Raw genomic sequence first — 538,015 nt, 5'->3', positions numbered from 1 at the left:
TTACAGAGGAAGCTCAAGGAGGTATAACTGCCCAGCATAGTATTGGAACTCTACTGAAACCCCTGTCTGCTGACTCCTAGCACCACTGGCACTTCACTGATGATGTGAGATTCCTGTTTCTCTGAGTCTCTAACAGACTTGGTGGCATAGAAATCACCTACCAGCGTATGCTTGTCAGATGCCATTCCTCAAAGTTCACGTACTTAAAGGCTGAGCCTTTAAGCAGGAGTTGGCGACTGGTGGAATTTGAGAGGGCAGTCATGCCAGGAAAGCTGTGCTATGGCTGCCCTCTTGTGGCAACAGCTAGTGCTGGGGATAAGTGCTGATGGATGGGTGTGCCGTCACCAGGTCGGTCCTAACTGGCTGATGGGTGTGCTGTCACCAGATGGGCCCGAAATTGTGGCTTCATGTAGTTTTGGTCCTGACAGCACTTGGCAGATGCACAAATGGTGGCTTAAACAAGGTTAACAGCTTTGTCTCACTCAGCTGACAGATTCAGAATCTGCACTTTCATTCTAAAGCCCTTTTCTTAGTAATGACATTGCATTCCTAGTAACACTGCTGTGTGTTAAGACAAGTCAGTAGAAGAATTTTGTTAGGAGTGCCTTATGTCTGCTTACTCAGGTGATTTATTCTTCAGGGAGTGAATATTTTTGAGAGACTGACAGCATCACCAAAGTGTACTTAATTGTGTCTAAGAGTGGATGGGAGGGGCCCAGCACAGTAGCCTAGTGGCTAAGGTCCTCGCCCTGCACACACTGGGATCCCATATGGGTTCTGGTTCTAATTCCAGCAGCTCCACTTCCTATCCAGCTCCCTGCTTGAGGCCTGGGAGAGCAGTTGAGGATGGCCCAAAGCCTTGGGACCCTGCACCCACTTGGGGAGTGAATCAGCGGACAGAAGGTCTTTCTGTCTCTCCTTCTCTCTGTAAATCTGACTTTCCAATAAAAATACACAAATCTTAACAACAACAAAAAGAATGGGATGAGAGATGTTAAGAGATTTAAAAAGAACACACTGATGCTAGAAACGCTGCCTAGGGAGGAATTTCAGGGTGAATGGGCTAGCCCAGCTCCGGCCGCTCAGTCTGAGGTTGCGCACTGGACTGATGGCATGCAGGCACCCTGCTTAGTTCTCTGCTGGAAGGCTGGATTGCAGTTCACACTACTCAGGCCAGGGAATGGATACAAATAACAACTTAGTAGTCTTAAACTCCTCTTCAGTCTCAAGCCAAAACAGAAATAAGGTTCATGGAAAATAAACATGTTCCCCAAAACACAACAATGTGTTGGAAGAAACATTTTGTTCCACCTGGGAATTCTAGGAAAGGTTTTCTAGCAATGACAGTTGCATGGATTCCTAATGGACAGCTAGGATTTGCCCATGGTGATCCTGGGCCGGACAGCCCTCGAGCATTCCAGGCCTCTGGACTGCTTTTCCCTGTCTCTAGTGCACACACATCCACCCCTGGATCTTTCCTACTCCTGTTTGAAACCGCAGCCTGCCTCACCTCATTCCCCATTTCCCTTCTCGCATAACATGTGTTGTAATCAGTTAAGACTTCAGAAGGTAGAGATTGGGCCCAGCATGATGGCTCAGTGGTTAAATCCTTGCCTTGCATGTGCTGGGATCCCATATGAGTGCCAGTTCCTGTCCCAGCTGCTCCACTTCCCATCCAGCTCCCTGCTGTGGCCTGGGAAAGCAGTAGAGGATGACCTAAAGCCTTGGGCCACCGAGCCCACATGGGAGATCTGGAAGAAGCTCCTGATCGGCTCAGTTTCAGCCATTGCAGCCAGTTGGGGCGTGACCCAGCAAACAGAAGATCTTTTGTTCCTTCTCTCTGTGAATTTGCCTTTCCAATAACAATAAATTCAAAAAAAATTTTTTTTAGTCTATTTTGTTTACTGCACTATCCTGGATACCGGAAAAAGTGCTTGGTACATTGTAAGTTGACAGGTTGTTGAATGAGTAACTTTAAACACAGAGTAGGCAATTAATAGCTAGAGTTTGTGTGCAAGGCAAGGCAGATAACCTGGCTTCGTGGGCATTTTAGAAAGATTATATGAGCTGGAGTATTTGGAGCATACAGTTAGGTCAGAGGTTGGCAAATTCATAACTTACAGGCACCAGGCAGGGACAGTGGATGCAGGAGAATGTAGTCAGTAAGTCCAGGTGGTGCCCTTGTGCCATATACCTGCTGAAAGCCATCAAAACATAAAAGCAAAAACCACAAAGCAACCACAATAAGAGAAATGTCCTGCAAACCATATTGGCCCAGGGTTACCGATGTTGCTAGGAACTACACTAAACCAGACTAGCCCTAGAATAGGATCGCTGACTCTGTGGATTGCCATCAGGTGGGGATCAGAATACTGGAGCAAAGTGTAGCAGAAACACAAGGCTGCCATTCCGAAAGCCCAGCCATGCCACTGTGGTACATGGGCTGCTTAACTAGCATCTGAACCACTCAGCCAACGTTACCCATTAAGAGCATTTTAAAGATGATTTAAAACAATTTTTTTAAGAGTTTCCCCCCAAATTAATGTTTGTAGTGGAGCAAAAAGGTAATGGTTGTAGAATGTCTGCCATACCAAAGTCAAACTTATTCAACCTTTGCTATGTGTTAGGTGGGTTTTTTTTTCTTTCATATTGACACATTTTATTCCTTTAGACAAACTTTTACTGTCAGTCTTTAGGGGTGGGTAAACAAGCCTGGAGTTTTCATTATTGGACAGTGGAATTGCGAGCCAGTCCTTGCTGACACAAAACAGACATTGGCTCTTTTGCTCTGAGGTAGAGAGGATTTTTAGAAAAATAGTCAAATACCATGTTTCAGTGTTAAGAAATGTAAAATCAGAAAGCTTTGTGGTATAGCAGGTTAAGACATGTAAGATTTTAAAAAAAGCAGATCTGAGGTCCCATCTTGCCACCTTGAAGAAATGCACCCGCGGTCCTTCCCTAAGACGAGGTAAGATGAAGAGGGCTACCTCAGTGACTAAGGAGTTCTTGGAAAGCAGATGGCACCAGATCGCACACTTTGGCTTGCTGTGTTTCTATCCAGTGCCTGTGATTCCAGCCTCTTATTTATTGCCCCACTCCACTGTCTTGCTAGAGTTAAGGCCTGCATTTCTGCTATTTTGAGAGCATATTACCTCCATTCTTTTTGTTGTTTTCTCCCCAATTTGAGGGAATTCCCTATCTCCAGAATCGAGGCCTGTGGGAGAAAAGCTGAGACAATAGGATGTTTACAAGCAATATAGGTTTCCTACCCTGCAACACACATCTTCCCTGCAGACTTAAGATTTGACTTGGGGAAGCAGGTGCAACAGCATCCAGATTGTTGCACTGAGCAACACATTCAACTTTTCAAGGTGACTGCTTTCTCATTTGAGTTCGGTGCATGTGAAGATTTTAAGATTTATTTATTTTTATTGGAAAGTCATATGTACAGAGAGGAGAAAGATCTTCTACTCACTAGCTCACTCCTCAAGTGGCAACGGCCGGAGCTCAGCCAATCTAAAGCCAGAGTCAGGAGTCTCCTCTGGGTCTTCTGTGGGTGCAGGGTCCCAAGGCTGTGGGCATTCCACTGTTGCTTTCCTAGGCCAAAGCAGGGAGCTGGATAGGAAATGGAGCATCCAGGGCATGAACTTGCCCCCAAATGGGATCCCAGAACTGTGGGAAATGGGGGGGAGGGGCTAAAGCCGCTCCTGGGATTGGGAGGGGCCGTTGCAAGATGGGGGCTGTCCCAGGGCCAGGAGGTGGAGCCATTCTTGCTTGCACGTAAACAGGAAGTCACAGAGAGGCTAATGCCCTCGCTGCAATTATGTCATTGCTACTGGCCTATCACATAGTGCCAAGTGGACCCATGGGGAGAAGTGATTGGTGGAGAATGATATAAAAGCAGCCGGTAAAAGCTAGGGGACAATGACGACCACAACGAGAAAGATGGAGACTACAACGGAGAAAGACTGGGACGATGGGGAAAGACGGGGAGGAGAACGAGGGCTGGAGTGAGAAGAACAGGGCAGGGGAAGACGGACAGGGAAAGGAACGAGCGCCGGAGCAAGAGGAGAGGGTCGGCGGGAAGAAGGGTGGCGGAGAGAGGGCTGGAAAAGTGGTACAGAAGCAGTAAGACCTACGTACGGGGACAAGAACGCAGAAATGCATCATAAAGTACGGGAAGAAGGGTGGCGGAGGAGGGCTGGAGAAGCGGGGAGGAAAGCTAAGGCCAATGGGGATAGGAGCAGCAGAGAGAAAGATTTAAACACAGCCGCTTTTGGCAGTGAAGGGTGCGGTTGCAGTTTTGGCTTTTCCCAGACCCTCAGAGTATGCCTCGTCATTTTAGTGTCGCTGCAGGGCGGCTGGCGGCCCACACGGGAAATTTTTCAGGCCAAAGACGGACAACAGGGAGCACAACACAGCACATGCAAGACAAGGATTTAGTCATTAAGCCATTGTGCCAGGCCTGAAGATTGGTTTTTAATGTGACTTTAGCCCAAGGCTGCTAACAGTAGCAGGTAGTATTTGCAGCAGGCCTTTTTCTTGCCTGGGAATCCTTTCCTATAACTAATACATGTTCCTTTTGAGGGATGCTTCAACCTTGTAGCCAAGTGAAATAAAAAAGGAGCTGCCATCTTGTGCTGAAGACAGATGGGCCTAGCTATAACGATAGGTTGGCTGAAGGGTAGCTAATACTTTCCTGGTTAGACTTACTGGCAAAGAGCTGGGCTAGCTTTGAAAACATGTGAACTATCAATAGCTGTGAAGGAAAAGGACAATGGGGTCTGGCCCTTCAGAGCTCAAGAAGACAAGTAATTTTTCCATTTTGGGGCTTAGGGCTTTTCCCCTTTTATGAAATAGCTGGGCTGGGTTTTGGCAGGCTCCCTTCATGCAGTGACATGGATACAGGCTTACTGGCTTTGCAAAAGATTCAAAGTGTGCATGAGTCTGCTGTAGCTGCTCTACATGTCAACCCACATCTGCTGACTGGCTTATCTGCTGAAAGCCATCAGGACAGATGCCAAGAAAGTGGTAATATTTTAGAAGCTGCTACAAGTTTGCAATTCTGAAATCCATATTCTCTGAATACTTTTTCCTATGTTTGATGCTAATTTGGTGAAAATTTCACCCAAGACTTGTGCCACCATGAATATTTTTCAACCAGAGCATTTACATATTATTTTCCATGATAGTTTTGTAGGTATAGAGTTTCCTCCCTTTCCATTTCCCCCATATTATCACAGTATAGTCCTTCAATAATAGTTGTAAGTTTAACAATCTGCTACTGAGGTAGTGTCATAGCATTGCACGTATAAGCAACGGAGCATTTTTTTACCAAGTAGTTCTGTTTTGGTCCTTGCTATGGATGTTTTTTGGAAAAATTATTCCTCTCCAGGTTTGGTGTGGTGCCCAGTGTTAAGCTGCCACCTCCAACAGCACGCTCCAGGAGCACTGGTTTGAGTCCTGCTGCTCCAGTTCTGATAGAACTCCCTGCTCATGCACCTGGGAAGGCAGCAGATGGCTCAAGTGATTAGGCACCTGCCATCCATCTGGAAAGCCAGGGTGGCGTTCTGGGCTGCTGGCTTTGGTCTGGTCCATCTGGAAACCACAGCCATTTGGAGAATGAAAATTTGCCTTTCAAATAATCTTCAGAAAACTATTCCTCCCTCAGATCTGGCCACCATGGTTTTGGCTTAAGAGGACTGCACTATTACCAGTTTATCTGAGTACTCTCTAGTGTGCTCTCCGGGTGACCTTATTTTATCTGAACACCTCACTTTTTAAAAAGATTTATTTATTTTTTTATTGGAAAGGCGGATGTACAGGGAGGAAAAGAGACAGAGAGGACGATCTTCTGTGTCCGATGGTTCACTCCCCAAGCGGCCACAACGGCTGGAGCTGCGCCAATCCGAAGCTAGGAGCCTGGAGCTTCTTCCGGGTCTCCCAAGGAGGTGTAGGGCCCCAAAGCTTTGGACCATCCTCGACTACTTTCCCAGGCCACAAGCAGGGCGGATGGGAAGCAGGGCCGCCGGGATTAGAACTGGCGCCCATATGGGATCCCAGCGCGTTCAAGGCAAGGACTTTAACTGCTACGCTATTGCACTGGGCCCTGAACACCTCATTTTTACAGAGGAGCAGTTTTTAGTTTTTTGTTTATGACAAGTTTATCAACAGAGGCCAAAGAGGTGAAATCTTGAAACACAGCAGACTTTGGATGAGTGGGACTAGGAAAAGTGCACTTTTATGTTACTAGATGTAATTAATGGGGGCAGACACAGAGTGAGGCCATCACCAGACAGCAAAGTCAGAGCAACCCTATCCCTCCTAGTGATAGATGACACAGATGGCCATGTTAACTAGAAAGTAGGTGGGGGTGTTCAGTGGGATGTCTGTGGGCTAAGAGGCACTGTGCTTGCGTCTGGAGTAGCCTGGTGAAGCCCCTTCCCCTTGTGGGCCTTACTGTCAGGATGGACTGGTTATGCAGAAACCCCAGACAGCAAACAGCACCTGTGCTTTATAGATTTTAACAATACTGTCAGACCAAAGTAATTCTATCACTCAGAAATCACAATTATTTTGGGGATACATCCTTCATTATTTTCAAAAATATTCTCCCTCCCACAAAACAGGCATCATCTTGCTCTTTGCTTAACAGTATTACCACAACTTTAATCTGCCACAATCCTAAGTGGGCTATTTTTTTTTTTTTGACTCAGTATTAGCATTAGCCATTTAAGTTTTACAGACATAGCATAAGTGTAGCCTCAGTGTCTTTTAAATAAGAACTTCTATTAAACACTGGAAGAGCGAGGAGTAGACCAAAAGGTCACATGGTAAGTCATGTTATGAAACTAATTCAAACTGCTTGAAAGCTCAGAACCACCAGTCAACCAAAACTCCAACAGCTACATTCTCACATGGAATTAATTGAGCATTTCTGCCTGTGTAAGAGCACTCAGAATTCTGAACAAAATTATACCTGTAAGTTCCTACTAACTCCTACCAAGAAATGGCCTTTATGAAACTTACTCAACCAAGGCATAGCTGGTGAAAGGGGCAGACTAAGAACACCGAAAAGTCGCTGTTTTTAAAACAATTCACTTCCTTAGATTTTCTTGTGAGCAATTTTAAATGGCTCATGTTAAGGCTACCCTGATGCCATTCACTTCTTGATCTCCATCAGTTTCTGAAGAAACCATTTCTAACTCTGGAATCGTATCTTTTTTCTCATGGAAAGGCCTGGTGCTCACTACACTGCCAATGAGAAGATACAGGGGGAGTTCTAACAGCTGCTCTGATATCATACGTTTCACAGTAAATGCTAGAAATGTGATGTTTAAGGAAAATCACGTTGGCTAATTTTTCAACAAATGAGAAAAATCTTATTTAGAATTTAGAATTGCATGCCTGCATTTAAAAAAATCCTCTTACTTGATGCCTCTCAAAGATAACATGTAACATTTCTAAAACCACAGTCAAGCACAGTTATTGTGAAAATAGAGGTCCAAGTATTTAACGGCCAACAGGCATATAAAAACTAAGGAAAATATCTAAACTTCAAGAAAATCTCAGTGTCAATATGATGAGTTAAGTATTTAGAATTTGATTCAAGTTTCTATAGCACGTTTTCCACAGAACAGACAGACCTTAAGTGTCAAGGGTAGACATGTGGCACAGTTAAATCAACGCCTGAGATCCCCGTATCCCATCACAGTGCCTGGCTTCGTCTTGCGTTCACTTCTGATCCAGCTCCCTGCTGATGCGCACCCAGGAGAAAACAGGTGATGGCTCTAATTTTGCACCTCTGCAACCAAGCCAGAAAACCTGGATTCCGTTTTGGGGTTCGGCATGACCCAGCTCTGCCTGGTGTGGTCATCTGAAAAGGCACAAGACATCTCTATCTACCTTTCATGTAAAATCAATATAAACAAACTAAAAAAGGTCAAGACAATAATGAAGAAATGAGCTTATGGAAAATGGGATTAACTTACCAGATACTCAAATACATGAGATCAGCCCCCTTACAGGAACTTGATTATTAAAGAGAGCTGATTTCTGTGATTTAAACACACACACACACAAATTAGAATTACATCATGCAAAAAAGTCGTTTTAGAGAGCAATGCTAAAATTTGGAAATCCCTGCCCCTACACTATGTAGTTTTTCACATTTTATGAAAATGAATTACAACTGGGAAAACATTACCTGATTGATACTCAGTGCCATCAGCACACATCTAAGTACCACCTGTGCAAATTAATCAACCTTCAGTTACTTAACATGTCCACTTTTATTTTCCCATTAATAGCAAGGCAAATGTTGTGACCAAGTTTTATTTTACAAAATATGATGTGATATGAATGCCACTGCAAAAGAGAACACGTTGTTTTTCATTATAAAGTTCAAGAGGAAGGGAAACTGTGTGAACAGAAGGCTACAAACTGAGGGATCTTTTGAGTGGAAAAAAATGAAAAAATACATCATCCAACATGAGGTGAAGCGCACCAAGAACCACCAGAAACCATTCACAGCAATGTGCAAATGGAGGGAACAGAAACGGTACATATCTGCATTATAACTAATGTGCATCACACAAATTTGAAAGGCTATAATTAAAACCTAGCGATTTAATCTAATGAAAAACATTCACACAGTATAATATAGGCAAATTTATTTAGAAAAATATTTTAATAAGCATATTCAGAATGGCAGACAGGGAATGGGAGAAGGGAATTATTTTACAGTGCAAAATTAGTATGCATAAATTTAAAAACATCTAATTCATAATTTTAAATGCCTATTTAAATATTACTTCAAATACATTTTAAAGGTCAAGAGACTTGTATTGAACTGAATTGCAGATTCTGAACTGTTGGAAAATGACAGTGCCTAGCCTAGGGTTGCAAATGCGGTGGCAGTCTCTGTAACTATTAACAAAAGCTCATTTTCCCAATACAATTAGACGAGTTACGAAGTGTATTAAATGTTAACCAAGTTAAATTCATGATATTACTAAACATTTCAAAATAGTGCAATGACTTATGACGTTCTAGTGGCTGCATTATGAACAAAGTACTATGTGAAATATCGGTATAAACAAAATACAATTAAATATTTCTGAAAAGCTGAAAAGCATAATAATGTATAACTGTGGAATGTCTTTAGGCATACTTTAAAAAGATAACAAAGTAAAATTTCCTAACATTTATACATGTGCCATATTTGCAAACATGCCTGAGAATTTACTTAAACCATTCCTATAACAGTTTGCAACAATTTCAAAACCTGCCAACAAAATGCATCTTTTAATAAAAGTTGAAAATGGCATTTGCAATAATGCAACAGTCTGAAAAGTACAGCATCACCATTCTTTTGAAACATTTCTGTAGCTATCTTTGACAAGAGCTAGGATGCTTTGGATTCATTTAATAAAATTCAATTTAAAAAACGGACTGTCACCATCTGCTAAAACTACTGCCATTCTGGATAAATTACTGTTTTAAGTAAAACAAAACAACAAAAACTCAAGCTTCTCAACACTTCAAACACTTCCACCCGAAACTTGGATTCACTTGGATATGCATGTAATAACAGGGAGTGTACACCTTACAGAGTCAAGTGTTACACAAGTGGATTTTAACACTGCTTTGGAAAAATAGTTGTTCACATTCGTGAAGGGAAACAGTCTGAATGTATGTTAATAGTAATACTTCACGGGGGCAGGTCTTAACAATAATTTTTCAGTGCAAATAAATCCTCTACTAAGTTGAATTATATAGTTGAGCCATTAAAAATAAGACCAGCGAAGATTTGTTTTAAAAAGGTAGTGGCTCTTGAGTGTGTAGCTGAAAGTAAATCAAATAAGCATTAGGGTAGGCCTGTGTGAGAAAAATAAGAGCTAATAATCTTTTACACATGTTTGGATATAGATCGGTCTTTCAGCTGTGTCCAACTAGATTTTTTTTTAACAAGAATTCTATGTTAGAAATAAAATGGTATTATTATCGGGCTATAAAGATGGACAATCCTATTCATAATCACACAGAGCAATGGTTACTATAAATCTTATTTTTGGAAAAACAAATCTGAAAAACTGGACTGTAACAAACAGCAAAGTCTGCATACTCTTCAAACGTCATCCCATTTTCTTCATAAAAATCAGTGTTATCTGCCAACAGTTACTCTTTGTGCCAATGTCTAAATATCACTTGACCTGGTACCTCTGTCTAATGCAAAAAGTCGGGAGATTTTATAATGAATATAAAAATAATTGAACAGGATTATGGTGTGACACATTTAAGTTCTTAAAGCTGACAAGAAACTTTTGTTTCAAACATGACTGAAAATTATAGCAAATGCAAAAGAAAGCTGCAAAGCATCATGCTCAAGTTCCAAATTCTCAAATTATTTGTCTTTACATACAAATTAAAAAAAAATTCACAATCCTTTATGAATGCTTTAACCACCTGGATAAGAAACATGACTTAGTTACTACACAAACACTTAAAAATTCATTAGAAAAACCTTAGCAAAATAAAATGAAAGCTGACAGACTCAGAGTATCAATTCCTCTCATAAAAGTTTACCAACTGTACAAGTTAAGAAAATTATACAAGCTTCTGTATTAAGAAAGGACAGCTCAGTCAAGACATATGTACTGTAAAAATCTTTCAAAGGCTACAAAGAATCTGGAAAAATACAGAATGTATTTCTTAAGCCCAGATAAGAATATGGAAAGACATCATTGATGTCAACAATTTTACATATACAAACCTGACTTGGTTTATTTTTAAACTTCTATATATAAAAAAATCATGCTAGCATAACTTTCAGGATTCATAAGGGTTTCCTTAAAATAATGATCATCATTTTGTATGGTGAGAAAAATGTCTATGAAGACATTTTAAGAAACTCAAGAGAAATTGGTGTTATGAAGAAATCTGAACTTGGTTTTTGTCCACTTTGTATCAAAATAAATTATCATACAGCAAAATTTTAAAATACATCAAATTAAAATATACAGATAAATTTTTCGTTCACTCAAATATCCTAAACTATTTTTGATATTCTTAAAAGCTTTTTGAACTGTTTTTAGATAAAAAAATTAAAAAAAGGCAAAATTATGAAATCTTCTTTTCTAAAGTTAGTACTTAATTCAAATTTTTCTATTTTAAAATAACTGCTTCAAGGAAATGAACTTTTTAAGGTAACCCATAAACCCTGAAAATTTTAGTCACACCAGAATTTACTCCAAAGAAAGTAGAACAGATTTAAAATTTAGTCATCTGTGTTTTCAAGTTCTTCAAATTTCCCATGTGAGATCGCTTCTTGGAAAAATTCAGAAGAACCTGGACTTTCTTTTCCATTGCTGTTTATCCTTCGCCTTTTGGCAGGTCTCTCACTTTTCTCATCAAAATCATTTTCATTTTTTGCAGTTACATGAGCAAGTTTGGGGTCAGTGGTAAGATTATCTGTTTCATAACCATTAGAATCCATATCTGTGTGAAGTGGCTTTTTATTTCCACCTGTTGGTCCATTAATGTGTAACCCTTCCACTTTTACTTCTTCTTTGTTTAGTATTTCACCTGGTCCATTAGATGACAAGCCTAAGTTGGAAAGAACGTAAATAAAATTGCTAACATAAAACTGTTTAATTGCAAACTGTTACAAAATAGCTACTGCAAAAGAGCTTCCAAAAGAAACTTCAAAAGCTAAGAAAGCAGTCACAAATTTGCACATACATTATACATTCAATGTGAATTTTGGCCCCGTTAGTTCTGACCCTCAATTTCATTACACACATAATGAGGACAATAAGATTTTTATCCGGCGGGGACAACTGTGAAGCTTTAATAAGCTGCTAAAAGGAAAGAACAGAATTTGGCAAATTTAAAAGCACTATTAGGTATTATGTGACAACAAGCAGAATTTAAAAACAGACAGGCATAAATTATTCAGATTTAGCCAAAGATCTGTGCCTTTTAAAACCATACAGAAACAAAATATCTCAAGTTTTTTACTGCCAAATAAAATCAATGCCATGACTTTACTCTTAACGTAAATATATAGGTACAGTGCTTTTAAAAGATCACTCTATATTTACCTATCTAAGTGGACTTCAGTCATCTGTCATGGCATTAAAAAGTTAATGCTGCAGTCTCCAAAAATACATTTCAAAGTGATGAAAGTTAATACAAATTCATCCAGGTGAGCAAAATAAAAGCGATTTACAATAACTAATTGGGGTGTGGGGGGCAGTGTGATGGCTCAGATGGCTAATCTTCCACCTGCAATCACCAGCATCCCATATGCATGCCAGTTCTAGTCCCGGCTGTAAAACGTCTCATCCAGCTCCCTGCTTGTGCCTTGGGAAAGCACTGGAGGACGGCCCAAAGCCTTGGGACCCTGGAACCCATGTGGGAGACCTGGAAGAAACTCTGGGCTTTTAGCTTTGTTTCAGCTTAGCTCTGGTTGTTGCGGATATCTGGGAAGTGAATCAGCAAATGGAAGACCCTTCTTTCTCCTTCTCTGTAAAATCAACCTTTCCAATAAAAACAGAAAAGAAATCTTAAAATTACAATAAACAAATTAACTACAAAAAATAAATTACGATAAAACAAATAAAGAATTACAATATAATTACCTAGAAAATATTCAGTAGTTGGACGAACCTCAAATGTTACATTGTGGTCAAAGAAAACACTAATTCCATCAAATCAAAACTACTCAAATCATGAATGTAGGGATTATGTAGCATCTGATACCAGACACAATTCTGCAGCAGCAGGCCCAACAAAAGCTAGATGAGACCATGATTAGGTCAAAATAATCTATGTCAAGGCATGAATCTTTTAAAAGCACTGGGTTAGAAGTCCAATCTTTCTTGGAAACTTTGAAATTCTTGACTGTAATACATGATATAAGGTAGGTTCTCATCAAATAGGAAACAATAACATCATGTCAATGAATCTTCTTGGACCAGGACATGGTTAAGAAACGCTAAACTCTGTTTGACTTGGAGGAGAAATAGCGAGAAAACAGAGGGCTCATGGAATGAACTAAGTATAGACGTTACACCATTAATACTTAGACTAAAGTTCAGAACAAGGGGCAAACCTTTCACTGCAGGGCTGGTGCTGTCAGTTAAGCCGATACCTGCAATACCAGTATCCCAAACGAATGCCAATTTGAGTAAAAGCTATTCCAGTTATGATCCAGCACTCAGCTAATGTTCCTGTGAAAGCAGAATAGGGCTCAACTACTTAGGTCCCTACCAACCCACATGGGAACTCAGGGGAAGCTTCTATTTCTGACCTGGCCTAACCTTTCTGGTTACCGTCATTTAGACGTGGAGGACCAGTGGATAAATAATACTTACCTCTTCTTCAAATAAACAAAAATTAATCTTAAAAAAAAAAAAGGAAACTTTCATTACCTCTTCCAATTTTTGCGAGGGTTAGGCTAGCTCAACACTGTCTTTCCCCTCGTCTCTGGCAGTTTTCTCCTACAATGTAGAGACTAAGACATGGGGCTTATTTTCTGTTTTGCTCCCTTCTGAGGTAGGATGACATTTTAAAGCAGAAATCAAAATGATTTTTTGGCTAATTCTTGCTTATCAGCATAATGATTTCTAGTCCATTGTATATTTTAAACAAGAAAACTATCTGAACCTCAAATACACTGGTATGCTTGTTGCTGCTTTTTCATGGAGATAAAAAAAAAATCAAGTGTTCCTGCAGAATATTAATGCACAGTGTTTTATCTTCCCTCATTCTTCAATGCTACAATATTAACAAAGAAAAACACTCAAGACAGTGTCTTTGTTATCTACTTCTTTTCAGCTACGTATGTAAAGTATTTTTCTGATGAAGTGTTAAAAACTCAAGGTATTTCATAAATACCTGTGTTTCTGACATAAAATGGCTGGGATTTTCAAACAAGAACATAGATATTTGTATCCAGATACATCCAACCACATGAAAAAGAGATGCTACTGGGAAAAAAAAAAAAAAAAAAAAAAAACCTTCCTGAAAAAGAATGACGACTGCTAAAAGTAGAATTAATCAAAGTGACTTCTTGGTGATGAGAGTCCAAGAGCAATCTTTCTCATCACTTTGTATTCTGTTGGAGTATAAATGCATGCTATAACGCGCTTCATCTGTTACCTGAGAATTTTTATTTTCCGTCTGAAAGCACTGAAATGCGGAGAGAAAAGCATCTCTCCTCGGGAAGAAGCAGGGCACTGCCGTGACTACTCACCATTCTGACTGCTGCTGTTGACAGTGCTGTCCTCCTTCTCAGACTGGCTGTTGCTGCTGTTGGAGGCAGTTGGGGGAGGGGACGGTGCTCGGCTAGAAGCAGCACTTTCACTTTCATCCAGAAGACGATCCATGTAATCCCTTAAAATTAAATTAAAGCCAATTATCTTCTCACATTAAACAAGTTGAAAATTGCAATTAGCTGAGATAAAATGCAGAACATTATTAATAAATATGAGTGTTATGGCTCTAAATATTCCTGCAACCAAATCTCATCTTTTAATTCCATTTTCCATGAACTTTTTGACATATACTCTGATGCTTCATCTATCGCACCAGCATCTAAACTATAAACGGAGTATACTTTTGGTTACACACTTACAGAATAAAACACATAAAGGCTTTTTTAAACCAGCAAATTTTAGAGACCTACCAAAAGTTTAAACCATTTTAAAATTATAGCCATTGGGCCTGGCATGGTAGCCTAGTGGCTAAAGTCCTTGCCTTGAACGCGCCTGGGATCCCATGTGGGCGCCGGTTCTAATCCCAGCAGCTCCACTTCCCATCCAGCTCCCTGCTTGTGGCCTGGGAAAGCAGTCGAGGACGGCCCAATGCATTGGGAACCTGCACCCATGTGGGAGACCAAGAAGAAGCTCTTGGCTCCTGGCTTCGGATCAGCTCAGCTCCGACCACTGTGGCCACTTGGGGAGTGCATCAGAGGACAGAAGATCTTTCTGTGTCTCCTGTTCTTTGTATATCTGCCTTTCCAGTAAAAATAAATAAATCTAAAAATAAATAGATAGATAGATACATTTTGGGCGTGTGATCAGAGTGATCCAACTAAAACCAGAAGGCCTATGTAAGTGAAAAGATAGGGATGATGTCAACAATGTTACAAAACAATTTCTAAAAGATGCAGATGGGCATTACGTTGAAAACAAAGGAGGGCCAAAAATCCTTAATACATTGTATACTACCTTTGTCAAATTTGAGCTACAATAAGACAGCTAAATTCCTGCGCTTGTTTACTGGCCTCATCCTATCAGTCCCTCATTAGAGATGAGCTCCTTCCATCCCTAAGTTACTCCTATGGAACTACATAGTTGTACTGGCTTTTCGCTTGACAGCAGATCTGTGTCAGATACAGCTTTTGTTTAGCATTTTTACCCATACAATGTAGACAAATTACCTGTCTTGTATACTACAGGGTTGTAGTATTAGATATGTGTATGAAAAAAAAAAGGTGCTCCTAAGTCACTAAAACAGAGATAAGCAAACTATGACCTGTGGGGTGCCCACCTGTTTTTATAAATAAAGTTTTATTCTAACTTAGCAACTGGTTTCAAGATACATGACTGATCTCATGCGAGAAATGTTCATCTGAGTAGTTTGTAACAAATCTTAAGACCTGCAGAGCCTACTATTTACTTTCTACCTTTTTTACAGAAAAAGTTTGCTGATACCAAGAACAGTGAATTTGATTCTGTGTACACTGTGCTATTTGTACTTAAAATGTACATGACAAGACGAACTCAATAAAAACTGCACTACAGTTTAAAATTCCTTCAGAATACGCATGATAGGATTTTAAGACAAATCTTTTAGAATTTTCTAAGCATGATGGGGGTAAGAAACAAACAGTGGCAGCTCTTGAGACTTTTCCGCAAGTGTGTTAATAGCCAACAACACGTTAATTTGTAAGCAGTATCTCAAACTATATGATCATTGGTCCCTGGATTATGGCTATTAAAAAAAGAGAAAAGGCAGCACAGTCCCTGACCTCAAGAAACTTCCAATCATCTGAAGTCTCAAAAACATGAAATGTATGACAGTGACCTATCAATCTGACATTTTAGGCTTACTTTCCTCAACAGTAAGTGGAGAGAATTAAATTGGATGGTTATTAAGACCCCTTGAGCTCTATCTATTACAAATGTAGGATGATTACAGACAAATTTGAAGGATACTTTAAACAAATGAATTTGTTGAATGTCAAAGGGACTTTAGAAGCTAAAGTTAATCAGAATATGCATGATGAAGAACTGTTGAATAAAAAGCATGGCATGATGGGAATGGATAATGGACAATGCTAAAAGGCCAAAAAAAAGTTGGAGTTAACATAGTAAAATTATTTGAAATTCTTTTTTTTAAAGATTTATTTATTTTTATTACAAAGTTAGATATACAAAGAGGAGAGACTGAGAGGAAGATCTTCCATCTGATGATTCACTCCCCAAGTGATAGCAATGGCTGGTGCTGCGCCAATCCGAAGCCAGGAACCAGGAACCTCTTCTGGGTCTCCCACGCGGGTGCAGGGTCCCAAGGCTTTGGGCCGTCCTTGACTGCTTTTCCCAGACCACAAGCAGGGAGCTGGATGGGAAGTGGAGCTACCGGGATTAGAACCAGCACCCAAATGGGATCCTGGTGTGTCCAAGGCGAGGACTTTAGTCGCTAGGCCATGGCGCCAGGCCTTGAAATTCTTTAAGCAGTAATATTGTGAAAGTACCACAAGAACTATTTCTTAAAAACTCATACATCCAGATAAACTTAGGACAGAAATAGTCATCAAGACTATCCAGAAAGTTGGGGCAACATTCAGTTAACTGGAATCCTGTAGTTAATTTTACCTCCATTCCCATTAAGAAACAGAAACAGAAACAAAAACAAAACAAAACAAAAACATTTGAAGTCTGAATATTTCACAGTGAAATCCCCAATTTGCATGTGGTTCTCAATTCTCCAGGCGGTGGTAGAATCTAGACTCAAATTGTTCATTAAAGGCATCAGCTTAGGGCCCGGCGGCGTGGCCTAGCAGCTAAAGTCCTCGCCTTGCACGCCCTGGGATCCCATATGGGCGCCGGTTCTAATCCTGGCAGCTCCACTTCCCATCCAGCTCCCTGCTTGTGGCCTGGGGAAGCAGTTAAGGACGGCCCAAAGCTTTGGGACACTGCACTCGCGTGGGAGACCTGGAAGAGGTTCCAGGTTCCCGGCATCGGATCGGCGCGCATCGGCCCGTTGCAGCTCGCTTGGGGAGTGAAACATCGGATGGAAGATCTTCCTCTCTGTCTCTCCTTCTCTCTGTATATCTGGCTTTCCAATAATAACAAATCTTTAAAAAAAAAAAAAAGCATCAGCTTAATTTTTGGTGCAATTACTTACAGTGCAAATATTAATAGAAAATAGTAGAAATAAGCCAGAAAAATTACTTCATTTATGGAAGTTCATGATTTCTTGCTATGTTGGGAAAAAAAAATGCCACAATAACACAGGTAAAACATAAGCTTCAGTTAAAAAAAAAAGTCCCATTAGTTAAGAAAAAATAAAAAGTATTTATGAAAGACATAACTGGTATTTTTGATTAAGGGGAACAACCCATTTGTTCACCTCATACCATTATACCAAGGGGCCACTAACTAATTCTTTATCTAACAGACAAGATATGGATTATGTCTAATTCGGGCTACTCCATCTATAGAATACTTAAGATAAATCAGAATTACAGAGTGAAGTATTTTCAAAAAAGTGCCAGCAACTATGGAGAAACTTATTAGAGAAACTGGAAGGTTTGGTGGTACATCCCTACCTAACCTGTTGAGCTTCACACATCTCAGAGGACCAACTAAGCCAGCCCACAATACTTCCCTTGGTGACGCTTTCTGAAAAAGAAAACTGGATGAACCATGGGTCTGACAATTCTTACGCTGTTACTGCTGATGAAGACAGAATGACTACAGTTTATGTATAAACAGTTCTGAAACGTTAAAAAAAAATGAAGGATGTTACTACTGCTTTTCCCTATTGAACAGACGGAAAATCGTGACTATTTTAAGATTTATTGTGGAACTGGATTGCTGTTATCAAGTTCTACATCATTAACTTTTAACACCAATGAATAATCCAGAAATATCTACTATAACATTAAGTAACATTAAGCAATTACATAAAATTTGGAATACTGCTATCCATGAAGGTCCACTCTAGCAATCAGTAACTCTGAATGATGGGGGACACTGAGCACAGGGCACTGTCACATGATTCTCAGGGGCCAATCGTATTGCTTTATTCTCTCTCAGATTATTTTGCTTTAGGTTTTGGAGCATGTGATCCTGCTAGGACCGATCCTAGAAATCCAAAGATCTAAGAAATAGTCCTGCCTAGGAGTTTGAAAAGTACATTCATGGGGGTCTGGCCGGGTTTGGTTGCGATAAAAAAAAACAAAAAAACAAAAAAAACCAAAAAAACCAAAAACAGTACAAAACACAAAATGCCAAGGTGAAATGGCCTGTGCCAGTAGGGAATGCAACACCCGACCAGCACACCTCCCACTGGTTTAGGTGAGGGACGAGAGTGTGATGGGCAGAGCCAGGGAGAGATGCGATACTCATTGGTTCCAACGGAGGTCGAGGCTCAGAACAGAACCAACCCAGGGGGTAAAACCACCAGCTGATCGGAGTGATGGACGGTGGCGGGCACTGTGCTTACTAGTAGTACATGTAGGAGCCTGGACTGGGAACGCCTCAAAGTTTCTTAGGGGATTCCCCTGAACAAAATGGAGGAACCAAAGCATTAACCAAGAAAAGATGGAAGATGGAGTAGATCAATCAACCACCTCAGCTTTATGCTTGCAGCGGAAAACTGGACAAGGGGAAACCCTAAGACGGACTATGTCAATCAGTGGACTCTGCACCAGCCTCATCATACCTGGACTGTTGCTGATGATATGTTGGAGCTTCTAATTGATCGAGGTGACGCTCTGCTGGCTCTGCCTTCAAACCTGAGAGGGCCTCCCTAAGAGGCCGTTGAACTTGAACTGGACAAGTGGGATGCTGGACTCTGTATGGTGTGAGCTTTTAATTAGGGAATCTCAACGGAACTTGAGCTGTGGTTATGCATCAGGGTGAAGGAATTCACCATGGGGGAAGGGTTTGGGGTGAAGGGGGGAGAATCCCAGTACCTATGAAATTGTGTCATGTAATACAATGTAATTAATGAATAAATGAATATTAAAAAAAAAAAAAAAAAGAAAAGAAAAGTACATTCAAGAAAATAAATAAGGATCTGGCATGGTACCCTAGTGGCTAATTATATTTATGTACCAGGATCCCATATGGGCACCGTATCCCAGCTGCTCCACCTTCCAAACAGCTCCCTGCTACACTGCAGCCTGGGAAAGCAGTCAGGGTCAGCTCAAAACCTTGGGACCTTGCACCTGCTTGGGAGACCCAGAAGAAGTTCCTGGCTCCTGGCTTCAGATTGGCTCATCGGGCTGTTACAATTACCTGGGGAGTGAATCATCAAACCGAAAATGTTTCTGTCTCTCCTCTCTGTAAATCTTCATTTATAATAAGAATAAATAAATCTTTTAAAAATTATTTAAAAGAAAATATATAAAAGCATATCTTTTAAAGAAATAATTTGGACAGCATTAAGAATGTATTTATTGGTATATATTGACCAAACTGAATCACAGCTTTGTATTAGTCTGTAATCATTGGAGATTAAGGATATGGACTGCATAGTTAATTCCTTTCTCACATATAAGCATCTGAAAGTACTTCAGTGACATGAAGGATTCAACATTCTTCATACTGAAATAATCAGTGGTAGAATGATTCATTCCAAACCAAGGCTGAATGAGGTAAAGACAATTTTGATGCAAGGGAACAAGATGCAAGATTTTCAGGCCAAACATTTCACATAGATTGAATTTTATTTTGCATTTGGGAAATAATCTTATTTTGCATTTGTTACTAGTAATTACATGTTACTTATGTAAAGAAAAAGATTCTGGAAAGTAGGAAAAGGGAAATCACAATATTCTTGTTCTTCCCTCTATAAAAGGTTTATAACAAGAAAGAAGACACAATCTGAAAGGTGTATTCCTTTTTATCCTTTTGCTATCTTCTACATTCAGTGCTCAAATGTGACAGGTTTCTGAGAGCAAAATGGTAATTAGATAAACAGTATTAGCTTTCCTGCCATTGAGTATATATGGCCCTGTAGTTTTACCAAAGATACTCTTTCAATGCTCATCGCTCCCAAAGTGTTTTTGCTTACACAGAATGGAATAGAATGGAACAAAACATGATTTCACAGCTGCTCTATTCCATTTCTTCTCAGGAGCACCTAATTAAAACATAGATAAGTCATACTTTGACAGTATGTTTGTTGTCTCAAATAATATGAAATATGGTTTAAAATGTTGAGACCTTAAAAAGTCTGCCCTATACTGCTTCTGACATATAGTTGGTTTAAAAAATCTATAGTCATTTGCCTCAAATTCATTTAGGAACAAGGCATTGCATAATCAAATAAATCACAAAATAACGGGTAGTTTGTCCAGCAGATCTGTTAAATGTGGCACAGAGCCTACCAGATCCCAATTCTCTGTCCCAATATGTGGTCTTATAATAAATGTGTTCTGTCCCTCCCCCATCCACCCAGGGGAAATAATAGGAAAATGGTAAGTTCCTTAGGACAAAATGGTAAGTTTCTTTTCATGCTTGGGATATGGTTCTGTGCATAGTAGGTACTCAGCAAATGTTCCTAAAGCATTGGTTCCTCAATAGTTAAATTGCTGAGTACCTGCTCCAAGATAAACACTCCATCAGATCCTTTGGATGGAAAGGTAACTCAAAACATGTAAATGAATTACTGCAGTACTGTGAGATAAGTACAATTAAGAAGCTAGCTATGAAGTATAGGGGTAAATAGAGAAGTGATTATGTCTTGAAAAAAGTTGGGAAGTCTTGTCTTCTAGAGATCATTTTTAAGCTGATTGTTGGAAGAATTAGGGACTTGCCAGATGGAAAAGTCCAGGCAGAATGTAACACAAAGTGAAAAGGCCAAAATCTAGGAATGACAGAGTGTGTTCCTAGTTTGTTTGTTTGTTTGTTTGATTGTATTGCCTTTGTTTCAGGAAGAATTTAAGGTAATTTATGTTCCAGTCTTTTCATACTGGAGTGGTTGGAGATGAGATTCAAAGATGGCAGGAAGTATATTATCAAGAGTTTTGTAATTGATGCTTGAATATGAATTTTATATAATGGAAAACGAACCCAAGAGGACTGATAATCAGATTTGTTGTGAATTTTCTGTATATTGAATGAATGAAGATAGAAATTGAAGATTAATATGTACATTTACATGATTTCATTTTTGTAAAAGGCTAAAGTGCATTTATCTGTGTTTATATATACTTGCATATACAAAGGAAAATGTTTCAAAGGATATACTTTAACTTGTTCACAGTGATAACCTCTGGGGAATGGGATTAGAGGGAAGGGGATTTATGTGGCTGTCTGTATACTGGGTGGGATATTGTGCTTTTATTTCTGTATTTGAATTTTTAATAAATGTGTATTATTTATAATAAAAAAAATAGTTGCCAAAAAAAAAAAAAGTCTGCCCTATGAAGACATGTAAAAGGTTTGGTGCAATAGCCTGGAGGCTAAATCCTCATTTTGCATGCACCAGGATCCCATACGGGTTTCTGTCCTGACTGCTCCAGCTCTCATCCAGCTCCCTGCTTGTGCTCTCGGAAAACAGTATAGGATGGCCAAAAGCTTTGGGACTCTATTCCCAAATGGGAAACCAGGAAGAAGCTCTTGACTCCTGGGTTTGGATTAGCTCAGCTCCAGACATTGCAGCCACTTGGGGAGTGAACCAGAGGGTGGAAGATCTTTCACTGCATCTATCTCTTTGTGAATTTGCCTTTCCAATAAAAATAATTTTTTTAAAAGACATGGAAACATACATTCAATTTAAATTAAGGTAAAGTCTACCATAAAGGTAATATGTATTATTTCTTAAAAATTTATTTAATTTTTATTGGAAAGTCAGATTTCTAGAGAAAAGAAGAAACAGAGAAGAATGTTCCATCTGCTGGTTCACCCGCAAGTGGCCGCAACACCAGAACAGAGCCAGGAGCAAGGAGCTTCTTTTTCTGTGTCTCCCACGTAGGTACAGGGTCTCAAAGCTTTGGACCATCTTCTACTGCTTTCCCAGGCTACAAGCAAGGAGCTGGAAGGGAATGGAGCAACCAGGATACAAACCAGCACCCATATGAGATCCTGGACATGCAAGGCAGGACTCATAAAGGTAATATTTTGAAAATCTAACTCTCCCAAGAAAATCTAGAAAAGCCTAACAAAAATATATGAAATCTAAAGAAATGAACTCACGTTACACCAGGATGAAGATTGTATTTCTTTTTTCCAAATCGTGTTTGCTGAGCAAAGAAATCATAGCGTTCAGATTTTTTCCACATGTAATAGAATGCCACACACTCACCAACTGATCTTGTTCGAACCTACAGGAAACAAAATGATTGTTTTTAAGAATTACCTATTCTTTAACAAAGCCATTTCATGAAAATCTCCTCAAATTTGAAAATAACTCCTGAACTCACACACTGTATTGTGTGCAAACTACAATGCTCCAGCAGCTATATTTATGTTATTCTTCCTAAACTTTCACTGAGAAACAATACACTACCTACTAACATCTTAACTTACTATAAAGATAAATACTCCCTATTTAAAATGCTTGGAAGTGTCATTCAGGTAAACATGAATGTCATATCAAGTCTGCAAATACTTTTTGACTCAGAGAACGTAGGGAATCTAATTTCCTACCATTAAGATCCAATAACAATACAGACTGAATTAATTTACTTCTAGAAAGTCAGAATATGTCACAGTGAGCAAGCAGCTCTTATGATAAGGTGATGCTCCGCCGTACTAAGTTATCCCTGTGGTACACCATGCCGTATCTACTTGTGCAACCGAATGGCTCCTTTCAGGTATTTTCAACATTAATGATATCAATGTGATATATAAAAAAAAATTTTTTTGTTAGATGGCTTACAGAACTGGTAGGGTTGATGAATAGCACCACTAGGAGTTTAGAGTGGAAAAAGGTTTTGAATAAAAACTGGTAATGCTTAAACCCCCAAAACTTCTGCAGTTGAAACAGGCTGTATCCTGTGGCACTGATTTCACCTGAAAATAATTGTTGATGACATCTTTCTTTACCCGACACTTACTTTTCTTTCTTCCTCTCTGCTGTACTTTATAATTCTGGCCCGTGTTGCTCACAGACTGATAGAAATCAAAGTTTTAAAAAGTTCTTTCAAGCACTTTGTCTATTAGAATTTTATTTCTAAATAGATTCAAGTCAAGTCTACTGTGTCTTACTGAAAGTAAAATATGATGACATTTTTGGGGCATCAAAAATTAACATTATGGAAAATAAGCCCTCATACTAGAAATTAGAATGAAGATCTAAAGTTTACGCATTAAACAAAACCTTGATGTTTTTACTGGGCAATTCTTGTTAAACACTGCTCCTTCCATTTTTCAACATGACAATGTTATATACATGTCAACGGATTTCTACTCTATAATACTAGGTATCATCATACAGAAAATTTGGAAAGAAATTCAGATCATGTTTTATTAGCATGTTAAGTATGTTGTTTCTGTTTGTTTGTTTTCTGTTTTATAATTTCAGGTCACCCAGTTAAGTTCTTACTCCTTTAAAAATAAACAAATAAAAATAACATTGGTGGGGTAAATTACTGCTACTATAATCCAGCCCCACCCTCTATCTATTTAACTCCAGATATATACCATGGCTTGATTCAATGCTGTTTGAATTCAAACACACATTTTGGAAAAATCTTATTTTCCCCTTTAATCATGAAATAGTAGTGATAAAGTTGAAAGTGGGAAGAATCATGAATCTATGGCTAGGCATCATGACATATAATACATTTTTGCTTTCCTGGAATTTTAACTACATTTAAGAGTATCAGATTGATATCACATTAGGGGTATACCTTACTGACAGCAATGAAACTGTTCTAAGTTGTCCTAAATACTAAAAATTCAAAACTTCTCTTTTGGTTATGTTTCATCTCAGCTACCAAAATCCACCAAGAGAATAAAGAACTAATACATATATTAATGTCTGAAAAAACTAAGAAAAGCAAACTTAGAACTACTTTATGCAAACATAAACTAACGTTACATATTAAGTTAGGAAAAAAAATCAAGGGGATACTAACAGATCACATGTACAAGTACAATTTAGAGTTTTACCTAACAACCTTGAACACAGTTCTAGATAAGCTGCCACAAAAAACTGAGAGGATATACTTTAGGAGCTACATAAAGCCAAGATCCTTTAGTAGTCATTAAAAATGTGATATTAATAGCCTAGGAATTAACTGTATTGAAGCTTTGATTACATCTGTTTTATCTCACAAAGGTATAACGAGCTTCTCTATTCTAAGTAATTGTGTAAATTCAAAATTTTACTTAATTTTGTGTAAGGTTAAACCTCAAATCAAATATACAAATAATTAACAAAAATTCCACTACAGAACTGATATTACCAATATAGAATGGTTAAGTGAACATGTCAAATAAAATTTAAATTTATGACAATACCTACCGACACAGATGCTTCCAACATTAAATTCAATCTTGATTCAAACCAGGTTAGACCTTAAGTATGTGATTATGGGTCAATAAAGACTCAAGTGCTTTTAAATTTCAAAATTAATTAAAGTCTACCCTTACAACACTGCCTAAGACTGTCGAAATGCCCACTCTTGGCACACATACGCAACCTTCTAAATATCTCATCAACATAGCTACAAGTGAAGTTCATTCTTGAATACCTCTAGTCACCTGGAAACTCTGTAAGGAAATCTAGGCATGGTTATTATAATTTGCTATGAACTATTTCAGTATCAAATGTGAAATCTTTAGCACCAGAAAATACACCAAATATATAAAATATTAAGAGCCATTAAACTAAATTTCCTTTTATAAGAAACAATAAATATTTTTACTTACTTTATTAGCCTGAATCAAATGAAAATCCTTTCCATAGGCTTTCAACCCTTGTTCGAAATTTCTGCACTCTTCCTCTGTCCACACAGACAATTCCTCTGATAAAATATGGGTGAGAAACTTAAGAAATATTTCCCTCATGGTCATATGTGACAAAATAAAAAAAATTCACTGTAAATATTTAACTGTGCAGTAAAAATGAAGAAAGTATTTTATTCATTAGTTCTATTACTAATCATTACAAAATATAAGATGAAAAACTCTTGATTTCATAAAATTTCTAATGGCTTGATCCCTGTCTATCTCCCCTTGGATGTCTTCAATTCTCCATGATTCAACTATAGTACACATCTTCTAATTCCTTAAGTCCAATAAATTTGTCTTTACTTCAAACTCTGCATGGTCTCCTCTTTGCCTGAATTATTTCCTGCTTTCTATAATATCACACCTGCTTTCAGAGGTAAGTGCTTTACACCTGAGCAAAAATCCTCCTAACGCTTTCTTTCTCTTCCCCAAATAAAGTGAAAGCCCAATGAAACAGATGTCAACAGTACTCTCATTCTCAGAAGAATTCATCACAACTTCTCTTCAGTTTCCTAAGCCACGTTCATCAGCACCACAAAGGCAGGGATTTTCTTTATATTTACATCCTGAAACTCAGGAGACTCATTTTTTTTTTGTTGGATAAATACATAAACATCATCTGTTAATATTTAAGAAGAATACTCCTTATGAAGCAGGATGGTAGTCAGAATTATAGTAAAAAAGGAAAATCAAGATTGTAGTTTTGGCTTCACAGCGTACGAATTATGTCTGCTTCAACCAAGTCACTTACAAGATTGTTACTAAGATCAATTAAGAAAATATTTATACATGTGTCTTGAAATTTGAAGACATCAATGTATTTCTAAATATTTGCTTAAATGGCTTTATTTCCTCCCTAAGGTTTATTTATTTGAGGCACAGAGTTAAGGAGAGCAGTAAAGACAGATCCTGCATCTGCTTCTTCACCCCTGACACAGCTGCCAGCAGTGAGGGCTGGGCTAGGCCAACCCAGGAGACATGAGCTTCCTCCAGATTTCCACACGGGCGGCAGCCATCAGCCAACTGCTTTTCCTAGGCACATCAGCAGGCAACTGAATCAGAAGTGCAGCAGAAGACAAGAAGCATCACCCAGATGGGAAGTCGATGACACAGGTGCTACAACACAACACCAGCCCTGGCTACAACACAACGCCAGGATTCCATATGGGCACCATTTCTAATTCGGTCAGTCCCGCTTCCCATCCAGCTCCCTGCTTGTGGCCTGGGAAAGCAGTCGAGGACGGCCCAAAGCCTTGAGACCCTGCACCCGCGTAGGAGACCTGGAAGAAAGCTCCTGGCTCCTGGCTTCAGATCGGCATAGCATTGGCCGTTGCAGTCATTTGGGGAATGAATCATCGGAGGGAAGATTTTCTCTGTCTCTCCTCCTCTCTTTAAATCTGACTTTGCAATAAAAGTAAATAAATCTTAAATAAAAAATCTTGCAGACAAAATTTAATATATATGTGTTTACCTCTTGCTGCTTTTACATTGAATCTTAATCTTCTCAATGCTTCTTCAGTATCAAAATTGCATTTGACCAATTCATATAAAGCCTAGAAAATTAAAAGGCTTCATATATATGACTCATACTATGAACAGTTCAATACTACAATCTCATAAGGGAGTAAAGGTTTAAGAGAGCCGAGGTTTTTTTGGTACCCAGTAACAGTTTAATCCTTTCTTGAAGACAATTTTCCTGAATGTAACATATGGAATACAAAGGAAAAAGAACCAGACATTCAATCTCGATAATTAGTTACCTTTAAATATATGTCACGTAGGGAAAGTAAATATCCATAACTTTGGAGCCACAGTATTTCAGAATTTTAGAAATAAAAAGAAATTATCGTACATAAATAAGAATCTATTTGTGGCTATTTGAGTTATTACAGTTTTACACAAATTATAAAAGAAAAAAATTATAGATTTGTGATAGACACTAGTTTTTCCAAGAATATAATAAATATTACCCCAGATGAGTAAGTTAATAATACCCAGAGTCACAGTGATAGCCAAAATAAACTACTTATAGGAAAATGAAACATCAGTGGGGGTGCTAACAATGAGCATCTTTCACTGATTTTAACCTCAGATTCTTTGTCAATTACATTACAGGAATTCTGATAGACAAAACAGTAACAATGAAATGACAGCACTAAAATTTATAAATGTATATTACTTGGAGAAATTCTAACAGTCATTTGTTTATGTACCTGTTCATTGTCTTTTATGTGAGATCCTTCAGGAATGGCTTCTACTCCTTTTTCATCACCTGTTCTTCTAGATGCATCCATAAGAAATACAATTACTTTATCTTCTGATAAATACTCAGGGTCCCACAGGAGCTGATCATCATTTTCATAAACTAAAATAGTAACACATAAAGTTAATAAAACTTGTCAGTTTTTGCAGGACTTTGTTTAATGTATCACTGAACAAGTAACAACTTAATAACTTACTGATGAAGAACAAGTGGTGAAATGGGGTACCACCACCTGCCTGGCTTATTCCCAGTGCAACACTTATTGCCTTTGTCAGTTAAGCATTCTGAACTGTGAGTGATACTACTTCTATTTAGAATTTGTCTCTAGTTTGAAGTTAATCACATTCCAAGCTTTTTGGTTTGAATAGCACCACTTACTACTGGTATGACCTTGAGCAAATTACTTTCTTTTTTTCTGCCTCACCTGTGAAATGGGGGATAACAACTCCACTTAGTTTCAGGACGCTCATTAAAATAATTACAACACAAAAACTGAGGTCAAATGGATGTTAGTAAAAATAACTATTTTGAAAAATGTCTCAAGAAATGTACATCATAGTTAATGTTGCTCATTTCCTGGTGGTTTGACGGCATTTTTCAATTTCTTCATACTTTTCTGTGATGCTTGAAAATGTACTTTCATCTATATGATTTTCATTTAAAAAAAAGCTATATTTCACAAGTTTTATCATAATTTCTATAATGTTAAAGTTTAAAATTCACCAAAATTAAAAAAGGCAAAAGAAAGGAAAATGACCTAGGACAGAGTTTTGTAGAATTCTAGACTACAGGAAGATAACAGATACAGTTAAGAAGGAACTGACATAGAAGGACCACCAAGGGTGGCATCACAGAAGCAAAGGGAACACAATTCTTCGAACAGTGATTCAAGACTGTTTAAAAGTTGTTAATCAAGAAGCTGGCATTGTGGTACAGTGGGTAAAGCTCTTATGATGACAGCATTCCATCTTGGCACTAGTTTGAGACTTGGCTACTCCACTTCTGATCCAGCTCCTGCTAATGTTTCTGGGAAAGCAGTGGAAGATGGCACAGTGCTTGGGCCTCTGTGGGGGATCCAAAGGAAGCTCCACAGTCCTTGCTCCAACCCCAGTCACTGTGGCCATTTGGAGTGCACACCAGAAGATGGAAGATCTTCTCTGTCTCCCCTTCTCTCTCTGTAACTCTTCCTTTTAAATAAATAATAATAATAATAATAAAACTTTAAGGCAATTAAGAGGAAAGCTGTGCTAAAGTTACTGATTCAGAATTGAACCTCAGAAAAATTATTTTTTGTTTCCCAAAACAGATATTCCCAAACTGCCGTGTCAAAGATGGTATCTAGAAAACTTTCCGTAAGGATTGCTACTCTTTTCCAAACCTCCTGGTGCAATTCTCAATCATAAATACAATAAAACCTCACTGACAGGTGAATCTGGGTATACAGCTTTTGACTTCTGTCCTGTGCTTGCCTGGCTCAGCTGACTGTAAAAGGTGGCTGACTGTAGTTTTCATCTTATAATGAGTATGGGATGAATAAGACCATATAAAAAACCCTACCTACATCTGGCCTTATGAAACAAGCACAAACTACTTGGCAGATAAAAGAATTTCTGAAGACCCCAAAGTAATTACAGGTTACAAATATCATTACTTAAGCCTAGTAGACACCCTAGTCAGATGTCCCCAATTAACAAATCAAATCCCTGGAATCATGGTTAGCTGGACATACAAGACTAGCCCTGATTATTTCATTAACCTCAGACTATTTCACTTAATTTTACACAAATAACAGTAATAATCACAATGTGAGAACAACTAGAGTAACACAGAGTAACCCTAATCCTAATTCTGCCCTTCCTGGTTCCAGTAGATTAAATTATTTTTCAGTTAAACCCTCACTCTACATAAAATATGCATATTGTGCCTTAAATCTAAATAGGCAATAGCTGTTTTTAAATTTGTTATGGAACCACTAGAATATTAAGATCGTAAAAGCAACTATACTATTATGATTAGACCAAAAAAAGACATATATATAGAAAAACAAGATTAAAACTGAATAGTGCAGTCTGGCACCATGGCATAATACATTAAACTACTGCATGCAGCACCAGATAGAGTCCTGCTTATTCCACTTTCAACACAACTCCCCATAATGTGCCTCGGAAACTAGTGGAGGATGGCCCAAGTCCTTAGAACCCTGCACCCATGTGATGACCCAGAAAAATCCCCCAGCTCCTGGCTTTGGAATGGCCCATTTCTGGACACAGGGAATGAACCAGCAGATCTGTTGGTCTCTCCTTTCTAAACCTGCTTTCCAACAAAAATAAACAAACCTTTTTTTTTTTTAAATCAGAGATTAAAAAAAAACTACATAGTAATAGAAACATAGATAACACAATGATATAAAATGGCATGAGCATGCTGAATTTTCAAAATCTCAATTACTAAAATGTAATGAAATGAAATGTTCTGAAACTTTTTTTTTTTTTGAAAGATTTTATTATTATTGGAAAGCCGGATATACAGAGAGGAGGAGAGACAGAGAGGATGATCTTCCATCCGATGTTTCACTCCCCAAGTGAGCCGCAACGGGCCGGTGCTGTGCCGATCCAAAGCCAGGAACCAGGAACCTCTTCCGGGTCTCCCATGTGGGTGCAAGGTCCCAAAGCTTTGGGCCATCCTCGACTGCTTTCCCAGGCCACAAGCAGGGAGCTGGATGGGAAGTGGAGCTGCCGGGATTAGAACCGGCGCCCATATGGGTTCCCAGTGCGTGCAAGGCGAGGACTTTAGCTGCTAGGCCACGCCGCCGGTCCCTGAAACTGCCTTTTTAAATACATTTCCAAACCAAAATTTTAGAACTTTTGAGAAGCAATCACAAATATACCCTCCTCATATTATTGGATGACAATTTATATGTGCTCCATGAAGAATTTAGAATGTAGGAATTGAAGAACAAGGAAGTGTTTAGGTATCTTGTTAAAGACTGCTTCAGCACATATGAGCTAGGGTCCTGATGATGCTCATCTGGGGAGCACACGTAAGCATCAAAGCATTGATACATCTTTCAGCTTTCTACTTTAGGATCCAGAACAGAATTAAAAACATTAAATGGAGCTTGTCACCTTAATAAAATGATTTGTCAAAACAATTTCACTGCCTCCATTCTATGTATCTAGCTGGAGGAAAACTTTAAGAAGCGGCAGGTACAAAACAGGAGAAGTGTATTACACATGGACCAGAGGAAAGAAAAAATGACATAGGAAGAAGCTGAGACCATACCATAAAACCATAAAAAACAAAATAAAACAACCTTTCCACATACAGGAAATCAATTTCCAATGAATAAATGTTCATTTATTAGCTACCAGCTTTACAAATGCTTAAGGAAAATTCTCTGACCACTGCATCAGCTTGTTGGGTCTCAAGACACCAGGTGGGAAACCAGGATTGTGTTCCTGGCTCTGGGATTGGGCCTGGCCTACATAGGTCCAACCAGTCAATGACAGATCTCTGTTAGTACTTTAACTTTTCAAATAAATAAATGAAGATTTAATGTAACGATCGAAATGCTAATGTGTAATTAACAAGGTACAATGATGGGGATGATAAAAGGTATCTCCGTATTCTTAAACAGTCATTCTGATCAATCACACAGCCTTTAACTTGCCTATCATAGTTTTTCCCATACAAGTTAAATGACTTCTGCTTGTTTAATTAGTACTTTCACAGACTGAAATCTGAAACCTTAAATGCTCCGAAACTGAAAACACCTCTGGTCTCAGCTTTTTATAAGGAATGCTGAACCTGCACTAACTAATGGCACTGGTTTCTTTTCTTCAATTAAGATCTGTAAGAATTAAAATAACTTGCCAAAGGTTCATTAAAAGCATTCAAATTGCCTTTTCTACTCACCACTTACTTTCCAGCAATTACAAATTTATGTCACACAAGCATAAAAATTTGGAAATATGGGCCAATCATGTGTTTTCCCTTGGCTTTTTCTTTTTTACTCAAAATAATTCATCCAGTTCTCACTTTATGCACTATGGGGTTTTCAATCTTGACTTTACTGAGCTTTCTGGTCAGATAATTCTTTCTGGTGGTGAGTGTCAGAGAGCCATTCTGTGCACTGTAGCCTCTTGACCAGCATTCCTTCTATAGTCTAGTTACAAATTGTATTAAGTACATAAGAATAAATAAAGCACAAATAGAACTGAAAAAATCAGTTGCTTTAAGAATCAGACTGCTTTTCACTTGTCTAGTATCACTATGGAAATTAAACCCCTTCTCAAATGGTCTGGTTGGGGTGAACACAGCCTGAAGAGTTCCAGCAATAATTATCAAAACAACCCTTGGATCATGACCCACATGGGGACCTGGGATGGGTGAGGCTGAGTGGGGCTTCTCCCTTTATCTCCCCCTTTACCCCAGATACAGGAAAAAAACAAAAACAAACAAAAAAACCCACAAAAAACGTGGAAACACTAGTCTTACCTATTTCCTGAAGCCCTTGACCCTTTGTGCCCTAATCAACTATGTAAAGGTTGTCAAAATAAAGCAATTTTCAAAAAAAGTTCCAGTAGTAAATAAATGAGCCACAGCAAGTCAGAGAACTCACATTTCTGGTCAGTGACTGGATGGATAAATTGTAGCCATTTGGAGAGTGAGTGAACAAATGGATGGAAAATATCTGTCTCCCTCTCTCTCTGGTTATTTAAAAAAAAATGTTTTTTTTCAAAAAAGCATATGGGGGAAATTCTGATTATCAAGTAATTCTTTGTAAGATTTGTTTGTTTTTATTAGGACAGTCAGATTTGTAGAGAGAAAGACCTTCCTTCCACTGGTTCACTGCCCAAGTGGCTGCAAATGGCAAGAGATGAGCCGATCCAAAGCCAGAAGCCAGGAGTTTCTTTCAGGTCTCCCATGTGGTTGCAGGGTCCCAAAGCTTTGGGCTGACCTTGACTGCTTTCCTAGGCCACAAGCAGGGAGCTGGAAGGTTAAGTGGAGTAGCCAGGATACAAACCAGCACCCATATGGGATCCTGGGGCATGTAAAGAGAGGACTTTAACCACTAGGATACCCCACTGGGGCCCTTATGTCATTCTTCCAACAAAAACATGAACACTTACTCCCGTGGATTTTTTATTAAAAAGTCTGTTTATAAAACTTATACAAAATATCCTCTGAAAATTTTCCCTAAGAATGTTTACTAATGAGCAATCTTCCTTTGACAACTTTTATTGCAAACAGTAGTTTACATACGAACCTCAAAAGTTTGTTATATGTGTAGAGTATCTCAACTGCAGGTTAATTCTGGGTATCACGAAAGCAACTAGTGAAAAACAATCTCTTTGCTAAGACAAATCTACTGCTCTTTACATGATCAAGCTTAAATTCTCAAAATGAGAACGATTAATCAATCACACTACTTCCTTTAAAAAAGAAAACACAGACAATGCTTTCCCAAATGATGTTAGCACTGAAAACTTGAACCAGAATTAATGGGTGCTGTGATGTAGTGGGTTAAGCTGGAAATGCAGCACCAGCTTCCCAAATAGGTTAATTTGAGTCCCAGTTACTCCACCACCAATCCAGTCCCCTGGTAATGGCCTGTAAGAGCAGTACAGGATGCCCAAGTGCTGTGATCCCTGTACCCAATGAAAGACGTACAAGATCAGCTCCTGGGAGAATCAAGATGGCAGAATGGGGTAAGGATGTTTAAATTCTCTTGCCATTGTCCATGCCCACAATAATGCACATATCACTGTGTATGAAGAACTATACTTCAGTAATGATATAGGGGAACACGGTGGCGGGGGGGGGGGGAGTTGGGGAGGGGATAAGGGAAATCCCAGGGACCTACGGAACTGTATCATAAAATGATAACAGTAATAGTAAAATAAATAAAAGTTAAAAAAAAAAGATTAGCTCCTGATTCCTGACTTCAGTTTGGCCCAGACCCCACACTGTGGCAATTTGGGGAGGGAACCAGAGGATATTAGATCCTACTGTCTTCCAGCTCCTTGGTGACTGTCTTTTAATTAAACAAATCTTTTAAAAGATTAAAGAAATCAAGACTGTGGTAATTTACATTCAGTATGATATTTGAACGCACAAAAAGACAAAAATTTCAGTGGTATAGTTATTAAAATTAAACATACAATTTATTCAGATAAACGATAGCCATAATATTTGCTAAGTAATGACCATGTTTCCTACCCATTTACTAAATAAAAAACTGTCAGGATAGGCACTACCGTCTTTCTCGGTCAAAAACTTTAAAAGCAATAAGTCTCTTAGTTCTTCGTTTATTTTCAAAAAAGAAATAACTCAACAGTTAACTTCTGCAAAGCAGAATGTTTCCTTAGAACTGCATGAACTTACACTGAATGTGCATTCCTTGCATTAATATTACATTCGCATTAAAAAGTTGAAAATGCGGTTTATTTCTCACATTTTACCTAAGTTGGAGACAAAAAAAGTAAAACACAATAAATCTTAACTACAAAATAGACAAAAGCCAGATTATTTTTGCATTCAGTTATAAAATGTCCACAGAGGGTCCAAACATGGTAGCCTGGTGGCTACAGTCCTTGTCTTGGTTCTAATCCCGGTAGTCCTGCTTCCCTTCCAGCTCCCTGTTTGTTGCCTGGGAAAGTAGTAGAGGAAGGCTCAAAGCCTTGACCCCCGCACCTGCATGGGAGACCCGGAAGAAGCTCCTGGCCCCTGGCTTCGGCTCAACTTAACTCCACCTGTCGCAGCCACTTTGGGAGTGAATCAGCAGATGGAAGATCTTCCTCTCTTTGTAAACTCAAGCTGTCAAGTATCTTCTGTTGTCACAAAAATTTATTGCCTGTGTTTTCTTGCTGCTTCTGACCTGTTGTTTGTCCTAAAAACAGGTGTATCCTTATAAAGTAAGATGTAGGAAGGGGATGCTAAAAGCAACAGAAGACTTATACAACTCCAAAAGTTTTTGAACATATAAAACTGAAATGTGGAGCAAAAAATAAACATCTCTATCACTGCATGCATGACAATGCACACACTCTTTGGAGAATGTGCGCATTTTTGTTTTTGTGCACAAAAGATAAAAGGATGCTTTTGTAGTTGACACCATTCCTCATCTGCTAGTTGGTTTATCTGCAACCTACCCCAGTACCCTGTACCAGCTTCTCAAACCCTACAGCCAAGGGTCATACTGCTAACAGAAGAAACGTGTCACATTAGATTCTCCTGTGGAATTTATCAAGGATAAAGGCAGTGGAAGATGGATCTGAATTCATTTGTCCTTTGAGTTCCAAATTGCCCTTATTTTATTCTTTATCCAGCTTCTCCTTTTACTTTTAAAATTTTGTTAAATATTATTTTTTGGGGGGTGGGGAGAAGGCAGATCAGATTTACAGAGAGGAGAGACAGAAAGATCTTCCATTCAATGGTTCACTCCCCAAATGGCGGCAATGGCCCGACTTGAGCTGATTTGAGCTTCTTTCACGTCCCCCAAGTGGCTGCAGGGTCCGAAGGCTTTGGGCCAGAGAAGCAGGGAGCTGAATAGGAAGTGGAACAGCTGGAATACGAACCAGCACCTATGTGGTATCCTGGCGCTTGCAAAGTGTGGACTTAGCCACTGAACAATCACATCAGCCCCTAGCTCCTCCTTTTAACTACCCAACTTTCAAGATCAAACATCAGATACTGAAGACAAAGCTACAGAACAGGCAAAGCAAGACAGTGGTTGGCCAAGATGCTCCAATGATCATCTCCCCATTAAGAAATCAACTTCAATTATGCATCAAATCATTTTCTTTTTTTTTATAAAGATTTATTTTTATTAAAAAGTCAGATATACAGAGAGGAGGAGAGACAGAGAGGAAGATCTTCCGTCCGATGATTCACTCCCCAAGTGAGCTTCAACGGGCCAATGCGCGCCGATCCGATGCCGGGAACCTGGAACCTCTTCCAGGTCTCTCACGCGGGTGCAGTGTCCCAATGCATTGGGCCGTCCTCAACTCCTTTCCCAGGCCACAAGCAGGGAGCTGGATGGGAAGTGGAGCTGCGGGGATTAGAACCGGCGCCCATATGGGATCCCGGGGCTTTCAAAGTGAGGACCTTAGCCGCTAGGCCACGCCACCAGGCCCGCATCAAATCACTTTCACAAGAACTATGGAAGCTTGGTGACAGATCACAGTGCCTGGCTTTAGGACAACTAAGAGAAGATTCATTGAAGAAAGCAATAAGGAAACAGCTGCCTCATTCTTCAAGCTACAATTAGTGTAATGCAGAGATGCCTTGCCTGCTGCAGGGAAAATAAAGAATTAAGTCCAGGTCCTAAACTCCAATTCTAGTACCAGACCTGTCGAGACTGAAATCTGATCAGTGTCAGGCAGCACCCATAGGTCCCTATCCCTAAGTCAGCACAGACTGAGCCTTCTGACCCACATTAGCCAAGCAGCTCCGAAGAGTAGCTTCATCATTCCCTCCCTCACCTCTGGCATATAATGGACCAAGATTCCAGCAGTTGGGAAATAGGTCAGGAAAGGAATTTGGGGAATTTTCCTTGCAGATCAGAGCTAGGCCCACCATGGTGAGATGCAGCACAAGAGAAAGCCTAAATGGGACTTCCAGACAGCCCCTGCATGAAGTGCAGACCTGGACTGCACTGGGATAGACTTTTTTGGTGTGTATCCTTTCTATTCTTACATGGACCCTAGGGCCCCACTAGAGATGTAGGGCCTAATGACTATGAGACCCAACTTCCTGACAGCCTTTAAGAAGTGGCTACATTCGGGGCCCGGCGGCATGGCCTAGCGGCTAAGGTCCTCGCCTTGAAAGTCCCGGGATCCCATATGGGCGCCGGTTCTAATCCCCGCAGCTCCACTTCCCATCCAGCTCCCTGCTTGTGGCCTGGGAAAGGAGTTGAGGACGGCCCAATGCATTGGGACACTGCACCCGCGTGAGAGACCCGGAAGAGGTTCCAGGTTCCCGGCATCGGATCGGCGCGCATTGGCCCATTGAAGCTCACTTGGGGAGTGAATCATCGGACGGAAGATCTTCCTCTCTGTCTTTCCTCCTCTGTGTATATCTGGCTGTAATAAAATGAATAAAAAAATGAATAAATCTTTAAAAAAAAAAAAAAAAGAAGTGGCTACATTTAAAACCCTTTCCAGAGATGATCTCCCCAAGACACCATTGAATATATCTGGACAATTAGATGCTGGACTCTTTGCTTGGTATATGCTTGCAATGAAAGAATCTCAACTGAATTTGATCTGTAATACTGCAACAAGGTGGAGGAATCCACCATCGGGGGAGGGTATGGGGAGAGGTTGGGGGAATCCCAGAGCCTATGAAACCATATCACATAACGCAATGTAATTAATAAAAAAAAATTGAAAAACAAAACAAAAGAATATTTTCATATAAAAAAAAAACCCTTCCCCAAGCATGGGCAAGTACTATGTTAGGACTTACTGTCAAGCTAGCAAAACTCAACAATGGGCAGAACTGAATGATTTCCTTCCCGTGCCAGTGCCTGAAAAGAAAGCCTCAGGAACTGCTCTATTAACCAAGTGGAGTCCCATGGCCTCACATGATTGGAACTGTGCAGAGCCAACCATCATTTGTGCCTGTCGGGCAACCTTGGACTGTGAGTTCACCTCAGAGGCCAACAAAATATTGGACTATCGAGTTATCCCTGGTGATGCACTGATCTTGGTGGGTTGGGCGGTATTAACCAGAATTATAGCACTGAAGGCCCCATGACTAGGTATGTCCAACTATTCTGCTCCTGGAAGTGGTTTGAAGGACAGATTACACCTTTTCAGACATTTCCAGTTTATTCTAAACAACCCACGAATGGCGTATCTGAAACAAATATGAGCTTAAGACACCCCTTTAAGGCCCGAGACAGCAACACTCTAACTTCAAACAATGGCACAGTGTAGTGCTCAATAGCAGATGTGCTCAGACTGGAACAAATAAATCACTTAGAATTTCAATATTAGGCACAAACAAAATCAGATTATGAGTGGGAAAAATTAATCCTTCTCTGCAGAAAGGGCACTGTACTCCAAGAATTACTCCAAAAATTTGCAAGAAAAAATGATTGGGGGCAGCTCAACAGGCTAATCCTCTTCCTGCTAGCATCAGTATCCCAAAGGGGTAGCAGTTCATGTTCCAGCTACTCTACTTCCAATCCAGCTTCAGAAAAGAGTGGACGACATCTCAGGTCTCAGGGCCCCTATACACGCATTGGAGCTCCCGGCCTTGGACCTGCTCAGCCCTGGTCATTGTATTTATCCAGAGAGCGAACCAGTGTAAAATTGGCCTTTCAAATAAAAATTTAAGAATCTAAAAAAAAAAAAAAAAGCAAACAAACAAACAAAAAAAGGTACCATAACCTCACCTTACTAGCAAAATGACGGCTAAAACCAGATAATAACTGACATTTGCAAATTGTTGCATTAAAAAATTCAAAACAGGGCTCACTGTGGCATCCCAGTGGCTAAAGTCCTATGCCAGGATCCCATACAGGTGTCAGTTCATACCCTGGTGGCACACTTCCCTTCCAACTCCCTCCTTATGGCCTAGGAAAATGGGAGAGGACGGTCCAAAGCCTCGGGACCCTGCACCTATGTGGGAGACCCCGAAGACACTCCTGGCTCCTAATTAGCTCAGCTCTGGCCATGTGGCCACTTGCAGAATGAACCAGCAGATGAAGATCTTTGTCTCTCCTCTGTAAAATCTGACTTTCCAATAAAAACAAATAGTTTTAAAAATCCAAAATAGCTACTTTAATGAATAAAATGAATCTCAAAACAAAGAGAAACAATTTAACACTCTCACAGATTTAAGAGGGAAGTAATTATAAGAAACTCAAACAGAAAGAATGGAATAAAACATTCCATGATCATTGAATCAAGAAGAAAACTGAAATAACCATACTTGTATTAGATAAAAATATTTTAAGTTACAAGCAGTAAAGACAGACAACAAATGTCATTATATAAAAACTAAGGGTTCAACGAAGTAGGATAAAAATAACAACTCTCAGTATATATATATCCCCAATATCAAAGTACACAGAAATATAAAAGAATACTAATAGCCCTACAGGGGACTATTAACACTGTATTTTCACAAATGGACAGATCATTCAGCAGAAAACAAAGGAACAGCAAATTGCTCCTTAGATGAACTAGACTTAGCAGACACCTACAAAGTGTCTCATCCAAGAGCTGCAGAATGCACATTCTTCAACTGCACTGAAAACATTCTCCAAGGTAGATCATACGTAAAGCCAAAAATAAGCCCCAACAAGTTTAGTACAACAAAAATCATAATGAACTTCTTTTCTAAAGACAATGCAAACAATGGAAAGCAATCACAAGAGAAGCTATGGGAGCTATTTCCTATGAAAACTTAACAACTTACTCCAGAAGAACCAATTAATGAAGCAAGAAATTAAGAATATTAAATGTTTCCTTGAAATAAATAGAAATCCAAATTCAATACCTGGTGGAATACAGTAAAAACAGTACTCAGAGGGGATTTAGTAGCAATCATGCTTACATCAAAAAGGCTGAAAGATCCCAAACTTGAATTACTGCTGTGACACAGCAAGTAAGAATATTATCACCTGCACAGGAACTTCATACACCAGTCCTGGCTGCTCCACTTCCAGTCCAGCTACCTGCTAAAACGCTTGGGAGAGCAGTGGAGAGGGCTGAAGTACTTGGGGCCAGAGTATCCATACTGGAGATCTGGAGGAGGCTCCTGGTTCCAGACCAGTCCAGCTCTGGCAACTGCAGCATTTGGGGAGTGAATCAACAGGACCTCTCTCTTAATCAACAGTGACCCCACCCCCGCACCATCTTCCTCCAACACTTGAAAATAAAAACAAAACCTAAACTTACAACTGCACCCTAAGAAATGAAAAAAAAATCAAACATAAATTAGAACAAGGAAGGCAGAAGAAATGAAACTGGAGAAAAAAAAAAAATCAATGAAATATAAATCATGCTCTTTGAAAATATGAGCAAGACTGACAAAATGTTAGCCAGGTCCAAACAAAAAACGTAATGAAATAGAAAAAGAGAATGTTACAATTGACACTACAGAAATATAAAGGATTTTTAGATATTCTTTTGAATAACGCTATGCGAAAAAGTATGATAGCCTAGAAGAAATGAACAAATTCCTGGAAAAACAGACCTTATCAAGGCTGAACTGACCAACAGGCAAACAGTAAGTAACAATATGGCAACAATAAGACACGGTCTCCCAGCAAACAAAAACAAAAACAAAAACAACTTAGGATCAAGTGACTTCATTTTTTCCACTGTACCAGACATTTAAGAATTTATAAAATTTTAAAAGGAAGCAATGTTAATTCTTACATTGACCCACAAAATAAAAGCCAGTATGTTGATACCAGATACAATTAAAACAACAAAAAGAAAAGTACAGGCCAAAATCCTTAATCAATATTGAAAATAAAAGCTTAACCAAATTTCAACAAGTTGAATCCAACAGCACACTAAAAAGGTCATTTAACATGATCTAGTGAGACTCATCTCAAAGATCTAAGGATGGGACGATGTGCATAAATCAATGTGATATATCAAATAGTGCAATCTTTCCGATAAACATGTAAAGGGCATCTGATATAATACATCATCCTTCATGACAAAAAAACTGAATGAATCAGATTATTGGATGTAACAGGTCCAAAGTTAACATTACACTCAATGGGGGAAAAGTTAAAGGTTCTTTCTCCCTAAAAACTTAGTAACTACAGTAACAATGTCTATTTTCATTTCTACTATTATCCAAGATGATTCAGAACAATTAGGCAAGAGAAAGAAATGAAGACCAACTGAATTAGAAAGGCTAAGGAAGAAAACAAATTATCTTAGTTTTCAGGTGACATGATTTTAATGTAAACAGCGCAAAGAGAGGGTCAGCATTAGCCAGCATTAGCCAGCTAAGCTGATGCCTGCAGTAAAGGCAACCTATTTGGGCTCAGGTTTATCTTAGCTGCTTCACTTTCTATGAAGTTCTTCGCTCATGTGCCTGGGAAAACAGTGGAATTTGAACTCCCTGCACCCATGTGGGAGACAAGGATGTAGCTAATGGCTCCCAGCTTTGTTCCGACCCAGCCCTTGCTGCCTGTTGCAGGCATTTGTAGAGTAAACCAGGTGATGGAATCTAAGGAGCCAACGTAATCTTGAACAAAAAGAGTAAAGCAAGAGACATTTACACTACCTAACCTAAAAATGTATTACAAAGCTATGTCATTAAAGCAGCATGATGGTATCAACATACACATTAACAGAATAGAGACCTTAGAAGTAAACCCATGCACTGACAGCCACCTTTTTCTGTTTGTTTTTAGGATTTATTTATTTTACTTGAAAGTCAGAGTTCAGAGAGAAAGAGGGAAAAAACAGAGAGGTCCTCCACCCACTGGTTCACTCCCCAAATGGCAGCAATAACCAAAGCTGGGCTGATGCTAAGCTGGGAACCTGAAGCCTCTTCTGAGTTTCCCACATGGGTACAGAACCCAAGGCCTTGGGCCTTTTTTTCTCACTGAGGATATAAACAAGGAGCTGGATTGAAAGTGGAGGAGCCAGAACTGGAACTAGCACCTCTACGGGATGTTTGTGATGTAGGCAGACAATGAGCTGCTCCACCACCATGTCAGGTTAAGAACATACATTGAAGAAAGGACATTTTTTTCAATAAATCGTGCTGGGACAACTGGATACTACATGTAGAAAAATGAAATCAGACCCCTATGTATCACCATGCACAAAAATCAACTCAAATGAATTCAAGACCAATGCATAAGACCTAAAACTTGAATATTATAAAAGGAAGAAACTTCAAAACACTGGAATAGCCAAGAATTTTTCTGATTAAATGTGAAAACAAGACAGACAAAAGCAAATAGACAAAGCGGGTTTCAGCAAACTAAATAGCTTTTTCACGAAATAACGGAATAGAATGAAAAGACAATCTGCAGAAAAGGAGAAATTAACCTATCTGACAAGAGATTAGGAAACACCATTCACAGCAAATACACACAGACAACCATACTCAAACAATACCATTTAAAAACTGTCAGCTTTAGAAACATACTTTCCCACTGGATCCATACAAATAGCCAACAAAATAGAAAAAAAAAAACTCTCATTAATCATTTGAAAAATGCAAATCTAAATAATGATGGGGTGGGCATTTAGTTAGGCTACCAGCTGGGATGCAAGCATCGCAGAAATGTGCACTCTGAAAGGCAGTAGGTGATGATCAAATGGCTGGGTCTCTGCCACCCACATGGGAGACCTGGATAAAGTCCCAGGTTCTTGGTTTCAGTCCAGCTATTGCTACTGCAAACATCTGAGGAGTGAACCAGCTGATGGGCAATGTTTCCACCTTTAAATCAATAATATCCAAACAAAATAAAACACCTCATACAAGTTACGCTGGTTACTATAGAAAGACATAAAGATAAAAGTGGTACTGGCAAGGATGAGGAGAAAATGGAACCTTTACATATGATGAATAGAAGTGTATGTGAGAACAGGCATTGTGGAAAACAAAATGAAAGTTCCTCCAAAATGAGAATTAACAGATGACTCAGCAGTTCCACTGCTGGATATACACACAAAGCAAATAAAGTCGTTCTGTCAATGAAACATCTGAGCATCTGTGGTTACTGTAGCAACTGTTTGCAACAGTCAAGAAAATTAAACAATCAGAATATCCATCTGACTAATGAATGGATAAAGAAAATGTGGTATATAACAGTTGCTTACGAGGCCCAGAGATCATGTCTGAATGCCAGCTCGGAGTCCCATTCCCTCAGCTTCTGAGTCAACCTCCTGTGACTGCATACAGGGGGGGCAGTAGTTGCTGACCCAAGTGTGGGGACTGCCACCAGCCACATGGGAGACTGGAATGACACTCTGCAATTCTGACTTTTGCCCAAAGTAGTTTTGACTGCTGCAAGCATTTGCAGAATAACAGAAAGCAGCTGAAAGATTCTCCCTCTCTATGCCTTTCAAGTAGATAAGCATAAACATAAAAAATAATAATAAAAAAAATTTTAAGTTACTCTCATAGAAGTTAAGAAGGGAGGGTTACCAAAAGGGAGGGGTGCCAAGAGCAAAGTGGAGAGGGAGAAATGGGGAAAGGTTAATTAAAGGGTACTTAGGTTAGAGCTGGACAAGAGTAAGCAGCTCTGATAGTCTACTATAGGGTAGAATCACTATAAATGACAAAAATGCAGTGTTCCTATTTCAAAAAAGGAAAAACAAAAGCTAGCAGAAGGGACTCTGAATATTTTTTTATCAAGAAAAAATAATAAATGTTTGAAAAAATAGATATGCTTAATAGGACTGGACATTATATAGTGTATGGAAACATATGATAATCAATAGCACACACAATCTTCATCAGTTAACAATTTAAAAACACCCAAATTATTAAACAAACCCCAAGCATTCTTTCTAAGCCTCCAAGTGGGGAATATGAAACACTCTTTTTTAAAAATCTTCAAGAAGTTTCTTACTTAAAGAATGATTTACCTTGGAACTTGCAGATTAAAATGATTTAAAAAATTATGTCAAACTTAAGTTGTGTTTACAAATTACTTTAAAAATACGAAAATCAAAGCATTTTTTAAAAAGTTAACTAAGTTCAAAAGCAAATAACTTTTATTATCAGTTATTTACTCTGCAATTTGTTTTTAAACCTATTAGTGGCAATTTGCTTTTAAAAACTAAATTATAAAGATTAGAAAACAGTAAAAATCAGAGCATTTTCAAAAATCAGGAAAAACCAACAAAAAAAAGCAAGTTTTTTTTTTGACAGATACAATGTATGGTTCACTTTCATAAACCAAGAGTTACCAAATAGGCTGTCACATTCTTATTTTGTTGTACAAATAAAATACAGTTCTCATTACTTCAAAAGTATAGGTTCAGCTATGTTAACTACTAAAAACCCACCTTTTTCATTTTCTTTGTATCTACAAATGCCAACTGGAATCTCTGCTTGAAACATGGAGCCCACCATAATCTCCTATTTTAAAAATAACATAAAACATTATTAAGATCTAATAACACATTTTACATCAATTTTCTAGATTTACCATCCTCACGGGCTAACTGTCTCTGGTTCCTGTCACAAATGCAAGTACAACCAAGTAACTACCTCACAGAAGTATTGTGAGGATGAATGAGTCAATAATAGATAAGAGCATGGATATGATTGGATGAGAGTATTACTGATGGGAATGGGATGAGATGTAATGTGGACAATCAATACAAACCTTATTTCAAATTATGAAGAAAAACAAAGAGTAAAATCCAAAACTTTACTAAGATAATTGTAAAACAATGTGAAAAACAGAAAGTCAAATTTAGATATTTTCAGGGTATCTAATCTTAAGACACAGTGGTCTTAAAATATGCTCCCTGAATTAGCAGTATCAGTGTCTTTTGGGAAACTTTAAATGTAAATGCTCAGGTGGTTACCCCAAACCCACTGAAGACATGACTCTATAGCCAGCATTTTAACACTCCAGGAAAATATGACACTGAAGTCGGAGAAGCAGAGCAATAAGGTAAGGGAAGTAAAAAAGTTTAACAGGGACAAATGGATAACTTGAAACCAAACGGCTAAACAGATTAGTTCTTCACATCAGTCAAAGCAACATAAAATAAAAAAGGAACCCTTCTGTCTCCTCACAAGAACTGCAATCTGGCAATCCAGCTGAGGTCAAAGTGGCTATTCAGAAGGCAACTGGAAATCAGTACTGATAATATTTCCGGTGACCAGAGTTGAAGCACAGGGTTATGCTACCACCGGAAATGGAAATGCCTGCACTGTGTTTTGGCATCAGCTGTTGCATTTCCAATCCAACTACATGCTAATGTGCCTGTCAAAAAGAGGTCCCAAGATTCCCACCCATCACCCATGTAGGAAATTTCGGAGTTCCAGCTCCTGGCTTCAGCCTGGCCCAACGGGGCCATTGTAGCCATCTAAGGAGTGAACCAGTGAACCACAAGATACAAACTCGGTCTCTCTCTTTCAGTCCCTTGTACCCCCTTTAAAAAAAAAATTTTTCATTCCACGTCAGAATCAGGATTACATGGATACTCTTATCTGGTGGCTATTAAGAACAAATTTACTAGGGACTGGCACGGTGACACAGCAAGCAAATCCTCTCCTTGCAAGCATTGGCTGGTGTCCTGGTTCCTGTCCTAGCTGCTCCATTTCTCACCCAGCTCCCTGATGGTGGCTTGGGAAAGCACTGGAGGGTGGCCCAAAGCCATGAACCACTACACCCACCCAGGAGGCTGAGAGGAAGCTCCTGGCTGCCAGCTTCGGATCAAGTTCCCTCAGCTCTGGCCACTGTGATTACCTAGAGAGTGAACCAGTGGATAGAAGATCTTTCTTTGTAAAAATCTGCCTTTCAAATAAAAATAAATAAATCTTCTTAAATTTCTTTTACTAGCACTTTCAAAATAAAGACCTGGACATAAGCAGCACAAAATCATGACCTAGGAAGGTTAGATGGCTCTTAGGATTTGAAAAGTTCCTTTCTCCTGCTGTTTTCTTACTGCACCTAGACAACTTCAAAAACAAGCTGGAATAATAAAGTTATGACTGTCTGTATAGGAAAGCCAGTCTTGATTGTCAGGTTTGATTTTCTACGATTAGCACTACAACCAACCAATTTTGTCCTTTCTTTAATAGTAATTCCTTTTATAACTTCCACCATAAAAAATCCTCTATTTTGTTATTCCCTGTACAAAACCTCTTTTAATCTTACTCAACCAGTGACTACCAAAATGTGACTTTAAAAGTATCAATGCCCAAGATCTGACTCGGTGGCCTAGTGGCTAAAGTGTTTGCCTTGAATGCGCAGCAATCTCATATGGGTGCCGGTTCTAATCGGTGGCCCTGCTTCCATCCAGCTCCCTGCTTGCCGCCTGGGAAAGCAGCTGAGGACGGCCCAAAGCCTTGGAATCCTGCACCTGCGTGAGAGACGAGGAAGAGCCTCTGGGCTCCTGGCTTCAGATCAGCACAGCTCTAACTGTTGCAGTCACTTGGGGAGTGAAATCAATGGATGGAAGATCTTCCTTTCTACCTCTCCTCCTCCTCCTCTCTGTATATCTGACTTTCCAATAAAAATAAAAAATAAATCTTTTTAAATAGGTATTAATCTCCAGATCTATTCCAGACCATTTAAATAGCGGAGATGAGTATTTCTCAACTAATGCTAATAAATAGGCATTTTTTATTCCCACTGAACTCAGAACCGTCTTATCTGCCAATGTGTTCTGCAGTGTAGAGCAGGAAATGGAAATATCATTTTTGATTTTAGATGTTAGTCATCTCACAAAGAATTTTCATTTAATCTTCATCAAGTCCCTTCAAAAAGGCTGACACTCTAATTTCCCTTATGTGAGCTAAATCTCAGAGAATTGATTTTCTGGGACTGACAATGTGGCACAGCCAGTTAAGCCACCTCCTATAATATGGGCCTCTTACATAGGAGTTTTGGCTGCCCCAGTTCCAATCCAGCACCCTGTTAATGCATTCCAAAAAGCAGTGCAGCTGGCTGAGCCCTGGCTTTTGAGGCCATCTATGGAGTGAACCAGTGAATGGAAGGTGTCTCTTTCCACCAGCCTCCCTCTCTATAACTCTGCCTTTCAAATAAACAAACAGCTAAATAAATCCTTTAAAAAAAAATCTTCACAGAAGAGTTTACAGAAAAATTTTCTCAGAAAAACAGACTAAGAACATTCTAGGACTATGACTTACATGCTACAAAAAATCTCACTAGAACTTTTTAAGAGGTTGTTTCAGTGGATCTGTCAATAATACTGTACCTTCCATATGGATTTCTTGATTAATTTTACATATTTTGGTAGTTTTCTTAAAAATCAAGTCATCTCTGGGCCCGGCGGCGTGGCCTAGTGGCTAAAGTCCTCGCCTTGAACGCCCCGGGATTCCATATGGGCACCGGTTCTAATCCCGGCAGCTCCGCTTCCTGTCCAGCTCCCTGCTTGTGGCCTGGGAAAGCAGTCGAGGACGGCCCAGAGCCTTGGGACTCTGCACCCATGTGGGAGACCTGGAAGAGGTTCCTGGCTGCCGGCTTTGGATCGGCATAGCATCGGCCGTTGCGTTCACTTGGGGAGTGAATCATCGGACGGAAGATCTTTCTCACTGTCTCTCCTCCTCTCTGTATATCTGACTTTCCAATAAAAATAAAAACAAAAAATAAATCTTTAAAAAAAAATCGAGTCAACTCTGCAACAAACTTAAAATCCTTTTAACTTGGGGCCGGCATGATAGCTTAATTGATTAATCCTCTGCCTGTAAGTGCTGGCATCACATATGGGTGCAGGTTTGTATTCTAGTGGCTCCATTACCTACCCAGCTCCCTGCTTTTAGTCTGGGAGGGCAGCAGAGGATGGTCCAAGCCTTGGGACCCTTAACCCACATGGAAGACCCGGAGGAAGCTCCTAGCTTCTGATCAGCTCAGCACTTGTCACTGAGGCCACTTGAAGAGTCAATCAGGGAAGGGGAAATCTGTCTCTTCTCTCTAAATCTGCTTTCCAATGAATAAAAATTAAAAGACTTTTTTTTTTCAATTTAACCACTGACTTGACATAATTTACTTATTTTTTAAAACTTATTTATTTGTATAAGAAAGGTAGATTTACAAAGAGGAGAGAAAGATCTATTGTTGCTTCATTCCTCAAGTGGCTACAAGGGACAGAGCTGAGCCAATCTAAAACCAAGAGCTTCTTTCAGGTCTCCCATGCGGGTGCAGGGTCCCAGGGCTTTGGGCGGTCCTCTACTGCTTCCCCAGGCCACAAGCAGGGTGCTGGAACAGAAGTGGAGCAGCTGGAACATATTAGTGCCTGCATGGGATCCTGGCACTTGCAAGAGGAAGATTAGCCAAACAAGCCATCACGCTGAGCCAGATACAATTTAAGAATACTGCCAGTGTTACGTAGACAATCATTTAGAATTTTACTTATTTAACAATATCCTATTATAGAGAGCTCAAATTTCTTTCTTAACATATATTCTTTTCATCTGTCAACATTAAATTAAATCACTTTGAGTTTTCTCATCTATACTGTAACATGGAATGAAAATCCTGCAATCTGAAGTACTAAGCAAAACTCACTTTCATATTAAAATCAACCATAACTGCACCCCTCCAAAACTAAACAAAATCACATGTGATGTTTTTTACAGAGCAATGAAAGTCTAACTCAGCACCAGTATAGGGTTAGACCAAAACTGTAAATTTCTAATCTTGGTTTGAGTACTGTCAATTTACCAAAAATCAGCTCTTTTAATACCATTTTACAGAAAGATAAATATTTATCATCTGAATGCACTCGGGGGGAGTCTGAACATTCACCAGGGACCTTACATCAACTTAGTAATATATACAGTAACAATAATAATTACACCTGTTATTTTATACTAATTTACCCATTAATAATATGTTTCTAACTACCTTTTTCCAGTCTTCAGACGGAATATAGTCTTCATCTTCTTCAGATTCTTCTTCTATTTCACTATCTAAAATAAACAGGACAGGAACATCATAAAACCAGGGCTTGTCCTGCCTATATACACACACACACACTTTTATGTTTTGTTATGTCTACCATTAAATATTGTTATATGCCAAAAGGTATCTGGAGTTAGATCAAGATATGCTTAACTAAGTATCAACACTTTATGTTATACAAATAAAAAGAAAAAAACCTTTAAACTAGAAAAGTACATGTAGTTGGTACAGTGGTTCATGCACTGCTTGGGACATCACATCTCAGGTTGGATTCAAGTTGCAGTTCCTCGGTTTCCCACTCAGTTCTCTGCTAATGCACATTCTTAAGATTCGGCACACGACAGCTCAAGTACAGGGTACCCTGCCATACATGCAAGACATCCAAATTGGGTTGTGTCCAGGTTCTTGCTGGCTTGGCAAAGCCCTGCCTGTCACAAGCATCTGGGGGGAATGAACCACAGGATAGAACACATCTGCCTATCAGCCTTTAACATAAATGAAAATCTAAGAAACACAAGAAAAATTAGGAAAGAAAATGTATAAACCTTTTAGGATGATAGAATTACTACCAAATAACTTCCTTTAAAAACTTAAGAGGAGAAGTTGATCTAAAGTCAATATCATGTTGTTAACCTTCACTTCTCAAAGCTTGTTAATATGATAAATTATACTTCAATTTCTTTATAGGAAATTAGGGCTTGGAGAAAACCTCATTTCCAAACAGTATTCCTTGAAACACTGGAAATTTTGCGGTACTGGTTTAAGAGGAAAAAAAAATGAGGAAATAAATCCAAGGACCTTCATTCTTCCTAACCTTCCTTTTATCAGGGCTAGCAGCGTTGTTGTTTACTTATATTCTGGAATAGGAACAAATTTACTTGTAAAAAGATGGAAACCTGAAAGCTATTAAGATTGTCAGTTTCTCAAAGCTAAAATTGGTGGCCCAAGTTAAAAATGATATTACACAGAGACAATTTTATGGAAAAGCTAATATAAATGGCATATGTGTAAATATGTACATGACACATTGTATAATACAAATGTTATATGTATGTCTAGCTTCCACACATATATATAAATATATCACAAGTGCAATACTAAATTAGGAGTATAAAACAGTGTTTCAAGAGGCACGGTAGTCACTAGGCATTCTACTTCAAAAAAATTATTTATCTGACAGGCAAAAGTAGAGGCTTTTATCTGCTGGATCACTTGTCAAATGCCTCTGACAGCTATAGGGCTGAGGCCAAGAATCAGGAATTTAAACCAGGTCTCCCAAACAGGAACACAAGTACTTGAGACATTACTACTGCCTACCAGGTTCCACACCTAGCAAAGAGCTGCCTAACCTGGGGACTGAACCCAAGCACTCCAATGTGGAAATGGGCATCCTACGGAGTAGCTTAACCAGCAGCCCAAACCTCCACCTCCAAATCACATTTTAGAGCAAACTTGGCGAGGGACTTGCTTCTTCTTGAACTAAAGAGAAAAATATTAGCACAACTGCTCCAAATTTAAAATTAACACAATTATTTCAATAACTAATCTCTTTGTACTAACACTGTTCAAATGGATAAAATATTTGATCAAAACTATTTATTATACAAAAATTCTTAATAGTGGTACTATATTCCCTTCAATATTTTGTTACAAATCATTCATACAAACAATAGCCATATTTACAATTAGCTATTACTTTACATTTCATAAAAGGTTATTGTTTTCAAGAGTTTTTCTCTCTTTTCAAGTATAGGAAATTAGATAATAAATGTAATTATTAATACAGCTGGCTGCCTAGTTCTTATTAAAAAGTTTCTAGGTTAACAATTCACGCTTATGATAGTTACAGTGATAGCAGGTGAAATGTGCAAATATTTAATATATGCATTAAATGACTACTGGGTATTTCTGAACAGGTGCTAACCTATAAGAAATCAGGACAGTTCTTGTATACTGAGTTTCTTCCTCAAGAATCAATCCCTTCTTTATACAAAAAAAGACACTGACTAGAGTAATGCTTATGAATGTATTACTGTACACTGCTCAAAATGTTTGGGGCAATAATGGATCACAGTTATGATGGTGGTCCAACAACTATTTCATCTCATGAGGTCGTAGAAACACTAGTTCATACATTACAATGTTCCCATATTGTATTTTAAGTAATTGTAATTTAAGTAATACACAAAATAGTAAAATCATATCAAAACTAAGCAACCAACAATACTTACTTGTATCAAAATATTTACAACGACGTGGGCGAATGATTTCCTGAGCATCCTGAGACGCAGCAGGCTGTGATGGGTCATCATTGGAAGACTGGGTCTCATCTTCCTGACCGGACGAATCCTTCACAGTCTCTTCCTACGGAATAACACATTTATTCAGGATATAGAGAAAACTGTTACAGACAAAGTGCTACAGTAATCAGATTTCCTTTAAATATCTAAAACACCAGAAATCAATTCATTCAGTGTAGCATCGTGCTATGGGCTGGTTCCTAAAACATGAAAAAGGTTATTGGCGGTGAATCTAAATAGTGTGTAGATTAGATAACAGTACAGTAGAGTGCCGATTTCTTAGCCTTGATAAATATACCAAGATTACGTAAGATGCCAGCACTAGGAAAAGATGAGCGGGGTGAAGTATTAACAAAAACTTCCTAAACCTGAAATTATTTCAAAATAAAGAAAAATGAACTTGGAAGTGTCAATTATAAAAGCATTTAATCTTTTAAAAAGTTGATATAAACCATCTAGAAGAGACCCCCAAATCTGAGAAGACAGAGACCAAACCATCACCGCTATAGGGAGATTTCCAATCGTTAGGATGTATTTCTAAGATATCCTAATTTTTGACAATTAAATGTAACACTTTCAAAGAAGAACAAGTAATGACTGTGGAAGTAATCAAAATGAACATATTAAGAAATCATAACTTGAGCAAGAACAGTAGCATGTTCTTAAGCATACATTAGCTCCACTTTCTGTAGTTTAGTACCTCAAGTCAACCACAGTCTAAAAATGTTAATATTTGTCATGACTTTCAACAGACTATTCCACATAACTTTCTATTGAATTATACTGTAGTAACTGTTTTATTTCATTATGGTTGTAACCTCTTCCCATGTTCAATTTATACAATAGGCTTTACCACAGTATGCATGAGGATATTTCAAAAAGTTAATCAAAAATGTAACTAAAACTAAATTTATCTTAAACCATTTTCTTAAATCCTTGTAGTTTATTTCAATAAGCACTTTCTACTAACTTTTTTTTTTAAAAATTTATTTATTTTTATTGGAAAGGCAGATATAGAGAGAGGAGGAGAGACAGAGAGGAAGATCCTCCCTCCGATGATCCACTCCCCAAGTGGCCGCAATGGCTGCAGCTGAGCCATTCTGAAGCCAGGAGACAGGCTCTCTTCCAGGTCTCCTGCATGGGTAAAGGGTCCAAAGGCTTTGGGCCGTCCTCAACTGCTTTCCCATGTCACAAAAGGGAGCTGAACGGGAAGCGAGGCTGCCGGGATTAGGACCGGAGCCCATATGGGATCCTGGCACTTTAAAGGCGAGGACTTTAACCACTATGTATCGCACCAGGCCCTCCACTAACTTTCTGAAATAGCTTTATATCTGCAAGAATAAATACAGCCTATTTAGTGTTAAATACTACTATTTGTGGTTCCAGATATGTGTTGAGGGTCTTGGAGCCAAAATCTAGACCTAAAAGTATCTGCCATATATATATGCATATAACTTTACTTTATTTTCCCCGCTACAGCCACTGTTGTCATCATTATCAGCATCTTCATCATCTTCCCCTTCTTCCTCTTCTTCTTCTTCTTCATCTTCTTCAGGTAAACGAACAGTACTGTCATAACCATAAAGGCTGAGAAGCTCGTGAATTGGCATGTCGCCTTCCTAAACATAAAAATAAAAGTGCATTTTTAAGTCAATGATTTCATATTACCAAGTCGTAATTCACAAAAATATATTCATTCTACACATTTAGAAATATGCAAAGAATTTTCAAATCAGAAAATAAAAATTTTTGAAACTTAGGAACTTCCCAATACTGTATTGCAGTGCCTAGGTTAAAGCACCAGTTCTGCCTCTGACATGAGTTTCCTGGAAGGCAGCAAACAATGGCAAATAATGGGGTTCTTGCTACCCATGTGGGACACTCAGGATAATTTCCTAGCACCCAGAATTGGTCTAGGCCAGTTCCAACGGTTGGGGCCTTCTTTGAGTGAACCTGTGGATAGATAACAGCTTTTTTGCCCTCTCCATCCCTCTGCCTTTTAAGTAAATATAATCTAAAATTTATTTTGTTTTACAACCAATTCAATATATGTACATGGACAGTTACATGTTAATAATTAAGAATGCTATTCTTACTTAGGCAGAAAGTATAATTATAAAACAGACTATAAACTAAGTTAACAAGCCCATGGAGATGATGCTTGCAGCCCAGTTCATACAAATTAAAAAAATTCAGATGATATCCAGAAATGATACTGAGTTACAACAACAAAACTTATCCCACCATGGCTATTTCCCATTTAAAATCATTTCATGTGATCTTTATCATTTGTCTTACAGAACAGTTATATCCTCCATGTCACACATGAGGAAACAGGCTGACAGATAAAGCAATTGTTTTAAGTTACACAAGTTATTAGTAGTTGAGTCAGTTTAAGCAGTCAAACTCCTTGACTGTCATCAATATACCACAGTGCTTCTCAGCTGGGAATCTCTTTCAACCTCTCCAAAATACATGCTGCCTACATATGAAATAAAGAAGTATCTATTATGTAGTAAAAAGAAATCAGGTTTCTGCAGAACGTACTCATCCTATCATCAATTCATGTAAAGTTCCAGGGAAGTCACCTTAGAAATGCAACCAACATCACCTGAACATATTATATATATGCACACATTACACACCACAAATAAACACATGCTCTGAGGAAAAATGTCGGTAAATTTAGGACTTCAAAGTACCATAATCATGAACTAAGACATAATTTCTCCAGCATTCTGTGCCTTATCAAGGACAGAAATCAGTCTAGTCCATGTGTTAAATAAATCATTAAAATGGAGACAAACACAATAGTTGCAAAATATAATTTGATGACACTATCATTTAGATTGTACCAGAAATACTCCCATGATTATAACTTGGAAAATGTCCTTATGAGAAGAAAATGCCACTCAAAACATTACAAACAGATATTCTGGTATTATATCAGTAAATCTTAGCCAGGCACGAAAATTCAGTGCTTACATTATCACCTGCAAGTGCCAGGTTTTCATATGAGTACCAGTTCATGTCCTAGCTGCTTCACATCCAGTTCAGCTCCCTGTCTATGGCCTGCAAAAGCAGAAGATGGCCCAAAATCTTGCTACCCTACACCCACTTGAGAGACCTGGTAGAAGCTCCAAGCTTCAGATTGGCTCAGCTCCGGCCACTGTGGCCTTTGGGGAGTGAAGCATCAATCGAGGATAGTTTTGTTTCTTTCTCTCAATAAATCTGATCTGCTTTTCCAATAAAAACAAATAATCTTTAAAAAAAAAAAAACCTACAAATCTGTTTCTGAAAAATAAATACATCTGAAAACCCTAATGATCTGTACAGCTACAACCTGAAGAGCAGCATCAGGGCATACTTAATTGACAGCTCTTATATTGGGATCTCAAAATAAACCAATCAGGTCGTCAAGAATCTATGCCTCGTACTAAATTAGAAACTGTCCATATTTAAGTACACAAATTCAGACAGAGTATTAACAAGATACAGAAAACAGCAATTTATACACACAACAGCAAATGGTTGCCTAGTATCTATCTTCTATGTGCTGGACTTTCATACACGCTTTGATTTCACTGACTTATTCTTTCATAACAGCAAAAGCAGTCAGAACATTATAATCTTATTAGATCTCTGGAAGTACCAAAGCACTGCTACTTTTGTGTTCAATTAAGGAAACCGAACAGAAAATATATATTTTAGAGATGTTCTACAATATCTAGCACTAATTCCAGCCCAGATTAAGTTTCCTTAAGCTCATCCTGTACCTCAAATTAGGAGCAAGTTTAACAAGTCAAGACACATTCATGAATATAGGCCATTCCAGAAAAAACACTCAAGCATTAACAGCTTGCTGATCATGTTTACAAGCCTTAAAAATTTAGGAAGAGTTTGTTCTGCATTTATTCAATCCTCAAAACTATCTTATTATGTGTTATTATAACCTTTAATTTTTTTTTTCAATTGAGCTGACATCTTCAGATCATACCACTCAATAAATGGGACTCCCCTACATTGACAGATCATCTCCTGGCTACACCACAGCAGGTACATACCAATTACATAAATGCCCTCAGTTTCTCCACTGTTAACGTCTAGCTTATTCAAGGGCATTAAAATCATCTTGGGCCTTTTTAATACATATACAAATATATGTATAAATCACTTATTATTTGAAGGGAGATCTTCTATCTACCCATTCATTTCCGCACCAAAAGGATACAACGGCCTGCCTTGTGTCAAGTCAAGACAGGAGTCTGAAATGCCATCCAGGTTTTGCACATGGACGACAGAGGCTTACACACTAAGGTCATCTTTCCACTGCTTCCCAAGTGCATCAGCAGGGAGCAGGTCTGTAAGCAGAGCAGCTGGGACTTGAACTGAAACTCCAGCACAGGCTGCCAGGATCTGGTGTCGGCTTAATGCATAACTACAAAATAATGCCCTTCCCCCCCCCCCAGGCGGGCTTACTGAAACTAGGTACTAAAACTTACCTCTCAGTTTCTGATCTAACAAGACTCAGATGTGGCCTAAACATTGCATTTTTTTAACAGTACAAAGTGATGCTAATGCTTATACAGAGCCACTCAGAGAACCACCAGTCTCAAAGACATAGGTTAAGATTTTTATTAATCAGTATTTCCCAGTGGAAAGTAATAAAGCTTTAAAATTACTTTAATAAGGCTTATCACTAATGACACCACCAGCTCAGGCATTTGTCAAGAATGGCAGAAGCCAGACTGACCACAGGCAAAGGCTTTTCTTTTTTAACCACTATCACGACATCTGATATCCATGGTTAAATCAAAAATTTTTTCCTCTTTGTTGAAGCACAGATCAGAAAAGTATGACTCACTTTATAAAAATTCCCAATTGGCAAAGAAAATCCATTCAGGTGAGAAAAAAATGACTTATTACAGTAACAATACTACTACTTATTACAGTAGTAATAACCAAATCACACTGATTATAGCTGTTGATGCTACCTGTATCAGCCAAAATGAAATATAATTACAGAAGTCCATCACTGAAAGATTACAAATTACTGAAAGTTTGATAATTTTTTTTACCTGATTTCTCTATTACCTAGTTTCCATGGAGATATGCTATGTTCTAATTTATACTCAATTTGAAAGCAGCTACTGAGCAGCTTCTGGGACAATGCAAGAGCTCAGGCAAAATTATACACACAAGAAAAATAAATGTTTAATGTGAACTCATGCAGAAATTTGCTTTTTTGCCATAAGCAGGGAACTAGATCAGAAGTGGAGCATGGGTCACAAACCATCATCCCTATGTGATGCTAGTGCTACAGGTGGTAGCTTAGCCCACTATTCCACACCGCCAGACTCAAGAATGATGTGAGTCTTAATTAGGTGAAAGCCCTGGTTCCACACATTTGTTAGAAACAGGAGTACTACACTTTTAGCTAGCTTATAATAAATTCTTATCAGTCTAAGTCATCTTCAAGGTGAATTACATTATGTGCAAATAAAATATACTCTCCTATCCCATCAAAGAACCACTTGATTAATACTAAAAACAAGTAGTATGTAGCAGTATTCTGCTTTTGTTTAGGTATGAACCTCTTTAATTGCCATCACCTATTATGAAGGTATTAAGTAGTGGCACAGCAAGCTAATCCTCTACCCGCAGTGCCGGCATCCAATATTATTGCCAGAACAAGTCCCAGCCGCTCTGCTCCTCCCCAGCTCTCTGCTGGTGTTGCTGTACCCAGTGGGAGATCCAAAGGAAGCTCCTGCTCCCAATTTTGGACCAGTCCAACTATGACTGTGACAGCCACCCAGGGAGTGAACTAGCTGATGAAGACGTTTCTCCCTCACCCTTGCCATAATTTTGACTTTCCAAAAAAATCACCCCAAGTATACAGGTCAGAGCTTCACAGTAGTAAGAAAAATTATCTTATTAGATGCATAAAGTTAACATCTTGGAGGAAAAGCTGGATTACAACAAAAAATCAATTTTGTTGAGAAGTTTTGTTTCAAATTCAGGCAACATTTTCTGCATGCCTACTTACAATGACTGAAGTTTTCAAATTTTGCAAGCATAAAGAACTACTAAGTAAAGACCATTCATTACAATCTGTCCCTACCTCGTCCTAATGTTTTCTACTTTTGTACTCATCTTTCCTTAGTTATCCTTTCAAAGACTTTTTCTTAAGCAGTAAATATCAGGATCTGAGAGCACCTTATGTACAACATTATCTGAAAAAGGAAGCCAATCCAGATGGAAATATGGAAAAATGTATTTTAGTGGCACCCGAGTCCCTGATGCTTGGATATACCCTTACGTTTAACCATATTCCATGAGAATTTATTTTGACTAGGTAGTTCAAGATGGATTTCTGTTGTTACACATCCAAATTCCGATGACTTAACAATAAAGATGTCCTGTAAAACAAATGTTATTTCCTTCAAAACAATGGTCTGACTAAAACTCGGCCAACAGTATGTATCATACAACGGCCTGTTAGTCACCTCTCAGAGAATCTCTCATTAGCTCCTATTAATCAAAGTCTGCACTCTACCAGATATCAAGAGGGATCCCTTCAACTTAAACTGCAACATCACAACCAAGTAATAGCATTTTATTGAATTGATACAAGCATTAAAGAATATACAAACAGAAGAACAAAGTGAAATTAAGAGTCAAGTATAGATTTTCAGTTTTGAGTTTCACATTATCATTGGGGTTTTATGAATGATGCAACTATTAAGATTGATTTAGGGCTTATCATGTGCCAGGCATTGTAAAAGTGCTTCATATATATTATTTTTGTAATTAGTTACCTAACCTTTTATTAAACTTTAGTTATCCAAAGCTAAATCTGGTTAAGGAGTAAAGCCAGGCCACAGACGTGGGCTGTTTGAAATCACTTCACGCTGCATCTTCACTGAAGAACTTCGAAAGATACTAGAAAAATGGAATTAAAAGCTTATTTGGAAATGGGCATTTAGCTAGAGGTTAGACGCCCACACCCTTCAGGATACTATCAGAGTTGAGCACCAGCTTTTTCTCCTGATTCTAGCTTCCTACTGAGGCACACATGCAGGCTTCAGTGAGTTCCTAACTCAGTTCCTTGGGAGATCCAAATTGCAACCTGGGCTCTGATCTTTGGCTCCCACCACTGTGGGCATTTGGGCAGAGACAGTGGACAGAAACTCCCACTCTCTATCTCTCTCTCCCCCTTTCTCGGTAACAAATGTATGTATTTTTTTAAATAAAGTTTATTTTGGTGTAAAAACCCAGTTTCTTCATACTGTGCATTTTTCATTATGTTTCTGATAACCCCTAATTTACTTGGATTTCAAAAACTTTTTTTTTCAAAGGTTATTTTTTAATTCCATTTATTTAAAGGCAGTTTTTATTTAAAAGGGAGTGGAACGATAAAGAGAGATAAAAGAGATGAGAGAGATCTCACTTTTCCATCTGCTGGTTCATTCCCCAAAAGGCAAACATGACCTTGACTGGCTTAGGGTGAAGAAAGGATCCTGGAACTCTATCCTGTTCTCCCACATGGGTGGCAACGGTGACGCACTTAGGCCATTTTAACACTATTTTTCCAGAGCACTAAAATGGAGCTGGATTAGAAGCCAAGCACACAGAAATTGAATGGGTGTTCATATGGGAGAGCAGCAGCAACTTCACCCTTAACCTGGGCCACGCCATGGTGGCCCCTTCTATAAACTTTTTGAAGTTCCTTCTTATATGTATAATAAACTGCCATCTTTGGACACTGACCTAAGGTTAAGTGTGTAACATCTGATGTAATATGACATAAAACGTGTTGAAGATAGGTTATAAGGAATAAGGACAATGGACAAATTCCCTTATTGTACTAAAAGCAATAAGTTGTGTAAGTATTATCACTAAAAGGTTAATTACGTTGCCATAAGCTAAACAGAAACTAGCAACAGGTAGAAAAAATGAAAAACTCAAATATTATATCTGAAATTCAATCTGTACTAAAAGGCAAGTGACAAAGCTATCAGTGATAGATAACTACTGAAAGATGGTATGAAATCCATTTCCTGGATACTAGAGGTAGTACTTCTCACAACGGAGGTAATCATTAAGAAATTACTATGAATAGCTGTAGATGTTGATCTTTTAAGTCACAGTCATTTGGCAGATGGTACCTACTGCAGCAAAACTCACATAATAGTAAATGCTTAAGAAGGAGTGAAGAAGGAAAGAGGTGGTTTCCATTTGAGAAGACCTCAGGGACTACAATTTGCAAAGGATATTTAACATGTAAAAGACTGGAGAAACAGAACATGGAATATTCTAGAATTCAAATAAATAAGAATGGTAAGCTCTATTGCATTCCACTGAGAAAAAAGTGTAATTAACAATGAAAGTCACTGGTCACCTTGACAGGAAACACTGGAGAGGATCCACTGTACTTTGTGCAGTGATTGAAAAACTGAAGTTCTAAAAGGGAGTTAAGTGGAATGTACTATAATCAGGAAAGGACAGAAGTGCAGGAAGGTGAAATTTTGGACACCTTCATAACGTCTACTTTTGATCAAGATCTGTGATGTTTCACCCAATATAGTTTTTTAATATACTTTATTACAAACTTTAAATATTCTACCCATGAGATCAACTATTTCAATTCAGATTATTTATTACACAACTCTCCCATAAAGACATCAAGTTAGAATTTCAAATATTTCCTCTTTTCACCAAATTGTAACCACTTCATCTTCTACCTCTATTTAACATTATTTACCCTTGCAAGATCCTCTATTTCAGAACTGAAGTTTGTTTCTCCTTCCATCATTTCTTCCTCTTCTAATGTTCGTTCATCATCAAAATCATGTACCAGCATGTCAGCTGATGGATCAAATTCATGGTCATCTGATGTTGCTGAACCTCCTGGTAAAGAATATTTTAAAAAAAATTTTGGTAAACTAAATTAAATGTCTTATTAATATTACTGTATATGCTTTACTTATTTGAAGTTGGATATTAATCACAAGCAGGAAACAAATAATATTTATTGATTTTTTAAAATCCTTGCCCTTATTCATCACCGCCAATAGACGAAGCAAAACACTACTTAGGATTTATTTTTGCCTCTCTCATTCTTATACGCTCAGAAATGCAAAAATGGGATAGCAAAAAAACGGGACAGTTTATAGCTTTAAGGTGTGTTGCAGTCCTCTATACAAGACGGATAAGGAATAAATAATGATATCAAGTAGGAATGGACTTTTGAGGAAAAAAAAAATCCTGAGTTTCCAAACATTTGTTGACTCCTAAATTATGAACTGCTGTGGTCCATAAGGAAAATAAGAGTCATGTGAAATTTATAGTCACTTGCACACTGCCGTGAGTCACAGCACCACATTCTTCTCCAGTGATGGACTACACATACAACAGTGGCTGTGTCATCCAGGCACTCTGGTTTTAAGTATTTTCTCTGATGTTTATACAACAAAATAACCTAACAATTCATTCATTTCTCAAACCATGTTCCTGTCAACAAGTGCTGCATTACTACAGTGAGGGCCTTCAAAAAGTTCATGGAAAATAGTTTTAAAATATGAATCACGTATTTCCAACTTTTACGCATTAAAAATAAATCGATCTTTTGATTCCACCTTTCCATGAACTTTCTGAAGAACCTTTGTACAAACTCTAGTGAAAATGGAGACGCACTCAAATTGCATCCCTCTACCATGGGTAGCTGCTTTTAGTTGTCACGTTAATTCACTCAAAACAGTATAAAAGCAAGCTTCTTAAAACTGCATACTGAATTTTCATTGAAAGCATTAAAAATAAACTAGTAGGTAACTGATGTGCAAGCTACTCTAATCTACTTTCAGCCTGGTGGTCGCGGAACACTGCTTTGATACTTAAGCAGACTACCAAGGCTGCGCATACCAACGCATCAAATGTTCTCTGATTTGACAAACACTAAATCTAGCTGCAATTCTGCAAAGGCATTATTTACTAATAAGCAAATGAGTTACTTAACATTGAAACATTAGCTAGAAATTTTAAAATTTAACTTTTGTTTAAGTTACATTAAGAGATGAACTTGTCTCTTAATATTACTGAAGAGAATCAGTCAATAAAACAAAGAGGTTAATAGGCTGACTTCCTAAAAACTAGATTAATAGAGATGACGGTGTTCAAGACACAGGTTTCTTTAGTCACTTTCAACAATTTCCTGGGTAAAACCACATTATGAGTACTTATTCTGTGCCGGACAGTATGCTTAAGCACGTTACAAACATCTCAACTAATCTTCAAATAAACCCATGAATACAGCTTCACCTTATTTAAAGAAAAAAGGCTAAGGGCTGAAAGAGCTAAAGTAACATGTCTTAAACTCACACACAAAAAAGTATGTAGCAAAGATAGAATCTGAATGTAAGTCTGTTAGTTCCAAATTCCAGTTCCTATGCTTTCACTGCACTGTAAGCTTCCTGTAGGTCTTTGCGAGCATCCAACCTCAGAGTATTTCAGCAGTTTATGTGAACATGTGATGTCTTTCAAGTCATACAGATGGCAAAACACTTAACAGTCATTGTGCTCTTTGAGAATATACATCCACAAATAAATGAATTTTACATTAAATTTTAAATACAAAATAATATATAACTACCTACCAAATCACTATAATCTTCCATTATAGTGAATATAAGTTATTAATAATTATCAAAATTAAAGAATGGCTTACAAAATACTTACAAATGTACAAGCATATTACTTTTATTTTTCCTGTAAATAAAAAAGCAACCTGGTACAACTTTAGTGGAGCACTGCAGTACTACCTGGGGATCTGAACACAAGGCACTGTGTAGGGTCACATTTTGAGAACCAGTAAGTTGGCTATCACTTTTTCCAATTACTGTTTCTTTTTGAATTTTCAATGGAAATTTCTGAAAACTTCCAGTTTGCTCAGGAATCTCCTGGGACTTTCAGTAGTCTGTAACTGTGTATTCCTACAGAAGACACTATATATATTTTCTTCCCCCTTTCAGCAGAAAACCATTAAAAAAAAAAAACACCTTTTATCTACTACTAATCATCCTTTATCAGCTACCTTAACAATTCCCAGGGTGTATTAGTACGCAGCATCAAATCATGAGTGTTATGTATGCCTTTTTTAAGATCTCCACAATGTTATTATGTACAAAGCCAATTATATTTAATGCTTGCCACTCTACAATCCCACTACATGAAACAATAAACAGAAATAACATTTTTCTTTGTTCTCATTATAATTCCTTTCCCTGACAAAAATGGTACATCTCTCTGTAAACATTCAAAAATTTTGCCATGCCTTAATTTGGTCTCTGCTTAATCTGACTGTAATTTTTTCTTTAGGCCCAACTAACCATTCTATTCCTTTACAATAACTGTTAGGCCCATCATTATACTTCTCCTAAGTGAAAAAAACAAAATCCCAACAACAAATTATTACAAATGGAGTATAGCATTTCATGTAAATAAGTACCTTGCTTCAAATACTTGCCTCACATGACTAACAGGTCTATATATCATTTCAAAGATTCAAAGAAATTCATTTTATAATATCAGCTGTACTCATTTAATCTTCTCTGATTATCTTTCTCTCCTTAATCTACACTGTAAAGGTTACTAGTCACACATATAAGGTCTTGTATTATGTCTCCACCACACTTTACGTTGACCAAAGACAAATTAGTTGGCATGTTCATATGACTACTATTTCTACCACTGGTTCCAAAGTACAGATGCTACAAAGGGCACAGCCTTTTACCAGTTATATAAGCCATTTTACGCAAAGCCTCAACTGTTTTATTTTTTTCACCAACTTTTATAACTGCCTACACTCAGCATCACTTGTAAGAACAAGTCCTTGAGCAAAAGCCTGATAGTATAAATTCTAACTCAAGAGATTTTCCTCAGTCTGAAAACGAAGCATAAACATACGATCTATATGTACAAATATTCAACATGTAGCAAGCAATAGTAAAGATATCTGTATATTTCAAACTGCACTACTTTTGTAGTTCCTAGGCTGATTCAAATGCAATCAAAACTGAGAATGTTCTTTAATAAAAGTATTACTTTTGAGGTACTTATTTGTATATATTTATGAATCAGCTGATGACTGCCTCAGAAACTCATCGGAAAACACTGCAACTCAGTCCATCTGCACTATCACAACACAACAAAAACAACTAGTACAATTTTTTTTCCCCAAAGAAAATGATTTCACTGTTTGAAAGGAAAATACTATGAACAATTCCATCCTAATTGGCATGGTCCTGAAAAAGCTGTAATGATTAGATTACTTCCAACCTCAACCACTCGGGGCATACTTATAAACCAGGAAGGTGAAAAAAATACCGAGTTTCAAAAATGTCACAAAGTATAACGTACTTTAATCTTAAGCATATTAAAAAGATTTTAGTTAGCTCTGAAATACACACAAAATTAACCATCAGGTCAGGCGCAAGAGCCCATTGGCTAAAATCCTTGCCTTGTACACACCGGGATCCCATATGGGTGCCTGTTCTAATCCCAGCAGCTCCACTCCCATCCAGCTCCCTGCTTGTGGCCTGGGAAAGCAGTCGAGGACGGCCCAAAGCCTTGGGACCCTGCACCCGCGTGGGAGACCTGGAAGAGGTTCCAGGCTCTAGGCTCTTGTCTTTGAATCAGCACAGCTCTGACCACTGCACTCGCTTGGGGAGTGAATCAACGGAGGGAAGAATTTCCTCTCTCTATAGGTGACTTCCCAATAAAAATAAGTAAAATCTTTCTTTAAAAATTTTTTTTAAAAATGAACTATCAATTCAGCACTAGTCATTTAAAAAAGAGTGGCGATTTTGTTCAACCCCCAGAGTACAAAATTATTTGCGTTATGAATAGGATTCTGAACCTTATAAAAAGGTTTATACTCTATCAAGCTTTTTTCCTCTAAAACTTAACAGAGAGGCAATGATTCAATAATTTGGTTAAGTTCAGTGATGCAAAAACACAATACCTAAATATCCAACATACATAGCATATTTTTGAACAGAACTTTAGTATGCCTCAGAGGACTTGCTTTTTCAACCTGTCACAATGGGCTGTTTTTACACCTGTATACTTCAGGCAGACAGCTCTACTTCTGTTGGTAAGATCTGGAAACGTAGGCAAAAAGACCTAGCACCTGACTCCTTCCACTGCCACACAGCTCCAACTAATTACTGCAGCGTAAAAAATGCCGTTCTCAGCGCTGCCAACGACGGACTTGATCACAGATATCCTAAACCTTGATGTATATATAAGATTGGTTAACTTTTTAAATATCATTGGAGTGGTCAAACAAAAATGCTGTGGCCCAGATTAGTTCAGAAATCACAAGTCTGCAGTATAAATCACAGAAATGTAATCATTGGTTGAACTTGTTCATATCTGAGAATAACTTCAATCATTTATCAAGATCATTATTTATTAGTTGAGTTTTTTATTCTTTTCACTTACTAAAAGGAAACTTTTTCTCTCAAAAATGAAAACTTCATTTCCTAGACAAGCATACATTATTGAGCTGACTGCGTAAAAAAATCATATATATTTCAAACCAAGCAACAATTTTAAATTGTAAAAAAAAATACATATGACAATTCACAGAAGAAGAAAATAAAAATAACTCAGAAACAGTCACGACGATGAGCAGCCTCACCTGTACTTTCATGGGCAGTCAAACATTTCATCCATTTCTTTATCCCCAGAGAAAAGAAGCATTCAGAAGAAAAGCAAGTCAGATGACAGTCTAATGCCTCTAGCCTTTATGCAACTAATGACAAATGTTAGCCAAATATATATACATATGTATGTACATACACACACACATACATACAAACACACACACACACATACATACATCTGTATTTAAATAAATAGGGAGAAATGCTTACCTGGACTTGAAGACTCAACAGATGGCTAATGAGGGGAGAAAAGAAGAAAAGTTAGCATTTTCCTATGTGTATCTTCTTCACAAACAGTACAGGAATTAGCTAATGCTAACATAGGACCAAAAATTATACTGGAAGTTTTAGTGTCTGAACTGGGAAAGACAAATTCAAACTTCTACATAGCTTTCCCTTTCATTGCTTATAAACAGAAAAACTCAGGCACTTCTAAGTTTAGAAATTATAATATAAAATTGAGTCAAAAGCAAATTGAAATATTAAAGGCAAACACGATGTCCTTAAAGAGGTGTGATTTTAGATCTTAAGAAAGAACTTTTCGAAATACTTTCTCCTAACAACTTACACAAAACTGCACATAACTGCAATTAAACCCTTCCGTGTATCAGAATGGAGGTGGAAACAATTTGAAGAAATCATGTCAACTAAAAACTAGGTTGTAAGAAAGCAGATGAAAAAATTAAAATGTTATTTAAGCACAACAGTAAATTAAGGTTAATCTTCAGGATAAGCAGCATATTTTTAACTACCATTAACAACCACCCAAGCCAAAGCCTACAGAGATGTTAGACAATATGATAGCAGCTTGTACAGATACCTGATTTTAATGTTTCCCCCGCTACCGAGCCATTCTATTTGTCATAAATGCAGTCCAAAGCAACTGGAAAATTTAAAAACTAAATTGATAGCAACCTATTTTATTGGCTACCACTCTGACAATGTCTCGTTCTGTTTTAACTTAATTCAGGATTATAAACAAATCAGTCACAAGCACAAACACCTTAAGGACAAATTCAGTAACTGGAAAGATGTTTCAGATGACATTAGCTTTAGAAGTAATATATTGCCAGTTCATTCAAAGCTATCTATTTCACGTTTATTAGAAGACAGAAATGATGGGAGGCCAAAGCACGAGCAAAGGGATTAAAGGATATTACAGTATTTTCTTTCTGCTAAGCAACAGGTCACTGCAGCAAGAACAAAACAGAAATGAGAAAAATGCCCAATTCTTTAAAAGCTAAGCATCCAGGTCAAATTCCAATGTACTAAATTTCCATTTTCAAAATTGTCTGCTATGATATCACACAGTAAAACATGTAATGTAATACAGTAAGAATGGCATTCTAGGTTTCACGTGTAATTAACATCAGGTTCTATCAAGACACTTTTTCAAAGGTCCTATCTTTTGTTCTAATTCTTAACCGAAAATGGTTCTTATAACATTGTGATTTTAATGAAACAGACAGCATCTAATGCTGTGAATTTCCAATGTTATATCTCCATCATTACTTAAGTTACTCTGTCAGAGCACAATCAATATATTACTTCTTTTTAATTACAAGAAAGTAATGTAACCATTAGATATTCCAGGTTGCTTAACATCTTTTGGGCACAGCTACGTATTTCAGGCTCAAAATGGATTTAAGCAGCATACAAATTATTACATAGCAAATCAAGATTTTAAAATAATTAACTTACGTTCCATGAAGTTACATTTTATTTTTCAAGTGTAAGCAAAACCTGTGCCTATGGCTACAGCAATGCTAATGACCAAATCTTTTTGTTTTGTTTTTTTTTTTTTAAGACTTGCTTACTTTTACTGGAAAGGCAGATTTACTGAGAGATAGGGAAACAGAAAGAACGATCCTTTGGCCTTGGGTCCATTCCCCAAGTAGCCCCAATGGCCAGAGCTGAACCAATCAAGAACCAGGAGCTTCTTCTGGGTCTCCCATGCAGGTACAGGGTCGCAAGGCTTTGCTCATCCTCTGCTCCTTTCCCAGGATACAAGGAGGGGAAGTGGAGCACCCAGAACACAAACAGGTGTCCATATGGCATCCCAGTATATGCAAGGCGAGAATTTAGCCACTAAGCCATGGCACGGGCCCCTACCAATGACCTGCTTCATCTGCTCCCAAATTCACCATCCACAGAAAGTAGCTTTACAATATTGTTTTTTATTTCATTAGAAAATAAAAAGAAAAAAAACCTGCATTTTGCTTTTTTGGAAAGATGAACAGAGAGGAGAGAAATCCTCCATCCACTAGTTCACTTCCCAAATGGCCAATGGCCAGAGCTAGGTCAGGCTGGAGCCCAAGCCCAGGTGTTTTATCAGTCTCCCAACTTGGGTGCAGCAGCCCAAGCAGCTGGCTCATTTTCTGCTGCTTTCCTAGCCCATCAGTAGTACGCTAGACTTGAAATGGAGCAGCCAGGACATAAACTAGCACTGATAGGAAATGCCGGAATTCCCAGCAGTGGCTAAACTCATTAAACACAGGCACATTTTTCCTTTTTAACAAACTTTTAGAACAGATGCATGCCACCAGAAAAACCCACCAGCTTTTTTTTTTTTTAACAAATTAAAAGCTTAAGAGGCAGTTTTTCGCGCATTTTTTTCAAAACTCCAAAATTATCCTATTTAACTAACATTCTTCTAATTATATTTTTTAAAAACTTAGGGTAAAAATAAATGACTACTGGGTAAAAGGTATGCTTGTAAAGATGTCAGGAACTAGAAATCAGTGATACTGAATTGCATATGGCACCTATATGCACCACTCTGCATGCCTCACAGGACTAAATGCCAATAAATACCATAACGATTTTCATTTTATTGGGAAACAATTACCACTGAAATGTTCTGGAAAAAAGCCCCAACTGCTTTCCATTCATTACGGTATCAAATGTTTATAAAACTGGTAGCACTTCTGGGCCAGTGAAATGGCTTAACTGGCTAATGCTGCAAACCCTGGCATGCAGCAATGACAGTTCAAGTAATTGGGTCCTTATAATCCACGTTACTCTGTGCTTAGGTCCGGGCCTGGTCACCATTTCAGATGTCTGGAGGCTAAAAGAGTACACAGAAATTCTCACTCTCTATCTCTGTCTCTCAAAAAAATAAAGAAAGAAATAAAAGAAATAAAATGAAAGAACCTACTGTCCTATTGTCTGACGTACAGGGATGTTTCAAAGACTGACAACTGAGAGCAGGGGGAAAGAAATGAAAATGTATGTCTGTAGATATACTCAGAATCTATTTATGTTTTCATGTTCCAAAATAAAATTAGGGGTATAGCAACAAACTAAATTTTCTTGAAACTTAACTATACCCAATTAAAGCAAAGGTGAACTTCTGCAAAACTGACATTTGAAAGTGGTCCAAATTTTAAATATTAGTTTGTCAAATTAGAATACAGAATTTAAGTTTAGCTATTACAACAGGAAAAGTTTCAAGGCACACTGAAGGCAATATTTAGGTATAAAATAAAAACAGCAACAGCACTGGCTTATATGAAGGCAGTGCTGCACATTTTCAAATGCATATAGTTACTGGATCACAGAACTGGCAGCAGTGTCTGCCCAACTCCTCCACCTTGTAGACAGTAAACCCAGGGAGATAAAGTAATAAAGTGAAAGCACATCTCAGCTCAGAGCCTCTAACTCCTCAGGGTCCCTCCTACTACTTTCTAGAAAAACAATGTAATTTTTTTCCTCTGTACTTCTCACCTCTTTTCCCTTTTCTTTTCAAATGGTTTTCATCTCTCCAAAGCAGGTTTAAAGATTAAGTCCAAGTTACTTGTCATATTACAGGTCACCTATCTCTTGAAACTGATACCATTCCAAGAACATCAGCACATCTACTATTAATTACTACAGTACACCAGAAAGGGAGAGAAAGAACTAAGAACAAAATAAAAAGTACTCCTTTAAAACAGTGGTTTCTCCTCCAAAAAGAAACTACCTCAAAGAGTTTAAGCAGGAAACAAGGTTAACATTTGGGATTAAAATGAAAAAGAAAAAAGAAAATGTATCCAAGAGGTCAGCATCGTGCCCCATGGCATCCTCTATCAGGGTGCTGGAGGACTGGCCACTCAGCTGCAGGTCCAGGCTCCTGTTAATGCGCCTTGGAAGACAGAGGATGGCTGAGGTACTCAGGTTCCCGCCACCCATGTGAAGACTAAGACAGATAAACTTCCTTGCTCCTGACTGCAGCTTGCTACAGCTCAGGTTGCAGCAGCCATCTGGGAGTCAATCAGTGGATGGAAGGAAAGATCTTTGATTCTCCCACTCTGCCTTCCATATAAAAAGAATAAATAAATTCGCAGTCATATAGCATTAGAAAAAAATCTGAGTTGTTACAACAACTCTGGAAATAAAAAATTTTGACATGAATACACCTAACAAAGTATACCAACACACATGTACAGTTCACCACCACAATGCTGTCAGGGCAAAAAGGTGAAAGAAAAGAAAAATCACTCAATGATTTAGAAATGGTATTTATTTCAAATAATGGAAGACTATGAATCAATTAAGAATGAGAAAGATATTAACATTTTAAGAAAAAAATGTAATACAAGTATATAATCAGGGAAAAAATTAGGATAGAGTACATATAAACATTTCCTTCAAACAGATACACAATATGTTAAGAGTTACCTCTAGGGAACATGTCAGGGTGAGGTCACTTTTTTTCTCCAATTGTTACACCTTTCTGCACTGTTTGGATTTTTCTAAACATGCTCATACACATTTTCTTAAAAAGGGCCCAATGTGGTAACCTAGTGGCTAAAGTCCTTGCCTTGCTTGCTCCTGGATCTCATATGGCTACTGGTTCATGTCCCGCCTGCCCCACTTCCCATCCAGCTCCCTGTTGTGGTCTGGAAAAGCAGCAAAGGATGGCCCAAAGCCTTGGAACCCTGCACCTTCGTGGAATAAGCTCCTGGCTCCTGGCTTCGGACTGGCTCAGCTCCAGCCATTGTAGCCACCTGGGGAGTGAAAACAGCAGACAGAAATTCTTTCTCACTGCTCTCCTTCTCTGTAAATCTGACTTTCCAATAAAAATAAATACATCTTAAAAAAAAAAGAAAGAAAAAGTAATTCTGATGGAAATACGGAGAATTCTGAACCATTTCTATTTTTCTCAATTTTTAACTTTCAAAAATTAATTTCTTGGGCACACTTTTATCTCAGATGGCAAATAACACTGCACAGAATTTATCAACAGATAAATTCTAGTCACTTTACAGCAAGTTATCTTCACCCATGTATCTGTATCATCTAGTTGATAAAAGCTGTCAACAGTTCTAACATTCAATATTTCTTATGTGCTCAAATGTTTTACATTTTTATAGAATATGATGTGAACTTTCTTATAGAAAAGAAATCTGTAATTTAGGACAGAGTGAAAGATTAACTAGAGAGTATCAACATTATTTTTACTTCCCCTTACCCCACATTAAGGTAGTAAAACCACAAAGTAATCAGGAGCGCTTTTTATTCTATGCAATCCAAAAGCTAACTGTCAGAGCAATTTCTTCCCCTAAACTGCTGTAAACACTGCTAGCACTTACTGTAAGGCACCTACAGCTATGGCACTGCGGAGGGAAGCCAGGAAGGAGGGACCTAAGCTCTGGTGAAAGGTGAAGGCACTGTCCAAGGGGCTTCCCATCACTCCCTCACTGTCCCCATTCAAGAGTGTCACTTGGCCATAACGCTAGGGAAAGCTAAGTATAAAAAAGTTAAGAATGCAATAGAGCTAAGATTAGCAAATTTATCAGAGTCACTGCTGTAATTTAGAGGCTACAAGGCATTACGGAAAACAGGAACTAGAAATTCAGAATTCTTAATCATGCCACACACTAACTGTGCAACTCAGGAAGAACTACATAAACAGCTCATTTTCATTGCCCCTATGATTAAAAAAAATTTATTTTTTTCAGGTTTAGTTCAATTTTCTTTGAGACCTATGTATTAAACTTCTATTGTAAATTGTTCAAAAATCAAAACACTACTAACGAGTACTTAACTAAATGGGAAGGATATTTTTTCTAGGACTGTAAGGAAAAAAACGACCTGAATTTGCAGCAAGCCTTGTGGGGTTCTACTTTACAGATTCCACATCCTCAACTGCAACAGTCTGACACACTTTAAGTCAGAAAATAAGTCAAAAAAAGGACCTTCAAAGGAGTACTGGTACTTGAGCCAATTACTTCTCATAAAGATGTGTTTAAACATTAAAGGTAATGTTTACTTTTCAATTATTTGTGGGAACCTGACTAGACTCACCAGAATTATTTTATCATATTTTGTTACTATACTTCTCCAACTACCTTTTCCACCTTTTTTTATACTTTGAGTGTTACTCAAGTTAAGCTTTTCAGGGTTCTCACAGAAGGGTATTCTTGAGTTTTTTGTATTAAAATCTTATTAACCCTGAAATATAAATACTAAAAGAAGAAAACCCATTACCAGTGTAGAGAATTATTAAGAGCTTAAATTCACTGCAGTGAAACAAGATATGCTTTGAGTCAAAACATTCAATAATAACATTCAACATTTCCTATTTCCTTAAGGAACAAACTCCAGATACATTCAAAAAATGCTAGGGAAGGAGTTTGTTTTAAGGCAATAAGCAGACTATTATTTTTAGAAATATTAAAGAAAAATCTTTAAATCATTATTTTAAACTAATCATCTTAATTAAAAACCATTCTGTTGTTTTTCCTTGTACCAGAGACTGTGACCTGGAAAGGCAGGTCCTGCACACTGTGACTGTTAAGATTAATTTTTCCTAGAGAATAATGTCCTTCACATGTTTACAAACTCTGAAATCGACACAAATTGTTCATTCCCCGATGTCCCTACCCCACATTCCTTACAAGACCCAAAGGACCAACTATTTCTTCCTTATTTTTCCTCTCTCCCATAGCTTTCTGCAAATTCTGACTACTCTGTAACTTTTTTTCTTAAGTGGGATTAGATAACCCTCTTTTAGAAAATCGATAGGTTTAAAAAATACTAAATAAGGAGAAATACTACCTGCAAGTATTAACAATGTGCATTTCTTCTAAGCATATCAAATAGTTAATATTACACAATTTAAGAATCATTAAATAATCATGAACTAACATGACCAAATAATCTACTTAAACCTAAAGCAGTTTGTATTCAAAACCTAAATTTTTTTTTTTCCGGAAAAACACAAGGTCAGGGCCACTCTCTCACAGAGCAAAAAGCAGGAAAAACAAAAAACAAGCCAGAAGCCTAATAACTATAAGTAACTTTTTTCTCTGGAGACGTTTCTTCAATAAGTGGTTTTTTCCCCCCTCAGATTTAGCATGAGAAGTGTATGACCGCTTTGGTTTTGCTGTCGCTTCACCACTGGCTCAGATCAGGTCCAGCTGATGCAAAGTGCAACCGCTGAGCAAAAGAATGCTTTTGCTCCATGCTTTCCAGTGGCATGGCGCATGCACTAGTGTGCACACACACACACACACGCATCTACTGAGCGCGCTCAAGGATTAAATTGAAGCACTGTTACAAACCAAGCACTATTTCTGCAGCTGGTTTTCTTAAATAAACTGGCTTTGAAAATTATTCTAATGACAAAAGCATAAAGAACAGGGAAATTATAAATTAATTTTACTTTTTACCTCTTCACCAGTTTTAGTTTTTGGTAGAATGCAGATCAAGAATTTACGCTTCTCTTCCTCCAAATTCAATACAAATAAAACCATCTGCAAGTAACTTAAGGACTCAGAAAATGAATTAAGCTTTGACACCAAACAAATAAAAGTCCTAAAAGCAAAGCTCAGGTTTTTACTCTTTCAAATTGAGCTAACAAAGAACACATTTCTATAAAACCCAAGACCTCATTCTCTACGTGCTGAAATATTAAAAAAGTAAGATACAAAAAAATGAGGAATTATTAGTGACCTCTAGTACTTTCTTCCTTCTGTCTTACCCTAATGTAAATGCCCTTGGTTTCTAAAACAAGAAAAAAATATTAATAATCTAGTACTCCGGGCAGTTATATTTGTGGTAAAGTTTTCTGAAACGGAAATCTGGCTGCATTTTCATACACTAAGCTGATTTCCCTTCAAACATACCTTGCCTTTACACCTAGTGGGACGACACACAGCTAAATCCTTGTCTTGCAGCCACCAGGATCCCCTGTGGGCACCAGTCTGTAACACTCCGGCTGCTCCACTTCCCACCTAGCTCCCTGCCTGTGGCCCGGGAAAGCAGCAGAGGACTGCGCAAGGCCAAGGCCGTGGGACCTGCATTTGGATTCCGCCATTGCAGACACTTCGGGAGTGAACCAATGGACAGAAGATTTTTCTGTCTCTCCTCCTCTCGTTTGTAAATCTGCCTTCCCAATAAAAACAAATCTTACAAAAACTGAAAAGTATCTTGCCTTAGAATGACGACATAACAGAGCTCACAAGCCTGTGAGTAAGCACCCTGAGGGGACACACGCCACCTCTGTGGCCTTGGCAGCTGCTCCAGTGCACGTTCACTGGACACATGGCCTATCCCACCCAGACTAACAACATGGACGCAAATCCAGCTCCGTCCTATTTCTCCCCCTCAGATCAAAGAGACCAAGAAAAAGAGAGAGACCAAGAGTAAGAGCCTCACGAGGACTCCGATCCAGGTGCCGACTCTCAAAACTCCTGAAGCACAATCACATTGAAACGCAACAGCAGTGCAAGCCCCCAACGCACACACCTCCTCCTTTCGCAACCACAAAAATCCACTTCTAAAACCCAATTTTAAAGAATATTAGCAACAATCTGCAAAGGTAGAACTTATTTCTCCTTAAACAGCAGATACTCCAGGACAGAAACATAAAGCAAGTAAAAACAGTAACTCCAGCAAATGGCGAACCATTAGGTCCCTCCATTGAAGAACAGTAAAAAGGCTTCCGTAACTAATCATGCTTCTATTTCCCAAAGTTTTGAAAAGCCTATCTCTGTGTTGATAAAAGCACTCATCACTGACTTCACTAAACTGGAGGCCCACTGTAAATAAAATTACCAACTTCCTGTAACTGTTTTGGGTGCCTCTGAAACCATGAAAAAAGGCAATTCAAACAAGAAATATATTTAGAGTGCCTTATCTCACAGGAGACAGAAAAGTCCAAAGATGCAATTTTCAACTTCACAGGATAAAGAAAAACGAAATCCTTCCACGAGAGAAGGGAGACAAAACCAACTAACCCCACAAAACTTCCTATATTTACTTAAAAGCTTAAATCAGAGGTCAGAATTTTGAAGCTTTAGTAGCACGTACAAATTCCAATGAACACATATACCAACAGTGCTTTTTTACCCACCAATTTGAGGGCCAAATGTCAACTGCCTACCCCTGAAGAAAGGGGCTTTGAGCACTTGTCTAAGACTAAAAGCAGAAAAAAAAAACCTTACGGAAAGAAAACTTCCGAAGAGTGAAAAAAGAAGAGTTTTGACCTGGAAGAGCGGAGAAAGCGAACAGGGAAGGCTGGGAGGGCGACTGCGCTCACACCTTCGCGGGGGAGCAAAGGAGCGCCCCCCATCCAGAAGGAGCCGGCTCGGGCCGCGGGGCTGACCCCCATCCTCACCTCCCCTCCAGGAGGTAAGTCGGCAAAGGCCGCTCTGGGGCAGCTTCTGCACCGGAGCCAACGGGTGGGGGACGCGGAAGGGCGCAACAGCATCTCGGCCAGGCAGGGAAGAAAACTTCGCAAGAGGAAGCGGCTCCTCGGCCGGCCAAGTTGCTGGAGCAGCTGCCCTGCCCCGACGGCCAGCCCTCCCGTCGGCCCGCGGAGCTGCGCAGCGCCCCGTCCCCCAGTCCCCCAGCCTGCCCCCAGCGCCCCGTCCCCCAGCCTGCCCCCAGCGCCCCGTCCCCCAGCCTGCCCCCAGCGCCCCGTCCCCCAGCGCCCGGTTCCCAGCCTGCCCCCATCCTGCCCCCAGCTCCCGGTTCCCAGCCTGCCCCCAGCGCCCCGTCCCCCAGCCTGCCCCCAGCGCCCCGTCCCCCAGCCTGCCCCCAGCGCCCGGTTCCCAGCCTGCCCCCAGCGCCCGGTTCCCAGCCTGCCCCCAGCGCCCCGTCCCCCATCCTGCCCCCAGCGCCCCGTTCCCCAGCCTGCCCCCAAGTCCAGCTACGCTTCCTTTCCTCATCGCCCCCGACGCATCCCAACTAAGTTCCGAGCAAAGCTCGCGCCCACGGCGTGGCCCGTCCCAGACAACAGGTGGGCAGCGGCGCCAGCAGGGCTGGGCCTCTCCCGGCCAGGCCCACTCCACCGCTCCCGGCCTGAGCCCGGGGGTGCCCGGCTCTGGGACGGGGAGGGGAGCTCGCTCCCTTACCTCCGCCATATTTGCCGTACTGCCGGGTCACATCTCCGCGGCGGCCGCAGCTGGGTCACGGCCAGAACCCGGATGTGAGAGTCGGCGACGGGACTCCAGGCGCTGCTGCCGTCTCGGCTGCTCCCGCCGCGGCGGCCTCGGCGAGAACGCGCAGGAGCCGCCCGAGCGCGCCCACCGCGCTACACTCCGCCCCCTCGCGGCGCCCGGCTCGGCGAGGCTGGAGGGAAAGGTGGGCGAGCGCGCGCGTGCGCGGCCCCGCGGCCAGCCCCCGCGCGGGGTGTGGGGAGGAGGGCCCGGGCCCAGTACCCACCGCGCCCGCGGGAGGGCGCCGCAGCTCGGGGCGCCCAGAACTGGGTGCTCTGCCATGTGGGAAACGCCAACAGCAGCGTCCACTACACTCTGAGAACCACTGTTCCTAACAGGTTCTTTCTCTCCTGGCTGGTTCCTGACAAGAAATGTCAAATAGCCAGTCCCGAAATCTGCAGAGGGTTCAGAGTCAAGATTAGAAAGGGGATTTTTTTTCTTTTTAAGCCATCTGTCTCGTTTGCTTTTCCTCACGTACTTTCCTTGAAGCCAGTAGCAAAATCGTTGCGCAACACACTAAACAAGATTTAAACCTGAGCTTAAAATTTAAGACTGAAAAGCTTGCTCTTTAGTGAGTATAAGATAATGTCCTGGCTGACTGTAACCAGGGAGAAACTATTTGCAAAGCCTGCAGTTTGGAAGTTTAATGTGCTGGCACACAGTCTTCAATTGTCTTGATGCTAATGCAGCGGACTGGCCCCGACCAATGATTTCAAAGTAACAGGATGTTTCACTTTCAGTACTGGGGCAGATACCGGCTAACAAAAAACGGATACCAAAACCAACACTACAGCATATTTTACTAACCCAGAAATCTAATCAAAAGATATTTTTCCTTTACAAAAAAATCTTCATGGCCTCTTCTTAATTTCGAAAATGACTACAACAATCACTTAAATATGAGACCAACTAATTCCCTCCAAATGATGTGATGCCAGGGCTACAATATTGTAGGAATGTTTCCATATATAATTTTTCTTAGAATTCATACTTATACTGCAATAAAGGGTAGGTTATCTTCAATTACTTGTGTTCTCTTAAAACTCCAGATGCCATCACACATTATCCTATTTCCAAAGATTTAACATTAACTTCAAACTCTGGCCAGTAATAATTTGCGCATGAATAAACTGCATTTACAGGTATATGAAGTAGCTGCTAAGTGAAAGGACATTACCTGGTAATTTGACAGGAAAAGAGTCCACAGACAGTCTGTAAACCAATTAAACATAAACATCTGATGCACATTTTCTACTGAAAGAAAAGGAAAGGAAAGAAGAGAAAGGAAAACTTTAAGGTTCCCAAGTCTACAAACAATTTTTACTATCAACCGTACTGTTTTATTAACTGTATTTTCATTTTATTAATTAGAAAATATTTTTTTCAGGATTCCTTTAGGAGATAAATATCCTAATATAATTAAACAGTTTCTAACAGTTACTCTGTTAAATTATCTTAGTCCTTTGAATTTGAAATTAAAATGCCTTTTTAAAACTTTCAGTTCATATCTGGTTTTCACTTGATACACTTGTTCAAACAGCTGAAGGCAAAGAACAAGGGACGCCCATGGACCTGAGATGGCTACAAATAAAAATGGTCAAGGGGCCCAGAGGTTACAGAAAATCAGCTTTATGCTAAGAGGATGGAGGAGGAGTTTCCATTAAAATACAAAAACCTAATACATAAAGTACACCTTGCCACCAAACAGAAAAAGAACATTTAATGTTACTATACGATACATGATCAACTTGCTTAAGTCCAATAAGTCTCTATTCTTCACTTAATATCAACAAAAATTCCAACTGTAATAAAGAGCAGAGAGTGATGGGCCCTTTGGCTGCTGAATGAATCCCAAAGCTGTCAGGACAACTGAGATCTTAGACTTTTTGTATGACTATCTATCTTACTATTAAATGACTTACATACGTACTGTCCGCCAATATTACTAACTTCAAATGGCATCTTCACAAGCTTCCCTCTACATTTTTCTCTTCCTCTTTTTAGGGAATGTGGGTTCAGTGATTTTCTTAGATTCAGATACTGTGACCAGGAACAGCTCTTAACATGTAAGTCAAAGGCAGACACTATTACTCATTTTGTATACATCCACTCTCATTTTACTGCCTGCCTCTCAAATAAATACATTTTTTAAATAAATAACTATTAATTAGTCATAGAGGCTTAGTGTTACATGGGCCCCTAGGGGTCTTCACTCAATTCTCTACCCTTAGGAATCCTCACAATGATTTCCATCAGGCCTGTCTACACTTAACACTTCCTATTGAGTTACTACAATATATGAAGAGGCTGTTCTTTAAAAAAAAAAAAAAAAGTTTGGAGTTTTCCTTTTATTAGTCAGAATCTACCTCCTTGTTATTTCCATCCATTACCCTTCATTCTTCAACACTTTGTATTAATTGATATTTTATTTGTATTCAAATGCAAACAGTCAATATTTATGTTAAGGCTAACAAAAAACGTATCTTAAAGTGATACAGCTAAAGCTATAAGAAAATTCACCATTAAATATGTTTCAAATGATTACGCTTCGTATTACTCAATGATATTCAAAATGGTAGTTGCTAGACTGTGTAATAAAATGTTTAAAGTTGAACTGCAAAATGTGGTTAATTCCAATTTTACATGAGGTTTGTGGTTAATGTCCCGGAACAAAAAAAACCCTCACTATGTAAAGCCTAAATAAATGCTTCTCTAGCTTACACTTCCCATCTAACAGCCTCCTGGTTTTTCCTTTCAAGAAAACTAACACAAATTATTCTCATGTTAAACTACTCAAACTGCTACTATATCAGAAAAGTATTCTTAGGTAGTTACTGAATTCTCCAAAAATCATTAAACAGTTTTTAACAGTTTTAAGGTATACACACACATTTGCACACACACTTGCTTTTACCTTAAACACTTAAACTGATCAATAAACTTCTTTACACTGGACGTACAACCAAGAAATATAGCCTTCTATTCAGTCCCAGTAGCTGGCTCAAATACTAGTAACATACACATCTACACTAGATAAACCTATTATGCAACTCAGAAAGCTACCTCTCAAAGCATACTTGTATTTTTCACAATTTAAACTCTGGGGCTGGTTGAAATACCTGAAGCCAATACACTAAAATCCTAAAATCTACTTCTATATCTCATGATTTTCAGGGTCCATAAATCCCTTTTTAAGGTTGTTTTGCAAATTATTTCCTAATTTTTTTTTGCAAAAGTTGACAGTCTATACCATATCTTTATAATGTGGAGGTTAAAATGTACAGATAATTATTATTTTGGCTTGAAAAAACTTAGGCATCAAAACACTGTTTTTAGAAACGACATTTTAGGTAAACCGAATTGACCTTTATTTTAGTAGGCAGAATGCAGGTTGCAAAGCAGCAATGCGCCACGTGTGGAAGACGCCCACCTATGCGACAATCAGTATCACCTTGCGGTTAGTAGTGTTTTTATTATTAACAGCACCCCAGAACACCTTTTCACTCTTCCAAGAACAGCTTTAGCTTTTGTTTCCACAGTTTTTACCAAGTTTTATTCACTGGGAGTTTGTGTTTTACCAAGTTTTGTCCATAGGATTACAAACTGATGTATTTACAGTTCTTACAGTAACTGACAGGTAACTGTCATCTTGCCCCAAATCTGAAAGTTACCGGCCCATCCACAGATCGTAAACCCTGGAACACCTACGACTTGAGGGAGTCCGGGATTTCCCTCCCTTCATCTCCAGGTGTGCCCCTGCCTACCAGCATCACATCCGTCTTGTCTGCATTGAACCTCAACCAGTTGGTTCTTAACCACGTCCGAAACTCAGCCAGGCACTGGGAGAATCGCGCCACCACACCATCTGCAGCAAAGGAAAGACAGCCTCAGTAGCAGTGGGACCAGAACCGCTGAGACCACAAGCTCAGCATGCACTCCACCTCACAGCTTGGGGAAAACACGGCCGAGGACCAGAACAAGGATCCCACCACATGAGATCCCACCAAAAGAGACATGAACGAGCCCCGAGTCATGCACATCTTAACCGACGACGGTCAAGGAATAAAAGCGACCCCGTATACAGGGTGCCTCATTCCAACCGTGAATAAAGGTTCACGCAACTTGGAGTCATTTCGGTAACGTGGCCACTATAGCCAACCTAGTCTGGTGACTCGCATACACATTTCCACATTACAGTTTTAGCGTCGGAAGCTTTAAATCGGGGGAACTGACGCCCAGAGACGTGTAGTGACTCGCCCAAGGTCACACTGCACGCCGAGGACCAGGGCTGGGTTCCAAGCCAGAAACCTGTCCACCACAAGCTGACAACACAAGGCTACTCAAAGGGGGTCGGGGCATCTCTTCCGAGGTCCCGCAGCCTCACAGGGAAGTCATCCCCGAGTCTCTTCCCGCCCTCACTCCCACCTCATTAAACGGCACCGTGGCCCAGGCAGCGTGCTCACCACAGGGGCTGCGGCGCGAGCCACGACTAAGGGAAAAAACAGAGGTACAGAGGTGGCGCCACGCGGCGGTGGTCGGCTTGGCCCCACCCCGCCCGGGACCGAACCGGGCCGGGCGCCCTCGCTCCGCAGCCGGCACGCCGCCGGAGCCAGGCAGAGCTGGCAGGGCCAAAAAGACCGGGCGGCGAGGGCGGGCAGGGGGCGGGCAGCGGGGGCGGCGGCCGGCAGCTGCGCATGCGCCGCCCCGCGCGGCCCGCGGGCCCGGCGCCTTCTGCAGGAGCCCCTCCCCGGAAGCGCAGGGTCTTCCGGGCGGTGCTGCGCCGTGGGGGAGGGGAAGGCGAGAAAGGGGACTGAGGACACCTCAGGAGTCCCTCACCCCAAGCAGGACTAGGAGGGGGAGAGATGGTGTGTGGAGGCTGCACTTACAGCCGCTCCCGCTGCTGCCGCCGCCACCTCCGCTGCTGCCGCCAGCGCCTGAAGCAGCCCCATCCATCCGCCTGCAGCCGGGGAGACTCAGAGCCTGGGAGGGGCCTGGGGCCCGGGCCGCCCGCCTCCTCCTTCTAGTCGTCGTCCGGAGCTTCCTCCGGCTCCACCAACCCTCTGCCCTCCCCTCCGCCTCCGCCCTCCTCCTCGGCCTCTTGCCGTCAGCCAACCGCGCGGCCGCTTGTTGAGCCCGAGCTCCGCCGTCTCCATGACGCCCGCCAAACATCCCGGTGCGTGGCCCGAGCCGCCGACGCCGGGAGTGTGGGGACAGCCAGGGCCGGGGTGAAGGCCCGCTCCGCTGCCGGTCGCCACCATGTACCCCTCTCCCAACACCAGCGGCCGCAAGCAGCCGAACGTGAGGCTGTAAGTCTCGGCGCTGACACCGTCCCCGAGGGGCCCGCAGCGACCCGCCCCGCGACTTGGGAAGAGGGTCCCCTTTCCGCACCCCCCCCCACGGCCTACCAGGGAATTTGGGGGGACTGTTTCGGCCGTGCTTCCTCCGAGGAAAGCTTGGTTCTTTTGGGGGTGCTGGCCTCGCATGTTTGATGCCTTCCGACTGTGTTGAGATGCACTGGTCCGGCGTGTGCGGCACGGTTTTTGCCATCTTACTTTAAAACTCATTTCTGCGCCCAGCGTTCTGCTGTTCCGCAGCAGTTGGAACAAGGTCAGAGAGAGCGCGCGGCGCTTGGGGTTTGCCTCACTCACCAGTAAGTTTAGAGGGTTCCTTCACTGCCCGGGAAATCGCGCCCAAGTTCCCCTCTTGAGCTATTTCCCCGCGCTTCGGGCTCACTTCGGTTCTCTCAGACCCTCAGCGCCCCTCTAGGCTCTCCCGGCTCCGTCTTTTCTTTGCGCAATTTGTTGAAAACTCTTGAGAGAACTTTGTATTCTCTAAGATACTCACTCAAGCTTTTGTCCATCCTGTACTCCACGGAAACAGCTTTTGTGGAGGTCCCCAATGGCCATCAGCCAAGTGCAGTGGCCAGTTTACAGTTTCATTGTCCACGACTTTTTATCTCATTATCACTAAGTTTTGAAGCACTTCATTCGATTTCAGCAACACTACTCTTCCCTGGTTTTCTTCGCTGATAGTCCTTCATCTCCCATAATTGAATACTGCAAGTATTCACAGGGGGAAGTCCTTAAACCTATTCCTTTCACTATGAGGCCTTTGAAAATCATCTTCACCGAAGACTTTACAAGTCTTGAGCTCAAGACAGAATCTCTCTCAAGAAAACACTTTTAAAAATAATCAAACATCTGTTTACACAAGTTAGTAAGCATCTTAAAATTCATACCTAAGAGTCCACTGTGAGTTACGCAGGTGAAAAGCCTTAGAATTACCCATGACTTCTTCGATCCCACTCCATCAAGAAATACTTTCTACCTGCAACATCAATTAGGCTATCATTCCTCAGGAGAGTCATTAGCAAGGTGCAGTAGCTGCCTAAATATAGTCTCTTGCCAAGGCCCTTCATACAGTAATCGTGATGGCTTCTCTGCTCAAAACCCTGGAACCGTTTCTATTTGAGTGAAAGTTCACATTCTTAAAAGGCCCAGCAGAAGCTGACTTTGAACTCTTTACCCTTGGCTAATTATACTGGTTGTTTCACAGCATATTGAGCCCACTGTGTTCCTATTTCAGGGTTTAGTGCATTTGCTGTTTATAGATCCTCCTTGAGACTTGTTTTCTGAAATCCGGAACTTGACTAGATTGCTTCTCACCTGCATGAATACCCCTTGTTTGGCTTGTCTTACTTTTGGCCTGTGGTTTCTCTCCTTGGCTCTATTACCTTCTCTTTATTTGTTTAGGTTTTTATTTTGATGCCGGTTCATTTATTCTCATCTTCACACAAACATTATCAAATCCAGATCTTCAATTTTAGTGTTTGCTCCCTAAAATTCACTTTACTCATGCATTTTCAGTAGATGCAAGACCACTTTTCCAGGGTAATCCTGTGGTGTTTAAAATCAAAGAAGTCTACGATTTAACCCATTATCACAGTGTAGAAATTTTTTCAAGCCAGTTTAATCATTGAACTATCTCAGTTTACAGATTGGGATAGAAACAGAGTAAGAAACTTGCCCAAGTATGTATAAAACCAATAAATTTGGGAATTCAAATTGAACTGTTTGAGTTAAAGTTCTCACACTTATGAAATATGACCATGACACTGGGGAACTTCAGGCAGTTGGTGGAAGGGCCAGCACTGTGGTGTAGAAGGCTAGAAGGTTTCATCCTGCTGCAACAACACCCCATGTAGGCACCAGTTCAAGTCCTGGCAGTTCCAGATCTCATCAGCTCCTGGCAGGGAAAGTGGCGGAGGAGGGCCCAAATTCTTGGGCCCTTGCACCCATGCGGGAGCCCCAGAAGAAACTCCTTCAGAATTGGCCCAGGTCAGCTATTGCAGCCATTTGGGGAGTGAACCAGTAGGTAGAAGATTCATTCTCTCTCTTTCCCCTCTGTAACTCCCACCTTTCAAATAAGAACAAAAAGAGTTCATTGAAAATGAACAGTGGCATACATGAGGGGCTCCGCTTTTGTTCCCAGCAATAGGTACTTGGTGATTTCTCAAGATGGCATACTGCATTCTTGCCATCAAGTTAGTAAGCCCATATGCACAAAAATAAATTTATCTTTTAACTCCATTTCCCACAAAGATATCTGTGTTCTCTCATATATGTCACATGTCAGAATAAAAATTGAACTGGACACTGGTACAAATTCTTTGTAATTTAAATTGTTAAAGGTGTTAGCTAAAGTTACCACATCCTATCATTTCTATTGGTTTAAGTGTGTCTAGTGTTTGTTTTAATCAAGCATGGTAAGGAAAATGAAGGAAATTGAAGGAAAAATGATTTTTGGTTTTAATACGTAGAAACTGCTAGAAATAGAAGGCAAGACGTGGGGGTGAGAGGCAAGAGGAAGCACCAGAATCAGGAGGCGAAGGAGAGGGCAAGAGCCTTACCTTTGTTTTCTGTGCAATGCCATGGGCAAAACAGTGAGCAGTTTCAGAATTGGCTGGTTTGAATAGATTTGAATGGGTTCTGAGAGTAGGCTTCTGAATTTAAGTGTGTGCGTCCTGGAGTGATTGAGGCAGGTGGAGAGTGGCCTGGAATGTGAGAACTGTGTGGGTTGCTTGGATTGTTTAGGAAAGGTATGGATGAAAGCTGCGCTATACTTACCTGTAGAAATACATTGCCTTGGCAAGGAGATGGAAGGGGCAGTACCTCAGGGCCTCTAAGAACCAAGATATCAAAGCATCAAAATCAAAACACAGCCAGACAGGTTTAACATGTGCTGTATCTATTTGTGTTATTTGCGCATTTACCACAGCAAGTTAGTCCTTGATTACTAATCCGTACTAGTATCATGGCATCTTAGTGGCACCATGCTTCTGGTGTGTTCTGTATGCAAGTATATTTTTCTGCCTCACAGTTTTGATTATTCGTTCTGCTTAGAAAAAACAAAGTCAACCTTGCATGTTAATCGCAAAGGCTTACCTTATTTTTTCCAATCTTGACTTTTTCTTCATGTATTCATTTAAGTCATTTAGAATTCTATGTATATATTACATTTCTCTACTTTCATTTTTTACAACAATCTTTGAATGCTTTGTCCTGCTCAGTACTCCGATTTATCCTGACTTCTACTTCCACCTGCACCAGATACTTACATACCATAAACTATGCTAATTTTGAAATTGTCATTCTAGGGCCTGGCACAGTGGCCTAGCGGCTAAAGTCCTCACCTTGAACGTGCCAGGATCCCATATGGGTGCCGGTTCTAATCCCGGCAGCTCCGCTTCCCATCCAGCTCCTCCCTGCTTGTGGCCTGGGAAAGTAGGAGAGGACAGCCCAAAGCCTTGGGATCCTGCACCCATGTGGGAGACACAGAAGAAGCTCCTGGCTCTGGATCAGCTCAGCTCTGGCCATTACAGCCACTTGGGGAGTGAGTCATCAGACGGAGGATCTTCTTCTCTCTCTCCTCTCTGTATATCTGACATTGCAATAAAAATAAAATAAAATCTTAAAAAAAAAATTGTCATTCTAGACCCAACCAAGATATTACCATTGCTTCTCTGCTCACTCCACTTGCCATAAGTAACCCTTTCTATAACATATCATTTTACATGTACCTAATTGGTAAATCTAGCATCCTTTTTCATAATTTGTTCATTTCTATTTGGATGCTTCTAAGAAAATGAAAACAAACTGACTTATGAATAACTGTGCCAAGGTTCCATTGTGCACCTTTTTGGTTTGATATGCCTGTGAGGCATTCCACTGGATCCACCCAGTAGACTTCAACATACTATTTGACACAGTATATGTTTCACTTATGTAAAATTAGCTGGTCCTCTCAAAATCTAATGATAGACTAAAGGAACTTGGGACTGTTTTATTTTTCTGTTGTATCTCAATTGCCAGCAATTGTACCTAACACATAATAACTTACATGCATTTTAAAGAAATCTTTTTTTTTAAGATTTTATTATTATTGGAAAGCCAGATATACAGAGAGGAGGAGAGACAGAGAGGAAGATCTTCCATCCGATGTTTCACTCCCCAAGTGAGCCGCAACGGGCTGGTACGCGCCAATCCGATGCCAGGACCAGGAACCTTTTCCGGGTCTGCCACGCGGGTGCAGGGTCCCAAAGCTTTGGGCCATCCTCGACTGCTTTTCCAGGCCACAAGCAGGGAGCTGGATGGGAAGTGGAGCTGCCGGGATTAGAACCGGCGCCCATATGGGATCCTGGCACGTTCAAGGTGAGGACTTCAGCTGCTAGGCCACGCCACTGGGCCCTAAAGAAATAATCTTAAGTCATTATATCTCATAAAAAAATTCTGTCTTATTCATCAGATTAAACATATGTCATATTTTAGCAATGCAAAGGAAGAAAAGAAAGCCAAAGAATATTATGTATTTGACATTTTAGATAGGGAGCTAGGGATGGCTTTGATGAGAAATGAAGAAAGTATCCTAAGCATATGATTATATGAGAAATGATTGCAGGCAAGGGGACCGACCAGCAAATGCAAGGGATGGGATAGAAAAGTATGCTTGGCATAAATATTGAGGATGCTAAAATGATTGGCATGGAATAAATGAAGGATATTTGAAGATGAAATTGAAGACCTAACTGGAATCAAATAGGGCTTCTTTGGACATGGTAAGGTGTTAGGGTTTTACTCTGAATAACATGAGAAGAAAATGAAGGGTTTCCTGTAGAGGAGGGGAATGTATTTTAGAAGGTAGTTCTGTACGTGATAGACTTCAGGGGATCAAAGTTAAGTGTGAAGATGAGTTAACATGAATGGCAATCCATTAGTGTTATGATAGTTATTGGGCTAGAGTAATGGCTACTGGGATCAGTGGTTCTGGCTGTGTTTTGAAAATTTCTTCTCTTAAGCAAGCAGAAAAGCTTAATTTCCATTAATGTGTAAGACTGCAAAAGGAGTGTATTTTCTGGACAGAGTGAAAATGACGAGTTAGTGATGGAAGTTAGTATCAGCAGCCCAATTTTAGACATGCTGTTTTAGCTAAAAATGTCCTATGTATGGGTTTTGAGTTCAGAGAGGTCAAATTAGAAATACAAATGTAGGAGGAATACAAATGTACAAATGTTAGAAATACAAATGTATGTATTTTCACATAGATGATACTTAAATCAGTGCTGAACTTACTTAATTATGAGTGTAGATAGAAAAGTCCAGGGATGAATGCTGCAGAGAACGTAGGAGGAAAACCAGGTAAAGGGATTGCCCAACAGTACAAATTTAAAAAATGAATAGCTGTGTCAAATTCTGAATAGTAAGAATATTAGATGATCATTAGATTTAATGCTAAGGAATGATGAGATAACAATCCTTGATAATATTCCTGTGGGAATGATAAGGGCAAAAATCTGACCACAGTAGGTTCCTGATAAATTGGGGATAATAAATGCAGGTGATTTCTCCAAAGAGTTATGTGTTCTCTCTCTCTTTTTACTATGTTCTTAAAAACAAGTTAGATTTGATTTTTCATCATCAAGTTCCTCAAGTTCAAGACAGTTTTTTTTTTTTTAGTGATGATACCAGTAACTTAGTCCATTCTTTTTTTTTTTTTTTAAGATTTTTATTTTTATTACAAAGTCAGATATACAGAGAGTAGGAGAGACAGAGAGGAAGATCTTCTGTCCAATGATTCACTCCCCAAGTGAGCCGCAACGGGCCGATGCGTGCCGATCCGATGCTGGGAACCAGGAACCTCTTCCAGGTCTCCCACGTGGGTGCAGGATCCCAAGGCTTTGGACCATCCTTGACTGCTTTCCCAGGCCACAAGCAGGGAGCTGGATGGGAAGTGGAGCTGCCGGGATTAGAACCGGCGTCCATACAGGATCCTGGAGTGTTCAAGGCAAGGACTTAAGCCATTAGGCCGCCGCACAGGGCCCATCTTAGTCCATTCTTAAAGAATTATATCCAGGGAATTATGTCATTGCAACCTGTTTGTTACTGACTGGGAAAAACAATGATTACCTTTAAGATTAGGGAAGAAACAAAAAGTCTACTCAGAACCGTAAGATGCATATGCAGTGATTTCTTCTTGAAATTCTCACAGAATTTTCTTTTTTGATGAGAGCAGTGATCAGTAGCAATGACACAGAAGGAGTATCAGGAAATCAGTCATTTTCTGATTAAAACATTGGCTGGTATCACCATAATACTCTTACAATAAGCATATATCATCATTCTTTGTCCCCACAGAAAATGCTAACCAAAATACTTGGAACCTGGCAAGCAACTGTTGTCATGAACTCTGCTCTGACTAACCTGATTTTGTTTTGACTTGATCACTTCTATCTCTTTGTAGCCAAATATATTGTGCTTTGTCTTCAAGATCCTAATAGCACCACCATGGTTATTTTTTTTTTAATTTGTTTTTTTCTTTATCTGAAAGGCAGATTCACGCATTGACAATGATCTTCCATTCTGCCAATTCACTCCCCAAATGGCCTCAGTGGCTGGAGCTGAGCCCACGAGGAGCCTTTCCCGGGTATCCCATGCAGGTGCAGGGTACCAAGTTCTTGGGTAATCCTCTATCACTTTTTCTACCATAAGCAGGAAGCTGTATCAATAATTGAAGCAGCCAGGACATGAACCTATATAGGATGCCAGCATCTGCAAGTGGAGGTCTGGATTGTTGAGAAATTGTGCTGACACTGAATTTTTTATAATTCTTTGAAAACTCCTTCAGATCTTGAGCCCCCTTGTTTGAAATTTCCATAGAAAGCTCTGATCTTGCTGCAGCTGATCTGCGTATAATATATTGACATCCATTCAACAGAAAGTTTGTTCCATTTAAAGTTTTCAGTCATAATTGTGAACCATCTAAGATATGCATAGCACTGGCTGTTAAACACTGGTCTTCTTCAATCAATAAGGGCAGGAGTAAGTTTAACATCTTCCAGTATCATCACATGCCTTGAAAAAAATGAGCTGGTTTCTTTTGGGAGATTGTCCCATCAACTTTCTGTAAAACATCAAAAATTTCACCATTCTACCCGTTTTTGTGTAGAACTCATGTTATTTTAATGTAGCTCTTCATCTAATGTCTTAGGCTGCTGAGTGCCTAAAACTGGATCCTGTGCAGACATAGCACAACAAATTGATACTTTTTCAAAAAATGTTTGAAAGGCATACAGTTACTTCATGAAACAACATTCTCCTTCAGCATGTTCACCGCCTCTTGATTTGCGGGTCAAAGAGCCGCTGCAATTACAGGAAACCTAAGTGATTGGTAGCAGATGAAATGGCATTATGTTTGCTGAAAGGAACAAAATCTTATGTGAGAGAGTTTCCTTGAGTAATCAAAAAAATGCAATTGGATTTAGAGAGTAATAGAGAATTTATCCATAGTAACCAGACAGAAATAGAGATTATAGACACAGTCACATGCACACCTATATGTAACAGTGAGTATATGTGGAAGTTACCTGGCAATCTCAGTGCTCTCTTTTAATTAGCTAAAGTAAAACTGGGAGAAGAGTTCTCAATAGTAGAGGAAAAAGGAGGTATAAAATAGTGATGTTGGAGTATGTAGTAAGAAATGAATTTGGAAAATACAAATTGATGGCATATTAAGAATGCAGTAAGTAAAATGGACCTACTTGTAATGGCTGGGTGATATTTTTTCTACTCTCGCTTACTAAATTAAAATTTAAGATATGGTTGGAGGTTAGGTCCAGAGAGGATTGCCATAGAAAGCAATAGTTTATTACAGTTCCCAGAAGGAAGGGGCGTAGTCCAACACAAAACCACTCAGGGCAGCCCTGGCTTCTTTCAAGAGGCAGAGGGACAGGGTAAAAAAGGTGGGGTAGGGGCTTTGATTTCTGCCAGATGGAATGTGTGTAGCAGTTTGAAAGCATTTGAACTTGTCTGCTTTGAATAATTTTAACAGGTCTGGGTAGGCAGATGTCGGCACCTAGAGAATCCCGTGAAGGAGGTGGATGAAGGTGCTGACTCTGGAGTTTGTTTGGTTTGTGTTTGAGAAGTGGGCCACTGAAAGGAAGACGCCTGTATTTCAGAAGGAAGCCAAGAGGGAGGCGGGAAGCCAGAGGAACTTAGGCATATTGTCAGAATGAGGCATAAGTGACTTACCATGCAGGGCATGTGTTAAATCATCAAATGTATAGAAACTGGAAACATGATTAATACACAAATAAAGGGTCAAAGTAAGAAAATAATTGATACTAATCACAGTTTTGGTTTTACCAAGCATAGTGAAAAAAAGAACAGAAAGGAAAGGTGGTATGACTTATGTCTGATTCTTAATTACTCTCTCACTTGGTAGGCCCACCTTCCACACTGGAAGTCCTAGTTACTATGCTTCTAATCCAGTGCCCTGATAGTGCTGCTGTGAAGTGGCAGGTGATAGTTCAAGTACATAAGTTCCTGCCACCCATGTGGGGAGATTCAGAAGGAGTTGAAGGTACCTGGCTCACCCCCAACAGTGAGGCCATTGGAGAGTGAACCAACATGTAAAAATCTGTTTCTCAGTATCATTGTACCTTTCAAATAAATATATGTCTTGGTAAAGGTCAACATCAAGAGCCTAAAACTTCACCTAGTTTGCCCGCGAGGAGGCAGAGACTCAGGTATTTGAAACGTGTTTTGCTAGCTTCCAAGGCACATTCACAAGAAGCTAGATCTGAAGCAGAACAGCCAGGACTCCCAACACCACTGCCAGCTTCACGTATAGCAGCTTTGTTCACTGTACCATAATGCTAGCTTCAGGAGTTGATGGTTTTAATAACAGTATCGCTACGTAATAGGAGAAGAGAGAATGGATTGTAGTCAATTATGGAGCAAACAAGGAGTGAGAAAGTAAACATTGGCTAATTTTTTTCTTTTTTTTTTGTTAATTACGTTGCATTATGTGACACAGTTTCATAGATACTGAGATTTCCCCCATCCCCTCCCCTAATCCTCTCCCCATGGTGGATTCCTCCACCTAGTTGCAGTATTACAGTTCAAATTAAGTCGAGATTCTTTCGTTGCAAACATACACCAAGCATAGAGTCCAGCATCTTATTGTCCAGATAAATTCAACAACTTCTTGGGGAGACCTTCTCTGGTCTGAAGGTGGAACTGGCAGAATATCATCCTATTCAATTGGATGCCCCAGCACAACATCAACAATTTACAACATTATGGAATTAATTGGCATGGTATTGAGTAATCAATACGTTATAACAGTGCAAGTTCTTAACCACATCTTGTGACTACTTCATTGACCCTTCAATTTTTGTTTGTACACAGAACCGGCTACTATACACCTTAAAGTGACTATAAGGTACTATTCAGCTGTCTCGTGTCTGTTTTCATTGTAGCATTTAGCAGTTTATTGTGTTGCATAATTTTGCTGTACTTGGTGGATTTTAGGATAATCTAAACTGGCTTATAAATCTAATTTTTTAAGACTGAAAGGAAGGAAAGATACAGTATTAGGCAAATGTATATTGGATTTTTGTCATAATGAATACCTGAGAGAAGCCACTTATGAAGGAAGGAGATTTCTGTTGGCTTCTAGTTTTGGAGGCTCACTCTCCAAGATCAGGTGGTTTCCATTAGTTCAGCCATCTGGTAGTCTAGGGGATGCAAGAGCAGAGTTCATGTGATAGCGTAATGGTGAACTCAAACAGAGAATGGCTCAGCCCAACTCTTGAGAACTACCTTCAGATGCAGATCCTCAGTGTTATAAGGACCTCTTACTAGAATCCCTTCCAAAACACTTAACTGGATCAAGTCTGCACTAACACCACTAATCCACGATGGTTTCAGATACCTGCATGAGTTGGGTAACCAAATCCTGTTCAAATCATAGCTGGAGGACCTAGATACAGAAAGAATTTGAGGACCCAGTGTGGCAGTGTATCAGTGTGGTGGTGTAATGCTCTGTCTACAGCACTGGCATCCCATGTGTGCACCATATGGATCCTGGCTGCTCTATTTCTAATCTGGCTCCCTGCTGATGGCCTGAGAAAGCAGTGGAAGATGCCCAAAGCCTTGGGCCCCTACATCCGTGTTGGAGACCTGGAAGAAGATCCTAGCTCCTGCCTTCACACTAAGCCAGCTCTAGCCATTGTGGCCATTTGTGGAGTGAACCAGCAGATGGAAGCTCTCTTTCTCTTTCTTCCTTCTCTAGCTCTTTAAAAACTTGGCATTCTCACAAAAATGGAGTGAATTTGAAGTTTAAGGTTTGACTACAGTATAATTATATATTTATGGTGAAAAGACAAGGATGAAAGTTATAGGAGCCCTGTAATGATAGAGACCAGGTTCTAGAATGCAAGTAAAATATTGGAATTGTGTAGGAATGGTAATTCTTTACTGAAATAAGAAAAAGGAGGTGGATTAAGATGAATTTGAAGGAAGTGAAGGAAAAATTTTAAAAGGCAAAAAATAATTTGAAGGATTTTTTACATAATCAAAAATTTTCTTGTTAAATGCTGGGAATAAAGTCCTTCAGAGACAGAATGAAGGATAGGGTAGGATAGTTAAAAAATAGAAAAAATTTAACAAGTGCACAGATGAAATTTTACAGATTTATTTTTTAAAATAATAATTTAATGTCCACAATAGTAGCTATGCTGGATGCTATTGATAGAGCAATGAATAAAACAAACTTCTTGCCCAAAACATGTTTATATCTTATAGTGCTGTTAACAACAAAAAAATGCCAAGTAATTACAGGAGACAAAAATAGGAGAACATGTTTATTTCAATTTTAAAATATTTTAAAAAAATTTTTATCTCATCTTTAGTGATTTCAAACTGACAATATTGTTAAAAAAAAGGCCTTATTTTGGAACATATTTCCTTTTTGTAATCTAAGGGAGTATCATCGTCAGCTTATAGAAATCCACAGTATAAAACATTACAATTCTTTGTGGCCAAATGGTCTCAACTGGAAAACATAACGCTAAGGGAAATGAGCCAATCCCAAAAGGTTAGATACCACATGTTTGCCTTAATTTAAGATGAAATGATGTCCATATGTAAAATAGCACCTGTAAAAAGTAATATTATCTCAACCTCAAACAGCCTATTGCACATGCAATAAGATGCTGGGAAGTCAGGCTGCTTATGGTCTACATCAAAGAATTGTAAAACCTAATATACTTTTAATACCCTATGTTATTCCGTAATGGCGCGGGAGAGTGGAGAAATCTTCCATCACCCTAGAAGGTGTGAGGAAGACATGAAATATTAGTTACTCCTCACTAGGGTATTGAGGATTTCTCTGCACACCCTTCCTATAATTGTTCTACACCTAAACTGTTGACAAATGTCTTGTTGGGGTTATTAGCCAGTCTGGAATATCTGGGGAAAAAAAAAGCCAGGTTCAGCAAAATTATGCCACAATGCTATAAAAGGGTAAATATTACAATGAAAATAGACACAAGACAGCTGTACAGTAATCTATAGCTATTTTAAGATGTATAGAACCCGATTGTATTTAAACTAAAATTGAAATGTCAATGAAGTAGTCACAGGATGTGATTAAGAACTTGCATTTATTTTTAACGTATTGATTACTCAATACTATGTCAATTAATTCCATAACATAAATTGTTGCTGATGTTATGTTGGAGCTTTTAATTGACCGGGATTTTACTCTGTTGGCTCTACCTTCAGACCAGAGAAGGTCTCTCCAAGAAGCTGTTGAACTTATCTGGACAATAAGATGCTGGACTCTATGCTTGGTATATGCTTGCAATGAAGGAATCTCAACTGAACTTGAACTGTGGTTATGCAACAAGGTGGAGGAATCCATCATGGGGGGAGGGGTGGGGGGAATCTCAGTACCTATGAAACTGTGTCACATAATCAATGTAATTAATTAAAAAAAAACATTACAATGAATAGGTGCTAGATCGTTCTTGTCTGAAGGAACTTACAGAGAAAACCTGATAGGAATTTTCCCTCACTCTTGCATGGCGTTGTGGTAAAGCTGCTGGCTATTATGGCTGGCATCCTACTCAGGTGCAAATTCATGTCCTGGCTGATCCATTTCCCATATAGCTGCTAGTGCCCTGGGAAAACCGTCCAATGCCAGTTACTAGGACACATGCCATTCATGTCTGAGACCTGGAAGAAGCTCCTGGCTCCTGGCTTTAGCCTTTCCCTTGTAGCCATCTGGGAACTGAACCAGTGATGGAAAATCTCTGACTCTTCTCTGTGTAATTTATTTTTTTAAGATTTATTTATTTTCATTGGAAAGGCAGATTTACAGAGCGGAGGAGATACAGAAAGAGAAAGAAAAATCTTTACTGGTTCACTCCGCAAGTGGCCGCAACAGCTGGAACTGTGCTGATCCAAAACCAGGAACAAGGAGGTTCTTCCAGGTCTCCCATATGGGTGCAGGATCGCATCTCTACTGCTTTCACAGGCCACAGCAGGGAACTGGGTGGGAAGTGGAGCAGCCGGACATGACCTCACATCCATTTGGGAATCCAGCACATGCAAGGTAAGGATTTAGCCACTGAACCATCATGCTGGATCATGTGTAATTCTTTCAAATAAGTATTTTAAAAATATTTTTCTCTTACATAAAAATATTTCGATTTTGTATTCCTAACCTTATGAATAAATTAATTTATATAACCTATGAGTTGTATACTATATTTCTTCATTTTACAGAAGGACTAGGATCTAGTTAAGTTAGGGTGTTCTTTGAATCTGACTACCTGAATCAAATATTAACTGTTAAAATGTTTCCCTTTTGTTCTCTTATTTAACAACCTATTAAAGTTTACAAAGGCAGAAGTGACACAATGCATATAAACTCTTTAGAACTTTGCTTAAACACACTTGCTGATGGGTGGAACTGCCTTTCCCAACCTGACCAACACCCAGGCCTGAATCGCATGATAGCCAGTGGAAGCTGCGGCCCACAGAGTTACACACAGAGAGGAGGAACACACAGAGAGATGCATCCACTGGTTCACTACCCAGATGGCTAGAATCGCTAGAGCTGGGCCAGACTGAAGCCAGGAGTCCGAAGTTTATCCGAATCTTCCGTGGGGTTGAAAAGGGCCAAACATTTGGACAATCCTCTGCTGCCTTGTCCAGACTGTTGGCAGGGAGCTGGGAACAGCTGCCCACATGGGAATGTTTGGCATTACAGGCTGTGGCCTTATACATTACACCACATCATCCCTCAAATAGCTATATTTCAGGTTCTGTGTTTAGATATTGTTCTGGTTTTTAAATGAAATTATTCTTTTTTATTTGTACTAGAGTTTTCAATCTTGCTTTCTCTGTATTTCATTTTCCTTTTCTAGGAGCAATGATTCACAAGCAAAAAAGTCTATTAGTTTTATTGGTGCAGGAAAAGGAGTTCCAGCAAAGGGATATGCTGGTGCAAATCAAAGTAAAATGGGCCTGTCAAAAACCACACTTACTCAATCTGATACAAAGGCTATAGAAAAAATGAATATTCCCACCACAAAGACAATACAGGTAATATTCTTTGGAGTTCTGAGTGTATTTGAAAATGATTCCATGAACAACCTAATTGGAACCTTAAAATTAAAAAGTGCTGCTTTCAATTAAGCACTGACTTCTAATAATGAAAAGCTGATTTTTTTTACCACATACATCTTATTACTGACAAAAATATTGAAATGTGATGAGGAAAAATCTCATGAACTTAACTCTAGTAATATATGGCATTAATTAAGGCTAGCAATATTACTACCCACTCTTTTCAGCACTATATGGATATACCATAAGATCAATTCTCAAAGAGTTTGTTATCTTATTCAAAAATCTATCATTGGGGCCAGCATGATGCCAGAGCATGATAATCCTCTGCCTGTGGTGCTGGCATCCCATATGGGTGCCAATTTGTGTCCTAGACGTTCCACTTCTTTTTTTTTTTTTTTAGGATTTATTTATTTATTATTGGAAGGTCAGATATACAGAGAGGAGGAGAGACAGAGAGGAAGATCTTCCATTCACTGGTTCACTCCCCAAGTGGCTGCAATGGCTGGAGCTGTGCCAATCCAATGCCAGGAGCCCAGAGCCTCTTCCAGGTCTCCCACACAGGTGCAGGGTCCCAAGACTTTTTTGGGGACATCCTCTGCTGTCTTCCCAGGCCACAAGCAGGGAGCTGGATGGGAAGCAGGGCTGCTGGGATTAGAACCAGCGCCCATATGGGATTCCTGTGTGTGCAAGGCAAGGGCTTTAACGGCTAGACTACCATGCCAGACCCAGCAGCTTACTTTTTAAAGTTTTCTAGTATTAGATCAAAAGATACACACAGAAAAGTACATATGTACACTAACATCATAGTGAATTTCACACTGAACCCATGAATGTGCCCAGCATCTAGATTCAGAAACAGAAGAGGATCGGCACTTCAGCAGCTGCAGCTGGCATTAAGCATCACAATTCTGCTGTTAAGTTTACTAATCTACAGGATTAAGAATGAACAGAATTAACTGAATTAAAAATAAGTGACAACTTGGAAAGTATTTGTTAATAAAATATTAAATGTAAAGTGGTGAGTTTTTAAGAAAGCTTACACATGAAACAGTGAGTATATCAAAACATAACTCATCTGTGGGAGTTGTCCCTTGATCCTTCTACTTCCCTGAACTCACTGCAGTTGTATGCTACATAATGATTTTAAATCAGATAGGCAGTGTTTATGGCACATTCCTAAGATTATAATGGCTCTGGGTTATTCCAATTACCTAATGCTTTGTGGCCATTGTAATATCTTAGTGAAAAGCTTTACCTGTTTGTGGCGACTCTAGTGCAAACGAATCTGTGCCACTATACAATAATTATACACATTACATAAAAATAAATGACTATTTTGCAAACTTACGTATTTGTTAATCTGCATTTTCTCATCATTATTTTAGAATGTGCTAATTTTATGTTATGCCAACAGCAGCTTAACACTGTTTTTATGTCCCTTCATTGCATTAAAAGGCTATATCAAGTTATTGACATATATAGGTTTAAGTATTCACTATGATATTTACAAAATGGCAAAGTCACCTAATAGTGCATTTCTCAGAATGTATATATAGTGTTATACAAGGCATCATTGTATTTCTGGTATGAAAGTACTTTGAAAATTATTAAAATAATGGAGTTAAAAGACATTTCATATTTCCCACAGACCTTCTAAATACCCTCATTTTTTTCTGGGGGAAAAATCAGGAATGATAAATATATGTCTAGTGAAGAAATGAGGGACTGCCGTTTTAGTACGGTGAGCTAAGTTTGTTGCCCATAAAACTGGCATCGCATATCGGAGCACAGTTTTCAGAACTGGCTGCTTCATATCTGATCCAACTCCCCATTAATACGTGTAGGAAAGCAGGAAGGAAGGCCAGTGGTACTTGGTCCCCTGCCACCCATGTGGGAAACCTGAATGGAACTTCAAGCTTCTAATTTTGTCCTTGACTAGCCCAGGCCATTGCAGCCTTTTCGACAATCAGTCAGTAAATAGGAGATTTCTGTCTCTCCTCCAGCTAGTTACCGCCTCCACTTGTCTCTGCTACAAAATGCTTGTGTTACTGTTTTTCATATTTGTCCTAGTATTTGAGGATTATACTTATTTTTCTCTAGTAATTTCTATTTTTCAGGATGTATTGTTTAGAAATCTCATCATTTGTGGCTATTTCATTTTCAATAATTGTTTCTTACAGGTTTTTGATGTAAATGGAGTTGATGTTACTCCCCGGCCTCTTTATCATCCAGATCCACATTCTGGTGCAACAAAGCCAAGTAAACTATTAACATCACAAGAAGGATCAGTTGGATCAGACTTTATAGCTTCATACAGCCTGTATCAGAATACATTAAATCCTAGTATGTTAGGACAGTTTACAAGGTAAAGTTCTATAGTTTTAATATGCAAATGTAATATGCACATCATCTTTTGTTTAAGTTGTATATGTGTGACTTAGATACCAGTTGTCTCCAGCCTTGATAATTTTTGTTTTCCTAGGGTGTCATTTCTAGGTTCATCTCATGTTTCAATTAGATGCAGAGCTCTACATGTTTAAGAGCTCCTCTACTCTCAGGAGTAATCTTAGTTTATACACTAATGTTTAATATAGTTTAAGTTAGTATATACACTAGCATTTTCCAAGAAACCAAAAGATGAGACTAACATTTCATGTGCAGAATTCATTGCAAATTCCCATTAGATGTTTTCTTCAGCTTCATTTATGCTCTGTATTTTTGTTGTTGTTGTTGTTGTTTTAAGGAAATATGTTTTACTCTTTAAGTCCATGCAAATCTCTGTACTTCTAGAGTTTCAAGTTTTTTTTTTAAGACTGGACAATTGTATTTTGCTGTAATGCCTGCGTTCAGATTTGTATGCAACACACTGAAGTGTTCTGTCACACAAAGAATATTTCAGTGTACTTGACCTCTACTCAGCCACCGTTTTAGTGGGCAGTGGGGAGTACGAATAGAGAAAATGTATACAGTTTTGTAGGATAATATTGAGTTCGTACATTTAAAGACATTCTTTTTGAATTCTTCTATTGATTTTTTTAAATTAAATATTCAGAGAACCTTTACAAAACTGAATAAAGTACATTTTTAATATGGGTTTGAGAAATGAGCAACATCAGTTGGGGAAAAAAAAGAAAGAGGATTCTGAATGGAGGTCCAAAAGTAATAGCTCTAAAACACTGAGGAACTAAACAGAAATAAATCAGAGTTACATTGCAGATGAAGTGTCTGCATAGGTAGGCTAACTTGTGTTTCGTATTTTCAGTTTGTTATGGTTTTTCGTATTTTTTGTTATTATTTTCCATAATATAATTTTGTGGAGTTTCCCCTCCAGCTCCAACTCCTCCCCATTTTCTCCTACCTTCCCCCACTATCATTTTCCCTCTTATTAGAAACAACAGCCACAGATCCAACATTCTGCTATTTAAGTGTATCATGGCATTGTAAGTATAGACGATGGTGGAAAATCTAATATCATATTGTCAAGATATATTTAACATTTTTATTCAGAGTCCTCCTTTTTATTTGGGAGTAGAGATGCATACTGCAATGTATTTTCACTTTCCAGTATGCTAGTTTCCATTATGCAGTTCATCTATGAGAATATATGTTATATGCTTGTTCACCTTTGAATCCATTTGTTTTATATTTTGCGTGAAGTTTTCCTTATATCAGAGACAACATGTTATTTGTTTTTTTGTTTGTTTGTTTTGGTGTCAGCTTATTTCACTGAGCATAATGGTCTCCAGTTTGGATCATTTGTTGTAAATGGTAGAACTTCATTTTTAAATTTCATTTCTAATGGCTGAATAATATTAGATACAGTAGATGTACCACCATTTCTTTATCCATTCCTCTTTCAATGGAGTGTGGATTGTTTCCATATCTTTGTATTGTGGATTGTGCTGCTATAAAGATAGGGTTGCAGGTCACTTTCTTAAATGCAGATTTCACTTCCATTGGATATATTCCCAGGAGTTGGATAGCTGGATCACATGATAAATCAACTTAGGTTGTTTTAGCACCGAAATTGATTTCTGATGTTGCTACGTTAGCCTACACTGTCACAAACAGTGTAGTAGGGTACTTTTCTCCCACATCTGTGAGAGCAGATTTTGATAGTAGACTTCCAGGTGTAGGCCAGTCTCACTGGAGTCGGGTGGAACATCAGTGTGGGTTTTATTTGTATTTCCCTGATAGCTAAGGAACCTGAGCATTTTTCATATGTCTACTACCCATTTGAATTTATTGGTTTTTTTTTTAAAAATGCCTGCTCATTTCCTCTGGCCATTTTTTTTTCAAAAAAAAAAAAAACACAACAGGTTTGTTTGTTTTTCTGTTGTTGAGTTTCTGAAGCTGTTTGTAAGTCCTGGATATTATCCCTTATCTGCTGTGAGCATGTAAAGATTTTGTACCATTCTGTTGGCTGCTTCTTCATTTCATTGATCATTTTGTTTGCAGTGCAGAAGCTTCTTAGATTATTGTACTCCCATTTGTTTATTTTGGCTTTAACTACCTGTGCTTTTGGTGACTTTTCTAAGAAGCCTTTAATAATGCCTATGCTTTGCAGAGTGTTTCCTATGTTTTCCTCTAATAGTTTGATGGTTTTGGGATACAGATTTAGGTCCTTGATCCATTTAGAGTGATTTTTGTATAAGGTGACAAGTGGCGGTATATTGTTTCTTACATCTGCAGGCTGCTATCTGGTTGTCCCAACAGCATTTTTTGAAGACACCAGGCTTTTTCTCTGCATTATTTTCAGTTCTCTAGTGGAACATTAATTGGCTGTGCACGTGTGGGCTCACTTCTGGGGTTTCTGTTCTGTTTCATTGATCTTCTTCTGTTTCTGTAGCAGTACCAGACTGTTTTGATGGCTCTTGCTCTGTAGTATGTCTTGAGGCTTGAAATTGTGATTCCTCCAGCTTGATTTTTGTTCTTCAGGATAGCTTTGGCTATTTATGATCACTTGTATATCCAGATGAACTTTTATATCACCTTTTTTTCTGAGAAGGATGTTGTTGGGATTTTTATTGTGATCACATTGAATCTGTATGTGATTCTTGGTAATATGGACATTTTGATTATGTTGATTCTAATGAACTAGGAACATGGTAAATTTCCCCATCTTTTAATGTCTTCTTCTATTCCTTTTTAAAAATGTTTTGTAACTTTCATCATAGAGGTCTTCCACATCTTTGGTAAGGTGTGTTCCAAGGTATTTAAAATTCTTTCCTGCTATTTTAAAGGGGACTGTACATGCAAGTTTTTCTCAGCCATATAGTTAGTGTACACCATTGATTTATGTACGTTAATTTTGTATCTGCTACCGTGCCACAGTCTTTATGAGTTCCACTAGTCTCCTAATTGAGACTTTTGGTTCTCCTTTGTATTGAATCATCTCATTTCTGAACAGGGGCAATTTTCCTTCTTCTTTTCCAGGTTGATTTCCTTTAATTTCTTTTTCTTGACTAATAGTTTGAGCAAGGAATTCCAGTACTATGTTGAATAGCAGTGGTGAAAGTGCACATCCTTGTCTAGTTCCAGATCTTAGTGGAAAAACTTCCAGTCTTTCACCATTCAGCATGTAACACTGGCATTGAGTTTTTTGTATATTACTTTGATTTGTTTGTAGAATGTTCCTGCTATATCCATCTTGCTGAGGGGTTTTAGTATGAAATGATGTTGGATTTTATCAAATCCCTTCTATGCATACGTTGAGATAAACCTAGGGTTTACATTCTTCAGCTTGTTGATGTGATATAACACGCTTATTGATTTGTGTATGTTAAAATAGCCCTGCGTGTCAGATAAATCCCACCTGTTTCGGGTGAATGATGTGTTTGATGCATTGTTAGGTTCTGCTGGCTAGTATTTTTTTCTCGGGAGGTGGGGGGAGATTTTTGCATCTGTGTTCATCAGGAATTTTGGTTTGTAGTTCTCTTTCTATGTCTCTATCTTGCTTTGATATTAAGGTGATGTTGGCTTCATAGAAAGACTTTGGAAGAATTGCTTCCCTTTCTATTTTTCAATTTTTTTAAAGATTTATTTAGTTTCATTGGAAGTCAGATATACAGAGAGGAAGAGAGTCAGAGAGGAAGATCTTCTGTCTGATGATTCACTCCACAAGCGGCCCCAATGGCCGGAGCTAAGCTGATCCATAGCCACGAGGCTGGAACCTCTTCCAGGTCTCTAATGCGGGTGTAGGGTCCCAAGGCCCTGGGCCATGCTCAACTGCTTTCCCAGGCCATAAGCAGGGAGCTGGATGGCAAGCGGGGCTGCCGGAATTAGAACCGGCACCCATATGGGATCCCTGCACGTGCAAGGCGATGACTTTATCCACTAGGCTACCATGCCCTCCTTTCTATTATTTTGAATAGCTTGTGGAGGGTTGATGTGAGTTATTCTGAAACATTTGACAGAATTCAGCAGTGAAGCCATCCAATCCTGGTATTTCCTTGGTTGGGAGGAATTTAATTATTGATTAATTCTCCTTCCTGGTGGTAATTCTATTTATATTTTGATTACCTCCTGATTCTGTTTTGGTAAATTATATGTGTTCAGAAGTGTACCCACTGCTTCTAGGTCTTCTGATCTATTAGTGAATAGCTGCTTATATTATATCCTGATTATTTTGTGTTTGTTCAAATCATCTTTTATTATTTCCTTTTTCATCTCTGATTCTATTGATTCATATCTCCCTCCTTTTTTTTTTCTCTTAGTTGGGCTAGTGGGTAATCTATTTTGTTGTTTTTTTTTCAACTTGCTCTTTTATTTCTCTTATATAGTGTTCTTTTGATATTTTTGATTTATTTTAAAATATTTATTTATTGTTGTTGGAAAAGCAGATCAGATTTTTGCAGAGAAGGAGAGACAAAAAAGTTCTTCCATCTGATGATTCACTCCCTTAATGGCTGCAACAGCTGGAACTGAGCTGATCTGAAGCTAGAATCCAGGAGCTTCTTTCAGGTCTCCTACATGGGTACAGGGTCCCAAGGCTTTAGACCATCCTCCACTGCCTTCCCAGGCCATAGGCAGGGAGCTGGCTGGGAAGTGGAACAGCCCGGACATGAACTGGCACCCATATATGGGATCCTGGTGCTTGCAATGTGAGGATTTAGCCATTAAGCTGTTGTGCTGGGAGCTCTTTTGATCTTTATTCAGTTTATTACCTATGTTTGATAATTTTTTTTCTATTATTCTTGGGATCTTTTCCTGTTGTTTTTCTCGCTCCTTCAGATGTTTGGTTAGGTGCCTTTCTAGTTTCTTGATGTAGGCACTGACAGCAACGGACTTTCCTCTTTGCCCTCTCAACCCTGTCCCACAGCTTTGATATGTTGTGTTGATGCCTTCATTTGTTTCAAGCAATTTTTTAAATTTACTCTGATTTCTTTTATAGACATTGTTCATTAAGCAGCACGTTGCTCAGCTGCTAAGTATTTGTATATCTTCTGTGTTATTTTGACTTATTGGCATTAGTTTAACTCCATGATGGTCTGAGAAGATTCATGGTATGGTTTTGATTTTTTTTAAATTGTTGAGGCTTGTTTTGTGGCCTTTAATATGATCAGCCCTGGAGAAGGCTCCTAGTGATGGAAAAAAAAATTATCTTCTGAATCTGTAGGATAAAAGATTCTGTGGATATCAACTAAGTACATTTCTTCTATTGTCTGGGTGATTGCTGTTATTTCTTTGCTGAGTTTCTATCTCATTGATCTGACCGTTGAAGTTAGTGGAGTGTTAAGGTCCTCCACTATTTTTGTATTAGAGTCCATTTCTCCCTTAAAATCTGTTAATATTTTCTCTATGTTGCTAAGTTTCCTGGCATTTGGTGTGCATACATTTATTGTTGAGACTTCTTGCTGATTTCATCCCCAGTCTTTATGGGGTGTCCTTCTTCATCTTTTTAAATTTTTCATGTGAAAGTCTATGTTACCTGACATTTGAATGGCTACACTGGCTCATTTTCCCATCCATTAGCCTGGAATATCCCTTTTCCATCCTTTCACTTTCAGTTTCTGTGCATCTTTGTTGGTGAGATGTGTCTGCTGTAAACAGTTAAGTCCTGTTTTTGATTCACTAATCTATATCTTTTGATTGATTTTTTAAAGCTTTCTAAAACCAGTGTTATTATTGAAGAATAGTGATTTGTTCCTGTCATTTTAGCATTGGGTTGCTCACTGTTTGAGTTAGGCTGCTTTTGTAGTTTTATTAAGATGTTCTCCATGTTTGTCTTTGGAATTGGTAGGTGCTAATCCTTTTTCTCTGTTTGTAGCACATATTTAAGCATCATTTGTAGAGCAGGTTTGGTAGAGGTGAAGTCTTTTAGGTTTATTTACTTTGGAAATATTTGATTTCATTTTCAAATACAGAGACAAGTTTTCAGGTTGTGTTGTTCTGGATTGACCCAAGTCTTTTAGGACTTGTAATATGTCACTCCAGTCTCTTCTGGCCTGTAAAGTTTCCTTGAGAGGTCAGCTGAGAATCTGATTAGGTTACCTTTATAAGTTAATTGACTTTTCTCCCATGCATATTTAAGTATAGTTTCCTGAAAGCTTGACTATGATGTGTCATGATGAGGATTGCTTCCTGTTGAATTTATTCAGGGTTCTCTGCCCTTCCTGTGTTTGGTTTTTCTCTTTCTTTCTCCATGTTGGGGAAGCTTTCATTTATTATTTCATTAAATACATCTTTCAACCAAGCTTTTCCTGAGACTTCAGGAATACTCATACTCCTTATGTTTGATTTTTTGATGGTATCATTTAATTATTGTATCATTTTCTTAGCTTTACACAGTTCCTCTTCCAGATTCCTGTTTCAGCAATTTCACATGTGGAGTCTTCTAGATCTGAAATTCTTCTCCCTCACTCATTCTATTATTGAGGGTTTCCATTGAAATTTTTTTTTAGAGATTTGTTTATTTTTATTGGAAAGTCAGATATGCAGAGCAGAGAAGAGGCAGAGAGGAAGATCTTCTGTCTGATGATTCACTCCCCAAGCGGCAGCGGTATCCCATGCAGGTGCACGGTCCCAAAGCTTTGGACTGTCCTTGATTGCTTTCCCAGGCCATAAGCAGGGATCTGGATGGGAAATGGGGCTGCTGGGATTAGAACCAGAACCTATATGGGATCTGGGCGCATGCAAGGCGAGGACATTTTGCCACTAGGCTATTACCCCATGCCCTCCGTTGAATTTTTAATTTGCTGTATTGTATTCTTTGTTTTTAATAATTCAGTTTGATTTTGTTTCAATGCTGCTATTTTCTGCATAAAGTATTCCTTAAATTCCTTGAAATCCTGTGTGTGCTTCTCATCTTTAAGAAGCTTTTTAAGCATCATTTTTTTTGATTTTTAAATTAAAAAAAGATTTGTAGCCGTTTTAAAAATTGTATCTGACACTTCCTCCATATTGTCTTCAGTTAATTCTGAGATTGAAATAGTTCTTTGTTCCTTTGCAGGGGACGTATTGGTATCCTCATTTATTTTGGTTGCACCTCTTCTTTTGCCATTGGCCATTGCAACTCCGGTTAACAGTATCTTCTCCTTTGGCTGGTTTTTAAGCTGTGTCATCCATAGATCTACAGGGTGACTTTAACTAATCCCATTCAGTGCCTGGTTTTCTTTTTGCCTCCCTTGTGTCATTCATGCCAGCAAATTTCAGTGCTGGGCTTCCATGCTGCACTTCTGCCCCAACCTCTGCAGCCTGGACTCCCTGATTACTATTTTTACCTCCTAGGCTCTCATGTTGTGGCTGCACCATTGTCTGCTCAGCCTTTCTCCCAGTCTCGGTCCAACAATAGCTGGGATAGGAAGACACCACATGTGACTTTAAACTAGAGCGCAGGGCCCATCACAATTTTTTTTCTGACTTCTTCCTGCCAGAATCTGCTGACAATTAGGTGGTGTGGCAACCTGGACCTGTTTTGGATGGGACTCATGGGACAACAAGTTGGTATTATTTTTTTTTTTTTGGTAGGATCAGTGCAATGTATTTAGCTGGAAGTGAGTTCTCCCCTGGCTTAGGGCATGAACAGATTGCTGTTCCCTCAAAGGCTTTGCCCTAGAATTCAAAATAGCACCCTATGTAGCACTTGTCCTGGTCTGGGCCTTGAGATTTATCCTGTTCTCACACCCATCCAGTAGGGGTCCACCACTCTGCTTCTGCAGACTCACAATTCTATGGCTTGATTCACCTCCTGTGTTCCTGGTGATGTCCCCTGCCTGCCCACCAGCAGAGCTGTGCTCACTGCAGCATGACTCCACTGTCTCTGCTGCTTCCCCATGTCCACAGATTCCCCCAGTGTCTCCATTGGTGACCCGTTACCTGGGATTGTGCCTTCTCTGCTTCTCCTTGGCTAATCCTTCTCTCCGTTCATATGTCCTCACCCTCTTTGGCCATCTTGCTCTTATCCTAAAATTTGGATTGCTATCTTAAATATATATGGAATGTTTTATGGACTTCAGACAAAATTATTTTAGGCTCGAGATATCTTACTCTAAAGTATATTTTAACTTTTTATTTAAAGAATATTAAAAAATCAACCCACTGTTTAAAACACATATTTTCATCTGTGTTGCCTTATTTATGATTATAGTAATTTGATTAGTCAATATGATAGCATGTTCTAATTTATTTTAGTTGCTCATAAAGAAATTTAAATAAGGAAATAATGGTATTATTTATTGTTAAAGATCAATATTAGGAAGCAGTACAATTTCTAAGTCAAGTGTGTCAACAACGGAGTCAATAGCTGAAGACATAGAAGAACCGTCTTTCAAACGAGAAAGACTGGCTAGTTTTACAGGTAAGGAAAATGCACTTGCTGGTTTCACTAACAATCAATTAGTTACTTAATTATTGTAATTATTTTGGTAAAAGAAATATGACAGTGATTTCCAAACATGAGCATTTCTAGTTTTTAACAAGAGATTTTCCATGATGGCTCTTTTGAACTATCATCCTGATAAATTACTGGTACTGTGTTAGGACTCAATTTCAAACTCAGCAAATAATTCTGAAAATTTTATTATTAATGCCATAATAATATTGATACAGAATATGATAGGCATGCTTAGCAAAAAGTGATCAAATTCTTTGATACAAAAAGACTTAACAATCAACATTACTGATTTTTGAGAGAAAAAACAGGTTAAGTCCAATCCAGACAGAGGGTAAAACATGGGGTAAAACAAAAGTCTGTGAAAATTAACACACCAAAGATGAAGAAAGAATAATGGTTAGTCAAAAAGCACTAGTAGAAATAGATATGTATTTGCAGTAAATTTTTTTGCTGTGTAATGTGGGATTGGTGAAGACACACATAAGATGAGAAGAGGGCTGGTTGGTTTGAACTCTTTTGGTGTTAAGACAATATCTTATGTAGAAATACTAGATAACAAAAGACAACACGAATGAATCTTTAATAGGTAGATTAATCTTTAATAGGTAGATTAATCTGTAGATCTAGTGAGAAAAGAAGCAATTGAAGATCAATCAAAAAAAAACTTTCCAAACTAAAAAAGAATGAAAAAAGTAATACTAAAAAAGCCCAGTCATTTATCTTTTTAAAGATTTATTTTATTTTTATTGGAAATTCAGACACACATAGAGGAAGAGAGACAGAGAGGAAGATCTTCCATCTGATGATTCACTGCTCAAGCGGCCCCAATCGCCGGAACTGAGCTGATCCATATCCAAGAGCCTCTTCCGGGTCTCCCACGCGGGTGCAGTGTCCAATGCATTGGGCCGTCCTCAACTGCTTTCCCAGGCCACAAGCAGGGAGCTGGATGGGAAGCAGGGCTGCCAGGATTAGAACCAGCATCCAATGGGATCCCGATGCATTCAAGGAAAGGACTTTATCTACTAAGCTACTGTGCCAGGCCAAGAGCAGTCAGTTACTACCTATGGGATAACATCAAAAGATATAACATGCATAACTGGAAAATTGAGAGTGCATAAAAGAAACATTTGTGGTAACATTTTTGAAAACATTCCAAAATTAATTACAAACATCAAACCATAGATTGATGAAGCTCAGATAATACCAAACAAGATAACATTAAAATAAAATAAAAATATGAAAATTGGTATGTTGTACTTAAACTACAGATGAAGCAGAATATCAAAGGAATCCAGATGAAAAATATACCTTAGCTATAGAAGAACAATGATATAATTACAATTAACTTCTCACTAGAAATCATGTAAGCAAGAAAAAAGTACAACTAAATTATTAAAATGTTGGGCTAGTGTTATAGCACAGTGAACTCATTTGTCAGGTTCAAGTAAAATGAAAATGTGCTAAAAAAACTCATAAAATTACATCAAGCTATGTGTTTAGGTATATATATATATATAAAACCAAATAATAGTATAATATGTATAATATGCATAATATGTATGAAGATGAATCATTATATAATTATTATAATTGAATCATAGAGAAGAAATCAATGAAATTAGTTACATAGTTTGTAAAACTAAAAGCTGATTCTTTTTTTTTTTAAAGCTGATTCATTTAAAAGCTCAAATGATGGTAAATTTCACATAGGCTAACCAAGAAAGAAAAATGAGAGAGGAAAAAAGAACCTGGAATGGAAAAAATGAAAGAGATCTCATAACTACTAAGGACAAAAAGGGTTTATTAGAGAAAAATGTGAATCATTCTATATCAACTAATTTTTTAACACACATGAGATAGAACAATTCCTTGAGAGGCACAAACTGTCAATATTCGTTTCAGAAGAAATAGGTAATCTGATTGCTCTGTTTTAAGAAGTTGAATAGTAGTTTAAAACTTTGCAAAACAGAGCCAAAAAAAGATAAAACAGGGCCAGATATTTTCACAGATTCACTCTACCAGATAAAAAGAAATTTTTTTTGCAGTGAAATAGTTGAATGGGAATAGTTTTCAGCTAATTTTTGTTCAACAGCAAAATGATGAATGCTTTCCCTAAGATTCAAAACAAGGAGAGAGTATTCTTTCTCATCATTTGTATTCAGTATTGTATTGGAAGTCCTTATGAAGTGGGAAGTCAAAAGGTAAAAGAATAGAATGCCTCATGTTGCACTCCTCCTCACAAAAATATTCACTAGCAACTATCCACAAATGAGAAGATCTCTTTGAAAACTGTAACTCTTGGGAATAAGTCTGAGATTTCCATATTATCTGCAATGTGAATGAAATCTGAATGAGAAGGTTAAGAGGAAGCTAACTTTTGTTATCATAATAAATTATCTGAGTCATGCTACTTTAAAAAGAAAGGGATTTGTTTAGTTGGTTTTTCTGGAGGTACAAAGTTTAGGAGCCTCATCTGATAGTGGCCTTTATACTGTCATGGTCCTGAGGTGGCAAAGCACATCCCATGTCTAGAGAAGAACTTGTAAATTTCCTAGGCTCAGGTGTTTTGTTATAACAGTGCAAAACAGACTATGAGTGTCATAGTATCATCCTAAATTGTAGAGCAGCTTAAGTGTCCATCAGCAGATGGGTGGATAAAGAACTTGTGATATTTACATAATAAAATACTATTCATTCCCTGAAAAGGATGTTAGGTTGTTTGTGATGAAATGTATAGAACTGGAAAATTCTATAAATAGAAGACAGGCACAGAAAGACAAGTCCTGCATATTCTTACTTCAGGTGTCAGAGAAAAGAATGGTAGTACAGAGGGTTGAGGTTTGGAAGAAAGGGCTGCAGATAATATCTTAGGGAGAATATTTTTGAGACCTTTGCATAGTGTAAATATGGTTAATCACAAAGTGATAGCTAAGAGAGTAGATTTCAAATATTTTCATCATAGAAATATTAAGTATTTGAGGTTATGAAAATGCTAAGTAGCTTGATTGTTCTACATTATATTCATAAATTATAACATCACATTTTATCCCATAAAAACATATAATATAGTCAGATTATAGTAAGACTTTGCATTCATATAAAATACTTGCTCTTTTAAAACATTTTTTCAAAATACTTAAATGTAAATATTTTTAAAAGATATAAAATTCCACACAGGCATAATGAAAGTGGTTTTATAAGAAAATTTATACATAGGCCCAGCGCAATGTCTCAATGGCTAAATTCTCACTTTGCTAAGTGCTAGGATCCCATATGGGTACCGGTTCATGTTCCGGCTACTTCACTTCCAATCCAACTTCCTGCTGTGGCTTGGGAAAGCAGTAGAAGTTGTCCCAAAGCTTTGGGACCTCGCATCCATGTGGGAGACCTGGAAGAAGTTCCTGGCTCCTGGCTTTGGGTTAGCTCAGCTCTGATTATTGTAGCCATTTGGGAAGTGAACCATCAGATGGAAAATCTTCTGTCTGTCTCTCCTTCTCTCCAAAAAGCTGATCTGACTTTACCAGTAAAAATAAAATCTTTTTAAGCAAATTAAATTTTAAAAATTATACAGATTATAAACTAAGAAATAAAGCTGTTCATATTTACAAATGAAATAATTGCCATTGTACAAAAATCCAAAAATCATCTAAGGATTACAAAAAATCCTCCCGAAATGTGTAAGCTTATGTCTTGCAACATAGCAGCATAGGAGATCAATATTTAAAATAATTTGCCTACATGATTACTTGCTAACAAAATGTGGATAGAATGTTCACATGGAAAATTGTTAAGAAGAGAGATTTTTGTATTTATTTATTGGAAAGGCAGAACATCAGAGAGAAATAGAGAAGGGTCTTCCACCTACTGGTTCACTCCCTGAATGGCCACAAAGTCCAGGTATAGGCCATATTGGATTTAAGAGCCAAGGTCTCTATTATGCTTGACTACTTGAGTGACAGAAGTCCAAGGCCTTTGACCATTTTCCACTGCCTTCCCAGTGTATTCCTGCACTTCAGCAGGAAGCTAGATGTGAAGTCATAACTTACACTGGCACTCTGATATAGGATTCTAGCATAATCTTCAGTTTAACTACTGCTCCACAACACGAACCCATTTAACAATCAAAATAAATAGATTCCTTGTCTCTGCACTGTACTTAGTATTATCGGGATAACAATTCTTGGAATCCGAGTTGGTGTTAGCTGAATTGTCTGCATACCCATATCATAGTGTCTGGGTTCCAGACATGGCCTTGTTTCCGATATATTTCCTGCCTGGTGATGGCTCAAGGAGTTTGATCTCTGCCACCACTTGAAAGACTCAGATTGAGTTCCTGGCTGCTGACTTCAGTCTAGGCCAGTCTGGCTGTTGTACATGTTTGGAGAATGATCAGCAGATGAGAATTCTGTCTCTGTTTTTTTTTCTCTTTCAAATGAATAAATAAATTTATATATTTCAGAAAAAAGCTGTTACTTCTTTGCAGTTAGATGTATAGATTCAATCCAACCTTAATCCAAATCCCAGCAAGATTTGTTGTAAGTATGAACAAATTGATTTTTTAAAATTATTTTTATTAGAAAGTCAGATATACAGAGAGGAGACAGAGAAAGATGTTCCATTGATTCACTCCCCAAGCAACCACAATGGTGAGAGCTGAACCAATCCATAGCATGAGCCCAGAGCCTTTTCCAGGTCTCCCAAGTGGATGCAGGGTCCCAAGGCTTTGGGCCATCCTCTGCTGCTTTCCCAGGCTACAAGCAGGGAGCTGGATGGGAAGCGGAGCTTCTGGGATTAGAACCAGTGCCCATATAGGATCCTGGCATGTTCAAGGCAAGGACTTTATCCACTAGGCTACTGTGCCAGGCCTGAACAAACTGATTTTATGATTTTTGCTGAAACGCAAAGGATCTGGAAAAACCAATACAATTCTGAAAAAAGAAAAAGATGATTTGCATTACCTGGTTTCAGAAATAAGTATAACATTACTACGATTTAGCATTGGTAAAAGAGTAGACATTGAGCAGTAAAACAGAAAAGAGAGACTAAAAGTAGATGCAGTAATATAGCCAGTTCATGAAATGCACAAAGGCACTTCAGTGGAGAAAAAAATTTCAGTTCAACAAAGTGTGATGGGAAATGGTGGAAAAAATTTTGCCTAGATATGGACTTTACATCTTACCTAAAATGGATAACAGAACTGAATGTAATATGTGAAATGACAGCACTTCTAAAAACAATACAAAAGTATATGCATTTTTTGACTTTGTTGATGAGGTTTTTAAGTAATATCCTGAAAGAAAAAAACTGATAGACTAGGCCTTATTAAAATTAAGAATTTTTCCCTAAAAACAGCAGGGTTAAGTGAATGAAAATACAGGATACAGTGGAAGAAAATATTTACAAATCACTTATAAGAGAATGGTAGAATTTGTAAAAATATCTGTTTTGTTTGTTTATTAGTCAGAGTGCGAGCTCTCACTGACTTACTCTCCAAATTGTGAATACTGGACTTAACTATTAAATTCAACAGACAAATAGCAAGGAAAAGGGATTGAAAGATTAAAATTGGCATGTCAACAGAAATGATATGTAGATAGCAAATAATAATATGAAAAGTTTCTCACCATTGGTTGTCCTTTGGAAGTACAAAATACAACAGCAAAGAGGTACTGCTACGTATCTATTTTAATGACTAAAATCCAGGAAACTGATAACAAAAATTACTAGTAAGAATATGAAGCAATTGGGGCTATCATTCATTTCTTATGACAATATACAATGGTACAATTCACTGTGGAAAATAATTTGGCAATATTTTATAAAATTGAATGTACTCTTACATATGATCTCAATAGTTGTGCTCGTTAGTATTTGAGTTGAAAACATGTTCACACAAAAATGTGCCCTTAAAGTTTTCTAGCAGCTTAGTCATAAATGCAGAAACTAGAAGCAATGAAAACAACTTTTATAAGTAAAGATATAAATGATAAATTATTTGCACAGCTATATAATAGAATATTATTTAATGATAAATGAATGAGCTATGTATCTTTGTAACAACACGGATGAAACTTGAATACTCATTGCTAAATCAAATAAGCCAACTTGAAAAGAATATATACTTTATGATTCCATTTATATGACATCCTAGAAAAGGTAAAATGCCAACATCATTAGAAGGTGAACCTTAACACCTCTTACTGTAAGTGAAGGCTTTTCATTTTGACTTTCTTCTAGAGAGTGTAGTGGTTAAAGTGGAGAGAGGAGGAGTTTAAAAGCAGAGGAACCCTGCAGACGCTACCTCAGCTGAGTGGTGAAGGTCATACATTTGATATGAGGTGATGATAAATGCTTGTTAGCTCGGTAGTCTTTCTCCTAGAAAGCTAACATCAGTCAGACTCAAGCTAAAAGGCTCTCAAAATACCCAGACAGATAGTCCAGAAAATTAGCAAAGTTTGAGAAATTGTCACTGTCTAACATATGACTAGATGTAATGTGGTAGCTTAGAATGGGTTCTGGGACAGAAAAATGCTAAAAACTAAGGACAAAGTTGAAATAAAATATGGAGTTTAAATGCTAACAATGAATGCAGGCATATAACAATTCTGATATTCTTAAGCCTTCATTACACCAAAAACGATCCCACAATTATAACTTTATTAAATGTTAATAATAAGTCTAGGTATAAGTCCAAAAAACTTTATGTTAATAAACTACATGAACAATGTTGATGTATACTAAAGTTTGAGAGACTTTGCTTGACTGTATAACCCCAAGGAGGATTATGCTTAAAGAAGCTTTTGATTTTAATTGCAAGGTAAGAACCAAGCAGCTGTTCAGTTAGAACATAGAGTGTTTTTGAGTGCTCTCAGCAAATAAATGACTATGTAATATGTAGACGCCTTTAAAAATACTCATCAAGAATGAAGTCAGTTCAAAAAGCTCATCAACAATAGGATGAAGCAGTAAATTTATCTTGGTGCAAAAGATACCAAATCCATGCATCAATACATTTTCATGAACACTTTGAAGATCCTGTATATGTAATCATTCACATATTTGTGTATATGTTTATATATATATAAATATGCAAATTGTATAAAATCCATTGGAGGATGGATGAAAATAAACTGCTCTGTAACTCGATTGTACTGCAATATAACTCACTGTAACGTAAGTGGAAGTCTTCCGTGGTGGCTGCCTATTTAGGTCTCTGATAGTAACCAGACAACAGCGTCCCATTCCTAAATCCAGTTCTGAATTAATTGAAAACTATGATGACTAGATATGATAGATTGGAGTCAAAACATCATATTAGCAATGAAAATCTTCTGTTTAAATTCTCTAAATGACAGATTCATCCACCCAGTCACTAAAGATTCTAGACCATCTCTAATGTTTCCCTTTTTCTACCCTTTCAAGGGACTTGATGAGTTAGATGTGGAGCGCAGTTAGAAATGTCAGGCTGGGTTGGAGCTCCCTCTTCCTAGAAGGACCACTGGGACTGAAGAAAATTGTATTTCCTCTCTCACTGTCAGTAAAGCGTGGCAGACAAGGCAGTTTGATGTATTTCTGATTCTGTTTTAGGTGGAGTCTGAGGTATAGATAAGATCTGTAGTAAAACTTTCATACTGCTAGGAAATCTAATCAGGGAAATAGATTGTACTGCTACAAACTAGTTTGAAATGGTTTTGCAATATGTCTCAAATTTAAATTGCATTCAGGAAATAGAGATACAGGCAAAGACCTATTTGAAATGTAGTGCTTTGTCTCTTCCATTGAGAAGGTTGACTAGGGTCTGGTGTTACGGCACATTGGATTAAGCTGCTGCTTGAAACTCCAACATCTATCATGGTGCTAGTTCAGGTTCCAGTTCATCTGTATCTGATCTGGCTCGCTGCCAATACTGGCGAGGCAGCAGATAATGGCTCAAGTACTTGGGCCTCTTTCAACCCAAATGGGAGGTCAGGGTAGAGTTTCTGGCTCCTGGCTTCGGCCTGACCCAGAAAGCAAGTATTGCAGCCATTTGGAGAGTGAATCAGCAGATAGAGTATCTCTCCCTCTGTCTCTGTCATTCTGCCTTTCAAGTAGATAAAACAAATTTTAAGAAAAAGCAGAAGATTGACTTTGCTATGACTCTCCCCAACCTTGATAGATAACTGAAATGTTACTGTATTAGGTTTTACATATTTGCTATGCCCAAAGTAAAATTATTTTTATAATTAGCATGTCTGTGTCACTGTGTTACTTTGAGGTACATAAAATTAAATCATAAATGAAGAAAGTTCAGATATCAGAATCATAATTTTTTGTCTCAAAATTGCCAATATTCTTCTTTGATGTTAGACTTCCCACATAATCTCATTCTCATTTTCATTATAATCAAAATATCCGGACTAGATGTGCCTCCCATTGTGTTCATGTGGATAATTTTAAGTGTCCTGTTTATCATAGCCACATTTCCTTATAGAAATTAAAACTTTCTCTTGGGCCCAGTGTGATGGCCTAGTGACTGAAGTCCTCACCTTGAATGTGCCAGGATCCCATATGGGTGTCGGTTTTAATCCTGGCAGCCCCGCTTCCCATCAAGCTCCCTGCTTGTAGCCTGGGAAAGCAGTCGAGGATGGCCTAAGCCTTGGGACCCTGCACCTGCATGGAAGACCAGGAAGAGGTCATGGCTTCTGGCTTCGGATCGGCATAGCACTGGCTGTTGCGGTCACTTGGGGAGTGAAACATCAGATGGAAGATCTTCCTCTCTGTATATCTGACTTTCCAATAAAAATAAAATGAATGTTTTTTTAAAAAAGGAAGAAGCAAGCCCTCATTGCTTTAAAAAAAAAACAACTTTCTTTTATTTGACCAAATAATGAAAATTGAAGATTATTCTTAAAGAATAGCCCATGACTACAAGTTAACAATTGAAAATTTTCCATTTCCTGATCTTGTCTATCTGTATGTTATTTTATAGTGTTACAAACATAGTATGGATTTTTTTCTGTACCATTCTGTCATTTAACATTTTATCTAAACATTTCTTATTTTATCTTGTTTAATTACTACACTCACATTCATAGCTAAGTATTTTATTTAGTCTTCGCAAATAGTGATTGGTTAGGAACTTAGTAGGTTTTGTTTTCGGTTGTAAGGAAAAGTTTTTCTCAGGCTATGGACCTTCTTAAGAGAGGACAGAGCCCTAAGGTCTAGAAATGTTATATTCTTTAAGCATTACTTTCTTTCTTCTTTTAAGACAATTATTTATTTTTGTTTGAAAGGCAGACTTTACTGAGGGAGAGGGAGAGACAGAGATCTTCCATTCACTGGTACATTCTCCAAATGACTGCAATGTCCAGAACTGATCCAATCTGAAGCCAGGAGCCAGGAGCTTCCTCTAGAAGCAGGGACCCAAACATTTCAGGCATCCTTTGCTGCTTTCCTGGGCCATAAGTAGAGAGCTGGGTTGGAAGTGGAGGAGCTGGGACACAAACCAGCCCTCATGTGGGATGCTGGTGCTACACACATGGGATTAGTTTGTGATACCATTGTGCTGGTCCCAACAGCCTTATTTTCTTAAAACTTCTCAAGTTTGCCTCCACATTCTCCCTGAGTAATGCTGTCACTTGCCTCAGTCTCCCTGTAAATGTGTGGAAGAGTTATAAGGGGATATTCTTGAAATTTTGGCAGTAGTTATGAAACTGGTAGACTAGACATGCCAGGAAAAACTTCAATTATGGGCTTTCATATCCGTAATGTAATCTGTTCCTTAACCATATAAAGCCACCTGCCATGTGTGACACATCGTAGCAATTTGGTTTCTTGGGAAAATGCAAAATTTAAAATAACAATTAGTAAATGATTTTAATTAAATCATCATGTTTTTAGATTTACGAGTTATGAGGGCAGTGTATGAAACAGTTATAACAAAAGAAGACCTTGAGAAAAACGTAGATATAATACTCACTGAGACAGAAACACTGAAATTGTTTGACCTTCCAACAGTCGTGATCTCGGTAGACTCAGACGAAGCGGAGGAAGTGAGGTATGTACGGTTCAGCTGTTCACACTGTGTGTATGATTCAGATTCTTAATCTGGGGCCCTGTGCCTTCCTTCAGTGAAGGATCCTGGCAGAGTCCTGGACATGCACAGAGCACGTGTATACCCTGTGAGATTATATGTCAATTTGTAATTGTACCCTGTAAAATTATATGGAGAATGTTTATGTTACATGTAAAATTTTGGGGGGTGGAGAACCCATAGCTCTATTGCATTCTTTGGTAAGTCGGTGAATGTTAAGGACAAAGGGGAGACATTGATCAACAAGTACAATGTGTTATACTTGGATAGAAGGAGTATGTTGTTGGCACAATGGGGTGACTCTAGTTACTAATTAAATACATTCCAGAATAACTAGTAAAAGGATTTTTTGAATGTTGTGAGCACAAAGAAATGATACATGGTTGAAGTAGTGTATATGCCACTTAGCCAGCTTTAATCATTACAAAATGTATGTGTGTATCAAAGAACCACATTGTACTCCTAGGTCTAAATGTTTATTATTTTTCAATTAAAAATAAATTTAAAATTGCTGTGATGAACTTCTAAATCAAAAGCACACTTTCCTCTTCCTCTGCTTTCATAGGCCATAAGCAGGGAGCTGAGTGGGAAGTGGAGCAGCTAGGACATAAACCAGTGCCCATATGGCATACTGGCACTGTAAAGTGGAGGATTAGCCAGTTGAGTTATTGTGCTGGATTCTCAAAAGTAGGCTTTCAGACTTCATTGTCAACCTTGATTATTTTATGCTTATTATTTTTTTTCAATTTTAAAAGAAAGCACTGACATTTTTATATTTAACATTTTAAAAGGTAAAAATATATGGAAATAAATAAATTTGTAATATTAGAGCAGACTTTAGCTTTCTCTATTAATGAACATAAATATATTATGAGCTCTTGCTTCATGTATTTTGACACTGTTGTTACAGGACTACATATTAAGAATTACTATGTCTTCTTTAGTGACTGACACCTTTATCATTTGTAATACCCCTCTTATCCCTGGTGATTTCTCTAAGGCCTTTTCTGTGTGAAATTTCTAAAAGGAATTCTGTTATTTATTTATTTAAGAGACAGAGTAAGGATTGGGGAGGGACAAAGAGATGTCAAGATCTTCCGTCCACTGAGTCATTCCCCAAACAACAGTTTGAGTTGAACCAGTCTGAAACCAGGAGCAGGAACTTCATCTGGGCCTCCCATGCAGGTGCAAGGAACACAAGTACTTGAGTGACCATCATCCCTGACATCATCAAGGACCTGGAGTCAGAAGTGGAGCTGGGCACTACATCCAGGCATTTGCATCTTAACCACTAAGCTAACATCAATCTCTGATAGCTTTTTTCCTTAATGTCTCTCATTTGTTTAAACACTTTACATGTATATTATATTTCATATGTGATAAAAGAATTATCTATATTCAGGGCCAGCCACAGCAAGCTAATACTCCACCCTGTGAAGTCAGTATCCCCTACTGGGTGTTGGTTTATATCCAGATGAATCCACTTTTGATTCAGTTCTCTGCTTGTGGGCTGAGAAAGCAGTATAGGCTAGCCCAAGTCCTTGAGATCCTGCAACCATGTAGGAGACCTGGAAGAAGTTCCTGGTTCTTGGCTTCAGATCAGCTCAATTCAGGCCATTGTGGCCATTTGGGGAAGTGAAACAGGGATGGAAGACCTTCTCTCTCTCTTTCTCTCTCTCTCTCCTCTCTCTTTATAAAATCGGCCTTTCAAATAAAAATAAATAAATGTTTAAAAAATTATCCATGATCCTCAGGGTCTAGATCCCGTGCTTGGTGTTTCTGTTTTTGAAGTAGCTTCATATATTGAGTTGGAGTTCCAGGAGTACAGAATAATAAGCATGAGGTAAGAACTTAAGCAAAGAATAAGAAAAGACTACAAAACTATAGAAAGGCAGAAATTCCTCATTCCATAGAAATAGGAAAAAATTAAAAAGAAATACATGTGAATAAATTCACCTCACTAGTGAATTGTGCTGACATCCAGAATACAATATTTAAAAACATTTTTAAAAAGATTTATTTTCCTTGAAAGTTAGTATTGCAGAGAAAGAGAGAGAGAGAGAGAGAGAGAGATCTTTCCTCAAATCTTTCACTCCCCAAATGGCTACAGTGGCCAGGGTTGAGCCCACTGAAGCTGGTAGCCAGGAGTTTCTTTGGGATCTCCCATGTGGGTTCAGGATCCTAAGGCTTTGGGTCATCCTCCACTGCTTTCCCAGGCCATAAGAGAACTGGATCATGCAGTAACCAGGACATGAACCCGTATGAGATGCCAGGGCTACGGGTGAAGTTTTTGCTTGCTGTGTCATCACACCCTAAAAGGACAATTTTAAAACCAGGAAAAAAAATATAGAAACAAAGTCATCTACAGATAAACTGACAAATTATTAGGGATAAAGTAATTTCACAATTATTAAAAAGGTATAATAATGATAAAAGTGAATATTACCAATAAAATTTAAAAAATGACACAAAAATGTAAATATTCCAAGTAACTTATTAAAATAGAAGATTTAATGATACTTTTATTATTAATAGGTAAGTCAGGCAACAAATTAATATCCATATTGGGAGTTTAAACAAAAATTAATGGTTGTGTATGAGTCTTTGCACTCAATCACTAGAACATATTCTACCCAAACACATATGGAGTATTATAAAAATCTTCTATGTACAAAGCCATTAAGCAGGGTCACAAAAATCTCAAATGAAATCATTCTAAATTCTCTAGTAACGTACAGTGAACTTAAACATTAGTAACGGGAATCTCTGCAAAGTGCACTATACTTTCACATACCCATTTGGAAGATAAGAAAATAAACCCTTCAAGTATCAGAGAAGAAATAATAATGGAAATTTTAGAACTTTTTAGCTAAACAATTAAAAATAATTATGACACAAAAGTGGTACTGTAAAATAATTTATAGCTTTGAATGCCTGTATCAATGTTCATAAAACCTGTGGAACCAGTGCTAGCATTCTGTTGATAAGGACTGAACAACAATTTAAGTAAATTATTTGAAAATCATTCAATATTGTTTTTTTCTCAAGATTTATTTTTTTAGATCTCTGTTTCCTTTTTGGTGTAATCCCCATTAACAAAGTAATTTAAAGGAAAAGAATATCGTAAAATCTGGCAGTGTGGTAATTTATTAATTACTGGGGTGTATTTTATTTTTACAGGAATAAAAACAAGAATTATGAAATGCTTTGTAGAAATAGATTAGGCAATGATTTATATGTTGAAAGGATGATGCAGACTTTCAATGGAGCGCCAAAGAATAAAGACGTTCAATGTGACAGAATTGTAATGGAAGACAAAGGTAATTTATTGTATTCTGCTTGATAAGCTACCATATTTTATATTTGTTCTTAGAGTCTGTCAGTTACACATTAAAATAGATAATGAAAAATGGAAAATCTGTTATTAAATCTTTCCAGATTATACCTGAAACACTGACGTTGAACACTTGTTTTGTTACTGTTTTGTTTTGGACAAATTCAGAATTCTTTGTTTTTAAGATTTATTTATTTATTTATTTATTTATTTATTTATTTATTTATGGAAAGGCAGATTTACAGAAAAAGGAGATACAGAGAGAAAGATCTTCCATCCACTGGTTTTCTCGCCAGGTGGCTGCAATGGCCAGAGCTGAGACGATCTGAAGCCAGGAGCCAGGGGTTTATTATAGGTCTCTTGCGTCAGTGCAGGGTCCCAAGGCTTTGGGCCATGCTCTACTGCTTTCTCATGCCACAAGCAGGGAGTTGGATGGGAAGCAGAGCAGCCAGGGCAGGAACCAACACCTATATGGGATCCTGGTGAATGCAACTGGAGGATTGCCCAAGTGTCTGGAGCCTTGACTACCCACGTATGAAAACAAGATGAAACTCCTGGCTCCTGGCTTCAGCCTTACTCAGCCCTTTCAGCCTTTTAAGAAGAAACACCGGATGGAAGATACCTCTTCTTTCTATGTCTGTCTGCCTGTATTTTTCTCTCTGTAACTCTACCTTTTGAATAAACTAATGCATTTTTTATGTTATAACATATTTATTTATCTTTAGAATAGAATCTATCATTTTCCCAAAAAGTATATTCTTTTCATATAACAGGTAAATTGGCAGTTTTACTTGATAAAAATGGAGTCATATTCTTGCAAATTAACAGCTCTTTAGAATAGAGCGTGTTATCTGTTAGCTGTAAGTAAAGGAATATAAGCATCCTGTTACAGCGTGATTGTCCAAGTCGTGACAGACTTACGAGATCATGCTGCACCAGCTTGGAGCTGAGGGCGAGTAAGTGTGGCTTCAGAAAACGTGGACAGGATAATCTAGAATTCTTCTTCAAACACTAAAGCAGTTGTATGTGCTGGAGTACAATGACTAGGGATCTCTTGTGCTGGCCCTTAATTTATTTCTTTGATTTCATTTAACTTCATAAGCAATAAAAGACTCTTAGATTTTGTTATCATTGGTTATCTATGAAGCTGAAGTATTGGCATCTGATTTAAAATAATTCTCACCTTTGTTTCTCTTTCTTTAGGCATAATGTCCACTGCCTGGGATTTGTATGATTCTTACAATGCTCTGGAACGTTCAGCTTCATCAGTAAAACACCCTGCCATGGAATCAACTAGCAAAGCAAGTGTCCATTCTAAAGAACGAGACCAAAAATTGTCAGGGAATACAATGGAAAAAAGTAAGATTGTACTTATTTCAGGTTCTTGAAAACTAGGTTTTCATGGGGCCCAGCAGTGTAGCCTAGCAGCTAAAGTCCTCGCCTTGAACACGCTCGGATCCCAGATGGGCGCCGGTTCTAATCCCGGCAGCTCCACTTCCCATCCAGCTCCCTGCTTGTGGCCTGGGAAAGCAGTCAAGGACGGCCCAAAGCTTTGGGACCCTGCACCCATGTGGGAGACCTGGAAGAAATTCCAGGTTCCCGGATCAGCGCGCACCGGCCCATTGCAGCTCACTTGGGGAGTGAATCATTGAACGGAAGATCTTTCCTCTCTGTCTCTCCTCTCTGTATATCTGACTTTGTAATAAAAATAAATAAATCTTAAAAAAAAAAACCAACTAGGTTTTCATATGAGATTTCAAAATTTTTTTGGAGATTACAATATTTCATTTCTGATGGGACAGGAAAATGACAGCTTTTACTCAAAAAAAAAAAAAAAAGGCTGTTACTCTTTCACACTGTCATGAACTCTGAACTGAAAAATTCTTTTTCTTTGATGCCTGTCAAGAGTGTCCAAAGATTTTCCTTTGTCTAGTGCTTCTTTCCATGCTCTTAAAGCTCTCTCTCTCATTTTCCATGATACAGTTGAATCTAGAGGATCTATTTAATGGAGCCAAGTATGCCATGAAATGGACATACGCTGCAGTAAACTGTTAAGTATATCTTGACAATAGAACAATAGAATGCTAGACTTCATGCCATTCTCTATATCTACGTCAGGATACACTTAAATAGTAGCATGAGGAACTTGTGACTTGTTGAGGGACTGAATTATTGTTACAGTACAGGGGAACACAGCATGGGAGAGTGGGAGGAAGGGCAAAGGAGAACTTAAACCTAAGGAACTGCATCATGAAATATAAAGAATTTTTAAAATCTGTAGGTATTAGGATTAACCTTTTTTCCTTTCTGCTTCTCTCTTCCCACTTTCCTCCGCCTTTCCCCCATATTATTACAGCAGTATGATCTTTTACTCTTAATATTTCTCCCTGCAAATTATATAACTTTAAAGAAAAGGGCTGTGTGTTACTAGGTACAATTTTCACAGAAAATGAAGATACATTAGCAACACTAATTCTTAATTGGGGGGATTTTATCTCCAAAAAGGACATTTAACAATGTCTAGTGATGCTTTTGGTTGTTATGACTATGAGGAACTTACATGCTCGCCTTGAATGCGCTCGGATACCATATGGGTGCCAGTTCTAGTCCCGGCAGCTCCACTTCCAATCCAGCTCCCTGCTTATGGCCTGGAAAAGCAGTTGAGGATGGCCTAAAGTCTTGGAACCCTGCACCTGTGTGGGAGATCTGGAAAAAGTTCCTGGCTCCTGGCTTCAGATAGCCGCAGCAACTGTCGTTGCGGTCATTTGGGGATAAATCATTGGACGGAAGACATTTCTCTCTGTCTCTCCATCTCTCTGTATATCTGACTTTCCAATAAAAATAGATTAATCTTAAAAAAAAGCCTACTTTCTCTTTAGGTGAGTTTTAGTAGTCATTTTTAGTGAGTTTAAGTAGATGCTTATGTGAGTATATTTCAACAAATTCATTTCTTATAACATTTGCCAACACAAAGTTGTCCACAATGTTTCCTTACTCCTTGAGAAGACTGGAATCAGTAGTAGCAATAGTTCTATTCCTCATATGCCTTCTTATGTCCTTTCCTTCTTGCTTGATTTCCATTATAGAGGCAGAGAGAAGGAGGGGAAGGCTGTAGGGAAAGAGTGCGTGAGAGGAAGTCGTCTGATTTATTCTTCATATGCCTGCAATAACTGGGCTGGAGTTAGGACCTAACCCATGTTTGGCTGCAGATGGCAGGATCTCAAATATTTTGGTTATCATCTAGTGCTTCCCAGGGCAGTAAGCAAGGTGCCAGAATGAGGTACCAAACTCATATAGTACGATCCAGGACACAAGTGTCTTAGCCAGTATCTTAAATACTAGGACAAATGCCTGCCCCTCCTGCCCTTCCTCCCTCCCTCTTTTCCTTCCCTCCTCTCCTTCCTTCCTTCCTTCCTTCCTTCCTTCCTTCCTTCCTCTTTCTTCCTTTGTTTCTCTCACTCCCTGTCTCACTAGATGAGACCTCTTGACTTTGTTCTTTTCAGCCTTCAGAACTGTAAGAAACAAATTTCTTTTTAAAATAAATATTCTGTTATAAAATGGAGTAAGATGTATACAAATTACATTGTGAGGCTATCATTGCTTATCTTCTGAAAAAAATTTATGACAGTTTTTAGAAATGACCGTTGTGACGAAGTGTGCTTAATTGCTGCCTGTGATGCCAGCATCCCTGTGAGCACCAATTCCAGACTCATTCATTCCACTTACAACCCAGTTCCCTGCAAATGTGTCTGAGAAAGCAGCAGAAGATGGTGTAAGTGTTTGCACCTCTGCTATCTGCTTTGGAGATATGGCTGAAGCTCCTGTTCCTGCCTTCTGCCTGGCTCTGTCCTGGCCAACATGCCATTTGATGAGTGGGCCAGCACATGGAAGACAGTATAGTTTCTTTCTCTATCTCCATCTCTGGATGTATCTCTTTCTCTCTTTCTCTCTCTCTATGCTTCTCTCTAACATTGTCTTTCAAATAAATAAATGAAGGAATAAATAAGTAAATAGATATTTTTGTTCATTTTTAAATTGCTATTATTTTCCATGATATAGCTTGTAAATATAGGATTTCTCTTTCACCCTCACTTTATTACTGCCCCATTTTCACTTCCTATAATTTTCCTTCGTATTATTGAAGTAGTATAGTCCTTTAGTAAAAATTACAACTTTAACATTCTGCTATTCAAGTGTATCGTGGCTTTGTAGGTATAGGCAATTGTAGAAAATCAAGTATCATACTGCCAAGGTATAGTTAACAGTTTCATTGGGAGTCTTTCTTTCTTTCTTTTTTTTTAAAGATTTATTTATTTTCGTTGGAAAGGCAGATGTACAGAGAGGAAGAGAGACAGAGAGGAAAGATCTTCTGTCCGATGGTTCTTTCCCCAAGTGAGCGCAACGGCCGGTGCTGCGCTGATCCGAAGCCAGGCTGGAACCTCTTCTGGGTCTCCCACATGGGTGCAGTGTCCCAAATCTTTGGGCTGTCCTTGACTGCCTTCCCAGCCACAAGCAGGGAGCTGGATGGGAAGTGGAGCTGCCGGGATTAGAACCAGCACCCATCTGGGATCCGAGCATGCTCAAGGCTATTGCACCGGGCCCAGGAGTCTTTCTTTTTTATTTGGGAGTAGAAATGAACACTGCAAAATTATCTTCTCGGGATGCTAGTCTCCATTAAGCAATTCATCTATGAGAATATATATATATATACTTGCTTACCCATATATTTATTTGTTTTGAATTTTCATGAATGTTTGCCTTAAATCAGAGAAAGTATGTGGCAGTCCTTTTGGGCTGAACTTATTTAACTGAGTGTAATGGTCTTCAATTGGAACCATTTTGTTGCAAAGGGTAGGGTTTCTTTCTTATTAATGGCTAAGTAATATTCCACAGAATAGATATGCCACAGTTTCTTTACCTTTTGCTCTTTCAGTGGGCATCTGGATTGTTTCCATGTCTTCACTATTGTGGACTGTGCTGCTTTAAATTTAGGGAACCAGGTTGCTTTCTTGTACATAGATGTCAAATCAGTGGAGCCCACAAATCTATGACTTGATTCACCTCCTGTATACCCAGTGGTCTTTCCTCTTCCCACCTGCGTGTAGATGGAACTCTGGTTGCCTTCAGGGTGTGTGTGTGCTGCACTGCCTCTCCACTGTCTCTGTGTTTTCCCCATGTCCTCAAGTCCCTGTGTCCCCGTGCCATTGGCCTGCCACTCTTATTACCTAGGATCACTTCCTCTTGACTTTTCCTCCACTAATCCTTCTCCCTCCATTTTATTTTGTTCCATTCCACCATCTTGCCTCTGCCAATAAATACATCTTTTTAAAAGTAGGAATAAAAGAATGTTATCTTTAAATTTTGGAATTTGTGTGTGAAACATCTATTATTATTTAGATATGTTAGCATTCCACCATGTTTGTATTTTATAGATAGTGAAGCTAGTTCTCTAATGGATATAGAAAATGTAATTCTGTCTAAAGTCCGTGAAGATGAAGAAGACCACTCAGAAGCAATATTAAAATCGGACAAGTTTCACCAGGACTTATTTTTTATGGAACGAGTGGTAATGGCAAATATATTTCAGCCAAAACTTGCAGCTTACCGTCAGCTTCCTATTTTGAAAGGTACTCTTAAAAAATAATTATGCTCAAATTCAAATATTTATTATGTATCTCTAAATGTAATCTAAATAATTGGATATCTCTTTTCAGGGGATATATTTCTATAAGCTTGGCACTAAACAACCGAATGGCAATGAGTCCAGACTAGGAAACTCAGAAAAGGTTGACCATTTGATTCAAATCTTCATTAATGTCCCAGTTCTTTTTTCTCCATTGTTCCTTCATTTATATAGTTAATCATTTTGACTGTCTCATATTCAATGCCCCTTTTTTCTTTCAATTGATATTGTCCAGATTCTGGTTTTTATTCCTGCTCTATAACATGACTACTATGTTCAGGAAATATTTTTTTTGTCTCAGTTTTTTTTAATATATATTCATTTATTCATTAAGTACATTGTATTACATGACACAATTTCATAGGTACTGGGATTCCCTCCACCCCCTTCACCCCAAACCCTTCCCCCATGGTGAATTCCTTCACCTTGATGCATAACCACAGCTCAAGTTCCGTTGAGATTCCCTAATTAAAAGTTCACACCATACAGAGTCCAGCATCCCACTTGTCCAGTTCAAGTTCAACGGCCTCTTAGGGAGGCCCTCTCAGGTTTGAAGGCAGAGCCAGCAGAGCGTCACCTCGATCAATTAGAAGCTCCAACATATCATCAGCAACAGTCCAAGTATGATGAGGCTGGTGCAGAGTCCACTGATTGACATAGTCCATCTTAGAGTTTCCCCTTGTCCAGTTTTCCGCTGGAAGCATATAGCTGAGGTGGTTGATTGATCTACTCCATTTTCCATCTTTTCTTGGTTAATGTGTTGATTCCTCCATTTTGTTCAGGGGAATCCCCTAAAAAACTTTGAGGCATTCCCAGTCCAGGCTCCTACATGTACTACTAGTAAGCACAGTGCCCGCCACCGTCCATCACTCCGATCAGCTGGTGGTTTTACCCCCTGGGTTGGTTCTATTCTGAGCCTCGACCTCCATTGGAACCAATGAGTATCGCAGCTCTCCCCGGCTCTACCCATCACACTCTCGTCCCTCACCTAAACCAGTGGGAGGTGTTTCACGTCATCCACTGGTAAGCCCAAGCGCTGAAACTGTGTGGGGGCCTGGCCGGGTTTGGTCGTGATTAAAAAAAAAAAAAAAAAAAAAAAAGTACAAAACACAAAATGCCAAGGTGAAATGGCCTGTGCCAGTAGGGAATGCAACACCCGACCAGCACACCTCCCACTGTTCAGGAAATATTTTAAAGAATTTTGAAAATTCTTTAAGACAAGGTGGTTTAAAGGAGATAACTGGAAGGCATATCTGGGGCAGGGCCAACGCACATGCCCACATGGGAGAACTGAACTAGGCTAAGTAGCATCACATGCTGCCCACTGGTATACATGAAAACTGGGGCTGGGGAGGCCTGCCTGGCCAGACTTGGCTGTAGAACCCACTCGTGAGTGATATGGCAGGTATTGGGCCACAGCATCAACAGGAATTCAGGAGAGCCAGATCTGGGGGCAGATTCTGTAAGGGACTTGTGGGCTTGCCTCTGTGGGACTACAGAACCCTCAGATATGCCTGGTAAGTTGGGGGGTGGTGATGGGTTGAGCCAGGCTGGATCACAGAAGTCACCTGACTGCAGAACCCATGGGTTTGTATAAGAACTGGGGGTGGTGACAGGCAGGAGCCAGGTCTGGGAGAAGGCCAGAATGAGCCAGACTGCAGTACTTGCTGGCATATGCAAAGGCCAGAACTGAAGGCAAACCATGCCAAGCAGAGGCATAGCACTGCTGACACATGTGATTCAGGGCTTAAAGCAGGCCTGGTAGGAGGGAATCCACCCTACTAGACCATAGCTTCTTCTGGGGAGCACAGGAGCTGGGGAAGAGAGTGGGCCAGGCTGGCTGCAGCCGTCAGCATTCTTGGTGACTTGGGTTTGGGACCAGGTTGGGGGGCCAGGCCTCAGAACCTGTTGGCATGCAAAAAAGGATAAGGCGTGGGATGTACCTGGCTAGACAAGACTGCAGCACCTACCAGTGAGAGCTGAGACTGCAGGCTGACCATGCCAGGCTGGGTCAAAGCACCTGCCAGGACACACAGGCTTCATGGCTGGGATGAGCATGGTAGAGGTACTTTAGGGACTCGCCTGCTAGGCTACTGTTCCCACTGGTGAGTACAAGAGCCGAGACTGTGGGCAGATCAGGATGAGCAAAGCTACAGTACCTATAGACATACATGTGAGCTGGGTCTAGGGACAGACCAGAATGGGCTAGGCTCTAGCAACTGATGGTGCTTTCAATAGCTAGAATGGGTGTGGGACAGGCTGGCCTAAGCTGCAGCATCTGCTGGTTCACATGTGAGCCTGGGGTTGAGCCGGGCTAGTCTATGCTGTAGCACCCACTTGTGAGGACCGGAATGGGTACAGCCAGTCAGGCTAGGCCACAATAGTGCTATTGAGTGCCAGTATTGGTGGCTAACCATGTCAGGTTGGGGAACAGCACTGGTGGCACTTGTGAGATTTAGGACTGGGTGCAAGCCTGATAGGGGGGCTTGGGGAATTTCCCTGCTAGACTGCAGCTTCTGTTGGTGAGAACAAGGGCCTGGGCAACACGGAGTATAGCACCAGCTGGCATATATGTAGGCTGGATCTGGGGGCGGGCTGGGCTGGGCCAGTCTAGATATAGAACATGCTGGAATGAGCCAGGATGTGGTACAGGCCAGGCTGGGTTGCCTGCCAGTCCACATGAGGGTTGGGGCTGGGAGTGAACCAAATTAGTCTGCTGCACTTGTCAGCATACCTGTGGACCAGGTCTGGGGAAGGTCAGGCTGAGCTAACCTACAGCACGTGGGTGTGCTAGAGAGTCAAAAACCAGGATTGGGGACAGGCCTGGTGGTAGATTTGGGGGATATGTCCCAAGGCCTCATGTTGGGGACCTGAAAGAAAATCCTGGCTCTTGTTTTTAAAATGGCTCAGACCTGGTTGTTGCAACCATCTGGGGAGTGTAGTAGCAGATGGAAGATCTCTTTCTGTGTTTCTTTGTGCAATTGTGACTTTCAAACAAATAAATTGTCAGAAAAAAATTGTAATTTAGAGTTCTGTAAACATTGTAACTTTTGTAAACTGGTGATAGATAAATCCCTTAATGTTATTTAAGAATAAAAGTACCATAAGAGATATTTTTATCAGCTAAGAATTACATACAGTGAAATACATATGCTTTTTAAAAAAGATTGCTTTTTGTTTATTGGAATGGCAGGTTTATAGAGAGAAGGAGAGAGACAGAGAAAGATCTTCCGTCCACTGGTTCAATCCCTAACTGACCACAAAGGCCAGAGCTGAGCCAATCTGAAGCCAGGAACTTCTTCCGGGTCTCCCACACAGGTGCAGGGTCCCAAGGCTTTTGCCTATCCACTTCTTTCCCAGGCTACAAGCAGGATGCTGGATAGGATATGGAGCAGCTGGTACAGGAACCAGCACCTGTATGGGATCCAGGCAGTTGCAAGACGAGGACTTAGCCACTAGCATCATGCTGGGCCCTATATATGCTTTTATTGAATTTTATTTGGAAACGCAGATTTTTATAGAAAGAAGGAGAGACAGAGAGGTCTTCCATGTGCTGGTTCACTGCCTGAATTGCTGCAATAGCTGGAACTGAGCTGATCCAAAGCTGGGAGCTTTTCAGCCTCCCATACGGGTGTAGGGGCCCATGGCCTTGGGCCAGACTTTTCTGTTTTTCCTGGCATTAGCAGAAATGACCAGGAAAACTGACTGGAAGTGGTGCAGCTGAGACACAAATCAGCACCCATTTGGGATGCCAGCACATGTAGGCAGAGGATTAGCTTGCTATACCACTGTGTTGACCTTTTCACTATATTTTTTTAAATGTTTTGAAAATATAAAAATAAACAATATTCTAGTTGATAGAACATACCCAATCTACCCTAAAATTTACCCTTTGCTATTTTCCAAATAAATTTTATTCCACAAACAGGCATTTACCTGATTTCTGTCACCGTATATTAACCCTCCCTATTCTACTACAACATGTAAGTGGTTCATACAAGAAGATTTTTGGTGAATGGGGCTTTTTACTGCCAGTATTACTGTTTCTGAGATTCATCAAAGTTGAAATGTATATAAATTATTTTCTCCTCTGAATAGTATTCCAGTATATGTATATACCATAGTGATTTATTTATCCATTCACCTGTTGCTAGACATCTCAATTGTTTCAGGCCTACTGCGAATGAAGTTTCTACGAGCATTTTTGTTTCACTGTTTTGACAGACATATGTTTTAATTTCTCTTGTGTAAAAAGGAAGAGACTTGGTTGGTCATTGGGTAGATGCATGTGTGGCTTATTTGGAAAGCATTAAATCCTTTCCCTAAGATATATACCATCTTGCATTTCTATAAGCAGTGTACAAGCCGCACAGTTGTTCCACATTCTTAATTAACGCCTGATGTTGGCAACGTTTTTAATGATTATGTAAGCTTAACTGGTGACTTCAACCGAAGTTGCTGACTAGATGCTGTTTCATTACCTAAGCAAGTCAACATGCATCAATAATTACACACCAGCATTTGATATTTATCTATTAATCTAGAAAATGCCTTTTTCAGCAGGCCTGTTGCTTAGTTTCGATATTAGTTTAAGTTTTACCCAAATGTTGAAGGTTTGGTCCCCAAAGCCTTGTGTTAACAGTTAACAGATCAATCCCAGCAGTTAACACATTAAGGGTGGAAATTTCGTTTAGTGATGGTGCCTGCAGTTGACCCTTTTGAAAGATACTAGATTAGAACGTTGCAGTAGAATCTCATCTGATAAAATCACAGTTGTTTTATAAGAAAATACACAGAGACCAGTGCTCGAACTAAACTTTCTTATTTCATATGTAGGTCTCTCAACTATTGAGGTTTGTTTTGAAAACTTAATTCATACCTCTAGCTTATAGGCCCATTAATGAGAAACAAGTTGCATTCAATTGTCAAGGCCAGCTATATTACTATTATTGCCTTATCTCAGAATTATATCAAGAATACAGCCCTATGTCATAATTTATTTCACTGGAATTTTGGTTGCCCTTCTTTTCCATGAAAAAACACACTGGTTCATCATGCTGGTGATATATCCTGATTGTATCTAACAAGTGAAAAGGAGCAACTGCTCTACACTTATAGGGATGACATTTGCATATCAGAGGGTAGAAAAATAAATATTACTAAAATTCTGTGTTCTTCTACTTCATTGAACTATTTGGAACGATACGGTTTGGAGCCTTTAGCAACCCAGACAGGTATAACGGACAATGATCATTTTGTCTGGTTTCCTTTTAGAACCAGAACCTGAACAACTTAGAGACATTTTAGCAGGGGAAAAACATGAAGAGGTAGAAGAAGAAGCTAAACAGGAGGAGGAAGAAGAAATTGAAATAAATGCAGAACAGTCGACAATACCAGCCAACTTGGAACGACTTTGGGCTTTTTCCTGTGACTTAACCAAAGGTCTGAATGTGAGCAGCCTTGCTTGGAATAAAACAAATCCAGTAAGTTAACAAACATTTTAAGCATTTAAGGGCAAGTACAAAGTTCTAATAGTCAAGGTTGTTTTCCCTCTCAGATATGGGAGAAGAAATTTAAATTGGCCTTTAGTTTAAATGTCCTTAAAACAAATTCTTGTTTCAAAAACTGAAAAATATGAATAGTTACAAAATGATGTTTTCCTTCCTTAATGCAAAAATGATACCATTTTTTATTTCAGGATATACTTGGAATATGACACTCCATGTCAGATATTGCAAAGTAAAGTAGATGACACATGGTTGAGTTTTAAAACATTCACCAAAACGTATTTAGCCAAATTTTGTGTTCTCCTGAGATTTAATAATGTTTGAAAATATGTATTTTCAGTGACCAGTAAATATGCTAATTTGTAGATTCCCTAAAATACTAATATTGCCAATATTAGCAGATACTTAAACAGCATTTACTGTATACCAGACACTGTTGTGTTTACCTGCATTAACACAACCACCCTAGGAAATGTGTATCATTATCTTCTTCATTGTATTGATGAGGAAGCTGAACACAGAAAGGTTGAATCACTTGCCCAAAGTTCCACAACCGCTAAGCGAAAGAGCTAGAAATCAAGCTCAGTACCTTTCTCCAGAGTTCTTGTTTTGCTGTACTACCCAAAGTCCTCCTGAGGCAAATAAGATGAATAGTCAGCTGGGGGACTGTGTATTTGCTTGTATAAAAGAGATAATTTATACAATAATGAAACTTGTCTTCCCCAGGGAATTATAAACGGATTCTGAAAGTATTTTCTAATCAGCAATCAAACGATCGTTTGAATAATGGCAATATGTTTGGAATAAATATTTAGCATATTTTAAAATGGTTGAAGTTAATTTCTTTAATAATTAGCTTCATAACCTTATTGCCACATCCCATTAGGTGATATGTGTAAACCTAATGGTTGTTCCAGTTATTAAAAAATACAGAGTTGGGAGTCAACATTGTGGCGCAGCAAGTTAAGCCCCCACCTGCAACACCAGCATCCATATCAGAGCACTGGCTCTAGCACAGCTACAAAGATGTTGATCCAGCTCCCTGCTAATTCACCCTGAAAGGCAGCCAAAGATGGTCTAAGTATTGAACCCCTTCTGCCTTTGTAAGAGACCAACAAGTTCCTGGCTGTTGGTTCAGCATAGCCCAGATCTGACTGTTGGACCCATCAGGGAGCAAACCAATCGAGAGACAATGGCTCTTTCTCTCTCCATCTCCCTTTCTGTGCCTTTCAAATAAATAAATCTTCTTAAAAAATACAGAACTGACAATATTTTTTGTTGAAAGTTAATAATACATTATTTTAACTATGTATATTTGTTTTATTAAAATTCTTTTACTATGGATTTATCTTTAGACAACTGTAATTGGAAGCATCTTATAAAAAAGTAGAGCTCAATAAATCAGTGACAGGCTATATAATAAAGATACACAAAATATTTGTAGAATTGATATACTAGCATTTTATAAATTCATGATTACAATTGAAATTTGAAAAATCATGTTGAATGAGATCAAATAAAAGCATGTTATAAAATTAACCTTATAATATTTATTAATTCATTCTACAAATATTTATTGAACATTCACTTTGTGCCAGGCATTCTGCAGAGGAATTAGAGATAACATTTTAATCAAATCATATGCAAATTCTGCTCATATAATAGCTTTCTATGTATTTTGTTAAGGAAAATGAATGGTGCTATAGGAGCAAGTAAGAGATGCTTTTGCATGCTTCTTAAAGAAGGTATGCCTATAGAAAGTATATAAGAATAGAGATGGAAAAGGTATTGTGAGAACTTTCTTAAGAGCTAGTTATGCAAAGATGATGTTGTGAAGGTAGGTGGTAGTGACAAGAATATATAATGTATTTTTAAATAAATTTATTATTTACCATGATACAGTTTTGTAGGTATAAGAGTTTGTTCCTCTCATTCCTCTTCCTCCCTCTCTGATCTTTTCCTATTTTTTTTAAGATTTATTTATTTTTATTGGAAAGGCAGGTATGCAGAGAGGAGGAGAGATAGTTTCCATCAGCTGGTTCACTCCCCAAGTGGCCACCATAGCCAGAGCCAAGCTGATCCAAAGCCAAGAGCCAGGAGCTTCTCCTAGGTCTCCCATGTGGGTGCAGGGTCCCAAGGCTTTGGGCCATCCTCAACTGCTTTCCCAGGCCACAAGCAGGGAACTGGCAGGGAAATGGGACAGCTGGGACACAAGCCGGTGCCATGTGGGATCCCAGGCATACATGGCAAGGACTTCAGCCACTAGGCCAATGCACCAGGCCCCCTCTTCCTGACTGTTATTCCCTGAATTATCATGGTATATATGCATATACCATATATATAATATATATACACACATACAAACACACATATATATAATATTTTTAAAGCAAGCAATTCTGATTACCAAAAGGAGGCTGTATTTAATAACCCTTTTTTCTATATGCATGTCAATATTCATTTCTTGAAGGACCTAGTGTGTCATTCAGCTTGGGCTACTGAACAAAATTGCCCAGGCTATGTAAATTAAACAGATATATGTTTTTACAGTTCTCGAGGCTAAGAATTTCTAGATCAAGATATTGGTTGATTTGGCTCCTGTTAAGAGCTCTGTTCTGACGACTTCCAGCTATGTGCTCACATGGGAGGGAAGGAGGAAAGGATGGGGTTGGGGGAGAGACAGACAGGGAGAGAGAGTCAGCTCTTGTGCCTTTTCCTCTTCCTATAAGGCCTTGAATCATATTGAATTAAGACTCTGCCTTGAAAGCCTCATTTAACCTCAGTTACTTCCTTAAATTTCAGTCTCAAAATTCGATCATAATGGAAATTACGGCTTCTACATGAATTTGGGGAGTATAAAATTCAGTCCATAGCATCTCTACCTTTATCTTAAGTGGCTTCTTTTTGTCACTTGAAATCATTAGACTATCCTCCAAAACCCGTAAGATGTAATATAGTGTGATCTGGGAAGATTGCATTAATAGGTGAAAGAACTTGTTAGCAATTTGTTCTTTATAGGTATTTATTTTTCAGTCTGAAAATGAGAAACACGATACTGATTCATTTAATTTACATATAAAAATGGAGGGATAGAGTAAAGACAGTGTACTGATAATTTTTGCTCACAGCTGAAACGTCCTATTGTTATTCTCAACACAGTCTACTAGGTGTCCTGTTACATATGCCAGTTTGTTTGTATTGTCTTCTCTCATTTTAAATATGTCCTTCTGGTTCTTAGGATCTTTTGGCTATCGGCTATGGGCACTTCGGATTTAAAGAGCAAAAAAGAGGATTGGCTTGCTGCTGGTCAATAAAGAATCCCATGGTAATCCACCCAGGAAGAAGAATGATTTTTAAATGGCTAAATGTTGACAATTTTCATGAAATATGTAATTCTATATAATAATTTTACAAAGTTAAAGAAAATTTATGGGTTTTTTTGGTCAGTTTAAATCCATTGCAAATATAATTTGTTCTTTTTAGAAGAGAATATATAACGTAGAAGAGAATAAAGGGAATTTATTCAATAAATATTTATTGAGCAAATACTCTGTTAGATCTATTCTTGATATCACAGATGATTATAAAGAAGAATGAATCTTCAAGTGAAAATCATTAGAAAATTGTAGATTTATTTTCGTACATAGCTTTTTTAAACATATGAATATCTATTATTATCTGAACTCTGCTCTCCTCAAGATATATAAAATAGATAATATGATCTTAATGACATACATTTTTTCAGAGAACAAATAAGAATCATAAGAATATTTTTTCTTGATAGACTGAATTAGTTACTTTACAATTTTACGTTTAGTTTTAATTCAAAACTGCAATATGTAGTGGGAAACTTAGAGAATGGCTAAAAGTGCATATAAAACTAAAGTTTTTTTAAATAGCCCCAGTCATTCAGAAATCTGTACTTGTATGGCATAAAGGAATTTTAAATGTAGAAGAATTGACATAAGATTCATCACTTAGTTAACTATCTTCTTACTTCATAGGTGCTTAGAAAAAGAAGATTGATTAGACCTCATGAGGTTGTAGAACAGAATAACAGAGAATTTGGAGCTTTTGACATTCAGTGTTTAAAGGTGATTAGATAGCCTAGGCATCTGAAACAGAGAGAAAGATAGAAATACATTCTAGACTATTTGTAGCTTATTAATTAATTCCATAATAAGGTAGATATGTAGTGATCATACTCATATCAATACTGTTTAAATATTATTAGAGTATTATAATTACTATAGCAGACCATAATGTATTTCTTTTTATTTTTTTATTTTTTTTAAAGATTTATTTATTTTTATTACAAAGTCAGATATACAGAGAGGAGAGACAGAGAGGAAATATCTTCCGTCCAATGATTCACCCCCCAAGTGAGCGCAAGGGCTGGTGCTGCGCTGATCGCTGATCCAAAGCCGGGAACCAGGAACCTCTTCCGGGTCTCCCACGCGGGTGCAGGGTCCCAAAGCTTTGGGCCGTCCTCGACTGCTTTCCCAGGCCACAAGCAGGGAGCTGGACGGGAAGTGGAGCTGCCGGAATTAGAACCGGCGCCCACATGGGATCCCAGGCACGTTCAAGGCGAGGACTTTAGCCACTAGGCCACGCCACCAGTCCCCCATGATGTATTTCTTAAAGATATTGAATGCTGCATTCTCATGGTTTTGTCAAAGTAAAGGACATAAATAATTGAGATTTCATTGTCATCTATGTTTCAAGGCAGAAAGGCAAGAGTAACTGCATGCAGGCTAATTCTTCTCACAGACTTGTTGACACCAGAAGAGTATCAGTTACCAAAATATCTTTTCTTACAAAAGCAAATTAAAAATGATTTATGTGTTTCTTTGAATTCAGTGGCCAGAACGTGTTTATCAGAGTTCATCAGGAGTTATGGCTGTGGATTTTTCAATTGGAGCACCCAACCTTTTAGCAGTTGGCTATCACAATGGTACAATTGCGATTTATAATGTACAGAGCAATAGTAACACTGCTGTTCTGGATAGTAGGTAAGAATCCAACAAACGGATAAACATTATAACACATGTTTTTTTAGGGACATTTGTTCCATTATTTGATTCTGAGTAAGTATTTATTTTATGGAGAACAATGCTATTATTTGTGACACTTTTAATAATTCTTCATATTTTTTCTACAGCTGAAATTCTTATTATTTTTTCTACCACTCCATCAAAATTCTTTCCTCAGCCTGGTACTTTATGCTTAATCTTACACTGTTACTTTGGTCTCATCTCTTCCAGGAGAGCTCTTTCATTTTTTCTCTGCATTTTGTATGTGCTCATAGCACAAATCACACTGTATATATATTATTTCTAAATATATAAAGCATTTGTATACACTCACTTTTCTATCTTCTTGAGGAGTATATAAGTTTTGTAAGAGTAAGGGTTGAATCTTTCTTTTATATCCTAAGTATGTTACATATTACTGGGCATTTAACAGAAATACTGAAAATTTGCCATTAAAAATGAGTAAGTTACATGAAGAAAACAAAGAGTTAAAGGTTAGAGACATTCAAGTTGGGTAAATTTTGAAATAGATCAAATTTCAAGGAGGTTAATATCAGGTAATATATTTATATAAATGTTTAAACTTAGCTACAACTGAAAATAATTGTTAAATCAGGTCCTTTGAAATTATCTACATAGTTTTAGAAATATAGGTCATTTTGCTTGTCTCTAAAAGAAGGTCCATATCTTATTAAATAATCAAAATATCCATGTTTTTTTAAGTATTCATAAATATTTCATTGGACTGTTTGCATGAAAAAAATAATCAAGAAAATCAGTGCTGTGACTGGACAATCCATTAATCTAATAGGAAAAGCATAATCTAGAAAGGTTTTTTAAATTTATGGAAGGAGAACAGATTCAATCTATTTATATGTACAATTTTAAGCACATAATAATGCTTCCCCCACTCCTTCCTTTTTAAATTTCAATATTTTCAGCAATATAATTTCAAGTTATTTTATAATCTCAGGCTTAATCCTTCCCTAAATAAATAATTCAGCAAATAGAAAGACCCTGCTCCACAGGAGTATAGATAAAAGGCTATAATAACTTATCAAATTTTAAAATGTCAATTTCATGCATAGACATTACATTTTTTGTATGCTACGCTAGTTACTATGAATTCAAGAAAATATATATCACTTTTTAGGTCTGGCTTATTTCACTAAGCATATTGGTTTTTAGATTCATTCATTTTGTTGGAAAATATAAGATTTTATTTTTTATGGTTGAGTAGTAGCCCATCACATATATATATATACTGTATTTTTTTATCCACTCATCTCTTGATGGCATCTGAGTTTATCTCATGTCCTAACTATTGTAAACTGTTTCCATAAACATAGAGGTACAAAATTCAGGTGCTGCCTTTGTCTCCTTGTGTAAATTTCTAGGAGCGGGATGGCTGGGTTATGTGATTGATCAATTTTCTGATTTTTGAGGAATCTCCATACTGTTTTTCTTAATGGTTGTACAAGTTTGCCTTCCCACCAAGAGTTTATTATGGTATCTTTTTTTATCCTTACCAGGATGTATTTGATGTTTTAATTGGGATTTATTGAATCTGTAAATTACTTTGGGTTGTATTGACATCTTGATAATATTAATTCTTCCAATCCATGAATATAGGAGAGCTTTCCATTTTTAATCTCTTCTTCTGTTTCTTTCCTTAATGTTTTTTTTGTATTTAATACAGAAATATTGAACACCCTTGTCTAAATTTATCTCAAGGCATTTAAATTTTTTGTGAAAATTGTGATGGAACTAAACTTACAAGTTCTTTCTCGCAAGGTTTTGTGTAAACAAATGCTAACCTTACAAATGATACTTAAAGATTTGATTCACAAAGCAACACAGAAAGATAATCACATCAAAAAAGAACTTGAAGACAGAACACTTACTAATAGAAGTACAAACAAGTTCCAAAACAAGCAAGGAATATTTATGGAAAATTGGCTGAACTAAGTCATTACTTACAAAAAATAACCTTGAGTGTAAATGGATAAAAGTCTCCAATTAAAAGTAACAGCCTGTGGGCCCGGAGGCGTGGCCTAGCGGCTAAAGTCCTCGCCTTGAACACGCTCGGATCCCATATGGGCGCCGGTTCTAATCCCGGAAGCTCCACTTCCCATCCAGCTCCCTGCTTGTGGCCTGGGAAAGCAGTCGAGGATGGCCCAAAGCTTTGGGACCCTGCACCCGCGTGGGAGACCCGGAAGAGGTTCCTGGTCCCGGCATCGGATCGGCGCGTACCGGCCCGTTGCGGCTCACTTGGGGAGTGAAACATCGGATGGAAGATCTTCCTCTCTGTCTCTCCTCCTCTCTGTATATCCGGCTTTCCAATAATAATAAAATCTTTAAAAAAAAAAAAAAAAAAAAAAAGTAACAGCCTGGCTAAATGGATCAAAAAGAAAGTGGATTTACAAGAAAAGCAATTCCAACAAAGATTACACACAGACTGAAAGTGAAAGAATGAAAAAAGATCTGTGCAAATAGAGAACAAAAATGAGCAGGAGTTAATCTCCTGATATCAGCAAAATAGACGTTAAGACAAAAACTATTAAGACAAAGAAGGGTATTAATGAAAATAAAGAAGACAAAGAAAGGATCAATTCAACAGAAAGATGTAACTTTAGTAAATGTGTGTGCACTCAATTGTAGGGTGTCTATTTAGCAAAAATATGAACAGATCTAAGGGAAGCATAGGTTCCAGCATAGTACTATTGATGGACTTCAACATCCCACTCTCCTCTGTGGACAAATAAAGTAGTCAAAAATCAACAAACAACTAAAGAGCTAATTTACACTGTTGACCAATAGTTCTAATTCATGTCTACAGAACATTGCATGTGATAGCTGCCAGGTGCATATCTTTTACATCAGTGCATGGAGCTATCTCCAGGCGGGACCATATTCAGCCTATGAAGCCACAAAACAAGTCTCAGCACAAAGAAACAGATCATACCACATATATTTTCTGACCACAATTAAATAACGTTGAATATTAATAGCATAAGAAACTCTAGAAAATATATAAACACTTGGGAATGAAATAATGTGCTCCTGAATGCACAGTGGATCATAGAAAAAAACAAAAGTGAACTAAAAAAATTTTTGGAAATGAATGAAAATGACAACACAACATACCAAAGCTTATGAGATATTACACAAGAAATATGAGGAGTAGCAATAAATGCCTATACCAACAATTTGAAAAGATATAAGTTCTCTAACAATGCATATCAAAGGTCTAAAACTCAGACCTAAAATTTGTATTAGGAAAATAACAAAAATTATAGAAAAAATAAAATGATACAAAAGCTCAGTGAAATAGACTTTTTCGAAAAGTTAAAAAAATAAACAATTTGTCCACCTAAGCCAAAAAATGGTAGAAGACCCAAATTAATAAAGTCAAATAATTGAGAGATGGAAAGGAGATATTAGAATGACTGTTACTGAAATAAAAAGAATTATCAGGAATTACTACATATAGTTATATGCCAACAAATTGAAAGATCTAGAAGAAATGGTTAGTTTTCTGGACACATACAACTATCAAAATTGAGGCACAAAGATATACAAAACTTAAATAGACCAAAAACTAAAACGGAGACTGAGTCAGTAATAAAGACCCTACCAACAAAGAAAAGCCTGGAACTGGGTGGTTTCATTTCTGAAGTCTATTAAATTAAAAAAAATAAATAAATAAAACCAAGTCCAATCTTTAAAAGCTTCAGAATCATCGGGAAAGGAGAGAATTACCCCCAAATCCTATGAAGCCAAATCATCTAAATTATAAAACCAGAAATAAGAACTACAGACCAGTATTCCTGATGCACACAGATGCAGTATCCTCACCAAAATTGAATACAATAACGCAGCACAATGATCAGCCCACTCAGACCAAGTGGGATTCATCCCAGGGATGTAGGGATGTTTTGACATATATGCATCAATAAACATGTCACATTAACAAAGTGAAGAGTGAAAACTATATGATTCGTTCAATTGGTTCAGGGAAAGTGCTTGATAAAATATAGCATCATTTCATGATAAAAAGAGATTTGGCATAGAAAACCAACCAAATCACAGTCAGTCCAATAAATGACAAACCACAGCCAGAATCATACTAAAAGGGGAAAAGCTAGAATCATTTCCACTAAGATCTGTACACGAAGATCATTTCCACTAAGATGAGTAACCTTGTCTGGTTCTTATCATTACAGTTCAGTATAGTTCTGGAAGTCTCTAGCAGAGCCGTTAGTCAGGAAAAAGAAATCATAGAGATACAAATTAGAAAGGAAGAAATCAAATTATGCCTGCTTGCAGATAACATGATCCTCTATGCAGTACAACCAAAAGACTCCATTAAGAGACTATTGGAACTCTTCAGAGAGTTTCACAAATTTGCAGGATATAAGATTCAACACACAAACATCAATAAGATTGATATCCTGGAGACCATCAAGATAGTGGTCAGTCTGGAAACACAGGAGAAAGGTGAGGCACAGCAGAAGGAATTATTTACCTGATCAAGATTAAACGAACAGTTCATTTGGGGAAAAAAACTTGGCAAGGAAGATAACTTATATTCACTGTATCTAAAATGAAGTTAGCAATTCCAGTTTCTTTAACTTTGAATGAATGAATAATAGAAAACAAGTGATTTCAGAAAAAAAAAATCTGCTCTTCTTTTACTGTTTTGATTCCCTAAAGATAATTATAGACTAGTAAATTTCCCTTTTGTAAAAAAAAAAAGGAAAAGCAGCAATGACCAGTGAATGTTACACTGATTGTTCTTCCTATTTTTCAGAGTATTTAAGGTAGGCATACAATTTTGAATAAAATCATCACTGTACTCATAAATATGTCATTATGCTTTAGGGGGCTGTTCTTATGTGTATTCCAATGTCTTTAGGCATTCTCTTTAATATTCGATGATTTTATATATAGTTTTTGCTTGTTTCAGTGAATCACCTCAGAAACATTTGGGACCTGTATGGCAACTACAGTGGATAGAACAAGATCGAGGAACGACAGGTGATGACAAAAGAGAAATACTGGTATCAATATCAGCTGATGGGAGAATCTCCAAATGGGTGATACGGAAAGGACTGGACTGCCACGGTAAAAGCACTAAACTGGTGATCTTTCTCTTGTATGTACTGAATTTAAGATCTTAAGGGAAGCAGGTGTGAAAGACGGCAAAATGTTGGTAAAAAGAAACCTAGGTTTGGTCACTGTTTTGTTTTGTTGGGTATTGTTTTTGCAAATGTGGGTTTTATGGTATTTGTCATTTGCAAAAGATAACAGAAATTAATACTATTTGCAAATAAAATGAATATGTTTCCAATTTTTTTTTACGTGGTAAGTAGCAAGTTGCACATTTTCTTTTTCTTTAAAGATTTGATGAAATTGAGGCGAACAACTTCTGGCAGCAGCAAGAGAGGAATAGAAAAGGAAAAGAAAGGTGAAGCCTTGATCTCGCGACAGGCTCCAGGAATGTGTTTTGCTTTTCATCCCAAGGTAAATCATCAATTCAATATTTACTATTGCATATAAAAATTTCCAAAAATTAGGTTGTATTGGGACAAAATACTAGCATTCAAATTCCTGACTTCTGGCTTCTGTCTGGCTCAATCCCAAATGTTGGAGCCACTAGGGAATGAAACAGTAGATGAAAGATAGCTCATAAGTTCTATATATAGTCTATGGAATACTGCTCTGCCTCAAAAAAGAACAAAATGGAACAAAATGGATGCAACTGGAAACCATTACATTTAGTGAAATAAACCAATCTCAAAAAGACAAATACCACATATTTTCTGATGTGCAGTAGTTAATAAAGAACACACAAAATGTGGGATATCATTGTTATTTTAGCTCACGTTTACACTCCAGTGAAAATGTTGTCTTCTGGGCCCACATGGTAGCCTAGTGGCTAAAGTCCTCGCCTTATACACTCCAGGATCCCATATGGGTGCTGGTTCTAATCCCAACAGTTCTGTTTCCTATCTAGCTCCCTGCTTGGGGCCTGGGAAAGCAGTCAAGGATGACCCAAAGCTTTGGGACCCTGCACCTGTGTGGGAGACCTGAGAAAAACTCCGGGCTCCTGGTTTTGGATCAGCTCAGCTCTGGCCGTTACGGTCACTTGGGGAGTGAATCGATGGACAGATGTTACTCCATGTCTCTCTTCCTCTGCATATATCTGACTTTCCAATAAAAAGAAGTAAATCCTTAAAAAAAAAAAAGTCTTCTTACATTTTACATCAACATTATGATTAGTGGAAAATTACGCCTTAGACTAGAAAGGATTAAAATTACATCTTTGCGGGCCCAGCACGGTGGCCTAGCAACTAAAGTCCTTGCCTTGGATGTGCCAGGATCCCATATGGGTGCCAGTTCTAGTCCCGGCAGTTCCACTTCCCATCCAGCTCCTTGCTTATGGCCTGGGAAAGCAGGAGAAGACGGTCCAGAGCCTTGGGACCCTGCACCCGCGTGGGAGACCTGGAGGAAGTCCCTCGCTCCTTACTTCGAATTGGCTCAGCACCAGCCATTGCAGTCACTTGGGGAGTGAATCATCGGATGGAAGATCTTTCTCTCTGTTGCACCATCTCTCTGTATATCTGACTTTCCAATAGAAATAAAATAAATCTTTAAAAAAAATTGCATCTGTGCAAATACTGGTGGAGAGAATGAAGAAAGGCAGGGTATTGTGAGGTGGAATGGGGGACATTGGAAGTGTGATTGTCTTCTTAGAACTGCACCCATGGAATGCATAAAATCTTTTATATTAGCAAACATTTTTAGATTTCTTTTTTATTTTAAGCCTATGCTTTTCAATTTCAAAAATGCATATTAAAATTTTTTTATTAATACAAAGAGAACAGATTTCACATATTTCATTGGCTTCATGTAATTTTTAGGTAGGATATTAAATATTCTCTATTCAAGCAAAGGACAAATTTATTTTTGCTTAAGATTTATTTATTTTTATTGCAAAGTCAGATATACAGAGAGATGGAGAGACTCAGAGGAAGATCTTCCATCTGATGATTCACTCCCCAGATGACCGCAATGGGCTGGTGCTGAGTTGATCCAAAGCCAGGAGTCAGGAGCTCTTTTAGGTCTCCCAAGCGGGTGCAGGGTCCCAAGGCATTGGGCCGTCCTCCACTGCTTTACCAGGCCAGAGGAAGGGAACAGGATGGGAAACGGGGCTTCCAGGACTAGAACTGGCACCCATATGGGATCCTGGCACATTTAAGGTGAGGAATTTAGCCACTAGGCCACGCCGTCTGGACCTATAGTTTTTTTTTTTTTATCACAGTAGTTTTTTTATGTAGCTTCACTATTTTAAGATTGTAACAGAAACAACAAAAACAACATCTTAAACCAAATTTAAGGTTTATTGGTTTGGTTGTTGAACTGATTTGAATGCTTCCTGAATTGCAAATATTCTTTTTAATGTATCAAAAGTAGTGCAGTTTGATTTTTTGCTTTTACAGGACACAAATATCTATTTGGCTGGCACTGAAGAAGGTCATATTCACAAATGTTCTTGTTCATATAATGAGCAATACCTAGATACCTACAGAGGACATAAGGTTAGTTTCATTTTAGTTGGTATGAAGAATTTTTCCCGCAGTGTGTCTGAAAAAATGCTGTTTTTACATAGTGTATTTAATAGCATGGCATACAGCTACAATTTCAAAGTTAAAAATACTGGGCATTTGGCTCAGTGGTTAAAAATCTGTTTTGTATGCCTGCATCCTTTTTGGAGTTCCTCAGTTTAAGTTCCATTTCCACTTCTGGTTCAGCATTCTAACAATGCTCATCTTAGGAAGTAGTAGACCATGACTAAATGGATCCCTACCACAAACCTGGAAAACCCAGGCTGATTTATCAACTTTTGTACAGTTTGGTCCAGTTCTTTCTTGTGGGAATTTGGGGAGTGAATAAATGGATGGAAAACAGGTTTCTCTTCCCCTTTGTTTTGAATAAATTTAAAAATTAAAAAAAAACCCAATGAAATAATTAAATGTACCTCAATAATATGATGTTAGGGCCGGCGCCATGGCCCAGCGGCTAAAGTCCTCGCCTTGAACGCCCCGGGATCCCATATGGGCGCCGGTTCTAATCCCAGCAGCTCCACTTCCCGTCCAGCTCCCTGCTTGTGGCCTGGGAAAGCAGTCGAGGATGGCCCAATGCCTTGGGGCCCTGTACCCACGTGGGAGACCTAGCAGAGGTTCCTGGTTCCCGGCTTGGGATCGGCACGCACTTGTCGTTGCGGCTCACTTGGGGAGTGAATCATCGAAAGGAAGATCTTCTTCTCTGTCTCTCCTCTTCTCTGTACATCTGACTTTGTAATAAAATAAATAAATCTTTAAAAAAAATAATATGATGTTAGGCTTTCTGCATTTTTCTAAAGCTACAATGCCAAGGTGCACATGGTAACCAAATGTTGAACAAACAACTGTTGCTGGAGTACTATATGCTGAAATGATATGCAGGGGGATGATGGGAGGGCGTGAGGGGGAGAGTGAGAGCAGGGAGAGGGAGGAATCCCTATACCTACAAAACTGTATCATAGAAAATAATAAAAATGAAATAAATAAGTTTAAATTAAATTAATTTACCAATTGTTAAATTTAAAAAAATATCAGTTTGAAATACGTGCTGTCTTGTAAATTAGGACATTTTATTTAGCTTCTTGATACCCTTGATTTTCTTTCAAGTTGTGGAAGACACAATTTTTATTTGTTTTAAAAAGTGCTTTTCTTGGAACATCTAATCCCAAAGTAAATAGTCCATTTGTTGTACATATTCTCTGGTTTTATACTTTTTCCATCCATGCTTCCTTTATTTTCTCTTGTTTCTTTTTTCTTAGCATTCTTTGTAATCCTTTATAACAACTCTGTTTTTGTTATATCTAAGATAATTTGGGGATGATTCAATTTATCAGTCTACTCCCAGATAAAATTATATCCACATGAAAATGGATGGTGTGTAAATCTTCTATAAAGTTTAGCATGTTTAATAGGAAGGTCAATTATAAAATATAAGACATGAAATATTCTCCTGTATTTTACTTTGTGTATTCCTAGGGACCAGTGTATAAAGTAACATGGAATCCATTTTGTCATGATGTGTTCTTAAGCTGTTCTGCCGATTGGGGAGTTATGATATGGCAACAGGAGAACCTTGAACCATTTTTGAGTTTTTATCCAACTACTTATGTTGTTTATGATGTTGCCTGGTCCCCAAAATCATCTTACATATTTGCAGCTGCAAATGAGAGCAGAGTGGAGATTTGGGACCTTCACATAAGCACGTAAGTGATAAAAGTTAATGATTTCTTGGTGATAATTCTAGTAGACGCAATTGAAATGAAAATGATAAAACCTAACATTGGGTGGAGTATTGTAGTGAGTTTAAAATTGATTATGACAGTCTTTTATGAATAAAAATGTACTTCATATACATTAGCATATGTATTCATGCTAGTTAATTATACCTCATGTAGTTTTTTTTATTGATTAAATTGCATTATGTGACACAGTTTTATAGGCACTGAGATTCCTCCCGTCCCCCAAACCCTCCCCCCCCATGGTGGATTCCTCCACCTTGTTGCATTACTACAGTTCAAAATCAGTTGAGATTCTTTCATGGCAAGCATCTACCAGGCATAAAGTCCAGCATCTTACTGTTCAGATAAGTTCATCAGTTTCTTGGGGAGACCATCTCTGGTCTGAAGGTAGAGCCGGCAGAGTGGTTTTGATACTTCAAAGATCTGAATTGCTGCCACTCTCACCACTCCAAGCATGATGAGGTCGTTGGAGAATCCACTGATTGACATAGTCCATCATATAGTCTCCATTTGCCCAGTATTTTCATTGCCAATATATAGCTGAGGTGGTTGATTGACTCATGTAGTTTTTAACACATATGATTGAAAATAATTTTTCTTCTATCCTTAAAGTTTTACAGGATAGTCTTTTTTATTGCCTGGTTTACAGAGGAATATGCAAAGGCATGATTGCATTTTAGCTGCAGAATCCCTATTATAAGATAAGGGAGAGCCCAGCGCCATGGCCTAGTGGCTAAAGTCCTTGCCTTGAACGCGCTGGGATCCCATATGAGTGCCAGTTCTAATCCCGGCAGCCCCACTTCCCATCCAGCTCCCTGATTGTGGCCTGGGAAAGCAATTGAGGATGGCCCAAAGCCTTGGGACCCTGCACCCGCGTGGGAGACCCTGAAGAGCTCCTGGCTCCTGGCTTCAGATCTGCTCAGCACCGGCCATTGCTGTTACTTGGGGAGTGAATCATCGGACGGAAGATCTTTCTCTCTGTCTCTTCATCTCTGTATATCTGACTTTGCAATAAAAAAGTAAATCTTAAGAAAAAAGATAAGGGAAACAGTAATTATTTTTGCAATATTTATTCTCTTTATTGCAAAACATATTTTAAGGAGTTTGTACTTAATTAGGAATTCTGACTTAGAATGTTTTCCAGGGTATTAGAAGGTCATCTAGCTAATGTAGATTTAATTGAAAATTGGTATGACTATAAAATAAAATGGTTAGTGATTCTACTTTCTCATTTGGAAAAATGCCGTGTATCTGCTGGTTGTTAGCAGAAGAAATAGGAAAGTGAATTCTTTAAAATATATAATTAGGGAGTCAACATAGTGACTCAGTTGGCTAATCCATCTTCTGCAAATGCTGGCATGCCATAGGTGTACAAGTTCATGTCTCAACTGCTCCACTTGCTATTCAGCTCCCTTCTTATGGTTTGAAAAAGCAATGGAGGATGACCCAAAGCTTTGGGATCCTGTACCCATTTGGGAGACCTGAAGGAGGCTTTAGGGTCATTACTTTGAATCAGCTCAGCTCCAACTGTTGTGGCTTTTTGGGGAATAAACCAGTGGATGGAAGATTTGTCTGTCTCTTTCTCTCTGCAAATCTACTTTCCAATAAAAATAAATATATTTTTTGAAACTACTGATGTTAAATTTGTATCTATTCCTAGCGGTAAAATTCTTTCCTGTAAGTTAATAATTCAGTAAAATTTTATTCTAGTTTATTCTATAAAATAACAGCAATCAGAAGTCAAATATTATCTTTAAAGAATACAAATAATGTATTCTTTAGTGTGAGATGGCAAATTTATAAAGCCATTACTGAAATAATCCCACTTTTTCTCCGCTTTTTAAAAATTTACATATTTGTAAGTAATGAGAGAGAGGGAGACTCTTCCATCTGTTGGTTCACTATTCACAACAACCAGGACTGTTCAAGGCGAAAACTGAGAGCTTGGAATTCATTCTCTGTCTCCATGTGGTGGCAGAGACCAGGTGCTTACTCCATCCTAGGCTGCCTCCAAGGGAGTGCATTTGCAGGAAGCTAGAGTCAGAAGCAGAGCTGGGACATGAACTTGGGCAAACCAATTTGCTATTTCTGATCTGGTTTTTGAGGAAATATGTGGATTTTTCTCACTGGTCAAGAAAATGTCTTGTTCAAAATATCCTTTCATATCTCATAGGTTCATTTTATTAGTGGACTCTAGGGGTTCTTCTGGTGTCTGTCATAGAGCAATAAGCCTCGAGCAACAATTGCTCAAGGGAAATTTACTTCTGTCAAATAAAGGAGACAGTGAGAACTTACGGTTCTTTCAATAATTTGCCTCCCTGAAAAGATGTTTGCCAAGGCTTTTATAGCAAGGGATAGGGACTGTACTGGGCACAGAGATTGGAAGTGGAAGGACCCTTCATTGCTCCAGTAGTATGTATCTTCAAACGTTGTATGTTCAGAAATTTGACCCAAGTTAGTCTCTTGCTTCTGATCTCCTAGTACAACAATGCAAGTTATGCTTTCCTAGAACATCCTTTGAAAAGTAAGTACAAAATCTTCACATTCTCTACCCATGTTTCTATGCCTGTCCATTGCTGGGATACAATCAAGATTTACATTGTGTATGAGAGCATTCATCTGCTAAATAAAAATGAAGTATTATTAAGACATTGTGTTAGCCTGCTTCTGTGATATAGAACCAACAGAATGTAGGCATGTGTGTTTAGGCCTATGACTATGTATGCATATTTAAGAAATTAGTTCATACTGTTATGGATCCTACCAAATCTAAAGCTTACAGGAATCTGGCAAGAGCCCTGTTGTGACTTGGAGCCCCCAGCATTCTACAAGTAGAATTTTATTTCACTTTGGGTGAATTAAGTTTTGCTACTCTTTAGACCTTCAGCAAATTGGATAAAATCTAACTATTTCTTGGGGAATAATCAGCTTTATTCGTGTTGTGCTGATTTAAATGTTAATAGCATCTTAAAAATATCTATAGCATTTTTTCATATGTTTATTTGCCATTTGGGTTTGTTCCTTTGTGAAGTGTCTGCCCATTTCCTGTGCCCATTTCTTGAGTGGCTTGTTTGTTTTGACATTTTGGTTGTTTTGTAGCTCTTTGTATATTCTGGAGATTAGCCCTCTATCACCTACGTAGTGCGCGAAGATCTTCTCCCATTCTGTGGGTTGCTTTTTTACTTTGTTGATTATTTCCCTTGCTGTACAGAAGCTTCTTACTTTGATGAGGTCCCATTTGTTTATTCTGGTCTTGATTGCTATTGCCTTTGGTGTCCTTTTTAGGAAGTTGGGACCTACCCCTAGATCTTGCAGAGTATTTCCAACATTTTCTTCCAAAAGTTTGAAGGTTTCTGGATGTAGGTTTAGATCTGTTATCCATTTAGATTTGTCTTAGTGTATGGTGAGAGATGTGGGTCTATCTTTTGGTTTCTGCAGGCTATCAACCAGTTGTCCCAACAGCATTTATTGAACAGACCTTCCCATTTGCCTTGATTGTCATTTGTCTTTTTGTCAAAGATTATTTGGCTGTATCTGTGTTGGTTCCCTTCTGGTGTTTCTATTCTGCTGCATTGATCTTCCTCTCTGTCTTTGTGGCAGTACCAGGCTGTTTTGATAACCACTGCCCTATAGTATGTCCAGAGGTCCAGAACTGTGATTCCCCCTGCTAACTTCCTGTTCTTCAGGATGGTTCTAGCTATTTGTGTTTTTTTTTGTGTGTGTTTCCAGATGAACTTTTGAATCATTGTTTCCAGTTCCATGAAGAATGTTTTGGGCAATTTGATTGGGATTGTGTTGAATGTATATATTGCTTTTGGGAGTATAGACATTTTAATGATATTGATTTTACCTATCCAGGAGCATGGGATGTTACTCCATATTTCGAGGTCTTGTTCAATTTCTTTTTTAAGTAGTTTGTAGTTTTCTTCAAATAGGTCTCCTACATTTTTGGTTAGATTTATTCCCAGATATTTCATACTTTTCTCTGTTATTTTGAATGATATCTTGCTGGTTAAATCTTTTTCCATCTTGGGGCTGTTTGCACACACTATGCTCAAGTTCCCTGGAGTTCCCTGGCAATAAGGGAAATCCAAATTAAAACATCAATGAGGTACCACCTAACGCCAGTAGGACTGGCCCACATGAATAAAAGCACCAACAACACTTGCTGGCGAGGTTGCAGGGATAAGGGACCCTTACTCCACTGCTGGTGGGGCTGCAGGCTGGTACAGCCTCTATGGAAATCAGTATGTAGAACATTCAAACAACTCAAAATCAACATACCGTATCATCCAGCAATAGCACTCCTAGGAATATATCCACAACACTGGTTTTATGAGAAACCAACATGCACTCCTATATTCATAGCAGCACAATCAGTAATTGCAAAAACATGGAAGCAGCCAAAATGCCCATCAGCAGAGGATTGGATAAGAAAGCTATGGTTCATCTACTCCATGGAATACTACTCAGCTATTAAAAAAAACAAAATGCAGTTCTTTGTGGCCAAATGGGCCAAACTGGAAACCATAATGCCAAGGGAAATGAGCCAATCCCAAAAGGTTAAATACCACATGTTTGCCTTAATTTAAGATGATATGATGTTATGTATAACACGTTATGTTATGTATGTTATATGTTGTGTATACACTAAAATTGAAATGTCAATGAGGTAGTCACAGAAGGTGGCTAGGAACTCACATTTATTTTTAACATATTGGCTACTCATTACTATGTCAATTAATTCCATAATGATGTAAATTTTTTCTCATGGTATGTTGGAGCTTTTAATTGATTGGGATGATACTCTGCTGGCTCTGTCTTCAAACCAGAGAGGGTCTACCTAAGAAGCCGTTGAACTTGACTGGACAATAAGGTGCTGGACTCTATGTTTGGTATATGCTTGCAATGAGGGAATCTCAACTGAACTTGAACTGTGGTTATGCAACAAGGTGGAGGAATCCACCATGGTGGGAGGGTTTGGGGAGGGGTGGGGAGAATCCCAGTACCTATGAAACTGTGACACATAATACAATGTAATTAATGAATAAAAATAAATAAACATATTGATGCTATTCAATGTAAAAAAAAGTATCTATAGCAATATGCAGAATGTTGGACTTAATAACTAGGTATTATTGTCCAGCTAAGTGGGTACACAAAAGTAGTCATCACAAAAAATTAAATGTACAAGTTGACATCTTAATTGTGCAGTGCTTTAATTTAATTTACCTTATGTAGGTTGGTTCATTGAAAAAAAAAGAAGGTTCTGAGTGAATAATGAGTGAATGAGAACTAGTTAATTTGAGTTTAGAAACCCTTAAAGAAGTTCTTGGTTTTAGTCACAGGAAATAAAAAAAATACATCAAGCTTTTATTAGTCTGTGTTTTAAAAAGATGGTTTTCAATCTTATAACTGGATTTACAAATAAATAAATATTTCATTGCAGTTTGGACCCTCTGATTGTGAATTTTGCTAATCCTGGAATAAAATTCACAACTGTTCTCTTTGCCAAACAAACTGATTGCCTTCTGGTGGGAGATAGTGATGGACAGGTCACTGTGTATGAGCTAAAAAATATGCCTACCACTGTGGAGTCTGGCCGGGTAAGGCTGAAAGATGAAAATTCATACTTTTATGAGTCTTTTGAGTTGCAATTTTGTAACATGCTAGGGCTTAAAATGGTCAGGAATAGATCAGTCACAAGAAGTGACCACTAATTATAGCTTACAGTTCACCCCCAATAATTATGAAATAAAAATTATTGTGTAAAACATGATAGCATTCTCATTTACCAAATTAGCAGATTTAGATTTAAAATTTGTGAGACTATTTAATATTGGTAAACATTTGATCAGGTCTGATCTTGAAGATTTGAGTACGAGTTGTTAAAACTTTCTCACAAAAATAAGGAAATGTGGAATCAAAATTATAAAGTGGATTTATAAAGATTTAAGTTTTAGCCATATCAAGTACTAGTTAAAGTTGTAGGAAATTAGAAAGTCTCATACTATGGCCATGAGAATACAAATTATAATGGTCTGTTGGGGAGCTTTTAAAAAATATTTTCTAGGAGACAGGTATAGATTAGTGCTGAGAGAAACTGAAAGCACAAAAACTTGGTCATTTATTTATTCATCCAACAAATAAATAATTATTGAATATGCACTATGTAACAGGGTCCATTTTAGACACTAAGGATTCAGCATTAAACAAATTATAGTAGTCACCTATTTCAATAGTCAGATTGAGAAGCACATTAAGGTTAAAATTGATAAGACTCAAGCCGTATTAGTATTATTAAATGAAAATACAGAACTCACGTGAAAATTGAGAAATTCTACTATCTTGAATCACACATTTTCAGATTTGGAAAGGCGTTAAGGTACCATTTAGTTTAACAGATGTTTTACAGTTGAGGCTGTTTAAGCTTTAAGTCTAAACAAAATTGCCCTGAGCCATTGTAAAAGTATTTATCAAACTACTTCAAAAACACTCTGATAGGAAAGAGCGTGGATACTAGGAAATTTCCATGACCTGTTAAACTTCCCTTTGTTCCCTTTTTATAGTCTTATTGGGGCCTTTTATATGTATATCACTAACTTATAAATTTTACAGGACATCTTAAAGACTTATTTATCTTTCGGTTACATATTATTGCATTGTAATTGTGATTTTTTTTTTCTTTCAGGGAAATATAATAAGCACTTTGCTTGGACCAAAATCAAACCAATCAGCATAATTCACTTTTAATATCTTTTTTGGTTGTTCCTTAAAACTAAAAAGAATAGTACCTAATGTTTTCCAGTTTGTTTTATATGGGGCAAGGTGTGATTTTGATTATTTTTGAGATTTTGATATTTGAAAATAGTACTTGGTACATAACCTCAGTTTCACCTTAATGAAATTTCATTTCACAGATATGTAATTGCTTTGTACTAGAAATTAATGATTACTCTCAGAGTTTTGTTAGAATTAAAAAAAAAATTTTCTAAAGATGTTTCCACTCTATTTCTTGGTCACATTGCAAGTACACATATAAACTGTTCACAAAGGTTAGAAGTTATTTCTTTATAAGCAAAACTAAGAAATCACTAGTATACCTACACCAAAAAACTTTATGGTGAATATTACACTGGCTTTTTAGTTTTCTGCTTTTCAAATTGTTTCCAAGAATTTATAATAATGCTGTTGGTTATTAGTGTTATGAGAACAGCAGATTCCCATACCTAGCTCTGAGTCAAAATTTTATCTTCCTAGATCTGAGAACCGGAGCTTTTGTTAGATTGAGAAACATAGGTTATAACTGCAAATATCAGAATTATACTATTTAGCCAGCAACCTCACATTCCCAATTCAATGACAAAAGTTAATCTAGGTCACACGGGAGCACGCTTGCCTTCAGGCACCAAATCTGCTTTGGAATTTAAAATTGGCTGAGAAAATATAAAGTCTGATGTACAGACCACTCAGGATGTTATTTTAGGAAGGGGTCTAAAGAGAGGCTGTGAAAACGGGGCTGGGAGCAGGGAGCTGACTCCTCCAGATACAGATGGCTAGCAAAGCTATTCCATGTAGCATGTTTTAGGGGTCCTGAGTTTGTTAAAGGAATCTTCAGGACCTTATAGTCTAATCTACAAAGTGTTCAGACTAGAGAGGAAGAGATAAGGCAAATGAAACTCACTCACTACTGGGGGAGGGGGGAAGATCTGTATTAGCAACTGAAATGGGATAATGTACTGGTAGAAACTTATCCCTTCTCCATTTCTTTGAATCATTCTTTAAACAAAAGCAAGGCAACTTTTACATGACTCAGCTTTAAAGATTTTCAAATTTTCTGCTTGTATAAGTCATTATAATTGTCTTTTGAAAGGTTTGTACTTTTTGTAACACTTTGTATAAGAAAACTTAAAAGCCTGATTTAATCTAAAAAGTGTTTCTTGTTACATATTTTTGATATTTAAAATAATTTATGTATTCTCAATGGACTTATGACTGCTCATGAAGGAGTATACTACTGTACTAATATAGGAGAAATCAGTACAGGGGAGGGAATTTAGGAAAGGGATAAGGGAAATCCCAGAGCTTATGGAATTGCATGATAAAATTAAAAATAAAATTAAAAAAATATGTATTCTCTCATTGTTCTACAAACCTGAAGAACATCAGTATTTTCTGCTTTTGTGATTTTTACCTTGCTAGCTTGGCTGGGGAGCTGTGTGAACTCCAGGCCTGACAGCCTGCGTGACAACTGGCAAGTCAGGTAGGCAGAACGCTGCTCAGGAAGGAGACCCTTGGTGTGCTTTTTAGATAAGACTTGCTCACTACTTTGGAGCCCACCAGTTTGTACTATTTTGAAAGTTGCTTACTTCAAACCCACCAATAGAAGCCTGCCAACTTGCTCTTTTTAAACGTTAACAGTTAAACTGACCAATCATAACTGTATAATTGTGTGGAATTGGCCTTAAGTGTCTAAAAACCCAGTGCTGTCCTTCTGCCCTTCTGCTGCTTCTGCCACGCCCCCCCTTTTTTTTTTTGCTGCTACTGCTGCTACTGCTGCTACTGCTGCTAAGCATCCTGCTGGGCTGAGGTGATGGCTGGGAGCCTAGGCTAGCCTGAATAAACCACTCTTATGCGTTTGCATCGACTTCAGACTCCTAATGATTTTCTGGGGATCTCAAAATCTGGACACAACAAACTGAAATAAAGTATAAAGCTATTCTTTCCCAATCCTGGACAGCGGGTTATAAAGCCCTGATCCTATTCCATCCATTCCACTCTTTTTGACCCATGCTGCTGCTATCTTGAATGATACACCCAAACTTATAAATTGGCGTCAAACTTTTACTTTAAGACCATTTACTTGGGAATTGCAGAAGGAATAATTTGCCTGCTTTCTTAGCCTGATTTTGATGCCTATGATTAAACTCTGTTTAACATACATCTTGAAGAATTGAAAGAGAATTATGATTAAGCTATTTTGTGTTATCCTTGCACACAGACACTCATGTGCTGGCTAGTGGCTTTAAAGACGAAGTGCTGACTCTGCTAACTCTAGGCTCCTGTTTGGTGCTAGATATTTGTGACTTCATGTGACCCTTTTCTACCAGGCAGTCTACAATATATATAACTTACATAACTGTTGTCAGAGTGTAAATTGTTAACTATTCATTCTGCTGGAATAAAAAAGGATGACTGTTTTCACTACTAATATGTCATAATGTATTTATTCATTTTGGCTCACCTCTCTGTAGTTATTCACAACTATTGCAGAATTAGAATCGAGTAGTTTCCATTTTGCCTCTTAGAAAATCACTCTAAAAGAAAATGCTGGGGACCTGCCACAATGGCTCAATAAGCTAATCCTTTCCCCTTCAAGCGCCAGGATCCCATATGGGTGCTGGTTCATGTCCTGGCTGCTCCACTTCCCATCCAGCCTGAGAAAGCAGTAGAGGATGGCTGAAAGCCTTGGTACCCGCACCCACGTAGGAGACCCAAGGGAAGCTCCTGTCTCCTGGCTTTGGATCATCTCAGCTCTGGCCATTGTGGCCACTTTGGGACTGAACCAGCGGATAAAAGATCCTTGTCTGTTTCTCCTCTTTGTCAATATGCCTTTACAATAAAAACAAATAAATCTTTAAACAACATAAGCAAATGATGGATTGTGTTGTGACGAGATTTAATTAATGCACATTTAAGTTTTTTAGACTTTACAAACCATATTGTATCTATTTTTTCAATGTATCCAAATGGGAATCTTATCTGAAAGGTGGAGCAAGTTATCATCATGACCTCTGTTTTGCAGATTATATAATTAAGACTTGAACGAAGTATTAGAACATGCCAAAGACTATACAGCTGTTAAAGTGATCAATTTTACATTCTAGTCCTTGTGCACTTCTTGTATATTTCCCACTATTGTGGAGTAAATGGATAGTGCCCTATATGGTTGCTGAGATCTTGTAACACCAAAATGTGAGAATGCCCATTTTTCTATAATTAAAGTTTTATCCATGAGTGATCATGTTTGGTTTTTCTTGGTGGTCACCTGCCATTAGGCCTTGCCATGTGTACCCCTTTCTGTTGGGAACATCTTTCTCCATACTCCTTACTCTCCTTTATTGTATTAACACTTTACACCTCTCTCAGACCTCAGTTCAAATCATAGCTTCTCAGGAGCACCTTTTCTGAGCTTTCCGTGGTGTTTCTGGTCCTCCAGCCAGGCTAAATTTAGGCCTTTGATTAAATGTTCTCAAGCTATTGTGAATTATCTTCATAGTATAATTTCAGAAATTATTTAATTAAAATGTATTTATAAATTGTTTCTTTATTGGTATATTTGAAATGCAGTTAGAGAGAGGGCAAGAGAGAATCTCTCCTCTGGCTAACTTCAAATAGCTGCAACAGCCAGGACTGGCTCAGGCCAGGCCAAATACAGGCTCTAGGACCTTCACCAAAGTCTTCCATGAGGGTGGTAGGGACCCAAATAGTTGGACCATCTTCCATTGCCTTTCCAGGTACATTAGCAGGGAGATGGATCCAAAGTGGAGCAGCCAGGTCTCAAAACTGTGCCATATGGGATGCCAGCATCATAGGTGGTGGCCTAGCTTGCTACACTACAGCACTAATGCCTAAAAAAATTTTCAGTCCTTTCTTTTCTACCTTATGTTTCTCCCTTCAGATTGGTAGTTCTATGCTCACAGGTTTAAGGAGACAAAAATAACATCATATTCATCCATTTTTATTCCAAAAATGATAGGACGTAAGAAAGATATAAACCAAATATTTTAAACATGAAGAGAAGTATAGTGTTCTAAAGGATAGAAGGTTTGGAGTGTGGGGAGCGGGGTGCTGATGCCACTCCCGAGAATAGGAAAGCCGGAATAGGAGGGGATGTCGCAAGATGGCGGCTGGCCCAGGGCCAGGAGGCGGAGCTGGTCTCGCCAGCAGGTAAACAGGAAGTCACAGGGATAGGCTAATGCCCTCACTGTGATTACTGGCCTATCACGTAGTGCCAGTTGTACCCATGGGGAGAAATGATTGGTGGAGAACTATATAAAAGTAGCCGGACGACGAAGGACGACAACTGGGACGGATGGACAAAAACGGCAGAAGCCAAATATAGTGGTTATGCTAATAGTTAAGAAACTCCCTTATCACTACTGTTGTTAAGAGTAAATACTGCCTCCCAGCCTTGTACCCCCAACTGCACATACCCACTGCATGGACCCCAGCAAAGAAGTAGTATAACGTAGGAAGGACCACAGCCTATTTTTTTAAGATTTCTTTTCTTTTTTTAAAATTTTGTTTGAAATGCAAAGGTACAGAGAGAAGGACAGAGGGAGATTTTGCATTGACTTGCCCGCAGGACTGGAAATGGAGCAGCTGGAATCTGAGCCCTGTGTTCATGTGGGATGACATTGCCACAGGCAGAGGCTTAACTTTCTGCACAATGGTGATAGACCACCGTCTATTTTGTAACCTTCCTCTATGAAAACAGTGATATTCAAAAGCAGCAGAGACCCACCAGAATGGAAAAAGCAAGACAACCACAGACGCGTCAATTGTGATGATTAAGAGCATTGGCTGTGAAAGTGTGGCTACAATTACATTCAAGGAAGGAGAAAGAAACCAGGCCCAAGTTGAACTGATGTTAACTTGTTTAGTATATTGTTTTTGCTGGTTGGGTGGAATAAAGACTTGCAGTCAGAAACAAAACTGAGTTACAGAAAATATAGTTACTTTTCTTGGATATGATTGAGTTTCTAAGCCAAGATTCATACTTGCTGTGCTAAATATTTTTATGGTAATTTGCTTAGAGCCTTTTTTGCTCCATACTGAAAGCTCCTACAGGGTAAGACTATGTGTTTTGTTCACTGTATTGTATCTCCAGCACCTAGAACATTACTCTCCACAGAGTGCTAATGCTATGAATATTTGCTGAATGAATGAACTATCAAACGAATAAGAAAATTATGGCTTCCTGTTTGCCATTTATTACAACACAGTCTAATACTTGAAATGTATTTTCCTTAATATTTTAACAAGGTATCTGAACATCACAGAGAATGAAACATTTTAACTGTGGGGAATATAGAGAACATAGAATTAGGGAAGTTGATAAGCATAATCATGGATTTCTTATTTTGTAACAATATAAGATTGTTGTAGGGTTTTCGACCCAGAATACAGCAGCAACCTTAATTCTTGTCTCATAGGAAAGAAGCATTTTCATGTGGACATAGTTTAGTTTTAAAGCAAGATTCTGTTTTGTTGTGAGATTGTGTTTCTGCTTGCCGTTTGGTAGACCACTTAGCTCCAACATAAACACCTATGTAAGTGCCAGTTACCCTCAAAAATAGCAATTCTTGGTTTAATGATCTCAGAATCATCCACTATTTTCTGATCTTTTGAGAATCTCTTTGCTCTTGGCCAATGGCTGGGCCTTGCCAAGTCCACACTGTTGCTATAGGAGATACAGACATAAAGTGACTGCTGTTCTCTCCTGTTGTAGGGTTTTCGACCCAGAATATGGCAGCAACTTCAATTCTTGTCTCGCAGGAAAGAAGAATTTTCATGCAGACACAGTTTAGTTTTAAAGCAAGATATGTTAGAAAAGCTGAGAAGAGGAGCGCCCATCCTAGTGTTGTAGGGTTTCAGGCTGATACTTCAGGTGGGGAACTGATATGCTAATTGTCACCCTTGTCCCTTGGAAGAAACGTGTTCTGGTGAATCTAAGACATAGTGGGGAAAACGTCATTTTATTTTTGAGAAGATAATGGTTTGGGTGTCCAGAATGCCATAACTGCCTACTACCCAGTCTAACTCCTCACACACTAGTGACAGGAGGGGCCTTCAAGAGAGAAAAAAACCCGTACATCCCGCCATAGTGGCAGGAGGAAGAGAGAGAAAACCCTAGACCTCTGCCATAGTGGCAGGAGGAGAGAAAGAAAAACCCAAATTAATAGTGGGGAGCAAGCATGTCTTTTAAAAGTTCACCTCAAAGGAGTTTCTCCATAAACAAAGAATTCCTGGGTACCATGTACCTGTTCTGGGGACAAAAGGCCCCAAAAGGTGTTACAGATGACTTCCTCAGTCTCTGTAATGATAAAGAGAACAGTCTGACACTACCTCCTCGGCAATGGCCAGAGATGGAATTGAGCTGGCGCTTTTGGTGGGGAACTGGTACGTTAATATCGCCCTTATCTCTATTGGAAGCTTGTTCTTGATATGTTAAATATGCACTTGTCTCTTGGGAAAAATATGTTCTGGTGAATCTAAGACATGGTGGAGAAAATACCCTTTTATATTTGAGAAAAATGACTGGGGGATCCAGAATACCCTAACTGCGTACTACCCAGTCTGACTCCTCTCACACTGTGACAGACTGACTTGTTAGTTCAGAGTTCTTAATAATCAAATCTGCTTCAGATCCACAGAGCATTTACTAGGCTATTCACCTTCATCTCCTCATTTGGTGATAAAGCTAAAAAACTGACAGTTTATGTGAACTAATTATTGTATTAGAAAGCAAAGAATGGCCATTAATTGGGAACACAATAGAACATTATTATGAATCTTATAAACACTTTTTCTAGATCAATAAGATATGAATGTAACATCATCCAGATCAATTTTTGAAAAGTGTGCTTTTGGGGATGGCATTGTGGGCATAACTGGTAAAGCTGCTACCTATGACTCTTGCATTGGGCAACAGGTTGATTGCCAGTAGTTCCACTCAATCCATCTCCCTACTAATGTGCCTGGATTGCCCACATGCTTGGGCTGCTGAACTCACCTGCAAGATCTGAAAGAAGCTCCTGGGTCCCGGCTTTCACCTAGCTCTGCTCTGGCTATTGCAGCCGTTTGTGGCGTGAACCAGCAGATCGAAGATCTTGTTTTATCTCTCCATATCTCTCTCAACACTTTCAAATGAATCAATACATCTCCTTTAAAATTATATTTATTTAAAAAGCGAGGGAGTTCAGATGCATGCGAGCCTCTGATTATAATGGAGAGGGTTGGAATTGGTGGGGAGAAGGTGAGTGAGATAAATATTTCAGTTTTCTCTCCGATGTCCACAGGAGGGTAGGAAAGGTAGGTCCATCACTCCTCACTGTCAGTCTGTATCAGTTCACAGAGACAAAGACAGTTGTCTGATGTCAAAGACCTCTATGAGGAGAAGAATATTCCAAGGGTTACTTGAATGGTGTTCATTGTTCTGAGAAGTTGTTGATTTCCTTGCATCAGAAGGGAGAGCTTTCTAAGACAGGTTAGTTGTGTATGTTTACTTCAGTCTTTCCATATACCTAGGTTCATGCTGTAAAAGCTGGTCTAACATGTTGTTCAACCTATTCTTTCCATCGTTTGAAGAGGTACTCAAGGTCCTCTATTGGCTTAGATGAACTGGCTGTCTTGTCTTTCGTGTATCTCTTGATATGTTCTCTATTGCCCAGATATCAGCAACCAAGAGCTCCAGTCCTACAGGGTCCAAAGTTTCCAGATCAAATGTGTTGAGGAAACACTGAATGAAATTAGGTTAAAGAAACTCCCTGAGCATCTTAGGATATCAATGTGTCCAGAAGAAGACTGTCACAATGGGATGCCCTTATTTTTCAAAGATTGTCTCCAAAATCATGTCTTGGAGAAAATGCATTTTAAAAGAAATTTTGCCTTTTTATAACTTACCTATGAAATGAAGGCAGATATAAACAGAGGAAGGAAAGAAACCGAATAACATGATCAAATTTACCAATAGTTTAGAGGTTGAGAGTTATATGGAAAAGCCACCTATAGTAGCTATTCCAACCAAAAGCAACATTTTCTGATCTTTAACATGACATTGTTAATTAATTAATTATTTATTAACAACAGATATTATTCTGGGTGTTTCATTTTTGTTATTTCATTCCAGTTTTATAATAACATTATATATATATAAAAAAACAGCTTGTTAACTCCTCACAGATGGAAAGATTAAAACACAGGGGATGGGAGTTCCCGGCATCATGGTAGCTGCTGGAGTACCTGTGTCATGTTGGGCTCAATGCTTGGGGCCCTAGCCCCAGTCACCACTGCCAAGCAGTGAGTGAATCCCAGTCTTCCCAGTACCTGTGTCATGTTGGGCTCAATGCTTGGGGCCCTAGCCCCAGTCACCACTGCCAAGCAGTGAGTGAATCCCAGTCTTCCCAGTTTTCTGCATTCATGGTAATTACACATGAGGCCTCAAGAGTCCCAGGTCCCTGGCTCCTTCCACCACCACCACTGCCACCATCTTTGTGGGAGGGCCCAAGTGAGTTCTACCTTGGAGTTTGGGTGCATTGGACCTCCCAGCAGCATGGCTGCTACTGGGAGAACCTGGCCAGGTTAGGCTCAATGCTTATGGTCCACTGCTGCCAAGTGGAGAACAAATCCAGGGCTTGAGGGTCGTCAGAGAACCAACCAGTGTCAGTTAGTTCTCTGACCACCCAGCATCCAGCTCTGGGGTTTGGGGTTATGCAATTACTGCCTAGGAAAATCCATGTATAAGGCCACTGTACATGTAGGTGAGGAATGAATCCTGAGGGACACCCAATGACAGGGCCACTGTACTTGCAGATGAGTGAGGGGACTGAAACCTGATGCTTTGGAGGGGAGAGACCGAAAGGTCTGCATGGGTCAGACTGATACACCAGCCCACATGGAAATCTTTAAATGGGCTTGTTAGCATGGACCATTGCTAACCATCACAGGCCAGTCCACACAAAAGCTAGGTCTGGGGACCTGTCTAGCAGGACTAGATCCCAGTACCTGACTGTCGCAACAAGGGATAGGTCACATTAGGCAGAGCCATGGTACTAGTCAGCATGCAAAAGAACTAGGTAGGGAGATTGATTCTGTGGGGATATGTGGACCCAACCCTGTGGAAATACAAGTCCCGCTGGTTAGCTCAAGAGTTGGGGTGGTGATGTGCTGACCTGGGTGTGAAAATGGAGCCTGCCATCACTCCTGGTTATAGGCACTTAGAATAAACTGGGCAGGTCCAGGCTGCAGCACCTGCATGTGCATCCTAAAATAGGGTGTGAAGCGGGCTGGACCACAACATTCACCAGATCATACAAGGCCAAGAAGGAGAGGTGGCATGTGTGAGATCTGGGTCTGGGAGTGGGCTGAGTGGGGGAATATGGGAAACTCCCCTAGTGGGTTATAGCTCCCGCTGGTGAGCACATGTTCCATGCATGAGGGTCAGGTAAACTGGGCAAGGAAGCTTCAACTGTTGGCAAATGTGTGGATCGGTTTTGGAAAGGGGCAGACTGGGCAGGGTCAAGCAAATCCCAGCTCACAGGCAAGTGTAGAAACTAGGCTGGAGCGCAGGTCATGCAGGGCTAGGCTGTTACTCCTACCAGTTTGCATGAGCCAGGGATGGGAGGAGATTGAACAGGGTCAGGTTCCAATACCTGCCATTGAGAGTTGGGAATGGGGCCAGCTGGGCCAGGCCAGGCTGCAGTATCAAAAGGCAAAGGCCAAAAAGGTGAGGGCTATGCCAAGTTGGATCAGAGAAACCACTGGCACATGCGAGATCTATTCCTGGGAACAGGACTGGGTGGGGAGCTAAGGGGATGCCCTGGCTGGGTTGTGGTTCCTGCTGTGAGTGTGAAGGCCAGGGTAGGGGCTACTATCTAGTCTGGACATGGCTACAGTATCCCCTGGCACAAGTGTTGACTGGGTCTGTGGTGCACCAGACTGGGATAGACTCCTGCACCCACAGGTGCTTGTGAGAACTGGGGTAACTGTAGGATGGGTTTGGCTAGGTCTCTGCACCTGTTGAGCCATGTGTGAGCTGTGTTTGGGTGTGGACAAGTCTTTGCTGGGCTGTAACACCCAAAAGTAAAAGCTGGAACTGGTAGACGGCCAGTTAGGAAAGGCCACTGTTCCTCCTAGGATAGAAGGTAGAGAAAGTAGGGCTGGCCCATGGACCCACAGGTGTGCGCAAGATCTAGCACTGGGAGAGGTTCTGATAGAGGAGCTTAGGAACTCCTTTGTTGGGACAGAGTCCCTGCAGGTGAGTGCAAGAACCATGATAGGGAGCAGCCTTATCATGGTTCTTGCAGCCCTGTCAGACACAAAGTGGTTTTCTGAAAACTTTCGAATGCCATACAATACAGTAAGACTGTTTAAGGGTTTTTCAACATTCTACTTCAGAAGAACTGGAGACATATATGATGGCATTGTAAAAAGATCACAGAAATGGAATTAAAAGATGATTGTGGTTTGGCACAGAAAATTGAAACAACAAGGGGTCTGCAGAATTTTTATAGAAAGTGCATACGATAAAAGTGTGCATACATTTAAAAAATTTTCTGCACTAAAATATACTTATCTTTGAATTTCAAGTTTCATAAAAGTCTGTGGTAATCAGGTCCCACGAACAGCCAAAACCCACTCAGTGAGTAGCAAGTAGCATCCGTAGTTTGGGATATCTAGATTTTGCTTCTCTGCTGCTGATGTTGAAAACATACTCTAAAAAAAAAAATACTCTATTCTCATTCTGCGGGTTGAGAAAAGGAGACGCAGAAAACCAGGTCATTGTTATGTCTTCTTAGATAAAAAGACAAAGTAAGATAACGAAACTATGCTTTCATTTCTAACTTTGACAGCCAGCTCCCGGAGGGGTTAATCACAAAGGCCAGACTCTGTTTATTTGAAACGCTGCTGTTGACATCAACTACTATACATCTTGACATTTGTGTCACTGCATTATGCATGGCATTGAACCATATCCTTAATGAATTTGTTGCACTAAACTAATGAGGGTGCCTGATTGCCAATTTACAGAGGACTACACGAAGGCTGAATAGAATTAAGCCAAGATGGTCTAAGCCACAGAGGTTGGTGGGTAGTATTACAGTATTCAAACTTAAGATGCTTAGTATAAAACAAGTAGTTGCACCAAATTGTGTGACTGCTCCAAGCATTTTTCTGACCATCAGGGACCATCAATTTAAACAAGTTAGATTCACTGAGCAATGTTCTTTAAGAAACAGTAAGACTTAATGATATTATGTCTTAGTCCTGGGACGTATGTTTTTTCAACCTTTTGAGTGATGTAATGGAAGAATTACTGAACCACTGGCTTTTTTTCTCTTTTTTTGCAGTATGATGTTTATCTCCTGGGTAAGCCTTTGCTGATTAAATTTTAAGCCTAAAATTAGCTCCTCCCCACCCTCCAAGTAAGCATCATTCTATTCTTTAAAAAGAAGACTGAAAGACCTGTTTTTCATATTTGGGGATTCCAAATGAAATTAAATAAGGTGTGAAAACGTGAGAAGTGAGCCTGGGTGTTCAAGAAAAACAACTTACAGTATTTGTTCTGGTGAGAAAATCCAAGAAATTCTGGAAAGCTTTTATCCATTTTTATGAGCATCAGTGGTGATGTTAATAATTTTGATTTTTTTTCATGTGTAAAACATCAACATTTATAAAATCCACACAACTCAGAAAACCAATATTTTGCAATGGTATTTAAAAATCACAAATAGGTAGGTGGGGTACCAAAGCACAACAAATTTTAATTTAACAATATAAATATTTATTAGGATGTATTCAGAGTCTAGATTGTAACTAATATTACATAATCTCACTTGTCAAATTATTAAAATAATCTTCCCCTTTTGAGCTGCACATCTGCATGAGGCTAGATTTTTGATATGCTAGGCAAAACAATGCAACAGGTTGAATGCATATGACAGAATAAGAATCGAGCTGTACTGTATCAAGCTGGCCATTAGAGATCTTTAAAAATCGAAAACAGTGCCATTTTTCTCATTAAGAGCTTCTGCTTTTGAAAATGTAATTTTCATAAAGTATGAGGGTACCTGAATAAGTTCATGGAAAACGGAATTAAAAGATGAACATTTTGGTGCAAAAAGTTTAACTCCACGGGTAACTTGCATAACACACATTTAACGTGAGTTTATGAATTAGCTTCATATATTATTTGTATTAATTTGCAAAGGGGCTACTTTTTAATGAGTTAATGAATATATTTAAACTTTCAATTTTAAATTCCATTATAGGGCTGCTGGGGGACCCGAGCTGGGTCAGACTCCATGCTTGGGACCCTGGCTCCAGCCACTGTGACCACATGGTGAGCTGGGCCCTGGCCTGCCTGGGCTCTAGAGGCTTCTGCCTTCCTGGTGAGTACACTGGGAGGGGATCTCTTGAAAACAAGGTGGGCATAGGCTCCACCCACCACCATCATGTGGTGGGTGGGATCAGGGGAAGGTGACCATGGGGTCTGGGTGCAGAGAACTTCCAGCAGCCTGTAGGCTGTTGGGGGGACCCAAGTCGGGTCAGACTCCATGCTTGGCGCCCTGGCTCCAGCCATTGCTACCACGTGGTAAGCTGGGCCTGGGCAGTAAGCACTGGGTAAGCACTGGGCAGCCAGTGCTCGATTTGGTGCCAGGCTCCACCTGCTGGCCACCCGGCAGTGAGCTCTGGAGTCTTCGAAGTGTGGAAGTGCTGCTTAGGTAGTCCATGTTGAGGCCAATATGTGTGTAGGTGAAGAATCAGTCCTGAGAGACTCCCAATGACAGGGTAATTTTTCTGTGGAGGTAAGCGAGGGTACTGAGGCCTGGTGCTTAGGAAGGGAGAGACCAGATGATCTGCACGGTCAGATTGATATACCAGCCCACTTGTGAGTCCTGTGTAGAACTTGTTATCACTGAACAATGCAGACCACCACATACCAGTCCATGCAAGCTATGGCTGAAGGCAGGTCTGGCAGGGCTAGATCCAAGTACCTGACAGAAAGATAGAGCAGGGAAGGGGTCACAGTAGGAAGGGCCATGACATTAACCAGGCCATGAGAGAACCATGTTGGAGGTAGATTCTGTGGGGGATGTGTGGGCCCAACATTATGGAAATACTAATCCTGTTGGTTAGCTCAAGAGTTGGGGTGGTGATGGGCTGAGCTAGATGTGACCATGGAACCTTGCCATCACTTATGGGTAAAGGAATCGACAACAGTCTGGGCAGGTCAAGGCAGCAGTACCCAGAAGTGCATCCTAAAACAGGGTGTGGGTTGGGCTGGGCTGCAACATTCACCAGCTCATACAAAGCCAAGATAAAAGGGCAGAATGTGCCAGGCCTGGCCTAATACCCACTGGCATGTATGAGATCTGGGTCTGAGAGTGGGTGAAGTAGGGGAACTTGGGAAACTCCCCTACGGGTCATAACTCTCACTGATGATCACATGGTAAGGCCTAGGGTCAGACAAGCTGGGAAAAGTAGCTCCAGTGGCTGGCTAAGTGTGCATTGGTATTGGAAATGGGTGGACCAGGCAGGGCCAAGCAAACCTTAGCTCACCAACAAGAACAGAAATCAAGCTGGAACACAGGTCATGCTTAGCTAGGCTCTTACACCTACTGGTCTGCATGAGCCAGGGATGGTAAGCCACAGAAACTAAGGCAAAGGCCAAGACAGGTGAGGGGCTATGCCAAGCTGCATCACAGCAACCACTGGCCACTTGCATGTTCACGATTTATGGCTGGAAACAGGCCTGGTTGGGGAGAGATAAGGGGATACCATGGCTGGGTTGGAGTTCCCACTGGTGAGTGCAGGGCTGGAGTGGGGGCTGTATTCTGGTCTGGATATGGTTGCAGTGTCCCTTGGCACAAGTGTGGACTGGAACTGGGTGCATCAAGCTGGGCTAGACTCCAGCACCCTCTGGTGCTCTAGAGGACCAAGTAGATGTAGGATGGACTAGGCTATGTCTCTGCCCCTGCTGAGCCATGTGTGAGCTGTGTCTGGGTATGGATGAGTCTTGGCTGGGCTGAAACATCTAACAGTAAGAACCAGAACAGGTTGAAGGCCAGTCAGGAAAGGCCACTGTTCCTCCTAGGATAGAAGGTGGACTAAGTAGGGCTGGCCCATGGACCCACAGGTGTGCAAGTTCTGACAAGGGAGAGGTTCTGATAGAGGAACTTGGGAAACCGCTCTGTCAGGACACAGACCCTGCAGATGAGCACAAGAACCACGATAGGGAGCAGTCCAGACCAGGCCAGGGAAAGATAGTCACTGGCATACATTTGGCACACGTAAGAGGTGGACCAGATTGAACCAGTTCACATCAGCCACTGGCAAATCTGAGCAACAGAACAGAGTTCGAGTTGGACCAGGTTCAGTTGCAACACATACCAGTACACATTATGCCTGGGATCGGGTGCTGGCTGGGCTGGGCTAGGCTGTAACCTCTACCAGTGTCAGCTGGAATTGGGGGTGGGCTGGGAATAGCACCCACTAGCCAAAACCGAGGCAAGGGGGGCCATGCCAAACTGAGCGGCAGCACCCAACCAGCATACGTGAGAACCAGGCAGGAAGGGGGCAAAGGCGGTAGGGGGAATATGGAGGACTCGCCTGATGAACCGCCACTCCCACCAGGCATGGCTACAACACCTGCAGGCCTCATGTGAGCTAGATCAGAGAAAAGCCAGGCTGGGCTAACTGTTCCTACCAGTGCGAGCATAAATCAGAGTGGGTGAGGGTTGGTTGGGCTTTGCCGCAGCATCAGCTGGCAGATGCTAGAACTGGGAGCTTATTCTGTTAAGTTAAACTGCAGAACCACCTGGAGAGTGCATGATCTGGGAGTGGGAGTGGCTCAGTAGGGAAATAGTGGGCACCTCCCCCTGGGGTTATCACTCTCCCAGGAGAGCATGAGAACCAGGACTGGGGAAGCGGTGGCTAGACAGAATGGCACCAGTCAGGATGTGTGTGGGTTGGATAGATACTGGCAAGCATAGGAACCAGGGCAGGGGGCAGGCCTGGTGGGGATTATTGCGGTTTGCTTCAACTAGGCTGCAGCTCCCACTGGTTTGTGAAGGGCTGAGTGTGTGCTGGACAGAATCAGGATGGATTGCAACACCCATTGGTTTATGTAGCAGACAGGGCTGGAGACAGAACTCACCCACTGCAACCACAAGCATATGCATAAGCTGATTGGGGCAACAGACTGTGCTGGACCCTATATTGGCAAGCACTCACAAGAATCAGGTCTGAATCAGCTCAAATGAAGTTTCTTTGGGGATCCATGCAACTGAACGGCTGATCTCTGAATCCCAACCTTGAAGAGAAGTTCAGGTTCCCTGGTCTGACCATGGAGTGCATTTGTCAAAGCTGAGCCTCCTCAGAAGCTCAGACCGAGTAGTGGACACCATATCCAGGTGCACATGGAGGATATGGTAGTCCACTGGAACCTGCACAGGATACCTGGCACCGCAATAGAGGATTGAGGACAGAACAAATCGATCATCTGCTCCAGTCTAGTGTTGGCAGGGAAGATCTGGGCAAATGGAGACTCTAACGTGAACTATGTCAGCCAGTGGATTCTGGAGAAATTTCATTGTGCTTTGAATGGTGAGACTGGCAGCAATTCAGAACTGTTGAACTATCAAAACCACTTGAGCGGAACAAGACCCTTGGAGCATGTCTCTCTTTGGAGACTTGGGATGGTTGGGAGGCTGGGCGTGGGACTTCTCCCTTTATCTCTCCCTTACCCCTGATACAGAAAATAATAATAATAATAATAATAATAATAATAATAATAATAATAAGGAAACAATTGTCTTACTCACTTTCCTGTAGCCCTTGATCCTTTGTGCCTTAAACTATGTAAAGATTATCAAAATAAAATAATTTAAAAAGTAAATCTATAAATCCTCTTTCTTCTTTTTTTTTTCCAATTTATCTTTCAAAAAAGATTTTTAGGATTTTAGTTGGAAAGGCAGAGTTACAGGGAAAAATCTTTCATTCGGTGATTCATTCCCCAAGTGGCCACAATGGCAGGAGCTGAGCCAATCCAAAGCCAGGAGTCTGAAGTTTCCTCTTGGTCTCCCACATGGGTCTAGGATCCTAAAGCTTTGGCTTTGGGCTTTCCTGAGCTACAACCAGGGAGTTGGATGGGAAGTGGGGCAGCTGAGACACAAACCGGTACCCATATGGGATTTCGGTGTATGCAAGGGTTTAGCCACTAGGCTACTATGCTGGGACCCATTCCAATTTATCTTTTTAAAATTTATTTATTTTATTTTTAAGTTCCATTATACAGTTCCATAGGCTATGGTATTTCCCTTTCTATCCTCCTCTATCTCCCTCCACTGTTCCCCCTACCCATATTATTATAATAGTATACTCCGTTAGCAGCAGTCACAAGTGCATCATTGTTATTTAAGTATATGATGACATTTCATTTCTATCCCTTCTTTGTTTATTCTCTGAATGTATAAAACTGTGGATTTTTTTTAAAATTGTCTGAAAAGCAGAATTGCACAGAGATTGAGAGACAAGGAGAGAGATAGTGATCTTCTGTCCACTGATTTTCTCCTCAGTGACCACTGTGTCCAGGGCTGGGCCAATTCCAAGTCAGGAACCAGGAACTTTTATCCTGGTCTACAGCAAGTGTGAAGGGGCCTATGGAATTGAGCCACCCTCTGCTGCTTTTCCAGACATATGAGTAAATAGCTGGGTTGGAAATGGGTTAACTAGAACTCGAACTGGTGCTCACATGGGATGCTGGCACTGCAGATGGCAGGTTAATGTGCCACACCACAACAGACTCTACGACAGGAATAAATAGGCTCTGTAAAAGAGTTTGAAATAGATTTATTCAGAGATGTATGTGAGTGATACGGGCTTGTGAGGCACAAGCCCAACGGCTTCAAATGAGTCTTTGGAAATGTTCCAATCAGGTTAAATTCTACTTAAAATTTATATATTCCATTACAGGAATTTTTGACTTATCAGTCTATAGTGAAGCTACATTGACTAGGTTGGAAAAATGGGGGTAAATACCTCCAGGTTGGCAATTATGTTTTTTAGAACATGGTTGGCTCCAAGCATCTTCGGAGTGTGAGGGACATTTCTGGGAACAGATAAGGAAATACAGATACATAACAAAGGATTGTGCAAGGTTGCTGCAGATGACTAAGTTGAAACAGACCTTAGATGCACATCAACCTTGTGGGCAAGATTAAAAGCACTGTGTAGACAGATGCTCCTCAGCAAAGCTTTGCTGGAGCAACAGCCTTCCTTTTTGGGAAGCTCAGTTCCCCTACCCCCTGACACTGCACTAGTTATACCAGTTATACTGGCTATGCTGGTTCTACTGGATCCTTCTCTTGCTAAGCGGGGGGGAAAATAGCCAGGTGGTGGGTGGAAAACTACAAGCTTCAAGTTATATCTTGCCCTGAAACAAACTAGTTAAATGGTGAAGAATTTAAGAAGAGACTCCAAAATCTTTATTCAGATACTCAACATATTTAAATCCCAATCTACCTTATATAGCATTTGTTCATGTATGTATGGAATATGTAAATTCAAATGGGCACTACAATGGGAAAAAATAGGTGGCAATAAACAAAAACATTAGAATGAATCCAGGAAGTACTAAGGTACTTTTAAAAGTTCATGGAAAAAACAGAATTAAAAAATTGCTTTGGTGCAAAGACATTTTAAAATCCATGTACAGTTTTTCATAATAAGCATGTTCATTGACTTATTTCTTTATTCTTATGAGAGAACTCCGGGGCCAGTGTGGTAGCTTGACAGGCTACTCCTCTGGTTACAGTGCCAGAATCCCATATGGGAGTTGGTTCATTTTCTGGCTACTCCACTTGCTTCCAGCTCCTTGTCTATGGCCTAGAAACGCAGCAGAGAATGTTTCAAGCTCTTGGGCCCCTGCATCCACATGCAAGATCTGGGAGAAACTCCAGGATCCTGACTTTGGATCGGCTCAGCACTGGCCATTGCATGCATTTGGGGAGTGAACCAGTGAATAGACAATCTCTGTCCCTCCCTTCTCTGTAAATTTCCCTCTTAGATAAAATAAATACATTTCAAAAAAGAGAGAGAAAGAAAGAGATATCTTTCATTTGATATTTACTCCTCTAAATGCATACAACAGCCTAAGCTGGATCAGGCCAAAACCAGGAACCTAGCACAAGTCTCCCACACAGGTAGCACAGACCTAAGAACTTGAACTCACTACCTCCCAGGGTGCTCAATAATAAAAGTTAGGTTCAGGAGCAGAATCAGAACTTTAGTCCAAGCACTCCCACAATGGACATGGACTCCCAAATAGAATTCTACTGCTGTGTCAAACATCCGCTGCTTCATGAATTTTTTGAAGATCTCTTGTATTGCAGTGTTAGCCAAGACCTTTGAATGAAAACATTATACAAGCTGGTAGATATTATCAAAGAGAGACTAAACTGGGCAAGAACAAAGTTGTTTTTTTTTTTTAAATTTACTTATTTTTATTGCAAACTAGGATAAACAGAGAGGAGAGACAGAGAGGAAAGATCTTCCATCCAATGATTCACTCCCCAAGTGACCACTAAGGCCGGTGCTGTGCTGAGCCAGAGCTAGGAGTCAGGAACTTCCTCCAGGTCTCCCAGGCGGGTGCAGGATCCCAAAGCCTTGGGCTGTCCTCTACTGCTTTCCCAGGCCACAAGCAGGGAGCTGGATGGGAAGTGGAGCTGCCGGGATTAGAACTGGCGCCCATATGGGATCCTAGTGCATTGAAGGCGAGGGCTTCAGCAGCTAGGCCACCGCGCCAGGGCCAAGAACAAAGTTTTAAAATGCATGTGGATTTAAGGAGTCATTCAAAGATAGTAGTGGATAAAGGTTGGAAAGGAAAAGCCAAGGAGGCCACAACCTGTGGTGGGGAAAAAAAATCTCAAAAACATCTCAACTCTTTTAGAAGCAACTGCCACAGGAAGTAGTTAGAGGTTCAGACCAAGCTTCTATTGGGACTCAGATATCGCATGTGCATTTTCACCCCTTCAGAGCAAGAGCATGAACAATGGTCATAATGAAAATAATTTCAGTCTTTGAGGTAACTGAGGCTCTCAACCTGAGCCACTTGCCCCAAATCACTCAGATGGCGAGGGCTGAGCAAAGAGAGAGCTTTGTCAAACCTATGCACAGAACAACACGACAACCTCTGCAACTCCTAGAGTGTGTTGCTGCTCCACATAACGAATTCAGAAGACGACTGAGTGGAATGCAGCAGAGAAACCTTCCACGTGCACATTTTGGCCTGGGGGACCTTGCTACTGTTAGTGGGTGTGGATGAGATCCAGGTTACAAAGAGAAAAGGAGCAGAAAAAGACAGTAGCAGAAGTGGGTTATACAGCTCACTTCCAATTTGGGGAACAGAAAGAAGTATAGGAAATTATCAAAAGCTATTTTGTGTTGAAATTTTGTAATATCTAGAAAGATAGGCCATCTGAGGTTCCCAAGGAGCAAGGCATTTATTAGATGGCTCGATTTACAGAACAGAAGGGAAGGCGAAAGCGAAGGCATCTTTCAATCTTGAATTTGGGGAGTTTTTGCCTATTGATTTTGGGGAAGGGTTTTAGAGCTAACTGAATTAACTGTAATTTGCTGTTACTACTGACTACATTTGCTGAGGAGCCTGCTAATGAATATTTTATAAAGCAGGAGGAAGACATTAGGTATCAATTTGGACGGCTGCCAAGTAGAAATGTCTCACCTTGACGTTGAAGTTCAGCGCCAGTCCCATCCCTTCAGCTGCCTGAAGCGATCTCCACCTAACTTTTCACAATTTACTTAATTTCAACAAGAGCAAAATCAAACTTGAGATTTTTATCCCACAAACTCTTTTGCTGACTTCCTTGCTTTTGATAGCACAGCCACTGATCTAGCTAGGCAAACTCTAGTTGCCACTCTCGAAGCTATCATTCATTGAGATTTTGCTACCAGAGAGTAAACTGCTAAGAGTAACTAGCATATATATATAATATATATATATTATAATTTTATATATATTATATAATATATATAAATATATACAATATATATATTTACTCCTCAAAAATCCTGTGCAGTAGGTATTAGCCTTAACATTACTTTACCATGGGAAAGCTATATCTTGATGATATTAGTAATTTATCTAAGACCATTTAATCAGTGTAAAGGACAGATGGACTCACACCTAGGGTTTTACAAATATTTTCCTGCACACATTCAGGGCTGCAATGAGTGTATCACTGATCCCTCCTCTTCTGCCTAGTCATGTGGGCTTGTCCCTAGGATGTTCCATTCAACCATCCTTTCCTTTCCATTTCCAATGCCACTGCATAATTTAGCTTCTCACCACCTCTCATCCCCCTCATGTGGCTTTTTCAGCATATTGATCTTCATAATCTCTTTACTCACACTGTCAGCTAAATAAGAAAAATATTGATGAACACCCACATTCTGAAGGCAGTTCTCTTTTCATTAACTGTGTACCCTTCAGTCTCCTGTCTTACTACTCATCTTCATGAATGCTTCATTCATTTTATACTTTTCATTAAATTTATCACTTTCACAATTTAAATTACCACTTTTGTGTAACTTATCATGTTTCCCTTACTAAAATAAATGTATTCTGGGCTTTTCTTTTTAGGACAGCATATTCTAATCTGTATTATGGAACAAGAACACTCTCATCAACTCTAAAGGATCCCAGTTCCTTAAGGATTGAATTGTGTATTGCTGTTATTGGGGCAAGATGCATGATTTTTGTTTTAAGAGTAAACATGGGATCTGACACAATGGCCTAGTGGCTAAATCCTCACCTTGCATCCATCGGGATCCCATATAGATGCTGGTTCCTGCCCTGGCTGTTCCACTTCCCATCCAGCTCCCTGCTTGTGGGCTAGGAGGGCTGTAGGGGGTGACCCACAGCCTTGGGACCTGCACCCACATGGTTCAAATTGGCTTAGCTCTGGCCATTGTGGCTACTTGGGGAATGAACCAGTGAATGGAAGATCTTTCTGTCTCTTCTTTGTATGTTGGCGTTTCCAATAAAAATAAATCTCTTGGTGACTTTGCTAAGAAGTCTTCCCTGATTCCTATGTGTTGCAGAGTGTTTTTCTATATTTTCTCTAATAGTTTGATGAATTCTGGGTTCAGTTTGATGATTTCCTTGATCAATTTAGAGCTGATTTTTGTATAAAGTGACAGGTTGGGGTCTTGTTTCTTACCTCTGCAGGCTGCTATCCAATTGTTCCAATGCTACTTATTGAAGAGACAAGGCCTTTCCCTGGATTGTTTTCAGTTTTTTTTTCTTTTTTTATATTTTATTATTATTATCATTTTATGATACAATTCCATAGGCTCCTGGAATTTCCCTTATCCCCTGCCTAATCCCTCCCCCCCACCCAGTTTCTCTATATCATTACTGAAGTATAGTTCTTCATACACAGTCATATGTCCATCATTGCGGACATGGACAATGACAGAGAGTCCAGCATCCTATTGTCAAGATATAGTAAACAGTTTCATTGTAACTCATTCTTTGTCTGGAAGTAGAGATGCATACTGCATTGTATCCTCACATCTGGATGTTAGTCTCCATTTCACAGCTACTGTACATCCCCTCAAATGAAAAGTCATAATACAAAATCAAAAATAGAAAGAAAAATAGAAATTTACAGTGCCATGAAGCTAAATAGCAAAATGAAAACAGAAGACTAAACCAATGAACAACCCATTCCTAAAATGACAGGACCAAAGTACCACCCATACATATTAACCCTGAATGTAAATGGCTTAAACTCAACCAAACATCATAGATTGGTAGATGGATTAAAAAATAAAATCATCTACTTATTGTCTAGAAGAGACACACTTCACCAACAAAATCAGCGAAAACTGTATCACACGGGTTTTGGTGTTTTTTCTTAGTTTCACCTCTTCAGAACACTTTCTTCTGATTAAATTCTTCAGTGACTCCTAGATCATGCAGTAGCATCATTTTCTGCTAGAAGGTTCTTACTTTTCATTTCTTCAGCTACACGTTAGTCATTCAGTAGCATGTTATTTAACTTTATGGTGTTGTTAATTTCTTTTTTCTCCCTGATGTTGATTTTGTTTTGTGGTTTTTCATTTAAGGGGATGTATAGTAGCTGTGTACTGGAGACTGTCATATCTATTCATGATCTCTTCTGTTTCCAGATGAATGTTTGTGTGTTTTTTTCTATTTCTGAGAAGAATGTTGGGATTTTGATTGGGATTGCATTGAATCTGTAAATTACTTTTGGTAATATGGACATTTTGATGATGTTGATCCTGTTGATTCAGGAACACAGTATGTTTCTCCATCTTTTAATGCCCTCTTCTATTTCTTCTTAATGTGCTTTAGAGTTTTCATCATAGAGGTCTTCCATATATTTGGTTAGATTAATTCCAAGGTATTTAACATTCCTTTCTGCTATTTGAAAGGGGACTGTACTTACAATTTCTTTCTTAGTCAAGGAGTTAGTAAGGTAACCTCCTTGCAAAATACATGATCGATAGAAATTTGAAAACCATTTCTGCTACATTTCATGCGTTTTGATATTTTTATTTTCATTTCCTCAAAATAGCTTCTTTCTCTTATTAAATTTCTCACTGACTCATAGGTCATACAGTAGCATCATTTTCTTCAAGAAGGTTTTTGATTTTCTTTTTCATTTCTTCAATGACGTATTAGTCATTCAGTAGCATGTTATTTAACTTCATGGCACTGTAAATTTTCTTTATTTCTTCCTGTTGTTGATTTTGTTTTACGGTTTTTCATTTAAAGGGATGTAATCAGCAACTGTGTAATAGAGATAATCATATCCAGATGTGAAGATAGAATGCAGTGTGCATCTCTATTTCCAAGTCAAAGATGGACTACCAATGAAACTGCTAAATATATTTTGACGCTAGGATGCTGTACTCTCTGCCATTGTCCATATCTGCAATGCCAGGATGCACTTACATAGCAGAATGGTTGTAATGATACAGGGGAAATCAGTGTGTGGGGGTTGGGATTTGAAAGTGGTAAGGGGAATCCCAAAGTCTATGGAACTGTATCATGACATTACAAAATTTTTAAAAAAGAATTAAACCCCTCCAGAAAAGATTAAGGAAAATCTTTTTTTTAAGAATTTAATTTTTTAAATTTATTCATTAATTACATTGTATTATGTGTCACAGTTTCATAGGTACTGGGATTCTCCCCACCCCTCCCCAAACCTTCCCCCTATGGTGGATTCCTCCACCTTGTTGCATAACCACAGTTCAGGTTCAGTTGAGATTCCCTCATTGCAAGCATATACCAAACATAGAGTCCAGCATCTTATTGTCCAGTCAAGTTCAATGGCTTCTTAGGTAGACACTCTCTGGTTTGGAGACACAGCCAGCAGAGTATCATCCCAATCAATTAAAAGCTCCAACATACCATCAGTAAAAATTTACATCATTATGGAATTAATTGACATAGTAATGAGTAGCCAATATGTTAAAAATAAATGCGAGTTCCTGGCTACCTTCTGTGACCACCTCATTGACATTTCAATTTTAGTTTATACACAACATATAACATACATAACATAACATGTTATACATAACATCATATTATCTTAAATTAAGGCAAACATGTGGTATCTAATCTTTTGGGATTGGCTCATTTCCCTTAGCATTATGGTTTCCAGTTTGGCCCATTTGGCCACAAAGAACTGCATTTTGTTTTTTTTAATAGCTGAGTAGTATTCCATGGAGTAGATGAGCCATAGTTTCCTTATCCAATCCTCTGCTGATGGGCATTTTGGCTGCTTCCATGTTTTTGCAATTACTGATTGTGCTGCTATGAACATAGGAGTGCATGTTGGTTTCTCATAAAACCAGTGTTGTGGATATATTCCTAGGAGTGCTATTGCTGGATGATACGGTATGTTGATTTTGAGTTGTTTGAATGTTCTACATACTGATTTCCATAGAGGCTGTACCAACCTGCAGACCCACCAGCAGTGGAGTAAGGGTTCCCTTTTCCCCGCAACCTCGCCAGCAAGTGTTGTTGGTGCTTTTATTCATGTGGGCCAGTCTTACTGGCGTTAGGTGGTACCTCATTGATGTTTTAATTTGGATTTCCCTTATTGCCAGGGAACTTGAGCATTTTTTCATATGTTTATTTGCCATTTGGGTTTGTTCCTTTGTGAAGTGTCTGCCCATTTCCCATGCCCATTTCTTGAGTGGCTTGTTTGTTTTGGCATTTTGGTTGTTTTGTAGCTCTTTGTATATTCTGGAGATTAGCCCTCTGTCACCTATGTAGTGCGTGAAGATCTCCCATTCTGTGGGTTGCTTTTTTACTTTGTTGATTATTTCCCTTGCTGTACAGAAGCTTCTTAGGTTTGATGAGGTCCCATTTGTTTATTCTGGTCTTGATTGCTATTGCCTTTGGTGTCCTTTTTAGGAAGTCTGGACCTACCCCTAGATCTTGCAGAGTATTTCCAACATTTTCTTCCAAAAGTTTGAAGGTTTCTGGATGTAGACACGAATTAAATTATTGGGTGCTGTTAGGAATTGTGGCTCCTATACTCTGCATGCTTTCTGTCTAGCAAAGGAAGCAAAATGAATATCCAAAATTGCCTACATACCAATTGGAAACTAGCCTAAGAGGGATTAGGGAGTGAGCAGGATAAGCAGTGGATGGAGACAGATTAGAAGAAAAATGAGATCTGTTTCTGAAGCTGTGAAGCTGGGGTGGGAAGCTTTCTTTCTGCCTTAGAGTCATTAGCTATACAGAACATCATTTGTGGGCCATACAAAAATTAACAACTGAAATTAGCCTGTTGTAGATTTACCAAAATTTGAGTCTGGCCAATGGTTGCCTTGGTGGGGACAAATGGTTCTGTGGGCCTAATACAGCTAGCGGGCTGCACGTGCCACAAACATGCTGTAAAGTGTAAGGTTGCTCATGGGAGGCATGTGTTCTGAAGAAGTGAAAGACAGGCGCAAAGGCAACATGGTAGGGATAAGCATGGCAGGTCTGGGCTGAAAAATGGCACTGTAGGGACAACTACTGAGAGATGAAAATGTCAGGGAAATTCAGGAAATTTCAAAGTAAAAACCACAATGCCTTTTTTTGCAAACTTCCTGTCAGAAGACTTTGTGTGATAACTGTCATTGTCACAGTCAGTTGCTGCTGTGTCTTCCTACACTACTGTCTGATTACTAGAATTCACCACTGATTCCAATCACATTGCAGCACATAGCAGTATGCAGGCAAAATGCTTGCTTTCTATATTTTTGTTTTTTAACTGCCATTGTGTTTTGAAATTTTGGTTCATAATACAGCCACTCATACATAAAACGTATGTGTAAAAAAATTCTTAGGGATTGAAACTTACAACTTAAAAAATTTTACATGGACTTTGAATACATTACGGTAGTTTCCTGGAGGCTGGCTTAATGGCTCATGGCTAATCCTCCTCTTGCAGGTACTGACATCCCATGCAGGCACTGGTCCATGCACCAGCTATTCCACCCTCCCTTGCAGCTCCCTGTTTGCGGTCTGTGAGCACAGTGGAAGATGGCCCAGGGCCTTGCAAACCGGTACCCACGGTACCCACATAGGAACCTGAAGAGGGCTCCTGGAGCGGTTCTTGGGTCCTGGCTTAGGATCAGCTCAACTCCAGACATTGCAGCCCTATGAAGAGTAAGCCAGCAGATGGAGGATATTTCTTTTTGTTCTTCTTTCTGTAAAAATCTGTGTTTCTAATAAAAATAAATTTTAAAAAGATCTTTTTTTTTAAAAAAAGGAAGTTTCCACGTTCCTTCTTATTCATGCAAAATTTCAATGATTGCCTGTGCTTTACTCCAAGAGAGGAGATATTTACAAATGTCTAATAAAATACGAAGCCCATCGACTGTCTACACTTGTAATCTAATCCCAGTTTGAATCTGGCCTATGGAGATTGACAAATTCTGGTTGAGATACACTATTACATAGACATATCCCCACTAATTCACCAACAGAGAAAGTAATGAAAGTGGGCAAATTTGTTTCGAGGAGCCACTTTACAAACATGGAACAAGCAGGAGGAAAGAGAGTTCAAAAATGGCTCCTTTTCCCTGTTCATTAATTTTGGGAAACAGGAGGCAGAAAAACATTTTAAAAGTGTAAAGCATTGGCTGGTTTTTCAATTGTAAATTCCTTTTGATAGGAATTACACATGATTCTTTCTTTAAGACCATAGCATTGCTAATTTTCTCCATATGTGAACAATTTATCTTTGACCTTTAACAAATGTCCACTAGGCAGTCCACTTACCATCCAAGAACAATGCCACAGCACCATTTTACATGCACACTAAAGTTTGAAAGCTCCATAAAAATAAATGATCCATGCTACAAGATGCATTAACTAGAAGAATAATAAGCTATTTCAACCCCGGAAATTTTAGTGCTCAGCCATTCAAAACCTCACTGGGTCACTTTAGTATTAAATTCATTGGAACAGATTGGTAAATACACATGTTTTATTTGTTAAGCAGCCAGCTATATATTTTGTGTGAAAGTTCATTAGCCTAAGAAAACCCATTCAAGGACACATTAGGCTGTGTCCATTTAAAAGTGGTGTTTTTTTCCAATGCATGATTTTATGTGTTATAGATGCATTTACTATTAAGCATCATGCATATTTAATATCCAACATCTACTTCAGGGCCCTAAAAAGCTTTTTTCTGCTTTATAGTCTCCATTACAGAAGAGCAAACGTTCGGTTCTCCCACAATTTTGGAAAGTGCAGGCAACCCACAAGAGCTTCTCGTTTTAGCTTAGGGGCCCCTAGGGACCCTGGTAATTGTTATGAAGTCATTAATTCTACCTCAGCAGTTTCAACTGTCAGATGCATGTAACAATAATTGCAGTTAATGAATGCTGCTCAATTTATTAAGTGCAAAATGAAACCAGAATTCTTTTATATGCAGCTCTGAGGCATACAGCATTTTTCATTTGCGTATCCCATGCTCAATATATTCCACTGTCACTTTAGGGTCAGTGTGTGTGTATATATATAATAAATATTTTTTAACATTTCTCCTCATTAAAAAGTAATGTGGGGGAATCCTAGCTCTCAAATTAAGGAGTAATTAAAATGATGAGGACCCAAAATAATACTTAACAGGAATTTATGCTTATGGAAAATAATTCAGCAGCACCAAGATTTAGCGTTTGCTTTGAATAAACAAGATTCTTATGTCACCCTCCCCTACTACAATTCTTACAAGGGGATGAAAAAGTTTAAAAGACTCCATCCAGTTGCTGGAAGTACTACTTACTGTTGCTTCTTTCTCATAGTTTTTGACAGTAAAATTTTTGGGCACATGATACAGCCTGTTTCATAATTTTAAAGTGAGAACTGCACATATTTTCAGTCACTCAAAGTAAACCGCATAGACATTTGCAAGAGCAAAGAGGGAAGAATTTCTGAAAACATACGATGAAACAGTATCATTCTTAGGATCCCACAGGCATCTGCTTCCAATAAGGATGCTCTGACTGCTTGATTGTCCAATGTGAATGTTTACAATTAGTTTATACCGTGGGGGCATCAAGTCCTTGACTCGGGCTTTAACAACCTGAAAATTTTAAAAAAGGTTCTCAATTAGTCACACTGAAACTCAAAAATCTATTTTTGCCATAAATATAATGGGTTTAGTTTAATACAATAGCATAATATGCATTGTAGATACTTACATGCAGTAGAACTATAACTATGATGTCCCTTAACTAAGATCCTCATGAGACAGGACATTCAGGGACAAAGTGGCAACACCAGTAATACATCTATGTTCTCTGAGGAATATAGAAAGATTGCAATACAGGGCACAGAATGTACTGGATGGATATATTCTTGGAAAATTTTTGCTAAGATGGCTTCCTGTCAGACTGTTGCCCATAGAGTCATAATATCTTGTTCCTATCTAATTAAATGCCTGTACATCTGGAGTCTTTTGAAATATGAGTAATCACGAATGTTTATTAGGGCACTTGTCATAAACAGGAAACTAGAGAAAATCACAATGAAGTGTCAGCCTTTTAGTTGATAACAATGGGAGTATATTTAAATACCATGATGTCTGCTTTTGATACATTAACAGAGAAGCTGTCTTGGTGAAGAGGAAATGATCATTAAAATATTATGTCTTTTATAGCAAACATTAAAATAAGTGGGGGCAGTTTTACACATTTTTTGCTATAAAATATATACAATGCTGGACATAATTATTTTAGACAAAAGTATTTTACACACACATACAATACATGGAAAACAACCTAATGAGTATCTTCTTGATGTGTATAATTTGCACTTTAGGTGCTCCTGCAAAATAATTTCCTTCATGAAAATGTAGGAGGTGGGTTGCACTTTAAGTAAATACTGAAAATGGTAGCATTAACACTTTAGGCAAATCACACATGTACCTCAGAAATTGTTTTTGTCATCTGTCTACACAGCTCTGGTTCATATTCTTCTTTTTGTAGATAGTTGGTTAGCACGTCTTTCAAAATATGATTAACAGTAGCTACAGGAAAAGGTTTGGTGGGACCTGAAAACATACATGGAATTGCTAAGAATTCATTTTGAATCACATTCACACACCCCTTAGGCTAATCAAAATCATATTGAAACACCAAGAGACATCCAATCTTCGGGGTGGCCTGGAGTTCAGGCAAAAAGGCATCCTCGATTAGGTTTCCAGTAAGGTTTTCTGGGAGAGGATCAAAAAAACATCCACAAGTGTGGAACATCTGGACTCTGGACCTTACAAGACCCATGAAATTAATTGAGCTGGTCCTGCTAAGGCAAACACAGGCAAGACTCAAAATTTGATAAAATCTATAGCAGGCTTATTTTTAAGTTGATAATTTTGACCTACAAATGATGTTATATCTATCCTTGGCAGAAGAAAGATCTTCACCCCTGCTAGATTCAGGGAGTTGCCAGATTACCTGGAAAGTGTGTTGAAAGCTGCTAAGGTTTGACACCTTCAGTGTCAAACCTTAGCATTGTTAGTAACTCACTTCAAATTCTCCATGTGTGGAAGCAATTCCCCAGCTTGTCCCTTCCGCCACAAATCTATCTCCCAGATCACACAGTGACACTGTCCCCAGCGGGGACCAGGCTCAGCCCCAACCAACCTGTAGCCTTTCTTTTCTACTGTTGTTATCTCCATTTTGAAGATGGGAAAACAGAGGTTTCACTTAATGATTTATTCTTGGTGTCACTTTTATTTTTATTTATCTAAAAGTTTTTAACAGTCACATTAAAGTTATACATGTTTAAAGGGTATTTTGTGATATTGTGTTACATGTGTAAATATGAGTAAATATCAGGTCAATGTATTTATCTCTTAAAACATTTAATATTTCTTTATGCTGAAAACTTACAAAATTGTGACTTCTAATTTATTTTTTTAACAAAGAAATAAATATCCAGTACATTAATATTATCTATAGTCCCCCCAGCTGTATATTAGATGTGCAGAGCTTCTTCCGCTGGTTTAACTGTGACCTATTCAGTGTTTTAGACACTGTAATGTGCCCAGAATTAGAGGCAGAGCTGGGATGCAAACCCAGGTTTATCTGATGCCAGAACTCAGATATTCAACTGTACTTGGTTTTCACATTCAGAGCAGAAGTCATTGGGAAATCTCTGTCTGGCATCCCTGGAACACTATCCACATCATCCTGTTGTCTCTTTGCTCATCACTTCTTCATATACACATATGCCCAGGGGTTGGCATCCAGCAGCTCAATCACTGCTTACTGAATTAAAAAATGAAGGAATGAGATCAAGAATTACAAACAAAACAGTCCTGAGTGTTAGGTTTGGCATAATAACACAGTGGGTTGAGCCATCACTTGAGATGCTCGCATCAAGTGCCGATTCAAGTACGACTCCTCAGCTTCCAATCTAGTACCTTGGGAAGCAGCAACATAGGATGGCCCAAATCTTTGGGTCCTAATAACCCAAGTAGAAGACTCCTGTCTTTGGCCTGGCCAGCGCTTGCTGTTACATTCTCTCTCTCTCTTTCTCTCCTTCTCTCATTGTCTTTCAAATGAATAAATAAATACCTAAATCTTTTAAAAGATGTCATCAATGTGTAGTAATAAGTACTTAGTTTTAAAATCAGTGTCTCGGGAAATCCCAGTGATACTAATGTTGAAACAATTCAGGGAGTTTGAATGGGATGTAAACAGTCCCGAGAGATGCACAGTTCCCTGGGCTAGTGCAAGCGAGGGTGTTATCCCCTCCACGACCGCCCTGCTTGAGGAATCTAGACTAGACTGAAGAGGAATCAGCAGGAGAGGAGTCTCTCGAGAAGAGTTGTGTCCTTCAGTTGTCTGTTGTAACCTACAGGCAGGTAGCCAGGGGAGTCTGCAGGCTAGGTTCACCGGGACTTTCAATAAATAAATACATATTTTGGAAAGTAAACATGGCAGTCCCAGTCTGTATTTAATTGAATAGATCATAATTTTTGCAGTTGTGCTCCTTTTCACCTCCTCCTATTGGAGACTCATCATATAGACCTTACTGGATCCTCACCACTCACACAAACTCCATCTTGCCTTCCATAACCACCTGTGTGTATGCACTGTTTCCATCAGAAAAAAAAAAATCACTTTCTTCAATGCAGATGTTTTGTCTGCTTGGTATTCCTCTTTTATTTAGAAATAGCACCCACTTTGCTAGAAAGTGGTCTTGTTCTACTTCAGGCTCACAGCTGTTTAGGACCTGCCAATAAAGCGATGCTACCCCGGGCCAAGCCAACCACAGTCCTAAGAGTTTTTAGGTTAAACTGGACATTAAGCAAAAAGAGTCAGCCTCCTTCTGGTGTCGGATCATGACCTATGACCTTGAGGAACTGCTGCAGTCCAGGTTTTTCTGGGTGGGAAGCAGGCCAGCCACGGTGAGGAGGAAGGCCACACCTACATCAGTGCTGGGGAACATTTTGGAGGCACTGGAATCTCTATGTCCGGTGACTTCCTGGTCCAGCTGTTTCATTGTCCTGTCCATACCTTTCCTGGTCTTTTAAAAAAATGTTCATGTACCAGTATATTTTGAAAATATTTTGAAATACAGTCCTGAAACTGTCTTTTCCCAATTCTGCAATGCTGATCTTTCTCCTATGCCTCCCCATTCAGCTGTGCCTTGCCTGGCTTTGTGCTGAGACACAAAAGGTACATGTTTAGCTTTTGACTAAAGTTAAACCAGAAGTTACCAGAACCAACAAATATAAATGGCAGGTTCTTTGAGTCCCAGATGCAGAAAAGCCTTTCCTAGACATTGCTTGCCTGACTGAAAAGTCAGAGAACCAGCTGCAATTAGGACTCTACTATTAACACTAAGATCCTGTTTGTTGTTTTGTTTTTGTTTTTGTTTCTTGTAGGGTAAGAAGACAGAAGCTGAATGCCCCTTGCCTTTTTTTTTTTAAGATTTTTTTCTTTTTATTGGAAAGACAGATATACAGAGAGGAGGAGAGACAGAGAGGAAGATCTTCCGTCCGATGATTCACTCCCCAAATGGCCACAACGGCCAGTGTTGAGCAGATCTGAAACCAGGAGCCAGGAGCCTCTTCTGGGTCTCCCATGTGGGTACAGGGTCCCGAGGCTTTAGGCCAACCTCCATTGCTTTCCCAGGCCACAAACAGGGAGCTGGATGGGAAGTGGGGCTGCTGGGATTAGAGCCGGAGCCCATATGGAATCCTGATGTGTGCAAGGTGAGGACTTTAGCAACTAGGCTACTATGCCAGACCCATTCCCTTTTCTTTGATTGTGTTACAGCACATCATCTGTTTTCTCAACAACACTGCCTAAATTTCATCTCCAAGGAATTGCAAGGACCAGACCTGCTGTCCCAGAACCAGTCTCTGTCCCCTCCCTCTAGCGTCTATCAGCTTCAGCTATGAATCAAAGTGGGGATGATGGTAGTGATGAGACTTCTCCAAAGGAAATCCGATAGTTATCAGGAAGAGTATTGGTGTAACGGCTGGCAAAACTATCACCTGTGCAGAATGAGCCCTATGGAAGCGACAGTAGTGCACTGGTTACACAGCCCTCTAGTCTGCAGTTAACTAACTACAGGCCTAATGGGATGTATTGATGGCCTATAATTTTCTTGGGGATAACTGGCCACAGGTAGAATTATCCAGGCCCATAGAGTCTTTCCCTCTGCCCTTCAGCAAGTCTCTCTGGCCTGTCCATAGAGTAATAATTATCTATGGAGTCAGATAATGGTGGGCAGCTATGCAGTTGTAAACAAGTAGGTCTAAGGAGGGAACATGAAAGCAAAAAGTTACTCACCTGGATTCCACTGGGAGTATAGGGCAGGTGCAAAGATTTTTATTTTCAAAGACCTAAAACCTCAGTGGTAATAACAGATAAAATCTCCGTCAACAGGGACCATGGGTCATGTGCCTCTGCCTTGAGGTTTTTTTTTTTTCTCTAACAATCACCACTGATTTTTTTTTTCATTTAACTTACATATGCTTGTGGAAATGTTTGTGGAATATGGGATAAAAAGATAATGATAGCTTGGTGCAAAAATGTTTTTGGAAATCTATGCATACAACTCCAAGAAGTTCATAGGAAAATGTGTATTATCAAAGAGCTAGCTCAAAAATTTTTACACTAAACGGCATCATTTGATTCCATTCTTTTGTGGATTTTTAAAAATGTTTTGGAGTTTTGATCATCCCTTTCATAAAGTTTATTCATTGACTGATTACTTGAGGAAGGGAGGAAGGGTTAAGAGAAGACTGAAGGATGGAGAGGGAAATCTTCCATCTGCTTGTTCAGTCCTCACAGCTCTGTCACACCTCAGGCTTAGCCCGGCCAAAGCCAGCCACTCCATCAGTTTCCCACGTGGCTGGCAGGGACCCAAGTACCTGAACCACCACTAGCTGCCTCCCAAGGTGCATGTTAGCAAGAATACTAGATTGGAAATGGAGGTGGACGTGAGCCTAGGAACTAGAACATGGGCTGTACATGACCCAGTGTTGGCTTGACCTGCTGCACCATAATGCTCGGTCCTTGGCAAACGTTCTTAAATACTCTTTGTATTCACACCTACGCAGAAACAGCAAGTGAATTGCTACATCAGTAATAAACTGCGCACATCAGTGCCAGTGAGTGAAGTGCCTGATGTTCAGGAATCATGGCTAAGGAAAAGCAGATGATGGGCATTGGTTCCCTTTTACAGAAGAGAGTAACAGCATCAGCTCCCTTCATCAAGTGTGCTTCCGCACACTATGCTAGGATTTAATGCAACATCATGTCAGGAGACACTTTATATACACGGCAGGGACCAAGCTAGAACACTAAAGCAGGGATGGGAACCAAAATACAACGCACCCAGCTGATAGGTGTTTTCCATCTGAACTGTAAGGCGGGAGACATCGTCACGCAGGCTGGGTTCATCTGTATAAGACACAGTACTCACAGAGCTAAAAACAAGGGAGAAAACATTTTAATCATTGTTCTAACAGCACTAAGCTGAAATGCTGCAAGGAGAAAGTTTTCTCTAAGAAAATGTCAAGTCAGTACCTTAGAATTTCACCCCCCCACATCAGACAGGTAATGTGCCGATATCATAACAAGGTTGGAGAGAGGCACAGGGCACACAGATGTATGTAAACTCAATCATCACGCTTATGAACCACAAAAGCATCCCTTAGAAACATCTTAATAACATCGTTACAGTTTAAAATATTTTAGATGCAAATATTAACACAGGAGGAAGTTACTTGGAACGCCACTTGTGTCTCTGCCTCAGGGCAAAGGCTCTCATCCCAGCAGGCTAAGTTCATTAATGGGGCTTGGGACCATGTGAACAAGCTTAACATATTGAGAAACATCTCTGCATTTATCTGGTGTATTAAAGGGTTCCCTATTATATGCACCTCACAAAGTTCCTTCCATGTGAAAAAAAAATTAGAAACTCCTTTCCCTGGTGAAAGGAACCACAATTCACTCAAACTATCAAAAATCAATAAGCATCAATCACCCTTTTCAACAATAAGAAAGGATCTGTTACCAACGGGCTAGTTACCAAGGCAATATGAGCTTACCCAGGTGCTAAATAGGAGACCCAAGCAAAGAGAAGCCCCTAACGTCCCTCCAGCTCTACTTAATTCTGCTTGGTTCAGAGGAAATCCAACTGTCACTAATGGCAGTCTAAGCATGTTCTACCTTCCATTTTCTCCACCTGTGAAAATGGACGTTACAACAGATGCCATTTGAAAGGAGATGAAATAATAGTGTGTGTGTTTTCAAAGTGACCACTTTCCTAAGAAGGATTTGTTTTGACTTTAATTGCACAAGGAAGATTTGTTCTTAATCTTTTGAGTTTTTTTTCTCTTCAAGGAATTTAAAGTGCTTAGTCCTTTTTTTTTTTTTTTTGAGGGAGTGATTTTGAAATTTTACATTTAAAGAAAACCCTGAATTATCCATTTTGATTAGGCCTTTTGCTTTGCAACTTTGATGCAACAGAAATATATTGATAAATTGAGGTTTCAGGCAGCCCATGAAAGTGGCGTATGACACTGTGGATGCTTTTCTTTCGTGATGTATTTCTGGGTTAATGATTCAGCGTTCCATTCGTACAACACCTGCTTTTCTCAGTTTTTTTTCTGCCCTTTGAAGTAGCAACCAATTCGTTTGGCTGCAGCAGTTGCAGGTGCTGTGGGCAGCACCAAAGGATTGTTGATTGCATCTGCTTAAACAATCCCATGTTGCATAAACTCCCTGGTTGTAAGATAAGCTGCCTGCTGCAGTATCATATACGCTACTTTTAACTTTGCAAAAACATTTCCCAACATTCGTCTCATTTTACCTTCACAACAACCCTTAAGTTAGGGAGTCATTATTCTACTCGTTTTTCAGAAAAAGGAGTGAGACCTTGGGATCAGTGTGATACACATGGGAAATACAGACACGGCTCAGAAATTCCATTTACCACCCAGAGCCAGAGTACCACATGTGAGTATACAGCAGAATAAGGGCAATGATATCCAAAATAATTATTGCAATGAAAACTTTTTTGTACAAACATAAGAAGGTATTGATGAAACCCTACTTGTTTTCTATTGAGCACCAAATTAAAATTCATGGAAAGAGAAATACAGTTGGTAAAGCATTAAATTAACTGTAGCACAAAATCTAAGATGTACAGGCGAGTCGTCACTAGGACAGTGTCCAGGCCTACTGAAGATTAATTATCAAATGCATCTGATAATATGATGACTGTGAGACTGGTCAGTAACCTCAGGATAGTTTAAAAACCCCACAGCCTGAAGATTGGCAAGCAAAGAGCAAATCTTGTAGAATGATTTTTTTGAGTTATTGACTGTGGTTTCTTTCAGTGCCTTTTTATTTTCACAGTAATCAAACCTTTCAATTTTCACAGTAATCATAAAAAGTGTATACTTGTTACGCAAAACTCAAAGCATAAAAAAATATAAAGAAGCAATAAAATTATACAAAAATTACAATCCCAGTAGCTATTAAGCTACTGTTACATTGAACAAAATCTTTTATGCCTGGGCATATGATTATATTACAGATGACCTTTCTTTTATTCAAAAGGGTATTATGGATTAACTTTCCATGTCAATAAATAGTAACCAACACCATATTTTAAATACTAAGATAGCATTTAGGGTCTAGCGTGGCAGCCCAGCTGCTAAAGTCCATGCCATGCATTGGGATCTCTTATACGTGCCAGTTCTAATCCCGGCAGCTCCACTTCCCATCCAGCTCCCTGCTTGTGACCTGGGAAAGCAAACGAGGACAGCCAATGCCTTGGGACCTTGCACCCGCGTGGGAGACCCAGAAGAGGCTCCAGGCTCCTGGCTTCAGATCTGCTCAACACTGGCTGTTATGCTCATTTGGGAAGTGAATCAATAGATGGAAGATCTTCCTCTCTGTCTCTTCTCCTCTCTATATATCTGACTTTGCAATAAAAATAAATAAATCTTTAAAAAAGCATTTAATATAGGGATAGCCTGCATTTTGTTAAATTATTTATTCTCTAGGCTACTTCTATTATTTCTAATGTTCCACTATTGTAAGGGAATTATAATTAACATTGTAGCATGGATTACCATTTATTTTTCAGTATTGCTCTCTATTTTTTTTTCTGGCAACAGAATCCTAAATTTATCAAACTCTTTTTTTGTGTACCTTTGGGACCATGCAGTACATGATAGGGGTTGGAAAGGGGACACAGAGAAAAGAGAAAAATAACCTGAACAAAAAACTTTAGATCTTTGTTTCTTGAGAAAATGCAAATGGAAGATACAAAATATCGGATATGACTGAAACATGAGCAAGTGACATTAAACCAGAAAACAAGCTTGATAAAGTTTTAGAAATAAAAGAATTCCTGTATTTTAACATTAGAGATTTATCCATATCAGTTCAGAATACAAAGGTGTTTCAACAAGTTTATGGAAAAATACAATAAAAGATAATTCAAAGTGGTGCTAATACAGTGGTGAAGTTGCCATTTGGGATGGCCACAGTAGAGTTCCTGGGTTTGAGTCCTGGCCTCATTCATGATGCAACTTCCAACTCTGCGCTCCCTGGCAGGAGGTGATGGCTCCAACACTGCCACTCATATGAGAAATCATTTCTAGCCTCCTGGCTGTTACAGGCTTCTGGGGGAGTGAACCAGAAGGTTGATGCCTCTGTCTCTCTGCCTCCCTCCCCCTCAAACAAATAAATAAAAGACAAGCTCATTTTGGTCCCCCAACATTGAAATCTATACATAGATTCTTCATAATACGCATTTTCTGTGAACTAAAGACCCCTCATAATAGCTTAGAAAAACTTCGACATTTTACAGCAGTTTCACTTAAGTCCTTGAAATGTTTAAACATGTTAGATACTCAAAAGAGCACATTAGTCATTTTAATCCCAGTGCTGTGTATACATAGTATAATGAACTCAATGCGTTTATGTCACATTGCAAGCGGAGGATGGAGGAATTTCAGGTGTCTAAGTCCAGGCTTTGCATAGTTGACAATGAAAGCATCTCTAGCTAGACAGGTGAGCTCATGGCAAAGGGAATACTACAGTTACCTGTCTTTCTTATATATGAAAACTCTTCTGTCTTTTGGTTTCATCAGCACATGCTGGCATTGATGAGGAGGGATTTCAGTTAGGACTTCATGTCCAAGACAGTGGTAACGTTTTAGGAGTGACGTCGGATGAAGGAAATGCAGCAGACGCAGCCGTGGAGGCACCATAGGTGGAACTGTGGCTGCGCATGCGGGCATCCATGTCATGGTCCCGGCAGCTCTTCCCTTCCCACATTCCCTCTGACGCTCTTGGGAAAGCACAAGGCCACGGTTCAAGTGCTTGGGCGCTTGACGCCCACGTGAGAGATCCAGACATTGTGGCTCCTGGTGTCCACCTGGCCAGTGCAGCCCTTTGGCGAGTCAAGTAATAGACAGAACTCTTTCTCTGACATCCTTTGAAATACATCAATACATCTAAATTTTAAAAAGACAAATCAGAAACAGTGAGACGCTGGCACGAACTACTAGTGAAAGGCACCCCCTCACAACTCAATATTATTCCAGCAAAGGAGAAACAGTAACCAGACACAAAATCCAGTTAATCTTCAGCTCTGGATGCATTATTATTGCTGAAGACAGAATTAGCTTGCATGCAGAAAGAGCTGCATGGAACTGGTAGAACATACTAAAAGTGATTCTTTCGCGTTGTTGTTCTTGTATTGTACTGAAAATATCTTATGAATATCCGGTAATATCTGATCTATCTACATAGAAAATTTGAAAAAATAGCTAAGAAGTTAGAGCATGTATATTCTTTTCTGAAATTCAATTTACTTAAAAATACTTGGTATTTTTGTTTGTCAACCAATCCTTGAATTACACAGAATAAATACAAGGCATATGTTATTGTTATGACTATGTGAGAGAGTAACAATAATTTCAATTAAGCCTCACCAGCAACAATATTTATTATTATTGAGAACTCATGTTTTGAAGCTACAGTACAAGAGAATGAATGGCCGCATTTGGGCCTGTCAGTTCAATCCATTAAAAAGGCTGGAAATAGCATATACTCCTTCCATCTGTAACACTAAGTTTCTGGATCGAACAAATTTCTAACGACATCATCTAAGTGTGCTTTTTTTTTTTTTTTTTTTTAACTGTTGCTAAAGTCACGTGCTGCCTCCCAGTGGAGAGATTGCACAATGCACAGAGAAAAAGGCTTTAGGGTATAAATCGGTACACTCATGTACTTTTTCTTCATTCTTTCAACAACTGTCTATTGTCTATATTACGGACGGTAGGAAGTATTAGAAACATAAACACAAACCATGGCACCTGTGATGGAGAAACGTAACCAGGTGAAATGGATGCCTGGCCTGTACACTGCGTGGGAACACCATAGCTGAGCACTGCCTCTGGCTTCTCGCTCCAGCTTCCAGTCCATGCAAACGCAGGGAGGCAGCAGTGATGCCCGAAGTTACTGTACTGCCCTCACAGCTCCATCCCAGCTTTAATCCCAGTCCAATGTTAGCATTGTGACTGAAGCAGAAGATCGAAGGTGTTGCTCTATTGAATACATTTAAAAGGGAAAGCATGGAAACCTCCTCAGTTGGGGATTATCTATGGGTATTTTTGTGACTGTTATGCTTAAGCACAAAAGTGTGCTATCATCTTCACCAGTATGTGGTATTAGTTGTCTGGTAAGGTAGCCTATGTTTGTGGCCATTAAAGAAAATCTGTATTTTTATGTTATTGAAGGTATTTTATTTACGTAATGTGTTACTAATAATAGGATAGTTATAATGGAAACAAAAACTGAGATAACATGTTTGGCATCAAATTATAAATGACATGTTCTTATGTTATACATATTTCATGAGTAGGAATGGTTTTGAAAGACAAAGAATAAAGGACACAACCACACTCTGATGTGTGAATGTAGGAATTGTGATTGACAAAACACAAGTAGAGGAAATGAGTAAAATATCAGACCTAATGTCTGAAGCCCATTGAGCTAATGTTTATCCAAAGGAAAATGAGGCACTTGTCACGGACAACCCATACAGCTTGTGCTGTATCCATGCTTGAGTTCAGAGTTGCATGGCCCTTGGCAACCACAGGAGGGCGCACATCACGGTAGGAGCGTGACTTCATTTTCCTCCCTGGAGTGAGGAAGCTTTCTCGCTACACAATGCATCAAAAAGTCTACAATTTTCCCATTTATAAAATAAACAAAGATAATAAAAATATCTTCTTTATTCAACCAATAGGTTTTTAACATGATATACAAGAATACTGCATGTGAAATGTCTTAAAAATTTATAAAAAAATGACTTGTGATTTCATTTAGTAACAATACCTTTTTAGGTTTCCTAAGTTTCTCTGTCTTTGTGGGGCAGCTGAACCTGAGTCAGATCTTGTTGGGGGCCTTGGTTTGATGAAAATGGAAACATAACGTATTCCCTAGCTCTGATCTTTTAGTCTTTATCCATATCCTGTCAAAATGAAGAATCAGGCCTGACCATGTCATTGTTAACTGCCCATAAGTAGCTCACTGCATGTTAGGGTGGACTCGTTAAAATCATTAATTGAAAATTACTTATTTACTGTCTTGTCCACCAGATTCTAAGTTACACAAGAGCAGGGCTTGTTTCTGTGTAATTCACCAACCAAGCACAGTGCTTGGAGTGTATTCTGCACAAATACTTCAAATGGAATAATTAAACAATGATTTCTACTTTGTTCATTTTTATTGGAAAAGCCTAATCTATTGAGTAAAAGCTTATAAGGTGACTCTCAGTTTTCTTAAAAAATGAACTTTTTTAGGTTAGAATTCTACAGTTAGTCACCTTTACATGCCTAACAAGTAGTGCAAGCTCAGACAATAGTGAATAAATTTACAAGTGCATGAAATGCGCATAGTGTGGCCAAGCTGGGCGGTTGCAGGATCTATACAAATATTTTGGCAGCACAGCAATACAGTAATTTTGGTTTTAGGCAAAAGACTGCAGTTCCCAACTTTAGCCTTGACCTACTAGAAAGACTAGCCGCCTCAGAGATAATAGCCTGGAAATCATGTTACATTATCCTGAGAAAGTAACTTGACCTCCTGCTTCTGTGTCCATTTCAAGAACAGAGAAAGGCACAACTGCTCAAACCTGCTCAAAGTCTGCCACAGCAGAGCTTCCACCATAAAACACGTCACTGAAAACACCTGCTCCTCTCCAGACACTGGAAACAAGGTTCTGCAACTATGTAGAATACTTTCGTTCACGCAAATTGATCACGGATTGTCAATTTTTATGGAATGAAAACACTTGAAAAATAAACGAAAATGCCATTTTGCAACTTGTTAATTCTGTAGTTTTGGAGTTCCAACTTCTTTAAGCTTCTGTCTTCACTTATAAAATGAGGAAGACAATAATACCTATCTATAAAGCAGAAGGCTGAAAAGATTCTGTAAAAGATCAAAGAGCAGATAGTCTTGGTTTTACAGCTCCTGCAGTTTCTGTTACAACTATTCCACTTTGCCATTTTAGTGTCAAATTAGCCACAGACAGTGCATGAACAGAAAGGAATGGTTGTGTTCTGGCAAACGTTAACCTATGGATACTTTATTTTTCCTTTTATGGAACATAAAAAATTACAGTGACAAAATAATAGGAAGATTTAATTCTGAATACATTTATCAGTGATGATATTGAGAATATTTCCTTTCACAATTGAGAAGACCCTTCAGGTTATCTATTATGTCCAGGGACCGTGGTTAGAAATTAATTACAACACTGGAAGACTGTAACACAGGTACAAATTTGTGCTGATTTTTTTTCATTAATTATTTTGCATTATGTGACAGTTTCATAGGCTCTGGGAATCCCCCACCCCTCCCCCCTGTTGGATTCCTCCACCTTGATGCAGTATTACAGTTCAAATTCAATCAAGATTCTTTCCTTGCAAACGTATACCAGGCATAGAGTCCAGCTACTTATTGTCCAGATGGGTTGAACAGTTTCTTGGGGAGACCATCTCTGGTCCGAAGTTAGAGCTGGTAGAATATCATCCCAGTCAATTAAGAGTCCCAATATAACATCAACAGCAATTTGCAACATTATGGAATTGACATGGTTTTGAGTAACCAGTATGTTAAAAAGAAAAAAAAAAAAACAAGTCCTAATCACAACCTATGATTAGCTCATTGACATTTCAATTTTAGTTTATATACAGGACCGGCTGCTATATACCTTAAAATGGCTATAAAGTACCATTCAGCTGTCTCATGTCTATTTCATTTTAGTATTTAGCCATTTGCTGATCTTGGCAGATTTTAGGATAATCTAGACTGGCTTGTAACTCTAACAAGACATTTGTCGACAATTAAGGTGCAGAACATTTTTTTTTGGGGGGGGGTGTGCAGGAAAATCCTCAACACCATGGTGAGGAGTAACTAATCTTTGTGTCCGACCCAGCGAGGCATGAGCCAATCCACGCCAGCGCTTTCCTGTCAGATTTCCAGCTCTACTTTCTGTTGTTTGTCTATTTATTTTAGTTTTTTTTAGTTTGTATGATTGTTTGCTGTGAGGGGTTTTTGGAGCGATCCCGATGGTCATTGCGAGGGAGGGCGGGGGTCCAGAGGTGGAGCCAGGCTCGGACCAGAGAAAGCTCTCCTCCCTGGTCCCGAAGGACATTTATTGTTCTTCTGTTTCCGCGGACTGCTCAGGGCTTCTGGTTGTCTTTCCGATGATGTTGGTTTCTGCACGGTAGTGTTTGGACTTCTTCCATCCCCTGCGGAACCTCCGGTTGGGGGTGGGTGACCTCAGAGTACTCGGCCTCCGAGGGCATCCAATTCCCTGTGGCCTCCTAGGCAGTTGGGATATAGTCCTTGTTGCTCATATTAATAGTTTGTGGTGAAGGTCTGGGAATCTTCATGGTTGGGATCCAAGCTTCCTCCTTACCACCCGCTCCACTCTGGAGTGCCCCCCTGCTCCACGCACATGACCTCCTGTTAAGAGGTTGTCAGGATCGCACCCGATTCCCTCCTCATGCATTGGTATAGTAGTTTTAGTGTTGTTTAGTGCCGCTTTGAGTCTGTTGTCTATGAATTACCAGATTTGATCTTGATAGGCTATATTGTACTTTTTTCTCACTCTTTTTATGGTCCTGAAAGATTTCCCTGCACTCCCTCCCCATTACAGGTTAACATAGCGTATTGAGGGTATAGTAGGTTTTACAGTTTTTCGATGTAGATCTTAAGTATTCTGACATTAATTGTTGGTTTATAGATTATATCGCATTATCTTATTGCATTGGATACAGGTTGTTAGAGATTGCACTAATATTACAATATACAGGTACTATCTTCCAAGCTGTCATCTTTTCATCTCAGATTAAGGCAAACATGTGGTATTTAACCTTTTGGGATTGGTTCATTTTTCTTAGCATGATGGATTCCAGTCGGGCCCATTTGACCACAAAGAACTGCATTTCGTTTTTTTTTTTTTTTTTTTAATAGCTGAGTAGTATTCCATAGAGTAGATGAACCATACCTTTCTTATCCAGTCTTCTATTGATGGGCATTTTGGTTGCTTCCAGGTTTTTGCAATTGTAGATTGTGCTGCTATGAACATAGGCGTGCATGTTGGTTTCTTGTGTAGGAGATGTTTTGGATATATCCCTAGGAGTGCTATTGCTGGATCATATGGTATGTTGATTTTGAGTTGTTTGAGTATTCGCCAAACTGATTCCCATAGAGGCTGTACAAGTCTGCAGTCCCACCAGCAGTGGAGAAGGGTTCCCTTTTCCCCACATCCTTGCCAGCAAGTGTTGGTGGTATTATGTATGTGTGCCATCCTTACTGGAGTTAGGTGGTACCTCATTGTTGTCTTCATTTGGATTTCGCTTATTGCCAGGGAATTTGAGCATTTTTTCATATGCTTGTTTGCCATTTGGGTTTGTTCTTTTGTGAAATGTCTGCCCGTTTCCCGTGCCCATTTCTTGAGCAGTTTGTTTGTTCTGGTGTTTTGATTTCTCTGGAGATCTTTGTATATTCTGGAGATCAGCCTTCTATCTGCTATGTAGTATGCAAAGATCAATCTGTGTTGATTTTAGACTTCCTTCAAGAAACAGCAGATTTTCCAGGTCCTTCTCTGTCCCTTGAAAGCTTCAGTCTTTTCACAATGAAACAGACTGGCGTTTACCCGAGAGATGTTATTAATGCCAGAGAGTTTAAATGAGACCCTGTGTTATATGCTTCATCCTGTCGGCCTTAGTCTTGTCACAAAATGGTTTTGAACTAATTATATAATGTTAAGATTTATTTATTTGTATTGGAAAGGCAGGTTTAACGAGAGAAGGAGATACAGAAAGATCTTCCATCTGCTGGTTCACTGTCCAAATGGTCACAAGGGCAGAGCAGAGCTGAGCTGAGCTGAGGCCAGGAGCCAGAAGTTTCTTCCTGGTCTCCTATATGGGTGCAGGGTCCCCACGACTTGGGCCATCCTCTGCTGCTTTCTCAGGCCATAAACTGGATGGCAAGTGGAATATTTGGGATGTGAACCAGTGCTCATATGGTATGCTGGTGCGTACAGGTGGAGGATTATCAAGTCGAGACATTGCACTGGTCCTGAACTAGTTTTCAAATTAAAGGTGTGTGTTTTCCATAAAATATCATCATTTCAAAACAATGCTTGCATTTTATTGTCACTTATCTTTTGTAACGTTGAAGGAGAATCACCCATTCAGTCGGTGTGCAGAGAGAGAGGGCAGACAATGGAGCATGATGAAATTAAGAAAAGCTAGCAAGCTGCTAAATGGCCTCTGCGTTACATGGGGACTTGGAAGCTGCCCCTTCACTATTGCAGTAAAAAAGTACAAAGCTTTAGAAAATTCAAAATAGAAATGATGATCACTTAAATGAAGTTGCTAGTAAAAAATTTAGTCAAATGTGTTGTGAAAATTATATTTGTCTTTCTGCTATTTTCATTTTTGTATGTACAGATAATCAACAATGGAATGATCTCTAACTGTTTAAACTTGGTCAACTTCTGATTCCATATGACCTTTTCCCTTTTTTCAAAAGGGAAAAGGTAAATAAATTAATCAGAATGATAGTTTGGTTTTTGGATAAAAGCTCTTTTAATTTATTTTAATTTAGATATTTATCAGTTATGTACATTCATTTTATAGTATTTTTAGAAAAATAAGCTGAATATAAGCCAATAACTATCTCAAATGATTTTAAAATAATTTGTTCACATAATTATAGGAATTAGAAGGCAGAATTACAGTCAGTAGTCAATTATTCTCCCCCCTTTACTTCTGCTATGTGTTGGGATTGCGTCTCCTTTTTATTCAATTTAAAATGTGTTTAAGAGGAAGATTATGATTCAAATCCACAGGCTGCCAGGACTGGAATGTGGAATTATAAATAAGAACATGAGATATACTCTGAGAATAGGAAGATTTTGGTTCCATAATGCTAATTATTCCAGTTCTTCTAATCTCTCCAAGCAGGAAAGTTAATATACCACATCCTTCAATCCTATGAAGACTCTTAAGAAAGCAAGCCTGTAAACTAGCTGACTATTATGTCATTTCCTTTCCCATAGCAGTTTGAAAGGACTGTCACAAATGTACAAAATATTGACCTACCTTTGTAGAAGAGCACATACAACATGTAGTAAGAGCCAAAAACTATACTTAATACCCTTTGGCCCGCTGATAATGGAAGTGCCCAAGCAAGGACTTAGTACGTAGTAACAGCAGCAAGCATTAGGTGCAGCAGTTAACATGCCTGCTTGGGATGTGCACATCCCATAATGAAACAGTTGAGTTAAAGTCCCTACTCCACCCCTGATTCCAGTTCCCACTCATGTAGATTTAGTCAGGTGCTTGGTCCCTGATATCCATGTGGGAGACAGAGAATGGATTTTTGGCTTTCTACTTTTGGCTGGCTTGGTTCTCGGCTGTTGAGGGCATTTGGGGAGTGAGCCAACAAATGGAAAATCATTCTCCCCCTCCTTTGCTTTGTGTGCGTGTGTGTTTCTCTGTAGCTTGGATTTTCAAACACATGGATTTTCAAGAAGGATCATACTCATCAAGAATGTAAAAACTGTATGGTGATACACTATTGGTAAGCAGAATTCAAAAGAGGCTTGACTGGTCTACACAGATGTGTTTCTCTGAGTATTAAATCTTTCTGGATAGTCTTTGAAATAGTAAAAAAATGTTGCTAGAATCAACTCATCACTTACTGGCTCTTTTTGGTATGGCCCCTTAAGATGACTTGAACTTTGTCATCGCCTATCTTGTTCTTTATTATGTCCCCAAGGAAACTTTTTGCTCTCCTGATAAATGCCATCTACTTGCTCATTCCATAACTGAATGGAAATCTGTACAGACTGGGTTACTCACTCTTTGTTGCGCCCATGAATATCCTTCCGCCAGAACTCGTGGCTACTTATAGAGGACATACTCCCCCTTTTCTTCAATGGATGAACTGCTTTGTCTTCAGTAATTTTCGACATTATTATAACCTATGGGAAACTGTCAGAAAATAGCAGAAGACGGTTTGAAAACACTTAGTATATCAGAGCCTTGTCCCCAATGAAGTCAACACTTATCCTACAGTCTTTGCATAGAAAAATGGAATTTCCTCAGGAGCAATATGGAGTGTATGGTCTGGTCATTGTAACCGGAAATGCTGTATTGTACTTAATTCATGTAAACAAATAATAAGCTATGACAAAAATGCAAGTGAGAAAGTTACGGAGAAAGAATAAGTACATATGAGAAGCTATCTCATATCAGAAATCAATTGTTTTCATTTGCCCACCTATGTTTGATCTTGATAAAACATTGCTAATTAATATTTGTTGTCACTATGAATTTATAAATTTCCCCCAAGAACTTCCATCTTCCCAATCAATAGTGATTTACTTTGTAAACAGCAAATAGGAATTGACCATTTTCAACAATATTTATTTATCTGACAGGAAGAGAGTGTGAAAGAGAGAAAAAGCTCTCATTTCCTGAATACCGGCAAAGCTGAGACTGGGCCATCAAAACCGGGCATCCAATCTAGGTCTCCCAAGTGGGTGGCCAGGACCCAATCAACTGAGCCATGACTGCTACCTCTCAGGGTCTGTCTCAGCAAGAGACCGGAATTGGGAGCCAGAGCTGGGAAAAATATCTGGCACTTTGATGTGTATCTTACAGGATGAGCCAGAGACTGACGCTGTGGCCTAGTTAGTAAAGCTGTGGTCTACAATGACAGCTTCCCTCATGTGCACCTGTGTCCCAGCTGCTTGCTGCTAAAGTGCCTAGGAAAGCAACAGAAGATGGCCCAAGTGGTTGGCCCCCTGCATCAGTGTAAGAGACCCAGATTAACCTTCTGGTTCCTGACTCTTGGCTTGGGTCTAGGCCAGCCCCAGATGTTAGAGGCATTTGGAAAGTAAACCAGCAGATGAAAGATTGAGAGAGAGAGAGAGAGAGAGAGAGAGAGAGAGAGAGAGAACCAGAGCCAAACCTCAAGATTCAGTGTTTAGCTCAATAACGTATTGGAAAATCTACCTGCTTTTCATAAATATTTATCGACAAGCTGGTGATAAAAATGGACTTCCTGAAGTTGGGCTAAGATTTTAATCTCCTTTAAGTCATCCACCACCTGTACATCCGAAACCCCTAGTGGGGAGCTCTGTGCTACATGCTCACAGAACTAAAACCCAGAGATCCTCGAGGGTTGAAAAGAACGCCACCAGAAACTCCAACCTCAGTGACTGGCAGAGAGACGGGCAAAGGTCTCAAAGGGCCCAGCTATGGGGCAGAGGGATTGTGTGCTGGAGAAAGGTGGTGGAATGGGGGCCTGAGCATCCCTGGCGTGCCTAAGTCTCCACGTGTGCTCACCTGTGTATATCAAGCACGTGCGACCCTGACTGTGGACCGAGGAGGCTCAGTGTCAGCAAGTGGCTCATTGAGCCTCTCCAAGTCCCGTGGACCAACCTCAGCCCTGGCAGGGACTTCAGAAGCTGCCCTGCTGGCAGTTTAGGAAGGTCCCAGAAAGTCTGCTTGGGACTGGAGCTGCTGCGACTCCAGGAGTTGACCCCTCTGCCTGTGTATCTGTCTTGGACAGCGCCTAGGAAGGCCCGCTACGCAGGTGGATTAGGAGGCAAACTCGGGAACCACTTCCTGTCTCCATACTTGGAGACACTTTTTGTTATTTGAGGGTGAGAGGAGGCTAGGGCAAAACGCCAAGGCAGCCAGTGTCTCAACGCAGGGCGGCTCCCTCCCCAGTCCTGCTTCTCAGCTTACCTAAAACGGGGCGGTAGCGTTGAGGAAGTTCCTCCACTTGTGTCTTCACACTTGATCTTAGCCAAAAGGCCGAGAAGCGATCACTTGTGTCTTGTTCCGTGCCCCAGCGGGGCGGAGTGGCTCGCGTCTCCCGGGCCGGTGGGCTCTGCCTGCAGCTTCTGCTCCCTGCCAGGACTCCCGGCGCGTCTCCAGGGTGACTTACTCAAACATCGCCCTCGGCCCGCCCCCGCCCTCTCCCCTGGTCTCTCCTTGGTTCTTTGGGCTTCCCTAAGGATGTAGTGGAGGGGTTCCTTCCTGACCTTGTTATGTCCCGGGTTTGCGGAGAGCTGTAGGAGAACCGGTCCCTTTTACAGCCAGGAGAACATCGGGAACTAAAGATGCAGCCTCCAGGGCGCCTACATCACAATCCCTTCTGCACAGTTTTCAGGCGCAGAAATGGAAAGAGTGCCGCTTCCTAGGAGTTGAAATTGCAGATACAGACAAAGAAAAGCAGCACCTGCCCTTCCCTGACCCCAGGCCTGGTTCCATCTACGCCTCACGGGCACACAGCGTTGACCGCGGGGAATACTCCTGTGGGTAATGCCTGCTTTTCCTTTACAGACTTAGAAAGTTGGGATTTTCAGATGTAAAGTGCTAAGTAAGTCCCAGGACCCCCTGGGGTGCGTGATCTTGACTTCCAAGAGGTAAACAGACAGGTGAAGCTCCTCTGGCTCATTAAAACTTAGGAAGGCTTGAAATGGAAGCTCTTTGGCTTGAGAATGCACCTGACCCAATTAATCGAACCTTCCTCGTCCTTTGGAAGAAATTTGTTTGTAAACCCACGGCCTTTCCCAAACCAAAAGCCAACAGAGCCTTTTGTAGTCCCGGGTGGGTGCAGTTCAGTGACTGAGTCTCCGGCGTGGCCCGTGGTGAGTGTAGCACTAGTGTTCCTGACAAGAGAACAGGACTGGGATTCCAGGAGGACACACTACTGGATGATCATGGAAGAGCAGCATTCAAGTTTTCTAGCTCAGGCCAACTGTTCCTGGCAAAAAGGTAAGAACAGCCAAAGATCGTATGTTCACTGTGAACTAGATGGGAGCTGCTAAGCGGTTGGCTAATATTACCCCATTGAACTTACTCCATGACTGTGTTACTGGAGAGATGTCTCCATTTTCTTTTTTAAGATAAAGAGGAAAAGTAACATGATCAGGTTTGTAATGAAATTACAGCCGATTTGTTTGACTTCGAAGTTTTGCCCTTTGCCATACTTTTGATCAATCATTCCTACACTGAACATGGAATGACGTTTTTCCAGAAATGTGGGTATGACGTTCAGAGGCTAAACAATAAAAGAGACTCACAACTCAGTTTATTTTTATAGTTCTCATTTATTTTCCAGCAAAAAAAAATCACATTTCAATAACAACTTACATATATAATTAAACTTTTGAAATGGGAACCCAGTTTGAAGTAACATGTCATGATCAACAGTTGCATATTCAGGATTTTGTGAAATGGGTGTTTGGGAAACTTACAAAGGAAAAATATTTATAAAAACCATTATTTACAAAACAGTGGTATCCACGCTTTTCGTAACTTATAAGGCATGTAACGTTAAGATGATCTCATGATGACCTTCCGCGAGCCAGTGAAATGCATTGACGTCATTTGTCGCTCTGAGAGCTGTGTTGCAGCCCAGAAGGAACAGCCTTAACATCCAGTGCTGGTTTTCTTGTCACCATCAGAGTAAAGTTTACTCTGTTTAAGGGGACGTGGAGCGAACAAAAGGCCAGGAATCATTCTGACTAAATTTAACTAAGTTGAGTACTGTAATTCACAATCCCTTTAATAAATAGCTTATGCCCAAGGAATGTTGTGAAATTCTATACTCAGCATGAACTCAAAGAAATTCAGTCTGTTTTTACTAGATAGGTTATTGGGAACTCTAAACAAAGCTACCACAAAACCAAAACAAAGGACACACTGACGAGATTTTCTTTGACTGAATTTCATGCCTTTAGAGACACAAATTTCTTTGAGATCCCTTTCTCAATTTCTCTTATTGTTAAAGTACATGTTAAAAAAGTTAATGCTTTACATTGCCTCTTTAGGATGAAGGCTAACATTAGACCATTTCCTTCATAGGAATCTTTTCCTATAGAAGCAACAGTTTTGTTGTTTTTGTTTTTATATTGCAACCTAGTAGTGTTCAAGCAGCTTAAAAACCCAGCCCTGTAAGTTACTGCTTGACCTGCTGTGAAACTCTGTTCACAGACAGGATTTGTATATCATCATATGAACACTTGGATTTTTGAAGAAAAAGTATTCAGCAGAAATTTACTATTATCTTAGAAAGAGAGGAAGAGAAAGGAGAGGGCAGGGATGAACCACAGAGGAGTCAATCTCATATCCATTTCCCAAAGCAAGATTACCAACTTGCAAAATCAAGACAGTTGTAAGAATTATCATCCCAACATTTCGTCACAAAAATGAGAAATCTGGCTTTGGATCTTGAGATGGTGCTCCTTGTAATAGTCATTTGGTGTTTCATTTAAAATAGCTTGAAATAATGATGTATGAATAACACTGAATATCTGTTTTGTGAGGAAAAAAGTCACTAAAGTGTTAGGAAACCAAGTGAGTGAGTTGAATTCGACATTTGCCTGAGACATTTGTTTGACAGAACATTTAACATGATTGATGGCTCATGATATATCAGGCCGATTCAAAAGCTTTGGATAGATAAAAAATTATACTGTGGTTAGAGAAAAGTAATGTTACTTTTCTCTATATGATAAAATGTACTCAACAAATTTTTAAAAGAAATATTGTTAATTTTGCATAAAACAATTGATTTGTGAAATAAAGCAAAGCAAAAAGCAGGAACCAAAAGACTGAAATGCTTGCTAAGATGATGTAGAGTGCTGAGGAATTCACGTTAAACAGTGCATTGCTCCTTGTTGTAATTATTTCTCACATACTTTCTAGCAAGCTTATGTAAAAATATTGTCACTATTGTTCTACCATGACTCAGTTTCTTAAAGTTAGTAACTGAAATATTACTGTTATTAATTCTACACGGTAACATCTTGGAACACCTTCAACAAATAAGGGTTTGATGTCATCAGTGCAGGCCTTTCAGACGATACTTAAAAGATTAGAATAATGTCATTGCGTTGAGTGTTTTAATACTCACTGAAATACACTAGTAAAACTTAAAATAGGTAATAACTGATTTGAAATGACAAATATCCTGTTAATGTTCAAACACAATCCCAGAAGCATCTTTTGAAATCATCCATCATTATATTATTTACAGATATTCACAAATGCATAAACTTGTTCTAAAAGAAAAATTTCCAAAATTTTGTAAAAGTACTCCTAGAAAGAAGAAATGTCTTTTCCTGATATATTTACTTCAAGTTTCAATAAAATGCAAGCCATGTTCAAAGCTTGAGAACAATGATATAATGTCATTTGCCCTCAGACCATAATGCACATTTACCAGAACTAGTAGAAAGGAAAAATATTTTGAAAATATTGTGTTAATGACCCAAATATATTTCTTTTCTTTTAAATCGTAAGGGATATTAAAAATATATTTGCTTTTGTTGAAACATCTCACAAAGTTAGAGTATTCAGAACAGGCGAAGGTCTACTCTAGAGATAGAGGTATGCAATCAGAAATACTATAAATGGAAGAAAATAACATTAGAAGTTGAACCTATGGAGAATAAATCATTGAACTCATAGTGAATGTCAACACCAAGGAGACTTTCTGTCATAGAAATACCTATTTAAAATAGAAATTTAGTATTAAATGTAAAGGTCAATCAAGAGATTTTACCATGGTCAATTTCTTGTTGATTTTACCATGGTCAATTTCAACATTCTTTCATTATAGACACTTAGAATGCAAATAAATATTAAAATTGCAACTCTTATCTCCAGAAGATGATCATATCAGAACAATGATACAAGATACGGGTAAATGTGTGTGTGTGTGTGTGTGTTTTATTATTCTTTGTTGTTTTTTAACATTTGGAGTCTTTTGCGATGTGATCCAATATCACTTTTCCTCTAAACATTCTATGGACAAAAAAACACTAATGGTAGCCACATTTAACTCTTAAGTGAAAGAAAGGCATTTAGATACTATCCTGCAAATTGGAAGAAAAAAAACCCCGAAAGAGCAGACAAAATAGGCCCTTAAGAGAAATGCATGCAGCAAAGTGACAGAGTAGGTCGTCGGAACTATTTTTTGGTCAATTTGCTTCAGCAATTTACTACACGCATTCAATAGAAATTTCATGTCTAGTTATCTTTAACTTTTTATGAATTTCATATTAAGTTTTAAAAAATCATGTTGTCATTTAAAAAAGTGTGATGAGAAATCGTTGTGTGATCAAGTGAATATATTGAATAGAATGGTGCTTGATTCAAATGACTAGCTTCTTGGGAAAGAGAAAATCTAAGCACGGACATATCAGTACACTCATCTCTCCCACGGCTAGCTGCACATTTTATTGTATCATTCAACCTTAATTAACAGGCTAGGATTATTTTGAAAAAAAAAAAAAGTAAAACAAATGATAATGCAACTAGTTTGGAATGAAACTAATCCATGCATATAGTGAGTAGCCTACAAAACTAGTCAAGCCACAGTTTCGTCCGTCTCTTGCAAAGAAGGAGACATTTATTCGGACTTTGATTTGGAGTGGCTCAAGCTTTCAAGCCACCTACTGGTTACAGTCTTTTAAGTCATTTCAGGAGAGGATGGAAATCTGAACGTGAGAGAATGCTTTTCAAACTGCTCCAAGACTGAGACAGCATAACTAAACAACTCTAAAAAGAAGACAAATATTTTCCTGCAAAAATTTCTCAGCCTTTTTTAAAGAAGTCAACTGTATAGAATGAAAAATAAGCTCACTAAAAAATGGTTTTCAGTTTGAACTTTAATGCTTAAGATCTGATATGATGTCAGGGCTTAAAAAAGTCTTAGATAGTACCAGAAAGTAATTTTCAAATTCTGAGTGCTTATCAAAATATGTATTCCTTATCCCATACCTAGAGATTTATCATTTAATACAAGCTTATTGAGGCCAGCTGTATTATATGTTTTGGGTATACAGTAGTTTTTGCTTATCAAAATCATTGACCTCTTAAATAAAAATACAAGTGATTCACGATTCATAACTGAAAAACATTGTTTTTTTCTCAACAGTTATGTTACTGTAATTATCCTTAATGTAATACTAATTTTTCATACTGTCTTTTCTTGGCATTCCTAGAGAGTAACATGTAATGGGAGATGTTCTCAGAATGGGCAAAGCAAAACAGATTAATGTGCTCTCTCTTCAGTCAAAATAACTAGGTTACTAACTTCCAGCTGTGGTTAACAAATTAATTCTATCTATGCCTCAATATCATTATTGGTAAAATAGGAAATGAAGAGGAGCTACAAATTTGGAATGGACACAAGGATTTAGTGAACTGAAAACTGTCATGACTGATACATGGTAAGGATTTAAGTATATGAGAGTATGAGAGTACTTTAAAAATTAATGAGAAAATGGGGCCCAGTGGCGTGGCCTAGAGGCTAAAGTCCTCACCTTGAACGCGCCAGGATCCCATGTGGGCGCCGGTTCTAATCCCGGCAGCTCCACTTCCCATCCAGCTCGCTGCTCGTGGCCTGGGAAGGCAGTCGAGGACGGCCCAAAGCCTTGGGACCCTGCACCCACGTGGGAGACCTGGAGGAGGTTCCTAGTTCCCGGCTTCGGATCGGCGCGCACTGGCCCTTGAGCTCACTTGGGGAGTGAAACATCAGACGGAAGATCTTCCTCTCTGTCTCTCCTCTCTGTATATCTGACTTTGTAATAAAAATAAATAAATCTTTCAAAAAAAAGAATCTCCTGATTCTAAAAAAAAAAAAAAATTAATGAGAAAATGAGCCAGCTCCCTGCCTGTGGCATCGGAAAGCAGTAGAGGACAGCCCAAACCTTTGGGATCCTGCACTGGCCTGGGAAGCCTGGAAGAGACTCTTGGCTCCTGGCTTCAGACCAGCTCAACTCTGGCCACTTGGGTAGTAAACTAGTTGGTGGAAAACCTTTCTCTCTGTGAAATCTGCTTTTCCAGTAAGAATAAATAAATCTTAAAAACATTTCATGGAAAAATGGAAGTAAAAGAAAATGTACATTTTCGATGAACTTTTTGAAAATCTCTTGCATACCATTTTTTTTTTTATCAAGTACTATGACTGAGAAAGTTTGTTATAAAAATTCAGAAGGTGGTTTGAGTAAAGTAGAATCATGGCACTTCAGAGCTGGAAGATATGGAGCTCTTAAAAATCCATGCATAGTTTTTTCATTATACACATTTTAAAGGTCCTTCATGTACAAGAATATCAAAATGTTTTGCACCACAATAAACTTATCATTCAGATTCATTTTCTATGAGCCTTTTGAAATAAACTGATAAAAACTGTGCTCTGGGAGCTTAGATTTAAAATGCTGGAAAAAGCTATCCCTTCATGGCTTTGAGATGTTTTACCTAATGGGATTTCCTATGCAATGTATTGGAAAAAAAATCTTGCTATTAAGAAACATTTGAAAGTCACTGTCAATCCTAATCCCTTATTTCAAAGATTAATAACTGAAAAGAATTTATAACTTGTCCAGAGTCTTACAGCAGAAGTTAACAGCAGAACTAATGTAGTTTCCTGTTTGTCTGAAAACAAGGTTTAGGAATGGAAATATGGGTCATTAAGGCTCTAACGTTGCACATTAAGATTAATAAAAATATGCAGAACCAAAAAGAATATTTGCAATTTGTCTTCCTGAGGGACTCTAAGTAACCACTCAAACTCATTTAAAACATGGGTATCTTTTTATAGGGGAAAGATAGTCAGATAACATACAGTGAATTTTCATTCCGGATGTAGATGTAGAGAAGATGTCAACTTTAAAATTAATTAAATTATAATTAAAATTAATTAAAGTTATAATTATAATGATAGTCATAATAAAATCAAGTTATTAACAACATTTACATTTAAAAGCTTCATGAAAATGTGCAGTTTATTTAAAAGAACAACACATTTTTCATGCTGTCAAAATAAAGCCATACCAGTCCTACTTTCTTTCTTGCTATAGCAGAAATGTTTTTAGTCATAATGTTCAAAAGCTAGTATTCTAGTCAACTAGAACTCTTTCTCTTTGTTTTAACCCTGGTACTGAAAAATTGTCTTAATATAACCCCGCTCCACTTGGTTTTAACTCATGATACTAGAGTAAACCTGACTTTAACATATTGTTGATAACTGAGACTCTTGCTTGGTGTAGGGTCATTTTCCACCACATAAATTCTTATTCTACAGTACTGTGCTTGTAGACATAACAGAGGAATATTACCAACAAGATTAAAAAAAAACAAAGCAAATCACCCAAATCTAAATCCCTGATATGAACTAATTGTATTATTATCTGATGTATTTTTGAAAGGACAAATTTATATTCTCTACTGAAGTTTGTCCATTGTTTCATAAAGATCAATGAAGGGTTATGGGATTTCTTCATAGCTTCAAATTTAGTCCCTGGAAACATTTGAATAATGGTAGAGCTTAATATAATTTATCTTCTCAGTTACATTTTCACAATATCAACAGAACTATTCTTTGGGGGAAAAATCTTTGCATTTAATTATTTAGTCCATATATATATATTGTATATATATATGTCTCTGTGTGTGTGTATATATATATATATACACAAAATAAAATATGAGCAAGACATGAGAACCAGTAACATTTACACATCTTTAAATGCTTTATGTTAAAGTTCTTTATTAACTTGACTACTTAAAGACACATTTTTGTATTAGCATGCAGGGTTAATATCAATTTTCTGATAATTATTTTCCATTGGTTTTGGTGTTCTAAATTTTTCCATGTCTTGAGAGTTTTAAAATTTTGCACTTTCTACTTTAGTCTCAAAATCAAATTGAGTATCTTTACTTAAAATGGTATACTAGTTTGTTAAAATTTTTTTTTCAATATCAGACAGCTATAGGGAAGTGATTAAGAGCTTGTTTCAATGGTAAGAATTCTTCTAGAATAAAACAGATATTTTTGAGCATTCTCTCAGTAGCAAGCACTGATTGAGGAGTACAAAGATTTATTTAAAAATTTCCACTATAAATAATTAGTTATTTAATTTAAAAAATAAGACTTAAAAAATTCAGATTCTAAAATTTAAAGGGGCTAAAGATTCTTTGTTAAGTCTGAATCAATAAAAAATGAAATTTAACAGCTAATGATAAACATAACAACTTAATGATTATACTGAATAGTATAATCTTGAATAGAAATTGTAATATATTCAAAATAAGTGCTATGATTTAAAGGAAGGCCATTTTTTTTCATTTTTTAATGAGGGAGCATTTAACAAGTCCTGTTTTAATTTCTGTGTTGTGGAGACAGACTAACTAGTTTTTAGAGCATCTTGAAACAAGAAAATGACAGCATTTTGACAACTCTCCTCTTGATTCTCCAAGAATGGCAAAGTTGTACAGGTTTATACAATGAACCCTAATCATCCAAAAGGAAATTTATTGCACAATAATGTGAAGATAATTGCATTTATAAAGCTTTGTTTTTCCCTTTCTCAGTGTCACAAATGATGACAATTAAAACTTTCTAGTTTTAAATAAGGGACTAAAATTTTGCATCTGAGACGTGTAGTCTCAATGTGTTTATTCCTATGGGCTAAGAGGAAGACGTGAATGGTCACCCCCCATGCTGGATGAGAGAGACCATCTATTCAGAGTAATTGTGCAAAAGTCACTAGCCAGTTCAACTATGGAAAGTTTTGAATTCTTAAAATCACAATTTTGGTTCAGTTTCACTGACTATTCAGCAGTTTCCACACTGACAAAACTGTGGGGAGAGAGGGAAATAGTTAAGACTTCAACATCTCCTTTACTCTTGATTATAATTTAATATACTTAAACTTTAAATATGAATTGCTTTTCCTTTTTACACAAGTTATAAAAATAAGAGGCCCTGTTTACACAGTTGCATTTTTATGAAATTCGCAGTTTGAAAAAAAAGCTTTTTAAAAAGTGGTAATTAATGCTGTTCTTCGAATATGCTGTAACCTTAGAATTATTTTTTGAAATAGTTTTCTGAATTTCACCCATTAAACATCTGAAGATAGAAGTTTTATTTAGCACTAGACTAAAACACACTAAGGACTGAAGAAATGTAAGTTTGCTTTTTCTTCTGTTTCCATATACATTTCTTTATATGTGGCACCCCCTGTATGACAGCTATCATTATTATATTTAAATTTTATATATTGACAAAATGCAATCTACTTCTGTAAGCATTGTGCCGTTCAACAGTACTATTATTAAATTTACATACCACAGTTTAAATTACATCCTTTTCAGGAATGGTGAAATGCTAAAACTCAAAGATCTAACTGCCTTACTGGAATGAGAGTACAATTTACAAATACAATAATTACATTTTAAAACCATTAACAATATTACACCTAGAAGTAAATACTGTAGGACTGGTCATCATGGTATTGTGTGAGGGAAACCATTGCTGAACGTCACTGACTTCTTAGCTGGAAGATCCCAAGTGCAGATCTTGGTTTATTTTCATCAAACCAAAATGAAAACCTGTTTCTCATACAACAGTTCTTAATTATATAAATCCTTCAAATCTTGCATAAGATTTTATTAGTTATCTGCCAAGTATTTCCCTGGAAAAAAACACACACAACATATCAAATGGTTATCTGCAGGTCAATAATGTGAGTATTACAGGAGTAACATTTGACTTCTTTCTGCTATATCTTTAGGAGCCAACTATGCACACTTCAGGGGTGCAAACGAAGATTATTTTCAGTTTATAGATCAGCCAGCTGCCTTTTTGCATGCTAACAGGTCAATAATTCACAGAGCCTGGAGTTTTGTCTAGAATGTTCTGGCAGATTTGTTTTTAAGATTTGAAAATCCAACTTAATTTTTAGGAATGGTGTTCATATAATTTACTTTTCAACATGGTTATTTTTTTGAAAAAGATAATAATTGCATCAGTACAGCTGGTATAAAACAAGGATTTATCCCAGTATAATACTCAAGCAATGTATCTGGAGTCTCAATTACCAGTTGCATAAAGAAAAAAACAAAACAAAACAAAACAAAACAAAACAAAACAAAAAAACCTTTCCCTTGCATTAGATTTTGCTCTGTGGTTAGGTTCATGGATAAACAGCTCCCATTCATAGCCTAGATTCTTCATGGTTATTATTAAAGATCTTGGCTAAATCTGACAAATTAAAAATCTATGAAGTTCTACTTGAGAACTAAGACTTTTCAAATGGGGGATAAATTCGAAGTTAAGCAGTGTTTATCTTGTCAACAATAAAGATAGGACTTATTTAATTAATCTCATCAAAATATGTATACACCATATTTGTCATGTACATATTCACCTACACATGTATGTATATTATGTCTGTATAGACAGGTAATGACTGGTTAACCCTAATAAGAAACAACCAGAATAAGTAGCGAGAGTTTTCCTGATTCTTTGAGTTCATTATCCTTTTCTTTACTTCATTCAGCAATCAGTTTGCTTTCTGACTGGGATGGGATTGAGAGTACGAGAAGAGAATGAGAAACCCAAAACCTATTTCTTCTAAGGGAGAAGTCATTAAGGCAACATTTTTACAAACGAGGCTCATGAAACCCACTCACCTGCAGCAAACCTTTTTTTGATGAGTGAGAACCGATAACCTGCTCCAACGAGTTCGATGTCACAGCCAGAAAGAGTGCTTCCTTCACTGGTGAATTGTACAACCAATGGGGAAGGTTTACTTGGGCCTTCAGACAGCTGAAATCTTGCCAATAAAGAACCCACCCCTAAAAAAGTACAGTTATAACAGTCAAGATAATATTCTGGATATGATTTTGGAAATTGTATTTAAACTTTCACATCTCAAATCAAATTTGCTAAGAAATATAGTACGTGCTTGGGTGGCAAAATGGTGGTGAGTAAAATTTAACATGAAAGCTGCACCTAGCAAAAGTACAATTTGGCAAGAAATTATAAAACATTTTGGGGCATGCTGCTTGGAAGACATGTTTTCCAACAAATGATGTTACCATCAGGGAAAAGTGATAAGTATCTAATCAGGGAAGACGGGATCTGAGGTGAATGAAAACACACTTTCAGAAAATTTTTGGTTATTTATTTCTTTGAAAGGTAGAGATATGGAGACAGAGAGCTTTCCATTTGACGATTTATGCCCCAAATATCTGAACCAGCATGAACTAGACAAGCCCAAAGCTGGCAGCTGAGAACTTTATCTGGCTCTCCCATGTGGGTGGCAGGGACCCAAATGCTTGAGCCACCACCTTCTGCCTTCCACAGTGTACCTGAGCAGAGAGCTGGCATTCACAGCAGGCAGTCCCTGGAATGTGGGCAACCCAAGCAGCCACTGGACCACTGTACCAACTCCCATCCCACAGACATGTGTAGTAAGAGCAGTTCTGTGTCCAAGAGGTGGTTTATTGATGTGGGGATCTTAGTAAAAATCAACACGTGCAAAAATATTCTGTTAGTACTTTCTGTGTTTTGATTAATCATTGACTAATAGAGTATTTCAGCTTTATATATTCAGTACATCTGTGATTGTATTACCTCCATTTTCTGACTTTTGAGAGATATCAGGGATTTTCCACAATATTCTTTGTTGTTCAGCATTCCTAAAGATAAATGAGGCAAAAGGATTTTGCTTAATGGGCTGTCATATTTTTTCTGTATAGCATTACTTTTTAAATCTGAATCTTGAAACATTACAATTTTTAAAATTGATGCACACACTTGTAAGTTCTCTTATCTCTTACTGTACTCAGCTATAACACTGTAAGATAAACATTTAGAACACAATTCAGATTAAAGAACACATGTGTTGGAATAATAGATGTGAAGTATATAGTTCATGAGTTAATACAAGGGGCTGTCATTTGGTTGAAAAAATTTTTTTAAATGTTCTGTTTTCTTGCTTCTGGCAGTCACAGGAAAGAACAATGGAATGTTCTTTCTAGAACAAGTTCTTTGTAGTAAATGCTGTTGCCATTATCTAGTCAGTTTTTAAACCTGTAACATTTTTAATGTGCCTTTGAATAGTTCTGGAGCTAGAAAACAAAACACTGCGATCCTCAGATTCCCTTGCGGTTTGGCTACTGGCTACAAATTAGGTTCCACTAATACCTGCACAGTTTGAGACACAGAAAGCAGCGACCATTCTCCTGTTTTCTCAGGGGTTTTCCTTTAGCTAGCAGCCTTACAAGATGTGAGGATTACATGGGCAGGGATCTAGCGATTTCCCAATCTAAGAGTGTTGAGAAGCTGTGAGGAGGTGCCACTAGGAGTTTTCTGATTCTTGGATCAGAGTTGCATGGTGGATTCTTGAACTCCTTGGTTCCAATAGAAGTCTTGCAAATTCTCTGCTTCCACTTTAGGTGGTAGAGGTAGCAACTGCCCTAGTAGGTAGTTTTGCAATAGTCTGGGAAATATTCTTGGTGGTCCAGCCTCAATCCTGTTCTTCTAGCCCTTCCACCATTGTGCAAGCATTGACATGCCCATGTTACATCATTTTTGTACTAAAAACAGAGACAGCCATTTCTGTTTCCTCTGCCAATACTTAACTTACAGGTCTGTGATTTCTTCCTATAGGAGACACTAGTCCTAAGAATCCTATGACCCTTTTATGCAGAAGGAACACTTTTGGTAAGGAGAATAGGGACTGGTGATTGCTTACCAGACTGCTGGTGGGAGCACAGCCTGGAGTTTGGTTACTCCACCATCTATGGGGACCAGAAACTGCACGTTGTTGAGGGCCACTGCGGTTGTCATTGCATCCACGTTGTACTTATAATCTATGCGCAGGTCAGTGCTTGCAGGCTCACATCGCCAGTTCACTGCCAGATTCAGAGGTGTGGATTGAATGCCCTGGGCTGACACCTTGCCGAATGACAGGAAAGAGAAAGTTTAAGGCTCAACTGTTAAACTGAAACAAAACCAAAAGCTTTATTTCTCTCCCACACAAAAGGTTTTAGATGTCTGAATGCCATAATGTTGTTTGTGCTGCTCACAAGTGAGCTCTGAGTGAAAATCACCATGAAGGTGGCTAGGTGGAGAAACCAACTCTGGTCCCAAGACCACTCATCATGCTCTGTATTCTGATCAGAAGTTATCTACTTAGAAATGCTCCTCACCTGGAGAAGTGCTTTTGCGATGTGTGAAGGCATGGTTTTGATGTTCCAGTCTCTTGGGTATGTTATTGGTTTCCAGAAACTAAGAATTTATTGCTTTTTTTATTCTTGGTTGATAACCAATGAAATACTATCACGATTTTTATTTTCATTTCAATTGATAGCTAGTGGTCTCATACATTTTTTCATCTATCTATTGGCAATTTGTATTTCATCCTTTGAAAATTATCTGTTCATGCCTTTTACCTATTTCTTAACTGTATTCTTTGTTTTGTTGTTAAATTTCTTGAGCTGATTATAGATCCTGGGTATTAGTCTGATATCAGTTGTATAATTTGCAAATCTTTTCTCACACTCTTGGTTGTCTCTTCACTTTGATCATGGTTTTCTTTACAGTTCAGAAGAAGCTTCTTACCTTCATATAATCCATTTTAAAATTTTTGCTTTAATTACCTATGTTCCTAGGATTTTTTTTTTTGCCAAGAATTCTTTGTCTATGCCTAACTCCTGCAGAATTTCTCCAATATTTTTCCTTTAGTAATATGATGATATCAGGTCACAGAGGTAGATCCTCAGTCCATTTTGAGTTGATTTTTGTGTAAGTTGTAAGGTAGGAGGGGGTCTTGTTCATTTCTGCACACGTAGACCCAAGTTTTCACAGTATCATTTGTTTAAGAGACATTTTCCCTGAATATATTTCAATTTGCTTGTCAAAAATTAGTTGGGTGCGGATATGTGAAATGATTTTGGGGATTTGGATCTACATATCCAATTATGTGCCAGTATGAAGCTCTTTTAATTATAACTGCGCTATAATAAGTGTTGAAGTCTATTATGATAGCTCTAGCTTTGTTTTTGACAGTCAGCTCATCTGGGCTAGCAGGGTATGTTGAGTGCCTCAGCACAGGATGGAAAACAGAACAGCTTGGACAATTCTGGCCAACTACTGGAGCATATTCTTGGGTCTGTGGATGCATTAAGGTGGACTTTGTCAACCAATAGATCTTAGATATAATCTTCTCAATTCTGGAGCAATGAAACTTCTCAGTACTATAAAAACCATTCAAGTAAAGCCCTCAGAACACTCTTCCTCATACTAAGGTCTCTAAGGCCTCATCAAATGACTGTCCCGCAACCTCAGGTGCTAATGTAAATTGACAGCAAGGAATAGTTCTCCCCTCCTCCCCTGAGGACACAAGAGAAAAATGGAAACATTTTCTCCGCTCACCTTTCTCCATATCTAATTCTCCCCACCCTAATCAGAGACCCACATGGGTGTGAGTCCCTCTGAATTATGTAAACAAACAATATTAAAAATAAAATAAAAGTAAACAAAAGATTGCTTTAGTTCTTGGGTCTCTTGTGCTTCCTTATTGATTTTTTTTTATTTTATTTTTATTACAAAGTCAGACATACTGAGAGGAGGAGAGACAGAGAGGAAGTGGAGCTGCAGGGATCAGAACCAGCGGCCACATGGGATCAAGGTGAGGACCTTAGCCACCAGGCCACGCTGCCAAGCCCTCCTTATTGATTTTTAGCCTCTTCTTTTTCCTGAGATCTGAATGGAATATTGTAAGGTATTTTGATTGGGATCATATTGAATCTGTAAACTGCTTTTGGTAATATAGACATTTTGATGATATTAATTCTACCAATTCACAAAAAATGGAAAAGTTTTCAATGTTTTGGTGTTTTCTTCTATTTCCTTCCTTAATGATTATAATTTTATCATAGAGATCCCTCATATCTTTGGTTAAATTCATTATAAGGCATTACAATTTTTTATGACTATAGTGAATGACACTGATTTTATAAGTTCTTTTTTAGCCATAGTATAGAAAGGCTATTCATTTTTGTGCATTGATTTTAAACCCTGTTATTTTATCAAACTCTCTTGTGAGTTCCAGTAGTCTCTCTTTAAAAATTGATTTTATTTTATTTTAGTTTAGTTTTCATGATGCCATTCCATAGGTTCAGAGATTTCCCATTCACCCACCCTATTCTCCCTTCCCAACTGATTTCCTCGAAAGTTTTGTAATAGTATGGTCCTTCAACAACAGTCACAAGTCCACCATTCTGTTATTTAAGTGGTACCTGACATTGTAGATATAAGCCATGGTGGAAAGTCCAGCAGCCTATTGTCAAGATATATTTAACAGTTTTTCTGGGAGTCCAAATTTTATTCAGAAACAGAGATGCATACTGCAATGTGGCTTCAGTATGCTAGTCCAATAGTCTCTTAGTGAGACTTTTTGTTTCGCTATATAGAGAACTGTGTCATGTGCGAAAAAGGATGGCTTAACTTTCTTCTTTTTAAATTTCTTTTCCTTGCCTAATGGCTCTGCATAAAAGTTCTAGAACTGTGTTGAATATTAATAGCAAAAATGGGCATCCCGGCTGGTTCTGACTCTTAAAAGAAAATGCTTTCCAATGTACAATAGCAAACACATGGACACAACCTAGATGCCCATCCAAAGAGGAACGGATAAAGAAACTGTACATCTACCCCATGGAATACTACTTAGCCATTGAAAAGAATGAAATTCTACCATTTACAACCAAATGGTCCCAACTACAGACCATTATGCTCAGTGAAACAAGTCAACCAAAAAAAAAAATTAGCATATGTTCTCTCTGATATAAGGCAACCTTTATGCAAAATACAAGATCAACTGCCCTTTCAATACTGTTTTTGCTTCATCTCAGGGGGTTTGATATTTTTGCTTTTATTTTCACTCATTCAAAAACGTTTTTGTATTTCTCACTTTCTTCACTGACTCATGGGTCACACAATAGCTCTGTTTGCTTCAGGAAGGTCTTTGATTTTCTTTTTCATTTCTTCAGCAACACATTGGTCATTCAGTAGCATGTTATTTAATTTCATGCTGTAAATTCTCTATTTTTCTCTGTTGTTGATTTCATTTTATGGCTTTTCATTTAAGGGAATGTATAGTAACTATGTAGTAGAGACTATCACATACAGATGTGAAGATACAATGCAGTGTGCATCTCTACTTCAAAGTCAGATATGAATTTCCAGTGAAACTATTGAATGCATCTTGACAATAGGATGCTGGATTCTCTGCAATTGTTCATGCCTGCAATATCAGGACACACTTAAACAGCAGAATGATGGATTTATGACCGATTGTGAGGGACCATACTATTGTAGTGACATGGGGGAAATCAGTGGTGGGGAGGGAGTGGAGATTTAGACAGGGAGTAAGGGAAATCTGGAACCTGTGGAATTATATCATGGAATAATAAAATAAATAAATAAATTTAAAAAGGATGTAGGACAAAAAAAAAGTGCTGCTAACTTTCCTCCACCCAATCAGAGGCTGCTATTCCTTTTTTTTCATAAATTTCCTTAAGTTATGGAATTTCTCTTCTATATCCAAGTGGCATAAAGCTTTTTTTAAAAAATCATGAAATGATGCTCTATTTTTATCAGATGCTTTCTTTCTGTGCATCCATTGAGGTATCATGGTTTCTTTATTCAGCTTGTTAATGGAAGGTGTCATGTTTATTTATTTGTGTATGTTGAACCATCCCTGCATACCAGGGATAAATTCCACTTGGTGTTAGCAAATGAGCTTCCTGATACTTTGCTAGATTTGATTAGCTAGTATTTTATTAAGGATTTTTGCATCTATATTGATCAAGGATATTGGTCATAGTTGTATCTTTTTGTGTGTGTTTGGGATTAACATGATGATGGTCTCATAGAATGAGTTTGAAAGGATTTTCTTCTTTTCATTTATTTGCAATATTTGAGCAGATTTGTAATTAGTTTCTTCCACTTTCAGTTATGTGTATCTTTGTTGATAAGTGTATTTCCTGTAGGTTGCAAATAGATACATCTTGTTTTGCATGGTTTCAGGATGGTGGGTATCATTCTCTATTTCTGTGTGTAGCAGTTCCTCAAGCACCATTTATAAGATTGGATGGGTGGTGACAAAATTCTTTTAAAATTCTGTTTAAATTGGAAAGTATTTCACTTTTATTTATAATTGAGATCTTTGCTAGATACAGTATTCTGTATTTCTTTTATCACCTGGACTATGTCTCCCCATTCTCTCCTCCCTTGTAGGGTTACTGATGACAAATGAGCTATTACTCTAATTGGGGACCTTCTGAAGTTAACATGCCACTTACCTTCTGCGTGTTTTAGAGTCTTAATGTTTTATTGTTGAAAGTTTGGCTATAATGTGTCATGGTGAAGATTGCTTCTGAACATGCCTGTTAGGAGTGCTATTGCTTCCTGTACTTGGATATTCCTTTCTCCACATTAGGGAAGTTTCTTTCTGCTTTTTTTTGGCTGCATAATCCGTCTAATCTGTGATTCTTTCTGAACCATCAGGAACTCTTAAAAATATATATGCTTGGTCACCTGATGGTGTCGCATAAGTCTTTCTGGGTTTTCCTAAGTTTTTGCTTTTATTATTTTTTTTAAGATTGATATGTTGTCAAGGATTTGTTTTTTAGCTCTATAGTTTTTTTTTTTTCTTTGTAAGTGTTTTTTCTTTTTACTGGAAAGGCAAATTCATAGAGAGGAGGAAATACAGAGAGGAATGTCTTCTATCTGTTGGTTCACTCTTCCAGGTGGCTGCAATGGCTAGAGTTGAGCCGATCTGAAGTCAGGAGCCAGGAGCCAGGAGCTTCCTACAAGTCTATCATGCAGGTGCAGGGTCCCAAGGTTTTGCCCATCTCCACAGCAATCCCAGACCACTAGCAGGGAGCTGGATGGGAAGTAGAGAAGCCAGTATATGAACTGGTGCCCATATGGGATCCTGGTGCATGCAATGTGAGGATTCAGCTGCTAGGCTATCTATAGTCTTCTTTGTCTCACCAAACCTGTTGTTGATTTTTTCCACTGCATTTCCAATTTTACATGTAGAATTATTTATTTCTAATATTTCTGTTTGATTTTTCTAAGACATTCTTAATCTCTGCAAAATTTTTCATCCATATCCTGTATGGATTTCTTCATCTCAATAATCTTTATTTCAGTGTTCTTTTGAATAATTCTGTGATTATTTTTCCATTTTTTTAGGTATCTCACCAATCTCTTTGTCTTCATATTCAAATATTGAAGAATCAATGTGCTCCAATGTCTTTCCTTTCTTTCTTTCTTTCTTTTCTTTCTTTCTTCCTTCCTTCCTTTCTTTCTTTCTTTCTTTCTTTCTTTCTTTCTTTCTTTCTTTCTTTCTTTCTTTCTTTCTTTCTTTCTTTCTTCTTTCTTTCTCTCTCTCTCTCTCTCTCTTTTTCTCCCTCCCTCCCTCCTTTCCTTCCTTCCTTCCTTCCTTCTTTGCTTCCTTCTGTACTCCTGCATTTATTTTTAGGCACTTTTGGAAACACTTGTTTGTTTTCTCCTCTCAGGACTTTTATCTTTGAACTTTGTCTCTGTGACTTGATGCAGTGACTGCTCCTTCAGTGTGTGCTGAGTGCGGCCAGTATATGCTCTTCATTGCCTAAGTATGGGGTCAGAGTCCAGGGTGACACCCAATTGGGTGTGGTGGGTCTCCTCTTTTGTCAGCAAGGGGGAGACAATGATTATAGCTGTTAGCATAATCACAGCCTCATGTCTCGTCTTTCAGGGTGATCAAAATACAGGCTAGTCTGGGTTCCAGATAATGCCAGCTACTTATTAATGCTCTGCCTGGCATCTTGCTCCTCAGAGTCTCTAGATGGGTAGGGATGCATGCTTGCCTGTAAGTCCTACATGTATACACAACCCTTTTCTAGGCTCAGATTCAAAGCTGCTTCAATAAAATGGTCTGATCGTGAGGGCCCACATTAAGCCAGACACATTCTACAGCTTTAGCAGCTGATATGACCTTGGCTGATCCTAGTATGGTAGTTTTTTGCAGCTGATCTCTTCCAAATCATGCCTTCTCCTAGCTGGCCTGGGTGCTCTGTGGAGGATGGAAGAGAGAAATGTACTTTTCCACTGCAATGATCTATTAGAACCTTCCCCCAGCTTTGGCTGCAGTCTGAGCCTGAAGTCAGTGTGGGCAATGAGATTCTATGTAAGGCAAGGGCACCAGTGACTGACTGTGACAATCTGCTCCATTTCTCTCCAGATAGACAATTTTCTTCTGTTCCCGGTATATGGTGTCCCTGCCTACTGCTGCGTGATTATGCTGTCCACATTTCTCTGTGGTGTCTCTCTGCTTTCTGTAGTATTTCCCCGGCAAATTTCTCTCCAGCTCCTCCCTGGGAATGCACTTCTGCCTTGGTTTAGCTAGCTTTCCCTAGTCAGAATCATGGCATTTCCCTATTCAGCCTTCTGGCCCACCTGTCCCTAATTGTTTAACAAATTGTCTTACTTATTTTTTTTTTTTAATTTTTCAGTTCCATAGGTTCAGGGACTGATTTTAAACTAATAAGAATATGTGTAAATACTTTTGTCACTAGTTCCCGACTGGTCTCTTAGAACTTCCATTTTCAGTTTGCACATTATAGCTTTTAAATAATATTAAAAGAAATACTATTTTTTTAATCAACTTTAATGTTAGATATTTAAAAGATACATTGAAAATATGAAACATCTTGACTAAATAAAGAGGCTTACCTGATATTTGAGCATGTCCACATTATAATATGTAGCCTGGGGTTTTTGTTCAGATACTTTCTTTAAGTGAGTCATCAAATTTGGCATATTTACCCAGAATTCTTTTGTATTGGCATCACTTTGTGTGTTATCACTATTCAATTGGGAAGAAAAAATGATTGAGAAGCATAGCACATACAAACTATGTAACCATCTAAGCAAATTTCTATCTGATTTCTGTATCCATCTTGATAATTTTCAAGAATTATACCATTAACAGTAATGTGATTTTAGTACATAGGAAATTCTGGATGGCATTATGTGAATGGATTCATATCTATTAAGGTCTATAAAAATTCTTTCAATAATTGTACATGAGAGAATTACTGTGTATAAAGATAAGAGATATCAAAGACTTGGCTTGGCCATGACGGCCCTTTAAGGCTTGGGTTGCTAATGGAGTGATGGTGGAGCTGCATCCTATGACAAAGCTGAATAGCTTGTACAGGACTAGAGGCCATCCATCACTGCCTTAGCCCAATTGTTGAATATTGAGGGTATATAAGGTCCAGATTAATGGGATTTTTTCTTTATGTTTCTTGGTTTGTAGAAAATCATAACTAAAGGATCTATGTGATGCTTAGCCAAGCAAAATAATTTTTAACAGATTTATTTGTTTGAAGAAAGAGTTATAGGGATAGATGGAGGGACTGAAAGAAAGAGATATTCCACCCTCTGGTTTACTCCCCAGATGGCTGCAGTAGCTGGGCTGGGGAGCCAAGAGCTTCTTCTGGATCTTCCATGGGGTAGCAGGGACCCCAAACACTTGAGCCACTGTCCACTGCTTTCCCAGGCCATTAGCAGGGAATTGGATTCGAAGTGGAGCAGCCAGGACATGAATACGTGCTCATTTAGGATGCTAGTACATCACAGTGTCATTCCTACAAACTAAGATATTTTAAAAATATGTATTTATTTGAAAGCAAAGTGATACACAGAGAGAGGCATACACACAGAGACACAGATAGCTTTCATTTGCTGGCACTTCCCAAACGGCCTTAGCAGCCGAATCAACTCAAGCTAAACTCATGAGCCAAGAAATTTATCCTGGTCTCCTACATGGATGATAGGGTTCTATATATTTGGGCCATACTCCATTGTCTTCCTAGGAACATTATCAGGAAGCCAGGTTGGAAGTGGAGATGCTGGAACTTGGACAGGCAATGATTTAACCCATGATACTACAAACCTAGTTGTAAGCAAAAGTGTTTCGTGTGATTCAATTATCCAAACCCATATATTATGCCACTTACAGAGTTCTTTGCACAATGTAATTACCAAAATATGTAACAAAAGATGTAGCTATTGCATCTACAATATTCACAATTGGTAAGACATTGGCAAATAATGCTTCTTTACATGCAAGAACCTTGAAAATAGAATTAACAGGTCCAGCATGCCCATCAAAATCACAAAGGGAGGCCTTAGTAAGAATTGGCTGATTTCTAATCTTGGTCAATGCACTTTTATTTTTCATCTTATTGGGTGATAATTTTCTTTTATAATTTTTAAAAAGATTTATTTATTTTTATTGGAAAGGTGGATATACAGAGAGGAGGAGAGGCAGAGAGGAAGATCTTCCATCCAATGGTTCACTCCCCAAGCGGCCACAATGGCTGGAGCTGAGCCAATCCAAAGCCAGGAGCCAGGAGCCTCCTCCAGGTCTCCCATGCAGGTGCAGGGTCCCAAGGATTTGGGCCGTCCTCAACTGCTTTCCAGGCCATAGGCAGGGAGCTGGATGGGAAGCAGGGATTAGAACCGGCGCCCATATGGGATCCTAGTGGGTGCAAGGAAAGGGCTTTAACCACTACGCTATGGCGCCGGGCCCAATTTCCTTTTATAATTAAAAATCTCCAATCAAATCTACCAGTTAAGTAGGAAGGGTCAAAGAGGAGGTGGTGATTTTGGTAACTACCTGGGTGACCTTGGAATGTTTTATCACCACTGGAATTAATTCATTGGACTGACTTTGTACACAGTTGGTTAAGACACTGCATATGAAGTCAGCATTTCAGGCTGGAGTGCCAGTTCAAATCTGTGCTACTCCTCTTCTAATGTATCTCCCTGCTAATTCCCCTAGGAAAGCTGCACAGGATGTCCCAAGGATTTGGATTACCAATCACAGTGAGACCTGAGTGGTGTTTCTGGCTCTGAATTTTGGCTTGACCAAATCCTGACCATTGTGACCATCTGGGGACTGAACCAGTGGATTTGGGATATCCGCCCCTGCTCTGTTTCTTCCTTTCTTTTTGTCACTCTGCCTTTTGGATAAATAAGAAAACCTTTGAAAAATGTCTAGTCAGTCATAAAATGAATGACAACAACCTTCACTTATTTTTACATAGATGTTGGCTTGGTTAAATTCTTTATTATTGAGTTTTTCATTTATTTGATTAATATTTTTACTACTGCTACTACGACATCATTTAGCTTGATTGGTGGGTAGCTGATGCGTTGGACATTGGGCTGGTCAGTGGAGACAGAGTTCAACTGAGGCCTAAGGATCAGGAGGAGTCAGATCAACAGGCCTGGAGACAGAAGAGGGGTAGAGGGAACTCCAGCAAGCCCTGCTGAACCAGGCTCTGAGATTGACAGGTATGGTTGCAGCTGCAGGCCTCTGAGGCAGGGCTAGCAGAGATGAGAACAGAGAGACAAGCAGAGTAGAGGACTCAGGGTCCCAGGAGCAATGGTAATGCCTTCAGATTCTCAGACAAGGTAAATATGAGCACACTAGAAGATTATGAGCAAAGGCAATCTCATTTACCTGGTCACATGGTTGTAAAAATACAATGGAACAAGGCAAGATTGGATTCAGAGGACAGAGAAAAGGGAAGCAGTTGCAATGGAAACACAGACCAACGAGTTGCATAAAAGGAAAAATGTGAATACTTAGAAAAAGTTTTTGGTAGGGTATAGGCATTTGGTGATAGAGAGGGAGCTGACAAAAATGATTCCTTGAGTCTCATCCCCTGCAAACAATTCACCAGCTGTCATTTTCTCTTTAGTAGTTTGCATGTATGTGCATGTTTGTGTGACTGCAAGTGTGTGTGTGTATGCACAAGACATTATATTCAGCCTCAATCATTAGAAAATGTGAGAAAGTGTGTTTATGTAAACAAATTCACCCAAGCTTTTTTGATGTCATGCACGCAAAGTTCTTTCCAATTACCATTACAATGAGACTATAGTTTTTTCACAAAGAAGATTTTCAAGCTGATACTAAGTGACTTATTGTTCAAATCTCATTTGATTCATAATGACACTGAAAAAAGACAAGTATTTGGCTCTGATATTGGTGTCATGGTTAGCATCTTCCTCCACTGTCCATTGTTAATAACAGATGATATACGCACTGTCTCTAGCATAGATTTTATTAACCTAAACAACCTAAGTATGGTTGTTAAAATACATGTGACTACAATTAACCTAACAGTAGTTTAGACATAGATAAAGACATATGCAGTTACATATAAATAGCATCATCCACAGAAAACCTGGACAACCGATGAAAGCTCTGTGTTTGAACCCGTACATATAATCCAGTGCTGATGATTTTTCCACATTGGTACTATCTACATAAGCTCATTGGTCATTTAAAAACAAAGAGGTAATAAAAAGTTGGGCAAAAACATATTTACCAGCAGAGAAGTTGGGGATTTGGCAGGACATGTTCTAACCTGCTGAAGTTTACCACCCGAAAGGTCAGAGCTGCTGGGGATGGGTTGTTGGCAAAGTGTCTGGTGATGCCGGCAGGGAAGGACAGCACCATCTCTCCAGTTATCTTAACGATACATCTGCACAAAACATAGGACAACAAAGAGAGGAAACGAACTGAGGTCAATGTGCTACATGTTAAAACAGTTGAGAAATGGACAGATTTATGCACGATTGTCCCTGGTAGCAGTTATGAAAAGCTAGCTGGTAACATTCCATTCCCATTTAAACTTATCTGAGAACTCTTTAACATTTATCTGAAAGAAAATGTAGCTCTTTCACTGCACATGTTTGGAGTTGTAAGGAATGTGCAACTTTCTCCTGTAGTGAAGACCAAAGAATCATCTCACAGTTACACACTCTCATGGTATAACTCTGAGCAGTGTATTTGAAGATATTAAATTGCACAATACTATCACAACATACTTGAACTTGTTTTAGATTCTTGAATAACATGAATAATACCTTGAGTGTGGCTTTTTAAAAACTCATGATAAACTCCTTTCTTCTTGTTTAGCTGGTTATTTTATTAACAGTTTGGTGAAAATTATAAAATCAGTCATAGAAATGAAAACAACAGGATGGTACTTCGTAGCAAAAAATTTAACATGGATTTATATAGTTATAATTGGTGTCCATGAAGCTACATTTATTAGTAGTATAAAATTCTGTAAGATTATGTGATGTGAAATATAAACAGTGAACATTTTTGTAGTCTTTAAAAGTTTTATTCATGCTTTGTAGCATGTCTGCTTTGGTATCTTTCATACTTTTTTTTATTATTATCATCTTATGATACAGTTCCATAGATCGTGGGATTTTCCTTATCCCCTTCCCCAATTCACTCCCCCATCCCTGAGTTCCCCTATATCATTACTATAGTGTACTTCTTCATATACAATAATTTGTCCATTATTGTGGGCATGGACAATGTCACAGAGTCCAGCATCCTATTGTCAATATATAGTTAACAGCTTCATTGGTAGTCCATCTTTGGTCTGGAAGTAGAGATGCATACTGCATTATATCCTCACATCTGGGTATGATAGTCTCCATTACAGAGTTATTATACATCACTTTAAATGAAAAGCCACAATACAAAATCAACAACAGGAAGAAAAATAGAAATTTGCAATGCCATGAAGTTAAATAACATGCTACTGAATGACTAATGTGTCACTGAAGAAATAAAAATCAAGGACCTTCTTGAAGAAATGTTACTGTATCATCTATGAGTCATTGAAAAATTTAATCAGAAAAAAGTGTTTTGAAGAGATGAAAATAACAAAAAAAATCCATGAGATAATAGTTTCTGCTGATCTTTGTTGGTGACACATGTCTTCTGTAGGCAACAAATAGAGGGGTTTTGTTTTTAATCCAGCCTACTAATCTGTGACGTTTGTTTGATGAGTTTAAGCCATTTACATTCAGGGTTAATAAAAATAGGAGGTGATCTGGCCTGTCATTTTAGCAATGGGTTGTTCATTGATTTAGTCTGTTGTTATTTTATTGGAATTTTCTTTGCATTTGCCTTTGGTTTTGGTGGGCGCTATTCCTCTTCTCTGTCAAAAGAACATTAAGTATCATATGTAGGACAGGTTTGGAAAAGGCATATTCTTTTAGCTTTTCTTTATTGTGGAAGAATTTTATTTCATTTTCAAAGACAAAGAAAAGTTTTGCTGCGTATGTTAACCTAGGCCGACAATTTTTTTCTTTTAGAATCTGGAAGATGTTGTTCCATTCTCTTTTTGCCTGTAGAGTTTCCTGTGAGTTTAACTGGCATTCCTTTATATGTCACTTGATTTTTTTCACATGCACATTTCAGGATCTTTTCCTTATGTTGGATTGAAGAGAGCTTGATTATCATGTGTCATGGTGAAGACTTTTGGTCAAGTCTGTGCCCCTCCTGGATGTTGTTTCCCAATTCTTTCTCTAGATTAGGGAAGTTTTTCCTTATTATTTCATTAAATACATTTGTAAACCCAGCTTCTCTTTCTGCACCTTCTGCAACTCCCATAACTCTAAATCCTTCCATGCATTAGTATATAACAACAGCTCATTCCTTTCTGTTGTCATGTTTTAGAAAAATTGTTCACCTAGGGTAGGAGTTTGGAGAAGCAGTTTAGGACAGCTTGGGTTGTCCATATCCCACACTGCAGTGCCTGGGATCTGCTCCCACTTCTCTTTATGTCCAGTGTTCTGCTAATGTGCACTTTGGGGAGGCAGCAAGTGATGGAGCATTTACTCAAGTGCCTCCTACCCACATGGGAGACTCACACTAAGCTCCAGGTTTCTAGCTCTGCCCTTCCCTGGCCGTGGTGATTTCCAGCACTTGGGGAGTGCTCTGTAGATATCTTCTCTCTCCCTTCCTCTGTCTTTCAAAGTGAACAAAAACAAATGGCCAGATTTAAAATACATTCACCTACTGAAAAACATTTTAAGTCCTTTGTATGTTTTTGCCTTTTGCAAGTAAATGTGTAATGAGTATGTAAACACACATGAATACAGTCATGTAAGCGTACAGGTGTGAAGTAACTTCTAAAGAAACTGTCCAACCGTTTCCTAAACTGAAGAATACAGCTTCTATAACAATGTCAAATCTTCTGCGCCTTTACAGACACTTGGTGGAATCGGCCCCTTTAATTTTAGTCATTCTGATAGGTAACTAGTAACATTTCATTGTTTTAATTTTGTGTTTCTGCAATGGCTAATGATCTTCATCATATTTTCCTGTGCTTATTTGTCACTTATCTACTTTTTAGGGAAACTGAAAGGATTAATAGTCTCTCTGGTTTTCATTTTTTCTTTAGTACCAGGCACTGAGTTGAGTTTTGTCAATAGAAGACACTGGAGAGATCTTGGGAGCAACAGAATTTTCTTGGCGGTGTGATTGCTGTGCAAACTCCTGAAATGCACAGGGCCCATGTAACCTGAGACTGTGGCAGTCATGCTTGCAACTCATTGTCTTACAGACTTTTGTCCATTTTGAGTTATTTTAGGTGGAAGGGTAAATTGGCCACCAGTGTACCTTGACTAGAGGCAAGAATTTCCAAAGCCTTACTCTTTCTTGGCAATTGCAAGTACAGCTATATTTAACCCTCTGTATATGTAGATTCAATCAACTAAGAGCAGACAATCGATGAAAGATAAGTTTGTTCTGTACTAAACATGTACAGATTTTTCCTGTTATTATTCCCTATGTATATAGTATGACATTCATTGACCAAACACTTACAGGATATTAGCCCCTGCACTACAGTGTATCACAAGTAGTCTGGAGGGGACTTAACAATATATAGGAAGACGTGTATATGTTATACCCACATATAAATACCATGTCATTTTGTTTAAAGGACTTGAGCATCTGTGGAGTTCTGAACCTTTTGGAACTATCTTAGAAGTAATTCTGCAAGGGTTCAGAGGGACAATTGTATTTAAAGGGAATAAGCAGAGCTGACATTGTGACATAATGGGTTAAAATGCTGCCTGCAACATAGACAACCCTTCTGAGTGCTGGTTCTTATTCCAGATGCTCAAGTTCTGATCCAGTTCTGTGCTAATACGCCTGGGAAAATAACAGAAAATGACCTAAGTTCTACACCCACATGGGAGAGCCAGATGAAGATCCTAGCTCCTGTCTTTGGCCTGGCCCATCCCTAGCAGTTGTGGCCATTTGGGGGACTGGATCAGCAGGTGGAAGATCCCTCTTGTTGTAACTCTGCCTTTGAAACAAATGAAATAAATCCTTAGAATGGAAAAGAAAGCACCTTTCTTATTTCCCCATATGCCTGAATGACTGACTTTCCTATCACTCAACGCAAAGTTCAGAAAGATACTCTCTAGGGAAACTGAGGAAAGCTGATTTTTATTTGAACATAGTGGATTCTGTTTTGCCTCATAATGATTTTGTGTATCCTGTAACTCCGGTTGAAGAGACACTCCTGGCTCAAGTGAAGGGATTCTTTGTACACATTCAAAATAGCGTATTGGACATACTGCTAAGGTCTTGTATGCATGAGGATGGATTTGGGGTGTAGGAGGGGACGAGTGAACTGCTGTGTGCCCCTTCTTCATTCTCATGGTATCTCCATTTTTCTGCAATGCTAAGAATGAGATTTTGGCTTCTGAAAGTTGGCGTGTGCATCTCTCCTGGAGATTTCTATCTCCCAGTTTGGGTGTAATTTGCTCTCTTCTTCCTATTTGATCCACTAACCACGTTTGTTTACTTGTGTTGAACTGGTGCTGAGCCTCCCTCCTCTCCAGCTGAGTCTGCTCTTGTTGTCTGCCACTGTGTGGACATGAAGAGTCCTGCATGGTAACACTGGCAGCAGGTGATGCTAAGTCAGAGTCCTTGACGGATAGATGGACACATTCTCATCACTCCGAAGAGCAGCAGGCAGCATGGGTGCTTTCCAGCTGGTGCTACCCACCAGTTCTTTGCTTGGTTCCCTTCCCAGGTTGCTCGGAGTGAGATCCAGGTGATTCTAGATGAGGGGAAAATCCTTCTTTTGAAAGCAAGTCAAAGCTGAGAGGAGGTAGCATTTCCCATGTCAAGGAATCTTTTTGGCACGACTGACTATCAATCTGTTATGAGCAGGTGGTACTTAAAAGAAGTAAAATAGCCCTTATATATAAAGGGCTAGCAGGATTGGGCAGAAGATGGGAAAATCAACTTCTCTGGTTCAACATTAAACATTGAGTACCTCAAGGCTATTAATTGCAGGTCAAGTATTGCAGAACTTGGATGATTTACTCATCCATGCAGTCTCCACGTTGCTCTGGAATTTTCTTCATAGAAATGTAATGTTTTTATACTCATGAATAAAAAAATATTCTGTCAGCCTTAGTAATTGCTATTATCTTTTATGAAAAGGCTAGATGTTTCATGAGTTTGAATTATGAACATTTAACATGATAGGGAAACATGAATAAACTTTTAATGAGCAGAATTTTATAAAATTTCACAAATGAAACATTTGTTAAGAACTGAAAAATTTCAAGGCCCGGTGCAGTAGCCTAGTGGCTAGAGCCCTTACCTGGCACGTGCCAGGATCCCATATCAGTGCCGGTTCATATCCCTGCAGCCCTGCTTCCCATCCAGCTTCCTGCTTGTGGCCTAGGGAGGCAGTTGAGGACAGCCCAAAAGACCCTACACCTGTGTTGGGCACTCGGAGGAGGCTCCTGGCTCCTTGCTTCAGCTCAGCTCAGCCCTGGCTGTTGTGGCCCCTTGGGGAGCGAACCAATACGTGGAAGATTGTTTTCTCTGAATTTCCTTCTGTTTGTAAATCTGACCTTCAAATTACAATAAATAAATCTTACAAAAATAATTGCTAAGCTTCAACTCAAGTTGGCTGAGTGGCATAAACTGGGTCCTCTCTGCAGCCACAGGCAGCACCACGCTGCTGGCCAATGGAAACAACAGCTGATGTCAGTTATGCAGTGTGCAAATGTGAATCCTGTGAGGCTGTAGGAAATGCATGAATCCCATCAAATGCAGCTTCTGTGCTCTGCTCTGATGAGTGAGGTCACTTCTAAGCATGGCTCAGTGTATGCTGTTTTTATTTATAATCCCCTTTCACTGCACCAAGGTAAAAATTCTTTCTATTTTATAAAATGCAGTTACAAGAGAAGCCTGCTGAGGGAAGCCTTTATTTTTATTCTGCCTTTAGATTTCTTTGGACGTATGTACAGTTCATTTTTTAAAAAAAAAAGCTCAATTGTTGTTTCTTGTATATCTTATGTAATATTGCGGAGGCAAGTATCATGACTTCGATTTGTTCTGGGGAAGCAAAGGTGTATAACAAAGAAAACAGAACAGAGTAGGAACTCAAGATGTTTCAAAATAAATGAACAATTCAACAACTGTCTGTAAGCATCCTTGCAATATTCCAGGATTCTTTAAAAAAAATTCTAGAGTGGGCTGTGACAAACAAAACAGCTTCCAGTTTGAGCAGAGAGACAATTCTAAACAAATAATTAAAATGTGTTGATAAGGGAAGGACAGGATATAGTTGAGGAACCTAAGCTTTTCTAAGGGATTAAAGAATTAATTCCTTGGTCTTTATTATTCACGTTTAGCACCAAGTTTGTTTGAGTAAGCACTGATCACAGGCAATGCATTTTGTAGGAAAAGCAAAGGAATGACCTTCCTCTAAGCCACTGACAAACACTCCAGAATCAGAATGCCTGGCTCAGGTGTTTTGAACACTCTGGGAAAGCGTGTTGTGATATTTGAATGGATGACACATCACAGAATGTAGCAACTGCAGCAGCGATTTCTGTTTCCAATGTGTGGTCTGAAAACAAATGGCCGTAATGCAAGGTGAGAAGAAAAGCAAAGCTAAACGCCTTTCTTCATCATTTCTCTATTTGGTTCTGTGGTTGTTTACATTTCCACCCGACGACGGAACTTTGAAAATGAATAATGATGGAACAGCAATCAAAATGATTTACTGCCTGGAGGTCAAATTAAACATAGGAGAAAGCCACTGCATGATTTGTTCAAACATTCAGGTTTCAAATATTTAATGCGATGTGTTGGCTATTCCATTTATCAGCACAGGGAATAGTTTGCAACCATTTATGGAAATGTAGTTGAAAACAGACTCCATCTGCACAGGTTAAAGGCTTGGTTCATTTGGAAGAGTACAGGAAATGCACTCATTCAGATTTAGCTAAAGCACCACATCACAGGGATGTGAAGATCACAGGCAACAAGTGCACAGGTGAATCTCAATTCATGCAGCAAATTCATCTCAAGTATTTCATGTCAGGTCCTGTTTCAGGTGCTGAAGATACACCAGTGAGTGAAACTATTCAAGTCCAGATGTGGTGGAGCTTACGGAAAAAGGTACTTAACATGTCAGAAACTGGGCCTGTGGATGAGAGTGAGGTGAGGAGGATTAGAGAGGAGTGTTAATTCATCTAGCTGGGCCAGGGAAGATGTCTTTTTTTAAACTGAATAATCATGAAGAAAAGTCACTTCGATTTCTGGGAAAAGATTTCATTATGGGATACAGTAACCAATGAAAAGAGCCTGAGGTGTGGAAGATTTTGGACTGATGAATGACAGCCTTACACAAGGCCAGTATGGCTAGAGGAGTGAATCAGGAGGGGATGGGTAGAGGTAAGATAAGAAAGGGAGTGATGAATTAGCTAAAAGCTGGAATGAGTTGCAGGGAACTGTGTTGAAGGACAGGACAGGTAGGGCCTTCTAGACTTTAGCTGGGTAGGAGGACTGCTAGCAGAGGAGTGATATAAAACACTGAGAACAGACTTTGGGGAGAGAAAGTAGGGGGAAATAGGGAGACCAATTAGGTCTCAATGAATAAATTAGTGAGCAAATGAATGAAAGACAATTAGGAAGTAGGCACAAAAGAATCCATCCCTGTGTGATTCACAGGGCATGTCTTTTCTCTCCACATTTCCAATTGTTTCTTATTTCCACAATTCTTATGTTTCTGTCTCCTTTTCTCAATTTAGGCCAGTCTGAATTTGCGAAGGTGCAGGTTAGCTGGTAATAAGCGGCTCTCAGAACTAGTAAGGCAGTTATGGTGTTACTCAGAGATGAGTCTACAGAACCAACGTGTGTGTATACATGGTATAAAGGTGTTTCTTTAGTTGTTTACACATCTGCTAATATGAGGTAACTTAATTTCTCCCAGTATGTAGATCTGGCATGTGGTCTTTGTGCAAGGAGGATAGAGAAAGAACTGAAATCTGCATGTTGCTTAGAAACAAGCAATTTAGGAGTGGAAGAGTCTACAATGCCTGTGTAGGTCACTTTAACATTAACTTAGGAATTGCATTTGTTTTCTGTGCAAAAAAAAAAAATCGCGTGTTTCTGAAGAGTAAGGATTAATGATTGCTCATATGAATTTCTGCCTAAGATATATGTGGAGAATCAATTTTTCATTTTGCCTAATTGTCAAATTATTTAGTCTAATGCTGTATATGCAGACTTAATTGTTTTTCTTCACATTCTTTATGTTAAATACTAAAGTTTTCCAAAACGTCATACTTGTAAGTTTTTTTTTTTTTTTTTTAAATTATGGGGCCTGGCACAATGACTCGATTAGTTAACCTTCCATCTCCAAAAGCCAGGATCCCATTTGGGTGCCAGTTCCTGTCCTGGATGCTCCACTTCCCATCCAGCTCCCTGCTTGTAGCCTGGGAAAACAGTAGAGCATGGCCCAAGTCCTGGGGACTCTACCCATGTGGGAGATCTGGAAGAAACCCCTGGCTCCTGGCTTCGGATCAGCTCAGCCCCAGCTGTTGGGGCCATCTGAGGCGTGAGCCAGCAGATTGAAGATCTTTCTCTCCTTCTCTCTGTAAATTTGCTTTTCCAATAAAATTTTTTTTTTTTAAATGAGGACACATGTCTTCCCTCACTTAGATTTACTCTTTAACAATCAAATTAGGACCTGGAATTATATTAATATTACAACTGAAAAACACTTTGATTTAATTATTTAGGTTTTGAGCAGACTGATATAAGTACTTTATTATTATTTTCTAATTTTGAAACTCTTAATTAAATTGATGGACACAGAAATCTCTCTTGGTGGAGAAATGCACAAATAAGAGATAAAATATAATTTCAGGGAGTTAAAAGGCTTCCCGGATCACATCCATGAACCACTTATCAACAGGTACAATATTTAATTTTATCTCATAAGCCCTCATGTAAAATTTATTACCAGCTTGTATTGATGTAAAAGACATGTGCCAAATGTAAATAGAAGGTGATGACTTTTTAAATTAATTTTTTAAATTGGAAAGTCAGATTTACAGAGAGAAGGAGAGAAAAAGAGAAAGATCTTCCATTTGGTTCCCTCTCCCAAGTGGCTGCAGTAACTGGAGTTGAGCTGATCCGAAGCCAGGAGCCAGCAGCTTCTTCCAGGTCTTCCATGCAAGTAAGGGTCCCAAGGATTTGGGCCAACCTCTACTGCTTTCCCAGGCGGAAGTAGTGGAGTAGTCAGGATACGAACTGGCAACCATATGGGATGCTGGCATGTACAAGGCAAGAATTTAGCTACTAAGCTATCACGCTGGGTCTGGTTGGTGACATTTTAGCCTAGAAATTTTTCTATGTGGTAATTATAATTCCCCCCCTTCAGTCATTTTTTTCTTTATTTTCTGAGACTAAGATTTAACTTGTTTCCTTGCTTTTCTGGGTGTTTGAGAAGGAATTTACCCTTCTGTGTTCTCATTCTATTGTTCATGTTTTCAATTCATATGATGTGACTATCACCCAGGAAGACCAAGATAACAAACAGCATGCCTTGGACATTTACTTTTGTGAGACAGTAAATCTCCCCATTGCAAAGAATTTCTGTAAGGACCAAACTGTATAAGAAGTTTTATGTTATAATGCACTAGATTTTGTATACTTCTTAAAAGTACCTGTTTAATATTCCTGATTAAATCTTCCCCTACAATCTACATGTGAAACTTACTGTAATTCATTGGATTTTAGAGGTTTTAGAACAAGGATATTGTCTACTAGAGCTTAGAGCATGCAGTAGAGCAGGTCCTGGGCTTACTTGCTTGGGTCCGCTCCTTTGAAGTAGGCATTGACCGTTTCTGTGAATGCTGCTGCTACAGGGAGGGTGTCCTGGGCGCCCATGGTTAGGGGGCTGGGTCCCCTGGAAGAGCCTGCCGGAAATGAAAGCTTTTGGTTATTATGTGCGTAGGACAAACCTTACTATATGAGGGACTAAAAGCTCATCAGAATATTAAGGGATAAAGTCTATTATGAATTCAACATTGAGCTCAAGTATTTGAAAGGAAATATTTGGCTGGTATACAGATAAACAGATTTGAAATTAATTCAACTATATATTTTACTACAGAAAAGAAAATCCAAGCAGAAGAACAAGTTGCAGGGGATTTCAATTTTTTTTTCATAAAGCATAAGGCAGTATTTGCATGACAGTTTGTACAGCAGATGGTTAATAAAGCAATTTATTAAGTTTCTACTTGAACATTCAAGGCCAATGCCCAACCTTAAGATTTTTTTCTGTTTCTTTGTTCTGAAGAGAACTAATAACTAAGTGGTTCCATGTTACTTTTGTCCTTGTTATTTCTATTTCAAAAGCCCAGTTAGGCTCAGATTAGGCAGGCTCAAGTTTACATGTCCAAAAACACACACAAGCAAAAATGTACACATTGACTTAGTGCAAGTACCTAAATTTTCCAATCCACAGTATTATAATATCATTAGCTCTCACAGTCATTGAGCACAGCTGCACATCAGAAAATGCACTAGGAGCCTTACATGCGATATCTCAGTCATGCCCCACATCAGCCCTGTGGAACAGGTACGATTCTTCCCATCTTATACCAGAAGAAGCTGAAGCTGAAACAAGTGTCTTGTCCAAGTAAAATACTTCAGTGGGAAAATAAAAATCAAAACATTAATTTGTCTTCCCACGAAGAATATGTTTTCCTACTATATTATAGATTTAGTGGAATATTTCCTGTAACCTGAGTCAAGCAGATCAAAGTTTAGGACTGATGTTTTTGTTATTAGCATGTGAGCTCAGTACTGAGTAGTAAAGCTTTAATAACCATATGGCATTTACTTATGCCACATGCCAACTGCCTCCCCATCCTGCCAAACAAAAGACATTCACTCCTCCCCACCCACGGCACGGACTGTGTGGCTTTAATTTCATGTTTTCTTTCTTTTGCCTTCAATAACTTCCAGGTCTCTTCTCCATCCTTGAGATAAACAAAGCAAAACAACACAAAACAAAAAACCCAAAAACCTCCCTCAAGAAACTTTTCTTTTTTCATTACAGTTTAAGTTAGTCCCTTCTATCTTCTCTTGGCTTTCCATATGCTAGATGTGGTAATTAAATATTACTTCAAAAACACTTTAATATCCACTATTGTATCAAGCACTATTGTTAACTTCGGTGTGCTAATATCACTAAGATTATTATCAGCAGCAGTTACTGCATTGACATCTTGAACATTTTACTTTACTATGAACATTATTCCCATCAGCATCGTTAGTTTAGTGTGGGTTTTACATACACTACCAAGGTACTATGCTACCAAGGTAAATGTATGAATATCAGCCTCATTTTACAGCTGATGGAATCTAGGCTCTGACAATTCATACAAATTGCTTGGTCTTTCATAGTTGGTATGTACAAGCTTTAAACTAAGTATTTAGGCATGTATGAATTCAATGTTTAGACTCCGAGGACTATGTTACTTTGACTTCTTAGTGGTCAACTACAGTACCTGTGAGGACAGCGATGGTACTAGTGAACAAATCTGAGGTTGGGGTGTGCATGCCCAAGTCGTTGTTAGCCACAAGACTGTAAACTTAAAAAGAAGGAGCTATGATGCGAACTTTCTTTATGGATTATGCACAGTTTCTAAAACTGAGCCAGAAATATATTGACTTTCATTAAATACACATTTAATTATCCATTGTTGACTCATAGAAGGGTAAAGTTTGTAAATAAAGAAAATATGATTAAAAGAGGCATTAGTCTGCATTAATATTACAGGTTTTTTTCTTTTTACTCATTTTAGTTCAAATATTTATTGAATGAACTACTAGGTTCTGGAGGAGAATAGCTCTCTTGAGAGCCGGTTAAAAGTAGCCGTGTGTGGTGGTGAAAGGGATGAATTGTTACCTTGATAACAAGATCACAGCCATCCTGTGATTGGGTCTCGAGGTATTTTTTTGTGAGACATAAATATTCACTCAAATCATTAGAATAATTCAAGAAATGATTTAGAAGAATGGCAAAAGCAACACTCTGTGAAGGCCTTTACTGATGAAGGGGTAAGGGTTGAAACTGATGAAGACCTCAGAAGAGGCAGAAGGAATACTGCCTGGCATAGACTCGGGGGAAGAGCTGGGCCAATACACGGTCCACCGAGAAACCCCACGGAGTGTGGTATTGTTCATGTGTGTATGTGAGTATGGTGTTGATGGAAGAATGCGACACAGGAGCAAAAGAGGCTGGTGGGGTGAGGAATAAGGCCATTAAGAGTTAAATATAAACTATTTAGAACAAAATTTCTTGATTTCACCAGTGATTTGAAGGTATTAAAAACAATAGTTCCATTTTGATAACCTCACATAAATTTATGGACACTTTTACAGCAAAAGGCATGTATCTACAATTACATAATTTGAAGTAGAATTATACATATCAGGATCCTTGGGAAGCCTAGGATTGCTTTAAAGTATCCTCTGTGAAAAATGACCTCTGTAGTGCTTGAAAAAAGAGAGAGAGAAAAAGAGATCTTGTATCTGCTGGTTCAGTTCCCAATTCCTGCAATAGCTAGGGCTGGGCCAGGCTGAAGCCATCAGATCAGAACTCCAGCAGGTTTCACCTGTACGTGGCAAGAACTGAAGGGCTTGTCATTACCTGCTACCTCTCCCACATGCGCATTACTGGGAGATGAGACTTGAGCCAGGGACTCTGGTCTGGGATGTGGGTATCCAAAGTCCTGACTTAAGGACTTCACCAAATGCTACTCCTGTCATCAGCTTTCTGTAGGATCAAATCATCCTGCTGTGCTTGGGCTGTGCAAATGGATGGATAACAGGAAGATCACTGAAAGTGAGGATTGTAACACCTATCTGTTTGTGTGCTTTGCTGTAAAGCTCATCTGGTTGCCAAGGATGTGTTAAATGACTTACAGACTGCAAAGCTATCTGTCTCTCATGACTTGTTTCCAAAAACCTGCACTCTATGTGAACATCTGGTCACTACATCAGCATTGTAAGGGAAACAGAAAAATACAGAACAACAAAAATTTGGAAAACCCTTTTTTACATTAAAGGATCCACACTTTACAGCTGTTTTTCTTACATGCCTGTCCATTGTATTTAACATGCCATTTTGTAGTTTAGTTTTTTCGCGTTCCTTGTTGTTGCCTGGTTTACTTATTATTTTCCACAACTATATAAAATTCTACCTACATTCTACAAATGTTAGGTAATTTCTAGATAATGAGTTAAACTTATTTTTGTATGACTTGATCTTCTTTTTGTTTTTAACTACTTCTTTAGGATAGAGTTTTGCTTCCACAAAGTGGGGTGGCCAGACCAAAAGACATTAATTTCTAAGAATATCAAGAAATCTTATGTTATACATAAACATAATATTCAGAGGCAGTGCTACTCATAATCAGTGAATGCACCTGTTCCCTCACGATACCTGTTAGGATTAGCGGAACATGGTGCTTAAATCAGGAGAGATGTTGAGAAATTCAAACCTCATATTCAAAGATTACACGAGGCCTGGGAATTGTTTCTAATATTTGCAATAATAATCCCAGATGGTGACTTAGAATACTAGAGTTCAAGGCCAAGGACTTGCAAGCTGATAGCTCTGTGTCCTTAGGGAAGTCAGCTAACGTTGGGTTCTCTCAACCATAAAACAAACGCACTAGATTGTGCACTTTTTGTTTTAGGATCTGTATACAGGATTTTAAAGTTTTTCCAGTAAGAACTTTCTGAGAGAGAGAGAGAGAGATAACCAGCACTGAAGACAGTCTCCCTTCAGTGGAGGTGAATCAGATCTGTCACATATACAGAACCTCTACTATGTGCAAAATAGTGGCAGGGACACAAAGATGTAAACCTTTAGAAAATAAGTCATGAACATGGGAAAAACTCAATAACCACAGTATATGCAAATAAGTTGATTCTTAGAAGTGCAGTGAATTTTTAAATATAGCAAAAATAAGAAGAGGGTACAACAAAGGAATTTCTTCACTGAGCAGTGGGACAGATCAGAAAAACTACACTGGGATCCTGATTTTTCACATACTACATAAGTGGCTATTGCATCTGTTTAAGTAATTGTATAATGCTTGTGGCAAAAGGGGATAAAGAAATAAATTGATGATTTGAATAATCAATCTTGATTTATTCAATGAGAGTGTTCCTGCAGCACTTTGGCACTGTGTGCAAGGTGCTGTGGGATATGCAGACATATATGCTGCTTGATTCTCCCTTCCTGGGAGTTACAGCAGGGAAGAGGACTATACTGTTAACACAAATGAAACATCAGTCCCTCTATGAAGTTAGGCTATTTTTAATATCACAATTATTATGTCAGTATCAGAATGATTTAAAAATAATTCGGGGTAGAGGTAGTATTTATTCATGTGCTCTATGCTTGTCCTTTAACAGTATCAAATATCAAATTCCAACAAACTTTATATTCCTTACACTTTGAACGGATAAAGAGATTTAACATAATTACGTCACTATCCCAGTGCCACTCTGCTGCCACGTGGCCAAGATGAAATTTGATGATAGGCTTCCTGGATTCGTCAATAGTAATTGTGGTAGCAATTTAAACATTTACAATTCTTTTTAGGAATTACTCAAGGGACTTTATTGCTGTTAATTCCTAATTCTTACAACTTCACTAAAAGGCAAGTTCATTACTATTCCTATGTTTTATGATTGAGAAAAAACTGATGTTTCAAGCCCTTCAGCAGCTTTGTCACGGCCATCCTGCTCTTAAGCACTTGCAAATCTGCGCTGCTTGGGCAGATGCCCTATTCTTCCCTACGTTACTCAAGGTGCATGGAAATCAGAATTACCAAGGGTGGATTTGTGCTATCCACAAAAGGATGGTCGCTGGTATTAGCCTACTGATTTCTGACAAAACAGCAAGTCTAGAGTTCTGGGAGCCAGTGGGCATGTACACGGAAGTTCCAAGGGAATGGAAAAGATCACTAGAGTCAGCCCCCAAGGTGTGACTGTACCATTTCTGAAAGTCAGTTTTCTGTGACTCATTAGCCAGCAGGGTTATCCACATACACACTTCACAGCCTAAGGCTGAAAAGTTAAAAATCCTTCATCACGGTATGAGATCATGAAAAGATAAGGTCCTAACTTTATGTAAGGATTTCCTGAGCAGTTCATAGAAATATGATCGCAGGCAAGGAATGCTGCTAGTTTGTTCGGGTAAACATGTTTAAAGGAGAGAGAAAAAGAAGAGAGTGGAAGGAGAAAAGGAAGCAAAAGTTTTAGGTTCGTGAATCAAATAAAAGTAGAAGATGGTTAGCTTTACCAACACTGAAAATGAATGTTAGCAACTGAATTCAATACTGAGACCTTGGATCACACCATGGTGGATCTGCGATGAGGTGAAGCCAGCCTGGGAGTAAGCTAGGCTGGTCTCTCCTGCTCTTTTTCTCCATGTTTTGGGTGTCTCTTCTCCCTGGCAATGTTGAAGTTCAGCTCTTTCTCAAAGCAAATCCAGCTCACAAACAGGACTTCTTTTCCTGTATTGCAGATTTAGTGTGAATTTATTTTAAAGTAGTGTCTCCCTTGGTGGTGTTAGAAGGTGATTTATTGTGTTCCAGCTCTTTGCAATGCTTCATGCATGTTGTTTCATTTTCCACACAAGAATCTAACTAAGCAGGTATTTTTCATACTTTTTTTTTTTTTACAGATAAGGAAACAGAGTCTTTAGGCAGCCAACTCAATTTCAGATACAAGTGACCCATCCTTTTAGTTATTATATTTTGCTGTCCCAAAGTGGTATCAGAAGTGTGGAGAGATGAACCAGAGGTGATGGTATCAAAGGGTGTAGATTTACATTTTACTGTGCTTCTTTGCCAAGAGTTTCCCAGGGCAGGTCACTAATTCTAGCTACAACTTTATTTACACTAAGGCAATTTCACTGCCCCCAAGCTTACTGAGATCTGCACCACCATGACAAGTGTTAAGAGAGATGCAAAGTTTACCTTCTATTCAACTTGGTTTGGAAACAGTCACCCAAAAAGGCCATCTGAAACATGACAGCAGGGGAAAATGGCCTTTGTTTAGAAGACCATCCCCAGCTCTCTTAGTAACAGAAACAGTTTCCCACTCTACCTGGCCTGCTGCAGGGGGGAGGCACCGACTCTTACATTATGAGAAAGCGGGTATAAACTCCACATGGAAACCCCAAAGTTCATAATGCATTCAAGAAAAGAGAAGAAATTCTAGATTTTTTTTAAACAGCAGATGGTAGTAAGTAGACTCTTAAAAAAAGCTAATTTTATAGTTAGGTGTCGGAAAATGGTATGTTCTATTCAATTCCGTGATTGTTTAGAGTATGTTCTGTGTGATGCAATGACAAGGAGAAATAATGTTGGAAAGTAGAGATAAATCCTGAAATTATGCCCTACTGTGATCTGGCGAAAACGATCTGATCTCTGAGCTTAAGCTGCACTGTTTCATAGACTGCACTTCCTAATGACGTGTAGATGAACTATGAAGATACAGACTTTCCTTGTTTTTGGAGCACAGTCAATAATCAAGGAAGTCACTTAAAAATTCATGTGTTAAAAGTGGGCACTTGGGCCCAGTGGCGTGGCCTAGCGGCTAAAGTCCTCGCCTTGAAAGTCCCGGGATCCCATATGGGTGCCAGTTCTAATCCCCGCAGCTCCACTTCCCATCCAGCTCCCTGCTTGTGGCCTGGGAAAGCAGTCAAGGACAGCCCAATGCTTTGGGACCCTGCACCCGCGTGGGAGACCCGGAAGAGGCTCCTGGTTCCCGGCATCGGATCGGCGCGCACCGGCCGTTGCGGCTCACTTGGGGAGTGAATCATCGGACGGAAGATCTTCCTCTCTGTCTCTCCTCCTCTCTGTATATCTGACTTTGTAATAAAGTGAATAAATCTTTTAAAAAAAAAAGTGGGCACTAAAATGTAATATGTAATAACATAAAGGTTTGATTTGGATTCTAAATTGCCATAAACCAAAGTTGAATAAATATTTTTATTAACAAAGTTTAAGTTGCCATATGAATGAGTTCTTCGAACAAATAAAATGATTTGTGTTGCTATTTAGAAAATGTTCTATTTTTGTGATATAGCGGTAATTTAGCCTCACACACTGAGCTTCCAGCTGGTTTTGAATCCTGTTCATTTGTGGGGCCATTATTGCAGACTTGATTGAGTGTCTTAAAAATTCTCCTCAGGACCTATAAATTTTTGATTTTCTTTTGACTGTTGTGATGTAAGTCTCTTTTTTCTCTCTTCTTTAGTTATGAATAGTTTTATTTCTGTAAAAACTTCAATTGACAATTGAAAGAGATTTGCATAATTATTTTCATGGACTTCATGGATTTCCATTTCTTTTCTAAGACTGGCATTTCACTTTGCAATGAATGTGCACTGTATTTGCATTGTATATTAATTGTTTTTATGATAAGGTACTTAGAAAAAAACATTGGTTCTGCATTCAAATAGTGGATGGGAATGGATGCTTGAGTTAATTTGAGAAAAGGGACATTAGAATAGGGATTAATATAAACAAACACTTTAATTGGGATGGTCTTGCTTTACTTTTGAACTCCTGCAATTAAAAGGTGGCTGATACTGAAAACTTGGAATAAGTAGATTTGCTAGTCTATGTAAATTGTGGTACCTGACAGCCATTATTACAAGCAGTGAAGGAGAAAGTGCCTGATGGTTATGAGAGGTAATGCATTGCTTCAGGCTCTCCTCAACAGCACGTGTGTTTAGGCCATGAAGGAAGCAGATACACATTACATGTTACAGAGCCGAACCTGAAAGAAGAGAGTCATTTTTCCATGCTCCTGTAGCCAGTAAGTGTTGAAGCAACAAATCAACTTTTCCTTGTAACACCTTACAGGTGCTGTCTTGCTGTCTGAAAACACTGGATGGGTTACTCTTGCTACTTAGTCTTCAGTGTGTTAGGTATTTTTCTTCATGAACACAGGCACGTATACTTAAGAGAGCCAGTTGTTAGTGATATTAAGGACATGGAATGTTTGAATATGTCCAGAGCATTAGAGTTCTTTCCAGTGTTCCTCTTCTTCATGATTACACTTTGTATGTATATATATATGTGTGTATATATACACATGTATACATATACACACATATGTATATATGTATATATATAAAATTTTTCTTCATGATTACACTTTTTATATATATAGAAATTTTATTTCTATATATATTTCAAATTCTTCTCAGTTCACATACAATCCATGGGTATTTATTTCTTTGATCACTCTATAGAGAATTTTTTTGTGTGGGGTGAAGGAAATGAACAGATAATTTGAATAAATTCAAATGGCTAATAGACATGAAAAAATGCCCAGGCTGCTGCTCAGCTATTAAGGAAATGCTGAGGTTCCACCAAACTCCAGTGGGAATGGCCGGCATACAAGAAATCAGTGAACAGTAACTGCTGGTGAAGATGTGGGAGAAACGGTCCCTAATCCACTGTTGATGGGAGAGGAGGCTAAGTACAGCCACGGTACTAGTCAGTATGGAGAGTGCTCAGACAACTGAAAATTGATTACCATATAACCCAACTATCCCATTCCTAGGAATAAATCCAAAAAAAGTGAAATCTTCACACGAGAACCCTTTTCCAAGCTGCGTCTTTTCTTGAAGTTCTGAAACTGTCATCCAAAATTAATTCCAATTTAATGAAGATGGGAAAGTTTTAATTTGTATACGTCATTTAAAGTTACCACAAGATGATTAAGACAGGGGCTATTAAAATGCACAAAAACAAGAAGCAACATTACAGTGAAAAATGAAAGCAAACATACATTTGCTCAAATAAATTCCCCCCGTTAGTAAGGGAACTCAATGTTTTCCTTATGAAAACACACAAAGTGAAATGCTAGACATTTTCACACAGACAGCACTGAGTGCTCAAGAATCTGAAACCGAGCCAGCTACAGCGTGGTGCTGCAAGGATGAGTATGAGCAATGGTAGCAAGAGCTAATTTATGTAAAGCCCTTAAATAGGAGGCTGTTGTGTTTGATACATTACAAGTATTATATTTTCTAATCTGAAATATCTCTGTGGCTTATACTGCTTTGTATATTTCATCACTGAGGAAGCAGAAATTCAAGGATGGTAAATAACTTGCTTAACATAACTTTTTCCTAAGGCAAGCAGAGGAGCTGGGGCTGAAAATCATATCAAATTTCAATTGCACTTTTCAATGCATTAAGAATGCCTGCTCTTACTGTCACTAAGCTTTGCTCTGAAATCTGGCTGCCTGTGTAGCACATACTCTGAATGGTACAAAATCAGCCCAAAGAAAGTGAGAATTGGTTACTGGAGGAAGGTGAGAAACATCTAACTTTTATTGTATAAAGCACACAGATGTAGTAATAGTATATAGCAATACGTATATTATGTTTGTGATATTAAAATTCACCTATTTTAAAATATGAGGGTGGTGTGACTGGAAAACAAAACAAAACAGGAAACAAAGTTCTGGAAAGACAAGGGAAGATGATCACGAAGTTTGAGAAGGTCTAATTGACAGGTTTAAAAGGGCCCAATGATACGAATGTATACATTTGATTAATTAACTCTCCTGGGAAAATAATTTAAGGCATCAGTTTTGTCAAGGGTAATAGTTTCATTTCCTCTTTTTCTTCCCTCTTTCTTCCATCCTTCCCATCTCTTTTCAAATTTGAGTTCAATGAATAATATCAGCAATATCTTAAGTATCCAACCAAATATATGGGGAAAATTTAGTCATGACCACACAAAGTAGGAGATGACCACATGAAGGAGGTGGGAGGCCAGGAGAGGTGCTTTGCTGTGATAAATGCAAAGTGGACAGGATGTGAATGTAGGAGATGCAGAGACAAAACGCTAGAGTGAGATTAAATCAGACCGCACAGACACAAGGCTAACAATACGTGCTCAGGGCTCCATAAGAAAGGACAATAAGTCAGTGAAGGATGGGAAGAGAACTTGAGATTGTAACAATTACAGTTTGCCCAAGGATGTTGGGCAGGTGGAACATGTATTTTATTGAAAATCTGGTCAATATTTTTGGGGACGAGGTGATCACTTGACGGTACTACCTTGCAGTTGACACACTGTTCCATAATGAACCTTTTCTCAATTTGAAATGCAAAACATTACTTTTTTTCTCAGGAACAAAAATCTCCATTAAAGAACCATAAATGGTTAAAAATTATGAAAACTTGTTAAACTTCACTACTAATCAGACATGAGATAGGAAGAAGTAATTTTTTATCTATCATATCGGAAAAGACCTAAAAAATTGGACTGTCTCCATATTTCTAGGAATATGATGAAATAAGTACTTCCACATAATATTATAAGTAAAAACTTTTATAAGTTTTCTGTAAAACTGTTCAGGAATGTGTCATTAATCTTTAGTAAGTTTCATAATTTTAACTCCAATTTTAAGAATTTAATTTAAGAAAATGTTAAGATGAGAGAATCGTGTGCAAAGATGTTCACTGCATGTGGGAAAATCTGAAAGTATTCAAGTTACAATCAGTGATAGAATTGAATATTATGAAGGTATTAAGTTTTCATTAATTAAAATGAAATCAAATATTTTTCCTTTTTGGAATGGAAAAGGTAAAGAATAAAGGAATAGCTATGTTGATGGTGACGTAGCAAAGTATTAATCACAATGTTATGATGAAGCTTTTGAAAGGACATTTGGGGGCTCAGTGTGATAACCTCGAGGCTAAATTCCTCTCCATATGGGTGCCGGTGTGTGTCCTGGCGGCCCTGCTTCCCATCCAGCTCCCTGCTTGTGGCCTGGGAAAGCTGTCAAGAACGGCCCAAGGCCTTGGGACTCTGTACCCGCGTGGGAGATCCAGAAGAGGATATGGGTTCCTGATTTCTGATCAGCTCAGCTCTCGCTGTTATGAACCAGCAGATGGAAGATCTTCCTCTCTCTCCCTCTCTCCTCTATGTATATCTGATTTTCCAATAAAATAAAATAAATATTTAAAAAAAGGACACTTGGCTCTAAGTAGTGACATTTGAAGTGTGTATGCCCTTTAACACAGCAATTCAAGTTAAGTTACTCACTACATCATTTTATATATCGTCAAGAAAAAAAGCAAAAGCCTAAATGCCAATTTATGAAAGATAATAAACATACATATAGCATGCTATGATCCTATTAAAGTTATCCTAGAGGTTTATGTTTGTGCATATTAGCTCATTGTATATATTCATTGCATTTAATAAGTTTAAATGGCTACTGTTAAGATTGTGGAGCAGGGCCCAGCGTGATAGCATTGTGATTAAAGTCCTTGCTTTGCACGCGCAGGGATCCCATATGGGTACCAGTTCTAATCCCAGCGGCCCCATTTACCATCCAGCTCCTTGCTTGTGGCCTGGTAAAGCAGTCGAGGATGGCCCAAAGCCTTGGGACCCTGCACCTGTGTGGGAGACCCGGAAGAGCTCCTGGCTCCTGGCTTCGGATTGGTTCAGCTCCAGCAGTTGTGGCCACTTGGGGAGTGAACCATTGGATGGAAGATCTTTCTCTCTGTCTTTCCTCCTCTCTGAATATCCGCCTTTCCAATCAAAACAAATAAATCTTTAAAAAAAGAAAAAAGATTGTAGAGCAGACTCTGTTCTGTTTCCCTGCTTGTGGTCCAAAGCCTTGGTACCTCTCTTTTTTTTCCTCTCCCTCTGTGTGTGTGGATATAAATAGGGAGGATTTTCTTAAAAAATTTTCATCAAAACATTGAAAGTGTTATTACTACTAATATCTATAGAGTGTTTTTGGGTTGATATTTACTTTTTAATTTACAGTTTATTGTGTTGTTTAAGTTTTTTAAGTAATATGCAAAATCAATGTCATGATCTGAATAAAGCATACTGAACTGTTTTCAAATACTTTCATTCATTAGAGTAACAAGTATGCACAATTATATGAGTAATGATGAAACACACACAAACACACACACACACCCCCCACATGTGCAGTTACAATCACATGAAAAACCCTGGAGTTGAAAGTGAACCTAGGTTGCCTTTTATTTAGATAAGCCTGAGATTGCTGGGAGAAAAGCAGCCAATAGCTGGCTGGCATTCTGGGCCTGGTTAATGCCAACTCTGTCAAATATACCATTGTGTCAGCATAGGTAATAAAAGAAACTGAAACAGAGTAGATTAGAAGGGGAATCTGCAGAACCTGCCCCCCCCCCCCAACTGCCAGGTCAGGCTAAAGCACTGCATAAGTACCAGAGGTGTGAGTGGACCTGGCCAGCCTAAGCGTTTGTGAGAACCACGTTGGGGTTGGGGTTGGGTCTGGTAGGAGTTCTTTGGGGATGCCCAGACTAGACCAAGCACTCTGCAGTATGTGTGAAAACTGGGGTTTTGGGTGGGCCACAGAGGGGATCTTTGGGCACACCTCTGCTGGGTTGCATCACCCACTGGTACATGCAAGAGCTGGGCCTGGGGATGGACTGGCTGGGCTGGGCTGGACTAGACTGTTGCAACTGATGGCTTGCATGAGAGCCAGGGCTGGGGACAGCATTGATCAGACAGCTGTACCCACTGGTGTGGTGCAGGGGCTGGACTTAATCCAATCCTGCATGAGCTGGTACACAAAAGAGCAAGGTCTGAGGACCTCCCAGGTGAGGTTTCTTAGGGGATTCCTCAACTAGACCACTGCATGTGGTGCCCAACCTCAGGGAAGATCAAACGGACATGTAGTCTGATCCTGGAGCATATGTTACAGGACTGGACCACCTCAGTTGCTGACCCTCATGCAAGAATGGAGAGCATACCCTGATGAATATGAAAGCTAAGACAACTAGCTCAGCTAACCAACAAATGATTTCGAGTATGTCATCAAAAGATAAAAGAAGGGCAGGTTGAGCAACATCACAGGCCAGGCTCTAAAACAAGTACCTAAGTCTGTGAGAATGCTGAAGTGGACAGACAGCCAACAGGCCTTAGAAAAGATTTATTACGTCTGGTGCAAGGAAACTAACAATTTCTCAAAAACAATCAAGACCACTCAAGTAACACCCTCTCTCACAGCGGGGCCTCAACGACATCATCAAATGACACTTTCTTCCCCTAAGAAATTAATGTAGTGTGACAGCAAGGAGTAGCACACTTTCTCTCCACCCCGCTCTCCTCCTCAGATACAGGTAGGCAAGCTGAATCATTTCTCTCATCCACCTTCCCCGCCCTCCTGACCTCAGCCCTCTCTCTTCAGATCCGAGAGCCATATGTAATCTTCTCACCTTTGTAGTAAATATTAAAATAAATTAATTTAAAAAATGCCCAAATGATAAGTTATTATCTATGATTGTTATGTATTATCTCATTTTCTTTATGCTTTTCTGTTTTTTCAAGTTTTCTATATTATTTACACATTACTTTAATGTTGCAACAAAACTATTAAACAGAACCTGGGAGTTAGTCTGAGATTTTTAGCATTGAAATGTTTACATTTCAGCTTTATTTCTGAAAGACTCCTTAGAGTTAAAAATTGGGTCCTGGTGGTTCTGAGTACTCCTCAGATGCTGTTCCCTAGAAGGGGCTGATATCTACAGATGGAGAAGCAGGAAGAATGTTGTCAGTCCTAGCAGGAGCTGCTAATTTCAAGGAAAATGAGCTGCAACTAGAGTCCCCAGAAGGGGAAAATCTAAGGAAAGAAGAAACCAACATTAAGAAAATCCTTCTTCTCTTTTTGGATTCACATTTCACCACGATGTTTGCACTGCCAACAAAATACCCTTGAAAGGTTAACACTGCCCCTGCTCTCCTGACCCTTTCTTGAGAATAACCTTTTGTGTTTTCTCGGAGGCCTGTTTCAAACCTCTCAGTCACATCTCAGGGGAGGCCTGACTGTCATGATGCTGAATGGCAGATGATGGCACACGCTGTCTGGGGGAATGCTTGTCATAGTAACACAAGTCCTGAGACTACCTGTACCTGCATTCCTGTGACTGAGCACTGCAGACCAGCAGGAGACTGGAATAAGTCCATGGAATGCCCATGCTCCAGCAGAAAGGATCCCCACATACATGTACTTATCTTCCTGACTCCAAATCAGTCTTGGATTCCACAAATCAAGCCACCGATGCAAAATCCTACGCACATGTCTTACACATAGTAAGCATTCATGAGTGTTAATTATTGTTTTACAGAATTATTGCCATTATATGGTACTTCATAGTTTTTAGAGGCCTTTTCCAAGGAACTCTAACAATCTGTTTGGGGGTGAATGATGCCAATTAAATATATCATTCTTGACACATAAATGTTTTAGAAATTGGAGATTCCCCTGAGTCTTAACAAATCCCTTGGATCCCCAGCATCCCTTTCTTCATTCACTTAAGTCAGCTTTCCTGTTGGGACAATCTAAGGTCCATAAAATCCTGTTTTGTAATGGCATGGGAAGGACCTAATCTGTAAACAGCTCTTCTTAGACAATACATGAAAAAGAAGCAAAGTTATAGAGGTTCCCAGCCAGCTATAGCCTGAGAAATGTTCAGAATCTTCTAAGGGTGAATCACTTTTTTCCAGGGATTTTCAGCTTCTCTATCCTTTTCTGAGATGTTTATGACTAGTCTGTAACTGCTCAAATGCCATAATTTACAAAATCTTTGCTCGAAGAGACAGCAATACGTTTTCGTCTGTGTTTCCCATCAACATTAACGTGGAACTGAGCAGTGAACTGCCAGCCGGATCGTCAGTATGCACCAGTCTTAGTGCTAGGCTCTGCTGAAGGCAAGGACTGCAGCGCAGGCAGGTGCCGTATGTGTGAAATTATTCTCCGGTCCCATAAGAGCAAAGACTGCTCATTGTCTTTGCTAGCAAGGTTGGGGATCACACAACAATTCACAGCAGGACACATTTTTCAGATGTCTTATGTGGAGGAAATATAAAATGTTACAACTTGAACCCTTCTAAAGCAGGCAAGAACTATGTAAAGCACATATATCACAAACAAGGTGTGCGTGGAGTTGGATAATAGTAGTACTCCTAATAGTAGTAGCATTAGTTAATATTTATTGAATGCTGTAACTCAGGCATGGCCAGGATATGCCACAGACCATGTGTGTGCACATACACATACATATTTCTCTCCCTCCTAGATATATAATATAAAACACATATGATACATGTAATCATGGATTTGTGCTTATTTACATTAATATATGTGTGCTTACATGCATGTGTTTGTATGTGTATGTATACTAAAAGTAAATGGCGAGAAATTAATGGGATTCTATAATATCAAATGCAATACAAAGTATGCACATATGCTGATGTTTACACATCAGTGCTCTAAAACTGCCACCTCTTACGTGGCTTCCAAGAATACTCAATGTAGGTTGAAATGTGATATGCAACACTCTAACTTCCAGACCATGTTAGGACTCCTGTGGGGGTATTTCCAAAGCACTTACTTATATCTGCTGAATTCTCATTCTTTGACAATATTGTAACTACTTGATTAATGTTTTGCATCTATGCTCTATGGGAGCATAGAGGGACATGCTGCAGCCCCCATACGTTTCATGGTACTGTGTACATAGAAGGCACTCAATAAACACCTGTTGATTGAATGAGTATGGACATATTGTCTGTCCTAGTAGCAATATTATCAGTGTCTTACTTACAAATTTGTCATAGATATCTACCTCTGGCAGAGTCAGTATAATATGGAAAATCTTACCATGTTGCTTCTACTGTAATGAATAATTTGGTATGTAATAGAGTACATACAAACACAGACACTCCTTACTCACACTAATAGAATAATACTATGAGCATGTTAGTGTATATGCATATTGATGCTGCTATGAGGAACATTTTAGTCCGAATTTTGTAGTCTCACAATGCAGCTAATTCCTTCTTCTGAACATGTCTTACAGTCTGTAACTGACTGTAGGGCATGCAGAGGACTTTAAGATCTTTCTCAAGAGCTCCTACAACAAGGACAATAAAGGTTCTTATAAAAATGATTTTCTTCTTGTCCATAAGCAAAAAAATGTAAAATTTATTATTATTTTAGAGTTTATGCAAATCATTTTAGCTTTAGTTTTTGCTGTGAACAACAAAAACTGAATATTCTTTTGGTTTTAATTTTAACATTTTCAGTTTTGAATGTCACTGTGTCAGGAAAAAGAAAAGGGGGAAGGGAAAGAAGTTTATAAAACAGATGAGGCAGACATATATACAAGAGAACTGGACGGATGTATGCCCAAGAAAGATCAAAAGGTTTCTTGGGAACAGGGAAAAGAAGCAAATGCTTCTATATTAAGTTGCATTTACAGTAACAGCCATTGAGAGGCTGGTATTTTTTTCTCCCAGATATTATGCATAAAACTTCCTATCTGATGTTCAGGTTGTTAGAATGGCATAAAGGGCCTTCAATTTATTTGCACAAAAAATAAAGTTTTGATTCAATTTCCGCAAACGTTTTAGAGTGCTTTTCCTCAGTATGTTATTTAGCTAGCCACCTTCTGCCTGGGCCTCAGGCTGGGAGCGCTATACTCAGCTTCCATTCCTTTCTACAACCCATCGGTTGTCAAAAGCTTACACTTCTCAAGTCTCTCCATTATGAGGACATTATACCAGCTTTTTACTATTTCCCCTGGGCTAATCCAGTAAATCCAAAATTCATCCTTGCTCCTAATCCTAAAAGTCAAAGATGATCAATCACCTTCTTTATTGAATCTTCTTCAAAATTCCATTTCACTAGGAATTGCAATCCAAATACATTCTTCCAGTATTTAAACTACTTTGTAGAGTATAATCTCCGCTTGCCATACCAGATCATCTCCTAAGGCCTTTCTCACCTCGCTCAGCATTCATATCTCTAAAGGTAACCTAGCTAGGGCTCACCCTAACGCCTTTCTTCATGGTATTTCTCTCAAACTGGATTGCTCAGCTCACTGAATGAATTCCTCTTTTGTTTTGATATGAGCCAACTCAACCCCCTTTTCCTCCAAGGAGTTATTCCAGATCTTTCCTGTTAAAGATCTTTTGGGGCCAATGGTGTGGTATAGTAGGTTAAGTCATCATTTGCACTGTCAGCATCCTATATGAGCAACAGTTTGAGTCTGGGCTGCTCTGTCAAGCACCAATGCAGCTCACTGCTAATGTGCCAGGAAAAGCAGTGGAAGATGGCCCAAGTGTTTGGGCTCCTGCTGCCCATGTAGGAGGCCTGAATGCAACTGCTTGTTTCTGGCTTCAGCCTGGCCCAGTTCCAGCTATTGTGACCATTTGGAATTAATACCTGGGACAAATATTCTTTCTCTGTCTTTTAAATAAATAAAATAAATCTTAACATCTTTCATTCTTTTCTAGAATGTTTTTGCAATTCTATTCTGGTATTTGCTGCAGTATGCCCTTTATAGGAAATGCCATATTCCTCTATTTATTCTGAATTTTTAGAAGGCAGAAATAATTTTTTTTTACCTGTAAAATTCCTGTCTTGGAAGTGAAAGGTTTCAATCTTGAGAAAAGTGAAGGCTTTCCAAAATTTACATATTTTAAACTTAACAAGGTACATCTAAAAATGTCCATGCATTTTAAATTGCTATGAGTGGAAAGGAAAAATATGTTATCTGTGAGTCAGTGGAGACACAGGAGAAATGTTCTGGGCTCAGTCACCACCAGGGACCTGAGAGGTCACCTTAGGGACCAGGTGATATAAGGAACAAAAACAAACAGGCCCAACAGGGCCTTCTGCTCCTTTTCCTTAGTTCTTTGCTTTCAGACAGACTATAACATCAAAATATGAATGATACAACTTTTTTTATTGCATGGTATATTAAAAAGCAGCCAGCATAAGTGGGCATTGTGCTGCAGTGGTTTAAGCTTCCACTTCAATGCCCATTGACAATAATGGAGCTGGATTGGATGTGGGACAGACTGGACCAGTCTGCTGTACATATTGGCAAGCACAGGAACCAGGGCAGGGGAGGATTAGTGGGAGTTATCATGGGTCACTTTGACTAGGCTGTGCTCCCTCTGGTTTATGTGAAGGCCAAGTGTGTGGTGGGCAGAATCAGGCTGGGCTGTGTAGGAGATAGGGCTGGAGACAGAATTGACTCAGCAGCTGCAACCATCAGTATGCTTGTAGGCATTGAACTGTGTTGGACCCTGTATTGGCAAGCACATACAAGAATCAGGTCTGGGACCACCTCAGATGAGGTTTCTTTGGGGATCCCCACAATTGAACCGCTGGAATCAGAACTCCAACCATGGAGAGAATTGCAGGTTCCGTGGTCTGACCATGGAGTGCTCGTGTCAGAGCTGAGCCTACTCAGTGGCTTAGATGGAGGTGGGCAGCATGTCCAGGTGCACATAGAGGATATGGCAGTACATTGGAGCCTGAAGTGGACACCCAGTACCATAACAGAGGACGGACACAACAAATTGATCAATTACCTTAGCCAAGTGTTGGCAGTGAATTTCTGGGCAAATGGAGACTCTAAGGTGGACTAAATCAGTGGATTCTGGAAGGATTTCATCATGCTTGGAGTGGCAATCAACAGCACTCAGAACTGCTGAACTATCAAAACCACTTGAGCGGGACCCTTGGAACATGCCCCGTCTTGGGGACCTTGGGATGGCACTGGGTGGCTGTTCCCCATCCCAGGGTATGGAGGCAGTTGGGAGGTTGGAGGCTCTCCTTATCTCCCTCCTTCCCCCAGATAAGGGAAGGAAAAAAGAGAATGTGGAAATAATGGTCTCACCCACCTTCCTGTAGTCCTTGACCCGTCCCTCCCTAATCAACTATGTAAAAATCATCAAAAATAAAATAAAACAAATAAAAATCAAACCACCTATCCTATTTTAATTTCCTTATTATGCACATTTTCCATTTTTATTTTATTTTAATTAATTTATTTGAAAGGCAGAGAGAGAGAGAGAGAGATCTGCTGGTTCAATCCTTAAATGGTTGCAACAAGTGACCTTTTCTGTTGCTTTCCCTGAAACATTAGAAAGGAGCTAAAGATGATAAAAGAGACCCAGAAGCATCAAACACTAAGGTTCACATGATTATTACATGTCACAAACAAGACAAATACTATGCATATTAGGAAAATGGATTTATAACGTTTGACCACTGACTAGCAGCTCTGATTATCTGTGGTGTAGTGGGTTAAGTTACCATTTGCCAAGTTAACCCAATTTTCAGGTCCTTAGTTTACTCATCTATAACAGGTATATTTTACATTTCCTATATATTTGTTGAGTTGCTTATATTTGTGTATATGGAGTAAGAGTTCATCAGTGACACACTAACATTACTGCTACAAATAACACTACCTCACAATCGCTAAAGCCAAATGCAATATATTTTCCCTAGCCAGGTAGCCAATTCAAATGATGTGCTTTGTAACTACCAACTACTTTAAGCTTCCAGGAATATTTAGAGAGAAAATTCCCACTTAATTCTCTACATTACCATATTCTCTATTGGTCCATTCACCAGTTTGGACTGGAGAGTGGGACAGAACCCAGATCACTGTGCTGGCATCCTAATCTATCGCTAAGAGAAGGTTGTCCACTAAGTGTGAGAGAGATCAGCAGTCTTCAAGCCCAGTGTCAAGTGCAATATCACCTTGTTGCTTGGTTCCAGAGATGTGGAGAATCAGGCAACTGATCCATTACTTAGAGGTAGAGTTAATGCTGCACCCTCAACCAATGTGCCTGGGAGAAGAATTTGCAGTTTCAGCTCCACTTCAATCTTCCTAACTGGTCTAGTCTGTTTAAAAGACTTGCTGTGAGTTTCAGTTATTTTAACAAACAGGATTTTAAATTTCATATTTATAATATCTTTAGTATAAAATTTCAGATTAGCGAAGGTACATGATCAATACTTTTAGTGAAAAAAGTTGGTATCACTGCCTTTTAGGCTTCTTCAATGTAGGAGTATTTCACACTGTGACTTGAACAGGGTGACTGCTCAACATTTTTCCTTTGCAGTGATTAAAAAAAGGCTTATAGCAGGGTTAATACAATTAACAAATGCTTTTCTCTTAAAGAATAAAGTGAATTAGCAAAGCAGTTGTGTGCCAGCAAGTGAATCACATCTTGTAATTTACTTTTCTTTCATGACTCTCAAGTGAGCAAATTAAAATATTTGTGGGCACATTGAAAAATTTAATCTTTACATCTTTTATCTCTATGGGGGAGTCCTACCACATCAAAGTTTAAAAACAAGTTGAAGACTTTTTGTCCTTGATTGTATCTTTACCAATTACTCAGTAATTGATCAGACATTTAAAATGTCTATCAGTTCCCCTCTTCCCACCCCTTGCCACAGAAACAACATAATTCCAAACAAAGATAAAACACATGGCTCATAATTGTATGTATGATTAAACCCTTCTACAGACAGTTTTTCTCTCTGGGATCTAAGCTGGACAGAAAACAACTTGGATGTAGGCCTGGGCTAGTGAGCTGTGTTAGGATGATACAGACATGACAACCGAGATGTCTGGGAGGTAACAGATATGGTGTTGGTGACATGGAACTAGAGAGCTGGAAGTTCAAGGATTAGGGGCCAACCCTTGCTTTTGCAAAGCTGGGATGATGTTAATGTGTGTGCAGTAGGTTGAGGTGGGGCACTCAGAGGGGTCTGCAGACACATAATCTGAGCTTAAATCTTCACTCTGCTTCCTGCTGGTGGTGAGACTGTGAAAGTGGTGCCCATGACCTGCACTTCAGTTTCTTTATTCATGCACTGTGTAGATGAAATGATTCAAAAGATGGAATGCACTTTGCAGATGGTAAGTGCTCAGATGTAGCTGTTGCTTTCCATTGTTTTGATATCTTCATGGCCTCCATTTGGAACTGCAACCCCAAATATGCTATAGTCTCCTTTCAGTTTCCCTGCAGATCTCATCATGTCCAAGTTATATATTGATTTAACTTCTAATCGTCACTCTTCATACTGGAACTTAAACTTTTATGATGACAGAGATTTTTCTGCTGTGTTTATTACTAACGATAAAAGTGTTATCATGATAGGCACTTGGTAAATAAGTAATTACTGAGGGATGGGCATTTGACCTAGAAATTAAGATGCCTGCACCCCAGTGGAATCCATCCTTGGCTTGTGACTCCAGCTTCTTGCTAACACAAATGCTGGGAGGCAGCAGTGATAGTTTAGGCAGCCGAGCTGCTGTGATTCCTGTGAGAGATCTGGACAGAGTTCCTGGCTCCTGATTTTGGCCCTGGCCCAGTCTTGAAGTTTTGGGTATTTGGGGAGTAAACTCAGTGGTCAGGAATTCTGTATTTCTGTTTCTTAAATAAACAAATAAAAATCAAAACAAACAAAATAAAATGTAGTTTTTGAATTAAAGCATTATTGCTTACCAAGATACAAAAAGAATGACAAATTTTTAGTTATGGAATGACAAAAATGACACTAGACAGTGAGGACCACTTTCAGGGTGTGGCTGGATGTGTGAACTGTTGCATGGATTGGAAAGAAAGAGTGTAAGAACTAAATGAAAGAGGCTGTGTAGCCAGAGTGTGCATGGACCACCCACATAGAATCTGTGTTACAGAGAAGGCTAGGAAGTGAATTGGAGCAGAGGCTGAGAAGGAAGCTATTGGCATCTCTAAGCCTGTAGGAAGATGTAGGTCAATGCTTTGAAGCCATTTAATAACAATAAGGAGTAGCAGAGTGGATTCACACATGACTACTCTCCACCATCAGTGAGGGTTTAGAAGTGGCAGTGGGAAGTTGGAGCACCTGAACTCTGCCTCTCAAGTCACAGTACGGATGGCCCATGGGAGTTTGAAGAACTTTCTGTCGCAGTGCCACAACAGAAGTGATGGTCTCTGGGGAAAGCTGGGGTTCAGTCAAGGAAGCAAGTGTGTGAGCTCAGCAGAGAATCAGAAATGTAAGAAGGGTATGGCTAGGCAAGGGCGGGGTGGGAGGGTTAGGAAGGAGAGCTGTCGACAGGAGAAGAGCAGTCCAAAGATGAGAGAGTGCTGAGGGAGCAGTGGTATGAGTAGATGATAGACAGGATCTTCTAAAACCCTTCCCCAAAAGACAGAGACTAGTGTTTGGACCCTGGCCACTCATGGGAGACTTGGAAGGAGATCCAGGATGCTGGTTTTAACTTGGCCCACCCTAGCCACCGCGGCCATTTGCAGGGTACACTAGTGGCTAGAAGATTCTCTCATTTTTTTCTGTATCTCCTCTCTATGTAATACTACCTTTCAAATAAGTAAAAAATATTAAAAATAAAAATGAGAATATTGAAGCAAATATCCATAAAGGGGAAATGCTTGTGTATTTTACACATAGGCATTTTGACAAGGTGTTATTTTTGGTTTCTCCCTGAGACTGTCTTTGAAGTACATTTCAAAACACTTTTTGGGCCCAGCACGATCGCATAGTGGTTAAACTCCTTGCATTGATTGCACCTGGGATCCCATACGGGTGCGAGTTCTAATCCCAGTGGCCCTGCTTCCCATCCAGCTCCCTGCCTGTGGTCTGGGAAAGCAGTTGAGGGCGGCCCAAAGCTTTGGGACCCTGCACCTGCATGGGAGACCCAGAAGAAGCTCCTGGCTCCTGGCTTTGGATTGGCTCAGATCCAGCTGTTGCGGCTCACTTGGGGAGTGAACCATCGGACGAAAGATCTTCCTCTCTGTCTTTCCTCCTCTCTCTATATCAGCCTTTCCAATAAAAATAAATGAATCTTTAAAAAAAACCACTTTTTACCTGAACAAGCATTTCTGGTGGGATAAACAATGACACACCCATTCATAATACAGCTGTTCACACAGACCCTCAGGAAGCCTCATGGATACTGCCCAAGGGTGAGTAAAGTCCAAGATGAAGATAACACAATATTCAAAGTTCTAATTACTTTCCATGAAAACTTCTTATGAACTTCTCTTGGCTCAAATTGAAATGCTTAAGGAATTGGTATTATAGTGTTATCAACTTCAGAGATACAGAGATACATGAACAAATACTACATATATTTTCATATAAAATGTTATGCCACACACTGATTAGTTGCTTACATTGATGGATAATATATATCTATATATTTAAAACAAATAAACCATCAACTGAAACTGTCTTCAGATTAGTGTGTTGTAAATGAGTCGACTTCTTTTCATAAAAAGGTCCTATACTAAAACAAAAGTGAAAGCCATAACTTACTCTAGAACTGAAACAAAGAGCAGTAAGAGGAAAAAAATGTCAGTGTGGCTTTTTGGGAAGTGTCAGATTTGGGCCTCCAAACAGGGTTAAGCACACAGCGGCTCTGGCCGCACTAAACTAGACAGGGACCTTGTGTGAAGCATGTTGGTTGTATTTCTGGATTGTCAGCCTACTTAATTGGAGCAACTTCTTCTGAGATGTCTAATCGGTATTAACATACTTAAGTACTTTTTAATTTCATCTGACTCAAAGACAAAGTTTGGAGGTCACGATTTCCTGGACTTGCATTTTGGCTATTGTAAAATTAATGGCCGGGGACAGTGAAGACTTCTGCATTGTAAGTAAAAAATGTATAATTCTTCCCCGAAGACTGGCTGTCCATCTGCCCTCCACTCTAGCAGGACAAGACATTAGGATATCAGAAAATTTGAAATCCGATCATCTTTCCTGCTGGCCATCACAGCTGCTCTCGGCTAAGGGTTTCTATGTCTAGCCCGCCTTGACAGCAAGATTTCTCATTGAGAAAAAAGTTGGAACCATTCAAACTATTTTAATGATCAGACTTTTTGACTTTTAAATTTGCATGAAAACATATACCTAAGTTAGAAAAAGTTCAACACCAAGATTCATTTCAAGGGTAGATTTATTTCTTTCTTTTCTTTCTTTTCTTTCTTTCTTTCTTTCTTTCTTTCTTTCTTTCTTTCTTTCTTTCTTTTTCTTTCTTTCTTTCTTTCTTTCTTTCTTTCTTTTTCTTTCTTTCTTTCTTTCTTTCTTTCTTTCTTTCTTTCTTTCTTTCTTTCTTTCTTTCTTTCTTTCTTTCTTTCTTTCTTTCTTTCTCTCTTCCTGCCTTTCTCTCTCTCCCTCCTTTCCTTCCTTCCTTCCTCCCTCCCTCCTTCCCTCTTTCCCTCCTTTCCTTCCTTCCTTCCTCCCTTTCTTGTTTTCTTCCTTCCTTTGGCTAATTTTGATCTCAGAATAAAACATTTATCTAAATTCTAGAAAGTCAGGGGCTATGATAAATTTTATGTGTAGGGTGGCTCATTAATTAAAATTTTGCATTTTTCACCATCATTAGTTTATATGGGTCATTATATCAAATATCAAGAAGATTTAAATATAAAGCAGAACGCTAATCCTTAATGCATAAATGACAAATTATCAGACACTGTGATTAGATAGCTGATATTCCATGTTGTATATTTTCCTTAAACTTCTAAAATGACAAGTCCAGCAAAAGTTGCCCGTTTTATTGCAACCATTTGAATTACAATAAGGAAGCATTAGTGAAACCTACTGCAATTCTTCTTCTTTCTTTCACGCAATTTTTCTTGTCTTAAGTATATATACATACACAAATAGATACATAGTCACAATTTGCAATAATAGATGTTGTATCTGTAATAGTATTCATTGGAAGAGAAAGGTTAAATACCCATACCAATCAAAAACTAACCTTGTATTTGTCGCGCTGCATTTGCAAGAGTTAGGAAAGAGCCCTGGTTGACAGAGTTAAGTTCCTTGGTCAAAAAAGGCGTGTTCTGATTTTTTTTTCAATTGACCACAGCTAATTAAGCAACCAATATTAACTGCAAATTAGCTTTAATTTTTTTAAGATGAAAAATTGAAGATGACATCCACACCCAATTCAAGTAATCTTTAGTGTTTGATATTTTCTAAGTAGCCATAGCATTTTTATATAGAAAGAGAAACCAGAAATTTTGGAAGGAGCTGGGATTTTGAAGTGCACATGGGGCAAGAAGGAGGGGAGTACAAATTAGAATCTGGTATGCTATGTACTACTTACCTTCAAAAGTCAAATAAAACTTTCCTCTGTCAAACCAAACGAGGGAAGGCTGTTCATTCTCTGTATGGCCAGGAGTTGAAGCGGGATGGGAAAGGTTAGGGAGAGGGAGAGAGAAGGACAAATATGAGTTACAGAGCAGGTCATTAATCTCACTAAGGGGAAGGGTGGAGGCACTGCATGCCATTAGCGTGCGGGAAGGAAACGGGGATGCTGGCAATCTACTATTATTATTTATTTATTTTAGTTGAGGAAACAGAAAGCAAAAGCAAAGCTATGGAGGCCTAAAGGGATGGGCACGGTTGTTGGTGGCTTGACAATTTGGTGCTTGTGTGCATGGAGCGGAGGACTTCCTGGCCATGCAGGGGCGTCAGCATATTTTAACTGCACTAATTAGGACAAAGTATTATTCAGCAATGGCTGCATCCATTTTATCTTCATTGCCATCCCTTTCTATGCTTCCAAAAAGATAAATTCATAGTTATGGGTTATACAAAACATTAGCTTAGGTATTAAATGACAACAGCGTTGCACACCAATTTACAGTTCATGGAAGATGCCATACATCTTCCTCCCCCTCCCTGGAGTCAACTTGCATCCAGACCCCAAATGCCCTCCATCTATATACCAGAGAGAAAACAATATTACTAATGATGCTCTCCTGCTACTTTTTTCCAGTTAAAAAGCAGTCACCAGACATGTAATTCTGAGCAGTTAAATTATTCCTTTCTTTGTAAACACGAAGCAGTAGCATCTTGCCTTTTTCAAACCTTTTCACTGAGAAACTGTCATGCAACCTGCTGCTTTTTAATATGACCAGTTGAAACAATTTCAGTGGCATGAGTTCCACAATGAACAGTACATATACAAGGTGCATCTGAGAGGCACTGGACACTCATGAGGTGAGGAGCATGTCTATGAGTTTACAGCATTCAGATGGAGAATGGCTTGGATTTGTAAAGTCTACAACTCTAGAGGTCACTCCGCTAGCACCATACCTGCAGGCGTTTCACAGCGCCTTTCAAACGAGGGCAGTTTGTCATAAAAAACATCATCTTCTGACACTACGAGCCAAAGAAACATAAACGAATGGAAAACAAAAACACAAGTACAAATTCCAAATGAAATTGAGCAACACTCTTTACTGATTGAAACACAGGAATGAATTTAATGGAAAAAAGGAAATAAAACTTAGGACACTGGGATTATGCTTGGGATTTAAAGCAGTGATATGCTTAATTTGTGATGATTCTCTGACTAGAAATTAACATTTTAAAAATGCCAAGGTCCAGCATCTGGAAATTGGGCTGAAGTCAGTCCCAGGGAAGGAGTCATGCTCCACCATGGCAGGTGCCATTAAAAATCAGCCTACCTAATCAACAGGATCACCCAGGGGCAGAAGAAGGAGCTCTTAATGTGAACACAGAAAAATCAGATTGTAAATCCAAGCTACCCGCATGAAGTATCCTGTTTCAATCTCACCAAGACCCAAGCGCAAGTTGCCTGTCACCTGCCTTTGACAGTTAAAGACTGTTAATTTTCAACAGCATTATTGTAACTATATCTTTAGCTATGGTATCCAGCTGTGGCTAGATGCCTTTGCAAATTAGCCATAGTATTACGCACTAATAATTTGGAGCTCAGTTGTTTCAGCTCTTCACAGTCTCAACAAATAACAACTGCAGGCAACTGGGGGCCTTTAACTCTGCGATTAAAAAAAATACTCAGTACCACAAGTCTTAAGGGTATATGACAACTGAAAAGAAAACTGAATAAAATCTGTACAAAGTCCAGGAATGGAAAATCCTACCAACAATGCAGAGAAGGAAATGGATGAGGATAGAACAAATATTACACAGACAATAGTATTAGAAAATATTCTGTTAACTTGCCACCCAGACCTAAAGAGAAGGCAGAAAATTGCTTTGATGTCAATTCTTCAGAGTTTAAAATATCATCTAGGGATCACAGTTTTTATTATATGTGTGGCTTCTCAAGTAGCCAGAATAACTTAATGCCCTCCTGTGTTGTCTGCAATTCCACTGGAGACAAGTGCTTGCAGGAAAGTCGTGTAAGGAAAAAATAAAAGGCCAAAATCAAATGTGGGGAATTTTTTTTCTTGGGAGCTAGGATTTTTTAATAGGCTGATGGACATATTACATTTTTTTAAAAACAACGTTTATTCAATTCAGAATCACTACCCAGCTTAGAGAGACTAAAGTTGGACGCAGTGGTTTATATTTTAGATGCTGTGATTACATTACAGAACACAGGCCACTTTTCCTGCAAGTTCTGGACTGAGAGAATCGTCAAAATTTATGATGCTCCCTGTGGCACCCAACAATGTGTTTTAATTCATGATAGGATGTTAAGATGTTGATATCTTATAATTTAAAATTAATAATTATCAGTGAAGGAGTACAGTTAAACACTGAAATTAATAATAAAAGCTGTTTTTCTTGGTGGTCTTCTCACAGTGGATTGCTAAGAAAGATTCAACCTTCTAAAAACCTTCCATCACCTACAGAAATACGAGACATTTAATAAAAACAGATATTTACACTCAGAGAAAACTTCCTATTTTCATAACTGTTGTCTCACTCTCACTCTAAAATTTTGTTTCTTACAATAAAATATTTCATATATCCACAATATTAATAGGGTTTTTTTTCAATAACCACAGAATACTTATCCTATGAGTTATTTCCAGTGAAAAAAGAGTTTTCAGTATTCTGCCTATTCAATGTCATGTACCTTTTTTTTTTACTATCAAACCTGTCTGAAGTTGGGAGGGGTCATATCATTGATGGGATGGGAGAACATTATATCCTAATTCAAGTAGCAGTTTGTTTTTCTCTAGTCACTTGCAAAATTATGATTTTACGTTGAGTGTTAAATTCAAGAAAATACAGTTGTGCAGGAGCTCTTTCAGAAAGTCCTGTCTTTGGGTGTGGCATCAGATATGCTACTTCATGAATGTGTCTCTCCTGGAAGCCTTCACACTCATGGTAGATACTGTATGGGGCTTTTTGATATTGCAGATCATTGTCATGTAGAGATTTTAAACCTGCTGTTTAAAATTTAGCTCTTCATTTTAAATTTGCCTGATTGGTTCCCATGATACTTGTCTCAATTTTGGCTCAAGGGTGACAGCAAAAGTTAAGGAAGTATTGTGGCTACTGGAGGGAAATATTGAGTCATCCATTTCTGGGAATTTGTTGCTGAAATTCTCTCCCTGCCTCAAGGCATTTATTTGATTGCATTCAGTTGACCTTCCAATGTCAGTCATGATTAGGCCCCCTTGGTGTGGAACAGCCAAAGCGCATCCTCTCCAGAAAGAGAAACAGCAAGACACAGAAACTGCCGGCCAGCCATTGGACAATGTATTTACTTCAGAGAGAGGTGGTGGTCAGGTGACTCGCAGCAGGAGAAAATAAAGATAGGAGGGTGAGGAATTCACGGGGCACATGAACACCACATAAAAATCATACAACTACACAATCAAAATCAGCAACGAAGCAATGTGAGCAAGCTCTTAAGTGGCTGGTTTTGGTTATTATTAAACCACCCTGTGGGTCATCTTGAAAGAACACATACTAGATGTGTTAAAGAATCAAAGTTGCTGGCCGGAATTGGGGATTTCTGCTACAGGGAACACAGAAACACATTGTACAAAACATGGGCACAGTTCAACTTCCCTGCGTGTCTAATTTTCTCTATGAATCATAGGAAATTGAAAGAACATGTTGGGTGGTTCATTTGAGGTCACTTGGTGGTCTGCTCTCTGAGTGACAGTTCACTCTCTCTAATAAACAAGAGAAATCATAAGGAGAGGGCAGAACAATGCTCCTGAGAAAGCAAAACGGAACAGAGCAATTCTAGGGAAGGGGTTGTCACAATCAAGGAATATTAAAGACAGATTAAAAAATAAAATTGGAATGTTATGGAACCAAACAAAAACAGAGAAATTTGCCACTGAACACTGAGGGATAGGACACCTGGAATTGCCCTGATGGATGATGTGCACAAAAAAATAGAGTTGTCTACATAGATAACATTAAACATCTATCCATAATTGAGTTATGTGGAATTGGACAACTCATTAAATTTTCCCAACATTTGAACGGTTCTTTCAGGATGATCTGATTAGAAATATAGAGCATGTGAACCTGATGCAATTCCCTTGGGAGCCATCAGAGGCCATCTTAGCTTCTTCTTGGAGCCATCAGAGACCCACCTTAACCTGTTTCTTGGGGAAAAGAGGTAGGTTTCCTTCTGAGAAGCTTCAGGTTTGAGCAAGCTGCTTTCTCCCATGGGCAGCTTTGCAGTGTGCTCTTCCAGAAGGAGCAGCAGGAACTGAGTTACTTTTGATTACTGATTCTCCAAAGCAATGCAGACTGGGTCTGCTGATTTGTAATATAGAAGAATTGCAGGGAAGTTCAGGTTGTGACAGAAGGCCATAGACAAACAGTGGTGGTGGGGAGTGTCTCATGGTAAAAATGGAATGAGAAAGCCCCAGGTCAGCAACACTGCAAAAATGGAAGAGGCAGCAAGTGCTGTTGGTAGGTGGGAAAAGAGACCACTCCTTAGGAGGGACAGGAAAGCTCTTCAGGTAAAACCAGGCATGAAAGTCACCACCTGGGCAGCCCTTCCCAGCTCTTCCCTTTCATCACAGCATAAGGAAAGAGGCCCGGGCATTCTCTGCATATGTCAGCAATGGCTCATTTCTCTGGGAAAATTGACCGCACATCACTGAAAAACACTAAGGAAAAATGTCAAAATATTTATTCAGGTCCCCATAATGCTAATACTTATATCATTTGTCAACCTAAGGACTTCCAAAAATGATGAAGGAATAAAGTCTTCAAGGAAGCATAATTTCTAAATACTATAATTTCTATTGTGGTACATGGTTTTGGTTTTAAATAAGCATTCTGCCTCAAAGGAGACAATTTGTGTTTTAATAAATGATCTTTAAAATCCCAGGATTTTCCCTGGCAGTTTCTCACTTGTTTTTAGAGTAGCTCTATATGGTACAACATAAGAAGATTCCCGTAAAACACAGGTGTCCATGTTGTATTCTTACGCTGTTTGCTTAGGGAGGATACTTTGCCTCCTTTGCTGAGAAGGTGCTTTTAAGGAAAGAGTCAGGTGATAGTAAGCAAAACACACAGCAAAACAATTTTGACCAGAAACAAAGGGTCTGGGGTCTTCAGATCATAAAAAAATAGCCAGTCAAAATCAAAATTGGGTTAAAAGAGAGGAGATAATTTTTACCAACTGTGGGAGTGGTAGCTGCACTCAAAGAATTGGTTGACGATATTGAAGAAGTGCTTTCAGCCCGGGCTAGGGGTGCTATCGGAGGAGGGCTGGAAGAATGTATGGGAGGGCTAAAAGGTCTGGACTGTAGGGAGAAGAAAAGAGATGAAAAGTTAGAGACATAGATAGTAGCACTTTCGTCCCATATTTGTAATGTCTCCCAGCCCAGGCTAGGACCCCTAAAGGAACATAGATGACTTAATTAATTACACTAAAAATGATACTATCAAAACAGGAACTTGCGGAGTAGAGATACAGGTACCAGAAACCACAATATTCTCCAACACAGTAGGAACATGAGTTAGAGAGAAGCTGAGATCTGTGAGGAATTACCAGGTCTGTTTCAGGACTTTGATTCCCATGCCCTCAGAGACTTAGGCAGGTGACAGTATGAAGGTCACACCTGCCTATAGGTGTTTAAGTTCAAGCTCCAACACTGTGCCAGCTAAATCCAATTTTATGGGCAGCACTGGTTTGTGACTCCTTTGTCCAGGTGCCAAATTTAGGTCTGCCACAAATCTCTTAAGGGTTCATAGTTCATATGAAATGTTTTTCACCTGAGCTTTAAGACACAACATAAGAAAACTGCAACAAACCTTTCCTGGCCACCACTTATTCCTTTAACTCACCTATAATGTGTCTACCACAAGTAACTCATTTGTATTTTGGAGTCAGAAACCAGTATTTGCCTTTTTCTGGAGTTTTCCAAAATCAAACAAACATGAAAGGTAACACCTCTATTTCCCAAGGATTTAGCATAACTAAGTAGTTCCATCCTTATTTTTAAAATTTGCCAAAATAACTATATTTATGTTATTTATAAAAATATATAAGCATATTGTTTAAAAGCAACATGTCATTGGCCCATTTACCAACTTTTTTTTTCTTTTTTTCCTTTATGAAGTTTGTATCCAATCCCTGTAGTTGAGCTGTGCTAAACATCAGCCCTGCATCCTGTGGCTACTATCCTGGATCTTGGCTTGAAATGTGTCATACTGTAAGGGTCACTTGAACGAGTGTTCTAATGCTCAGTCCTCAATTTGACAAGTCCCTTGGAAGACAGAGCTTCTATTTGGTCATTTCAACATCTGTTTCTGAGTCCGGGCAGAGGGGGAACATACCACATCTCCGACACCAGGCTTTCCTGGAGGCAGCTTTGGACGAGAGGGAGGTCGGGGAGGAGGTGGAGGAGGAGTGGTACTGCTACACGGGACCAAAGGAGTGGCCGGCCGAGCGGGGGATGATGCACCTGTAAGACAAACTGGTGTTAGACATGCCAGGATGTAGCTGGCTGAAAACACTCTTATTGTGGTACAGTGCCAGGCTCAGACAGTTTTTCTACCAGCGGGTACTATACTAAACACTGCAGCACACATTGCTTTTTCTTTTCTTTTCTTTTTTTAAAGAAAAAAATTAGTTGAATTATGGTGGGTGGGAGAAGCTGAAGCTCATTACCTTTTGTTGTCATGTGACATCAAGTGAAAAGTAAATCCTTTCATTACTCTTTTTGTGACCACAGGTAAATTTTGGCTGGGTGGTGGGTTCTTTTCATTTTGGTCATTTACTTATAAACTCATTTGTATTATGTTCATACTTCATAACCTTATAACTTTTGGCCAGCCAGGTATGCATTAAACTTTAAATTTCATTTCTGTGTCCAAAAAAAGAGGAGAAAGTGTAATGACTTTTCCCCTTTTTAAAAAGAGAATTACCTTTTGGATCGCGCTTCATAATGAGTGCTAACTTTATCACTGCACTCAAATACTTGGTAGTGAGCAAAGGATCAAATAAAAGCAAGAAAGTCAGAGGCTGCTGTAAGCACTTTGTGTGTTGAATCTTAACAGAAATCCACTGAATTTAAAGCATTGTGTTGTGTGGTGGCTGTTTAGGAATCTGTCAGCTGGAGTTTATTCATGATGAATTCTGTGATGATTTTTGAAAGTGCCTCTTGGATTTACTTTTCCGGCTGTCAATGACAAGCATATGAAACACAGAAGCCACACAGAAGCCACATGCACACCGATCAGCATCAATGGGGTCTCATACACAGGGTTCTGCCCATGCTCACTCATACATCTGGGATGCATGGGAACATTATTGGTGAAAAACCTTAGCAATGCAAATCAATACTCCAGCAGTTCTTGTTCAGAAAAGTTCCAACCATTCCTGAGGTTTTCCACAGGTATCCAATCATCCCTGCAAAATTCTAAGACAGCCTGTCCCAGGAAAATACCCTGCATGTATACACCATATTACCTCCCTTACAATCTCCCTTGAGTCCATCAGAAATCTGTAATCTCTGGACATCTGAGTGTTCCAATTTGCATTTTCTCACAGAACTTGGAATGAACAGAAACATAATGAATCTGCTCTCATCTTATGAGTCTCAAGTGATACCTTGTTTATCTAGTTTAAGCAATCTGCCATCTTAAGTGTGCTCCCCTGTGCTATTTATTCTAGGTGTAATTGCACTGATCTGAAATTTTCACTAATTATCATAGCCACCTCCCTTCATCACTACCATCCACTGTACTCTTTCTTTAAAAAAAATTCTTTTGGGCCAAGGTCTATGTTAGATATTTTACATATGTTATCTTATCCCCATGGTAAGCTTTGCAAGTAGGTGTTATTATTATCTCAATGGAAACAGAAGCTTGGAGATACTCAGTAACCTTTTTCAGGCAATACAACTCAATGCCACCTCTTGTAGTTTACATTTTACATTTACAAAATGTAGTAATCTACATTTTGTATAGTTTGTTCAAACTTTTGCATCGTCAACTTGCATACTTTCAATAATAAATGTGTTAGCTCTTAGGCTAATCTTCTCTTTCAAAGAAAGGAGAAACAGCAACATATTTTGACAGGGTCTACTTCAAAGTGTTATATCAGTAAACAAGCATGCATAATGTTTTCAGAAGACAGAAGAAGCAGAATATTTCCAGCTGATAAACTGCCAAACAGCAAAGTATTGAGCAGGAAGTTTCATAAGGCTCTGGGGTTGGAAACAAGGTTGTTCCTATTGAGCTTCAAGTCAACCACACCATAGGACTCACTCATAGCTATCTACACCAACAGCAGGACATTATGTTAAGTGATAGAAGCCAGATACAGACGGACACGTGCAGGAGCCTGAGTTGTGGTGCAGCAAGTTAAACTGCTGCTTAAGGTGCTGGTGTCCCAAATCAGAGGCCAGTTTCTGTCCAGGTGGCTGTGCTTTCAATTCCACTGCCTGTTAATGCAACTGGGAAGGTAGAAGAAGATGGGCCAAGTCCTTGGGTTCCTACCTCCATGTGGGAGATCATGATAGAATTCTCAGCTTCTGGCTTTCCCCTGGCCAGCCTTGGCTTTTGAGGCTGTTTGGGGAATGAATTAGCAAATGGAATCTCTCTCTTTTTCTCTCCCTGTTTTTCCTTTCTCTCTTCTCTCTCTCTTTCTCTCTCTCTCTCTCTCTCTCTCTCTCTGTCTCTATTATTCTGCCGTTCAAGTATGTATTTTTCTTTTAAAAAAAGGAAAGACAAATACATCATGTTTTTACTTGTATACACAAGCTGCAAAGCTGACTTAACTGAAATAGGAGAGCAGGATATAGTGGTTACTAGAACCTGGAACAAATATGAAAGAAAGAGAGAGAGACAGAAGATAGTTGAGGTGTAGAGGGTGGAGCTGGATAGGAGAAAATCTCCTGATATTATACAGTAGAATAACTATGCCTGACAACATTTAACTGTATGAGGCTATTTAAAAAAGTATGACGTATTTCAGCACAAAAATCTTCAATCCATGCATAGTTTCTTTATTTTCTGTGACCTTTGTGATGATCTCATTATCTGTGCATGGATTTCAAAGTTTTAAATAATTCGTTTTATTTATGTGAAAGGCAGTACAACAGAGAGAATGGGGGAACGGTTTAACTTGCTGAGACACATTGCTGGTCTCAGATTTAAAAATTACTATATCAATTGCTATAGCTTGATATATCAATTGAAATAGTTGATTGATTATGGAGTCAGAAACCTAGACTTAGATTGTGACTGCAGAGGTCCAAATCAGCCAAGTTCCATGCTAGGAAGTTTCCCTGTAGCCTTTTCCCAGGGAATGGTGCTTTTCAGTGAATCTCAGCAATGGGTAAGACTCATGTGCCTTAACAAAAGGTGAGCTTGCCTCCTTAACCAATGTAGAGTGTTTAATAACCCTCATGTTTGTCTGTTTTAGCGTGTGGGTAACGTCCTGTGTGGAAAAGCAATGTGCCTCCTCAATCAATAGTGAAGTCTGTTAGTGATTGCCAGGAGTTCTATGGTTTTCCTGCAATTGCCAGGAGTTCTGTTATTTTCCATAAATTATTCTTTGATTTTTAGTGAGGTTTTACTGGATTTTTAAATCTGTATTGTTCAGATATCATATGATACATGTATCCATCCTATATGAATAGTATAAAATTTGTAACCAAACTCAAGTTTGAGAATAGACAAGTCAGGCAACTGACAGGTTGTTTCCAGGTTTCAACCCTCAATTTGACTACTGGAATTAAATTCAACTTTGGCTTTCCAGCCACACTCTGATCATTTCCATTATCAGACACTGAGGGAGTCTCTGGGAAGCAAGAAGACATTTGGATAAAAAGCCTGTTTGGAGGCTTACAATGGTGGCACTGCAGGCTCATGCACTGTTTGTGACTCTAGAATCCCACATCCAGTTTCTAGGCCAAGTGCCAACTGCTCTAATTCTGATTCAGCTTCCCACTAATGTGTTTGGAAAAGCATAAGACAATTTTTCAAGTGCATAAGTCCTTCTCACTCAGGTACAGCAGGATGGTGTTCCTGAACTTTGACTTACACAGACTTTCTAGGCACATTAGCAGGTAGATGGATTGGAATCAGAGCAGGTGGAAATCAAAGAGGCACTCTGGTATGTAATACCTACATCACAGGGCAGCTTAGTCTCCTGCACCATAACACTGGCCCTTGTTTTTCATATGTGTGTGTGTGTGTGTGTGTGTGTGTGTGTGTGTGTGTGCTGGGCAGATGGTGGAGTTAGTTGAGAAAAGTGTACCTCTTTAGACCACAGAATCAAACAGATCTTGGACCAGATCCAGATTTGGCTACATATTAGCTTCAGGACCCTGGACAGGATACCTCTGCGTTTCAACTTCTTTGTCTGCGAGATGAAGCTAATATACCAGGATGCTGTAAGAGTTAAGTAAATCAAATATATGTCCCAAATTGTGTTTCCTACATCACTTCTTTTGAAAAAAATTAAGTATGTATGGGAATGGTTTTATACTACGTTTATGTTTTTTTCAGTACACAGTATTACAGGCTTCCTTATCTGAAGTTTTGCTTTCTGTGGTTTCAGTAGCCTATGGTCAACTCAGGTCTAAAAATATTAAATGGAAAAGTGTAGAAATCAACTATTGACACATTTAAAATTGTGCACATAATAAGCTCTTGTGCCATGATATTCCATACAGTGTGGGCACATGAATCATCCCTTTGTTCAGTGTATTATAGCCATACTACATGTGCTATTAGTTGTATTAGTCACTAAGGAGCTGTCTCAGTCATCAGGGCAACTGCCAAGATACTGCAGAGCTTGTGTTTAAGTGACCATTACTTAATAATGGCCCTAAGTGCCGTAGTGATAATGCTGCCAGCTCAGATATGCTAAAGAGAAGACACTGAATGCTTCCTGTAGGTGGAAATGTAAACGTTCTTGGCTTAATAAGAACAAAACCAAAAATACATTTGATTGGTTGCTATCCACAGCTTCAAAGACTGAGACTGTCAGGAAAATCTCCCATAGATAGAAAGGCTACTTACCACCTAACAGGGATTTCTGCAATTATAGCAATGTTCTAGAGCATATGATATAATATGATAGTTACTAGTCACATGCGGTCATTGAGCACTTAAATTGTGACTATGATATATAAAAATTAAGTTTTTACATTAACTTTATTATCCTAAAGTTAAAGCAAGCATGTATGGGCCAGCAGCCTCTGCACTGGACATTGCTACTCTAAAGAACAGTAATACATTTAGTTAATTCAGTCCCAGGTAGCTCAAGCTCACATATGTGTTTTTGCTGACACGCACACACCTGCATGTGTGGAAAAACTTCTCTCAATGCACCTTTAGTTTCCCAAGTCAGATAAGGTGTTCTGTCTTTACCAACCTCTCTATTTCTCTGTTTTCTAAGCTAGATTAAGGCTGATACTCGTGGCAAATAACCAGCTGGGAGAATGTATTTTTTAGCATGAATTGGAATCCAATAAAATGGTGTTCTGGAAAAGCTAGGTATCTATAACTTTTTGTCATTAGTAAATTCAAGTTCTTGGAGCATGTTCCTAGCATAACTTTTTCAGGTGACTTATAACTGACAAGGCTGTACCAATTGTCTTCACTTGTTCAGTGATTGTCATCTTATTGTGAATGAAATTTTAAAAGTGAGCATAGTATTAAGCACAGTTTAAGCAGTATAGGAAAACTTGTTCTCAATTAAATAGAAGTTTGAGAAGTTTATCCTATCAGGCTAAACATTAAAAAAAATCAGATAGTGAGAAGTATTGCTAACCTTTTAAGCATGAGGCTATGTCCTACTGTTGCCAGTCTACGTTTACATTTATGACAGTTCGTGTGCATTCTATCAATAAAAGATTAGGCAGCAAATAAACTGGGACTTAATTAAGGAGATAATGGTGCACAGTTTTATTTATTCATGGGCTTCGCTGGCCTGATTCCATCTTTTAATGAGAAACCCAGTCTGAGAATACCAGCAAAGGATAGCTTTTTCCAATTCAATAATTAAGAGTCAATAATGGTCTTTACTAGTGACCTTTAAAAATAATTTCAACTAAAGCTATGGAAGCTAAACTTTAAAACAATAACACTGTCAAATACTTACGAAAAAGAGCTCTTTTCTTTCTTGTTCAGTTAGGGAGATACTTCCCAAACATTACAAAAGGTGATAGAAGAAACGCAGGCTTTTCCCATCCCTGTCTATAAGTGTTTACTTTCGGGGTGACATCCTGGAACACTGCTCAAGGGAAGTCAATATTGCAAGCAATCTTTGAGAAGACTGACAGCTCGACCCAGGAAAGAGAACCCCAGAAAAAAAGAAACACAGATGCATCCCCGTCTCCAGCAGACTGCTGACTCCTTCTACACCAGACCCCTACCACTGGGCTTTGGCTATCGACAACCAGCTTCTTCGCATTTATGTTCTGGAGGCTTTGCAGAGATGCACTCTGCCACCTTCATACATGATTATGAGACTTGTATCCTCCAAAGACCTTAAAAAGCAATCAAGTGTTGGGGGTTAGTGTTCTAACCCTCTAGAATTAGAGAACTCAGAAGGGTACAAATTCAGAACATATATTTGATGAGCATATGGATGACTGTGCAGTACAAGTGAATATGAATAATCAGTTAAGTTTGGGATATTCTGTGATCAGTCCTTACAGAGGTGTCTGGAGAGCATATTGTTTGAGAATATAGGTTCAGATCAATCACAGACCTTGGTATGACATTCCAAGTCAATCACCCCTGGTGCATAAAATTGTGAAAATTATTTGATATCTCTGAGTCTCCAATTTCGTATCTGAAAAGCAGGGAAAATAACAGAATCTGCCACGTAGAATTGTAGTGAGATTAAGTAATACACAGAAAATATTTATGACAAGAAATTGTAGTTGCTGCTATTCATGGCAAAAATTAAGCTCTCAGGGACTTTATGGTAAAGAACTAAATTTTGTTTCATTTGGCTTCCCACAGTTATTTGAGTACTGAACAGTTTTCCTTTGTGGGGGCAAGAGGGTGCACATGTCCTGATACGGCGCACAAAGAGCTGAATGCCCAGCCTCTCCTCAACTCCCAAATGCGCTCACTTAGACGCACAGAGGCACTTGCAAACAAAAGGCAAGCACTGTAAGACACTCCATTGAAAGAGGCAGCAGTGATGGTAATATTGGACTGAAGAAAAACGCCTCTCCTTTTTGTCTCTTTCTATATGTAAATACCTTCCATCTTGTTGCCTCTTTCAATGTAAATGAAAAGCAAACAGCATGTGGAACGGCCTGAAAGTTTCCTAAAATGAACCCACATGCACACAAGGGAAGGCACTGGAGGATCTGGGTAGACAAATCTGAGCAACAATGAAATTCATGATATAAAAGGGGATGTATAGGGATATTCCAGACATTTCCTTGGTCTACATGGCAAGTCTTCCCATTTTTTTAATCACAAAACACAACATGAAGCTTCAAATAGGTAAACAAACAAAAAAGTCAAATTCAATGTTATGATTTCCATAAAGTCCTTAAAAGCTTATTTATTATTGCCTTTTTCATCACCTGTCACTGTACTTGGTGTTGACCTTATAGGATGATGAGCATATCAACTGGTGAGACCAGAGAGTGACTTTTTGTCTTCAGTGGTAGCTTCGTTAGGTTGGGGATATAATCATTCATCCTTTTTCCTTGATGTTCCCTGAAGAGCCCATAGGAGCAGCTCGACTCAACCCACATTGGTCTGCAAAAGCTAGTTTCCTTTGTAGAGGCAACTAGCAAGCAAATCAGACATTTAACATGGAATTCCTTTTCTCTGAAATATTTTTAAGACCTTCATTCCTGGCTCAATGTGGAATCCAGGACATCTCCAAGAGCTGGGAGCGCAAGGCAGAACACAACCACAGACTGGGACCATGACAGTGAGCATCAGTGGGCTAGGACATGCTACAGGGCCACAGAACACCCAGACCAGGGGAGGAATGGCTGAAGCTCTCAAGCCAATTGCCAGGCAGGAGGAGGGTGTTGCTCACACAGCAGCAGCCACAACCATTCCCCTGCACATGAAACACACTCAAACAGTATGACGTACCACTGGTGGTCCCTGTACCACTGCCCGAGCCAGGTCCAGGGGACGAAACCACAGTTCTGTAGGTGGGTGGCGGTGGGGGAGGTGGAGTTGCTCTCTGTCCCAACCCAAAATCTTTAGGAGATGAGATTGTTTCTAAGTATTCATCTTTAATGAAGGTCTGCTCAGCCACCTTCTTCTGGACTTCTTCTAAATTGAGCGGCGATGGTGCATTGCGAGGAGGCCCAGGAGGCCCTGGTGGGCATGAGGAGCCCTGGGGGCCAGGAGGACCCGCGACTGGGGAGTCAGCTGGGTTGTCTGATGCAGCCGGAGGGGACACCACTTTTTCCCTTGGAGTCATCTCCGGAGTCACATGTTCCGGGGACGTGTCAGAAAAATGGACCCACTTTTCTTCAGCATTGACAGTAACAGACTTGGGGGACAAAACGGGGCCAAAAATGCTGTCCAAGTCATTGATGGATGGTAGTTTTTCAATTTTGACCTCTGTGGCTGACTGGTCTTTTCCTGTGGTTAAAGTAGTTGATTTTAAACTTCAGTTGACCCTTATTAATATTATTTCTCTGTGTATGTGGGATGCGGAATGGGAGAGGTGAGGCCAGGGCAGGTGAGGTGCCTCAGCGGCTTATTTGAGGATGTAAAACATTTCATTGGGTATTGGATAGCAATGGAAGGTGAGGGGAGAGTTCCCCATTTCCACAATTTGAGCCTCATCTTTTTATGCTGTGATTCACTCTTTTGCAAGGTGACCACAGTTCGCACCTTGGCCACCCTTTAAAGTGTTGAATATGATACTATTTTTAGGGCTGCTCAAAAAGTGAACAGAGTGTGGTCATTTTGAGAAAGCATTGTTAGAGTTACAGAGACAACAGGCTCTGCAAATCCAAATCCAAAGACAGGTCACTTCTGAAAATAATCTGACCTACTTCATATGCACAGTGTAATATAAAATGAATTGATAACATAAAATCACCCTCCAATTTCATAAACATCTTTTCTATTTTGTCAGATGAACATATTTGGTGAAGCTAGCATCTGCTGGTTTTAAAGAAGATCACATCATATTTAACCAAATATCATGTACTGTAAATATAGGCAGTACAAAAATTATTTAATGAGATACCCCCGTACAGATATTTATAGACACACATACACATCTAACACAACACACACACACAAATATTGAGAAGGGTTTTGGTGCTTATTCAAATTATTAGCTATAGTCTATCTCTTGAACAATAAAAGCATAAAAATATCTTCATAATTCTTTTTCCCATGAAGTCTAACCTTTAACATCATAGGTATGTGTGATCTGTATCTATCTGAAGTCATGATAAAGAAGAGTCTATATTGCTTAAGTGTTAACAACAGCTATTCCATTTGAAGAAAATAAGAGAAACAAGTTACAAACTACCTTCTAGAGCTTGTTTGAGGGACTGACAGCAACTGCAATGTGAGAAACTTTTCTGAAAGTGAGGTTTCTTAAATTAGAAATGGTTCCTTAGATTAGTGGATGGGATAGCAGAAAGCAACTTTACCTTTAAATATGTCTTGGGGGTAAAAAACTGGCTTAGGAGATCCATATTTCCAGTTCCAAGGGAACTGAACTTCAAAATTTGAAGCCTACCGATAAATGGAGCAACATTTTACATGGTCCACCATTCTTATGCCTTTGTCACTGGTTGGCTTATTTACAGATAACATAATTAATGGGAACACAAGGGGCCAAAATGGTTTCAGGTTGCAAGCACCTTATGAGATTCTGGATGACTCTGTTGGGACTGATTTAGTATAAATCTCACAAATGACTGAATCTTGCTTTTGCTTTAGTTGATAGATACATTTCTTTCTATGCATCAAAATAATTAGATTGCATAAACAGCCAAGGATCAAGCTGAAATAGAACTCCAGAGGTGACAAAGAACCGCTTTTAAGGTCTCAGATCCACAAAAATAACCTTTACTGCCTTTGATTTGTTACTCTAGTAAGTCTTGGCAGATTACAAATTACATAAATACATAATATTGATTTTAACAAAAGGCAAAGATGCGCCAAAGAAATAAACTCTGTGCACAATCTATCTTTTTATTGAATAACTGCTGATAAAAAAAATTCCCCAGCAGCAATATGCCGCACTCCTGGGGACCATTTTACATCTTATAGACAGTTTGAGTTCTAGGAAATGTTTAAAAGTGATTGCAAAACTGCAGATTGTGTCTTAAAACTATTAATTTGTGAGATCATTATGTGAGACCTAGTGCAATAAGCAGTCAATTAAGCAATGTTCCTTTCTTTTATTTTTATTCCATTTTTTTCACTTTACATGTGAATGTGGAATTTTTCAGCAAAATTTTACCGAGAAAAGTTAATTGGGAAACAATTGTTATTTTTGGTAAAATAAGGGAGTAGTGCTTTAAAATAGGTCTGCACAATAATTTGTAATGGAAATAAAGCCAATTGCCAATATCATGATATTGTAGTGTAGACTTCAGTTTCCAACACGTCAAAGGAACGTCAAGGTCCAGGGCCATTGCTCGGCTCACCACATAGGCTGAGAACAGAAAAACCCTCGAACTTACCTGGTCCAACTGTTAAGGGGGAGCCTGTTCGGGGTGGGGTGGCTGGTACATTTTTTGGAGGCAGAGGTGGAGGAGCTGCAGAGAGATGAGTTAAATATTATTAAGTATGTTCTTCCTAAGTTACACAGTACACTACAGAAAGGTAGAAGTAGGGCTCTCACTAATAGGACTTCTGTTGGAAGTGGAATAGCCATTAATGATCTGAACTTTTTTTTAAATTTGAAGTCTAGACATTAAAGCAAATTCTTCAGTTTTATGAGGGTCAGAACCTCAGAGAACCTTTCATTTTCAAACACCTTTTTCTGAGGTCCACTCCTCCTGAGGATATTCTAAGAAGCAGGTTGTGTATGCACGATTGCTAAGGGCAACTACTGAAAGGAGAATTTGGTGAGTTCATTGAACAGGTAGTTTTACCAAATAAGCGTTCATTCAGAGCAAATAGTGCCACTCCCCACAGGTGAAATGCTATGATTACCAGGAATTTCTTCCACATTCACCTGGAGGTAGTGGTGATAGTGATGGTGGGAGTGGGGCACGCTGGAAGAATCAGGGTTGGTAGTACTTTGACATAAGTTCACCTATCTCAGTTTGTCCTTTGGAGATAGTCTCGTTTCTTTGGCTCTCCAATTGTTACTCTTTCAATGTGTTGTCTTCTGTCCTATGTAGTCCTCATTGCTCTGTAGGACTAGCAGAGACCATATCTGACTTGTTCATTTGTGTGTTGCCCATTGTGTAAGACTTGATAAGTTCTTTAGCTCACTTCATTCACACACATACATGTTTACCAAATCAATGATCAAGCATGTGGAGTCTCAGAAGAGGTTATGATTCCAGGTTAATAATGTCCTGGCCCCTTTATCTCTCAAACCTGTTGGAATAACAGCATCTTTGGCTGTTATACAACCACAGAACTGCTAAAGTAGACTTTCTAGGAGTTACCTAATTTTCCTCTGCAGACAGTAAAATAAGTCACTTATTTTTCCAGACAGAGCAGATGTATAACTTACTTCCAGTGGGAAAAGGCCTTGCTAACTTTGGCGACTCCACACTTGGATTAATTGGCTGGCCTGCACCCCATATCTCAGGCTGATCTAAAAGAACTGGAAACATGAAAGGAAAGTATCCAAGAGTGAGCACAGAAGGAACTTTAAAAGTTAACATTTCAGTAAAAAGAGTTGAACATCACAAAGTTATTTCCCCTTTGCGGCCATCCTGCAATTTTATTTTGGGAATGTGCTGCTCCTCATTCTTTTCAAGTAGAGAATAGAAACTGGCGTGTGCTATGTTGGGGGTGGAAGAGGTGTCTGTATGTGTACAAGTAGCTCAATAAAAGCTTTCACAATAGGATCTGTATTTGCTTCCTGTATTTGTTGGTCACATAAGGACACTGAATACCGGTGAATACTGACTCTGTTTCTGCTGCCCATTTGAAAATTCAGGCAATAATACCACAGGCATTTGTCTTGTTGTAAGTTGGTTTATTTAAAGGCTGCTAAGAATGTATTTCATAACTAAAGATACATGGGCTCCATGAAGTATGTTCTGTCATCCACAGTTTTATAGGGCTTTTACATAAACCCTTTGTAGTATCATGAAGAGAAACTGAACCATTTTAAAAATGCTTGCTGCATATACTAGGAACAAGAAAACAAAATGAACATGTACTTAGACATCTAAAGTAAAGTAGGCAAATTGGGCATTGTGCCTATGGACATTGACTTGAACATTTCTTCTCATTCTTATTGTTTTGATTTTTAAAAACCACTATGGTGACATTGGTAACATTCAGCGCTCATTACCTATCATGTACCAGGGACTAGGCAGGTTCTTTAATATCATCCTGTGCACAGAATGGGAAGATAGTAAGATATGGATTTGAATCTAGCCTCCATACTTGCTATAGGATCTTGGGCAAGTTATCAAATATTTCTGAAATTCTTTCTTTCAATATAACATGGTGATAAAAGCAAAATGAGAGGGAAACAGTCGAAGCTACTAATGTATATAAACACAGTGCACATAAAACATACATAGAACACCTGTCACATAGCAATTAGCTCACACTATCACTCTATGGTTAATAACAGTATCACTTTTGGGAGAAGGACTGAAGATTACAGTGGTTAAGTCATTAGTTTGTGGTAGCAATAGGTGAGCTAAAATCTGACCCAGGCATTGATGACTCAAAACAGATATTTTCCCCCTGCAAGACTTTTTAACCAGAGATAAAAAAATCACTCAAAAGAAATAAGAGTGGGTAGATATAAAAGGAAACTGTGGGTGTTGAAAAAGTTCATATGGTTGGTGCAAAAGCAGGAACTCTGCAGCACTTCAGGACTCAAATCAGTTAAAAAACCATCCGTTGGGATTCTGTTGCAGACATCTAAGTCACTGTTGCAATATTTAGGGATTTTTAAAAATCATTTTCCTAACTAAATCACTGAGTCATGTTTTAGTATCAGTTGTTCACTTTTTCTACTGTAAGAGTTTTAGCTGGCCATGTGGCACCAACTTCTCTTCAGTGGGCTCCAGCTGGAAGCTGGATTTTACTTTTAGAAGAAATAGAAATGAGTTCCATTGGCCCACTCTGCACCATCTTTCTTCTGTCTTGGGGATGATGAGAATTGGAAGAGTACACTTGGACACAGAGCAGAAAACAACCATTGAAGAGAGGCAGGACTGCATTACCAGTCCTATATGACTAGCACGAAGCAGTAACAAACATCCATCCTGCTTAATTCACTGTATTTTGAGGTCTCTTTTTCACTGATATTTTGCCAGCTGATTATGCTCCCAAGTCTTACCACTTAAAAACACTTCACAAATGGTTTCAAGAAAGACAGAATTTTGTTATGCATATGCCATAGTTCTTTTAAGTCAAATGATTTTTATAAAATCATTGTTTATTTGAACTCAGAACTGGAGACACTTGTGTTGGACACAAACAAATTTTGAATTGATCAGCTCTCTCATATAAAAGAGTTTATTTTATACTAGCAAAATGCGCATTATTTAAACACATCTAAAGACATAATTTTAAAAAAGTAAAATTATATCTAGGTATAAAGATTTAATGGGTAAATTCAACAATAATAGAGGAAATTAAACTATTTCCTCTATAGCATTTTGTTTATGGGTGTCTAAAGGATACCAGGTCATTTCTGGATCTTAAGTTAGTAATCAGTGTTTGTTGTGAGCGATCCAGTAGAGGAGGTCTGGCTCCAGTCGTGCTCCTGTTAACACCTTAAATGGTGGCTATTTGATTCATGGAGAATTTTGTCACTGATAGCACTTGTGCATGTTTGCAATAGTTCTTACTGATTTTTTTCAAAGCGTGAACTTGATAGCACCTAGATATTTCTGGAACTAAATTTCACATCCTAAAATAATAGAAGTTCACAAATAACCTCCTGCTGTTAATAACACACTTAGATCAAAACTTTCCTGTTCCTTGAGAATCTGATGGTATATTAAAATTACACCTCAGAATACATATTTTTACTTTAGAAAAGCAAAATAGATTTATAGTCACATAAGGTTTTTCCTACCTTCTGTCTTCTGTTCATCGAAAGCTGATTCTAACGGTGGGCCGAAGAGGGGAGCAAGAGTTGTGGTGTCATCTGGAGGCTTTTTGCTAAAGCACACACAGTAAGGTAAAATAGAAAATGGCTCACAAGTGAATGATTAGATAGTTACACTAGCTTTCACTAATTTTCCTTTGTAAAACAAGTATGTGTTAGTGTGTGTACTTTTGTATGTATACAAGCATGTGCATACGTATCCCTGCAGGACTAGAAAGTATTGTATAATGACCTAAAAATTTCATGAGACAAGAGAATTGGTAGGAGAAAAGGTCTCTTGCTCTCAAGGAGAACCAAGGCATTGGTCCAACAGGAGTAAGTCGAAGGAGAAAACTCCCAAAGCACTGTTATCCTCTATATTTAGCACAAAAAATAACAGTATATGGTAAGGCATCTTTGCTTTCTAAGATCTCAAAACATATTTGTATTTGTTGTGACCATATCAGGGGTCATTAATGCAGTGTATGATTAGTGAAAGACAAAAACAGGAACATTTAGTGATAACTGCACAGGAAGTCTGTATTTGAATCGAGAACGCCATTTTTTAGCTTCTTAGCCCATCTTTTCCCCTTCTATGAATAAACCAGATATAACCTCCAAGTTTTCCCACATAGTATGTGTGAGAAAAGAGTACTGAGAAATCAGGGTAACAGGATGTAGTGAATTTAACTCTCATGCTTTCTTTTAATCATAATTACTATAGAACAATTATTAAGACTGCAGTCATATCCATTGCTTCTCCAGACCTTGTTCTCATTTCTCCTAATGAGTTCTGTGTGGAGAAGATGGGGGTGAGGAAGGAGAGGATGGAGAATGAAGGAATATTTAAGCCAGCCTTTAAGTGGCGATAACAACCTTTGAGAAAACAATGTCATATGTAAACACATAACCCATAGTGCACATTGCAAAAGACAATGCTTCACCAAAAACAAACAAGCAAGAAGTAAACAAATAGAAAAGTATCTTGTGTGTGATAAGGGAAATGACTTATGAAATTGTAGCTCATTTAGACTTTCATTCATAGGGCAATAGACTTATGTTTCTGATCCGAACTCCAGACACCCAAAGATCTCAGTATAGACCTTTAACATGCCCGTTAGTAATGGGGTTACATTTTCTGATAGACAATTATTTCACATAAGTGCAGAGAATTTCTTTCAAGATCTCCTTTGGGCTGTGCTTATGAGATTTAATAATCTTTGCACCATGCTATGGACACATGGACTTATATGTGTAGTATGTCCTTTTTAAACAGAAGCCTAGTGTGTCTGGCATTGTGGCACAATGGATTAAGAAACCACTTACAAAGCACACTGGAATACTTGTTCAAGTTCCAGCTGCTCCACTTCAGATCTAACTCCTTGCAAATGTGGCTGGGAGAACAACAGAAGATTGTCCTAGTACTTAGACTGCCCATGTGGGGGGTCCAGATGGACCAGTTTTTGGCTCCTGGCTTTGCTCTGACTCAGACATGGTTGCTGTAGCTATTTGGAGAAATGAACCAGTTGCTAGAAGGTATCTCTTTCTCTATTCTGACACCTTGCATTTTCAAATAAATAAGCCAATAGTAAAAGCTTTTCTTTAAAAAAATTGGTATATACCTAGAGTTTAGCCCCAAAGATATTTTTAATTGCTAAAAGCTCATCAAAAGTTGCATTTAAATACAACTAATGTCTCATCCTCACCTTATAAGTTCTGGAGTTGGTGTGGAACGCCTGGGTCTTGCCACTTCTTCACCTGATGCATGGACAAAGACATTTTTAGACCCTACTTTTGACATTTCTTTCTCATATGTCTTATGAACTACGTTTGGAAACACTTAGAGATTTAGGTCTCATCAAAGAGAAAGTCAGAAAGAAAACTGCAAAACAAATCCTCTCTCTTGGCAACTCAGCAGTCATATTTCAGGCCCATGTAGTGGCATTTTTCATGGTGTTTGTAAAATCTCATTAACCAAGGAACTACCATGATAAGCCATCATGTAGATTTGTGTACTGTGGAGCTTAGTGAAAAAACAAACCTTTCTTCCAATATCTGCTGTCTTGATCAGCTCAGCTTCTCAATTACCATAAGAGAATACTAAGCCAGGCCATATGCACACAGTACATGAATCCAGTAGTCTCTGCCTGATCCCTTCTTGAAATGCCAAGAAAGTATTTACATCTTTAACTCTGAACCATGAACTTACAATTCCTAGAATGTGTTGTATGCAGCAGAAGAAAATCATGTTTTATGTATATTGTAACCTATATCACATAATTTTGACTAGCTAAATTTTTTATGTGAAATAATACAAGAAGAGTTGACTGTGTTTGTTGTCAGTTTTTTCTGCCTGCCTCCTCTCCTTTCCCCCTTCAACAAATAGGCTTGGTTTGTTGGATAAACTCTTTTCTGAAGCTAAATGATACAACAAGAGTTGACAAATATAGAAAAAAATTTTCCAAACGTACATTCATTTTCAGAATTTAAATATTAAGCAATTTTATCGGGATGATACTCTGCCAGCTCTGCCTTCAGACCAGAGATGGTCTCCCCAAGAAACTGTTGAATTTATCTGGATAATAAGATGCTGGACTCTATGCTTGATATATGTTTGCAATGACTTAATTTGAACTGTAATACTGCAAGTAGGTGGAGGAATCCACCATGGGGGAAGGGCACCGGGAGGGGATGTGGGAATCCCAGAGTCTATGAAACTGTGTCACATTATGCAACGTAATAAAAAGAATAAATAAATATTAGGCAATTTGAATCCGCAGAGGCTCTCCTTTATTTTAACAATGCTTTGCTGTAAAAGTAAAAAAATTAAGTCTTAAAAATTAATCCCAAGAATGTATCATTCAGATGTATTAAACGTCAAGATCCAAGGAACCATTCCTTAAACATTGTACTCTATTTCTGGTAGCTAAGACATACTTACTGGATAAGTTCCTTTTAATTGCACCCTAGAATTAGAAATAGACACTATAAGGTTTGAGACCACATATATGTTATGTACAATATGTATTATTTCTTTCATTGCAATAACTAAACTCAGAGAAATGCAAATGGGGAAAATTAATGTTTTTATCTGAACTGTGTTTATGGTTGGAATCATAGATACATACACACAAATCAGTTTTTTATTTTACTTAAAGATTATGTAGGGAAAAGGAGAGTACACCATTGTCTTTGGGAGAGGCAAACCCCTTACCTGAGTAGATTTGGCAAATTAAAGGCAGATTTTACATAGCTCATTAAAAAGAAAACTCTCTTGAACTCTGGCAGATAAGTGAACCCAAGCTTTACATTGGATGTTTGACAACTACAGATCATTCTTGCATGTACTGTTTGCTCTTAGTCGATGGGAGTCTCCAAGTTGGCAGCAAGGGAATCATCAGTTTATTCATATAAACTTAAAAGACACTGAGTGGCAGTGTTGAAGGGAAGGGAAACACAAAGGCATCTGCCGCTGCGTGGACTGCTTAGTCAGGAAGCCATCCTACCCAGGCAGCCTCCTCTCCCGTGCCGCCAAGCCCACCGGTCAGGGATGGGGAGTCGTTTCTTCAGTTCAAGGTGTTGCAATTCTATTAGAACTCAGATAGTTCTGCAGCAATAACTTGAGCAAATCCTCTCTAGCTGTTTATCACGAGAAGTAGTGAAAGGTTCTTAGCATGAAATAAGTAGACTAGCAGAAGGGTTGTATGATAGGGTAAGGCACTGCCTGCTTAAGGAAAATGCACAGGCAGAATGGAGGCAGGAAGAGAAGTATTAAAAAAATTCTTAAAATGTTAAGAGCAGAAATGAATTTGGTGGATGACCACCAAACATACCTTTCCTCCTACTTTGTAACTTTGGTGATCATCAGTATGTTTTCTTTTCTCAAATGGTAATACTAATGATTGGGACAAGTTTTATCACCCTGATTTAGGACTCAGTTCTTCTTTCCTAAGAATGTACTCAAATTTTCTGTTGCATTGTGGATCTGTTTAAAGCAGACAAGCTGTTTTAGTTTGAACAAGGATCCTTTAGAGGTTTTCAAGTGGGTGGCTCAAACTATACTGCGCAGCTTCTTTTGCCTAACAATGCAATGTTCCCCTACTCTGTGTGCCCTATAAGAACTAATGAAGTATTGGTAAATGCTCTTTCACCAACAGGGAGACTTAAATCTACTAGGGCATCATGGGAGTTTAAACTTCCAGGCTTTCTGTGGGAAAACAAGGTTCTGTAGGCAAAAATGATTAGAGGACAAATGATCTATGGAATTAAATTTTCTTTGCATTATGGACTTATGGATGGAATTTTATTAATAAAGTCTATGTAGAGAGATACTTTATCTCCAAGTAGTCAATCACAAGCAAGCTGGCATTGAGAGAAGAGGGCCCACTGTGAATTCTGAAAGCTAGCAGCTAGAAGATCCCACAGACTGCACTAAAAGCTTTGAGGTTTCTCTGCTATGTTGCTTTTCTTTGAAAATGGAATTCCTATGAAAAAAAGAAAGGTACAAAGCTCTTTGCACTCATCACTTCCCAAGTTGTGTCAATCATATATCAAAGATGCTTGTCTGAAAAGGCACAAAAGAAGTCCTGCCACATTTTTGTTACACATTCCTCATGAATGAATGATCACAAGTTAAGTGCAAGCAAGAAATGGAACATTCAAGCCAACTCTGCTGCTTAATTAGGAAGAATAACACACTAGCATTTTAGAAAGGGACTGATATTTGGATGCTCAGCATCCCTAAGTCACCAGCAACAGAAAACAAACTCTGGCTGCCAGCTGGATATGGCATAGGTTTTTTCAATGAACTTCGTATTTTAGCATGAGAAATCTAGAACAAGGTTAAAGTGATGCTAGCCGCACAAACCACATTCAGAAAAAAAGCTCTGTACATTAAAACATTTTCCTCACCACACAACCGTATTTTCCTAGTTTCAATGGTCGCTTGTTCCGTGTACCTTGTAAGTCAAATCTCTTCAATGACTGGATCCACTCTATCCCAGTTTTTACTTTGCACCAACTTTTCATAAGCGATACTGTCACCTAATAGCTGAACTAAAATCTGACACTAGATGAGCAGCCCCTGTAGACACCAACTTGTAATCTCAGCCATGCAGCTTAAGCAGAGAGCTAGCAACTCAACTGACAAGACAGGATACTTGTCTCAAATAGTAAACAATGAATCCAGCTGGCACAGGGCAGGGGCATCTCAGTACTATTTCCAGATCACTTCTTCTCTTAAGGGTCTGACCAGTAAGATGGGGCTCATCTCAAACACAGCAAAGATCCTTGTTTATGTGATTTTAAATTCATCACATATTTTAGCCTGAAGAAAATGACTGAGATCTCATTTGGAACAACGCAAACAAACAATGCTCTATCTTGCCAAAGCTTGTTTTCAGTGACAACATTGAGAATTAGGTGACTGCTCGGAAGTATTAACTTGAAAGCATGTCTTGTTGATCCAAGATGGACATCAAATAAACAATTATGTCTCACTGTTTACCGACCAATATTTACGATCTTTTAACTCAGGTTTAAAAGCAACATGGCTTTTAAAAATTATTATTTTTTATCATTGCTTGTTATCAATTTCTTCAGTACTGTTTCATCAATCTCCAGTATTTTCTTGAATGTATATGTGCATACACACACACACTCACACACACTCACACTTTTTTTTTCAGTTACAGCACTAAGAATTGATATTCCCATGCATAAATTTGGGCTCATATGTAAAAGTGCTCTGATAATTCTACAAACGCCCTGGACACTTAGAGGGCCAGAGGCTTCTAGCCAATAATCCTAACTCATCTGCTTCATTCACACTGAGATATCATAAATGTAATGGGAAACCAACCTGGCCACCTTGCCTTGGCAGTAATTTTCTCTATACATGTTTAAGGTAAAAATGTTGGGAGTTCTTACCGGGCTGCGCCTCTGTGATCAGCAAAAAGGAAGAGAGAACAGATACCTAGTCAGAGAATGATGGATCAGTCAACAGGCTTGGGTAATAGAAGACTTCATAAACAGCTAATCAAACACACAACGCAGATGATCAGGCTACAGGAAGATGAGCAGGCATGCACGGTATTGAAGTCTTATGTGGACACTAGGAGGTTTTATAAAACCTTCAAAAAATTAACTACCCTAAAAAGTAGCTTTGTTAACAGTGGTGTAAGTTTTACCTACATATGCCTGAGAACAGGGCAGAAATGTACAAAATTGTTTTTAGTATTTTGCCATAAGGAGTTTTCTGCAGATTATTGGGAGGGAGGACTTAGAGAATAGATGACCCAGGGCAAACTCCATGACATAGTAAATTTCCCATGTTATTAGGGACTTAAAGGAGCCTACAGAAAAACCCCAAATCAAAGCAAACCAAACCAAAACAAAAAAACACAAAAACCAAAAAACAAAAACTGGGCTGGATATAGACATCCCTTTTCTTGTGTGGCCTTTCTCTTTATCATTTTATGAAATATGCACTTTTAATTCTTTAAAAATAAGTATCTGTTCTTGGCCTGGTGATTTGCACAAGGATATTGTAGGATGGATGAGAAGCTCCCAAAAAACACAGGTGTGAATGATGAAACCTGTCAAACAACAGTGAAAGCTGGGGAACCAAACAACATTTGGAAAATAAAACAATTGGGCATATTGAAGAAGTTCATGGAAAAAGAATTTAAAGGTTAGTTAACCTTAGTGCAAAAATTTTTAAAATCCATGCGTACCACACATTTTTCACAACATTTTGAAGACTTCATCTTTCATTCACTCCTCCAGTCTTGATTATGGTTGCTTTCAGTTTGCCCCAACAGTGTTTGATCACATTCCCTCAGTTAGAATCTTTCTACTGTAATCAGAGGAACTCAAGTAAGGGTAGAGAAAGAGATATTCTTTGATGTTTTACTTTCAAGGTATGGGCTAATCCATGGATTAACCAGAGGCACGAACAACAAAGTAATAATAAGTTACTCAAATGAAATGGATGGTTTATTCTTCAGAAGGTAAACTAGAAGCAAAATTGTGTGGACTTTCCCATCTGGGAGGCCTCCCTAGTCCAAACACCTCTATGATATTTAGAGGAAAGTGAGACCCTGAGGCACACTGCTAGTCTGCATGCAGAATCAGACATAGTGTTTAAACCTCTGAACTGCCATTATACTGTTAGACATTGACATTGTTAGAGAGAGGCTGACATCAAGGAATGGTTATCTCTCAGGTACGTTTAGTATGTATCCATGACTGTAGACATGCATACTTTACTCAGTTTTCCTTGTAACAGTTTAAATTTTATGTTCTGTCATGTTTTCTGGGAATTTTCTGCACAAAACTTATCTTTTTCATCAACATGTGCATATGCATGGATGAATGTTTTAAAAAGTAGGCTGAATGCCTGGGCTCCAGGGGCTGCTCCCATTGGGGTAAGTCTCCAGGGCTCTGTTGGGTGGGCCCAGGGTCCGGGGCCCACCTGTTGCTTGCCTTGAGCTTGAGCAGTGGACGGAATTGGGGAGGGGCGCAACCTTGGGCCTGGGGGTTTAAACTTCCAGCAGCCGGCTGCTGGGGGGCCTCAGGATGGGGCGTTTCGCTTGGATCCTGGCTCCAGCCACCACGTACACGTGGTGAGCTGTCCCTGGGTGGCCAGTGTGCCATTTGGCCCCAGGCTCTGCCTGCTGGCCGCCCGGCTGGGGAGCTCTGGGGTTTTGGTTCTTTGAATCGCTGCTTAGATTGCTCCATGCTGAACCAGGAGTGCTTTGGGGATGTGAATCAATCCTAAAGATTCCCAATGACAATAACTCTTCCTCTGAGGAACTTGTAATTACTTAACAATGCTGAGCACTAAACAACAGTTCATGTAAAAGTTAAGGCTCGGGGCTTGTCCAGCAGGATATCCTATTACCTGACATGATGATGGATCAGCAGTGGGGTCACAGTAGGCAGCGCCATGATATTAACTAGCATTCGAGAACCATATCTGGGGGTAGATTCTGTGGGGGATGTGTGGGCCAAACCCTGTGGAAATTCTAGCCCCACTGGTTAGCTTAAGAGTTGGGGTGGTGATGGACTAAGCTAGGTGTGACCAAGGAGCTTGCCATCAATCACAGTTAAGGGAACCCGCAACAATCTGGACTGGTCAAGGCAGCAGCACCCGAATGTACATCCCGAATAAGGTGTAGGGTGGGCCGGGCTGCAACATTCACCAGCTCATATACAGCCAAATGGAAGGCCAAACTGCGCTGGGCACTGGCCTAAAACCCAATGGCATGTATGGGAACTGGATCTGGGAGTGGATCAAGTGGAGGAACTTGGGAAACTCCCTTGGCGAGCCATAGCTCCCACTGGTGAACATGTGGTCCAGACCTGAGGGTTGGAGAAGCTGGGCAAAGTAGCTCCAACGGCTGACTAATGTGTGAATTGGTAATGGAATAGGATGCACTGGGCACATACAAGACAATGGAGACTCTATGAAGGACTACGTCAATCAGTGGATTCTTCAACGACCTCATCGTGATTGGAGTGGTGAGATTGGCAGCGATTCATAACTGGTGAACTATCAAAACCACTTGAGCAAGTATCTCAGAGCATGCCCCACATCCGGGACCTGGGGTGGGTGGGAGACTGGGTGGGGCTTCTCCCTCAATATTCCCTTTACCTCAGATATATGCAGGAAACAATATGGAAATAGTCTTACCCACTTTCCTATAGCCCTTGTGCCTTTTTACCCTAATTAACTATGTAAAGATTGTAAAAAATATAATAAAATACAAAAAACCCAAAAAACAAAACACACACACGCGTGCACACACACACACACACAAGTAGGCTGAAAATACATCTAGGAATATGTATTTGAGAGCTAGGATTCTTGTACTGAATGATGCACATCATGTTTTGAAGGAAATTCCAACATTCTTTTACATGAATATTCAAGTTTGATTATTCTTTAATGACCAGAACTGAACTTCTCCAAAGAAGGAAAGGGGAAATTTTCATGAAAACTCATTTTTACGATGTAACAATAGGGGCTTAAAACTTTTACAGTTTCCTGAAGATGAGATTGTTAGAAACAATGCAAAACAAAATACAGATTTGAACCACACAAAGGCAGAACTACAGAGATAAAAAACTTAATTTATGACTACAGAGATACTTTTCAAAAATTCTTCTTCTTATGTTAATATATACAAATTAGATCATATCTTAACTTCCTGTTAGCTAAAATACTTGTATTTTTAATCAGGAGCGCATGTGTGTGTGTGTGTTTCTGGGCAAAGACAGCCTCACTTGATATTTTGAAAACATCATCTGTAAAATGCCTGCATCAAAGAACTCTTCAAATTCATCAAGTTGTAGGTTGACAAAAAGAATTCCAAAGACAAAGCCAGAAATAAGGATTGGCAAATAAAAGCTACTGAAACTTTCAAGAAGAATTCCAGAAATCAGTGAAAAGAGTTCCTCAAATCAGAGGACTTTATGTGTTCTCATTGTCACTATCAGAAGATATAAAGCATTTTAGGCTTTGCCAAAAATTTGCTGAATAAGGACGGCAAAATTTAAATCTGCCAAGGGAAGAATCTTTGGTAAAAATTTTATTTCACCTTTTCTCTTTCATTTCTACTCCAAAGCCTTTAGCAATCTATCTTTGTTGAACCAATGTACAGAATTTACACCAAAGGTAGATAAAAATTAATTTAGTATCTGGTCTTGACAACTTCTCTGTGCTGAAGATGTACCTCCGCGGCTGCAAACTCAAACGCTGCAGGGCTGAGGTGCAGGGATGCCGGGAGTCAGGGCATCATTCTGGTGAACTGGTCACTCACCTCTGCCAGGGCAGAACCTGGGCCCAGTGAAGCTACATCTTCAGAGAGAAGGTAAACATCCAGATTTCGAAAACAATCCAAAATGTTCTGGTTTTTAAATGTCAGCTAAAATTGTTTTCAGTTGACAAAAACATGCAAAACACCTATTCTGTTGTTCAGAATCTGCAGGTGGCCAATTTGTCTCTGACTGCAGGAATTTGTATGACACATAATAAGGTATCGGTAAATTCTATCTGCTGGCATTACTGCTTCACCCGCATATCTGATTACTAAAACAAGGTCTTTGCAGTTGATCAACTGTTTTCTAAATCAATTTCTTTGAATTCCAAATGAAATATTAACTGTTTATTTCTTAGACTTTCCTTGATCTTCTGATGTATTTTTGAGATGGTTTAGGAAAGCTTTTTATTTTCCAATTTTACTTTGTACTCACTTAAGAGAAACTCCATCAGTTTATAATTTGGTTAGTCTAGTTTGGCAGTCTATGGTTAGAACAGACTATATTTCTAAAATAAACTTTCATTATGAATATATCTCCCTAACAGAAAATACTGTGGCCTATGCTGTCATGGATGATTTTTGTACAACACATCACACTGTTGCTACTTAAAAAAAAAAAACACAATTAATTTGTTAAAGTGAAATACTTCAGTTTTAATCAATATGAACAAAGTATTTTAGATATTGTAAGAAAAACTATTAGCCCCAAATCTGCCTTGCTTATCAAATGCACAAAATATTCAGTCGATTTTGATTCTATAGCACTCTCAATTTTAAACAGTGCTGGGGAAAAACAGAAGAAAAATGGCTGATACACTACAAAGCACCAAACAAATATTATTTTTAAATTGTCAAGTCATAGCAAATTCAGTGATCCATGGTAAGAATATTTTAGGAAAGAATTTAAATACAGGATTATTGTTATTTTTATGCTATTGTTACTGTTATTATTATGATCTCACCCAACATTTCTATTTGTATTTGTTTTTTAAAAGCTCCAGGGTAAAGGCAAACTATCTGACAAGTATTCATTTGCCCCACAATTGCAGATGCTTACATATATTTAAACTTGTTTCTATACACAGAGATGAGTCAAAGAATTTATGGAAAATTGAATTAAAGATATTTTTGGGGTGAAAAAATTTTGAAATCTGTTGTTTTTCAGCATTTTCTACCAAGTTTGTGAAGATCCTTATACTATGTATCAAATTGTAGAGAGTACTAATATTTATTTGGACCCATTTCAGATTATTTTTTGAAACTTAGTTTTAGTAGGAAAAGCAAAGAGCCTGCTACTAACCCAGGTATCATAAGCGGGGGACCATGTGGATGAATCAACAGGACAAACATTTCCAAAGAAAACGAGTCATGGAAGTCGGGGGCAAAGACTTGTCTCTGAAGACACAGACGCACTGGAAATGGAAAAGTGTGCTTGTAGCTGAAATTGTTCAAAGGAATACAGGAGGAAAACCATGGGGAACAGAGAATTTTGAAAGTACCCTAAGAAGGGCCCGGCGGCGTGGCCTAGCGGCTAAAGTCCTGGCCTTGAAAGCCCCGGGATCCCATATGGGCGCCGGTTCTAATCCCGGCAGCTCCACTTCCCATCCAGCTCCCTGCTTGTGGCCTGGGAAAGCAGTCGAGGACGGCCCAATGCATTGGGACCCTGCACCCGTGTGGGAGACCCGGAAGAGGTTCCAGGTTCCTGGCTTCGGATCGGCGCGCATCGGCCCGTTGCGGCTCACTTGGGGAGTGAATCATCGGACGGAAGATCTTCCTCTCTGTCTCTCCTCTGTATATATCTGGCTGTAATAAAATGAATAAATCTTTAAAAAAAAAAAAAAGTACCCTAAGAAAATTTCATGTCACATGGTTCTTTTCATATATGAAGGAGTTGCGTGTGCTTATTTCAGAGAAAAGATTCAGGATAAAGGAAAATAAATGAAATGGGCAAAAGATCAGGAAAGGCTTCTAACACTCTGTACTGCTGTAGCATGTGTTCCATGTTTAGCCCTCAGTGACTCAGATGTCGCACATTTACTTCGTAATGAGCACGGTTGTATTCATTGGTGGATATTTTTTTGGAAACAGAAGGACTCGGGGCAAATTTCATAAATTTTAACCTGTTGCGCCTATGTTTTGTTGTTGTTCTTTGTTTGCATTCTGTTCCTCTCCTGCTATTTTCATGAATTTCCACAAGTGCGCGCTCTTACACACAGATGTAATAGACATCCATTGCAGCATTCACTTAGGTGAGGCAAACAGAAGAAGCCAGCTACTTCCTCTTACTTGCTCATATGGAAACACAATAGTTTTGTATTTTCCAGTTGAGAAGTCACCTGTGACAGTCATGCATTGGCAGCTCGGAAACATATTCTCAATAAATTAGGTAACTGAGAATAAAACTTTCCTTTTGAGATTTTTTTTCCATATTGTTCTAAAATAAAAAGATGTGGGTCCATCATACTAAATTGATACTGCCACTAAAAAGCACCCACTTGCACTAAAAAGTGACATAGATGAACTTTTTTTTTTTACATTTTAGAAAGACCTTCTTTACCAGTCTCTGACAAATTAGAACAGGATATTTTAATTTATGAAAACAACAACAAAAACAAAACAACCAGACACCCTACAACTCCTGCTTCCAGTCAACATCACTAGCAGTTAGGACAACACTATCTTACACATTAAGCTACAGTAACCCAAACAATGTTTTCCTAGCTCATGGCATGATTATGCAGCTTGGTTTCTCAAGTTGAAGCTGCAAATAATGAGACCTAAGATATCTGCTTACATGTCTTCGAGTGAGGCAGTCGTACATCCTTCCAAAGTTACCCTGGTTCCTTAATCACAGGATTGTGAAATCATTAAATCACCAAGTTCCTTTTATCCCCAGGTGGCATAATTAGACCCTTTGTCCTAGTTCACAAAGGTTTGCTTTTAAAATTCAAAATCTTGTTTAGGTGCAAAACACAATCAGTCGTTAGATATGTGGATGGTGAAAATGAACAGAATAAAAAAATGTTTCACTAAAATGTAGAAAGAACTTGTTATTTCTTACCGGACTTTTCCTCTAAAGGCGTAGGCATAGGGAGGAAAAACAAAAGACAAAATGAGAGGGGTGAAATGTATTTTCCAGAAGTAAACAGCTCCCAGCTTGGAATAACCTTACTTCAGGCTGCTCTCTAAGAGGGTGCTCCTGTCCGTGCTTCCTACAGAAATCTCGCAGGGTTCGCCTTAGCCTGTAGTTTTGTTCAAGTTACAGAAGGGAGAGTGTTATCTCCACTTGGGCACATTATAAGCTTTCCTTTGAATAATTTACTTTTATCAGGGATTTCTGCTTTATAAAGAAAAGAAAGTGTGCCATGTAATACTGAAAGGAGTTGGAAAGTGCCACTAATGCAGTGTCACTGGCAAAGTCATGAACTTATACATGAGTTTTCTGAAAGCTTCAATCTTGCCAAGAAACTTTGCACAGGCTGTTTTTCCCCCCAAATCATCCAGGCTAGAACCATCAGTTCTTTGACTTCATCTTTCATTTCCCTTCACTCCTCACAATTACACACTCTTCCTGATGTGTGGTTCCTGGCCTCTCAGAATGTTGTCGTATTTCTGCAGCACTGTCTTGGGGTTGCCTTGTCCCTGGCTGACATCAGTGCTCCGTGCGCATTCTGGCCAGCGGTCGTATTTCCAGTCTCACCTCCTACTCCACCCTTTACAACATTTCCAGAAACACTTTCCATGGAAGTGAATATATTGTGCTATCCTTCAAAAGTTTCCCCACTCTCCAGAAAAGTAGAATGGAAATTCTCTATGGTGGTCTCCAGCTTGCCTTTCTGCCTTCATCATCATCTTTCCATAAAGTGTGTACTTAGCTCAGCTGCAGACTCTCCATGACATCTCTTGAATGCACTGCACACCTAGGCTTCCCTAGCTTCTGTTCATGTTGGTTCTTCAACCTCAGGGTCTTCTCTCTCCTCTGTCAAAATCTTACTCTTCCAGGCTGGTAGCATTTCTTCCACAAGATCTCTCCTTAGCTTCCCAGTCAGAAAACGTTGTTCCTGTTTCTTGCTGGATGCAACACATGCTTTTCTTCAAAATAATAAATAAATATTGAAACCTTTTCTGTTCTCCCGGCATGTACTAGCCTCCAGGTAAATGGATGCTTGCTTTCAGTATGTCTTTGTAGCTATTTGCTGTTGTATTATGCAGACTTCACTGTTGGATTATTAACTCACAGTAGAGATTATGACTGGACTATCTTTAACAACAAGCACAGTGCTAGGCACACAGTGAGCAGCACTTTGAGCACATCTGTGAGTTTTCTTTTTAGAGTCCACTATGACATCATACACATGTCCAAAGCACAGTGTTTGAAAATAAGGAAAGATGAATTACTCTCTGAAATAAGGCTGAACCATAAATTGCTCAAGGCTTATGACCCCAGTGTGACAGTTCCTTCATCTGCTTCTATAAATATTTCACTTAGCTTGTACTTAGCTATTCAATTCTCTGCCCATTAGCGACCTTAGGAAATAGCACATGTTCTAAGAGCTTTAAGGAAGTGCCACAGCTGTGACAAACATTATTGCGAGGTTACTTGAGCAGATCTCCAGGGTGGAATTTTCTCCCGAAGCAAAAACTAATGCTTTGGAATAGCTGAGGGCCAAGGGGGGCTGCATTCCTGGTGCTACTTTCACAGCTAGAGCCTGGGCAAACAGCACAAAGAAAGGAAAATTACGCATAAGATCCAGGTTATCAATCTATAGTCAAAAGGAATTTTGGAGTTGAAATAGCTTCAAAGGGGTTGCTACGGTGGAAGGAGGAGCATGAACTAATATATACTCGAATGACTACAACCCCATATTTTCAGGATACCTTTGAACAAGTTGCGCTATACTTGGATGTCATAATCTATAAAAGCGATAGTCACTACTTTGTAGGATTTTTGTGAAAATCAAAGGAATGTGATTTCATCAATTGACAAGGAGAACTTACTATTACCTTTCACTAGGTGGTTGAGGTCATTATTATTAAACAATGAAAAAATGAGACTTGGGATTGACAGTGAGTTAAATGGCTGCTTATGACACTGGCATCCCATGGTACAGCACTAGTTTGAGTTTCAGCTGCTTTGCTTCTAATACAGCTCCCTGCAAATGTTTCTGGGAAAGCAGCAGAGGATAGTGCAAATACTTAGATCATCCATGGAGCGTGTGGCTCCTGGCTTCAGCCTTTCCAAGCCTGGATGTCGCACCCATTTGGAGACTAAACCAGTGGATAGAAGATTTTTTTTTGTCTTGTCTCTCCCACTCTCTTTCTGTCTCTCTCTGTGTCACACTGGCATTAAAATCATGCAATCATTCAATCAGTGTTTCAGACAAGCAGCGCTAGGTTGAATTACACTTTGTCTTACTCTCAGAAGCCTGATTCATGACAGCTCCACAGCAGAGTCTATGCTTCCTGGCAAACTGAACCCATTTTTCAAGTTCTCATCAACACTGGAATCTGGAAACAATGGAGTTAAGTGCTTGTAGATCATAGGGACTAAGAAAAAATCTTGGATCTTTCCAAATGGGAAGAATTGGATGAATCATACTGACTTGTCATAGCAGAGAATGAGCTTGTGTTCTCAGAGAGTAAGCTTGTGTTTCTAGATATGTTTTCAATCCTTGGAATTAAACTCTGATTACAAAATAAATTCCTCATCCTTTCCTATTATTAAATGCATTTCACTTAGTTATGCAGAGGCTGGGATCAAGATACACAGGTCAGGCCTAATGTCAAGTTTTTGAAGCATACTCATCATTTCCTTTACAAATAAGGTTGGTTGTATTTTGATCTCTGCATTTTAACCAATAGAGTTCTATCATAAAATAATCCATTCTACTCTTTTGATATGTATAGCTAATGCAGAGTTCACAAAGAGTAAAAGGTTAGCTTATACAGTTATCAATACACTTATTCACTTAGTAATCGATTAACGTATTGCTTGAGCACCAAATAAATGCCTGGCACTTTACTTTTCCAGAGAAGTTAGCAAAGAAAAAATGCAATGCAAATGTTCTACTGAACTTCCAGAAGGAGAAGGATGCATACAACAAGTCAATATTATAGCAAATAAAAAAAGTCTTTCATGTTTTAGTAGTGAATAACTACAATTTTAAAAAGTAGGGAATTTGGAAGAGTTTGGGATACCAAGGTACAGTGTCTTACATAAGGTGGTCAGGGTAGGCTTCATTGTGAAGGTGACTTGAGCAAACCCCAAAAACTTGGTAAGGGAATTCCACATGCAAATGTCTGAGGGAGAAGGACCCAGTCAGGGAGCCACAGGAGGGAGTGGGAGTGGGAACTGGGAATGTCCAACCATGAAGTTGTTGAAGGCCACTGCTAAGGCTTCGGCTTCATTCCATTTCAGTGCAGCTACTGCTGTCACTTAGCAGTCTTCAGGTGTGGCTGTTAGGTAAATGCTGGGTGGAGAGGAGAGGCAGGGGTGACATAGTATCAGAAAGTCCTTGGATGCTACACGTAATGTTGCTTGAAATGACTCTTTGGAAGCTCTTCCTGATTCCCAACTCAACATATAAAAACAATAAAGTGATGCATTTCAATTAAGTAAGAAAATGGAAAGGGAGTTTCCATTGTGCAAAGCCAGGGGAAATGGGGCCCTTTGAGCTTCCATCTTTGTCACCCACATTAGGAGAGCAGTTGAGGCTGGCATTCACACTTTGGGCACTGCCGTTCTGGTGGCTGGTTCAAGCAACAGCTCCCAAGGCCCATGGGTAGTTAGAGGGGGCACTTCACATAGACATCAGAGACAGAAAAACTATCAACTATATTCATTTTAAAGGTAAAATTCTGGCCAGTTTCTATGAGTGATTGCCAAGAATATTTTCTGATACACTTTTTAAAACAAATTACTTTTTTTCCTTCCTTGCTGCAGATTTCTGGCACTAAAAAAATCTCCCTTAGAAAGCAATGGGATATATGTATGTTCCTTTAAATGATGATGCTTATTTTTTATTATTCATACATTTACAGAAACTCCTTATTATAAAAATAAATCCAGTATGCAGGCCTGAGGGGCTACATAAGTGAAAACGTAAGACTTTAGACAAGAAAATGGAAATGTCATTGGCATATAAGGGATACTGAGACAGAAAACTAGGACCCACAAAAGGCAGGGATACATTAATAAATTTTTACAGAATCTATGACTTGTAAAAGGAGAATCAGGAAATTATTACTCATATTGTGCATCCACCTCTTAGGACAAAAAAATTTGCTGAACTGAAAGGGCAAAAGATCAAAGGATCATATATTAATTTTTTTATAACTCAAGGAATATTAATTGTGCTATGTCACAGATAGACACAAAGTTCCATATAACTTCCCATCTATCCAATCAACCAACCAGAAAATATTTTTAGTAAACGTATTCTGTTTCATTCGGTCCTATAAGCTTAGAGGAAATCCTCCCTGAATAACAAGAAGAGTAGGAATCCTCTTTGCAGGATTAGTTGTTAGAAAATCAGGACTCACTGAATTGTCCAATATTATGTTTCCTACTAAAAAATTATTTTCCAAATTGATTTCTTTTTATGACACCCATTCTACCAGCATAAAATGTTTAAAATTGTGAATGCTGCATTCTGCACCATAAGGCAAAAAATGACAGCCAAACAAAATGAGACCTAAAATTACAGATTTATAATCTAAAAATGTATAATTCAAGAATATGCTACTTCTCATGAAGTCATCCTTTTAAGTGTCAACATAACAGGCACATAGTCTCATTCAGTTGGATTCTAATTGGTAATAGCAACTCAGTGTGGTCTTCAACCTGCTTCTGGATCTTCCAAATCAGAGTAGGTTGCCTGAGACAGTAACATATTAATGTGAAGAATAATGATTTGGAATTATGCAAGGAAAATCTGACTCTCTGTCCTTACAAAGAAAGCGAAAATACTGTTACTCAGAAGGTGTAACTGTCATGGGCTGAGAAATAATGACAAAAGTGATTCAGATTGAAAATACAATACTCGGGGAGACTCGCAAGATGGCCGACATAGGAGGAAGACTGTGAGAGAGCTCACAGACAGAGAGGGCTAGAACGCGACAAAAGCGTAAGTGGAGCAGCATAGAACTACAGGGAGAAGAACGTGAAGTTCCCTGGACAGTGTGGAGCCAAAAAAATCCACACAACTCGGAAGAGCAACCAGGGAAAAACAAAACAAAGCAAAGGACAGGGAAGATGACTTTCCGCTCCTGACCTGCTGAGTCACCTCTGAGTGCAGACGCTGAAAGCCGCCGACGCACCCAAAGACCGACCCGCAGACGCTGTGGCCGTGAGGACCGGCGGTGATTGGGACCCGCTGGCATCTGCTCACCCTGGTCACCAGGACTCGCCAGGACCTGCCCCGCTGCGGACACCAGGACCCTGAATCACCGGGACCCGCCGGCATCTGCCCACCCTGGTCGCCAAGCCCCGGGACCTGCACCAGCCGCAGCCTCCAGGCTCCATCGCGACCCGCGCGGAGACCAGCAACGGACGCAGCAGTCGGGAGATGCACCGGCGGCCAGGATTCCCACCAGAGGAAGAGGCAGACTGCAAGAACCTGAGGTTTGAGTGAGTTGGGTGGGGACAGTGGTGGGTTGGAGGCTTCGGGAGTTGGCCCCCCAGGGGCACGGACAGAGCCTGAACACAGGGCGAGTGCCTTGAAACTGCCAAAACTGTGTCTGGGAGAAAGGCAAAAGGCACACTGGATACTCCCCTGTGCCTTTGCAGTCTGGCACTCAGCTGGGCGGTGCTATCCCACAGGAACCCAAGCACGCCTCTGGGCTGGGCAGTTCCCTGCTAGCGCCGGGGCGGTCGGTCCCCTGCAAGTGCTGGGGTGGACGGCCCTGCGCAGGAGGCGTTTCCAGAGAGCACCTGGAACACCCCACGCCCTATAGTCCCTTGCTCCGAGCCCTGTGATCCAGTGCACAGGGGGCGCGCACAGAGAGTGCCTTCACTCCCCCACGCCCTGTGGTAGCATACCTGTAGGGGACGAGCTGAGAGTGCGCTTTGAATCCTCTGGGCCCTGGAAGTGGCGCCCTGAGGTCCAGTGTTCTGGAGACGCACCAAAAGTGCCTTGAAAATTCCCACACCCTGCTACTCCACGCCTGCAGACTCCGATCTCTACAGGATAGTGCTTGGAGACCCCTCAGCACACTGGTGCCTAGGTCTCTCAAAAAAGAAACACTAACACAATGGGAAGAAATACCAGAAAAGGTAATGATCCAGATGAGAGTGCCAACACCCTACCAATAAAGGATCGAAAGCCAATGTCTATTTCGGAGATGCGAGATGAAGACATAGAAGATCTACCAGACAAGGAATTCAAAAAAATAATGTTAAAATATGTCAGAGACAATGAGAAGAATTGGGAGGACTTCAAGGAATTCAAGAACCACATAGCCTCAGAAATACAACAAATGAAAAGTAAAATCCTTGACTTAGAGCACAAAATTGAGAGCCTAACCAACAGAACAAATACAGCAGAAGAGAGGATCTCTGAAACGGAAGACACACAAAACGAACACACCCAGTTCATTAAACAGCTGGAGACAAGTCTGAACAAAGCCAATAAGACCATACAAGAAATGAAAGACAACCTCAGAAAATCAAATATTAGGATTATTGGCCTTCCTGAAGGAGCGGAAAAAGAATCAGGAATGCAAATGGTGCTCGACGAAATTATACAGGAAAACTTTCAAAACACTTGGAACATGAATCCAGCTCAAATCCAGGACGGTCAGAGGACTCCCAGCAGATATGACCCAAAGCGATCTTCACCCAGACATATGGTGCTCAAGTTCCACTCCAACGAAGACAAAGAAAGAATCCTGAGACAAGTACGAAGCAGAGAAAAGATCACATACCGGGGAAAACCAATCAGGATCACGGCTGACTTTTCTGAAGAGACCTTACAAGCAAGAAGAGAATGGACAAAGATCTTCCAAATCCTGAATCAGAACAACTGTCAACCAAGAATATTGTACCCAGCAAAGATCTCATTCGTATTTGAGAACGAAATCAAATACTTCCACAGCAAAGAGAAATTAGAAGAATATGCCAGCACAAAACCAGCTCTACAAAATCTCCTTAGAAATGCACTAATTCCAGAAAAAAAGGAGGTGAATCATAAGCAAAGATGGCAAACAGGAAGGTCTCCCCACTAAAGTCCACACAAGGAAGGGCAGTAACACAGATATCAACACCCACAAAAACAAGTATGGCAGGGCAAAATCACAACCTCTCAATTTTAACTCTCAACACAAATGGCCTGAACTCACCAATCAAAAGGCATAGATTAACAGAATGGATTACCAAACAGCACCCAACTATCTGTTGCCTACAAGAGACACATCTAACCAGAAGAGATTCGAAGAAGCTGAAAGTGAAAGGTTGGAAACAGATATTTCATGCCAATGGACGAGAAAAAAAGGCTGGGGTAGCTGTCTTAATTTCAGATGATGTGGACTTCAATCTGACACACATCAAAAAGGACAGGGAAGGACATTATATATTGGTGAAGGGACTGATCCATCAGGAAGTAATTACCATTGTGAACATATATGCACCAAATTCAAACGCACCTAGCTACGTGAAGCAATTACTCACGGACTTAAGGGGAGACATAGATATGCACACAATAATAGTGGGTGATCTTAACACCCCACTAACAACTATAGACAGATCAACAAAACAAAAACTCAACAAAGAAACAACAGAACTCATACAAACAATAGAACAACTGGACTTGGTTGACATTTATAGAATTTTTTACCCTAAGGCCACAGATTATACATTTTTTTCAGCAGTGCATGGCACCTTCTCCAGGATCGACCACATGATAGGACACAAAGCAAACCTAAATAACTTCAAAAAGATAGGAATCATACCATGTACCCTCTCAGACCACCACGGAATGAAGCTGGAAATCAGCAATTCAAAATGCCCCAGGAAATACAGAAACTCTTGGAGGCTGAACAATATGCTACTAAACGAACAATGGATCAGAGAAGAAATTAAAGATGAGATCAAAAAATTTATGGAAACCAATGAAAACTCTGACACAACATTCCAAAATTTGTGGGACACTGCCAAAGCAGTGCTACGGGGTAAGCTCATCGCAATTGGAGCTCATGTCAAGGCCCAAGAGAGGCGCCAAATACAGGAACTAAACACACACCTCCAGGAACTGGAAAAACAACAGCAGAAGAGCCCCACACACAATAGGAAACAAGAAATCATCAAAACAAGGGAGGAAATCAACCAGATAGAAATAAAAAAAACCATACACAAAATCAATGAATCAAAAAGCTGGTTTTTTGAGAAGATAAACAAGATAGACACTCCACTGGCCCGACTGACAAAGAAAAAACAAGAGAAGGCAAGAATTACCAGCATCAAAGATGAAAAAGGCAACATAACAACAGACACCGCATCCATTAAGGCCATAATTAGAAATTACTACAAAGCACTGTACTCCAACAAATCAGAAGATCACCAAGAAATGGAAAAGTTCTTAGACTTCTACCACCTGCCAAAACTTAGCCCAGAGGCAACAAACGACCTGAACAAACCCATAACTGAAGTAGAGATTGAATCAGTGATTAAAGACCTCCCAACAAGGAAAAGCCCAGGCCCAGACGGCTTCACTCCAGAATTCTACAAAACATTCCGAACAGAGCTGACCCCAATCCTCTACAAACTCTTCAAAACAATAGAAAAAGAGGCAACCCTTCCAAACTCATTCTATGAAGCCAACATTACCTTAATCCCAAAACCAGACAGAGAACTAACAGAGAAGGAAAACTACAGACCTATCTCTTTGATGAACATTGATGCTAAGATTCTCAACAAAATCCTAGCCAACAGAATTCAAAAACACATCAGACAGATCATTCATCCAGATCAAGTAGGATTCATCCCTGGAATGCAGGGATGGTTCAACATTCGAAAATCTATAAATGTGATACACCACATCCAAAAACTGAAAAACAAGAATCACATGATAGTATCAATAGATGCGGAAAAAGCTTTCGACAAAATCCAACATCACTTCCTACTAAAAACCCTAACCAAGGTAGGCATAGATGGAAAAATCCACAACATAATTAAAGCAATATATGAAAAACCCAACGCCAGCATCATACTGAATGGAGAAAAGCTGGAACCCTTCCCACTGAGATCTGGAACAAGACAGGGATGTCCACTTTCTCCACTACTATTCAACATAGTCCTAGAGGTACTCGCTGAGGCCATAAGACAAGAAAAAGAAATCAGAGGAATCCAAATGGGAAACGAAGAAGTCAAGCTCTCACTATACGCAGATGATATGATTCTTTATGTAGAAGAGCCAAGAGACTCAATACAGAGACTGCTAGAACTTGTACGAGAGTTTGGTAGAGTGGCAGGGTACAAAATTAATGAACAAAAATCAACAGCCATAGTGTATGCGAACAGCCCCAAGAAGGAAAAAGACTTAACCAGCAAGATACCATTCAAAATAACAGAGAAAAGTATGAAATATCTGGGAATAAATCTAACCAAAAATGTAGAAGACTTATTTGAAGAAAACTACAAACTGCTTAAAAAAGAAATTGAACAAGACCTCAAAAGATGGAGTAACATCCCATGCTCCTGGATAGGTAAAATCAATATCATTAAAATGTCTATACTGCCAAAAGCAATATATACATTCAACGCAATCCCAATCAAATTGCCCAAAACATTCTTCATGGAACTGGAAACAATGATCCAAAGGTTCATCTGGAAGCACAAAAAACCACGGATAGCTAGAACTATCCTGAAGAACAGGAAGTTAGCAGGGGGAATCACAGTTCCGGACCTCTGGACATACTATAGGGCAGTGGTTATCAAAACAGCGTGGTACTGGCACAAAGATAGAGAGGAAGACCAATGGAGCAGAATAGAAATACCAGAAGGAAACCCACACAGATACAGCCAAATAATCTTTGACAAAAAGACAAACGACAACCCAGGCAAATGGGAAGGTCTGTTCAATAAATGCTGTTGGGACAACTGGTTGATAGCCTGCAGAAACAAAAAAATAGATCCACATCTCTCACCATACACTAAGATCAGATCTAAATGGATAACAGATCTAAACCTACATCCAGAAACCTTCAAACTTTTGGAAGAAAATGTTGGAAACACACTGGAACACTTAGGGGTAGGCCCTCACTTCCTAAAAAAGACTCCAGATGCAGTAGAAATCAAGACCAAAATAAACAATTGGGACCTCATCAAACTAAGAAGCTTCTGTACAGCTAGAGAAACAATCAACAAAGTAAAAAGGCAACCCACAGAATGGGAGAAGATCTTCGCACACGACATAGGTGATAGAGGGCTGATCTCCAGAATATACAAAGAGCTACAAAACAACCAAAATGTCAAAACAAACAAGCCACTCAAGAAATGGGCACGGGAAATGGGCAAACACTTCACAAAGGAACAAACCCAAATGGCAAATAAACATATGAAAAAATGCTCAAGTTCCCTGGCAATAAGGGAAATCCAAATTAAAACATCAATGAGGTACCACCTAACGCCAGTAAGACTGGCCCACATGAATAAAAGCACCAACGACACTTGTTGGCTAGGTTGCGGGGAAAAGGGAACCCTACTCCACTGCTGGTGGGGCTGCAGGCTGGTACAGCCTCTATGGAAATCAGTATGGAGAATATTCAAACAACTCAAATTCAACATACCGTATGATCCAGCAATAGCACTCCTAGGAATATATCCAGAACACTTGTTCTATGAGAAACCAACATGCACTCCTATGTTCATAGCAGCACAATCAGTAATTGCAAAAACATGGAAACAACCAAAATGCCCATCAACAGAGGATTGGATAAGAAAGCTATGGTTCATCTACTCCATGGAATACTACTCAGCTATTAAAAAAAACAAAATGCAGTTCTTTGTGGCCAAATGGGCCAAACTGGAAACCATAATGCTAAGGGAAATGAGCCAATCCCAAAAGGTTAAATACCACATGTTTGCCTTAATTTAAGATGATATGATGTTAAGTATAACATGTTATGTTTTGAATGTTATATGTTGTGTATAAACTAAAATTGAAGTATAGGTGAGGTGGTCACAGAAGGTGGCTGGGAACCCGCATTTACTTTTAACATATTGGTTACTCATTACTATGTCAATTAATTCCATAATGATGTAAATTTTTGCTGATGGTATGTTGGAGCTTTCAATTGACTGGGATGATGCTCTGCTGGCTCTGTCATCAGACCAGAGAGGGTATACCTAAGAAGCCGTTGAACTTGACGGGACAATAAGATGCTGGACTCTATGTTTGGTATATGCTTGCAATGGGGAAATCTCAACTGAACTTGAGCTGTGGTTATGCAACAAGGTGGAGGAATCCACCATGGTGGGAGGGTTTGGGGAGGGGTGGGGAGAACCCAAGTATCTATGTAATTGTGTCACATAATACAATGTAATTACTGAAGTTAAACAATAAATAATTAAAAAAAAAAAGAAAAAAGAAAATACAATACTCTGCTCATTTTTATGGAGATCCAATCGTACAAAAATTCAGAGGGCCCTTACACAATGTTGAGATTGGGGAAAGTTAAGAAACTGATATTTTAATTCTGAAAGTCTAAAAATGGGAGTATTAGGTAATTCTTCAAGAAAATGTTTAGCCATAAATGGAATAATACGTGCATATTAGTTATAAGATTAATTTTTCATTAAATCATGGTATATTAAGATGAAGGGAAGAGACAATGTAGTTTGAAACAGCAAATTCGCATCCTTTTCCTATCCTTTTTTGTATGACTGAAAAAAAGATTTTTCAGGGCTTGTGCTGTGGGATAGCTATTGCGCTTTCCATGCAGCCATCTGCCAATTTATCTAGGAAAGCAGCGGAAGATGGCCCGGGATTCTGCATCCATGTAGAGGACCTGGAAGAGCTTCCAGACTTGTAGCTTTGGTCTAGAACCACTTTAGCCATTATGGTCATTTGGGGAGTGAGCCAGCAGATGGAAGATCTCTCTTTCTTTGTCTTTTCCTTTCTCAGCATAGCTCTGATTTTAAATAAGTTAATAAATCCTAAAAAAATTTTTTCAAACCCTGTGTTAACTGTGGCTATGTTTTTTTTTTAAAGGTGGGGTTGCATTTAGCTCTGTCTGTAGCACACACTCTCTAATTTCATTTCTGCACTCCAGTCTCCATATGTGCTTTGAGCCTGCCATGCTGATAAGCTGCCATGCCACATGTTTAATTTCTCTGGTCTGGACCAACTCATATCATGCTTGCCCTCCAAAGCTTTCCCTGACAGATAGTGTGGCAGTTGAGCTTCTGCCTTCCTATGCCCTGCACAGGAAGGCTGGGATGAGTATTTAGCTCCAGAACATGGGCCATCTGTAGCTTCCCCTTGCATGGTGCAGTGTTTCCAGCAGGGGAGAATGTGTAAAAGACTAGAGATGTCCTCCCCCACCAGTGACTCTTTGTTTTCACTGAACTGGAAGGGGTGCTGAACCTTCTGCCAAAGAGAGCACAGGAAAGTGGGTGGTGTTACCAAGCAGCAGCAGCAGCAAATTTTGCGGTTGGCTCTCTGGCAGGCTAATTTTGTGGTGGGAGGGTGAGTGGGCCACCTGGATTAGGCTTCCAGCACCAGACACCTCTAGTTCAAAGCTGTCTCCCCTCTTCATTTGTTTTTAGTTAAATCACTCCATATGGATTGCAAACCTCTGAAGAAGATTCAAGTAATTGCTCCTTCATCACTCAGTGTCAAATTCTGTAATTCTCAGCATCACTGAATTTTTCAGCATGAGGGGAGGAGGCACTTGTCTGCCTGCTAGGAGAGGTTGACTTCTACTCTCATTGTTTCTATAGCTCTCTTCCTAACTTTGCTCAAGTCCTTCCTCACTGTTTTTCTTTTCCTTCTGCCTTCCACAAGTCTCTTAGTTTAAGGAAAAGGAAAGTCAAGCTGGAAAGGAGCCTGATATTTACTGGAGACCTTAGATGATGATATGCTCCCAGATTTGAGCATATCATAGTGTTCTCTCAGATCATTCTGACATCCAACTGCTGACTAGACACTAGCTTTCATTTTGCAGACTTGGAATCTGCAGCTGATTGTTAACTTCTTTGCCCATGAGATACAGATAATAAGACACAGACTTAGCTGCTGAGCTTCTTCCTACTGACCCTGTGGTTCCAAATGCAGTGTTCTTTCTTGCTTCCCTTGCGACGCATAGAACCAACCCCCTTAAACAGAGAGCAGCCCAGAAAACACAGCAGAATATTTGAACTGGGAGGAACTCTGAAGATCAGAAAATATTATGTGATTTTAAAGAAGGTACAAGAAAAGAGGCAAATGCTGGAGTTTGCATTCTGGCCCTTAAACTTTAGCAGCCATTTACATATTTCTGTATTGGTTTCTCTATAGAGTGAGGCCATTGCCATCTTCCTACCCTATTGATAATGCTGCTGCCACTGCATCCTTCTGATCATGATTAGGCTTTTATGAAACAGAGAGCAAGTTACACTATGCCATTGACATAGAAGGTACTCACTGATTGATGGGTTAAGGGAACTGAAATAAATGAGTCATAAAATGAGGTGTTACTCATTAACATTTAAAGCATTTAAAGGTGTATCAAGTCTGAATACAAGAAAGTGCATCTGACACAGCAGCATTTAAACCTGCTCTTGTGGATTTTCAGTCCAGTCTCTGCCTTTTCTCAGTTGGCACAATAAATGAAATACCATAGCTGAGAATGACTGTAACCTGATTCGCTAGGAAGGAAGGCTGAGAGGTGAATTTCTGAGCTGGCACTTTTGGGCATCCATCAACACCCTCCAAGGTTTGTGAGTCCCTGTAAATTGCATGCAAATGCATCAAATGAGACAATGATTTTTCCCCTATGAAGACAGCCAATAACTTTCACCTAAAGTCCTGTAATCCAGTGGTTACAATTTTTGAATTAGAATTTGGACTTTCGATACCAATAGTCAACTTTTAGCTAATTAGACTGCTTATTGCACTCTTGTAGTATATTCAAGAAATCTAACTCTGCTCATCTGTGCATGAAAGAGAGAGATAATTAAGCTAGACTTTCTTGGCTTAAATCCCAGCAACCTCATTTATGAGCTGTTGTGACACTTGGAGTTAATGAACCCCTTATTGCTTCAGTTGTCTTATCTGTACAGCGGAGATATCGATAGTACCTGTCTCACAGTGCTGTTGTGTAAATGAGATAAGGCATATGGCACATCCGACGCACAGTCAGTACTCAAATTTTAGCAGCTGCAGTCACAACGCTATCACCTCTGTAAATCCTTCAACAGTGGTCATAAGCTTCGAGGATGATTTAGAGTATTCATTCTATTGTTTTGATTAATAATAGTAACCATTTATTAAGTGCCTCCTCTGGACCTTACCTAAATTAGCTTACAAAAATCCTAAGCAATTTATGTGAGGTGGGTAGTATGATTGATGTTTTGCCAGTTGATTAAGCTGTGATTGAGGCTTCAGGAGCTAGGTAGCTTGCCCAGGGTCACACAAATAGTGCACAGCCCAAATGCAATTGTACCTGTGACTTAATCCAGAGAAAAAATCCTTAATCAATATGGAACTAAATGCTTGAAGTCAAAATACATCTTCTTGAGGTTAAGTCAATAGAAATTGTTGTCCCATAAATGAAGAAGAGTAAAGAAATCAATGACACCACGAAAAAAAAAAAAAAAGATTGCACTAAGAATGAAACCATAGCATTTTTTTCTTCATTTCCATGAATGAGCTATATGGAATTCTCAGGTCTGAAAATATCTAGTGAGTGTAGCACATGTTTACAGCTAATTTAGAGATAGTTCTCCCTGTTTGTTTTGGAACAAATGGAGAGGTCCTCAGCTGAGAGTTCTGGGATAAGGAAGCCAAAAGACTCTAAAATGGAAGCCAATGAGGGGAAGACTGTTGCTGAAAATCACACAACATTTACAGTTGGAAAAACTGAGGTAAAGGGCCAGAGGATTGGACATCAGGGGAATGTTGCTTTTGGGTACTGCTGCCAAACACTGGTTATGTGTTGGTTTGTCAAAAACTTGTAGACCATGTTACTAAGTAGGCTAGCTATGCTGGTTAGAATTTTTGGTATTAGGATTCAGTGTCTGCTGTGTAGAGGGTGCCCAAATATTTTATGTGAGCTGATTTGAAGAGGGAGTAAGAAATTAAATTATTTCTCCATGAAATAAATTTGATACGGCATACACAACAGAGTTTGGAATTGTGAAGCAGTCAGCTATCTGGTCTCTGGAAGAAACACCACACATGCTTATGCGATATTGACGTTGCTCAAGTAATTTGATTTCTTCTAGAAATCCATTAAAGGTATCACCCAAACTTATTCACACATTTTCCAAGTTTGAAGCATAGGGTACGTAATTACTATGGCTATTTGGGTTATCTGATTTATCACTATTTATGATATTCTTTGAAAAAAGTACTTAATCCTCTTCAGAAAATTCTAACAGTATGAGAGAACACCTGAATGCAATATCTATGGATGAGGTAAGTGAATGATTATGCAATGAACAAGGGAGGCTAAAATATATTGTCAATGAATACATGTAAAACTGGAAGGAGTTCATACAACACAGTACCCTGTCTATGGCCTGTTCTTGTTTCCATGTTTGTTCATTTACTCACTCACTAACTTGCTAGCATCTATCCAATGACAGTCATATAAGACCTATGTCAGGCACAGGGGTTTGTGGTAAACACAAAAATGCACCATGCAGATTCCCCTTCAAATAGACTTCAGTTGCCAACACCTTGGGTCAGTCTCTGGAGAAGAGAGCCATCCTGCCCAGGGTCACAGCCCTTCCTAGCAAGGTCCAGATTTGAGTACTGACTGATAATATCAGTGTAAAGCTTCTTAATCCCAGACAAACTCACAATGCTCTTGCAGGATCATTCTAACTCTAGAGAAATGCTGGATCGATTCAAGCTAGTGCTGAATACACAAAGCTGCCCAGCTTTCTGTGTGCATTCCACATGTGTTAAGCTCAAGGGCACTTAACAAACATCTTGCACAATGAACATGGAGTTGGAGTTAGTCTGTTCTGTGAAAAAGGTGTTGGCAAAGGGAACGACCTTCTCCTTTTTATGCTCCAAACAGTACAAAAAAACCAAGGACAAAAGTTACGCAATTTGGGGAAATAAAAGGAAGACTTTCATTTCAATAATGAAAAAGCCTGTCTAGCTAGCACTAGCCTTTGGAAGACAGATGGCGTATGATTTTAATATTTTACAGAAATTTGTTTTGTTCATCCTGCTTTAGCATAACATCACCAGTATTTGGAAATTAGAAAAAATTTAAAGGGGATATCTTATATTTAACAGATTCTAAGAATAATTTTAATGATAAACATGGGAGATCACATTTCCTAATGAGTTTTTCCAAATAACTGAAGATTGTTTAAGACACAGTGGTAGAAACTACCAGAGTCTGTTGATGGCATTTGCTTCTGCTCTTTTAGGAATAGAGCACTACATTTTAGCTGGCTACAAGCCCATCCAACAAAAGACTGTATTTTCACGTTAATGTGCCCAAGTGACTAAACTCTAAGGAGTAAGTTCTGAATGGTAGTGATGTAAGCCACTTGTGAGGAGCACTCTTTAAAGAAACTACTTGCCATTCATTTTCTCTTTTCTCTGTCCCAGGGCAGGAACGTGGAGTTGTTTACTAGCAGAACCGTAATGCAGAAGTGCCTGGGAGTCCCAGAGTAGGACTTTATTACCTCAAGGATTAATATAACCCCCTGTATGCTATTTTGTTTCAACCATTATTATGTTAGCCATCGCTAAAATAATCCAACCGGTTTTATAAATTACACAGATATAAATCAACAGTTAAAACCTGGGTGATTTGCATTGTTTGATGTGGAGAATCACATTTCATCAGGAGACTACAGTAAAATAAAAATTAACATCCTTTACTTGGAAGTAAATCCTTCATCCTTCCTTTGTGCTACCTTTTCATAGCATAACTCCGTAACTCATACAATAATTCTATTTTATATATAAAAATCAAAGCCAAGGTGAGATTTGGACTTAGGTTTTATTTGCTGAATAATACAGTGAATTTTTTAACAGCAATTTTAAAACTCCGATTTTCTACATTGTTGAAGCCTTGGCTTGGAGAGCAGTAACATTTACAGATCATTCAGTTTCATTCATCATTGAACAATTTGATCAAGTAGGTATACAAAGAAATTATCCAAATAAAATAAAACCACTTTATAAGGAAAGAGATCAAAAGAGTCACAATTCGTGGATACAAATTCACAGATGGGTGAAAAGACTAAGCAAGCCACAACTTCATCTTAAAATTTTTGGAAGACATAAAAGTCAGAAACCCAAACACAAGCCAGTGTGAGGAATAGTTTACCATTTGTAAGTTCCTCTATTTCTAACGATGTAATGATTGAAGATTTTGTAGCATAGGAACCTAAAGCGTGTGAAATATTCTGATTTATCATTAAGTTTTGTTCTGTTTTATTATCTGAGCAAAGCATCGCTGTATAAGTAGCTAATCATCTGCTCGTATGTAACATTTTCTATGTTCACTTTGGCATTAGCTGCATTTCAGAAAGTTATTTCTAGTTTTTTGAGACTGAAGATAAAGTGCTATATATGTTACTTTCAAAATATGTACACAATGGCTTTCTAGAAGATAACAAGGATTCCAGAATCAAGGACATGTTTTCAGCTACAACCTATTTTTATACTTACGTATGTCCAAAAATGTGTTCATCTGTCCCTAAGATGCTCTTCTGCACTGAACACTAAAAGTTTCAGCTATCTGGGAACCATAGTAACAGAAGAGCCGCAATCCCATTTTCAAAGGAACAAACAGAGGTGGGGTGGTCCAAGAAAGGAGTGAAGTATTACTTAGTTTGTAGCAGAAATGTCCTAACCTCCAAACTGCATTCTTTCAGTATTACCGTCTGATTTTTATGCTGCTTTCCTCCAGTTCTTTAAATTGAAATTTTAACGACCTCATTGATGAATTACTTTAAATAATCTTGAGAACAGCCCGTAGCAAATGCTTTTCCTGCTGTGTCCTCAGAAAACATCCGGTTGGAGACTCATTGATATTTTATCGTATTTGAAGTACAGTATGCACACCAAAAAATCCATGTAGGTATACAGACAAATGAGGTTTCGGTGCCATCTGATCATACTCGTTACAAACACCCAAATTAAGAACAAAGTATACTACTTCCCCAAGAGCCTTCACTACTGCCCTCTATCTTAATCCTTTTTAAGAATGCATGAAACTAGCAATATAATGTCAAACACTATAACTACACACTTAACTCATAGTTTTGATGGAGGGGTCTCTCCTTTTCTAGACTCAACTGTCAGTGAGTATCTGCTATGCTTCTGTGACTGTTGGATAGAAAATTTGCTTTCATGGACATTTGCTAATTTAATTATGCAAACTTGCCTTCTTCAACTTACCCCAGGAAGCTCCAAGTGCCCACTAAGCTTATTACAGTCTACAGAAGAATAGATATAAATTGGCTTAGGCATTTAAATAGATCTTTACAGTTAAATAAGTTGAATACGTGAAAAAAATTGAAGCATGTCAACTTTGAAAAGTGAAAATTTGTATATCAAAACTGTCTCTATTACCATTACACAGGCTAGAATGAAAATTTAAAATATTAATTTCCCACCACAGAAGGGAAAGAAGACTAATGTATTTCATGCCTCCCTTTTAAGGAAGACACTGTGGGTTGATCAGTGTACATATGATTAAACTTTTTTTCTGTGGTAGGTTACTATTAGCCATCATTTTAATAGTCAATCACAGTAGTTGCAAATGCTACTAGGTAAAGCGCTACATATATCACTATCATAGATTTTCTTCACTCTAGGAAAGTGAAAGTAGACTCTTAAAAGATGGTTGATTGTAATTCATTAATGAGAAAGGTTAATTGAGGTATTTCCCAAAGCAACTTGAAAACAGTTCAGTATTTACTAACCACTCTGAACAGGGTACTGGAGGGAGATCATATCTCTTTGAAAAGCTGCTAAGATCATGTCTGCTGCATTTGAGAGCCTTCATTTGCTCTTAATGGTTATTTTTAGAAATCAAAATGGTGGCTTTTACCAAACGCCCTAGAGAAAACACTGTCAATGCTAGAATTCAGAACTTATCTAATAAAGAAATTTGGTGGATGAGTAATTTTAAAATGAAAGCACAAATTGTGGGAAAATACAAATTAGAATACTGTAATAGGTCACTGGGTATTTAAGGTGATTAAAGATCAGGGTACTTAAGCAATTTAATAATAAAATGCAATGAAGATATGGGTTTTAATATCTATTTGGGTTGATTGGTTAATATTCCTTCTTTGCACTGTAATGATGAAGTTTATTTAAACTTATTTCTTTGATTATCTTTCTGTTACAAAAAAAGAAATGAAGATATGTTTTAAAAATGTTAGTGCATTTGAATTGTTTTTTATTACTAAGTCAGTTTCACAATTAAATTTTGAAATTTTTTTGCATTTTTTCCTTTCTTAAATGTTTGTAGAGAAATAAGTCAAAGAAGAATGCAATCATTTTTATCATTTTGAAAGCACAAGAACTGCAGTATAAAATGAGGAAAACTTTCTTAAGCCAAAATGAACTATTGAAGATTTATAAAGATCACAAAATGATAACCATAGGCAGCCTTACATTTAAGAATTTTCTAATGGACATAATGCATTTAGACAAAACACAGCTTTCTGCCCAAACAACCTTACAACATATCATAAAGAAACCACTCACCACTGGTGATGGGGAAAGTGCGATGTTGCCTATAGATGCCTTCAGTTCATCTACAGTTGCAGCATTCTTAAGAATGTCTTTAGATTGCAATGGTTTAATCTTGATATTAAATTTCTTGTGTGACTCTTCTTCCTCTTCTGATTCACTTGAAGAATAAAAGTGCTTTCCTTTGGTAGGTAGAACACAGTTAAGGATACACAACTCTTTCTTTGATTAGTTGGCAATGATATGTATAAAACAAGCATAATTTTATAAAAATAAAAGAGGAAGCAATTGGAATTGATCCACCTTTCCACAGAACATGATGAAAGATAATGAACCCAAAGAAACAATAAATAACATCCTACATATTTTGCTGTGATTATGCTGCCACACTGTACTTGCACACATAAGCACACATATACTTACAGATCTAACAGAGAGGGAGGAAGATTACTTTCTGGAGAGCATGCTATGAGTTTTAAGAATTGCAGAGTGTGGCATGCATTTCCCAAAAATTAACTATAGGGAGAGGACAGTAATAGCTATTTTCTAGTCACTAAAAATGACATTGTCATAGCAGTCTGTAATACACAGTTCAGTAACCAAAACACACAACTCCTTTTCAGCACATGTTTCTTTCTTCTCTCTCTTCTATGAATAGGTCAAGGCAATACACCTGCTTGTTCGTGAGCAGGTTGTTACCTGTGTTGCTTACTCATCTCTCATATTCGGGATGAAATAACTTGTGGGGCCCTGGTTTTTCTCTCACCCATGTAAAATTTAGATTTGTCTCACTGTTCTCTGAAAGAGAATACAAATATTTGCAAAGAAATAAGGAAAGGATATAGCCGGGTTCCTCAGGTCTGATGCTGTAACCTTCTTCATCCAGCTCAGGTGAGTTCTATAAAACACAAGTACACATTGAACAACAATTGCTTTCCCAATAATGTTCAAAGAATAATTTATTTCCAACAAGGCTGTTCTATTTAAGAATGTACATAAGTCTCTTACTTTAGGAGGTTAAGCTCTTAACTTGAGGAAGTGAATGCTAAACAATAAGTAAATGTTTACGTATTTACTCAAGGATATTTGAGGAGGTCTACTGGGAAAACAAACAAGGACTGAACTTTCAAGCACTCAAAGAAAATTCATGTATGTATTTTTGGTAAGCTAAATACTGCTTCTAAAATGGGGGCTATGGAATATAAGTTATGTGTCTTCAGGAAAAATGTATTTTGGTAGGTCAAAATTAAAAAGCATGTAAAAGACACAAAACATCAATGTTCTGTCATATTTCACAGCAAAAGCAAAGCAGATTTGAGAAAACCAAGGAGGTCTGTAATGTATAGTTAAAGATGGTTGAGTGGGAGTCCCTTCCCGGTGGTGAAGAATCAGTACAGAAATTGACACTTCTATGGTGCAGATGTAAAAAGACAGAAGCAACATAAAAAATAACATGATTCAAAGGGAGAGAGAGACTGGGAAATGAGACCATGTATGGCCAATATGCCAAGGGAAGAATGTGGGCTTGAAATAGGTGTTGAAACTTAATGCAGTGGGACACGCTGAAAGCAAAGTGTTAACATATTCTGGAATTATGTTCCAGGATAGATTGGGGGATAGAACAAATTGGGCAGAAAAGCAGCTTAAAATACATGCATTAATTTGGGCAAGATGCACTAAGTATATGGAACCAGTTTTTGGTGGCTCAATGACCACCAAATGAATGACTCAAGAACATCTGAAAAGATCATTTAGTAGTTTTTGGAAACAGATAATCATAGGTGACAAAGGGGAAGTAAATTTCAAGGTGTCAGGGTTTGAATGCCAAATCACAGGAGAGTGCTAGTCCTTCTGGATTTATATAAATAAAATAATTCTTATAGGAGATGACTAATATTTTTTAGGAGAAAGGCAAGAAAGATGAGAAAAAAGACAGCTAAATAGTTGAGATTAGTATTACTAAATTTGAGTTTCTACGATATGATATTATGATCCACACTTTATCTGACTGTCTTGCTTGGCAACCACAGGTGGAAAGAACTGACCAAGAAGGAAACTAAGAGAAATCAGATGTCATTTCTTAAGGAAACACTCTCAGCAAATTTCAGACTTAGGTCTTTTGAGACTATACATGATGTGTTGGAGGGCAGGAATATCAGGTGTGTAAGAGTGATCCTATTTGAAACTGACACTGTAGGCCTGGCAATGATAGAAGATAGAATTCAAGAGAGTTCTGGGAGTCACTGAAGCAAGGGAAAATACCATGAGCACAGGAGACAGTCTGAATGCCCTTTTAAAAATTAAGATTATTTTTAAACTTATTTACACAAAGTGAAAAAACGTCACACATTTGACATTACTGATTTAAGAGCATAGCAGTCCTTCTCACTCTACCCTCATTCCTCCCCTCCCCTTCCCTTCCCTTCCCTTCCCTTCCCTTCCCTTCCCTTCCCTTCCCTTCCCTTCCCTTCCTTTCCACAAAACTGTTCCAATGGCATACTTCTATTTTACTTAAAAACAGAATCTTTATTTTTATATTTAAGATGTACAGCATTTTTTGATATACACACATTTACATTTTTATCACCTTCCACATTTACCACATATGTGTGTGTTGGGGGGGCGGGAAAGAGTCTATGCAAACTAAACTCTAGTGTCTCAGCAATTTTTCAGTATACAATATTAACTATAGTCAATATGCTATTTTTAAAATCTCTAGAAGGCATGGTTATTATACTTCACTACAGCTTTGTACTCCTTGATCTACTTTTCCCAATTTCTCTTACTCCTCCACTGCCCCTGGTAACTACTATTCTATTCTGTTTTAATATGCTTGACTTTTTTTGCATATAGTGAGATCATAAGAGTATTCCCATGCCCACATTTGAAAACCATGGTTTTGAAAAATTTACTGAAGGCTTCCTCTTGTCCTCCTTCTGCATTAAGAATTACTATTGTAAAAACATTGACATCATGGCCCTGCTAGAAACCTGTCCTTAGACAAGCTATGTATCGAAACAGTAATCAAAAGTCTGCATTAAGGAAGACTTAATACTTCACTGATGTGTTACTACTGAATTCTATAAAGCATTCAAGGAAGTAGCTTCAGTACTCTTCAAACTATTCCAAAATACTTGTATGATGGAACTCTGCCACTATTATCTTAATATCAAAATCAAAGATGCCACATAAAAAGGAAACTACAAACCTATATACTTAGTGAACACGGACGCAAAATTTCTCAACAAAATACTAGCAAATAAAATCCAAAATCACATAGAAAAGATAACACATTGTGATCAAATGGTAATCATCCAATAAATGCAAGGGTGTTTCAATATCCACAAATCAATCAATATCATAAATCACATCAGGAATGCTCAGACAAATGGAATGAGGACAATGTTTTCAACAAATGGTACTGACAGCACGATCCATATATGTAGTAGATATGAGATTCATATCTTCCACCATATACAAGATTTGAGACAATAAAGTTGCTGGAAGAAAATGTAGAGAAAACATTCCAAAAGCATTGGGGTATTTTTGTATCAGACCTTCAAAGAGAGACACTATAAGAAAGGCTAAACATATCTATCAAACCAGAAGCTTCTGCACAGTAAGAAAACAGCCAAAAGTACGGACATTCAACACAATGGAATAAATACTTGCAAACCACCTGTCTCACAATTAACATTCCAAATGTATCAGTAGCTTGAAAACTCAACAAAAAACAACCAATCCAATTGAGAGATCAAAGAAATTTGATAGACAGTTCTTAAAGAAATGAAAATAACTAACAAATATATGAAAAAATGCTTGATAATGCTAGCTATCAGGGAAATTCAAATCAAAACCCCTGTCAGATGGCTAAAATCAAAGCACTGGGAGTAACAAATGCCAGTGAGGATACAGAGGAAAGGGAACATCCATTATATACTACTAATGGGAATGTAAATTGATGCAATCTTCATTGAAAAGGGATGCAAATCATTGGAAACAAGCATGGAGACATCTTAAAATACTGGAACAAGCTTTTCATGTGATCCAGTGATCCCACTGCGGTGTATATATCCAAAAGATTTGAATACAATGAATCAAAAAGATACTTGCACTATTACCGAACTTGCAGCAGCACTACTCACAACAACGAAAATTTGAAATCAACCAAGGTGCCCATCTTCAGATGAACGGATAAAGAGAATGTTGTGTATACATGCATAATGGAATACTATTCAGTTATAAAATGAAATTCTTCCATTTGTTGCAAAATTACTGCAGCCAGAGGAGATCGTGTTGAGTGAAGTAAACCTGACCCAGAAAGATAAACATTGCATGTTCTTCCTTCTATGTGGGAACCACAATTTAATAGCTACAACAAAAACAAAAAAGGAAAAAGATATGTCTGTGTGTGTCAGTATTGCTATAAATATACTTTTGCAAAACTTCGTTTTATATCTTTGCTGAATTTGATTAAAAATGTTTTATACTATGAATGATCTGTGATTACTTCAAACTTTAATACATATGGGCGAAATGACTACTTTTCTGATCAGTTACTACTGATAGCCATCGTCTACAGCTCCACTAAACCAGAGTCTTAGTAAGGTAAAAAGTATTTCTGTGTTAGCTTGTTATTCAGTGAAGTTTTGAGCCTTTTTACTGTAACATAAATTTAAATTAGTTCTATCTCGAAAGCTTAAAAAAAGGAAAGAGGGACAAGGAAGAAGTGTGGGAAGGAGGGAATTTCACAATGTTCTTAGCATTGTACTTGAAATCATAATCTGTTAAAAATTAGATAGAAATCAAATCAATAAATCCAAGGAAACCTACCATCCCTAGCTTCTATTGTGTTTAGAATTAAAGTTGAGCACCTCTGTGTGGCCAGCAAGGCAGTGCAGGAGCCACTCCTGTCCCTTTCAGCCCAGGCCTGCATTCTCTTCTGCAGACCCTGTCCACCTCAGTTCTCCTTCCCACTGTCGAATCTTGTGAGTGAAGGCTGCAAACACCTTCTCATTTCAGCCTCTTTATAAAAGTCATCTCTGACCTGGCACTCTATTCCCTCAAATGTTCAATCAGTTAACCCTATGCTTTAGGGCTTGGCTTAAAGACTAGATCCTTCCGAAGGCCCTTTTAAAGAATAAAGTCCTCTTTACAAACTTAGAGAAATTGGCATCTATGCATATTCACAGTTGCAATTCCTGTATGATCTGATTCATTTTTAGGACTGAACAAACTTGAAGAAACGATACTTAATCTAAGGACTCACATGTTGGTCAGCAACAGTGCTAGTTCAGGATCTATATGTTAGTTGGCATTGAGTCCTTTTCATACTCCTTGCTTAGAGTACACCATTCTTATATTAGAAACACATTTTTTAACATACAGAGGCTAGATTGATTACTAAAATGTTCTTCAATTGGTGTTTTTATTAAATCCTTGCAATAGTGATAAAAAGGTAACTACGTGGCCCAGCATGATAGCTTAGTAGTTAAAATCCTTGCCTTGAACGCACTGGTATACCATACTGGCGCTGATTCTAATCCCGGCAACCCCGCTTCCCATCCAGCTCCCTGCTTGTGGCCTGGGAAAGCAGTCAAGGATGGCCTAAAGCCCGGACCCTGCACTCATGTGGGAGACCTGGAGGAAGTTTCTGGCTCCTGGCTTCAGATCGGCACAGCACCGCCCATCCGGCTCCCTTGGGGAGGGAATCATTGGATGAAAGATCTTCCTCTCTGTCTCTCCTCCTCTCTATATATCTGACTTTGTAGTGAAAAAAAAAAGGTAACTACAGACATCATTTTCTGCCCAGCAATGAATTCTTTCAAAGCCATACACAGCTGATTCATGGAGGGGCTGTGTTCCGAACCCAAGTCTGACAGTTTACTATAACCTAAACATGCAAGGCATTTTCTAATGAGAGAATAGTTTACTTATTTCTATACTCCATTATAAATAACAAAAATGCCTCTATTTATTTTTAAATTGTGAAGTACTTAGTAGAGAAAAATATTCTGATACTCACATATCTTTCCCAATCAATCTCTGCATAGAATCCATTTGGTGCTCCATTGCTTTTCTTCTGTAATAAATTTGAAAATAAACTTAGATGGGAAGTGCTTGGATTGAAAAAAGAACAAAAAAACCCAGTTGACTCTCATTTTTCTTTAGCAAGAGCTATCAAATTCCAGCAGGGAAGAACACATTGATGTGACTGAGCCATAAGTTCAGCTGTCATGACACTGTATGAATGAGTATGCACACTTCCTTCACAGAGGACTACAGGACATCTGGGTACAGGGATCTTAATAGTTAGCTACTCAAAAGTTATCCAGTTTACTGAGAAATTAGCAGCACCTACAATAGAATTTAATTTTTCAGGGAACATAACCTTATCTATTTCAAGTAGAAACATTTTGACTTCTGTGCTGCTCTTATATTGAATTATTTCCAATATACTCAAAAGGAATGATCCAAGTCATTAACTAATCTTTTACATTTCTGTCACTGATTCATTTTTTTTTTCTGACCATCTCCTTGGTCAAATAAAAAGCCAGCTCCACACTGGTTAATTCAGCTTCTAACCATGAAGAAAAAGATGTTTCTTTTCACTCAAGTGGATTTTCTCATCAAATTATTAAAATAGAGTTGGGGATTAATACTGGATTTCTGTCATCCATGTGTTCTATGCCTCTTACTACTGTAAGTGGATTATATGTCAGCATTACACCGCCTCTGGATTATTTTAGAGTTCTATTTTGGTCCCTAGTATAACAATGACATACAGTCACAAGTACTTGAGTGAGTATGTGGTATTATGAAATAAAAAATGCTATGATTCTCTACTTATGGTGAGCAAAGGACACAAATACACATCAGATTGGTAATGAAAGGTTCATCCAGCAACATCTCTGTGCTCAGTACGTAGAGCGATGGTAGGGCACAGAGCAGTAGCAGATCTCAGCAAGACAAGTCTACTGGCAATGCATGAAGCTCAAGGACAAGACCTCCAATCACAATCACAAACACAGACAACTTCAATCATGATGTGAGCACTTAACACCCAGTTACACAACAGGTGGAGAGGTAAGCTTTTCATGTAAGCACACAGAGGATCACTAGACAACCCAGTTGAGCCACCTTGGTTGATCAACCCTTGCTGAATGTTGACAGGGCATTAAAAGGACCAACAGTGGCTTACAGTATGATTGTGTTAGGAATAGGTAACTTGCTCATGTTCTTTCTCTGCTTATGTACCCACCACTGCAATGGAATTTACAAATATAAGAACCGTTTCACACCTTCATAGATAAGCACTCACCCACACAGGGCCTGTGCCCAACTCCTTCTGTGTCCTACTCCGGACAAAGAATCTCTGTTTTCAGACTACAGTATTTTAATCTTCCCTAGACTTTGTTTCACTGCAATAGTTTTCAGTGATATTCTTTTTATTTTGAACAAAGGTCTTTGAACAAACTTGCCATACCAACCTTGCATACACGAGCCTTCTGAAACTACAATTGAGAACTTGGGCAACTAAATAATCTGCTACTTAATTAAAAAAAATGTCTTCTGGGGATTGGCATGGGTCTTTATTGAACTTTTGTCAGACTTATTTTTTTCCAATTCTCATTTTATAAATCTTTTTTTATATAACTTTACATATATAAATTCCTTCTCAGAAAGCATAGATAGTAAATAGGCTCAATATAGAAGCTTAATTTGTAGTAATAGAAAATAAAAGGCTAAGATGATTCCAGAAAAATAAACTCATAAGTTTTATGATCAGCATATCATGATATCAATATATCCTAGTTTTTAAGCAGTTCCTTAATAGAAAATATTATTGTCTAAAAACCAGAGATTAGGTAACTTACTGTGTTTGAAAATTTTGAAGCTTTCTAGTTTGTATCCATGGCAATTTAATTTCCATAACTAAAGCCCTTGAAAACTAAGATAGTTTATATGTTCAGCTGAACAAAATTATATATATTTTTTCTGGACAACATATATCCAACACTATGGATAAAGATGTTTCTGAATTTCTACATCTGAGCTGAATGAAGGTTTCTGTTTCCATAGACATCAGAGGAAGATTGAAATGAGCAGAAAGCAATCTATAAAAAGTAATTTTCCTTCAAAATAGGAACATATTTAAAATAAATACTAAACACAAACAAAAAACCATAGCAATACATTTTTGACCAGCTATTCAATATACACACAGACACACAGACACACAGACACACACACACACACACACACACACACATAACTGGCTTTATTATAGAAACTGGTGATTTTGTCTCAAGCTAATGGAATCTTAGAAATATTTTTGGCTTCACATGTGAAAATTATCAAGTTTAAGTCAGTCCAGAGACTGGTTATAATTCTGCTGGTTAAATCCCAAGAAAGAAACAGTTCTCATTGTTTAGCCATTGAGTAAACACTACTATGCTACTCACAGTAGCAATAATAGTGAGGTAATGATGCCATTACTTTTCCAATGGAAAATTCTGAAGAAGCAGCAAAGGAGAAGGTAAGTTAATTGGGGAAACATTGCTTAAACACTAAGCTTGATAGTGAAAATAATATTAGCTATTTATCAAAATATAAGCAGTGGGTTTTCTCTTGGAACTGTAGTTATATATTCTTTCACTTCTTTCCTATATTTTCAAAAAAATAACATTCAGCGTAAGCAACTTTTATAATTTCAATATATGTGTGTTATTTAAATATAATTGAGCCTCCCAGAGATAAGAATCATAAAAACAAGCATTTTGCTTTAATTGAGCATACTATATGGTATCAGGTCATTTGATAGACTAAACTGTTGCATAATATAACAATTGTGTTCAATTGTACATTGCTCACAGCTCTCAGTTTCAGTTGTGAATGACTCTATTTTCTGAGGCGAGCTCATGTCCACATAGTATCCTGGGGTGTGAAGTGTTAAAGATACATGGCACAGCGAATAGCATCCTTTCCCCAGCAAGGGCCCAACTCTCTTGGTATATAATTCTGTGAAGACAGACGTGTTCTGTGTGTGCACTGTCCACAAAGGCAGTTGCTAGCCTAGTGGCTACAGAGTATTTGATATGTGGTAAGTGCAATAAAAACACTGAATTTTAATTTGGTAGCCACAGGCGGCGATAAAACACCACAGCAACAGTTACTGCACAGTCAAGACTAAGATCAGCAACCCAAACATGATATCCTCTGATAAAGCACACTGGCTCTCATAGACCAAGGTCTTGCTAAGTTTCTAATATTATTTAAATAGTGTTTATGCCAACAAGTGATTGCTACTCAATCTGTATAATATTAGAATTCAAATCCTGGTATTTTGTCTCAGACAGAAGAATCACACATTTTTTATGCCTGATGACTTTTTAAGGACTACTTGGAAGTTAACTGGTAAAGTCTGTGTAGTTGATTTAAAATAAATCTAACGTGATCAAAAAGGATTTTGGAAATACCCAAGAAAGAGCCTTCTTAAGTGAAGTAAATAAAAGTTACTGTGTTTTCCAAACTTTAAATTGGAATTCTACTCACTGTTGCTACAACCCCTTGGAAATTTTAAACTAAAATCTGGTTCCTTACCGAAACTTTTTTTCCTCCTTCACGCGCACACTCTGCTTTGTAATTGTAGGGTGGTTCATGTGGACTGGGCTGCTGGAATTGATTGTTTTCATGTAGAAAAAAGTTGTTAAAGGATCTGTTTGTTCTTCAAGACACATATAAAGAATCACATGGAATCAACAAACATACCATAGAAGAAACAATTTCTAGGCCAAATTGTCCAGCCTACCAACTGTGGCAGGGTCCTTACGCAAACAGTGGACTTTGGGGCCCATAATGAGGCTCTATTCAGCAGGCCAGCTTGGTTAGGTCAGGAGAAGAAGGGAGAAGGAAGATGAGTCCCAATCATTGGAGACTACCTGGAGGTAATCCTCATTTGGCCAGCATTTTGTTTACGAGTAGAGAACAGACACAGGACATACAAGAAGAGACTGAATAAGTACTGTTGTAGGATTTCTAATCAAGGTAAGAAAATTTTATCCTATTTTCCCCTGTATTAAAGTCTTTCTGAAAATCACCAATGCACACAGTACACATAACTACATCTGCACGCTTTCCTGCACACCTGCACAGGAAGAACTCATAACAAGAACAGTGACCCTGAGGTCCCAGTCCAGATGTGGAGGGAAGCTGTAAAATGTTTAAATGTGTCCCTTGTGTAAGCTATAGGTTGTTTCTGGGTGAGATTGCATTTTTACACACAGCTGCCTGAAGTTTCAGACACGAAGACAGACAGTGCTGCCAATGATAGACACCTTCAGGTACTGGAGCAAGGCAGGCCACCTCTGTGCACTCAGGCTGGCCATGAAGCCTCCGTAGAGCGAAACTCAGAAGCCTTGTTACAAAAGTGGGCTTTGTTGGATTTTGAGAACTCAAATGGAAGCTTTCTTAAACCCCTGACTTTCCTAGGCAGTTTTTAACCATTCCATGTATATCTTATCGCATGCCATTTGTAGAACAACATTAATGAAAACAAATTTTAACTTCAGGAATTTAACAGTCAATAATTTGAAATATATGTTGGTGAAATAAAAGTAGATTTGGTCCCTGGACATTTAAGGAAATCAGTCTGAATTTGAAAAATAATTAAGCTGGAACCTGCACATAGATACATAGGCCAGAAAGTATTGAATTTCAAAATTTGGTGACCATGAGTGGAGAGATTCTGGGGAACATTGCCAAATGATCAGACCAGCAGTGGCTAAAAATTTCCAATCATTCATGAAGTTATACATCCTGTGTGTGAGAATATGTATTTACTTTGAACACAGAATAGGTATGCAAATGTTTCTTGAGAAATCAAAATTCAATAATTCTTCATTCCTAACAGTAATTATGAAGAGTGGTATTAATTGCTATCTGCCAAATAACGAAGGGACATAACTGCTAATACACAAATTTACTTGGCTTGGAATGGTGGCACTAAAGGAGGGAGCAGAGAACTCGGGCCTGCGGCTGTGATATTGGGCAGACATTGTTCAGGATGACTGGTGGGGCGAGGAATGCAGCGTGCACTCAGAGTTGCTTCTTAGACACCAGCTGTTGCATCAGGGTATGTGCTGCCTGTCCTGCCAGAGACCGAAACTGGTGTTCCCCCAAAGAACAGAGAACAATAAGATAACAATGGGGACTCCCAGACAATGAGTAGGGCATTTGGAGAAAGAAAAAAGGACAAGACTGAGAAGTGGCAGAGGGAGAGAAGGCAGAATTGGCAATCCAGTGGGGAGCAGCAGGGTAGGAAGCAGAACAGCTAACAGAGTCTTGCAAGGTTGGAAAGGGAGGGACAGGAGAATCAAGGGAGGGCGCCAAGCCAAAGAGAAGACATAGAAGCAGAGTACCTGAGACAGAGTTAAGGAGAGGGCTCTGAGCCAGAAGCAAGAGGTGAGGAGAAGCTGCGTCTTCTGGATCTTTTTTGTCCCCTGCTGAATAGAGCCTTGATTACAGTGTTACCCAATGTCCAACAAATTTCAGTTTATCTCTTCACATTTCATGGCTAGAACCACATGAATGAAAAAGGCACCCGCAGTCAAGTGTGGGAGAAAAACTCTTGCTAGAGCTGCAATGAGCACCCCACTTGGAGTTTAACAATGTTACAAAGGGTGATCTTTCAGAAAAAAAAATATTGTTAACCACCAGCTTTATTTTATTTCCCACTGAAGCCCAATGAGCCTCATCCGAGTCTCCTTCCTCCGTTCTCAGGGGCAGCTGTTCTTTCGAACCTTCTGAATGGATGTCTAATTTAGAGTTGAAGAAAGTTACTGTCGGAGTTGGTGAAGAATCCCAGAATCAACTCAGATAAATCTGAGCCCATGAATCCCTGACTTATTTCAACAACAAGAAATTGGGCAGCCAGCAAGGAGGCAGAGCTGCTCTAAAACCTAAACCCAGGGGAAACATTTTGCTCCTTCAGGCTTAAATACAGGCATAAATGGCTATAAGACCATTCCCTCCTTTTGAATTTAATACAGAAAATACAACTGCAGTGCAAGTATAAAAGTAGAAAGGCATCTTTTCATTTTATTGGTTCTCAGCTCCATCATGACATTGTGGCCCCTGTTGAAGAAAAACATTCTCACACAATGAACTTCTCATTGTTAAATGAGCAATGAAAGAACAGTGGATGGTAGCCACCTCTGCACACACTGCCTGGCTTTTGACCCACATATTGAGGGTTTGCTTGCCTACTCTGGACCCAGGTTGTAGGTGAATGCAAAAAATAGGCCTAACGTGACCAAGGCTTCATTTCTATTACATGCAATTATTACAGTGAGTGGTCCAAAAAGCTATTTGAATAATTTTTCCCTACAAGAAAAAAATAAAAAAGAAAATAAAAAATGAAAAAGAAGAATGGGGTTTCAGGATGTTTAAAGAGCCTGTATGAACACATAAACCCTCTAAAAATGGTCATTTAAATACTTACAATTCCATCTCTATCTGGTGAACCTCTGTAACAAAAAGAAATTGGTAGCTATTATGAAGATGAATCATTTCTGCTACAGACTGAAATATAACAGCAAGAGTGATTAAGCACTACCCTTGCCCTCCCCACATTCCCACCATAACAAACCTTGCTAATGAACATGAATTAAAATGCAGTGGTTAGTCAATATTGGATCATGGGTTTTTTGTATGGAGGTATATTTGTCCCCAAAACTGAAGTCCAAGAGTACTGAACAAAGGTGCAGGGGCTCAGTTTACTGTTGAAAGCAGAGTTCATTCAATCATCTGGTTAGGCTAGCTTGCTCCATTTAAAACCACCACCAGGCCATGGAAATCAGTTTGCTCTCTTTTGCCCTGTGAGTGGTCCTGAATTGCCTCCTATAAGGCAATATTTCTGGGCCATTTTTGAAATGATTTTAGAAACCTGTGCCTTTCTCCACTTCTCTCTATCCACATCTCCTCTGATTCTAGAACAGGAAATGGAGAGCATCATTTTGCTAACCAGTTCCCTGTGATGACTGTTAGTCAGTTGCTATTCTGTGGTAGCACTATCATGTGGTGGTTAGGGTCAAGGTCTTTGATGTATGATAAATTTGGGTGTCCAGACTTAACTACCTCATGGTTCTGTGACCTTGAATTTATCATTCTTTGTTCCAATTTGTATAAAGATATTGTATGTAGTGAACTTAGAATAGTTTCTGGCAAATGGTAAGTGTTTAAATGTAATAAATCACAACTCTCTTTGCCAGGATGTCTCCTCACTTGGATCACATAACTGCTGACTTGCAGCCACACTGGATCTTAGAACAAAGCAGAAGAGGAATTATTATTGGTACTTTGGGAAATGGAACTGGAGGAGCAGAGAGGAAAGAAGCAAGAGGGTAGACACCATTAGTTGAAAACTGCTGAATTTTTTTACACTTTGTAGGAGCTATCCTAGTTAAGCTATTTCAAAACGGTCCAGAATTATGTATGCAGAGGAATCTACAATGTTTTCTAGAAAATATCAAGTTTCTGAGGTGGACTGTGACACCTGGAGGACTTTGATAGGGTTGGAATAAAGAGAAGGCAGAATCAGGTAAGGAAATTCTTTTCTGCTCTCTAGGGTGGGACCAAGAGACGAGGGAGGAGGAGAAACAGAGACAGAGTCAGAACAGAGGTTAACACAGAGAAATGTAGAGTGTTTGTCAAACATTACCTGGGCTGTAAGATGTAATTACCCTTCCCCACAAAGACCCCAGAAGATTCTACTTTGATTACAAAACAATCTACCAACTGTTTAACTTTTGAATACATCAAGTTTGTGATGAAAGAATAAAAAGGCAATGCACAAGTTAGGGAAAGAAGGACTCCAATATTGACTCCCAAGGGCTGACTGAATCTTGGGATCTTTGGACAAGGGAATGAAATGAATCAAATAAATTTTAATTAAAATAGAAGGATAGGAAGAATCTTATCTAATAAAAATTATACTAAATTGAGGAAACATTACACATTTATAATGAGCTGACCAGGCGTAGGGGATAAAACTAAGAAAACACATCATCATAGAGAGAATCAGGCATGTGAATGTATTCAGTAATTACGGCCATAGTAAGCATAGGCTAATAGGGAAGCACAGAGGGCAATGACCAACCCCATCTTTTCAAAAGCAATGCTCCTTTTCCTATCATGTAACACAATATATGAGCATTTCTTATTAGGACTTCAACCCCTCCGAAAGGATAGAGAAGGGAGGCAGTGGTATGCATCACTCCTGGGTAGCATATTCAAAGACACCAATCCATGTTGGGTGCCTTTGGGAAAAGCAAGGTGTATGTCTGAAGAAAAGACTCTGGAAATGGGTCCAACTGCGCCGTTGCCTCTTGTCAGTCCAGCAACAAGGCCATACCCTTATGGGATCTTAAGTGGGAGGCCACTTCATCTCATATCTGTTGCAGGTCTCTGAATGTCTTTCAAAATTTTCTGTTAGAAACATGGAAATTGTATCTAACGATATTGGAGTCCTACTGCCATCCTTTGTGTTATCTAGCAGTGGAGATGGAGTTGGTGTTTTCTTGTGAAGGGACAGTGAACATGGCAGCTAAGACAACTGTGCTTAGTGCTGGAATGCTTAGATTTAACTAATGAAGAGATATGGACAAGTCAATTCACTCTTTTCTGTGTTCCAGTTCCTTCGTCTATTAAATAGCCATGATAATTGCATATACCTCATGGGGCAGTTAGAAGATCCAATGAGTCAATTTAAGAGTCTGAAATAGTGCCTAGCCCTTAGCAAATACTCACTACCTGTTATCTAGAGTGACAGCTATTATATAATCTTCCCTAGAAAGGAAAGTGTAGAGATTTTAGCAACTCAGACGCCTGGGCAACTGTTCTAAATATTTACTCCAATACCCTCATAAGAAGCCTTATATTTTGTTACAAAATTTTTTTCTACTTAATGGAAACTCCATTTTATTTACAAATTTATGTTTAAAACTACTCATTCACCATGGACCTTGCTTTTTTGAAAGTTTCAAAATCATCACTTAAATACTGCCTTCTCTGTTTTACTCTCCTGTTTGGATTATGATTTTACCTAGTGATGTGTTTTGTTCTTGGTGATAAGAGTAAGCACTCAGTTCTGGACTGGCATCTTGTTTCTGGGTCCCATGCTCTAAGTGGCCTTCAGTAAGTTATTGAACTCATTTTGGCACTGATCTCTCATCTCTAAAATTCAGATATTACTTCTAACCTTATTGGATTACTGAGAGGATTAAAGAAGGTAACAGTGCAATGAAATATCCCATGCATGGCCTGTCACTTAGCCCAGGCTATCTCTCTTCCTCTCCATTAGGCACTCCAATGATGATCAAATCAGGAAGTTCTGGTCCTAACCCCACCCTCTGCTTAAGGAGGTTCAATCAGCAGAAGTTGCTGCTGTCAGCAACCCTAACAGGTTGCTTAGCAACTCTGAGCTCAGTGCAACATCCCTGAAGCAGTTTACATCAACAAGGTTTCCATGATCTCAGATGAACATAAGCATTAAGCAAAGCCAGAGGGATAGAATATTGTCAGGGCATTTGTCCAACTCCTTTGCATTTATAAATCTTTTTCTAAGAACAATATATGATCCAATTAGAGAGTTCATGAAAAACAAAGGGTTATATGCAACAGTTAATTCTTTGACCATTACTGATGGATTAGGTGAAAGCTAACTTGTAAGCAGGTAAATAATTTAGATCACTCACATGGTAAGAAAATAAACTTAAGATTCTATAAACAAATGCCTCCTTGGGGTATCTCACTGAGACACTAAGCATCTCCCCAAAGTTATGAGGAACAACTTACTTTTGTAACTTTGGAAATGAAGGAGAGAGCAGTGTTTTGGCCACATGTCAGTTAGCTCAGCTTGCCTCCTAGAAGTTGTTTAATCTCTTTCCTTTGTCAAAAAGCTGTGTTAAAAAAAAAACCTCACACATTGGAAATCTCTAGCACATTTCATTGCAGACACCATCTTCGTAGCAAAACAGACTTGGCTTCTGTTAACGATGCTTCCCTGAGAGAAAGGCAACAGTGTCCCAGAAAACATGTGTGCTGAAGGTGTCCACAGATGTGGCTGACACACTCACTGACTGGAACAGTGTCTGGGACTTTAGGAAAACTGGATTCCATCTAATGCAATGTAAACTTGTATTTCTGCAAATGAGGAAACTGAGACCCAGCAAAGGAAAATTGTGACTCCCTAGCCCACAAGCTGTTGGAGTCCAGGTGTCCCAACCCTGATGAAGGGACCATCTTTATTCTGGGTAGTCAATGTTCAGAAAATGGCAACATTTTCAAGAAGCAAGGTAAACTGTATAACCCTTAGCAAAAGGTTTCTAACTCAATGCTTTAGAAAATCTTCTGGCCCACAGTCAATGCAGTTCCCACAAAATAAATATTCCCCCTACAGCTCCCGCATAGACTCATCCTTTACATCTTGTCCATAGTGCCTTTGGCACTTTCCTACCCATCTATTTTGCTTTTGATGTTCTCCTTCATGAAACATGTGTCCTCATGTCTCGAAGGCCAAGCTCCTGCCTGGAGACATCAATGACCATCAGGATGATTGCTTTCTTACTCCCAAGTGCCCATGATCTGCCATTTAAGTTGCTTATAAAAATTTATTACATATTAATTTGTATTGACAATAGTAAGAGTAGTGGCATTTATTGTTTGCTGGGAATTTAGTGAATACTAAGTATCAAACTAGACATTTTGAATGCATTATCTGATTTACTAAAATGCCTTTCAATGCAAGAGATTTTCATTGACATAGTAGATATTTTATTTCATTGATTATAAATTCTTGGAGCATAAGGACACAGTGAAATGCCTGACACTTTGAACGCTACGTTTCAAAAACATACACAGTGAACAGCTTAGAATAAATATGGCCTTCCTCATACTCACCTAAGCCAATCAACTATTAATTTTTTGTTACATTTTCTATTTGAAAGGTAACAGTTACAGAGTGTAGAGGTAGAAATAGAGAGATCTTCCATCTTCAGGTTCACTCCCCACATGGCCATGATGGCTGGAGCTGAGCTAATAAAAAGCCAGGAGACACGAGCCTCCTCAGGGTTTCCTATATAAGCACAGTGGCCCAAGGACATGAGCCATTCTCACTGGTTTCCCAGACAATAAGCAAGCAGCTGTTTGGGAAGCGGAGCAACCGGGACTAGAACTGGTCCCATAAAGAATGCTGGTATCAAGGTCAGAAGCTTAGCCTACCACACCATGGAATCATTTCATTGCAAAATTTTTTTAAGATTCTAGTGAAAGGAGAGTTTTGATAGGCTATACTCTGATACACGAAGGGAGTCTAACAAGTGTGTGGAAAATGCATGTTAAGGAAAAATTGCATGTGGGCTTATTTTGCACCAAAATAAACTCTGTGATTTTTTGCACAGATTTCAGATGCACCCTTGCTCAATGAGTCACCCAGATTTTCATTTCCACCTAGTCATAAGCAGTTGCAGCTAAGTAGTGATACTCTTCTTATCCTGGTTAGAATCCCATGTTCCTGGTTAGATGATTCATGTATCTAAGTAACCTGTCTGGCTCAAAAAAGCATTTTTTTGTTAGTTTATTTGTCAGAACCAAGTACTTCTGAAACAGAATTCAAGATAATCAAGTGGAGTGAAACTGTTGTGAATGAACATTTTGAATGGCCTAATGATGTCCACAGGCAAACAATTCTCTTGAAGACATCACTCAAACATGTTAAACCATCCCTACTACTGTTTCTTCATTGCTTTCTCCTATACATCCAAATATCCATGTCATTCCAGTGAACACTCTTATTTTATTGACAATTCTGCTTCCCATCTCAAATAAGAGGTTTGGTATATTACTCATGCCACATTTCAGTTTCTGGCTATGTGTTTTGTTGTCTAGGTATCACCCAAATTCTTTTCACTTCCCACAATAGCATACCTTTGTTTTTGTCCCTCAAAATTGCTGGGAAGTGTGCTTATCAGAGGAAAATGTGACACATTGTGAAATACTAAGCATATGACTAAAACTTCACTTTTGTGTACAAATCTAAGAACTGTTTATGCTGAACATCCACAGTTTATCCAGAAATGGGTAGCAGAGAAGTACATGATATTCAAGAAAACTCTGCAGCAATCTTTAAGTGATGATCACGACAGGTTATACAAATAATTTGAGAAGACAAATTTTAAAAATACATACGTAGAATCAGTGTCCTTTTCTTTCTTCCGTATTCCAAAGGCCTTTCTTGTACGCTTTTTCAGTCCTGTGGGAAAACAGCAAAGGGACAAAGAAATCTATGAGCAGCATTCAAGTGTACATATATTACAAGTTGTAACACAGTTGTTACACCTGAATGTTCAAAAGTCTGTTTCATTGTGTGGCTATGTATGTGTGTATGCGTGTGCACGATTCATCATTACACTTTTCAGCTGATATTGATCGACGACTTGGCACTGTGAGTTCTTGGCACTATAAAGAACATATGATGTATGAGTGTGGAGAAGATTGTAAGCTTTTCTTAGAGTACGGTAATTCATCACCCACACTGGGCCTCTGCCAACAAGGCAAGTCACAGATTTACAGGAATAGCCATTTCCAGGTTGGACATATTCTTGAGACTGGATAACACCAAGATGTTGATCATGTGATTCATCACCAAAGAGCTGCACTAACCTCACATACCCTTGTGTTCCATATACCCACCTCACCTTTTTTCTATTTCTTCAGTTCTGTGGCCAGACAAGATGATTAACCAGTAAGTGAACATACCCAGACACTGATGTTTCAGAACTATTTCTTGTGTGGTTCTCACCTTTGATGGAAATACTTTTTTTATCCTGTTAGCACTTGGCATTTTAGTTCAACATTTAATACCCAACCAAACGCCACCTCCTTTGTGAAGGTTTCTCAGTTCTAGTGGTATAAGACAGTGATTCCTCTGTGTATCCTCTAAACGTTGTTCCCATATATATTATGAAATATCAAGTGGTACTGCCATCTCAGTTTCCCTGATAGGCTATGAGTCTCTAGAAAATAGGTGTTCCTTATTTATATGTTCCCTACACTTGGTACAGATACCTGATAATAATTGTTGACTTAAAATATCTTCCAGGAAGCAATACTCAGGGGGTAAGAAGGCCTAGTCTTGCAACATGATGGGCCACACCCAGTCTTGATTCTTCTATTCTTCTCCTGACAAGGTTCTGGACTTCCTACCTCCTATGCATCCCACAGTTATTTATGAACACTGCTTGTGAAACATCTATAAAAGAGCTTCATTTGGCTGTAGTAGATATCCACCAATTCAAATGCTTAGGTCATTGCTAATAGTGTGGAAAGTCTTTGTGACAAGCGGGAGCTAAGAAACTCACTGATACATCTGGATTTGTTTGGCACTACCACGTGGAACAACAGGGAAGACACTGATAGAATCAGTGATTTGATGACACCTTCTTCCAAAACATGTGAGTCAGTCCAAACTGCTCACATTATCTGAGTCATTCATTATCTGCCACTTAGGAAGCTATACAAATATAATCTTCAAAATGTCTCGGTTCAATCTAATTTTGCATTGTAATAGTCATTCCATTTAAGATGTTTAGCTCTTTAAAATGTCAGTGTTGTTTTAAAAGAAAAAAAAAACTATCTCCTACACAAAAATTTTCTCTGCAACCTCCACAGGATGACTTTATAGGAAAATGTACTGACATTTAAAAGTATCCACCCCTAATATTTAGAAGTATCTGTCTTTTATGTCTGTAAGTTTGGTTGCTGAACTTTTTTTTTTCATGTATGACTGCTTCCTTCCCTTCTTGGGACAAAATACTTATATAATCATCATTTTCTTCCTAAAATTTTTCTGAGTTTAAAGTCGCTTGACTGTTTTCTCTATGTTTAACTCATCTTTTAATTCACTAAGAATGTTAAATTCAACAACCCTTCCAGGTTTTTACAGGACTATAAGATCAACAGTCTTATTATCTTATGTTTCAGGTGCTTTGCTTTCTGTAACTCTACCCATGAGGAAAAGATAACATACCCTACCAATCAGATGCGAAAATACACACAAATTCTACTAATTATTTTATTAAATTTGTAGCCAAAGAGAATTTTTCACATACCAGGTCCTGGTTTTGATCATGAAATTTGGATGATAAATGTGAACTAAATCATTGAACGTTATGAGTTGTCTATTCTTTCATAAAAAGTGCACTGAATCAGGAGACACACAAAACTGATAAGCAAATCTATAGCATTGGTTCCACTGAAGGCCATGTTTCCAATACATGGATTAGACTTATATGGTATATAAATAGGAACACATCAGAGATGGCAACTTATAGAGCAAATCAAATTCTTGAAAGGAAAAACATTGAAAATGTCTTCTTTCATGACAAGTGAAAATATCTGGGAAGTTTAGATACACATGAAAAAAATCTCTGAAACCAAACAAGGTATAAAATGCAAGTCACACATAGCTTAGAAGATCTTTGAGCAGATGTAAAAAGAAATAATTAGACCAACTGTGTTAATAGGAATTTGATACCTGTATTCATTTCTTTTAGAGTTATTAAAATATGTTCAAATAAACTCTTTAAGATAACTAAATGATGGCCAAGGTTCTTATAGGAACAATAAACTTAATACACTGTGTCCAATAATCTAATAAACATTAAAAACATTTATAGGGAGGAGGAGGCTTACTTCCCAACCCAGGAGACTCCTGGATCCTCAAGAAGGACTATCAGGATGGGCACCAAGGACTATATCCCAACTGCCAGGGAGATCACAGGGAATTGGAGTGCCCTCATACGCTGAGAACTCTGAGTCATCCATTCGCTACTGGATCTCCTATATGGGACGGAAGAATCCCAGAACCCTCCTCACAGGGACATGACATCGGAACAACAGCCAGGAGCCCCGAGGAATCTTCCATCTGCTAGTTTACTTCCTAATGCCTGCAACAACTTGGGCTAGGGATGTCAGAAGCCAGGAGCCAGAAGCTACATCCAGGTCTTCCACAGGGATGGCAGTGCATTAGCAGGAAGCTGTTTTGGAAGCAAAGGTGGGAGTTGCTTCTAGACGCTCCATTCTGAGAAGTAGGGTCTCTACACATAGTGATTTAATCCACTGTACCACAATGCCCACCTTTATTTAAACAACGACAACAATCACAGAACACGGATGCAAGATGCTTTCAAACTTCCTGATTTTTAAGTATATAGTTCTAATAGGAAACATACAACAGGAAAAATAAACAGCTATCCATTCCTTTCGCCTGAATACAACTGCTATAAACATTTATTAAGTAACACTACATTCTGAGCACCACGTGTCAGCATCCCAGATGTAGGAGTACAGCACCAGCCACCGACAGGACACTGCTTGCCTTAACCAGACATGCTATCCTGGCACTGAAAGTGCAAGGGGAGGCTCCTGCAGTATTACTTATTTCTCTTTTTTGATCAGGACTTCCACCATTCTGCTGCCAGTTGGTAAGACAAGGATGCGAGGCCAATATTGAAGGGGCTCCTTCTTATCAATCTCTTGGAAGCAGCTGGTTTTCCATCTGAGTGCTCTCTTTCTCTGTTCTAAAGATTTATTATCTTATAGTCATAGTTATGGAGGTAGGTACACACACACAGAGAAATCTTCCATGCATTGATTCATTCCCCACATGGCTGTAATAACCACAGCTGGGCAGGTTTGAAGCCAAGAGCCAGGAGCTTCTTCCTATCTGCCACATGGGTTTGGGGCCCAAGCATTTAGGCAGTCCTTCACTACTTTCCCAGGCCACAAGCAGGCAGATGGATTGGAAGTAGAGCAACCAGAACTAGAATTAATGCCCAAATGGGATGCTGGTATGGCAGGACAAGATTGGCAGCAATCTCTGAGATCTTGGGTTTTGAGTCTAGGTTGGTAAGAGATGCAGGGCAGGTACAACTGGAGAAAGAGCCGAAGAGTAAGCCAAGTTTTCATGCTTTGAGTCAGGGCCGAGGCTGCTGAGAAGGGCCTTCTGTGTCCTTCCCAGTTTGGGGAGAGAACTCCTTGAAAGTCATAGTGTTCTACCAACCTTCTTTATCTCACATGTGGTCTTCTCTGATGGCTTTTTGTTGAAAAATAAACCCCTCAGAGAAACCTACTGCCCTCATGAGTTTTGAAATGGCACCCCTCAGGGAGATTGTCTTTCTGGGGTGCAGTTCTTCCTCCCGCTTGCCACCCTTCCCCATGATGTGTTTTTAAACAGAGCTTAGACAAGGCAGAGGATATGAAAGAAGAAGGGGAGTATTTGTAACCTGAAGCAGGGTTGGCAGTGACAGCTGTTTAGAGTCATAAAACACAGTTAATACAAGAACACACTCCATCCTTCAGCCTCCTATAAAGGTCTACCCCCAAAACCAGAAGCAGGGAGATAGGGAGATGCACAGTTTTCCCCAAAAACCAAGGAGTTCATATTCCAATTTGATTGCTGGTTGGATGTCATTTATAGCAACACTGATGGAGAACCTGAGAAACACCATGATATTTTTCACAAGCAAGTCTTGTCCTCACAGGATATATGGCTTAGAGGGACAAGGACAGCTTCTCTCTGTAAGGCAGCTCCTGCTTATTGAGTGCTTCATGTGCCTGACACTGTGCCAAGCACTTTATACAAACCACTTATTTGAAGAGATGAAACTAACAAAAACAAAAGCATCAAAATCCATGAGATATAGTTTCTGCTGATTTTTGTTGGTGAAATGTGTCTGTTCTAGACAACAAATAGATATTGTTTTGTTTTTTAATTCAGTCTACTAATCTATGACGTTTGATTCAGCTTAAGCCATTTACATTCAGAGTTAATAGGTATGGGTGGTACTTTGGTCCTGTCATTTTAGGAATGGGTTGTTCATTGTTTTAGTCTTCTGTTGTCATTTTACTGGGATGTTCTTCACATTTACCTTTGGTTTTGTTGGGTGCTATTCCTCTTCTCTGTCAAGAGAAGATCTTTAAGTATCCTTTGTAGGGCAGGTTTGGAACAGGCAAATTCTTTTAACTTTTCTTTACTGTGGAAGAATTTTATTTCATTTTCAAAGCCAAAAGAAAGCTTTGCTGGATATGTTATCCTGGATATGTTATCCTGTTATCTCATGGATTTTGATGTTTTTGTTTTTGTTAGTTTCATCTCTTCAAAACAGTTTCTTCTGATTAAATTATTCAATGACTCATAGATCATGTGGTAGCATCATATTCTTCAAGAAGATTCTTGACTCTCTTTTTCATTTCTTCAGCGACACATTAGTCATTCAGTAGCATGCTATTTAACTTCACGGTGTTGTTAATTTCTTTTTTCTTCCTGTTGTTGATTTTGTTTTGTGGTTTTTCATTTAAGGGGATGTATAGCAGCAGTGTAATGAAAACTGTTATATCTAGTAACATGTTATTTAACTTCATGGCATTGCAAATTTCTATTTTTTTTCCTATTGTTGATTTTGTACTGTGACTTTTCATTTTAGGGGATGTACAGCAACTGTGAAATGGAGACTAACATATCCAGATGTGAGGATACAATGTAGTATGCATCTCTGCTTTCAGACAAAGATGGACTTACGATGAAACTTTACAATATCTTGACAATAGGACGCTGGACTCTGTGCTGTTATCTGTGCCCGCAATGATGGACATATGACTGTGTATGAAAAACTATACTTTAGTAATGATATTGGGAAACTTGGTGGGGTGGGTGGTGGAATTAGGGAGGGGATAAGGGAAGTTTCAGGAGCTTATGGAACTGTATCATAAAATGATAATAATAATAATCATAATAATAAATAAAATCTATAGATTTAAAAAATACTACTTGTTTGACCCATGCTGGAAGGTTTTACAAACCTCCTACTTTATGGATTAAGAAACAGATTCAAAGTTAAGTTCCACTTACAAAATCACTAAACAAAGATATAAAAATAAGCCAACAAGCCTTTGAGCCAGTTCTGTGTGGCTCCAATATCAATAACTTCTCCCTGAGCAATTATGTTGATTATTGAAGAACCCAGAGCAGTGCCTGGAACATATGAACACATCCTTCATGTTTGGTTAACTATTTAAAATGTGCCATGATTATTTGTATAATAACTGTTAAAAAACCAACGATATTTCCTGATGTGCAGTTTTGATTCTTAGTAATGTGTATAGAAGGAACAAAGAGGGAGAAGGAGCGTGAATGGCATGGATGGGCCAAGATGACTGCTCAGGCATGAGCCCAGGGAGCACAGACTCGAGGGAGGATGTGCTAGGAGCTCCTGACATTGTTGGAGAATGTGTACAATGGTACAATCAAGACTCAGTTCAGTACAAAACACTTATCATAAATAGAAACAAATAGCTACAATCTATGAAGGATGTAGGATGTTCCAGAAAGTTTGTAGGAATCTCTCTAACTCAACTTGGCCTTAGAAAGTGACATCTAGGCCCGGCAGCGTGCCCTAGCTGCTAAAGTCCTCGCCTTGAACGCCCCGGGATCCCATATGGGCGCCGGTTCAAATCCCGGTAGCTCCACTTCCCATCCAGCTCCCTGCTTGTGGCCTGGGAAAGCAGTCGAGGACGGCCTAAAACTTTCGGACCCTGCACCCACGTGGGAGACTTGGAAGAGGTTTCTTGTTCCCGGCTTCGGATCGGCGCAGCACCGGCTGTTGCGGCTCACTTGGGGAGTGAGTCATCACACGGAGGATCTTCCTCTCTGTCTCTTCTCCTCTCTGTATATCTGACTTTGTAATAAAATAAATAAATCTTTATTTAAAAAAAAAGAAAATGACATTTATTACTGAATTGATTCTTTAACAGCAGCACATGAGAAATAACTTGTGTCTGTCCCACAGGTGGTAACTGGAAGGCCACAATTCAAAGTCCTCTCTGCTTTTTGGAACATCTCCCATTTGTCATTACAATTTATTTCTTGTTAAACTTATATACTTATTAAAACAATACAATGAAATGGTTATTAAGTGGAATGATGCTTCTAGACAAAGTATGTAGTACATTTTTAACACAAAGATTTTATTTTGCAAGTTGACATCTTTGTATGATGTCCAGTAAATATAATGACTTCCAATAAATGTTTGTTAAAAGGATTATTTCTGTAACAAATGCAAAGTTTTGACCTGAATCTTCATTAGCTTGGAGGGTCACTCAAAGGTGAATCACATGTAATGGAATTACTTATTTTCTGCAGGAACTGAGGCCAAACATTTGGCCTCAGTAATAAAAACCAGACAAATTTAATAGCCCTGGGCATAATGCCGCATATTGACAGCAAGGCCATGCTGGTAAAATCTATTCATTATGATGGCTACTGCATTTCTGTCAGGAAAGATTGAGGGATTTCACTTATCAGCTTTCCCTCCAAATTTTAAATGTAGGCACCATTAACACAACTCATATTCTTAGTTACAGACAGTTTAATGTTACTAGCATGAGTTTTTAAAGGTGTTTCTGATTTCCTCTGCCTACACTCCTGCTAAGGATATATGTGATGCTTAACAAAGGTAAACGCCAGGAAATGAGAAAAGGAAAATATTCAGTGTCTAACATAGCAGTCACTCAATAAATAAATGTTTATTAACTGTAGTATGCATTTTTTATTTTAACCAAAATTAATAGTTGAGAGTTGTGCATATGCCCTTTTGCCTGAATGCTTTGCTGTAATTTTTAGGTGACTCAAGAAAGCCCAGGTGTATATGCACTTGCTGCAAAACCTCCTTGGAAGGTGGTACACTATATTTCTCGACTGTGGTTGCTGGGGGAGATCTTAATGATACACTCTGTCAGTAGCAGATTGTAAGAGTCTGATATGGATGGCATCTTGATCTGAAAAATGAAAATTCATGGTGGGACATTGAAAAGGAGATTTCTGAAAGCCAATTAAGCTCTCCTAAGAACAAAAAATACTACTCTCTAAAATAGAATAAATGTTTGACTTTTTTGTTGACATGGAAAAAATTATCAAATAAGAACAGAATGGAATAGGATTGCCACAAGACTTGGTCTTGTCTGCTATATTGGTATTGCTATAACAATGAAGTAGAGTAAAATCAGAATTGTGAAACAAACAGTCTGTATTAAGCAGTAGGTACATTAGCAAGACTCACAGGAAGCAGAGTTATAAAGAAAATGCAAGCTTTGGATCTTGGAAGGTCTTGGGATCTGATCTCATCTTTGCCACTACCTACAAAGAGTTGCTTACTTTTTCTGAGTATTAGCTTTCTCTGCTATTTATCATAAAGACTTTCGTATAGTTTGAAGGAGTATAGAAATTCTGTATAATACCAGAAATATATCATGCATCACTTTATGCAGATCCCTCTTGCTTTTCTTGAGTTCTGACTTCTTTACAGGTGTTCATGAGGTCATATAGCAAGAAATCAGATATTTTTGCTCAATATGTAGTGCAAATAAATGCCTGATTACAGTTCTTAGACTCTTAACTATTTTCCTACAGAAACAAAAATGCAACATTCAAAGTTGAAAATAGATTTTAAAAATTTTAAGCTTTTCTTAGTTACAGCAAAGAAACAAGATAAAACTTGGTTTTGAAATTGGCTAACATAGGTCATAAAATTCAAGTGTGGACTGAATGACTCTCAACTAAGTATACAACTTTCTTATGCAGCAGGAAAATGGAGTCTTTGTGCTAAATCCATTATTCACTTCTAATTATTCAGTTGATATCTCACTGTGATCTGAAAGCCAGTGCTTCTTTTTACCTGTGTTACAGGCATAATATACAGAATTATGAGTTTTAATCTACTATGGAGACACACAGACACTGCTTGTGGAATAGCACTTTAGATCTTGATGAAGCTAATTGAATCTGACCCATTAGAATTTTGATTTATAGAATGATTGGTCTCTCTGTCTCTGTCTCTCCCTCTCCCTCTCCCTCTTCCTGCTGCCTTCACTCCACATATGCATTCATTGAGTGTCTTCCTCTCTCCTGCCCAATCCCTCTGCAGTCTAACTTTAACACGTAGACAGCACTGGGGTTAGTGCTCAGATGAAAATCTGATTTTTAAGCACAAACAGAAAAATCAAATCGAACTGTAATTCACCAAATCTTATTTAAAAATCTATTTTTGGGCCCAATGCAATAGTCCAGTGGCTAAATCCTCACCTTGTAACTGCTGGAATTTCATGTGGGCTCTGGTGTCCCAGTTGCTCCACTTCCCTTCCAGCTCTCTCTCTGCTGTGGCCTGGGAAAGCAGTCAAGGATAGCCCAAAGCCTTGGGACCCTGAGCCCATGTGGGAAGTCTAGAAGAAGCTCTTGGCTCCTGGCTTTGATTTGGCTTAACTTTGGCCATTACAGCCACTTGGGGAGTGAACTAATGAATGGAAGGTCTTTGTCTCTCATTCTCTCCATATATATACGTCTTTCCAATAAAAATAAATTAAAAAATCTATTTTCAACAGGAATAAATATGCAAAGAAAAGCAAATCAGAAAATAGCAATTGGTTTTCCTCCATCCTTGCATGTTTCATCCAGGGGGGAAAAATAAGCTGTATATATATATATATAGATAGATATAAATATATCAATATATATATAAAATCTGTAAATTATTGTTACAGATACCATCCATGCTTCAAAGGTCAGCTGAAGATGTTGCTGGAATAAATTTCCCCAGAATTTCTTCAGCTTAATTCTAAGCTACAACATGACCACAGTGCCAGACAGGGGAAAGGAGATTTACACGGCACTGCCTATTCAATATATCACTCACTTGCCACTAGTTTTATATTTAGTGAGGATTCATGAAGAATGCTTCCAAAAAGATTGAAAAGTATTAAAAAAGTTAAAAAGGTATACACATCAAGTTAATTTTTAAGATGATTAAGTACCAGTCATACATAGAAATAAAAGCTTGGAAAGGAAGCTAAATATGCAAGTTATCCAAGGCAAGTTATCTAGGCTCTTTTGAGAGGTCCCTTAGGCATCTGGGATGCATGTGCATTGATCTTGTTTGCAACATTTATGATAATAATTATCATTCATGTGCTTATCTGTCCTCCATCTGTCCTTTGGCTATACATGCCAACAGGTAACAAAGTCCAGTGTCATGAACTTCTTCCTGGAATTGCAGAAATCCATCAAGCTGCAATGAATGCCTACGCTCCCTGACTCCTTCTGTTCAGTCAATTCTTTAGGGAAATCAGTGCATAGTAGATTTATGGATTAAAAAATGTACCCTCTTGCACCTGGCGTGATAGCATGGTAGGTAGGGTCCTCGTCTTATGTGCACCTGGGATCCCATGTGGGCACCAAGTCTGTTCCTGGTGGCCCTGCTTCCCATCCAGCTCCCTGCTTGTGGCCTGGGAAAGCAGCTGAGGACAGCCCAAATCCCGGGGACCCTGTACCCGCATAGGTGACCCAGAAGAAGCTCCTGACTCCCAGCTTTGGATTGGCTCAGCTCCAGCCATTGCGACTGTTTGGGGAGAGAACCATCAAACGGAAGATCTTGCTCTCTCTCTCCTCCTTTCTGTATATCTGCCTTTGCAATAAAAATAAATAAATCTTTTTAAAAAATGTACTCTCCCAGCATCTTCCTACAGTGAAAAGCCCTATTATTGTGTCCTTGCTTTATTTACAGATCTCATACTCCAAACATTTCAATTGATGCTTAATGCTGTGCTAATCATTCTCTGATTCTTGGCCCTTTTAATACCTGGTCAGTGCAGATTGGCATTTTTTCTATTACTAATCAATACTCTCTTCACTAAACTTTCATTATTGGCAAGGATATGAATTTCGCATTTTAGTCAATGCGCACAGACACTTGGGCTCTGTGGTCTGTATCTTCATCAGAAGATCTCTTGATCTCATCCAGGGGAAAAGGTGGCTGAGATGCATCACATAAGTGCCAGAGACTCTTCCAGACTAGAAATACAGTCCGACCATTACACTTGACTTGTGTCAAATCAAGGGTATGTCACTAAAACCCTAAAACATTCCCTTCACTGGATAACTGCTCCTGCTTTAGCTTTTCCTAATCAACTTATCAAACGGACAGATATGTATAATTGTGAGGTGTTTGAGCTGAGAAAAAAGCAGTTGTATAAGTTCTTAAAGGTCAAATTAAGAACTTTATATTTTAAGTGGAATGAAATAGTCACTGGAAAGCATGAGAGCAGGGAGTCAACATCGCCTAAATACTCCCCTAGTTGGTCTCCCTCCCTGAACACTGGCAGTGCTGGTATTAAAAAACAAACGAGGTACCTGGCATGCTAGCCTAGCAGCTAAAAGTCCTCTCCTTACAAGCACCGGGATCCCATATAGGCACCGGTTCATGTCCTGGCGACCCTTCTTCCCATCCAGCTCCCTGCTTGTGGCCTGGGAAAGCAAGCGAGGATGGCCCAAAGCCTTGTAATCCTGCAGCCGCATAGGTGACCCAGAAGAAGCTCCTGGCTCCTGGTTTCGTATTGTCTCAGCTCCAGCTATTGCAGCCACTTGGGGAGTGAACCATTGGACAGAGATCTTCCTCTCTATCTGTCCTCTTCTCTGTATGTCTCCCTTTCCAATAAAAAAAAAATTAAAGAAAAAAAAACAACAAACAAACAAAAACAACTTGGGAATAGTAGTTGTTTTCTGTATTAGTCATCATCACAGGTTAAGTAAATAACTGGAGTGTTTTTCTGATGACCAAATCTCAAAATTACATGGAGCATCATTGTAATGTTAAAAGAGCTACCCTACATAGCTATTTTGTAATTCATTTTGAGGTATGCTCTGTAATTGAGATGTAAAGTGAAAACTCTGAACAAGAGATCTGATTTAAAAGAACAGCTCTTTCATGCATGCATGTCTTAACTCACAGAGTTTTCTGACTGTGACAGTATGTAAATATGCCAATTTTGATAATCCTGATTGAAGTCTTAATTAACTTAGAGTTCTTGTTTAAAGTCCCGTAACTCCAAGCTCATGCTTCTCACAGTGTTTTGTTATATTTGCAGTTAGACCTAAACCAAATTCCTGTTCCATCACTAACCAACAACATAATTTTTTTAAAAATTAGGTAATCTCTCAAATATTTTCTATAATCATATAATACTTTAGTCACATGATTAGTGTTTAAATGAGAAATTGTTTGAATATGAAAATAAAGGGTTGCATGGTGAAATTTATATTACTTGTTTTGTAATTATCATTATCATTTAATTGAAATTGAAAAATAGTAAACTTTAACAGTATATGTCATATAAAAGTAAAAAAATAAAAACCGGCCTTAACTCAGTTCGTGTGGTAAGGCCTCTCTTTTTCCTTGTTAATATGAAATGAAGATATACATTCATTTCCCTTCACAAGCATCTCAGCATGTATCTCCAGTTCCCTCTGTTGAGAATTACAATTCTATATAATCTTGTTCAATTTTTGTCAGTTGTTTAAGAAAATTGCAAGTGTTCACACAAGGCATGTATATATGAACGAAATTGAACTCATCACCTTCCTCCCAAGGCAGTTCCTTTGTTAAGATGTCTGCTGCAAGCTGTGCAATGCCATTATCCCCCAAGATGATTCATCTAGACACCTAAGAGGGACCTCCGACTCCCCTGTTGCCTCTCTTAATTACCTTTAATCTGTTCACTGAGGCTCCCTCCCGCTCATGTGCCTGTCATCTTCAAGTCCAACTCCACCTAGCCCCCAGCTCTCCCATGCATTGCCATGGTAGGAGAAGAGAACTTGAATTTACTTCTCTGCTGTTCATCATGATCTCTGGCAGAGTTCCGCATATGTACAATTCTGCAGAAGGAGTTTGACTACGAGACACATGACCTCATTTAGATATTAGAGACATAATCCTGGCCATGAAGTCATGCCCAGCAACAATTCTGCATTTTGGAAGGGGAGCTTAGTTTTTAGGAAGTCAGTTAGGTACCTTCCGGTCTCTGCAAAGACAAGCCATTTCTACCACTATTTCTTCCCTGCTTCCTTGAGCTTTATAGCCGTATGGTTGCTAGCTCTGCTACTTGTTTCCCAGGAGTATATTTATACTTCTTACAGACTCAGTATTTGTTTTCATAAAATAGATCTCAGTTCATCTTGGTCACGAAGAATAAATAAAGTATAAGATATAAAGTTTTTTTTACGTTTTTTATATGTTTTTTATTTTTTATTTTGATTTTTTATTTTCTCACGCCCCTACCCATCCCATCCACCACCCAAGGAGGGCGGCGGGTGGACCCCGGACCTTCCCAGTCACGGAGACCATCCCCCTCAGTGTACTCACTGAAGGGAGTGGCCCCCGGAGCCCAGGCAGGCCCTGGGACAGCTCACCATGTGCACGTGGTGGCTGGCATCTGGGATCCAGGCATGAGGCACCCTGTGCTGAGACCCACCAAGATATAAAGTTTAGCAAATCAATGACTTACCAGAACCAACACTTCATTTTTAAAGATGTTTATTTGAAAGATGAAGTGACAAAGAAGAGAGAGGAAGAAAGGTTCATTTACCAAATGGCTGCAAGACCAGGTTGGGGCAGGACAAAATCAGACTGTAAGAATTCCTTTTGGGTCTTTCATATGAGTGGCAGATCAAGTACCTGGACCAATATCTGGTGCCTTCCCACGGTGTACTAACAGGGAGCTGTACTGCAAGCCCAGCAGCTAGGACATGAACTGGTGCTCCAGCATGGGATGCTGGAATTGCAGATGGCAGTTATTGCATCACACCACAACACTGGCTCCCACAATTAATATTTTCTGGATATTGAATATAAATATAAAAAATGACCCCCAGGATATATCCTCAAATTTGTTAGAATTTTAAAGAAGATTTATACTATGGTTTACTAAGCCAAATTATTTTTCTGGCACAGGTTATAATAAAAGAAGTTTTCAGAAGTTTTTGCTTTCCCCCACTAAAATTGTAATCTAGATAAAAAGATACTGTTCTTGGAGGGAGACTGTTAATCAACTTTCATTAAATGAGTAGAAAAAGGAACTAATATGGCACAGCTGTCAGATAAATCAAAGAACATCAGGTTAAAGATCAACATCTGGTTTCATAACAGATGAGCAAAACTAGAGTCCTGGGAGATTAAGGCAACAGACCACAGTCACGCAGAAAATTACAGAGGAGCTTGAAAGTGAGCCTTCTTCCTTTTACATTAGTCCAGTACACTTTACTCTGTTACTTCATTAAATAGGAGTGAGCATACTTACGTGATGAACAAATATAAATATAAATATTTTTGAGACCAGACAGAATGCAAACTGACTTCAGTACTCTAGCAGGTTAAGCAGTTTCAGCTTTTCTGAGTATAGCTTTGTTTCTATCTTTATGGTAAATATACGTCATTGCTTTATGAGTGCCTGGAATAGTCAGCATGGAAATTCTCTGTTTAGCATCACCTCCAATAATCCTAATCATATTTGCAGGATTACTGATAGATACCTTTTGAGCTGAAATTTGGCTCAACATTTTGATTACATTTTCTATTAATTCCTCTAAATGGACTTTTCATTTTATAATACCAAGACCTCAAAGGCCAAAGGACAATAAAAAGTGACTTCTGTAACAGCAGCCCCACCAACAAAATCAGAATAAAACGTCATTAAAAATAAGGTTTGTAGAAATGCCAAGATCCAATTGCGGAATCTGAATTAAGCTAATTATTTAGTACTTTTACAGATATATGATGTTCTTCCTAGAACAGTCACATATACAAGAGCAGTTACGTACCTAATTCATTGGCTTGCTAGTGTCTTATTCAGGGTGACACAGATATTTTGAATGTCCTTTAAAATAGAAGGTTCGTACCAGTTCCTTCTTTTTTTCAAATGATTAACTGGCTAACTATATGCACCCTTGTCTTTTGGCTTAAGTAGAGCCCATCTCAATGATTTAAGTGGCATTAATCTCTGAGGTCACCAGAAAACAGAACCTCTTAATTGGTTTGGCTTTTGAGGACTTGATTTATCCTATTCTACCATTTTAACAGTCCTGTTGACTCTTTATTTTTCTTATTATTTTATTTAAACATAAAATTACCTTTCAATTTTGCTTTTTCATAAACTTAATAATTCTATATAAACTTAAAAATTAACTTATTTTCATTTACTTGAAAGGCAGAAATAAATCTTCCATCCATAAGTTTACTACCCTTGAACCCACAACAGCTGACAATAGGACAGGCTGAAGCCAGGAGCCTAGAACTCGGTCTGGGTCTTGTGTGTGGCAGCCAAGAATCCAAGCCCTGAACCATCACCTGCTGCCTCCTAAGCTGCATACTAGCAGGAAGTTGGAATTGTGACAGAACCAGGGCCCACACCTGATAGTCGGGGATGGTATGTGGACATCCCAGGTGGGATCTAAACCACTGGGCAGAGTGTCTTGTACTCTGTGACTAAATACAAATCAAAATACATTTTGCCCTGATACACTTGCTCTTGTTTGGATGACTCTCTGTCTTTAGACAACTTTATTTTCAAACTGTGACTATGAGAATCTGTGCATTCTCAAACTGATTACGATACCGAACCACACCTCCTGGAAGTTGGCCTTCAGAACCTACTTTTCACCTTGGATTCTTCCAGACATTAGTTAAGACTTCCTTATTGAGCTTGTGCACTATTGCCTTGTGTTACAGTTTACACTGGTCTTTGTCCTTTTAGATGTTAAACTGCTGGGCTGTGCTGCTCATTCATTCTGTGTTCCATCAACAAATGTATCTTACATACTGCAGGTTCAGCATTCACTGCCTTTAGAAGAAGGCTCCAAGCTAGCAAAGTCTCAGCTGCTGTAAATGGCCTTCAGCCTCCTTGCAGGGTGCAAATGAACAAACTGGGAGCTTTTAAAGTTAAGACTTTTTTTTCACTGAGGAAAGAGGCTTCCCTAAACACTGACTTGCTAATCTCATTTATTGGATGAGGTTCCTGGCTCCCAACTTCCTCCTGGCCCAGCTGTGGTTCTTAAAGGCCTATAGGAAGTGAACCTAGCTCAGCTTTGACTCTTGAAGGCCTTTGGAGAGTGAACCATTTGATATGAGATTCCTATCTGTCCATTTGTTTGTCACTCCCTCTCTCTCTTTCTGTCGAATAAAGTAAGAAAACCAAGATAATAAATAAAGTGAAAATCCCAAGAACACAGCTAAGTCAATAGGACAGTAGAAAGAAGAAGAAAAGGTGTGACAAATCTACAATCAAACACTTGTGAATAGAATAGAAATGTGACCCTCAGACTGTGGCTCAGTGCCTGCACCTTCTTGCATTGACAACAGGGATAATCGGTGCTCACTAACCTCCTCTTCCAGAGCAGAGGCACAGCCGGCAGTTAGGATGTGAGGAGGTGGCAAAGCAAATCCCGGGCAGCAGTGGCAGCTGCGAGGCGAAGGGACACCTCACAGACTCAACCCAGAATGCTCCCTTTTCTGCCACCACCCCAGCTCCTATCAGCATTGCTGGGAGCTCTGATAGTTGATGGCACAGGGCAGTCACTGATATTCTAATGGGGACAAACATAAAAAGCTCTTTTGTACTTGTTTTAAATGGTTTTTGAGGTGCAACTTCTCATCACAAAACAAAATGTAATTGATGATCTTTGTCTAATAAATGTAAGAATATTCATAGGTGTGTATATATAGGTTACATGTATATGCATGAATATACAGTTTTCTCTTTGGTATAATTGGCACATTGGTTCTAGGGTTACTAGCAAATCCCAAAAGTCATGCATGCTCAAATCTCATATATCAAATGTCATAATATTTGCATATAAACTGTACATACTCTTTCATATACTTTAAATCATCTTCAAATTACTAACAAAAATTTTTGGACTACAAATGCTACATAAATAGCTGTTATGCTGTGTTTAAAAATTTACATTATTTTATAGTCATCATCTTCTTATTTTTTTAAAGATTTGTTTTGTTTTACTTTACTTGAAAGAGTTACGCAGAGAAAGGACAAGATAGAGATTTTCCATCTGCTAGTTCACTCCTCAAATGGTTGTAGTGGTAAGAGATGGGCTGGTCCAAAGCTGGGAGCCAGGAAGTGCTTGCGGGTCTCCTATGGGGTGTAGGGTCCCAAGGCCGTTGGCCATCCTCTAATGCCTTCCAGGTCATCAGCAGGGAGCTGAGTCAGAAATGGGGCATCTGGGACTCACAGAGACACGAATGTAAGAAGCCAGTGCCGCAGCTGGAAGATTAACCTTTCATACCACTGCACTGGTCCCCTTTGTCATCTTATTATTTTTTAAAATTATTTTCAATCTTCATTTGTTTTAATCCACAGATGAGGATTCAATGGCTTTTGAAGGCCAGTGAGTGTACTTTACACCTTAGAAATGCTATTAAAGATAGGATTTTAAGAGGATACATCTCAGTGTCTTGGAAAACTAAAATCTGTCAAATGAGAGCAAGTAGCTGAACCTATTTTTCACACATTGTCATGGTCAAATCCACAGCACCACGATGTGATGTGGGTATGACCACCTCCAATTTTCAGGGGTAGAGAGAGGAGTTCTCTCAAACTTGTCAACACAACACAGATAATAGATTATGAGGCGGGTGCTTCTAAGAACCCTAGGCTGTGACTAAGAGGAGCGCGTGGGGTGTACAAAGACTTACTGAACTTGCCCTTGAGTTCCCCGCTGAGCCCTTTCAGAGGGCCCTTTTCTTTTCTCCCAGCAGTCCCAGTGCTATCTGCCCTGCCTAATCTATTCTATCTGGTCTGCTCTGTTCTTCTGCTAGCATCATTAGAGAGAAATTTATATCAACAGAAAAACAAAGTTACAGAGAGAACTGTCAGAGTCTGGTGTGTGGAAATTCAGTATTCACTTTGTCACTAAGGGTTAACCTTTTAAGTAGCTTTTACCTCTTAAGGTGTCTTTGTGTCACCAGGTGTAAGTGTCACCATTTAGTGTCATCATGTGTCTTTGTGGCAGAGTGACCTCTGGTGTTGATGAGGAAGGGCACCAAGTGAAGCCTTAGAGGACTATCTGCTACTGAATAAAGTCAGTCACATAAGCAGACGACATATAGAAAAGGATGCACCGTCTCTGTCTCTAATTAGTTTTTATTTTAGTTAAACTCTGACACGAGCTTCTTTATTTCACGTAGTCTCAGCCATTTTCCAGCAAAACCCATGTGGCACCAGGATGGCATATCTTGCCTTACCCAGGACACTCCCAATGGTGGACCACGGTTGGCACAGTCAGCTTATTGTTTCAGGTCGGCATAGGGCACGAGGCATCATGTAGCAGGTTTTATTCATAAACAATGCCAATTGGATGATCTGAATACTGTGCCTATTCACAACAAGCTCTTCTCCCTCATTATCAAAGAGCCTGTCACTGGATATTAATAAACAGTATTTTAGTTTTTGAAACATAGGGAAAGCTTATGATTAGAAGAGTATTACAGACTCAAGGATACTTCATCAACAATTGAGAAGGACACAGGGTGGGTATGGGGCACAATAGCCAAGGCGCTGCCTGGGGACTGTCACAAACGTTCCAGGCCCGAGTTTGAGTTTCAACTCTGATTCTGATTTAAGTTTCCTGCTAATGCACACCCTGACAGGCAGGTAATAGTGACTCAGCTATTGAAGTGTCTGCCAACCATATGGAAAGGACTGAGTTCCAGGTTCCTGACTTCAGTTTGACCCACTCCTATCAATTGCTTGCATCTGGGCGAAGGAACTAGTTACACCAAAGATCTCTTTGTGGTCCTCTCTCTGTCTGAAATAAAAATAAAGAAAACATTTTTAAAAGGATAAAATGATGGAATGTCTGCTTGAATTCTGTAGCTCAAAACAGACAGCAAGAAACCTATTTCAAGATGGTACACTGCACAGAAACGATGCATGGCTCCGATGGTGTTTCCTTTGGGTTGTATGCTTTGAGATTCCAGGAAAAACATAACTCATGAAACCGTCTCTTGCTGTTTCAAATAAGATTTTTCACTCTGCAGCAAGGGTTTTTAATCTTGGTCACAGACTCCACCGAGGATCTAATAAAAGGTGTGGATGCTCTCCTTATAACATATTGGCATGCACATTTATCAACCAACCTCTGTGTGTTATTTCTGGGAATTTCCAGCCTGCCTAAACATATCCATATACCTAAAGTTAAATCTCTTACAGCATAGAAAAGCACTTTTTTTTTTACATTAATGACTAACAGCAGTATAGTACATAATAAATGATCTTAATGGAAACAGCCAGCTATGCTGAACATTATGGTGAATCTCTGTCAGATATTAAATCAGTTACTTAACACCTCGGAAGGCATCAGCACTTGAGGCAGGCTTAGAATTCATAGTATGTGTCTCTGGACTCACCATGATGGATGTCCTGAATTACAGTCAAATAAGCCAGGCCCTTCGTTCTGTCTCTCTTGTGGATCCTCCCTATTTTTCCTCCGGCTGGCTGAAATAGCCATCTGTCTTTATTATAAATAGTCAAGATGCTATGATGGACCTGCAGCTTTCAAATCTAAAACTGAACAAAAGGAGAAACAACCAGCAAACCAAAAGCACAACTAAAGAGTTCCATCATTAGCAGGAATGACAAAGACAGAAATAGCCTAACTTACTACTGTGTGCTAATTATAGTGCTAAGCCCTCATATGTATTTCACAATAGGACTTAAAGCAGTCCTGCTGGTTTGATAAAATTCAACAAAATGCTTTTGATGACACAATGCCATTTTAAAATAAAATAGTATAAGACTTAGTTCTATGATTCTTGTATCTTGAAATTATTTATAAGACAGTCCAGGGCCTGGCAGTATGGTCTAGTGGCTAAAGTCCTCGCCTTGAACATGCCAGGATCCCATATGGGCACTGGTTCTAATCCCGGTGGCTCCACTTCCCATCCAGCTCCCTGCTTGTGGCCTGGGAAAGCAGTCGCAGACGGCCCAATGCTTTGGGACCCTGTATCCGCATAGGAGACCTGGAAAGAAGTTCCTGGTTCCTGGCTTCAGGTCGGTGCAGCACCAGCTGTTGCGGTCATTTGGGGAGAGAATCATCAGACGGGAGATCTTCCTCTCTGTCTCTCCTCCTCTCTGTATATCTGACTTTGTAATAAGAATAAAATAAATCTGTAAAAAAAAAAAGGACAATCCAAAGCATTTCCAAATGAGAATAGTTACCTAAAGGGAAAGGAAAAATGACTTACACTTTCTTGGAGGTTCAGGTGGATGACAACACTGAAGTCAGTTGAGCCTGGTTGAGCTGCAAAGTTTACTTGGATGACTGGGCTTCCCTCTAGCATTTACACTTACACTATCCTTTCTCTGAAGACTGAAAAGTCTGAAAGTCTGTGGTACTTTCTCTAATGGTACCACAGACAAAGCTGGTGGTATTCGGTAAAATGATACTCTTTCTCACTCAATCTCAGGCACCAAATTAGGCAACATTTGTATTTCCTTCTGGATCAAAAACAAAAGTATTTATTAATTTTCATGATAAGAATATCAGCTTGCTTGAGGATTTAATGGGGTCAGGAGTCTTGATCTGGGCAGTATTTGCAAAGGGCTCTGGAATGCAACAGGTTATAGCAGTTTGTGACACCTGGACTGATTGCTATCTTTTTTTAAGATTTATTTATTTTTGTTGGAAAAGCAGATATACAGAGAGAAGGAGAGAGAGAGGGGAAGATCTTCTGTCCAATGGTTTACTCCCCAAGTGACCGCAACAGCTGGAGCTGAGACAATCCAAAGCCAGGAGCCAGGAGCTCTTCCAGGTCTCCCACGCGGGTGCAGGGTCCCAAGGCTTTGGGCCGTCCTCGACTGTTTGGCCAGGCCACAAGCAGGGAGCTGGATAGGAAGTGGAGCCGCCGGGATTAGAACTGGCAACCATATGGGATCCCAGGTGCATGCAAGGTGAGGACTTCAACCAGTACGCTATCGTGCCAGGCCCTAATTACTATCTTTTTAAGAGGCAGTCTGTCATAATTGTTAGAGCAAGAATCTAGGTTGAAAGCAAACCCACGTTCTAATCCTTTAGGAAGATGCCTTAGAAGGATCACATCTCTTTGGCTTTGTTGGACAATTCCCTATTTCTAGACCTTTTGCTTCTCTGTCCCTTGGATGGTAATGGCAACACGGTAGGCAGTCTGTCTGGGGAGTTGTGTGTCTGAGGAACATTGCCCACAGGGCTCTACATAGAGAATAGATACCTGGTCAGGCTAACAAGTCTTTTGGTATATGTATATCCAGACAATGTCCTCTGAACTCAAGCACAGAAGATAGACTGAATGATGTATTTGAGAACTGCAAACATTTTACTATTTATTCCCGAAATTAAGTAAGGAAGTGAAAGTGACAGGAGGTAGAACTGAAAAAGATTAGTAAAGATGAAGTCATAGCATTTCAAGGGAGCAATTTGGGCTTCATTCTGCTGATTATTGAGAAGCAAATACAGGCTTTTAATGAAACATATATATGGTTTGATTATTATATATCAGAGAAGATAGACTGAAGTGCAAAGATCCGAAGTAAAAAGACCAGTTTAAAGACGATTGCAACAATCTGGTCAAGAGATTGTGGTGTAGCATGTTAAGGTGATGCTTGCAATGCCAGCATCCAGAATCAGGGTGCTGTTTCAAGTCCTGGCTCCTGTGTTGCTGAGCAGCTTCCTGTTAATGTACCTAGAAAAGTAGTGGCAAGGGCCCAGGCATTGTCCAGTGCCACCCACATGGGAGACCTGGATGAGGTTACAGTCTGTTGAATTCTATTGACCTATCCCTTGCTATTTATAGCCATTTGGGGAGTGAATCAGTGAACATTACATTAGAAAGGTGGCCCTTACAGAGAAAAGGATCATGCACTAATTTAGAAATGTCCTTTTATAAATTTATTATGTGGAAAAACTTTCTGTGTCAGGCGAAAACTGAACGTCAATGTTTTCCAGACTGCAGACAAGTAGTCAAGATTCAATAGGATTTTGACAAGTCTTTTAACAAATGCGTAGCTTAGAGTGGCCGTCAGCACATTGTAGGAGGTTAAACATCATTTGTGACACAGGCATCCTATATCCTAGCACATTCAAATCCCTGTTTTGCTGTTCCCGCAATCCAATTCCCTGCTAATGCTCCTGAGTATTTGGGCCCTGGACACCCAAGTGTGTTACCCAGATGGAGTTCTTGGCTACTAGGATCATTTCAGCCCATATCAGACTGTTGCAGCCATCTCGGGAGTGAACCAGGGGATGGAAGGATTTTCTCTTTCTTTCCCTTTCTGTGACTCTGCCTTTTAAAAAAGCAAACAAACAAATAAATCTTCAGAAATAATAAGTAGAATAGAAAACAAATTGTCTGCCTCTTTTATAAAAAAATAATATGCGTTTTTTGGAGAATATTTCACTTTTAATTTGTATATAAATACATCTCTGTATGGGTCCAAGGAGAGAAAGCAGAAATGCAATTATTGCCAGAGAGAAAGTTTTTTTTTTTAAAGATTTATTTGAGAGAGATATCTTTTATCTGCTGGTTCACTCCCAGCAATGGCTATATTTGTGCCAGGCAAAGCCAGAAGCCAAGAACTTCATTCAGGTGTTCTACCTGGGTACAGGGACTCAAACACTTGAGCCATCTTCTGCTGATAGTTTCAAGCCATTATCAGGGACCTGGTTTGGAAGTGAAGCAGTGGAGACCCACATTCTGGTGCCCGTATGTGTTGCTGGAATATCCCTAAGGCACAACACGGTCGTCATGGTAATTTTTTAGCCTTGGACTGGATGATTCAGCTTCTTTTCAATGATCAATTTTAGAATTCTGTCTGTTACACTCTCTTTCTCATACACATATACACAATCTGAGAGCGAACAAAAAGCCTTAAGACATTGTGAAAAATAATGGGAAATGAAAAAAAATCCATTTTCAAAAAGCCATGAAGGTTGCTTTCAGCAAAACAACTTTGCTTCTTTGGAGCATGATTAACAATACCACTCTAGAGAGTCAAGAACTTCTTTTGTGTTTGCATTGAGCAGTCTTCTAATACAGGGAAAGATTTGAGCACTCAATCATCATAATTTTTTATGATTTTAAATTGATACAATCTTGTCATGGAAATAGTGCTCAATTAGCAATGTCCTGGAGGACTAGATATGGCAGAAAAACTTTAGGAAGCTATTTACCACTCACACAACTCCTGCTTCAAAATAATTAAAAATACTGCGGAAGTGTCGACGCCCTCATCAAAACAGAAAGACAACTCAGTCCAGGAAGCAATTTAGTGATGGTCAGTCCCTGCTTTCTGGATCCTGGAAAGTGTGGATTTCAACATTTCTTAAATTGAATTGTCCCTCCAGCACCTCTCCCAGCAACAAGTTTGGATAATGTGTTTGTGGTTGTAGCAGCAGCAGGAAATTCAGTAGAGTTAAGAAGAATTGGGAGGTGCCAGACCTGGCAGAGGCGACAGCACAAGCAAACTCACAGAGGTAAGAAATGCCATGGTATGTTACGAGAAGCTAATAGCAACTCAGAACAACAGGAATATGAAGAAAAACAGGGACTTAAGAGTGAAAGAAATGGCCAAATTCATGACAAGTTTTGTGTCGTTTGTTATGCCTGTTAAATTTTGTCCTGGAGGCCATGGAAAATTACTGGAGGGTTTTAGGTAGGGACTATGTTATCAGGTATGTGGTTTGGTAGAAAACTCAAAACTGTGGGGGAAAGAAGTGAGGCAAGCAAGACACAAGAAGATCAAATGGAAGGGATTTTCCGAAGATTTACTGAATGATATTATCAGGGCCAATTGGAATGTGGTGAGGGGATAAAATAAAAAGTAAACAAGTGAAATAAAAATAAGCAAGTGAAAATACACAGGACTCTACCATAACATGCATGCAGAGGATGAATGGTATCATTCCACTGCAAACAGCTAGAATATTATTTGGTAAGTTAAATTATTTCACTTAATAATACATGAAATGGGATGAATTATTACTGATAGTTTACAACTTAGAAAATCAAAGGTTAGAGGAGCTAAAAAAGCTCACAGGAAAAAAGGATGGACAGCATTTGAGTTTGTGGCTGTAGTGAACAGCCACAAATAGCATTACAACATACATTGTAATGCTCATGTGTAGCATTGTCATAGAACTTCAGTGAAGGATCTGGCAACTAGTCATGCAAAAACAGAACGTGAGCAAGTTCAAGTTCGATGACATGATTAATGACGTCTCAATTCTTCTCACATATTTACTCTAACATGTTATTTCCACTAAGGCCCTAGTATCAAACCAACTCAGTTACTCTTCTGTCCTGTTCAGTGACCAGGACATTTGTAGTTATCTGCTGAGAAATAGCAAGGTCCTGGAGTACTTCCCTTTTGTTTCTCATTTCTTTCCTGCTCCAAGCCATTCCCCACACTTCAGTAGGCTGTGCTTTCACATTTGCAAATCTGACAATGTCATGCCCTTGGCTAAACTTGGTCAGATCTTATCCTCCTTAGCTCCATACTCAGCTTCACCTCTTGCTGCTTTCCCCCAGCACTCTGTAACCTAGTAACACTCAGCTGCCTGCATCCTCCCCATGAAACGCCATTTCAGCTTCTGCTGGCTAGGCACATCTTTCCTCTGCTTTGAATTCCCTTTCTCAACAAGATCCCCCGAAAAAGCTCCTAATCCTGCCTCAGGATAATACGGAATCATCGCCTCCTGTAGGAAAGTCACCTTGGAAGTATGCTCTAGGTGCAACTGCTTTCTCTTTCCTGGCTGCAGTCATCAGATCCCATAAAGGCCTTATTATTGTAATTACTACGTGAGTGTAACTGTTCCTCCAAGGATTCGTGCTTATAGAACAGGCCACTGTGTTTGTTTCTCTTTGAATATCTAGCTTCTAGCAGAATGACTAACAAACATATATTCAATAAATATTTGGAACAAATGAAAGCTATTCAGATGCAAGAACGACTCAGTCTTAAAAGGTTTTTCTGAATGTGAGTCATAATAACACCACTTTGTAGTGAACCTTTTTAAAAATTAGATTTCTATAAACTTATTCAAATGAGTCCCAAAGCACAAGGAGTGACTGCCTAGCATGCTATTCATAAGGCTGCATGTAAAATGTCACTGTTAAAAAGCAAAGCAAAAATTCATGGAAGTTCAGAAAGCTTTTAAAACATCCACCATATTTGAGGAAAATGCATCAAACCTTAAAGGTTCTGTCATCATTCACTGGGTCTCAGGGCTTAAAACTGCCTGCCTCTCTAGGTTGAAAAGTTGGTACCAAGGATGATATCTATGAAGGTTGAAGGGAAAACCCTGACTCTCTGCAATGTTAAATTGGAGCTCTCCAGGTTGAAAATAGATCCCAAGTATCCGATTCCCTGCAGGGCTGGATTGGCCATTTAACTATAGGAAACCCGAGGAGAGGACAAGTTCTCTGTAGGATCTCATTGTCTCCTTGGTTACAGGAGCTAAAAGTTGTTTTGATATTATCTGAGGATTTATTCAGACTCAGTGCAAATTCTCATTCCATCATACCTCACGCAGTCTCTTTGCATGTTCAAAATCAGAGCAGCAGCAAATAAACCACACAAATAAATATTCCTAAAGTTAAGTACAGGTGCAGAATGGAGGCTTACCTGGTTGGAGCATAGGTTCAGACTCAGAAGGACCAAGACAGAAGAGTACCTGAGAGGAAGTATGATCTTCTAAGAGGAGATCTGGGAGGGAAAGCAGACTCCAGGAGTTGGTGTTTGTCCTCCCTCTGATTTGCTGTGAATTGCTAGCAAACCCTGCCACATCAGTCACTGACTGGTGGTATAGACTTGGATAAGTCACTAAGAGTTGGAAAATTCCAACTGTTTGAATGTAAAATTAGGCTGATCATATCTACCCTGTGGAATTTTATGTGTAATAAAGAAGGTAACATGGATGAAGTATTTTCTCCAATGCTTAGGGCACAAGTTTCCAAATTTAATTGGTTTCTAAATAGTATTTTCCCACAAAACAGAAATATCTAATGGTTCAATTCCCTAAGTCGATGGGTCTAAATGACTCTTCTAGTATTTATGTCTTAACAATTTAGCTTGAAAAGCAGACATGGATTGACAGAGAAATAATGATATGTTTCAAGCCTATATAATGCCAATTATTGACAAATGGGATGTTTCTGTTGATTTGCCTTTTGCAATACACTACCCTGTTCATTTTTTGTTCCACATTGTCAGTCTATGCTTCCTTCTTCTCATAATACAAATTTTAAACTCAGCCTGTCAAAAATAAAAAGTCATTTAAAGCAATTTGCTTGATCTACAGTTGAAAGTGTGAAGTACATGAACTCATCCAGGGTATAACAGGTATTACCATGCTTCCTCCTCCAGGAATTTGAAATATCCAAAGGTAATCTTGGCACACAGTGTCACAGCTATGATCCTAGGACATAGCAGGTACTCGGGGCAGATATGAACCAGTGCATCCTCCTCCCGCAGCTAACCAGTCTATGACTTGTTCGTTTTTATTGCTTCCCTAATTCCAGTCTGAGTAGACTAACTATAAACACAACCAACTAAAATCACCTTCCCTTCTTTTTTTCTTCTGAGTTAAAAGTCACCAAGTTACTGGTGTTGGTGTCTAGATGCTGGTAATCTTTGATGTTCAAGGTTACCACTTTGTTTTAGTTATTGGACAAAAGGAAAAAGTATCTTTAAGAAAAAGAATATATATATATATATATTTGCCTGAGAGAATGTACTTTCTACCATATTGTTAACTTGCTCTTTTTTGCTTAAGCGATAGAGGAATTTAAAATGTGTTCACAATTGACCAGATGCACATAGTACAACTTTTCAAGAAATGTTATAGTTAAAGACAAAAGTACTCAAGTCGGGACATATTTATTTATCAAAGCTAAAATAATTTCAACAGACATGTGAATTATGCTTATATTTTTAAAGCTTGGAGAGGAATCAAAATTATAATGCACGAAATCTTTTGTTTGGCACAGAAGGGGAAGAGAGTATGTTAAAAGAATCTTGTATCCTGAGAGGAGAATTAGCACAAATGTGCTGACTTGGGGACTTTCACCTTATGTCAATGACAACCTACTGTTAAGACAGATTGTGAAGAAACACATAAGCTCTCAAAAAATGTGTATGTCATGGTCAGCTGATGATGTCTTTCATACACTGAGAGTGGGGACAGTTTGGAAGAATATTTGCCACATGTTTGCTATTTCTGGATGCTCAAGAGAGTATGGTAATCCAGAACACTACGTCTCTCCTATTTTTAAATGATTATTTCATTTATTTGAAAAAAAAAGAGCAATGGTGGGGGTGGTGGATGGAAATGAAGATGGAGGGAGACAGGAAGGAAAGGAGGGAGTGAGAATGTGAGGGAAACAGATAGATTTGATCCTCTGGTTCACTCTCCAAATGTCTGAGGTCAAACCAAAGCCAGGAGCCACGAATTTCTATTGGTCTCCTTTGTTGTTGGTAGGGGCCTAGACAGTCTTCTCAGGCATGCTCCCAGGAAACTGGATTAGAAGCAGAGTTGTTGGGACTCACGGGCACTCTGATATGAAATGGGGCCATCTCAAATGGTCATGTAACTGTGATGCTCACCCATTTCAGTATTTTAAATTAAGTCTAGAACATGCCTGGATTCTTTGACAACTATTGTAGTCAAACTGAGAAGCAGTTGTATTGGGAGGGTCCCTTGAGCTACCCTATACTAGTCACAGCTATTTTGCTTCTTCCCCTGTGTAAAATCTTTTGGCAAGCACCAAACTTTTTTATCTCTATAATACTATCATCTCAAGAGTGTTATCTCAGTTACATCATCACATAGTATGTAACCTTCAACAAGCTGGCTTTGAAACACAACAAATTCCTTTGTGATTCATCTATTCTGTTACATATCTCAGTATTTCATTAGTTTTACTCTTGACTGTAGAATTTCAGTACACAGATTTCACAGAATGGTTTCATTAGCCAATCTCCCTTACTGCAAAACTCATGAGAATGTCAGGAGGGCCAGTAAATTAAAACACTAAAAGTGCAAATGCCTTTACAGATGTTAAACCTGATGGGAGAATTCAGTAGCTGACCAATGTTCTCTCATATTATGTGAGATTGTGGGACTTTGGTAGTTATCCTACAGTCCTTGGCATGGTGAAAATTCTGATTAATGGGAACAGCAGAAAGTGATAAAAAAATAATTTAAGCCAAATACAGATTAGTGACCAACATAATCTGGTCCCAGGATAGCAAGTCAATTTTTCTTCCAAGTAAAAATTATGAATAAATGGATGCATTGAGGGCAGTGGTGGGAAGAATGCACAGGCCAAGTGGAGTTCAAGCTCTGCAGCAAAGAATTTAGTTGATTCTTCATGTTTGTCACAGTCACCAGCAAAGACCCTAACACATCTATACTAGGTGCTGTCACCAGGGTGTTTCCAGAGTTAGAGAAAGACCACAACATATGGAATGTCAATGGTTAGCATGAAGCATCTAAAATCAGTGTTTGAGAAACAAACACTAGAAGAACACTATAAGAGTATCTTTAGCATTGTTCAGGAAAAGAACACCCAATCAACAAAGTAGCAAACACTCTCCCTGTTGGTTGAAGATGACAGTCTTCTGGCTCCTTTTTATTCTGACTCTACATAAACAATGAATTATCTCAGAGAGAGAGAGACAGAGAGAGAGAGAGAGAGAGAGAGAGAGAGAGAGAGAGAGAGAGACACTAACCAAAGCAGCTAAAAGCTTTTCTTCCTTCTAATAGCTAAGTGTTAATAAGTGATATGCAGGTGGCAATGCATTTTGTATCATATTTTTCACTTTCATACAAACCTGTAACAATGGTTCATCATCTAAGAAAGAGAAAAAGAGAAGTCTTTCATGCTAGGCTCCACTGTGTTTCTCATTGACCTCTTCTTTCTTAATGTAAGTGCATAAACTGGAGTTATGCTTAAATGTGAATCTCTGGTGAGTGCAGACCGCATGATAAATCCCACATTTCTCTTGGCCCATTGCTTGGACACTGGCAACACTGCACACCTAGGTGTTCAGATTCAGCATGGGATAGCTGGGAATAGCAAATGGTTGTGGTGTGTTTTGTTGAGTTATAGTTCCTGTGAATCCAAATGAATTGGTATTTTAATTATAATTGATAGGACTATGCTTTAACAGTGCTAACTTCATTTGCACTTCTTTCTGTAACATAAGTTGTGACTTATCCAAATGCTGGCTGATAGCAAGGAAGTCTGTTATCTCACACTGGCTGACAGATAGCCATTTTGACAATAGCTGGTTGATAACAAGGAGACCTGTTATTTCCATCTGTCTGTCTGACAGTCACACTGAAAATGTGCACCCATATGCAAATGACATAGTGTGAGTCCACGACTTTCACTTCCAAGGTTGACATCTGGAAAGTGAGATAAGGTACTATACCTACTGTCGCATGAATACTTGTGCCTTGTAACTGCCATTTGAAACTCATCTCACTGTGACTTCACTATGTGAAAGAATTAACTCTGAAAAGTTATAGGTTGCAACTGAGAGAAAATTCCTTCAGTTCATTGCTGGTGGCCTGATAACATCTGAAGTCTTTGCACATCACCTGGAAAGACAGTGTTTTCTTGGACTATTTGGGAAATGTATTTCATGGACACATGGTATTTGGTTATTATCAGCACTCTGTGCTGAGTGATTTCTTTTATTTGCTTTGTCTGTACTTGCATTTATTACTTTTGTTTATTTTTTGCTTTTTTTTGAGAATTGCATATATCACTTAATTTTGGGACCATCTGGGTTTCAATTGACTTGCCATTTGATTAAAGGGTAAACAGGTGTGTCCCTCTTGGAAAAAGTTACAACGATTGAGGTTGAAATTACCACTAAGAATTGGAGAAACTGAGCCACCCTATTTGGCCTTGTATAATAACAGACATCCAAATGAATTTTCTGAAGGCACTTTGCTTAGTCATAAGCCTGCCTTTGTAATCCACACTTCTTTTTATTACATAAGCCATGACATAGGCCTAAGCACAAATGAGACTATTACAAAAATTGATGTTTTTGATTCATCTACAGGATGAGATACTATGTTCATGTTAATAATAAATCTAATAAAGTAGAACAACTTTCCTAAACAGACGTACAAGGAAGTAGAAATAAATAGTTCTGAGGACTAAATAAGCATTAGGAGTTAGGTATAGAATTTCACACTTAAGGTATAAAATTTCACACTTAAGCAAAACGTTTTTACTTTCCTTTTGCACATAGTTTCTTCTTCCCACTAGCTCAATCCATCAATATTTTTTGTCTTGCTTCTAGATAGCTGTGAAATGATTTTTAAATTTATACTCACATCATATTGTATAACTTTATGGTGTGAAGAAAGAAAAGCACTTATTATTAGCATGATTATTTGCAAAAAAACATATATCTTCATTTTATTTTAAAAGTGGGGAGAGGGGATGTTGAGAGAGAAGGAAAGAGAGAGATAGAGAGGGACAAGACAGATGAAACAGATGATGAGAGAGAGAGAGAGTTCTCTCATCTGCTGGTTCACTCCCAAAATACATGCTGTGAGCTTGGATTGGACCAAGCTGAAACCTGGAACCCAGAACTCAATTTGGATCCCCTATGTGAGTATCAAGGCCTCAAATACCCGAATCATCACTTGCTGCCTCCAAGCATCTGCAATAGTGGGAAGCTGAAATAAGTAGAGCCAAGACTGAAATCCAGGAACTCTGAAATGGCATGCAGTTGTACCAAGCAGCACCTTAATTGCTGTGCTAAATGCCCATCCCATGAACAAGACTTTTAATGTCATCCTTTATGTTATTCATTAACAAAATTGCAGTGTTTATCAGATTTTTTAAAACAAAAACTAGTAGATTAGTATTTTTTACAACATGTTGTTGTCTCTTAGTTTTATTTAGGAAAAAGAAGCTACCAAAACATTAAAAAAAAAGACTTTTTAAAAACTTAGCCAGTTTCATACCAATTAGAAAAAGAATTGGGTCTCAGTTTAGTGTGCTTTCAAGCTAAGAAGTTAAGCTTTTTGTTTCATATAGCTCATCTAGTATTCAATTTTCCGAAATTACTAGAAGAGACTGTTCCCAGGGAACCATGTGCTGAATCTGCTATATTTTATAGTAAGTGCCAGTTAACTTTACCAACACATGTGAAAAGGGAGCAGAACTGGGAAGCAGACAGGAACTCTGATTTGTTGCTTGTGAAAATGGATAATGGCATAGTTACTTTGGAAGACATTCAACGGTTTTTTACAAGCCTAAACATACTATTTAACATAGGATTCAGTAATTATGTTCCTTAGTGTTCACTCAAATCAGTTGAAAGCTATGTTTGTACAAAACCTACAGTTTTATTCACAATTACCCAAATCTAGCAGCAGCCCTGGCATTCTTTAGTAGGTAGGTAGATAACCTGTGTAACATTCAAGCAATGGGATATGACTTAGTGTTAATGAAATGATCTATCAATTCATGAAAAGACATGGCGGAAACTTTAGTGCATACAACTGAACATACTATATGGTTCCAATTGCATGGCATTTTAGAAAAGGCACAACCAAGGAAAAAGTGAAAAGATCATTTTTTTTGCCGGATGCGAGGGGACAGGGAGTCTTGATGAGCATAAGCACAGATATTTAGTGTGAGTAATATAGTCTGTATAATTCTTTAATGGTAGATGCCTGTCAAATTACACATTTGTCATGATCTGGAAAATGTACAGCACCCAGAATGTAACCTAATGGAAACTACACATCCTGGGAGATAATGAATTATCAATGGATGTGGATTTGCCTGTTGTATCAAATTTACCACTCTAGTATAGGGATTTGATAATGGAGAAGTTCGTAAGTTTGTGTATTGGGGGGTGGTAATAGAGGTATATGGAAAATTTTCATGATTTCTCCTCAATTTTGCTGTGTACTTAAAATGAATAAGATAATCTATTAAAAGTTAATTAAAAAGAAGGAATACATAAATTGAAGTAGCAAAGGAAGCTATCTTATAGAAATTGAAATCAAAGGGGTTCTACATCCATCATCTAGATATAATTATTCTAGTAGGTGTATTTGGGCCAAAGAATAACTCTCCCAGCCTAAGCAACGCACCATGTCTGAGATTTTACTGTGAATAATTGTATGAAGATTCCTTACAAGGAGGAATCTAGCATTCCTGCGAAAATGGCTCTATGAGACACTTTGGAACATTGAGAAAAGGTGTGGGGTGGAGCAAAAGTTCCCTGCTTCATTGCCCAATGCTACAGGAAAATGGACCCTTGTAAGTATAAAAATGACATATTTCCATGCTCTTTAAATATATATGCAAATTCTGTGTCAGTCACTAATGTAGAAGCATTTGTGGAAGCAGATTATTTGGGATGCAGAAGTGGAGTGTATTCCTCATTTTAAAGTTTTGGGTCTATAGATCCAACACTACTCTAATCCCAAACTCTGATGAAACTGTTTTCCAGGATATCCTCTGTTATCAGGATTGCTTCCTAAGCCATCTTTGAATGTAATAGAATCACCAAAATTAGGAAAACATTTTGAAGAAAGATATTTTTCCAAAACCAATGTGGAAAACTAACATTTAAAAGACTGTCTTATCCTCATTTGATTGAGTAAAATTATTTTTATTTTGAATTACAAATAATGGTAATAAGCTATACCAAAATCCTTTCAATGCCTTCAATCTCTCAAGTTCACAATCTAACCCTGACTTCAAGAATTTACACTCTGAAGAGGGAGGCAACCTAGACATACAGGAAACAAAGAGAACACACAGTGCTTACCACCTTGCAAACTGCATGCCACTGTTTATAAATGCAATAGATATTAAAATATAGGGAATAATTTTATAGAAAAGATGAGACTTAAGCTCGGCCAAATTTATTGAATAACATCTAGATATTCCGAAGTATTGGTGTTTTTTTTTAATATACTCATGGAGGATTTTAACATTTCCATAACATCTTAAAATAATCCACTTAAAAACTGTTATTACAGATAATGTTTTAGGAAAGCTTTGTCACACACCCTTATTTGTTGAGCCTTCAGGGACTGGAGGCCACTAGACAAAAAAGGCATGAAGCATCTGCAAAATGTTCCTTATGAAATTTGGGTTCTCACCACAGGCATCCTTTGAAAGCCAAATGTTGGGGAAGGATGAATCCCTCGACAAGCTCAAGATCCCTTGGGAAAACCCATGTTTGTAGAATTTATGGCTTGAAGACACCAACAATTTGCTTGAGATTGCTTTAGGTGCTCTAGCCTTACTAATCTATTCTTTAGGGAACTTAATTTTATTTGTCATTAACAAAATAAATGAAATTGAGGTTAAGGACAGAACCCAAAAGATTTTAAAGCCTGAAATAGGCAAGTCTTAGATTTATCAACAAGCATTGCATTAATGCATTCTAGTTCCTTCCAGTCATGAGAAATCCTGAACCCTACACCCTCTCTTTATTTTCAACCCTCTTACTTAAAAAATATTGCCTTATAGGTATTAGACAGCTAAGTGAAAAAAAGCAACAACATAGTCAGAAACTTAAGCATTTAAGAACAAAATCACTTGATATTTTATAGTGAGAGAAAAACAAAAAAATGGTAAAAATTATTTTTCTTATGTTAGGTTTTTTGTTTCTTATCACAATCTACTGAATTTTATTCTTAACGTTCTATAACCAAAAAAAAGTAGTATACCCTCCTTGCCTAAAAATTGAAAGTGTTTATAATAATAGTAAAGTTTTGATTCTGTCTAAGAAATAATTAAATTAAGAATTCTGCTACTGGTCTGCAAAGATTCACTCCAACAATGTGAAATCAAAGGAGTAGCAAGAATAAAAAAATGTAAATGGGAAATTCTGAAGGTCAAGTGCACTGTTACCTGCACTAAAAGTTATCTAAATCACATATTTACAATAAAATGTAAGATACAAGAAGGAAGATTAGAGAAGGTGAAAAATATCTTTTCAATTAATTGTTATTTTGTTATAAAATTAAACATGTTATATTAGACTGACTCATCTTTACCTTTGAATATGTGAACTTGAACACTGAACCTTAGCATACACATCGTTTTTTCAGAAAGCATTGAAATTTCATTGCTACACTATTTTTCAGTAAAGAGGAGGAAATTTTAATATTTTCAAATGCTTCAGGTGGAAACCTGATTATTTCAGGATTTTCTGTAGCAATAAGCCCAATTTCTTCCTTTCTTTCATTTCTTCTCTCTCCCTCCCTTCCTCTCTATTTAAGAGGTTTTTTTTTTTGACAGGCAGAGTTATAGCAAGAGCAAGAGAGAGAAAGAGAGAGATAGAGACTCAGAGAAAAGAGTTACATGCAGAGGCAGAGAGAGGTCTTCTATCGTTGGTTCACTCCTCAAATGGCTGCAGTAGCCAGACCTGGACTGGTCTGAATCCAGGAGTTAGGAGCTTCTTTTGGATGTCTCACATGACTCAAGGGTAAAATAACTTGGACCACTCTACACTGCGTTCTCAGACACATTGGTAGGGAGTTGCATCAGAATGGAGCAACCAGGACTTAAACTTGTGTTCATATGGGGTGTTGGCACTACAGGTGGCTTAACTCATTATGTCATAGAACAGTCTCTGCAATGAGCCTAATTGTCTGTGTTATGGATAGAGGTTTCCAACATACTAAAAGACCCAGTGGAAAATGTTATCAAAAATGGCCAAATTTGGATTAGAATGTTCTTATATCCCATGTGAAAAAATATAGTAAATGAAACAAAAAGTCTCAATGTATGAATTCAATATCAGGAAAGAAACAATGAACTAGCAGATGAAACAGTAGAAACTAGTAAGCAGAGATAACAGACTGAGAAAAAAACATGAACACAACTTAAAAATCATTTGTGACTTATGAAATTATTACTATAAAATTATATTATTGGAAAGTCAAAAGAAAAGGAGGAAGAGGAAATTTTCCTTGAAGAAATAGGGCTTTGAATTTCCCAAATTTGACAAGAAATATAAACTTATAGATTCAAGAGCTGAATAAAATTCTAAATAGGATGAATCTGAGAAAATTCACAATGATACACATCATAACTAGACTTTCACGAGGAAAGATAATTCTAATGACAATGAATTTTTTTATCAAACATCATTGATCTTAGAAGTGCTGACAATCAAACATCACATCTCTATCAACAAGGAATCCAATACATGCTGAGAATATCCTTCAATAATAATCATAATCAAAACTTTTACAGTGAAGAAAAACAGAATTTATTTCCAGCAGGCTTATTCTAAAAGGTGATTCTGTAAGTAGAAGCGAAGGATGAAAGAAGAAAACTTGGAGGATAAAAAAGGAAGAAAAAAATACAATAAGGAAATACATGAGTAAATATAACAGGCTTTCCACATTTTCTTAAATTTTACAATTGTTTTACAACTAAAGAAAATAATAATATATTGTATTAGGTGATTTTAAAAGCTTGTGGAAGAAATATTTATATAATTATACATTAAAGTGAGCAGGGTTAGAGGACGTAAAGTGAATTGAACTTTCCATACTTTACTCAAACTGGTAGAATAACATCACACTCAGAGTAATCATTAGGAAAGTTGGACAAAGACATACATTTATAAATTAGAGAATCTGAAATAATGTTTAAGTAGTCTTCAAGAAAGCAACTGGAAGAATGCAGAAATGAAATTCAGGAAGATTAAAGGAACCAAAATAATCCCCAGTTGAAGCCTAACACATTAGTGATTTCATTAAATATAAATGTCTACATATGTAAATTAAAAGAGATTAACCAAGTGTCCATAAAACCATTTCAATTATGAATAAAATCAAATAATTTAAAGGTAGGAAGAAAGAAAAAATGTATCATCAACATTAAGGAAAGTGAGATTGAATATATTAGTGTCATGCGGAGTAGATATCAGAACAAGGAAAATTACTGGAGGCGTAGAATAAAACTACATAATGACAACAGGAACATAAGCAACTCTAAACATATGTGTAACAGACAACAGAGAGGCAAAATATGTAAAGCAAAAACTTTGAGAATTGAAAGAAGAAAAAGACAAACTCAGCTATAGTTGGATATCTTAGTGTTTATCTCTCAGCTATTGCTAGAACAAGTACAGCAATTGATAGAAGGTCAGCAAGATTTTTTTAGCATGGTTCTTGGAAACATTATCAAACTTGATATATCCCTAACGTATATTCTTTGATAGGCATGGGAGTTAATATTCACTGAATACCAACAGAAATCTCCAAATCAATTATTACTTTTTATGGAAATAGCCCGCAGGTGAGGGGATTTAAGATTCAGCTTGTTTTCTTAACGACTTTTTAACACAGCAGTTTCAAGTAACATAACCTGATATCATAGACCCATTTCATGCAGAAGCATTCGGACACATCATTTCACAGAAGCAAGCTGTCTGACTTTGTGGGGAAAGTCTAAAAGATTACATTCAAGGTAAATATGAAGACAGGGTATCAGTCTCAGACACACAGAGTCAAACACACGGTTAGAGTGAGAAACAACAACACAGGATCACAGCCACGAACCCAGGAAGCCAAATAGGAAAAGGCATGCACATATAAAATGATTGCAAAGGAAGGTCTTCAGGCAAAACAGAACTTTGTCCTGTGGTCAAGGTAAGGAAACAGAGCACACATTCAAGTCCAGAGGGCAAAAATAATTATAGATGAGGGCAGGAAGCACAAGTGCAATGGGACACAGTTCAAGGAAGGCTTCCTGGCGGAAGTGCTGCTCAAGTCTCAAATGCAAGCAAAAGAGTCAGAATTTGTCATGCTTGTTCTTCTTGGGAGGAGGAGTGTGTGTGTGTGTGTGTGTGTGTGTGTGAATCTATTTATTTATGGTGATGTGAAAATTTTTTAAATATATCCATCACTGTGTGATTGGAAAAGGAAAATATGGTATGCATATACTATGGAGTACTGCTCCACTATATAAAAGTGTGAAATTTGTCTTTTGCAATGAAATGGATGTAACTGAAAGGTAAAACAAGCCAGTCCCCAAAAGATAAATATCATATGTGTTCCCTGGTCTGTGTTAACTAATACAGAGCCCCCCAAAATTTAGTCTATAAGAGTGAAATTGACATTTTGATATTTGATTATTGTATACAGCTTTTGCATATACTTTGAGATTTTTTTGTTTGCTTGGTTTGTTTTTCTGCTGGCTATGTGTTGAAATATTTACCTAATGAACCGATAAACCTATGATTATGAAGTGAACTGAAACTCTACCACTGTAAAATTAAGAAAATAATGCAATAAGGAAGGAGAAGGGTGAAATGGCAGGTAGGAAGGATTCGAGACTGGGGAGGGTTCACCATACTCCTAAACCTGTGTTGTGAAATATGTAGTATCTTTTCACTTTATATAAATGAAACAGGTTATAAAGATAAAAGTTAGAAGAAAATGCAAAAAGTAGGGCTAACTTGCGGCCCTACAACCTCAGTGACAGAAAAGTTTTGAACTTTGGACATCAAGGAAAATTTTCCCATATAACACATACATAGAAAATTTAGTTGCAAGGACAGAACTTTTTGCCCAGTTCATACATATTATACTGTCGTTATGCTATTTGCTGGTTAAAAGCTGTAAAATTGCTTTAACATTTCTTATATTCCCAGGAATGAACCAAAATAGAAATTCATGAAGACAAATATGAAAATTCACAAAGTACCACACTGACTCCAGGGTTTCTGGTAAATGAGAAACGTCTTATGGGTATTTGGAGTTGTACTTTAGTGTTACGTCTCAAAACCAAGGGAATTTAGCAACTTCTTTGAACAAGAAGGGCCAGCAGGGATTTTAACATGGGCTTCAGAAGAGATTGAACCATTTGCTTTTCCCTCAGGACATCCAAGTTGGTTTCTCTGTGTTCTGAGGAAGTCCATGCAACATCTGCTAAGCATTTACTATCTCCAAGGACTATTCCGAGTATTTATTTGTGCTTCGTTTTCTTCAAACGTCTTTTCTTAGTGCCTCTGCTTGATACCAGTTATTGGAGATAAGAGGATTATTGAGATCTATTTCAGAAATTTTAAAAGTTTATAGTTTAATTGGAAGCAGAATAATTTTACTTTAATCTCACAAGACCCTGGAACTATGTCAAAGACAAATAAAAGTAGCAGCAGGTTAAGGCACCTATTACTATGCCTGCACTCCATATAGGAGCACTGATTCAAGTCCTGGCTGCTCTGCTTCCTGTATATCTCCTTGCCAATGTGCTTGCAAGTAGCATATAGTGGCCCAGATGCTTGGCTTCCTGCTGTTACCCATTTGGGAGACCCAGAAAGAGTTCTGTTTCTCATTCTAATTTCCAAATAAATTAGTAGTTCTAAAAAACAAAACAACACTAAAACAACACAACAGGACTCTAAACGTTCTACTTACTACTCTATGTGAAATGCATTTCCTAACATCACTTGATCGCTTCCAGAGATTAGTGCTCTTCTTTGGCAAAATATATACCCAAGTTAAATGTTTAACTCAACATATCTCTTTCAAATATCAATCTTTCTTAATTGAAGCTAAAGCTATGTCATAGAAGTTTATTGCGGTCTTACATACTGTATCAAGGTTTGGAATTAAGGACAAATTGTCTTGTTTCATAGGGCTAATATCTGTGGAGATTCCAGTTGTGTAAAACATAAAAACTCATGTGACAATGAAATATTCAGAAGGCAGATCACAGTAAATGGCTGTCTGTCAGAAAAAAAAATGGGGAATAGGAATCCTTAACTGAAAATATAAATAAAGCAAAACAGAGACAGTATAACAGTTTCTGCTTTAGCTCATAAATGAAAGGTGTCTGGACTCAGAGAATTCTGTTTAGGTGCTTTCAGTTATGACGTAAGGAACTCTACATTTCTACTTACAAAAATAAAAGTTAACTATCATCAAGTTTTGGAAAGGTAAAACATGCCCTTCTAAGCAAATATTCAATCCCAGTAGCTGACAAACTCGAAAATGCCTGATAAGAAACTAGGGAATTAAGGGAAATAAAGTTTTGGGAACCCACACTCCAAGATTTGACAGAATGGGAAATTTCAAAAATCCCATGGAAAAATTCAATTAAAAGATGCTAAGTTATTATCATGCAACAATCGTTTGTAATCCCTGGATAATTACTTCATAATGTGTATTTTCATAAAGTTTTTGAAGACCCTCATTTACATAGATTCAACATCATTTTTGCACAAAGTAAGTTTGCATTTTAGTTTTTTTTTTCCGCGACTCATTTTTTCTGTGTACTCCCATACAGCTGAGATGATTTTAGGTTCTCTTTGATATATAATTTTAAGACAGGTTTTAATCCATTGAGAAATGCTTGAAACAATTGGTTTCAAGCACATTAGACACCTGACATAATAAAGAAATTTGTAAATACGTGTGAATTAAAGTCACTCTGTTACATATTTTGCACAAGTACAAATTGAAGTTTGCCTGCTTTATAGCAAGTATCTGTGTATGCTCTTTTATTTTTCTTTCAGCATAGCATGCCGATTGCCAATCTGTTACAGTAAGCAAAGATCTTTTTATTTTGCTATTCAAATCTTTTGCTATTCTCAAGTTGGATCTTCTTTTTAGTTTATGCACAGATGATTCTAATTTCATATGTGTGAATGGAGTTAACTGCTTTTCCACTGATATCAAGTGGTCACACTTTTTACAAAAAAAAAGAAACAAAAAAAAAATGAAGCCAAACCCAAATAAAACAAAACAAAAAAAACCTCAAAAAAAAAAAAAAAAAAAGGAGGGAAGTTGGGTTCAGCCCATGAAGTCTGTTTTTCTCTTACTTAATCAAAGCCTTACAGCTAAATGCCTTTCCCAGATCATCCAGGGAACAATGATTCCTTAGGCCCAACATCTGAGCCAATTTTACACCAAGTAGCCCTGAAAGGGATGCTGAACGGTTAAATCCTCCTTCTACCTTCATTCACCAGCTCATGTAGCCACTTCTAAGAAAAAGTCCACTAGACAAGTCATTTATTTTCAAAAGGCATGTTGTGTATTATCTGCTTTATTCCCGTTTTAGTCTATTCATTCTTGCTTTGAATATATGAGGCCCCTTAAAATCAAGAACGACTTTCCCCATAGTTCAAATAGCATTTTTCCTCTTTTGTCAACCCTAAAAACATGACAGAATGAAAATGATTAAACTTTGGAAGACTTGGATTATGTCCCATATCACCACTAGCAGGTTCCACTGCTCCATTCTGTGAAGTGAGAGATAAACCCATCATCTTCCTCTTTGAGCTAAAAATCTGTAATTGAGGACATGCTTCCTCCACCCCATTGAAGTTTCTAAGACAATATCATAAGGATATCTCTGCCTTGATATTGATAATCTAACAGCAAAGTGTGGTGCACCACCACCTCCCCACCTAGCCATGAACACAGAAGGGAAGATGAGAACATATACCAGATAAACCTCCTCCTACCACCACCTGTTCCGTTCTATCCTAATCAACAGTCCACAGGGTTTGCAATCCCCTCATCTTTGTAATGACATTTAAAAGTTAAGCACATATTATTAAAAGGATCAGACTTACTTTTGATACCATGCTTCACTAGTAATGTTATTCCTCAATATTCTAAGAACACAATAATGAAACTGCATTAATTAGGAATGTAAACTAACAGGTCTTAGAATGAGTTGAGAACATGCCAGGAAAAGTATTTTTTATCTTAACAGAGCATGTAGGCCTTAATCCGTGAATTACTTCTATAGAAATTGATGCTAATCACACCTACTTTGTTAGAACATAATAAAATTGGAGTGATACAGAGAAAGTTATCATGGCCTCCTGCACAAGGATGACACACAAATTCATGACTTCATACATTTTAGGCAGGAAAAAAGATAAGACTTAAACAAATAAAATCAAAGATGAAAAACACAACACTACAACTGATACCATAGAAATATAAAGGTTGATTGGAGACTATTATGAACAAATTTATGCCAAGAAATTGGAAAATGTAGAGCTGAGTAACTGTTAAATATATAAACTCAAGAAAATTGAATTAAAAAAAAACACAAGAAACAAATAGATGAATGAAGAAAGAAAAAAAATGATGAAAGAAAATCTCAGGACAAAATGACTCCACAACTGTATTGTACTAAAATTTTAAGAAGACTAACAAAATCAAAAATCAGATCAGGAAGTCAAAAGTGAGGAAATTCTTCCATGTTTATTTCATAATGCTGATAGGACTATCTCTATTCCAAGCCCAGACAAAGTTACAACCCCCCCAAAAAAACAAGCTATAGACCAATATTCCTCTGCTACAAAATCCTGAAACAAAAATTCTCAAGAAAATAATGGGAAATCAAATCCAGCAATACATTAAAAAAGACTATTTAACATTATCAAGTGGGACTTACACATGGACTGGTTCAAAATATTAAATTAATAAGCATAATGCATGACCTTACCAAAAGAAAGGCTGAAAAAAATCATAGGATTAGCTGAATAGATGTAGGAAGAAAATTGATTACATCTAAATATATTTATGATTTCTAAAACTTTGAAAAAACAGACAAAAGGAATGATAAGCACTTTGTATTACAAACTCATATTCAACATCATCCTAAGTGGAAGTTATGCTTTTTTCCTTCAAGATCCAGAACCAGACAAAGATGTCCATTCTTACTCCTCTTATGCGACATAGATCTTAAAGTCTTAGCTTGGACAATTAGGAAAGTGAAAAACCAGAAGGCATCAAAGTAGTGAAAGAGGAGGCTATTCCTGTGGGCAGTTGAAATGTTCTCCCATTAAAAAAGCCTAAAGACTGCACCAAAACAACCTATAAATAGAAATAAATTCAGCAAAGATTTGGAATACAGACCTGGCACACATAGAGCATACAGACAAGGGTTGCAATGAAACGGTCACTTTGGGATAGAGTTGTCATTTTTAGCCCATGCTTATATGCCAGTGGAAATGCGGTCGTGTGGTCTTTCTTACTTTTTCCTGCTGACATGATTAATTACAAACTACGCTAGAGAATATAGAGTGGATTAAAGCTATAACTATGAAAATGGGGTTTGGTGAAAGCGAAGCAGGAGAATGAGAGATAAAGAAACTGGGGAAGAAAACAAGGAAAGCTATCCTATGTTCACAGAATGGAAATGGAAAAGAGAAAGGAGGATTCTCTTTACTAAACAAAGATCCATAAAAAAAGAGAAAATAGTTCCTTCAATAAATGGTGCTATAGTTGCATGCAGGAAACTGCCCCTTAAACACCATTTAAAAAAATTGTTCTAAATGATTCATTCAGAAATGTAAAATTTGAAACTAATAGAAAAAAATATTTCAGAAGAATAAATGACAAAATTAAAAAATAGACACAATGGCTATACCAATTTGCATTTCCACAGTGGTGTACACTGGTTCCCTTTATTCTACCTATTAGCATCCATTATCCTTTCTTTCTGATAGTTGCCATTCTATCTGGAGAGAAATGCTATCACAGTATGATTCTAGTTTGTATTTCCCTGATGGTTAGTAACAGTGAACATTTTTTTTCCCATTTCTTGTTGTTGTTTGCATTTCTTCTTTTGAGAAATATCTATTCAGATACTCCCATTTTAACTGGACATGTTTTTTGGTTGTTGTTGACTTTTTTGAGACCCTTATATATTCTTGATGTGAATCTTTCGTCAGTGAATAGTTTGAAAACAGTTTTTCACATTTCGTATGTTGTCCCTTCACTTTACTAGCAGCTTACTTTGCTGTGATGAACCTTTTTGGTTTGATATGATTTTATTTTATCTATTTTTGTTTTTGTTGCTTTTGAGATCCGATTATGGAGGAAGCATAAACAGCACTCAGAAATGAATAGATCTATCATATGGCTTAGCTATTTTACTTCTCAGTATATATTTAAAGAAAATAAAATCAATATTTGGAAAAGATATGGACTCTCCTGTGCATTACAACACTACTCACAATAATCAAGGTGTTGTGTCAAACTACCTGCCCATCAGTGGATGAACTGATGTAGAAAATGTGCCACGAACATGAACTGGAGCATTATTTATCTATAGAAAGAATGAAATTCTGAAATTTATGGCAAAATGGATGAAACTAGAAGTCATTTTACTAAGTAAAATAAGCCAGACACAGAAAAACAAACACTGCATGATCTCTCTCATATGTAGGAATTTTTTAAAAAGTTGGTTTAAATTGAGAATAATAATAATTAGCAGATGCTAAGAAGTGTGGGAAAAGGGAGGATTGAATGGAGTTGAATAACAGGAATCAAAACACAGTCAGATGGACGTCACAAGCTTCAGTGTTCCACAGAATAGTGGGGTGACTATAGTTCACAGCTGTATCCTTTAAAAAGAACTGGAAGAAAGAAGCTGACAGACTCCAAACATATCAAGAAAAATTAGTACCTGGCGCCATGGTTTAGCAGCTTAATTCATCACATTGGGCATGCTGGGATCCCATATAGGTGCCGGTTCTAATCCCAGCAGCCCCACTTCCCATCCAGCTCCTAGATTGTGGCCTGGGAAAGCAGTCCAGGGCAGCCCAAAGCCTTGGGACCCTGCACCTGCGTGGGATACATGGAGAAAGTTCCTGGCTCATGGCTTTGGTTTGGCACAGCACCGGCCATTGTGGTCACTCGGGGAGTGAATGAGTGGAAGGAAGATCTTACTCTCTGTCTCTCCTCTTCTCTCTATGTATCTGACTTTGCACTAAAAATAAATAAATTTCAAAAACAGAAAGGAAATGGAAAAAACTCGTTGCCATGTTTGATTTACTTACTCTGTGTATATGTGTTAAAACAAAAACGTGCAAGTATTAGTTACAAATTTTTAAGAAGAAATGAATTTTAATCATAAAATAGTTCTATTATTTGATCCAAGATTGGCAGAACCTATTAGGAAGTAAACTTGTTGATAATCATCATTAGCTATTAAAAGTAATAAATTATTTATTTTTAAAAAGATTTATTTAATTGAAAGTCAGAGTTAGAGCAGAGAGGGAGAGGATCTTCCACTCATTGGTTGGGTGGTTGGGTCAGGTCAAAAGGAGGAACCACATCCAGGTCTCCCACATGGGTATCAGGGGCCCAAACACTTGGAACATCTTTTGCTGCTTTCCCTAAGCTATTAGTGGGGAACTGGAATGGAAGTAGAGCAGCTGGGACATGAACTGATGCCCATATGAGATGTTGACATTGTAGATAGCAGCTTTATTTGCTATGCCACAATGCCAGTCCCAAAGTCATATATTTTTTTAATAATCACAATAGCAATAACTAAGATTGAGCTTCTACTATGTAATTTAAGGCATTGTTTTATGGATAAGTATCATTCAATGATTCATCAAAAGTATAAGATAGGAAATTACTAACCCTACTTATATATAACAAAAATACCAGTATTAACCCTGAAAACAAATGGCTTAAATTCATTGATCAAAAGACATAGATAAGTGGACTGGATTATAAAACAGGACCCATCTATTACTTCCTATAAGAAACACATCTCAATAACAAAGATATATGGAAACAAAGTGAAAGGATGGAAAAAGATATTTCAGGCTAATGGAAAGGAAAAAAAAGCAGGTGTAGCCATTTTAATATCAGATATTATAGACTTTAACATGAATAAACATTAAAAGAGATGAAGAAGGACACCACATAATGATTAAGGGAGCTATTTAACAAGAGGAAATAATGATAATAAATATGCAAGCGCCAAATGCTATGGCATCTGCTATGTGAAACAAATATTCACCAACTTACAGAGAGACATAGACTCTAATATAATAATAGTGGATAAGTTTAAAACATCATTAACTTCAAAGGACAGATAGATGAGAAAGAAACTCAGCAAGGAAATAGCAGCATCCAACCAGACAACAGAACAAATGACCTTAATTGATATCTATAGAACCTTTCTTCCTATAGACTCAAAATACATTCTTTCATCAGTACACAGAACCTTCTTTAGGAATGATCACATTATAGGTCTACTGTTTTCCCCATATTATTACAATAATATAGTCCTTCAGCAACAGTCACAAATCCATCATTCTGTCATTTAAGTGTATAACAGTGTAGTAAGCATAGGCAATAGTAGAGTCCAGAATTTTTTGTCAAGATATATTTAACAGTTCCATTGGGAGTCCTCCTTTTATTCTGGAGCAGAGCTGCATACTACAATGTGCTTTCAGTTCCTGGTATGCTAGTCTCCAGTATACAATTTATCTATGAGAATACATGTACATTCATGTTTACTTGTACAACAATTTACCTTGTATTTTGAATGAAGTTTGTCTTATATTAGACAAAAGAAATGAACACACACACACATATACACATATATATGTGTGTGTTCAGTTCTAATATTAGACAAGAGAACCAAGAAAAATGGTTGGTCTCTTCGGCAAGTGCTTTGACCACTGAGGTCACTTGGGGAGTGAACCAATGGATGGAAGATCTTCCTTTCTGTCTCTCCTTCTCTCTGTATATCTGCCTTTCCAATAAAAATAAATAATTCTTTTAAAAAAGTAAAAAGAAATGAACAAAAGAAATGAACAGGTGTTTTTCAAAAGAACAAATTTAAATGGCTAACAGATACATGAAAAAATGTTCAGGTTAACAGCTAAATAAAAACTACATTTAAGTCCCTACCTAACTTTAGTGAGAATGGCTCACATTAAGAATACTTGTTGGCCTGGATGGGAGGTAAAAAGTACCCTGCTACACTGTTGGTGGGAGTGTAGGTTAGTATAGCCACTATGGAAGTCAATATGGAGAGTGCCAAGGCAACGGAAAATTGATATACTGTATGACCCAGCTGTTTGACTCGTGATAATATATCCAAAGAAAGTAAAATCTGCATATGAAAATATTACTTGCATCCCTATATTCATAACAGCCCAATCTATGACATTAAACACGTGGAAACAACCCAGGTGCCTGTCAAAAGAGGAATGGATAAAGAAACTATGGTACATGTACTTCAGGGAATACTGCTCAGCCATTAAAATGAATGAAATACTACCATTCACATCAAAATGGAGATCAACTGGAGATCATTTATGCTCAGAGAAATAAGCCAATCAAAAGGGTAAATATCATATGTTCTCTCTGATATACGGTAAAATACAAAACAACTAGCTCCACAGATGAACAAGCATATAAGTATATGTTCCATATATGAGCTATATAATGGAGACTAACACACCAGAAAGTGAAGATCCATTGCAGAAGGCAATACTACCCGAGTAGCATTGAGTGAAAGGAGGACTTCGAAACAGTTAAATACAACTTGACACTATGACACAGATTTTCCACCATTTCCTATACCTAAAGTGTCATGGTGCACTTAACAGCAGAATATTAAACTTGTAACTGTTGCTAAAGGATTGATTAGCCTCTGTAATGCTATGGGGGAAAATGTTGGGAGGGTAAAATGATGAGGAAGAAAGAGTAGAGGAGGAGGAGAAATCCCTGTATCTACAAAAGTACATTACAGAAAATAAAAATAATAGATTGAAGCAGAACCATGAAAAAAAGACACAGGCTTGCCATATGATCCAGCAATCTTACTTATGGGTACACCTCCAAAAGCATGAACATATTGTATCAAAGAGATAGCTGCACTGGCAAGTTTATAACAGTATTTTTATAATGGACAAAGCTTGGAATCATTCAAGGTGTCCATTATCTGATGAAAGAAATATTATTCACCAATAAAAAATAAAAAATTCTACTATTTTCATCAAAATGGATGCAACTGGAGGATATCACTTTGAATGAAATAAGTTGAAAATCAAAACCACCTTTCTTACAGATGAGAGTTAAAATTTAAAGATTAAAAAAGAAAAATAAGTGTGTCAGTATTGCTACAAATAGTTTTTTTAAATTATGTTGTTTGTTTATGTGAAAACAGTGGTCAGTGATGTATTTTTATCAACCTATGATTTCTTTAAAATAACTAAATGGGAGTGCTGAAATGACCCTGTTTTCATTATTTTTTAATAGGCCTTGTCTATATTCCCACTAAATTGGGGTCTTTTTACTTTTTGCTTGATGAACTTTTTATTTAATGGTGCTTTAAGCCTTTGACTTTGAATTTTTAAAAAATCCTGTCTCTAAAGCTAAGTGAGAAAGTAAAAAAGGATTGGAAATAGGAAACAAAGGAGGAAAGAAGGGAATATTATATTGTTAGAATTGTATCCAGAAACCATGAGGAATCTGTTTTCTTTGTATTAACATCACATTAACATGACAATAGAAAAATAAAAGAAATGATTATTAACTACAATAGTTAATTTTAATGTATGCCTATTTGTTACTGCAGTTTATATAATGTTTCAAGTTATTCTGTTGGTAATATTCTGTAGGTAAAACTAGAAATATATTCTGTGGGCAAAACTAGAAATTTAAGTATTTCAACATTTCATATTGCCTTATATAAAAAACTATAGGGCCTGGTGGCGTGCCCTAGCTGCTAAAGTCCTTGCCTTGAACGTGCCAGGATCTCATATGGGCGCTGGTTCTAATCCCAGCAGTTCCACTTCCCATCCAGCTCCCTGCTTGTGGCCTGGGAAAGCAGTCGAGGATGACCCAAAGCTTTGGGACCCTGCACCCATGTGGGAGACCTGGAAGAGGTTCCTGGTTCCTGGCTTCAGATCAGCGCAGCACCAGCTGTTGCGGTGACTTGGGGAGTGAATCATCCTCTCTGTATATCTGACTTTGTAATGAAAATAAATAAATTTTTAAAAAAATACATAATAAAAAAACTATAGTGCATATTGAGACTCTTCGTTGATATGAAGTGGCTGTTTCTCATTCCTAGGTACTGTGATGTATGGAGATTTGTGAGTGGTATTCCCCTTTGTTTCTCCCCTTAACTCCATGAAAAACAAGAAGAAATAACAATTTTGGAAGCAACAAATTCACCCAATTTTCCCTAAATCTTGATCCTTCCCACCCTGATCAACCATGTAATCATTATTTTTAAAGAAAAATAAATTAAAAATCTAGGGCCCAGTGCAGTAGCCTAGCAGCAAAAGACCTTGCCTTGTATGTGCTGGGATCCCATATGGGAGCCAGTTCTAATCCCGGCAACCCAGCTTCCCATTCAGCTCGCTGCTTGTGGCCTGGGAAAGCAGCCAAGGATGGTCCAAAACCTTGGGACCTTTACCCACATGGAAGATGTGGAGGAGGTTCCTGGTTTCTGGCTTTGGATCAGCACAGCTCTGGCCATTGTGGCCACTTGGGGCATGAACCAGTGGGTGGAAGATCTTCCTCTCTGTCTCTCTTCCTCTCTGTATATCTAACTTTACAATAATAAATGAAATAAATATTTTAAAAAGCCAGTGTATTGTCAGCCACCAACTGGAAAAAAATAATTACTTTCTACAACATATTAGGTCATGGTGATAAACTGTATTAGAAAGAGAATTATTTTATAAATAAAAAATATGTAAGTCTATATATTTACCCATATGTGATACATACAAACACTAATGTACGTTTTGAAATTGGACTAAGTTGGGAGCTTACATTTCTAGATTAATGTCATTACTTCATGTAGCAAATACAGAATTAGAGTAATTACCTTAACCTACCTCCTGGGAGAGAAGGGGTATATGAGCAACTTATGGCCTCACAGCCAAATAGCCCAAGAACAGCTTCTGTGAGGGTAAATTTCAGGGAGGAAACCAAGGAGTTGAACCTAATGTTAACACAAAGCAATTAAATGAACATTAGATATTGCTGGGTTAGGAAAACACATTCATTAAAGGAACTGAGTCTCAGTGTTTTCCTAAAGATAAACTCCAGCTATTCCAAAAATCATTAAAGTTTAATGGCAGAGTCAGTTTGGTGATGGTATTTACAAGTGAAATATTGGTGTATTTCTGGAGCCTGGGAGTTTAGAATTCTGGTTACCATTCCATCTTTGAGAAACCAAATATTTGAGGACATTTACAAGATAGGAGAAAGACACTGCAAGGTAGAAAATGCTCTATGTACATTAGTTCTCTTTAGGTCAGGAGGACATTCACAAAGAAAGGATGGACACACAATAGGGCATCTCTTGTTTGCATCAATGTAGGATACAGTAACGTTGACTTGGCAATTACTGTGAAATGTAGGAGACCTGAGATAGACATAGGGTTAAAGAGGAAATGGAGAGAATGATTCATTCCTATTGTGCTCCTTAGCCCAATGGAAAATATTTCCTGCTCAGCCTTTAGAAAGGAGTACATTTGTTGTGTGAGAAAGACACAAAGGAAATTCCAGACAGTGGGTACACGATGCAGAAGGAATTGGAGTCATGAAAGGCATGGTGGGTGTAGAAAAAAGGAGCAATGTAAGGCAGAATAATACAGAATTTGGAAGCAGGTGAAAGGCTAGTTTAGGATCAGTTTGTAAAACGACTTTGAGACAAGCTTAAGAACCTCAGTTTGGGTCCCGGTGGCGTGGCCTAGTGACTAAAGTCCTCGCCTTAAATGCTCCTGGGATCCCATATGGTCACCAGTTCTAATGCTGCCAGCTCCCTGCTTGTGGCCTGGGGGGGGGGGGGCAGTCGGGGATGGCCCAACGCCTTGGGACCCTGTACCCGTGTGGGAGACCTGAAAGAAGTTCCTGGCTCCTGGCTCCGGATCAGCACAGCACCGGCCGTTGCGCTCACTGTATATCTGACTTTCCAATAAAAATAAAATAAATCTTAAAATTTTACTATTGGACATATACCCATGAAAGTGAATACAATTGAAACTACTATACAGACTTCAACCAAAAATTGTTAAGATATTTCAACTTTTATTACATTATATTTTAAGTGGATGAGTTTAAAGCTGATTTCTCAGCTCATTTCTTTTCACCTTCTCAACTCTACAGAGAAGTATGTGCTTGTCTATTTGCAACCCATTTTTAGAGATAATTAAAATATTTAATTGGCATCATTTAACTTGATCCATACTCATATATGTAATTATCTCACATATATGTAAATATTAAAATTTACTTCATTTCATTTCATTTTTGAAGACAGGGAGACAGACAGAAAGAGGTCTGCTGGGTCTCTCTTCTGCACAACTGCCCACCACGGTCAGGGTGGAGTCAGCTGGTGAGGTGAGGCTGAAGCCAAGGGTCTGGAACTCCCTCCAGACTTCCCAGGAACTTGGGCATTTGAACCATTTCTTATTGCCTCTCTAGGTGTGGATTAGTGCAAATTGAAAGAAAACCAAGGAGTGGAGACTTGAACTATGCACTCTAGTATGGGAAGCGTGTCTTCCAAGTCGTACCACAACTAAAACGTCAAACGCTCATTCCTTATACCTTTTTTAGTGTAAATATGCTCAAATTGGGACCTCATTTGATGTCCTAAATTGCACTACATTGTAACTATGCTTAGAAATCTTAATTTTGAGCATTTCCTTTTCACCCTACCTTCTCTTACCTCCATGTCATTGACTTTCTGAAGAAACCTGTTTTAATATCCTTAAATGTATCTCATACTGCACTTGTCTGCTTGCATGCTTGTTGGTATCCTTGGACCTTTTATTCTAGCTCTCCTGTTTTCTTTCAGTGTATAATTACCATAAAACCCTAGATTTATGTTTTTAAAGACAAAAAATATTTTGCATGTGTTATGTTAAGCTTTTTTATTTCATTCCATTGAGAGATTCCTAGTATCTGGTTAACCTAGTCCCAGTGTTGCTGAGACTTGTCAAGTTTTAAGAAGACTACTTTGCTGGTAACATGTGGAAGACCACCTGCGGAAGTCACATTGGCATCAGGGAGATCAGACTGGTCAAAGTGAACAAAAGTGACCTGAGGCAGGAAGAATACAGGCACAGACATACCAGATTCAAGTAGTCATTCTACAGTAGAATTTACTATTTGAATGGAGGTTGAGAGTCAAGGTTATGAGAGCAGAGAATGAGGGGGAAAATACTTCAAGTTCCATTACAGTAGAGATTTATGTTTATTTTGCTCAATGTTAAACCCTTAATGCTTAAGATAGTGACTGCTAAAGTAGGTATTTAATAATTATTTGTTACCTATATGTATCAGTGGTTTGGATGCATGGACAGTACAGAAACTTCTGAAATAGAAAACTACTTGGATGTTCACAGAATTATAAGAGAGAAGACAGTGGCAAAAAATATGAAACATCCTTGAAATTTTACTGATTTTAAGATATTTTTCTATTTATATATAAGTACCTTAACATAATTTGTTTCATTGTAAATTGTTGTCCAAATTGTACAGTCCAAGAATGCACAGAAAGTTTCAAGGGAAGATAAAACATTATTCAGGGAAATTGGGTGAGTGATGTAGGAGAGTAGGTTAAGCTGTTACTTGGGAACCCATTTTGTCACATGGGAATGTTGTTCTGAGTCAGGCTACTCCTTCTCTAATCTAGTGTCCTTCTGATAAAACCTGGGATGCAATTTGTGATGGCTCTAGTATTTGGATCTTTGCTACCCACACGACAGTCCCTGGTTTGGTCAGGTCCAGTCCTGGTGACTACAGTCCTCATTTAGAAACAGTACATGGAAGATCGTCCACTTTCTCCTTCGCATCTATCATTCTACCTTTCAAACAGACACACATAAGTAAGCATTAAACTTATTTTTAGAAAGCATAATTAAGTCATGAAAGTTAACTTGGGATATATGTGCCCCAATGAACAATACAGGTAAATCTCTCCAGAATGAGATGATATTGAGAGAATTCATGTCTGCCCACTGATGGTATTTCACATAATGAAACCAAGAGCACTAAAAATAGTAACAAGCAAAACTAAAAGTGTAATGTTTGAAAATATCAATAAAAACTACAAATTTCTAGCCATTATAGGAAAAAAAGGAGATACTTCAAAAATTACTAATAATCTAGATAACGGCCAATCCCTTCAGAGGTACAATCTGCCAAAAAATCACACAAGAAGAAATTCACAATCTGAACAAGCTCCTAGGTAATAAATAAAATCAATCAGTAATGAATCATTTTCCCTGAGTTAACTGAGAAAATATTCAAAGTTGATCCTTATGTTCTGGTAACTCAGCTATTCCTTCTGAGGCATGAGCTTATATTTACTGAATTTTTCTATACTTCATCGGGATGTCAAATTTGGGGGAAAAAAACTTTCCATAACAGAAAAAAAAAACCAAGATCACTGGTGAATTATATTAAACTTCTAAACAAAAATCCAGAAGACAGAAGCAAAAGGAATGCTTCAAACTCATATGAAACTGGAATTACTCTGGTAGAAAGACAAAGACATTAAAGTAAATTGCTGACAGATATCTCTCATGAACATAGATTAAAAAATACTGAATAAAGTACTTATTAGCAAATCAATTCAAACATAGTATAAAAAGAATTATATACTAAGACCAGTATGATTTGTACAAGGTCTGTATGGCTGATTGTCAAATTTTGATGATCAAATAATGTACTCCATTACATCCACAAGTTAAAGCAGAAAAAAAATCATATGACCATATAAATAGCACAGAAAAGGTATCAGGCAAAATCCAGCACCATTCATGACAAAGCATCTCAATATTTAAAACAAGTCTACTAAAAAACTACAGTTAACAAGCCATCACATTAAGAATGAGAAACTCACAGATTTCTTACTAAGATAGCAAGAAAAGTAAGTTACCTCCTGTCACCATTCTCTTTCAACACTGTGCTGGAAGTCCCAGATAATGCAATAAGGCCAGAAAATGAAATAAGAGATGCACAGTTAAGGAGGAGAAAAACTCTCTTCTATGTGATTTCATCTGTAAGCCCCAATATTTGGAAGCTGTAGCCTTTGGCTCATTTTCTTCCCAGTTTAAATGTCAGTTATAAGATAAAGTAACTCCTTCCACATAGAATAGCTCCTATGTAATTCCTGGAATGCATTTTTATTTTTATCAATTTGGAAAATGCATACATTTTTAAGACAATTGTTTTTGGTTATTTGCAGTTTTATAAGCATTGTGATGGTCTTTTCTAATTGGATATGTCTGTAGTGCATGCGTGTCTTATAGGAAAGTGGCTTGCTCCCAAGAAAAATTTTGCATACTATTGCTTGCAAAGAATAAATACATCCTAGAGAACAAAAACAGAAGCATCTCTATTTTTACCATGCTTTCATTATTGTTGTGCTGTTATTATCATCCTCAAATTACAGGTATAAAACTGAGATACCCTGAGTGGTATGGTTGGACTAAGACTAAGTCAATTAACTTCTAAACTATGTTATTGCACAGAAATAGGCTATGTTTCATAGCAGGGCATTCACTGCCCCCAAAACTATTTTAGAAATACTCTTCCCCTAGAATAGTGCATTTTTTTGTTGGAGAAAATAAAAAAAATTTAGAGGCAAACACATAAGAAACTTCCTTTTCCAAATTGTAAGTTGCTATTCCAATTGTCTCTGAAAGCAAAAGCATGAACGGAATGAGAATCAGCACTGCATGAAGTTGAGGGCCCCAAGAGAAAATGTTTGCTCATTATTCACATTGATTTTACAAAGACATTATGATTCAAATAACAAAGTAACAGGAAGAAAATGCTGAGGTAGGTCATTTATCTCCAGAGAAATCCCCCTTGTATCTTGAAATAAGATTTATGCAGTTTCTTATTGTTCCATCATATTAAATCTGGATGATTAACTTTCCCAATAAATAGAAAATATTAGAGTGAACATATTTTCCAGCGTAACGAATACTCTAGGTTGAACCTAACTTAAACCATAAGAATATAGAAGAACTTACATGACATAAAATTTGCTAATGAAAAAAAATGCCAACCCAGAATACTAACCGAGAAAAGCTCTCAATTATACGTGAATTCAAAATAAAAACTGCTCAGAAACAAATCAAAATTGAAAGAATTTGCCATCACCCACCCAGCCTAAAAATAATGCTTAAAGATGTGCTATACACAGACATAGAGAATAATAATTATCATAATGAAAGAAGGTGAAGGTAGAGAATTTCTTAGCAAGCTACAAAGGAAATCTAAAGCAAGCAATGAGAACATTTCTGCTAAAATGGTAGGACCACATTGTTAGCTTTCAATAATGATCCTGAACCCAAATTGCCTAAACTCTCCAAACAAATATAAACCGGCTGACTGGATTTTATTTTTAAAGAACTATCTACTGCCTATAAGAAACACCTCCCATTGAAAAAGATACATAGACTGAAAGTGAAAAGATGGAAAAATATATCTTATGTCAACAGAAAGAAAATGTAAAGAGGTATAGCTGTTCTAATATTAAACTATTAGGCTTTAACATAAAAACTGTTAAAAGAGATTAAGGAGGAAATCACACAATTATTTAAGGAATCAATTAAATAAGAATTGCAGAAAATGTACAAGTATCTAATGCCAGCACACCTAACCATTTAAAATAGTTACAACAGATTTATACAGATGTATAGACTCCAGTACAACAACAGTGGATGGCTTCAAAACCCCACTGTCATCAGTAGACAGATCAATTAGACAAAAACACAACAAACAACAGAGCTAGTCTACATAAGGATCAAATGGGCTTCATTGATATACATACACATATTTGTATAAATTCGGTATACATATAGGTATTGTATACATATATATTTGTGCAAATTTTATATACTTATATATTTTATATGCACATTTATATATTTACATAAATAAAATATATATTATGCATAAATATGTATCATATATAAAAAACATTTCACCCCACTGTTGCATGACACACATTTTTTTCATGAGTTCATAGGACAGACCATATGATAGGCCATAAAACAAGCCATCATACCATGTGTCCTTTTGACAACCAGGGATTAAAACTGGAAACCAGCAACTTAAGAAACTCTAGAAAATATGCAAACACATGAATAAATCACATGTTAATGATTCATTTCATAGAAGGAATCAAAGGGAAATTAAAAATAATTACTGGAAATGAATGAAGATGACAGCATAAAATGCAAAACTATGAGATACAGCAAAAGTGGTACTAAGAGGGAACTTCATAACAATTTCTGACTTTATCAAAAATAAGAAAGGCATCAAATAAATGAGTAATGACTCTCAAAGACCTAGAAAAACAACAGAAAACCAAACTAAAAAATGAGCAGAAAGAAAGAAAAAGTTAAACTTAGAGAAGAAATAAAACATGATACATAAGATCAGTGAACTGGAGAGCTGGCTTTTTGACAAAAAATTAAGCAACACTGGTACATCATTGTACCAATTAACAAAAAGTAAAAAGTAGGGGGATAAGACCCAAACAAAAAAAATCACAGATGAAAAGGAATATATGATAGCAATCATCACAGATATAAAAAGGATTATCAGGATATACTGCAAATGGGTATATGTTTACAAATTGGAAAATCTAGAATAAAATCTGGACACATACAGTCTATTTAAACCCAGCCATAAATGACATAGAAAACTCAAATAGATCAATAACTAGGGTAGGGATGGTATCAGTAACAGGAATCTCCCAAAAAGAAAAATCCAGGACTGGTGGCTTCAATGCAAAATTCTACAAGACCTTTTAAGAAAAACAAACTCCAGTACTTCACAATCCATTCAAAACACATGAAAGACAAGGAATCCTCCCAAACTCATTCTAGAAGGCCAACATAACCTTAATTTCCAAACCATAAAAAGACATCAGAAAGAAAGAGAAATATAAACTAATTTCCCAAATGACTTTAGATATTAAATACTGTCTAATTGAATCAACAATGCATCAAAATGATAATTTAACTGGATCAACTGGAACTTATCCCTGCTATGCGGGAATTATTCAACATAAGCAAATCATTAGATGTGATGTGTTACATTAACAATATGAAGAGTAAAAAACAGTATTATTTCAATAGATGTGGAGAAAACTTTTGATAAAATGTAATACCCTTCATTATAAATACCTTAAGAAAATTGGGTATAGAAGATATCACTAACACAATCAGTGTAAGATATGAAAAAGGCATTGTTATAATCATATTGATGTGAAAAGTTGGAGACATTTCCTCAGTGATGCAGAAACATCACTCTCACTACTTCAGTATAATCCTGGGAGTTTAAGTTAGAGCTATTAGGTAAGAAAAGAGCAAGCCAAGATATCCTTGTTTGCAGAAGACCTGAGTCTCCACATAGGGAAGCCAAAATACAAAGATGTGATTGGAACTCTTCAGGGTTTGGTAAGATTGCAGGATATACAACCAACACATAAAAATGATTTGCCTTTGCATGTACAACCATTTCCATGGCTGAGAAACAACTTCTAAGATCAGCCCAATTTTCAATAGCCATAAAAAATTTAAGTAACTTGGAATACATTTAACCAAGATTAAATATGATGAAAATTACCAAACTATTAAAGTAAGAAGTAGAAGAAATACAAGACTCCAAAACACTGAAAAGTCTGCTGGGTTTGTGACCAGAAGAATAAATATAATCAAAATGTTCATATTACCAAGAGTAGTTTATAGATTTAGTGTTACACCAATCAAAACACCTGTGACATTTCTTTTTGGAGCTAGAAAATTGATGACAAAATTCATATGGAAGCAACAAAAGACCTAAAATAGCTAAAGAAATCTTAAACAACAAAAACAAATGAAGGCATCATGAGATCAGACAAGATACACACAGGGCAATTGTAATCAAAATAGCCTGGTACTAGAACAAAAACCAACATGAAAATCAATGGGCAGAATAGAAATCTCAGACATAAATCCATACAACTAAATTTTGACAAGTAAACCAAAATCAATTCAGGGAGAAAGGACAGTCTTTTCAGCAAAGTGCCAGGAAAATTGGATTCATGTGTGCACCACTCAGAAAAAAAGTCCCTTATCATACACCTTCCACAAAAATCAACTCTACAGAAATCAAGGATTTAAATAGATGATCTGATACCTCAAATTACTAGAGGAAAATATTTGGAACAGTCTGCAAGGTAGACATAGGCAAAGACTTCTTGGAAAATATCCCAGAAGTACATGCAATAGTAGCAAAAGGAAACAAATGAGATTACATCAAGATAAGAAGCCTCTGTGCTGCAAAGAAAACCATCAACAAAGTGGGGAGGCAGCCAACAGAATGGAATAAACTATTTGCAAACTATGCAACTGATACAGGAGAAAAAATCAGCATCCATAAACGACTCAAGAAAGGCAACAACCGCAGAATGAAAAGTCCAGATAAGATAAACGCTATGATCAGCATTTTTCAATGGATGAAATTCAGATGGACAGTAGACATGAAAAAAATGCTCAGGCTTTTTGTTTCCCATGTTTACAGCAGTACAATTCAAAATAGTTAAGACATGAAATCAACCAGCTGTCCATCAGTGAATAACTGGATAAAGACAATGTATATACATATACTACGGAATACTACTCAACCACATAAAGAATGTAATCTTGTCTTTTGCAACTAAATCAATCCAGTTCTTAGTGTTCTTAGTGAAACATGCCAGTCTTGCAAAGAGAGATACCACGTTTTCTCTGATCTGTGACAATTAATTCACAAAACACAAAAATGTAATTTAATAAGCGAGATCAACCTCCTAGGATTTGATTACTATTTGCTGTATTCAGGTTAACACTAGGGTTTCCTCTTTTATTTATTTGCTGTACTTGCTATGTCTTGATACCTTCATGTACTAAATGTTAAGGTTGTGATTGTAAGGCAAAAGGAATATATGCCATTGTAGTAGTTAGAGAAAAAAGGGCATGGCGCTAGAAGGAGGGCAGGAAGGGAGGAACTATCCCCTAAGCTTCTAAGTCTGTATTGTGAAATGTGTGGGATCCTCTAGATCTACATGAATGAATGAATAAATAAATAAATAAATAGTTGGGCAAATAGAAGTGAGATGATTGTTTATAATTCAGACCAAGTAGTTTCTCTTGCTTGTTGCTTTCTCCTACAAGTCTTGAAAATCAGGCTTTTAATTCTACAAAGGCAAAGAGCATTATTTTTGTACTCACTATTTGGTGTACTTGGTACCTACACTTACACCCAGTATAAAATATGTTAAATAGATGAGTCAGCAGGTAATTCAACTCAGAGGAATAACAGTCTTCCAGCTTTTGGACTCCAATGTGGCAGGCACACTATTTATTTATTTATTTATTTAGCTAGAATTCTGAACCCAAGTTTCAGAAAGTCCCTCCTAACGTAACCACCAATATTGAGAAATCTTTTGACCATCTCATACTTTCTTACCTTGCCACTCTCACTTAGAATTTACACTTCTCTTGATTACTTCAAAGTACCAATCTTATGGTCCTCAATTAAGTAAGTTTTTTTGGTGTTAGAAACCTCACTTTATAATTTTTTATAACCCTTACAACATCAGACAACTTTCTCATATTTAAATAAGTTTCACTTGTTCATGATAATCTGGAAGGTTTTCAGAAACATCCAAGAGTAACAGAACAAAATGTTTAAAACGAGCCCGGCGGCGTGGCCTAGTGGCTAAAGTCCTCGCCTCGAACACGCCGGGATACCATATGGGCGCCGGTTCTAATCCCGGAAGCTCCACTTCCCATCCAGCTCCCTGCTTGTGGCCTGGGAAAGCAGTCAAGGACGGCCCAATGCTTTGGGACCCTGCACCCGCGTGGGAGACCTGGAAGAGGTTCCTGGTTCCCGGCATCGGACCGGCGCAGCACCGGCCCGTTGCGGCTCACTTGGGGAGCGAATCATCGGATGGAAGATCTTCCTCTCTGTCTCTCCTCCTCTCTGTATATCTGACTTTGTAATAAAAATAAAAAAATCTTTAAAAAAATGTTTAAAACATAAAACAGTAAAAAACAACCATATAATTAGAAACAAAGGAATATGTTATTTTAGAGTTAATTAGATCATTATACTTGGTAACAAATTTAGTTCTGAGTATTCAAGCATTCAAATAAAGAGACACCCAAATTACACATTGGATGATAATGCAATGAATTCTACTCCAAGCAGGAATTTACTGGGCACTGGGTTTTCAGGTGGTTCTACTTTTATGTCCACTTTCTGCCTCACTCCTAAAGCATGACTTAGGGCAAAGCAGTTAAAACTCAGCAGGCCTCTATTTCTTCATCTGGAATATAAAGACTCTGTTAACTATAGGAATCACTTAGTTATTTTAATTAACGTTATTATTAGACTGGTTAAAAAATAAAGATAATGGCTAGTACTAGAGCATGCTTCCTCTACCCAGCCACTGGCCTGAAAACTCTATATGTGATAAATCATTTCCTTCTCATTTCTTTTTTGTGAGGAAAGGAATGAAGATCTGGGTTGTTTGGACAGGAGGAGAGGGGGAGCTGGTCTCTGGTCTCTGTTTTCATGGGTAGAAAACTGTAAGTCAGGGCCTGGCGGCATGGCCTAGCGGCTAAAAGTCCTCACCTTGAAAGCCCCGGGATCCCATATGGGTGCCGGTTCTAATCCCAGCAGCTCCACTTCCCATCCAGCTCCCTGCTTGTGGCCTGGGAAAGCAGTCGAGGACAGCCCAATGCATTGGGACCCTGCACCCGTGTGGGAGACCCGGAAGAGGTTCCAGGTTCCCGGCATCGGATCAGCGCGCACCGCCCGTTGCGGCTCACTTGGGGAGTGAATCATCGGACGGAAGATCTTCCTCTCTGTCTCTCTTCTCTGTATATCTGACTTTGTAATAAAATAAATGAATCTAAAAAAAAAAACTGTAAGTCAGTGAAAAGTGTATCAAATTGCCTTATCATTCACATGGCCTGGTGAACACCTCCCACCATCACAAATTTATAAACAGAAATGTGGAGGCAGAGTTATTTTCTACTTGTACTGTTCCCTCAGGACTACAGGGGATCCTTGGCTTGTATCTGGATCAATGTAGAGAAGAAATATCAGACAACACGGAAATTTCAAATCTCCCAAGAACAATGACACTCATGTACCACCTAATAAGCTTTCTGAAAATAATGTCAATATTGGATTCACATATTAAAGTGGTCCGATAAGTTTATAATGGAGCTGAAAAATGTTACCACTTTGTGACATTATATCCATCATCGTGCCATGCGTTACTTATATGTTTGTGGTAATGCTTTTTAAAACCAATGATTGCACTGTTGATGACACAAAATTATAACATATAAATTGCATGTGATACAATGATAATTAGAGACTATGTAACTTTTACATATTTCTTATTTTATACTTTAATCATTATTATATAGTGTCCTCCTCCTCCTTTTTATGAAAAGATTTACAGATGCCAAGTTATACAGACAGCAGCTTTCATGTTTATATCTATTGATCACATCATTTTGATTTGCACTTACGTTAATCTTCCCTTGCTTTGCTCATTATAGCTCACAAAATAACTGTGCATATGATGTGTATATACCGTACAGCTTAGGTATGTAGCAGACTATACAATCCAGGCTTGTCTAAAGGCAATCAATGATGTATGTTCAACAACAAAATCATTCAATGACATATTTCATGGAGCAGATTTCAGTTGTTCAGTCACAGCTATAACTGTACACCGAGTAATTACTTTGATGCCTGCTTTGTGCATTTGTGTACATTTGTCTATATCTGTCCGATGAAGCCAGAGCTTTCTTCTCGTTTTTACTGAGTTTTTTTTTATTAGTGGATACTGTAACACATTCTTTTTCAAAGCACATCCTCACATTCTCTCCAAGGAGACCTGAGTTCCAGGGGGGGAGGCATAAGTCACAGAAGCAGGAATTACAAAATGCTCAATGGACAATCCCGAAGAGCTGAATCTAAGCCTAAGCAGACCACACTTACTGCAGACCCCAGGAAGGTCACCTTGAAACCTGAGTATCTTTACTGGCATAATGTCAGTTCAATTACTTTAGTAGTTTTCAATTTGCTTACTTGGAGAACTGTCTCAAAACTGTTATAACAGGCAAAGAGATATTAGGATGTCTGGACCACCAAGTTAAACCAGAACTGCTTTCAGTTTATAGGTTTTTGTGTATTAGGAGTTGATTTACATTTGACTTTCTAAAAGGGCTTCTGATCTATTGAACTAGATGATGGCTGACAATTCTAATTTAACAAACTGATTGACAATTTCAGAACACACAAACCAACTCCTGGCAGTACTGGCTAACCTAGATGGGACCTCTGTGTTATATTTGGCTGCTGGGAGTAAGGAGTTGCAACTTTACCAAAGTAAGAGTTATGGAAAAGATGTTCTTCCTTCTGTTTGCTATCTTCTGAAAATAAACGAAATATTTCAAATGCTATTGCTTGTCTGAAATTAGCCACAGGAAGACATTGGTCAGAAGTGAGACCAGATGAATTGGAAATTTTTTATGGCTTCCAGCGAATTAGTTGGGGGAGAGGGAACGCTCCCTTTTAGCACTGTGGGGAGGAAGTAAACAAAACATTCCATCTGATGTGATTCAGAATTTCCCAGCTGCTAAGCCAGTCAGCCCACTGAGGAGTTCAAAATTACCAGCGCTTCCCCCAAACATGCTCAATGTGCAGAAGCTATCCTCCCTTGTGAAGAGCCTGGCTGGGGTGGTGTGAACTGGGAGTCAGGGTCGGGGGGAGAATGGACTGTGGTGTTTCCTCTGCCCCTCTGGGTTGGAACTGGGCAAATAACTTTGTTCTCTGATTTTGGTTGCCTGATCTGTTAAAGCAGAGCTCTGCACTGAAGTCACTTGTGCTGCAACAAAAATGTGCTCCTCCAAGTAACCCAGGAGTCAGCCACAGACACAGCCCCAAGTCCACCAGCCTTATGCAACACTTCGCTATGCTGAGGTGGACTGCCTCAAGCCCAACCATTTGGGCCATGACACAGACACTGGATATTCCCTCAGCCCTTCCTAGGTTTCCTCACAGGCATATCTTTTTTTTTTAAGTGTTATTTATCTCCATTGGAAAGGCAGATCAGATTTATGGAGAAGGAAAGAGAGAAAGATCTTCCACCTGCTGGTACACTCCCCAAATGGCTGTAACTGCTGGAGCTGAGCTGATCCAAAGCCAGGAGCCAGGAGTTTCTACCTAGTCTCCCACATAGGTGCAAGGTTCCAAGACTTTGGGCCATCCTGGATGGCTTTCCCAGGCTCCAAGCAGGGAGCTGGATGGAAAATAGAGCGGCTGGGACACAAACCGCTGCTCATATGAGCTGCTGGCACTGGCAAGGTGAGAGTTTAGTCATTGAGCAGTCCCCCATCCCCAGGCATATCTGATTCATACTGTATATTTAGATTAAGATCGTTGAGTATTTTTCCTCTTCAGGTAGACTTTTTCCTGTTTCTGTTTAATGTTCATATTTCTGGAAAATTTCTCACCCTTTTCAGTTTCCCTTAAATACCAAATAAAAGGGAGTAATAGCAAAATTTAGCAAGAACAACAACCACAACAACTAGAAAAAAAAAAGAATAAAGATTACATTACAGGGAGGTCAATATCTTAAAACTAAATTTCCATGTTTTCATTATTAAAAGTTACAAATTATTCTGATCACAGGGCACTTTACACCTGCCAGATTTCATTGCCCCTTGGCATCTTACCAGTTGCATATCCTGTCTCACCCCTCTGTATTCCAGGTCTGTTTCTAGACCATGCCTGTATACTTCCGGTTTCTCCAGCTTCATTTTGTAGCGCAAACTGGGTGCTTGCTAATGCACCTAGGGAGGCAGCAGACGATGCCCCAAGTACATGAGCTCCTGACAACGGGAAGCCAGGATGGTGTCCCTAGCACTTGGCTTCAGCTTGGCCCAGATTTGGCTATTGTGATCATATGGAAAGTTAACAAGTGGATCACAGTTTTTTTGCTTTTTCTCTTTCTGTATATTATTTTGCTTCTCAAGCAAAGTTGAAAAAGAAAAGGAAAAAAGCCCAAGATATTTTTAGTAAAAGCAAACAGACAAACCAAGTGTCACGTTTGGGTCCTAAGAATGTTCTGCTGCTGGGGTGAAATACTCAGCTGTCTTTGCTGAGTAAATGGAGAACCCATGGTCAAGACTGTCCTACTCTCACCACAGCCTCTATCCCAGGCTTTGTTACTTAGATGCCCCCTCTATTACATCTACTAGGAGCCTTTTTTACTTTTTAAATGTCTTTTAAAATTCTATCAATGCAAACAATTTCCTCTTGAAAGGGAAATCCTCAACCCTTAACATGTTTGTCAAAATTTTCTCTACCATCAGTTGCATTTGCAAAATAGCGATGAAGAAGTCAACACCATCTACTGTACAAGAAGTCCAGATTTGAAGTCACCCTACTCCAAAGCTCCATGAAGATGCGGACACTACCTACTCTGTTCCCTGTTTACTGAACCACAGCTGAGGGATCAGTACAAGGCTGGAGCAGAGAGGAGGCTCAGTAACAGATGTTAACACATGAAAGGCAGAGATTTTCTGGCTAAAATATTTTCTTATACCTAGCCAAAGTTCTATGGAAGTATTCTCAGGGAATTAAGAGGTCCAGAGCTCTTACCGTTTGTGGCTATTACTGTATGTCATTCCAGACTTTATTGAATCAGCCACAAAAAACAAAATGAATGAAGATTGGATATGAAATTTAAGCCTGTTATGTTCTTATAGTCTTGTTTAAGTACTTTATTGTAACTGTAGTACAAAGCTGAATGTAGAAATTAGCACTAATGAAAAATACTTACCTGTTTTACACATTGGACCTGAGGTAAATCACTGATTTGAATAAACAACTGTGCTCTCTAAAGTCCTACCATTGTCATTCTAAGACTGTGACATGGAAATACTTGAGAGGCAAGAGGACCTGACTTGAGAAACTCAGGGTGCCTCTCATTTGCATTATGGACATAGTACCTTACTTTGCCTCAAATCCTGTGCACTCTTTTTACCAAACTTCTATAAATAATGTACTATCTATAGTACAATTAGTGCCTTCTGTTAGCTACATTAGATATAAAAGTGTTGGGGTCTTTTTTGTCTTGTAGCCAGCTCCCTCCTGATACTGAACAGGAGGTTTCCATCCTTAATATCTTTAATAATTCTTGCTTTGCTTACTGAAAAAATGGAAGTGTTTTATAGACTCCAAGTTTTATTGAACAGTCACTTATTAGTAACACCCTTACAAAATACCTGATCATTTTCTCCAGCTCTGATGCGATTTATTGATCACGTATCATTTAACTTCTCTTACCTTTCCTAACTCAGAATAGATTTTTCATATCTTACTTGTTGACCAAATTGAGGAAAGGGAACATGGGGTACAAGAAGGATTGTGACCAAGTAATTTAATGTCCTAATCTACATTTATTTATATTGAAGGTATTACAAATTTAAGCCTATGAAATTCAAATAGGCTGGAATACAACCTCAGCAATGCAACTGATAAAGTACATGTCACTGTGAAAGATGGTTGATGTCTCCATGCTTCTGTTTACTCACCTATAAAATGGAAAAAAATTCTATATCTGGAAGCTATTATTAAAATTCACTAAGACAATGCTTACTTGGTACCCCAAATAGTGCCTTTCACATAGCATATATTCAATTAATGGCGGCTATTATTGAGGACTGATATTTGAACAGCTTTCAAATATCATCTTTCAGAATCCTCTTATGGATCAGGAAAAGTGGGTGCAAAATACAAGCAAAAATGTGTCCCTTGGAAGAAATGTAAAAGCATGCAAATGTGTTAATGTTGATGAAGTGCTTACATTGTGCTAAGCACCCTTGTGTTTATATGCACACCTAGTGTTCACAGCAGTCAAGAAAGGTATGTGATATTCTCATCCTCCTTTCACAAGTGAGGAAACCAAAGCATAGCACATTTCTTTAACTTGCCTAAGGTCACTCAGCTGCTTAATTGCACAGGCAAGACTTAATCCAGCCAGTTGTGTTTTGGAATCTATATTTTTACTGACTGTGCTGTTCTGCATTTCTTTTTTTAAGTAACATTTCTAAATAAATGGGGACTGAAGGTTCACTCAATGCATGTTCCAGCTATGGGAGGTCATATCAAGCATGTAATTCTGTTAACATATTTTTAAAAGTAGCTTTTGGCAATTCACTGGATCTTCTGGGAATGCTATCAAGAAATCTGATTGTGTTTTTAACTACTTAGTGTAAAATTTCATCTGGTGTCTCAAACTGAGGAACCATACCTCACAATGTTGGTTAAAATGATGAGAATTCAATGAATGGATCCAGACAGTGTTGGGCTTCACCCAGTGTGAACTACAGGATGTGAAAATGCTTAGTATATCAATCAAGTAAATCAATGGCGCCAGCAGGGTACTTATTTCATTGTCATGTTACTGCTCCTGTCCTGTTTTGTAACTAAGCATGGATGATCATCTGTTCTCAAACAGTTACACAGAAATGGCTATAGTTTTACAAAATCAAATATTTTGGAGGCTGGCTTCAGGGGAAGGCAAATCCAATGAAGGGAATGAAGAGATTTGAACGTTTCAGTTTCTGACAACAGATTTGTGATGAGATTTGTGAAGAGTCTATTGCTCTTCTTGAAGTAATGTCCTTTTGGTGGTGATTGTGTGGATAGACACTTGGTTGGTCTAACTTAGTACCGATTCCCCCTCCCTCAGTCATCACATATTTCCCCACAATTTATATGTTTTTCACGTGCCCAATTCCCCATACATCCTTGTAGTTCAAAGAGTGCTGAACCCCTTCTTCAGCAATCAAACCCCAATTATTTTCATTTCACTAAGTAGTCACAGGCATTTCTCTACCATGGTTAAATGAATGGATTAGGAAAAAGATCTGTGACTTGAAATATGAAATTTTTGCTTTGGGCTTCTGAGAAAATGTATTGGCTTTTAAACAGACCAGAGTGACAATTCTTCTGCCTCTGGACATTATGTTATCTGAAGAATATACCTGTAACAGTCACAGTTATTTTAGCACAGTGAGGACGGCAGAGGGAGAAGAAGCAAGGGATTTTGATGACATTGTGGAGGCTGCTCCTAGGCCCTGATAGTAACAGATCCTGTATACTCTCACTTGCATAGGATAATAAATCTCATTGTTTAAAGCTGTTTGAGTCAGACATTTCTACTATTTGATGCTCTAGCGCGCATGCACACACTTGTGTAGTGAGCTATTAGTGTATGTATTGCATGTAAGCAAGACTGATTTTTAGGGTAGTTTCTTCACCATAAGCCAAGACGAAACAGGCATTAAGGATCTTTCATAACAACTGCCTCTGTCAGTGAGGCACGGAAAGTATGTGCCACGCACCAGCAACTCTGGTCTCATAGCAGTCACCTTTCTCTTGCTTACCAGAGAAGCAAAAATCACAAGTAACATGCCCACTTCCTGCATTGGAACATACATTTTGACACAGTAGTGTATGTTTCCTGCACACACGGAAGTCTGAACCCAGGTGGAGAAGTTGTAGAAAGGGGATTAGCAATATGGATTTGCCCAGAGGTTTTCCAAGGATCTTTCAATTTCATTCAGCTTCATTCTCATTCCTCCAGCTGGAGGGAGAAGCCTGGGAATTATAATACATGCCAGCATCCCTCTAGGTCACCTCCCCTAAGGAGTAACACTTCGATCATTTGAAATCAAATCACAACCCTTGCACAGTGTGGAACTCCAGGGCTTTTCATCTAGAATTCAAGTGACAAGGATACTTCTCTCTAATCAAGTGGATGCTGTAGATTGACTTTTTAGGGGTTTTTTTTTTATTGCTGCTTATTTTTTAATACAATGTCAACTACGTATACAAAATTCCAGCCATTATTTGTGAATTCTACATGGTACAATCAAAGCCACTCTAGGAAACCCACAGTTGCCATACTAGCACAGTGTGCCTGTTAGGCTTAGAGGTTGAACTGGTGGCATCATTTGTGTGGGGTTTGGGGTAAAATAGAAAGGTAAGCCCCTCCTCCCCCCAACCCCCTGCTATTCAAAATGATTAAGGCTTTAGGAAGGCACAACAGAGTATCAAACCAAGTTCAGGAGTCCTGTAATTGCAGGCCATTACACAACTGTGTGGGTTGCACATAACTGAAACTGGCTTAACATTCAGTATAATATGACTAGGAGAGAGATCAGTGTAATTGCCTCTAATACAGCAAACTTTTGCAGTCAAGAGGAATTGCACTAAAAGATTTGTTGACATGTATAAAATTCTGAGATAAAACTATTCATACTAAATATTATTTATGTGTTTCTTCATTCAAATCTACCACATACAAGTCACACTGATTGGTTTTTGGGGGTGGCAGTTGAAAAAAACATGTATCCCTAGCTCTCATATTCAGAGTTCATGTTCCAGTGGTCGGACACTAACATGCAACATGTGTATCATAAAAGGCACACTTTTATCGGAATGGAAGAATAAAAAATAAGCATTTGAAGTTGAACTGCAAAGCCATACATGTTAAGTTTCTTCTAATAGACTATTAATTTTCCTCTCTAAAAGTCTGAATTTGGGCCCGGCACGGTGGCCTAGCGGCTAAAGTCCTCCTTGCCTTGAAAGCCCCGGGATCCCATATGGGCGCCGGTTCTAATCCCGGCAGCTCCACTTCCCATCCAGCTCCCTGCTTGTGGCCTGGGAAAGCAGTTGAGGACGGCCCAAAGCTTTGGGACCCTGCACCCACGTGGGAGACCCGGAAGAGGTTCCAGGTTCCCGGCTTTGGATTGGCGCGCACCGGCCCATTGCGGCTCACTTGGGGAGTGAAACATCGGACGGAAGATCTTCCTCTCTGTCTCTCTTTCTCTCTGTGTATATCTGGCTGTAATAGAAAAAATGAATAAATCTTTTTTTAAAAAGTCTGAATTTCAGAGATAGTAAAATATAAATGAAATAACAAGTGAGCTATTTCTATGGTACGCAAGCTCAGGGTACGTTACTGTATTTACATGGAAACTTTATCTAGCAGGTACCTAGATATTTTCCTCTGCACACAATCTGGCCTTTGCTCTTCCTTTTCCTCACCTACTCCCATCAGCACATCTATTCTAATGCCATTGCCAGCTTGGGAGGACCACATAAGGTGATTCATCTTCCTGATGTGTTTGAAGAACAGTTTGCAAGACTGTCTCAAGATATTCAAGCATGTGTAAGGGAGATGTAGACACGTGCATTGGCTATCAGGCACCAATTAAAAAGAAGAAAAAAGCAGCTTATTTTAAATTTCTCAAAGTATAGAAATTTAGCAATGTTTGCATCTTCAAGCACCAAATCCAGTTAGCATTTTGTGGCAGATTCTGATGCAGGCTGCATTTGGCCAGTGCGGGTGACGAATTAGCATCATCTGGACTAAGAAAATTCACAACCATTTGTTCAAAAATCAAAAGCTGTTTCACCGATTTGGAAGTAGAGTGTACCCTTGATATTTGGGTGAGAATTCCTCTAAATTATAGTTAACTGAGGCAGAAAACAGAACATGGTGAAGTATGAATGCTGGATATTAGAGAAGTTTATTCTAGAATCCACCCTGTCTAAACCCCTGCATCCCTAAGTGGGGGATTCTTATTGTTACCTCAGCACACCTATGAATTACCCATTGCTGTGAATCTAAAATTCATTGCACAAACACTGGAATCCTGGATTATAAACTTGCAAACATCAATTATTGTTTGTGAAATCAGAACTCAGAAAAAATAATTTAACTAGGGTAACATTCTCCTAAATAACTGATATTCACAGGTTCAAGATCTAGGTTTTTCTGAAGAAAAAGTTTTCAAGTAGAACAAAACATATTAAGCTTGAATAACAGGGGACAGTCTGAGACATCTTGTTTTACAGATCATTTTACCATGACAGATGCACTCACATTTCAAAAACTTGTTCTGATCAGTACTCTCATTTGAATGGGATCCGGTTGGCACAAGAAGTAGGGCATCTTGCATAAATTGCCCTGTGACTTCTGGGAGGGGCTAGGGGTTCTGGAATCTTGACTTTCAAGGGTATCAGTGACCCATATCCAAGGCCATGCTTTGCAGGATGCTGGGCAAGCAGCCTGCCTTCCTCCAGCTCCATTGCAAGTCTGGAAGCAAGCCTGTCTAAGCTTTTGTGAATTTGAGTCTGCATCAGGTTGAGCCAACTCAATCAGTGGGGAAATACAAATGCCCACTTCATTTTTATTCAGTTGTTAAAGGCTTGCAGTGAAGAATTTCCTAGGAAGGCATGCCAGAGAAGCTCCAGGAAGCAGAGCTTCCTTGCAGCAGCACATCCTGCCATTAGCTCCTTGGCAGTTCTGAGGGCTGAGAAAGAGGACCTGCAGCCTGGGTGAGGGAGGGGTTGTTCTCGTTTCACACCAAAATACAGTAGCAGATATGCTTATAAACATTCAGAAGAGTATGCTACTGGGGATTCCAAGTAACCAAAAATCAGAAATCTAGAGAACTGTCCATTCCTAAAAGACAGCATTTTGTTCCACAAACCACAGAGGTGGACTGAGGAGTGATTTTGTTTCAGTCTCAGTTATTCAGATGAGATATTGCATTATTCTGCCACATTTTGCAGTGGTGTGAGAGGTAGCTTGGAATCATGCTGATGACTTTGCCCAATAGCTAGAATCTTTGCATCCAGTCCAACTTTAACCATGTTCCACCCTTCTTATCTTGAGTAAATTACCTAACCTCTGCAGATCTCAGTTTTCTCATCAACAAAATGGGAATACTCTAACACATACCTCACAATGTACTTCAGTACAATGAAGTACTGAAAAAGCTCTCTGAAGAGAGCCTGGCACATAGGAAATGGTTCTTCCTTCTCCAGTGTATAAGAGAAATGTTCGGGACTAGAATTTATCCAATTTAAAATCATTTGGCTTTTATTTGTTTATTTGAGTGCATGATGACAAAACAGCTCTCTGAATTACGAAATCCTTGTGCTGCTAAGTTTGTGTCATTAGAGTTTAGAGAACTCTGGCGTGAATGCAGGCTGAAGCAGTGAGGGAAACTTTGGTGGAAGAGAGTTGTTAATTGAAGCACTATTTATGGAGTATCTACTATGATCCTGGCATCACGATAATGCTTGTATACATGTTTCTCTGTGAACTAGAGGGACAGTTCTTTTCTGCATTTGGACAGGGCCTTGAAGGAACTGGGAGAAGTAGATGGAGAGTGTGGCAGAAAACAGCATTGACAAAGACTTGGAAATAAAATAAATATGTGGAAAATTGAAAGTTTATTTTGGGAAGGTTCTGTTTATAGAAGCCAAGAGAACTTGATATCACTAAAGAAAGGAACAATGGGGGATTTGGGCAGAATAAGAAGTGAGGACATATATGAAAAGGATACATATATGGGCTGAAAGGCAAACTGGGTTTAAACTGAGAGGTGGACATTGGAATCTAGGTTCAGATCTATGGTAGTGATAACAGAAGTAGGAAACAAAAATACATTGAGCCATTCTGAAGAGTGAGAAATGATGATTGTCACTTGGTGACTGAATCTGTGAGTTCAAGGAGAAATAATTCAGTGTGATTTAATATTCCTTAACTAGCTGAGATGATTAAGGCATTAACTTTGTTCAAGACAATCTTTAAGATTACTCCATCTGAAGATAATTCTGTAAGTTGATTTTATAGACAGTGTCTTCATCAAAGCAATATGTTAAAAGTTAGTTATGAAAAGGTGGAATGGTATTTAAATCTTATTGCTCTTTGTGCTACTACATCTAGGGAAAGGTCATGTAGCATGGAAAAAGTACAGAGAAACTCAGATCTGAATTCTTTGCATAAACCAGAGAACCTTATTTAGTTGGGTCTTTGAGAAAGTCATCAAATCTCATAATACTGTGAAAGCAAAATATATTCACCTTGGTAGAGTTCAGGGTTGTTGCATTTTCTAAACTTAACTCCAATCTCATGTTTACACTTTATGAAGTATGTTGTCTTTTTTCTGAAATTGTATTAACTTGTGGGTTAAGACAACACACGTCAAGCAACTAGAGTAGAGAATTCTTGGAGCTCTGCCAACCTCCTTACAGGTTGTGCTCAGAGATAATGTAACAAAGCCTTTCTGATTGGTGCAGAAGACTCATTAATGTAAGATTCAGTGACAGATGAGACCATTTAAGCCCATTAAAATCTTGGCCACACCTTCAATTGGGTGCACAATAGTTTTCCGGTCATTTCTTAACTGTTTGAGAGACACCCAATAGAGCATGTCTTCTCTGCAGGTAACTGCCCAAAGAGGGGTCAGGGAATGCTTAAAATGCCAAGATCCTTCCAAAAACCTTTGGTGTCTCTCCCTCTCTCCGTTCAAGTGGCTATCTCCACCCCAACCCTGGCTTCTCCCAGGAGGTGCTTTTCCCGTCCCTCTTCTTTCTACAGTCACCTGGTCGCTTTGCAAATGAGACTTCCCTGTCTACAACCATCTCCTGGCTTTTTATTTTTATACTAAGTTGAGGAAAGAACCCACTGAACTTTTCTGAAAACAGCAGAGTCTCACACAGTGGCAGCAATGAGTGAGACTATTCATATATAGCTGGATATAACTGGGTAAAAGAAGTTCCAAGGTTTAATCGCCCAGTACGGTTATTACAGATAATATTAATGCGCTGATTATTTCTACCTAATATCTAGCAAACAAGATATTCATTTTTTACTATAAAGAGATATTGGATACTTGAGTAGGTAGTTTCACCTTGAAAAGACATTTCAGAATGTATACTGTATTGACATTTGATACTCCATAAATATGCAGTTTTGTGTCTGTTGAAAAATCTTTTAAAATTAAAAAAAACTAAAGAATAAAAAGGAAATTGACTGCTGGTAATAATTTCTGAGCTTAGACTCCAACTGTGGTGGGTAGGAAGGCCAGAGTCGGAAGAGAAAGTCGCCATGCCATGCCACATCGGTTTACAGAGCAAGAGACTGAGGTCAGGAGAGGGTAGTAATGGCGAAGGGAACAAGATGATGAGGGAATTGAGAGCACCGATGTCGAGAGGCTAGTGTTCCGGTGCAGTGGGCTAAGCTGCCATCAGCCCCACGGGTATCCCATTCCTAAGAAACTGTTCTAGCCCATTACCTTACTTCTGATCTAGCTCCCTGCTAAATGTGCCTGGGATGGCAGCAGATGATGGCCCAAAGACTTGGGCCACGGTCTCCCACTGGGAGATACTCTGGCTTTGGCCTGTAGCAACCCCAGCCACTGTTATTTGAGCATGACCCAGTGAATTGGAGATTCTCTTTCTCTCTGCCTTAAAAATAAAAATAAATCATTCCAAAACATTCCACAGTGTCTCAGAAATAGTAAAATCTTGGTCACATTATGTAACTTTTCCTAATCTCCCTTGGTAATTTTTTTTTTAAACAGAAAAAGAAATATGACCTGTACTGGGAAGCTACGAATATAAAGTCAATTGCTATATGTAAAGTTCTGGGTGAGCTATCACAGGGTTACTTTGAATTCTTTACTCTCACTGACTTCCACCTGCACATCATGTGATCATGTATGCATGATCCATGGCTCTCACCATGTCAAGGAAGATTCATTATTTTCTTAGCTTTTAGAATAGTTTCTAATATACCAGGCTCAGGTCAGCGAAGACCAAGCCTTGAGCTGTGACCAAGGGACCTCTGTTGGAAATGGGCTGCTGGGAACTGAAGAGCCAGACCGGGAAGAATTTAGAGAGAACGAAACTTGGCTGAAAAATTGCTGTCTGAGGTCCCAGTGGCATCGGACTAGCTCTGTTTATTGCGGCCAAGGTGAACTTGAAAACAAAGGAGTGGAAACACTCTTTCTCTGGTGGAAGAGTTTTCTTCATAGTGCTTGGAATCATTATTCTCTTGATCAAATAATAGAGTTTTCTTGGATAAATTAGTATAATTATGCAAATATACATGGAAGAGGCAGAGATCCATTAAACGAGCAATGACTGTGCGCCGGGCACGCAGTTAAGAACTTTATATACATAAACTTTGCTATTCTTTACAATGACTCCATGAGATAGCTGTTAGTGTTGTCATACTGATTAAAAAGCTGAGGAAACCAAACAGAGGCATAGAAAAGAGATGTAAATACATAAGATAGCACAATAAGTAAAGTGAGTCAGAATTCAAACCAAACAACCCAGCTCAAAAGGCTGCCATCTGATCGGCGATGCCATGCTGCCACCTAAATCTGTTGGGAAGAGTAAAGCAGGAAGGGCAGAGACCACAGCACAGGAACACAGCAAACAACAGCAGCATGCAAATAAGGTCAGCAAGCAGAAGAACAAGGAAAAGAGAGGCCTGGAGGGAGCCATTTAACTGTGCAAATCAGCACATGATGAAGGAAAGAGGGGGAAGTGGAGGAACTAAAGCCAGCACAGTCTTGGACAGTGAGTCACTGAATGAATTTCCTGAAGTCTGTAAAAACTCTTTTAAACACCCAACCAACAAAGCAGAGTGGTTGAAGGGCTCAGCAAGGTGATGAGTGTCAATAAAAAGATCTCAGATAAAGTCTCTGTTGGAGACAATGGGGAAGAGCCTTGCGCTCTCAGCTGCCTCGATCAGGCCATGGGAATGGACAGTGGCAAAAACAGTGGGTCAGAGATCACATGAACTGCATTTATTGGCCCCGTCTTCCACTGCCATGCTTTAGCTGTGTGTGTGACAGTAAACCCCAGTTTGCTCATTTATCAAATGGGAATAAGAATAACCCTCACAGGGCATGGGAAGAGATAGCTAAGCTACCACCTGTGCATTGTACATGTTCAAGAGCATGTGCCTTATAAATGGAGTTATTCTTCACTGTTATTTTTGCTAGTCTGACTGAAGAATTGGTAAGGAGAAAAAGAAACACGGAACACAGGTTAAAAAAACAAAGCAACATCTAAGGGCTGTGTTTGTTCTTACTGCAAAGTAAATAACACAAGTGCTCAATTTTGGGTTTATAAATAAACCTGCAGATGATATGCATATTTTTGCAGATCTCTAAAATGTGTATTTTATTATAGTTTTTGGAGAGCTGAACATCTGTTAGAAATATTTTAAAAAAGCAAAGCAATGTTAAGCCTTAACTACAATGATGCTATAAATACAAAGTTGGGAACTATAACCCTGTATTCACCATGGATCAGAAAATATTTTGTTTCTCATTAAAAAAAAAATCGGGCCCAGCACAATAGTGTAGTGGTCAAAGTCCCCACCTTGAACGCGCCTGGGATCCCATATAGTGCCGGTTCTAATCCCGGCGGCTCCATTTCCCATCCAGCTCCCTGCCTGTGGCCTGGGGAAAGCAGTAGAGGATGGGACCCTGCAACCGCGTAGGAGACCCTAAGGAAGCTCCAGGCTCCTGGCTTTGGGTTGACTCAGCTCCAGTCATTGTGGCCGCTTGGGGAGTGAACCATTGGATGGAAGATCCTTCTTTCTCTCCTTCTCTCTGTATATCTGCCTTTCCAATATAAATAAATAAATAAATAAATAAATAAATCTTTAAAAAAGTCACCTGAAGGTTGAATTTTCTTTGAAATACTAGTTTTTTTTTAAATGATACTGTAATAGAAAAGAGATGTATCCAATAGATTGTTAAGTAAAAGGAGAAATAGATTTCCATGTTAGTATGGTAGAATATAATGTAACTACCAAAAAAGGCATTACAAATTCTCTGACACATCCAAAATATTTTATTAAAATGTACTTTACAGTATAATGCCACAGAAACATACAAAGTAAAATATGAGAAGCTGAAAACCAAACTGACTGGAAAGAATCAGAACAAAGTATCTTTGTTTTATAATTTTGTTTTCATAATAATTTACTTATTCTTTACTAGCCAGAAATTCTTATGGGTGGCATTCTCAATGATTTGTAGTATCCTAGAACAAAATGATTCCTTTAAAATGTACTATTGACACAGACACATGCTCTGTTGTTATATTTAAATAAAATTTAAATTCCAGTATAGTTATAAATTTACAACATAAAAACAGTGATATAGTGCAAAGAGTTCTCATTTTTCTCACATGCAATGTTCCCTATTATTTATATCTCACTTAGAATGACTAATGAGTAATGAACCATATTCAATATTTTACTTATTCAAGTTCTCCTTTTCTTTCAGAAAATTTCCCCAGTGCTTTCTGCATTCTCTGGAATAGCACAGCTGTAGGACAGTGTCATGTTGAGATCTGGATAACATTTCTTCAGGAGACATAGTGATCAGATCTGGAATTTTCTACGAAATCTGGGGTTCAGGGAAGAGGCAATATAATCCCTCCTTAGAAAAGAAAAAAAAAAGCCAAAATGCCTTCCGTTGTTACTGAAGTCTATCCAATATTCAAAGAGTTTTTTAAAGATAAAGAGAATGGTCTTCTCCTTGGAACTCTGTGTGGCCTCCCATCACCTCAGCATGGATTTCAGTTTCATCTTCTTGTCCAAAGCCCTGCCTGACCTGTTGGGCCGCTTTGCTGTGACAAATGTATACATTATACAGTATGCAACCCAAGGTAAATGCAACCATCTCCTCAGTTATCCTATACTTTCCTGTAAAACATTCACTGTATTCACTACAATTTATTAAGATATATTACATAATCCATATGCTATACATACAAAGAACAGCATTTGCTGTATATGTATCACATATGGGATATGTAATACATCATAGTAAATTACAATAAAACATTTTTACATATAGAACTTATTTAATCTTCCTAATAGCCTTTTCATATACGGATTATTTTGTAAGAAGAAGAAATGAAAACATAGAGATGTTAAACACATGTCACAGAGCTGACAAGAGATCAGAATTTTTAAAAAAAGCTACTTACTATTTTCGCTTTATCTGAAAGACAGACATACTAAGACACAGATGGAGAGAGATCATCCGTATCTGTTGGTTCACTTCTCAAATCCTGCAACAGTTAGGCTGAGGCAGGCCAAAGCTGGGAGCCTGACGCTCACTTTGGGACTTCCTCCTGGGTGGCAGAGTCTCGGGTTGTTAAGCCATCACTTGCTGCTCCCAGGATGCACATGAATAGGGAGCTGGGGTGAAGTGAGGTAACAGAAGCTTGAACAAGTCACTCTGATACGGGATGTGGGCATCCCATGTGGCAGTTTAACTGCAGTGTCAAAGGCCCATCAGAAGATACGTGGATTTGAATCTGGACAGTCCATTCCTACAGTCCCTGCCCTTAAATACACACAGAGCCTAGGATACAGGTTACACTCTAAGGTCAGAAAGTCATATGTGCCTGCATACACACATACATGTGCATACGCACAGACGTGTACATGAGTATATATTCAAAACACATTTGAGATAAACATATTTGATCATAATGCTATTAAGAGCTATCATTTATTGATTGCTTAGTATTAGGAGACTTCGAAAAGTATAAATCTATGTTGATGTGAAAAAATTTAGAGCCAATTTCTTAAGCAAAACTCTCAATAGTTAAATAGATACATAAATAGGTAAAAACAGAGATGTAAAGATATCTTATGTTCATCAATTCTTCCTTTATGAATAATCCTGCAAGGCTAGAAATACATTTCTTGATTTAATTCTTATAACCTTGCATGCTAAATTACCCACAAGAAAGAGACCATTATCATCATTTTCATTTTCCCGATTGAGGAAACAGGTTCATTAGCTTCTCAAGGTCACAAACATTGGGTTCAATCTAGGCTAATCTGACTCCAAAGCCAGTGTTCCCTAAGCTGCTGCTATATTTCCCTGGTAGGCAAAATTTAGCTCTACGAAGAGGAGGAAGCGAACTTTTAACTCTTCGTTGGCTGGATATGAGGCTACATTAATGAGGAGTGCATTTGTCTGATCTTGGATGATCAGAACAAACTATTAGCATACAGTGCAGAGAAGGAACAGAAAATACAACAGAAAGAGACTGGTAAGGAACCGGGAAGTAAGAGACAAGGGTTTAAGTGAGCAGTTGTGGGAAAGCCTTACACAGTCACACAGATATCAGACGTTTTAGGAGCATGGGGAACAAAGTCGGGAGGAGATTGATTCCTTTGTGAGGCAGATATGTTGGAAGATGGATGCAGCAAGTTCTGACTGCATGTGTTAATAAGGGTTAAAACAGGGCCCGGCGGCGTGGCCTAGCAGCTTAAGTCCTCGCCTTGAAAGCCCTGGGATCCCATATGGGCGCCGGTTCTAATCCCAGCAGCTCCACTTCCCATGCAGCTCCCTGCTTGTGGCCTGGGAAAGCAGTCGAGGACAACCCAATGCATTGGGACACTGCACCCGCGTGGGAGACCCGGAAGAGGTTCCAGGTTCCCGGCATCGGATCGGCGCAGCATCGGCCCGTTGTGGCTCACTTGGGGAGTGAATCATGGAAGGAAGATCTTCCTCTCTGTCTCTCCTCCTCTCTGTAGATCTGGCTTTAATAAAAATGAATAAATTTTTTAAAAAAAAATAAGGGTTAAAACAGAGAAGACAGTCATGAGCTATCTAGGAATGACACTATACAGCCATTGAGAATTTACTCATGAAAGGAGAAATCAAGAATGAATTAAAACATTGACTCTAGCTTGGCCACCTACCAGACACAGTTCTTTTAATTAGAATACAAGTGGTCTAGGAGAAACTTTATTTTTAAAATCAGTATCACAGGAGTAGGATCCTACCTGCAATAATGCTTAATAATCATTCTATACATTGTGACTGTATCTATTGCCATAGAAAAATTTCACAGGTAATTTTCAGGGTCACTAAGCACATTTGTGAAGGTGGATGTACCTATTTTCAACTTTGGGAAACTGTGTGGTAGAGAAACCAAAGTGATGTCATCTTATGTGCCAACTCTGTTAGTTTACTGAGATTGCCTCAAACATGATACTGTGATGGAAGCTTACCAAAGAAAGTGATGAATGGGACTGACAAGTAACAGTATTCGTGGTGAAGGAGGGAGGCGTACAGAACATGTTCATTGGCAGTAAAGGATGGTAAGATGTACTACAAAATGAACAGTATGGTGTTGAGGGCCCTTCTGCCCAGGAAGTACAGCAGCAATCCACATTGACTGCAAAATAGCAAGTAGTAACATCTAGCTCTGATGGCTAGGAAATCCACAGTAACAACCAAACTAAGCAAATAGCTGGCTTTTGCCCATTTTTTTTCATTTTTTCTCATTTATTATCTCATTTGATCATTATAGCAACTGTAAGAGGTAGGATATTGACATTATTACTATTTTACTAATGAAGAAGCTGAGGCCAGTTTCTGAAACCAGTCAAGGTCATACTGCAGGTGAGGAAATATATTCCTGCTTCAAGTCCTGTTCCTACATACCACACACTGTCAGCTGACTTACCAAGAGTGGATGCCTGGGCCACAGAAGCACAGGAGAGAGCGAGCTATAAATGGTACCATTGTATGTGTACTCAGAAGAACCAGAGCCCTTGGGACACATTCATTTGTGTGTCTTTTGGCTGTCACCCAACCAGCCTCAACACCTTTCAACAAGAAAGACACCATGAATTTCAAGTCTTTGTCTATTCACATTTTTAGAATCATTACCAGAATAAACTTTTACTTGTTCTCTTACAGTGAGAATAAAACTGCTTGGTTGTTTCCTCAACTGTACATTGAGGTTGGATCACACGCACTATCAAGTTTTTGTGATAATGGTCAAGCCTTTCACAGAATATCAGTGAACGCCAAGCTGTCTGTCTCAGGGGACAAAAGGGGGGCTTTTGTTCATGGTGGGAGTCAGACTAATCGATAAAATGTTTTGTAAAATGTAATGTGTGAAAGTTTAGAGTCCATTGCACTAGAGACATCGTGTCATGAACTTCTTCATTATGAGATTCTAAGAAACAATGAGAGCCACTGAAAGATTCCATTAAGGTAAACCACTGTTACTGTGTTGACTAGCCCCTTTCAACCAAGTTTGGATGATTCATTGTTTGTTAGTAAGAGATCAGGCCAAACAATTGTATATATGATTAGGACTTGCAGTTTCATCATTAACTAAATTTAGGGCACACAACTGGGAGTCACACATGGCCAATTAGTGCTGTCTTTGCCACAGAATAAGCTGATCACTTTGAATCCATTCAGATTCAGTGATCCATAGATCCTTCTGTTCAACACAAGAGCAGTACAACTTGTCTTCCTATCACATTGAGATGTTGCAAGAATAAGACATATACATGCATATTTACTAGGTCATACTCGACAGGGATATTGCCACTGCCTTTTTCAGCTATCATTTCCACAATGTGTAGCACAACACCCAGACAAAGATAAATGTTTCACATATATTTGTTGACTGAATGAAGCATTTTCTTAAAGATTTAAGCATGTGAAATTGTCAAATAATCTTAGGACAATGTCCTTAGAGAATTTCCTTCTGTGTGCTGTTTGTTGAAGATCACATAAGTAACATGAGTAACTGCACAGCCTCAAAAATCCTAAAAATAATATTACTGAAACATAATTGTAGTCGGTATGAACATAAAAAAAATAGAAGCATTTTGCACATAGCCAAACATTTGTGAGTCAGTTTGCAAATCTGATTCTGAAGTGACTTTTATCATGATGTTAACTTCCCTTGTATGGAAATGTTCAAACTTAGATTTGCATCTGAGCTGTTAGTTTGAACTTAGGCTTTGTAGTCATAAGCTACTGATTACTTAACTGTGGAACAAAGGTATTTGAGAGATACTACCAGAAGGCACATACAGAACCCAAACAAGGATCTCAGACTTACGAATGTCTGCCGCAGTGTGACACACAGATCATTCAGGCATGAAAAGAGACTTTGCCAAAGGGACTGACTTTCCTGTTACTGAGAAGAACTCATAGGTGCTGATCTACACATAACCTCTCTGAGACTCTTTCCAGATCATTCCTCTGTCATCTCATCTAGATGTATGGTTCACATGCCCAATGCCCTTTCCTTAGCAAGCACTTTTCCAATCATTTATGGCTATTCTTTTCCACCACATTTCGGATTCTTCCTTCAATAACCAGGTCTGCTCTCATTGCTTCCCCTCCCTCAGGTCTTTGTTCAAAAGTCTCCTCAAAATCCACCACCCTTGATGATAATCCCAGCACCTCCTTGTAGTCTCCAAAGTGCGAATCCTACTGTAATCTATATGTTGTATTTTATTATTTTAAAAAATCACCTCAGAAAATTCACATGAACTGAAATTTTTGTTTTGTTCACTGCCAAACTTCAGCACCTAGAACAGTACCCAACACCTACTATGCATTCAATACACACTTTTTAATGAATAAACAATTCTGTATTACATGCCATAGAGGAAGATTGAAAAGTTGAATTTTTCCTTCCAATTCGGTTTTAAGAGGCAAAACTAACTTGTACATACCTGCAAGAACAACAATAGAGGAAGAAATAAAAATAAAATACTCATGAGTTATCTGAGTGTCAGGGGCAAATTTATTTTCAGGTAAAAGGAAGAGGAATCAATCAGTAGATTTCACACCCCAGAGGGAGTAGATGTGGGAAATAAAATTCATTAAGCAAAGGTGAAATATTCTTAGCACTGGAAGTCCTAGAGGGATGACAGATAAATTATCTGATTCTTGTTTGCAGGAAAACAGAGATCAGAAATGTAAAGTTATTTTTTCAAAAAGTCACAACACTTTGATTAAATTTTAGTCTGACTTCTAGGTCATATTATTTCCACTAGAGCCTCAACTGCACAAATTAAACAGCATAATGTAACCGTAAGAGTAACGAATTCTTTGATCAGGAATACTCTGGCATAAGAACAACCTCACCAACATTGCAACTGTACAAATACATGGCACTAGTCAAAATGCCTTATTTATTTAAACATGCTTTCCAAGATTCCAAGTCATAATCTAGTTCTAGAAAACTTTCTTTTCCAATTTGATTATAAACCAGAAAAAATGTAAAAGTATCCAAAAGGGGAAAGATGGGATAGAAGTATAAGGTGATAAAGGGAAAAGAAAACAAACAAACAAAAAAAACAGGAAAAGGGAATAATATAAGAAACTGACAAAACTGGTTTCTGGGCATTTATTTGAAGACATTCTTACATGTCTCCTTCCATTATGACATCATTTCCTTGGAGTTAATTATTAAATAGTTCAGGTAAATATTCTTCAAAACAACTTTATTTTCCTTCTAATACATTTGAGTCTCACAACTTAGTATTTCACACTTCATGTTTTATTTCCTAAATTCTAATATTTATAGATTCTGTTTCACTAATAAGAATATACATTAATAATTTATTTTTATATTTTTCCTATATTCTACCTTAATCCCCCAATGCATAACAATGAATGGTATATAGTCATTGGAATCATTTATACTTATTTTTGCTCATGTATTCCATTAATAAACATGCTAATTTTCTACTAGTGGAAAGAGCTAAGGGCACAGGTAATGGTTAACCAGACTCTTTCCCTCATGGAACTTACAACTATGGGAGTGATTTGGCTCATAAACCATTAGCACACATGTGAGGAGAGAGAGGAACTGAGATGGACTCATTGGAGTTTGTTATGCGATTGAGAGCTTGGCATGCCAAAGAAGCTAGGGAGGGTGTTCTGAGGAGGTAGCACTTTTGCTAGGACTACTACAATAAAATCTGACACCATGAGCTAGGGAAAGAGAGTTTTAGGCAAAAGACTGAGGCAGGATAATAGTTTTCTAAAAACTGCTAGCCAGGCAGTGGGATTATTGGGACAAGAGCAACATCAGATGAATTGGAGGAGGCACAGTAGGCCATAGTATGTAGATCCTTCTAGGCTGTGGATATTAGAAGAAAGATGGAAAGAAATTCAAGTTTTCTAAATAAGGAAGAAATATGATGTAAGCTATTCAGATCTAGAAATTAAATTTCTTCTTAACCAACCCTACAGATGCAGTTACCTAGCAAACTAGTCCCCAATAGCTCTCCACAGGTAAGTAGCCATTCTGTGCCCATACTTTGGTAGTCACTACACAAACAAGTCAAACCCAATGTTGCTGTCCTGCACCTGGGTTTTTCTCTGGATGGCCATGCTCCCCAGCGTTCCACTGTCTATGATCCCTTCTTTATTCAGGTAAATTCTTCAGATGGATGAGCCCAGATCCCCTATAATCTTTACCCTTTATCTCCTTCCCACCTCCTTCACAGTTATCTCAGTAAATTCTTTCACCCTCTAATTTCATTTCTGAGTATGTATAATGACATTAATCACAATGTCTGAGACTTAGGATAAAACTGAGTAAGCAAGTCACATGTATGTACATCATATTAAACTAAACCCAGTGTCAAGAGACTAAACTTCTAAAAATACCAAAAATATTGCCTGAAAAAATCTTAGAATCGTCTCTTCAAATTCTCATTGTTCTCTAATTAAAACATCTTTGTTAAGAATTTGTTTAATATTCTGTTTGGTTGAATATTAAGTCTACGATTATAAAACGAACTGAAATTACGTTTTTATCAAAATTAAAAAAAAGGAAAGGCAAGGAGGATTGAGGGAAGAGTGTGGCTATTATGGCTATCTTCTTAGTACTGTTACTATGAAATACATGACATATTTTTCTTTAAATTAATACATATTAAGGAAAAATCTAACTTAAATTAATGATGCCAGAAAGCTAAGCACAAATACAAGCAGTAATATTTAAAATTAGAAACACAATGCTATTATCCTGTTCTGGCTAATTACCGTGGTAACCAAATTGTTCTTTCATAGCAATGGTAGATATTTAGTATTTCTGCCAGATATTGGGCTAATAGCTTCCAATGAACTACTATTAGACTTTAAACAGCATTTCTGTCTCTGATTCTATGGAAAACATGTTTCAAGTAACCAACTAACATACATTCAGGGACATACAAATTAAGTTTTGCTGACATTCTGTTTATTTGAAACACAGTGCATGTGTCAAATCCAACAGAGTTATCTGATATTGTAACATGGCTTATTTGGATCACTTAAGGAAAAAGAAACATTTTTTTTTCTCTAGGAGTTTAAAATTGATCCCAGGAAGAGGATGAAGACTTCTAATTCTAAAGAGTCTCTGCCTAAAACAGAACCCCGAGGAAGAAGAAAAATTATGTAAGTGATGGGTTGTAATGTTGGAATCCAATATGCTTAGATTTTTCTGGAATAACTTTCTGGAATCACTTTTGGAGAGGGGTCCAGAAATATTCCCTTTAAGAATTCTCAATTAACAGATCTAGCTTCAAGATACCATGTGTTCCTTTTTGTTAAAAGAATTTTCCAAAAGTTACAAAACTCCATGTCTAAGTAGGAATAAAAGCCATTATTATTTTGAAGTTTCATTACAAGAACAGGAACAATCTAGAATTGTGCATTTAAATAATAATTTTGGACCTAAAACAAATTAATCTTAAATTAAAACTATGTTCCTGTGAGGACTTATACTTCAAATAACAACAGAAAATGCAACCACATAAACCAAGGAATCTTTTTCAATTAGGTTAACACAACCCGCTCTACATAATGCACAAAGAAAAGCTTCTTAGAGCATCACTGTTAAATGTCCTTGAGTTCAAATTTCATTCCACCATGCTTCTTACTTAGTGTATTGTGCTTTTACTTTTGATATCTAGAAAATGTGCAATGAAAGTACTGTATATAAAATGCCCTTATTTATATGCTATTATCAGTAGTAAATATCATACACATTGCAGTTCAAGAGTTCCTGCAAGTTTTCTTGCTAATTAAAAAAAGCTATTTAGAATGGAATGGAATCATGGACACCCAGAAACGTATCTTTCTAGTATGCTGCTAAAAGCCTGAATATGGAATCAAAGACAAAATGACTTTGGTTAATTCTGCATGCCCAAGGAAGGTGCTTGTCAGGCAAGCTCAAAGATAGATATGGTAAAAAGCCCTGGCTTAATTTCATTTATTTTGAGAAGGAAGCATTTTTTTAGAAGGCCATATTTACCCTTTAAAAATTATGGGAAAATCCAGTCCTTAAACTGTTGTCCTAATCACTTAGCCTGTGTTGCATGCATAGGCAATGCCTCTTAGCAAGTAACTCCCTTCACATTATCTTTCCCTTCACATTTATACGACACTAGACACCATTCCATCACACAGTTTTCTTCAAGCAAGAATCAACTTAATACCAACCACTGCCCCAAAATAAAAAATACAAGAAGAGATAAATCAAAGTTCTTTAAAATATTTTTTTAAATAATATTTAAAGTGGACTATGGAACCAAAACTACTGGTAATCTTGGCCTCTGCAATATTGTGTATCTCCTTCCTAAGATACTAAAATCACTATAGAGGGAGCAACATTTCTCACCTATCACAAAATTTCCAATAGGCATTAAAGTGATGGAGCCTATATCCTGTCTCTACAAGTGAGACGACAAAACCAAACTACTAGCCATTTTGATGAATATTTGTTTACTCTTGTCTAACACAAAGCGAGGAAATAGCCTTGAAAAGTTGCCATGGCCAAGCTTTATTGGAGCACAAACTCAAACACTTTATTCATGTCAGTGTATTGCCACAAGCAAATACATTTTCTCTGCCACTTAGAAGTGTGTATTTGTGTGTGTGTGAGAGAGACAGAGAGAGAGAGAAAGAGTAAGAGAAAGAGAAAGAGAGAGAGAGAGGGAGGGAGAGAGAGAGAGAGACTGGTGAGTTGAGTATAGACCTCATTTCAACTATCTAGATGTTGTGCCACATTCTCAGAACTCATTGATACTTCAGTAGAGGCTGTCATAGAAAGACTTTAGGGTGTCTTGGAGGGGACTCCTCATTTTTTCAAGAACATTGAGAAAACTGTAACAGCTTGGTCTTATCTAGGGATGAGTTAAGTGGAAATAGCAACTACTATACCACATCCTCAGAGTAAGACCAATTCAAAGGTTAAGTCCTGGGATGAAATATCATAAGCATGAACATATATTATCAAAAAGTGTCAGTGAAGTGGAAAGGCTATTGATAGGCAAATTGATTTCTGGCTAAGTTTCCTAACTGCGTTTCTAAGGTCCCTGAACCACTAAGGTAATAAAACTTGGATAGTATGTGATTACAACTACAGAGAATAAAAACATTTCCACTTAAATTTTTAAGCCAGTGGGAATACCTGTCCACTTTGCAACCATCCAATAGCAGTCACCCATATCCACAGTATCACCTCCAATTGCTGTCAGTGCTAAGATAACATCCATCATTAGATAAATTTGGCAAACTCAGAGCAATCATGCTACTTCAGCTCCAGCACAAGGCTTTGTTACAGTTCTCATTTCAGGTTAGGCAGCTCAGATAAGCTTATCACAGTGCTTCAAACTGACATTCTGAGGTGGCACAATAGACCAAATTACCAGAAGAATCATTAGTGAGCATCAAGACACGTTACTGCCTTCAGAAAAACAGACATACTAGTTCTATGGTTTGCAACGCAAGAAGTAAAATGAAAGCTTTTTCTAACTCTGCAAGCAAGATGGAAATCTAATAAAAATCTATGCGGTTGTATTTTAGCCATACAAAATGTAGGTGAAGAAATAGGGTACCACTGTAGGATTGTTTTTCAGAAGAAGATAGTCAACATAAGCTTTTAATTTAAAAATACATAAGTAATACACTTTCTGCTTGCTTTGCTTGCTATTCAAAGATTAATGCTTTTTTAAATTAATAATTTAATCTGAGCATTAGCAGTTTAAGCCCATAATGAAAGAGCTAGCTAGAGAGTCCTTTGCAAACAAGAACAGGATATATATATATATATATATATATATATATATATATATATATATATAATATATACATACGCATATACATATACATACACCGGGTTGAGGTTATTCCCTAAAAGCTGTGTGTTTAAACTCTAGGAATCGTCTCACTCCTAAATCACATTAACAGTATTTGATACAATGACAGAGAAAGTGAAAATGATTCATTTCTGCCAAATAAGTACAGGTTCTACTGCTGTTTTTATAACCATCATTGCTTATCCATTTTAGTAAATTCCTAAGAGGCATTTAAAATTTGTAGGGCAGACCTTAGCTTAAGAGGTGGCCTCTCTGCCATTTTCATGGCTGATTTAAGACCCATTATGCACTGAATTCTGCATTGTGAAATCCAGGCTGGTGACAAATTTCTGCCTGTCATCTTAGGAAAGGCCGGGAGTTTTGCACCATCCTGGAGTGTGAAAACAGAAAATCAAAGCCGGCATAGAGCTGCCTGCTTCTTTCCTGATCAGCTTACTGCTTTTCTGAGGCAATCTTGACTGTCACTGTCTGGGGCTTGGAGGGATAATTTACTAGAATAAAAAAGAGATTAATAGCTTGTTCCCAAGGAAAGCTTCTCCTTACACCTAGTGTTGAACACAAAAAGAGAATCAGGTGATAATCATTTGATGCTTTGCAAAAATCTACTGCATGAAGAATGCATTTAGGATGTACAAAAATTTTTTTAACCTGATAAGACCCTGAATCAGGAGCCAGGAGGCCTGAATCTTTTCCTTATATTGCTCATATTCTGTTGCAGTGACATCCTCATAGAACTACATTTTATTGACTTAATTTGCTGCACCTCTTAAACCCTGCCCCACAAATAAGATGTAAATTGAGGAAACTCAAAGCTCTGCAAATTTTTAAAGCAATTCCCTGACAATGACTGTGGCTAACTCTCTCAATGACCTCTTCTGTCTAATGTCAATTTCTGAAAACAAGTTTCCATTGTAAATGTTTAATCAGCGTAGTCCCAGGAACCCAATGCACAAAACCTTATCTCCTTTCCCAACTTATTTTTTTCTGCAGGCTTTTTTTTTTCCAGCTCTATCTCAGCTCCCTGCAAACACTTCAGTCTGTTCTGTCTCAAAGAAGCCAGGATCGCTGTCCCTTGTGAGCCAGGCTGGAGTCCTGTGGTTTGATCCCATTAGCTGAGCCTGCTCCACTGCAAGCCAACTACAGCATTTCTGCTTGCAAAAATTCTGGCCACTGGGCTCCGGAAACACACAAACACCAGCTGCACACATTTTTCTACTCTCTTGTGCTCAGACCTTGCCCGAAGTCAGTCAACCAAAACACAACGCATCCTACCTTCCATCATGGTGGCAGAATTGCATTCCTTAATTTCCAAGGAGTCTGAAAAAACACCGGTGGGTAGAAGTCCAGATCCCAGCTAAGTCCTCCCAAAGCGGCTGCTGAGGTCCGCTGTCCGGGCTGCAGAAACCACAGGAGACAAGTGTTAACCTAAAAGACAGGCCATGGATGCTGCTGCGGCTTCACCTACAGGCTCCGGGAAGATGCTGAGAGAGAAAGGCAGTGGAACAGCCAGCCGGCCGGCTGCACCGCCTGCGCTGCCTGGGCCAATCCCTTCAGCTCTGGACCGCGTCACATGGTAGCCAGCCTGCATCTCCTGACACAATACCCCCCGAGAGCGCCCAGAACCGATTTCCCGGCCTCATTACCCTCACCCCCGCCCGCCGCCTCCCATTCCTTACTGAACGCACTGGCCCTTCTTCCTTCCCCACCTAAGGCAGCTGCGCTGCCACCTTAACGGGGGTGGGGGTGGAGGGTGGGAGGACGTACCCTGCAGCTGAAACAGCAGCATCCAAGTGGTTCGCTGCTGCAGAGACATTTTTTTTTTTAAAGAAAAACTTCTTAATAATTTTGAGCAGCCCTAAGTCTTAGCAGCACACCCTGAAGCTCTAACTAATTCCAATCTTCTTTTGCCCTGAAGGAATTCGAAACGTCGGTGTCTATGGTCTCTGAGTCTCTCTCTCCCTCTCTCCTTCCCTCCCTTCCTCTCTCATTCAAGCGGGGGAAATCAACTCGGCTGACGTCACATCATAAACAATTATTCCCAAAGGGATGATGCAGAGAAAATTTTACCCCAGCTGCCTTGGAGAGAGGGCTGGGGGAATAATTGCGCTTGACATGCCGAAGGGCTGGGAATTGTCATTAACACAAAGAAACAAAAGAACGCACCCGAGTGCGGCTCTGGAATCACGCTGGCAACGCCTGGGATCATTTCTAGGGCGGGAGGCGGCTCAGCCAGGAGCAGAGGCCTCCGCCCGCTGGAGCGAGCACCGCGGGGCGCTCCGGCTTCCTTTCCAGGCATCTGGGTTCCCCAGGGCCTAGAGGCCGCCGAGTCCTCTCGGAACCCCCGCAGCAGCCAATATGAGTCTGCCTGTCACCGCGTCCTGCCCGCCAAGCGAGTGAGTGCACGTGAGCCTCCTCTCGGCCCCAGGTGGGGAGCCGGCTGGCCACCCTCAGTGGCTGCAGCTGCCAACTGCAGTCCCTGCGGGAAATGGACTTCTAAATGCCTCGATGTTTGCCTGCTCCCTGCGCATCTGGTGTGGTCTTCAGTCCCACGGTTCCACTGCGTGGAAATCCAGAGTGCGGCAGTTGCCCTGTGGCTGGAGGGGTGGGCGCAGACTGGAGATTGGTAGCTTCTGAGGATGGGATCCTCCCAGGCCCAAAAGAAGCCTCAATGTGAAGGTCCAGTCTGTTCAGGGATCGTGCCAGCTGGCATAGATCCAGGGAGCCTTTGGATGGACCCCAGGCCTAGAGAGCTAAAGGAGAGCAGAAGAGGGAGACCGGTGAGGGGCAGGGTCGGGAGAAAAGGGCAGGAGGGAGGGGGGAAGGGAATGCCCCTTGGAGCCCAGGGGAGACAACAGCAGGCCTGGGCTCTTCACCCTTTGCCATCTCAAGGCATGACTAGGAGGAAAGCCTTTAGAGGACAGAGCAGCTGTAAGATGGCATCCAAAGCAACTGCACGGAGTAAGAAACATCGCGTGATCAGGTGAAGTCTGAACAGTTTCAGGGATCATTTCCTTCGCGATATTGCTCACACCATCCCAGGGACTATCCTTTAACAGGGCAAAGATGAGATACGGGTGGCTGCAGGTTAAAAACACCAGTCAACAACACTGGCTGAAAAGGGTGATGGAAGTGGTATGTTAATACAGCAAAAACTCTGTTCCTAAACAACATAGACATGTTAAAAAAAAAAAAAAGGCTGCTTTCCCTAAGGACGCATGTTTCAAAGGCCTTCAAATTTCAAAATGAAATTCTCTAGGGAGCTATAAATAGTTGTTTCTTTTTCCTTGGTCTTTGTGAGAGGTCTTCCAAAAGTTTATGAAAGTGTGTATTATAAAAGTAACATTGTTTTCAAACGTTTTGCACTAAAAATTTAACTTTCCATTTTTTTCCCCCACAGACTTTTTGAAGTTCCCCTTTTTGTGGCAACTGGATTTCAAAAACAGAATTCCAAAGTAAAAGCTACCTGAAGTGCAGAATATATGGATCAGAAACTGCAGGGGTATTATTGCAAAAAGAATCACTACTAAAGATATGTCTATGTATCAAAGTTTTTATGTGTATCTTCTGCTAGGAAGCTCTGTGATCCTGGGAAAGTTGTGTTACTCTCTGCACTTCACAAGTACTTTCTCTCTGAAATAGAGATAGCAAGAAGATCAGTTCACGGGGCTATGAATGTTAATAACACTTGCATTTTTTAAAAAAGATTTATTTATTTTTTATTGCAAAGTCAGATATACAGAGAGGAGGAGACAGAGCGGAAGATCTTCCATCCGATGATTAACTCCCCAAGTGACCACAATGGTCAGTGCTGGGCCGATCCGAAGCCAGGAGCCAGGAGCCAGGAGCCAGGAGCCAGGAGCCAGGAGCCAGGAACTTGCCCCAGGTCTCCCACGCAGGTGCAGGTTCCCAAGGCTTTGGGCCATCCTCAACTGCTTTCCCAGGCCACAAGCAGGGAGCTGGACGGGAAGTGGAGCTGCCAGAATTAGAGCCTCCCCCGTATGGGATCCCAGCACTTTCAAGGCAAGGACTTTAACCACACCTGTATTGATGGTTAACTAGCTTCAGGGGTTCTAAATACTCTGGTAGTGAATTACTTAACATTGTATCTGGAGCATGGTGAGCTTCCCATGTTAGTTCTTTAGGATTCATACTGTTACTACCAAAAGGTTATGAAGGTACTTCAAAAACATTTGCTGCCGACTGTGAACTGTGCAACATGAACAGAGAACAACCAAATGGAAAGACCAGATGATTTATTCAGAATATAAGAGATTTGGGAGAAGAATGCTTAGGATCAAAAAAGGTTAATCACAATAGGTTTTCTTAAAAAAATTTGGAATGTGCTTGGAGAGGGAATTCTGAAGATAATGCATTCTAAATAAGGAGGAAAAAAAGGCTCCTCCAGGATGAATGAGAAATGTGAGAGCAAGTCTGAGATGTGGGGGAGGTCACAGTGGGAGATAATAGAAAGCAGGAGAGCCAGAGACTCCGGGGTGGCCTGCCTTTCCCACCTGGTGTTTCACAATGTGTTAGAGTAGGGCACTCAGGTTTGGTGTGGACCCTCACTGCTTCGTTTCAGGCATGAAGCCAGGCAGCTAGCTGGAGGCAGTGAGTGCAGATTGTTTTGAGTGTTAGTTGCTTAATAGGAGAAATCTAAGATATGATGTCACAGAAGGACCAAGAAAGAGATAGTGGAAGGAAATAAGGCTGATCCTAAGGTTGTATTAAATTTCACTGCAACTTTATATACCCTCTATATAAAAATATCTGCAATGGTCACTTGTAAGGATATCAATGAAGAAGTTTTTCCTTTCAACAACAGCAAAAAATCTATGCAAATATTTTATCACAAAAGAATAAACACCCTAATTTTCATGGGAGGAAGGGGTTTTCTGCCCAAGAAGGCAGCATTTTAGCCAAGTTTCATCACTGCCAAGAAGGAGAGAGGGGAGTTTCTAGCTGCTAAAGTAATGCATGCTTTTGTAAGTCTGAAACGGAAATCAAATAACTTGTGGACAAGACTGAGTGGATTACCAACTTGCATCAAGGTCAAGGATGGCAGAGGATTCCGTCTGATAATACCAGATTCTCAGATAGGCTTTGTTACTAGCTCAGTACCTACAGTTCAATTTCTGAAGTCTCTTCCTTTTTATTTATGAAACAATTGTCTAGTACTGATGCCCTGTTAAGTCTGCTTTTTAATTTAATTGAATCTCCCAGTTTTAGTGTTGGGGAAAAAATTCCTATTTAGGAATAAAAGTTATAAGAAGTGAGTGTGAAAGAGGTGAGGGCAGGAAAAAACTTACATAAAGGGGAGTTTAAAAACTGGATCTAGATACATAGAAATTCACATTTAAAGTAGTTACCTTAATACCATGTTTGATTCTGCTCCTCTTGCTACCCACATTGAATTAATTTAAAACTGCAATGGAAAAATATTGGTCAAGCCTTGGAACCCAGCAGAACATCTCACTTGAGCAGCATTATGTGTTATGCATGCACAAGAGAGATACATGTATCAATTGTGTGTGTGTGTGTATGTGCATGCACACATGCCTTTACCCACTATACTTTTGGTCAAAATTAAAGAATTTCAACTTGAGCTAACATAAACAAAGCCAGGTATATGTTAGGATTGTTTTGTAGCACAGTGAGTTAAGCCACCAACGGCGATGTTGACGTCCCATTTGGGCACCAGTTTCTGTTCCAGCTGTTCTATTAGCAATCCTGCTTTCTGCTAATGCATTTGGAAAAGCAGCCAGGAACGGATCAAGTGACTGGACCCTGTCACCATCCATTGATCAGTTCTTGTTCAGAGAGCCACATGTCCATACCCATGGAAGCACAATTTCTTCAGTTTCAAGAACTGTTTAATCTATAACTATATTGATAAACAACAAAGACTGAATGCAAGAGGAGAACTCACAGCTTCAAGAGAGAAGGAGGTGAACAATTATAGCTCTCTGAAGCAGAGGAAGTCTAAAAACTTGGAGTCATTATTAAAAATTGATTTTTAAAGTTTTCATATGATTTCAGAGAAACAGCAGCAATAACTTATAACAGGTTGCAATGACAAAAATGCCAAGAACCTGCAAGAGTGCATGGAAACAGTGAAAACATTCTTACAAAATACTTTAAAATATTGTGGTAATTGGTGACATAATAGACACAGGTGGAACACTGGTATGTCCAGCGACAACTATTGAAGCACACAACAGCAACAAACTGTCTATTGAATTCTTTCTTGGAAATGCTGTTAACTCACATGCCTTTCCAATAGCTCAAGCAGGTAGCAAAAGACAAGCTTCAAAATGCTCTTAATGAATTATAAAACATAAAAAGGAATGCTACAGCTTATCCATATGAGGGCTCTTCAAAAACACATGGAAATGTGTATCATGTAAAGCTATGCATGAATTTCAAGAATTTCTTGAATCAAATAATATTTTATATTCAATTTTTATGATTTTTAAAAATACTCTCATATATTTGATTTAATCTATAAGTAAGAAAAATAGCCAAACTTAAGAAAATAACTTAAGAATAAAGTTAAAGAATAAAATTTAAAGGATAAAAAATAACTTATGAAATCTACTAACATAATTCATAGTATTGAAGTATCAAAAAGAAAATTATTATTTCTACAGTTGCTGAAAAGATATTTTACAGATTTCAACTTATATCACTAAGTAAATAAAACCTTAAAAAAGAAAGGTATAAAAATTCCTTAGAATGATAAAAAGTATATAAATCTCTACCTATTATTTTGTTGAATGAAAGCCATGAAAAATCTCATCATCAGAAATAAAACTAATATATCCTTTTTGTCACTTCTTTCATATTAATGTTTTTCCACTATGGCTGCCAACCAACAACCAGAAAGGAAATTAATGGAGCTTTGTCAAATTCAACGAAGTATGCTTCTCACACTGTCCTCTCTGGGCCCACAGGAAGAGTATGTGTCTGACAGCCTTACTTGCACATGGTTGGGGTCATAGGACTAAATCAAGGCCAGTGGAATTTTTCTGGCCTGGACATGACAAACATCCTGCATTCTCTCCAGACATCTCTTCTCCCCTCCAAATGAAAGAGAGCTTCTTGGTTATCACATTTTGTATGAGAGCTAAATTTTTTTTTCTGTTAATCTCTATTTCTATATATTATATATAGAAATATTTATAAACATACATGCATCATGTGTGTTATAGCCCAACTGGGTGCTGTAACAAAGTACCTAAATGAGTGGTTTATAAACAACAGAAATTTTTTTTTCATAGTTTTAGAAGTTGGGAAGCCTAAGGTCAAGTCACCAGAAGACTGGTTGTCTGCTAAGGCTCTGTTTTCCAATACAGAAATGAGGTCGTCTTACTGTATCCTCATGGGGTGAAAAGAGCAAGCAGTCTCTGTGAGATCTTTGCCAGAAAGACATCAATCCCACTCATGAAGGTTCCTCATGACCCAACCACTTAGCAAAGATACCACCTCCTAATGTCATCACCTTGAGGTAAGAATTTTAACATATGAATTTGAGAGGAACATATATATTGAGCTCATTACAGCATATGTATATAATCTTTTACAAATAGCATATAAAAATACATAATTTTTAAAAGATGGATTGTCTCTCTTAAAGTGGTTCTTTATAACTTTAGTGTGCGGGGGCCCGGCGGCGTGGCCTAGCGGCTAAAGTCCTCCTTGCCTTGAAAGCCACGGGATCCCATATGGGTGCCGGTTCTAATCCCGGCAGCTCCACTTCCCATCCAGCTCCCTGCTTGTGGCCTGGGAAAGCAGTCGAGGATGGCCCAAAGCTTTGGGACCCTGCACCCGCATGGGAGACCTGGAAAGAAGTTCCTGCTTCCCGGCTTCAGATTGGCGCAGCACCAGCAGTTGCGGCTCACTTGGGGAGTGAATCATCGGCAGGAAGATCTTCCTCTCTGTCTCTCCTCCTCTCTGTATATCTGGCTTTCCAATAATAAAAAAAAAAAAAGAAAAAAAAAACTTTAGTGTGCGGTCTGAACGGAGATGCGATCTAACTGTAAAACAAACACAAAGAGATTTCAAAGAGAATAAAAAACACAGAGAATGGATGATTTTTCATTAAGAATTTTTTTGACAGAAAGTTGACTCAGCACTTAGAGACAGGAGAATGGGTGGCGTTCACACAGAGAGAAGGAAATCTTCCTAGAGCAGCCCCTGCTTCACCTCCCGCTTCAACGGCACGTAAAGGCATGGCTATTCAGACCTATCCTTACCCAGATTGTCCTATTCCCAATTTGCTTAATCCTGCGATGACTCTTAGTATTCTGTTTGAATATATTATGCAATGATGTACAGAACATCTATTATTGGATTTTAATTTGCCAAAACCCAATCCTAATTTTCCTTTAACGACCTATTTTTCCTCTTTCCTGTATATTAAATCCGAAACAGAATATCTTCCTTTCCCAGCCATACTCTTCATCCTCTACTTACTGGATAACAAAGAAGGGTTGCGATTTTCATAGTCCTCCACTTCCGCATTTATGCCACTTATTTACCAACATTGTCAAAATAAGTACCTTCTCAGGTGCACCCTATTGATTTTTCCTCATTTTGTCACCTCTACTCTTTTGTTTTTCTTACCAACCTTATAGCAGCTGCAAGTCAAACATTCCTCTATGACTTCAGCAACTGGATCATAGTCCTCTTTATTTCAGGACCTGTCCTTGTCATCTGTGACTTCAGCATGTCTTTCTCAACCTTGCATACATAGATACATCCTTGGAAACATTTATTATTATGCTTAATATTTCAGGGAATAGTATAGAGTTCTGTGATCTGAATGTTAACTTAGCCATCCTCCTCTTCCACATGTCATCCATGTGTCCATCCTGTTCATCTGTCATATAGTCTTGGGAGTACAGTTTGTATAAACTTATGATAAGAAGGGATGGAGCAACATCTTCTCCAAAGCTCAGTTACTTGATTCATTATATTTCAGCCATTTTTCCTGGCACTCACCTAGCCAGGCATGCATATCTCCATCTTAGTAAATATTATTTCTTCAAGTTGAAATTCAGATCCTCTCCAGCCCATTAAGTATTTGTATCTTTCCCTGTCTTGATTCCCACTATATTTTATATTTGCAAAGATTCTAAAAATATTGCTAAATTGGAGATGACAGATTGAAATGGAGTGATAGAGATTTGTTGTTAGATTGGAGCACGCAGTGATGTAGGCTCAGAAGTCCTGTGATATGTGCTGCAAGTTGGAGGCTCAGAAAGGCAACGGTTAATTGCTAGGTACTGCACATATTTGGTGCTCAGCACTATTGTCTAAAATTTTCATTCACATAATGGAAGAATATTTCATGTATTTCATACATACAGTTTTAAGTCATAATAATACTTGCCAAGCTATTCTTTCTCACTCTCTTCTATTTCATCTCTGCCTTTCATTTTTCTTTTGAGTTTTCAATGATCTAATTTCAATTCACTTTATAATCACAAGCTTAACCTTCTACTAAATAAAGAATTCAAAGATTATTTAGTTAGTTTAAATGCAGAATAACAGAAAGAGACACACAGAGAAAATTCTTCCATTCATTGATTCCTTCCTCAAATGACCACAGGAGTCAGGGTTGAGTCAGGTTGAAGCCAAGATCCAGGAATTCCATGGAAGTCTCTCCCACACCATGGGAAAAAGCTCAAATGCTTGAACATTATGCTGACTCCAAAATGAATTAAGAGGGGGTTGATTTAGAAGTGGAGTAGCCATGATTGAAGCTGGGATTTCAATAAATTAAACAATAAAACTATAAATGCTGGCAAGGATGTAGATGAAACTGTACTATAACTCACTGTTTCTGAGGATGTAAACTAATGCAAGTACAGAGGTTTATGACCTAGCCATATCATGCTTAGGAATCTATCCAAATGAGTTGAAAACATCATATGAGAGTTATCTGTACTCCCATATTTATAGCAGCCCAATTCATAAGAGTTACAATATGGATCAACCTTAATGCCCATTGGCAGATGACTGGATGATGGAAATGTGCTAAAGACACACTGAGGAAAACTATACAGCCACAAAAATAAAATTGTTGTGTTTTGCAGCTAAATTGATTCAGTTGGAAAGCATTATGCTTAATGAAATAAGCAAATCCCCCCAAAGACCACATTATGTTTTCCCTGATTTCATATAACTAATGCATATGAAGATGATTATTGTGTGTAGCTTTTGTTCAACAACCTGAGGAATAGCAAGTAGTTTTTGATTCTTTGATTGCTTTGGGTCTTTGTTAATATTGCTATTTCCTACTTGCCATTTGTGTTACTGATATCTAATAGACTATTAGATGTGGAAAAAATATAAGTTAAAAATACAGAAGAACACAGATGTGCCAAGAAGCGGCTTAATCTATTCTGACACAACACTTACCCATCCATAATTTTTTTAATAAAGAACACTTTGTTTCATTGCTTATATATAAATCCAATAATACACTTCTTATTCTATTTTTTGGTAGTGAATAAATTTGAGCGAGCATAAATATTCCTTGAGAGCCTTGGAAAATCCAGGTAGGAATGTAAGCCAGCAAATTGTCAAACAAGGTTGTTAGAGTAATCAGAAGCAAAAAACAAAAAACAGAACATAATAGTAAGTGAAAGTTTAAAGTGTTTTTCATAGGCACATTGTTTAGTACTTTCTGACCAATGTTTCATTTCATACGTTTTCCCCAAACCTATCAATTAAATTTTCTACTCCTATCCGTAATTGGTTTGCCAAAGAAATCAGCAAATGTCAGATCTGGGTTGGGGTTCACCTCAGTCTTACTCTAAAGCCCCTGGCTTAATTTGGAGGTTAGAGACACATTAGGCTTGTTCTGTGTGCATTATTTGTTTTTCTGGCCCAATACCCTGTATTTCCTCTGGTAATATGACTCTTCTCTTTGATTCCCTCTGATTTTCACTGCATAGGTGTCTCTGTGAAGAGGAAATGGCTGCTGTCATCTGCCAATATGGACTGCACTTCCTTACTGACAGTGATGGTCAAGACAAGAGCCATAGGTGACCCATGGTGGATTTATAATATCTTCTTCCCCAGGTTGTAAACTGAACTGGCCCAATTAGAATGATTTCCTGAGAGTCAAGAAATGAAAACTGAAACTGTTTTAGGACTCAGGTTATAAGAGCATATATCTGAAGCCATTGGCACTTATTCCTTTACCTCCTGAGAAAAGCATAAGTGAAATTGGCCTGGGAAAGAGATAAAGCCAGCCCTGTAGGTACATGACCCCCTTTTTTAATCTAGTTAATACTGAACTTCCTAAGAGTGGAATAATTGTCTTAACACTGCTGTAGCAAAATACCACATATTGGACATTTATAAACAAGAGAACCAGATTTTTTTATGGCACTTCAGGTTGAACCTAATTACCTCCTAAACTCTACCTCTCAACAAAAATGTTTGACACATACATTCAAATCATATTCAAAAACTTAAATTTGCTCAAGAAAATCCAGTTTGGCTCTCTTTTATTTGAAAAGAAGTTGTCTTATAACTCAGCACACTCTAGGAAGAGTTAAAGGTCAAAACCAATCATACAAAATCTGCAAGAATATTCAAAAAAACAAATGAAAAGCTATAGCTAGGAGACAAAGACAAGAAGTTGGAGGTCAAACAATTCCAGAACTAAATTAGAAAGTGAGAGACGATGGAAGTAGAGCCATCGAAAGCCACTTTGTGTGAGACCTGAGGCATCTTTCTTTTAAAAGGTTGCTAGCCAAAATAAAAGCCAACATGTGAACTTAGTTCAAAGACATGAATGGAGTAGAGCAGCAATCAGAATTTCACAGGGTACCATTACTCCATTTGAAAAGCAAATTCAAAGACCTGTTCTATCATGTTCTCCTTCATTTTAGTTTTTCTTATAAACTCAATAAATAGAATGTTATATCCATAAGGAAATACGAAAAGAAAATCAAACATTTAAGCATGCAACATGTAATATTAGCTGATACAGTGAAGTTGTATGCTGTTAAGTCATAGAAGAAAAGGAGCTTTGACACTGATGGACCTAATTTGGCTAGGTTAGGAGATCATCAATCATTGACAATGTGCCAGAGAGATAACCTCCTCTAACTATATGACTGTTAAAAAAAAGGTAGGGGGCAGCTATCTCTACATTTCATTTTCTAACTGGGTTTAACTGGGGATCAGTGTCAAGCAGCAAGCACCAGGATGTCAATAATTCATTGGTTCACATTGTGATCGCCATAGCTACCAAGAACTTTAGTGCCCTGACCTCTGCGAGGGAGGAGTAAAGCCTGGGATTGAAGCTTTATTTAGCAAATCCTTTCCATTCAAACCCATAAGCTCCTTGTCCCTGTCAGCAAGAAGGGGCCTTGTCAACAGATCCTGTTAGACAGGGGCACTGCTGGAGCAGAATTAGGAATACACTAAGAAGTGTCTGTTATAGTCCTGTCACATGTGTGTGCACACATGTGTACACATGTGACATGGGTGTTCGTACAGAAAAGTAGTCATCAGCTGAAATGGAAATGTTTTTCTTTCATTCTATTATTATTTTAAACAGATTATGCTAAGCTTTTTAGATGAAGAACTTAGTTTCTGCGTATTAGTTATAAGGTAAAGAAAAAAAGACAGAAAGATATACAGCTTCTACCTGCTGGTTCTCTCCCCAAATGCCCACAGCTTCCAAAATTAGGTTTGACTGCAGCTGGAAGCCAATTTCAAGAGTCATCATTCCTGCCTCCTGGGATCAACATGAGCAGGAATTTTGAATGAGGAGCCAGAGGTGGGAATCAAACCCAGGCACTTCCATGTGGGTCCCAGATGTTTTGACCATTAGACCCAAAAGCCAGCCTCAAGCAGCTTTTGTAGTAAAAACAGACAAATGTCACTCACAATTTGTGTGATTATTTTCCAGAACAGGGACAGTATCCAAATAAACTCATTGCAAAGTTCACCACCTGTGTGTAAAATATTGTGATTCTAAGTTTCTGAAGACTGCTAATTTAAGTGGATCAATGTATGTTGAAGCTATAATAAGAATCATTAAATCATTTTACTTAAAGATTTACAGGTTGGGATTGACTGGAGATTTCTATACACAAAACATCAGAGATTATATGAAATTTTTTTTACAGTTTAGGGAAACAATTGTAATCCTATTGAGTTGCTTTCCAAGAAATAGGGCATAGTAAAATTTGTCTAAATTGCTAAATTCTCTAATCTTATCACATTTAACAGTTGACAGTTAAACCAAGTTACTACAGCCATGAAATGGAATGAGAGAAGGGTCTTGCTGAATAAATCATTTCAGTTTCAAGGCAGCTTGATAAATGGTAATTGGGGTATAAATTCTGTTTAGTGAGAAACTCTACACACTAAATTGGATGCACACAGTGAACTTGAGAAATGAGCTTGAGATGAGAAAATAGTCTATGTGTGAACTGAAGAAATGTAGTAATTGCTAATTTCATTAAGGCATTAGCTGATTATTATTCAGCATGTTAACTTAATATTATGGGTGATAAGCTTTGCCCTACTTCTAGTTCTGAGCTATAATTACCCTTGATTTATTTGGATCCACACTGTCAGGCTTTACCTCCTTCGGACCTTTAGAGCACTGTTAATCTTTCATATGTAGCCTCAATAGCATTGGTTATGTATCTGACAAAGGTGAAAGGGGATGTTAGAAATTGCTTTCATGTTAACCAGCAGGTGAAGCTCAGAATTATCTGTGCTTCCAGTGTGGCATCACCAAGAGGCAGAAGGAATTTGGGTTCTAGAGCCCCCTCTGGCATCCTGGTCAATATACCTGACGCTGGCCCATATACTCGATTGCCATTTTCCCATTGGCTTCTTCACAGGTTTTGTTAGAGTTTTACTTTTTTGGTTTTACCAAATAAGTTTCATAATATTCATTTTCTACTTATAGTTTAACATCACTAGACATCACTGCAACAGAACCACAAATATAAACCTGCAATAAATAATTAATATGTCAATCTGAGTTTGTTCAAGAAGAAAACAAAACAAATGCAAGTATTAAAGGGTATAACTGCAGTTAATAATTATATATAAAAAAGCCAACAGCACAGGTGTTACACAAATATGTTAGGGAATGTTTCTTTGGATGGCTACAGCGGCAAAATTGGTAGTTACAAACATCAGACTATCTTAGGAGTAGACAAACAATGGTATCACTTCTGCTAGAGTTTTCAAATCTCTGTCACTGCTAGAGAAATCAGCACACGGTTTTACAATGATTTTCTAAATCTCATTTACTTTTATCCTTACTTCTAAATTTCATGCAAAATATTCCTAGTGAAAAATTCTAATCCAGAACTGCAGAGGACCTTTTAACAAACACATTTTTCAGGTTCAAAAGAGAATTGCCAAGATGCTATCAAACTTAGAATAACCTAGTAAAATCCATCTCATTAAAAACTTGACATGTATTCCAATTTCTATTAACCACATTCAACTAGCAGGTAGTTGGCTGATCCTTCCAAGGGATGGTGTCATATTGGGTAAATCAGTATTGATGGGTTTTTTGTTTGTCTGTTAGGCGACTTGATCAGAGGTTATAGCTAACAGCCTTGGTGAGTAGACTACCCATCTCAGTTACTATGGCCATTTTGATCACAGGTACAAAAAAGGCAGGGTTGGGGAATGACTAGCGTCTAGATGAATTACCTTTTATACCTATGATTGTTAAACTTTCCTCTGATATGGGAGCCCAAATGGTGACTATTTACATAGAAAACAAGTATCTCCATATTTTGTACCAACTGGGCAGACTTGTTTGCGTAGATCTCTAGGTTTCCTGATGAACAATTTCTTGGCTGTGCCTTTAATTACATTAATTAGTAAACTGTTACCTTGCTGCCTGAAAAACAGTATAGATCTACATTCTTGCCCCAAAAAAAGGACCAACCAGGGCGTTTTTCAGAGTTCTTTTCACTAAAGAATCCCCTTCATAACCATTCCTTAGGATCACCCCTGTGTGGTGCTACAGCGTTGTAGCAGGTAACATTCAATTCTTACTAGTATATACTCAGAACTGTTTTTTTTTTTTTCAAAAAAGCCTTTGCTGTTATTGTTAAAGAATAGAATATGGAAGGGAACAGCACGGTGGTGCAGCATGCTCCCCTCTGTCTGTGGCACTTACATCTCATTTGGGCACCAGTTTGTGTCTTGGCTGCTCCACTCTTATGTCTTGGTTGCTCCCTGCTTGTGGCCTGGGAAAGTAGCAGAGGATGGCACAAGGTCTTGGGACACTTCACTCACTTGGCAGACCCAAAAGAAGCTGCAGGTTCTTGACTTTAGATCAGTCCAGCTCCAACAACTGTGGCCACTGGGGAAAAGAATCAGCAAATGGAAGATCTCTCTCTCTCTCTTTCTGTATCTCATCTCTTCAATAAAAATAAATAAAGAATGAAGCACAGGGGACTCACTATGAGGTCATAAGAATTGATTGATGTGGAATAAATCTTATAACTGGAGTAGAAACCATTGGACTCTTAAGTCATTTGCTTACCCAAACTGTTTCTGGCTTCAAGATCAGATAAACCTTTACATTGTGCGTGCCACTTTTGCTTGATGATAAAGTGTTCCTGTACAAATCCAAATTTACATAGTGGCCCAGGACACTTATACTTTATGGTGAGAAATTTAGGTCACATGGTCAATTATCAAACATTCAGTCTTCTCCAGAACCAGAGCTACTTTCTAAATGGAAAATATTTATCACAGAAGAAAACAACTTTACGGCAAATCAAAAGGTATGCAAAGCTGTTCGTTGTGTGGGCTTGTGAATGGCTCCATTTAGCATTCAGTTCTGTCACAAGTCCTTAACCACCATTGGAGCTAAAGGGTTGTATGATCAAGTACTGGAACAAATTACACAGAATTCTGGACCTGTTGCAGAGCCTTCTCTTGCTCTGCACATCACTCTAGAAGTGTAGCTGTGTTAGGATGAACAGGTGACACAGTAAATGAATCAAAGCAGAGTGGCAAATCATAGTTTGCCTTAAAATCCAAAGAGGCATCCTACATGCTATGTCTTCTAGTAGTTAGAGCTATCATTCCTTCACTTTGTACGGAATAGCTTAATATATCCTAGACTACATAACTCCCAGAAATTCTACTAAGTTTGAAAGTTTCTGGATCTTTATTAATTCTGCACTTCCTGAATTTTGTGGTTTCAATGCCTGTCAATGGTTTTACTGAGTCATACAAATATTTTAGCTACTTCCTTTTCACTAGTTCCAACCAGCCTATTATCATCACTACAATGAACCAGAATAATGTGCCATGAGCTGCTATACAATTATGGACCCCAATGCCTGGATTATAATGTAAGTCTAAAGTAAGATAACATAGCAAAAATATATTGCTGCCCTATCATATGAAAGTAAACTTCACAAGAAAGCAAGCATTCACTAAATCAATAGTTTCATATCACATGTCAGGGACTAGTGTTATTTGTGCCAGTAAAAATCCATAACTAGTCAATAACTTCAAATGTTGTGAACTCCTCACTAAGTTTGTGGCAATCAGCTGTCACTTCCAAGGGTTAGCTTACATTGGCATAGGTTCAATTGATAAATTAAATTAGTAAAGTAGTGGGATCAACTATCTTTGGGACAGTATTACCTTTTGGTTTGCTATTTTCATAAAGTCTTTTAATAAAGGTTATCTGTCACCCCACAGAATTACTGTGGGAAATCCAAGTGTATCTTTTTCAACCACGCATTGCAGAAGTAGGAAAATAATCACGGCTTGAAAATCTAATGGAAACACCCTGAGGCAGATTTTTGTTCCTACTTTGATTATTGGACCACGATGGAATTTGAATGTCCAGAAATGAGCATCAGTTCATGGTCTGTTTCATTAATTCCTGGAAAGGTTAGTTTGTTTCATTTCCCTGGTGTAGTCACTGTAAATGGAAATGAACTCCATTGAGAAAGACTGGGAAGAAGATCTATGATATAAATTTCTGTGGGTGTAGCAGGGCCTTTACTCTGGCGCACTTGGTGTATTAGTTTTCTATGACTGCTATAACCACAAAAATTGGATAGTATTTTAAAACACTACAAATTTATTATCTAATTGTTTGGGTGGCCAAGGTCCAAAATGGGTCATGTTGGACCAAAATGTGGGTGCTGACGGAACCGTATTCCTTTATGGAACTTCGGAGTACAATTAGTTTTCCTGACATTTTTAGTTTCAAGCTCCTATGCACATTGTCTCACTGACCACTTTTATCTTCAAAGGCAACAATAAAGGGAGAGTAATTGGTACAGCAATTAAGATGATGTTTGGGATAGTCACATCCTGAATTGGAGTGCCCGAGTTCAAGTTCCACTTCTACTTCCAACGCAGCTTCCTCTAATGCATACTGTGGGAGACAGCAGAAGAAGGTTCAATCATCTGAGTAGCTCTCACCCATGAGGGAGACCCAGGAGGGATGCTAGGCTTCTGATTTTGGTGTGATCTAGCCCTGGCTGTTATGGACATTTTGGCAGTGAACCAATGGATAGAAGATCTTTCTCTATACCTCTCTCTCTCTCTTTCTCTATCTTTCTCTATCTCTATCTCTTTCTCTCCCTCTGCCTTTCAAGGTGAGCAATTTTAACTGTGGCAATGAAACATTTCAGCTCTTGATTCTGACACCCTATATTCACTCTTCTGTCTTTAAGGATCTTTATGACTACTTTGGGTCCACTTAGATAATTCAGGATAATCTCTATTTAAAATTAGTTGATTATGGGTGAACATTATGTCTAAATAAGTTAAGCCATTGCCCATGAAAACAGCATCCCATTGGAGTCCCAGCTGCTCTCTTCCAGCTTCAGCTTCAGCTCCCTGCTAAAGCACCTGGGAAAGCAGTGGAAAATGACCCAAATACCTGTGCACCTAGCATACATTAAGGAGAATATAATACAATTTTTGGTTTTTGGATTCAGCCCGTTATAACCTTGAATATTGCAGAGTCTCTCCCTGTGACTCTATAACTCTGCCTTATAAGCAAAGAAAATAACAGCTTTTTAAAAAAAATCTGCTGATTATAAATCTTAATTATACCTGAAATCTCAGTTTTCCATTGTCATGTAACAGCATGTTGTTGTTGGTTCTGAATACTAGTATGTAGATATGCAGGGGATTACTATTCTGCCCAGAACATCTAATTTCTTCAGTGACTCTAAAATTAATTGACTCAAGTCTGGAAGCTTAACAGAGGAAACATAATTGTTGTACTGATTCAAGTCAGACATCTGTTATCTTGTCAAGTTTTATTTTTCATGTTTGATTGTATATCATACAACTCAATAAGCCTACAAATGGCCCATTGTGTTCTAAAAAACCTATGAAAAAATAATCACTACTGAAGACTCCATTGACCAAGTTACCCTGATTGCTTCTTGGACCATTCCAAATCATCACCCACTGAATTCAGGGAGCTCACTTCCATGGCAATGCACTCACTCGTATGTCCTAAAGAACTGTCACTACAGAGCCTTTCAAGGAAACTAATGTCACATTCACCAGTTTATTTCCTGAAGCCTTCACAACTGTGTGTATTTCTTTTTTTAAAAGATGTATTTATTTTTATTGCAAAGTCAGATATACAGAGAGGAAAGATAGAGAAGAAGATCTTCTGTTCAATGATTCACTTCCGAAGGAGCCGCAATGCCCGGAGCTGAGCCAATCTGAAGCCAGGAGCCAGGAGCTTCCTCTGGGTCTCCCACACAGGTGCAAGGTCCCAAGGCTTTGGACCATCTTCGGTTCCTTTCCCAGGCCACAAGCAGGGAGCTGGATGGGAAGTAGGGTGGCCGGGATTAGAACCGGTGCCCATATGGGATCCTGGAGCATTCAAGGTGAGGACTTTAGTTGCTAGGTCATTACGCTAGGCCCCAGTATGTGTATTTCTAAACTCTTCCAGGAAGCAAAACAGACCTATGCTTAAGCAGGTAATTTATAATAAATCTGACCCAGCATTTGAATTCCTGTAAGCATTGGATGCTTTTCTCATAGCAATAATTCACAATTATAGCCAAGTTTCCTCCTCCAGGCACCATTTGACAATACCTAAAACATTCTCAGTTATAAATTTAAAAACTCTACAATATACCAGCAAAGTTCTTATATCTTCAGTTGATTAGATGTAGGCCATATTAGGCCCAGAATCCAGTCAATGAATAAAGGTTAGAGGGATTGAAACTGCAACTCAGGCAGTTAAGCTATCACCTGAAATGCTGGCATTCCATATGGGCAATGGTTTGAGTTCCAGATTCTTCACATCTGGTCCAGCTCCCTGCTCATGCACTTGAGAAAGCAATGGAATATAACCCAGTGATTGGGTCCTTGCCACCCATGTGGGAAATGCGACGGAGGTCCAGGCTCTAGGTTTTTGCATGGCTCAGTCCTGCTATTTAGCGAATGAATCAGTGGATGGATGATCAGTTTTTCTCTCATCCTTCCCATTCAATCTATTACCCTGTCTTTCAAACAAATAAATCTTAAAAGAGAAAGGAAGGGACCGTCATGGTGACTAAATAGGCTAATCCGCTGCCTGTGGCACTGGCATCCCTTACGGGTGTTGGTTCTAGTCCCATTTGTTCCACCTCTGATCCAGCTATATTTGTTATGGTCTAAAAAAGCAACAGAGGGTGGACCCAATCCTTGGGCCCTGCCCCAGTGTGGGAGAACCTAGCTGTTTACTTTAGAGTTCAGCTCTGTGTGTCAGGGCTATCTGGGGGAATGAATCAGAAGATAGAAGATATTTTCGTTTCTGTCTCTCCTTCTCTCTGTAAATCTGCCTTTCAAATAATAAATAAATCTTAAAAAGAAAACGAAGAAATAGTCATACTTTATACAGTGCACTCACAGTCTTAAGTAATACATCTGATACAATAAACCCACTTTGATCCAACATTATATTGCTCCCATTTCACACTTTTAAAAAATATTTATTTATTTTTATTGGAAAGGCAGATATACAGAGAGATGGAGAGACAGAGAGAAAGATCTTCCGTTCAAGGATTCACTTCCCAAGCAGCTGCAATGTCCAGAACTGAGCCGAGCCAAAGCCAGGAGCCAGGAGCCAGGAGCTTCTTCTGGGTCTCCCACGTGGGTGCAGGATCCCAAGGCTTTGGGCCGTGCTCAACTGTTTTCCCAGGCCACAAGCAGGGAGCTGGATGGGAAGCAGGGCTGCCAGGATAGTACCAGCACTCATATGGGATACTGGCACATGCTTATAGCCACTAGGCTATTGCACCGTGCCTTCTTCCTACCACACTCATAAGACATACTCCATTTTGGGGGGAAATACGCCATATTTCCCAAATTTCTGTTGGCATAAATTTATGAAACTTCATACATAAAATACTGTCCTTCTGGGATATACTAGGTTTTGTATCACAGTACAGATAGGAACTCCATAAAGTTGGTGAGACTGGCCTTAGAGATCAGCATTCACTCACAAAATCCCTGGAGTGGTAATTGCAAGTTCTGTGTGCAGGAAGAGTCTCATTCTCTTTTCCAATAAAGGCCTACCTTCTCCTATAAGAAAAAGGCAGGGGAAGTTGGAAAGTCCAGATCATAAGTTAATCAAAATCTGGCCAGTTATCTCCTTTCTAATTGTTGGATTACAGTCTCTCCTACTCAATGATCTTATTTTATTATGAGTTTGAATTCTAACCGAACAATCGTTCAGCCTCTCTCAGGAAAAAACCTTGAGTTTGAATTTGGCTTTTCAGAATTTCAACTCTGGGGCTCTAGCAGATAGGGTTTCTTTCAGGGAAGTCACAGAACTTTTCTGTTTACCTAGTCTTGAGCAGAAGTTTTAGTCTCCCCTCTGGATTTAACATTAAAATTAGATGCAATCGGGACCAGCGTGATAGTGTAATGGTTAAGGTCCTCGCTTTGAACACGCCATGATCCTATATGGGCACCGGTTCTAATCCCGGCAGCTCTACTTACCATCCATCTCCCTGCTTGTGGCCTGGGAAAGCAGTTGAGGATGGCCCAAAGCCTTGGGACCCTGCATCCATGTGACTGGAAGAATTTCCTGGCTCCTGACTTCTGATCGACGCAGCACCTGCCGTTGTGCTCACTTGGGGAGTGAATCATCGGACGAAAGATGTTCCTCTCTCTCTCTCCTTCTTTTTGTATATCTGCCTTTCCAATAAAATAAATAAATAAATAAATTGTAGCATGCAGGGTCAACCTCCACCTGCAGCACTGACAGCCCTCTACTTCCCATCCATTTCTCTGCTAATGGCTGTAGGGAAGCAGTGGAAGTTGGCCCTTATGTTTTAACCTGGAAGAAACTCCTAATCTCTGGCTTCTGACAGTGCCGTTTGGTGAGAGAACCAGTGGATGGAAGATCTCTCTCTGTTTCTCTCTCTGCAACCCTGTTTTCTAAACAACAAACAAATGAATAAAATGTCTTTTTTAAAGGTTTGAGCTTGTGAAGTTCAGTAGTCTACCATGTATGCTTGCAGCGATCGTCTTGCAGTGTCGTCTGTTTTATTTCAACTTTACGTCACATGAAAATTTCTTCATTAGAAAATTCTAAGCTATACCCTTACAAGAAAGGGAAATTATGGATGGAATACTTGTCAGAGTTAATAGAAATTGATGGTGTCAAATTTATAACAATAACTGTAACTCTTTCAGCAATTCTACAATTGCTCATGAATCTCTATTGTCTGCTATTTCAATGCTTGCTTGTTTGACTTCAATCTGCTTTGGAATACTCTTCCCAGCATTAATGAGCTATTTCCCAAAAAATATTTGCTAGGCATTTGATATTAGGATATGTTTAATTTTGCTTGTGAAGAACATTATACTGGCTTGAGAAACCATATTCTATACCAGCAGATTGGTCAATGTATTTGAATTGGTTTTGGCTTTGATATCCTCTAGGCTTTTGGAAACCAAATCTCTAAGGCAACTGAGATTAGGATGCCCTCTGGTGTTCCCTTGCTCTATGGTCTCACAACCCACAGATTTTCATTCAAACATTGCTACTTTAGGGAAGCGTGGCCTTGCTTTCCACAGATCCAATCTAACCTGTAATATGAGATTGAATGCATCCTTGTAACAACAATGTGTAGTTTGTAAAGCATAGCTCTCTACAAAGTGTAGTTAAATATTTGTATAATTCTTTGATAAATATTTCTAATTTATGCTAAACTATGAGCCTAGGAGTGCAGACAAGGACTACTTTTGCTTATCATTACAACAGAGTTCCTGATGTACAGTAGCTAGGTGCTCAGTAAATAATTTATGCACTGAAGTGCCACTTGATAGCACCACACCATCCCTTGCAAAGGTGACATGATATGGAGAAGGCAGTGCTAATGAACCATTGGTAATGCTCTATTCTAGTTCTACGCCAATTGCTGTGTTATTTCTGGTGACTAAAACTTCCAGGGATTTAGCCTTCTCATATATTAAATGAAGCAGCTGGAGGGACAGTCTGTTATAGTTCTAAGCCTAAAGCTTCTTGTACAATTGAACATTGTACATTGAGTTCTCTTAAAATGACGTGTATATTATACATGTACATTGAATAGGGAGATGTGACAGATGGAGCATACATGGATGACCTCAAAGGCTTTAGCTCAAGTGAGTGATATTTTTCATTCCAGTAATACCAATTAGAGTGTAGCATCAGACATGAATCTTTCTTTGGGCTAAGGGTTACCAACATCTTCTTTATTTTTGCCTATTTTCATCAATTCCATCAATTTTATGGGTTGCACTCACACTTTTTTTTTAAAGATTTATTTTATTTTCATTACAAAGTCAGATATACTGAGAGGAGGAGAGATAGAGAGAAAGTGGAGCTGCCGGGACTAGAACCAGCAGCCACATGGGATCAAGGCGAGGACCTTAGCCACTAGGCCACGCTGCCGAGCCCTGCACTCACACTTAATTCTTGGAATTTAGTAACACATTTTGTCAGAAAAACTGTGAGATCGGGAGTTAAAGAGTTGGCTTTCAATCATGATTCCTCACTTGCTAGTCGCCTCATCCTGTGAGCTCCAGATTTCTTTTCTGCAAAATGAAATGAAACGTGACCACTCTCAACCCACAAGAGTAGTCTGCACTGTTAACTGAATGGATCTAATGATATCTAAAGAACATTTCATCTAACAGTCACAGAATATGCTTTCTTTTCACCAATGCCTTGGACATTCTCTAAGATAGATCATATGTTAAGCCATAAGATAAGTTTCAACAACAACAAAATGAAATCAGATCATGTATCTTTTCTGACCACACAGGAATGAAGCTGGAAATCAACAGCATAACAAACTCTAGAAAACATACAAACACATGGAGACTGAATAATATGATTCTGAATGTACAGTGGCTCATAGAGAAAATCAAAAGGAAAAGAAAAATATTCCTTGAAACAACAAAGCCAAAACAATGAATTCTGGCGAGGAAATGTCAATTCTAGTAAGTTTAAAAACAATTGAATGGGAGGAAATCCTCCTAATCTGCTTCTATGACACTAGCATCACCTTCACTACAAAGCCAGAAAAAGATAACACAAAGAACTATAGACTAATATTCCTGACACACATTGATGCAGAATTCCTTAACAAGATACTAGCTAATCACATCTAACAAAATATCAAAAAGATCTACCTAGAACAAGTGAGACTTATTCCAAGAATACAGGGATGGTAAGACAGATACAGATCAATAAATGCAATTTAAAATTTAAAATTAATAAATAGCACTAGATATAGAAAAAGCATTTGATAAAATACAACATCCTTTCATGATTAAAAAAATTTGAGAAAACTGGATATAGAAGGAATATATGTCAATATATTTTTATATAAAACAATATGTGGTAAAATTACAACCAGCATCATAGCAAACAGCAAAAAGAAGAAATGTTTCCACTAAGATCCCAAAGTAGACAAAGATCCACACTGTCACCATCAATATTTAGTAGAGTTCTGGAGGTTTTAGTTACAGCCATTATGCAAGAAAATGAAACCAAGGGGATCCCAAATTAGAAAGGAGAAAGTGAAGTTTTAGTTGTTTGAAGATGACATGGTCCTTTAAATAGAGGAATCGAAACACTTCACTAAGGGACCATTTGAACTCATAAAAGAGCTTGGTTAACTTGCAGGTTTTTAAATCAACAGGCAGAAATCAGTAGTATTTGCATGTACAAAAATGCCATGATGGAAAAAGAACTTGTAAGATCAACTCCATTTATAATAGCGACGCAAAATTTTAAATACCTTGAAACAAACTTAACCAAGAATATGAAAGATCTGTGATTAAAATCAGAAATGATTAATAAAAACACGGACAAAGAAAAAAAGAAAAGGAGAATCAAGATGGCGGAATAGGGTAAGGACACGTTTATACAGACGGAAAAACATTTAACCAGGATGAAGCAGAGAGGACATATTTCAGGAAATAGGAAAGCACAGAACAACAGCAGAGGGGTATCTAGAGACTGACAGACACAGGAAGCAGTGGACACAACGGTGTAGTGTTGCAGAGACTGATATTCCAGCACAGCGATCTGAACTCCACGGCAGCCGGAACTCCACCAGCAACCAGGTGGGAAGGGACTTTCACTGGGAGTTTGGGAGGCAAACCCAGACAAAGTACTGTCCACTCTGCTGGTCCGTTTGATTTGACCAGGAGCAGAGACAGAGCAGCAGATCTCAGATGGGCAGTGTGAGAACAGGGTGGATTTGACAGTCCAGTCAGCCCCCTAGAGCTGAATTGGGAGCCATTTTGCATAAGGAGGAAAGGGCGAGGGAGAGGTCTGAGCATGCGCTGAGCTGGGAGTGAGCTCATTTCTGTCTGGGTGAACTGCAACAATGTGGCATTCTATGGGTTCCACTCAGGGCAGGTCTGGGATAACCCTCAGATCAAGAACCTTAGTGGTTGTACTGCAGGCGCCATTTTTGGCACTGTGGCAATAGCTTTGGGACTGCAGGGAACAACAATGAACTGCGCATGTGCTGATCTCGCGAGAACTTGCTGAGGTCCGAGATTGCACTGATCCCACAGGAAAATAATACTGACTGTGTCATCATACGGGTCAAAATAGGTCCGTGTGGCACCCAGACCTAATGTCCAACAGGTTCCGACAAGATCAGCGCCACCAACAACCTAATTATATAGGACACCTGGTGTCTCTCTAATCCTGGGACCTGCTCCAACCGGAAGTGGGAGAAAGGTTGCAGAGACAATGGTGCAGCCTCACCACGGTATCACAGGAGGTGGTAAGTGGTGAGCCAAGAGCTGGGGCTGTGGAGACCACGGGGGAAATCTGGCATAAGAACCCAGACCTGGAACTTGCTGGAGGTTGTGGCACAAGTGGCTGCAAGCAAAGAGCTGTATACCAACTGCAATAAGTAAAATCGCATTGTAACCCTGTGGGTGACACAGCTTAGAAACCTACCCCAAGGAGAAGACTCTACTAACCAGAAGTACAATGATCAAGAGCAAAAGAAGAGACAAAGGCACAATAAATATTGCCGAAAACTCTCCTGCAAGGGAGCAAAACCCTATGCCAATCTCAGAGTTAACTGAGGAAGACATTGAGAAAATGGGCCACACAGAATCCATAAGACTCATTTTAAAGATTCTGATCAACAATGAGAAGCTCATGCAAGAGTTCAAAGAATTTAAGGAAGCAATAAATCAAATCAAGGCTGGTATATCAGAAATTAAGAACACAGTAGAGCAAATTAAGAGTACAGTGGAGAGCCTCCAGAATAGAATGAAGCAAGCAGAAGAAAGAATCTCAGAATTGGAAGGTATTTCCTGTCACCAGGGGGAAGCAAACAAAAAGCTGGAAGCAGAGCTGAAACAGGCCAAAAAAAGTATTCAAGAATTGAAAGACACTATTAAGAGGCCAAATCTAAGAGTAATGGGAGTCCCAGAAGGTGCAGAAAGAGAAGCTGAGTTTGCAAATGTATTTAATGAAATAATAAAGGAAAATTTCCCTAATCTAGAGGAAGAACTGGGAAACAAGTTCCAGGAAGGGCACAGAACTCCCAACAGGCTTGACCAAAAGCGATCTTCACCACGACATATGATCATCAAGCTCTCTTCAATTGAACATAAGGAAAAGATCCTTAAATGTGCATGTGAAAAAAATCAATTGACATATAAAGGAAAGCCAATTAAGCTTACAGGAGATCTCTCACAGGAAACGCTACAGGCAAGAAGAGAATGGAGTGACATATTCCAGATTCTAAAAGAAAAAAATTTTCGGCCCAGGATAACATATCCAGCAAAGCTTTCTTTTGTCTTTGAAAATGAAATAAAATTCTTCCACAGTAAAGAAAAGTTAAAAGAATTTGTCTCTTCCAAACCTGCCCTACAAATGATACTTCAAGATGTTCTCTTGGCAAAGAAGAGGAATAGCACCTACCAAAACCAAAGGCAAATGGGAAGAACATCCCAGTAAAATGACAACAGAAGACTAAACCAATGAACAACCCATTGCTAAAATGACAGGACCAACGAAACACCCATGTATATTAAACTCTGAATGTAAATGGCTTAAGCTTAATTAAACATCATAGAGTAGTACACTGGATTAAAAAACAAAACCCACCTGCTTATTGTCTGGAGGAGACACACTTCAACAAAGATCAGCGGAAACTATATCACATGGGTTTTGTTATTCTCTGTTAGTTTCATCTCTTCAAAACACTTCCTTCTGAGTAAATCATTCAGTGACTCCTAGATCATACAGTAGCATCATTTTCTTCAAGAAGGTTCTTGATTTTCATTTCTTCAGAAACACATTAGTCATTTAATAGCATGTTATTTAACTTCTTGGTGCTGTTAATTTCTTTTTTCTTCCTGTTGTTGATTTTGTTTGGAGGCTCTTCATTTAAGGGGATGTATAGTAGCTGTGTAATGGAGACTGTCATATCTAGCAACATGTCATTTAATTCATGGCATTGTAAATTTCCTCTTTTCTTTCTATTGTTGATTTTGAAACATGACTTTTCATTTAAGGAGATGCACAGTAGCTGTGAAATGGAGACTAACATTCAGATGTGAGGATGCAGTGTGGTATGCATTTCTGCTTCCAGACAAAGATGGACTTACAATGAAACTATTTACTATATCTTGACAATAGGATTCTGGACTCTCTGCCATTGTCCAGGCCCGCAATGAAGGACATATGACTGTGTATGAAGAACTATATGTTAGTAATGATATAGAGGAACTGGGGGGGGGAGGGATCTGGGGAGGGGATAAGGGAATATGAAACTATACTATAAAATAATAAGAATAATAATAAAATGTATAAAAAAAGAAAAAAAGAAAAAATTAAATTGGTGTATTGGAGGAATTAATATCAGCAAAATGTCCATAGTACCTATAGCAAATTACAGAGTCACTGGAATGGCAATCAGAATATGAAAGATATTCTCAGATCTATTAAAAAAAATGATAAAATTCATGTGGGTATACAAGGGAAACAAAATAACAAAATGAATCTTAAACAACAGAAAGAAGCCAGAGCCACCACACTACCAGATTTCAAGACATACCACAGGACAGTTTAAATTAAAAATTCCTAACACTGGTACTAAAACAAAAATATAGATCAATGGAATAGAATAGAAACTCCAGAAATTAATTCAGGCATCTACATCTAACGAATCTTTGGCAAACAAGCTTAAATCACTCCCTGGAGAAAGGACAGACTCTTAAACAAATAGTGCTGTGGACAATTCGGTTGTTGCCTGAGAAATATCAAATAAGACCCTTTCCTTATCCCAAAATTAACTTACAATGGATCAAAGATCTAAATCAATGTTCTAAAACCGTTAAATTGCTGGAGGGAAACACAGGGGAATCTCTGACAAACATTGGCCTAAGCAAGACATTTCAAGATAAGATTACAGAAGCACTATCTATTAAAAAATGACAAATGGGATTATATTAAGCTAAGAAGCTTTTGCATAGCAAAGAATTCAACAAAATAAAGAAGCAATGGGGTCCAGCGCTATGGGGTAGAGGCTAAAGTCCTCCTTGCCTTGTATGCGCCGGGATCCCATATGGGCGACGGCTCTGATCCCAGCAGCTCCACTTCCCATCCAGATCCCTGCTTACGGCCTGGGAAAGCAGTTGAGGACGGACCAAAGCTTTGGGATGCTGCATCCGCATGGGAGACCAAGACAAAGCTCTTGGCTACTGGCTTTGGATCGGTTAAGCACCGGCCATTGCGGTCACTTGGGGAGTGAATCATCGGAGGGAAGATCTTTTTCTCTGTTTCTCCTCCTCTCTGTATATATCTGACTTTGCAATAAAAATAAATAAATAAATCTTTTAAAAAAGAAGCAATGAGGGCCCGGCGGCATGTCCTAGCGGCTAAAGTCCTTGCCTTGCACGCGCCGGGATCCCATATGGGCACTGGTTCTAATCTCGCCAGCTCCACTTCCCATGCAGCTCCCTGCTTGTGGCCTGGGAAAGCAGTCGAGGACGGCCCAAAGCTTTGGGACCCTGCACCCATGTGGGAGACCCGGAAGAGATTCCTGGTTCCCGGCTTGGGATCAGTGCAGCACCGGCCGTTGCGGCTCACTTGGAGAGTGAATCACCGGATGGAAGATCTTCCTCTCTGTCTCTCCTCTCTGCATATCCGACTTTGTAATGGAAATAAATAATAAAACAAATCTTTTTAAAAAAAGAAGCAATGGGAGAAATTGCTTGTAACTACGCAACTGATGGATGGTTAATATCCAGGATCTATACAGAGCTCATGAAACTCAGCAATAAATAAACAACCACTAAAGTTAGAATGGCTTTCATACAAGATTAGGAAGAAAAAAACCCACAATAAATGCTGGTGAGGACATGGGGAAATAGTAAACATGTTTGATGGGAATGTAAACTACATAACAATTATGGATGACATTATGTAGATTCTTCAGAAATTTCCAGCTATATCATATTGCCAAGTCATTCCACTTTTTATTATCCCATATTTTCAGCAGCTCAATTTATAACAGTTAAGATATGTAATCAAGCCAGTTGTCATTCAGCTGATGACTACAAAATAAAATATGCTTTATATATATATGCTATAGAATAATATTCAACTGTAAAAAAGAGTGAAATCCTGTTTATTGCAACAAAATAGATGCATTGGAAACCATTGCACTTAGTGAAGCAAATCCGCCCCCAAAAGAGAAATACCATGTTTTTTTATCCTGATTGCAGAAGATAATATAGCACACACAAATAGTAACAGTGTATAAGAATGGAACTGATACCTTATGACTGATTAATGTGGATAGCCCTTTGCCGGAGTCCAGCTCCATCCGAATTCGGAGCTCAGGAAGGGTGCGTGGAGTCGGCGATAAAGAAAGACACAGACACTGACACTTGGTGCGCTCTCACTACAGCCCAAGAAAAAAAGCCCATTTTATTTACTCAGACACCTCACAAGCTTCTGCAGAAGCAACTAATTGTTCTATTTTTACTTCAAGACTAAGGGGGCATATACAGACATTCGGTCATTCTGTCTGCACTTCAGGGCTAAGCAGATGCCCCTAAAGATAATTCTTAAAAATACTGTATTTGTATTCTTCAAAGCAAGTCATTATTTATTCTTCAGCAGTAGCCATGGAGCAACAGCCAGGACTCCAAGGCCAAGGCACATGCGATTACCTGTTAATCAGTAGTACATTCCTACCACATTTCTATTTCTACAATTTGCCCATTATTTAATGGGAGAATAGGTTACAAGAGAAAAAATATAAAATCTAAAAACAAAAATTACAAATGTTAAATCCCCCGTACAACTATAAACTCAACAACCCCATAAACAATGAAACAATAATCAAAAACATTTTCTTTAATAAAAATATCCTTAATTTCTCTAGCTAAAAATTATAAAAGCGGCTAAAACAGATTTTTTATGCCCACCAAAATTACAAAGACAGGCTAGCCTTTGAGATAACAATAACTATATTTACTGCCATAGCAGTTTAAGCTCTCACTCTCTTCACTTGCATTAATATTTAGGATATTTTCAAGTCCCTTCCCAGAAGGAGTACTACATGTCCGGACCAAATTCTGAGGCAATGGTTAAGTGCCCAATAAGGTGTCCAAAAATGGCATGGGCTTAATTGTACTCCCGTACACAGTTAAAGGCCCACTCACCAAGACATTGTCAATAACATTAACTCTCAAGCTCACATTGGTGGCAAAAGTCATCTCACAGGGGCAAACAACAATGCCTCAGTAGATTACAGAATTCTTAGCGGGGTGCTTGAGTGTCCATGCAACCAGGGGGTGAAACAGTGTCAAGGTGCTCAGAGAGATTTCCACAGGGCCTTGCCTAACAGCTGGAAGCTCCCCCGGGCCCTGCCACACAGGGGAGCTGTTCTCTTCACTCCTTCGTGTCATCCACACCCACTGCACGGACCCCAGCAGCCCTTGTCTGTGTTCTGTGGAACCATGTCTTTTCTACCTTCTGCTTGCTAAACAATGTGGATAGTGGTACATTAACCCAGTGATTACAAAGTAAATTGAAAGTATGCTATTGCAAAAATTGGAGAAGCAAAAAATAATACAAGGGATTAAGAAAAGGAGATTAGTATGGTTATTTCAGAATTATATCAATGAAATACATTAAATCTATTTTGTTTCTTTCAATAACTTTTCAAGAGTAACCACTTGGTATAATTCTTGTAAGGATAAAACCAGGCGATTTTTGTGGTTATATAAGCACAGTGGCAAAAATATTGTAGTCTGTAGCGATAGAAAAAATTTGTGTTTACAAATGAGGAAATTGAGATAACAGTGTGTATGTGTGTGTGTGTGAGTGCGTGTGTGAGTGTGTGTGTGCTGCCAAAGTTTGTACATGTTAGAGTGCTTGTTTTCTAGTTCCTACCAGGATTTCAGGTAGAATGTGAAGCATAGGTAGCATAAATAGTTATCATTATCTCAAAGAATACTAAATATGAAGAACAAGGAGCACTTTTTATTTCTTCAATCATCCTTAATGTTCACCTTGGAACTGCACTGAGCACATTGGAAAGCGTTTTATAGTATCAGACACTTGAATTTAAAATTTAAAATGGCATGCCATCTTAACTAACCAAAAAATTCAAGTAAGTGAAGAATTTTAGTTAAGAACTCTAACTGAATTTTTCCATTCTTGAATTCTTAAGTTTTTGCATTGAAGAATTCTAGGTCATAAAATAGTGTACGTTCTTTGATATATAAAAAAGTTCCTGAAAATGTGGAGTTAAAAATTAAGTTTATTTTGGCGCAAATTTTTTTTGTGTTTTTTAGAGTGTATTTTTTATGAACTTGCTGAAGATGGCTTGTATTTTCAATGTGCCTATTAAAACTGTAGGAAATTTTTGGAAGCCAGGATTACAAACATAGTTTATCAGGATTTTTACAATGCAGTGTTATGAAAAATTAGGCATATAAAAATGACTAAACAAAATCCCAAAGTGATTGCTTCACTTGCAGCTATTATTTAATTAAACGTTCCTTTTTAAAATTTACACTAGATTAGGTTATTTTTTAAGCTTTATTTATTTATTTGAATGACAGAGCAGCAGAGAAAGGAGGAGAAACAGATTCACCATCTACTGATGTACTTCCCATAGGACCACAATAACCAGGGCTGGACCAGGCTGAAGCAGGAGCTGGGAGCTTCTGCCAGCTCTCGCCTCTCTTCCCCAACATCCCTAACTGGAGTTGTACTGCTGCACTGCAATACGAGTGACTGAGTGAGATTCTAAAATGCTATTTCTGATGCCACTGCCCTATAATTTTAGAATGTTAGAAAGGGTTTTCAAATGTATTTCTTTGATATCATCCCCAACAAATTGAACTCTGATTATACCTTCACAGTTTTAAAACCAGGTTTAATATTTTTTCATGTTAACGGATGCTGATTCAGATGATTTTTTGAAAAATAGGTTCATTTTACTTACAATAAAATTAACAAGGGTGATTGTTTGACCTAGTAGTTAATGACACTCACTGGGAAGGCCTCATTCTACATTACAGTGTCTGAGTTTAATATTAAGTTCCATTTCCTGAGTCCAGCTTTTCCTGGTCATGTGGCAGTGCTAATAGCTCAACTGGGTCCCTGGTAACTTCATAAGATACCTGGCTTTGGCTGGGCCATGGTGGCAGGCAATCAGGATGTGAACGAAACAGTGAGAGCTCTGTTTCCTTGTCTCTCTGACTCTTAGATAAGTGATTTTTTTAAATTAGCAGAGGCTATTAATCATCCCCTCTCGCACTCTACCCATTGAAGTTCTCTAGGCTAGCCATAGCATCCTGCAGACTTGTCTCCTTTTCACACCTTCGATGTGCAGCGTGCAATGCGCCCAAAATCATTGCACATTCCAGAGCTGCACTAAAACCCATCAGCAGCATTTTCACCTTCCTTCCTTATTAGTCTTTTACTAATGTGCTAGTGGCCTTAGAGCAAGTGCAGTGATTCTCACACCACTCCTCAGGCACACGTACTTCCTGATTTTCTTGTTAATGCACCGTACTTAGCTGTAGAAACATTCAACTTTTGTCTTTTAGGATCTTCTCTTTGCATCATTATGCAAGTTAATCCGTTTACAACATTCTTGATCTCTCATATTTGGTCTGCTATTCTGTCACTTTTACCTTGAAATGCAGCTAATGTATTTTTTTTCAAACAGGCTTTCTATTTCCAGTTCCCCCTTGACCCTTTCACCTAGCTGGTCAGGGATTCTTGGGGTGAAAAATGGCTGTCAAACACACCTTGTCCTCATGAGGGTGCTGTTCCACCTATAATGTTCAGTCACACTTTCAGATGCAGACTTCTTGCCTTCATTCCCCAGTGCACTGCTACAAAATGTTTTTTTTGAAGTTTAAGTGTGATTTTAATGGCTGTGCTAACGAAAAAGAGAAATGAGTGTAGAAATCATATACAAGAATCACAGTCATTTATTGAGCTCTTATATCGTGCCAGGTACACAGCAAATGCAATTTTCGTTTCATCTGTACAACACTTTATGCTATGTGTGTGATTATTTTCACCTTACATGCAGAAAAACTGAGAATAAGAGGGTTTTAAGCACCTTTCCAAAAGCAAATGGCAAGAAGGAAAAATAGCAGATAATGATCGTTTGAGCTCAAGTCCATCTGCCCTCAGAGATCTTGGATGGAAGGTTTGTGTTTTAATTTAAGAATAAAAGCCCAAGAACCAAGTGAAAGCTATTTTTGAAAGATTTTGAAAGTGACTGCCCATTCTTTCATCATTTACTCCTAGTAACACAGAAAGGATTTTTTATGGTGCACCGTGCACTTTCTGAACTCATCCTACTAACTTGATGTAAATTCCTGTATATTTTCAGTTGTAATAATAATTATGCCTTCTGGTTTTGTAGGAAAACATGTATTTTAAATATGCTGTTCTATTTTCTTAGTTTCTCTTTCATTTCAGGCAGTGAGCTTTGATTTGATTTTCTGAAAACATGCCAACTGAAACTGAGGCACAAGTGTAAGTTGGTTATTTTTCAGACAGAAGCACCAGAAACTCACCTTTATAATGAGAAATTCAGGGTTTCTTCAGGGTGTTTGGCCCTCTCTGTGATCGGAGGTTTTTTTGTTTAAATGAAACCTAATATTCAGTCCCTGGCGCCAGTTCTACAGCCCAGCTTCCCACATGGGAGACCTGAATGGAGTTGCCACTCCTGGCTCTATTCCTAGAATCACTCCTAGCCACTGTGGGAGTTTTGAGAGTGAACAAGTGAACATGACTGTTCTCTCCCTCCCTCTCATCCTCTTGAATGAATGCAGGAATAAATAAATAATACTTATATATGTAAACAAATGTGCATGCATGTTAATATATATGTGCACATATGCATATATTAAAAACACTTCCTAGCAGGTGTTCAGAATACGACAGAATAAGCGTGTCCTTATTATAAAAGGAGCCAGTTTTAAGTATAAGGTCTCTTCCTGTTGGGTTTAAAAGAGCTAATGCACATTGGATTAAGAAACTTTCCTTTATCAATGGTTTGTTTTTCAAGATTTATTTATTTTTATTGGAAAGTCAGGTAATAAAAAAAGGAGAGGAAGATCTTTGTCCACTGATTCACTCCGCAAGTGGCGACAACAGCCGGAGCTGAGCTAATCCAAAACCAGGAGCCAGGAGCTTCTTCTTCTGGGTCTCTCATGTGGGTGCAGGGTCCCAAGGCTTTGGGCTATCCTCTATTGCTCCCCCAGGGCACAAGCAGAGAGCTGAATGGGAAGCGGGGCCACTGGGATTTGAACCAGCGCGCATATGGGATCCTGGCATGTGCAAGGCGAGGACCTTAGCTGCTAGATGACCATGCCGGGCCCCTTCGTTCTAGTTTGACTAAATTTTAACATCACTGTATGTGATTTTTACTCAAGTAATGTCCATCTACTAATGTTTTCGTCCACTGTTCCTATATTAGAGTATAATGCGTCTGATTTTACTTTTTTTTTAAAAAGAGTGATTCATTTTTATTGGAAAGTCAGATTTACAGAGAGAAGGAGAGACAGAGAGAAAGATATTCTATCCAGATTCACTCCCAAGTGGCTACAATGGCAGGAGCTGAGTCAATCCGAAACAAGGAGCCAGGAGTGTCTTCCTGGTCTCCGACGCAGGTGCAGGGTCCCAAGCCTTTGGGTCATCATTGATTACTTTCACAGGCCACAAACAGGGACCTGGATGGGAAGCAGGGCTGTCGGAACATAAGCCGGTGCCCATATGGGATCTTGGTATGTGCAAGGTGAGGACTTTAGCCACTAAGCTACCACTCAGGCCCCATTGATTAACTTCTTTATTATTATTATTATTATTATTATCACCATTTTATGATACAGTTCCATAGGCCCTGGGATTTCTTTTCTTCCCATAGTCCCCTCCCCCTACCACAGGGTCCCCCATATTATTACTCTAGTATGGTTGTTCATAAACAGTCATATGCCATCATCATGGCAGAGAGTCCAGCATCCTATTGTCAAGATATAGTTAACAGTTTCATTGGGAGTCCATCTTTGTCTGGAAGTAGAGATGCATGTTGCATTATATCCTCATATCTAGATATGATAGTCTCCATTACACAGTTACTATACATCTCCTTAAATGAAAAGCCACAATATAAAATCAAGAACAGGAAGAAAAATAGAAAGTTACAGTGCCATGAAGTTAAATAACATGCTACTGGAAATGATAGTCTCCATTACACATTTGTATATTAATTTTGTCATACATTACTGGATTTGGTTAGTCAGACTTCTCTACTGTTTGTTTGCTGCTTGTTCTATCAGTTTCTAGTACTGTTTTAATAGTCTTCTTTTTTTTGTCGTCCTTGGGTTAAATCTTTTGTTTTCACTCTGACTTCCAACACAGAATTCTTGGTTTGCATGCTTTAATAAATGTACTGCCGAAGCAAGCATGGTCTGCATATTTTTTAAAACTTCTTTTCATTTTTTAATATTTTAGCATTACCGTTTGCAGTGCAAGATCCTTTAGAACTTCTCTAGCTGGATTCACTCATTCTGAAATATTTTAATTTCTATGTTCAGTTATAAGTGTTTGATGCTTTATATTATAAATCCACCTAAGAGCCACCCTACTAACAAAGGTAAGCTGAAATCAGTAACAAAAAGATGACTAAAAACCAAATAGTCCTAGGTAGTGCAATCTGTGAAATATCTTCACTTCTAATACTCTAATCTTCTATTAAACTTATCCAATGAGATCTAATTTCAGGTATTATATTTCATATTTATTATTACATTTTATTTATGTGATTTGTTTTGAACACATTCTGTATATTTTGTAGAAATAATTCTAAGGAGATAGTGATATTTCCTTCCTCTCTCCATCCCATTCCATCCCTTTATCTGCTTCTCTCCTTCAGTTTTGAGATAAGGTAGTTTAAATGGACATTACAGTAAAAAAAAACCTTAGTATTTCACCAAATAATAAATTCAACAAATATAAAGAAGAGGAACCCTAGTTTAGTGGGAATATAAAAATGGCAGTAATTTGTCTTCTTTTTTTCACGTTTGGATGGTCATATCTTGATAATCTCATTGGTTCTTTAAGAATGCCAGGCACCTGGGGTGGTAGTTTAGCGGCTGAAGTCCTCTTCTAGGACACGCCAGGATTCTATATAGGCACCAGAACTCTCAGGGAAGATGTAATTTTTTTTAACTTTTGCACTCACTGTAAATGTTGGCAGGGCAAATAGTCCAGTGTCACTTTATAGAACAGTCTTTTCCTCAGATTATGTCTTGAGAGTAACATTTTTCATGTTTCAGATTGAAAAGTGATTTCTGGACCTCTTTCCCCCTTGAATTCCTGAAACGGCCTCCAATTTCCCAGTTCAATCATTAGGAACCAAGGATAGTTTAAAGGCATGTAACACTCCAGAGTTCCTTTGTTTTCCTGGTTTCCTACTTTCTTGCCTCTCTCTCCTTTTTTCTTCATATTTTGATTTTACTTTGTTTTAGCTCAATCATCTCTTTAAAGTTCTCCTATTAAGTATTTTTCAATTATACATACCATACCAAAATGGTCAGCCCTATTTGATACAAATATCATCTCATTACACACACGCACATGCATATTTGTAAACAATCCACTGAAATATGAATACATGCATACATTATATATTCCACTTAAAAAATCTATCACTGAACATATTTGCCACTTACACCCATTAACATTGATAGTGTAAAACAATAAACATATTTAAAATTATTATGAATATTAAACAGACTATTAGAATTTTATAGACACTGCACATTTTAATAAAAAAGAAATGTCTTTTAAAATTACTTTAAACATTCATGGGTAACTAGTAAATTTTGCTGGAATAATTCAAGGGTCATTATCAATTTTATTTTTTTTCTCATTGGTAGGACTTATGTTCTGAGCTACCTTTCACATAACTAAGTAGATGGTTGTAGAAGTTATAGAAACATCTTTCAAGTCTTTGAATTTTTATGAGTTATGTGCCTAAAAATCATGTAATGACATACTTTCAAACAAGTTTTCATAGCCAACTAGCAATTTGTATTCTTTGATTTCTTTTCTTTTTTTTTTTTTTTTTTTGTCTTTAAGGGTTATTCTTATTTGAATGGCAGGTTTACAGAGAGAGAGAGAGAGAGAGAGAGAATGAGAATGAGAGAGGTATCTTCTATCCACTGGTTCACTCCACAGAAAGATATTATGTCAGGAGTTCAGTCAATCTGATGCTAGGAACCAAGAGCTTCTTTGGGAATCCAGTGTGGATGCAGGAGTCCAAGGATTTGAGCCATCTTCTACTATTCTTCCAGTTTACAAGCAGGGAGCTGGATCGGAGTGGAGCTGCTAATCACTAGAACTGGGTCCAACATGGATTGCTAGTGAATTAGCTTGTTGAGTTACTGTGCTACCTTCTCTCCTTCAATTTCTTCTCCATTGTTTTCTTACAAGGAATATTAAACTCACCAAGCTTACAATAGAGTTTGTTACTCACAAGAGTGACTCAGTTTTTCATTATCTACATTAATATTTCAATCTGTTTCCTTCTGTCTTGCCATGGTAGTATTTAAAACCTAGAGAATTTCCCATAACAATTTGCAATAACTATGGTATTTGTCAGTTTTGTGTATGTGTGCATGTGTATTTATGTGTATACATGCAAGCATTTGGAAAATACAGAAAGAGCAATTGAAGAGAATCCATTGATCGCCAGGACCTTTTCAGGTCACTAAACTGTATGAAAGCGTGTAATTAAAGTTGGAATCTGAAGAAAATCCATTCTTTTAAAGTTTTCTGTGTGGTTGGCACAGCACCATAGTAGGTTCTTCCTCCATCTGTGGCATCTTGCATCGTATATGGGTACTGGTTGTTGTCCCAGGTGTTCCATTTCTATTCCAGCTCCCTGCTAATGACCTAGGAGAGTAACAGAGGGTAATCCAAGTTCTTGGATCCCTACACTCACATTGGGGAACCAGAAGACCTCTTGGCTCCCAGCTTTGGACAGAATCATTTCCAGCCATAGTGATTACTTGAGGAGTGAACCAGCAGATGGAAGATTTCTCTCTGTCCCTCTCTCTGTAATTCTGACTTTTAGATAAATAAATGAATTTTTAAAACCCCATATTCCTGTCTGAGTTCTCTCTGGAATGCTTTTATTATCCATTATCCACAGGGATAGGCAAACCCTGAAGACCATTATTGAAAGCAATAAAGAATGATAATTGAGAATGATAATCCCCGTGGTAGGCAACTGCCTATGTTGCCTTGTAGTAAGACAACTGTTACACTACTGGAAAAAAAGCAGTCCACAGCTGGCAACAATCCTGGGCCTAATTAATGACAAATTTATTTATTTTTCAAGATGTGTGGGGAAGGTAGGGGGTGCTGGGCCAGGACACACTCTGGCCCTCTGGCCCCTAGGCAAGGTGGATGCCGATTACCTGGGGCAGAGGGTCTGGGGACAAATTGGGGTGGGAGCAGATGAAAGCATGTTTGAGAGGAGAGGAATGACATCTGAGGTTCTTACATGGACCAGGTCACTGTGCTCTTAGAAGGCGAGAGAGCTGAGATGGAATGGTTTAGAGGGGAGAACCAAAGGTCACATCTGGGTCAAGCCAAGGCACCCATTCGTATGGGAGACCTGAGCTGGGAGAATTAGCATCATGTGCTGCCCTCTGGCCACATGAAAGTTGGAGTTTTATGGGCAATCTTGATTGGGCTAGTTCGCAATACCTACCAATGTATATATGGGCAAGGGTTGGGCCACAGCATCCAGTGGAACATGAGAACTTAATCTGGGGGCAGATCCTATAGGGGAGTTGTGGGCTTGCTTATGTGGGACTGCAGTACCTGCAGGCACATGCAAAGGCGAGCACTAAGGGCAGAGCGTGACAAGCAAGACCACAGCACCAGCTGACATGTCTGAGATACAGGGCTGGGAGCAGACCTACTAGAAGAAATTGGGGAACTTCTCTACCAATATGCAGCTTCCACCAGGGAGCACAACAGCTGAGGCTAGGGGTGGGCCAGGCAAGGCAAGGCTGCAACATTTGCATTTGTGTGGTCTAGGTCTAGGGACAGGCTAAGCAAGGCTGCAGCACCCACTAATGAAAACTAAGATTGCATGTTGATCATACTGGGCTGAGTCTAAGCACCCATCAGCATACACAAGATCTGGGGTTGAGATGAGCCTGGTAGGAGAGCTTTGGGGACTTCCCTGCTAGGCTGAAGCTCCTACTGGTGAGTGTGAGCATGCAAACTATACGCAGACCTAGCTGGGCTGTAGGCCCCGGTCTCCCAAGGATTAACTCCACAGCTTAGCTTGTTTCTCAGAGGGTAACAGGATTGGCAATTTTGGCCTGATACATCTAGCCACTGGCTTAACCGCAAGTTCCTGCTTCCTATTTGTCATGTTATCTGCCAAGGGATTGGATAAACACTGGGCGGAACTCAAGGGATTTAGGGTGGCCACTACTGGGAGGAACTCGAAGGATTTAGGGTGGCCATTTGAGGACTGGATAAACACTGGGAGGAGCTAGGCAGAGTATAAAAGAAAGCCTGGAGTTGCAATAAAGATCAATCTATCATCGATCGGCATTCGGTGTACCGCGTGTTGCCTTGTGTTTTCTTTTTTGTAACCCTAGTCCCTCCGCTCAGCTCGGGGTACGTGGCGACGCTGGCGTTGCCAACACTGGGCAAGACTGCAGCATCCATCAACTTGCATGTGGGCTAGATCTGAAATCGGCCAGATTATGCAAGGTTAGCACTCCTGCTGGTATTCATGATAGCCAGAATTGGTGTGAGACAGGTTGTCGGCAATGCTCGCGTCATCGTGTACCCCGAGTCGAGCAGAGGGACTAGGGTTACAAAAAAGACAGCACGCACTGGGTCATTCGTGCAAAGAGAATGCCGCTTTATTGGACTGCAGTCTGCCTTTTATGCTCTCCGGTTCCTCCCAGTATTTTTCCAATGCTCAAGCAGCTCCTAAGACCCCCGGGGGCATCTTGATAAATGGAAAGCAGGGAAGCAGCAATTTGTGATCAAGCCAGGGGCTAAATGTATCAGGCCAAAATTGCACATCTTGTTATCCCTTGAAAAGCAAGCTTAGCTGTAGAGTTAACCCTTGGGAGACCAGGCCCTGCAATAGGCAGTACTAGGCTGTGGCACCTGCCAGGTCACATAAGGTCCAGTTCGTGGTGTGTGGCAGGCTGGTATAGGCTCTAGCACCCATCTGTGAGAGCTGGGATGGGTGCAGGTCTCCTGGACTAGGCTGCAGTACCTGCCTGTGAGTGCCAGGACTAGCCATATCAGTCTGGCCAACAACATCCATCAGCATATGTAGGATTCATTGTTGGAAGTGCACCTGGAAGGGGAATTTGGGGAACTTCTTTACTAGGTTGCAGTTTCTGCTGGTGAACGTGAGAGCAGGATCTGGAGTAGTCCCTACAGGGACAATCCATATCATACTTAAGCACAAGTGAGAATCAGGACAGGGTGCAGGTCAGGTTGGGTAGGATTGAAACACTGGCCAGTTCACATGAGGGATGATGGGGTTAGCAGTGGGCTTAGCTGGGCTTAGTTGGGCTATGCTGTTTTACCCACTAGTAAGAGCTGGGGCTAGGGCAGATTTGGCTAAACTAAGCTTTAGCATTTGTTAGCAAATGCCGAGCCTGTGGGTGAGTCATCTCAGACTGGACTGCAACATCCACTGGTATGTATAAGACCCAGGGTTGGGAGCACGCCTAGTAGGGGAACCTCCAGGACTCCCCTGCTGGGATGCTTCTTCCAAAGGGGAGCCTGAGAGCTGAGACTTGTAGCAGGCGAGTCAGGGAAGAGCTGTAGCATCCATCAGCCGGCATTTGGGCTGAGTCTGGGGGCAGGCCAGGCAGGGCTAGGCTGCTGTATCCCGAACTGACTGTGAGTCATGTCAGGCTGAACTGCAGTACTCCCCGGAAGCTGCAAGATCCTGGGATGGGGGCGTATCTGGCAGGGGAACTGTGTATACTTCCATACTAGGTTGTGCTTCCTGCTGGTAAACACTCCCCAGGGCTGGGAATGGTACAGGCTGGACAGGGGAGCAACACCTGTCAGCATCTGTATGGGTCAGGTATGGATGCAGGGCAGGCTGAGCTAAGCTGCATCACCCATTGGTGTGCAAGAGAAACAAGTGGGATGTAGGCTGGGTTGGACTGGATACAGCAGAGGCTGGCATGAGAAAAAAAATGGGGCTTTGTTAGATCTCATGGGAGTTATTGGGACCATAACACCCACTGGTATGACTGAGGTCTCTGGGCTGGCTGGGCTGGGCCACAGCATCCATCAGTTTGAATGAGATAGAGGCCTGGGGCAGAACTGACCAGGAGCAGCATCCACTGGAATGTGCATTGACTGGTGCAAGTGACAGACTGAACTGGAACATGCACTAGCTGGTTCACACAAGGGTCAAATCTGACTCATCCCAGCTGAGGTTTTTTGGGGGGATTCCCCAACTAAACTTCTGAACTTGATTTGACCACAGAGAGAATTACAGCATGTGTACTCTGACCTTGGAGTGCATGTGTGGACACTGGGCTTCCTCGTTGGTGAGGAATGTGCAGTAGACAGCATGCCCAGATGCACATAAAAATGATGGCCAGCTCATCTAGGCCCAGAGGCAACATTGATTGCCTAGTCAGGGGATGACAAGCAAAACAAGCTGGACAAATATGGCCAAGCTTTGCAGCATGCTCCTGGGTCTGTTGATGCACTAAGGTGACTTTTGTCAAGCAGTATACATTGGAAAGATTTTCTCAACCCTAGAGCAACAAAACTACAACTTCTCAGAACTACCAAAACCACACAAGTCACACACTCACATCTGGATCTCTAAGGTGTGATTAAATGACCATCCCCCATTCCTATGCCCTAAAGTAGTTTGACAGCAAGGAGTGGCCCACTTCCCTTCTTTCCTGTGGACACATGGCAAAAACAACCTGAAGTATTTGTTCCACTCCATCTTCTTCCATTCCTCCAGCCTAATCTGAGGCCCACATGAATATACATCCCTCTCAACTATGTAAACAACATTTGAAAGAAAATTAAATTTTAAAAATATACAACATTAGTACTCAAAAGCACTAAGACCATGTGCAGGACATATGCAGAAAGTGTCTCAGGGCAGGGAAGGCTAATCAGAACTGCAGGCAAACAGAACACATTGTCCTGGATTGCATTTTGAAGAAGAAAAGATATTCATGGAAACATTGGCAAAATCTGAATAGAGTCAGATTGAGTTAATACTTTTACTGAAAGCTAAGATGTAAACCCTTGTGAGTATGATGAAATGATTTTTCAGTGAGGGGGCCAAGACCAATCAGTGGGGAAAGGACCTCATAATACTAGTAAGGGCTTAATATCTACTATAAAGAACTATACTCTCAACCAAAGAATCAACCTCATTAATTGGATATCTTAAAAGAGTAAAGTTGGATCATGATACCACACAAAAATGAACCAAGAATGCATCACAACCAAATCACAACCAGAACTACAAAACTCTTACACAAAAATATTTTCTTAGGGAAAATACACTACATCAGGTTTTGCAATGATTTCTTGGCTTATACACCCCCTGCTTAGATAAGTTGGATTTCATCAAAATTAACTTCATCGAAGATCATAATTGAGAGAGTCAAAGGCAATCAAGGAAATGGAAGAAATTGTATGCAATCCTGTATCCCTTAAGGTGTTAATACCCAGGAATACAAAGCAATGCATCAAAAACTTGTAGCTCAGAACCAAAGAAACAACCTGATTAAATTTGGCAAAGAATTTGGAAGGATATTTCTCCAAAGATGAGAGTGGCAATAAGCACACAAAAAGATGTTCAATATCATTCCCCACTGGGGAAATGAACCCAAACTGCATCACACTGTCACCTGCTACCCATTAGGATGGCTACTATCAAAAGAATCCAAAGTAACAGGTGATGGTGAGGATGTAGAGAACCTGCACCCCTTTGTGCTGCTTGTTGGAATAGATGGCAATGCCTCAACAAATTATGCAGTTACAATTCTGGATAAGAAAGCAGATTCTTGCAGAAGCATTTGAACACCCACGTTCATAGCAGGATTATCACAGCAGCCAAAAGTTGGAAGCAGTCTTAATGTCTGTCAGCAAGTAGATGAGTCAGCAGCCTGGTCCATCCATGCAGCTTTGTAAGAGAAGGCAATCTTGGCATATGCTGCAATGTAGATGGATCTTGTTATCTTATTATCTTATTATCTTGAAGGACTAAATACATGATTTTTCTTTTCCTTTTTGTAGTCTGATGACTACACTAAGCTTGTGACTAACTAAAATGTCTGTTCAAATTTTGCTTCCTCGTGAATCCCAGAAACTGGTCTTCAGCAAGCCAGCTCAAGTTGCAAAGTAGTCTGGCCTTCCAGGGTCAGATGTTTGAATTTTTGGTTACAGGATGGAAGGGGAAGAGCATGGTGAAGATCAGCTCCAGGCCAATCAGGCTTCATCCTGGTGAGCGAGGCACTGATACCTTAACACAACACCCGTCATCTTTGAGAGCCCAGCCAGATAAGATTTTGTGGCTGCTTAGTTCTGCAGAACATCCCTCTGTTCCCTCCTCATGACATAGTTGAGCCGTCACGTGAGTTTCTCAAGAAACCTGGTTCATGTCTAAGCCCCATGGTTATCAGACCCACAGTCGACTTTAGCACCTTCCTGGGCAGCACAACCTTCTTTTGGCACCTCTCAAAAACTCCAGATCCCCCTCACTGAACAAAACAGAGTTTCCTAAGACCCCAAAGTCAGCTATTGTCATTATCTATTGGTACATTAAACTTTCTCTTTCCTTTATGGTCAACCCTCATCTTCGTTGTTCTGATTTGGCACCATGGGCAGGGAGCAGACTTTTGTAACAAAAGAATCCAGTCATTAGAAGACAAAAAAAAAAAAAAAAAAAAAAACCATAGTGCTATGTTAAGAAAAGCTGTCCAGGAGAGATCAATAGGCCTGTGGTTAAGTGAAGAGATTGGCACTAGAAGTTAATAGAATAACACAAGCGCCACTCCAAAAAAAAAAAAAAATATGAGCCATAGAAGTAAATAGGCATGAGGGAAATGGCTCTAAAACTCTTACTATAAACTCAGAACTAGATTTGTAATGTTGGGATCTTCATGGTGCTTCACATTTGTTCAGACATAGACACTATGTAGAAACAACCACAGGGAACAGTAGAATGGCAGATACAGCCATAGACATTTTGAGAAATGTGTCATCAGGCAGTTTTGTTGTGCAAACGTCAAAGTGTTTTGTATAAATTAAGTCAGCTGTGACATCACTAGGTGATAGAATGTCAGGAGAACACTGTCAATATGGGGTCTGTTTTTGATGGGAACAACATAATGTAGTGTGTATGAAATCACTTTGTAACTTTTTTTTAAAGGTTTTCGGTAATCTTGATTCAAAAAGAAAATACCAAGAAATGATGAATCACTTCCTGGAGTTATGTATGTGTTAGAAACAAGTAAAATACATCCATTTTCAGCTCCCATAAACAAATTATTTTTGGCAAATTGACATGAGCAATATGTTATGAAACAATCTACCTCAATATGAGACATTCTTTTTTTCATTCTTCAAAATATTTATTCATACCTGATGTGACTTCTTCTGAAACTTTATCAGACTATCCTACAACAAAGCTCATTTTGTACTAGTTTAGTTAAAGTTAATGTCAACTGCTCTATGCTTGGCCATTTCCTTTCCTATTATCTTAGAACACTTGTTTGGATATTGTAACAAACTGCTGCTAATTATGGACACTTGGTATTCAATAATGTTTAGATCATAAGCTATTCATGAGATTTCAAGTTCACTGTCAGAGATGGAACTTTGGTCTAAGATATCCTTTGGTTCCATGCAGTGAGACACAGAAAAGACTCAGAGCTGCCAACTGAATGAATTACAACCTTGCTGTATCTTGTCTTGACAAATATACTATCAACTTAAAATATTTTTATTCTTTTTAATTTTATCTGAAAAACAGAAAGGCATTATTCATCCTCTGGTTAATCTACATAAAGCCCACAACACCAGGGCTGACCCAGGCTGAAGCCATGAACCCCACTCCCAGTCAGAGTTTCCTATGTGTGCAGGAAGGATCCAGGTATCTGAGCCATTCAATGCTTTTCAAGGTGTACGTTGTCAACAAGCTGGATTCAAAGCACAGGTGGGGTTCTGACCTAGATGCTGAGATATGAGAGGGGGCATCCTAAGAGGCATCCTAATAATTGCACCAAACCCTGCCTCATGTACCCATGTTCTTTTTCCTCCTTTCCATATCGAAGTTTCTACAATTCAAGAAAACAGTTGAATGATCCAATGAAAGCCAATGAAAGAAAGGTATCATCTAGGTCCTCTTGGTTGTGTGTCATAACCCTCTTTTTTCTGGTTCAAAATTCAACATGATTTAAACCAAATTGTCTACATCATCCAAACTTGACCCACAACTATTGAACTGCATGGAGAAAGATGAGAGAAAGCACCTGGCACTAACTCTGCAACAAATACTTTATAAGCATTTTCTCCTAGCATACCACCAGTTTCTTTGGAATGGTTACAGTGATAGAACCCATGGAAATTTTAAAAAGCCTCTGTTATCAGCAACCTTGTCTTAAAGGTTATTCCTAAAATTTAGGAATTTTTAAATCCCTTACTTCCTCAAGTAGACCAGGCCAAGGAGAAACTCAGTCTTTTATACGATGTATACTGTGGGGATGGACAGAATGAGATCAAGGCTGAGTATGGCTTGCCTCTTTATGCAAAGATCACTCAAACTACCGAATTCTGTGCAGCAGCAGAGAGAATAAAACTGACAGCAGCTACAGAAACCTTTGGTTAGTCTTTTCTTACACCTCCCCCTGCTCTTTTGAATGGGAATGTCTAGCTTAATGGTCTCTGAAGCCAGCAGAAATGACTTTTCATACAGACAAAGACTTCAGTAATGAATTGAACAGTGACTGTGGGCTTGTGCCTAGAGATTTGATCCTGGGAACCAATAATATGTGTGTGGCATGTTGAGGTTTGTCTGATTTCAGTCTTTTACCACAGTTCATACTGATAGAGAAACCCAGGGGAGAGGAGAGAAACTACTGAAAATTTTTACAAAAGCTAAATTCTAATCTTTATTATGTGACTGATTTTGGGCTTAGCTATTAATATTCTCTAAATCTAAATATTATTTTTTTAACCAAATAAGGGGACTAATAATAACTTCGCTGGTAGCATAACAAAGCACAAGTGGGCTTAAATTAATCTCATCAATTTTCCTGGCAAATATTTACCATATACTTTCTGTATATATTTCCTAGAGGCTGGGGATGCACCTGTGAATATGGCTGTGTTTCATAGTCTCATGAAGCTTCACTCTGACAAAATTTCTCAATCTCAGGACTACCAATTGCATGTCTCGGCTAATGCTCTGTTGTGGGAGATTCTTCTTTGCAGATCAGCATTTCTTCCCACTAGATTTCAGTAATACCTCTTCTTCTGCCCTGACAACCCAATATGTCTCCAGACATTGCCAAATCTGGGAGAGGGCAGAGTATAACTGTCCCCAGTTGAGAAACATTTGTCTACTGGGAAGCTGATGGCTTCTGGGTTTAAATTTCTCTTTGTCTTAGTGGTAGCTATGACTCGGGAAGCTTCTGCTCATGGCGGCTTCTTATGACCAATGGAGGCATCAACCGAAACTCAGGGTGGAAAAATTGAAAAATGAGAAAAAGTTAATATGGGACCTTGATAACTCAGTGAAGACTTCAGTTACCAGAATCTGCTCCACTTGTGGCACTCTGAACTCAATGTTAAGTGAGATATTTACATTCCCCATGTAATATTGCAAAGTGATTTCTGTTGCTTTCAGCTAAAATTATCTGGAAATGATCTTTACGAGCATTCTCTTAATCTGTAAGACGGGAATAATAGTGCATTCTTAGATATGTAGTAAAGATCAAATATAAGATTAGTTGTTGTTGACTCCACTGAATCTACTTTGAAAAGGTGCTAGAATTGCTATAGTCACTATTTTATTGTGGCCCTTTAACAACACTAAGCATCACTTTCATGTATTTATAATTAATGCTGAGCCTTAATTTGTGCTTCAAATACTAACTTTATCAGTGGTTTCTCTGGAGAATGTTCCTCCAAACATGCTTTACAAGTTTTCTGTTGCTATTGCTTGCTAACTCAGTAACCTCACTCTTTTCCCTTTATATGTTTTTGCTGTTCCAACTGTACCTGGCCACTATGGTGACAGGTTGTATTATTGTATTACTCTTCTTTTGGGAGTTAAGAGTCTCTTTCCAAGAGAAACCAGACACCTGGTTGCACAGCAAGGATGCACAGCACTTGAGCACTATTGTCCTCCCTGTGGTACAATATTCAATGTCCTTTGATTCACATAGCAGCAGTCATGTGGGAGATTTGCAGAAGAGGTAAGTTATGCTCTCCACATCCAGCTTTTGTTTCCTTTGAGGGCATGTAGAAAGACAGATCATACCCTGAAGTAAACCAGAACCATGTAGCTGGCTTTAGGCACTGGTCAATGAGGAAAACTGACATGGCTTATTGCTTCATTGTAGCACTTAAGATGTGTTGTGAGCCCAAAGGCTCTGGTTTTTTGTAACCTTGGAAGCTCTCCCGCTGGTGAGCATGTGAGTCGGATGGGTGTTTTTCTGGCTGGGCAGGGCTGCTTCACTTGTCAGCAGGTGTTTGGGTTGGCTCTGGGGGTGCAGACTGGGCAGGATTGGGTCAAACCATAGCAAACTGATTCGTGCAGGAGCCAGAATGAATGTGGGCCACGTTGGGCTAGGCTAAGCTATCACACCTACTGGTTTGCATAAAAGCCAGAGATGGGGGAAGGCTGGGTAGGACTAGGCTACAGTATCCACCAGCAAGAGTTGGGATTGAGAGAGGAAAGGCCAGGCCAGGCCAGGCCAGGCTGCACCATCTGATGGCAAAGACAAAGCTGGGTAATGAGTTATGCCGTATTGGGTCAGAGCAACCACCGGCATGCACAAGAGCTTTGGCTGAGAGCAGGCCTAGTCAGGGAGCTAATGGGATGCCCCAGCTGGGCTGTGACTCTCATTAGTTGGGGTTGGCTAACCAGGCTGATAATGGCTGCAGCATCCCTCAATGTGGGCATGGACATGGGCTAGACTCCAGCACCTCCTAGTACTCACAAGAGCCAGGGTATGTGTAGGACAGGCTGAGCTAGGTCTCAGTACTTGCTGAGCCATGAAAGACCGGGATCTGGGGGTGGGCCAGGCATAGCTGGGTTATAGACCCCAACAGTAAGAGCCGGAATGGGTGTGGACTGGTTAGGTAAGGCTGCCATACCTGACATGATATGAAGCAATTCAAGGCAGGATAGGCTAAGAACCAACCAGTGTACATGAGATCTACTGGGAGTTGACCTGATAGTGGAATTTGGAAAATCCTTTGTCAGGACATAATCCCTATAGGTGAGTGCAAGAACAAAGGGTGGGAACAGTTCAGTAGACCAGGCCAGGTTACAGTATCCACCAGCATTAAGTATGTGTCAGGTCTGGTGACTGACTAGGCTGGGCAAATTCATAACAGAACCAGGATGGGGTGCTGGACAGGCTGCAACACCAGCCAGTTCACATTTGGGCTGGAACTGGGGGTAGACCAGGCCAAAGTAGGCTGCAGCACCTGCTGGTGAATGCTGATATGAGGTGAAGCATGTCACACTGGACTGCAGCATCAACCAGCACATGTGAGACTGGGGTAAGAGGGAAGCACTACAGTGGTAGGGGAATTGTGAGGACTCCCCTGCTGGGTCACTGCTCCCACTGGTAAGCGTGATAACTGGGATGTGGGGGAGACCAGACTTGGCAGAGATACAAAACCTGCTGATCTGCATGTGAGCTGAGTTAGGGGAAGAGTCTGGTTGGACTAAGTTACTGTATCTACTAGTGCATGCATGAGCCAGAGTAAGTGCAGGCTGCTCAGGTTTTGCCTCAGCACTGGCTAGCAGGTGCTGGACTAGGGGCAAGTCCTGTCAGGATAGACTGCAGAACCACTTAGAAAGTGCAAGATCTGGGGCTGGGAGTGGCCTAGTAGGGAAACTGTGGGGCTTTCTCTGATATGCAGCAGTTCTGATCAGTGAGCATGGGAACAAGGGCTGGGAGTAGACCTGGCTGGACAGGCAGTGGCAACAGCCAGCATGAGTGTGAGCTAGATAGTGGAGTTGGTCTGGCTGAGCTAGGCCGCAGCACCCATTGATGTGTATGAAAGCCGAACAGGATGTGGGATGTACTGGACAAGTCTACTGCATACAATGGCATGTGCAGGAACCAGAGCTAGGGTCGGACCTGGTGAGAGTTACTGGGGGCCACTCCATCTAGGCTGCAGTTCCTGCTGGTATGTGTGTGAGGGCTGAGTATGTGGTGGGCATGGTTAGGCTGGGCCATAGCATGTAAGTATGAGGACTGAACTGACCAGGAAGCTACAACCACCAGTGTGTGTATAGGCTGACATGGGTGGCAGAATGAGCCAGAACCTATCTTGACTGGCACACACAGGAGCCAAGTCTGGAGTCATTTCTGGTGAGGTTTCTTTGGGGATCCCTCAACTGGATGACTGAACTCAAAACACCAACCACAGGGAAAATCACAGAATCTGTGGTCTGTTTGTGGAGTGCATGTGTGAGACCTGGATGTCCTCAGTTATTGAAGGCAGTGCAGTGGATGGCATGCCCAGATGCACATGGGGGACATGACAACCAGTTCATCGAGGTCTGTAGAGGAAATCTAGTCATGGAGGGCAGACAAATTAGACAGCTCTCTCAATCAAGCTTTGATGGCAAGCATCTGGGCAAGTGGAAGCTAGCGTGCAGTATGTCAGAAAAATTCACCTTGGAATTCTCCTTACCCTAAATGGTGGTTAGCATGGGCATGCATCCTTTTAACTATGTAAACATCATCAAAAATAAGCTTTGTATATTTAAAGAAAAAAGTTATCCTTGTTCTACAGTATTTGTGGATGGCATATTTTTTTAAGATGTATCACACCCTTTGCCTGTGAGCCTAGATACTTTATAGATAACTTAATTATGCTGGCATGCAAGATGGTCCAGGTACTTGGGCCTTTGCCTTCATATGAGAAATCAAGTTGGAGTTCTCGGCTCTTGGCTTCAACCTGGGTAGGCTTTGATTTTACAGCCATTTGCAGAGTAAGCCAGTGGATAAAAGATTTCTTAATCTTTGTTTCTGCCACACCATCTTTCATAAAAATAAATAAATAAAATCTTTTTAAAGAAATGGTTAACTTTGGGATTAGCACAGTGGTGTAGCAAGCTAGTCTTCCACCTGTGGCACTATTTGATTACCAGTTCATTTCTGGGCTACCCCAGTTGTATTCCAGCTCCCTACTAATGGTCTGGCTCCTGTACCCACATGGAAGACCCAGAAGAAGAGCTTGGCTCTCAGCGTTGGCCAGCGCTGGCATGGTGGGCAGTTAGGGAGTGAGCCAGCTCTGTCTTTCCCTCTATCTCCATGAATTCCAATCCAAGTACCTATGAAACTGTGTCACATAATACAATGTAATTAATGAATTAAAAATAATAAATAAATTTAAGAAAAAAAAAACAAAAAAAATGAAATTCTTCCAAATTAAAGAAAAATTAAAAAAAATAGGTAAATCATCTGCTTCCCTCTTCCTCCTCCTCCTTCTCCTTCTCTTCTTCCTCTTTCTCCTTCTCCTTGTTCTTTTAAAAAGCCGTTAGCTTTATTATGCATATTAATTGTCATGTTATACCTATAAAGTTCATGCCTTTGAGGAATACTGAAGTAGTTGCTTGTTGTCTATCATACAATTCCAAAAGACCGCAATACTCAAGCCACACACAAAACAAATGAGAAAAATTTGGAGTACTTTGGACTTCAAAAAGTAAGACACAAGAGATATGATGTCTTTCTATAAAGCACTGAAAAGTCATTTGTGAAAAAGGAACAAGAATTTTGTTGTACTGGGGGCATAATCAGAAGCAATGTATGTGGAATTTTGGTTGGTCACAATAATGAACATTCTGCTGGGTAGAACTGGAAGAAATTAACTAACAATTACCAAACTTGTTTCTTCTCATCTGGAGCAAAGATTTCAATGACATTTCAAGGGGCATCTATATGACTGAATTCTGACCAATGGAGTGTGAAGTTTGGTGCTCTCAGTTCCATTCCATAATCAGTCTGTTTGACTAAGCCTCCATTCTTTCCTCTCTGACTGACTTAATGTTAAAACGCTAGAGCCTTTGAAAATCAAGCCAAGAATGGGAAAAGTCTGATCTGAATGAATATTGGGAGTGACTACCAACCAAGTGACCCAATCTGGACTGTGCTGGACTGAATTATCTATTAAACATACTAACACTGCTCTAAGAACTTTAGAACACAGAAAGGTCTTCTTTGGGAGGGATTGCATTCTTTGCCAGAAAGAAACTCTTTTAAACAGGATGTCTTAGAAAGAACTAAATATTTACACTAGGGTTGGATTATACATTCTTTGAATTTCCCTCTAATCCTAAGATTTTTCTTGTTTTATTTGCCCCTAATTTTTCCATTGTGCCATACTCTCAAGCATTTTATGGTATCCATTTAATGCCCTTTAATGGTCCTTGAATTTCCTTTTCTAATTTATATTTCAAAAATGCTATAAATATTGGTATTTTAGATGACCCAACTCTGTTTCTAAAACAACAAGCAATGTGGAAAGGGTAAGGAGCAAATTATATAGAGAAATGTTCTCATTTTGAAGTACATATATATATATATATATATATGCAAACATATGAAGTAAGAAAGATTAAGATTAAATAAACAAAACAGCCAATAGTAGTCATTTTGGTATGTTGAGATTACTATGGATATTTGACTTTTCTCTTTAAACATTTCTGCATTATATTTTATCCAAGCAAAAAAAGAAAAAGATCCTTTAATAATTTAAAAAATCATGAAATAATTATTAAGATTCTTGAAAAAATTTTAGATAAATACAAATTCAGCTGAGAGCTATTGGATTCACAAAGAAAACAAGATGTGAGCTTTGATTTGTTAATTTTGTCAAATCCATTGTCTCTGGTGAGACTGTACAACTAATGCTTCAGGCCTAACCACAGGCCTGTAGTTAAGTTGCTGTTTCTTGGAGACTCGCAAGATGGCCAACATAGGAGGAAGACTGTGAGAGAGCTCACAGACAGAGAGGGCTAGAACGCGACAAAAGCGTAAGTGGAGCAGCATAGAACTACAGGGAGAAGAACGTGAAGTTCCCTGGACAGTGTGGAACCAAAAAAATCCACACAACTCGGAAGAGCAACCAGGGAAAAACAAAACGAAGGGCAGGGAAGACGACTTTCCGCTCCTGACCTGCTGAGTCACCTTTGAATGCAGACGCTGAAAGCCGCCGACCGACCCGCAGAGGCTGTGGCCGTGAGGACCGACGGTGATCGGGACCTGCTGGCATCTGCTCACCCTGGTCACCAGGACCCGCCAGGACTCCCCCCGCTGCGGACACCAGGACCCTGAGTCACCGGGACCCGCTGGCATCCGCCCACCCTGGTCGCCAAGCCCCGCCGGGACCGCCGCAGCCTCCAGGTTCCACCCGCCTACACCCACTGAGACCAGCAACAGACGCAGTAGCTGGGAGACGCATCCGCGGCGAGGGTTCCCACCAGAGGAAGAGGCAAACTGCAAGAACCTGAGGTTTGAGTGAGTTGGGTGGGGACAGTGGTGGGTTGGAGGCTTCGGGAGTTGGCCCCCCAGGGGCATGCACAGAGCCTGAACACAATTGGTGCTCGTCTCCCCGCCCCTCCCCCCCCGAGACTCCAGCTTCTAGAGACACTGGGAGAGTGCCTTGAAACTGCCAAAGCTGTGTCTGGGAGAAAGGCAAAAGGCACACTGAATACTCCCCCGTGCCTTTGCGGTCTGGCACTCAGCTGGGCGGTGCTATCCCACAGGAACCCAAGCACGCCTCTGGGCTGGGCAGTCCTGTGCTAGCGCTGGGGCGGTCAGTCCCCTGCAAGCGCTGGGGTGGGCGGGCCTGCGCAGGAGGCGCCTCCAGAGAGCACCTGGAACACCCCACGCCCTATAGTCCCGTGCTCCGAGCCTTGTGATCCTGCGCACAGGGGGCGCACACAGAGAGTGCCTTCACTCCCCCACGCCCTGTGGTAGCATACCTGTAGGGGACGAGCTGAGAGTGCGCTTTGAATCCACTGGGCCCTGGAAGTGGCGCCCTGAGGTCCAGTGTTCTGGAGACGCACCAAAAGTGCCTTGAAAATTCCCACACCCTGCTACTCCATGCCTGCAGACTCCGATCTCTACAGGATAGTGCTTGGAGACCCCTCAGCACACTGGTGCCTAGGTCTCTCAAAAAAGAAACACTAACACAATGGGAAGAAATACCAGAAAAGGTAATGATCCAGATGAGAGTGCCAACACCCTACCAATAAAGAATCAAAAGCCAATGTCTATTTCGGAGATGCGAGATGAAGACATAGAAGATCTACCAGACAAGGAATTCAAAAAAATAATGTTAAAATATGTCAGAGACAATGAGAAGAACTGGGAGGACTTCAAGGAATTCAAGAACCACATAACCTCAGAAATACAACAAATGAAAAGTAAAATCCTTGACTTAGAGCACAAAATTGAGAGCCTAACCAACAGAACAAATACAGCAGAAGAGAGGATCTCTGAAACGGAAGACACACAAAACGAACATACCCAGTTCATTAAACAGCTGGAGACAAGTCTGAACAAAGCCAATAAGACCATACAAGAAATGAAAGACAACCTCAGAAAATCGAATATTAGGATTATTGGCCTTCCTGAAGGAGCGGAAAAAGAGTCAGGAATGCAAATGGTGCTCGACGAAATTATACAGGAAAACTTCCAAAACACTTGGAACATGAACCCAGCCCAAATCCAGGACGGTCAGAGGACTCCCAGCAGATATGACCCAAAGCTATCTTCATCCAGACATATGGTGCTCAAGTTCCACTCCAATGAAGACAAAGAAAGAATCCTGAGACAAGTACGAAGCAGAGAAAAGATCACATACCGGGGAAAACCAATCAGGATCACTGCTGACTTCTCTGAAGAGACTTTACAAGCAAGAAGAGAATGGACAAAGATCTTCCAAATCCTGAATCAGAACAACTGTCAACCAAGAATATTGTACCCAGCAAAGATCTCATTCGTATTTGAGAACGAAATCAAATACTTTCACAGCAAAGAGAAATTAGAAGAATATGCCAGCACAAAACCAGCTCTACAAAATCTCCTTAGAAATGCACTAAATCCAGAAAAAAAGGAGGTGAATCATAAGCAAAGATGGCAAACAGGAAGATCTCCCCACTAAAGTCCACACAAGGAAGGGCAATTACACAGATATCAACACCCACAAAAACAAGTATGGCAGGGCAAAATCACAACCTCTCAATTTTAACTCTTAACACAAATGGCCTGAACTCACCAATCAAAAGACATAGATTAACAGAATGGATTATCAAACAGCACCCAACTATCTGTTGCCTACAAGAGACACATCTAACCAGAAGAGATTCGAAGAAGCTGAAAGTGAAAGGTTGGAAACAGATATTTCATGCCAATGGACGAGAAAAAAAGGCCGGGGTAGCTGTCTTAATTTCAGATGATGTGGACTTCAAACTGACACACATCAAAAAGGACAGGGAAGGACATTATATATTGGTGAAGGGACTGATCCATCAGGAAGTAATTACCATTGTGAACATATATGCACCAAATTCAAACGCACCTAGCTACGTGAAGCAATTACTCACGGACTTAAGGGGAGACATAGATATGCACACAATAATAGTGGGTGATCTTAACACCCCACTAACAACAATAGACAGATCAACAAAACAAAAACTCAACAAAGAAACAACAGAGCTCATACAAACAATAGAACAACTGGACTTGGTTGACATTTATAGAATTTTTTACCCTAAGGCCACAGATTATACATTTTTTTCAGCAGTGCATGGCATCTTCTCCAGGATTGACCACATGATAGGACACAAAGCAAACCTAAATAACTTCAAAAAGATAGGAATCATACCATGTACCCTCTCAGACCACCATGGAATGAAGCTGGAAATCAGCAATTCAAAATGCCCCAGGAAATACAGAAACTCTTGGAGACTGAACAATATGCTATTAAACGAACAATGGATCAGAGAAGAAATTAAAGATGAGATCAAAAAATTTATGGAAACCAATGAAAACTCTGACACAACATTCCAAAATTTGTGGGACACTGCCAAAGCAGTGCTACGGGGTAAACTCATCGCAATTGGAGCTCATGTCAAGGCCCAAGAGAGGCGCCAAATACAAGAACTAAACACACACCTCCAGGAATTGGAAAAACAACAGCAGAAGTGCCCCACACACAATAGGAAACAAGAAATCATCAAAACAAGGGAGGAAATCAACCAGATAGAAATAAAAAAAAACATACAAAAAATCAATGAATCAAAAAGCTGGTTTTTTGAGAAGATAAACAAGATAGACACCCCACTGGCCTGACTGACAAAGAAAAAACAAGAGAAGGCAAGAATTAACAGCATCAAAGATGAAAAAGGCAACATAACAACAGACACCGCATCCATTAAGGCCATAATTAGAAATTACTACAAAGTACTGTACTCCAACAAATCAGAAGATCACCAAGAAATGGAAAAGATCTTAGACTTCTACCACCTGCCAAAACTTAGCCCAGAGGCAACAAACGACCTGAACAAACCCATAACTGAAGTAGAGATTGAATCAGTGATTAAAGACCTCCCAACAAAGAAAAGCCCAGGCCCAGACGGCTTCACTACAGAATTCTACAAAACATTCCGAACAGAACTGACCCCAATCCTCTACAAACTCTTCAAAACAATAGAAAAAGAGGCAACCCTTCCAAACTCATTCTATGAAGCCAACATTACCTTAATCCCAAAACCAGACAGAGAACTAACAGAGAAGGAAAACTACAGACCTATCTCTTTGATGAACATTGATGCTAAGATTCTCAACAAAATCCTAGCCAACAGAATTCAGAAACACATCAGACAGATCGTTCATCCAGATCAAGTAGGATTCATCCCTGGAATGCAGGGATGGTTCAACATTCGCAAATCCATAAATGTGATACACTACATCCAAAAACTGAAAAACAAGAATCACATGATAGTATCAATAGATGCAGAAAAAGCTCTCGACAAAATCCAACACCACTTCCTACTAAAAACCCTAACCAAGGTAGGCATAGATGGAAAAATCCACAACATAATTAAAGCCATATATGAAAAACCCAACGCCAGCATCATACTGAATGGAGAAAAGCTGGAACCCTTCCCACTGAGATCTGGAACAAGACAGGGATGTCCACCTTCTCCACTACTATTCAACATAGTCCTAGAGGTACTCGCTGAGGCCATAAGACAAGCAAAAGAAATCAGAGGAATCCAAATGGGAAACGAAGAAGTCAAACTCTCACTATATGCAGATGATATGATTCTTTATGTAGAAGAGCCAAGAGACTCAATACAGAGACTGCTAGAACTTGTACGAGAGTTTGGTAGAGTGGCAGGGTACAAAATTAATGAACAAAAATCAACAGCCATAGTGTATGCGAACAGCCCCAAGATGGAAAAAGACTTAACCAGCAAGATACCATTCAAAATAACAGAGAAAAGTATGAAATATCTGGGAATAAATCTAACCAAAAATGTAGGAGACTTATTCGAAGAAAACTACAAACTACTTAAAAAAGAAATTGAACAAGACCTCAAAAGATGGAGTAACATCCCATGCTCCTGGATAGGTAAAATCAATATCATTAAAATGTCTATACTGCCAAAAGCAATATATACATTCAACGCAATCCCAATCAAATTGCCCAAAACATTCTTCATGGAACTGGAAACAATGATCCAAAGGTTCATCTGGAAGCACAAAAAACCACGGATAGCTAGAACCATCCTGAAGAACAGGAAGTTAGCAGGGGGAATCACAGTTCCGGACCTCTGGACATACTATAGGGCAGTGGTTGTCAAAACAGCGTGGTACTGGCACAAAGATAGAGAGGAAGATCAATGGAGCAGAATAGAAACACCAGAAGGAAACCCACACAGATACAGCCAAATAATCTTTGACAAAAAGACAAATGACAATCCAGGCAAATGGGAAGGTCTGTTCAATAAATGCTGTTGGGACAACTGGTTAATAGCCTGCAGAAACAAAAAAATAGATCCACATCTCTCACCATACACTAAGATCAGATCTAAATGGATAACAGATCTAAACCTACATCCAGAAACCTTCAAACTTTTGGAAGAAAATGTTGGAAACACACTGGAACACTTAGGGGTAGGCCCTCACTTCCTAAAAAAGACTCCAAATGCAGTAGAAATCAAGACCAAAATAAACAATTGGGACCTCATCAAACTAAGAAGCTTCTGTACAGCTAGAGAAACAATCAACAAAGTAAAAAGGCAACCCACAGAATGGGAGAAGATCTTTGCACACGACATAGGTGATAGAGGGCTGATCTCCAGAATATACAAAGAGCTACAAAACAACCAAAATGTCAAAACAAACAGGAGGAATCCACCATGGTGGGAGGGTTTGGGGAGGGGTGGGGAGAACCCAAGTATCTATGTAATTGTGTCACATAATACAATGTAATTACTGAGGTTAAATAAAAAAAAAAAAAAAAGAAATGGGCACGGGAAATGGGCAGACACTTCACAAAGGAACAAACCCAAATGGCAAATAAACATATGAAAAAATGCTCACGTTCCCTGGCAATAAGGGAAATCCAAATTAAAGCATCAATGAGGTACCACCTAACGCCAGTAAGACTGGCCCACATGAATAAAAGCACCAACAACACTTGTTGGCGAGGTTGCGGGGAAAAGGGATCCCTACTCCACTGCTGGTGGGGCTGCAGGCTGGTACAGCCTCTATGGAAATCAGTATGGAGAATATTCAAACAACTCAAAATCAACATACCGCATGATCCAGCAATAGCACTCCTAGGAATATATCCAGAACAATTGTTTTATGAGAAACCAACATGCACTCCTATACTCATAGCAGCACAATCACTAATTGCAAAAACCTGGAAGCAACCAAAATGCCCATCAACAGAGGATTGGATAAGAAAGCTATGGTTCATCTACTCCATGGAATACTACTCAGCTATTAAAAAAAACAAAATGCAGTTCTTTGTGGCCAAATGGGCCAAACTGGAAACCATAATGCTAAGGGAAATGAGCCAATCCCAAAAGGTTAAATACCACATGTTTGCCTTAATTTAAGATGATATGATGTTATGTATAACATGTTATGTTTTGAATGTTATATGTTGTGTATAAACTAAATTGAAGTATAGGTGAGGTGGTCACAGAAGGTGGCTGGGAACTCGCATTTACTTCTAACATATTGGTTACTCATTACTATGTCAATTAATTCCATAATGATGTAAATTTTTGCTGATGGTATGATGGAGCTTTCAATTGACTGGGATAATACTCTGCTAGCTCTGTCTTCAGACCAGAGAGGGTATACCTAAGAAGCCGTTGAACTTGACTGGACAATAAGATGCTGGACTCTATGTTTGGTATATGCTTGCAATGGGGGAATCTCAACTGAACTTGAGCTGTGGTTATGCAACTAGGTGAAGGAATCCACCATGGTGGGAGGGTTTGGGGAGGGGTGGGAGAACCCAAGTATCTATGTAACTGTGTCACATAATACAATGTAATTAATGAAGTTAAATAATAAAAAATAAAAAAAAGTTGCTGTTTCTTTATTGCATTTCAACTTACTTTTTAAAATCCATCTCTTCATTTCCATTTCTTATTGCTCTAAAAAAGATAAACAAGATAGAAGCAATATCTATAGTGGATGTTAGGCCCACCTGTCTTTAACCCATTTTGTCTTGCTCATTTCATTTACTGATTGTTTCCATACCACCTAGTGTGACCTCACTTAATCTTTGATTGGAATGATTATATACAATTGTAAGCCTTAAATAAATTTTTGTGTGTTTGATAGAGTACTTGATGGGATATTGCTTGCTATTCCCAATAGTATTAGAATTGGATAAGTCTCATTAGAGCGCTCCTTTGTTTTATGAATGTTCAGTTCCTAATTTACCTTTTAGTTACCTTTGTGCTTATTTTGTTTTTCCCCTAAATCTGAAGCTATCATTTATATAGTTGGAAATTAAAAAAAGGAAAAAAGGATTTTCTGATGTATCTTGATTCTCTCCATAAAATAACTCACAAAGCTGGTCATGGAAGAAATGTCAATTTTTACAGTATAATTAGATGACTAAAAACCTGATCAGTGGGCTGTGGACCATGTGCTAACATGCTAGGCATGGGGATGCCAATACAGCCGTCAGGACAGCCAGCCTGGAGCCTTGGCTGGTTGTACTGGGAGAATGCCATATCCTTGCCACTGATGAGGAGACTGTCCTCCCCAGGTCAATGTGTTTTCAGAAACAGGGCTTTAATACTTAGCGCTATGAGTGCTGATGGGCCCTTGAGTGCCCATGGTGAGGGGAGAGTTTCCAGCAGTGAAATGATTCAAGCAGTTGGCAGAATACTCAGAACATGAAGAACAAATGTCACAGGGGACTTGTACCCAGTGAGCCATGCTGTTGCTACAAATGGTTGAGAGTTTATCTATCCAGAAAGATCAAAGTGGCCTTCCTGGCTGCTGTAGATCAGACAAAACAGCATATTCATTCCAATATTCCACAAAAACATTCTCCAAACCAAAAATCAAGACAATTCTGAACAATTTTAGGAAGACAAAAGTACTTAATATCAATTGTAACGACAGTTACCATCTTTGAAGCATTAGGCTTTACATATATTATTAATTTAATCCTCATAATAGTTCTAGGCAGTAGATCTATAAAAAATAAGAAAATAAGGATACAAATGGGAAAGGAAGAAGTCAAATAATTCTTGTTTGAACGACATTATCCTATGCACAGGGAAACCAAAGATGGCACTAAAAGATTATTAGAACTCATCTCATAAACTTTCAGGATATAGAAATCAACATACAAAAATCAATATTCCTGAACACACAAATAATCCCATGACTGAGAAAGAGCTTATAAGATTAATTCCATTCACAGCAGCTACAAAAATTTTAAATGCCTTGAGATAAATTTTACCAAATTATAAAATATTAAAGAAACAAAAAAAGACATCCAAAAGGAAAAAATTTCTTATGTACATGAATTGGAAGAATTAAAGTCATGCAATTATCCATACTACCCAAATCAATTTACAGATTAAATACTATCGAAATTTCAAAGATATTCTACTCAGACCTAGAAAGCAATGATTCTAAAATTCATACAAAAATAAAAGAGATTCCAAATAGCTAAAATAATATAACTAAACCAAACTAGAAGCATAACATTACCAGCTCTCAAGGCATACAAGGCAGTTATAAACAAAACACTCTGATAGCCCCAAGCATCTACAATCAACTGATTTTTTATTTTAAACAGAGACTCTAAGGTGGACTATGTCAGCCAGTGGACTCTGGAGAGAGTTCACTGTGCTTGGAGTGGCTAAGTTGGCAGTAAATCAAAACTTTTGAACTATCAAAACCTCTTGACAGGACCTTTGGGGACCCTGGGATGGCATGGGGTGGCTGTCCTCCATCCCAGGGTAATGAGGCGGTTTGGAGACTGGGTGTGATTTCCCTTCTTCTCTCCCCCCTTCCACTAGATATAGGAAGGGGAAAAAAAAGAGAATGTGAAAATAATGGTCTCAGCCACTTTCCTGTAGCCCTTGACCCTTTGAACCCTAATCAACTATGTAAAAACACCAAAAATAAAAATAACTATTAAAAAAAGCTGAAATTACTCTCTGGAGAAAGAACAGTCTCTTCAACAAATGGTGCTGGGATAATTGAATTTCCACATACTGTAGTATGAAACAGGAATCCTACCTTACATTTGACACAAAAATTGACTCACAATGTATGAACAATTTAAAATGAAAACCTGAAATGACAAAGCAGCCAAAATGCCCATCAGCAGAGGATTGGATAAGAAAGCTATGGTTCATCTACTCCATGGAATACTACTCAGCTATTAAAAAAAACAAAATGCAGTTCTTTGTGGCCAAATGGGCCAAACTGGAAACCATAATGCTAAGGGAAATGAGCCAATCACAAAAGGTTAAATACCACATGCTTGCCTTAATTTAAGATGACACGATGTTATGTATAACATGTTATGTTAGGTATATGTTGTGTATAAACTAAAATTGAAATGTCAATGAGGTGGTCACAGAAGGTGGTTAAGAACTTGCATTTACTTTTACCATATTGGTTACTCATTACTATGTCAATTAATTCCATAATGATGTAAATTTTTGCTGATGGTATGTTGGAGCTTTTAATTGACTGGGATGATACTCTGCTGGCTCTGTCTTCAGACCAGAGAGGGTATACCTAAGAAGCCGTTGAACTTGACTGGACAATAAGATGCTGGACTCTACGTTTGGTATATGCTTGCAATGGGGAAATCTCAACTGAACTTGAACTGTGGTTATGCAACAAGGTGAAGGAATCCACCATGGTGGGAGGGTTTGGGGAGGGGTGGGAGAATCCAAGTACCTATGAAACTGTGTCACATAATACAATGTAATTAATGAATTAATAATAATAAATAAATTTAAAAAAAGAAAAAGACATCTTGAATAAGACTCCTGAGTTAGAGTCGCTAAAGGCAAAAATGACAAAAGATATTACATCAGGCTTAGAAATTTCTACACAGCAAAAGCAATATCCCATAAAGACCAAAGGCAACTGAAAGAATACAGCAAAATATTTGCAAACTACACATCTGATAAAGAATTAATATCCAGGATATATAATGAGCTTAAGAAACTTGACAACAAAAATAATCCAGTTAGGAAATGGGTTAACGATGTGAACAGGCAGTTTTCAAAGGATGAAGTTCAAATGGATAAAACAGACACATGAAAAGATGTTCAGAATCGCTAGCCATCAAGAAAATGTTAATGAAAATCACAATGAGGTTTGCTTCATCCCAGCTATAATGATTGTCGTCCAAAAATCCAAAAATAACTAATCCTGGTGAACAAGCAGGGAGAGAGGGTGGCACCATGATACACTGTTGGTGGGAATATAAACTAAGACAGCATAGAGATTACACATGTATGTGAAATTAGGTCTGTCATGTGACTCGACCACACCACTCCTGAGAATTTATCCAATGGGAATGAAATCAGCATTTGAAAGAATTAGCTATATCTCCATGTTTACAACAGCCCAACTCACAATAGCAATGATATGGAATTCACTCAGTTGTCTTATTGGCTGGTAACTGGATTAAGAAATTGTGATAAATATACATAATGGAACACCATCCAGCTATAGAAAAAAAAAAGCGATTCTGTTTTTCACAACAAATCAGATGCAATGCTTATTGAAATAAATCAGTCTCCCCAAAACAAATATTCTGTGTTTTCACTGGTTGTGGTAACAACATACAGAGTATAAAAAACACAATGTATATGAGAGAAGTTGACATTTGAGATTTAATTATTATTTATAGCCTAGATATCTACTCTTGAGGAACAGTGGTTTTTCTATTTACTACTTATTGAACTTTTTATTTATTGGAGGGTTAAGCTAGTGACCATAAAATAAAGTGAAAGCATGTTATTGCTAAAATTAAAAGAAAACGAGAGAAAAAGGTGTGGGAAGGTGGGAGTGAGTGAATGAGGGAGTGAAGGTAGGGTGGGAAGTATTACACTCCTAAACTTGAAATATATGAAATGTACCCCCTTTATATAAGTAGAAAATACTAAATAAGTGGTTTTAAAATGACATAAAATATTTATTTTTTCATTTATCAAGAACAAACACAGCTTTTTCCTTATATCTTATCATTATAGATCAATGAATATTGGAGGTAAGTGAGGCTTAGCCAAAAAAAACAAACAAACAAAAAACAAAACTGAGGCACAGCAAAAGTAAGTCACCTGTACAAAGCTAAATATTCACTTGAATGCCTAATGTTGGTTTTTAAATTGGGGAGAATATTTAATTCAAGAAGCCTGAGATGGATATATGAATATAACCACAATTACTTCTTTTTTTTTTTATTAATTTCATTGCATTATGTGACACACATTTTTTTTTTTATGCACTGGAATTCCCCCCGCCCCTCCCCAAGCCCTCCCTCCCCCCGCGGTGGATTGCTCCACCCTGCTGTATTTCCATAGTTCAAACTCAGTTGAGATTCTTTCATTGGAGGTTTTGACCAATCATAAAGTCTAGCATCTAATTGTCCTGGCAAGTTCAATGGCTTCCTGGTGAGACCATCTCTGGTCCAAAGGCAGAACCAGCAGAGTATCATCCCAATCAAGTAAAAAACTCAACCTAATATTTACAGCCATTTACAGCATTATGGCATTAATTGACATGGTATTGATTAACCAATATGTTACTAGGAAAATGCATGTTCTCGACCACAACCTGTGACTTCCTCATAGACATTTCAACTTTGGTTTACATTCAGCCATGGTCTATATACCTTAAAATAGCTATAGATTGCTATTCAGCTGTCTCTTGTCTATTTCAATGTTAGTATTTAGCATTTTATAGCATTGAAGCGTGATTTTGCTGAACCTGGCTGTTTTTCGGGTAGTCCAACTCTATAACTTTAACAGGACAAATGTCAACAGTTCAGGTGAATGTTTTTGGGAGGGGTGTGCAGAGAAATCCTCAACACCCCAGAGAGGAGTATCTGATCTTTGTGTCCCACCCAGTGAGTCACAAGTGCATCCTGGCTGGCCACTTCCTGTCCGCTTCCAAGCCTTCCCACCTGTTCTCTGTCTATCTATTCTAGCTTGTTTGTTCGTGTTTGTTATGAGAGGTTTCTGGAGCAATCCTGATGGTTATTACAAGAGGGGGTGGGGACCCAAAGTTGGAAGCAGGCAAGGGCCAGAGGAAGCTCCCCTCGCTAGTTCCGAAGGAAGCTTACTGTTCTTCTGTTTCCACGGACCGCCCAGGGATCCTGGCTGTCGCACCAATGTCCCTGAATCCTGCAAGGCAGGAATAACCACAATTACTTCTATATAGCAGCACCACTTCTCATAATAATCGTATTAGGTAGATAGACTATCCCATTTTATCATGCTCTTTAAAAGAAGGATCATTAAATGGTTGCTGCAGTCCAGCCCGATCCTGCCCACTTCATACTTAGCCCTCACATAAACCAGTGGGAGCTGCAGCCTAATTGAGACAACTCCCCATAACTCCCACCAGGCCTGCCCCCTAACCTGGCTCCCTTGCTTGCCAGTATGTACCGCAGACTTGTCCAGTCTGTCCCACATCCCATTAGGTCTCATACATGTCAATGGGCATTGAAGCCTAGTTCAACCCAATCAGCCCACACACATACTGGCAGGTGCCTTTCTGTCTAGCTACCCCTGCCCCTGTCCTGGTTTTCGTGCTCTCCAGTGGGAGTGGTAACCCAAGAGGGAGGAGCCCACTACTCTCTACTAGGCCACTCCCACCCCCTGATTATGTACTCTCCAGGTGGTTTTGGAGTTTAATTTGACAGATTTAGCCCCACAGTGCCAGCTTATGCCAGCTGAGGCTGCGGCAAAGCCCAACCAAGCCTCACCCACTCTGATTTAAGCTTGTACCAGTAGGAACAGTCAGCCCAACCTGGCTTTTCCCTGAGCTAGCTCACATGAGGCCGACAGGTGTTGTAGCCCTGCCTGATCTGGTCTGCCCCCTTCTCAAGTGAAGCTCTCCAGTGGGAGTGGCTGTCCAGCAGGCGAGCCCACATTCCCCCTGCTGGCTTTGCCCCCTCCTTTCCTGGTTCTCATGTGTGCTGGTTGGGTGCTGCGGCCACATCTGGTACGGCTCACTTCACCTTGGCATTCCATAATGTACACTGGTATGTGTTGCGACTGAACTTGGCTGGACCCACACTTTGTTCTGGTGCTCGGATTCACCAGCAGGTGATGTGAACTGGTTCAGCTTGGTCTGCCCTCGACATATGCCAAATGTATGCTGGTGGCTATCTTTCTCTGGCCTGGTCTGGGTTGCTTCCTATTATGGTTTTTGTGTTCACCTGCAGGGACTGTGTCCCCATAGGGGAGTTTCCCAAGCTCCTCCATCAGAACCTCTCCCTATGCCAGATCTTGCGCATACTGGTGGGTCCATGGGCCAGCCCTACTTAGGTCACTTCCTGTCCTGGCAGGAACAGTGGCCTTCCCTTGCTGGCTCTCAATCCATTCCGATTCTTACTGTTCGATGTTTCAGCCCAGCCAAGGCTTGTCCATACATAGACACTGCTCACCCATGGCTCAGTAGGGGCAGAGACTTAGCCTAGTCTGTCCTACATCAACCCAGTTCTCCAGAGCACCAGATGGTGCTGGAGTCTAGCCTGGTTAGGTATACACAGTCCCAGTTCACACTTGTGCCAAAGGACTGTGCAGCCATATTCAGAACAGAACGCAGCCCCTACTCTGGCCCCTGCACTCACCAGTGGGAACCCCAACCCAGCAAGGGTGTACTCTCACATCTCCCCAGCCGAGTCTATTCCCAGCCCTAGATTTTGCGTGCTTGTTGGTGTCATGACCCTGCCTAATGTGACCCATCCCCTGTTCCAACACTCAGTCAGGTACTGGTACCTGGCCCTGCCAGTCAAGCCCCCATCCATAGCTTTCATGTGGACTGGTGTGTGCCAGTCAGTGATGAACTGCTGATCTCAGAACCCCAACCATGAAGAGACTATGTCAGCCAGTGGATTCAGAAGAGATTTCGTCGCGCTTGGAGCCGCGAGATTGGCAACAATTCAGAACTGTTGAACTATCAAAACTGCTTGAGCAGGATCCTGAGAGCATGCCCCACATTGGGGACATGGGATGGGTGGAAGGTTGGATGGCACTTCTCCCTTTGTTTCTCCCCTGACCCCAGATGCAGGGGAAAAAATGTTGATGTTAGTGTGGAAACAATGATCTTACCCACTTTCCTATAGCCCTTGACCCTTTGTGCCCTGATCAACTATGTTAGACTATCTCAATAAGTAAGTAAATAAATAAATAAATAAATTTTTAAGAAAAAAAAGCAAATATATGAGTGGGAACTGTCCTCCCCACCCCATTCTTTGTCAACTTTTCTTAAGTCCCAAACATTGAGTGGAAAGAGATCAAGAGGTCTCATGTAGTAATGAATCAGTCCTGGTCTCAACCTTCAAGAACTGACTTTTAATAGCCCAATTATACAGCAAGTTAGTTTAATAGTTGTATTAGGAGTCCAATGAGGAGGGAGGAGTAAGAGTGATCAATCTTTCAGAGGAACTAGTATTTGATCATTGTACTGAAAGATGAGTAGCAGAGGGGCAGATTGGGAAGAACAGTCAGTTCCTGAGGCAGGGTCACAAGAAGGCTGAACTCAATACGGAAATAGCCATCTTGTGGAGAGAAAGCAATGGAGGTCGGAGCTGTGAAAGTAATGGATGGGAGCCAGTTTAGGAAGGGCTATGAATGAAGGACTAAAGACTTTGGATTTTATGATGAGGTTAATTAGGAGAAGTGCCTGGAGGTATTAAAATTGCTCCTGTTGTGAGACTCTTCTAGTAGGTTTCTAGGAAAGTCAAAACTCACTTGGAATGGATTAATTGTGCTTTAAGACACAGATTATGATTATTATACCTTTGTTCAAATGTATTTTTCAACTTATTTTCTGGTTAATTTGTATGGCAGTTTCATTGGAGGTGGTACATCCATAGAATAATTGAACTTGAATCCAGTGGAGCTTTAACCCATCTGAATTCTAGATCCTCTTCAACTATGAGACACTGCGATCTAGACTGTCATATTCCTAACCTTGAGCCTCCCTGAGCTTTACAGCCTCTCATTGTGGCAGTAAAACAAGTAAGGCATAGTGACATCAAGAGCAGCAAAGATCAGGTGCACCTGCGTAGGCAAACAGGGCGCGTCTACCCTCAATTCCTTATTGGTGTGGAAATCAGAGGTATTTTAGAAGTTATTTGTTTATTTAATTCATTTTCTGAGTGTTTAAAATATGTGGCTTCTATATTTACTTCAATTTTCAGAGTAGACACCCGTACACAGAGTGAGAGCAAGAGATATCCCATCCTTTTGGTTGTTTCCTAAATGTTACATCAGCCAGGCAGGGCTAGAATGAAGCCAGGTGCCTAGAACATAATTTGGGCTTTCAATCTTGGTAGTAGAGATCCAACTACTTGAGATGTTACCAGCTCCCTTCTCTTAAAGCTGAAATTAGGAATGGAGGTGGGAATTGAACCCAGACACCCCGAGAACAAGATTTTTAAAATTTTATTTTCTTATTATTGAAAAGTCAGATATGCAGAGACGAAGAGAGACAGAGAGGAATGACCTTCCATCTGTTGATTGTCTTCCCAAGTGACTGCAAAGGCCGGAGCTGCGCCAATCCGAACCCAGAAGCCAGGAACTTGCCCCAGGTCTCCCATGTGGGTGCAGGGTCCCAAGGCTTTGGGCTGCCCTGGACTGCTTTCCCAAGCCACAAGCAAGGAGCTGGGTGGGAAGTGGAGCTACTGGGATTAGAACTGGTGCCCATATGGAATCCTGGTACGTTCAAGGCAAGGACTTTAACTGCTAGGCCACGGTGCTGGGCCAAGAACTAGAATTTTAAGTTTCAAGTGCTATTTATTAAGAAATATAATTGTTATTGTCCTCTCTATTGAAGTGAAATATCTGAGGTACAGAACATTGCAGGCCAGCAATTGATCCATGACAGGGCAGAAATCTATCAGCCTGCCTTTCATTTTTTCTTGCTCTAGAATTTTTTCAAAATTCTAAAGACCAAACATACCTGTCTGAAAAAAAAATGCCATTGATTCAATATTTCTTTTCTTTTCTCACTATGGTATCATTGTTAATGGAATTCAAGGCAAAAGAAAGTGAGGAAAATAGGATAAAACAAAAATATATTGAACTTTAGACTCCAAGTATGATTCTCACATACATTTTTATATATTCCAAAATAATAGACGATGACCAATAATTGAAATATTATGGAATAAAATAGAAATACTCCTTGTGACTTCTAAGTTTGAGATGAACTCATCTGTATTTCTCCAAAGGCAGGTGTTTCATAGTCATTATCTTAGTCATCCAGCACAATCTTATTCATTACTGCTTGAAGTGCAGAAAATAACTGAACTGAAAAAAGCTACAAAATTGAGTCAAAGTCATACTAGGACAAGACTATAGCGAAGGCAGATAGAGTTGAACCAACTTTCTGTTTTCCTCTGGTGGCTAACGGGAGATTTTGATGGCTGTGTACTGCCACGTAGAGTGGAACAGCTAAAGCTGTTGAGCCATGAGAAGCAGAGGGTAGCAAAGAGAGAGAAGCCCTCGCAACATGCAGGCAATGCTTCCTGCTATGCTCAGATGAGCCTTCCATGGATTCCCTGAGCCAATCTGATGGTTATCGTTTCTCCACTCCAGCACTTCCTGCTAGACACATCAAACTTCTCTTCCCAGACTTGCTGCTCATTGGCTTCTATTGATTTATAGGAGACATAAGAACGTACAAGAAGAGATAGGCCACTTTATGTTTTCTTATTGTTCTGGTGGGTGCAAGCCCAGCATTAAGAGTTGTCTTCAGCTGTGGCTCCTTTGATACTCCTAGTAGTAGATTCATTACAGGCTCCTGGAAGGAGCATCCACAGCTAGGATAACAGCCACCCCCTTAGCAAGAGTCTGAGCACCAAGTGTGCTGAGCGCCCCTTCTGTGATTCTTGGTTCTGAAGGCTTACTCCCTGAGGAACCTTGCTTCTCTTGCCGAGATTTCTGAATTAGCTAATGTCCCATCTTGACCTGCCAGGTTTCTAACATCTGTGAAACTGCTTCCTATAGGTAATTCTCTCAGGTAACTAAGTGTGATTTTTGTTTTTTCTGATACTCAAATATCTTGTATCTGAAACAATTTGTATTTGTGTTCTGCTTTTTCACAATCAGATCTCTGATGAACACAACACTCTGTATATTGAATAGACTTGCAGTCAGCATGTGGTGAATGCTGACATACGTGCAAAGCAGGGTGTAACTAACTGATACACATGTGTAAGTTAATAAATATTCTCGTCATCATGAGGCAGGTAAACCAATCAGAGGCCTGTTTCTGAATTAGCCTCCACTCCTGCACAACTGCCTGCACAAGCACATATACACTCACACTTACGTTGTGTTACCACTAGTATTTAATGACATCTAGACTGCCTTCCTCTGTCAGTGACCAGAAGTCTATCAGACTTCACATTTGTGGATAAAGAAGTGATTTATTCCTCAGAAACCCTTCTACCAAGAAGGAAATTTAGGAAAGGGCTCTGCAAGTCTGCCAGAATGAAGTTTTGATATATCTGATTATTGCCAAACATGCAAGACCAAAAACGAAGTACTCTTTGCAGACTGATAGCTGTGGAGGGCAGATCTGGGACAAAAGTCACTGGGCCTTGAGTTGTCCTTGATTTCCAAATATCATTTTAATAACTAAACTTGTAAAAAAAAAAAAAAAAGAAAAGCAAAATTCTTCTGCTTTTGAATTGCAAGGCCCTGGACTGAGATCTTTATCTCATTTTAACAGATTGGGAGGCAAAATTTGTTGTCTGGAAGCCTTCCAAGAGACAGGATGTAAGGAGCATGTAAGAATGACTACAGAACTAGCCTGGTACAGGATCGTCTGCTGGACATCAGAGCATTTGGGCTCACACACACATGATCTTCACTGTATTATTACCTTACCATTTGACCCAATAAAAGTTTCATTAGATAAGGGTGTTGTTTACTCACAGTGTTTGAAGACACACTTAGCAGGGACCAACGCTAAGATAAAGCAACACATCAATATGTTTTATTTCACATCTGAAGAAATTTCTTCTGCATCTTTCAGTATTGCACCTACTGAGCAGAAATTCAAGGAATGGATATTGCTATGATTTGAATGTGTCCCTGAAATTTCATATGTTGGAAACACAATCCCCAGATCATATATTAATGGTGTTTGGAGATGGGGCTTTGGGAAGGAATAAATGAGATGATGAGGATAGCATGTGTTGATGGCATTAATGTCATTCCAAGAAGAAACTTTTACCTTAATGCTTACATTGTTTCATCATATGATGCTCTGCCTTTGTTAAACAGCAAGAAGGCCTTACCAGGATGCCAGGACCTTAACACTCGACTTTTCAACCTTCCAAACTGTGACAAAAATTGGCTTCTATACTTCACATGTTATCTTACATCCGGCAATTTGTTAGAGCTATAGAAAAATGCACTAAAATAAATAGTGTTTCCTTGAAAAAAATTCCTTGGTTCATCTAAACTCATATTTCTTTCAGAGAGATCTTGCTCCATTTGTTCGTGAATGTTAATGAGATCTTGGGGAAGTGAGAACCCTAATACCTCTAACGACTGTCTTATTCAAAATAATTTTAATTGTGCTCTGGGCTGGGTAATACGCAATCTGTCCAGTCTAAAGTCTTATCTGATAAAATGTTTTTGCTTTTAAGACAATTGTGGGGAGTTACGTAAACAGAAAAATTCAACTACTTGAACTAGTTCCTTCATATTTGGTTTTTCTTTTCTTAACTATTTCATATTTATTTTTTCATATTAATGTGTTACTAATACAAAGAGAACAGATTTCATGAAGTTTATAGATAGAATGACAAAAATGTAATATTTCCTTCTTTTCCTTTCTCCTTCTTTCTTCCCAACTCCATCTCTTCATCTTTCTCCTCTTTACCCCTTACTCCCCCCTCCCTTCCTTCCTTTCTTCCTCCTCCCTCCTCCTTTCCTTCTCTCCCTTGCTTTCCTCATTCCTCTCTCCCGTCCTCCACTCCTCCTTTCCTCCTTCCTTCTCTACGCTTTTCCTTCTTTCCCCTTCCTTCCTTCCTTCCTTCCTTCCTTCCTTCTTTCCTTCCTTCCTTCCTCTTACTTTATTTTTCTTTCTCTCTCTTTTTTCTTTCTTTTGCTCATTCCTTTTTCTTTTCCTTATATTCTGACTCGACACAATTTAAGACTGTGTTTTGTTTTGATTTTAATGTTGGGAAAAACAACAACATTTTATCATTTATTGTGATGCCAGAATTTGTTTTTTGGCTTTTCTGTAAAGTAACTGTACAAATTTGAAGAAGTCATTTAATATCTGGTCACCTTAATCTTTTTGTCTTCATTGCAACAAGGGTATTGTCTAGGTAAGTTTTAAAGGCCTTGATATTTATTAAAATGACAGGAATTTACCACATGGTCAGTTCCATTAATGTATCCCAGAATGACGAGACTGGCTATCACCCTGGAGAAATGCAATTGAAATTATGAAGAGGGAGTGGACCCAGTAGGAAACCTGTGGGCACTTCTCATGGGCGGCACCTCTTATGGGCTGCAACTCCAACTGGTGAGCATGAGAACAAGGGCTGAAGAGTGGGCCTGACTAGAGAGTTGGTGGCACCCACCAGTATGAATGTGGGCTGGGTAGTGGGGTTGATTGGGTTGAGCTGTGCTTCAATGCCCACTGACATGTACTAGAGCTGAATCAGATGTGGGCAGACTGGACCAGTCTGCTGCACATACTGGCAAGCATAGGAACCAGGGCTCAGGTTAGGCCTGGTGGAGGATATTGGGGGTCGTGATAGCCGAGTGTAGAGTGGAATAGGTTGGGCATGGCCATGGCATCCATTGGTTTACGTAAGAGACAGGGCTGGAGACAGAACTTACCCAGCAATTGCTACTACCAGTGTGTACATAGGCTGATGTGGGTGACAGACCGAGTCGAACCCCACAATGGCTCCAACCACGGGGAGAATTGCAGGATCTGTGGTCTGACTGTGGAGTACATGTGTCAGAACTGGGCTTCCTCAGTGGCTTGGAGCAGCAGACAGTATGCCCAGATGCACATGAAGGATATGGCAGTCCATTGGGGGCTGTGAAGATATCATAGCAGAGCAAGGAGGGCAGAACAAATTGGTCAACTATCCCAGCCAAGAATTGACAGCAAATATTTGGGCAAATAGAGACTCTAATGTGGACTGTATCAGCCAATGGACCTTGGAAGGATTTCCTCATCCTAAGATTAATGAGATCTATAGTATTTCAAAACTACTGACATAACTTAAGGAAACCCCTGGAGCATGCTCCACATCAGGGACTTTGGGATGACACTGGGTGGCCATTTCTCATCCCTGGGAGTTTGGAAGGTACGGCTTCTCCCCTTATCTCCCTCCTTCCCCCAGATATAGGAAGAAGAAAAAGAAAATTTGGAAACAATGGTCTTACCAAGTTTCCCCTAATCCTTGGTCTTTTCCATCCTAATCAACTATGTAAATATCATCAAAACTAAAATTTTAAAAGTAAATTAATTAATTAATTAAAAAAGAAGTGTGTTTAGACAAGGAAAGGGGAAGAAAAATGTGCAAATGTTCATTCTAAACTAAAAAAATAAATAAATGGCAATAATTCATGGTAAGAAATAATACCAAATTCATGTTACAGAAGAGACCTCAGCAAAATATGAGACAGTAAGTAAATTAAGAATGATGAAAAGAGATGCAGAGGTGTTAAGGAGAACCCAAATCTTCTATAGCACCCTGGAACTGAGAGCTGGGAACTTCAAATCTAATTGTCCCATGGGGGTGACAGCGACTTTCCCCATCACCTGTTATCTCCTTTGATCTGCACTGACAAGAGGTTGTGAATTGGAGCAAAGAATCAAACTCAAAGCACTCAGATTTTGGCATATGTTTTACCAATATCTGTCAGGCCAAATGCCAGCATTTGGCTTTGTTTTGTTGGTCCTTATTTAAACGGAAATCACAGTTATTTACAGATAAAAACTAAAAGGTCATTTAAAGTAATTAATGTGTTTCTTTTAAACATGGTGGCTATTTTTCTCAATCAGTTTACAGAAAATTCACAAAGTCCTGAATTTTTTTCCCCACAAAATAAACACATCAGAACCACTAGAGATTTGTCATGTATTTCTTAGCATGAGTGACCCAACACTGGATTTTGGTTCCAGAATTTTCTTCCAGATTATTAATGTCCTTTGCCCAGGTTTGGTACTTACACTCTCTGGATTTTACTGCAAGTTGTTACTCCAAGCGTTTTCCACCCATTAGGATTTATATTTCTCTGTAAAGTGGTCTTTAAATGGCTTGTGGCATGGAGCAGCTGCAAGTGGCAGCAGTCTTAGCTCATCCACAATCAGTTACTTCTTTGGAATTTTTGCATAGCCACCCATGCATGTAGCTCTGTTCATTGAGAGTTCTTCATGTTAACATGTTGAACCCTATGGAGGTATATGAGTTTCTATTGTTTGAACGTGGTTTGTCTCCAAAAGATTTGTGTGCTGGAGGCTTGGTTTTTGGTGTGGGAGTATTGAGGTGGTAGAATATTTAAAAGGCAGGACCAAGTGGGTGGTTAAGTAATTAAATTATTAAGGGTAATACCCTTTGAAGACAACAATGCTGCTTTTGAGGGGTATGTTGTTTCCCCTGAGAGTGAATTATCATCGAACGGCAAGCCTGATCCCTAAATTCCTGGGTTACACTGTGAGCTCTCCTCCCATATGTGCTCCAACCATGATACCTCCTGCCATGTTGTGATATGGCCAGAAGGCCCTCAGAACCAGTACATACCAGTGCTGTTGTTGGACTTTCATAAATGCAAACTAAATGCAAGTATTTTCTTTATAAGGCATCCAGTGCCGGGTATTTTGTTACAGCAATGGAAATTAGACTAACGCTCACGTAAACTATCTACTGTGCACAATACTGTGAAGCAGCTACTACCATTCGCATTTTATAGATAAGGAGCCAAAGGCATAGAAAGTTACAAAGAAATTGAGTAAAATCACAGAGAGCCAGGACTTTGACGCAGGAAACCTGGCATTTCAGCTGCTCATCAGAAGGCTGCCTCTATCATTTCCTCATATCTAAGCTCATGGATTCCTCCCCAGGGAGGCCGTCTTTGGCCACCTGATTTTAAGTAGCTTCTTGTTACACTTTTAGTTTCATCTTACTTTCTTTACAGGTAGTACCTGGGCAGGGAATTGGGTAGGGAGTTGTTGATTTATTCATTGTCAACCTTTCTGTTTAGATTGCATACTGTAGGAGAGTAAAAATTTTTGTTGGTGTGACCAAAGATCTTTAATAATCTCTGATGCATATCAGATGCTCAATCATAATTTGTTGAAAAAGTTTTAAGGTAGAATCAGAGATATATGTCACCTTAATCCTATAGATTTTTCTTTGTGAAATTAGTGGAACCTTTTAAAGGCTGTAATATGCATTATGAGAACAGGCACATGTTCAGACGCATGTTCAGTGATATTCTCCATCATGACCTTCAAGAGGTGAGAAATACAGAAGTTGTTACCATGGATTCCACGACAGTCTACTTGAGCTTGAATCCTGGCTCGGTTACCCACTATGTGATGCTGGGCAAATTAGTTTACATCTCTGAGCCTCATTTTTTAAAAATCTTTCAACTCTGCATTAATAGTATGTATCTTGCAGCGCTCAAGTGAGAATTCAATGAGGTCATCCAACTTCCTGTATCTTGATATAAATGTTGCCTGTAAATGAGTGCTAGATACTTGGCCATTCTGTACTTTTGTAAGACAAAATTCAATTAGATTCCTAGAGTCCTTTGAAATTATTGCGATGTGGTTTCATAATTGCTTATGAATATTTTGCACTGTGTGTGCACCTTGACCTTGAATAGTCAAAGTGATCATTTATATATTTTTGCATATTCTGAAGGAAGGAGAAGACTGATAATAGGGTCTGGGACATATATGTAGGCTCAAAGGAAAACACGCTAGGTGTGACTGTTATTTGTTTAGATTATTGTGGTGACAGGTAGTTTGAAAAACAATATTCCAGGAATAGATCTATTCGAAATGCCTCCAAGGTTCAGGGACAGGCTTCCACGCAGTAGTTAGGAGCAGCTTGATCTTGGTCATCAAATTAAAGGGAGCCCTCTGGTGGTTAGAATCAATCATTACAAGGCAAAAGTCAATGAGATTCTGAAGAACAAATGGAGAGAAGCCCAATACCTTCATCTTGTTGGCTGGAAAGAAAGGTGAACTGCTGAGCAGCACTTTTTAGAATGTATATGATGCACTGAAAATTTTCAAGTGTTTTATGTGTGGTATTGAATTTAATCTTTACAATAGCCATAATAAACACCTCAATTTAACAGTCAAAATGAACTGATATTACTTGTTCCAAATCACGAAGCTAAGAGCAGGATTGTGAGCTCTGTTAGTGTGGACTCTGTGTGTGTGTGTGTGTGTTTCAAATTCTACACAGGTTTATTTGCAATATTCTCTAAACACATGTTCACACGAACTTACATGGATATTTTAAAAGGTTCTCTTGAAATGATGCACAAATGCCATCACTGCGGCTGTTGGGCCAGGGTGGTTTCTCAGGGGGTGAATCTGCCAACCATCAGAGGCCCTTACCTGCCTGCATTGCTTTCCCCGGGGAAAAATTGCATACTGAGCCAGGCTCTGGAATTTTCCTAAAACTCTTTAATCCCTAAATGTTTTATTCTCCAGAGGCTCTACTTTATCAGAACAAAAGATACACCTGTAACACAGACCCTGCAGGTAAGCGCAAGAAGCATGGAGGGAAACAGCCCAGAAGAGGTCATGGAAAGTGTCCCACTGACATATATTTGGCATGGGTTGGGGGCAGACCAGGCTGAATCAGTTCACGTCATCCACTGGCAAATCCGAGTGCCAGAGCAGAGTGTGGGTCGAGCCAGGTTTGGTCGCGACAAAAGCAGTGCACAACACGGAATGCCAAGGTGAGATTGCCTGTGCCAGATGTGACCGCAGCACCCAACCAGCACACATGAGAATCAGGAAGGGAGGGGGAAGAGTCAGCAGGGTAATAAGGAGTGGTTCCCTTGCTGGACAGCTGCTCCCACTGGAGAGTGTGAGATGGGATGGGGACAGACCAGACTAGACAGGGCTACAACACCTGTGAGCCTCATGTGGACCAGATCAGGGAAAAGCCAGGCTGGGCTGACTATTCCTACTGGTGCAATCTACAGTTAGAGTGGATGAGGGTTACTGGGGCTTAGCCACAGCATCAGCTGGCAGAAGTTGGCACTGGGGGCTAATTCTGTCAAGTCAAACCACAGAACCACCTGGAGAGTGCATAATCGGAGTGGAAGTGGCCTGGGAGGGAAATAGTGGGCTCCTCCCTCTTGGGTTACCACCCCCCATGGGAGGGCATGAAAACTAGGACAGGGGCTGGGGTAGCTAGACAGAAAGGCACTCAACAACATCCTTGAAGGCTGGATAGTTGAGCTGGTTAGATGAAACAAGGTTTTAATACCCATTGACATGTATGAGAGCAGAAGGGAATGTGGGACAGACTGGACTAGTCTGCCACACATACTGGCAAACCAGGGTAGGGGGCGCGCCTGGTGGGGGTTATTGTGGGTCGTTCTGACTAGGCTGCAGCTCCCACGGGTTCATGTGAGGGCCGAGTATGTGCTGGGCAGAACCAGGCTGGACTGCAAACACCCATTGGTTCCAGTGGAAGACACGGATGGAAACAGAACCAACCCAGCAATTGGCAACCACCAGCTGATCGTGGTGATGGACTGTGCCAGGCCCTGTGCTTGTTAGAACATACAAGAATCTGGTCTGGGAACACCTCAGACAAAGTTTCTTTGGGGATCCCCCAATCGAGCTTCCGGACTCAGAATCCTAACCATGAAAAGACAGAGGACAGAACAGGTCAATCAACCACCTCAGCCATATGTTGGCAATGAAAATACTGGGCAAACGGAGACTCTATGATGGACTATGTCAATCAGTGGATTCTTCAACGACCTCATTGTGCTTGGAGTGGTGAGAGTGGCAGCAATTCAGAACTGTTGAACTATCAAAACCACTTGAGCAAGACCCTCGGAGCATGCCCCACATCAGGGACCTGGGGTGGGTGGGAGACTGGGTGGGGCTTCTCCCTTAAAATCCCCTGTTACATCAGCTATATTAAGGAAACAATATAGAATTAATTGTTTTGCCCATCTTCCTATAGTGCTTGAACCTTTACCCTAATTATGTTAAGATTGTAAAAAACAATTAATTAGTTAATTAATTAAAAAATACTTGATCACTAAATAAAGACATTCAAGCATTAAAAAATAAAAAATATAAAATGATGTAGATTATGATTCTAGAGAAAATACATGATTTAAAAACCAAAAAAAAAAAAGATACACCTGTAGCACTTTGTAAATGCTAATACTGTCTGATAAGCCAATAGTCCTTGTACATAGCTTATTACTAAATCCATGATAACTGGACCTTATGAAAGAGAAGTTAAATTGCGCTGATGTGACAAAAAACTTATGTATTTATATTTATTTATTTATATTGGAAAATCAGATTTACAGAAAGAAGGAGACACCGAGAGAAAGATCTTTCATCTACTTCACACCTCAGGTGGCTCAACGGCCAGAGCTGAGCTGATCTGAAGCCAGCAGCCGGGATATGAACTTGTACCTATATGGTATTCCAGCATATCCAAGGTCAGGACTTCAGCCACTAGGCTGCCATGCCAGGACCAACAAAAAGCTTTACTGAATTGATCTTATAGTTCCCTTCTATTAACTTCAAAGGGCTTAATATAATGGAAAATGAGGCTTGGGCACAGCACGGTGGCCTACCAGCTAAAGTCCTTGTCTTACACATGCCAGAATCCCATATGGGTGCGAATTCTTTTTTATTTTTTCAGATTTATTTATTTTCATTGGAAAGGTGGATATACAGAGAGGAGGGGAGACAGAGAGGAAGATCTTCTATCCGATGATTATCTCCCCAAGTGACTGCAACGGCTGGAACTGAGCCAATCCGAAACCAGGAGCCAGGAGCTCTTCCAAGTCTCACACGTGAGTGCAGGGTCCCAAGTCTTTGGGCTGTCTTTGACTGCTCTCCCAGGCCACACAGGAAGCTGGAGGGGAAGTAGGGCCTCCGGGATTAGACCCGGGGACCATATGGGATCCTGGCGCATGCAAGGCGAGGACTTTAACCACTACACTATCGCACCGGCCCTGTGGGCACCAATTCTAATCCCAGCAGCCCTGCTTTCCATCCAGCTCCCTGCTTGTGGCCTGGGCTCAGTTCCAACCAATGCAACTGCTTGGGGAGTGGATCAGTAAGGAAGATCATTCCTCTCTGTCTCTCCTTCTCTCTGTATATCTGACTTTCCAATAAAAATACAACTAATCTTAAAAAAAAAATGAAAGAAAATGAGGCTTGCCCAGAGTAGGGAAAGCAATGAGAAAAATAGCTACAGGTTCTCTTTAGCAAAGCAGTGCTTCTCCTCCAGACATCTGACATGAAAGTGAAATATATCCAAACGTTAATTCTTGCATCCGAAGCAATCAGCTACAACCTAGTGCCTCCTAACTAAATTGGGTCTTCTTTTATTTGCAAAATGTAATATGAGAAAAAGGGTGTTAATTACAAATTGTATTATTCAGACTTTATTTAAATGACATCATTTTAAAAGTTATTTATGTATTTTTAAACTTTAAAGACGTAGTGAGAAAGAAGGAGAGAGAGAAAAATCTTCAATCTGCCAGTTCACTTCCCTAATGGCTGCAATAGTTGGTGTTGGGCCAGGCTGAGGTTAGCAGCCAGAAACTTTATCCTGGTCTCCTATGGAAGAGGCAAAGACTTGACAATTTGAACCATCGTCTGGTGCTTCCCAGTTACATTGGCAGAAAGCTATATCAGGAATGGAGTTACCAGGACGCAAACTGCTAGTCTGATATGCAAAGCAGATATCTCAAGCAGTGGCTTGCACCACAGTGTCCACCCCTGAAGGGCATGTTTTATTGCAGGGACTAAGTCATTTTTTCTTCTCTATATTCAAACTTACTGAACATCAACTTTCTTTTCTGTAATGAAATTAAACATAATGAGTTTGATACACACTTACTCTGAAGAAGGCACATGCTATATCCTTTCTATTAATCCTTGCGAATGACATGCGACATGAGTAAAGTCATCCCCATTCATTTCATGGGTGAAAAAGAACATGTTTGGAACAGTTGAAAGCTGGTTCAAAGTTGTAGTACATCTTCTTGAAAGCTGAATGATGCTCTGAGCCCAAAGTCTGTTTACTAAGTTAAACAGTGACTCCCAAATTCATATGGTTCCTAGTGTCTCCACAGGTGCACTTCTACGAAAACAGGCTGTTGCAAATATAGTTTGTTAAGATGAGGTCATATTGGACTAGGAAGGGCTCTTCATCCAATGTGACTGATGTCCTCATTGCAGAAGATGAGAGTGCCAGGTGACATCCGCTGGGGCAGAGAATACAGTGCTGAGAACTACTGCCAACACCAGAGCTAAGAGAAGCACGTGGCACGTATGCTGCCCTGGAAACTTCAGCTGGAGTTTCCAACCTCGCTGGTATTTTTATTTTGAGCTTCTAGCTTCTGGAATGGTGAGGCAATGAGTTGCTGTTGCTTCAAGCCACTCAGCCCAAGAGACCCTGTTAAACTGGCTCTCAGAGACTATTGGGGCTCAGGACACACCACTTCTAAATGTATCTTTTGGTGTATTAATTATTCCTTAGTTATTCTGAGAAATTGGAGGAGACACAAGACTTAACAGAAATGTTATTTAGTAAGATTAGCTAGATCAGGGAGACAATTGCTCTTGGGACTTTTATCACCTTAGAGACACTGAAGTTTATATCAAGGAACTCGTTATTCCCACATTTTCCTCCCCGTGCTTCCCGTAATTTGTCTCCACTCCCAGGAGCCTCAAACCAGGGAGCTGCCCTTCTGTAGTATAGGATGTCACATAAACCTAAATCAGCTGGCTCTTCTGCGGCTCCCATACAAACATATATAATTAAATTGTTTTTTAAAATCATCTTTATATCGACCAAGGACTAACTCTTGCGGAGATGGAAGGCAGACATCGCGTGAACCCAGCAGTCTCTCTTACCAGGGAGACTGTGCCTGCAAACTTAACGCATCACTACCTCCCCGTAGAAGCCACATGCTCCTGTTCTGTTCTATAGCTCAGGATGTGACAGAAACCCTCACTAACTGACCCTTCTCTGGGTCTCATATCTGGTGCGACTCTCATACATATGCATGTAATTAAAGCAATTTATTCGTCTTGTCATCTGTCTACTATCACTTTATAGACTCAATTATCAAAACATCAGAGGGTAGAAAGAACACTCCCTACTACATCATCACTTAATCTCTGGACTGTGTTACAGGTGATTTAAACTTTGTTTTCCAGCTCTCTGATGCCTCTTCAGTTGTTACATTTGAGGTTCCATTCAACCATTTAGATTTGTAAATATGTTTGTGATCCGTAAGTTCTATTCAGTGCTTTCTGCAATCTGCTTTATCTTTTTTTTTTTAAGGCAGAGGGACAGAGTGAGATGGGCAGAGAGAGAGAAAAAAGACACTATCTGCTGATCCAATCACAAATATCAGACTTCAACCAAGACTTAAGTAACTGAGTCCAGGTATCTTCATTGTAAGGGCAGGAACCCCCGTTACCTGAGCCATCAATGTTGACTCTTGGGGGTCTTCCTTTGCAGGAAGTTGGAGTCAGGAGCTAGAGCTGGGAATTCAACTCAAGTACTGCGATGTTGGATGGAGGTATTTTAAGAATTCTAACTTATCACTTTAATGTGTTATTGTTTCTTATATTTTACTTTCTTTTTTTTAAATTTATTTATTTATTTTTTTGTTTATTATTTAACTTCAGTAATTACATTGTATTATGTGACACAATTACATAGATACTTGGGTTCTCCCCACCCCTCCCCAAACCCCCCACCATGGTGGATTCCTCCACCTAGTTGCATAACCACAGCTCAAGTTCAGTTGAGATTCCCCCATTGCAAGCATATACCAAACACAGAGTCCAGCATCTTATTGTCCAGTCAAGTTCAACGGCTTCTTAGGTATACCCTCTCTGGTCTGAAGACAGAGCCAGCAGAGTATCATCCCAGTCAATTGAAAGCTCCAACATACCATCAGCAAAAATTTACATCATTATGGAATTAATTGACATAGTAATGAGTAACCAGTATGTTAAAAGTAAATGCGAGTTCCCAGCCACCTTCTGTGACCACCTCACCTATACTTCAATTTTAGTTTATACACAACATATAACATTCAAAACATAACATGTTATACATAACATCATATCATCTTAAATTAAGGCAAACATGTGGTATTTAACCTTTTGGGATTGGCTCATTTCCCTTAGCATTATGGTTTCCAGTTTGGCCCATTTGGCCACAAAGAACTGCATTTTGTTTTTTTTAATAGCCGAGTAGTATTCCATGGAGTAGATGAACCATAGCTTTCTTATCCAATCCTCTGTTGATGGGCATTTTGGTTGCTTCCATGTTTTTGCAATTACTGATTGTGCTGCTATGAGCATAGGAGGGCTCAGCGACGTGGCCTAGTGGCTAAGGTCCTCGCCTTGATCCCATATGGCTGCTGGTTCTAATCCCGGCAGCTCCACTTCCTCTCTGTCTCTCCTCCTCTCAGTATATCTGACTTTGTAATAAAAATAAAAATAAATCTTTAAAAAAATATATTTTACTTTCTTTATCTTTGTACTCATGATTGTTTCACATTCTAAGTCAAACAGTCCAATATGTAAGGATTTTGAGTGTCAGTCTTGTATTTATTTCCTTTGCTTCTCACCACTGCTGTGGTTTTTGGTTTTGAGTTTAGGGTTGTCTTTTGTTTTTAGTTACGAACCGTATTTTGTTGAACAAATTTTGTGAGACTTCCACAAATCTATATTGGGGATGCCGATCAAAGCAATACAAACATTTTACTTCCCAGAAATCACGCCTGTAGCCCCTTCTTCTGCTCACCTGCTTAACTGTGTGTCCTGTTCCCTGCTTAGGTCTTAGCTCCATTGCTGCTCCTGTTTTTTCTTAGGCACTTAGAAATTTCTCTTCAATCAACAAGTGTCATTAGATTAAATTTCTGTTAGGCATTTCTCTAAGTCTTTTTTAAAAAGATTTATTCATGTGAGCTTCATCTGGGTCTCCACATGGGTAGCAGGGTTCCAAGCACTTGGCCATATTCTGCTGCTTTCCCAGGCTCTTAATAGGGATCTGGACCAGAGATTGTGCAACTGGAACATGAATCAGTTCCCATCTGGGTTGCTTGGCATTTCATGTGGCTGCTTACCTGCCATGCCAAAAGCTTAGTCCCATTTGTCTAATTCTTGGTTATATTATATCTGGAAAGTCCTTTAGATTTACTAGCGTGTCACTTCACTGGAAAGTGAGACCCACATCTTTCATTGAAGTTAAACTTTTTGGTTAAGTGAAGAGCTGGAGTTGTTCTGAAGTTCTGGGTACTTTTACAGATCTTTTTTTTTTTTTTAAGATTTATTCATTTTATTACAGCCAGATATACACAGAGGAGAGACAGAGAGGAAGATCTTCCGTCCGATGATTCACTCCCCAAGTGAGCTGCAACGGGCCGATGCGCGCCGATCCGATGCCGGGAACCAGGAACCTCTTCCGGGTCTCCCACGCGGGTGCAGTGTCCCAATGCATTGGGCTGTCCTCGACTGCTTTCCCAGGCCACAAGCAGGGAGCTGGATGGGAAGTGGAGCTGCCGGGATTAGAACCGGCGCCCATATGGGATCCCGGGGCTTTCAAGGCGAGGACTTTAGCCGCTAGGCCACGCCACCGGGCCCTACAGATCTTTTTAAAAAGATCACACACCGCTGATTCTCTAGTTTCAATCATTCCAGACTACTTTTCAATAAGATAAATGAAGGCCAGAGAGATAAAAATGACTCATGCAAATGACTTCAACAAACAAAAGCAGAAATTGACAAGAGCATATTGCCAGAAAGCAAGAAACTTCTTAGGTCCATGCAACAATGTGTGTATAATCCAAACATAATGCAAAGAAAAAGTTCTCTTTGCAACTGTATGTCAGTAGGACACCTCCTCCACTCATGTTCAGGCTTCACACCACAATTCTATCCATCCTGAGTCTGACCTCTGAGACAGACTCATGAAAATCTGGAAGGGAAGAAATTGTGTTGATTGATCAGGCACTTCTTGAATTGTGGGCATCATAGATTGTCCCTTCCAAGACATCATGGCAGGTCTTTTACTTTTGTAGGAATCTCTCTTCATGATTGCATGATGAAATCCTAACCAAATGCCACAATCCCTAAGATTAAAAAAAAAAAAAAAAAACCCACGTAAGCTTGCATTCTTAAACAGGTAACTGGGCAGTTATCACCCACAGAAATTTTGCTCACACTTTTCCTGCCTCAGAAATATTTATAAATTAGAAGTTTTGTGGGCCTGGAGCAGTAACCTAGTGGCTGATGTCCTCACCTTGCATGTGCCAGGATCTCATATGGGCACCAGTTCATATTCCGGCTGCTCCACTTCCCTTCTAGCTTCCTGCCTGTGGCCTGCCTTGGGACCCTGCTCTTGGCTCCTGGCTTGAGATTAGCTCAACTCCAGCCATTGCAGCTACTTGGAGAGCAAACCAGCAGATGGAAGATCTTTCTCTCTATCTCTCCTTCTCTCTGAAAATCAGAGTTTCTAATAAAAAAATAAATACACTTTTTTTAAAAATAAAGAAAGTTTTGTGCTTAGGAAGTCTTTATTTTATTGGCCTTGAGCCTACTGAAGGCACTTTGGATTATAGATTAAGGAGCGAGAAGGATATGTTTAAAGGTTTGGTTCAGTTTTATCTTCTTTTTAAAAAAATCTTATATCCCTCCCTCCAACAAATGATCACAAAAGCCAGAGGTGAGCCAATCTGAAGTCGAGCTTCCTGTAGTGAGTTCAAGGACCCAAGGCTTCTCCCTCTACTTTCCCATGCCATAAGCAGGGACATGGATCAGCATTTGAGCAGTCAGGACTGAAACCGGCATCCATATGGGATACCAGCACTTGCAATTAGAGGATTAGGATGTTGAGCCATCATGCTTGTCCATTGTTTTACTTTCTCAGTGGAAACAATACAGAATAGAGATGCCCATAATGTGACAGGGAAAAAATATCCCTGAAATCAGTGTTTGTATTTTGTACTTGATGCTTGCATGCTTCTAATGTCTAGAGTAAATCCTGAGAAATGGGACTATTAAGTACATGTTGATTGAATTAAAAGCTTGAAGGACTGCATGAACCAATTTTGAGACTATGGTGTCAGTATTGCAGTTGGCCACTGGGTGGTGCTATAAAACCATTCGAAGACTGGTAAAATGAACTTGGATCCTTTCTTCACTTCTAAGGAAGATTGATTTTCAGTGTCAGAGCTTTTCAAACCACCTCAGTCTGGATGTCATGCAGTTTTTCCTTACCGACAAAAGCTCTAAATAGTTCTGATTCATTCTCAAAAACGGTGATTTGTCCAGAAATATAGCATTTTTACTAAAACTGAATCGGCCGAGATTCCTGGCACCCAGAAGACATCCTGTGGAGCACAGTAGCTGTTGTGTTCAGGTGCTCCAGTGTAAGTTCATTTATAGAAAGACTGGAAATCAAGAGATCGGCGACTTGGGCTCAGACTCAGCAACCTTGCATGACATTCCTCAAAGTGCTAGCCTTCACCTTCGCCGGACTTTTCAAACTGTGCTCTTGCTTCTCAATGACAAAAGGAGACACTCCCAGCTGCCAAGGGGTGTGAGTGTGTGTGTGTGTGTGTGTGTGTGTGTGTGTGTGTGTGTGTGTGTGTTCCAGATTCCCGATGTTAACCTGGCTCAGCTCTGACCAATGCAAGCATTTGGGGACTGAATTATAAGATAGAAGATTTCTCTGTGTGTGTGTGTGTGTGTGTGTGTGTGTTCCTCCCTCTCTCCCTCTTTCTGTAACTCTGAATTCCAAATAAATAAATCAATCTTTCACAAAACAGGTCGCTATCTTTCAGCTCTTTAATCCAGAAAACCTCCATGCTGAAGTTTGTGTTCCTTTAACACTGCTACCCACTGTAAGCAAGTAGAACAAACCACAGAACTCAGTTGCCTTCTTGTCTCTTGCAGGACTCCTATTCTGAGCCTCTAAGTTCTTTAATTTTGGTGGTTGAGTTTTTCACCCTGGTCTGACTGTGGGGTTCTGAGAAGTCACATAGCTGTGGTTTTCAGGTCTCTGCTCAACCTTCACGCCCTTTTCTTGCCTTTATTGGTACCATCTTTTTACTCTCACTCTGAGCTCTGGCTGCAAGCCCAAAGAAGTCACCATATCAAACAGGGCTTTGGAGAAAGGTTGGACAGAAACAGAGCTTTCACAGCCATGCAATTAACTGAGGAAGAAAAGATACTTCCTAAAGTGATCTTGAGGAAGTACATGCACAGAAACTGAATGTCAAGGTCCTCCAACAGCAAAGAACCCACCCAAGGCAGAATGCACACATAAGCAGGAACAAAACACACAGTGAAGAGGACTGCAGAGACAGCTAAGTGAGCAGCCAGAATACAACACTTCCTGTGTGTTCGGGGTGTCTAAAGAGTGCCGAGCTCCAGGAGAGCAGGTATGAATGCAAGGAGATCTCAGGAGACAGAGGGCAGATGCCATAGTGGAGTGCTGCCTGGTCCCACCTGTGGGTGCTGAAGGTAGAAAGGACAAGGTGTTGCGGCAGCTCAGGGAAGAAGCACCAAATACAGCACTGGGTGACTTGGAGGATCTCCTGCAGGGTCTAATGCCTGGATTGAATTTTTGTTGGGTTAGAGATCATAGTTTTACGTAAGGTTTCCACCAGTTTTTCATGGACTTTATGACTTTTGTATGTCTGAGCATTGGTTTCATATGAATATGCACTGTTTATATGGCTGCTAGGTTCTAAACACAGTGCTAAGCACTTCACATATAATTATATATTTAATATTCACAACCATTCCATGAGCTAGGCAGAAATCATATCCTTACATTGAAAGTCTTTTTATGGAAAATATCAAGCACATACAAAGAGTTTTACAAGTGTTGGGGCCCGGCGCAGCAGCGTAGCAGCTGAAGTTTTCTCCTGTACACATCAGGATCCCATATGGCCACCGGTTCTAATCCCAGTGGCCATGCTTCCCATCCAGCTCCCTGCTTTGTGGCCTGGGAAAGCAGTAGAGGATGGCCCAATACCTTGGACCCTGCACCCACTTGGGAGACCTGGAAGAGGTCTGGACTCCTGGCTTCAGATCAGCACAGCTTCGGCCATTGTGGCCACTTGAGGAGTAAATCAATGGATGGAAGATCTTCCTCTTTGTCTCTTCTCCTCTCTGTATATCTGCCTTTCCAATAAAAATAAATAAAGGTAAAAGTAAGTGTTGATAATGTCAATAGTGATGGTCCATTTACATGTCCCTGTAAATGTTTCAGATGTCAGAAAAAATATGAAAGCTGACTCCAGATATCCATACAGAGTTTAAGATACCACTCTGAAGAACAAGGATACTTCAGAAAATGTTCAAGAGCCTGTCTCCAGCCCACACAGAGCAACAGGGACTTGATTTGCCTTCCTGTCCAAAACAACAGTAAAAACCATATATGTTATACAATATCTTCCGACACTCTGGGCTCCAGACTGTGCAGCATGATGAAGTTAAGAGATGGGGATCGAGTGTGTTGAGAGAGGTTGCTGTGACAACATCCGGGTTCAGCACAGAGAAAAGGAACTGCAGATGAGCTTGATGGCCTCCTGAGCAGTATGTGGTAGAGAGCAGTCTTTAGACTGTAGCATTCAAATAGAAATGAAAATGAGAACATCCCAAACTCATAGAAGAGCAAAGTTGGAGGAGTAGCACCTCCCAGTTCATACAAAGTTACAAAATCAAGAAAAAATGAGCATACAGTTGGGCAACAGAAAAAGCCACCACCTGTCTCAGTGGCATCCTGTGTCAGGGTGCCGGCTGGAACCCCCACTGCTGTGCTTCCAACCCAGTTATCTGATCGTGAGCCTGGCAAAGTGATGGGGAATAGCCCACTTGCTGTGGGAGCTAAGCCCCATGCAGGAGACCCAGATGGAAATCTGGCTTCCTAGCTTCCGCTTGGCTCAACCCCAGCAGTTGTGGCCATTTGGGGAGGGAACCAGTGGGCAGGATGTCTCTTTATCTCTCAATCTCCCTCCTCCTCTTTGCTTTCACAGAAAAACACTTTTAAAGACAGTATGATATTGGCCTGAAGACAGGCAAATAGATAGATCAGAATTGGGAATTGAGAAATGGAATACAGATATTGAACAACTGACTTTTGAAGAAAGTACAAAAGGAAAATATGTAAATATTTTCAACCAATAGTGTGCAAACAGTTGAATAACCATATGGAAGCAAATGAAGTTCAATATACATCTTGTACAATATGCAAGAATGGATGACAGACCTAAATTTAAATCTAAAACTACACAACCTCTAGAACAGAGACAAGTTTAGCATACTCTTCTTGCCTATTCCATCAGAAAAATCCACAAAACTGAGAAAATGATAATTTAAACTTCATGAAAGTTTGCTGAGTATTCAGCCGAGGGGCTGGGGCAAAAGGAGCCTTCTGCAGTGTGGCAGCTGCGGGGAGTGCCCAAGCCAGGCCAGGCCCCATGCTTGGGACTCAAGCCATGGTCACTGCTGCCACACAGTGAGCGATTCCTAGGCATTGGGCGGCCAATGTGCCTATTGGGTGCCAGGCTCTGCCTGTTGGCCACCTGGCGGAGAGCTCTTGGGTTTTTAGCGCATGTGATTGCTGCCTAGGGACATCCATGGATAAGTCCAATGACAGTGTAGGTGAGGGATGAATCCTGTGCGAATCTCAGCGAAGGGGTCACGGAACTTGCTGGCAAGCATGGGGTTTTTGAGGGGAGAGTCCATAGGATCTATTTGGGCCAGACTGACTCACCTGCCCACATAGGAGTCCTGAGATGGACTGTTAGCGTATAGCAGTTCATCACTGACTGCCACATACCAGTCCACACGAAAGCTTTGGCTGAGGGCCTGGCTGGCAGAGCTAGGTGCCAGTACCTGACTGAGTATTGGAACAGGAGACGGGTCACATTAGGCAGGATCATGACACCAACCAGAACGCAAGAGAAACAGGTCCAGGGCTAGATTCTGTGGGGGATGTGTGGGCCAAACCCTGAGGAAATACACAAGTCCTGCTGGTTAGCTCATGAGCTGGGGTGGTGAAGGGCTGAGCTAGGTGTGACCATGGAACCTGCCATCACTTATAGGTAAAGGAACCAAAAACAGTCTGGGCAGGTCAAAGCAGCAGCACCTGAATGTGCATCCTAAAGCAAGGTGTGGTGTCAGTCAGGCTGCAACATTCACCAGCTCATACAAGGCCAAATTGAAAGGGGCAGAAGATGCTGGACACTGGCCTAACACCCACTGGCATGTATGAGATCTGGTGGGAGTGAGTCAAGTGGAGGAATGTGGGAAACTCTCCTCGTGGGTCACAACTCTCACTGATGATCACATGGTCCAGGCCTGGGGGTTGGACAAACTGGGAAAAGTAGCTCCAATGGTTGGCTGATGTGTGGATTGGTTATGGAAGGGAGCAGACTGGGCAGGGCTGAGCAAACCTTAGTTCACAAGAAAGAACAGAAGTCAGGCTGGAGTACAGGTCATGCTGAACTAGGCTCTTACACTTACTGGTCTGCATAAACCAGGGATGCCAGACCATAGCATCAAAGGCAAAGGCCAAGACAGGTGAGGGGCTATGCCAAGCTGGGTCAGAGCAACCACTGGCACATGCAAAATCTAGGGCTGGGAACAGGCTCGGCTGGGGAGATGTGAGAGTACACCCTTGCTGGGTTGGGGTTCCCACTGGTGAGTGCAGGGGCCAGAGTGGGGGCTGCGTTCTGTTCTGAATATGGCTGCACAGTCCTTTGGCACAAGTGTGAACTGGGACTGGATACACTGAGCTGGACTAGGCTGCAGCACCATCTGGTGCTCTGTAGGACCAGGGTAGATGTAAGATGGACTAGGCTAGGTCTCTGCTCCTACTGAGCTATGGGTGAGCAGTGTCTATGTATGGACAAGCCTTGGCTGGGCTGAAACATCAAACAGTAAGAATCGGAATGGATTGAGGGCCAGCAAGGAAAGGCCACTGTTCCTGCCAGGACAGGAAGTGACCTAAGTAGGGCTGGCCCATGGACCCATCAGTATGTGTAAGATCTGGCATAGGGAGAGGTTCTGATGGAGGAGCTTGGGACACTCCCCTATGGGGACACAGTCCCTGCAGGTGAACACAAAAACCATAATAGGGAACAGCCCAGATCAGACCAGAGAAAGATAGCCACTGGCATACATTTGGCATATGTCGAGGGTGGACTAGGCTGAATCAGTTCACATCATCCACTGGCAAATCCAAGCACCAGAACAAAGTATGGATCATGCCATGTTTGGTCACAACACATACCAATGTACATTACACCTGGGACTAGGTGCCAGTTAAGCTGGGCTAGGTTGTAACTCCCACAAATGGGAGCTGGAATTACAGGTGGGCCAGGCCAAGCTATAGCACCCACTGGCAAATGCCGAGGCAAAATGGGCCATGCCAGATTGGGCCGCAGCACCCAACCAGCATACATGAGAACCAGGGAAGGTGGGGGCAAAGCCAGCAGGAGAAAAGGGAAAGGCTTGCTACTGCATATCCAACCCCCCCCCCCCACTGAAGAACTTGAGTTGGAATAAGGGCAGACCATATCAGGCAGGGCTACAACACCTGTCGGCCTCATGTGAGCTAGATCAGGGAAAAGCCAGGTTGGGATGACTGTTCCTACTGGGGCAAGCTTAAATCAGAGTGGGTGAGGCTTGGTTGGTTTTGCCGCAGCCTCAGCTGGCATAAGCTGGCACTGTGGGGCTAAATCTGTCAAGTTAAACTGCAGAACCACCTGGAGAGTGCATGATGCAGGAGTGGGAGTGGGCCAGCAGGGCAATAGTGGGCACCTCCCTTTTGGGTTACCACTCCCACTGGAGAGCAGGAAAATCAGGACAGGGGCAGGGGTGGCTAGACAGAAAGACACCCGCCAACATGTGTGTGGGAGGGATAATAGTGCTGATTGGGTTGAACTAGGCTTCAACAGCCATTGACATATATAAGAGCTGAATGGGATGTGGGACAGACTGGACAAGTCTGAGGTACATACTGGCAAGCATGGGAGCCAGGTTAGGGGGCAGGCCTGGTGGGAGTTATGGGGAGTTGCCTCAATTAGGCTGCAGCTCCCACTGGTTTGCGTGAGGGCCGATTGTGTGGTGGGCAGGATCAGGCTTCACTCCAGCACACATTGGTTCATGTGGAAGAAAGGTCTGGAAACAGAACTGACCCAGCAATTGCAACCACCAGCATGTACATAAGCTGATTGAGGCAACACATTGTGCCAGACCTTGTACGGGCATTCACACACAAGAATCAGGTCTGGGATCACCTCAGATGAAGTTTCTTTGGGGATGCCTCCAACTGAATTGCTGATCACTACCCCAATCATGAAGAGAATTGCACATTCCATGGTCTGACCATGGAGTGCATGTGTCAAAGCTGAACCTCCTCAGAGGCTTAGACAAAACAGCGAACAGCATATCCAAGTGAACATGGGAGAAATGGCATTCTATTGAAGCCTGTAGAGGACCCCTGGTACCATAAAAAAGGACAGAGGACAGAACAAATTGATCATCTGCCCCAGCCATGTGTTGGCAGTGAAGATATGGGCAAATGGAGTCTCTAAGGTGGGCTATTGGATTCTGGAGAGATTCATTGTGCTTGGAATGGCGAGACTGGCACCAATTCTGAACTGTTGAACTATCAAAACCACTTGGGCAGTGCCCTCGGAGCATGCCTCATGTCGGGGACCCTGGGATGGGGTGGGAGGCTGGTTGTGGCGTCTCCTTTTATCTCCCTCCTTACCCCGGATTCACACACACACAAAATGTGGTTACAATGGACTTACCCACTTTCCTGTAGCCCTTGACCCTTTGTTCCCCAAGCAACTATGTAAAGAGTATCAAAATAAAAGAATTTAAAAAGAGAAAAAAGAAAAAATGAAAATTTGCTATTTGTGCTCTTTTAAAAACGATATATGTAAAGGGAGCAAGTTTTATATAGTTTGTATACACTTGTGTTTTTAAAAACACAAATTATGACAGGATAGGTTGCAGGTTAGCAGGAGATGTTTGCAGTTTTATAAGTTTGACATAAATGTCATTTTTAACCAAAAACCAAGTATGTATGGAAAATAAGAAAAAATGTTTAAAATCACTAACTCTTAGGAAAATGCAAATTAAACCACAATGGCATAATACTGCACACCTATTAGAATGTTATATATAGAAAAGACTGACAATAACAAATGAAGATACAGAGCTTTAACTAGTACAAAACCTAAAACCACTTCTTGAAAAACATTTCTGATTAATTGTCAACACCACCACAGTTTTTTGGTTAAAAAACCATACACATAATTTTTGAACCAGTCTTAAGTAAATGCAATAAAAGGAAACTTAAGAACGTGGTTATATGACTTCCAAGCCAGGAACACTGAACAAGAAGAAATTCTGAAAAGATTTGAGAGCTTTTAGAGGTCTAATATGCATTAGACTCCAAATATGGACCTGAATTCAGGAGGTTACTAATTGAAATGTGCTTTAGTCCTCTTTGAGAAAGGCAGAAAGTAAGGCTGTGAAACCTGAGCGCACAACAGCAGGACACACTTCCTTTCTTGGACTCTCACGTCTCCACAATTCAAACGTTCATCATGAATTAAAGACGGAAATAACCTAGATTTGTATTAGGAAGAGGAAGGACACTAAATGGGATATTGTACCGTGGAGAAACAGTGGATGCTATCCACTCAGTGCGTGTTTGCAAGTGTGAGGAAAAGCTCGGGTACATTTCTAACAATCAGGATAGAAGAGATAAAGTAACATTAATAGATCTTTTAAAAAATATTTTATTTTGAATTTTGAATTATATGGTACATTTTGTATAGGCTGGGATTCCCCCCGAAACTCCCATCCCTTGTCAGATTTTTCCCATTTTGTTACAATAGTGTAGTTTTTCATAATGAATCATAATTCTATCAGTCTCTTATCTAAGTGTACCCTGACATTGTTGGTACAATGTCAGACAGTCCAGCATCCCATTGTCTACACATGTCCAACAGTTTCATTGGGAATCCATCTTTCATCTGGATGCAGGGATGCATGTTCCATTGTACCCCCACGTCTGTATATGATAGACCTCAGTACTCCATTACTATACATTACCATAAGTGAGAAACCATGAAACAAGGTCAACAACTGGCATGAGGTAGAACAGCCACATCATCAACAACAACATCAACAACAAATTATAGCACCTTGAAAAAATAAAGTGCCACTGAGTAACCAACACATGAGTGACAAAAAGGAAACACAGAAGTCTCTTGGGAAAAATGATGCCGTAGTATAATTCATGAGCACGTGACAAATTTGACTAGAGAAAAGAGATTATTTGGAAGTAGCCAAACTGAAATAAAAACATCAAAACACATGGGATACAACCAAAAGCAAACAATCAATCAAAAAACAGTATGGATTGCACTATTGGAGTTACACTTTCCATGTGGACTTCCTTACATAAGAGAGAATATATGGTATTTGTTCTTTTGTGATTGACTCATTTCACTGAGCATAATGGTCTCTAGTTGGGACCACCCGGTTGTAAATAGAATAATTTCATTCTTCTTAATAGTTGAATAATATTCCATGGAGTAGATGTACCATAGTTTCTTTAACCACTCTTCCTTGGACATACATCTGGATTGTTTCCATGTCTTTGCTATTGTCGATTGTGCTGCTGTAAATATAGGATTACAGATCCCCTTCTCACATGCAGATTTCACTTCTTTGGGGTATATTCTTAGGAGCAGGATGGCTGGGTCATATGGCAGGTTTATTTGCAATTTTCCAAGCACTCTCCATACTGATTTCCACAGTGGTTGTACTAGCCTACACTCCCACCAGCAGTGAAGGAGGGTGCCTTTCTCTCCACATCCACACCAGCAGGTGTTGTTAGTCGAGTTCTGACTGTAGGCCAGTCTCACTGGAGTTAGGTGGTACCTCAACGTGGCTTTCATTTGTATTTCTCTTATGGCTGGGGGCCTGAGCAGCTTTTCATATGTCTGTTAGCCGTTTGAATCTGTTCTTTTGAGAAATGTCTGTTCATTTCTTTTGCCCATTTTGTTACAGGGTTTTTTTTTTCTGTCCCTGGTTTCTGAAGCTCTTTGTAGATCCTGGATATTAGGATATGCAAAAATTTTCTCCCATTCTGTTGGTTGCTTCTTCACTTTTTTAATTGTTTCCTTTGCTGTACAGAAGCTTTTTAGTTTGATGTAGCCCCATTTGTTCATTTTGAATTTGATTGCCTTTGCTTTTGGTGTCTTTTTCTAAGAAGTCTTTCCCTGTTCCTATATCTTGGAGTGTGCTTTCTATGTTTTCCTTTAATAGTTTGATGGTTTTGGGGTGTAGCAATTAAAGGTATACAAATTGGAAATGAGCAATTGAAGTTCTCACTGTTTGCAGATTACATAATTTTCTACATAGGAGAACCAAAAGACTCAGTCAAGAGATTATTGGAACTCATAAAAGACTTTGGCAGAATAGCAGGATACAAAATTAATGAACACAGATCAATGGCACTAGTGTATGCAAATAATTCCATGGCTGAGAAAGAAATTATAAGTACAGTCCCCTTTAAAACAGAGGAGAGGAATCTTAAATACCTAGGAATTAAGCTAACTAAATGTGTGAAAGACCCCTATGATGAAAACTATAAATCATTTAAAAAGGAAATAGAAGAAAACCTTGAAAAATGGAGAACCTTACCATGTTCTTGGGTTGGCAGGATCAACATTATCAAAATGACCATATTATCAAAAGCAATATACTGATCCAATGCAAACCCAATCAAAATCCCAACAACATTCTTCTCAGAAATAGAAAAGATGATACAAAAGTTCATCTGGAAACACAAGATACCACAAAGAGCCAAAACTATCCTAAAGAACAAAAATCAAGCTGAAGGAATCACAATTCCAGACCTCAAGACATACTACAGAACGGTGGTTATCAAAACAGTCTGGTACTGGTACAGAAACAGAGAAGATCAGTGGAACAGAATAGAAACACCAGAAGGGAGCCCACACATGTATAGTCAACTAATTTTTGACAAGAAAACTGGAAGCAATTCAGGCAAAAATCCTGGTCTAGTCAACAAATGCTGTAGGGGCAACTGGAAATGAGCATGCAGAATTAAGAAACAAGACCCACACATGTCACATTATACCAAACTTAGCTCTAAATGGATCAAGGACCTAGATCTTTTTACATATCAGTAGCTTAATGCTACAATTTGACAAAACACTGATATTTAATTTAAGTAGCTGTAGTTTTTTAGTCAGAAAGTACACATTCAGTATCCAAATCATGGCTTTGAGAATTGGATTTTTAATGGTTCTCAATACATCTTCTCTTATGCTCTACTGTCCTCACCCCTCATCATTGGGGAAAATTGTGGGATTTTCTTGAACCATCTTTATAACTGTCTGATGCCTCAGTTTTTTCCTTTTCAACAGATAAGCAAATACTACTGCAACTCAAAGAGCGTACTATAGAACTGACGCATATTTCTTTAATGAACCAATGCTTTGGTTTGGGCAACAGTAAAATGCTATCACAGGTCACATCAATGACCATAATCTTTCAGAAACTTAACCTCCACAAAGGATGTAAATGATTTCCTAACTCCAACTGTAAAAACTAACTTCCTCATTTAAGGAGAAATGACACATAGCAAGGCAGTACCGCACAAGTTTGTACTTCCTAATATTAATATAGTTCTTAACATTTCTCAAGGGTGTTTCCTTTTTTTCCAAGTAGGAAAGAATTCCAGTGGCCTCCTGGCTGTTATTGTTCTTTTACATAGGAGCAGAATGAAGCCCAGATGACTGGATTGGTTAAGCTCAAATTTCTAGGTCTATTGATTTTCTCATATCAAGAACAGTTTGTAATAACTTGCCTATACTCAATTAAGTCTCAGGATAAATAAAACAGCTAATTCTCCATGACGCCTACTCATAGTAGCAGGTGGCAGATGTGAATCTCTTGCGAAAAATGAATGAGTGATAAGAGCCATAATGATAAATGAGTATGACTACCTGTACTGGTTTTATCATTAATCACATAATTCTGAGATGTTAAAAAAGAAAGCAAAAAGAGAAATGCACATCAGAGAAAGAGGATATGGGAGATCTGCTCAGCTGTGGAAGTAGAACATCAATGTCAGAAAATGGCTTTGACTTTGAAGGACATTGCAGTATGTGAGAAAATAAGGAAATGAACTGAAAAGCTGCTTAACGCATGTTCTGCCTGTTGGGACACTCATCCCAGTGGAGCTAATAATTAAGAGATTCAGAATAGAAGTAAGAGAAAATGTGTGTGTGTGTGTGTGTGTGTGTGTGTGTGTGTGTGTACACATATCCAGTGGAACAATCCAATGGAACAAACGTGTAATTTTCAGTATGGAACTTTGAATCAGTATAAGGGGGAGAGAATATGCTCTTTTGCAGGTGTTAAGGTTGTAGTGACAAAAATGGCCAGCTGTTGTTTTAAATGTACCTGTTTGAAAACCACCTCCAAGAAATAACCATAAACTGAGTCCTAGCAGATAACTAGAAAGTTCCGCCCAGGTTTTTCTTGCCTATTGTATCTGATCTTGAAGACACAGTTAGGAGATGAAAGCTGGACATTCCTGGCCATATCCATCATTGCCTATCATCTTTCCCCTTAATTTTACCCTTGTAATTATACACTAAAGATGAGAATCACAACATAGAATGAGAAATGCGCCATAGAAACACGTCAATGCTGGATACTACTGGCATGTGGAGTCCAACCATTTTTTTCTAGATGTTTCTTCTCTGTGCTATAAAGTGTTTGACAGTATTCTTGATCCCTATCCATTAGATGCCAGTGGGCAGCTCTCTAGTGGGAGCAACCAACCATCTCCAGACATTGCAAACGTTCCCTTGGGGAAAAGCCGAGTTTCATCTAATTGAGAATCGATACTTCACAACACTGCCTCCAACCATTGTTAAATCTTGCTCTTGTTGATAATAAAAATAATTGTATATTATAAAGGACAAATGATTGGGGATCCTGTAGTAGTTCGCAATATTGGGTGGAAAAACCATTAAGATTTCTGTTTATATGCTTAAAGCTATGTAAGAGTCATGTGGCTCAACTCCAGTCATATATCAGCTTAATGAAAACAAAATAAGAAATATTTACAAAGGCATTAAATTCACATAAGCTTAAAATCACGTCAAATTTTTAAATAAGAAATTTGAGCTATTGTCGCCTATCTTGTTGCCATCAGATATAAGGTTCCAAATAGTTATAGTCAACATTGATGAAGACTTTAATAATGAGTGCTTCAATTTCTCAGTGGTGTCTGTCAACAGGAACATTTACTCACAGAATTTAAGATAGTAACTTATATTTTCTCAAACTGCCAAACCATTGCTTAGTTCTTTTTGATAGAGCTGATGCATTTTTTTTGAACACAGGTAGTAGTTATTTGTGTATTGTTGAGAAATACTTTTTTATTAAATTTAGTCGTTAATTACATTGTGTTGTAATTTCATAGGAACTGGGATTCTCCCCACACTTCTCCACACCCTGCCCCCATGGTGGTTCCTCCACCTTGTTGCATAACCATAGTTCAAGTTCAGTTGAGATTCCCTCTTTGCAAGCATATGGCAGGCATAGAGTCCAACATCTTATAGTCCAGTCAAGTCCAACTACTTATTAGGGAGACCCTCTCTGGTCTGAGGGCAGAGCCAGCAGAGTATCATCCCGATCAAATAAAAGCATTAACACATACCATCAAGCTGATGCATTTTCAATTCAAACTTGTATGTAACTCCTACTGATGTCTACACTGCAAATTGTAAATGCATTATAAAACAGGAGCCTTGCAGCTAGTGGAGACTACCAAATGCACTTGTTGTCTTTCTGCCACAGGAGGATGGGAGTATCTGATATACAGTAAGACTGAGGTTCTAGGCTACCACTTACGAAAGTCCCCAATGTGCTTCCTCACTCATTCAGCCCCAGCTGGCTGCATCTTTGGTTGATCTCCAAACTTCTAGGCACATGGATCCAAGTTCTCTAGGCCTAGACATCCCTCAGACCTTATTTAGGATGGTTAGTGACACACACTGTAGCTGGCTGTTGAGATGCCCAGGCATCTCTTATTTGCTGTTTCCAAGGCATAATGGTGGAGTAATGCATGATAGATGTGGCTCATGGTGCTCAGTTCCTTCTCTGAAGTCTATTTAATGGTCCTAGAGCTTTTACATGGGTCACACCACCTGCCAAGCCAACAGTAATGAGGCTCCTTTTGGCAAGAGACACATCTGTAAACCATTTGTGGCATGCCAGTGTGATATTGAACATATGCTGGGAAGCTCTGCTTTTTGTTTGTTTGTTTGTTTAGACCTGTGTAATTACTCTGTGGCCCAGAGAATGGCACAATTCATTTCAGGTTATACACTCAACTAGTAACAGTGCTGAGACCAGTACCTAACTCTAGCTGCTGGCACAACACCCATGTAGCACTTTCATTTCTTTATTTTTTCTGTCCATCTTCCTCCCATTGACACATTCAGCACAAATTCATCATGAGCCTTGCCTACTACTCAAAGACATTGGTTTATTGCAGCATCAACCACAAGGAAGGCAGCATTTCTTAAGCTTTGGGGTGTGCAAGAATAGAACTTATAAAAACATGAGTATTTTGCTGCTGTTATGTTTGTGGAGAAAGTTGAAGCAGGAAGAATGAAGAGCAAAGTTTTCTGATAGGAGGCATGAGGTAGTATTTCCATTTTTGTTGAAAATACTTCATCCAACGTCTTTGGGGTCTATACTGGTCACTAGATTGTGGTGAGCTTGAAAGCCTAGAGCTCTGTAAACATTAAAAAAATAACAGATTAGTTCATCTGTGAAAAACCAGACATGACTGTAGATGCTCGAAGGGCATGCAGTGCTTTCCATATTCAGTGTGCCTGAGAGTCTCACTGAGAGTGTGTTCAAGTGACCTGTGCAAGGATTTCTGAAACAGCCCACAGGTCTGCTTTTAACAAGTCCTGTGGGACTGTCCTATTGAGAAGCACAGAAACAAGAATAAACCCTTGTAGTGTGATTCTGTTACATAACATGAACGATGCAAAAGAACAAGTGAGAGGAACATGGGTTTTTAAATTTAAAAAATCGAATTTCTCTAGGATTCCTCACATTTACTGCATTCAAGTTGAAAATTATTTCTAAAAGCCAAAACTAACACAAGAAATCCTTTCTCCTCCCTCTCTGCTCTTTCTACATCTATCTATTCTGACATTGGTGGAAGGGGTGTTGGGTTTGTCCTTAAATTAATGAAACGTATTTATAAAAAAAATTCTTGCCTTTAGTGGAATCATCTATCACAAGCTCTCCCTGTCCTCCACAAGTCTCCCTATATCTAAATGCCAGTTCAAACTCCTCTTGTGTGGGGCACCTTGATTAGACATTTGAACTGGATGCCCAACTTCTGTGTGACAGATCTCAAATTGGAGTTGAGAGAGTGTGTTAGTGCCATCTTTTCTGCATGTGGGAGTGTGGGAGCATGGCCTGGCACAGCTCTCAATAGTCATGGTGCAGAGTGGCTCTAGGGCATCAAGTAACAGAGTTCATTCTTACCCAAGTTAATATTTTTTCTACCCAAAACCCTTTCAAATTAATGTTAGCTGTATGCATGCTACATTGTAGGTATGCTCTATATGAAAAATGTGTGAGAGAGCAAATAATTACTGTTCTTTTGGTAACATAAAAATACATAAGAGGCTTTTGATATCTGAATCAAGTGTTACTGAGTATTCTCACATGCCTTTCCTTATCTGAAACTCATAAAACTTAATGAGAAGGGTGGAGTTGTTGTTACTATACTTATTTTCGAGAAATGGGAAATTTAGAGATTTAGCATGCTATATGAATTTTAAAAAGTCACACTCTTCTGAAGGACTGTGTAGTTCTTAACCTGTAAAATAGGGATACTGATATAGTCAGTCCCATGATAACACTGCATCATGCTTGTCCTACACTACAAATCTAGAAAAGATACTGAACATATAGCTCCTTATTCTAAATTCAGGATGTGGTCTTCCAAATAACACTGTTCAACAAAGGGAAAGGTGCTAGGAGCAGTTAATTGGGGGTCCACAGATTTGCTTTCTCTACAATGATAATCAAGAAATACTTGCTTGGGGTCCACCTTTCTGCATGGCAGTGAACCTATGGTCTGTGATGCCAGCATTCCTTATGGGAGCCAGTTCATGTCCTGGTTTCTCCATTTCTGATTCAGCTCCCTGCTTATGGCGTGGGAAAAACAACAGAAAATAGCCCAAGTATTTGGGCCCCTGCCACACATGTGGAAGATCTGGAAAAACCCCTGGGTGCTGGCTTTGACTTGGTCTTCCTCTCTGTCTCTCCTCTTCTCTCCATGTATCTGACTTTGCAATAAAATAAGTAAATCTTTAAAAAATAAAAATAAAAGAAATGCTGCACTTGATCTTTAGAGCCAGAATGTTCCCTTGTGTGGATCAATGCCCTTTGCATGGTCATTTGTTAGGACTGTCCAGAGATGGCCCTGAGTATACGCAACAAGGCTTCAGATCCAGAGTCTGGGAGCCATGATGTGATGAGAACACCAGATTGGCAGAAACCAGATTCCAACAGTAGGTACATTTCAACCTCCTGGAATTTCAAGGCAATTACATCTGCATTCAGTGGGCATCATCTTCTGCCGCATGATTTCTAGTTTTTAAAATATTTTATTTTAATTTTATTTGAAAGATAGAGAAAGAAGAGAGGGGGGATTTCATTAATTGGTTTATTGCCACGAAAGCTACAACTGCCGAAGCTAGACCAGATTTAATCAGGATCTAGGACCTCAGCTCAGTTTTCCCTTATGGGTGGCAGAGACCCATTCCTTAGTCATTTCCTGCTGTCTCTGAGATCCTGCATTAGTAAGGAGCCACAGAGGAAATTCTACTGTTTGATGTCTTCTGAGTGAATGCTGTTGCCTCTTATTCTGAGCACACCCTCTTTCACCCTCCTCACACTGTCTACCTTCTGTTCATTCTTAACGCTCAGGTTTTAAAATCTCCTCCTTCTTCTCTGACCACTCTTCTTGACAGTGCTGTGATGTCTTCTTTATTGTAACTTTAGACTAACAGCTAGGAAACGATCATTTTATCTCTTCTGTCCCCGCGGTTGGCTTATCTCCATATCCCAGCTTCGTAGTTGTGGATTTCTGCATCCCCCACAGAGTAGGGATTCAGTGCAGACTTTCTGCCCAACCATTTCTCCCAGAAGGCCTTTTAGGTTAAACAACAAAATTAGTATGCATTTGGATAAGCTAATTAACTTCTGTTTTTTTCTCTATTTGCAAAATAAAGAACCAAAACAGGATACTCTTTTTCCTAGGATGTTACATGAAACAATTTTTCTTGAATGAATAATTGTTGACTAAGAAACAAAATGTACAAGTGCACCTGCCTTCTTAGCTTAAGAATGCTTCCTTTAGGTAATCATCTAGGATTTTTTCCTGCTAAAGGATTTCCTGACATCCTCAGACTTGTTTTTAATAATAATATTTATTAGACATCACAGCCATCCTATGCATTAGTCATTTTCCTTTTTTACAGATGAAGATTTTGAGGTTTCAGAGATTCAATTATTTAGCAAAACTCACTAGCTTCTGTCATAACCAGAATTTGTAACACATCAATACAATTCTGAAATCTGTGCACTTTGTCTGACATTATCCTGCCTTGTTGTAGATGGGCCACTACCCAAGGCTCACAAGGAAAAAGTCTTGTGCTTTCCAGCCAGTTTTATGCAGAGACTCTTATATTCCTTGGAGGGAACTACAAAACCTATTCTCCTTACATCTTCGGTGGCTGGTGAATAGTAGTTGTTAAGTGAAGTTTGAATGATTGCATACTGGGAGGGAAAATAATAATGAGACACAAGTTCCTTTAGGTATGAGGCTGGGTGATCATGACAGGCAGATGACCATGTTTGTTATGGCGACCAGCTACAATGAAAGAGGTGGAGAAGATGGTGTGGGTCCCCCAGCTGTTATCAGAAAAGGCCAGATGGAAGAGGCTGCCTTTGAAGTAGCGATAACTCTCCTCTACCCTGGAAACCCCTTCATAATACCCCTGACCTGGACAGGACTCTTATCCATAGCCAACATCGCATGCACAGAATAGGGTTCTCAAACACTTTGTAACTCAGATTATCTGTGAATCATACAAGTTCTTAGTTGTAAATACAAAACCCACCCTACAAGTATAAACACAAAAGAAATTTACTAAGGATCTCAGAGAGCTCATAGAATTTTAAAGAACCACAGACCGAAGCTTAGGGGATATTAGACCAGAAATAACACCAAATTCCACTAGTGGGTCAAGTGTCCATACCTGTGTTACTTGTGGAAGCAAGCACTTCAGCCTAGATGTAGGATGCTTACACTACACTTCCAAAGCTAAACATTTCAGCCACTTTCTTTGTTAATAGATTGGAGGGATCCATATATGACTTCATAATCTCATTGCTCTCCTAATGAGAGTATGATGGCACAACTTTACGCACTGATATCCAAGTTTCTGGGAAGTTGGGAAGGAGATTTTTGATTTCTAATTTGGCAGAGTAAAATTCAAAATTTGAGACCCGGCAGCGTGGCCTAGTGGTTAAAGTCCTCGCTTTGAACGCTCCGGGATCCCATATGGGCGCCGGTTCTAATCCCAGCCGCTCCACTTCCAGCTCCCTACTTGTGGCCTGAGAAAGCAGTTGAGGACGGCCCAAAGCATTGGGACACTGCACCCGCATGGGAGACCCTGAAGAGGTTCCAGGTTCCTGGCTTTGGATCGACACAGCACCGGCTGTTGCGCTCACTTGGGGAGTGAATCATTGGACGGAAGATCTTCCTCTCTGTCTCTCCTCCTCTCTGTGTATCTGACTTTGTAATAAATAAATAAATCGGGCTCGGCAGCGTGGCCTGGTGACTAAGGTCCTCGCCTTGATCCAATATGGCCGCTGGTTCTAATCCCGGCGGCTCCACTTCTTCTCTGTCTCTCCTCCTCTCAGTATATCTGACTTTGTAATAAAAATGGAATAAATCTTTAATAAATAAATAAATAAATAAATAAATAAATCTTTTTAAAAAAATTCAAAATTTGAACCAGGTTTTCAAATACAGAAAGACAGTGCCATAAAATTCACTTGTGAATACATTATAATAGTAGTGACTAAAACAAGGCAGCCATCAATTATGTGTCAAGGATTTTATATCCATTTCCTTTTCTTTCCTGTGGTGGCTATAAACCTGCATTTCACACAGGTGTATAATAGAATTGGGAAAGGAGAATTTCCTGAAGTCATAATTCAAAGATGCTAAATTCTAAATCAGAATAGATTATAAATTTTTGCTAGTTTCTTAGCTTCACTTATCACAGCACACTTTTTGCTTTACTGCTGTATTTTATTTACTGATGTCATAATGCCACAAGCATAAAGGTGTATCTGTCTATTTGTATCCACAGAACTGGTTATATTGATTCTATTAGTGGACGCTCAGCTTTCCCTGTGCATCTAACACATTCGATCATTCACTCAACAAAGCCACACTGAATTGGTCCACTGTGCCAAACACTACTGCAAGATATTAAGGATATCACAGGAAGAAGCTTGACAAGTTACTACCTCACATGATTTATTTACAAGCTGCTTGGCAGAGTCAGAAAACCAACAAACCATATAAAATAACTGAAGGCCATAAATGCTATGAGGAAAAAGATAAAGCAAAGGAAAGAATGGAGAATAATGCGGTTGGGATGTAAGGAAGACCTCTTTGGAAAGATGGGATTTGACTCACTCATGGGAATGAAAAAAAATCTCAACATTATGAAGTCCCAAGAAAATATTTTCTAAGTATTGAGATTGTCAAGTGCAAAGGCCCTGTGGTGGGGATAGAGTTGGTCTGTTCCAGAAGTAAGAGAATCTGTGAATTAGCCTAACATAAAAGAGAATGCATTTGAAGTTAAGTTCAGAGAGATGAGGGTCCAAGTCACAAAATCATGAGGCTGCTTCATTACTTAGGTATTGTTCAATACGAGCTCAGCACTGGAAGGATTAAACAAGGGAATGCCATGATCTGATTCTATTTTACCTGGATTATTGCAATTAGTTTGTGGATATTAGCCTGGCTCTAAGGTACGATTTGAAACAGTGAAGGTACATAGCAAGATGTTAGCAGTAGAACAGGAGCAAAAGCAGGAAGCAGTGGCTGGATTTGGAGCCTGTTTTCAGAATGATATGGTTTCTAATATATCCAATGGCAACAGGGGAAGAAAACTGACTGAAGTAATTACACGAACAGAGATAGGATTTTTTGTAATATTTAAATGACTGTATTATCAGTGTTTTAAAAATATAAACCCATTATTTCAGCAAATTGAAAATGATAGAAATAATAAATAACAGAACAAAAGGATAAAAAAATTAAAAACCTACTGTCCTCAGGTGTATAAACAAAACCCGTGTAGAACAATCACATCCCAGAGAGTCATTCTTATACCTACCTATACATCAGATTTTTGTACTCTGTATTAGTTATCATAGCTTACAGAAGACACGTATTTTCTTTGGGAGACTGGCTTATTTCACTAAGCATAATGGTTTCCTGTTTCATTTACTTAGTTGCAGAAGACAAGATTTTTTTTTTCTTTTTCATTGGCTGAGTAGTATCCTATAATGTATATATACCACATTTTCTTTATCCAGTTGTCCACTAATGGACATCTGGGTTAATTCCATTTCTCAACTATTATGAACTGAACTGCTATGAATATGGAAATACAGATAAGTTATAGCTGATTTCACTTTGTTTAGATAAATGCTCAGGAAAGGAATTGCTGGGTCATACGGTATATCTGTTTTCAGATAGCTCAGTAATCTCCACTACCTTCAATAATGATTGCTGTATTTTACATTCCCACCAACAATTTGAGTACACACCACATGCATTCTCAACAGTATTTATTGCTATTTTATTTTTATGTGGCAGTCATTCTAAATGAGGTGAGATGAAACCTCATTGTGTTTTTTATTTGCATGTCCCTAATGGCTAGTGAACTTGAGCATTTTTTCATGTCTATTGTCCATTTATTTTTCATGCCCATTCTTATCCTTTGCCTGTTTTTTAAATGGACTGGTTGATGTTGTTGTTATTGAATTTCTTACGCACTTTAATAAAAGATGTAAGGGATATCTGCAACAAAAATTACAAACATTAATGAAAAAAATGTAAGAGGACAGCAAAACCCGGGAAACCTTCCAGGTTTGTGGATTGGTAGAGTTTATGTCACCAAAATGCCAATACCACTGAAAGTAATTTATAAATTCAATGCAATCCTAATCAAAATCTCTACTACACCCTTCTAAGATCTAGAATAGATGATGCTAAAATTCCTGTAGAAACACAAGAGGCCATAAATAGATAAAGCAATCTTACACAATGAAAATGCTGGAGACATTGCAATACCAAATTTCAAGAGGTACTACAGGGTACTTGTCATGAAAACAGCCTGGTACTGGTACAAGAACAAACCTGAAGATCGATGGAATAAAATATAAATCCCGGAAGGGAACCTCACAGCAACAGTCAACTAATTTTTTGACAAAGAAGCCAAAATCAGCTCAGGAGAAAATAATTGTCTGTTCAAACAAATGGTGCCTGGGAAATCAGATCTATGTGTGCAGAAGGAAGAAACAATGTCCCTCTGTTATACCTTCTACAAAAATCAACTCTAAATGCATCAAGGATCTAGACCTGTAGCTTGATGCCATCAAATTACTAGAGGAAAATACAGGGGATACTCTACAAGAGATAGATACAGGCAAAGATTTTTTGGAAAAAGACCCCAGAATTATGGACAATCAAAACAAAAACACACAAATTCAATTACATCAAGCTAAGAAGCTTCTGCAGAGCAGGTTGCATCACCAACCAAGTGAAGAGGAAGCCAAGAGGACAGGAGAAAATACTCTGCAAGCTGTATATATAATAGAGGGTTAGTATCCAGAGACAGCATTTTCTGAGGCATAAAAAAAACTTGGGAAGGAAAAAATTTGAAGGAAAAAGTCAGATTTCATGGGACCTTGGATGTGGATACTTTGGGTTACAGACCAGACATTCTGAGTGGACATCAGACATCAGACATTCGGTATGGAAAATGAAATTTGGGGATAGAAATCAGCACCACAAATATACACTTGGACAATAAGAGTATATGTATATTATATATAGATATACTCACACATATATACATATATGTATATGTGCATATATATATAATATATATATAGAGAGAGTTTCAAAAGTTGAGATTAGTTAGGATCACTTTAGTTTCAGCTCAATAAATATCTGCTCACTATGGTTTAGGGAGAGAGATTTGGCTGAAACATGGGTGGGATTCAAAGGCTTATGATGTGCAAATCACCTTGCTGCTTCATGACCTTGGACAAGTGTGTGGTTCATTCTGAACTTCAGGACAGAAGAAGTGTGTGGTTCATTCTGAACTTCAGGGCAGGAGAAGGAAAAATATTCCATGAGAGGTGAAAGTGAAAAAGGCATACAGACTAGTAGAGGGACAGAGCCACCGGGGGCGGTGGGGGAATGCAGTAGAACTAGAATTGCCGAATGGAGCCAAATAGGGGTGGGGGGAGGAGAGAGGGGGTAATATGAAAGGGAGAGAACAGAAGAAAGAAAATGTGGGCAAGAACAGCTATTTCCAGCTGGGACACATTTCATGTTCCATTCTTATCCTTAGCCCTTTGTATACTCATCTCCCATTGATTGTTTTTTGTTGTTGTTGTTTTGCTGTTGATTACATTTGTTAGGATTACTCATTGCACACATCTTACAAGGCTTCTTGGGATACATCTATTTCTATTTGATATCAAGAATAGCTACCTCTTCTTTGAAATTTAAAATAGATCCTAAGAAATCAAAGAATGTCAAAGTTTATATTGGGCCTTTCTTTGCTTGTCAATGATGACAAGTTCAGAGCCTCAGGAGTGATATTTCTGTATGAATCCCACTCCATTTCTATATTAAACCTCAGTTGTGTTTGTCAATTGTATTATATGAACCTCTTGTTTATAATACTTTTTTTGTGATTTTTAAATATATGACAGCTGCATTAGCTCCTATATGGAACAAGGCAAGAAATTTTAAAAATGAAATTGAAAAGAAAATCTTCATTTCAACTTTTCTGTTCCACTGCCCTTGGAAAATCACTTGTCAAACAAGTGACTCAACTCACGTTTGGGGAATCATGTCATTCAGGTTCATCAAGGGACTCTGTCCCAGGTTTCTGTTCTGTTTTCCTTTTCCCAGGGGAGGGAGTAAATGAGCTCAGTGCCTCCTCCAGTCACTCTTAAGGCAGGAAGTAGGACTGACTTAGCCACTTAGCATCAGTAATAAATTGGATCTAGTTGTTTTTAGTGCACTTATTACCTCTTGGTCAAATCTGGCTGGTTCAACTCATGATGCAAATCCAGGTTAAATGCTTGATTGCATTGACTTGTAGCAGATGTGCTAGCTTGGCAGTCAATGTTGTATTCAACCTTAAATATGGACAGCTCTTTGGACATATGGAGAACATGTGAGGTGAGTCCCCAAAGCATTTCCTCATGAAAGATAACTGCCTGGGCCAAAGAAGATTCACCTCTGGAACGAAGAGATCATTACCCTCTAGAAGCAAGCTCATGTCATGTGGCCTTTGCACCAACCAAAATAGAAAACATTACCATTCTCAGCCTGTACAGTGAGGGAAAATGGTAGCTAGGACCTTGATTCAAAAGACTAAGGGGATGAGCCATGCTCTAAGATCTCTTAGAAGCAAGAGAGGGGCAGGAGGCAGGAACAAAAGGGGCAAGCATAGGCTGCCACGCAGGGAAGAGCCAGAGAAATATTGCTTTGTTATTGAGTTACTGAGTTAAGCTGGAGAAATACTAGTTATAGACTATTTTTAGAAAGCAGTGAATCATTAAAATCATAGTGACTGTTTATTTGAATCTATTCTTGTTAGTTCCACAAACACTAAATTCCACTGTAAAGCAGAAGAATCCCCATGAACTCAGCCTTGTTGATGTGAGTAAGAGGAATACTGGAGAAGGAAGAAGCATTTCCAGTCATCGATCAGTCATTTATACAAGTTAATTAAGAAATGACTGCATTCCTGCATTATGCTTGGGGAAGATCTACTTATGGAGGAAAACATGTGGTTACCATGGAAACTAAAGATAACCATATCCCCCTCTCCGGAGCTCAAATGATGAGCTAAAAGTCCTCTGACCAAATTATTATTGTCTTTAGGCAAAAAGCCTGAAAGCTTCAAGACTGTTCTAAAACTAGACTTCTGGTTTTGCGCATGCCTCTTCCATTCTACTTTTAAAATGTGCTTTGCAATCAGGGCCCTTCTGATGAAGAGGAAAATAATTCTTCAGGCACATAACATGCCCCTCTAGGGCTGTGCTTATTGGAGTGTGCACATTCACATTTCTCTGTATTTGCTCCAGCCTAGTTTAAAATGCAAGTTTCAGAGGAGTCAAAGAGTTAAAGACAGAGGGTACCTGATATAATAGAAAAACTTCAGTTAACACATACACATACTTCGAGCTCACATTCATGGTTGCAACAGATCCAAAATCCCTATGACAGATGATGGCACAGTCTTGGCTATGGACACGACTCTTACCGAATATTAGTGCTCTCTTGAAATATCAGATCTGCTGCATATTGGAGCTTTTCTATTAGGCAAATCCCTCAAGGTCCTCGAAGCTTCAGTTGCCTTCTATTAAAAAAAATGGGAATATCAGTTCTTAGAATATTGAGTTTCTTCAAGTTCAAAGGAGAAAGTGAGTGTGAATAGTGTTTTTGCTAGTTCAACTTTGTATTGTTTCAAACAGGAAATCATGATACTTTCATTTAGTTTTCTGGAAAGAGGCTTTCACTCAGTCAGGGCTACCCTGCATTTTGTTCATCTTTGTGGGTTCAGTTGGGCTTAATGCCTGATTTAATTGAGTCCAGTCAATGTTTGTTGATGAAGAAATGACAGAGGGCTGTAATCACTTTGCCTAGAATTTCTCTGATACTTGATTCTAGGGATTGGAAGTGAATTGAAAGGAGTCCACGGAGTGTCCATGCCTGTGTACCTGCCATGCAGCAAACTAATTTGTTATGAAATAAAATTTACTATAATGACGTCAATGTCATAGATTGACAATGGAATGCAATAGAGAGAAGTTCTGTTATAGTTTTAAGTAAAGCAGACTGCTTCTGCACAGGCAGAATAAGGTCCAGCTTATTTTGTTTTGTTTATTTATTTTTTAATTGTATAGATTTTTGATAATTTTTTCATATTTGACTAGGGTGCAAAGGGACAAAAGCAAGAGGAAAGCGGGTGAGACCATTGTTTGGACATTCTTTTTTTCCTTCTTGTATCTGAGGGGAGGGGAGAGATAAGTTGAGAAGCCACACCCAGCCTCCCAAACATCCCAGGGTTCCTGATGTACGGTATGCTCCGAAGGCACTGCTCAAGTGGTTTCCGTAGTTAAACAGCTTTGCATTGTTGCTGATCTTGCCACTCCAATCACGAAGGAATCTCTCCAGACTCCACTGGTTGACATTGTCCACCTTGAAGTCTTTGTTTGCCCAGGTATTCACTGCCAACTCTTTCCTTTGGTAGTTGATTAATTTGTTCTGTCCTCCATCCTCTGTTGTGGTGCCAGGTGTCCTCTGCAGGGTAGAGTATACTGTCATATCCTCCATGTGCATCTAGATATGCTGTCCACTGCTCTAAGTCACTGAGGAGGCCCAGATTTGACACACATACTCCATGAGCAGACCATGAAAACTACAATATCTTCCATGTTTAGAGTTCTGAGCCCAGCAGTTCAGTTGGGGGGATTCCCAAAGAAATTTCAACTGAGGTGATCCCAGACCAGATTCTTGTGTGTGTATGCCAATACAGGGTCCGGCACAGTCCGTCGCCCAAATTGGCCTATGCGCACACTGTTAAGTCACAGTTGTTAGGTCAGTTGTCTCCAGCCCTGTCTTCTATGCAAATTAATGGGTGTTGCAATCCAGCCAGATCCTCTCCACTGAACACTTGGCCCCCATGCAAACCAGTGGGAGCTGAAGCCTAATCAGAGCAACCTGCAATAACCCCCACCATACCTGCCCTCTGCCCTGGTTTCAGTGTTTGCTAGTATGTACCACAGACTGGTTTTGTCTATCCCACATTCCATTCAGCTCTTATACATGACAATGGGCACTGAAGCCTAGTTCAACCTATACAGTCCACACACATGTTGGCATGTGCCATTCTCTGTCTAGCCATGCCTGTCCCAGTCCTGGTTCTCATGCTTACCAGCCAGAGTAGCAACCCAAGTGGGAGGTGCCCACTGTTTCCCCACTGGGCCCACTCCCACTCCTGGATCTTGCACTCTCCAGGTGGTATTGTGGTTTAGCTTGACAGAGTTTTCCCTCTATGCCCACATCTCCTAACTGACCCTGTGGCAAAGCCAAACCAATCCTCACCCCCTCTGGCTTATGCATGCACCAGTAGGTACAGTCTACCCAGCCTGATTTAACCCCGATCCAGCTTACATGCAGGTCAACAGGTGTTATAGTCCTGTCCGGCCTGGTTTGCCCCAATGCCAGCTCACCAGTGGGAATAGTGGCTCAGCAGGGGAACTCCCTTGCAACCCCCCTACTGGGTTAGCCCACTCTCCCCAGGGTCTCATGTGTAGCGATTAGGCACTGTGGCCCAGTCTGGTATGGCCCACTACACTTCGGTATTTGCCAATGGGTTCTGTAGCCAGTTCTGGCCCGGCCTGTACCCAGTTCCAGCTTACATTATTGGGGACTACATCCTAGCCAGCCCAGCCAGCCCAGCCAGCCCCTAGTCCTGGCCCTAATGTGAACTGGTTGGTATCATGGCCCAGCCTGGCATAACCCGCACACCATTCTGGCTCTCGGATTTGCCAGTGAGTGATATGAACAAGAAAGGAAGCAGCTCAGACCAGGTCAGGTTATGGTACCCACGCGTTTACCTTTGGCTCAGGTCTGGGGCAAGTCAGACTAGCCAGTTCAGGTCCAGCTTATTTTTAAAATTCTACCATCCATATTTTCCTCTTGGTTTACAAATATCTGTAGAAGGCCTTATTGAAATACAGATGTGTTCAGCATATTCTTAGAATGGTAGCTTACAAAGCCATTAGTAGGTCTTAGTAGGGACCACTTTTGAAGAGGAGAGATTGCAGGAGGAAAAAACATTGATTTCTCCAGGAACATTACTAAGCCGGTGTGCCTCAGTATGTCACAGTCAAGCTAAAGGCATAAAAGCAGCAGAGAAAAAAAGGACCCAGAAACAGAAATGGGGATGTGCTTCAAAGGCAGACGCCATCATGTTGATTATTTTTCAAGATAAATCTCAAGATAAAGCTTCCTCAATCTTCTCCTGGAACTCTCATGACATTCATTTGAGATGGACAAGTAAGATCATTGTCATCACCCCACATTTCAAATGAGGAAATCGATGCCCCAATCAGTCAGCTGATCTGACTTATATCGCTAACTATGAAGTCACACATGTGCTACTAGAGTTTAACGTTGATTCCCTAACAGAATATGTTATTTGTTAAGTTTGGCTATTTCTCTAACTTGGACAATTAACTATAGTAAACTATAGTAAGTAAATATAATACTAGCAGCCTATTTAGACTGTGCTATACAGCTGGTCTTCTATTGCAAACACTGTGTTCAGCAACTAGCGTCTGCAAATGTAAGCCACAACTCTTGCATGTCCCATACTCTGGGATGTAGAGATGGCACACCTACTGAAATCCACATCTGTCTGCAAAGTCAGGGAGTGTTCAGAATCCATACATCAGAATGCCTCTGAACTATAGAGATCTTAAAAGTACGTTGGCATAATAGTCTATCTAGATCTTCTCCAATGTCTCCCTAGGTAGTTTTCTAAGCCTTTGGCCTAGTGAAGTAAATCTAGCTCTTCCCTGGGACCGCGTTGCAGTTTTAGTAAAGTTCCTATAGCTATATCATCAAAGTAAGAGAATTTATATTCTTTTAGTAGCAGGTGCAGGAATATTTTCATAGGAAAATGCTTTGATAGCCTCAACTGGAGCAGATATATGCCCCTCAAGATCTAGGAATTGGCTGGTACTCATTCAGAGAAAGGATTGGGAATTTGATTTGAGAGGATAAACTGTGCCTTCCAGAGGCTGAGAGAATGAGGATATAAGAAAGGGAGAAAGAGAGTGGGTGTTCAATCAAGTAGTTAAAATGCCTGGGTCCCACACTGACTGTCTGGCCTTGATTCTCCAGCTCTATTTACTTACTTCAGTTTCTTACTTGGAGGCTATGGGACACCTGAATGGAGCTTTCAGAGCCTGATTCCAGCAATGGTCCAGGTCCACTGTTTCAGAAATTTGTGGAAGAGGCCATAAGATAAATGATCTCTCTGTGTTTCCAAATAAATAAGCAAACAATTCTTACATAGCCTATGGAAGACTAACACGTGTGTTTGGATTTTTATGTAAGTATATGGAATAGGTGGTCTGGGATAGTCCCAAAGCAATAGAAACAGCACTTATAGACAAAGGTGATGCCCATATAAGTTTAAAGCCCAGAGATCAGCAAGCAAGTCTGGGGTTAAGGTTTGTTCTAGATGGTGGAAATGGAGGCTGACATGACTTTACTTAGATTTCATAGTTTGGGAAAGCCTTCCTTGATGCTTGAGCTAGTTAGAAGATGCTTCTCAGATCACAACTTTCATGTTTTTTCCTTCAGCTGAGTTGCTCCAAGTACAGAAGAGGAAAATTAGTCCAATAGACACTTAAGATGTAACTGATACACCTTTAGAAAATTTTTCAAATTTTCAGCTTCATGCATATTATTATAGTCCATATCCCCCAATGAATTCATTTCAATAATGGGAGGGTGACAACACCTCTGCAATAATACTGTGTGTGTGGAATATATGAACTCATGCAGTGACTGGAGCTAAAACTGTAGAGTTAGGTTCCAGACAGTCAGTGAGGCTCATTTATTTGCTAAGTGACTATCAACAGCTAATACAAATTTGTGTCTCAATAAAATCTTAAAATGATGGTATGGCATAGCCCTTGCAGCATAGCTTAAAAACAACTGGGACCTCAAATACAAAATCACAACTTCCCAGATTTGCTCATGCTGAGCAACATATTCTGAGTATCTTCAACATTCTTTGGATTTTGGTGTCAGTTGTCAGTTGTACTTGAGATGATGATTGATTTGAACTAAGATTGCCAGCTTTATTTTTTCAGCTAATAATGATCTCATCCCTGGAGCCTAATTCTTTCTCCTACTAATTAATATCCAGGATCAGGCAGTAACTATGGACTAAATCCCCACTCATTTTTTCTTACATCATCAGCAGAGATATAAAGAGATAGGGTCTGATTGCAGCTGGAATCACGTGAGGTCTGAGGGATGGCTTGGGGGATCAGATCAAAGCTTGGGTGGATACCATACTTACAAGCACAGATCATCTTGGGTTTTTTTTTTGTTTGTTTGTTTCCCAGAGGACTTGTGAGGGGCAAAAACGTCACTTGTTTGATAAGAGAATTAACGAGATTGGTATCATACAGAATTTTGCAACAGATAGGGTGGTCCCAAATATACTATAAGCATCCATGGGCGAGCCGGAACTCTGAGTCTGTAGTTAGACTGTCTACGTGAGCCCCTGAACTTCCAGCAAGGCGGATGATTGACTCTGCTTGGAAAGAGACCAGCTCAGGTCCCCCAGCTCGCACGAGATAAGACAAGGGAAGCAACGACAGAAAGGGAGAGGCTGAGAAATTGCATTCCCAGGATGATCAGAAGGGATCAACAGAACAGCTTGGGACTGTTGTTTCTTGCAGGAAAGACGTGGCATTATCTCAGAACCATCTGGTGGCAGTGGGAACACAAAGCGGGAAGGAGGCTGTGAGCAGTGGTCACGTAGCCTTGTCTTGCTGTTTGCAGACGCCCACAACCAAGCTATTTCCTGACAGGAGCATGTCAGCAAATAGCCCGGACTCAGAAAAGAATGGAGCTATAAGGAATAAGAGGAAGGCTCTGCAGAAGTTATAGTCTGCTTAAGCAAGGAAACTTGAAGACGCAACTTGAATCTTCCTGTGGCATGGCTCACGGAGTTCATCTTATCTTTCAACATAAGATTATGCTGAATTCAGATGACCGATCGGAGTCTCAGGCTAAGGTGGCATTTTCAATAGCCCAGGCCTTGATCTGGCCCACATAGGCCTCCTGTTTAGTTTACATTAGTGTTGACAAAATGGTTGGATTATTCTTCAGTTTTAGAAGATATTTCACATTATTGCGTATTTCTGTCACCTTTCTGGGACTGGAAAATCCAGGTACACGCATTCATACAGCATGTGGCTGAAGTAGCTGCTGCCCCTAGGAGCCAGGAACCAGTTCTCCATTCTTGTGAATGTCCTACCCATTCTCATCATGCAGAGCACTTATCCTCTATGGTTTCTGTCTGGAATGAAGCAGCAGCACAGGCAGGGATGTGAACACACACCTTTAGTGGAGCATGGTTCCTGGCCCATGTCTACACACTGCTGGGCAGCATGCAGACATTTCATAAATATTTAGTAACAGAGAATAAATAAACACAGTTTTGTTGAAGCAAAGAAGATCTGCATTTAAACCCAAGCAATGTAATCCTGGGCCATTGATTGAACTGGCTAATTCTCTGTTTTCCTCATCTATGAGGTAGAGATAAACATACCTCACCTGGGCACACAGTTGAGCACCCAGTGCATATTTGCAGAATCCCAGAAATAATTGTCACAGGATTGTGACCCATTGACGATTGGTTAGATAATGGATAAGAAGTCTATCTTATTAACCACAGCATATGAATGGTAGCGGGATAGGGAGGGATTACAGGTGATGACAATGGCAATGATGATTGCTCAGCAGAGAATGGTCACTTGTTCCTCTCTTTCCCATCAATGATCAGAGGCAACTGACTGAATGATTTGCCATGCAGAGTAAAGGCTGCTGATTAAACTGTAGGAATAGAGACAAGCTGCTGTGTATTACAAAGGAACTTCAAAAGTTTTTGTGAGAAATCCATATTGTGTGGGTGAAGTTGCCTCTTGTAGTGCTGACATCCGGCATCAGAGAGCCATGTTTCAGTCCTGGCTGTTCTGATGCCAGTCTGGCTCCCTGTTTCTGTGCCTGGGAAAGCAGCAGATGATCGAAGTGCTTGAGTTGCTGCAACTCATGCGGAAGACCCGAATATTGTTTGGGCTACTGATTTTGGCCCCGTGGTCATTGCAGCTATTTGGGAAGTCAGTCAATACATGGATGATTTTTTTTTCTTTCTTTCCTCCTTTTTCTCTGCCACTATTCTTTTAGATAAAGTAAGTACTTATTTTAAATAGTTTATGGAAAATATAAACAAAAAGATGTTAATTTAGTTTTTTTAAAAAAAGCATTTTTCTTGAGCTTTTTACAAATCTTGTTTATGCCAGACATTTTGGTAGGCTACTGAATTTACTTGAGACCTTGGTTTCCTCCATTATAAAAGGAAGGTGCTGATGCCTGTCCTATGGCAACTGAAGGGACAGAAACAGTGGTATGCAGGCAAGTGCTTCTTTGAGGATTGCTGTCTTGTATAACATTCCTCATTTCATCACCTCGTTGTGTATCCCTAACCATCCATATTTTTTTCCTCTGAGGCACTCTGTTTCCTGTGAAGTATAGTGAATGTTCTAGTATGCCATTCTGATACTCTCCTGAAGACAAAGGCAGTCCATGTCTCTGTGGATGTGGTGTTCACTGCTGAGGGTCCATAGCTCGAGTCCTCTTTGAGCAGGGCTGGCTCTCAACTAAAGGTAACTGACGTATCCAATATGGTATATAATTTAATTCCTGGTGCAAGTTCTCTGCATAGGTATAAAGGTTAATGTGGGACAGCCCAGTTTCAGAGCATCCTCACCCAGGGCATTATCTGAACTCTCTCATGCTTCAGTACAATTTTGCCCTCTGTCCACTTCTGGTTTTGGCACTCTGCAGTTGATGGTCTAGGGATTTTAAAAATAATTATTTTTTGCAATGATTCAAAAAGTGCCAGACCTCACCTTGAGTAGCTGAGGCAGGGTTTTGGAGCTTGAGACATACAAAGTATAAGCTACCACGTTAAACAGGCTCTTCAAGGGCCACATAGAACTGTGGAAGGAAAAAATCCTCAAACCTGGGAGCTCCATGTCTGCAGTGCCTCCAGCTTCTTCTGCAAAACCCACAAGCAGTATCTGCAGAGACTGACTCCTTGCCAGTATAGAGGAGACTTTCTGGGTAGATGCTGCCTCTATTCCAGGAAGAAAAAATGGAGAAAGTGAACTGGGACATGGAGAGCCAGTACAGTCAAGCAGGATCAGTTCTTTGATGCTGGCTGGCATTTTTGATCTAGGCATGCTGTGGGACGCTTGCTCTTGCTGCAAAGAAGTAGACATCTTGACCAAGACAAGATGACCTCAAATACATTCTCAGTGCTCTTCAGACCAGGGTGGGGTGCTCAGCTCCTCAGAGGGGGTGTCACTGCCCCTCCCTAAACAGTGAGCATGAAAGGAGTCCCAGCTGTCTGGATGAGCTCTCCCTGGGGATCTGATACTCAGAGTCATGGGAGTCCTCTCTGTTTCAGAAGCAAAGATGCAGAACCAGGAAGCTGAATCAATTCTTCCTCCACAATGACTCCTATGAGAGTGCAGGAAAGCCCTGCAAGGAGACCAGGAGGATATGGAGATGGTTTCAGGGTTTGAGAAATGAAGGGAGGAGGAGTGGTGGGGGGAAACATTTCCTGCAGTTCTGCATGTTGAAATGTGCCAGATTTCCAAGGCATCCAAAAGAGTTAAAAACTTGTCTTTCATGGAAAACCGATTCTTCCTTGAACAGGCTATCTAACAATTGGCATCTCTATCTCTCTGCATCTGTAGAGAATACTGTCTCTTCCAGTTGCTATGAAGACTGGAGAAGGTCCCTTACTAGCAGCATTTGGCACAGGCCCTGTCCCTCCACATGCTGTCTTTATCGCCATTCTCCCAAGTGGCTGAAGTTGACAGGTGTAGTCTGAAGGAGCCTGGGCTCTGGATGCTTTTAGGTTAGGTTTCCCACAGGAGTTGGTTTAAGAGGTCTGGGACTCCTGATCGTCTTTTTGAAATAACTCCTTGTCACATATTTTGTGTTTTGTTATCAAATACCTTCAATATCCTGTTCTATGTTTAGGACAGAATTTCTCTATGCCAAAGAAGATAGACTTCAGCTTTTATGCTTAATGGTGTCTTTGACAGGAGAGTTCATCTCTTCAGTTAAGCCTTTTGTTTTATGTCAGGGGCTGTGCCTCGGAGGGAATCTGCCGCTTAGGGAAGTCTCAATATTACTGAGAAAAAAACAGTAGAATTCCGAAGACTTTGTGTGACCGTATCTCAGAAGCTTCCTTGGGGAGTTCCCTAGTGGCACATTCCATTTTTGTGGAACAAGCTAGGATCTTCCCAGCTTTCCCTCACTCTGGAAAGGCTCCTGAACACATGAATTTGTGTCCTTTCCTCTTTTGCTACTTCCTTTCTGCTCTCCCAGGCTTTTTCTTCATCCTTCTCTTTTACTATTTTAGCTTGTATGTTGTTAAAAAAGCTTACTGCCTACTCGTAATTGCACTTTCTAACTGCATTTGGGCAAGTTTCTTAACCCTTTGGAGACTTGGCTTCCCTCAGTCATCTGACTTGACTGCCACCATCCCTCTGAGCTGCAGACTCAAAGTCAGCATTAGTACAGCAAGTAGTTTTCCCCCAGAACAGGTGATAAGAGAACACAGATGCTGAAGACAACCAGGACTGGATTTGAAGCCTCAGTGTTTTACAATTATTTATTTATTTATTTATTTATTTATTTGCTTATATAAAGGCAGAGTTACAGAGAGAAGCAGAGACAGAGAAATCTTCCATCCATTGGTTCATTTCCCAAAATGGCCATCGCTGAACCAATCTGAAAACAGGGACCAGGAACTTCTTCCATGTCTCCTATGTAGGTACAAGGCCCCAAGGACTTCAGCGATCCTCTGCTGCTTTCCCAGGTCATAAGCAAGGAGCTAGATTGGAAGTGGAGCAGTCAAGACACAAACTGGTACCCGTTCGGGATGGTTGTGCTGCAGGCAGAGACTTAACTTGCTACTCCACGGTGTTGGTGGTAAGGCCTTAGTTTTGCTCTTGCTGCATGGCAGTAGTGCAGGAAGCTACATTGGTTGAGCCTCATGAAGACAGCATGGCCCTCTCAAGATGCAGTGTGTCCAATGTCCAAGCTCTTTACCTGTGTTGATTCATTAAAAAAAAAAATCTCTGCAACAAGGAAGTTTCTTGAAAGTATCTTTGTTCATTTCATGTCTTGTAGAAAGTTTATGTTTGTTTATTTTAAGCTTAAGCCCTAAAGTTTTGAGTTTTGACTCAAGTGGCTCCTATGCCTTAATGGTGTTTTCCTATTAAAACACCTTGTTTAAGAACATGTTGTGGGCCCGGCGCCATGGCCTAGCAGCTAAAGTCCTCACCTTGAACGCGCAGGGATCCCATATGGGCGCTGGTTCTAATTCCGGCAGCTCCGCTTCCCATCCAGCTCCCTGCTTGTGGCCTGGGAAAGCAGTTGAGGACGGCCCAAAGCCTTGGGACTCTGGACCCGCGTGGGAGACCCGGAAGAGGTTCCTGGTTCCCGGCATCAGATCGGCGCAGCACCGGCCGTTGCGGCTCATTTGGGGAGTGAATCATTGGATGGAAGATCTTCCTCTCTGTCTCTCCTCCTCTCTGTATATCTGACTTTGTAATAAAATGAATAAATCTTAAAAAAAAAGAAAAAGAACATGTTGTGGCCTGGCACAATGGCCTAGCGGCGAAAGTCCTCAACTTCCATGCACCAGGATCCCAAATGGGTGCCGGTTCTAATCCCAGCGGCCCCACTTGTTATCCAGCTCCCTGCTTGTGGCCTGGGAAAGCAGTCCAGGACGGCCCAAAGCCTTATGACTCTGCACCTGCATGGGAGACCCAGAAGAGGCTCTGGGCTCCTGGCTTAGAGTCACCTCAGCTCTGGCCAGTGTGGCTGCCTGGGGAGTGAATCAATAGATGGAAGATCTTCCTCTCTGTCTCTCCTTCTCTCTGTATATCTGACTTTCCAATAAAAATAAAATCAATTAAAAAAAAAAAAAACATGCTGTAGAGCCTGTGGCCAAGAAGAAACTTTTGCAAAAATATTGCTAAACCTTTAAAACACTGGTGAGTTTTGAAGGCACTCAAATGGTCCATATTAAACAAGGGAAATCTGTATCACTCCAGACAGAGCTGTGTTTTAAAAACTGCTGTGTGTTCTCACAGCTGGCTATAGATGTTAGAAAGACTTCAGGTATCCCACCTAGACCAATTTACCACGACTGGCCTTAGGTAAGGTGATACAAGCTGTGACTCTCTGTTGCCATGGCACCCACATTTCTGCCGTCAGCCCAGCCATCACAACTCCCCTTAAAATTAGAATATTATTTTTAGCATGCTGTTGGTCAGGGCACCAGTAGACCCAGTAGACCAATGCTAGCTCCTAGTGATAACTATTTTTATGATTAATGCTTAGAAATGTACTCAAGGACTTTCACCAAATGAATGGCACAGATGTATTATTTCTGAAATCCAGCCTCCTTGATAATGCGATTGCCTATTCCCAGTCTTACAGAATCCTACTCACACTTCAAATTTTGTAAAAATGACTGTCTCATCACACTTACGAAGACACCAATGTGCTCTAATGAGCATTTTTTTTCAAAATTATAAAACTACTTTAACGTAAGTAATATATTTTCACTTTAAAGCATGTACAAAGAAAGAAATTTACTTATAGTTACCAGAGGCAAATATAATTAATATTTTCATATATTCTTTTTTTCCCTTGGTTGTACATATTTTTTATTTCAGTTTTTTTTTAAGATTTAGTTATTTTTATTACAAAGTCAGATATACAGAGGAGAGACAAGAGAGGAACATCTTTCGTCCAATAATTCACTCCCCAAATGAGCACAACAGCTGGTGCTATGCCGATCCGAAGCCCGGAAACAGGAACCTCTTCCGGGTCTCCCACGTGGGTGCAGGGTCCCAAGGCATTGGGCCGTCCTCGACTGCTTTCCCAGGCCACAAGCAGGGAGCTGGATGGGAAGCGGAGCTGCAGGGATTAGAACCGGCGCCCAGATGGGATCCCGGCATGTTCGAGGCGAGGACTTTAGCCACTAGGCCACGGCGCCGGGCCATTATTTCGTTTCAGGACACAGTTTCATAGGCTCTAGGATTGCCCCAATCCCTTCTTATGCCCTCCCCCTATGTTGGATTCTTCCACATTGTTGCAGTAGTACAGTTCAAACTAATGAGCATGTTTTTCAGGCTCTAGATTAAAGAACCTTTTTCCATTCTGTATCTGTTTCAGATTATGATTGTATGTTTGTGATTCATTCAATCACTCTTTCAATACTTGTTGGATATTCACACTGTGTCTAACACGACACCATAAAGAGATTCACAGAAATCCTCAAAAAACTGCTCTCTACTGTGAGCACGATCCAGTCCTCCCACAGTCTCAACATGTGAGAGCCTCCCAATGGCTCCTAACTCTTCTCTTTCTGCAGTCTCTTTGTGAACTGCCTGTAAATGAGCTTCAGTGTCTACTTGTTCGTCCATGCTGCTAATCCACAATTTAATATTCTCTTACGTCAGTGAAGTCAAAGGGCTGATAGCACATTTTTCAAACATGATGGATGAACACAGAGCACAAACCTGTCTCCTTGGCTGTTAGAATAAAGGTCTACAGCCGCACTCACACTGAAAGCCAAATTGTGTTCTCCAGAATATTGCTGTGTGTCCTGGAAGCCTCATTTAAAACAGCCTACGTGTCGGCTGTCAGGCTCCTGCACTAAGAGCTTTCACAGTACACAGAAAACAAGCCACAAATTTATTGTGAAAAGGTGCAACAAATTAGCCTTTCTATTTTTTGCCGTCCCCGCTCCTTTCAAGGTATTTCAAACTTTAAATATTCCATGCTAGTACTTCCCTTTACGTACTGAGGAAATTATTGTTATGGAGTCCATTATATGCTGGTGTGTTTAACATTTTAACTCCTATAATACTAGCAAAACCCTTTGAAGATGGGCATTGTTATATCCATTTTACTGCTGGGGAAGCTGAGAATCCTGAGTTACCAAGCTAATTGGCCAAGTGCCCACAGACAGCAACAGAGTTGTGATTCAGAGAGAAGTTTTATGAGGTCACAGCCACCGGGGTTCATTCACGCAGCCCCAAGCAGGAGAAGTTGGCTTCCGCCTATTCCAGGCCTACACTGTGAGTAGTTAACAATGCTCATCCCCACTACACTCAGCTGCACCTGCATTGCTCCCATCATGTTTCACGGGTGGCTGGCATCTTGAGGATGACTAACTATAGCCCATAACCTAAACAATTTACTTGGATTTTTACAACTCCTATCAAAAGTCTAACTCTTTTGATGTGAATCCCTCCCAATTCTCATAGAACAAAGACATATTCTATGTTTTGACCAATGTTCTGCAAACCCTGGCCCTATTCCAGCCTCATTGCTATAGCCTCCTGCTATTCCAGCCTCATTGTGTTTAAAAAAATGTTTTATTATTTTTTAAAATAACATAGAAATAGGGAGAAAATGAGAGAGAGAGAGAGAGAGAGAGAGAGAGCGAGCTCTGGCAGTCACCAATTCACTTCCCAAATGGCAGCAACAGTCATCAACCTGCTCTGTCCCAACACCAGCTAGGCTCACCGGGAACTGCTTTCTCTTTTCCAGCACACAATGGGAATCCCACAGTATCTCTGTCTTCTGTTCTCCACTCTCTCAGGGCCTCTGGGCACTATTTTCTTTCTCTCTACAATGGCTGATCCTCTTCCTGCTTGCTTTTTTTTTTTTTTTTTTTGCCTCATTAACTTTTAGTTCTCTGAGTGCTGTATTTTAAGCTCCCAGCTCAAGATCAGACTCCCATCTGTCACTCAAAATACCATAGAGCATTCTTGAGTGATATTTACCATTGATAGATGTGCATGTATACTATCATTATTCCATCAGTGTGTCACTCATTTCCTTCACAGATCCAGGTCTGGCACACAGACCTGGCAGAGAGTGTGTTCAAAATCAGAAGTATTCCAGGACTTCCCTGAGTTGCCAGCTCTTTTTGTATGTCGAGCATTTAAAATATTAACCACAACTAAATGTGCAGAGAACTTGAAGAACATTGTTTTTATAAACCAAGGCAATGTCAGTAAGATGACAAGCCCTCTGTCTCTGAAGCTACCCTAGTCACACTCATGAACACACTCTAACTCTTGCCTTGTGACTGGGCTGCCCCCTGTCTTCCAGGAGACAGAGACCAGCATGCCAGAGGGAATGTAGAAGGTTGAAGTTTGAGTTCCAGCTCTACCATCAAACTCCTCAAGCTTTTCTTTACCGAAATGCTTCCTTCACCAAAGCTGTGCAGAGATAAGTGGAATTACAGATCTGAAGTGACCTCCAGCAGAGTCCAATTGGCTTCCTAAGAATCCCCAAGCTTCCCCCAGGGCCCTCTGCATATCTGCTGATGTACAGTGTATTTTTTTTTAATTCTCTCTCTCTCTTTTTTTTAAGATTTACTTACTTATTTTCAAATGAATTACATACACCTCTCTCTCTCTCTCTGCTGATTTACTACCCAGATGGCCACAACAGCTGGGATAGGGCCACGCCACGCCAGGAGCCAGGAGCTTCATCCATGTCTCCCATGTGGGTAGCAGAAACTCAAAAACTTGGGCCACCTGCCATTGCTTTTCTAGCAATTAACAGGGCGCTGGGGCAGCTGGGACACAGGCAGACACCCTATGAGATAGTGCTTACCACAATGCCAGACCTGACAGTATGTTTTTTTAAATTAACTTGTATCCAAATAAAATGGCCAACACTAAGTCATGTTGCATTGTTGAAAGCATTTTCTGCAAATTAATCCATTTAAGGCTCAAAGGAGCCCAATAAAGCAAACACACACTGGTGCTCTTAACCTCATTGGAGGAAAACAAAACTTCAGAAATATCAAGTAAGTGGTTCAAAATCACACAGTTACTACTTACAGGGTCAGAACTTAATTCCAAACAATCTGGCATCAGAGTTGATCTTTTTTTAAGTTCCTTTTTTTTTTTAAATTGGAAAGTCCGATTTACAGAAAGAAGGAAATAAAGAAATATCTTCCATCCGCTGGTTCTCTCCCCAAGTGGCCACAATGGCCAGAGTTAAGCTGATCCGAAGCCAGGAGCCGGAGCCTCCTTTGAGCCTCCCACGTGGGTACAGGATCCCACGGTTTTGGATCATTCTCTACTGCTTTCCCAGGCCACAAGCAGGGAGCTGGAAGGGAAGTAGATCAGCTGGCATATGAACCAGCACCCATATGAGATCCTGGCACACGCAAGGAGAGGACTTTGGGCTACTCTTCCAGGCCCCAGAGTTGATGTTCTTATAGCACTTCCTGATGCTGTCATTTAGCTGGAGAATTAGCAGGAAATCACATTCAATGAAAAGAGTAAAATTTCCCTGTCCTACCATTTCCTGGGGGACTTTGACCAACTCAGTTCTCCTTTCTGTAAAATGGTGTAATATCCCTTGCTCTCACAATGAGGGCTAAGGGAAATGACTGCAAATCCCATGCACATGCTGGCCAGCAGACGAACATCAGCCCTTCCCTTTCCCTCTTGCCAGCTTCTTCAAATAAGACAACCAAGTTGAGGTAATTTCTTTCTTTCATGGAAATATAATCTTGGAGATTTCTTACCAACAAGTAAGAAATCTTCGGCAGAATAGGAAGATCATTGGCCTGCAGCCAACTCTACAGAGTTTCTGAAACAAACGTTGAACCCACACAAGGTTGGAAACTCCCAGAGGGCTAACTGCAGAGGCCCTGACCCAGCCCAGATTTCCCCTGTATTCTACAGTTTCAAAACCCTCAGAGAACGGAGCCTAAGGCTCTGGAAACACCAAGCGCATCACAGAGGGGGAAGCTCCTCTCCCTCACGCCTCAGTGACTGAGGGCCCAACCCCAGAGCCCTCGCCTTCCGGAAGGCTCCAGGAGCCTCCTCTCCTCCTGCAGTGTCCCACACACCCGTCCAGAGTGGTGCTTTCTGAGAACAAAGAGCATTGTGACATCAGCCTTTTTGACTCAATCACCCAGCAGAGATGTCACAGTTGGCCTCAGGGCAAACGCTGAGCACTGAGAGTGTGAAGGTGGGGCCGGGAACAACCTTGGGCCTCAGTCTCTGTCCGTGGAAGAGGGAAACTCTGCCTGGATCCGATCTCATCTGGTCACTGTGACGATGACAGCAGTCTTGTTCAGAGCCCGTGCCTCTGGCTCTCTGCCAGCACTCAGCGAGCGGGCACTGTGGGTCTGACTCTCAGGTTATCACAGGTGGCAAGGCCACTTGCTCAAGATCACATAGCACCATTAGAAACTGAAACTGGGACAAGGACCCCAGAGGCTCACAAGGTCAGCTCTGTGGTACCTAGTGAGGCAGCTTCTCTTGTGTAGGTGGGCCTCACTCCTCTGCTTCACTCAGTAAAAGGGCTAAACCAAACCAGAGCGCTATAGCATGCATCATAGGGTATCCCCACCCCTCCTACTTAGTTCTGCCTCATTACAACGGTTCCCAGCCCCTCAGCCCTCTGAGTTCTCAGGGGCACCTGAGAGACTTGCTAGAAACTCCCTGTGAGATACAGTCCACACCGCTTTGAATCCCCCTGAGTTCCCTTGCTTGGCTAGGCTCTGCTTTCTGAGTGTGGCGTCTCACTGTGACCCATAACTGTCCTGGGCACAGCTGGTTATAGAGTTCTTGAAATTCCTCTCAAAACTTCTTAATGGACATAATATTCCCCTGGAGGTAGGGTGGAGATGACTCCCTTAAGTTGCCTGGGGTGAGACCTTGTTAATGACTCACTTGGGGAAGCAGCAGAGGATGGCCCCTGTACCTGGCTCCTGTATCTATCTGTGTGGAATGCTTGGAAGAAGCGCCAGACTCCTGCCTTCAAACCAGCACAGCTCTGGACAGTGCAGCCATTTGGGGAGTGAACCATTGGATAAAAGACTTTCATCTCTGCATCCCCACCTCCAAAACTCTGCCTTTCAAATAAATAAACTATCCAGTGGAGTATACTTACTGGAATTTCTGCCACAAACGCACACATGGACTCTGTAGTGCTTCTGAAGACCACTGTAAGGTTTGATTTTATGTATTTACCAATTTGAAAAATAACTTTTTGTTATTTTAACTTGCATTCATCTGTTACATATAAAGTTAATATTTCCCATACAGAATTGGCCATTTGGATTTCTTCTTTAAAACTCCCATTCATGAGCTCGTTTTGTGAGTACTCATTTTTTTCTTTTTCTTACTGATTTATATTCATGTGCAAAACCAAAAAGACCAATAATCATCTTTCTTTCACATGAGACATAGATTTTTCTGTATTTATTGTTAAATTTTTTCATGGTGAATTTTTATTTAAAGGTTTTGATTTTTTTGGAGAAAAATTGATTAATCTTTTTTCCTTTAGACTTTATCCTTGTTTGATGCTTAGAAAAAGCTCTGTTCTTTGAGACAAAATGGTCTCATGCAATTTCATATAATTCAATTCTACTTTTTATTGGTTAATCAGGTTAAACTTCAAAAAGCTCATAGAAAAGTCCTATTATGAAAATCTATATATGGATTTCAAAATTTTTTGCAGCAAAATGAACTTATCTCTAATTCCATTTTGCACTGATTTTTCAAAACATACTTGTATATGTGAAGGGGGAAGCTATTTTTCTCAAGCAATTACTACTAGATAGCTCTGGGTCTGATGAAAAAATTTATTAAGATCTTTTTTAAAAAATGACTTGCGATACAGCCTT

General features: G+C 39.3%; 4 protein-coding genes, 1 non-coding gene and 1 pseudogene across 33 annotated transcripts; 2 read left to right on the top strand and 4 right to left on the bottom strand.

The window, feature by feature from the left end:
* Positions 1-9,914: 9,914 nt before the first annotated feature.
* Positions 9,915-79,613, bottom strand: MIER1 (MIER1 transcriptional regulator). Of its 9 annotated transcripts, XM_036494517.2 has the most exons (16): positions 79,417-79,594; positions 78,295-78,395; positions 75,708-75,781; positions 64,314-64,338; positions 64,079-64,115; positions 59,144-59,289; positions 51,840-51,998; positions 50,311-50,443; positions 48,023-48,087; positions 43,482-43,554; positions 27,419-27,570; positions 26,677-26,758; positions 25,125-25,219; positions 22,443-22,570; positions 14,261-14,400; positions 9,915-11,607 (listed from the first exon to the last, which is right to left on the bottom strand). In XM_036494517.2, exons 1-16 carry the CDS (start codon positions 79,481-79,483, stop codon positions 11,279-11,281), a joined length of 1,806 nt encoding a protein of 601 aa, XP_036350410.1. In that variant the 5' UTR covers positions 79,484-79,594; the 3' UTR covers positions 9,915-11,278. The 9 variants fall into 9 exon arrangements, with proteins under 9 accessions (XP_036350410.1, XP_004588802.1, XP_058513771.1 ...); XM_004588745.4 differs by lacking the exons at positions 64,079-64,115; positions 75,708-75,781 and having other exon boundaries at positions 79,417-79,613; XM_058657788.1 differs by lacking the exons at positions 59,144-59,289; positions 64,079-64,115 and having other exon boundaries at positions 79,417-79,591.
* Positions 79,614-79,641: 28 nt separating this feature from the next.
* DNAI4 (dynein axonemal intermediate chain 4) lies at positions 79,642-185,122 on the top strand. 6 transcript variants are annotated; one of them, XM_058657743.1, is made up of 17 exons: positions 79,642-79,836; positions 93,303-93,480; positions 95,688-95,872; positions 104,193-104,305; positions 114,221-114,377; positions 117,594-117,733; positions 118,951-119,106; positions 123,180-123,374; positions 128,705-128,913; positions 132,176-132,262; positions 133,798-133,949; positions 138,940-139,010; positions 139,375-139,496; positions 141,476-141,574; positions 143,075-143,301; positions 148,787-148,943; positions 150,029-150,179. In XM_058657743.1, exons 1-17 carry the CDS (start codon positions 79,787-79,789, stop codon positions 150,077-150,079), a joined length of 2,349 nt encoding a protein of 782 aa, XP_058513726.1. In that variant the 5' UTR covers positions 79,642-79,786; the 3' UTR covers positions 150,080-150,179. The 6 variants fall into 6 exon arrangements, with proteins under 6 accessions (XP_058513726.1, XP_058513720.1, XP_058513741.1 ...); XM_058657737.1 differs by having other exon boundaries at positions 138,940-139,097; XM_058657758.1 differs by lacking the exon at positions 148,787-148,943 and adding an exon at positions 145,819-145,861 and having other exon boundaries at positions 138,940-139,097; positions 150,029-150,114.
* DYNLT5 (dynein light chain Tctex-type family member 5) lies at positions 177,507-195,763 on the bottom strand. The gene is made up of 4 exons (XM_012928023.3): positions 195,627-195,763; positions 183,547-183,638; positions 178,615-178,739; positions 177,507-177,770 (listed from the first exon to the last, which is right to left on the bottom strand). The coding sequence occupies exons 1-4, from the start codon at positions 195,737-195,739 to the stop codon at positions 177,567-177,569; spliced, it is 534 nt and encodes a 177-aa protein (XP_012783477.3). The 5' UTR covers positions 195,740-195,763; the 3' UTR covers positions 177,507-177,566.
* LOC118758766 (small nucleolar RNA U13) lies at positions 183,759-183,862 on the bottom strand. The gene has a single exon (XR_004995848.2). It is a non-coding gene; the product is annotated as a small nucleolar RNA U13 (small nucleolar RNA).
* Positions 195,764-205,304: 9,541 nt separating the features above from the next.
* On the bottom strand, positions 205,305-534,009 carry SGIP1 (SH3GL interacting endocytic adaptor 1). Of its 16 annotated transcripts, XM_058657699.1 has the most exons (26): positions 421,038-421,195; positions 413,838-413,960; positions 327,142-327,205; positions 321,398-321,422; positions 318,499-318,570; positions 314,921-314,977; positions 309,739-309,793; positions 308,911-309,086; positions 289,080-289,091; positions 282,123-282,134; positions 279,136-279,160; positions 277,901-277,952; positions 276,183-276,268; positions 273,642-273,734; positions 272,635-272,709; positions 270,062-270,562; positions 262,307-262,434; positions 261,144-261,270; positions 255,870-255,929; positions 230,670-230,781; positions 221,049-221,204; positions 217,372-217,504; positions 210,341-210,543; positions 209,218-209,282; positions 208,272-208,436; positions 205,351-207,271 (listed from the first exon to the last, which is right to left on the bottom strand). In XM_058657699.1, exons 2-26 carry the CDS (start codon positions 413,845-413,847, stop codon positions 207,249-207,251), a joined length of 2,487 nt encoding a protein of 828 aa, XP_058513682.1. In that variant the 5' UTR covers positions 413,848-413,960; positions 421,038-421,195; the 3' UTR covers positions 205,351-207,248. The 16 variants fall into 16 exon arrangements, 15 of the variants coding, with proteins under 15 accessions (XP_058513612.1, XP_058513604.1, XP_058513618.1 ...); XM_058657629.1 differs by lacking the exons at positions 282,123-282,134; positions 289,080-289,091; positions 421,038-421,195 and adding exons at positions 323,707-323,742; positions 533,878-534,009 and having other exon boundaries at positions 205,305-207,271; XM_058657621.1 differs by lacking the exons at positions 282,123-282,134; positions 289,080-289,091 and adding an exon at positions 323,707-323,742 and having other exon boundaries at positions 205,305-207,271.
* On the top strand, positions 367,677-367,777 carry LOC118758701 (U6 spliceosomal RNA; annotated as a pseudogene).
* Positions 534,010-538,015: the final 4,006 nt, after the last annotated feature.

Source organism: Ochotona princeps, chromosome 2, assembly GCF_030435755.1.
Source record: "Ochotona princeps isolate mOchPri1 chromosome 2, mOchPri1.hap1, whole genome shotgun sequence".
Lineage (NCBI taxonomy): Eukaryota > Metazoa > Chordata > Mammalia > Lagomorpha > Ochotonidae > Ochotona > Ochotona princeps.
Note: the sequence above shows the minus strand (reverse complement) of the source record. Positions and strands in the feature narration are given on the sequence as shown.

Bases quoted from the DNA above. Each gene is read 5' to 3' on its own strand.
- MIER1 (XM_036494517.2), bottom strand. From the start codon at position 79,483: ATGGATGGGGCTGCTTCAGGCGCTGGCGGCAGCAGCGGAGGTGGCGGC. The intron at 64,116-64,313 runs GTAAGCATTTCT...CTGGGGATAAAG, and splicing joins TGTTGAGTCTTCAAGTCCAG to AAATGGATGAAATGTTTGAC. The intron at 25,220-26,676 runs GTAAACACATAT...ATATTTTATCAG, and splicing joins CAATGTAAAAGCAGCAAGAG to AGGAATTGTCTGTGTGGACA.
- DNAI4 (XM_058657737.1), top strand. From the start codon at position 79,787: ATGTACCCCTCTCCCAACACCAGCGGCCGCAAGCAGCCGAACGTGAGG. The intron at 114,378-117,593 runs GTATGTACGGTT...TTATTTTTACAG, and splicing joins GACGAAGCGGAGGAAGTGAG to GAATAAAAACAAGAATTATG. The intron at 133,950-138,939 runs GTAAGAATCCAA...TGCTTGTTTCAG, and splicing joins ACTGCTGTTCTGGATAGTAG to TGAATCACCTCAGAAACATT.
- DYNLT5 (XM_012928023.3), bottom strand. From the start codon at position 195,739: ATGTCGAAAATTACTGAAGACAAAGCAGTTCATCCATTGAAGAAAAGG. The intron at 178,740-183,546 runs GTGCGTTGTATT...GTATGTTTTCAG, and splicing joins GGAAAACACCTATCAGCTGG to GTCCCACCAAACCTTTTCCT. The intron at 177,771-178,614 runs GTACATGTGTGA...TAAAATTTTCAG, and splicing joins TGACAAAAACAATTTCTGAG to GTTGTTAAAGCCCGAGTCAA.
- SGIP1 (XM_058657629.1), bottom strand. The intron at 276,269-277,900 runs GTGAGGATGAGA...TGTGTGCTTTAG, and splicing joins CCAACTCCAGAACTTATAAG to CAAAAAGCCTCCAGATGACA. The intron at 255,930-261,143 runs GTAAAAATTATC...CTGGCCATACAG, and splicing joins AGCTACCACTCCCACAGTTG to AGAATGAACAGCCTTCCCTC.